Below are 473,569 nucleotides of genomic sequence, written 5' to 3' on the forward strand. Positions count from 1 at the left end.
TCCTTCAAAATTTTTTTTTAAAATTCCTAATAAATAAATAAACAAACAATGCCCTAGAACAGGGTTCTTCAATCCAAGGCCCGAGGGCCAGTGGAGGCTCCTGGAGACTTCTGGGGTGGCCTCTATTGTCTTTCTGTGTTTTTTTTCTGCTATGCTGCCTCTCTACCTAGGCTCAGGACTAACCTCACCTACTTTTCAGGTAGGTGTTGTTAAGCACCGCTAGGCACCATGCGGTATTCCAAGCAAAACTTTAATTGCCTAATTTTTTTTTTAATTGATTTTAATGGTGTGGTCAATTACCAAGTCAATTAAACCACATTAAAAAAAAATAACTTTTGCACAGAATTCAGTTAGGCATTGCTAGGCATCCCCAATTAGGGCAATTAGCAGTGCCTAATGTAGGCACTGTTTATGGAATTTCCCCCTAAAAGCCCACTGGAATAAAATGGGCTTAGAATTTAGCTCACAGGATGCTCTGGATCAGGCAATGGAAGACTTCCCTTTAAGGGGCAGTTATTGTTTGTTAAGGGCCTGGATGACCTCATGAATTCTGTGGTGGACCATTGCCCTAAGACCCTGCCTGACAGCAGACCCAGGACCTCTAGAGGTTCTGGTCACTCTAATTTTTGTGATTCCCGGTAATCCCGACCATATGCGAGTGCCATGTCACAGAGATTTTCCCAGGTATGCTGGCTACAGGCATTCCCAGCCGTCCCCCTCCCATCCTGCACCCTCTGACAAAAAGGCACAATAACACCAGGCCAAGGGATGCCCCTCTTCAGATAGGGGGCAGGCTTTCAGCGTTCCTGTCTGCCTGGGTTTGCAATTCCTCCGACCAGTGGGTCTTGGTCATTATTCAGTCGAGCTACCAACTGGAATTTGCCCATCCTCTGATGGACTGGTTTGTGGACTCTCTTGTGAGTCAGTCGTACAAGGCGGTATAAGTTCAAGCCATTGTTCAATGCTTGCTGGATATTCAGGCTATAGAGTTGGTGCTGCCCAAACTCTCCGGTTCATGCAGATACTCTATATACTTTATCATGCCAAAGAAGGGCTCCAAAGACTGGAGGCCTATTTTGGATCTTCAGCACATGAATGTGGCTTTCAAAGTTCTATGTTTTTATATGGAAACAGTGTGATCGGTCATTGCAGTGGTGGCCCCGGCCCCCAGGAGAGTTATTTGCTTTGCTGGATCTCACAGAAGCCTACTTTCACATTCTAACCAACCACAAATTCTTGCAGTTTCTTGTCCTGGAACAGCATTACCAGTTCTTGGCTCTGCCTTTTCGGCTGGTAACGGGTCCTCGTACTTTCATCAAGGTGATGGTGGTCATAGCAGCTTACCTGTGAACTTGGACGACTGGATGATCAGGGCTCCCTTGTTGGCCGAGGGTCGGTGCACAGTAGATCAGGTAATCCAGTTGCTAGAGGACCTGGGTTGGATCGTGAACTACAGAAAAAACATGCTGATGCCCACACAATCGCTGGAATATCTGCAAGTTCTCTTTGACACAGCTGCAAGCTGTAACTATCTTCCAGAGGCACACAGAATGAAACTGTGTGCTCAGATTTATTCTTTTCTGGAGCTGCCGGCTTCTTCATGGGACTAACTTCAGGTCTTGGGGTCCATGATGGCCACAATAAATTTAGTGCCATGAGCGAGGAAGCACATGAGTCCTCGCCAGCATGCCTTACTCGCTCGTTGGACTTTACAGACCTGTCTTCCCTGGGCTCTGGAGGCTTGGGCCAGCATGAATTGGTGGCTTCTCCTGCAGTCGCTCTGCAGGGGTATTCCGTTGCAATCGTTGTCCCATACTTGAGAGTTGGACATCCTCTCAAAGGAAAAGGTCAATTAACCGGTTGGAACTAAGAGCCATTTGGCTGGCTCTGATGCAATTGCAGAAGACTCTGGAGGGCCAAGTAGTCAGGGTCTTCTCTGACAATGTGATGGCAGTAGCCTATGTCAATCACCAGGGAGGGATCAAGAGCATCCCTCTGGCTCAGGAAGCCTGCCATCTGTTTCTTTGGGTAAAGCATTACCTCCAGGTGCTATCAGCAGCAAATGTGGCGGGAATCGACAATGTTCAAGTTGACTTCCTCAGCAGACTCTGGATCTGGGTGAGTGGGCCCTGTCTGCAGTGGCGTTCTGAGTGGGGAAGGGTGGGAAAGTCGGGGCAGGCAGGGTGTTCGGGTTTGGGGCAGGCAGGCAGCGTGTTTGGGGAAGGCAGGCTGCGGGCTGACAGGGCAGAGAGCAGGGCGGCAGAAGGCAGGGCAACCGGAAAGAGCTTTAGCGACTGATCCTCAGCAGCCACATTTTTTTTTTTGATCGGCCAGCCCAGTCGGTGTTGCGGGGTTTTCTTTAGTGAATCACATCCCTGCCTATTTTGCATACCGTTGCCCTCATTTGCATGCAAGTATTGTAGGATGGTCGGAAGACAGGTAAGTGAATCGGGCCAGGGTCGCTAAGGGGTCGCAAACCGATCGGTACACCATCTGTTTGCTTATTGAATTTGGGCAAATGTTAGGAAATGTAGATATCTGGAATGCCCTCTCGAGGGAGGTGACGGAATTCAAAAAAGTGTGGTATGAACACAGAGGATCTCTAGTTAGAAAACGAATGGAATAAAACAAACTAAAGCCGGTACTGGGCAATCCTGCATGTTGTCTGTGTCCCATATATGGTGATTTGGTATAGGATGAGCTGGGGAGAGCATTAATAGAAGCTTCAGTGACAGGATGGTTAGGATAGGCTGGAGTGGGCTTCAATGGCAACTCCAGAAGTGGGAACCTAAAGACAGTACCGGGTGGACTTCTATGGTCTATTGCCCAGAAATATTAAAGAAAAGACAATGTAATCATGAATAAACTGTATGAGTGTGACTACTGGGCAGACTGCATGAACTGTTCATGTCCTTATCTGCTGTCATATACTATGTTACATGTGCAAAGACCATTATTTTGTTAGTCCAATAAAAAAGGTATTACCTTATTTCCTTTGTTTCTGTTTTATTTCTAAATATTATATAATCTAAGGAAGAAAATCTGATAGAGGGTGACATCTGCAGGGAAAACAGTTAAAACTTCATATTAGAAAACTCTTAGTAGCTGTCAGCTGTATGGGAAGCCAGAGTTGTGTGCTTCCTCTGTCACAATGTTGCAATATTCAAAATGCGCAATGTATGTAACCACCACTTTGCCCTTAAAGTGAGCCCATAGCAAGAAACCCCTGTCAGCCCTAGCATTGCTAGCAATCAGCAGTTTTGGTTGCCATAACCAATGTCAGCAAAGGCCTATGGGAAATTATATCAATCTGACTCTGGAATGTTGATGCAGAATTCTGTGCTCCTGCACAGAATTCACATACATTAAGCATCCAGCCAGACTGGATTGTTTATCAAGAAGATAGGCTGCTTGAATGGGACAAAGAAGCCAGAGACTAATCCCATCTACCATGCCTGCAAGTATCACACCTTCCTTATCAATTAAACTAACCATTGTTTCAAACAGTTTACAAATTATAATCAGAAAGATACTGGGAAATACAATAGTTTCTATATTCAGAATAAGATTCCAAGCTATAAAAGCCTCCTCTCTGCAACACACATGAATCTATCTCTTTATCTATCTCTCTATCCCTTCTCTCTATCTCGGGAACCCGAAGCTTAGATCATCACCCCCATCCCCCTTTTCTCTCTCTCTCTGCCTCTCCCTGGAACTTCACGCTTCCTTCTGGACTCTGTAAGGCAGGGAAACTGCTTTGCTCTCTCATTAATTGTAATGCTTAATTGTAATGCTTATGAATATTGCTTTTCTGTAAGCCTATCTAATATAATAAAACAGTAAGCCGCGCATGCGCACTTCCTATGCGTGCGTCCATTTTCCATGAGCTGTAGCTAGGAAGTGCGCATGCGCGGCTACGAGGCGAAAGGCGGTGCAAAGGCAGTGTGGAGCGGCAGCTGCTGGGAGGAGCTTGAGGTGGCGGCTTGAGGTGAAAGTTTTATGTTTACCGCTGGCGGCCGGCAAAACCCTAATGCTGCCTAAAGGAACAAACGCAAACCGACGCTGGCTCTCCCGTACGGAGCCTTCTCTTCCCCCCCACTCTGCCCTTATGACTTCCGCGTTCCCCGTTGCACCCCCCACAAGGAGGACCGAGCCCGGGTGTGGCGGGTGGGGAGCGGTACCACCGGCATCCGAGCAGGATATTTCAGAGAAGTACCAAAGTGACGACTGTGGGCTAGGGAGAGGAAGAAGGAGGTAGAGAGAGATCTGCAAGGTAGAAGGAAGGGAATAGGTGAAGGGAACAAAATAGAGAGACTAGACTGGACAGACAGGGGAGGGCTGCAGGGAATGAGATTTCAAGTTTCAAGTATTTACATAAAGATGTACCATTCAGTGTCCCAGTGCTCCAGAGCAGGGGGGAAAAGGAAGGGAGGCCTATTGCAGGACAGGGTAGGTAAAAGGAAGGGAGAATGGACAGGGGGAGCAGGCAAGGGGTGGTGGTGGACAGCCAAGGAAAAAGAAAGACAGAAAGCGCAAAGGAGAGACAGAGAGACAGAAAGAATTAAAGACAGACACACACACATATATTCTAGCACCCGTTAATGTAACGGGCTATAAGACTAGTTTCTATAATATATTCTTTATGCCATCATCTCTGGCTGTGCTTCTTATTTGAGTCTACTTCCTGGTGAATCTTCTGTGACGGTATTGAACTCGAGACCTGGTGTTTTGTAAGGGCGTCTAACATAACCCCTACATTCCTACAACCTAACATTGTGGGGGCCACTACAATCCTTAAAACCCCCTCTCAATTTTTTTGTAATTATTAATAGGCATTGTTTCTCTGGAGATAGGAGAGAAAGATTGGTGGATAAAAATAAATATTTATAAAATATAAACAAAAGAAAACTAAATGAAATGCTAATCTGATTTCATATATAAATAATCATTTTAAATTGTGGGGATTGCCTTAGGCCCCTTAGCCAATCAGAGCCTTAAGATCCCTCCCTAGTGCATCCCAGGATGCACCAGGAAGAGGAAGGTCCGCCATTTTGAAGAGGTGGGCCTGCTAGATGGAAGGAGTAGGCATCCCTCCCTTCATCTTAAAGGTACAGTGGGGAGGGGGGGCCTGGGACTCTAGCAGTGGGAGGAAGTGGGCATCCCTCCTGCTGTCCTTCAATTTAAAGGTGCGGGGGGGGGGGTTATTGGGGATGTCGGGGGTTGCCTGAGCCAATAAGCCCTCAGGCACTGACCAGAAAGTAACGCTATGACAGCATAGACCCTGACAGAAACTTTTGCCCACAAATGTGGCACCCTGACTATTGCTGGGTAAATTAGCCTCAGTTATTCAATGTTGGGCTGTTCCAACCCTCACCCCAACTCTTTCTGTCACATAGCTCCCCTGCAAGGCCTACCTCAGAGCCCTGGAGGTCCAGTGGGGGTAATGGGAACAGGAGCAAATCCCACTCACTCCTGTCTCTAGTGATTGCATCATGAAAATGTCACGGGTTGAGGCAGAGAGTAATTGAAAAGAGAAGGGCTGTTTCAGGGGGAAGGAAGGGGATTGGAGGGGCTAAGCACTTTATTTAAGATTATGCAGGTGCTGGCCAATATGCAGTGCTGACACCCACATAGCTAACCGGCTGAATTTATGTGGGGGCTGGTACTGAATATTGCTGCAGCCACATAAGTGCCAGCTTTTCCTATGAGCAGCAAAAGAAAGTATTTGTTTCCACACCACCTTAGCTACCTTTCAAATAATTGTTGCAAGCAGTAAGGTTACACAGCTTTTGTGAAACCTAACCTGCTTATTTTTACAGGTGGCCTTGGTCACTTCTAGGTTAATCACAATTAAGTATCCATCCAAGCCCTGACCCATTCTCCACAAGCCATGTCCTCTCCAGCCAAGCCCCTCCCCCCGGCTCCTGACCTGCCCCACCCTTTTTATGTCCTCACTGGAAATGACTCAAAATAACTTGTGAAAACTATCAAAAATCCAAATTAAAAAGGTAAATCTATAGTGGAAATGATACTATCTGTTCTGAATTGCTTCTGATATTTATTCTGCATCATAGTTAAACCAGGAAAAGATCTCAAACGCCCAACCAAGTGTTTGAAACGCTCACTGCTAAAACCACTTTAAAGGGGTTTAAATATCATCACTGGTCAAAAACCTGGAAATCTTATTTTCTTTTTTTAGAGGAATTTAACAGTTGAAGTTGAATAGTGAAATAACACAAGTATCTACAAAACAACTTTTAAAAAACAACATATTTTTACAAACTGACTAAGTATAAGGCACTGCACCAGAATTCTAAATGATGAAACATCGAAATATGCCCTAATAGATCGAAGCTTCCAGAGAATAAAAAAACCTTTTATAACCAGAGTCCACCTGGTTCTTCATAGTCAAACCCTTATCTGGTATTATACCCAAAATCTTAATGGTAGGTTGGACAGGATAACTGAATTTATTTATGATTAAAGATATCTTAGTATCGTATGGGCATGGAGAAGCTACAAAAAACTTTGTTTTTCCTGAGTTAAGCTTTAATTTAAATTCAGTCATCCATTGTTCCATTAGACCTAATACTTCTGTTGCCATAGGGATGACTTCTGAAAGAGAGTTAGCAAATGGAATGATGATCATAAAATACTTAAACAGTTTTATCCCCAATTAAGATAGTTGCGCACCCAGTGATGACATATAAACATTAAAAAGCAGTGGGGACAATGGCGAACCCTGTGGAACACCAGATGAATTATTCCAAATGCCTGAGAGATCACCTGCCATGCACACACCCCCTTCCCCTTCCCCCATACCTCTAGTTGAAGTTGTTGCTTGCGGCGGTCAACAAAATGCTCCTTGTGACTCCCTTCGGCTCTCACTCCAATGTCACTGCCTATGTGTGGCACGCATAAGTGACATCAGCAGGAGAGCCGACGGGATCGCGAAGAGCACGTTGTTGAACGCCGCAAACACCAACTTCAACTAGAGGTATGGAGGAAGGGAAGGGGGTGCACGCCTGGAGGGGGAGGAATGTGAAGAGGTGGGGGGGACGGAGAGGAAGAGGGGTGCCGCCGCCCCCACAAACATGGCGCCCGGGGTGGACTGCCCCCTCCCCCTCCCCCCTTACTACGTCACTTGGTGGGAATCCCCAAGCCCTGCCAGCAGAAGATCTCCCCAAAGGCACCCCAAAACGCCTGTGCACAGCTCAGTAGCTGGCAGCAGTTTTCTAAGCCATGACTGCTGGCACTCTGCACATGCATGAAAACTGAGCCTTCGCAGATTATCGAAGTTGCCAACCTGCATGCAGGAGTTTCTGGGCACCATCAGAGAGATCTTCAGCTGGTGGGACTCAAGAATCCCCACCAGTTATTGCAGCAGTATAGCAGGTGAGGATCCCCGAACTCAAAGTGGGTGGACTTGAGCCCACTTAGGTTCATCCATGGCTATACCCCTGGCCCTAATTTGGGTGCCATTTTCTGAATTTAGTCCTATTCAAGTAGTGTTGGGGCAGAGTATAGGGAACATAAGAATGGCCATACTGGGTCAGACCAATGGTACATCTAGGCCGGTATCCTGTTTCCACAGTGGCCAATCCAGATCACAAGTACCTTGCAAAACCCGAATTATGAGGGCTCTTCAAAAAGTTTTTTAAACACTTTTTATTAAATATCTCAAAAGCAAATTACATCACTTTTCCACATAATCACTCTGTTTTGCGATACATTTCCCAGCATCCTACTAACTAACACCCTCTTTCAACTTTTCTCACCCCAACCATTTCCCGCGAAAATATGAAAGTGCGGAAACTTTTTGAAGGACCCTCATAGTAGCAACATTCCATACTACTGATCCCAGAACAAGCAGTGGCTTCCCCTGTGTCTGTCTCAATAACAGACCATGGACTTTTCCTCCAAACCTTTTTTAAACTAGCTAACTGCTGTTACCACATCCTCTGGCAATGCGTTCCAGAGCTTAACTTATCTCTGAGTGAAAAAATACTTCCCTAGTCTTTGTAATTTTTGATGAAGTAACAAAAAAATAAAATAATAATAATCAATGGAGCAAGGGTAGTTCTGAACTTTATCCAGATAATGACAATATTCAGATAATAAGCTGTCCTGAGTTATCTAGATAGTGAGGTGAATATTGCCACTATCCAGATAAGCTCCAGTTTTGTCCATCTTTGGAGGATACTTATCAATGTTTGCCTTTTTTGCAAAGCATATGACAAACCGTAAACTTAGGTCTAAAGGAGACTTTGGCTTCATTCAATTGAAATCTATGCCAGATCCTTCCCATATGGCAAGTTTTGTTAGTTCTGCAATAACCCAGGCTGCCTGCATATAGGCTTTGTGTTTCCTGGTCTTTGGCTCTCAAGCCATATGCTGTGGAATCTGAATCAGTATGAAGGATGTTATTGCTAGGGCCAGCTTCCATACTTGTTGGGCCAAATGATCAGGGCAGGATTAACCAATAGGCCAAGTAGGCACGTGCCTAGGGCCCGAAATGGTCAGGAAGGCCTGATGAAGGAGTGCATCAACATTATTTTTTCCAAACGGCGATGGGCCCCTCCAGCATCGATCGGCAATGCGGGCCTCCCCTCCGATTGGCAACACAGGCCCCACCCCGATCAGCAAACCCCCCCCCCCATCGATGGAAAGTATGACAAGCAAGCAAGGCAAAGGCAATGGGAACTGTAATTGTGCAAGCGGTGCTACTTGCCCAAAGCTTCCCTCTGACGCAGCTTACTGTTGCCACCTGGGTGCATGGTGGGGTGGGGCGGGGCAGGGGACCCAGTGTACTTGTGTGCCTAGGGGCCCTCGATGAATTAATCCTGCTCTGCAAATGATATATGAGTACATAAACTAAAGGAAAACAAGGTAGGATGCAATCAAAGGGCAACATCCAATACAGGAATTTCTTATAAAAACAACAGACTTAGGGGTCCTTTTATCAAGTCGCGCTAGCGGGGTTAGCGCGTTGGACATTTCATCACGCGCTAACCCCCTCAGCCGGCTAAAAAACTAACGCCTGCTCAATGCAGGCGTTAGCGGCTAGCACAGCAGGCGGTTTAACACGCGTTAAACCCCTACCGCAGCTTGATAAAAGGACCCCTTAGAATATTTAGGAAGAAACAACTAGTGTAACCCATGTCCTGTCTCACGAGTAGGAGTAAAAATATGCTGACCCAAACCAAATGGTGGGTTGGTTTTTTTTAAAAAAAATTAAAAAAAGCCTAAGACATAAACTAAGGTTTCTTTTGGAGTGTGTCAAAGCATTGGAGATTTTGTTTAGTTGTTCTCTCTGAGATCAGTGGGAGTCTTTTGCTTACAGTTCTGCCCATGAGGAGGTGATGTTTCACTATCACCTTTTCAATAATGAAGGACAGGCAAGATCTGAAGGACTCCAGGAAACCAGCCTGTTCCTGGTGATTGAAAATGCAGTATTGAAGTACCACCCCTCCACGGTAGCAATGCAGTTGGAGGATACAGTGCTTGGGGCATTCTGCCCCTTCTGTCTACCAGAACCTATTAAATTGTGTTTCACCTATCTTTTTGTTTTTGAGTTCATCCACTTGGGCAAACCTCACCCTACCAAGAGATGGGCTATAATTAATATTCCAAATGAGGCATGCATTGCATGGAACACAAGACTGCACACAAAAAGACTAGAAAGATGTGCTTCATGCTTTGAAAATGTGGATGCAAATCACAACATTCCTTTGGTGGCAAAGGCCATATACATCTCGCTAGTAAATAGATTAAAAAGATATTTCAACATTACCTACTCAAAAAATAATAGGCTATGAGCTGAAGTGCTCAGACGCCACACCTAACACAGAGACATGCTCACTGTTTTACCAACCTATCTTTATCTTGTTTCTTTCTAGCTTCCCCCCCTTTTACATCTGTACCTTGAGTTACAATGGGCTTGTGGAGATGAAGAATTCAGGTCTACAGGAAAGCTTTAAAACCCTTGGCCATATCATACTCTCCTATTACCACCTAATGGCAAGCCACACCCAGAACCATATGACTGATGACTGATGACTGATGACCAGATGACTGATCACTGAAGATGGTGGTGTGCTGTGTCACTAGCTCTCCATGCTATGACTATAGTGGTACTAAACTAAACTAAACCTTAAGTTTGTATACTGCATCATCTCCACAGTAGTAGAGCTTGACACGGTTTACAGGAATAGATATAGAAGGAACTCCAATGAAAGAGAAGTACATAGTAAAGAGAAAGTTAAGAGGGACATAGTATATTGAATAGGGAGAGGACAATTATATTTTAGAGTGGTAGGAATTTTCCAGAACTTATCTGTTTCTAGCTTGTCATTGGAAGGGGTCCACAAGCTGGCCGCATTTTCCTCCAAAAGGTAAGTCTTACCTTTTCTGGGGTACCAGTAAGTCTGGTTACAGGCCTGCCCAAACCATGCCAATCACAGAATCTATAAAGTCTGCCAGTAATCAAAATTGTGAAATGTGTAGTCCAGCATGGTAGAATACCAAAGCCACAAGGTGAGTCGCCTATAAGAGATAGGTTTAGTGCTTTTTTAAGGGCTGGAGGACCTTCAGGGGATGGATGATATCCTGTATGTCAGATACATCAACATATAGAAGGATTAATTAAAAAGATCTGTGAAGGAGTTGAGAAAGTAAGACACTATTGCTTAGAACTAAGGTATTAGTCTACCTCTAGATTGGGCCTAGCCCAGTCACGTTTAGTGTATGGGCTTAGCTCACTTAGGCATTACAGGATAATGGATACACCTGTATACCTCCATATCAGAGTGTGTGTCTAAGTGGTAAGCAGGAATTAAAAGCAGCCTCAAAAATGTGGGCTTTTAGCTTGGATTTGAATACTGCTAGAGATGGAGTTTGGCATATTGACTCAGGCAGCCTGTTCCAGTCAGATGGTACAGCAAGATAGAAGGGATGGAGTCTGGAGTTGGCAGTAGAGGAGAAGGGTATGGATAAGAGGGACTTACCCGATGAATGGAATTCACAGTGGGGGAGCATATTGGGAGATAAGTGAGAAGAGATATTGAGGAGCTGCAGAGTATTTGGAAATGGATGGGCAGCCAATGAAGTGACTTGAGGAGAGGGATAATGAGAGTATGGTAACTCTAGCAGAATATAAGTCGTGCAACAAAATTTTGAATGAATTGAAGGGGAGGGTTGAGTGGAAGGCTTGAGAGAAACAAGTTGCAGTAGTCTAAGCGAGAGGTGATGAGAGTGTGGATAAGGGTTTTGGTAGTGTGCTTGGAAAGGAGAGGTTAGATTTTAGTAATATTGTATAGGAAGAAGCGAAAGAATTTAGCTGTTTGTTGGAACAGAGCAGAGAAGGAGAGGAGTCAAAGATGACCCCGAGGTCATGTCAGGAAAAACACACTGACACAGCTTTTCAGTAACTCAGAATCACATGGCTTCTAAGCAACTTTAGCGTTTTTCCACCTCACTCCCTGAAGAAAGCAGTTGAAACGTAACACACGTTGGAAGAGGTACAGCTGTAAAGCTAAGTAGCCACAAGCGTTTAAGCTATACTTATTGCATAAAAAGAAATATATATAAAAACATGTTTGCATAAAAAGAAATATAAAGAAAATAAGTGGAATCGATGAAGATTGCCCCAGCTAAGGTTATTCTACTTGGCTGGTATTTTGAGGATTCCTGAAGACTAATTTATTTGTCTATCAGTTTGAGCTGTGTTATAATCTATTCTACTTTCACATCAGTGGCAGAGCCACATAAATTGGGGCTTCTGGGGACTGGGCCCCTTCGAAACTGTGGTGTGCCTGCGAGTGTCGCGTCAACAGCTGAAGCAGGTTGCCGATTTCTTCACTGCTCAGGCAGCAGAGGAAGAGGCTTGGGCAGAGAATTACTTTGGCTGGCGGGACTTGAGCATCTCCACCAGCAAAGATAAGATTTAAGGCTGTCAGGGGTTAGAGAGAGAAGACATGAGAGAAAATGCATCCTCAAAAATGGACTTCTGCCTACGCCCCTTTTTCACATGTAGCATATGTTAGTTATTCTATATGGCTGCGCATGAGTGCAGCCATATATATTTGCAAGGAAGGTGTACATGTGGGGGGAGCATTGGAGGAGTCTGAGTGGGACAACCCAGTTGCATGTATAACCTAAGGATACTATAAGTTACATATGTCCTTGCCACATTGAGATGCCCACAGTTACCCCAGCTCTGTGGCTGATATAAGTTTGGGCACCTTAATGTAAGACAAGTCAATACCAAGATACATTGGTATTCTATAAAGCAGTGGCTCTCAAACCTGTCCTGGGGGAACCCAACCAGTTGAATTTTCAAGATATCCCTAATGAATATGCATGAGGCAGATATGCATAAAATAGAGATGACAGGCATGCAAATCTGCCTCATGCATATTCATTAGGAATATCTTGAAAACCTGACTGGCTGAGGGTTCCCCAGGACAGATTTAAGAACCACTGCAAAAGAAATCTGGTTGCCCAGAAGCCGATATAGAATAGGCACTCCCTGCATGGCATTAGGGCATCCAATAGGAAGTGCCGGCCAGTGGCATACCTAGGGGGGGGACAGGGGGGACAGTCTGCCCCGGGTGCACGCCCCAAGGGGGTGCACAAGAGAGAGCTGAACGGGGCCGATGGGGGACCCACGGGGTTAAATACAACTCGAGCTGCAAGGCTCGTCTTCTGTTCCTACCTGCCCTGCCGCGCACACATAGCCGACTGGAAGTCTTCCCCGATGTCAGCACTGACGTTGGAGGGAGGGCTTAAGCAAAGCCTGCCCTCCAACATCAGTGCTGATATCGGGGAAGGCTTCCGGTCGGCTATGTGTGCGCGGCAGGGCAGGTAGGAACAGAACACGAGCCTCGCGGCTCGAGTTGTATTTGGCTGAGAAAGTTGCTAAGATGAGGGACACAGAAGGCATGGACTTGGGAGAGAGGAAGGGAGGGAAAGAGATGGTTGTGTACACGGGGAATGGAAGAAAGGAGAATTTTTGGTCATAGGGAGGGAGTGAGGTACAGACAGTGGCATACCAAGGTGGGTGGGGTGGGGGGGACGGTCCGCCCCGGGTTTACGCCCCAAGGGGGTGCACAGCTGGCCACCCTCCAGTGTTCTCCCTAGGCTGGCAAACTGCGGCTCTTTAGCCGCTTGAGTGCCACCACCGCCATCGGGAACAGGCCGGCGCCGAGTTCTCCCTGTGGGGCCGACCAACTCTCGCTGCCCGCATCAATTCTGATGTCGGAGAGGACATTCTGGGCCAGCCAATCGCTGCCTGGCTGGCCCAGAATGTCATCTCCGACGTTAGAATTGACATCAGGTGGCGAGAGTTGGTCGGCCCCGCGGGGAAGAGAAGCAGGGCGAACCCGGCGCCGGCCTGTTCCCGATGGCAGCAGTGGCAGCCTATTCCCCAGTGGCAGTGGCAGCATTTTCCCAATGGTGGTGGCATGGTGGAGGGGAGAGCAGGGAGAAAGAAGAAAGGTGGGGATAGGAAGCCAGAAAGAAAGAAAGGGGGCAGGGTGAAACAAAGAAAAATGGGGCAAGAAGAGAGAGAGAGATAAAGACAGATATACAGAACGAAAGAGGGCATGGAGAGAGAAAGAAAGAAGGGGGCAGGGTGAAACAAAGAAAGTAATGGTGCACGGAGAGAGAGAAAGACAGACATACAGAAAGAAAGGGGGTATGGAGAGAGAGAAAAAGAAAGAAGGAGGCAAGGTGAAACAAAGAAAAAGTTTGGGGAGGGAATGAGGTCTGGAGGAGAGGAAGCATACAGGAGGCTGAAAGAAGGGAAGAAATATTGGATGCACAGTCAGAAGAATAAAGTGCAACCAGAGACTGATGAAATTACCAAAGGTAGAAAAAATGATTTTATTTTCAATTTAGTGATTAAAATGTGTCCGTTTTGAGAATTTATATATGCTGTCTATATTTTGCGCTATGGCCCCCTTTTACTAAACCGCAATAGCGGTTTTTAGCGCAGGGAGCCTATGAGCGTCAAGAGCAGTGTGGGGCATTCAGCACAGCTCCCTGCGCTAAAAACCACTATCGCGGTTTAGTAAAAAGGGAGGGGGTATATTTGTCTATTTTTGTATAGTTGTTACTGAGGTGACATTGCATAGTCATCTGCCTTGACCTCTTTGAAAACCCACGGAATATAAATGATAATTAACATTTTCTCTGCATACAGTGTGCTTTGTGTTTTTAAAATTTTATTGTTGGTAGATCATTTTGACTTGGCCACGAAGGTAACAGGGAGGGAGGGGAGCTGCTGAAAGACATCTAGTAATCCTTGCAGGCTTGACTGAAGGGAATTATTTTTGTAAAATCATGTTTTGTTATGTGACTGGCATTATTTAGACTTTAATTTCTATGAATGAATAGAATGAAAATGATATAAAATTACTTGCTTGTTTTTATGTGCGTGCGCTGAAGGAAAGTGGAGAGAGAGTGGGCTGAAGACGCTGAAAGGAAATGGGGAAGAGAGAGTGGGGAGAAGACGCTGATTTATAAATTGACAATTGTACAGAATATTGTTTCTTTTTATACTTTAATATAATAAGTTCAATATAAAACAATTCAAGGCTTGTGTGGATGGAATCAGGTGGTTTGCGCGGATGCGGACCAAGCTTACGGGGATTAGTCCAATAAATTGGTATTTTTTTATTTCTCATTATTTGTTTTATTTTTATTTGTTAATTTGTAAAGTGGTGATTGTTATGTATCAGTTTTTTCAAAATTTACATCTACTGTCTTTATATTTTGCACTGTATTAGAGGACATGTGTTACTGTTTTTGTGGTGTTGCATTGTTTTCAGGGTCTGGTTTCTTGGCGGTTCAGTTTAACTTTAGTCTACATATTTCTATTTTTAGTTTGTGATTATTCCATATTGGGCGAGGGTGTATCTCTCTTCTTTGTGTATGAAAAGAACATAGTTTTCAGTTGCCATTGACAGCAGGATCAATTGACTGTGGCGGGATCTGGCTTGTTTAGTTTTGCAATTTATGTGCTGGTGTTCTATTGCTCACAGCAGTGTTTAAGATGCTGCCTTTTCCTAGGTACACTCTTGTTGTGCGATACGTGGATTGTTACTAAAAATCATATTTTTCATATAGATGGGGGGGGGTTCATAGTCAAAAGCGCGCACCGACAAAGGCGCACCGACAACCCAGCGCAGACAACTGAGCGCAAGGCAGAAGCGCGCCGAAGAAAAACAGTATTTTAAGGTGCTCCGATGGGGGGTGTTGGTGGGGAACCCCCCCACTTTACTTAATAGAGATCGCGCCGGCGTTGTGGGGAGTTTGGGGGGTTGTAACCCCCCTCATTTACTGGAAACTTAACTTTTCCCCTCTTTTTTAGGGAAAAAATGAAGTTTTCAGAATAATGTGGTGGGTTACAACCACCCAAACCCCTCACAATGCCGGCGCGATCTCTGTTAAGTAAAGTGAGGGGTTCCCCCCCACACCCCCCGTCGGAGCCCTTTAAAATACTGTTTTTCTTCGGCGTGCTTCCGCCTTGCGTTCAGTTGTCTGCGCTGGGTTGTCATCGCGCGCTTTTGACCTGTCACCGGGGGTGTGTGTGTGTCAAAAAATGATGGGCCCCAGGTGTCACATATGCTAGGTACGCCACTGGTGCCGGCTTACAGAATTGCTCCCTTAGTGACTTATAAAAGTAAGTGTGTGTGTGGGGGGGGGGGGGTTTATATCATATTTTTGAGGCAACTGCCCAAAATTTTAAAAAACAGGCAAGCCACACTTATGTGGTTAGCACTGCCATCGACCAGATTACTATATCTGTACTATTACAGTTAAGGTTGCCAATAAAGTTCAGAATGAGATAAATAAGAAAAAAGGAGAAATTCATAAAACAGGCTGTGCCTGCTTAAGCATTAGAAAAATGTGTTTGTTGCCTAAGCAGCACCCACCTTTTGAGATGGCAAAGAACAGCAGCAGTGACAACAAAACAATAGACCCTGACAGCTACTCATATTCAAAGGGCCATTACTCACTCTGCCTCCATATCTTTTTGGTACACAAATAAAGAGCCACACCTAATATTTCTTTTCACCAGGGTTTTGTATATTGCTTTTAAAGTTTGACTCACATTGTCTACACAACCTGACATTTCAAATTTTTGGCTTTGTTTCCAGGATTTGGCTTGTGGTATAAGGGAGGGGGTAAGGCTGGAACACAGAAGAAAAGCCTATTCCTTTTGTTCTTTAATGCAATCTCTTTCCTTCTGTTTCCAGAGAACAGGAGGTAAGACCTTGTGAACAGAGAGGTACAAGGCAGAGCAACCCTATCTCCCCCATCAGACACCGCACATAACTATTCTAGGAGTCTCTAAACAAAACTGTCTTGAGAAACATTAACACCATCCCCAGAGATTTATTTCCCTTCAGAGTGGTGAAGATCCTGACAGGGCCAGCATTAGGGGGGAGCAAACAGGGTAGCTGCCCTGGGCCCCAAGGCTCTGGGGGGCCCCCTTGGGCCAGCATGTTTCCCCCTTCTCCCGCAGTGGTCCGATGTCGCCCTTGTGTTCTGTCTCACTGAAAAATCCACTGGCCTCAGCAGTGATTCAGAAACATTACCCATGGCTCCCCTTCTTTCTTTCTTTCAATCTGACGCAGTCCACCTGGGCAGAAACAGGAAGTTGCATCATTGGGGAACAGACTGCGGTAGACGGAAAGCAGGGAGGAGAGTCGCGGACAATTTTTCTGAATTGCTGCCAAGGCCAGCAGATTTTTCAGAAAGACAGAAAGTGAGGGCAACATTAGACCACCACGGAGAGAAGAGGGAGAACATGCTAGGCTGAAAAAAACCCCTGGACTAACTTTTTTTTTTTTTTTTTAAATACAGAGGGGGAGAGTATTAATAGAAGTGCCAGACTGGGCATGGGGGGAGAGCTTATGGGGCTGGAAACAGATGAGAGAGAGAGATGGTGGGCAATGGTCTGAAGGGAGAGAAGTTGGACCTGGGGAAAGAGATACTTGAAGGTAGGACTGTTGGGAAGAGAAAGGGAGAAATGGTGGACTTGGGGAGGGAGGCAGGCAGGGGAAGATATGGGATGGGGAGCAGTTGGGAAGAGAAAGGAAGAAAAGTTGGATCTGGGAATGGAAGGGAGGGAAAAATGTTAGGCCTGGAAGTGGAAGGGAGAGAGAGATGCAGCATCTCTTTTTTCCCCTCCATCTCACTGTTCAGCATCAAGGGGGAAGGGAAGAAGAACAGAAAACAGGGAACAAATTGTTGGACCAAGGGGGAGAGAGGAGGAGAGATGGACCCATGGGAGGGCAGGAGGGAAGAGAGCTGGGATAAGAAGATGCTAGGGGATGGAGAGGGAGGAATATTCTGAAAGTGGTGAGCCATTTGGATGAGGTCAAAAGGGAGATGACAAGATGAGTGAGAGAACAGTGAGTACAGTGGTTGAAATGTGGTAATAGGGAGAATATAGAAGGAAATAGGAGGCTGGGAAAGGAATGAGATGGAAAATGGGAAATGGGAGAGCTAGGGACCAAGAGCAGATGGAGAATTTAGAAGTTGTTCAAAATTTTAAAAGAAGGGTGAGAAAGAGGGTAAGGTATGTACTTTTGTATTCTGATATTTGTGGGTGTGAGGGGTCCACGAGCACTGGGAGAGTGTGGGGGTGTCTTACTTTGATACATGCAGTGATCATCTTGTCAGTTTGGGCACCTTTGTGGCACTTAGACACTTCTAAAACAGGTCTAGTTCCAAATGTATAAGTTCCATCCAGGTTGTCTTGCAAAATGTTTGATTATCGCTGCAAGACGTCCATGTGTAACCTGCCCTTGAGATTGCCCAAAGCCCGCCCATAACATGCCTCCACTACACCTATCTCATGCTCTGAACATCTAGAGCTAGAGCACCTTGCTAGACATACAGAAAGACTGTTTTGATTATCAGCACTTGGATGTCCTGGCGATTAGGATGTCCAAGTGCCGATTTAGGATGTTTTTTGGACTCCTGGATGTTTTGATTATGCCCCTCATAATGTATTTTTTTGTATTCTGAAGTCCCTCCCCCCATATAAATTCCCTCCCCACAAACTCAAACCACTAACTTGAGAACCAGAAAATGTAGAAGCATATAAAGGTAAAAGGACATTCAGAATGTTTTTAAAATCTAATAATATTTTATAGGTTCCCGTAGACTTCATTAATTCAGTTAACAGTGATTAAAAAGAAAAAATGGCCTCGGGGAATCAATGGGAGCATAAATGTATGCAACTGCGAGGGTCATTCTGTTAAGGGTTCCCTCAACAATTCCTTTTGTTAAGGGTCCCCATTCCTATTGTACTCTCCCTTCCTTTTATTTTCCCTGTTGTTTTATTTTCAATCTCGATGTATTTATTCACCTTTCCCACCCCTCCTTCCCTATGTTCCAGTATGTCCTTTTGTTATGTATCCCTCTTTATAAATTTTATTTATCAAACCATTATTTGGTGCGTTTTATTTCTTTTAATTTATCTCTTCATTGTAAACCGTTTAGGTAATATTTGATAAACGGTATATCAAATGACGAATAAACTTGGAAACTTGGAACAATTACATAATGAGTCTCCGTATCTTTGATTACACTTGTCAACAAGCATTTTGCTACTGGAGTTCTGTCACCTGTACTTTACTAAGGGCCAGTTTTTGTCTATCACATCCTGTTTTTAAGGTATGCATCAGTTTGTGTTTATATCATTTGGTTAATAATGCTACCATGAAGCATCGGTATTTTACTGTTTCTGTATCACAATATTGCATTTTAGGACAGCTCATCGATCACATATACCAGTAATTTGAAAGTTTATACTAAAAAGTGATTGTGCTGCTTTTTCTACCTGTAAATTTTTATATTTTGTTTGTTTTTGACTAAGATATTATAATTATTATGAACAGACGATGCTGTGTTAACCATCCTGATAATTTCTGTTATGTCTGCGGACAATTTATTGTACAAGATCAGTGAAAGAATCTATCCAGCAAACTTCAAAGTGCATAGAAGCATTATTTTGGCAGATACAATGTGAAGCACCTGCCGTTAGTACATTGTGAGAAAATCTATCTTCCAGCACTTCACATAAAACTGGGTCTGCTAAAAAATTTTGTCAAGGTGATGGACAGAAATGGTGATGCGTTTCAGCACCTAAGAAGTACGTTTGGTTTTGAGAAAAGTGAAGCCAAAATCAAAAAAAGTATTTTTGTTGGACCTGAAATCCGTAAACTGATCATTGATAATGCATTCAAACAGAAGCTGAACCTAGCTGAATCAGCAGCATGGGAAGCATTCATGCTGGTTGTTCAGAATTTTCTTGGTAATCACAGATCAGAGAATTATGCTGAGCTTGTGGAGAACATGCTGACAGCATATCAGCTAATGGGTGCCAGAATGTCACTTAAAATTCACTTCTTACATTCTCACCCCCAGGTCGCAATGAACGCAGATAGGTTGGGGGGGGGGGGGGAAAGCAAAACCACAGCTGGCACTGTGAGCACTCTGAAAAATACAATTGATGCCTTAAAGCCTGCACTCAAGCTCCTGACCAAGTCAAGGAAGCGAGCAAATGCTGAGGGCCTGAAACCCATGAGTTCCACAATTCTTCAGCAGGCTGGTTGCATAGGTCTCTGAAGGATTCACCTGCCAGCTACAGACTAAAGTCTGCTCCTCTCCAAACAGTCACAGCAATTGCTTGCAGGGCAGGATTAACCAATAGGCCAAGTAGGCACGTGCCTAGGGCCCGAAATGGTCAGGGGGGGCCCGATGAAGGAGGGCAGCAACATTGTTTTTCCAAACAGCGATGAGCCCCTCCAGCATCGATTGGCAATGCGGGCCCCACCCCGATCAGCAATGCGGCCTCCCCCATCGACGGAAAGTAAGACAAGCAAGCAACGTGGGTAAGAAAGGCAACAGGAACTGTAATTGTGCAAGCGGTGCTGCTTGCCCAAAGCTTCCCTCTGACGCAGCTTCCTGTTTCCGCCTGGGCACATGGTGAGGTGGGGTGGGGCAGGGGGGCCCAGTGTACTTGTGTGCCTAGGGGCCCTCAACAAATTAATCCTGCCCTGGTTGCTTGAGTCACATAAAATACTGAAAATGACAGAAACCTCTCCCCCCCAAAAAAAAACAACAAAAACAACCCACAGATAAATAATAAAGAAATAAAGGGAGCAGATTAGCACTACACCTTCATGCTCGCCTGCAGAAGGAAGAACTGGAGGGGGCAGTAGAGACTGGGGAGAAGGAGGAGGAGCTGAAAACCTGTGATTGACATGTTCTGCAGAATGGGGGGGATGATGTGCCATAATATGGGAATGAAATGGGAATAAGAGCGTTTCTGGGCTGTTTCAGATGTGAGTGAGCGTCCGGGTGGGATGCTTAGCTGTTTTTCTGCTTGGGATCTCAGTGATCAGTTGGGGACATAAATTTGTAGTTTTGATGCTATGTAGCTTGCTGTCATCTTGTGGAATGTCTTGAAAGCTAGAACCAGGGCTTTAAAGGCGCATCGTTTTCGGATAGGCAGCCAGTGCATGGATCTTAGTGCTGGGTTGATGTGGTCGTGGAAGCCCAGGTTTTTCAGAAGTTGGATCGTAGCGTTTTGCACGCCTTGGATACGGGAGATGGTTTTTGCGGGTAAGCCTACTAGTAGCGTGTTGCAATAGTCTAAGCAGAATAACACAAACGCATATAGTAGCTAGGCAAAATCATTCCCTGAAAAGTAAGCGCGGATGCACTTTAGCTGGCGTAGGTAATAGAAACATGAAGACACTAATTTTGATACATGATCTGAAAGCGACAGGTTTAAGTCGAGAATCACTCCCAGGCTGCGGACGTTGTCTTTGGATGTAAGGGTGTCATTTCCCCAGGAGAGGGATGGGCGGGGGTATGTGCAGGAATCCTTGTGTATCCAGAGAAGTTTGGTTTTTGAAGCATTGAGCTGTAGTTTGTTTGCAGTCATCCAGTTCTTTATTTCAGTTAGGCAGCAATGAAGTTTCTTTATTTGTGCATCTCAATGTTGACCTAGGGGGAGGTAGAGCTGTATGTCGTCTGCTTAAGAGTGGATCTTGATTTGATATTTTTCTGCGATGTCAAGTACTGGTTTGGTGAGGAGTGGGGATAGCAATGCACCCTGGGGTACTGAGTAGCAGAGAGGTTTTGGTTCTGATAAGGAGGATCCTAGAAGTACTTTCTGAAATCTTTCTTTTAAGGAGGAGAACTATGCCAGTGCAACATCACGGATTCCGATGGAGTATAGTCTGGATAGGAGAAGTGAGTGATCAACAGTATCTAAGGCAGCACTCAGGTCTAGTAGTACCAGCAATACGTCTTTTCCCTCATCTGTCCAGCATCCCACCCCAAATCTTATGATCCACCAGGTCAAATGTACTTGATATGGTAAATCAAACTGGAGGATCACTGCATTTTTACCCTCATTAAATAGAGTAGATAACCCATAACTGTCTCGGTACTAAACAGAGAATGAAAACCCAATCGAGATTGATGCAACACACTAAACCTGTCTAAAATTTCCACTAACAATGGGACGGATGCAATTGGTCTGTAATTCGATAACATTGTAATTTACTATATTTTTACTATAGGTGGATATTTTTACTATAGGTCTAATAATTTTCCCCCTCTTTTACTAAGACATGGTAAAGGTTTCTACCATGGCCTTGAGCAGTAAATGCTCCAACACTGCTCTGATGCTCATAGGAATCCTGTGAGCATCGGAGCATTTAGTGCTTCGGGCTGCAGTAGAAACCTCTAACTTGGCTTAATTAAAAGGGGGGGGGGATATATGTCTCAATTCAACCAGGAAACTTCCTCCTTTAAATATATCACATAGCCATTTATACAGACATATCTTAAAAGTAGTAGGTGCAACATGCATACCTGCAGGTGGACATGTACGAGGGGCCACTCAAAAGTTCTCAGCCCAACCAACAAAGTTGGGCAGTCTCCATCAAGGACTATACACTTAATCCAGTGATTTTCCACTTTTTTTGTTCTGTAGTTTTCTGTTGGAATGAAAAAAAGTGGGAAAAATCAGTGGACTAAGGGAAGATTCTCAAATGTTCACGGTAAAATCCAAAAGGCAGCTGTTGTGGAAGCTACTGTAACAATTTCAAAAAGGCGAGTCACTCTTAAAAAACCACACATGCAAATGAGGTTCGTGGAAAGTCATGAAGGGTCACTAAATTTGCATGTACCAATTGCTGGTGATAGCGATCGGCACATGTGCAGAATGAACCTGGAAAAAAAAAAAAGACCCTAAATCAAAGATCGTCAGAAGGGATCCATGCCCACTCCCTCCCGCTGCCAACATTAAGCAACACCCCCCTGGCAGTGGGAGAGATGCCTACTCCCTCCTGCCCCCGATAACCCCCTGTGCCTCCGACGCCCCAATCCCTCTTAACTTGTTTACAAAGTCCGGCAGGAGGGATGCATACCTCTTCCTGCCCGCAGGCCTGCCTCTTCAAAATGGTGGGCCTTCGACTTGATAATCTGCTGCTAAAATATATGAACACTAAATCGACTGAAATCGGTTTAGCGACCACATTAAAGCTTTGAAAATCTTCCCCTAAGTGTATATACCTTGATGAAGATTGCCTCAACTTTGTTGGTTGGGCTGAGATAGGGTTGCCAGATTTCTTCTTTATGAAAAAAAAAAAAAGACGACGACACCTGGCCCCTCCCTGTTCCATCCTTAGCCCCCAGTCCACCTCCAGCTCTGCCCCATTCTGTCCCCAGTCCTGTCCCTACACAAACCTCTCTGATCTTGGGGTCACATCTGGAGGACCTCTGCGCATGCATGGATGTTGACAAGATGACATCACGTACATGCACAAGACATCATTACATCATTATTCATGCATGCAGAAAGACCCTCCAGATGTGGCCCTGAGCTCGGGGGTCTTCCAAAACCCGGACATACTGATGGGTTTTGGAAATCCTTCCAGGCACCTGGACAGTCTTCTAAAGAGAGGACTTGTCCAGGTTTTCCTGGACGTCTGGTCCGTTGTATCATTAAAACAATATGATTTAGCATACTTTTTATAAAATAGCAAATTTTGACCAGCCAGGCATTCATTTCTACCCCATGAAATCACTCATACCCCTAAACGGATTAATGCCAGAAGGAGGGTCTGTTTAGAGCACTATCAAAGAGAGAGGGAGTGAGATAATCAACAACACTCTGGCACAGAGTTTAGGTTCATTTCTGTTGTGGTATGCACAGACTAATCCATTAACTGTAGAGACCAGTGCTCTCTAATCCTGATAAGCTCTGGGCAACTGCACGAGCAGGCGCCCAGCATTTTTCACTTTTCAAAACAAAGGCATGGAGAGAAATATGCAGGGGTGGGACAGAGGCTTACCCTCTTCAGAAGTTGTAAGACTGCTTTTCTAAGTAGCTCTGTGGTTAGTCTGATTCTGACTACAGTACTTCTTTGGCAACGCGTTCGCCCCGCTGTTTAAAAGCCACAGATCAACTGAGAGAGGTGGCCTCTCGGCCCTTCGGTACTTTATTTGCGTCTGGCTCTGCCACACCAGAAAGCCCTTCCTTAACTCTCCATACTTGGGGGAACTGGTGTAGGCAATGGCTGCTACCGGTAGGAAGATAAGCTGGGAGGTGGATGGTAACGGGAGAAAGCTGAGCTCAGGCAGGGACGAGATCTTCGAAGAGGAGCCCAAAGCCAGGGATTTCCGGCAGCTAAGCATCGTCTCCATCTCCCTGCCCGAGCTGACCAGCTTGACCACCTGCAACTGCGAGCTGGCCTTGCTGCCCCTGGAGCTCCTCCTCCAGTTGCAGCCCGTCTACTTCCAGCTGCAGCAGCCCCGGGACAGCAGGGAGGGCAGCGTTACCGTGCTGAACAGCGCTGGTGGCTACAATGCTTTCTGCAATGGTTTGGTCAAGCTGGGGGACCACCAGTACCACATCGTCAACTACATTAGCAGGTGAGCCAGCTGGCAAAAAGTCAGGATGAAGCAAGACCAAAGGGGAGGGGGGGGAGGTTTCCAGCAAAGAACTTTTGTTTGAAAGATGCTCTCTGCAATTTGTGTATGTCAGGGTGGGGGTAAGGGCATGTTTAAGGCAACAATGGGTTATTAATGCATGCATTTTTTTGTTCTATTAAATATTTTCTTAAAGTCATATTTGTGGGTTGTTCTATACCAACATAGTTCATTATATTAGGCTTTCAGGTTTTGGAATTAAAACTAGGTACCTTTTATTATAGATATTCATTTTTTTTTTTTTAGCACATGTTGTTAGACGCAAACATGCTGTTATTTTCCTGAATTGCTGTGACATGTAACATTAGAGGAAGGAAATGCTGGAAAACAGACCATACCCACTAGTTTCTCAACAGAAGCTATATCAGGGGTCTAGTACAGACATGGGCAACTCCGGTGCTCGAGGGCCAGAATCCAATCGGGTTTTCAGGATTTCCTCAATAAATCTGCATTGAAAGTAGTGCATGCAAATAGATCTCATGCATATTCATTGCGGAAATCTTGAAAACCCGACTGAATTGCGGCCCTCAAGGAGGGACTTTGAGGCCCCTGCTAATGTAAGCATGACACTTGAACATGGGGGGAAGGGGTTGTTTGGGTAGTGGAAAGGTCAGGGCATATGAGAAAACATAAGGGTGGGGACTGCAAGGGTGTTTGGGAGCGGAGGGGCACTAATCTAACCAGCACTCTGTAGCTAGAGTTGAATGGGCCCCGTGCAGAAAACATGATACCTATGATACCAAGGGTCAGACTCCGATGCTCAAAAGCTTGCTGGCTAAGGACAGTGAAGAGAGATTCTCCTTACAATTTTTTTCTATTTTGTAAAATGAAATATGGGAATTAAATCTTTCAGATTATTGTAAGCACTGGTCACTGATATGTTTTGATTTCTTGATTTTTTTGTATTATCTGTGAAGTTGTCTTAATTATGTATGTAACATTTGGATCCCGCTTTATATAAGGCAGGATACAAGTCAATAAACCATAAATCATATTGACCACCAACTCCTCCTAACCAGACTGGCCAATTTAGGAGTCACGGATACTGCAATGGTTCTCCTCCTGCCTTTACCAGAGAATGCAAACCGCACTGATTGGAACTGACGAGTCACAACCAAAGCCCATCAAATAAGTGGTTCTCCGAGATGCCTTATTTTCCCCTCTCCTTTTCAACCTATACATCAAGCCAGTTATTGCCATTACCCATAAATACAAACTCAAAACTCGCTCATATGCAGATGACATCCAGCTGCTTCTCCTGCTGGGCAGGGACCAAGCCTGCCAACTCTCCAACCTACAGACATGAAAAATTGGATGACTAACAACAAACTCCAACTCAATGCGTCAAAAACAGAGCTCTTTTGGATCAGAAAAGACAACTCAAGCTATACCGGCCCATCACTCTCCTGTGAATTGACTATACTAAAAGGATAAGGTCTGTAGCCTTAGTTTAATACTAGATGGCTAACTATCTCTCTCCTGCCACAAATCTCAGGTTGTCTCCACCTCATTTTATTATCTATGCCAGCTACGGAAGATCTGACCTTATCTCCCTGAACTGGACTTCACACAGCTCCTCTACACCTTTGTACTCTCCCATATGGATTACCGTACTGCAACTCACTGTTCAACAGTCTCACAGCAAAAAACCTAGATCATTTACAATGAGTGCAAAACACAGCAATCTGCCTCTTAAAGAAGCACAGTATCTATGACCCCCATCTCTCCTGCATTATTCTCAGCCCACTGGCTGCCCATCAGCAAGGCTGTGCCTTCAAGGGACTTGTACTGGCTTATAAAAACTACCAGCACAAAGTACCAAGCCACAAGTGTACTTCCTTGAATCTAATGGGTTACAGGATCCGAGGTAACATGGCTTTACAAAAGGTAAATCGTGCCAAACGAACCTGATTGAATTTTTTGATTGGGTGACCAGAGAGCTGGATCGAGGACATATGCTAGATGTAATTTACTTGGATTTCAGCAAAGCCTTTGATACAGTTCCTCATAGGAGGCTGTTGAACAAACTTGAAGGGCTGAAGTTAGGACCCAAAGTGGTGAACTGGGTCAGAAACTGGCTGTCGGACAGACGCCAGAGGGTGGTGGTTAATGGAAGTCGCTTGAAGGAAGGAAAGGTGAGTAGTGGAGTCCCTCAGGGTTCGGTGCTGGGGTCAATCCTGTTCAATATGTTTGTGAGTGACATTGCTGAAGGGTTAGAAGGAAAAGTGTGCCTTTTTGCAGATGATACCAAGATTTGTAACAGAGTAGACACCGAAGAGGGAGTGGAGAATATGAAAAAGGATCTGCAAAAGTTAGAGGAATGGTCTAATGCCTGACAACTAAAATTCAATGCAAAGAAATGCAGAGTAATGCATTTGGGGATTAATAATCAGAAGGAATCATATATGCTGGGAGGAGAGAAGCTAATATGCACGGACGGGGAGAGGGACCTTGGGGTAATAGTGTCCGAAGATCTAAAGGCGAAAAAACAGTGTGACAAGGCAGTGGCTGCTTCCAGAAGGATGCTGGGCTGTATAAAGAGAGGCGTAGCCAGTACAAGGAAGAAGGTGTTGATGCCCCTTTACAGGTCATTGGTAAGGCCCCACTTGGAGTATTGTGTTCAGTTTTGGAGATCGTATCTGGCGAAGGACGTAAGAAGACTTGAAGCGGTCCAGAGGAGGGCGACGAAAATGATAGGAGGCTTGCGCCAGAAGACGTATGAAGAGAGACTGGAAGCCCTGAATATGTATACCCTAGAGGAAAGGAGAGACAGGGGAGATATGATTCAGACGTTCAAATACTTGAAGGGTATTAACATAGAACAAAATCTTTTCCAGAGAAAGGAAAATGGTAAAACCAGAGGACATAATTTGAGGTTGAGGGGTGGTAGATTCAAAGGCAATGTTAGGAAATTCTACATTACGGAGAGGGTGGTGGATGTCTGGAATGCGCTCCTGAGAGAGGTAGTGGAGAGTAAAACTGTGACTGAGTTCAAAGAAGCGTGGGATGAACACAGAGGATCTAGAATCAGAAAATAATATTAAAAATTGAACTAAAGCCAGTACTGGGCAGACTTGCACGGTCTGTGTCTGTATATGGTCGTTTGGTGGAGGATGGGCTGGGGAGGGCTTCAATGGCTGGGAGGGTGTAGATGGGCTGAGTAGGTTTTAACAGAGATTTCGACAGTAGGAACCCAAGCACAGTACAGGGTAGAGCTTTGGATTCTTGCCCAGAAATAGCTATGAAGAAAAAATGTTAAAATTTTAAATTGAATCAGGTTGGGCAGACTGGATGGACCATTTGGGTCTTTATCTGCTGTCATATCTGCCAAACTGCCAAACTGTACTCTTACAAGCCATCTGTTCTCTTCACTAAAAAAAAAAAAAAAGAGAAACGGTTCAGCATACCCCCTGGAAGATCCCTCCTACTGGAAACAACTTGCAAGTGCTCCTATAGCCACTTTCTCCCCAAACTATGGAACCAGTTGTCCACGCAGATCAGGTCTCAGGTTTCTGGATTCCCTGACAGACTTCAGGAAAGTAGTGAAAACCTTCCTCTTCTGATGACCCCATTCCAGACTTGATACGCTATATGTTGACTAAAGACCTATATGTGAACTGACTGATCTTACCTGTGCATTAGCTATGTCCCTCCTGTGTATTGAAGATAGGTTTTCCCACCATTTGTTTGAAATTATGTATGTTCTCCTGTAACCCAACTTGAACTTTCTGGGAGGACAGGATATAAATCAAAATAAATAAATAAGCTGCAAAGAAGGCTGGACCAGTGACTTTGGAGACACTATTAGCTAGACATTCATAAGAACAATAGTCTTACTGGATCAGACCAAAGGTCCATCAAGCCCAGTAGCCTGCTCTCACAGTGGCCAGTCCAGATCACTAGTACCTGGCCAAAACCCAAAGAGTAGCAACATTCCATGCTATTGATCCAGGGCAAGCAGTGGCTTGCCCCATGTCTCTCTCAATAACAGATTGTAGACTTTTCCTCCAGGAAATTGACCAAACCACTATTAAAACCATCTATGCTATACGCTCTTACCACAACCTCTGGCCAGCCAATTGGCTGTAGGGGGAAAACAGGACAAAAGCATACCGTCTCCTAAGCTATTGGTCCTGCCTCCTCTGCAGCTTATTGGCTGGCTGAGGAATATCTGAACAATAGGCTAATAGCAGGAAAGTTGCAGCATAGATCAGAGAGCCTTCCTACTGTTTACCATAGATATAGAGTTGCCAAATTTCCTCTTTTAAAAAGAAAGGACATCTGGCACCATCCCGTTCCACCCCAAGTTGAACCTCCTGTCTCCTTCCTTGAGATCTTTAGGCTCTTTGCATATGCACAGAAGTTGATGCAATGAGGAAGAAAAGAGTTTATTGACTGAGAGCAGGAAGAGATGGGGTGTTGTGAGGGGAAGTGAAACTGAGGGAAGAGATATGGAATATGAAAAGGGAGAACAGAGCTGAAATGAATGCAAGTCGGGGAGGCAATGGCCTGAAGAAAGAAACAGGGAGAGGAACTGTGTGGGATTCAAAGAAGAGGTGGCCGACAGGAAACAGAACCCTTTTTTTCAGCCTGAGAAGAGAGGACAGGTTGTAGGGAAGAAGCACTAAGGAATGAAGAGAAAGATGGAAATGGCAGATTAGAAAGAGAAAATATAAATTTTCAGATTTTTGTGTGCATGGCTTGAATCTGTCAGCTGCTCCTCACAACTGAACGAGCACAGGAATCATGGAGAGGAAATGATAATAACTCCAGTTATCCGGCACCCATGGGGATTGATAGATGCCAGATAACAGTAGTTTCTGGTTGCTTCAGAGTTACTCTAAAAATAGTTTTGTCTCCCTTCCCACCTCACTCTCTTCTTCTCCCCACCCCCACTTGTAGGTCCGCCATCTTTTACTCCTTTCTTTCTGGTCACTTTCTCCCCCCCCCACCCCAATGGATCCAGCATCCATCCATCTCCCCTCCCTGTCCTTCACCCTGCTGGACCTGCTGGATCCTACACACACACACACACACACTTCTGGTCGACCTCCCCCCCCTCCCCCCACACGGGATCTGCCCTCACTCTGTATGGGTCTGGCCTCCTGGACCCCTCTCACCCAAAGCAGCAGCGTTCCTGACCCACCAATCCCCCTCCCTCCATCCCTAAAGTGGCAAAGGTCCTGACCTGCCAACCCCTCCCTACCCTCCAGCCCCAAAATGGCAGCAGTCTTGACTCACCAACCCCCTCCCTCACTTACCTGAAGCAGCAATGGCAGCTAGTGAGCAGAGGAAGTGCCAGCTCCGACAGGGCCTTTTCCTGATGCATCACTTCTGAAGATTTCATGGGGACTTGGTGCGCTGCCTGCTCCAATGACGTCAGTGTACCTGCATCCAGGCCCAGTTTGTTATGCCTCAAATCTTCAAAAGGCCGTGAGCAGCAGTTCCTACATGTTGCCTGCAGCTGACCTGGAAGTTTTTCCTCTGACGCTGGAATTTTGCATCAGAGGGAAGGCTTTTGGGTCAGGTTCTGGCAGCGTGTATGAATTGCTGACCCCGGCCTTTTGAAGACTGAGTTTGGCTGCACTGAATAATTCTATTCTGTTCAAGTATTTTATATACCGCCCTATACACAAAGTTTAAGAGTGCTTTACAATCAATGATTTACATAAGAAGGAAGGAGGAAATGCTACTTGGACATCTGGAGCTGGGCTCAGAGGTACACTCTCGCGGGAGGGGAGACATGGGAGGGTGAGTGGGCAGGGCCATAGAGAGGTGGGGCCAGGGGACCCAGTGTACTTGGGTGCCTAGGTCCCACCTAAGAATTAATCCTGCCCTACCCATCACTCCCTTTCGGCCCTTCCTATCAGGTTCCCTTGTCCTTCTGCCTCCACCCCCACTCACCAACAGCTTCCACTTTTTTGGCTTTCCCTAAATCATCCACACACTGATACTCTCTATCTCCAGTCTCTAACCATTTCCTTTCACATTTGCTCCCTTCTGATCGCTTCCATTACCTCTAGTTGAATCCTGTTATGGTCCCATCACAATTTCTTTTCTTTTCCCTCCTTGCTGTCTTTCAGATTATTGTGTTTTCTTGCTTCTTAGACTCAACCCTGAGGTTATTGGCTATGGGTTAGAGTATATGTAAACTGCTTTGACTTTACCCACTGGAAGACGGTATATCAAATCCCCAACCCTTTCCTCTTTGGATTTAGAGACAAAAGGCCTGGATTCTAGAAAAGATGCTGTAAATTCGGCAGTGGTAGGCACCCTACCACTGCTTAACTTAATTGCTTTAACTGGCTTTAAAAACCAATTAAAACCTATGAAGGTAGATGCCATAATTGCATCTAAACATGGAGCCTAATTGAGCCTAAGGTCAAAGTAGGTGTGGTTAGGAGCGGAGATGACCTTAGGTGCTATTAATTGCAATTCTCCATCAAACGTAGACATCGGTGATATAGGCCTTCAAAACCCTGGCCTACATTACCAATGCCTAAGTTTTTCTGTAGCTGTGATTCTGTTAACGGTGTCTACGTATGATTGATATGTGAATGGCACTGTTTTTGTAGCCCCGCCTGATATAGGTGCCATTTACAGAATCTGGCCCAAATTGTTTTGGTTTAGAAAACATATCAATGCTTGATTCTTTGTGTGGGTTTTTGGTGAGGATATGAAAAGATTCTCTGGGTCTGTCGGTTAATGCATTTTAATTCCATAGTGTAAATTTTGTATGTTTGGGTGTTTTAGAAACATAGAAACATAATAAATGCCAAATGGCCCATCCAGTCTGCCCATCTGCAGTAACCATTATCTCCTCCTCTCTCTAAGAGATCCCACATGCCTATCCCAGGCTTTCTTGAAATCAAACACGGTCTGTCTCCACCACCAAGAGACTGTTCCACGCATCTACCACCCTTTCTGTAAAAAAGAATTTCCTTAGATTACTTCGGGGCCTATCACCTCTTAAGTTTATTCTATATCCTCTCAATCCAGAGCTTTCTTTCAAATGAAAGACTTCACTCATGCGCATTTACGCCATGTAGGTATTTAAATGTCTATCATATCTCCCCTATCCCGCCTTTCGTCCAAAGAATACAGATTGAGACCTGCAAGATGAAGACCACACACCATTTTAGTAGCCTTCCTCTGGACTGACACCATCCTTTTTATATCTTTTTGAAGGTGCAGCCTCCAGAATTGTATACAATATTCTAAATGAGGTCTCACCAGAGTCTTATACAGGAGCATCAATACCTCTTTTCCTACTGGCCATACCTCTCCCTATGCACCCTAGAATCATTCTAGCTTTCACCGTCACCTTTTCAATCTGTTTGGCCACCTTAAGATCATCACATACAATCGCACCGAAGTCCCGCTCTTCTGTCGTGTACAAAACGTTCTTCACCCCCCTAAACTGTACCAATACCTTGGGTTTTTGCAGTCCAAATGCATGACCTTGCATTTCTTAGCATTAAATTTTAGCTGCCAAATTTCAGACCATTCTTCAGGCTTTGCCCAGTTTTATTGCCTCTTGTTTGCTCTTTCTTTTATTATTTGATTACGCTGCTTTTAATTGTGAGGTGTACATGGGGAATTGATGAGAGTCAGAAGGGCAGTGACTCATTCTGGTGGGAGTAGCAAAATGAAATATGAAGTAGATAGGTAAAGAGGAATGTTGATGATTTTGTTAAATACCTGTCAACTAGTGAGACAAGGCATAAAGCACATTCTCCACATTGTTGGAGAAGACAGAAGGAAAGGAGAGGCTGATGCTCTGGTTCACCAGGGGGACAAGTGACCTAGCTAGAAGCATTCAGTTCAGTACATTACAAGGGGCCGCTGAAAAGTTCTCAGTCCAACAAAGAGAATAGGAAGTAACTTCATGACAGCTCGGAGTTTCATACTTGAAAATTCTATCTATTTTTCGTTCATGGGTTCATTCAGTGTCATGAAGTTCCTACTCTCTTCTTCGTTTGGCCGAGAACTTTTCAGCGGCCCCTTGTCGTATGCATTCAAAATTTTTAAGGGATGTTTCTGGGCAACTGCCAGAGTTGGAGATATTTTCTGAGAGAAGATAAAGATGTTGTAGCAGGAACCAAAGGAGATTTGGCTAATTTCTGCATTCATAGGGAGGAGGAAGTTAGTGCACATCACATTCCTTAATGTAATTTATGTTAAATCCATATTAATAATGTGTTCCTTAACATGAATTTGCATGCTTCACAGCTTATTAATGTTTTTAACACTTAACTTTGTACCAACTTTAATGCAGACTACTGGACTGTGGTATTCAAAGAGGTGAAAGGCGAGAGAGGCTGAAGAAAGAGTTCTGAGAAGAGAGGCCAGGTTAGAGGGAAGAAGCACTAAGGAATGACGAGAAAGATGGAAGTGATAGGAGAGATGAGATTAGGAAGATAAAAATCAAGAACAAGCAAAGAAAATATAACAGCACAAGGTTTTTTGTGCCAGCACAAGGTTTTTTGTGCCAGCCGGTGATCTGAATGCTCTGCGCAACTCCGATGGACATAGTGTTGCTATGAGTGTCGGAGCAGTACAGAGCATTCAGCGTGCCAGCCGGCACTAAAAACCTCTTGCGCAGTTGTGTAAAAAAAAAGGGGGGGTGTGATCTTGCAGCGCTGTAGTTTGTTGGCCCTTTTATTTAGCAAAATGGGGGTATGGAAGTATTTTAAGTACTATGAAAATGAAACATTTACAACTGGCCATATATAACTGCTTAGTGGGAAAGGGGCTGGGACTTTTAGACCGCCTTTTTTTGTAGTTGTGCAACCACACTCAAAGCAGTTTACATACAGGTACTTCAAGCATTTTCCCTATCTGTCCCAGGTAGTGGAGGATTACCGTATTTTCACGCATATAACGCGCGCGTTATACGTGTTTTTACAAACCGTGCATAACCTTGCGCGGTATACGCATGAGCGTGGTATATAAATTTTTTTTTACATAGTTCCCACCTCGCCCGACGCCCGATTCATCATCCGGAAGGACCGCTCGCACCCCCACCGCTCGCACTCCCACCCCGATGGACCGCTCCCACTCCCACCCGAAGAACCGCTCGCACCCCCACAGTCTCCCCCCCTCCCCCATGGAGAAGCTGTCTACCTTGTTTCCGGATGCCAGTGAGCCCAGCTGTTTCCTCTGCCGGCGGTCCTGCCCCTTCTCTGAGCCCTGCTGCGCTGCTTCCTCTTCCGGCGGTCCCGCCCTTTCTCTGACGTCAGAGAAAGGGCGGGACCGCCGGAAGAGGAAGCAGCGTAGCGCAGGGCTCAGAGAAGGGGCAGGACCGCCGGCAGAGGAAACAGCTGGGCTCACTGGCATCCGGAAACAAGGTAGAAAGCTTCTCCATGGGGGAGGGGGGGAGGCTGTGGGGGTGCGAGCGGTCCATCGGGGTGGGAGTGCGAGCGGTGGGGGTGCGAGCGGTCCTTCCGGATGATGAATCGGGCGTCGGGGGGGGGGCATCAGGCTTTCAGGATGGGGACAGGACTTCAAGGGGGGACAGGCAGGCCTTCAAGGGGGGACAGGACTTCAAGGGGGGACAGGCAGACATTCAAGGGGGAACAGGACTTCAAGCGGGGACAGGACATCAAGGGGGGACAGGACTTCAAGGGGGGACAGGCAGGACTTCAAGGGGGGACAGGACTTCAAGGGGGGACAGGCAGGACTTCAAGGGGGGACAGGCAGACCGAAGGGAGTGAAAAAGCTATAAAATAAACCCACCAGCGTGTCAATGTGTTGAGAGGAAGAGATGTTCTGGGAAATTCTGCTGAGAAAAGTCCGGGTCCATTTCCACCCCCCAGTTACCGTAGTCCACTCCACTGAACTGGTTCACACACTGAGTGGTGTTGTGCCTGCGTAGTTGTTTTGGGATCTCTTCTAGTGGTTTGTCAGTATCTCCTTGTGGTCCAAGGAAGGAAACTTTGTTAACCTTAGCATTGACCTTCAGAATATATTTGTGTGGCATTAGGCTATGTAGTGATCGAAAGAAAAAAACAGACCTTTGCACATTTTTGCACTATATGGTGGGTGTATGAGGAGATTCACATTTCCTGCACAGCTAAGTCCTTGTGAAGTTATTTGTTCTTTCTGTATTTGACATCTAGCAAGGTCTCTGTTTGGAAGGAAAGATTTAAGTTATGGTAAAAGCAGATAGCGTTGCTGGTTTTAAAAAGGTTTGGACAAATTCCTGGAGGAAAAGTCCATAGTCTGTTATTAAGACATGGGGGAAGCGTCTGCTTGCCCTGGATCCGTAGCATGGAATGTTTGCTATTCTTTGGGTTTTGACCAGGTATTAGTGACCTGGATTGGCTACCATGAGAATGGGCTACTGGGCATGATGGACCATTGGACTGACCCAGTTAGGCTATTCTTATGTTATGTTCTCATCTGTAGGGGCCTTTGTTTTCACTTCTTATTTTAATGTATTTTTTTCTGGAAACTTATCAGTGTTTTTTATAATGGGAACAAAAATGGAAGAGAATTACCGTAATGTGTGTGGAACGGGGGGGGGGGGGGGGGGGGGGGTGTTTAACTACCATAATTTCTTCAGCTAAATACCGGTAATTCAATCCACCTCAACCAGACATAGGAGAACTCACGCACCATTCACACACCCTCCAACCAAACACGTGAAAAGAAAAAAACTGTTCATTCTTATAAACAACTGTATAACTTTTAATCTAGAGTTAGTGAGTATGAATTCAGCAACAAGAACAGAAATTACATGTTCATTCTTATAAACTATAACATTAACCGGTAGATCAAACGAAGTATCGAGGACAAAATAATCTAAATACAGTTACCGTAATTACGGTAAAGTTGTAAATAAACAAAGTTTACAGGTTTATTCAGTCATCATCATCACAGTCATCTGAATCCTTGAATCCATCAAAATCCGAATTGTCATCATCGTCATTAAATAAAGTGAGCACGGCCTGCAGACGATCCTTGTTTATTTCCGAAGTAATATCGTCATCATCGTCATCATCATCGCTGATATCCATGTTGTTGCCTCCTTCCGCTGCACTGGTAGTACCCGTAGTGTCATTGGTTTCATAAACAATGCCCGCTTTTCTAAATCCGTTTCGAGTGGTATCTGGTGTTATTTTGTCCCATGCTGAAGCCACCCACTTGCAGACTTCTGTGAAAGTTGCCCGCTTCAGCCGCCCCGCGGGTGTGTACTCGTGCATGCCGCTCTGCATCCACTTCTCCCACTCCTTTCTAATAAAAGTCTTGAATGGATGATTCACTGCGATGTCAAGTGGTTGCAGCTTATATGTCAGGCCTCCAGGTATCACAGCGATGTGGGCACGAGTAGAATTAATGTAGGCCTGAACATTTTTTTCTTTGTGGGCAGCCATGGCATCAAAAATTAACAAGGATTTTTTTGCAAAGAATCCACCCTGTCTTGCCCTAAAGCATTTATCTACCCACAATCTCATTACGTCGCAGTCCATCCATCCCTTCTTGTTGCAGTGCACAACCACACTGGTGGGCAGCTTTTCATGGGGCATAGTGACCCTTTTGAAAATGAGCATGGGCTTTAACTTAACCCCGCTAGCTGAGCAACCAAGAACGACTGTAAAACATGTTCTTTCATGCCCAGTTGTGGTGATGGCAACAGATTTAGTACCTGTGGGGGCTATGGTTCTTGTCGCTGGAATGTCGAATGCCATTGGAATTTCATCCATGTTGATGACGTCCTTTGCAGTGATGCCAAGTTCAGATATTTCTTTGGCGACAAAGTCACGGAAATCAATCAATTTTTGCTGCCAGTCATCTGGAAGTCGCTGGCCAACAGTTGTTCTCATTCTAAATGATAGTCCGTTCCTTTTCATAAATTTTGAGATCCATGTGAAGCCAGCTTTGAAGTCGGGTATTCCTCTTCCATTGGCAAGTAGTTTTGCCTTCATCTGAATTGCAACAGTAGAGACTGATTGATTTTGCTCCCTTCTCGCCAGAATCCACTGCTTCAAGTCATCCTCCAGCTGAGGCCATTTTGGTTTGGCCCCACCATGTGCCCGTTTTCGCGGATTGCATTTCTCCAGTTCCTTCTTATCTTTTCTCAATTCACGCACCGATGTTTCTCCAACATCGAACTCTCTCGCTGTGGCCCGGTTGCCTATTTCCTCAGCTTTCGCAACGACTTGAAGCTTAAAGTCCGCTGTATATGACTTTCGTCTCATTCCTGCCATTATGGCGGTAAATTTAAATTTAATTGATAAATTCTACTACCGGGTAGATATATGCAGAATACCAATCTGAAGAGATCAAATTAAAATGTGGGCTCTACATGCAGCATTAATCTTTTATAGGCTTACCCAAAGGCTGAGATGCTGTTGTATAGTCAAAATAGTATTCACTGGGCAAATTACAAGGCCAGATAGAGGGGGGCCACAGCCACGTGGTGAAAAGCACACCGCCAGAAAAACCGCCTTGGTGACAGGTCAAAAACGCGCCCCCACAACCCGGCGCAGAAAACTAAGCGGCAAGCATGCTCAGACCATTGCGCATGCTTACAGAGCTGGGAGCAGGGCAGGGCGGGCGAAAGGAGAGTCGGGGCAGCGCACGGAGAGTAGGGGCAGCGAACGGAAAGTCGGGGCAGTCAGAGGAGAGTCGGAGCAGCCAGAGGAGAGTCGGGGCAGTGAACGGAAAGTCAGGGCGGGTGAACGGAGAGTCGGGGCAACCAGAGGAGAGTAGGGGGCAGCGAACGGAGAGTCGGGGCAACGAACGGAGAGTCGGGGCAGCGAACGGAAAGTCAGGGCAGCCAGAGGAGAGTCGGGGCAGTGAACGGAAAGTCGGGGCGGGTGAACGGAGAGTCGGGGCAACCAGAGGAGAGTCAGGGCAGCGAATGGAAAAGTCAGGGCAGCCAGAGGAGAGTCGGGGCAGCGAACGGAAAGTCAGGGCAGCCAGAGGAGAGTCGGGGCAGTGAACGGAAAGTTGGGGCAGGTGAACGGAGAGTCAGGGCAGCCAGAGGAGAGTCGGGGCAGCGAACGGAGAGTCGGGGCAGCCAGAGGAGAGTCGGGGCAGCCAGAAGAGAGTCGGGGCAGCGAACGGAGAGTCGGGGCAGCGAACGGAAAGTCAGGGCAGCCAGAGGAGAGTCGGGGCAGCCAGAGGAGAGTCGGGGCAGCGAACGGAAAGTCGGGGCAGGTGAACGGAGAGTCGGGGCAGCCAGAGGAGAGTCGGGGCAGCGAACGGAAAGTCAGGGCAGCCAGAGGAGAGTCAGGGCAGCCAGAGGAGAGTCGGGGCGGCATGCGCGGTATACCCGTGAGCGCGGTATATAAAAATTTCTTTACATAAATTTGTGTTTTCCGCGCGCTATACCCGTGTGCGCGTTTTACAAGGGTGCGCGTTATCTACGTGAAAATACGGAGTGACTTGCCCAGGGTCAAAGGAAGCAGCATGGGTTTGAACCCACAACCTCAGGGTGCTGAGGCTGTAGCTCTAACCACTACGTCACACTTATCTTAGATATAAGCTTAGTGCTTATATCTGTGTGTACACCCATGCTCTTTTTCTCTCTCAAAAATATGCTTGATCAACTCAGGAAACTGGGAATGTTTACCCTTGAGAAGAGAAGACTGCGAGGGGATTTGATCGAGACTTTCAAAATATTAAAAGGATTTGACAAAATAGACCAGGAAGCAGCACTACTGACATTTTCACATGTAACACAGACAAGAGGTCATAGACTGAAACTGAGTGGCGGCAGCTTCAGGACAAATATCAGGAAATTTTTTTTCACACAGCGCGTGGTGGATGCTTGGAATGCACTCCCGGAGGAGGTTGTAGAGGAGACTACTGTACTGGGATTCAAGCGCAAGTTAGATGCATATCTTCTTGCATATCATATTGAGGGATACGGTAAATCCGGGTCTCCATAAAGGAGTACCTAAATGGGCCGCCGCGTGTGCGGATCGCCGGACTAGATGGACCTCGGTCTGATCTGGTGAAGGCGTTTCTTATGTTCTTATGTTCCTTATAATAATCATAGAAACATAGAAACATAGAAAGATGACGGCAGATAAGGGCTACAGCCCATCAAGTCTGCCCACACTATTGACCCACCCTTTTAAGTCTACTGACTCTCTTAAGTATAATTGTAATTATACTGCCACTTTACTGACCCTCTCTTTCAAGTCTATACCCTAGTGACCCTATCCCTTGGCATGACCCTTGTAGGGATCCCACATAGGTATTCCATTTGTTCTTGAAGTCTGGGATGCTGCGTGCCTCGATCACCTGCACTGGAAGCTTGTTCCAATGCTCAATCACTCTCTCCGTGAAGAAGTACTTCCTGGCGTCTCCACGAAACTTCCCTCCCCTGAGTTTGAGCGGATGTCCTCTTGTGGTCGAGGGTCCCCTGAGAAGAAAGATATCATCTTCCACCTCGACCCGTCCCGTGATGTACTTAAATGTCTCAATCATGTCTCCCCTCTCCCTACGCTCCTCGAGAGTGTAGAGCTGCAGTTTGCTCAGTCTTACCTGAGTATGAAATTTTGTGAAGGAAAATATGAAATCTTTTGCTTTGTTTTTCTGTAATTTTATAATACATTATTTGACCAATAATGGACTGATCTGCTTTGGTGCGCTCAACTTTAGGTGTGACTATTTATGCCAGGCCAATGGCTGTCATAATTTGAAGTGCCTAAGCTCACTGATATTCTATAAGTTGTGTGTGTTGCTTGATGACACACTCATGGCTTGCCAGTGCTCTGCAAACATGTACGCCCTTTGCTGTTATGTTTTGGGTTCATTGGGCAGTCAGTCAGTTAGCTCAGAAGAGCTACAACAACTGATGGGGAGGGCTTCAATGGCTGGGAGGGTGTAGATGGGCTGGAGTAAGTCTTAAAAGAGTTTTCGGCAGTTGGAACCCAAGCACAGGACCGGGTAAAGCTTTGGATTCTTGTCCAGAAATAGCTAAGAAGAAAAAAAAAATTTAAATTGAATCAGGTTGGGCAGACTGGATGGACCATTCGGGTCTTTATCTGCCGTCATCTACTATGTTACTAAGTTACTATGATGAGGTTGCTGAGAACTGATATACCCCACAAAAGTCATCCCTACATCATTCCTGTCACACGAGCAGTCTTGCTACGGTTCGTAAGCAGGGTCTGGTCAGTGCCTTGCAGTATTTCAACTTATCCCATAGCATGGCAGGAATAGCTGTGCCCACCATTCAGAAATGGCCCGGCTCAGCATTTACCTTCTGTACTTGGCTCTGCCTGGATCAGGACCAATTCATACTCTCTGTCTCCAGTATGGGAGAAAAAAAGAAAACAACTATACAGCTTTTTTACAGGGAGTGGAACAGGGTTTGAAGCATTCATCACATCATCGGGTATGCTAGTGGTGGCAGTGTGCACAAAGAAAGAAAGAATATGCATTAAAGCACATATTGCATATGCCAATGACACAGGGACAAATTTGTCCCCGTCGCTGCGGTATCTTAATATCCCGTCCTGTCCCGCGAGCTCTGTCCCTGCCCCATTTCTGCAAGCTCTGTCCTCATCTGCACAAGCCTCGAACACTTTAAAATCATACGTATTGGAGGCTTATGTGGTTAAGGCAGAGCTTGCAGGAATGGGACAGGGAGAAAATTCACAGGGTCAGGATGGGGAGAATGAGATCCCGCGGGGACAGGAACAAATTTGTCCCCATGCCATTCTCTAGTGTGCATAAGTGCCATTTGTGCAAGGTATATATAACTACTGTATATTAACCCAAGTTTGTAAAACATATACATGCTTTGTGTGAATGTTTAATCCAGATTCCTGAGTATGCCTAAATATGAACGGCTTCAATCTAGCCATAACTTCTGCAATTTTGGACCTAGGATTTAATGAAGATATATAAGACTTAGTTCTTTAAATGGCACCCAGATTTGGAAGCCAATAAAAGTTAGCACTAAGCACTATTCTATGAATGGCGCTCAGAGTTGGGCGCTATTTATAGAACAGCATTTGGTGCTGGGATCCATGCCTAATTTTGACCATGAGGATTTACACCAAGTAAGACCTGGTGTAATTCTTGTGTCTAAATTAGCTGCAGATCTCTGTTATTCTGTAAAACTGCCCGTAAATTCCAGGAACGCCCCTGATCAATTCATGCCCCTCCAATGGCTATACCCCCCTTTTCAGATTACATGCGGATCTAAGTGTCTATAGATGTGTACAAATTTTAATTCCAGTTAGTACTGATTATTGATCGATTGGGATGTATAAACCGCTGTTAAAAAGAGACTCACCCAAGGCAGTGTACAGCAAGTACAGTCTACACATAAAACTTACAATTTGTCAACAACAGCAATAGCAAAATGGGCAAATATAAATACAATGAATGAGGTAAACTCAAAATTAGCAAATTGAAACTTAATAATAGGACAAACATGAAACAGTTTCAAAAATGTACTTATACCACTACTGAAATTCAAATAGCAGAGATGTAATACGATGCCAGCATAACACTTATGAAACACTTAATTTGCACACAGAACATTCAAATGACAAACACGACACTAATGCTTGTCTGCATTATAGCTTATCATATAGTCAAGGGGCCAAGTGCAGATTTTAGATGGGGGCAAGACGGGTGGTACAGAGTGCGTAGGGATAAACAGATAGGAGGCGAAACTCAAGTTAAGTTAAAGAAGATATAAGAAACTGATTTAGTGTCTGTGTAGCAAGGTGCAGAATGAATGTGTAGTCAAGTCACCCTATACAGTATATTAAAGGTTTGCAAGAAGAGCCAGGCTTTCACCTGCTTCCTGAAGTAGAGGTATTCTTGAGTTAGACATAGCCTTTTTGGGATAAATTGATTATTAGTGCCCAATTATCTGTGCTAATTAGCCAATTAAATTGCACATACAAATTAGGTATGTGCTCATATATGCACATGCAGTTTTGAGCGCCATAGATAGACTAAGCCAATATTGGCTTTCACACTTGGGCAACCTATTATTGATCTACCCTCCTGGGGGGGGGTAATTTTATAAACGTTTCCATGTATAAAAGTACACCTGGTGATAAAACAGTGTTTACATTTACATTACATGCGTGTAGGCAGATTCTAGGGTGGAGTATGGGCACAACATAAGTGGAGTTGGAAAGAACACACATTCTTTATAAAATTTCAGCATAAGGGGGGAGAGAAACAAGATGGCGACGAGAGCGGACACCTGAGTAGGAGGCTCCCTCTCTTGCAGTCGGCCAGCGTTTGCTGTGTGACCTAGCAACCCTCTTACCTCAATATGGGAAAGAGGAAAGGAGCTCTTCGCAGCAATCCTCCGGCAGCGATAGCGGCACCGCGTCTGGTGCAGACTACAATTCAGGGAGCGTTGGCCCGCTCGAGCGAATCTTTGGGGGCTACTTCAGGGGCAAGCCCGAATATGTCGGGCGAACTTAGCCAGCAGATTCGGGCGTTGTTGAGCCCGGAGCAGAGGCAGCCACCACCACAACCCGGAAGCAGTGCAGAGTCGGGAGTTCCTGAGGTAACGATGACCCAGGAAGGTACATTGATCCTCAGAGAAGGAGGACAGCCAGCTCCAATTCTATCGGGAGCTGAAGAAGCCAGAGAACAACGGCAGTTTTCCCACACTGCAGAGGAGGTGAGAGGAGCTTCAGGAGGAAGTAACATTAACTTTGGGGTGCTGGAGAAGCCTAAGAAAATAGATATGGAGGCTTTATGGCAGGCCATATCAGTTATGGACGCTAACCTCAAATTGTCTTTTTCCACTTTAAAAATTGATTATGGGACTATTCACTCTAAAGTGGAGCAACAGGGTTTGGTCCTTAAAGATTTAAGTGAGAAATTAGAAAAACAGGAGTCAAGAATATCCGAAATGAAAACTTTGGACTTGGAATTGGTAAAAGACAGATCATTTACTGCCAGGAAAATGGAAAGTTTTGAGAACCAATTAAGGAAAAATAATTTGAGACTCCTAAATTTTCCTAAATGTCCCTTAATTTCACCAATGGAGATGGCAAGAAAGTATTTTAAGGAAATTTTGCTAATTCCTACAGAAAGTATGCCACCAATTGTTAGAGCTAATTATCTTCAAGTAAAGAAACCTGTGGAAGTTTCCACTCCTAATGAGATTCAAGGGACAAATAATGAAAACATGAACTTAACAACGTTTCTGGAGAACTCTTTAGAGGTTTTAATGGAAAGGAAAACCCTGTTAATAACTCGTGCTTTAGAAAGTGATAGAGAATATATACTACGCTTGTTTTTTCGTCATATTAATGATCAATTTTTAGGTTCTAATGTTCGAATATTTCCTGATATGTCATTGAGATCTCAGAGGCGTAGGAAGGAATTCTTGGCATTATGGCCAAGAGTCCTAGTCTTGGGAGCAAATTTTATGTTGAAATTTCCTGTAAAATGTTTTGTTTCACATCAGAATAAGAATTACTTATTTTTTGAGCCTAAACAATTGATAGGATTTATAGAATATAAAGAGCAAGTAGTGCCTGTAGCTGAAAATGAGTAACCTGCCATGAATGGATGTAGCACCGCAGAAAAGTGCCGCTTTCTAAGTTGGATAAGATTTGTCTTATTTCTTATTTTTTCTTAAGTCTCTCTCAAATAGTTGTGGACTAAATAATTTGAATTATAATTGAGTAACCAAAACACTGTATCAAGTGGATTTGGGGTTATACATTTTCCTTTTAATACTTTTTGTAATCTGTGTACAAGTATGTTTATTGCTTGTTTGTATTAAATAAATTGAATAAATAAATAATTTAAAAAAAAAAAAAATTTCAACATAAGGCAGACTTTATACCAGTGATTCCCAAACCTGATCCTGGAGACACCCCAGCCAGTCATATTTTCAGAATATCCATTACATTACATTACTGACTTCTATTCCGCCTGTACCTTGCAGTTCAAGGCAAATTACATCAAAAGATGACTGGACATTTCCAGGAAAAATTACAATTTAAGGAGCTGGTTACATAATAGAGTCGTGAGGGGGGATTAAAAGATAAGTAGAAGAATAAGGATTACGTTTCAGAGAGGTTACGTAGTGGATGCTGGAAGCTTTGATGAGTTATAGGGGAATATTACGGGAAGAGAGGAGAGGTTGAGGGGAGAGATATCGGGGGGGGGGGGCGGGGGGAAGGAAGAAGGAGTTAAGATATCTGGATAAATTTTTTGAATAACAGGGTTTTGATTTCATTTTGGAAAGATTTAAAGTCACTTGTTGTTGTCAGCAGGTTGGAGATTAGGGGGTCCAGTTTTGCTGCTTGAGTTGTTAGTAGGTAGTCAAACATCCTTTTGCATTGAGTTCCTTTGAAAGGGGGGTAGGAAAATGGGGACTGGGTTCTCTTTTGTCTGGATGAGAGGTTCCGATTTAGGCAGTTGGTTAGATGGGTGGGTGCAGTTCCGTTTAATGCTTTGAATAATATCCACGACGAATAAGGGATGGTTAACAAAACTAAGAATGTTATAATGCTCCTGTATCGCTCCATGGTGCGACCTCATATGGAATATTGCGTTCATTTCTGGTCTCCTTATCTCAAGAAAGATATGGTGGTGCTAGAAAGGGTTCAAAGAAGAGCGACCAAGATGGTAAAGGGGACGGAACTCCTCTCGTATGAAGAAAGACTAAAAAGGTTAGAGCTCTTCAGCTTGGAAAAGAGATAGCTGAGGGGAGATATGATTTAAATCTACAAAATCTTGAGTGGATTAACCAAGTGGATCGATTTTTCACTCTGTCAAAAATTACAGACTAGGGGACACTCGAAGTTACAGGGAAATACTTTTAAAACCATGAGAATGGACCACTGGTCTGACCCAGTAAGGCTATTTTTATATTCTTATGTTCTTAATATTCAAGAAAGAGATTAGCATGCATTGCCTTCATTGCATGCAAATCTCCAAGACCAGGTTTGAGAACCACTGCTTTATGCACTAACAATTTGCTTCTTCTCAAGCAGGTACAAGTGTAACTGAATTCTGCTGTTTGCCCCTAGTATTTTATAGATTAGTCTAAAATTTGGTGCTTTTTCAACCTCTGATCCTAAGTGACCTAAGGAGGTTGGCTCTTATTGGTGGAATGTGGCATTATGACCTCACAATCCCAGCTCTGCTTCCCAAAGCCTGAAACTCTTCACACCACTACTACGAATTATTTCTAGAGCGCTACCAGGCGTACGGAGCTTACAATCTAGACAAACAGGGTGTCATGGATTTTGCTGCTGAACAGCCAAGACAACCAGCAGGTTAGGGATGGGGAGAGGCAGACACAGGGTGAAATATGGACCTAGCCAGTTAGTGGAAACAGCTATAAAAGCAGTTAGCTAGGTAAGCACAGAAAATTAAGACAGAAAAAAAAACCCAGCCCTAACTTTATGTACCAAGTTTAACCAGGCACCTGTCTGATTGGTGAGCGCCTGGTTAAACTCACCTAGGGTCTGGCAGACCCCCCCCCCACCATTTGAAATTCACCCTCCCACTCCCTGAAAGAAATAAAAGGCTCTCCCAGTCCCCCCTGACCTACCAAAAGCTTCCCTGTAATCTTCTGGAAATGACCAGAATGTCTTCCTTTTGTAATCTACCTAGAACTGCAAGGTATTGGCAGAATAAAAGAAACTCATGTAATAATATAATAATATAATTACCCTTCATGAGTCCAGTGGGCGGCTGCTGCTTAAAGTAAACCTGGGCTGAACAGATTGTGAAACCTGAGTACTTTTTGGCACTGGCGAGTTTGAAAATAGGTGGTTTAGCTCCATTTTTAGTTCCAACGTGTTAGATCTAGAAAGCACAGGAGCAGAACGAACTTCTCCACAAAAGTGCATCAAAGTGTCTACCCACCTTCAGGAAGGATGACTAGATCAGCTTAAATTTCAATTTCATCTGTGCTGAGATTCAAGGAAACGAGGAACTGATTAATATCTGTTATGATGTTTGATTCACAATATCTGATTTTTCCAATCTTTTGAAATCCTAGTTTATAAAAGATGCAGCATGAATTGAAAACAGGTAATTGTGGTTTTGGTTTTCTAACAGGAACGTGGATCTTAAAACCCATCTGGATTACAAGGACTACAGAGAAACTATACTTAGCAGACCAATGCTATTCTTCGTTAATGCCACACGCAATAAACAAGGCGTATCCAAGGGTATGATATACAACATTTTCTATTTGTTATGAATCCATGTTCTTTGTTATATTTGCTCGATGAATTATTAATATGACAACTGATTTGGTATAAACATGTGCATTTTAGTAAGATGATAACCATGCCAATATTAATAACTCTAACAGCACCACAGAGCTCTGTGTATTTCAGTATAGAGCCCATGCATTGTAACATCTCACAACTCCTTATGGTAACATCTCTTTAGAAGCTAATGTATCATAACACCTTTACAGAAGCTCATGTAGTGTAGCACTTTTGCAGAGGCTCATGTAGACTGCTCTGAATTGACTCCCCAGTCATTAGTAGCGGTATAGAAGCTCTCAATAATCATAATTAGCTGTGTTGTTCCACATATGAAAGAAAGTATATCAAATAAATGAATAAGTATGAATACCAACATTGTAAACTGCCTTCCATAGATGTAGTCTAACATAAGGCATTTACAAAACATAAGAGTATTACAAAGTAAGGTATTAGGGACATAATCAAACAACTACAACATCTGCAAAACCACCTAAATCAGCTCTTGGACGTCCTAATCGATGAGATGTCCAAGTGCCAATAATTGAAACTGTTTTCCTGGATGTCTAGCGGGACGTTTCATCTGCTGTGTATCAAGAGGGGGCATGTTGAGGTGTGTTTTGGGCATGCTAGACTTGGACGCCTTGTGAGAATAATCAAATCTTTTGTAAAACTTACTGGACAGAACTTGGACTTCGGAACTAAACCTGTTTTAGAAGCATCTAAGTGCTATAGAGGTACCAAAACTATCAGAAGACCACTGGAGACAAGAAGGTATGACACCTCCCCCCACACTCCCCCAATGCTCACTGACCTCCTCCCACCCCTAAAAATCTGAATGAAAGAGTACGTGCCTGTCTCTAGAACAGTAGCACTTGGTATGGGAAAGATTAGTAGAGCATCAAACAAATATCAAACAAAAGGAAAGTAGACATGGAGAGATGGTTCCATCGGGGTCTTTTATTAATATTCCAGCAAAGTACAACTGACTCAACACAGCCAGTACTTCGGCACCTATATGGTGTCTTCTTTAAGGGTCTAAATTTAAATATTTGAGTATTGGTGGAGTGTTCCAGAATAACCAAAGATCGTGGAAGATCAACCAGATACCATAAACATAAATCTTGGTGAAGTTTTTTTTCCTTCTTAGTGTCAAAACATGCAAACCTCTCGATCAACAGAGAAAGGCGAACAGTCTCTCCTCTACTACAGACACCTTCCAGTATGGGCTAGTGAATCACAGAGAGGAGGACCCAGGCCCATAAGCCGCTCTAACCACTACATTTTTTGGTGTTAATTATGAGCCCACCAAAACCCTACTATACTGCCATATAGGTGCCACCTGCAGCCATAAGAACTATTGGGGCAGTAGACAGGTGGATATAGTAGGTTTTGGGGGAGTTTTGGAGGGCTCAACATAAATTATAAGGGGTATATGCTGAGATGTACATCTGGCACTCTTTATGTGAAGTTCACAGTAGTGCGCTCTAAGGTGCCCCACTGCTCTGTTGGCATGTCTATGTGGCCTGTTCATTAGAATGGTAACCCCCTCCAACATCTAAATGGTGCTGATTTGGACTTTTCTAACTTGGACATTTTTGTGGCCAAAAATGACGAATAAAGTTAGACGTCAAGCACAGTCTAGATGTTTTGGCAGCCAAGATGTCCAAGTAAGTGATTTTCCCCCCCCAAAATATTTGGATGCCCTGGTTTGAAAATGGATATTTCTATGCTTCTGACTTTGGATGTTTAGCGGGAAATGTCCAAATTGATCGTAGAGGACAATTCATACTCTACTGTTCTGTTCTTTTCCAATAAAGGATTAGGTGTGGTGCAAGGATACTAAGCACCCTAGGTCAGGTGTAGGCAATTCCGGTCCTTGAGAGCTAGAGCCAGGTCAGGTTTTCAGGATATCCACAATGAATATGCACAAGATGGATTTGCATGCACTGCCTCCTTGAGATGCAAATCCATCTCATACATATTCATTGTGGATATCCTGAAAAACTGCTCTGGCTCTTGAGGACTGGAATTGCCTACCCCTGCCCTAGGTGAACCCTCAGTTTTGCACATCTCCTCCCCCCCCCCAATTAACTGTCAAGCCTCTAGGCTTCCTCTCAAGATTTAAACTCAATATTCATTACCGTAACCAGTGCTGTGGAGTTGGAAGCAGATTTGGGTGGCATCTGAGCTGGTAAAATGTACCATCTCCAACTCCAGCTTCAAAATAAAAACTTACATTATAATATTGTGACCGGGCGTGGCCAAGCTGGGCTCAGCAAGTGACCTTACCCAGTGCACATAAACCTCAGCTGAGCGGTTAAGCGAGGTTCTAATGATAGCTTAGTAGTGGAATAAAGGAAAAGCAACCAATTAAAAGTCAGAGGTGCAATTTCTCAAGAATACTTTATTGAACAAAAAAATCAAAACAAAACTTTCAATAGGCTTCTTCAGGTTTGTATCACCTGGTATCCTGGCAGCATTTAGAATACAAATAATAGTCAGTTCCCAGCTTACTGTCTCCAAAAGAGAAAAACTGGTTCTTAATGTAAAGCTTTCTTCAAACACAAAAACTTTCCAGCCTTGTCTTAAGGTAGTACACATTCCACATTTTCTCCCAGCTGCCATAACAGGAAAAGATCAGCTTGTTTCCATACTTTCAATAATGGGCTGCTCTGTTCCCTCTATCTCCATATCATGTGCAAAGTCTTCATCAGCTAACTCAATGTCCTGCCCAAACACAGTTTCACTTCTGCCTGGTCTGGTAGCCAGGAGGTAGACTGCGGCTTCTTAATTCCTTGGGCTGGCAATCTGTAACTTGCAACTGTCTCTGGGTTGGGAGCCGGTATATACTCTGAGGCTGGTGCTTCCCCTGCTTCTGGAGCTGGCTCCCCTGCTTTGAGAAAGTTACTCCCTTTTCTCTTACTGCAGGAAGCTGATTAATCCTTCCTGCAGGTGTGTTGGTGTAGCCTGCCCTCACAGAGCTCCTCACCTGGCCTAAACCAATTTGGGACTGATTGGAAGTGGCTTGTATTCCAGCCCTGCTCTTTCCTGCCCCTGGCTCTAGGCCTGCTGGGAAATGTAGTCTTTCCACTTGTTTCTTTATACCTGGTTTAGGTAAAGCTAAACCGGATCTGTCTGCTTTAGGCAGGGCTTTAGGAGGTTTCAGTGTTGGAAGGCTTGGCTTATAAGTGTTCCTAGGGGCTGCCGGTTTAGGAATACTTGCAAGGGTTTTAACCCTATTTCCCTTCTCTGGCAAGGCTTCCTCACTAGGAACAGGGGTGATCCTGTGACAATATATAGTACATTTTATCATTTTATACTTAGATATATTTACTAGTACTTAGATTCAGACCAAAAGTTTAAAGTCTAATATCTGTAAGAGTTGCACCAGTCTTGCAAAAAAGAGCTGTGAGACTGGTTCCGCGGCAGCAAGAAATGACGTTTTATTAAGGTGCCTCCTGCTGCTGCTGCCAGAAGAGGAGGCAACTGCTGATGCCTCAGGCTGCAACAGGCTGTGCCAGGTGATGAGCTGGGAAGGGGCTAAATGGATTTGGGATTGGACTGGGTAGGGCTCGGTAGATAGGGTGATGCTGGAGGGCATGCCCTAAATCTCCCTCTGACAAAATCTCCCTCCCTTGGCAGCTCTGCATTATGTGCAAATTTTAAAGAAGTGTTCTGCAAGAGACCTTGATCTTGTGATTGCAAAATATTGATAGGCTGTCAGGGCTGACCTGTCCACAAGTTGGGGGGGGGGGGGGGGTCAGAACAGTATTAATGGAACAATCATGTTACCTATAGAAGTTTAGAGGGAGTGAAGTGAGATCTACAGGCCTTGAACATGCATGAGTGCTCAAGGCCTTGCACTGACCATAATGAATCTTGTATAGACATATTGACTGTTGCATTGGGGCCAGTGCCACCCCAGAGGTAGCAGGGAAAGGAGTGAAAATGCTGAACATCTTTTTGGCAATGGTTATTACATCATCATCTCTGCAGTGTGGTTTAGGTGGAAGGACAGTCACCCTCTCATAATGGTCTGAAACTCAGCCAAAAAGGCCAGGAACGGACTCATAGCTCAGACCCTGCAGTTTGATCCTAGCTAAAAAGAGGCTGAGAATATATGAAGTAGGACTGTCCTATCTAAGTTTATGGCGTTCTATTTCCCTTTTTATTATTTTATCATATACTAGCTTTATAGCCCGTTACATTAACGGGTGCTAGAATATGTGTGTGTATGTCTGTCTTTATTTCTTTCTCTCTCTCTCTCTCTCTCTCCTTAGCCGCTTTCTTTTTCCTTGGCTGTCCACAACCACCCCTTGCGTGCTCCCCCTGTCCATTCTTCCTTCCTTTTACCTCCCCTGTGTCCACCACCACCCCTTCACTGCTCCCCTTATCCAGCAGCAGCCCTTCTCCCTTTGTTTTACCTTCCCCCCTGTGCATCAGCACCTCTTCCTGCTCCCCCTGTCCAGCAGTAGGCCTCCCTTCCTTCCACCCCCCCTGTCCATCAGCACCTCTTCCTGCTTCCCCTGTCCAGCAGTAGGGAGGTACTTCAAAGTGTTGTTATTTAATAACTGCCTTTAATTTTGAAGCTAACTGCAATTGTCTACTCCTTTATGCCTTCTCTTTTTCTCAGTCTCTGTTCTTGTCTGCTCATCTTTTCATATCACTAATCCTATTGAATGTTGTGCTGCTCAGCCCGTTTTGTATGGAACCTTGGGAGGAAGGCCGCCGCAGCTTCGCGCGACTGGTCCAGTGGGAGTTTGGTCGGTGTCGAGCGTGGTACTCGGTTTCCCACACAGTGCCGCGCTGTGCTTGGAGCGTCTTTGGCGGAGAGGGGAGAGGCCTGGCGGGAGGAAAAGCCCCGGAGCCGCCGCCATTCAGCGCCTGTACACTACGCACCTCAGCATGAGCGGCAGTAGCCGTCAAAGGAGCAGCTCGTTCGCCCACTTGGGCTCGGGGCCTTCCGGTGTTGGAGGAGCGGAGCGGACTTCTGGAGGCGATCGGGTGTGAGGCTCAACGGGGTTTGGGGGGGAGGGGCGAAGACGATGACGAAGAAAGAACCGTAGGCACGCATGCACACTCCTGCAATGCCACGGACCTACATCTCACAGATCAGGGATTACAGATCACGCAGGTCTTAGTGCGCATGCGCGTCTAGCATTTTATTATATAGGATTAATACAAACTGCCTAAATCTGGTGGTATATCAGGTTTTAATAAACTGTAAACAGGGTTTACCTTTTATATTTTGAAGACCATGTGCAGCAGAAGCAACAGTGAGGTGGGTCCAGTGCCCCTCCTTGAATCCACCCATCAGTGTTCTCAAAAGAAGTGGATTCATACCAACTATATTAAAATCAGAATGTTTTCTCAAGGAGATTTCTTTAATCGACTAGATCAGTGGTGGGCAACTCCGGTCCTCGAGGGCCGGAATCCAGTCGGGTTTTCAGGATTTCCCCAATGAATATTCTTTGAAAGCAGTGCATGCAAATAGATCTCATGCATATTCATTGGGGGGAATCCTGAAAACCCGACTGGAGTTGCCCACCCCTGGACTAGATTTTAGGTTGCCATCTTAGTGCTATGTGGATGACAGCTCAGCCTTTGACTTATAGTATATTGTGATTTCAGAAAAGACATTTGCTTTCATCGTGAATACGCGGCATCCGAAGATAAAAGGACAGATAGAACAAGGCATGAACAATATCATCTCTTCTGTGCTGGGAGAAAGCTACAAACTGCAGGTGAGCTTGAATTGTGTTAACAAAAGAAATGAATACTGAACATTTACAGTATGATTACAATAGATTAGTCAAATATTTGCCAAACAAGTATGTTTTCAGAAATTTAATGAAGGCCAGATATGAAGTGGAAATAGATAAACAGTTACTAAGTTGTTTCGTTGTTAAAAGAGTGCATGCCCTTTCAGAAAGAGCATGCAGCCTTTGAAAACATCAACATTGCTCCCATGATAATATAATGGAAAGAAACCTGAAGAAAACAAACATTCCTGGAAACATAAGAACATAAGAAGTTGCCTCCGCTGAGTCAGACCAGAGGTCCATCTTGCTCAGCGGTCCGCTCCCGTGGCGGCCCATCAGGCCTAGTGCCTGAACAGTGGTTCCTGATTAATTTTGTAACTTACCTCTAATCCCATCCCTATAATCTACCTCTACTCTTATCTGTACCCCTCAATCCCTTTGTCTTCCAAGTACCTATCCAAAGCTTCTTTGAACCCCATAAGAACATATGGATTCTGGAAACAACATGATATGAAGATTTTGGGGCTGCACGCCTCTAGCTTCCAGTTACGTAGGGGTTAAAGGTTTTGATTTTAGGTTTTAAAACAATGTGCAGAGGCCAACACATTTTTAACTGCCTGATTTCACAATCAACACTGTAAGCATTGCACTCTCTGAATGATCATCTCCTATTTATTCCCCCTTCAATGATTCACCTTGAAATGACTCATTCATCTGCATTCTATATATTGGCCCCTTTGTTAATGAATTCTCAGATTTAAATCAGGCCTCAAAACATTCTATTTTTCAGCTGCTTTTGGTGACTTATGTTGAGTAGTCAATTTTGTGTTGGGCATTGACCTGTACTGGGGAAACTTATTTATCTCCTTCCTTGTGTTCTGTCCACTTTTTTCTCTTGCCTTCATTGCTCTTTAGTTGTTCATAAGAACATAAGAATTGCCATACTAGGATAGACTGAAGGTCCTTCAAGCCCTCCCAGTAGCATAGTAAGTGGTGGGGGGCCGTCCGCCCCGGGCGCCATCTTGGTGGGGGCACCAACACCCGTCCTCCTCTCTACTCCCACTGCCCCGTGCGTGCGCCCCTTCCCTTCCCCCGCACCTCTTTAATTTTCCTGGCATGAGCAGCATCACAAACTCGCTGCCCACGTTGGTGTCGGCTCTCTCTCTGACACCATTTCCAGGTCCCACGACTAGGAAGTGACATCAGAGAGCACGCCTATGCCAGCATGGGCAGCAAGTTGGACGTGCTGCTCGCACTGGGGAAGCTAAAGAGGGACGAGGGAAGAGGGATGCATGCAGCAGGAATGGGGGTGGGGAAAGAGTGCCTCCCACCCTCACCACACCACTGGCGTTAAGTGCTTGCACAGTAATTTGTTTAAATAGCCACAGGCTAATGCTAATATTAGCATATGCCAATCAACATCTTTTGACAGTCCCTTCTTTAAAAATTATAAATACACGGTGAAATTCAATCTTTTCCGTCACAGCACCTCAAACCTGGAATTTACTTCCAATCAATATTCGTGATGAATTAGATTTGGTTAGATTTAAAAGTAAGCTCAAATGTTTTCTTTTTAAAGATGCATTTGACAGCTGAGATAACCAGTACGTACGACCCGACCAAAGTTTTTTTATAGATCTCATATGTACTACTTTGGCCTCCCTTTGTTCTTCCTTTCCTAATGTTGTTTACCATAAATGTTTTCTTTAGCCTTCTCAAAATTGTATTTCTTTCCCTTCTCCTTCCCCTTTGTATCCCATGTTTGTCTTAAGTGTTTTGTTTTCGGTTTTTTTTACATGAAATTGTCAGTCTCCCTCTATTAACTTATGTTATTATTATACTATGTACATCGCTTAGAATGTTGAATAAGCGATTAATCAAATATTGAATAAACTTGGAAACTTACTAACAGCACTTTAATTTTTTGATAAGTGATTTATGAGGAATGTTTATATCATCTCCTATTAAGAATGTAGTACTTCATAAACATTCCTTATGATCCTCACAACAGATCCTCAGAGGTACCACCTAGGGCTCAAATACTTTCACTGTCCAAGGATTTAATAATAATAATAACAGTTTATATACCGCAGGACCGTGAAGTTCTATGTGGTTTACAATGGTTAAAAGATGTTATGAATTAATTAGAATTAACAAGGTTAGAAGCTAGTTATTAACAGCGCTAGAGAACAGTTATTGTGGAGTAGGATTATACAGGTTAGTTGCCTAAATACTTCAGGAACAGGTATGTTTTTAGGTGTTTCCTAAATTCCCCATAAGTAGTAGGTGTGAGCAATTGTTCCAGATCTTTGCCCCATAATGCTGCTTGATGTGAGTGTACTATATATTAAAAGTACTTAGCTGTGTGATCTAAGCCAACATGTTTCACCTGTTGGTTTTCTCAGGGCTAATCATCCCTATACGATGCGTATCGCCACTTTAACAGACCACTAAGTCTATCAAAAGATCTATCTATCTGTTTTCTATCTATATTTTGATAGACTTACTCCCTCTTCTACGAAACTGCAATAGCAGTTTTTAGGGCGGTGAGCCGCACTGAATGGCCTGCACTGCTCCCGACGCTCATAGAGTTCCTGTGAGCATCGGGAGCAGTGCGGGCCATTCAGCACGGCTCTCTGCGCTAGAAAGTGCTATTGTAGTTTCGTAAAAGGAGGCCTTAGTGGTCTGTTAAAGTGGCGAAAAGCATCGTATAGGGATGATTAGCCTTGAGAAAACCAATGGGTGAAACATGTTGGCTTTACTATCCCTGAAAAAAAACCACACAGCTAAGTATTTTTAATATATAGTACACTAAGTTATGTCTAAATGTTTATTAAAATTAAAAAATTAAGATCCAGTGAGGAGGTGGTACTTAAATCCTTGGACAGTGAAAATATTTGAGCCCTAGGTGGTACCTCTGAGGATCAGGGAGCTTCATATCTGTTGTGAGGATCATAAGGAATGTATATGACGTACTACATTCTTAATAGGAGAGAATATTAGCATATAGCCAAAAATGTAATTCATGGAAAATAAGGGGCTTTTAAGGCCACAATAAAAGTGGCTTTAGGGCACAGGATAGACTCACATAAGGGCATGCTAAGGCTACTTCTTACCACACTTTAGTAAAAGGGCCCTCTTAGTCACAATTTATAATACTAATTAAATAAACATGGCTCTAAAATATTGGTCACATGGGGGTTTTTTTTCTTTATTTTCAGTTCAGTTTCCACAAAGTTGTTGAGGAATTTCTCTCTAAAGAAAACTACAAAATTGATGGAGACACTTTGAGCTTCTCCTATCAGTTCGTGGGTGATGCCCTGATTGATGTCTTCCATTTGCTTGGCCTGAGCAAAAACAAAGTTGAATGCCTTGGGAAAGTCATGAATTTGTCTTGTAGCAATCCAGAAAAAAAGGCTATAGTAAATAAATTTCTGACAAAAATGAGCACTCCGTTAATTAGAATGTTAAGCACATCAGAGAGAAGATTCGGCCGTATTTCAGGAAGTAAGTGGATTTTTGAAATGTCTCTTCTGTCTCATTTATTTGAATATGGTGGCTTGTAAACACAGTATATGGATGCAAATGATAGTGTAAAATGCATATAGTAAAAAAAACCAGATAGGCAGGCGGTCAACAAGATACAGTCTGGCAGAGATACAGAGCAGACCACACAATAGTCATAAACCAAGGAGACCGAGGTCTAAGGGCCAGATCCTCACAATTCACTATGCATTTAACGACGGGCCCTAACCAGTCCTAGCTGATTTAGTGTCCAAGTATTTTACCGGCCGATTCACAGAACGGCTCATCATGCTCTTTTCTGTACTTCCTAGCAGCCTCTGATTGTACTATGCAAATGTAGTACAACGAGGTCATTAATATTAAAATGATAATACAATGAGATCATTAATATTAAAATATGCACTCCAGGCGATTCTCTATCCTCGATTTACTACATTTGTGGGCATAAATTTTCCAGCAGGGTCTAAGTTGTCTTAGCCTTACTTTCCGGTCAGGCACTGACCGGAAAGTAAGACTTGACATCTCAGGCCCCACCACAAAAATCCCTAATTAAAAATAAAAATAAAAAGACCATCAAATCCTCTCTCTCTCCCACCAATCCCCCCCGGTCAGGGCTGTTCAATGTACCCCCCCCCCCTCCCAAGGGCTGGCAGACACTTGTTCACTGTTGTACTAGGACTGGCCATAATATCTGCAGCTGTCATAGAAAGAGGTAGGCACTGTTTTGTTTACATATTTGGGGGATGGGAAGGGGTCATTGACCACTGGGAGAATGTGGGAAGACCAGGCCTTTCTGCCTCCAGTGGTTATCTGGTCAGCTTGAGCACCTTTTTGGCACTTATTTGTTTTTAAAACAGGTCTAGCCCAAAACGTCTAAATCGTGCCCTGGACCTTGTGTAAAATGTTTATCACTGCAAAACATCCAAGTTCTAAGCCCATCCTTAGCCTGCCAAAAACACGCCCCCCATGAAATGTAGATGCACTGCTGAGAAACAGCATAGAAAACCATCTAGAGAATGTAGGTTTTGAAAGTGGCAATTTGAATGTTCTGGCAATCCAAATGTCCTAGTATCACTTTATGACGTCTTTTGGAAGTTTTTCTTTTTTTGAAAATGAGTACCGTAATATCTTAAGAGTCCCCGAAAGAATATTGCATCGGAACTATTAGAAACTGAAAGGGAGCCATAGCAGCTGACCCGTACAATCCTCAATAACTGATCTCTTGAGCTGTTATTCACTAGCTTCCACCCTGTTAAGTTCAATTTATTTGTACCTTATTTTAATCTTTGTAAACCGCATAGAACTTCACGGTCCTGCGGTATATAAACCGTTGTTATTATTATAGCAGATAAAAATATAAAGTCCTGGATTCTCTCAATGGCATCAGTTTTTTAGGCGCTGGTAGGTGGCCAAGCTCAGTGAAAACATCATTTAAATCAGGGGGTCTCAAAGTCCCTCCTTGAGGGCCGCAATTCAGTCGGGTTTTTCAGGATTTCCCCAATGAATATGCATGGAAAGCAGTGCATGCACATAGATCTCATGCATATTCATTGGGGGAAATCCTGAAAACCCGACTGGATTGCGGCCCTCAAGGAGGGACTTTGAAGACCCCTGATTTAAATGATGTTTTCACTGATTTTCAAGGCGCCTATCGGTGCCTAGAAATCAGCACAGGAATCATGCCTCCAAAGGCTTTTTATGGCGCCTAATGCCACTGTAGGTGTGGCTAATAGCAGAAGTGGAATTAGGCACTGTATAACACCTACGGAGGTGGGATTCACATCAAAGGTAGGCCTGGAAAACCCTGGCCAGAGGTGCGTTTCTCTAACCAGCACCATTGTATGAAAGAGAGATTGTTCACCCTCTCCGAGGTGAAGATAACCAGGGGCCACTCACTAAAGTTAAAAGGGAATAGATTCCGTACAAACTTAAAGAAGTTCTTCTTCACCCAGAGAGTGGTAGAAATCTGGAACGCTTTTCCAGAGGCTGTTATAGGGGAAAGCACCCTTCAGGGATTCAAGACAAGGTTGGATAAGTTCCTGCTGGAACAGAACATACGCAGATAAGGCTAGACCCAAATAAGGCACTGGTCTTTGACCTAAGGGCCGCCATGTGAGCGGACTGCTGGGCGCGATGGACCACTGGTCTGACCCAGCGGCAGCAAATCTTATGTTCTTATGATTGCAAAATGCCTATGCAGTTAGAAGCAGACTTAAAAAGATATCCAAGTAAACATTACATAACAGCATGCATTTACCAAAATGTGGGTCAACTGTTTCTTGCCCAGTATTCGATGTGTGGATTTCCCCCTCCACATGCCTCAGAAAATTAAGATCTGGGGATAAAATAGCCTCTGGGTCAATATTCAAAGTGATCGAACTAGTGAGGAATGGCTTCTGGCAGGTTAAATTGCTTCTTTGGAGCTAGCCAGTCATATTCAGTGGCACTTAACCAGATTATACCATCAAAAATTTTTGGTTAGTGTTTAACGTGAATCTGGCTATTTTGGGGTTGTTCCGGGGGCAGAGTCCGTACTTGGCCAATTAGTTGCTGATATTCAGTACTTAACTGGGCAAGACAACTGCATAAATAGGACTGCATAAAATATCAAACTCCCTGAAAACCTACTTAAGAACATAAGAATTGCCGCTGCGGGTCAGACCAGTGGTCCATCGTGCCCAGCATTCCACTCCCGCGACGGCCCTTAGGTCAAAGACCAGTGCCCTAACTGAGTCTAGCCTTACCTGCTTATATTCTGGTTCAGCAGGAACTTTGCATAACTTCGTCTTGAATCCCTGGAGGGTGTTTCCACCTATAACAGCCTCCGGAAGAGCGTTCCAGTTTTCCACCACTCTCTGGGCAAAGAAGAACTTCCTTATGTTTGTACGGAATCTATCCCCTTTTAACTTTAGAGAGTGCCCTCTCGTTCTCCCTACCTTGGAGAGGGTGAATAACCTGAATTTATCTTACCACCTCAATAGCCCTTATGGCTGCAAGTGTCATCTATATGCCAATACAGTAGATTTTGCGTGGGTTTTGGTGGGCTCACATTTTACAGCATAAATGTAGTGGGTAGCGTGGGATATGGGCATGGTTCACTACCCTGCCCCCCAGGCTACTCCAGATACCTGCTTGCTGCTCTATTAGGATGTCCCATAATATCTGCAGCTGTCATACAGGCTGGTATGTACTGTTTCTTTCATAGCTTGGGGGGGGGGGAGAGGGGGTCTTTGGGGAAAATGGGGGGTATGCTTTTATCCCTCCAGTGGTCATCTGGTCAGTTTGGGTACTTTTCTAGCACTTAGACACTTTGAAAACAGGTTTAACTGAATGTCCAAAGGATGCCCTGAACATCTTGAAAAAAGTTTGATTGTTCCTGCAAGATGTCCAAGTGCTAAGCCCGCCCCAAAACACGCATCTTACACGTCCCCTTAACATTTTGACTTCCTGCAAGACTTCTAAACTTAGTTTGAAAAATCGGCACTTGACCATTTTGGCAATTAAAACGTCCAAGTGCTGGCTTATGCCATTTTTTTGGAAGTTTGCATTTAAAAAAAACAAAAGATCCCCCAGATGTCAAAAGATGGATGACATGTGGAAAACATGGTATCATGGCATGCTGATAAAAGAGCAGAAGTAGCATAGAACCACAGTAAAATTCCCTCTCAGCCCAATGATAAGGGTTTAAGTGGGCAGGAGCTGTGTCTGCCTGCTTAAACCCCTTTGAATATCTATCCTTTTGTTTTTTCAAGATTGATTAAAAGCTATATCCTGTATTCCCTCTTTCTCTGATATTTCATTCTCTCAATATAACATACAATTTGTCATGGCAGTGGGCTTTTCTTCCAGGACGACTTAACACTTGTCTTCCTGTAACTAAAACTCATCCTGCTTATATGATAATAGTATACTTTACCAGGTCAAAAGAGTCAGGATGAAGAAATGTTTCCACCTGAACGCAGAACTGGACTCTACACAGCCAGTGATTCGGCACCTAAGTGCCTTCCTCAGTAGTCTACAATTTGACAAATAAATTATAATTAATCTCTTCAAACTTAACCCCCCCCCTTTTTTTTTTTACTAAGCCACACTAGAGGTTTCTACTTTGGCCTGGAGCAGTAAAAGCTCCAACGCTCATAGGAATTCTATGAGTGTCAAGGCATTTGGCACTATGGGCCATGGTAGAAACATCTACTGCGCCTTAGTACAAAGAAAAGGGGAGGGGGTTAAAATAATGAATATATAATTAGTAAAAGAACACATCATACATAAGATTAATAATCAAGTTTCAAGTTTATTTAAAATTTCTTATACCATTCAATCAAACTTTTGAGCGGTGTACAATAAAAATATAGCCTTCAACAGATAAAAACAAGATTATGGTTTGGCAATTAAAAACGACATGAAAATTTAGAAGGACAAGACAAAACTCAGATTAAGACAAACGGGAACAGATGGAGAGAGGGGAAAAACTACAATATTTTGAGTAAAGAAAACAAATACGGGATGAACGACAGGGAGGGAAAGGTGTTGCCCGCAACAGCAGTCAGCAAGTGTTTGGCCCTTACAAGGGCAATTAGGTTTCGAAAGCATCTTGGAACAAGAATGTTTTCAGCTTTTTAAAAAAAAAATAAAAAATGAAGCAAAGATGATTCTTCACGGAGGTAATTGGGAGTAGAGTTCCAAAGAGATGGTGCGATCACTACAAAGTTGTTTGATCTTATTGTGTTAATATGCTTTAGAGATGGGACAGCAAAAAGGTTTTGTGTCATAGAGCGGAGTGATTTAAATGGACAGTAGGGGATTAGTAAGCTATTGATAAATTCAGGTTGGTTGCTTTGGCATGTCTTTAATGTAAGTAATAAAATTTTACAACTAATTCAACAGGTAGCCAATGTGCTTTGCATAAAAGGGGGGTGACATGATCGTATTTCTTGGCATTAAATATAATTTTTATTGCAGTGTTTTGCATGATTTGTAGGCGTCTTAAGTCTTTTTTTGTTATGCCTTTATAAAGTACATTGCAATAGTCAATACCATTAAACAAAGGATATATAATAACATGCAAAAGACAATTGGATAAAAATATTGGAACATTCTGGGAACATTTTTTCATTCTGACTCTTTTTGATCTGGTAACTGTTTCATTTTGTAAATCTTTATTGACATTTCAAACTTTATAATGTATACAATTGAAGAATCAGAAAAAACTATATGAAAATACACATTATTACATTGAACAATTTTTTTATCCCCTTCTTATCTTAATTAGAAACAATAATATTATATATTATACTATCAATATAAAAAAAAAATCAATTTTACTCTTCCAAATAAATATTCTACCCTCCCTGGATGTGTAAAGGAATCTAACGAGGAAACAAAATCATAATACTAATTTTGGTGGGCAACTGTGGGTACAACATATAAATATAACATAAATAAATATTAAACATTAATATTAAATATAAATATGAAAAGATAATGGCAGAACATTTAGGTACGAGCAAGTCCTTTAATGAGGTATGGGGTCCATTGACTAACTTTATTACGTTATAATTGACCTGGTAACTGTTATCGTCATGGATATACCTTTCCGGTTTTTCTTTTCAGTAGTATACTTTAGTCAAACAATATTTTAAAACTGTGTTGGCTAGTGCAAAGTCCAGTGTTATTTTAAACCATTGATTTTTCAAAAGGAAAACACTTATGTACTTGAAAATGGCCCAGGTGAAAAAAAAAAAGTACCTGTGGAGATTTGCACCTGCTTTTTTTCAACAGATACTTACTTGTGTGAAAATTATGTGAGTGGTTTAAAAAAAGTAAAATTAGTTGCTATTCTTCCCCTCCTGCTCTAACCTGCCTTCTTTTTATCAGGAGCAATGTCTCCCAATGATTCAGTTCTGCACATACCATGACAGTAATGAACCTCACTCCTAAGCTAGCATAGGTGGAATATAATTCCCATGGGTAAAATTACATTGCCAGCTATTCTTGCACATAGTTTTTTTCTATACCCAAGCTGGACAATTTTGACAGCTTATTTCAGTTTCATCTATAAACACTGCTAACCGTACCTCTTTTGATCTTTTTTTCAGGTTCAATAGATGAAGAGTAGAGTGACTTGGACCATGTTGTGCATATTTCACTGAAATATGAACTCTTCTCACTGTCATCAAATACACAACTCCCAACATTAAACAAAATCTAGCTGTATTATTAAAAAAAAACAACAACACCTTTTTATCTCTTGTAGTGAGAAGAGACTTATTTCTTCATATGGGATACATAAGAATCAAGCAACATTGATACAAACTGTTCTGGCTAAAGAAATAGTATCGGTTCACTGTCTATACTACAATAACTTTTGAAAAAGTGAATAACATTTTGTGGAAACAGTTTATGTTTTAAATTCAACTGCTCTACACTAATGTAAAAATATATATATATATATATATCTGTGTTACCATTTGAATGCACCTGATCTATGATTCTCAGTTCCACTGCCCTGTTTGGTCAGGGCTAAAAGGCTGAGAAAGACATGTTCACAGCCCCCAGAGACAGGGAGTTGCTCATCATGCAGTAGTGACACCTAGTGGCCAAGTATAGGGGCCCATGATTGCAGGGTTCCAGAAGGAGCTCTGATGCATGATCCTTGACTGTCAGTGCAAGGACTGCACTAGAATAAGTTAGAATGGAATATAAAGTAGGGAGGAAAGGTCCCCAGGTAGTTTAAATGAAGGCTCTTGATGCCAAATCTCAGACCTGGATCTGACTGAGTTGAAGGCCAAAGGATCAAGAGAAAAATGCCTGTCAGAAATATAAATGAATCTGTTATTGCTACTAATTAAGCTACATGAGAAATGTAAACAAAGATTCAAGTAAAATTTAAGTTTCAAATAATAATGGCTTAAGCTTTATAGAAAATAAGACAGAATAATCTTTGCAAATCAAATAATATAATGCTCAAGTTTTTGGATGATAAAGTTCCCAATAAAGGCGAACTGAAGACCCAGCTATAAATAAAACACATTTGACACCTTTGATTTACAATCTTACCTCAGAGATCTAACTAACCAATGCTCATAGAATTCCTTTGAGCATCGGAGCATTTAGCGCCCCAGGTTGTGGTAGAAACCTCTACCACAGCTTAGTAAAAAAAAAAAAAAAAAGGGGGGGGAGGGTTGTTAGCCCGTAACACAGTAAACATTAGATAATACTGGGCTCTTTGTACAGAGAAGTTGAATTGATCTTTTGTTAGGCTCTCCAATGAAGAACACAGCAGAGGTAAGTGAGGGTAAGAGGCACCTGGGGTGGTGGCACCCCTCGTGCCCTCCTCTCCGCCTTCCTGCTCCTTCCACGCCCCCCTGGTTTTTCTCCGTTCCTCACACCATGCTCATGCCCTCTCCCCATACCTTTTTAAGCTTCTTCGGCCTTCTGCTCACACTGGCGTTGGCTTTCCCTCTGATGTCACTTCCTGGCCCCGCAACCAGGAAGTGATTTCAGAAGGGAACCAGGCCAGCAGCAGGCCGGAGAAGTTGCTTGCGCTGTTGAAGATTTAAAGAGGTACGGAGGGAAGGGAAGGCGTTAGTGTGGTGTGTGTGGGGGGGGCGGGGGGCGGATGGTGCCTGGGGCAATCCACCCCCCCTTACTATGCTACTAGAACACAGCATACCTAAGCACTTCAGCTGCTTTCTATATGAACTGCTGATACTTTATACCTCATAATGCTGGAAACGTATTCAGAGATGCCAAGCCTTGCTTATTAAGGGTGTGTCACACTCATGTGAGAGGACTCTCACTCTCAGACTTTGAGCCCCTCCTCTCACTCATTAGAGCTTCAGTGCCAGTGCATCGATCCTGATTATAAGAGACAAGCTTAAGAGAAGAGAAGCCAAGTGGAATAACCAAAAGGAAGGAATGGAATTCCTGCCCCATTCCTTTTTCCTGTGTCTACAAGTATATGTGCTCTGAAACCTATGCACTGATTGAAGACACTTTTAGCCTAGAAAATGTACGCAGGTAGCTGCTTAGTTATCTGGACAAATGCCCTTGAAACTTGTCTCACCTAGCATTTGCTTCCTCTCTGTTTCTATCTTTTCGTGGGCAACAAAGGAAAGCAAATATCAACGTATGCTGCTTTTTCATTTGCAAAGCAATATCACCCTTATGTCATTCTAGATTTATTACCCTGGATGCATTTTCTGAAAGGGGGTAGGGGAGAGATTGCTGAATCTCACTCTTTGGCTTAGCTCTCCCTTGGTATTTCTGTGCATTTTGCTTGCTGCAGCAACTCGTCATTCTTTACTTATTACTTCACTTATCTCCTGAAAGTCACTTTTTTGGTTTTTTTTTAAAAATTGACTGCTTCAAGACCTAGAACTATCTTCCAATAATCTTTATTCCAGTCTTGGGTATCCTCTTTAGAATTCCAAGCTCAGCTGCTTTCCTTTTGCAAGACCACTCCTGTAACAGGGTCAGCTTGAGACTCTGCGTTCATTCTGTACTTTAGAAAGCTGAAGGCTCATTTCCTCTAGGGTTTCTGCACTGCCTCCTGCTGGCAGAACCTAGTCAGTATAAACCAAACAACACAATGGTCTCCACTTCTGGTCTTGGGGAATTATGTTACCTTTGTTAACCACACAGCAATAGGGTCTTACAAAAGAATCGAAGCAAATATCCTCTATACATAGTGCAAAATTCAAATGTGCATGGAGTTCACTGTTTAAGGGAAAGTACTGTCAAAATATATATACTGGGGGGGGGTGGGGAGGGGAGAGGGAGAGAGTTTAAGTAGCCGGTTAGAAATATTTGTATTTTTAACTTGCTAATAAATGGCCAGTCAATTTGTTTTCCAATTCATTTCCAAATTGTTCTTGTGAACTCTATCTTAATTCTTTTGTGCATTCTTATTTCAAGGGTGGATGAATAAAAGTGATGTCATAGTAATTCATGTATATTCTTATGATTATGATGATGAGTTACATAATGCAGCCAGAAGCTTTACAGAGATACTTAGCCAGTTTTATAACTGTAGGCTTGCACACTTCATAATGAAAGTATGAAGTGGCTTTTTAAAATAATTCCTATTATTGTAAACCGACCAGATACCTGTGATGGCAGGTATATCAAGCTATGAATAAATCTGAAACTTACATTTCACCCAAGCAACCCCCACTGTACTGGGATCCCAGTCAAGAAGGGGGCCCAGCAACCCTAAACTGCAACGGCAGAGGTAGAATGTGACAAATATGACTTTTTAATAAGTTGTCAAAAGAACATAAGCATCACCATACTGGCACAGACTGAAAGTCCCTGAAGTCCAGTATCCTATTTTCAGCACTGGTCAATCCAGGTCACAAGTGCGTGGCAAGATCCCAGAAGATTAAAACAGATTTTATGGTGTGTATCTCAGGAATAAGCAGTGGATTTTTCCAAGTCTGGCTTAATGATTTATGGACTTTTCTATTAGGAACTTGTCCAAACCTTTTTTTTAACCCTGCTAAGCCAACTGCTTTTACCACTTAATCTGGGAACAAATTCCAGAGTTTAATTACACATTGAAGAAATATTTTCTCTGATTTGTTTTAATTTTGCTATTTTGCAGCTTCATTTTGTGCCCCCTAGTCCTTGCATTTTGGGAAAGAATAAACAAGTGATTCATATCTACCTATTCCACTCCACTCAGCTGAGGAAAAGTTCATGGTCTGCTATTGAGACAGATATGGGGGAAGACACCACTTGCCCTGGATCGGTAGCATGATATGTTGTACTTGCTACTATTTGGGTTTCTACTGGGTACTGTGACCTGGATTGATCACTGTTGGAGGGAGGAAACTGGGCTAGATGGAACATTGGTCTGACCCAGTTTGGCTGTTAATTTGTATTTTATAGACCTCTGTCATATCTTCTCTCAGCTGTTCTCCAGTTTTCTCTAATAAAAGTATTTCTCGTTCTGCCTGCTGGCAGCTGGAAAAGTGCCAGGTCAAGTCTTGAAATAACAGCTGTGACGCAGGAGATGCTATACAAGGTCTATTCAAAAAGTTCCATGACTGATTTTAAAAAAATTTATTAAACAATCTTACAACTTATTCCATTGGGTCCCCTTCAAAGTATTCCCCTTCCCTATGTATACACTTTTCTCAACATCGTTTCCACTTCTGGAAACAGTCCTTAAATGCATCTTCAGGAATCGCCAAAAGTTGCTGCGACGAATTTTGCTTTATGTCTTCAATGGTGTCGAATCACTTTCCTTTCAGCGTGGATTTAAGTTTAGGAAACAAGAAGTCAACAGGGGCAAAATCAGGAGAGTAAAGTGGCTGGGGATGAATTGTCATAACATTTTTGTGCAAAATTCACAAATTTTGACACATTCAAAGCACCTTCCACGACTCATGACATGTTCTCCATAAACCACATTTCATAAGTTTCTGTAGTGGTTTTATCCAATTTAAAACAGAACTTCACGCTGTAGTGCTGCTCATTGAATTTCGCACATGATGAAAAATAGCCGATCATGAAAGCCACTTTCACAAAAACTCCTGTAGCTCAGAGATTAAAATAGATAGATATCAACAAACAGAAAAAAGGAGGTTTCTCATGAGGTTTCAAACTACTTGATGCTGCCTGGCATGCAACTCAAACTGTCCTGGAACTTTTTGAACAGACTTTGTACTTATGCGCTTCTCTAGTTGCTGGAAGGCAAGACAAGAATACTTTTTTTGGGAGAAACCTGGAGAGAGGCAGCACTCCAACTTTTAAATAAATCACGTTTGCCCATTCTGCCTCCTTGAAGTTTTGGGGGCAATGGAGATGGGAATGTCTCTTCCCATTGCTGTCGTAGCCATCATAGGGGACCCCTTGGCAAAACTGCTTAAATTTAGGCCATTGAAAATATGTTCAAATTTTTGTTTCAAAAAATACTGCTTATGCTAGCATTTGCTCTTGGTGGTGTACAATTTCTCAGCTTAAATTGAAGTGCTCTTGAGCTCATTTCCCCAAAATATGTGTAGCCTTCCTCTTGATCAGGGTGCAAAGGTGGCCACAGAGGTGCCACACATATGAAGAGGAAAAGCAGTGGGACTTAGAGAAAATGGGGAAAACTCTGCCACAATGCAGAAAAAGTTAAGGGCCAGGTGGGATGGGAGAGGCTAAAACGTCAAGGCTTTTGCTGGAGTGAGATATGCAAATAAAATCACCACTCAAAACCCAGTTTAAAGACAAGATATCTTTTAAGTAAAATCCCCCAGTCATGTAAGTATGCAAAACATAAAAGCAGAGCAAAACAAGGAAAATCAAATAACTTAAGTGAATCACAGTTCAACAGAAGGACAATTGAATAAAGGGTGCCTGTGTGAAAGTGCATGTTGATATCTCAGAGATTTTGCAATAATCGGGCAAGGTCAGGATGAGCCTTGAATGATGTGAGATGGCATAAGGTATCAAATCCAAATCTTCAAAAATAGAGATGAGATCCGAGCCTTCACAATATTCAGGTAATCCCAGAAGTTTAAAGTTATTTCTCCTAGAACTGTTGTTTAAATCATCATTGAAGAACTTGTATTTTCTGTGATAATTTAGGCAGGGATTTTAGCTGTGCGTCATGTGCAGTGAGGTCTGCTTCAGTCTGATCCAAGCGAGAGGCATGTGAAATTTATTGTTTGATCAAAAGAATTTCTTGCTTTAATTCTCCCAGTGAGTCTTTATTATCTTTAATCAAATCTTTTACCTAGAGAAGTTCCGTGAGAAGAGTAAACATTGTTATTTCTTCCTGTAATTCAGGCTGTTTTGCATGGTGATGGAGGCTCTTGCATCACTCATTTCAGTCCTTGTTGAGGAGAATGTGAGTCATATTTATCTATGTCTGGAGGTAGCCATGATAACGATGAATGTTCGTAGGAGTCCAAAAAGTTGGAAATATCAAGTTTATCTGCTTATAATGTAATAAAGAAGAGGGAGACAGAGCATGCAATCTTCTGGTCTTAGGCTCACCAGTGCCCCACCCCTCTAGAACTCCTTAGCTAGATAAGGTTCATTGCTCTGCTTAATAACAAAACACTATCCTGAGTTTAAACATTTTAATATATTTGATTTGTTGTAATAAGTCCCAGTCAGTTGGGGTTTTCAGGATATCTCCAATGCATTCAAGTGAGGATATCCTGAAAACCCCAGTTGGCTCGATGTGCCCCAAAGACTGGGTTTAAAACCTCTGAGTGGGTATAGGATAGTTGGCTTAAAGCATTGTCCTCCCAGGACAAGGGTAGGCAATTCCAGTTCTTGAGAGCCACAGGCAGGTCAAGTTTTCAGGATATCCCCAATAAATATGCATGAGATAGATTTGCATCTCAAGAAGGCCTTGTATGCAGATCCATCTCATACATATTCATTGTGGATATCCTGAAAATCTGACCTGCCTGTGGCTCTCGAGGACCGGAATTGTCTACCACAGTCCTAGGACAATGGAAGGCATTTATTACTAATGAATTATTTGTATATCTTCTCACAGTAATTGTAACTCAATAGATCCTATCCCCACACCCATCAGAGCAGAAATAACTACAAATTCTACATCAAATTCCTAGTAGAAAAATTTGTTTCCTGCACTTACTAGCTAGTGCTGATGTGTTGTCCCTTTAAGGGGACTGGAACTTTGCTGCAAATTCAGGCACAGAAGAAAGGAGACGTGCAGGAACAAAAACAGAGCATAAGACTCACCCTGGGCTGCTAAGCACAGAACAGAGCAGGAAAAAGCAGCTTAGGAGTGACAGGTGATCAGCAGGTGAAGGCCGAGCAGGCAGCAGAGAGGCGGTGCTGGGGTGAGTTAACGTGAGGCATACCAAGATAGGAGATAGGTTAGGAGAAGCTCTGGTGTGGAGAAAATGTTGTTAGCATTTGGGACAGGAGCAGAAGTATGACTGAAAGGCTATCACTTTTATACATATGAGAGATTTAAAGAGCATGGGCCAGTGAGGGGTGTTCTAGGAGTGGGAAACTTGAGTGTCAGCACACACATTACTTTCAGTTAAACTCTGTCAGAAACAGAACGATAAATGCAGCTAGGCAGCAGGGACATGCAAACAATATCTTGTATTCTTTAATATATTTCAGTTTATTTATTATTAGGATTTCTGTGAAGGGTAGTGTGTAAATCAGAATAGTTAAACTCCATATAAAAAGGGCAGTCAGAAGAATTTCATGCACCAGATAATAATAATAATAATTTATTTTTATGCTGCCATACCGGGGAGGTTCTAAGCGGTTCACAGCATGAGAAAAAACAATACATACATACATTTTCATTAAAAAAAACCAATAAAATTCATGGAGTTATATAAGTTTTATATCTGCTCTGCAGAGAATTTAAACTATCTACATTAGTCCTCTGGAGGGGTTATACCTGCATTACTGTGGATGAATACAGAAGCAGAGCACATTATCCATTGAACTGAGAGCATGGACTGCGGGACACGCGAGCTCACCATCTTGTGCTCTACTAAAGACATAATTATGATCTCACAAACGTTCATTTGCAGGATAGTTTTATAAGCCATTTTGTGTGTAAATAATGGGTTGTTATGAAATTAGATGACACCATTGGAGCCAACTTTACAAAATGATTTGGGGTGTTGAACTTGATACAAATGAATGGCCCCTGGTCACAGTAAAGGAGTTTGCTCAAATATTGGGGGTGCTTAAGTAACCACAGCATCCCCAGAATTGGCACTTATGGATGACTCCTAAAAGGATGCAAGGTACAAACCAGCAAATACGTATACTGCTCAGGGGTAGATTTTGAGTGTTTAGCAGGGTGAAGTCACGGATTACATGTCTACTACATAAAATATACGAGAGGGTGCTGAAAAGTTCTAAGACCAGCCAACCAACTTCCTAAATTCTGAGTGTTATTTTGTCACTGTAGCTGAAAAGAGTGTTATTTCATTAAGTGCCAATTTGCAGAAACAAAATCTCTGTGCTGACGTAGTTTCAGATCATTGATTGAACCATATTCACGGCATGATAGAGACCTACAAGATCATGAAGGGCATAGATTCTTCAAACTTTCAAAACATAAAAGAACAAGAGGGCATTCGGAAAAGTTGGAAGGAGACAGATTCAGAACGAATGCTAGGAAGTTTTTCTTTACCCAGCGTGTGGTGGACACCTGGAATGCGCTTCCAGAAGACGTAATAGGACAGAGTACGGTACTGGAGTTCAAGAAAGGATTGGACAATTTCCTGCTGGAAAAAGGGATAGAGGGGTATAGATAGAGGGCTACTGCACAGGTCCTGGACCTGTTGGGCCGCCACGTGAGCGGACTGCTGGGCACGATGGACCTCGGGTCTGACCCAGTGGAGGCATTGGTTATGTTCTTATTCTCTTCTTGGTTGAGCTGAGAACTTTTCAGCACCCCTTCAAACGTGATTGTGCTAATTTTACACATCTGAATTTATACCTGCTCTCAAAAAGGTTGAACGTCCATACCTTCAACATAGGTATGATTTCGGCAGGATTTGTGCTCACTTTAAAAGCAGATGGATGTCGGAAAATGTTTGATAGACGAGGCCCTTAGTGCAGTGAGTTTCCAGTTTTATTGTAAACTATTTTTCCTACGATATGCAAAAACTGCAAACTGGCTGGACTAATCCCCCTCTTTTACTAATGCATAGCGTGGGTTTTAGCACCGGCAGCGGCGGTAACTGCTCCGATGCTCCTACAATTCTTATAAACGTTGGAGCAGTTACCGCCGCTGCCGGCGCTAAAACCCACGCTATGCGTTAATAAAAGAGGGGATACGTGTATAGCCCTCGATGGAGACTACGGGATCCTTTTACTAAGCTGTGCTAGCGGTTTTAGTGCGCGTGCTAGACGCTAATGCCACCATTGAGCTGACGTTAGTTTTTGGCACGTAGCGTGAGGTTAGCGCACGCGGCAATATAGCGCGCGCTAAAAACGCTAGTGTACCTTAGTAAAAGGAGCCCTAAATTGTTTAACTTGCTTTTTTACCAAACTTTTCAAACCGTCCTTGTATATTATTTGTATGTTTTGTTTTATATTGTTTGTTTGAAGTTTCAGTTAGGTACATTGAGTTTGTGAACTGCCTAGTCCTTTGTGATTGTGTGGGATTTATGTTTTTGAATGAATGAATGAACTGATAAATGCAAAATAAGCTGTGATTTTGGAACGGCAGAATTTAGACGTCCTACAATGTAGTGCATCCAAGTATCAAAAGGGAGCCTATTATGGACATCTTTTGGATAGGACTAGCAAGGATCCAAAGTTAGGATGTCCAGCAGCAATAATCAAAGTCTAAAGAGAAGGATGGTTTTATTTAGACTGTTTCAATCACATCCAGGGTGCAAAAAGGTGCTCTGACTGAGCAGCTGGCCACTGGAGCGATTAAGGCATGACCTCTCATGAATCCCCGAGCGGTTATTGTCTCCCTCCATCACCCCTGAAAATGACACTGGAAAAGGAAGCTAAGTTCCCTAATAACATCAGGTATTATGGGCATTCTGAACACAGCAGCAAGCAGGTCTAAAGGGTAACCTAGTGACTAGTGAAGCACTGTAAGCTGAGGGACTCGGGTTCAATTATCTTTGTTTCTTTAAATTGTGAGCCTTAAAGATGCCTGTAAGCCTGAGGGATATTGAGGTGGTGTACAGTAGGTATTTCCCTGGATCTGTAGGGCTCACCATTTACAGGAGTTGCAATAAAATATGAATCTAGGTGCCCTGAATTAAAGCCCAATGCACTGACCACTAGACTGCTCTGCAGTGACATCCTTGTGACCATTTTTGTAGAAATGCTGCCAGGCAGATGTCCTTGCCCGGAGGGGGAGGGCAGTTATAATTTGTACGTTTTATTTGGGAAAATGGTTGTTCATTTTGGACCTTCTTACATATTTGTTATACAGGAAATCCCAGGGTTAGTTCTGTTCGAAAATGACTATGAGATGGACATTTTTTGTGGATGTTTTGTGTTGGATACTTTTGTTTTTTGTTCTTAGACATCATTTTGAAAATGCCCTTCCACATATCTTTATACTTTATAAAATAGGCTAAAATAGGGGGTCTTTCTGCCATTTTAACCCAGGTGCCCTATTATAAAATTACCCCTATACTTCCAGATTCTATAAATGATGCTCAAATTGGACGCAAGTCCAAGATGTACGCCCAACTATATCAGCTAACAAGCTAATTAGTACAAATAATTGGGTGCTAATTGGGATTAATTGGTACCAATTTGAATTTGCATGAACATCTTACTATAACAATGTGCACTGAAATCCCACACACGCAACCCAAAAGGAGGTGTGGTCATAAGAGATGCATGGGCAGGTCAAAGGCATGCCTAATATTTGCACGCAGTGCTACAGAATACCAAAGATGTGTGACTAAATTGGATGCTGGGAATTACACCTACCCCCTCTTTTATGAAACTGCGATAGCAGTTTCTAGCGCGGGGAGCTACGCTCAATGGCCCACACTGCTCCCAACGCTCATAGGAACTCAATGAGCATCGGGAGCAGCGCAGAGCCATTCAGCGCGGCTCCCTGCGCTAGAAACTGATATCACAGTTTCGTAAAAGGAGGCCCTAGTTTCAGCAGGTGTTAAGTCCTGGTATCCAGTTAGGGAGGGAATGTGCCAGAATAGGCACTCAATGCTATTTAGTGGCGTGCGGTGAGGGCTTTCAGGGGATTCACTGAATCCCCAGCTCTATAGACCTTCTTTTTTATTTTTTTGTTTCCTTTTTGCTTGATGCAGTTTGATTTGTTGAGTAGGCAGCCTGATCAACCTGTCAAACTGCATCAAACAAAAAGGAAACAAACAACAACAACAAAAAAGCAGGGCTCTTGGGCTGGGAATTCTCAGAACCTCCTGAAGGCCCTAACAGTACTGATCTGAATTTGATTGGCTGAGCAGCTCCCAGGGGAGCAAAAATTGTTTACATTAATTTATTCAGGTATTCAAGCATTTTTCCCTGTCTGTGTGGGCTTACAAGCTACCTAATGTGCCTGGGATAATGGGGGCATTAAGTGACTTGCCCAGGGTCACAAGGAGCAGTGTGGGTTTGAACCCATGATCTCAGGATACTGAGGCTGTAACTGTTGAAAACTAATTTATAATACAGAATGAATTAACCCTCTTCCTGCCAGCCAGAGAAATTAACAGCTCTGCATAGAAAGTAGAAATGTTAATGTATTAATTTCAAAGAAAGACTTTTCTTGATTAAATTTTAACTTCATAGAACAAAACCAACTTAGATGAATTTGAATAGAAATCTCACATTCTCAGACCTTCCTCCCTATCTCCAGGACAACCACGAGCCATTTGGATGCTGGACCCCTCCTTCTGAACAAAAGGAAAAACTGCTGAGATGATGTACAAGATGCAAAGTCTTTACTCAACAAGTATTGCAAAAACATAAACAGTTTGTATCCAGATATGGTCCAAAGGAGTGATGAACCGGGACCTGACATGGTCCGTGTTTGGAAAAAAACTCCTTCCTCGGGGGTCCTAAAGGTATATAAACCTCATTCTGGGATACCATACGGATTACAACTGGATAGAAGGGTGATATTGTCGACTGGTGAAAGGGTCAAATGGCTCCTCCGCTGTGCAATACTTGTTGAATAAAGACTTGGCATCTTGTACATCATTTCTGCAGTTTTCCTTTTGTTTATTGTATGACACAATACTGCAGTTATGTTGGATTTTTTGCTTGTGTTTGCCTCTCCTTCTGAGAACAGGTCAGGAAAGTGAGATTCTGGGGGATAGGTAGGACTCCTTCTTCATGGAAACTTCCTTTGCAAAGTAAAGGTTAAAAGTTTTAACAGTATAGTCTAAGAAACCTCAAAGCATCACAAAGGGGTAATCTTTGACCTCTCTCTGAGGATAATATAGATTTGATTCGATAGTCTATGAGAACAAAGCAGAATTCTCCCAGCCAATCAAACAGCTCCATTTCTCCAACTCTGCTCAGGACTGTTCCAGGGTTGCCTAGCAACCTCAGCATGTCACAAACACCCCATCCAGGCAGCCAGCTCACCAGCCCATCTCTTGCCCTGCCAACTCGTCCTCTTCATCCCAAACTGAGTCAATAAACCACCAGAGCTGATGAGTGTGATGTGAAGCTGTGAGTGAGAGCATTTGTGAAAGCAGGCTCTTACCAGCATACCCTGCTCAGTCACCATGATTGTCACTCAGGTGAGAGAGTTTGTGTGTTGTGTTGCGCTGTGTTGGTGGGTGGAGATGAGATGCTTATCTTATGGAAGAAATATACTTGCATGTGAGCTAAAGATAGAGATGCCAAGTTACCCAGTTCCAGGCTGGAGACTTTTTGGCCAGTCCTGTTTTTGAACTTTCATCCCAAAGCAGTGTGGAGTTTGTACTACAAACTCCACACTGTTTTAGGATGTAAATTCAAAAACTTTGTAGTGCCTGATCCTGCCAACTAGAATTGGTGCTACAAGTTCCATAATACTAGGGTTACAGTTATCCAGGAAAACCCAGCCATGTCCTCTTTTTAGAGGACTATCTGGGTGCCTGGATGAACTTTCCAAAACCCAGCAATTTGTCTGAGTTTTGGAAACCTCTGGCCGCATCTGGAGGGCCTCTGAGCATGTGCAGATGATGTCACACGTGTCCACGCATGCTCGGAGGCTCTTGGACGCAGCCCGGAGGTCAGGAATGAAAAGATGAAGCTTTCTGGGACTGGGACTGGGGGTGGAATGGGGCGGGGCTAGAGGCAGAATGGGGCATGGTTGGATGCAGAATGGGGTGGGGCTGGAGCAGAACAAGGCGGTGCTATGGGCAGAATGGGACGTGGCCATGCATCCGGGAATTTTCCATTCATAAAATGGTAACCCTACATAATATACCAGGATAGAACTTTCAGAAACCTAGGACTGGAGGCTTTTTGACAACCTGAAACAGTATAACTTGGCATCTCTGCCTTGATAGGTTTTATAAAGTCTGCCACTAGGCCAGAATCACAACCTGACCAGTGGCAAGCACCACACCAGACCCTTGGAATTGTTCTTATTTTTTTTTTCTTTCTGTGACCTACAATTTTGTAGCAATTATCATTATTGTGTATTTTCAGTTCTCTTTTTTAACCATATTGAGGGCTATTTTTTATTTTCCAACTGACTAAATTGCTACGAGTTCTTTTTATCCATGATCTACACCAGTTTTCAAAGTGTAATTGCACATTGAAAATTGTTGAAAAAGATACATCTGCAGATATTTGCACTGTGGGCACTTTTTTTCAACTAAAACAATATTCATAGTTTTGAAACTATTATATGGGGATATTTTCTTCCCCATTCTGACCCCACTCTTAGAATGCCTTCACTGTGCTGGGGATAAAAAGTAGGTGCATTGTGGAATTATATTCATATTTTTGTCCACTTCCGGGATGAACAATTTTCAGACAATAGATTTACTTGGGTACAAAATTTTTTACCCACTGAAATTTCTATCAAAATTGTCCTCTCCATGTATTACTGTGGCAACATATGTAAAAATTGTCATGCCAAAAAAAAGGTTGTTGGTTTTTTACTAAGCTACGTCAGGTACTAATGCTTGCCTAATGAGTTATGCATTCATTTTGAGATGTGTGCACACTAACCACACACTCGTGGGGTTTTTTTTTTTTTTAGGTGATAAGTTAGGTGCAGAGAGTGGCTATTCATGTGCTAACCAGTTAGGGGAGCTATGTTACTGTGGACTAACTGGTTAGTGCATGGATAATGGTAATTTTTTAAAATGGCCAAGCGCTAATTGCATTTTGTGTAAACCATATGATTATTGCTTGATTGTAGACTCCCAATGAAGGTACCTTTTAGGCACCGAAACACTGGCCATATCTAGTCAGTATAATCCATTTAAGCATAATAAACGTCCCAGTGGATACATATCTTGACCCCTACTTTTCATTGATTTACATTAACACATGGCCATTAATGAAATTAATTTAAAAAATTGAGGTTTTAGTGGCTGAAGGAAAAATGGCATTATTGTTTTGGAATGCTCCAATAAAGCTAAGGTTGTAATTTATGATTTATCATTTGGATGTCTTATTGCACTCCGCATAGAATTGCAGGAATATAAATTTGTAAAATAAATAAATAAGGGCATATTACCCCCCACCACTTTTATTATGAAGGATTACTGTATTTCTTGTAATTTTTTTTATTTATTAAATTTTGCAATATATGACAAGCAATTGAACACTTGTTTAAGCAAAGCAAAAAGGGAAAAAAAAAATTTCAAATATAAATTTATAATACGGCAACAATTTAAATTTCTTCTTAGACCCCAAATAATTAACGGGGGGTTGTCCTAGGAAAACAAGGGACTTAAATTAACACAACCAAGGAAATTAAATTCAATCTCATGGCATTAATGGTAATAGCTACTCTCTATATATCTACCAACTATCTTAACTCTTAGAGATATTTTTTAAGTCCAAAAAAGTCCTTAAATGGTCTGGAACGAAAAAAGTATATTTCAATCATGCGTACTTAATTATACCTTTACATGGGTATGCCAATTGAAAATTGACCCCCAAATCTTTTGTTTCCTGCCTCATTGCAAGAAAAAGCTTCCTCCTTGCTTGGGTTTCCTTGTTGACGTCAAGATATATCCAAACGCGTTGTCCCAAGAAGGGAGTTTGTGCATTTCTAAAATACATTCTCATCATGGCATTGAGGTCTTGTGTAAAGACTAATGAGATAAGTAAAGTGGCCCTCTCATCAACTGTTGATAACGTTGTCTCCAAAATCTGAATCTTGTAATTTTATTATGTAAAACCCAGGTATTGCGGCCTCCTAGTATGTAATCCAGTTTGAACTGTGAAGGTATTAGCAGAATATAAATTTCAACGTTATGGTACATTATATAAAAGGGAGTGGGTTAGTCAGAGATACATAACTTTGGGTTCCTTTTACTAAGAGGCCTATGAGTTCCTATGAGCGTTGGGAGCAGCGTGGGCCATTCAGTGCGGCTCTCTGCGCTAGAAACCGCTAGCGCAGTTTCATAGAAGAGGGGGTAAGGCTATTTGCTACTGCCTCTTAGTAAAAGGAACCCAAAGTTATGTATCTCTGACTAACCCACTCCCTTCTACATAATGTACCATAACGTTGAAATTTATATTCTGCTAATACCTTCACAGTTCAAACTGGATTACAGACTAGGAGGCCACAATACCTGGGTTTTACATAATAAAATTACAAGAAATACAGTAATCCTCCATAATAAAAGTATAAAAATTACATCATAATGCTATTTGTATCTTGCTGTTTTAGAAGTCTCTGATTTAATCTTACATTTTATGTATATTTTTATGTCGTGATAATGTTGCCCATAAACCGCCTAGAACTCCATCTTGCGAGGATTTGGCGGGATACAAGATTGCTGTTGTTGTTGTTAGGTGCCATCAACTTGTGCTCAAGTCCTAGTGACTTGATGAATTTCGGATCTAAAACGAAATCGGTTTTGTGCTAGTCTGGAAAGGTCCTTCAGCATCATCCACATGGTTGTTTTCATAACATAAAAGATACTAGGAACACTATTCTTTGTTTAACACATGTCTGTGAATAAGAAGAATAGTTTTAAACCTTCTCCTAAAATCTAAATTAACTATAGGAAATCCATAAAACTGTGTATATGTCTTTTCCCAGTCTAGCAGCTTAAAAGGGAAATAGAATTTCAGAAACTTTCATTCTGTTTTCTAGTTTGATGAAGATGTCCTGAGGCCGGAGTTTTTAGAACAGCTGAAGTATGTGAAAGAAGCAAGTGTCTCCCCATCTAAGAAAGAGACATGCGATCGATTAATGGCCTCCCTCCTGCTCACTGGCCCGGTGAGTGGAAGAAAGGATTGGTGCCACAGACCTCAGACCGCCATGGCTGCACTTGGTGAGCCAAAAAAAAACAAAACCTCTTTCAATCTTCACTCCAATGGTAGTTTTATGCCAAGTCGTTGGAGGCTGACCACTTAGGACCTTGTGTCAGTGACCCAGAGCCTTGAAATTGCCCCATGTCCCCATCACAACTGAACTGGAAAGGGGACTTGCTAACCTGATAATTTTATTGTTAGTAATTACTAGTGCTCCCTTCTTATTAGATGAAAGACAGAGGAACAGACAAGGGTAGGAAACAAAACATAAGAATAGACATACTGGGGCAGCCTGATGGTCCATCTAGCCCAGTACCCTGCTTCCAGCAGTGGCCAATCCAAGTCACAAATACCTGGAAGAATCCTGAAACACTTGTAGTAGCAAGATTTCATGCTACCGATCCCAGGGCACGTAGTGGCTTCTCCTATGTTTATGTCAATAGAAGATAAGGACTTTTCCTCCGGGAACTTGTGCAAAATTAAAAAAACCCCAAATATGTTGATTGCTACAACCGCATCCTCCAACAATGAGGGAGGAGAAGTTGCTATGGGTTGCATGCAAGCCTCATCTAACATTTTAAAAACTCATTATTACCGGTATATAGAAAAATAAACCTCACCATTTCTTTTTATTTGCCTATCTTGTCTGTCCAGCTTGGCTAGATTTTAAGCACCTGACAGCGGAGATTATTTTATGTTGGAACTATACCAAGTAGCTCAGTGAGTAACAAAAATAACTTGATATGTTTATCTGATTAACTTTAGTCAGATGTTCTTTGGCACTTAAGTAAAGATAAACCACATAAAGAGACCCCATTTAACTTTAGGTCAGCTATTAAGCTCAACCATGTACAATTTATTAAGGGCTCCTTTTACTAAGGTGCGCTAGTGTTTTTAGTGCGTGTTGCGGATTAGCGTGCGCTGACCCCTGCGCTATGCGCCAAGAACTAATGCCAGCTCAATGGTGGCATTGGCGTCTAGCGTGTGCTAAAACTGCTAGCACAGCTTAGTAAAAGAAGCCCTAAGTCTTGATATACCGCCAAATCTGTAAAGGTCAAGACAAGTACAATAAAATTCAACACAGGTGGAAATATGTGCAGTACCTTCCTTATTTTATTTCTAATTTTTAATGTTTTATAAATTTTTAATACTGTAAACCGGCCAGATACCTATGATGGTCAGTATATCAAATTATAAATAAACTTGAAACTTGATCTGTGCAGTAGAGAATGACACGGTGACAAAATTCATCACCGTTCCCGTCCCTGCGGATAACCGCGGGAAACCATCTTCATGTCATTCTTTAAGGAGAGAGGGAAGAATCAGAGTATGAATGGCCACAACCACTGACCCGCAAGCTTTGCTTTGAAGAATGATGGTGTAGAAGGACCGAGTTCGAAATAGACACTAGAAAATGACATGAGATTATTTCCCGCAGTTATCCGCGGGGACGGGAACGGTGATGAATTTTGTCACCGTGTCATTCTCTACTGTGCAGTGACCTTTAGCTAAACAGCACTGAATATCTGTCCTGTCCGGCTAAAGTCAAACTATACACACAGAATGCCTTCTGATTTTGGCAGAACATTATTTACTACTGATACAATCCACTGTGTTGGCCCAGTTGGACTACTGTAATTCTATTTATTTGGGTATTAAACAGGGCAGTTTAGATCGTCTCCAGTTAATACAGAATACAGCGGCCAAACTTATTTTTGGAAAGAGAAAGTACGACCATGTTTCCCCATTGCTGAGAAAACTCCATTGGCTTCCGGTCCATCATAGGATACAGTTCAAGTGTGCATGTGTGGTTTTCAAACTCCTTTATGGAATATTTGACTCTTTGATTCCCCTTAGTGGGAATTCCTTTAGATCCTGCTATTCAAGAATTACAACAATTCACAAATTAGCATTTCCTTCTCTGAAAGGTATTAAATGCACTGGGAAGTTTAGTAAATCTTTTACTTTTAAATTGGTGAGGATTTGGAATGGACTTCCAGATTCTCTAAGACTGGTAGATCAATTATTTCAGTTTTGAAAAAGTTTAAAAACCTGGTTGTTTTCACAATAGTTAATTTGATTTTAGCTGTCATATAGTAATTTAAAGCAATTCAACATACTTTCTTCTAACTTTTTCCATCCATCTAATCTAACCAATCTCTGTTTTTATCCCACAGTTTTTACTTGTTATGTTTTATTTTTTAACGAACTATAAACCAAGTTGAGCTCCTTAGGGAGTAGATTCGGTATATAAAATGAAGATTAGATTAAATCCTGTGGGATTAGGAGCTAAAGAAGGGAATTTTAAAAGCCACAGACATATACAGATAACTCAAAAAGTTTGAATACTGATTCTCTTGTGTCCGTATAAAGTGTTGCTATGCATGATAGCATTATACAAATCACACTAACTATAATCATTTACACCAGGGAAAGATTTAGAGGCCCTTTTCATAAAGTTTAGTGCACACTAAGGGCTCCTTTTATCAAGCCGCGCCAGCGGTTTAATGCGCGTAATACCATGCGCTAAACCGCCGGCCGCGCTAGCCTCTAACACCTCCCTTGAGCAGGCGGTAGTTTTTAAGCCAGCGCGGGGGTTAACGCGTGATGAAACGTCACGCGCGTTAACCCTGCTAGCGCAGCTTGATAAAAGGAGCCCTAAATGCTGCATGTATTTTATATCTATAGGCCATGTAACACTTAGGACTCCTTTTACTAAGATGCGCTAGCATTTTTAGCGTGCGCTATGCGCCAAAAACTAACACCAGCTCAATGCTGGCGTTAGCGTCTAGCGCGCGTGCTAAAACCGCTAGCGCAGCTTAGTAAAAGGAGCCCTTAGGCTCATATTCTATAAATGGTACCTTAAGATAGGCGCTGGTAGGTGCTGCACCTCTTAAGTGGAAAAAGCCATTTAAATGCGATGTAAAATCGTTTGTTTTTTTTAATGTAGGTGCCTAGAAAACCAGCACCTTCATTGCAGAAATGGAGACGCTTTACAATGCCTAATGCCACTGTTGGCGTGGCAAATGCTGGACGTGGCGTTAGGCACTGTTAAACGCCTCTGTAGGTGCTAGAAATGTAGGCCTTTAAAACGCCTATCTCTCAAGAAGCTGCAATTCTATAAACGGCGCTGTTGTGTGATTGACAAGCAATTGGCGGCTGTTTATTTAGGCAGATGACGACGGCGCTGTTTATAGAATCTGACCCTCAGAGCATACTAATATCCATTAGCGGGTGCTATGCTTTAGTAAACGGGACCCTTAGACAGTGTAACCTAGTGTGTGTCAAGTTAGAATAATAACTTGTATTGCAAAACTTGCACTGTAAAGATAACTATCAACCAGGGGTGTCAAAGTCCCTCCTCGAGGGCCGCAATCCAGCCAGGTTTTCAGGATTTCCCTAATGAATATGCATGAAATCTATTAGCATACCATGAAAGCAGTGCATGCAAATAGATCTCGTGCACATTCATTGGGGAAATCCTGAAAACCCGACTGGATTGCGGCCCTCGAGGAGGGACTTTGACACCCCTGCTATAAACAGTATATTAAGTATATTGGTATTAGACCCCTAGTATATAACAAGTTAGGATAAAAATCTTGTATCATAAAGTATACTGTAATTATAGCAAATCATAATCTGTTAACTGTCTTTTATGCATGTTCAACCTGTAACCCGTTCTGAGCTCTTTGGGGGCAATGGGATAGAAAACAAATTAAATAAATAAATGTAATTTTGTACATACAATTTGGAAATTTAAAGGCAGAGATTAAGATGTTGCTTCAGAATCACAAATGTGGTTTTTTTTAGAGAATATACAGGGGGACAAATTTTTACCCATCCCCACAGGAACTCATTTTCCTATCCTTGCCCTGTTCCTGCAAGCTCTGTCCTCACCTGCACAAGCCTCAAACACTTTAAAATCATAAGTAGCAACATTCTAGAGCTCAGACTGTGATGTCATAATGCCTCATTCCACCAATGCCTAAGCTCTGTCTTCATCTGCACAAGCCTCAAACACTTTAAAATCATAAGTAGCAACATTCTAGAGCTCAGACTGTGATGTCATAATGCCTCATTCCACCAGTGCCTAAGTTCTGTCCTCATCTGCACAAGCCTCAAACACTTTAAAATCATAAATAGCAACATTCTAGAGCTCGGATTGTGATGTCATAATGCCTCATTCCACCAATGCCTAAGTTCTGTCCTCATCTGCACAAGCCTCAAACACTTTAAAATCATAAGTAGCAACATTCTAGAGCTCGGATTGTGATGTCATAATGCCTCATTCCACCAGTGCCTAAGTTCTGTCCTCATCTGCACAAGCCTCAAACACTTTAAAATCATAAGTAGCAACATTCTAGAGCTCGGATTGTGATGTCATAATGCCTCATTCCACCAATGCCTAAGTTCTGTCCTCATCTGCACAAGCCTCAAACTGTTTAAAATCATAAGTAGCAACATTCTAGAGCTCAGATTGTGATGTCATAATGCCTCAATCCACCAATGCCTAAGCTCCGTCTTCATCAGCACAAGCCTCAAACACTTTAAAATCATATGTGTTCGAGGCTTGTGCAGTTAAGGCAGAGCTTACAGGAATGGGGCAGGGACAGCGACAAAACTCGCGGGGACCGGATGGGGAAATTGAGTTCCTGCAAGGACGGGGACAAATTTGTCCCCGTGTTATTTTCTCGTATTTTTGCAGTGCTATTTCCATTCTGCATACTTTTCAGTAAAAAAAAAAATTAAAATCAAACATGAAATAAATTGCAACGTAAGGGCCCCCTTTACAAAGCTGCAGTAATGATTCCATTGCAGTAAATGCACCAAAGCCCATTCAATTCCTATGAGCTTCGGTGCATGTGCAGTGGCTTTGTAATAGGTACCATAAGTGTAGGAATGTGCCATATTGAGTGGTAATGTGCACTATTCACATTCATGTACATTTTATTTGATATGCTGCCTTTACAGAAAGTGGTTTGCAATTTAAAAATATATATATTTTGGGAGAGAAGGGGAATCATACTGTTAAATCAATTAACATAAAGATACAACTAAAAGCATGAGAGTATCAACAGGAGGGAAACGTTATACAGGGAAAAGTTTAAATCGCAAGATGTGGGAAGAAGGGGAGTGAAAGAAGAAAAGGAAGGGGATACAAGTTAAAAGCCCCTTTACAAAGGGAGGAATATTTATTTCAAATATTTATTACCCGCCTAATAACTAGGCGGTTCATAATAAAATAATTCACAATCACATTAAAAAAATAATACAAATACAATCTTCAACAGACTACATAATTCAATGAAAGCAACCGATAACTCTTCCCCAGTATGTTAAAAACTTTGTCTAGAGCAGTGGTTCCCAACCCTGTCCTGGAGGACCACCAGGCCAATTGGGTTTTCAGGCCAGCCCTAATGAATATGCATGAGAGAGATTTGCATATAATGGAAGTGACAGGCATGCAAATCCGCTCCATGCATATTCATTAGAGCTATCCTGAAAACCTGATTGGCCTAGTGGTCCTCCAGGACAAGGTTGGGAACCACTGGTCTAGAGCACAGTTTAATCCCTTTAGCAGAATGCTTACACAATAAATAGGTTTTAACAATTTCTTAAATATCATGACAATACTACATACTTGCATACTGGTATAGAATATTAACGAACTGTGTAACAGGCTGGCCCGTCGGACATAGGGAGTGGGGCTAGAGCGGCAGATATGTTCTGCCGTTTAACACCAAGTTAAAGCCAAAAGGTAAGTGCTTTTTCTGTCTACAACTATCAATGTTGGTTGTGACTTTAAAAAATATAGACTGTTTTATTTTTGCACACATTGAGGAATGTTTGGAAATGCTAGCCGCTAATACCGGCGCATGACCATAGAGTTTGGTATTGAAAGAAAAAAAGAAAAAAAAGTTGAAATAATAAAAAAAAATATACTAGTAACTCATGATAAAGTCTGAGTAGTAAGTGATAATTTGAGAAAATTGACGAATTAAGTCATTTTTTGTATATGAAGGTTTTGGATCAATGAAAAACACCCACTCCATAAATCCTTATATGGATAATATTATTATGATTCATGGAGTGGCAACTCTGAGATTCTTTCCTTCATTTAATTGACTTAATCTCCATACAGATTACCGTAACCTTGTGTGGATCTAATTAGTTTTGGTTAATCTATTTTCATCTTTTGACTCCTTTTTCTGGAGCTCTGCTGTGGGTGAATGTATAGGCATAACAGGATTATGGCCTTAAATTTATTCACAGATAGGATGGACAGTTTTCAAAGACCCCATTTCTGTACTTAAAACACAGTTTTATATACAATAATCTTTGAAAATTGCCCTTTACAAGGTGTCTAAAAATACTTGCAGTTAACAGCTGAATCATATGTTTACTTTTTAGATAAAGACCTGGAACTAAACTATTCTATTATACAGAAAGGGTAGTGGGTACGTGATGACCTCTTAGTGAAGAAAGTGAAAGCAAAAACAGTTACACAATTGAAGGCGGCATAACAGCAAGCTGAAAGCCAGAAATGAACTGAGTTTTCTATGACATTGCACCAGGAATGAGACTGGAAGAGTAGATGGGCCTTATGGTTCTTGTATGCCATTATATTCTCAGTTTCTATAATTCTTGGTTGTATTTTAGGTGTAAAAGGTAACTGGAATCTTTATGAAACTACAATGAAACGTGCTTACTCAGAAAAATCAAGTTCAACTTCAGCAGTGCGGTAAGATTATATCATAGAACAATGGAAGTTAAAATATTTTGGGTAGCAGAAACATTATATTAACATCTTCATGACCACACGGAAGTAGATAATCCTCAGACCAGGGGAATAGCTCTTTTCATACACAGATTATGTCTTTCTACAAATCCCTGCAAGTTTGAACCAAGCAAGCATGTCTACCATAATTGTCAAAAATGATAACTAAAGTGCAAGATTGGGCAGGGAGATTTCATATCAAACTAAACATTGAAAAAAATAAACATTCTTGTACAAACCCACTTTATTCTGGTACTAGTGGGTTAATTCTGTGTATCTGCCAGGACTTTGTAAGAAGCTTCAAATTCCAAAGACTTATGCTCCACCCCCCTCTCACCTCAGCACTGGCCCCCTCAGGAATCAGTTTTCCTTCCTTCAAGCCAGGCTGCAGGAGATTGTCTTTTCTACTCGTGTTTAATTTCGTGTAATTTTAGTCTTTTCATTACATTTTTTGCCCTCGGGGTGCGGAGGTTCCCTGTGGGAACAGCTCTGACTGCAGGAGATCGCAGACCTATGGACAAGTCTACTTCCAGGGGGTTCACTGCCTGTCAGTATACCCTCTGAACAGCCTGCACTTCAGATCGAGGCTCAGGGACTGTTCCCTTGGGAGCTTGCTCACCCCAGGCTTATCCGCTAGTAGGTCGAGCGCAGGCTGTGTGGCTCCGTGGATTAGGGTCAGACTGTTACCCAGCCATGGATGTCCAGCTGAAGGGACATTCTGAAGATTGGAAGTCCAGCTTTCCTACTTCCTAAGATAGAGAATCTCCCTATATGCATTTTCAGCTTTCTCTGCAGTGTTTTTCCAATCAGCACATGTCAAAGTGAGTACAGGCTGACAGCCTGAATTAGCAATTTGGGGAGGGGGGAGTCTTTCTGATGTTTCCTTGTATGCTCTACCCCTCCCCCACCCCTAAAATCTCATTTTTAAGGACTCCCTGTGTTTTTCCCGGCCTATTTTTGTGTAAAATTAGCACATGTGGCAGCCATCTTGGATTTTCCCTATTTTGTTTTAAAGTTATTATTAGCACTTGCAAGCTTCGTTTTTGCATGAAAACCACTTAGATGGACTCCCCAGGGCAGGATTTGATGGATTCATGCTTTATTTGTGGTGGATGGTTGTCAGATGCGCAGCCGTGTTCCACATGTGCTGCGGCCTGTGAGGGGGATGAGACTTGCCCGAACTCTATGCCTTCGACCTCTGAAAGGAGTCGTCCCACTATTTATGCCCTAGTACCCAAGAAAATGGCATTGGGGGAGTGTGCAGGTGATGCTACGGCAAAACGCAAGTGTGTTTCAGAGGACAAATTTCACAAATCTTTCAAACATTCAAAGAAAGGTCCACAGGAGTCGGCTCCCACCACGGACGATGGGTTTTCCCCCCCAATTTTATTAATATGATTTATCAGGCTTATTTGGCTAAGAAGTCTCTGCCTGTCACCCTACCATAGGCATCCTTGCCGGTCATTGGGACTTCTCCTCCTCTGTTCTAGGGTCTCTTGCCTCCCTTCTGGGATTCCGGTTGGTAAACCAGTACTGCCCGCGGTTGCTCCCTATACCCTTACAATGCCTCTGCTTATTCAGGAGGGCACCAGTGCTGCTGCAGATGTAGCAAACCTGGCGGATCTCCAGGATCCGGATCTCAGTGGGGGAGGATCCTATTGTGCACAGATTTTTCAAGTCTGCTCATCTGGTAGATTTGATTTCTGAATCTCTCCAAGAATTGAAGCTACAGTCTGTCACTGCGGAATGTTCCCTCCTAAGTGGCCAGAGACTGCAATTCGCCTCTTTTCCTGATCATCCTGACATAGTTTGGATTCTTACAGATGTTTGGGAGGCACCTGAGGGTCCCTTGAAATGTGCCCACACCATGTCTCAGCTTTATCCCATGGTGGACGCTTTTAACAAGCGTTTTGCTTCCCCAAAGGTGAATTCATCAGTGGTGCAGGTCACCAAATACACTTCTCCCCCCAGTTTGTGCAATTGCTGTAGCACCTAGGCTGGGTGATCAATTTCAGGAAGAGCCACCTCAAGCCGACACAGGATTTGGAATACCTGGGAATTTGCCTGGTCCCAAGTATTTCAGATAAAGGATCTTATACCTGTATTGTGAACTGCTCTGGGTGAATCTCTTCAATAAAAAAATGGTTAATAAATCCCAATAAATAAATTCCACAGGTTCAATTAGATTTTCTCCCATTGATGTGTGTATTGGAAATTCCTAATATTTCATGGCACTTGGGCATGTCCCATCAGATCTCTTTTAAACTTATACTTGCAAGTTTAACTTCTCCTTAGCCATGTATTAACAGCAGCAGCAACACAAAGCTTGAAGGTAATTTCTGTTTATTCTTACCTGCTACGTAATTCCCTGTCCACCCTCCCCCCCTCCACCCCCATGTATACCTAGACATCCAGATTTCCAAGGACGACTTTTCACTTTGGGTTTTGAAAAGCTTCTGGCAATGAGCAACATTGGGACGGCATTCACACATGCACGAATGTAACACGGTGACGTCACGTGCATAATGCCATCTGGCATCGCTCGTTGCTCGTGCAGATCAAGGGGGCGGGCCTGGGGGCTGGATCGGGGCATGGCTGGCTGGAATGGAGCAAGCCTGGGGACGGGGCCATTGGTCCAGATTTTTCATTTGGAAAATCTGGTAACCCTTTGTATACCCCACCTCCCCAACCCAATCCAGTCATTTAATCACACATTCTCTGGTGTTTATTAAACTGCCCCAGCTGAGTTTAGGTTTCAGAATGGTGAATCTGACCCCTAGTGATCAGGAAGAGAAGAATAGAGGGTCATCAGCTATTGAAAACTTGTGTAATGTCAGCTCAAAACTCAACAATAGGTCACAGGCCATGAACCTGTCCTGAAAATTGTTTGCTGCTCTGAGAATTTCATAGTCAACTAACCTAGATTAATTTATCCTATAAACTGTTGTGTGCATTAGAACTGCACAAGTTTGTTTCTTTTCTAGAGAACCTGAAATTCTTTACAACTATTTAGGAGATGATTTGCATATTTAAAAGGATTTATGAAAATTTAAGCACATTAGTTAGGACTCAAGACTGAACTTTGGAAACATTATTGTGTTGAGAATAACATCTCTGTCTAGTATTTCAGGAAACTATTATGTTGTCAGTGGTTTAAACAGACTTCAGTATAGTGTTTTCCAGTGAGGTAAACTGATAGGTTTGGCAGTTTCTTATTGCAAAGGTATACACAGCTGTACTTTGCTCACATTACATATCTTTTTCCAGTTCTTCTGGGAACTGAAACAAACTGATAAGGTTTTAAACCAGTGTAAGTGAAAACCCTGCTAAACTGGTTGATGAAATGTTTGGCATTTAAGTATTTAATACCCTGTAGTTCAAAATAGAATGATGCTTTCCCTCCATCTTGCTATTTTGATATGTGACTTTGATGCATTGCAGCAGGGGGGTCTCCAAAGTTCCTCCGCGAGGGCCGAATCCAGTCAGGTTTTCGGGATTTCCCCAATGAATATGCATTGAAAGCAGTACATGCACATAGATCTCATGCATATTCATTGGGGAAATCCCGAAAACCTGACTGAATTCGGCCCTCGAGGAGGGACTTTGGAGACCCCTGCTTTGCAGTATGATCTGTTGCTATTGCAACACCCTAATATCCTCAGCCCTAGAGCATGGGTAGGTAATTCCGGCAGTGCATGCAAATCCATCTCATACATATTCATTGTGGATATCCTGAAAACCTGACCTGGCTATGGCTCTCGAGGACCGGAATTGTCTATCCCTGCCCTAGAGCAAAAGCTGGACACTACAGAAACAAGACAGAAAAAAGATTGACTCACTTGAGCTTTGGTGCTGGAGAAGGTTGGTATGCGTGCCATGGACTGCCAGAAGAACTAATAAATCAGTTCTGGAAGAGATCAAACCAGCTATGTCACTCGAAGCCCAAATGATGAAGTAACGGTTGTCTTATTTTGGCCACACCGTCAGAAGAGAAAGATCATTGGAGAAAGACATTACATTTGGGAAGTTCGAAGGAATCTAGCAAAGAGGGCAACCTGCAATCAAATGGCTGAGAAGTGGCTGAGAAAATAAAGGCGAAAGAGTTGGCGTTCATGAAATATAAAAAAACCCAAGAAGAGGAGAGCAGAAAGGACTACAGGGTGAAACTGAAAGAAGCCAAGAGAGAGATACGTTTGGCGAAGGCACAGGCGGAAGAACAAATGGCTAAAAATGTAAAAAAGGGAGATAAAAATTTTTTCAGATATATTAGTGAAAGGAGGAAGATTAAAAATGGAATTGCTAGGCTAAAAGATGCTGGGAACAAATATGTGGAGAGTGATGAGGAGAAAGCAAATGTGCTAAACAAATACTTCTGTTCTGTGTTCACAGAAGAAAATCCTGGAGAAGGACCGAGATTGTCTGGCAAAGTTACACGAGAAAATGGAGTAGATTCTGCGCCGTTCACGGAGGAGGGTGTTTATGAGCAACTTGAAAAACTGAAGGTGAACAAAGCGATGGGACCAGATGGGATCCATCCCAGGATACTAAGGGAGCTCAGAGAGGTTCTGGCGAGTCCTATTAAAGACTTGTTCAACAAATCTCTGGAGACGGGAGTGATTCCTGGGGATTGGAGGAGAGCGGATGTGGTACCTATTCATAAAAGTGGTCACAGGGATGAAGCAGGAAACTACAGGCCGGTGAGCCTCACTTCAGTTGTTGGAAAAATAATGGAAGTGTTGCTGAAAGAAAGGATAGTGTATTTCCTTGAATCTAATGGGTTACAGGATCCGAGGCAACATGGCTTTACAAAAGGTAAATCGTGCCAAACGAACCTGATTGAATTTTTTGATTGGGTGACCAGAGAGCTGAATCGAGGACATATGCTAGATGTAATTTACTTGGATTTCAGCAAAGCCTTTGATACAGTTCCTCATAGGAGGCTGTTGAACAAACTTGAAGGGCTGAAGTTAGGACCCAAAGTGGTGAACTGGGTCAGAAACTGGCTGTCGGACAGACGCCAGAGGGTGGTGGTTAATGGAAGTCGCTCGAAGGAAGGAAAGGTGAGTAGTGGAGTCCCTCAGGGTTCGGTGCTGGGGCCAATCCTGTTCAATATGTATGTAAGTGACATTGCTGAAGGGTTAGAAGGAAAAGTGTGCCTTTTTGCAGATGATACCAAGATTTGTAACAGAGTAGACACCGAAGAGGGAGTGGAAAATATGAAAAAGGATCTGCAAAAGTTAGAGGAATGGTCTAATGCCTGGCAACTAAAATTCAATGCAAAGAAATGCAGAATAATGCATTTGGGGATTAATAATAGGAAGGAACCGTATATGCTGGGAGGAGAGAAGCTGATATGCACGGACGGGGAGAGGGACCTTGGGGTGATAGTGTCCGAAGATCTAAAGATGAAAAAACAGTGTGACAAGGCAGTGGCTGCTGCCAGAAGGATTCTGGGCTGTATAAAGAGAGGCATAGTCAGTAGAAGGAAGAAGGTGTTGATGCCCCTGTACAGGTCATTAGTGAGGCCCCACTTGGAGTATTGTGTTCAGTTTTGGAGACCGTATCTGGCGAAAGACGTAAGAAGACTTGAGGCAGTCCAGAGGAGGGCGACGAAAATGATAGGAGGCTTGCGCCAGAAGACTTATGAGGAGAGACTGGAAGCCCTGAATATGTATACCCTAGAGGAAAGGAGAGACAGGGGAGATATGATTCAGACGTTCAAATACTTAAAGGGTATTAACGTAGAACAAAATCTTTTCCAGAGAAAGGAAAATGGTAAAACCAGAGGACATAATTTGAGGTTGAGGGGTGGTAGATTCAGGGGCAATGTTAGGAAATTCTACTTTACGGAGAGGGTGGTGGATGCCTGGAATGCGCTCCCGAGAGAGGTGGTGGAGAGTAAAACTGTGACTGAGTTCAAAGAAGCGTGGGATGAACACAGAAGATTTAGAATCAGAAAATAATATTAAAGATTGAACTAGGCCAATTACTGGGCAGACTTGTACGGTCTGTGTCTGTGCATGGCCGTTTGGAGGAGGATGGGCAGGGGAGGGCTTCAATGGCTGGGAGGGTGTAGATGGGCTGGAGTAAGTCTTAACAGAGATTTCGGCAGTTGGAACCCAAGCACAGTACCGGGTAAAGCTTTGGATTCTCGCCCAGAAATAGCTAAGAAGAAAAAAAATAAAAAAATTTAAATTGAATCAGGTTGGGCAGACTGGATGGACCATTCGGGTCTTTATCTGCCGTCATCTACTATGTTACTATGTTACTATGTAAATGGCTGGATGTGTTGATAACAACCATGGGGATGACCCTGAAGGACCTTACCAGACTAGCACAAAACCAATCTCTTTTTAGATCTGTAATTTATCAAGTCGCTAGGACTCGAACACGAGTCGATGGCATGTAACTAAGTAATTCTGCTGTCTACCACGTGTAAAATGAAGAAAAGGATTTACAAGAACAATTTCCACCTAATAATGGGCACCTTTACCATGCCAAAGAAATAGAATACTAGCACTCACACAGGTAATTGGCACCAAAAAAATGCAAATTACCTATGTAAGTGCTATGTGCTACAAACCTCACACATACAACTGGGAAGGGGCGTACAGTATTTACAAGTGGAACATAGACTGCCCACGAATTTAGTACCAAATTACCCATGTAGCATACTATACGTTTTGTGGCTTTCATGGCTCACTTACACCTGCCATTGACAAGGCATAAGTGGTCACACCTATACTTTGGCATATGAAAGCCGCTGGATGCTAGTTTTCTATTATGGCTTAGGCATGCTAGAAAGCTGTTATAGAATTCATGCCAAACATGGCTTTCTGTGGCACCTAACTTATGGTGCTAGTTTATCGACCTGCCACCGTGAGAAGCCCCAGAAAGTTATCCGACAATCTGAAGACAATCTGCTGCTACTACTACTACTAATAATTATTTCTACAGCATTACCAGACACACACAGTGCTGCACAGTGTCACAGAAGAAACAGTCCCTGCTGGAAAGAGCTTACAATCTAAACAGCCAAGACAGACAAACAGGATATCATGGATACAGTTAAGGGGAACGGTTAATCAACTGGCTGGGTTGGAGGGCAGAAGAGTAGGGTTAAGGATTGAAGGCTATATCCAAAAGGTGGGTTTTCAGTCTGCTTTTAAACAAGGGAAGGGGTCTTGATGGACAAACTCGGGGTATTTTATTCCAGTCATAGGGGGCATCTAGATGAAAGGAACGAAGTCCGAAATTGGCAGTCGAGGAGAAGGGGTAAAGCTAAGAGCGACTTAGCTGAGGAACGGAGCTCCCTGGGAGGTGTATAAGGAGAAGTGAAGAGAGATATTGAGGGGGCAGCAGAATGAACACATTTGTAAGTCAGCAATAAGATTTTGAACTGTGTGCGATAGCAGATAGGAAGCCAGTGAAGTGACTTAAGGAGAGGAGTGACATGAGCGATGCAAGGTTGGTAGAAGATGAGTCGTGCAGCAGAGTTTTTCACAGATTGCAAGGGGGAGAGGCGACACTGTGGGAGGCCAGTTACAAGTAGATTGCAGTAATCTGGATTTTATAATGTAAACCCAATATTTATACTGCAGCAGGAATCCTATACTCCTCCCACGTCCTGCAGTTTGTTTTTTTTATTTAGTTGGTCTTACATAGGAATCATCTCATACCCCTCCTTTTACAAAACCGCGCTAGCATATTTAGCTACGGCCATGGAGGTAACAGCTCCAACACTTTAAGAATTCCTATGAGTGTCGGACCTGTTGCCGCCGCGACCAGCACTAAAAACACTAGCATGGTTTTGTACAAGGGGTTTTTAATGTTTTAAACTATGGCTCTCTGAAGTTTATGTTAAGATTGCCTGTTATCCACATGTCTGAATGCATTTTGTAATGTTGTCCCTCATAGACCAAAAACATTCAGAGGATTCGTAAACCCATATGAAATTAGTGGTCCCATTGGTCACACTACCTACGATGATGAATTCTGTTGGAAACCGTACTCCAAAGCACAACCCATAAGGAGCGGGTCTTCATCAGGAACAAGAAGACACAATCCACATCCAAATAACGTAAGGAATTACAGTGTTTAGAGATATGTTAGCTTGGGGTAAAGAAAGGATGTATCAGGACATCTTTTGTGGAGATGACTGAGTAATTGCTCTTATCAGTAAGCTTATACAAACTGCAGCCTAAATGGTTGGTGCAATTTTCTGAGAAACTGGGTTCAATTCACTCTGCAGGTTGTGACTCTGGCAAGTCGATTAATGCTTCATTGCCCCAGGTAGAAAACTTAGATTGTGAGCCCACTAGGGAAAGAGAAAGTACTTATAATATACTAGCTGATGCCCCGGCATTGCACGGGTATTTAATTATAGCAATAACACTGTAAATGGATTCAAATAAAGATACTTTATAGTGGTGAATGAAATTATTTTTTTACAGCTTTATAAAAAGTACAATATTCAAATTATAATGTGAAATATTTGACAAAATGAATACAATACAACTAACACAAAACTTGATTATAAACAACATTTTTAGTTTCACCTCCAGGAGCAAGAACATATAAATTCTTGGGTGAAGAGACCCCCAGAACATATCACCCCAGTTAGTGAGGGATCTGCATACCAAGTTTCGTTCAAATCGGTCAAGCTGTTTTAGATTTACTGTGAGAATGGCAGCTGTTTACATTTTTTCCATTGGCATGAATGGGTGAAATCTGATGTTTTGTTTGTAGCTCCGCCCATGTGTGCAGGTGGGCCGTGAGACCCCCAGGACATATCACCCCAGGTAGTTGGAATTACTGTGAGAATGGCAGCTTTTTACATTTTTTCCATTGACATGAATGGGTGAAATCTGATGTTTTGTTTGTAGCTCCGCCCATGTGTGCAGGTGGGCCGTGAGACCCCCAGGACATATCACCCCAGGTAGTTGGAATTACTGTGAGAATGGCAGCTGTTTACATTTTTTCCATTGGCATGAATGGGTGAAATCTGATGTTTTGTTTGTAGCTCCGCCCATGTGTGCAGGTGGGCCGTGAGACCCCCAGGACATATCACCCCAGGTAGTTGGAATTACTGTGAGAATGGCAGCTTTTTACATTTTTTCCATTGACATGAATGGGTGAAATCTGATGTTTTGTTTGTAACTCCGCCAACGTGTGCAGGTGGGCCGAGAGACCCCCAGAACATATCACCCCAGGTAGTGAGGGATCTGCATACCAAGTTTCGTTCAAATAGGTCAAGCCGTTTGTGAATTACTGTGAGAAAGGCAGCTTTTTACATTTTTCCATTGACATGAATGGGTGAAATCTGATTTTCTGTTTGTAGCTCCGCCCACGTGTGCAGGTGGGCCGCGAGACCCCCAGAACATATCATCCCAGGTAGTGAGGGATCTGCATACCAAGTTTCGTTCAAATCGGTCAAGCCGTTTTTGCGTGATCGCGGCACATACACACACACACACACATACATACACACATACATACCTCCGATTTTATATATATAGATGTAAACTGCTATGGTTGTACCACAGAAAGGCAGTATATCAAATCCATGACCTTCACTCTTTACAAATTGACTTAAATTGCCCCAATATTGAGCCTGTGATGGTCATCAGATTTAAAGATTCTTGACTGCAGCAGGCTAAATCTTACTCGAAAATTGAGTGCAAAGTCTAATCGAAGCACAGACAATGAATATCCGGGCCATAGGGGGCTGCTGGAATTTATCCAAATCTCAGCTAATATTTAGACTAGAGCCTGGATAAAAGGCTGGATAAAGTTATGATAGCCTTTATGCATATTTCTCCCCCACCTGATCCCCCTGTTAGTTCCTCTACACCTCCCCCCCTGACAATGTCTGATCCCAACCCCATTCCCCAGACACATTTCCATGAACCTGCCACGCCTCTTGACATAATCCAATGAAATTCCCACTCTCCCCATCATCCTCTCAATAACCCAGCCCCCTTGATTCACCTACTTTCCCCACCATGAAAACCACACCCTTCTTTCTGTCAAACCCTATCTTCCAAGGCCTAACCTCCTCCTAACCCTGATTTCTCCTGGAACTCAACCAGGGACCAGCAGTGTTAATTAGTGGTCCCAAGCAGCAGCGATCCTCCTCCACTGCCACTTGGGTTGACACCCAACTCCAAAAAGGTGCCGATGATCCCCAGCAGTAATCCTGTGGTACTTTACTGACCCCAAGTGTAGGGTTGCCATATTTCGAATGGTAAAACCCCAGACACCTGGCCCCGCTCTGTTCTGCCTTTGGTCCTGCCTCATTCCACCCAGCCCCACCTCTGGCTCCATCCATTCTGCCCCTGCCCCACCCCCACAAAGCCGCCTCTTGTCTTCCACGATGAGCTCTAGCCGCGTCTGGAGGGCCTGGAGCATGCTCACATGTGTGACATCATCCTTCCCACTCCTCTCCCTGCCATGCGCATGCCCCTTCCCTTCCCCCGTACCTTTTTAACTTTGGTGCGAGCAGCCACCGACTTGCGGCCCACGTCGGCTTCGGCGCTCTCTCTGACATCACTTCCGGGATCCGGAAGAAAGAGTGCTGAAGCTGATGTGGGTAGTAAGTTGATGGCTGCTTGTGCCAAAGTTAAAAAGGTACGGAGAAGGGGCAAGCGCAGCAGGGTAGAGGGTGGGGGAGGGGCACTACCGCCCCGGGCACCACTCACCTTTACTATGCCACTCTCTGTTCCTATCATGGACTTCATCTCTTCTCTGGGTATCCTTTTTAATGTCTCACTTTCTTTTGCTCCTCGTATGTCTAGATGTCCTTCTGTTCCCTTCACAAAATTAGGTCATTACAATGATATTTAAATCCTTCAGCACCCTGTTACTTGCTTTAGTTATAAATCACCTTGACTATCTATGCCCTCTTTCAAGGGAATAGCTCAAAATGAAATCAAGCGTCTACAAATTATTCAGAATGCTTCTATCAAGCTCATATTCAAAGCCAAGAAGTTTTATCACGTAACACCCCCTTCTCAATAAAGCGCACTGGCTTCCAGTTGCTCACCGGATAACATATAAACTATGTTTGCTCACATTCAAATCCCTTCTTTACAAAACTCCAGCTTTCATTTATAAGTTATTAATTCCATATACTTCCAATAGAACGTTAAGATCTACTGAACAGCACTTGCTGACGATTCCCTCTCTTAGAATTATTAATACTAGATGGCAATTGATTTTTTTCTGTTACAGCCCCCCAAACTTGGAACTCACTTCCTATTCACTTGAGGGAAGAACACAACTTAGAAAAATTCAAAAGTAAACTAAAGAGCTTTCTTTTTAAAGACGCCTTTGAAAATTAGCCATTTTAGTCTTCCAACCAATTTTACCTTTTCTCTCTAATTTTATTGAAGTAATTTTTAACTTCCCTTTCCTTCAGTATCTCCCTTATATGTCTCTTTAACTTTTAAATAATTTGTAGTTCTTATCCCTCTCTTCCCTTATGTTCTTAGTTTTGTTACGTTTGTCAATAGTCCTGTCAGACCTGATTTTTGTTATTTATTGTATTGTTCCCCACATTTTGTAATTTTATTATTATGTACATCGCTTAGAATTATGATTAAGCGATTAATCAAATCTCCATTAAACTTGAAACTTGAAACATCCTCAATAGTGCCTCATCCCAATGTGAATGAAAAGTTATGGCATCTGGTAACAGTGTGGAATTATTATAGACCAACTTGTACAGTATATACTTAGAGGCTCTTTGTCTAAAATGTAAAGGTTTGTATTTATCGCATGCCTGGCTCAGAATGTTAACAAGTAATTTAATTGCTATTCAACTCTTTGCTTAGTTTAAAAAAAAATGGCTAACTGGCTTACTAAACAGCCAAAAGCTCAGTACTGCATCTATGTGGATAAAATGCAGCTGTGTGTAATGCTTAACTAACCTCTCTATAACATATCTTGTGTTTTAACAAAGGGAGGTCTTATCTTAAAAATAAAAAGTGATGCATTGTCCACACTTGTCAGTCTTACTTTTTATCAGCTGCTTCTAACCAACCAATATCCAGCTCAATGAGGCCATTTTCAACTGTTTAACACAGAAGAGTATCAATCTTTTTATAATAACTTGCCCAAGTCTGTAGAATACTCATTTGCAAGCACGTGCACACTTTTACACATGATGTGATACCCGCCAGCGAGCCTTTTCCAGATTAGCCCCCATACTCTGGAATGCACTCCCTGAAAGGCTTCGCTTAACACAAGACTATCTCTACGTCAGGAAGAAAACTTGGCTCTTCAACCAGGCCTTTAATGGGAAAAGTAACTGCTAGACACACTAACACACATGAATGACACCAGCTGCACATACTATAGCAGGACACAGTGGCGTAGTGAGGGTAGTAGGTGCCCGTGGCAGTGGCACCTCCTCGCGCCCTCCTTTCCAGCCCATCGCTCCTTCCCCACCTCCCATGCCACACTCGCATCTTCCTTTCCCCCCCCCCCCCATACCTCTTTAAATCTTCATCAGTGTGAGCTACTTCTCCAGCCTGCTGCTCGCGCCAGCGTTTGCTTTCCCTCTAATGTCACTTCCTGGCCCCATGACCAGGAAGCGATTTCAGAGGGGAGCCAGGCCGGCAAGGTTGCTCACACTGGTGAAGATTTAAAGAGGTATGGGAGAGGGAGGGTACGAATGTGGTGGGGGGGCAGAGAGGTACCAGCGCCCCCACCAAGACGGCACCCAGAGTGGTCTGCCCCCCTCCCACCTTCCACCCCTTGTGTGTCGCTGGCAGGGCATGTTTGTCCATTCCTACCCTAGCGGAGAATTTGCAAGCACCATTCTAACTTCATTTGCAACTTCTTTAAATTAGTCCCTTATTTTCTTACTCCTTCTACTCTCTTATTTACATACTCCATCTCTGCTTACACTCTATGCTGTCTATTAAAATATTTTACCATGTCTTGTGTTGACATTGTAATGTAGCATACTATGCAATGCTTTTATTGTGATTTGAATATTTTTACTGCTGTAATTGTCTTTTGCTTAAGTTTGGTCTCTTCATGTTATACGCCTCCTTGAGTGAATTCCTTCATAAAAGGCGGTAAATAAATCCTAATTCATGGATAAATAAATATGATGATTGGCAGTTATCTATTTTATTTTAAGATTGTATTATTTCTGACTAATTCATGTCTGATTTGATGTGGTTATTTATGTTCGGCGCCTAGAATTGTATATGGGTGGGATAAAAGTGCTGCTCTTGTATATACTAATTATATCTGCCACAAATCTATCTACAAAACAGATAAGTTATGTAATTCCAGGAATGAGAGATTCTAGGTCAGCCTGGACTTCTGTCAGCTATCATGATCATCATGGGGCCTGACACACTGATTTCAATGAGAATCAGGAACTACCACACTGCTTTGGATTATAAATTCAAAACCAGGACCGGTCAAAAAGTCTCTCTTCTGGAACTGGATAAGTTGACAGATCTGTAGAGTGCAGCATTTTGTAATACAGAATTTCTTTTTGTGGTTCCAGTTTTTCAAAACATGGAAAATGCCTCGCATTGACAAAAAGGAAGATTTCATTTTACCCTGGAGAAAGACAATTTCAATAGAAGATGCCCGAAAAGCTATCAGAGCACAGTTCTGCTCTATTTACCAGTCAGATTATCTAGGACTACCCCAAGGTAAGGTTTGTTTATTTATTTTGCGATAGATATTCAAAGCTATTTAAGCAGCAAGAGGCGGCTCGTGACTGTTTAAATCCCTTGTTAGGGCTAACTGGGACGGAGTATCCCCTCTAACCTCCAGTGCCAAAACCGGCTAGTTTGTGGTCGGTCCAGGGTTGAAGTTAGGGTGATGCAAAAATCTTGCTGGCTACCAGAGATTTTCAGTCTGTTCAACAGCTGAGCAATAAAGTTAGGTCAGAAAAAAGGGCTGTCCTATCATTATGCAACAAAATCAACCAGGCACCAGTCTGAATATCAGTCCATGCCCAGTTAACTTTTGCCATCCCCCTCCCTTCCTCACAGCTCCCCCCCTCCCCCCCCCTTGAACATCCAGAGCCATCCACTCCGATACACAGGGGAAGAAATTCTTGCAGATGAACAGGGAGGCATTTAGGCCCTGATTCTATAAAAGACGCCTACAGTTAATTCAGCTCACCTAGCTGATCTAGGCCTAACTTAATTTTTTGTAATTAACTTAATTGGTGCTAATAATTGAAAGCTCCATCAAACAATTTAAAAAAATGAATTAGCTGGTAGGTGTATAACTCGGTAGGCACCTACCACTTCAACGTAGGCATCTACACCGAGGCATTATTAGGGGCAAATTTGGGGCGGAGTTTGGGAGTGGATTGACTTAGGTGCTAGTTTTTAGGCCAAGAAAACCCTGGCTTAATATACTAGCGCCCAAGATTTTGACGCCTACTGACGCCTAAGTTGTTTCTGTGGTCCATCAGACTATTTACCATCAAACACCATGGTATTTTTGACAAGCTGTGGCACTTTATAAGCCTAATAGATCTTTATGATCTGAGAATCAAAAGCTATTAATTCCACTAGCGCAGAGAAATTATGCAGAAACTAGAGCGATGACTTTCTGCATTGCTGGTGTCAAAATGTGGAATGCCTTGGTGAGGCAAATGTGACTGTGTGTAAACCGGTTTCAATTTAAGAAGCATTTGAAAACTCAGCTGTTTGTTTCTGCATTTTGGTGATTTATTAGTCAGCTTAAGAAGAAAAGAATCTGTTTGACTATGTTTACTATTGCACTCTTGTGATTTATTAGTTGACAATTGAAGAGAAGAAATTGTTTTACTATGTAGATTTTATGATTAGGTTGGTTTTTATCTTATGTATGTTTTAATCGATGTATACCGTTTAGGTTTTTTTGTAAACAGTATAAAAAAGTTTTAAATAAGTAATTCTACAGATGGTGCCTAACTTTGATTGACATGCGGAAGGTGATGCTTTTCTAGGCGCCTACCGAGTTAGGTGACATTAATAGAATTTGGCCCTTAGTGCACTATTAATTTGTTAAAATTGTAACTGCAGTTACAATTTTTAAACTCTGACCAAAATTTTCAACTTCCCTCTGCTCTCCAGCATTGTTTTCTCTCCTTTGCCTATCCCACGGTCCGGCATCTGTTCTCCCACCTCTCTGTGTTTACCTTAACGGGCCTGGCTCTGCATAAGGTCGCTGGCAGAGGCAGCAATTCCCACATGCTGTCTGCAGTGACTCGGAAGCCTTTCCCATGTCGTTTTCCCCCCACGAAACAACTTTCTGTTTTGCCTATGCTTGCTGTGATTTCTCACAATTGTGCAATTTAAATTTTTAATTATTGCCCACCCCTAATATATGGCCATTTTTCTCATTGGAGAAGGGTGAATAGCAGAGTGCCACAGGGATCTGTACTGGAACCGGTGCTATTTAACATAAGAGCATAAGAATAGCCTTACTGGGTCAGACTAATGGTCCATCAAGCCCAGTAGCCTGTTCTCACGGTGGCCAATCCAGGTCACTAATTCCTGGCCAAAACCCAACGAGTAGCAACATTCCATGCTACCGATCCAGGGCAAGCAGTGGCTTCCCCCATGTCTTTCTCAATAAAAGACTATGAAATTTTCCTCCAGGAAATTGTCCAAACCTGTCTTAAAACCATCTATACTTTCCGCTCTTACTACAACCTCTGGCAATGCGTTCCAGAGCTTAACTATTCTCTGAGTGAAAAAATATTTCCTCCTATTGGTTTTAAAAGTATTTCCCTGTAACTTCATCGAGTGTCCTCTAGTCTTTGTAATTTTTGATGGAGTGAAAAAGCGATCCACTTGTAACCCTTTCTACGCCACTCAGGATTTTGTAGACTTCAATCATATCTCCCCTCAGCCCTCTCTTTTCCAAGCTAAAGAGCCCTAACCTTTTTAGTCTTTCCTCATACGAGAGGAGTTCCATCCCCTTTATCATCTTGGTCGCTCTTCTTTGAACCTTTTCTAGTGCAGCTATATCTTACTTGATATAGGATAGGAGACTTGATAGGAGACCAGAACTGAATGCGATCCTCCAGGTGAGGGTGCACGATCTGGAAATTGGAACAACGAATGAGGTGATTGAATTTGCAGATCATACTAAACTGATCAAAGTTATTAAAATGCATGCAGACTGTGAAAATTTGCAGACAGGAAATTGGAAGACTGGGCATCCAAATGGCAGATGAAATGTAATGTTGACAAATGCAAAGTGATGTACATTGGAAAGAATAATCCAAATCATAGTTACCAGATGATAGGGTCCACCTTAGGGGTCAACGCCCAAGAAAAAGATCTAGGTGACATCGAAGACAATACGCTGAAACCTTCCACCCAATGTGTAGCAGTAGCCAGGAAAGCAAACAAGATGCCAGGAATAATTTTAAAAGGAATGGTAAATAAGACTAAGAATGTTATAACGCCTCTGTACCGCTCCATGGTGCAACCTCACCTTGTGCATTGCGTTCAATTCTGGTCGCTGTATCTCAAAAAAGATATAGCGGAATTAGAAAAGGTTCAAAGAAGAGTGACTAAGGGCTCCTTTTATCAAGACGCGCTACGGGGGTTAGCGCGTCGGACATTTCATCACGCTTTACCCCCGCGGCAGCCTGAAATCCTAATGCCTCGTCAATGGAGGCGTTAGGTACTAGCGCGGCAGGCGGTTTAACGGGCGGTATTCCGCGTGTTAAACTGCTACCGCGCCTTTGTCAAAGGACCCCTAAGATGATAGAGGGGATAGAACTCCTCTCATGTGTTGAAAGGCCTTTATCTGCTGTCACATTTCTGACAGGAGGAATGGGAAGGAATGAGCTGTGTTAGCGATTGCTCTTCTGAGCATGTGCCAGGCACAGTTCCTCCCCCTTTTACCAGGGGCTGCTCCACACAAATAATGTGCACGCTGTTATGTTGAACACCACCCAGTAAAAACAAAATCGCTCCCACCACGGTATTTTTTACCGTGGTGTTGGAGCATTTGTGCATCGAGGCCATAGAGACTAATCAACATAAGTTAGATCAGTCTTTTAAAACTATTCATTTCACTACTGAATGTCATCTAATATTAAACACCAAATGTTAGGATTCATTTACAACTTGAATCTCTTGATAATTCCCTCAAGATGAGAAATTTGCATTTTCTTTATTTTCCTCAGACTACCTCTCTCCCCTTTGGAAATATTAAAAATGTACCTTAGAGAATATTTTAAAATATGCTGGGGTGGATGATTTTTATCTTATAATATATATTATCTCCCAAGATGAATTAAAGAGGTAGTCGAGGAGGGTATTCTAGACCAGTGGTTCCCAACCCTGTCCTGGAGGAACACCAGGCCAATCGGGTTTTCAGGCTAGCCCTAATGAATATGCATGGAGCGGATTTGCATGCCTATCACTTCCATCATATGCAAATCTCTCTCATGCATATTCATTAGGGCTAGCCTGAAAACCCGATTGGCCTGGTGTTCCTCCAGGACAGGGTTGGGAATCACTGCTCTAGACCAATTTGCTCCACCCGATAGTTTGGAATTTCAGTTCTTGGAGATCTCAAAAGAAAGTATAACTAAATGGGCCTCGTTATGAGTTACTTTTTAGACAGAAGTGAAGAAGAGAGCAATTATAAAACATTATTTTGCTAATCATTTTTATTTATTTGGTGGGCAATGAGTAACTGTGTTCCCTGATGCAACTTAGTAAATGAGAGCAGATTAAAGACCTGAACGGTCCATCCAATCTGGCCTATAATTATATGTTGTACAATTCATGATTACATTAAAATGTCTTTTTTTTTTTCTTTGTTATTTCTGGGCCTTAGATCTTAGAAGTCCATTCTTAGGTTCCAGCTATTGGAGTTGCCACTGAAACTCATTCCAGCCTATCCTATTTGTGGGATTCAAATCGTGAAAGTCTGCCCATTCATATTCGAATTAGAAGTTCTCTATGTTCACCCCAAACTTTTATGAATTCCGTCACCATTTTCCTCTCCACCACCTCCCTCGGGAGGGCATTCCACCCTCTATGTGAAAAAGAATTTCCTAACATTTCTCCCATGTCTACCACCCCACAGCCTCAATTCATACCCTCTAGTTTTACCAATTTCCCTTCTCTGGAAAAGATTTGGTTCTATATTATACCTTTCAAATATTTAAATGTCTGTATCATGTCATCCCTGTTCCTCCTCTCCTCCAGAGTAAACAAGTTCAGGTCTTCTAGTCTCTTCTCAGGGCGGTGAGTCGGGGCGGCAGGAGAGATTCTGGGCGAGAGCACGAGATCAGGGCAGGCAGGAGATCGGGGCCGAGACAGAGCTGGAGATCGGAGCAGGCAGGAGATCGGGGCAGAGAGCAGATCAGGGCAGCGAAGCAGGGCGGCAGAAGGCAGGGCAGTCGAAAAGGACCTCAGCGACTGGTCCTCAGCAGTCACTTATTTTGGATCGGCCTGTCCAGTCGATGTTGCTTTTTTATTTTAGTGAATCGTTTCCTGCCTATATTTGAATGCCATTCCCTCCTCATTTGCATGCGCAGCTCAGAGGATGATCGGGACAGAGGTTAGTGAATCGGGTTGGAGGGAAAATGGGTCTCAAAGGGCTCGCAAACCGATCGGTACCCGATTTAGCCCTTTGAGTTGCATGCGCAAATTTGTGTGCATGCCCATTTGCATGTGAAGTTAATTGAATTATGAGCCAATTAGTGCTAATAATTGGCTTATTGACAAGCAATTATCAACATTAATTGGATTTAATTTAAATTTATATGCAGCTTCAAAAAAATGGGCATAGAAATGGGAAGGCTATGTGTGGATCAGGGGTGTTCCTCACATTTATGTGCTCAATTATAGAATAAGGGGTATTTGCACCTAACTGTAGGCATGAGGATTTGCACCACATTTCCATCAGTGCAAATGGCCATACCTAAAATTAGGTGCAGCTACTGGGCATAAGTGCAATTCTATAATCCACGTCTCACTTTAGGCCTCATTTAATAGAATATTGCTTAGGCGGGGTACTTTAGGTGCTGATATTTTAGGCACAATATAAAGTTCAATTGCTAAATTCTTATATCCCAAATCATTGAATATACTAATTCATTCGCTGGTGATCTCATAACTGGATTATTGCAATGCATTGTTCAAAGGAATTACCTTAAAAGAAATCCGCTGCCTGCAGATTGTTCAAAACGCCTCAATTAAACTTATAAGGAATGCTAAAAAATTTGATCATGTGACTCCTTTACTTAAGGAAGCGCATTGGCTTCCGGTTGCTCACCGTATAACTTACAAACTATGTCTACTGACTTTCAAATCCCTTCTTTATAAAGCACCTGCTTTTATTCATAGATTATTGATTCCCTACTCTTCCATTAGATCTCTTAGATCCACTCCTGATACCATCATCTCCTGACTGTTCCCTCCCTAAAAACTATTAATACACGGCGACAAACTATTTTTTCCGTTACTGCCCCCCAAATATGGAATCTACTCCCAATTCACTTGCAAGAAGAACTGAATTTGGATAGATTTAAGAGCAATCTAAAATGCTTTCTTTTTAAAGATGCATTTGACAACTAATAAAACTATATTTGGTTCACTAACCAGACATTAGGTTTATATCAGGTGCTTTGATTGAGCCCTGGTGTCTAAATTCTCTGATGCTTATTGCTCTTCCCTTCCCTAACGTTTTTTCCCTTATATGTCTTCTTTACTATTTTTTTAAATTGTATTTCTGCACCTACCCCTTCCTTCTGTATCAATTAATTTTGTCTTGTCAGTCATATTTATGTACAGTAAAACTTTGGATTGCAAGTAACTTGGTTTGCAAGTGTTTTGCAAGACAAGCAAAACATTTTATTAAATTTTAAATAGATATACAAGCAATGTCTTGCAATACAAGTACATATGGTATACACACATCACAACTGAGTCGATGGTTCTTCCTTCTCTGACACTGCAAGAATGTAGTGTCTGTTCTAAACGAGCAAATATAGTATACACGCAATACGAGTACATACAGTATACGCGTGTGACTGTTCTAAATGAGTGAGGTCTTGCAATACAAGTATGTATAGTATTTTGTATTAAAGTTTTTGGGTTGTGGAACAAATCGTCTGAGTTTCCATTATTTCCTATGGGGAAATTCGCTTTGATATACGAGTGCTTTGGATTACACGCATGCTACTGGAACGAATTATGCTCTCAAACCAAGGTTTTACTGTAATTTGTTTCCCTTTGATTATTGTAACCCAATATTTTAATCTGTTGTACATCGCTTAGTAGTCGATATAAGCGATTAATCAAATACATAATAAACTTGGAAACTTAGGATATAGTCCAAATTGCTTATAAAATTACCTTCAAATGTTTAGTTAGCATGTATACTATTAAATGGACTTCACTTTGAAATATTGACTATGCCTTTAATGAAAAGAGTTTGGTCACTTGTGCTCACTGCCTTAATTATTTTATCGCAGAAAAATAAAGTTCTACTTTTAACATAGCTTTCAATTCTACAGGCATCCAAATTAAACATGCCTTTTCCGTTCCTCCTGACTGGAAAACAGAAGTCCCTCATAATATGGAAACTGAGTTTAGGACTAATTACCAGATTAAACCACAGATCCCTGTGCTAAAGTCTACTAGGAAGTATGGATATACTCCTATAGAAGGATGTGGTAAGACAAAGTATTAGTTGAATAAAATATTTCTTGTATATAGCCATGACGTTTTGTATAGTTTCACTGGATTCCTTTTCTGTTATGTTCAGATTAAAGAATGACATGGTGACAGAATTTGTCATGGTCCCTGTCCCCGCAGATAACCGTAGGAAACCATCCCCTGTCATTCTTTAGAGTCTATCTCAACCTCAGTCTTTCTATGCCAGCATTCTTCAATGCAAGGTTTGAGGGTCAGTGGCTGAACCCATTCATTCTCTGATTCTTATGTGAGCCAAGTATAAGATAATGAAGCCATTCTGACATCACTGATAAGCTTGGCTCTTGTTGCTGGAATGAGACATTATGACATCACAATATCTGCTCTGGATATCAGAGACTCATTCTCTAGTGTCTATTTCAACCTCAGTCCTTCTACATCAACATTCTTCAATGCAAGGCTTGAGGGTCAGTGGTTGTACCCATTCATACTTTGATTCTTCCCTCTCTTCTTAAAGAATGACATGGAGATGGTTTCCTGTGATTATCCTCGAGGACGGTGACAAATTCTGTCACCGAACCTGTTCCTTTATTGATTATGATGAAAGCATTAACCAATCAGCCATCTTTGTCAATGATCAAGAAATTCTTTTGTTCATGGAAAGGTCCTTGTGGACAAGAACTTTGGATTGTGCTGGTAAAAAATGAATCATTTCACTTAACTTATCTAGTGTTTTACCAGGTCCCAGCATAAAAACACTCACAAAACCAATACATCAAATACAGACAGACATAGCAGCATCTGTAATCACACAGCTTAAAAGAAAACAATGAGAGATATGCAACCCATATCAACTCTTATTCTAGCTGAGACCATTTTCATGCAGCCTTATTTTTGAACTCCTCTTATTCTGTCTTATCTGTGTTATTCTGTGTTATGATGTTTTAATGTGTATTCTATTGGTGTAGGCAGCATTGTCATAATGTGTACTGTTGTTTAGATATTTTTACTAATGTAATTGTCTGTTGCATATGACAGGCTTATTCTTGCTATACAAGATCTTATATGAATTTTTTCAAAAAGACAATAAATAAATCCTAATATATAAGGGATCGATAATATTCAATGTGGTTTAAGCAGGCAGAAGAGGCTCCTGTCACTTAAGCCACCTTAAGCTGGCCAGCCACTGATATTCAGCAACACTTAACAGAACAGCATCATTGAATATTGACTTCAACTGCCCCGGCACAATCCAGGCACTGCTGGGATAGTCCAGGAGCAAAGTTGGTCAGACTTAGAAGTTATGTGGGCACCAGAAATATTCAGTGCTGGTGCCGCATACTTAACAGGGCATGGCAGGACTGCATAAAAAATAGTCCTTTCTTTGTCCAGTTAGGTATGGCTCTGTATATGGACTGACACCCATATAATTTCTGGATTTGCTGAAGACCCAGATACTCAATACCAGTGCCTCTGTATGACCTGGCACTTGAATATCTAATTTAGCTGGTAGTACTGGTTATTATTCACCACTGTCTAAATCAGGGGTAGGGAACTCCGGTCCTCGAGAGCCGTATTCCAGTCGGGTTTTCAGGATTTTCCCAATGAATATGAATGAGATCTATTTGCATGCACTGCTTTCAATGCATATTCATTGGGGAAATCCTGAAAACCCGACTGGAATACGGCTCTCGAGGACCGGAGTTCCCTACCCCTGGTCTAAATAATGACCAGTAAATAAGATAAACAAGTAATCAGCAAAAAAATTATTCTCATTTTTTGTATGGGTTTGGATTTGGATTTTAGATCTTTTACTCAGCTTTTCCAAATCATAACTTAAGGTGAGTTACATTCAGGTTCACAATCTAGGCTGTACTTGAAACTGGTTTCTATTAGGGCTGAACATTTAACGTGTTTTAATGCGATTAACATGTTAAAATTATAGCTTGTGTTAATAATTTTCTCCTTCTCCCTCCCCCTGGTGGCCTTCTGAACTTGCTTTTGTAGATGGCAACGCTAAATACATGCTGCTTCTCTGTCATTGGAGCCCTCCCTCTTTAGCATCCCTGCCTCCTCCGATGGAATTTCCTGTTTCCTGTGGACAGGATGCTAGAGAGGGAGGGTTCCAGAGACAAACAGCATGTACTTAGCATTGCTGTCTGTACAGGCAAGTTCAGAGGGCCACCGGCAGGAGGGGGACTGAGATATCAGATAATGTAGGGGTACCAGGAGACAAGAAATTACAGGGATGGGGCCGGGAGAGAAAATAATACCATAGCGTCAGGAAGGGGGGATACACAGATGCTTTGAAAAGAGAGATGGTTCTATAAAGGGGAGGAAATAGGAGGAGAAGACAAGAGTAGAGTGAAGGGATGAAAGATGAAGGAGATAGTGCCCATGGAGAGGAGGCAAAGATGAGATAGGAGGAGATGGTGCCCATGGAGAAGAGAAAAGAACAGAAGAGAAGCAGAGGGAGCAAAGAAGAGATGGGAGGAGATGTTGCACATGGAGAGGAAGGGAAGGGGGGAGATGAGGGACAGGAGGAGATGGTGCATGGAAGGGGAGAGAAAAGGAACAAGAAGGGAGGACATGGTGCCCATGAATGGATGGAAAAGAGATAGAAGCTAGATACATTTTAGAAGGAAGGCGAAAATAAGAAGAAAGTTAAATGTTTGGCAACAAGTGAAGTAGGAGAAAAAAAAAAAAAAGAAATAGTGAATAGACAGGAGGCCCTGGAAATGGAGCATAGGGACACAGCCAAGAGACAGGGAAGGAGATCATTAGAAAGACAAAATCACAGAGAACAAAGGTAAGATAAATTATTTTATTTTTAGTTTAATAATTGATATATATCAGATTTGAAAATTTATATCTGCTGTCTATATTTTTGCAGTGTACAGGAGAAAATGTGGTTTATTGTTGTTTAATAATATTTGATGTGTATTCACAGTTCCTACCGTGATACCAGCTCATGTCAAGAATCAGGAGAGCAGGATACAACTGACAACTTACCAAAAGCATTACGGGAGTGATTATGTTGACCTGTCAATGCTCTTATATTGCCTGAAACAAAAAGAAGTTCATAATTACCTGATGACAGCTCCAGAGGAAGGTACTGTGCTAACATGTTAAACTGTAACTATGTATAAACAGTTTTGCAGTTACTTAATTGGAGATGAACATAATCATTTCAATCAACAATCATTAAAATAATAAAATATGCACCTAATGCAAGTATTCTTCAGCTGTGGAGGGCATACTCATGGCCACATGGCCAAGCCCAGTGCAGCCTGAGAACAACGCAAAGCAAGGGCAGAGTTTGGGGGCTGACTTATCAAGGGTAATAGCAGCATGAGGCAGAGAGATAAAACCAAATTGCCAGCTGCTCTCTCTGTCTTTATTCAGCAAGGCAAGCATTTCCTTTCAGCATCCCTTGTGTAGCCAGTGGCACAACCTGAAGTAGACAAACAGAAAACAAAAGCTTGAGTGGCCTTCGTAATTTGACTTGCCTGAAACAAGGTTATGACATCAAGCCAGCTCCTTATTACACTTTTACACACAGCTCATTGCTATTTTTCTCTCAGTTCAGGATGTGCCCTTACTGTAGCTTCTTACTGAAGGAACATTTTTGCTAATGTACCATGCTTCTCACCAAGGAAATAAGGGTAGATCTAGAGCAGTGGTCTCAAACTCGCGGCCCGCCAGATACTATTTTGGTATGTTTATCATAATCACAAAAGTAAAATAAAACAGTTTCTTGATCATATTTCTCTTTAGCTATAAATTACAATATTATTATTAAGACTCAGCTAAAAGGAAAGATTTACAAATTATAAAGAGTTTTACCTCATGCAAAATTGTAATTTCTTTAATAAGACATTAACTATTTTTTTCTGAGGCATTCCAAGTACCTACAAATCCAAAATGTGGCTCTGCAAAGGGTTTGAGTTTGAGACCACTGATCTAGAAGGACTACATAAAAGAAAGAAAGGTCCTGGAAAATGGGGACCATGCGATGAAAATGCTATAGTAAAAGTTCACGCGTCCAGTTAGCACAGGCAGAGACAAACACCTCAAGGTCTAAGTTGAAGTAGCAAGACAGAAAATGCATTCAAACCTGCAAAAATAATATTCCATATAGCTGTGGTATTCTTAAGTAAAACACCTTTATTGGTGCGTCTCCCAAAATAAGTATGTTTGGGATGAGATCTGAGGAAAATAGCAAGGTAAAACTCAATCAAAATCCAGAAAGTCTTTGCTTTAACCAGCTTGGCTAGGGCTACCAGACGTCCAAATTTACCCAGGTATGTCCTTTTTAGAGAACTGTCTGGGCGTCCAGACAGATTTTTTTAAAAGCAGCAGTTTGTCCAGGTTTTCAAGTTCGGGACTGTGTCTGAAGGGCCTCCGAGCATGTGCAGGTATGACACAATGACATCATGTGCATGTGTGTGACATCATTGTATCACTTCTGCACATGCTTGGAGGCCCTTGAGACAAGGCTCTTAGCTTGAGGAGAGAGGAGAAGAGGTTAGGGGGGGAGGAGCAGGGCTGGGGCAGAACAGCGCGTGACTTGGGCAGAAAAGGGCAGGGCTGGGGTGGAATGGTGTGGGGCAGCGTGTCCAGGTTTTAGTTTAACAAAATCTGGTAACCCTACCCTTGGCAAACTTTTATAGATGCCCCCCTCAACTCCAGTGCCATCGGCACATCTTCTTTAGTCCCCCCTGCCAGCCAAACTGCTTCTCACTGAAATAACTGCAGCATAATGGCATGGAACCGCTGTCTAGGTTACGCTGCTGATAACAGAGGAAGTTTATATCAGAAGAGGAAGGACCTGCAGAGCCATCAGCTGTTCAGCCTTGACAGCAACTCCACATCAATACTGCTTTTTAATTTTTTTTCTTTACTTTTCCACTGGAAGTAGTGGGCTGGCCGGTGGCGTAGCAAGGATGAGAGATGCCTGGTACGATGGTGCCCCTCCCCCCTCATTTACACCCCCCACTCCTTCCCTGATCCTGCCTGCCGTGCGTGCCCCCTTCCCTTCCCCCGTGTCTCTAGTTGAAGCTGTTGCTCACGGCGGACAACAACGTGCTCCTCTCAATCCTGTCGACTCTCCCTCTGACATCACTTCCTATGCGTGGCACCCAGAAGTGAGCCAATGGGGTCGCAAAGAGAGCCAATGGGGGTCGCAAAGAGCACGTTGTTGACTGCTGAAACTTCGATGAGAGGTAGGGGGGAAGGGAAGGGGTCCATGCGTGGAAGGGAAGAATGGGAAGAGGTGGGGGGGGCCAAGAGGAGCAGGTCTGCCCCTACCAACATGGTGCCCAGGTTGGACCGCCCCCACCTCTTACTAAGCCACTGGGGCTGGCTGGGGGAGGGGAAGGAGGAGGAGGAAGGAAGCTGTTGGCGCAAGAGAAGGGAGGGGAAGAAAGACGCTGGACCACAATACAGAGAGTGGTCTATCCCAAAGAATAAAAATGAAGGCCAGTGAGTGAGATTCTCCTCTTTGGGGCATAAATTTGACACAGAGGTGAAGGGACTTAAACCTGAGGAAGGGCTGCTGACTACAAGTAATGCTTCTCATGACCCTAAAAATGGATATCTATACCTTGGAATGTTTCATAGCTTTAAACAATTATTTTAAGTACTTAACTAATACTAAACCACATACACATCTATGGATACAATTCCATGGTATTTAAAAACCTCTCAAGAAGCAGTGTCTTATAATTTAAATCTAATCAGACAAAAGTCTATAAGGCAACCACCTCAACATACATGAGATCCTGCAATGTGTTCTGAAACCTGTCTGATATTATAACAAGTTAAAATTATATTAATATTTTGATGTAATCTCAGTAAGGCCAACACACAATCCCTCCGTTGCAAAACACTATGCATAAATGTGTGCAAAAGCACACTCAGGTGTCATAACAGTACTAACTCCCAGGACTCGAAGAGGAACAAACCTCTCCATGAAAAGGCAGCACTGTAAATATCACATCAGGCCCTAGAATTCCAATAAAATAAAAAGAATAGGATTGCTACAGATCTCTACACAGAAACTACATGCAAGCAGAATACAGTACCTTGTTCACAAGCACAAAATACAGACGGACCCTCAACAAATATGAAACAAGGGACCACACATCAGTAACAGAGATTTGAAGGTTAAAAAGACCTAAATTGGAACTTCAAGAGATCAGACTCCGCATATACAGCAAACAAGTGTAGAAACTGAGTTCCAAGCAGTGGTGCAGCTAGGGATGGGGCTGGGTAGGCACAGGTAGGGTTACCAGATGTCCGGGGGTCTGGACAGCTTTTCAACTTTTCTCCCCATTTCTTTCTCTCCACCATTCCAGTGTCTTTCTTCATTCTCCATATCCCCATCCACCCATACCACACATGTCCTGCATCTCTTTCTCTCCTTTCCACTCACTCATTCCCATCCCCTGGGTCCTCCATCGTATTTATCTGGCACTGGCAATAAAAACAGTCAGCTTTCTGCTGACATCAGAGTCTCGCCTCAGGCACAACCCGCCTATGTGGAAAACAGGAAGTTACATCAGAGTAGGCAGGATGCTCCTAAAGAGAGACCCCAATGTCGGCAGAAGGTCGACTCTCTTTATTACCAGAGCTGGAGAAGTACTACAGAGGGCCCTGGGGATGGGAGAGAATGGGCAGAAAGGAGAGGGAGAGATGCAGAACTTGTGTAGCAGGAGGGAGGTGGAGAAGGGAGAGAGGTCCTGGACTTAAGGATGAACTTAACTGGGTAACTGGGTAACTGGGTAACTGGGTAACTGGGCCCCCTATATGCAGGGAGCCAGGGCAGATGCCCCCTTGCTCATTGTTAAAAGCAGCCCTGCTCCAACCACAGTAAACATCAGGGATCTATAGTAAGCACAGAGAATGGGACCTAGGGTGGAGAGTGGGGAGGGGCTGCTGGGGGCTCCCTTTAAATAAGTTGTGCCTTGGGGGGGATTTGAGCCTGGGAAATGGCTGATACATGCTGAGCTGTTGCTTACACATAGGGGATTTAATCATAAAGGGGGCTCAAACAGGGAGGAAGGAAATGTGATGAAAGCAGTTAGCTTAGCAGGGTTTAAAAAAGGTTTGGATAACTTTCTAAGAGTTGTGTGGAAGATGTGGGGAAATCCACTGTTTATTCCTAGGATAAGGAGCATAAAATATGTTTTACTCTTTGGGATTTTTCCAGGTCCATTTGACCCTGGGTTGGCCACTGTTGGAAACAGGATACTGGGTTTGATAGACCTGTGGTCTGTCCCAGTATAATAACTCTTATGTTCTTATCCTGGGAGCTCTGGATCAAAGAGGTCTCGATTATTTGTGTTTGTGGGTCTATACCAGTGTTTTGCAAACTGTGAGATTCCGGGTATGCCATGAGATGCTGGCAAGGAGGAGAGGTACCAGCTGACTGTCTACAACAGGGGTTTCCAAAGTCCCTCCTTGAGGGCCGAATCCAGTCGGGTTTTCAGGATTTCCCAATGAATATGCATTGAAAGCAGTGCATGCACATAGATCTCATGCATATTCATTGGGGAAATCCTGAAAACACAACTGGATTCGGCCCTCAAGGAGGGACTTTGGAGACCCCTGGTCTACAACATGTGCCTCTCGAGGTGAGAGGCATGTCCTGTAGGCAGCTGGCAGCTGTGCTTTCCTGCTCCAGCGCCCCACATTGGAGGCTCAGGGCCCTGTCTGGAGTACTTTCATGCATGCGCAGACATCAACATCCATGCATTTCCGGGTGCCCTCCAACTGTGGCCCGGAGTTTACTGTGCCACCAAGTAAAAATGTTTGGGGGGACACTAGTCTATACCAGAGGGGGGGAGATTGATCATGGGCATGCCACCAGAGGGGGACTTGATTGGGGCAGGGGCTCATTTAGGGAGGGAAAGCTGGCATGGGGGGAACAGTGAAGAGATTGGAGCCCTTTATAGTGGGTGCAGTAATTTTGGAAAACTGCCCACATCTGAGGAGGGGGGTATGTTGCCTCTCCCCATGTGAAGCTTTCAAGATTCACTCCTCCCTATGTATGTGGAGGGCGTTTGAAGTGTAATTCAGCATCTATTTTATAAGAGGTTCTACATTTGGCAGTACCTCTTGCAAAATAATATTGGAATCCCTTACTTCCTGACTTGGATGTGTGAAATCTTTTCTCAGTGTTCTATCTAAAATCTGCCTGCACATGGTTTGAAATTAAAATCTTTTTTTTTATTACAATCACAGAAAGAAAGGCTGCTGAACATTTACTTAAAATTCTTCACAACTTCAAGGCTAAATCTTAATAATGTAAAAGAAGCCGTCTTTCTCAAAACATCATGTCCAAAACGCAGCTAATTTTCATCAAACCACAGGAATTCCTTATGCCCTTTCTGCTGACCAAACCTACAGACTGGAATGGCTTAAAATGAAGTGGACTTAAAATTAACTGTGTATTTCAGGTGTATTGTGAAAATATTCTGGAATTAAAGTCTTAATTGTAACTGTTTACTTGAAAATGAAATGATTCTACTGACTGATCTGCTACTTTCTTTAACAATAGAGCAGTTGGATTTATGCACGCATGAGATCTATATTTCCCTCAATATTACATTAAAACTACACATTGTTAAAAAAAATGTTACATTTATCACTGAGCAGTACAGCTGGTTTCAGATATGAATCTCCTGCATAAAAGATTTATAAATAGATTCCAGCAAATCCTTTTTGAGATTATTTCAATATCAAATGTTTACATGGTCCAGTGTTTAAAAAATATTAAGTCAGAATTTCACTGGTTCAACAATTTCAAGGAGCTGCTTCCTCTGACCTCTTTAACCCTCCTATACTCCTGGTCCTAAACTTATAGTCAAACATTTATAATAATAGGTACAATTATACACAATTACAATACAGGCAGTCCCTGAGTTACAAATGCCCGACTTAAGAACACGGTTGTGGCTTCATTTGATTTCACTGAGCAGTATTTCCAGTGGCATAGACTTCTACACTTCTGTAGCCAATTCAGGAACGATGCATGGCCACATTAAGAACAGTGTGTGATTGTGCATTGTTGTACCATAGAGGGAACACTGGTAGGGACAGTTGGCCCTTTTGTCAGCTGGGAGCAGAGTTAAGCATAATGAATGCATAAAGCATAATGAATGCATAATGCATAATGCTTAATGAATGCGTAATGCGTAATGCATAATGAATATGCATTGAAAGCAGTGCATGCAAATAGATCACATGCATATTCATTGGGGGAAATCCTGAAAACCCGACTGGAATATGGCTCTCGAGGACCGGAGTTCCCTACCCCTGTGATAAAGGGACAAAGTTAATCCTCAAGCACACATGGATAAGGCTTTCAAACATGGTCATTGTGATAACAAGGGTCTACTAGTGAACAGAAATAAAACTATCATCCACTATTGCCCCAATTCTAGAAAGTTGCTTGCCCAAATTTCCAACTAGTGCACAATTTATAGATGAGGTCAGTTGTGCATGAAATTAATTAGCTGCTAATTGGCCTTAGCAACCACTTATTAGCTATAATTTATGTTAATTGGCGCTAATTGGCAATATGCACATATGTCCTTAGTATTCTAAAAGTTGCATGTTTAAATTCCTGGGTGCACAGTTCCAAGGAGGGGGCATGGGCAGACAGTTCTATATGCAGGCTATAGAATACCCAACGAATATGGTTCTTAACAGAGAGAATTATCAAAAACATTACAACTTGTGCTCTCTGGATTTAATATCTCAGATAAGTGATTTTTTTCCCGCTACTATGCGTCTTATGGATTAAGCACTTTGTTGCTATCTTATCATTCCTGAGCACATTTTCATATAGACAGCAAAGCCTTGATTCTATAAAGTCCACCTAAATATCGATACCGATTCTGTAAAAGTTAGACGCCCATTATAGAATCACACTTAGTGTCGTCTAAGCATGCTCAGCATCCTAACATTTAAGTGTCCCCAATTTAGGCCAGGGTTTTGTCACTTAAAAGTTAAGCGACAATGTCGGAGCCTAAAGGCACCCAATTCACAAAGAAAACATGCCCATGATCTGCTCCTTTCAGTATAGGCGTCTACTTTTTATGGAATCGCGTTTCTTGAGTTAGGCAGCTAACTTTCAGTTAAGTCCAATTAAAGCCAATTGAGTACCAGTATTAGCACCAATTCAGATCACTGAAGTTCAAATTTTAGAAATTGTTTCATGCTGATTTTGAGTATACCTCATTCATGTACACGTATTTATGTTTATACTGTATGTGGCCTTTTTACTACAGTTATGCTGCTAACAAAATTGTTAGCTTTATTTTGAATTGTAAGTTGCTGTACACGCCTTGGGTGAATCTCCTGTAAATGCTATGAACATCTCTCTGCATCCTGTCATGTCCTACGCTACCATAGCTGTCCTATGTAATGTACCATGAATGTCTAATATAACTGACTGTATGTGTCTATTGTAATCTACTGTGAATGTGTATTTTGTATCCTGTTCTGAGCTCACGGAAGGATGGGATATAAATCTAAAGAAATAAAGAAAATCCCAATAAATAAATAAGAAAGACCTGGTTGAAGTCCAAACCGTTGCAATTTCATTTTGTCAGCCCTTACAATCATACCAGCCCACAACTTCCTACACACAGTTCTCCCTGCACACATGCCACAAACGTTCATGAACTTTGCATATGCTTACATCCTCCTAAACTCCATATACACCCCCCATTCTGCCATCGCACACTTTATTTATTCCATTTTCTATACCATTCTCCCAGAGGAGCTCAGAACAGGTCACATGAATTTATTCAGGTACTCAAGTATTTTTCCCTTTCTGTCCCAGTGGGCTCACAATCGATCTAAAGTACCTGGGGCAATGGGGAGGGGGGGGGCGGGGAAATTGACTTGTCCAGGGTCACAAGGAGCAACGTGGGTTTGAACCCACAACCTCAGGGTACTGATAGCTCAAGCCATCTTAATAACTCTCCTACGTACTTCTAACCACTTTGCCCGGTGACGGGATAATTGCGCGCCAGACACCAGTGTGCCGACAATCCAGCGCCGACAATTTGGCGCAAGACAGAAGCGCAGGGGGGAAAAAATAATTTTTAAACAGCACCGACTGGGGGTTTGGGGTGGCAACCCCCCACATTATAGAGAAAATGGAACTTTTCCAGAAAAAAATCAGAAAAAGTTCCGTTTTCGCTATAATGGAGGTTTCCAACCCCCCGAGCCCCCCTTCAACAGCAGCGTGAACACTAACCAATAAAGTGTGTGTGTGGGGGGGTTGCCACCCCAAACCCCCCGTCGGAGCTCTTTAAAAATTACTTTTCTCCCCGCGCGCTTCTGTCTTGCGCCGAATTGTCGGCGCTGGATTGTCAGCGCACTGGCATCTTGCGCGCCACTGACTATGAACCCTTTGCCCACTACCTTATAATGTGTTCACCACAACTCCATCCCCTCACATGCATCTAATTTACAATCCCCACAATTACACAATTTACACTCCCCCTTTCTCCTCCCCCAAGACACCTCCACCTTTCTGTGGCCCAGATATGTGAGCTCAAGGCTGTTTACAAATTAACACTCTCATCCTCCCTGTCTTGTCAGCTTGCAACCTTGGGGGGTCATCTTTGACTCGTCTCTATCCTTCTCTGCATGTATCCAACAAACTGCCAAAACTTGTCGTTTCTTTCTATGCAACCTCGCTAAAATCTGGAGTTTCCTTTCTTAGCACGCTGCCAAGACCATTATCCATGCCCACATCACCTCATGCCTGGACTACTTCAACATGCTTCTCGTAGGTCTCCTGCTATCCACACAGGTCTCGCATGCTGCTCGCAGGTCTCATCGCTATCCCCTTCAATCTGTTCAGAATTCTGCTGCGTGCCTTGTATTCTGCTAGGGTCATTACACTCATGTTACCCCTCAAAGAAGGCGAACAGAATGTTGGGCATTATCAAAAAAGGTATCACTACCAGAACGAAGGAAGTTATCCTGCCACTGTATCGAGCAATGGTGCGCCCACATCTGGAATACTGCGTCCAATACTGGTCGCCATACCTCAAGAAGGATATGGCAATACTCGAGAGGGTCCAGAGGAGAGCAATGAGGATGATAAAAGGCATGGAGAATCTTTCATATGCTGAACGGTTGGACAAGCTGGGGCTCTTTACCCTGGAAAAGCGGAGACTGAGAGGGGACATGATAGAGACTTATAAAATCATGAAAGGCATAGAGAAGGTGGAGAGGGACAGATTCTTTAGACTAGCGGGGACAACAAAAACAAGAGGTCATTCAGAAAAACTGAGAGGAGACAGATTCATAACGAATGCAAGGAAGTTCTTCTTCACTCAATGGGTAGTAGACACCTGGAACGCACTTCCCGAAGAGGTGATAAGACAGAGTACAATTCTGGGGTTCAAAAAGGGACTGGATGACTTCCTGGAAGCGAAGGGGATAACAGGGTACAGATAGAGGTTTACCTTACAGGACATTAAGCGAACAGGGTATGGACATTTAGGTTAGGTAGGGAACACTTACAGGTCATAGACCTGGGGGGGCCGCCACGGGAGCGGACTGCCGGGCACGATGGACCCCTGGTCTGACCCGGCAGAGGCAATTCTTATGTTCTTATGTTCTCTCCTCAAGTCACTTCATTGGCTCCCTCTCTGCTTCTGCATACAGTTCAAACTCCTCTTACCGACCTACGAGTGCACTCACTCTGCAGCTCCTTAATATCTCGCCTCTCTAATCTCTCCCTGCACCCTGTCCCGGGAACTCCATTCTTCGGGTAAGTCTCTACTGCCAACTCCCAACTCCGCCCCTTCTGCATTGCTGCACCATATGCCTGGGACAACCTGCCTGAATCAGTATGCTAGGCTCCATCCCTGGTGGTATTCAAATCCAGGCTCATAGCCCACTTTTTCTAAGCTGTGTTTAAGTCCTAAGGCTTCCAACTAATGCTTCATTCCCTCTGTAGCCCCTACCTCTTCATCCCCTGTTTGCCACTTCATGAGCACCATATATTGGCCTACTCTGCATCTTGTGTGTCTGTCATAACTTATATTGTAAGCTCTTTCAAGCAGGGATCGTCTCGTGTGTTTAATGTACAGTACTGTGTGCATCTCGTAGCACTATAGAAATAATAAATAGAAGATACAGTGTGTATTTTCCTGTCCTATAGATTTTATACCTGAAGGTCAGAAGGAGCATCACTGGGCAGCACAGGATTTAAACCTTGGCTTCTTCTGATTACTAGGCTAATTCCACTCCTTCTACATTTCCACGTTAGGACGCATTCCACAAGCCATGACTCTACATCAGGGGTGTCAAACTCAGGCCTGTGGGCCAAATATGGCCTGCGAGTACCGTAATTTTTTGCTCCATAAGACACACTTTTTTTCCCCAAAAAGTGGGTGGAAATGTCTGTGCATCTTATAGAGTTAATATAACACTTTTTAACCCCCCCCCCAGTACCTTTTTTAATTCTGGTGGTCCAATGGTGGATCAGCAGGAGCGAGTTTTCTACGGGACTCATGAGAACTGATAGCAGCCATTCAGGGAGCAGCACTGGGCCAGGCTGGAGCGCAAAAAAGCTCACTCCTGCCTTGTGTGCCGCTGCTGCAAGATATGAAACAGCCGTCCAGCGAGGGAAGGGCAGGAGCACGGAAAGCTTGCTCCTGCTGATACACCGGTGGACCAAGTTTCAAGTTTAATAAAATTTTGATTAATCGCTTAATCTTGATTCTAAGCAATGTACATAATAAAAATACAGTGTTGGGGAAACAAAACCACCAGAATTTAAAAAGGTACTGGGAGGGGGCGGGTGTAAAAAAATTGTTAGTTGGCTGGGACAGATCCCTCCTGTCCCGGCCTACCATTAGACCAACAAAGGGGGGACAGGTTACAGAGCCTGGCAAGAAGAGGGGCTGGCTGCATAGCCTGGTAGGGCAGTGAGGAAAGGGGGCTGGGTGCAGAGCTTGGTAGCGCAGGAAGGGAAGGGAGCTGGCTGAAGAGCTTGGCAGGGCTGGGGGCTGGGTGCAGAGCCTGGCATGGAGGGGGGACAGTGCAGAGCCTGGCAAGGAGTGTGGAGAGAGGTTGTAACCCTATACTTCTACTAAGACTAAGGGGTCCTTTTATTAAGGTGCGCATTTAGCGTGTGCTAAGCTTTAGCGTGCGCTAAATCGGTTAGTGTACCTTAATAAAAGTATCTTAATAAAAAATTTGGCCTTTGACTTAGGGCTCCTTTTACGAAGGTGCGCTTAGGGCCTTAACGTGCGCAACAGCGCGTGTTAAATTCCCAAGCGCGCTAGCCGCCACCGCCTCCTTTTCAGCAGGCGGTAGATTTTTGGCTACCGCACGCTATAGCGCGTGGTAATTTTGTGTGTGCGCTAAAATCCCTAACGCACCTTCGTAAAAGGAGCCCTTAGTCTATGTTATAGATTTTGACCTCTTATGTGATTGAGATTGACACCCCTGCTCTGCACACTTTCTCAATGAGAAAAAACTGTGGAAAACACAATGTTCTTGACTTTCCTTTTATTTCTTCCCAGAAAAATCCGCTGTTCGATTTTCCTTAGATTTCTTTCCAGAAAAATCTTCAAACAGAATAAAATATTTGTTTACATGGATCATACAAAAGAACAACTGATTTTTCTGGAAAGAAATCAAAAGAAAGTCAAGAACACTGTGTTTTCCACATTTTTTTCTCATTTGGATTTCTCCTTCTTATGTGGACTTTTGGGTCTTCTTTTTTGTGTGCTTTGTACTGTTCTACATGCTTTCTCTATTTCTCCATACGACATGTGGGTTCTCTTAGATCAGTGGTCTCAAACTCAAGGCCCGCCAGGTACTATTTTGAGGCCCTCAGTATGTTTATCAGAATCACAAAAGTAAAATAAAACAGTTTCTTGATCAAATGTGGGAAGGGGTAAAACGCGGACCTCACGGATCTAAACCTGTACGGCCTTAAAACTCTGAGGTCCGTGTAGTTTCTGTCACTGACAGACCTTGATGAGATTTTTGCACTGACGGGTCCGTCTCAGCATAGGGAGGGAAAAGTGTTAGGATCCGTCAGCACTAAAAATCTCTTCGAGGTCTGTCAGAGCCAGAGACTAGTGCTGGAGCGGCAGAGCAGAAGACAAGAGAGCGGGGACATAGGTTTTGGACGTGCGTTATGGAAAAGAAGTCTCCAAAGTCCAGCACTAGTCTCTGGCTCTGACAGACCTCAAAGAGATTTTTAGCGCTGACGGATCCTAACACTTTTCCCTCCCTATGCTGAGACGGATCCGTCAGCGCTCAAATCTCATCAAGGTCTGTCAGCGACAGAAACTACAAGCGGCAGGGACACGGACCGACACGGACCTCAGATTTTTAATGCCGTACGGGTTTAGATCCGCGAGGTCCGTGTTTTACCCCTTCCCATCAAATGTCTCTTTAGCTATAAATGACAATATTATTATTAAGACTTAGCCAAAAGGAAAAATGTATAAACTATAAAGAGTTTTATCTCATGCAAAATTGTCATTTCTTTAATAACACATTAACTATTTTTTCTGAGGCCCTCCAAGTACCTATAAATCCAAAATGCGGCCCTGCAAGAAGGGTTTGAGTTTGAGACCACTGCCTTAGATAGTGGCTAATATGGATGGACAGGCAATAGGACATATGTTTTTTATCTACTGTACTGCCATTTTCTCTGTTTCTGTGTAGAGCGGGATAAGAAAACATGTGAAGTTTCCTCCTCTCTTCTGCACTTCCGTAGAACTGGGAATCCCGGATGCTGCATTAACACATGTAAAGAAAAAATAAAAAATAAACAGCTGAGTGGAGGAGAGCACCGGGCTGACAATCAGGGAGCTCCGTTTAAATGCCAGTGGACCTATACAGGACTGTATTTTACTTTGAGCTATTACTGAGAAAAGTGAGAGCTATATTTTAAATACAAATTAAGCCAGAGTGAGGCAGCATTGATGCAGCTGTGTGTATCTGCAAGGTGCTGCTGAGTTAGTGGATGTAATTTGAGCTGCACAGCAGGAGGGAGGGAAGACAAAGGCAAGGAGGAGGGAACGAGGGGGGGAAGAAGCCGAGCGGCCTCGGTAGAGCAGAAGCAACATCAACGCATTTTATAGTTTCAGTCAGCATCATGCCTGTCTTCAGGAAAGTGAGAGCAAATTCTGCCACGGGCAAGTTAGAGACTTTCCACATCGTCAGGTAAGGCGGGATCCCCCACAAAGGGCAGAACCAAAGCGCTGCCTCGGGGCTGAAGGGAAGCTGCTGTTTACTGTAGTCAGGGGTTCCGGTAACCGGAGCTGCCTCCCCTCTGTTTCAGGCTCCAGCTGACAAGTCATTCATTCCACTCCTCTCACTTGTTACTGCAGTGTTGTTTGCAGTGTAGGGCAAAATTATTCATCTAATTTCTGTCTTCTGTTGAGAGCTGTGCATTTTCTGGTTGTTATTTTGGCAGCCTGCAAAACTTCTTCATTATCAAATGTTCCCTTGATAGGTGGCTGCAGTGGGAAAAGGTTTCTTTGCTGGGTTTCAAAGTTAGGGAGCTGTGCGCACACACACGAAACAGCTATTGCTAGGAGTGTGTGGTGTTAATGGTTAGAGCTACAGCCTCAGCCCCCTGAGGTTGTGGGTTCAAATCCCAAGCTGCTCCTTGTGACCCTGGGTAAGTCACTTAATCCCCCATTGCCCCAGGTACATTAGATAGAGTGTGACTGTGAACCCACCAGGACAGATAGGGAAAAATGCTTGAGTACCTGAATGTAATGAAAAACTGTGGATACAGATGTTCTGGAGATAAGTTATTATACACTGACATATAGAAACATGAAAATTCAATTAAAAAAGCACAATGATAAAAAAAATACAGTGATAAAAATCCAACCGGACCCTACATGGTCCGTGTTTCGGCGAACACGTCTTCCTCAGGGGTCGAAACTCACATATAAAGAATTGGACTGAAAACAGTCTATTGTCTTTAAACATGGGAGCAAAGAGTACTGCTGACAAGCTGAAGTAGCAAAAAAAAATGCTTATCTGTGCTGTTCTTTGCTCACATGTTTAAAGACAATAGACTGTTTTCAGTCCAATTCTTTATATGTGAGGTTGCAAACCATTGGACCCCCTGAGGAAGACGTGTTCGCTGAAACATGGACCGTGTAGGGTTCGGTTGGATTTTTATCACTGTATTGTTTTTATCATTGTACTTTTTTAAATTGAATTTTCATGTTTTTATATGTCAGCGTTTAATAAATTATCTCCAGAACATCTGTATCCACAGTTTTTTTGTTTTCATCGGTGGATTGTTTTCACTGTGGATTATTGGGTCTCCCCATTTTTCTTTGTTGTACCTGAATGTAAACTACTTAGGCTACAAGTGGTATATAAATACTTAAATAATAATATGTGCTTTCAAAGACATACACCCCCTCTTTTATGAGCGCATAGTGCGGGTTTTAGCACCGGCAGCAGCAGTAACTGCTCCAAAGCTCATAGGAATTCTATGAGTGTCGGAGAGTTGCCCTAAAACCCACGCTATGCATTCGTAAATGAGGGGGACAGTTAGGAATGAAAATTAAAATAGCACACACTATGCTAGTGTTCATTCATTGGATAAATGGAGGGTAAGGAGAGGGAGAAATTTTTAATTTACTAAAAATAGGTGCTATGAAATGAGGAAAAATGAATGCCCCACTCTAATTCGTTAACAAATCTGATGTGAAGATGTGCAAGCAATTTTCCTCTTTTTATTACTAAACTGACATTTTAGATCCATTTTCAACTTGCTTTTGATAAGGTTTAGCTGATCTCACTGATGGCAGATTTAGGGGCTTTTGTACTAAGCCATGGCAAAATCTTTGACTCGGCATGTGATAAGGCAGGACTTTCCCATGTGCTAAGCCCCAGATAGTATACTAGCGGATTGCCCAGCATTGCCCGGATAATTATTATATCCCAGGTATGTATTTATCCCAGTTATTTATCCCAGTCTCTGAAGCTCTAGACCAGGACTGTCCAAGTCCGGTCCTCGAGATCTACTGGCAGGCTAGGTTTTCAGGATATCCACAATGAATATGCATGAGCCCTGCTCTAGACGTAGCAGTTCTCTCGTGCAGCGTCGCAAGTCTTTATCCCAATCTTCTATTAGACAAGGAAAGGAATCGTGGACATCTTCGTTTTTAGCAGCACAAACGGCCCTCTCAGGAGCGTCAGTATTCATCTCAGTGAGTGTCTGAAGCTCTAGATGTAGCAGCTCTCTCACTCAGCAAGAATAGCCCTTTCTAAGGGGAGGACCTTGGACTTAAATGGCATCAGAAATGTCAGTATTCATCTCGGCGAGTCCGAAAACTATGGATTAGACAATAACCTTCATATCCTCACGCTGCTGAACTGTTTCTGAAGCTCTGGATGTAGCAGCTCTCTCTTTCATATCCTGTAGTCGGGCCTTACACTGCTGGACTGTCTCTGAAGCTCTAGATGTAGCAGTTCTCTAACAGCATCACAAGTCTTGTATTCCTGTCCTCGGTAGTTTCTTGTCTACGCTGTTTCATTTTTTTTGCTTTAAATTTTTGTGGAGACATTGTTACAGCAATATCTGTCATTTTGGAGGCATTGTTATATGTCACCCCCTTCCCACCTCCCCACCCCCCCCACAGTATTTCCCCCCGGATTGTAAGTGATATGTATACCAAGTTTGGTTGAAATCTCCATACATTTCAGAGTTATGCTGCAACATACATACACAGATACATCCTATTTTATATATATAGATTAAGGATGTTTCCAATTTGTTAGTGCCCCGGGCCGCGGTAGAAACCTGCACTGTGATTTAGTAAAAGGAGGCCTTTAATAGACTGCAGAGGGTGTAAGCAAAGATGGAGCATATAGATAAGATAGAGTAGCAGGAGTAAGAAAATAAGGGACTCATTTAAAGAAGTTGCATATGAGGTCAGAATGGTGCTTGAGAATTTTCAGCTAGGGTAGGAATGGACAAACATTCAAGTCGGATGCAAAAGTAGCAGAAGCGGCTTTATATGGATACCTTATCTATATAAGATAAATGCAGAATTGCCCTTTGAGTGCTCAATTCTGTCACTTGTGTATACAAAATGTACAGAATACCAGCACCTTACACATTTCAATGGCATCACAAACATCTAAGCGCTATTCTGTAAGGGCAAACTTGTCTCTTATCCCTGGATTTTATATATGGTGTGTAAATTTTCGCACACTGTTGAGGTCCGCATGCTGTGACTTAATTGGCTAATGTGCTGGGCTGTTAACCATCAATAATAGGATGCCAACAACCAATTATTGATGTTAGTTGGCACCATCTGGCTGCACGCTATTCTATCATGCTGGGCACCTAAATTCCATAGCATGCAACCCATAAGGGGGTGTGGTCATGGGAGGGGCCAAGGTGGGTCATGGATGTTCCAAAAGGTTGCAGGCATTGTTGTAGAATAATGGGTTTATGTACCCAGCTTGGGCGCCAAGATTTACATCAGGCATAAATCTGGCACCCAGAGCTGGATATGGAAGCGAGTGCTAAGCACTGTTCTCAGCAAAAAGCTATCACTGAGGATGCTCCCATGTTGGCCCTTTAACTGTGTATATACATAGGATGATTCTATAAAGCTGTAGATACATTTATTTATTTAATTCGTTTTCTAGTCCGTTGTCCCCAAAGAGCTCAGAACTAGTTAGATTTAACATATATAATTTCTGTACAAGTTTACGATACAAGTTTTTATCCTAATTTGATACATGCTAGGGGCTAATAATATACAGTTTACTGTTTTCAATTTGTTATGGTTGTCCTTTCGATGCAAGGTTTCCTGTACAAGTTATATCTAATTTGACATACAGAAAGTTACAGTGTAAGATAGTGGTTCCCAACCCTGTCCTGGAGGACCACCAGGTCAGTCGGGTTTTTGGGATAGCCCTGATGAATGTGCATGAGAGAGATTTGCATATAAAGGAGGTGACAGGCATGCAAATCTGCTCCATGCATATTCATTAGAGCTATCCCAAAAACTCGACTGGCCTAGTGGTCCTCCAGGATAGGGTTGGGAACCACTGGTGTAAGATACAAGTTATCCTTATGTGACACATCCTGGTTCTGGTACCAATATACATCTCTTTGTAGTCTATCGGTCAAGGGCAGGGGTTTGGGTGAAGAGGTATGTTTTCATTGCTTTTCTAAATCTGAGGAGTCCTTCAAAGGATCTGATCTGCAGGGGGCAGTTGATTCCAGTGGCTCGATATGAAGTGGGAGTAGGACTGTTAGTTTGCGGTTGAAGGGCACAACCAGGGGGCATTTTGAGGCATATTTCATCCTGTGAGCGCGGAGGGACCAGTTCGGCATGTACAGCGGAAGCATAGTTGTCAATTAAGCCGGCGCCATGTCATGCAAGGATTTGAACGCTAGCATCAGGCCCTTGAAGACATAACGTTTGGCTACAGGCAGCCACTGGCTAGAGTTTGGGAGACAGGGTTGCGGCCACGGAGGTTTTTCAGAAGCCTAATCACCACATTTTGAAGATAAGCCAAGTGTAGTTATAGGGTAACTTTAGTATTCCCTAGTGTATATATAGGATGAAGATGGTGTGTAAATATTGTTTACTTGGCCAAATAAGTAGCATATGAAACTGTATGGAAAACCATCACAGAAACAAGCTAACTCTGACCTGTTACACCATTACAGAAGCATTCCTATTGTAACGCCATCGCAGAAGCTCATGTAACCACTCTGAATTGCTCCTCAGTCATTAGTAGCAGTATAGAAGCTTTCAGTAAACAATAAACTGACATTTTAACCCTCTATATTGTACAGGTTCTCAATTTGCCACCCAACCTGCGGGGAGTATCATTATGTTACTACCTTTACCAAGGCAGGATTAAATCTTTTGATAAAATCAAAAGAAAACTGGAAACACCCACTGTTAATAAGCAAGCCCATATGTGCACAAAGTGTGATAATATAACACAAGCAGAACCGAGAGTACAATACTGCTGCATTAGTCGTCAAGTAGTTTCTGTAGTTGCCATCCAAACAAAAGTGTAGACATACAAGACTAGCTCTGAAACCAGTCAGACTGTTCAATTCATCAACCGTGCAGACAGCTACACAAAGACATTTCCAGGCATCCTTGATACTTGTTAGATTTATGTCAAGGTTAAGTTGGCCGTGAACGAGAACGGAAACAAAAGGCCTGGCCATTAAAAAAAAAAATTCTTCTGTGTACTTAAAATGCTATTGAAACAAACCAAGGTACAGTGAGTAACTCAGATGGATGCCTTTTCTCATTAAAAGAGAGTGTAGAAGCACAGCATTCACATTATGCATTGAGAGGAGGATCCCTAGGGCTCTGCAGACTCTCAGCTACTTTATATGGCTGATCCTGCAGGGGATTATTATACTGTATGCTTCTTCTCATAAAAGATAAACTAATTCTTTGGAGGTTTTGCATCATCCTGATTCAACAATGAATTGTACAACTTTTATACAGAATACTTACAGAATTTTATTAATGCAAATAAATGTAACTTATAAGAGAGGCATGGCCTAGTAGTTAGAGCAGCTGTCTCAGTACCCTGAGATTTTGAGTTTGAGTCCCACTGTAGCTCTGTGTGACTCTGGGCCAGTCACTTAACACTCTATGTCTAAAATATGTCTAAAATATATAAACCACTTTGATTGTAACCAGATAGAAAAAAGGCAGTATTTCAAATCCCACCCCTTTACCTAATATCCTTTAGTTGAAGGCCAATCCAAAGATTAATAAAAAAATGCGGAAGAAACATGTCTTCTGTGTAGCATCACAGAACTCCTGCCAAATGCCTAGCACAAATGGTCCTATATTGTGTCACACCGTGAACTTGCTCAGTAGTTAAAAGTTAAACTGCTATTCATCTTTCAGATACATCTACCCCCTAATTCAAGAGGTCATGGCAGCCATTTTGGAAAGGCAGCCACTAGAAAGTGGGCTTCTATTCTGCTCCCACCACTTCTTCTGGACCACCAGCAGCTAGGCTATGGGGGGGCATGTTGGCAGGGTAGGAAGGGAGTAGGGGGTGTGTGGTCAGCGGCTAGGGGAGAGAACTTGGAGAGGGAGGCGATGGGGATCAGGATCAGAGGGCCTCTGCATATTTTTTCTGTGTACCATAGGTAATGCTGAATTACATTGGATGTTGTTTTTGGATATAGAGTATTTGGACATCCTTTCTTGTTGGTGAATATTTTTTATGTTATACAGGTATTTACCAATATTCAGCTGGCACCCACATAGCTAAGCAGATAAATTTAGGACTGCTCATTTACCATTCTTACCCCCAGGCTGCTGCTATTAATGAGGCCTTGACCTTTATGCCAAGGGTGAACAAGGGAGAGAAACAATGAGATGCAAAATGGAAGGGGGAGATCGCACAGTGGGAGGGTGCACACTTTCAATTAAAAATCATGTATGCAGTACTATTTTATGGAAACCAATTTTTAACATGAGTACTTCTTTACAAAGTAGAAAAGTATACACAAAAGTAATTAAATACAAAAAGGGTCTCCTTTTGTAATTCATTGCAAGCAAAAGAACTCAAAAATACTGTATAATGAAGTAATGTAACAAAGTATTTTTACTTCATTACAACCCAGTCACGCATCTGGCTGATCTTAGTACTGCTTTGGCCCTGTCCTCATGCCTTTGAGGGTCTTCTTTTACTCTTTCTGCTAATTTGTTCCTCTCATAGTAGATTGGAGTTTTTATGCCACTCTCAGTGCCCTTTCCCTCTCTTTTGATTTTGTGGGGTCTTCATGCTACTCTTGATATCTCAGAATGATACTGCCTCTGTGGCAGACACCTGTCTGTGGAAACAGAAAGTTGAATCAGAGGGGGTAGGATGTGGCAGAAGGAAGGCTCTGGAGCTATCCTGGGGCAACATATATTAATAGTTTATGCAGCCCATAAAGGCAAATTTGAAGAACCAGGAAGGAAAGAAGAAGGAGAGTTGCTGGGACCCATGTGAGGCTTGAGAAGAGAGAGGGGGAGGGATAGATGATAGACAATGGGTGGGGTTAGAAGAGAAAAGAGACAGATGCTGGAATGCAGAGGATGGAAGGAAGAAAAGGGGAGAAATACCGGACCCACGGAGGGATGGAGAAAACAGGAGGAAGGAAATAAAGTGAGAAATTATGGCCCTGAGGGGATTGTGGGGGAAAGAAAGAGGGAGAGAGAGAGAAGGATACTGGACCACTTGGGAGGTAGGGGAAATAGGAATGATGTTGAACCACATGGGAGCTAGGTAGGATGAAAGAGGGGATAAGCTGGAAATAAAGAAGGATAGGGAACAGAGGGCAGATGCTGGGTTTGGGGGAGCATAGAGGAAGCATAGGGGCTGGGACACAAAGAGGGAGTGATACTGGACAGAGAGAGGATAAGGACACAAAGGAGAAAGGCTGGACATGAGGAAGCATATGGACACAGAGGGTCAATGCTGGATATAGGTGGGATATGGATACAGAGTAACATTGCTGGATATAGGAGGATATACTATAAAATAAACAAAAAAATATATAATAAAATTTTAAAAATATATATAAATGATAATATAGTGCTCAGTAAGAGATCAATGCCACCAAGTTTCAAGTTTATTGATTTTTAATATACCGACCATCAACAAGTATCTTGACTGGAAACGGCTTGATCTTAAAACATCATAGCACCACCTATCTCTCTCCTATTACCATCTATTAAACACTCGAAAAAGATGATATAAAAATGTAACTTATCTTATAAAAGACTGTTTATCATCAGGAGATGTGTAGTTCACCAATTGCAGTAGGCAGGAGGAAATTATAGTTCACCTTGAATAGCCATTACCAGTCTGTATAAATCCCCAAACGTGAAAAATATTGAAAAAAATGAGAAATAAAGTAATGTTACTCTACACACACAAATTTTTTTTCATAATCCACGACAGTAGAGTTCAAATCATGCAGTCTATATCACATCAACTTGCCATCTTCCTCAACACGAAATCGTGTTTCACCAATTGCTTCATCAGGAGGAAGAATCAAATTCATAAGAACATAAGATTAGCCTTACTGGGTCATACTAATGGTCCATCTAGCCCAGTAGCCTGTCCTCACGGTGGTCAATCCACGTCACCAGTACCTGGTAAAAACCCAAAGAGTAGCAACATTCCATGCTACCAATTCAGGGCAAGCAGTGGCTTCCCTCATGTCTGTCACAAACAGTTCACTGTAACACAAAGCTAACATGAGAAATAATAAGGACACTGAGGATAGGGGGATAGAGACAATGGGACACAGGGGTAGGGGATAGATACATAGAGGGGTGATGCTGAACATAGAGGGAAATAAGGATACAGTTGGGTGATGCAGGACAGGGGGTGGATTGAGACATGGGGGACATGGGGGAAGGATAGAGACATAGAAGGGTGAGGCTGTACACAAGGGGAAGGATATCTACACAGCAGAATCATGCTGGACACAGAGAGATATGATGGGAGAAAATGGGGACACAAAGGGCAAAGGCTGAACAGGGAAAGATAGTCAAAGAGAGATGCTGAACATGGGGGAAGAATAGAGACAGGGACAGGAGATGCTTGATACAGGATAGGGATTCAGAGGGAAAATATTTGGTGGGCTTGGAGAAAGAAGAAATGTTAAATGGACAGGAGGTCCCTGGCAAGAAAATTAGGACAGACGAAAGCAAAAACCAGTGTCTGGGACCAACACAATTAGAAAAATAAAAGGGTCAGATAATAATAGTAGAAAAAAGAATTATATTTTCTATTTAGAGATTAGACTATGTCAGTTTTTGGAATGTACATCTGCCAGAGCTGATACTAGACGTGACTGAGGCCCAGGGTGGAAATTTATGAAGGGATGCCAAAATCCAGCTTGTACCTTCTTCAGCTTCAGGCAGGCTTAAGGCCCTCTCTAGCCAGGAGACAAAAAGCGGTTGCCCTGGTTGTACAACCCTAAACCATCCTTGATATCTACTATCTTTATATTTTGCACAGAACAGTTTGAATTGCATATCTGGATTCTTGGGATTTCAGATTAATTACTGTCTACTGTATATACGATATTTCTATTTCCAGTTTATGACCACTTATCCTGAATCTGTAATAATTTGGCTTGTTCCATTTTCCCATTAGATGTACTGATGTTCTAGAGCTCACTAAAATATTTGCAGCAGAGCACGGCCTTTTCATAGATAAGGTCTTTATTTTGGAAATTAGTGATGGCATGGTAGATTTTCTCTTTGCCATGGGTGACTTTTTGTACGATTTTGTATTACACAATATATAGAATTTTGTATTACTTCACAATATATGTTTATTCAAGTCTAATGCTGAGAGGGTTTATGTTGCTGTTACTGAGATTACTTACACTGTTAAATGTAACCAGGTTTTAATATTTTCTTTCTAAACAGCCTTCTGAGTGAAAAAAGACGGCCCACAACCAGAGCACAAGCATCTATTCGGCGGGCTCAGACCACTCTAGGAGGTCGCCGGCTCCCAACTGCTTCTACGTTTTGCTCTGTAGAAGAAGTAGAAGAGGATTCTGCACCACCAGAATGGCTGGAGAGGGAATTAATGAGAAGACAAAGGAGACATTCCATAGGGCTTATGAACAATGTAGATCAGAATGCAATTATCCAGAACCAGGCAGATCCTGCTAGAAGCCTCAGCAAAGAAAAGGTAATATTTAAAGGCCTTCATGAGATTCACTTTTTATTGTTCTTTGTGGAAAGACAAGTAGTTCAAATCATGATGTGCAAATAATACAAGCTGAATATTTTACAGTTGCTTGGAATGTCATTTGGTCACAGTTTTACTAAGATTAGCGATGTGCATAAATTAAACCCAATTTCCTACTTTAATCATGAAAAACAAGACTGGTAATAAAACCTAAATAGATAAAATAATGTGTAAGGGTAAAAGTGGTGCAAAGAGGGTAGTGCTTCAGGAGGGAAAGACTGGTATAGCACATCCTGGAAGCTAAATGGAAACTGGGCTGGTGGGGGGTGGGGATTCTTTAAGGAGTTGCGAGTTATGTGTTCCCAGACTTGTGATTGGGTGTGTTGGGAAAGTTGGGGGTGGGGTGGGGTGGGGGAGGAATTGGCATATGTTTGCATATACCTCCAGGCTTGTGGTTTCTTGTGATGTTGCTGTATTTGGGATCTGTGGGCTGGGGAGGGGAGGGGGGACTGTCACTCTTTGGTTTTTGCCCCCCCCCTTTTTTTTGTATACTTTGTACTGTTCATGGTTTTCTTATTGGCTAATAAGAGATGACTCACTTTTCCAGACATTGGAAAATGAGAGGGGGATGGGGGATGGGGGAGTGGGGAGTGCTTTCTGATGGGGGGCCTGGTGGATTGTGTTGGGGCCTTGGAGGATATCAGAGTACAGTCGTCTATGGTAGGTAGATTTGATTTGTAAATTACTTACTTGTCGCATTGTCCGTGTTTTGTGGTTCTTTCTTGTTAATAAAAAAGATTTTCACTAAGGAGTTGCGAGTTAATGGTGGTATTCTAGTCTTTTAAGTACACACATAGATGAAAACATCTGCACATAAATAAGTAGTTTATGGCTGTGCATTATTCAGTACAAACCAATGTTCAATGTAGCATACTTAGTTGGTGAGTATTCACTTGAGTGCAGCTTGAGTGGAATGTAGGCAGGGTGGAAGGAAGGCTAAATGGAAGCCAACATGGTTTACAAGTGAGGTGAAGGAGGCTATTTGAGCTAAAAGAACAGTGGCATGGTAGGGGAGGTCGGGGGTGGCGGATCACCCCAGGCACCGTCAGTGCAGGTGCCGCCACCTCTACCCCCCACACCATGCTCGCGCCTTCCCTTCCCCTACTTCCATACCTCTTTAAATCTTTGTCTGTGTGAGCAGCCTCTCTGGCCTGTTGTTCGCACCAGCCTGGCTTCCTTCTGAAACACTTCCTGTCGCAGGACCAGGATGTGATGTCAGAGGGAAAGCCAATGCTGGCACGAGCAGCAGGCTGGAGAAGCTGCTTATGCTTGTTAAGATTTAAAATATGGGGGGGAAGGGAAGGTGTGAGTGTGGCATGGGGGTGTGGAGTGAGTGGAGGGTGTGGTAGGAGTTGGGGGGCAGAGAGGGCTTGGTTATGAGCAGAGAATAGGCATCGTTGAGTTAGGTGAATGAAAAGCTGACCTAATGGAGCGGCGCTTATGTCTAGGATGCTTAGCGATGCCTATGTTTGCTTAGGCAACGCTAGGTGTGATTCTATAAATGGCGCCTAGTGGTTGATTGACAACTGCGCCAAACAGCACCTAAAATGTAGGCACCACTAGGTGCCATTTATAGAATCCGGCCCTCAATGCCTATTGGCGTCTAAAAGCACTTAGGCAACAATGGGTGCGATTCCATAAATGGCGCCTAGCGGATGACTGAAGGCACCAACGAATTAGGCTTGTAGCTGCTTAAACCATACTGAGCCGGCTATCTGCCTATATTCAATGCCACTAAACTAGGTAGTGCCAACAAATATAAGCTCTGACCGCTCAGGCACAATCTGGGCAGTGTAGTGACCGTCCAGGAGCATAGTCAGGGCAGATCCAGAAGATATGCAGGCACCAATGATATTTGTGCTCGTGGCTGCATATCTAATTGGCAAATAGAACAGCTTTTTATGTGACCTTATCTTTGCCTGGTTCCACCAACAGCTAAATATTGACTAAACATTCTGAATATGAGAAAATATCCTCATAACTGAGTCTTGATGAAACTCAGATACGAATGAAATTGCTGTGCAGGGGTGGCCCGTAGAAGATACAGAGGGTTTGTGGGTCCAAGTACAGAAATTCATTCTAGGGCCTCATTTGTATAGGTCAATTAGATTGTAAGCTCTTTTGAGCAGGGACTCTCTCTTCCATGTTAATGTACAGCGCTGCATGTGTCTGGTAGTGCTATAGAAATAAGTACCGTAATAGTAATTGCAATCAGTAGGGGCAGAAAAGCAGGGCTGGGTGTTAAAAATATATTGCCCAGTACATTGAAGTTCAGCTATGCTCTCCATTTTCAGCTGCTTAATATTACTTCTGACATAAGGTTTATTTTGAAGGGATGGGAGTTGGAAGAGACGCGGGATGAATCGGGGAAGTGGGAGGGGGGAATCATTTAGTGTTGATATTCAGTAGTACGTAACCGGGCAGTGCATGTGAATGTTGGCTCTGACCAGCCATGTCTAAAGTGGGCCGGTTAGGGTGATACAGGGGCACAGCTGAGGAGGAACCGGCAGTATTCAGAGCCCTTAAAACGAGCTGTCATTCAGCCAGTTGGCTATGTGGATGCTAACACTGAATATTGGCTGGTACTTGCATGACCCTCACTCCTTCACCAGTGGCTGCATCATCAAAACAGCTGTTGTGACCTCGTGCAGCAGCCTCGTTGTACTACCAGTAGTCACATAGATTAATTTTTAAAACCTATACAGCAAACATTTGCACAAGTTCTATGGCTAGTGTAAGCAATTGCAGCTATAAAGAAAAGTAGGTGCCTACTTTTCTTTAGGGTCCAAATAGGCACATTCTTGGTGTTTAAAAAATAGATCCCCCTTTATAGATTTAACCTCCACATCTGTAAAATTGAAAGTATGATGTGAAAGTAGCATGGTACCTTTCTTTTTCAAAATGCTAATAACAAAATTCTAATTGTTCTTTTACTTTTGTTTGGAGGAAGATTGAAGAGCAAATGACCCTTGAACAACTTCAGAAGCTTAAGGCAGCTTTTCAGGTAATAATACACTGTGTGATTTTGTCAGTTGCAGAATAAACGTAAAAAAAAATATGATGGAATAACTAAAAAACAGAAAGCAACATTCTGCATATGGTCTAAATCAGGAGTAGGCAATTCCGGTCCTCGAGAGCTGGAGCCAGGTCAGGTTTTCAGGATATCCACAATGAATATGAATGAGATGGATCTGCATTCACTACCTCTTTCAGATGCAAATCTATCTCATGCATATTTATTGTGGATATCCTGAAAACCTGACCTGGCTCCTGCTCTCGAGGACTGGAATTGCCTACCCCTGGTCTAAGTGACTGAAAGGGTCCATATTCCACAAGAATATTCATTAAGTATCTGGGCGCATTTCATTCAGCACCTTGTAGATCAGTATGACAGATTTAAAATTACATGTACTTCTCCAACCAGTTGGCAGTTGTGAGACCATAAAGATGGGGCAATGTTATTACACCTCTATGAGACTGCTTTCAACTCCTAAGTCCTCTCACCTTGGTTTCTGCATCCTTAACCCTATATGTCATGTCTGTCTGTTCAAGTTAGATTGTAAGCTCTTCTGAGCAGAGACTGTCTATTAAATGTCAAATTGTACAGCAATGCATACGCCTTTTAACACTATATTACATTACAGATTTCTATTCCGCTTATGCCTTGCGGTTCTAAGCGGATTACAAATTAGGAGACTGTATAATTTCAGGAATATTACAGTACATAGAATCAGGAATGTATCAAGTTACAATTGATTAGTCTGGAAGTTTCCAGGAGAAATTTAGAGCACATAGTAGATAAATAGTAGGTTGTTGAAGTGAGTTGTACAATGTTTAGGTATAGTTATGGTGGTGGTGTTCGTGTGTGTATTTTCTAGTGCTATGTTGAGGTTAAGATGATGGAAAGTATTTTTTGAAGAGATGAGTTTTGATTTCTTTTCGGAATTCTTTTATGTCTATTGAATTGATCAGTAGATTGGAAATGGTAGTGTCAATTTTTGCTGCCTGTGTAGCTAAAAGGCTGTCGTATAGTTTCTTGCGTCGTATACCTTTGAGAGGAGGGTAAGCGAATAGTTTTTGAGTTCTCCTTAATCTGTGTGAGAGTTTACGGTGTAGTCTTTTGTTTAGGTAGCTGGGTGCTGTTCCGTGTGTTACTTTGTATAGTAGACAGTAGAATTTGAACTGGGATCTTGCTTTTATTGGTAGCCAGTGTGATTCAAGGTAAGCGTTGGTGATAAATAGTAGTAGAAGAAATTACAACCCATGATCATGAAGAAGTGAATTTGGGAACCCTTGATTGACAGAATTACAGTAGTCTATCCATGAAAGCACAGGTGGCTGTGCAACAGATCGTAGATCACCAGATTTAATTATATGTTGTTAATAAAAAAAAATAAATAATGATGCAATACTATACACTGAGACCCCAAATTTTAACCCAAATGGTTCAGTATTTCCAGCTAGGTTAACTGAATTATTTGCAATTATAAACAATCTACTAGAAAAAAGAGGATGAGTTAGGGCTTAAAGTATCAAAGGTGAGTACATAAAACCCATCTAGCACGACCAGTCCCTACCCAATCCCCTCCAACCCTCTCTATACCCTTAATACGCTCTAATGTGCTTCTAACTACCCAACAAAGTCTAAAATGCTTCTAATTTACCCAACACTTATCACCTTAAGATCTCGACTTCTCTTTGGTACTTCTTAAGTAAATATTATGACATCGCTTATGTTATTCCTGTTTGGTACTTCTTAAGTAAATATTATGACATTGCTTATGCTGTTCCTGCAAACTTTTAATGTAATTCTTGATAACTTTGATGTAATCCGCCTTGAACCGCAAGGCATTGGCGGAATAGAAATCACAAATGTAATGTAATGTGAGTTAATAAGTGAGGTTTAATTACAAACAGGGTATCTTTAATGTGGCAAAACTGCAAGAATTTTTGAAGTTTTGGGCCACAGAACAGTCTATAGAAGAGTACTATACCAGCTTTTGCATTAGACACGTTGAAGAGCTTCTGGGAGTCAGAATTAAATGAGAGCGTCCACTCTCAGAGCTGAGAAAGAATCTGTAACAGTATTAGGCTGAATATTACACATGCAAAATTGAAACTGATGTAATTTACAATCCTTACTAGGTGATGTCAGATGCCAGCTAAAATAGAGAAAGCAGGTTTAGATGATAAATGGTACATAGTGGAGATACCTTAGCAGACTAGAATTGGAATATGGTTATGACAGGCTCATATGAAAAATTGATATGTACGAGGGAGTGCTGAAAAGTTCGCCCAACCAACCAGCTTCTTAAATTCTGAGCATTATGTTATGTTAATCAAGTTTTCTATTTTGCCTTTACCTATTTATTCACTGCAAGGTTGGATTACATTACAAGAGGTGGGGGCAATTACCCAGGAAGTTACAATGGATAGTTTGAACTGGAGAGATTGAGATGGGGTCAACTGAGATTTTGGAAAGTTGATTTTGAACCCCAGACTTTGGAGGAACATAATAGTCTGTTGGGTTGTTGCAATAACCCCTTGAGGAGAGGGGGCTTTGATAAGCTATTCAAAAAACATATCCAGCCTTCTCAATCCTCCCTCTCTTCTCCCCCTTCCTTGCAATTCTCCCGTCGATCTCCTCCCCTCTTGTAACTCCCCTTCAATAACTCCAACCTGTAACCTTCCCCCTCAACCGCAATTTCCCTAAAGGTATTCCTCAAATTTCTACCTATCCTCTTTCATTCTAAAGCCTCTCCTATGTACCCAATCGCTAATTTGTAACTTCCTGGTAATGTCCAGCTATCTTCAAATGTAATCCGCCTAGAACTGCAAGGTACAGGCGAAATAGAAGTCACTAATGTAATGTAATGTAATATTCAATAGAGTTGTTAGTACAGGTAGATCAGTACAGCTATTAATACAGTTGGGTCATAGTTACAAATACATAGTTACAAGTTCAAGTAGATCATCATTGGCTCATCGTTATGTCCCAGGAATTACATTAGACAATTTAGAAATGGGCTTTCACAATAATCATTTCAGTTATTTTGCTACTGTAGCTGAAAAAAGTGTTATCTTATTTCATTAAGTGCAAATTTGCAAAAACAAAATTCTGTGTTTTTGACATTGTTTTAGATCACTGATTGAACCATATCCACATCATTCTCTTCTTGGTTAGGCTGAGAACTTTTCAGCATCCCCTCATATACATCATATAATCACGTTACACCTCTCCGTAAAGTAGAACATTGGCTCCCAGTCTCACATAGAATTACTTTCAAAATATTCTCATTTGGGCACAAAACATATCAGATATTTCTCGCCATTTGATTCCGTATACACCACTGAGAACCTTACGATTTCACAATCCAATCAATTCTATATTCCATCCCTTTGTCAGATCTGCTGTGGCTCAACTCGTTCAAGTGTATTTAGGATTGTAGGACCTACATTATGGAACTCACTAGCTCTTTATATCAGATCAACACCATCTTATCTGGAATTTCTTGCAGCTTTGAAAACCTCCTTAATTAAAGATGCATTCAGTAGTTAACTTCATTTTTACTTTTTTATGGAATGTGGCCTATTCTCGGCCTAGGAATCCTGTGGACCAGCATACTTTCACTAGCAAGTATTTTTTGCTTCTTTCCTCTTCCACCCATATAGAATAATGGATTTCTTCCTTTTAATAATTCTTTTACTTATTAATTTTAACTTGTTTTGATTATATATGTAACTGCTTAGTTGGCCTTGGCCCTGGAGTGGGTCTAGGGGTCCGGATTTTACAAATGTAAAATCTGGCAACCTTATGCAGGAAGTACCAGCATTTTTAATGGACTGGCCATACAGACACGCCAGCTAGAGAATGACACGGTGATAAAATTCATCACCGTCCCCGTCCCCGCGGATAACCGTGGGAAATAATCCCATGTCATTTTCTAGTGTCTATTTCAACCTCGGTCCTTCTACACCAGCATTCTTCAAAGCAAAGCTTGCGGGTCAATGGTTGTGCCCAATTATACTCTGATTCTTCCCTCTCTCCTTAAAGAATGACATGAAGATAGTTTCCTGCGGTTATCCGCGGGGACGGGGACGGTGATGAATTTTGTCACTGTGTCATTCTTTAATGCCAGCAGAGCAGTGGGACACCCTAGGGGGGCACTACTCTGAATTTCGCATTAAGGATGTCGGGTACACATCTCACTATAACCCCCATACATTATATGGTGAGCCTTCCAAAAAAAACCCAAACCTACTATACACACCTGTCTACCATTCCAATAGCCCTTATGACTGCAGGTGTCTCCTACAGTATATGGCAGTACAGTGGGTTTTGGTGGGCTCTCGCCTTCCACCACCAGTGGACTAATTAGGGTGGCTTATAGGGCCTGGGTCCCCTTCTCTGCAGTCCACTGCATTGCCCAACAAGCTACTCCAGAGACCTGCTTGCTGGCCATCATATCTGCAGCTGTCATAGAGACATATGTACTATTTCATGCAGATATTTGGGAGATGGGAGGGGGTCCGTTTGGGTACCTTTATGGCCCTTATTCATTTTAAAAACAGGTCTAGCCCAAAACATCCAAGCTGTGCCCTGGATGTTTTCTAAAATGTTTGATTATCGCTATAAAACATCCAAGTGCTAAGTCTGCCTTAATCCTGCCCCAAAACATGCCTCTAACACACCCCCTTAAGATTTAGACGCACTGGAGACAAAACGACAAGAAAGACGTCTACTTAAACAGTCAGTTTTGAAAATGCCCACTTGGATGTTTTGACTAGTAAGACATCCAAGTGCCGGTTTATGCCATCTTTTGAATGTCTATCTTTTTTTTTTGTTTTTGTTTTTTTAATGAGCCACTTAACTTCTAACCAAGTTCTAAAATAAACAAATTAGGTCTGCAGGCATGAAATTATAAAAATTAATTGGAACGGTACCTTTCTCAATGACAGATAAATAATGGCTTCTTTTCAAACTCGTTCTCATTCTTTCTAGGAATTTGAAAAAGATGGAGACAAGTTAATTGACATGGAGAAATTCAAGTGGATAGTCAAGAAATGTGCACGGCTCCGAGGCACCGTAAGTGTGACAGTATAAAACAATTCACTCAGAACTTGGGAAACCAGATCTCTAGACTAAACTACCTATAAGACTATTTATATCTGACCTTTGTATAGTTAACGCCAGTGGTTTTCAACCCAGTCCTCAGGGACCATCTGACCAGTCGGGTTTTCAAGATAACCACATTGAATATGCATGAGATGTTATTAGCATACACTTTCTCCATTGCATGCAAATATCTTTCATATATATTCATTGTAGGTATCCTGAAAACCCGACTGACCAGGTGGTCCCCTGAGGATTGGGTTGAAAACCACTTTTAGCCTGTCATTTGTTAGAAAAGAATATGACCATTCCACAGTTCCTTATGGCCTCATTTCTTGAATTTGAGCAGAATGGTCTCATTTAAGACTGTACCCAATATTTCCCACTAATAACCAACTATGAATAAGGTAGTATCTATCATAATCTAAGAGAGTTAGCCTCAGTAATGGAGCCTACGCGTAGCCATTCAATGACTGGGGAATTCAGCGTAGCTATACTTGCTCCTTTAATCTCCAATCATTGGCCTCACTCTCATTTTCATTTATTCAATACTTCTAAAATTTGAATCCTTATTAATCTTTATTCTTTTTTTGTTTTTTTAATATAAATCCTTAAAATATCTGTCTACATACACTTCCTATCATTTTAAATAGTCATACATTTCCTATCATTCTTCCTTATTCACATGTTTGAGACTACACTATTTTTCCATTATATTTATCACTATCTTAACTTCAGCGTTGTGTAATTTCTCAGTATTATGAGCACATCTTGTTTCCTAAATAACTTGGCCCTGATGCAGTGAGCTTGAATTTTCGCCCACGAAACGCTGGCCACGTTGGCTATATTTGTGAAATACAAGTGCTGACTTAAGATGAGTGCTGTCGTAAAGATAAGCCTTAAAGATAAGTAGGCTTGTATAAGCTAATATTCGTTAAGAACTGGCTCTAGTTATGAAATATAAGTGCTGATTTACTGATAAGTAGGCTTGTATAAGCCACTATTTATAGAATAATAATATTTCTGAGAAATTACACAACGCTGAAGTTAAGATAGTGATAAATATAATGGAAAAATAGTGTAGTCTCAAACATGTGAATAAGGAAGAATGATAGGAAATGTATGACTATTTAAAATGATAGGAAGTGTATGTAGACAGATATTTTAAGGATTTATATTAAAAAAACAAAAAAAGAATAAAGATTAATAAGGATTCAAATTTTAGAAGTATTGAATAAATGAAAATGAGAGTGAGGCCAATGATTGGAGATTAAAGGAGCAAGTATAGCTACGCTGAATTCCCCAGTCATTGAATGGCTACGCGTAGGCTCCATTACTGAGGCTAACTCTCTTAGATTATGATAGATACTACCTTATTCATAGTTGGTTATTAGTGGGAAATATTGGGTACAGAATACGATTTATATGTTTTCCCATTGGGGATCTCTATCTAGTGAGTCTCATTTAAGACTGGCCATCGCTTTTATACAAAGCATCTTTGGAAAAATGAAATGGAATGCCCATACATTTAGGGTTGCCAGCTGGCACCACTTTTCCAGGACAGGTTGATCCAAGACTGGTTTTACTCCATTGCATGTAAGAACTTGTAATTCTACTCTCTCTCTGTTGCATTTCCTAAGAAAGAAAGACATAGGAGGAAATTCATCAAAGGGCCCTATGGTCTGGATTCAGCAACCGGTGCTGGTATCGGCCAACGCCTCCATAATCGGTGTGGGTCGCATGTCAATCATGTACCGGCACTGGTTGCAGAATAGCGGCCACGTGTAAAGTAGGCCTACGTTTCCGGCACCTACTTTACACGAGAATCACGTCCACAGGGACTCCTACCGGTGCCTACAGTCGCTTCCAGCACGAGCCATGCCCACTTTGACCGTAGGCACCTCTGAGGACAGGATATCGTCGGCCTGTTCTGTACTTTTTTAAAAAAAAAATTAGTTTTTAATTGGTTTTATAAAAAAAAGTTTTAAATAAATATAGTGTCAATTGTGATGCAATATGGCACTGATAGGTGCATCAACTTATGCCAGCCGTAAGTGGGTGTGCCTAACTATGGCATGCTGACGCTAGTATTTTATAATGGCTTAGACTCACTGAAGCTAAGAGCGCCCCAATGAAACACCTAAATTGAGGTGTCAAGTTATAGAATTACCTCATTGCCACATAGCAAAAGTAAGTGCACTGGCATATAATTCTGTGCAGGGGAAATTCTACCAGCGACTAAGTTAATTTAAGAATGTCGTTTGAAAAAGCAAAAAAAATGGCAAGGTTGAAGCGCCTGCTAGTGCCTATATAAAAGGTTTTAGGCCACCAAATGCCAAAGTAGGCATGGCCAACGCTGGAAGTGGCATTAGGCAGCCTAAAGTAAATGCAATTCACACAAAGATAGGCACCGGAAATGTAGGCCCGGAAAGCCCTGGCATACATTTCCAGTGCCTGCCTTTCCCTTAGGCACGATTCTGAAACTGGTGCCAATTAGAGAGTTGCGCGGGGACAGAAATCCCACCCGTCCCCGCCAAAATCCCACCCTTCCCCACCCGTCCCCGTGAGGAATCCTCCGTCCCCACCCATCCCTGTGAGGAATCCCTCCGTCTCCACCCGTCCCCGCGAGGAATCCCCTCCATCCCCACCCGTCCCCGCGAGGAATACCCTCCGTCCCCACCCGTCCCCGCGAGGAATACCCTCCGTCACCATCCTTCCCTATAAACTTCAGAAATAGTTATTTTATTTAATTATGCTACTGAATTAAAGGCTCTGGTAGAGACCCATTTATAAATAAGCAAAGAGACTTTATTAATTTGGAAATATTAATTGGGAAGAATACGTACTTTGTAAATGGGTTTCTACCAGAACCTCTAATGTAAATATAAAATATAAATACTCAGCTGATGAGAACCCACAAACTGTCAGCTGAGGACTTCCTTTGCAGTTGGCCGGGGGTCCCTTTTGCCAAGCTTGGCAGGCAGCAGTAGCGTCCCTGAGTCACAGATGCTGGCACCTCAGTGGCTCATGGATGCTGCCAGCGACTGCTGCGCTTGGTGGAGGGGAGTTCTGGCCATCTCTAGAGGAGGTCCTTTGCTGGCAGTGCTTGGGGATCCCCACCAGTCACAGCAAGGGTCAACAAGTACTTCAACATTCAACACTGTAGAAATAAAACCAGAAATGCATTTCCTTTTCTTTTGAACACAAACCAAAGACATCTGCCATATACATTTCCCAAAGCTAGGATATTTTAGTCAATAAATTTAGTTTTTTACCTTTGTTGTCTGGAGACTTATTTTTACATAAAGTTGGCCCCAGTTTCTTTTTTCCGCTTTCCCATCTTCTGTAAATTCTTCTGTTGCTGTCCATTGGTTCCCCCTACCATGGTCCAGCATTTATCTCTTTCTCATCTTTCGTGCCTGCCCACCAGCCCCATGCCCAACGTTTCTCCTTCTATCACCCCTCTCCAACACTATGCCACATCTCTCCCTCCATTCCCTTCACCACTGTCCAATATTCCTCCCTCTTGCATCCCTTTCAATCTGTCCCATTGTTCCCTTGCCACATTTCTCACTCTCATTTTTTTCTTCCCTATCACATTCTGTACCTTCCTCCCTACGACCAAAAATTCTCCTCTTTCTTCCATTTGCCATGTGTACACAACCATCTCTCTTTCCCGCTCATTGACACACCCACACCCAATTCTCTCTTTCTATTCCCTCCCCCATCTCAGCATCTCTTTCCCTCCCTCCCTCTCTCCCCAGTTCATGACTTCTGTGTCCAAAAATGCACTCCCTTCCACCACTTCATTCGAGTCCAGATAACAGCAGGGGTTGGAGGCAGCCTGAAGCAAGCCATATGTAGCCGACCCAGAAGTCTTCCCCCGAAGTCAGAGCTGACATCGGAGGGAAGGCTTTGCATCAGTCTGGTGGTGGCTGAGGTGTCAGGTGGGAGGGGGTAGATACTGGATGTAGGAGGTGAGAGGAGACAGACTGTAGATAGAAATGGGGAGGGATCAGACACACTGGATGAAAGGGGAAAGATAAGACAAGCTGGAATGCCTGGGGAGAGAGAAAAAGACAGATGATGGATGTAAAGAAAAGGAGAGGGGAGGAAGACATTGAATGGAAAGGAGGAGAAGGGGAGGATACGGATGGAAGGGAGGAAAGAGAAAATGGAGCAGACACTGAATAGAAGGGGGAGAAAGAGAAATGAAGCAGATGCTGGGCTGAAAGGGGGGGAGATGGGCAGATGCTGGATGGAAGGGGGAGAAAGAAGGGTGGATGATGGATGGGATGACAGAGGGGGCAGAAAGGAGGAAGAGAGGAGACAGATCAGATGCTGGGCAGAAGCAGCAGACAGAGGGGCAGATGCTGGATGGAAAGAGGAGGGACAGATGCTGGATGGAAAGGGACCTCAGATCAGCATCTGAATGGCCGTGCAAGTCTACATGGGTCCAAATGGTGCCACACACTGCTAGACCCCCCCCCCCCCAGTCCATTGTGCTTTCTAGAAGCCAGTATTGTGGTGCAGCCTGGTCCCTGCTAGGTTTTCTTCCCCTAGATTGGGACAGACTGTGCTTTTGCCAGCAGAGGCAGAGTGGTGAGCCTGCACGATGGCGCAAACTAGCCCCCCTCCCCACCCCACCCCACAAGTGTCCTCCATCCAGAACAGGACCGAATCTGGGTTCCCAGTGGCTGAGCAGTGAGCCTACCAAGGCATCCCCTACCGAGAATGGAACCAACTCTGCATTCCCGGCCTTTGTATGAGGGAGGTCTGGTGCCCCAGAGTAAGAAGACTTAGAGCAGGGGTGCCCAAACTTTATGGGCTTGCGAGCTACTTTTATAATGACTAAGTCAAAATGATCTACCAACAATAAAATTTTAAAAAAACACAAAGCACAATGAAAGGCAGAGAAAATGTTAATTATTCATATTCCGGGTTTTTTCAAAGAGGTCATGGCAGATGACTCTATGCAATGTCACCTCGGTAACAAAATACAAAAATAGACAAATACACCCCCTCCCTTTTTACTAACCCACAATAGTAGGTTTTAGCACAGGGAGTTACGCTGAATGCCTCGCGCTGCTCTCAATGCTCATAGGCTCCCTGCGCTAAAAAACGATATTGCGGTTTAGTAAAAGGGAGCCATAGTGCAAAATATAGACAGCAGATATAAATTCTCAAAACAGACACATTTTGATCACTAAATTGAAAATAAAATCATTTTTCCTACCTTTGCTGTTTGGTGATTTCATGAGTCTCTGGTTGCACTTTCTTCTTCTGACTGTGCATCCAATCTTTCTTCCTTTCTTTCAGCCTCCTATATGTTTCCTCTCCTCCAGACCTCATTCTCTCCCCCAACTTTTTCTTTCTGTCTCCCTGTTCCCCCTTCTTTCTGTCTCCCTGCTGCCCCCTTTCTTTCTTTCTCCGTGCCCTCCCCCAAGCCACTCGGTTTGCTGCCACCGCCATCAGGGAATAGCCCCCAAGCCACCGCTGTCCCAAGCTTTCCCTGCAGAAGCGTTGCGCTGACCAGCATTCCGCTCCCTGACGTCAATTCTGACGTAGGAGAGGAAGTTCCGGGCCAACAAGGCATTTCTCCTCATTCCATCCAGGCTGAGCCCCATCTCTCCTTGATCCAGCATTTCCCTTCTATGTTTGTCAGAATTACCATTCCACCTATTTTCCAGCATCACCCTTCTTTGTGTCCATCTCACCTATATCCCTATCTCACCACTTTTTCAGAATCTTCATTTGTCTCTGTCCTTGTCTTTACCCCATGTTCACCATTTGCCCTTTCAATGTCTTTATCTACACCCCCACTTTTTCAGCATTACTTCTATGTCTCTATTTCTCCTCCTCTTCATGTCCCCTCTGTATCTCTATCCTTATTCATTAGGTCCTGCTTACCCTTTCTCTTCTTTGTGTCACTATCTCCATTTTCAGCTTTCCCCCCTTTTCCTTTGTTACTGCACCTGGTAGCCAGAATCTTTCCATCCTCCCTCCACTCCGGCCCAGCCCAGTATGAAATATTTCCTTTTGTTTCCCTCCCCTCTCTCTTTCTCTCTCTCTTCTCCTCCCTCACCCACGAGTCCTGCATCTGGCCCTCTCCCTTCTACCTGCACCCGGCAACACCCCCTGCTCCGCGGCTCTCTTCAGCAACTTGTCAGCAGCGGTGATCAAGACAAGCAGCCGACATCGAGGCCTTCCCTCTACGAGTCCCGCCTTTGTGGAAAAAGGAAGTTGAAACAAGCGGGACTCGCAGAGGGTAGGCCCCGACGTCAGAAGCTTGTGTCGATCGCTGCTGCTAAGTTGCCGAAGAGAGCCGCGGAGCAGGGGGTGTGGCCGGAAGCAGGTAGAAGGGAGAGAGAGATAGGAAGGCTGTAGAAGCTCCGGAGCATGACACCGACCCCGGCCAGGATGATTTATTTTTCAGGCTGCTGCTGCCACTGCCACCCCCCACCCGAAATGACAAAAACAGCCTAATGCCCGCGTCGGCGTCTTTGACGTCGGGGAGAGGAAGGCTGATAGGCCCGGTAGATCGGGACGGCAACACGAGTCTATCACGGAGCCCGGGATGGGCTCTGCGATCAACTCATGTTGCCTTCCTGAACTACCGGTTGATCGCGATCGACGTGTTGGGCACCCCTGACTTAGAGCCATAGCGCACGAGAGAGACTCCCACGTGGATGAAAACAGCCTACCTAAATTCTGGCGATGCAGGCATGCAGCTTACAAATCGGCGTCGTGGCGGGAAATAGCCATGCTGAGCAGTGAGCTGAGCACGTACACAGATGAAAGCCTTGCTTGCTGATTGGTCCGGCGGCGGGGCAGGGCCGCCGGACCAATCAGCAAGCAAGGCTTTCATCTGTGTACGTGCTGAGCTCACTGCTCAGCATGGCTATTTCCCGCCGCGACGCCAGACTTGTAAGCTGCATGCCTGCATCGCCAGAATTTAGGTAGGCTGTTTTCATCCCCGTGGGAGTCCCGTGGGCCAGGGGGCGTCCCCGTGGGAGTCCCGTGTGTCAGGGGGGCATCCCCGTGGGAGTTCCGTGGGCCAGGGGGCATCCCCGTGGGGGTCCCGTGGGCCAGGGGGGGAACCCGCGGGATCCCCGCGGGACCTGCGGGATCCCCGTTCCCGTGCAGACCTCTAGTGCCAATGCGTGACTCACACGCAATTGGCAGCCTCTTTTAAGGTGGCTGCCAATATTGTCACCGGTTACAGAATCCGGCCCTATGTGCATCCATCCTACTTGCCAATATATTTAGCCTGGTCCAGTGCTGTTAATAATAATAATAATAAAATCCCCCTCACCAAGCATCATCCTTCCCAGTCCCTATATAACATTAAGGCATCCCACTACCCCCATCCCTTGATCACCCCACCACCACCACCTCCACCAGCACTTAGTAGGAATTCCATTGGTGGGTTAGTAATAGATGCTTCGGCTTTGTTGCTCAACTAGATTCAAAATGGCGGATTTGATCCCTAGTAGTGTTATTGCTGTACTACTACTAGGCCAAATAAGGGTAAACGGTGACAGTTAAAGCACATCAATGTACAATGCACCATGTATCCTCTACCACCTATCCAATTTATTTTTCATTGCCCTTCCCTTCATGTTTTCCCTCTACGAATGCAAACCCAAGGTTTGTTGAGACTGGCAAAATGACTTTCTACTGTGCAGGAGTTAAAAAATGGAACTCCCTTGTGGGCCAAATATGAAACTGCCGTGAAAAGGGTATGTTTAGGAAATTACTCAAGACACAGCTGTTTGTAGATGCTTTCTTCTAGTTAATAATTGCCTTTTTTGGCAAAGCTGATGAACTGTTCACGATCACTTTTATCATGGTTTTCGTTTGTAATAATTTTTTAAAAATGATTTCTTAGGATTATTTGTATGTCATGATGATTCTGTTTTTCAATTATATATGTAGCCCTGTGAACCATTTAGTTATAAATGGTATAGAAATTTTTAAAATAAATATAAATAATAAATATTGCATTTCTTCCCCCTCCCCCATCCCTTTTGTATCTTGTTCTTTGATTTGTAGGTTTTCCTTTAATATCTTTTTAGTTTTACTTTTTTTCTCTTTTTTTTTTTAACATAATTTTATTGTAAACCGCTCAGACTGCTGATGGGTATTATATCAAAATTTAAATAAACTTGAAACTTGAAAATTCTAAGCATATGCAAACATAAGAGTATTAAATACATACTATTATGTCTGCATAGCCCTCCTCACATAAACAAAATAATAAAACTGATAAAAATCTATGCTTACTTATACTTTTGTTTTCCAAGTATCTTTTCTGGTGGTGATGGGGGAGGGGTGATAAGGAGATGGAATCCATAAAGTATTGGGGTTATCTATTTTATTTTATAAGATGTAATCTAAACTTTTTGTCAAATAACACTGTTTGTTTTGTTTTTTTTAATTTCAGCATGATGACCAATTAGAAAAGCTTTTCATGAAGATAGATTATGCTGCAAATGGTACGATTCGGTGGGTAAGTAGCTTCATACCGTAAAATTCGTTCCAGCCACTTGTCTAACTCATAAGCTGAACTTGGTGGTTGCTCGGGGCTTGGGGAAAACAGCCCACCATCTCACAGGATCCCCAGAGCCTCCAGGGCATGACATTTGTGAGTTCATCTTCCAGTCAGTAAGATTAATATGTGTAAGTAATGGTACAGTATTCAATTTAACATTATGATGGCAATTTTACGTATACCGGTAACCATTTTTGTGCCTAAAATGCTGTTGTAGACACATAAATGGGCTTTTATAAAATTAGATCACACCCAAGCCAGTGTATAGGAGTGGAGCTTGGATACAGAATTAGAGGAGTCATAATATACATGAATAAATTATGTCTAACATGTACACATGCTCTTGAGCAAGCGCAGTGCCCATTGAATGTAGATGTTATTGCTGTTGGATTTGGGCTGCTATTATATAAAATCACATAGGCACCTAGGTGTAGGGTTACCATATTTTTCTCTGGGAAATCCCAAACACATGACCCCACCCCGTTTTGCCTCCAGCCCCACCCTATTCTGCCCACAAAGTCTCCTCTCTTCATTCAGATAAGCTCCAGCTGCGTCTGAAGGGCCTAGAGCAGACACGGGAAACTCCGGGTCCTCGAGGGCCGGAATCCAATTGGGTTTTCAGGATTGCTCCAATGAATATGCATGAGATCTATTTGCATGCTCTGCTTTCAGTGCATATTCACTGGGGAAATCCCGAAAACCCGATTGGATTCCGGCCCTCAAGAACCGGAGTTGCCCATGTCTGGCCTAGAGCATACACGGATGTGTGTGATGTCATCCGTCATCCGTGCATGCTCAAAGGCCCTCCAGATGCGGCCAGAACCTGTCAGGGCTTTCCAAAACCCGGACAAATGCCGGGTTTTGGAAAGTCCATCCGGGAGCCCAGTTAGTCCTCTAAAAAGAGGATATATCCTAGTTTTCCCGGATGTTTGGTAACCCTACCTAGGTGTCTTTATAAAATAGAACCAAAATAGGCATCTTTGAACCTGATTCTGTAAATGTGGCCACTCTGTATGGTTGTCAATCAACTGCTAGACATCCTTTATTAAATCACACCTAGCGGTGCCTAGGCGTTCTTAAGCATTACTAGGCCTCCTTGTGGTAGGTGCCAGTATATTCATATTAGGCCAAGGTTTTCCTGGCCTAATTTATCGACACCGCCTAGCAACACCTAATTTATCAACAATCTCTAGCAACGCCTAAGTCAACCATGTTTATTCTCCACCCCTAACTATGCCTACTTTCAGGTAGGCATCGTTAGGTGTTAGAAGGCGCTTTGCCTTAGGCATCACCAGGCATTGCGCTGATATCCACATGCAACCTAAATTGGCCATTAAAATAATGGGTCTTTTAAATCAGTTTCTACTATTACTAAGCCATTTAAACCAATTAAGAACAATTAAGTTGTGCGCAGAACTAAATTAGACATCGCTAGGTGTCCATGATTAGGACGCCTAGTAGCGCCTAACCTGGGCGCTATTTATAGAATCAGGCTCCTTCCTGCTCAATTAACCTGGGTGCCCTGTGATCAATTTTACCTCATAATGTCTTGGATTCACTGTATTTGTGTGCAGTCTTAACAATATTTTAACCAGATTTCTTCTCCCCTAGGATGAGTTCTGCACATACATGCAGCTGGAGTATGCCGAACTGGAGGAGTTTTCGGCACGATTAAAAGAAATCACCTTTGCTTTGCCTGCTATCATACGGGAAATTTCTCATGGTGACCCTTTCTTGCGTGTTCTGTCCACTCCTGATAATACACTGGTACTCATTAGAGAAGACGGTACCATCTACCTCTGGTCTGCAGAGCTGAAGCTCAAACGAAGCAAGATGGTCTTTGTAGGTGAACTTTAGTACATATTTTGCTCTGCCAGTACAGTTTGATTTACAGTATGCAGTGCATTCTGGGATAATCACTAATATTTATGCTCTGATTTATGCAAATGTTAGAGTGCTGGCATATATGTGCATACATGTGCACACACATGTAAATGTCAAATATGCACCTACATGCTATTCTGCAACTGTGCAAATATCTTCAATAGCATGTAGTCTGCAAGTATTCAAAGTTTGGGCAGGGTCTGGGTAGGGTGCGAGAGGGACGTAAAGTTTTGCACTTACCGTATTTTTCGCTCCATAAGAGGGGATGGAAATAAGGGTGCGTCTTAAGGAGCAAATATTTTTTTAAAAAACCAAAAACCCTTACCTTTTTTTCCCATCCCAGCTCCCAGCATGCTTTCCGTGCTCCTGCCTCAATTCCCCTGCTCTTTTCCGGAAGCGGCAGAGCAGTGCACGAGGCAGCCACGTGTTTTTTGCGTGCCTGTTTTGGTTTTGCGCTGCACTCCAAATGGGTGCCATCAGTTCTCGTGAATTGTGCAAGCCAGTGAAGTGCCTCCATTCTCGGGAGTGCCCAGCCACTTATGTCCAGCGTTTTGTTTTTTCATCGGCAGAGTTGCGGCAGCAATCCAGATCAGTAAGTACAGAAAAGAGTGGGGGCCAGGAGGGAGGATGAGTTAGACATAAGCCTGCAGCTCTGGAAATGGGGTTAGGCTGAAGCTGCTGCATATGAGGCCACCATGTGGCAGCAGCCTTTCCTTATTTCGTGGTGACTGGGTAGATGGAAAGCTGGCTTGGGGCTGGCTGGCTTGGGGCTGGCTGGCTGGTTTGGGGTTGGCTGGCTGCCTTGGGGCTGGGGGCTGGCTGGCTTGGGGTTGACTGGCTGGCTGCCACTAGACGTGCCCTGTACCCTGTCCCGGCCTACCACTAGACCACCAGAGGGGGGACAGGGTACAGGGCACACCATTTGGTTCAGATTTTTTTTTCTTGGTTTTTTTCTCCTCTACAGGTGGGTGCGTCTTATGGTCAGGTGTGTCTTATACAGCGAAAAATACGGTAACCCCCAATTCTGTATTTAACCCCTCCCCCCCTTTTACTAAACCACGATAGTGGCTATTACTGAATGCTCCGCGCTGCTCCCAACGCTTATAATTTGTTTTTGTTGTATTTTAAATTTTTTATTGTAAACCGCTTAATTTGCCTTCTGGTGTTATATTTGTGGTATAGTAACATAGTAACATAGTAGATGACGGCAGATAAAGACCCGAATGGTCCATCCAGTCTGCCCAATCTGATTCAATTTAAATTATTATTATTTTTTTATTTTCTTCTTAGCTATTTCTGGGCGAGAATCCAAAGCTTTACCCGGTACTGTGCTTGGGTTCCAACTGCCGAAATCTCTGTTAAGACTTACTCCAGCCCATCTACACCCTCCCAGCCATTGAAGCCCTCCCCTGCCCATCCTCCTCCAAACGGCCATGCACAGACACAGACCGTACAAGTCTGCCCAGTAACTGGCCTAGTTCAATCTTTAATATTATTTTCTGATTCTAAATCTTCTGTGATCATCCCACGCTTCTTTGAACTCAGTCACAGTTTTACTCTCCACCACCTCTCTCGGGAGCGCATTCCAGGCATCCACCACCCTCTCCGTAAAGTAGAATTTCCTAACATTGCCCCTGAATCTACCACCCCTCAACCTCAAATTATGTCCTCTGGTTTTACCATTTTCCTTTCTCTGGAAAAGATTTTGTTCTACGTTAATACCCTTCAAGTATTTGAACGTCTGAATCATATCTCCCCTGTCTCTCCTTTCCTCTAGGGTATACATATTCAGGGCTTCCAGTCTCTCCTCATACGTCTTCTGGCGCAAGCCTCCTATCATTTTCGTCGCCCTCCTCTGGACCGCCTCAAGTCTTCTTACGTCTTTCGCCAGATACGGTCTCCAAAACTGAACACAATACTCCAAGTGGGGCCTCACCAATGACCTGTACAGGGGCATCAACACCTTCTTCCTTCTACTGACTACGCCTCTCTTTATACAGCCCAGAATCCTTCTGGCAGCAGCCACTGCCTTGTCACACTGTTTTTTCGCCTTTAGATCTTCGGACACTATCACCCCAAGGTCCCTCTCCCCGTCCGTGCATATCAGCTTCTCTCCTCCCAGCATATACGGTTCCTTCCTATTATTAATCCCCAAATGCATTACTCTGCATTTCTTTGCATTGAATTTTAGTTGCCAGGCATTAGACCATTCCTCTAACTTTTGCAGATCCTTTTTCATATTTTCCACTCCCTCTTCGGTGTCTACTCTGTTACAAATCTTGGTATCATCTGCAAAAAGGCACACTTTTCCTTCTAACCCTTCAGCAATGTCACTTACATACATATTGAACAGGATTGGCCCCAGCACCGAACCCTGAGGGACTCCACTAGTCACCTTTCCTTCCTTCGAGCGACTTCCATTAACCACCACCCTCTGGCGTCTGTCCGACATATATTAAATAAACTGAACTTGAAACTTAAGCACGCGTGATAACAATTTACAGTGTATTATGATTTTATATATCGCCTTTCCTTCTGAATAGGGCCTAGGGTAGATCTTAACTAGGGCTTATTTTGGGGGTAGGGCTTATATTAGGAGCATCTTTAAAAATCATGCTAGGGCTTATTTTCAGGGAAACAGGGTAGGTGCACACAGTTATACCAGCTCTATGTCTGGTGTAAGTGTCCATGCCTTAGCACATTTGTTTATATATATTCATTTATGCTAATATTCTATAATGGAATGTACATGCCTACCTTCTTTTATAGAATAAACCCCTACAAGGCCCTTTCTGGTGCAAAGTTATAGAATTAGGTGTTTGATTGGAAATATAGGTGTTTGGAAATCTTTAATAGCACAGTTGGGCTGCATTCTCTAACGTCTGTTATTTGCCACTATCAGGTAGTGCTCCCTTTAAAGAGGGGGTTGCCAGCTGGTTCTATTTTGTAGGGATATGCATTTATTAACATGTATCTGGTTCATATGGGCTCCTTAAAAATTTTGCTGTGAGCAGAATCGATTGTATGCATGTTAATATAGGAACTGATATGTGTACAGACATTTTGCATGTGTAATGCACATTTAAAAAGAAACCAACTTTATTAAAACAAATATGTGACACAAATGAAATAAAACACATGAAAAGCTAAACAAGCTGAAAATGAACCGAAAATATTTAGCCCATGCATATTCCTAGCAGGTTGTTTTCAGGAGTTGCAGTCCTGTTTTACTTAGGTCAGGACGTGTTCTCAGCCCAGTCCTTGAGAACACTCAGTCAGGTTTTAAGGATAACCATAATAAATATACCTGAGATAAATGTATGCAAATCTATCTCATGCATATTCATTGTGGGTATACAATATCTTATATACCACAATTCTCCACAAGCAATCTATGTGGTTTCAATAAGAACTGAATCAAGTTCTTGATGTTACATTTTTAAGCCTGATCTTGTGGTTCTTAAACCTGAATTGATTACAAAGTTGCCACAACTGTACAAAATTATAGTTTTTATTTTCTTGAAGGAAAAATCTAACAGAGAATCTAAATGGGTGACAGACTTCACTATCATGACAGAATACAACAAGTTAGTCCTGGGAACTGGGTAAAGTATTTAATATATTTTTACTTTTAAACAAACTGATTTAGAAAAAGGGTTGTTAAGAGAGAAGTCAATGGCCAGTAAAGCAAACAGTGTTTAGAATTATTTCATTGAAAAGGAATAAACTTACCCCACCCCTTTTACAAAACCATAGTGCAGTTTTAACGCCAGCCGTAACGGTAACACCTCCGACACTCATAGGAATTCTATGAGCGTCTGAGTTGTTACTACTACAGCCGGAGCTAAAAACCACACTATGGTTTTGTAAAAAAAGAGGGATGGGGGTTAGATTACTAACATTCCTATTTATTGATTCACTAGTATTTTAGCCCGTTACATTAACGGGTGCTAGAATATATGTCTGTGTGTCTTTATTTCTGTCTCTCTCTCCCTCCCACTGTCTGTCTCTCTCCCTGGCCTCCTTTGTCTGTCTGTCTTTCTGTGTCTCTCCCTGCCCCTGTGTCTTTCTTCTTTTCTTTCTATCTATCTGTCTCTCTCCCTGCCTTCTATGCAGCAGCATTTCTCTCCCACCACTTCCCTGTGCAGCAACCACAGCAGCATTCCCTCCCCCTCCATTTCCCTCCCCCCACACCACTTCCCTGTGCAGCAGCAGCATTTCCCCTACCCCACCTTTCCCTTCCCGCGGTCTGGCTGGCTCCCTTAGTCCCTTTCCCTCCCCCTTCCCTTCCCGCAGTCCCGACAAATCTTCCAATTCCAGCAGTGTCTGCAGCACTCTACATACGCTGCTTCGGGGCCTTCTACTTCCCAGCAAATCAGGGCAGTAGAAGGCCCCGAAGCAGCGTGTGTAGAGTGCTGCAGACGCTGCTTGAATCGGAAGGTTTTCAGGACCCGCAGCCCTTGCCAGACCCGAAGGAAGCTCTGGGGTTTTTTGGGTTTTTATCCTTCAGACGGTAAGAGCCGCCGCGGCCAACAGGCTCCGCACTGCCGCGCACATGCGCACTCCTACCTGCGGGTCCCTACAGCGCACGGAAAATGGGAGCATGCAAGTGGGAGTGCGCATGCGCGCTTAGGGCTTTATTATATTAGATACAGCAACTCTACCTTGAGTACTCAGCAATTTTCTGATTGGCCATACTGGTAGAGTTTGTAGGGGGGTGGTCTTTCTGTTAGCAGTTGATGTTTTAGTGTTGCCATTTCAACACCACAAAAATAGCACAGAACTTAAGGCTGCAAGAATTTTGGGCAGCCGGAATTTTGGGCACAGCACAAGCAAAAGTCCTCTACTCCTCCTCCCTCTTCTCCCAGCACTGACCTCTAATATTAGTCAGGAGCAGAGTTGTGTTTGTTTGCTGCAGCTGGGGGGTCCATGGGCAGAAGGGAGATGTGGGCTGCCCCCAAGTTATGCCTGTGAGGAAGGACTGAACCGGTTTCCTGAAGAACTATCCTTGCTATATTTTTCAAGATCAGAATGTAAACATTTACAAGCATGTAAAGACTTTTAAATGTACTGAACGAGCCAAAACAGAAACTTTGTTCAGCAGATGCTTGCTTTTCCTAACAGGAAGCACCTCCCCGCCTGTAAAAATGGGCTTGAAGGTCCACAAACGCTATGGCCAGTCTAAAAACTCAAGGCAAGATTGCCATATAAATCCATACAAGTGTCCAGGTTCTGTAATAGAATATTAGTCAGTAACAGTTGGCCTAACATCTAGGAGCCCACTGGTACACTAGCTGTAGAGCAAGTACAGTATTTAGATGTAGCAGGAACAGTGGCATAGTGAGGATAGGAGACACCTGGGCGGTGGCACCCCTCTGCGCCCTCCTCTCTGCCCTCCTGCTCCTTCCACACTCCCCCCACCCCCACCACACTCACGCCCTCCCTTCCCCCCTGTACCTCTTTAAATCTTCACCAGAGTGAACAGCTTCTCCGGATTGCTGTGCACACTGGCATTAACTTTTCTTCTGACATCACTTCCTGGCCCTGTGACCCGGAAGTGATTTCAGAGGGAGCCAGGCTGGTGCGAGCAGCAGGCCAGAGTAGTTGTTTACGCTGGCAACGATTTAAAGAGTTACAGGAGGACAGGGAAGGGAGGGTGCGAACATGGTGGGGAGATGGAGAGGTGCCAGTGCCCCCACTAAGATGGCACCTGGGGCGATCTCCCCACCCCCTCCTCCCTCTTCCTACAGCACTGAGCAGGAATGCATTGTAGCTTACAGTATTCTCTAAGTCAATGTTTCTCAACCCAATCTTTGAGGCACACCTAGTCCCATCAGATTTTCAGCATCCAACTTTAGACACAAGGACTTACTATGTCTGCTGAAACCTATGCCCAACTGATGACAGCTGAGGTGCAAATGATCCTATTCTAGAACACTGCCATTTTGGAATGCCCCTGACCTACCTATGCCATGCCTTTTCAGTTGCATACAAGACAATTTTAGGTGTACTATGTTACAGAATAGCACAAAGGTAGAATGCACACATGCAAAAATTATTGTGGTACACCTGAATGCACCCCATGGTAAACCTTTTTATGCTTCAGTAAGCACGCATTAGTGCTTACTGCAACTTAGTAAAAGATCCCCATAATCTGCTCAATTGAAAAGGTGGCTTAGATATGTAAGAATAGAACAAAATGGAATGAAAGGTTGTCATTATCGACCCTGGCAACGCACTTGCAAAAACCCATTTGCTACATCTGTTCTGTTGGTCTAGTATGAAGTGTTGAAATCTATAAAGATTCCAAAGTTTTAACAGTTATTTTCCTCAAAAGAAGTAGTAGTGAGTGAAAGGGTTAATGAATGCTCAGGGGGAGAGGGGGAGGCTGGAGATCACTCATTTAAGCCTGTTGTTTTCTCTGATAGGGATCGTGAAATCCAGCTATACGAGCTGTCCAACTTTGAGCCATACTGCCAGATAAGCGGTTTGGAAAGAATGCTTCTGAAAATAGATTACTGGTAAGATTTGATATCTGTGACAGTCAAAATGATGTACATGCCTTTGTAATCTGCTTTGTTTTTTCTACCCAAAAGTAAGGAGAACCTTAAGAAAGGGATAGTTAAGACCTAAAAGAAATTACGGGCCTTTTTTTTTTTACTAAGCGACGCTAGCAATAGGGCTTAACACATCCTAACGCAGGTCTTTCCCATTCACTAAGCCCATTTCTGGTGTGGCCATAAATTCTGTTTTTTTCAACTGTTCCATTTTCTGGCCTATGCTCATGTTAGCATTATGCGCAGCCACTGAAAAAAATTACCGGTAATGCTGGAGCCCTTATGGAGGTGATAAGGGCTCCTGCATTAACTCAGCATTATTAAGTTTCAAGTTTCAAGTTTATTGTATTTTGATTAAACGCTTAATCCAAATTCTAAGTGATTTACAAATTACTAAAATTACAAATTTGAGGGAAAAATATATTAAAAGACAGACAATACATTAAAAAACAAGATACGTGAGGAAAAATATGGGGAAGAGTTACAATATGTTTAAAGAGTAAGGAACAAATAAGGGAAGCACAAAAGGGAAAAGGGAAAGAATTAAAGCTTCAATGAAGCTTATGAGTAAATAATATACTGTGATAAAAAATTAGATGGTTAATTAGCAAAAACATCGTTAAAGAGAAAACTCTTCAGTTTACCTTTGAATTTTTCTATATTGGATTCTTCCCTTAAATAGATAGGGAGAGAATTCCAAAGTTGGGGAGCTGATACAGAGAAAATTACCTGCCGACGGGTGCTTATGATTTTTAGAGATGGGATTGATAATAAATGTTGTTCTGTGGATCTTAATGTTCGGTTGGTGGAGTATGGAATCAAATATTTATAGATAAATGCAGGAGTTTTGAAGAAAAGAGTCTTAAATGTAAGCAAACAAATTTTATAAATTACCCAATGTGTAACTGGAAGCCAATGAGCATCCCTAAGTAGTGGTGTAACATGGTCGAACTTCTTTGCTTTAGTAATTAATTTAATAGATGTGTTCTGTATAATCTGAAGTCGTTTGATTTCTTTTTGAGCAATACCATTATACAGAGCGTTACAATAGTCTATCTTAGATATAACAAGAGAGTGAATGAGGATTTTAAGAGACTTAGCGCAGAGAAATTGGGAAATAGAACGAATTAAGTTAGCGCACATCTATTCTCCGCCCCTGACATACCTGTTGCGAAAATTAAAAAAAATAAAATTATATATATACAAGATTACCATGCATAAAAGGCAAAACTAACACAAAACACTTTACCGTAACCGGCATTAGGCCATTTTTTTTCCATCTTTACACATTGTTAAAACCCCACTTCTCTGTTCAGGCATTTATTTGAAAATCAGTACTCTTTGTACTTGGATTCTTTTATTTGGTTTATTTTATGAATGTTTTTTATTTTTATTGTTTTTGTGCGTTTTAATGATTTGGGATATTTTATTGTATGCCGCCTAGGTTATAGGCAATTAATAAATATTTTAATTAAATAAAATAAAATTGGCGCTTAATGCAGTTTCGTAAAAGAGCCCCCGCTTGTCCACTTGCAGCATACATATATTTAGGTGTGGCTTAATTTAAAAGAGGCCTTTAATGTGAGTAGATCAACATTTGGGCTAGATGCAGTATGCGGCACTATCGGTGCCAAAAAGAAAATCAATGCTCAGTGTTATTCTTATATTGGGCACCTAAAGAGTCAGCACTGAGTGCTGATTTTGACACCCCAATATTTGGGTTGAAACCAGGTGTAATTCCCAGCATCCAATGTGGGTGCACATTCCCAGTATTCTATAACACTGTGTGCAAATTGTAGGGACACCCCTAACCCACCCATGCCTCCACCCCCCTCCTGGGTTGTAAGCTATAAGATTTGGGTGCAAATTGTTATAGAAAATCACTTAGCAAGCTATGTGCACAAATTCATATTGGCGCCAATTAACACCCAATTAATGGTCTCCATACCTAAAGAAGGATATCAAACTGCTAGAGAGGGTGCAGAGACGAGCAACAAAGCTGGTGAAATTATGGAGAACCTGGATTACGAGGAAAGACTTAAGAGACTGGGGTTGTTCTCCCTTGAGAAAAGGAGACTACGAGGGGATATGATCGAGACATTCAAAATACTGAAAGGAATCGACAAAATAGAGCAGGAAAAAACGTTATTTACAATGTCCAATGTGGCACGGACAAGAGGCTGAAGCTAAGGGGGGACAAGTTCAAGACAAATATCAGGAAGTTCTGCTTCACGCAATGAGTGGTGGACACCTGGAATGCTCTCCCAGAGGAGGTAATTGCGGAATCCACCATTCTAGGATTTAAGGGTAAGTTAGATGTACATCTCCTTATGAGTGGCATGAAGTGACATGGGTAAGGGTAAGCTCGTTACAAAAAGCTTAGAGCGATATGGGGACCAAAACTATGCCAGGATACATCTGGCGGGGCCTCCGCGTGCGCGGATCGCCGGACTTGATGGACCTAGGGTCTGTTCCAGGGATGGCGCTTCTTATGTTCTTAGATGGACACACATCTTGAATTGGCACCCAAATTTGGGAGGCTTATATAGAATCTGAGGTTTTATGTGCAAGGGGAAAAAAAAAAGGTTTATGAAATTACCCTGTGAAGGTCCTGGGTTTGAATAGGGTCATTCATGAATTTTTCAGGTTTAATTATGAAAATGTCTTATGATGAAAAGGGTTTCCTCTAGGGACAAAAATATCACCTGATTGGCGGTTTTCAAAAACCGGTTGCTGTCTCATTTAGGAGACCAAATTTCTACCATGAGTTGCACTGGCTCCCTGTGGAAGCTCGTGTAATCTTTGGAGTTGGATTGTTTGTGCTATAAGATCGCTTTTGGTCTGGCCCCACTTTACTTAGGGCTCCTTTTACTAAGCCGCGTTAGCATTTTTAGCGCACGCAGCGTTTTAGAGCGCACTAAACCCGCGCTACACGGCTAGAACTAACGCCAGCTCAAGGCTGGTGTTAAGGTCTAGCGCGAACAGCAATTTAGTGCGCACTATTCCGCGCATTAAAGCCCTCACGCGGCTTAGTAAAAGGAGCCCTTAGTTGACAGATTTTTTTGTAGCGTCTCAAAGGGACAGTAGAAGATCTCATGCCCTTTTCGTATTTCCCTCCGTTAAGGGTTGTAAAAGCAAGAAATATCATGATCATACTCTTTCATTCCAGGCAGCTCTCTATGATAAGGATTTCCGACAGCTGATATTTAGATCGTACTCCTAAGTACATTTTAGAAAACAATTGAAGACCCATCTTTTTTCCAAAGTATTTGGTTGATTAGATCTTCATTGTTTTCTTCCTTTGTTATTATTTAACTTTGTAAATCGCATTGAACTTTAAAGTTATGTGGTCTAGAAATCTGATGTTATGTTATGATGTTATGCTAAGTTAATATTTAGTGATGGTTTCCAGTACACATAACCTACACTAAATATCTGGAGCCAGTGCAGCTGGTGAACGTCAGCATTTAAAATATAACACTGACCGCCATCAGCATATATATCAGCCAATTTGTATTTAATCATGCTTGTTGAAGTAGAGGTTTTCCTCCAAACAGAAAGATGAAGGGAATTCCATGTCAAAAGACACAGAAAGAGCCTCCAAAGATTGATCTACTGTACCTCCCGGAACAGACTTCAGAGCTCAGGCACCCACGTTTAACAGTAGGGAATATTCCCTGCCCCCTTTTTCTGATTGCGTCACTGTAGCATCAACATTTGAATGCCTTTAAGTAATCAATGTCCTCAGTATGAAATATTTACACAATTCCCTGCTTTCCTGTTGTTTTTAGTTCGACTGCACCTGATGAATGCTTAATTCTGTATGGTGATGACCAGGTAAATAGCTTCCAAATGGTGTATGTATTACTCCTGGACGAATTCCTCAGAAAATATCTGAAAATTCTGCACGCAATATTTTAAAATTCTGCATAGTTTTATTTGTAGCATTTGGCGCAGAATCCCTCCCCCATCATAAGTCCTGAAATTCCCTTCCTGCCTTTTCCTTTCTCAGTGTCTGGCCTCCCCAGTTCCCTCTCTCACTTCAACTGCAGTTTTCTCTCCCTCTAATGCTGATCAAGACCCCTAATTCTGTTTGACCCCCCCCAAGCCATCTCCCACATGCTATGCCTCCACCTCTCATTCTTCCCCCACCCAGGCACACTCCTATCTCTCATTCTTTCTCCTCTCCTCCCCAGATAAAGTTGCATCTCTTTTCCCATCTTTTCTCATGGTATACCCTCGGGCTTGATCCTGCACCTCAGTGGTACACTCTCAGCTTTCTTTGCCCCTCCCCATCACCAAGGCGCACTCTGGCCTTGCTCTAACCCCCCAATCTATATGACATAGTCTTACTTTGCACTGCTCTCCCAACCTCCATGGATCTCTCACCTTACTCTATCTCCCCCAGTCCCCTTTGCATACTCAATTTAGTCTGCCCCCAGTCCCCAATTGCCCACTCACCTTTACCTTGCCCCCAATCCCCATTGCCCGTTCACCTTTACTTTGGCTCCTTTTCATTCTCAGCTACTGGCAGCAGCAGTTGGTCTGCTCTGCTGACTCTCCCTCTCCCTCCTCCACTGAGCTCGTTCATCAAGAAGAGGAAGAAGTGAACTGCTGCACATGGGTCACTTCCTCCTCCTGTGCAGGCTTAGATCCTATTGTTTATGTGAACTGTATTTGTGTGTATGTGTATATATACATATATAAATGGCAATAATTAGGGCCTGCCAGAGTTCCACTTTGAAAAAAAGAGGATGCCTGGCCCTGCCCCATTCCGCCCTCATTCCCACCCCATTCTGGCTCCGGCTCCACCCCTTTCTACCTACAGCCCTACCTTCACACGAACCTCCCCGAACTCGGAGGCCACATTTGGAAGCCTTCATGCATATGCGGGTGTGACGCAATGACATCACACGCATGCGCCCAAACAGGAGATGTCGTCACAGTGACGGTCACACATACACAAAGGCTTCCGGATGCAGTCTCCGAGATCAGGACTTCTAAAACCCAGACAAACTGCTGGGTTTTGGGAAACCCCTCCAGATGCCCGGACAGTCCTCTAAAAAGAGGACATGTCCAGGTTTACCCAGACATCTGGAAACCCTAGCAATAATCCGACTGTGTGCTCTTCTGCGAGCACATGCATATCTTTGAGAGCACCTACATTGCAGTTGGGTGTTCACATGGACAGATTCTGTCTAAGTGCTATCTAAGTGCTTGTGCTTTTGCTTAAGTGTAATACCACAACTATATCTCTCAATGCCGCTCTCTCTTCTTAATAGATTGCTTTAGTCAAACTATCAGGGCTTCAGACATGCCATTTGGTCACCACACAATTTTTTGTGTTTGCTTGGTTGCCAAAATTCTTCTCACTGGCTATGGCTTCTTCACTAGCCCCTACTCAATATGTTTCACAATTTTTTGGCTTTTTTTAAGTGCTTCATTATATCTCAAACTTATTAAAGTGCTTAATGTCAATAACTTAACCGTTATAAAAACTGGCTAAAACTTATCTTATTATATTCTTTTTCTTGAAAATAAATTCTTCTCACTGGCTATGCTTCAAGAAAAGGTCCCCCCTTCACAACTTATTCTGCACCATCCCAATCCACATAGAAATTTCTATGTGGATTGGGATGGTGCAGAATAAGTTGTGAAGGGGGGACCTTTTCTTGAAGCAGCCTGTCGGCGAAACATGTCGGATATGACAGGTCCCTTTCCCGATGAGATAAGATCATCAAGAAAAAGAATATAATAAGATAAGTTTTAACCAGCGTGCGCTAAATCAGCAACCGCACCTTAGTAAGTGATTTCCTTGTCAATGTTTGGTTAATTTTGAGTCTACAAATTATCCTCTTTTTTTTTTTTTTGAGCCAAAATAGCTCTTGGATTTTGTTTCATCCAAGGAGGAATTAAGGGTTACTGTATAATGACGCTGGCCTTTGGAGTAGGTGGGATAATGTGATTTCCTCCTATTATTATATTTCCTAAATTTAATTTACTTATCTTGGCTTTGCGTCCTGAGAATCTGAGGAACTGGGTTCGGTTCCCACTGCAGCTCCTTGTGACTCTGGTGTCACTTACCCCTCCATTGTCCCAGGTACAAAACAAGTACCTGTATATAGTACCTGTGTGCGGCACTCGGAAGTGATGTCGGCGGGAGAGCTGATGCGGTCATGAGGAACACATTGAAGTGCTGTTCACGGTGGTGAACAACTAGATGTACGAGGAAGGGAAGGGGGCATACATGGCGAGGGGAGGAGGGGGAAGATGCAACATGGCACCCAGGGTGGACCGCCTCCTGGCCCCCCCCCTTTACTATGCCACAGCATTGTAGGCTTAAGCGCTTCCATCTAGGTTGATTTTTGCCTTTACGCACAGGTGATATGTTATAAAATTACCCTCCATATGAACTATATTTTATTTTTTAAAATTTTTAATTATTATTTATTTATTTTTCTACAAATAAAATTATTGAACAACATAAGAGCCTTATCATTTTACAAATCAGGAAAATTATAAACTATTGCAAGCATTACATCTGTTTTAAAAATAACATTTTTTTTAAGGCTCTCTAACAGTCCTCAATCGGAGAGACAATTTCACATATCAGAGGGAATGATATTTTAAACAAACATAAAAAAAAAAAAAAGTAGTGGGTCATCCTCAATTATAATTGGACCAGATCAATAGGATCACCCGATACCCTGCATTACCAGCCCCTTTCCTTCTAAAAAAAATTGTAATTGAGAGGGTTCATAAAACACCTAGGAATTTTGATCTAAATAAATCAAACATTTACAGGGATACCGGCAATTGGAATTTTGCCTCCAGTGATTTCACATCTTCTTTCATTTCCAGGAACCTTTTTCTTCTTGTTTGCGTAGTTCTTGAAACATCTGGAAACATTGAAATTCTTTAGCACTCTCCAAGACCAGTAGAGGTTAACTTTACGATTGGGTATATATCTAATCATGACCAGCAGGTGGAGACTGAAAACAAAACTTTGGGACAGTATATCTAGCCCCTCCTCTCTATTTCCCTCAGTCTTCTTTCAGTCATCCAGCAGGTGTTGAGTGATCTGTACCCATCTCCCTTGGTAGGGCTGTTGGAATTTGTTTAGGGGTTTATTGTCCCTGTTTTTAGCCGACGGAGCTTGGACGGACTCTGTTTGGGGGTTCGTCCGACCTCGGGGGTGTCAAACCCGGCGGGTCACGAGCGGGGTCCCTCCCCCCACTTCCTCCACCTCCCCATATTTTTTTAGAGGAGCCTCAGCAGTAAGCCTTGCCCCCCTAAATCAAGCAAGGCATATTGCTTCGAGAGCCTGTGGAGTCTGTTCTGTAAAAAAAAAAAAAAAAAAAAATCCTGAGGTAGTGCTGGTCTGAAGGGTTGTTTCCCTTTAAGAAAACTGTATTTTACTGTATTTTTTCATGTAACCAGCACTTTTTTATAGCTAGGTCGCGTATGGAGCAATTGTGCCCTTCTCCGGGGGAGTAGGCCACAATTTTAGTCCAGCCGCGAGGCACTCGCGGCCGGCCTGAACTCGGCGGTTTGGGGTCGGTGAGGTGGTGGAGCTCCGTCGGCAGCGGCTGCAGGCGCCCAGAGCTCCCCGCCGATGGTGCCGTCGCGAGTCGGCTTGGAGCAGTGGGGAAGCCCGGTCTTCCACAACCGCCCACGGAGGGATTCCCCGAAGGATTCCCTCTCAGCTGATTTTTTGACAGCTGATGCCGGCTTGCCTGCTTTAGCGGCTGAGACTATTCAGGTTTTCTCAGCCGCTTCAGGCTATGGAGGGAGCTTTTTTGGCGGGAAAACCGCCATCTTCTCTGTCTGGCCCCTCCATTTTGTCTTCCACCTCAGGTGACCTTCCCCCTGTTTTGACTATGCAGGGGCAGGTTTCTGCTGGGTCCCCTGCTGTGGCAGGGAGTCCCTTGGGACCCTCGGGGGTTTTTCCCCTGATTTTTTCTTTTCATTATGCAAAGCCTATTTTCAGGCGGCTGGGGGTCTCCGGTTGCGCCCAGGGGGTCTCGGGGGGGTGGGTTTCCTCCGCGCTCCCTGCGGCTTTGCCTCTCTCGTCTGACGTGACGTCCCCTCCGCCGCCTCTCTTGTCCAAGCGTCCGCGGGTGTCGTGGGGACGAGGATTTGTGGTCGGAGGGAACGTGTCGGTCTGGAGGAGGACCTGGACCCTTCTGAGGATTTCCAGGACCCTCTGGAGGGGACGGAAGCTGGCGGCGGGTTGTCGGGTTTCCCGTTCTCCAGTGACGAGGCGTCCGTGGTGCGCCTTTTTCAGGAGATGAGCTGCCTGACCTTATTCAACAGGTTTTCTTTCGGCTTTGCGTTTTGAGGACGCGCCGCCGGAGACTCCGCGTGTGGGGGACCCTCTGTTACGAGGGATCCGGTCCGTTTCCCGCTCTTTTCCTATGCATCAGGATATTCGGGATATTATTCTTGAGCAGTGGAAAACGCCGGAGACGCCGTTTCGGCTGGCGCGCAGCATGGCTCGCCTGTATCCCATTCCTGAAGGGGATCGGGCTACGTTAGCTTCGCCAGTCGTGGATGCGGTGGTCTCGGCTATTTCCAAGCGGCATACCGTGCCTGTTGAGGGCGGTTCTGCCTTGCGGGACTCTGAGGAGCGCAAATTGGAGACCATCCTTAAGCAAATTTTCAAGTCTCTGCCTTTGGGGTCCAGGCGGCGGCTATTTGTGGGGGGACTGGTCGCTCGCGCCGGTTTCGGTAGGGCGGAGCGGGTTCCTTGGATCGATGAGTCTGACGACTGGTTTCTGGTGGATCAGGAGGTAGCGAAGATTGAGATGGCTGCCTCATTCCTCTCGGAATGCTCTGTATGACTTGGTGCGGATCTCGGCTAAGTCCATGGCTTTTGGCGTGGCCGCAATGGCGTGTGTTTGTGGCTGCGCGCTTGGGCGGCGGATGCTGCGTCCAAAGCTAAGCTTACTAAAATTTCCCTTTCGGGGGTCGTTTTTATTTGGAGAGGACTTGGATAAGTTGATTTCAGACTCTGTCGGACTCGAAAGTTCCCCGTTTGCCGGAGGACCGTGCCCGCCCGGCGTCTCGGGGTGGTGCGGCCCGGGGCGTTTGCGGGAATTTCGCAAGTATCGCCCTGGGCGTGGGGCTGCTTCTTTCCAGTCTCCGGGGGTTTTCCCGGGGTCGGTTCTTCCAGCGCATGCAGCCCTTTCGGGGGGCCCGTCGGGGGGCAGGGAATCCCTCCGCCGGTTCCCCCGCTTCCCCGTCCTGCACAATGACGCCTTGCCGGCGCCCCCCTTGGGTTCCGGTGGGGGCCGCCGGCTGCGCGACTTTTTTCCCAAATGGGCCGAGATCTACGTCCGATCAGTGGTCCTGGAGGTGGTGCGGGACGGTTATTGCCCTGGAGTTCCGCTCCGCTCTCTGCCGGATTTTTTCCTCGCTTCTCCATGTCAGACTCCTGGGAAGACGCTGGCGTTTCGCCAGACTCTTCAGCGCTTGCTAGATCTCAGGGGCAGTAGTTCCGGTGCCCCCCCCGGAGTGGGGCACGGGCAGGTACCCCCATTTACTTTGTGGTGCCCAAGAAGGAGGGGACTTTTCGGCCCATCCTCGATTTGAAAGGGTCAACAGGGGCTCTCAAGGTTCCCTCTTTCCGTATGGAAACGCTGCGGTCGGTCATTCTGGCGGTTCAGCCGGGGGAGTTTCTCACTTCTCTCGATCTGACGGAGGCCTACTTGCATGTTCCTATTCGGGCCTCTCATCAGCGTTTCCTGCGCTTTGCGATCTTGGGTCGGCACTATCAGTTCTGTGCGCTTCCCTTTGGGCTGGCCACGGCTCCCCGGACGTTCACCAAGGTGATGGTGGTCGTCGCGGCAGCCTTGCGGTCGGAGGGCATCCTGGTACACCCCTACCTGGACGACTGGTTAATTCGGGCCAAGTCGTTGCAGAAAGCTCCCGGGTTACGGCTCGGGTGTGGAGTTTCTCCGGTCGCTGGGCTGGGTGGTCAACCTTTCCAAGAGTCGGTTGGTTCCGGCTCAGCGTCTGGAGTACCTCGGGGTGCTGTTTCGACACTCCTTGGGGAAGGTCTTCCTCCCAGAGGCCCGGTTGAGCAAATTGGCAGTCTCAGATTCGCCTGCTTTTGGCTTCCCGGTGTCCTCGGGCGCGAGATTTCCTCCAGGTCCAGGGGTCGATGGCGGCGTCCCTGACAGTGGTGAGGTGGGCGCGGGGCCCACATGCGTCCTCTCCATGTATGCTCATGCTCCGGAGGTGGTCTCCCCAGAGGCACGGGATGGATGTTCCGGTTCCCCTGCGAGGCTTGCGCGCTGCAGTCTTGCGTTGGTGGCTCCGGACCCCTCACTAGATACAGGGGGGTGGGTCTGGATCTTCCGCAGTGGACGGTGCTCCTTACGGATGCGAGTCTCCTGGTTGGGGGGCCCAGTGCCTGGGTCACTCAGCTCAGGAACCTGGTGCCACGGGAGGAGGCCTCCTGGTCGATCAACGTGTTGGAGACCAGGGCGGTCCCGGCTGGCGCTGTTGGCTTTCCCACTCCCTTTTGTTGGGCAAGTCGGTCAGAGTCCTGTCGGACAATGCCACGGCGGTGGCTTATGTCAATCGTCAGGGGGGGCACCAAGAGCACTCTGGTGGCGCAGGAGGCGGCTCGGCTCATGGTTTGGGCGGAAGTCGCATCTTCTGACCTCTCGGCACTCTCACATTGCCGGGGGTAGATCCGGGAGAGTGGTGTCTCGCGCCGAGGCGTTTCAGTTGCTAGTGCGTGCTTGGGGGCAGCCCCTGATGGATCTGTTGGCTACAAGTGGGCAACGCCAAAGTACCCCGCTTCTTCAGTCGTCGCAGGGACGTCTGGCCGAGGGTCCTGGATGCTCTGGTCCAACCGTGGCCAACGAGGGGGCTGTTGTATGTGTTCCCTCCTTGGCATTAGTGGGGCAGAGTACTGCTTCGCGTTGTTCGCCATCCGGGGCTGGTGGTTTTGGGTGGCTCCGGATTGTGCCTCGTCGTCCGTGGTATGCGGATCTGTGAGGCATCTGGTGGCGGATCCTCTTCCTCTGCCTCTCTGGGTGCAATCTTCTGACGACAGGGTCCCATTCCCATGGTCGACCCCGTCTCCCTTTTGTCTATACGGCTTGGCTCTTGAAAGGGGCCGCCTGAGTAAGAAGGGATATTCCGACAAGGTGATCTCTACACTTTTGGGGTTCCCGGAGGCTTTCTAACCTCTCGGGCCTTATGTACGGGTTTTGGCGTCTTTTTGAGGAATGGTGCCGAGCGCGGGGAGTGGTCTCCTTTCGCGCTTCTCTACCTAACCTTCTAGAGTTTTTGCAGGATGGCCTGGATAGGGGCCTGGCCTGGTCTTCCTCTTCGGGTTCATCTGGCGGCCCTGTCGGCTTTTCGGGGGCTGGTGACAGGTCAGCGTTTGTCAGCCATTCCTGATGTGATTCGCTTTCTTAGGGCGGCCAAGTTGCTCAGGCCTCCATAAGGCCCTCGGTTCCCTCTTGGGATCTCAAATCTGGTTCTCTCTGTTCTAGGTGCGCCCTCCTTTCGAGCCGTTGGATGGCTGTTCGTTGAAGGACCTTACGGCTGAAGTCGTTCCTTTTTGGTGGCCATTACTTCCGCTAGACGGGTGCGGAGCTACAGGCTTTTTCTTGTAGGGCTCCCTCCTGGAGTTTTCGAAGGAGCGGGTTGTTTTGCGGCCTGTTCCTTCCTTTCTGCCGAAGGTAGTTTCTCCTTTTCATGTCAATCAATCGGTGGTCCTCCCGGTCTTGGTAGTCGGGAGGGGTTCTTCTGAGCAACGACAGTGCGCAAGTTGGATGTCGGTTCGGGGTCCTCCATGCTTATGTGCAGCGGACCCGGGATAGTTTCGGAGCTCCGATCATCTCTTTGTGCTTCTGGCGGGTCCTCGGCGGGGGCTGGCGCTTCTAAGGCTACTATTGCGCGCTGGATCAAGGAGATGATTGCTTCCGCTTATCTTCTGAGTCAGAGAGCCGGTTCCGGAGTTTCTCAAGGCTCATTCCACAGGGGTCAGGCGGCTTCTTGGGCTGTCGTCGTCGCTTGTGCCTCCGTGTGGATATTTGTAAGGCTGCGGTTTGGGTCCTCTTGCATTCTTTTGTTCGGCATTATCGGTAGATGTTCAGGCGCGTCGGGACGCGGTGTTCGGTGAATCGTGTACTGGATATCGGCCCTTCGGGGTCCCGCCCGTGAGGGGACTGCTTTGGTACGTCCCAATCGTAAAGTTAACCTCTACTGGTCTGGAGAGTGCATAAAGAAGGAGAAATTAGGAGGTTCTTACCTGCTAATTTACTTTCTTTTAGCTTCTCCAGACCAGTAGAGGTCCCCACCCTGTCTGGTTGTTGTTGTGTTGGGGCTGTTGCGCGGGCAGTTTTTGGTTTTTGCTGCGGGTTCTAGTAATTTTTCTAGGGCCGGGGAGTATTGAAGAACAGCGGCTGTGGCTCGGCTGGCTTAGCTGGCGAGCTGTGGGGACCTTCTTCCTTCGGGAATTTCTCCTCTGCATTTTCCAACAGCATTTTTGGGTATGTTATTTGTTACTCCTTTCGGAGTATTGTTTTTTCTCTCTGTTGTTTTCCAGTTCTTGGTTCTGCTTGGCTATTCGGCAGACTGAGGGAAAATAGAGAGGAGGGGCTAGGATATATCTGTCCCAAAGTTTTGTTTCAGTCTCCACCTGCTGGTCATGATTAGATATATACCCAATCGTAAAGTTAACCTCTACTGGTCTGGAGAAGCTAAAAGAAAGTAAATTAGCAGGTATAGAAACCTAATTTCTCCTTTTTCTTTCCAAAAAGGAAAGTTCTCCATTCCTAAAAAAAAAGGCGAATGGAGTGCTTCCTTATCCTGCTGAAATACAAATGTTACAAGAAGCATAGCACACATTATTACTTCATTCTTGAGAATTTTTCTAATAGTATATGAACTGTATTTTAATATTGCTTACAAATTTGTTTTGGGTGTTTGACAGGGTTTGTGTCAGCATTTTGATTCTGGCTTCTGTAGGTGATACATTAAGGTATAACTATTTATGGTTTACAGTATTAGGGGCATTTTCAAAGACTAAGACGTCCCAATGAAATGGCATAAATTGGTACTTGGATGTTTTTCTCACCCAAAACATCCAAGTTCCGATTTTCAAAGCCAACATTCTGGATGTCTTGCTAGGCTTCTTAGCCAGTATGTGTCCAAAGTTCAGGGAGGGGGGGGAGGTGGAGGCGTGTTATGGGCAGACTTTGGCTTATGCTTACCACATTGACATCTTGCAGCGATAATCGAACCTTTCCCAAAATGTCTAGGATGGAACAGGCATCCAAAGCTAGACCCTGTTTTAAAAAGCGTCAAAGTGCCAAAAAATGTACCCAACCTGCCGATAACTACTGGAGGGGGGATATTTAATGACTCCCCCAGTGCTTATTAACCCCCTTCCCACCCCACAAAGATCTGATGAAAGTACATACCTGTTTTCTAGGACAGCAGTACCTGGTATGGGAAAGAATTTTGGAGCTGAACACAGGTGTCTTAAAATAGCCTGGAGGTGGGCTCATGAGCACACAGAGAGAGGAGGTTCCAGGCCCATAAGCCACTCTAACCACTACATTTTATGGTGGAAAGTGTGAGCCCACCAAAACCCTACTAAACTGCCATATAGGTGCCACCTGCAGCCATAAGGGTTATTGGGGTGGTAGGCAGGTGGATATAGTAGGTTTTGGGGGAGCTTTGGAGGACTCAGCATAAATTATAAGGGGGTTCTGGAATCCTTTATGTGAAGTTCACAGCAGTGCCCTCTAAGGTGCCCCACTGCTCTGTTGGCATGTCTGTGTGGCCAGTCCATTATAATGCTGGCCCCTCCCATGTCTAAATGGTCTGGATTTGGATGTTTTTGTGGTCAAAAATGCCCCAAAATGTTAAATGTCCTAAGGTTGGAAAAAAAAAAAAGATGTCTAGTGTTTTTGTCGGTTTCAAAAATGGCTGTTTCTCCACTCCCCGACTTTGGACATCTTGCAGAAGATGTCCAAAGTCAGACTTAGACTAAACTAAACTAAACTAAACTAATCCTTAAGTTTATATACCGCATCATCTCCACAGAAGTGGAGCTCGACACGGTTTACAGGAATTAAAAAAGAAAGGAACTCCAATGGAAAGAAGAAGGGCTTGGTAAACATACCATCAAAAATGCTCCTCTATGTATGTCTTTGCAAAATTTAAATCTGTGATATCGATTTTTTAATATATGAGGGCCAGATTTAAGCATTTTGATGAAACTAGGCCAAAAGAGTGCTATATATTGAAAAAAATATATATAAATTCTTGACACTAATAAGTGTATTATTTTAATTGCAAAATAAAGAGTGCTTACAAGTCATTGGCATAGCTCATCTGTTATGTAAAGCTTTAACTTTCCAAGTTTCCAGATTATTAGAGCTTGATATACCACATTGTGTGGTTTTCAGAGCATACTAATAAATACAATAATATTCAAATAGAAAGGAATACTATACTTATGATAGGACAGAATGGAAAAGATAAGCTTTAGATTGTAGTCTCAGATATTCCAGGTCAGGTGGTGCTACAAGCCCGTGTTTAGCTGAAATTAAATTCTAAAACCCTTCCGAAAAAAGCATGTTTTGAGGCTTATTTCAAAATGTTGATATGAAGATATAATATATTGTGGGAAGTGTTGGTCCAAAGTGTTGGTCTAAGAATCTTAAATAGGGAAGAACAGACATAGGTAAGCCTAGTAGCATGAAAAGAAGGAACTGTCATGTGATTCTGTTGTCTGGAGTGTAAAACATAGCCTGGTACATATCATATGAACACTTGGGAAAGAAACCATGGGAACCCAGGGTTATGATCTTGTATGGGATTCTGGTTGTTATGGGAACCCAGTAGTCCATTTTGAGTAGTGGCATGATATGATCCCTACATGTGGTACCTGTAATTAGCTTAAGCACCATATTCTAAATGAGTTGGAGTTTTCTAAAATCAGCTTGACGAACACTTTGAAAGAGGACATTACAATAGTCTAATTGTCCAAGACAAATGAGTGAAGAAGTATGCAATGTGCATTTGTGCAAAAACAGAGCTGTATTAAACGAACTTTAAATAATCTGAAGCAGTTCTTTTTAACCAGTGAGGTATGCGGTTAAAGTAGACATCATCAAAAATAACTCTAAACGAGTTAAGAAGAATATACAACTTGTATGCTAGTGTCAGCAACAATAAATATTGCTAGCAGTTTCACATCAGCATTTCAAGAAAGGATTAATGCTTTAATTATTTCCTAGATTCAATTTCAATTTATGGGTATATAACCAATTTGTAATGGTGTCTAACCTTTTTCTTTAAAATGTTAACTCATTGAAGCAGAGGTTATTTCAAAACATATAACAGCTGGGCATCATGGGGCTCATTTTAAAAAAAAGACAGACGTCCAAAAGCTGGCATAAACTGGCACTTGGATGTCTTACTAGTCAAAATGTCCAAGTGGACATTTTGAAACTGACTTTTTAGGCATCTTTCTGGTTGTTTAGTTTCCAGTGCATCTAAATCTTAAGGGGGCGTGTTTAAGGTATGTTTTGGGTGGGATTAGGGCAGGCATGGCACTTGGACATTTTACAACAATAATCAAACATTTTACAAAATTTCCAGAGCGCAATTTAAACATTTTGGGCTAGACCTGTTTTTAAAATGAATAAGGGCCAAAAAGATACCTAAGCTGACCAGATGACAACTGAAGGAATGAAAATATGACCCCTACACACTCCCCCATGTCACTGAACCCCCTCCCGTCCCCCAAATATCTGCAAGATATAGTATGTGTCTGTCTCTATGATAGCTGCAGATACCATGACCAGTCCTAGTAAAGCTGCAAACAGGTCTCTGGAGTAGCCTGGTGAGCTGTGCAGTGGACTGCAGAGAAGGGGATCCAGGCCCTTGTGCCATCCTAATTAGTACACTTCTATTAGAAAGTATGAGGCCACCAAAAATCCACTGTGCTGCCATATAGGTGACACCAGCAGGCATAAGGGCTATTGGGTTGGTAGACAGATGGGTACAGCAGATTTTGGGGGAGTTTTGGAATGCTCACCACATAATGTACAGGTGTTATAGTTATGATGAGATGTGTACCTGGCATCCTTAATGTGAAGTTCACAGCAGTGCTCCCTAGGGTACCCCCTGCTCTGTTGGCATGTCAGTGTGGCCAGTCCATTAAAAATGCTGGCCCCCCTCCTCTATGCAAATGGCTTGTTTTGGACATTTTTAATTTGGACCTTTTTTCGATAATGGCAAAACAAATTAGATGTTGAGCTGGACCATATTTGTAAAAAAAAAAAAAAAAAAGATAGACGTCTTGTGGGTTAAAAAATTGACATTTTTCTCAAAACATCCAGTCAGACTTAGACATCCAATCGAAAAAGCCCCTCTGCCTGCATAGATGAACGATGTAAATCATTGCAATTGATCAATACTGTCCAAGATGTTGAATAAAGTTGGCAAATCGACTTAAATAGAAGAAAACAGCAATTCGTTCAAACAAATAATAATTGCGTGAACCAGAGAACAAATTGATATCAAGTCAAATTGATTAACCAGACCTCAAATACCCAAGGCACTTCTTGGTAATTTTCGTGCCCTTGCTGGGGTGGTAATTCATCATTAGTGCTTAAGGTGCTAAAGAAAGGAAGGCACAAAAGATAAGTGCCTTCCTTTCTTTAGCACCTTAAGCACTAAATGCACTTTATATTTATTAAATGTTATCAAATTAAAAAGATTTGACTACATGTCACTTTACCAAGACCAATGATGAATTACCACCCCAGCAAGGGCATGAAAATTACCAAGTAGTGCCTTGGGTATTTGAGGTCTGGTTAATCAATTTGACTTGATATCAATTTGTTTTCTGGTACACGGAATAAAGTTGGCACCAATATAGAACCCTGTGGTACGCCACAGGAATAGGCATATGAATCAGATAGCATATTATTCCAGAGTACTTTATAGAGCCTTGTAGATAAGAGCCATATCTAGAAACAATCTAGAAACAATCTAGTGCCATACCTGAAATGCCAATGTTATGTAATCTATCAAGTAAGAGAGAGTGGTCTATGAAACTGAAGGCAGAGGATAGGCCTAATGATATGAGGATCATTACCCCATATTGCTCAAGAATTGTGTGTAAATTAACCTAAAAAAGTTTCTGTAGCGTGGTGCCTACAAAATCCTGTCTGATATAGATGTAGTCAAAAGAAAAATGCACAGTGGTTCCACAGTGAAACAAATGGGAGTCCAAAACAAGAAAAGACATTGTTCTTGGTCAGATGATTTATTAGAAATATAATCCACCATTGATAACACTTTATTCCATACAAGCAGGTGCAATATGGACCCCGAAACGGTCCATGTTTTGGCATAAAAGCCTTCCTCAAGGGTCCATATGAAAGCACCGATGATAAAAGTAAGTATTGGATAAATGTACAACCTGCATTCAGTGTCAAATATTTTGCCGTTTGCAATTTGTTTTTTTTAATTTATCCAATACTTGCTTTTATCATTGGTGCTTTCATATGGACCCTTGAGGAAAGCTTTTTATGCCGATACACGGACCATCCATCTTGTCATACTGGAAGAAATCAACAAAAACACATTGACATATTCATTTTTATACAGCTGCATTTAACTTGGAACTTTTACCCAGGGAGAGCCGATGTTGAGGCTGCAGTGGTAGTTCAGTAAACGGCTTGTAATCTGTACACAGCCGGGGGAGGGGGGGCTAAACTAATCCCAAATATTCAATGCTGGGGCATGTGCAGTTCCTGGCATTGAATATCCGGGTATGTGCGCTGACCCAATATTCAGACCAGTGCCTAGTTATGCACTAACTTAGCCAGTTAATGGACCGCTAACCAGCTAAATTGTGGTTTGCCCAAACCCGCCCCTGGACCATGCCTAACCAAGTTGGTTAGGAAATGGCTCGTTAGCAGAGATATTTGATGCACTGTTCCTTCTAAGCTGAGCAGAAGACCTCCAACTGCTTTACTGCCAGTAAGGGGTAGTGCTTTATTATTGTTTCCACTCACTAGAGGCAAATAGGGTCTCAGGAGTCCTACAGAGCTTGAAAATGGGATATTGAAACAGCACCACCCATTGGCAGAACTGTAGGTGGCAGACCACTGCTTAGCTTTAGAACAGTATCTCTCAACCGTTTTTTTTAGCTCTGGCACACTAAACAGAGCAAATGTTTTTTTGCAGCACATTATAATTGAAATCATAAAATTGCAAAACCAACAAAAAATTACCCCCCCCCCCCCCCAATTTTTTTACAAAACTATGCAAGAAGTTTTTAGTGCTGGCCGGTGCTCTCAATGTTCTGTGCTGCTCTGACAGTCATAGAGTTCCTATGAGCATAGGAGTAGCACAGAGCATTAAGTGCACCAGCTGGTCCTAAAAACCTCTTACGCGGTTTTGTAAAAGGGGGGAGGGGTTGATTTGAGTGTTATTTATTTAAAGTTCTTTAAGCTATGTACGAGTAATTGTAACAAAGGTGAAACTAAAATAGATAGAATTGCTAATCAATCCAAGGGATGTGCTTGTTTTTGAGTGCAAATTAACTCAAAACGCGGCTTGATAGTCAACAAGCAAACACACATTTTCATCATCTACCCTCTGCAGTCGTTTTCTTTTTTTCAATGTAATTTCTGTCAGAGCTGAAAACCCAGGTTCTCAAAGATAAGAAGAACTAAATGGTAACAAAACTTTGACTGCTTTGTTGCTCAAGTTAGGATAACTACTGCATTAAAAAAAAAAAAAAAAAAAAAGGCTTGCCATTAGTTTTCAAGGACCAACCACGTCGTGGAATGATGCTTGCCTTATGCACGCAGACGCTCATAACATTGGCAGACTCTTACGTACATGACGTACATGTCATCTACTCTAGTGTATGAAGGGAATTAAAAAAAATAAATTCTGGAATCTCTTGAGGCACACCCGGAATTTCTTTGGGGCACAACTTTGTGCCGGGGCACACAGTTTGAGAGACAGTGGCTTAGACGGAACAGTGATTTGGCTATTTTACCCAGTTAAGTGCTCCTAAAGAGTAGCAGCTGACTAGCTCTGCAGGGTTTAACCAGACAAGAGCCATTCCTGCTCAATTAAACTCCTTCAAATATCAAGCCAAGGATTTTTTTAAAATATTCTCGTTCATTCTTCTTTTTTTAATTTTTTTTAGTGGAAACAATTTCTAGCAATACTTGCACTATTTTCTCTGTAATTGTCATTTTTAAGTGCTCTACCACACAAATCTTTTTGTTTAGAAGCCTTGAAAAGACATTTTTAGCTTTGCTGCTTCCCGATCAAAGCATTTTTCACAGTTTTAGAAATGATCTCTTTGAAGGTGTTGCATAGGGAAAGGTTTGTGAAAACAAATACACTTCCCCCTCCCCATTTGCGGTTTCAGTAATCGCGATTTCACATATTCGTGATTTTTTGGGGAGGGGAAAAAAAAGGAAAAAAAACCCATCCTTAAGTCTTCCCCCAGCATCCCGGTCTTACCTGGTAGTCTAGCGGGCTTTCGGGGCAGGAGCGATCTTCCTACGCTCCTGCCCCGTGCAGATCGCCATTAGGAAATAGCTGTAGGGAGTTCCCGTTGTAGTCTCGAGAGACTATGGGAACTCACAGCAGCCATTTCCTAATGGCGATCTGCATGGGGCAGGAGCGTAGGAAGATCGCTCCTGCCCCGAAAACCCGCTAGACCACCAGGTAAGGCTGGGAAGGCGGGAGGGAGGCAGGGGTGGGTCAGAACCGGATATTTGCGGTTTTTCGCCATTCGCGGTCCGGCTCTGCCCCTATCCCCTTGAATCCGGAGGGAGAAGTGTAAGAGATTTTGAAAAATGTCACTATGCCTGTACGCAACCTATGACATCAAAATGGAATCATTTCCGTTTGTTTCTTCCTTATTTGATCTTTTAACCTTCATTTTCAGAACATGGAAGAAATTGCCAAAACATGGAAACATGCCTAATATTAGTATCGATAATGCTGCTATTTATCCAAATGTAACTTATGCTCGCTGGAAAGTTCATGGAGATTGGGTTGTACAGGTAAGGAAACTATGGGATGGATATTGAAAAGTGCTTATCCATATAGTGACAGCTGTTCTGCAGATAAGTGCCCTATTGATCAATATTCGGTGATACTATTGGTCTCTTTTACAAAGCCGCACTAGCGGCTGTGCTGTGCTAACAGCCACGAAGCCCATAGAGATTTAAAGGGCTTCGGGGCTGTTGCCGTGCGGCAGCCACTAACACGGCTTTGTAAAAGAGGCCGTATGCTTTCTATTTATTATTTATTTATTTAAACATTTACTGTATAAACCGCATATTGATTACGCAGTTTACAAATTACATACAAATCATCTTAAACTCCATTTACAAACAATTGAAACAGATAACAACAATTGTAACACAGGAAGGCAGAAATAGACAGACGTATTTTTAACATGTTCTTGGACTTCATCCTCCCCACACTGTATCACATAAGAACATAAGAAAAGCCCTCACCGGATCAGACCGAGGTCCATCTAGTCCGGTGATCCGCACACGCGGCAGCCCATTTAGGTACTCCTGATTGGAGACCCAGATATACCATAGCCCTCAATACGATTTGCAAGAAGGTGTGCATCCAACTTGCGTTTGAGTCCCAGAACAGTAATCTCTGTCACAACATCCTCCGGGAGAGCATTCCAAATTCCCAGCACGCGCTGTGTAAAAATGAACTTCCTAACATTCGTCCTGAACCTGCTGCCACTCAGTTTCAGTCTGTGACCTCTTGTCCGTGTCACATCCGAAAAAGTTAGCAATGCTTCTTCTTGGTCGATTTTATCAAATCCCTTTATTATTTTAAAAGTCTCTATTAAATCCCCTCTCAGTCTTCTCTGCTCGAGGGTAAACAATCCCAATTTCCTAAGGCGCTCTTTGTAACTCAAATTCTCCAATCCCTTGACAAGTTTCGTGGCTCTCCTCTGTACTCTTTCCAGTAGAATTATATCTTTCTTGAGGTATGGAGACCAGTGTTGGACACAGTATTCCAATTGCGGTCTGACCATTGCTCTATAAAGTGGCATTATTACATCTTCCGATCTACTCGTGATCCCCTTCTTAATCATGCCCAACATCCTGTTTGCTTTCTTCGTCGCCGCTGTGCATTGTGCTGAAGTCTTTAGGGTTCTGTCAATCAGTACCCCCAAATCCCTTTCCTGTTCGCATTTTGCTAATGTCACCCCCAACATCTTATACTCGTGTTCTTTGGTTTTTTTTCCTAGATGCATCACCTTGCATTTGTTTATGTTATGCACTATAAACTTGCTAGTGTCTTTTCAAATTATTTCCTTCATTTAAAGCATTTCCTTCATTTTTTATGTCTAAAATGTGTTGCCGAATTAGTGCGAGCTATATTTCCCACGCCTGCAGGAAGCGGCTGCCCAAAGTTTAGGCTTCAGTGGGGGTGTTTGCACGCAGAGGTGAAAGGGCTATAGACTGCTTTTTACTTTTTGCGAGCCCGTGGTTTTAACCTGCGGGTTTAAAGCGTGTGTAAACAACGGGATCACACTGCAGGGAAGGGCGGAGAATTGGGGCAGAGCAGAGAGTCGGGGCAGGAGAGAGAATTGGGGCAGCCAGCAAGAGTCGGGGCAGAGAGCGTGGGGCAGCAAGCAGGAGAATTGCAGCAGAGAGCAGGGAGCAGAGAGCTTTTTTTTGTCAGCAGAACAGGAGAATCATGGTAGAGAGAAGGGAGCTGAGAGCATTTTTTGTTGGCAGAGAGCAGGAGATGCTTTACTCAGGGCAGATGAGTGGTGTTGGGTCTGCACCACAATTCATTGACATGTGCTGTATGGATTGCTATTACTTGCACCATTTGGAGCATTTGCAAAGAATTATTACAATGATCTTTAACATCAAGTGCCTCATATCCACAGTACTGCTTTTTTTCCCCTTTGTTTCCTGTGGATTTTGTTGGTGTTCCTTTTGGTTGAGATACCATATGGCACCAGAAAAGGAAGACAGATTGAGATATCCATGTTTTACTTCCATCAAAAGCAAAACCCAGATGTCTCTATATGTCTTCCTTACTTCCGTTGCTTTCAGTGGAAGTAAAACCCAGATATCTCAATCCGTCCTCCTTTTTATGGAGCCATATGGTAACCCTACCTAGACCTCAATTCCTCTTGCTAAAACTGAGCCTTGCAGATAACAATATCTAACTGCAAATCGCTCAAAGATTTCAGCTGTAATCTGCAGCTTGCCTATGGTCTCACCAGTATACTGTAGATTACCTCAGCATTCTGCAGGTTTAGAAGAAACGGCCTACACAATATGGGGCTCATTTTATGGGGTGGGTTCTGGGCGTCTTGCAGTGATAAACATTTCCCAAGACGTACAGGATGGAACTTAGATGTCTGAAGCTAAACCTATTTTAAAAGCATCTAAGTGCCAAAAGGTACCCAAACTGACCAGATGACTACTGGAGGGATTAAGTAATGATCCCACCACATTTCCTCAGTATATACCTATGGCTAGAACAGCAGTATCTGGTATGGAAAAACCTAGTAGAGCAGTCCTAGTAAGTAGTCTGTTGGGTGGGCTAGGGAACCATAGAGAGGAGGACCCAGGCCCATAAGCCACTCTAACCACTACATTTATGGTGATACGTGTGAACCCACCAAAACCTTACTATACTGCCATATAGGTGTCACCTGCAGCCAAAAACTTTTAACTGCTGTGTCCAGGAACTGGCTCCACCTGGTGTTCTTTGTGGACGTGTCTTGTTTCTTTGGGGAAGCCTGGTCTATTGCCTCTGTTTTTCAGGTCTGAAGATGTCACAGCAGGCCCATCCAGTGGCTTTGTGTGTTCTACCTATTGGGATGGTAGACAGGTGGATATAGTAGGTTTTGGGGGAATTTTGGAGGGCTCGCCATAAATTATAAGGGGTTATGGTGAGATGCACATCTAGCACTCTTTATGTGACGTTCACAGCAATGCCCTCTAAGGTGCCCCACTACTCTGTTGGCATGTCTGTGTGGCCAATCCATTACAATGCTGGTCCATTTCCAAATGGTCTGGATCTGGACATTTTGAATGTTTTTGTGGTCGAAAATGGTGAACAAAGTTTCCTAATGTACATCCTGACAGCTAAGATGTCCAAATAGGTCACTTAAAAAACATTTTTAAAAAAATTGGACGTCTAGTGGTTTCAAAAATGGATGTTTTGTCTTGCAGGAAACGTCCAAGGTCAGACTTAGACATCCTATCAAAAATGCCCATCTGTCTTCCTATTATTATATCATTGTCCTGTTTCCTAAAGATTTGTGCACGGGATCAGAATGAAGGCTAGAGAGATGTTATATTTATTTTTTAATGAAAATGATCCTCTAATTTATTCCTGTTATCATTCATCATTATCTCTGTGATTGTTTTCTTTCCTAGCTGAAGTACTACAGTTCCATTAGAGCCATCATCTCTGCTTCAAACCATGAGCCTACAGCCTTGGTGATAGGTAACAATTTTACATAGTCTCAGTGATTGCCTAGTCTGACTGCAAAGGTTAAACACACACCGGCCGATATTTAAAGCAAGTTAACCAGCCAGGAATGGCCGCTGATCAGTTTAACTTGCTTATATGTGGCTGTCAGGTCATTTTCAGTTGCATTTACCTGGAAGTGGAAGCCGGTTACTTTGTGTACATTTTGAGTCAGAGTCCAGCTAGCTCCTAGTATTCAGAGCTAACCGGCCATGTTTAGCACATAAACAGGACTGCATAAATAGCTGATAGAGCTTTTTACTGCAGGCCGGCAAGGTAAATGCTCTGATGGTTGTAGGAATTGAATGAGCATCAGAGCATTGACCTTGCCAGCCCACGGTAAAAAGCTCTACCACAGTTTAGTAAAAGGAGCCCTTAGTCGGGGCTAACCACTAATTTTTTATCAGCAATTAACAGCTGCTGAAGTTCGCAATTAGACCTAAACTCAAAGCTGGCTATGTTGAGGGCATTCTGGGGGTGGAGTCAGCACTTAAGTGACCAGGTTTGGTGCATAAAAGGGACTGCATAAAAGTCTGCCCTATTGTAGTGCGCTAATCCAAGGCCGCTTAATTCCTGGCTCAAAAAAACCTGGATATTCAAAACCAAAGCCAGGACAGGGTTCGGCTTTGAGTTTCTGGGAATAACTTCATCGGCAGTAAGCAAAACACTCACTACTGCCTGTTGAATATCAGACCGGAGCCAAAATTGGCAACTACAATTGCCTGAATTTTGTCCATTTTTTAATATGAAGTTCCTTCTATTAGTAATATTCTGAAAAAATATCTTGAAAATTACTTTGTTTGTTCCATAATGATTATTGGCTTTTAATGATAGTGCTATAAATCAGCATCATCAAACTGAGCACGTTCTATGCCCTTCTGTCTTAAAGGAAAACTCACTACAGCAATGTTACAAAAAGCACAAGCATTTTCAGAGGGTTATAGTTGGACAGCCGTATTAAATGCAGTGTGTTCATTTATCAGGGTGTACTATTGGGACCACCGATGTGGAACAGCAGATGAGAGACATAAAGGACTACAGGAAAGAATCAAAGGCAAGAAGAGGGCAGACACTCGGAGCTCCGCAGAGGAGACCAGAGGGAAATCAGACCGTGTTTCAAGTCTTCAAAGGCGTGAAAACATTTGCATTCTGTAAGAAGAACAGTCTCATTGTGACTGGTGGAGTGGACAGAATAGTTCGAATGTGGAACCTTTATGTCCCAGGGTAATTAATTCCAGTGAACTAGAGATTGCTATTTGGATATAGTAAGAACATAAGAATAGCCTTACTGGGTCAGACCAATAGTCCATCAGGCCCAGTAGCTCGTTCTCATGGTGGCCAATCCAGGTCACTAGTACCTGGCCAAAACCCAAAGAGTAGCAATATTCCATGCTACTGATACAGGGAAAGCAGTGGCTTCCCCCATGTCTTTCTCAATAACAAACTATGGACTTTTCCTCCAGGAACTTGTCCAAACCTTAGAAATCATTAAGGATGTTCATTCTTTTGAAACAACATGGGGATGTTTCAATGGCATTTTCCATATCACTTTAGGTGCACCTCTCCCGCCCCCTTGCCATGCACACCTGCCCCTTCCCCGTACCTTTTTATCTTCGACACTGAGCGAGGAAAACTACATAAAAGAAGTCACCAACACTCATAAGACGAAGGCTTTGTAGACCAAAGTAGTTATTGCTCATTGCTCAGTGTGTATGTGACCTCTGAAGCATGCATATTGTACGCCGAAACACAGTACTGTGTTGGGTTTTATACCTTTGTGGACAGACTGAATAAACTTAATCTTTGCACGATTATATTGATCGTCTCCTTTCTTTTGGAAATCTATTGACCCATCCCACTTTATCTTGGCTCAGTTTTAAAATTGTCCCTTAGATAAGAGGCAAGAGCAGAACCTCAGCTCTTGGTTTCCCTGTTCCTCAGGGTGATTCAGTGTTTTTCTGCATCAGTTGTAAAGCAGAGTCCCCTCTGTCTCACTCCACAGATCGCTGCTCATTACAGAAGAGTTGATATTGTACTGGACAAAGTTTAGGGATGGTAGATTCTTTTGAGTCTGATCAATTAATACTTACAGTGTTCTTTTCTGGCTAACCTTTTCAGAAGACCTACGGGGGTGCTGAGAGGTCATACTGCTCCATTGTTTTATGTGGAAATATCTGCTGAGGATCAGAAAATATTTTCAGTGTCTACAGACAACACAGTTAAGGTCAGTTTATACTTCCTTGTAGCAGATGTACATTAAGGGTAGTATGTCCAGTAATCATGCTATTTTCCTTTGATCTGATTTTACAGATATCTCATATATGTTTTATTATGTATTTGCCAAAACATAAAGAGAAATTCTAAAACCATTTCATAGAAAAATCTAGACTACTGCAATGCGTAATTCTAAGGTGTTCACAGAACTGACCTTAGATGTTTACAGTTGATACAACCACTCAAGCAGGCTATTCAAGAAGCTTAGAAGTAGTATATTAAATCAACACAGTCTCAATTGACATTGAAATGGGAACAAAATATTTTGCAGGCCCTCTTAAAAGCTAAGTATAAATATAATGAAATTGCATCACAAATGGCTAGGAAAGAGTTGTTTTCTCAGCAGGCTTTATATTATGGAAACTCGAATAAAGCGGGAAGATTATTAGCTAATTTTCATAAAGCAAAAAAAAAAAAAAGAAAAGTAAAAATTGTGGCTGTTAAAGATGAGATGGGGGAACCTCATTCTCGAATTGGAAATATCTTAAAACAATTCTTGAAATACTATAAAGCCTTATATTCTTCTGAGCTTTATTCAAATAAAGAACTTGAGGGATTAGAGTTCTTGAAATTAATTAAGGGGCCTAAAATTCACGAGCATATAAAAGGGACTCTAGATGCACCTATATCAATGAAAGAGTTACAAACAGCACTGAAGTCCCTTAGAGTTGGATCCGCTCCAGGTGGTGATGGATTCACTGTAGAGTTTTACAAATCATTTCAAAATTCCCTACTACCTCATCTGTTAAATTTATATCAGGCACAACTAACTAAAGGTTGCATTACAGGTACTATGGCAGAATCTTTAACTATTGTTTTGATGATGTCATCAGTAACGCGATAGAGTGAATTCATAGGCAGACAAGGTCGAAGCAGCATGTTTAGAGTGTTGCCGGCCTGACACTGCTTAGGGAGGTATGTAGGGCTCACTCGCGGTTGGCGGGGTTCGGATGGGAGGGAGGGAAGGATGGGGGTTCAGCTGTATGGCAGGGGCGAATGCTCGGGGGGAGGGGCATTGCTCACGCAAGGGTTCTGCTGCACAAGGGATGGGAGGGAGGGAAGGGAAACTGCTGGCGAATCCTGGAACTAGGGCTTATTTTTGGGGTGGGGCTTATATTAAGACCTGCCCTGAAAATCCTGCTAGGGCTTATTTTTGGGGTAGGTCTTATTTTTAGGGAAACACAGTATTACCAAACCAAGTAATCAAGCATTACACTTGTGCCCAGTAATCAAGCATTACACTTTATTACTAAATAGGCCTCAAAATCCCAAATGAATAGAAACCCCAGGCACAAACAGCCCCTTTAAAGAGTTCTTTTTCCAATTATAGGCCCGCTCCGGAAATGAGCCAGAGAGATAAAAAACCTCCCTACTAATAAGGCAGAAAAAAAATCTCTAGCCAAAAAACTAGGCTAAATTAAACTACTGCAAATAAAGATCACTTGGTACAGTGTCCAAGAATCAAAGGTTATCGCAGCAGAATCACAAGTGCTTATCTCAAGGCAGTCACTTACAAGGTGTGCTACTATTTTCTCACTCCACCGATGATCATCTATCAACATATCTTCTGACCAAACAATGATTATAATCCAAGGCTTGCAACCCACAATGCACATTTATCATCCAAAACCTTTTTCAAAGCTCTCAACAAAAGTCCTTGTAAGACCTTGAGTCGCAGAATGCTGCTTCAGGAGAATAACCTTCTCTCAAAACAGAAACTGCCCATTAGCACATGGCCATTAATACAGAAAATGAAAAATTGTCCATTTTACTACTGCAGTAAAAATAGCCTTAGCATGGGGAAAACCTACATAAGACTTCTCTAAGGCCACTTTATACCACAGCTTGCTAAAAAGGACCCCTAAGGCATTGTTTTGGTGTAAATCAAATATTTTGCAAACTTACTACTATGCATGATAATCCATTTATCTTCACACTCACCTTTCAGTGTGCACTCAATCTGCACCTATATTACATTCCACATTTCATTCTATTACAATTTCTCCTTAGGACCCCTGAGAAAGGAGCGTTTTCTGAAATACGGACCATGTTGGGTCCTGTCTCTTCACATATGAGAACCATTATTTGGATTGCTACATTGTATTTTCTCCAATAAAGATCTTGTGCCTTGTACTTCACATCTGCAGTTTTCTCCCTTGTTTTCGTTGTTTGACCCTTCACTGCAGATTTGTTGGATCGTTCTTTTGTTTTGGCAAAGAAAGAAAATGCATAGAAAGTGTTGAGGGACTTTTAGCTAGTTCCTTAAATCTGGATTTTAGTATTGCAAAAGTGTAGAATACTTTGGTCCTTATTCTAATCTAGAAGCTCTACAATATGTGCTGTATATTGCATAGAAAGCTGGTCATTACACTTGTATTACTGCATTATATGTAGAATGCAAAGAGGTGTGGTTTGAGCAGGGCTTGGGTGGAGCAAAAATCTACATGTGTATTCCCCATTTCAGAAAAGGAATGCATCTGTATGTTTCAGGATATCAGCCATGGGAATTTAAACTGAAACCTTTCATATGTAGGTTTGTAAAAGGTTCTTATTTGAGGCAGCCCTTTACAGAATGGATCAAGGGAATTCACCCCCTGATCCTCACTGATTATTTCTTGCAACTAAACGAACATAAATAATGATTTTAATCTCTATTGTTAATTAGCAAATGTGTAGATTTTCAGAATGGTAAGCATGCATGTATAATTTACACTTGTAAGTTAAAAGTTTAATTTTGCCACAATTAGACTAATATAATTCAGATGGTTCAGTTACACTAACCAGGCAAGATGCATTTAAGCTCAGTGGAGCTTCTGTTTCACTACAGGCTTTGTTGAGCTTAAATATATTTTGCGTAGAAGTTATTTACATTCGATATGTGGATTTTCAACCATTGGAATGCTTCACTGCTAAGCTAAGTGCTATTATTTTTTTTTGTTAATATTTGAATATTTGATTTTGGCTTGGCAACTGTAGCTATAATGGGAGGTTTTTCCTGATTTCTGATGGGGGTGCTTTATATACCTATGGTGAGTTGAAGTATAACAACCCATATTGGTGCCCCCGCTGAGATCTTTTCCTCCCATTCATTATATTTTGATGTAACCTGGATGAAATCTGAATGGTTTAATTGTATGTTGACAACAATATTTGGGTGTGCTTTTGCCCTGAAGTTATTTGCTATGTTTGATTTAGAGACATGTTTTGATCATCATTTCATGATACATAGGCTCATTAGATTAGTTTTCCTGCTTTTAATTACATATGTTTAAGAAAATTCTAGAGGTTCCGTCTTTTTTCAAGCTGTTTTGGTATGGAGTAATCTTCCATTGTCCTATAAAGCAGAAGCCATCTTATTTGCTGTTTAGAAACCTTTAAAAACTAATTTGTTTCAGAGATGTCTGATGTACATCTGAATTTTATTTAAATTGACACTTGTGTACTAATTGTGTTATTTATCTTATACTGTATTTGTACACCACTTTGGACCTACTTAGGGATTTAGCAGTTTATAAATGCCCAAGAAAAGAATAGTAAGCTGTCGAACTTCTCTGTCAGTTTTTCAATATGTATCTTTGTAAAATTGCAACTCCCACTGCTTATGCCAGCAAATACACATGCCTGCCTGCCTGTATTAGTGAACAGGCTCTAGATCCGTTTTCTAAATCCGTTTTCGTACTACTGGAATTTTGCACATGCTGAGTTGGACGTATCTGTTCTATATCTCACATATCATTTCCCCTGTTTTCTGAAGTAGGTTTGGGATCTTCAAGACCACAGTTGCTTGCTTACCATCTGTCCAAAATTAAGCGGAATCAGGGGGGAGCTTACTGCCTGCCATTTTGTGCCTGGCCTCCGAGCATTGTGTGTTACCACTGATTCAATTGCTCTCCTTCAGCTCAGGCTGAGGTAAGGACATGACTGCGGCAGAATCCTGTTTCACTGAATTGGTAATACGCCTTTTGAGAGGAAAATCCACTTGCTAGAATGAAAAAGCACTGCCACAAATCACCTGTATTAATCATAATACAGACACTAAGCACGGAATTGAAATAGGAGTACACTTCTCCCTCCGTATTCACTGTGATAGGGGTTTAACAGAACTGCAAATACTGAAAAACCGCAAATAGCTTTTTTTTATATGTTATTTGCTGTTTTCTATTAAAAACCATCGTGAATATGGTGAAACCGCGAATAACATGGTGGGAGACCTGGCCTGTTTCTGAAGGAGAGGCAAAACACGGTGAACAAAGTGCTGGGAATCAGCGATTTTCTCTGTAAACGCTTGGAATCAGCGATTTCTCTATGCAAACTGATGTAATTTGGGGGGAGGAGCCAGCAAGCTAAAAACCGTGAATAATCGAAACCGCAAATGCTGAAACCGTGAATACGGAGGGAGAAGTGTAATATGAACACAGTACACGATACTAAATATGAATATATTTATATGTGTGTAAGAAGGTATATATATATATGATATATTTTATATAGGTTTGTACAAGTGGTTTGGTTGCATTTGCTTTAATGTGTTAGCAGGCCTCACACCCAACTATTTCCTGGATTCATTCACATTTGCTAGGTCAACGTGCTAGATTTTAAGAAAAAATGGGATAAGCATGTGGGTTCACTTTGTGGAAGTGCTTAGGGGGGAGCGTCCTTAGAGTGGGCAGACTTGTTGGGCCAGTGGCCCTTTTCTACCGTCATATTCTATTCTATGTTTCTAAAACATTTCAGACATTCACAAGTTCTATTCACTTTTCCATCTGTTAAAGGTTGTAAATTTAAAAGATATCATCACGCCTTCTGTCTTATCAAGTGCCATTTTGGGGCAAGGATTTGAATTGTCTATGTCTTCCAACACATCGACAATTCAAGCGACTTTTAGAAACGTATCTGTATACTAGATCTTTTGGGTAATTGAAGTATTCCATTTACTGTACTCACTTTTTTCTTTTGTAAACTGCATGGAACTTAACGGTATTGCGGTATAGAAGTGAGTTTTCATGTTACGTTATTTATCCTAATAAAGGAGCTATTTGAAAACTACTCATCATCCTTATGAGTAAAGGCACATGCTGGAAGGAATTTTCTTCTTTGAGTGCACTCTAAGCAGCTACCTAAATTGTCTAATGATTAAGCTGGTCCTAATTAGGAATATCCAAATTAGGGATATTCACAACTGATAGTGTATTTTATAAAAGGCTCACTGAATGTGGAGCTTTTTGATAAATATGTATAGACCATGAGAAAATGTGTATTTTGTGGCACATACGAAAGAGACAGTAATCTTACAAAATGCACATTAAAAAAAATAGTGACATTACTCAGAGTTGGGGGCAGTCTATTGAGCCAAAAGTTTCCTCTGCTACTATAGACCTGTTCTGAAGCTTGGAGATCAAATATGGGCCCTCAGATCTCAACAAACTTAAAGCTGGAGCCTTTTAAATCGTAATTGCCTGGGTCCAGCACCCCCTTCCCACCTCCATGAGTCCACACTAACCCAAAAAGTTGGCTTTCATTAAGAGGCAGGAATAGTCCTCATTTGTTCCTGCTCTGGTGCTGCCGTCTTCCTAAACGGCAAGGCCTGACCTCCGCAGCATGTTGGAACATACCACAAGGTCGGTTTTCTGAACTGATTTGTGTCATTTTATTTCTGTACTCAATCAGGATTCCCCCTCTCCCCTATCTGGAGATATCTCACAAGGAGCCAGTTCTGTGCTGCAAGTACAACAAAGTGTTCAGACAGGTGGTGAGCTGCTCTGAAGGCTCTGTAAGTATAATTGAAACACATCTATTTATTTATTTTATTCATTCATTTAGTTTTCTATACTGTTCTCCCAAGTGAGCTCAGAACGGTTTACATGAATTTATTCAGGTACTTAAGCATTTTGCATAGCTGGGAGAAAAATGAATAATGTGGCAGTGTAGCATGAATATACATATGCCAGTCACCTGAAGAGAGCTGTGACTAATTCAAGCCTGATCCGAGGTCAATGCCATTTTGAAGCTTCCACCCCCCCCCCCCCCAGATCTGCAATGAAAATTTGTGGGATTTCTTTCCAGGTGATTTAAGGAAAATCCTACACATGCAGCAAAATCAAGGCAGAAGTTCAGCTTAAGTATTCTGTAAGAAAAAATGTTGGCAAACTAATTCAACCAGCTTACAAGATCCTTAGCAGGTTCATGGATTAATTTGTACACTTTTTTTTTTTTTTCAAAGTTTGCAAATCTTGTCATGAAGCTATATGGAAGGTTGCTTTTAGATTCTCTTTCTAGCTTCTTCTGATATTCCTGTAAAACTGATTCTTTTCACTTTTTTTTTTTAATTGAAAGGTAGTTAAAGTGTGGGACTTTGAAACAGGGAAGCAGGTGTCTGAATTCAGTGGCGCTCATGAAGATACTGGCATAACTTGTCTCACCTTTGATCTCAGTGGGAGAAGGTATAAGCATGTTCCTGCATTGGTGCAAGCTTAAAATAAACTTTCTGGGGACTGTGACAGTGCTGTGCAGAAGATACTGGTTTGACCCTAAGTTAGGTCTCTCACATCCCAGGTCTTCTGGGATTTGATATGCTGGTAATGCAGCAGTCTATGTCCAGTGAGTGACACCTAGTGGCTGGATTTAAAACCCATGATCACAGTGTTCTGGAAGGAGCCCTGATACATGGCTTTCGACCAAGGACTACTATTACAAGGACTGGCCTAGGTCTGCTCATGGTGTAAGATCCCAGTCCTGTTTCAGTTTGAGCTGGAACCTGAAGTACAAAGGAGTGGAACATTTGATATTTGCATTCATTTAACATATATCTAATTTCAACCATACCTTAGGCTGGTCAGTGGAGGAAGAGACGGCTGTTTGAAAATATGGAATTATAACAACGGGCATTGTTTGCGCACTTTGAGACGAGGTGAATAACTGAATATTTGCCAGTAAGTTAATATTTTTAAATAAAATAATGAAACAGCAAATATAACTTAGACTAATTAACATAAATCTTTACTCTTATTTTTCCCCTCAAGAAAATAATCGCAGTGAAATATGTGATTGTACCTATGCAGAAGTGAACAAAAACAGGTAAGACATTTTTTTGTTATTTGGAAACAATTTAGTGCTGGGCAACTATAAAACTTTGTGGTGCTTTTGCTCTGGATTTCTTTTTTATGTTAAATTTTATTTTTTTGCAGTAATCTCACTTACAATTTCTCCCCTAAGCAAGGTGCTGCAGATGGTACAAAGACCTAAAACAACCCTCAGAGCCTTACTACTTATCATTTCTATAGCTCTGCTAGACATACACAGCGCTGTACATTAAAAACATTCAAGAGACAGTCCCTGCTCAATAGAGCTTACAATCTAATTAAACAGACAAACAGAATCTAGATCTAGCCCCTTCTATCAGACAGGAGAGCTGAAACTGGTTTTCCTGTGACACAAGCACTGCTTTTATTTATTTTCATTTCTTATAGACCACCTCCTGTCCCTGGAGGGCTCAGTCTGAATTTGCTATCTTAGCAAGAAGGCTACTAAAACAGTGGTTCCTGCTCTTATTTTGCAGTGGGTTAAAGGTTCCTATTTGTACGGAAAGCACAGCCGTGCATCTTGCTCATGAGAGTCTTTCATAAGAAAGTGTCATTCAGTATTCTCTTTGTGCCAGATTCTATAAATGATGCCTAAGCACACCTACACTGTAGGCCAGGGGTAGGGAACTCCGGTCCTCGAGAGCCGTATTCCAGTCAGGTTTTCAGGATTTCCCCAATGAATGTGCATGAGATCTATTTGCATGCACTGCTTTCAATGCATATTCATTGGGGAAATCCTGAAAACCCGACTGGAATACAGCTCTCGAGGACCGGAGTTCCCTACCCCTGCTGTAGGTGCTGCTCAGCACGGTTGTCAGTCAACCTCTAGGCACCTAGTTCTGCTTAGGTGTCCCTAGTCATCCTAGAAGTAGGCACTTATATATTGCCCAGGTTATACCAGGCTGAGGTTACCAGATTTTCCAAAAGGAAAATCCGGATCCATGGCCACGCCCCCAGGCTCACCCTGTTCCACCACCAGCCCCGCCCCCTTGACCTGCATGAGCAACGAGCGACGTTGGCCGGCATTCGCGCATGCGCTGGTGTGACATCACCGCATTGCATCCACGCAAGCAAGAATGCCGCGCCGATGTTGCTCGTCGCCAGAAGCTTTTCAAAAACCTGGACAAAGTGCCGGGTTTTGAAAAGCCATCCTCAAAAGGAAGACGTGGCCGGGGAAATCCAGACGTCTGGTAACCCTATACCGGGCCTAATGTACTGGTGCCTAAAATCAGATGCCTATTCTCTGCTCCTAACCATGCTTACTTTTCAGATAGGCATTGTTAGGCGTTGGAGGGCACCTCTGTTTCTGTGGCCCGAGAGTTCAGTGCTGAACTCTTAAGTGGTAATTTAAATTTTGTTTTGATTGGCTGAAAACCAGCACAATCAAGTTCCATAAGAACATAAGAAGTGCCATCGCCGGAACAGACCCTAGGTCCATCAAGTCTGATGATCCGCACACACGGAGGCCCTGCCAGGTGTACCCTGGCATAGTATTAGTCCCCATATCACTCCAAGCTTCTCATAAGAGATGCACATCTAGCTTACCCTTACCTGTGTCACCTTAAGCCCCTCATAAGGAGGTGTACATCTAACTTACCCTTAAACCCTAGAACGGTGGATTCCGCATTGGACATGGTGATGGGAGAGGAGTGAGGTAGAGATGCATGGGGAAGAGAGAGAGATGAGAGAGTAATGTTGGAATTGGTGGTGGAGAGGGAACAGTGGGATGGTTGGAAAGCGATGCACGAGGGGCCTCAAGGAGGTGGGAAGAATACAAGGATCTGAGTTACATACAAACTCAACTTAAGAATGAGTCAAAAAAACAGAACCTGTTCTTAACCCAGGGACTGCCTGTACTTGACACTAGTTTAAAAATTAAACCAGCAGAAATAAGCATAAAGTTGATTAAGCCAATTAAAAAAAAAAATTGCATGCAGATCCCAAAGTTAGGTATCGCTAGATGGTCACGATTAGGGTGCCTTGCAGTGCCTAACATAGGCATCCTTTATAGAATCTGGCTTTTCCCGCCTGCCCCTCACTCTGGGCCTGATTCTATAACAGGATGTCTGCTTATCTTTATAAAATAGGCACCTAGATGCAGACCCAATGGCGCTTAAATGCCAAGTTTCAAGTTTATTTAAAATTTGATAAAAATTGCTTTTTCAGAAATGACAAATGACTCCCCCTAAAATCTTTTCAGGCTCTCTAACAAAACGAATGTACAATAGTGAATGCATATATCTGATCCCCAGCCCCAGGAGCTGGTGGAGTCTGAGATTGAACCTAGGTCTAGCCATACACTGGCTGCGAAGCCACCAAGTCATTCCACCTTATAATAGTTTTGAAAAGACCAGTGAAATTAAAGACCAGTAGTATTTTCTTTAAAATGGGAGATTAAATAGGTCCTTGGTAAATAAATCATCTAATATTATTTTAGGTATATCATAGCTGTTGGATGGGACAGACGAATAAACATTTATTTTGTGAGTACATACAAAATTTATTTATAATGATGATGAAAGGTTATTTTAATGTATTTTTAATGTGTATAAATCTTAGCTCTATTAGAGATGAGGGGTTTACATGGGCAGTGGTTTTGGGAGGTAATTATATATAGGAGGCAACATGACTTAGGCATCAGGAACATGCACAAATACTAGCATATATGCGCAAAATAGAAAATAAAGTACTTCTGTGTACAAAGAAGAATGAACCTTGGGGGTGATTATATCTGATGATGTTAAGGTTGCCAAACAGACAGAAAAGGTGATAATAAAAGCTAGGATGCTTGGTTGCTTAGGGAAAAAGGAGGTGATAGTGTCTCCAAATAAGTCTCTGGTGAGACCCCCATGTACAGTTCTGTAGACTGCACCTTCAAAAAGATATAAACAGGATGGAGTCAATCCAAGGTAGCTAGTAAAATGGTCAGCTGTCTTTGTCCTAAAGGATGTGGGGATAGACATATAAACTCCAAGCTATATTCACCCGAAGTGGTTCAAAACACAATATACAAAAATGACACCAAATACCACTTCCAGAGAGTATGTATTCAAAATCTATTCTGCAGTAGTTATAGCTACTCAGGAAAAGGCCTCAGAATAGGAGCCTACGCACAGTCCTATCACAGACTGAAACTTCAGCATAGCTGCTCCTTGCTCCAATCACTGGCCAAAAAACCTGAGAGTTTATTTAGTACAGTTTAATTAATTTTTGAATAAATATAATTTTTTAATCTTTTTTTAAACTATAGGTACATCTCTCTATTAGTTTGAGAAAGAATTTGACAACTGGATACTTATCTCAACGTTGTCATAGTTAATTCATGTATTGCCTGTAAGTTGCCAAGAAGTTGCCAGTTGCCAAGAAGTTGCTATTAATACAAGGATTAATAGCATTGCTGGTGCCATATTTCCCCTGTTTGCGAGCTTTTGGCAGCTTTCAATGGAACAATGCCTGCATGTTTCTGCCTCTGGCCCTGAAGCAGTGGACCGAGTGTTATGTCCACGAAACGCTGGCCACGTCGGCAACTTCTTGGCAACTGGCAACTTCTTGGCAACTTACAGGCAATACATGAATTAACTATGACAACGTTGAGATAAGTATCCAGTTGTCAAATTCTTTCTCAAACTAATAGAGAGATGTACCTATAGTTTAAAAAAAGATTAAAAAATTATATTTATTCAAAAATTAATTAAACTGTACTGAATAAACTCTCAGGTTTTTTGGCCAGTGATTGGAGCAAGGAGCAGCTACGCTGAAGTTTCAGTCTGTGATAGGACTGTGCGTAGGCTCCTATTCTGAGGCCTTTTCCTGAGTAGCTATAACTACTGCAGAATAGATTTTGGATACATACTCTCTGGAAGTGGTATTTGGTATCATTTTTGGGATAGACATATACTCATAAGTCATGGCAACCATTTTTTTCTTTCAAAAATGCACCAACACTGGAAATCTAATATACACTATACATTTGAAAGTGTGTGACATGAACTTCTCAATGTTGCCACCACATAAGAGATGAGTGCAGCAGTCTCCGGAAGGAGAGAAGCAAAAAAACATGATATTTTGAAATCATTGTTTTATTATGACATAGAACATGAACAACAAAGTACAAATACAAACTACCGTTTAACTGTTAACATCCTTCAGAGTTGTCTCCCAGGTTGTCCAGTAAGAAACAAATGATAGACCAAGCCACAGAAGTTGATACAACACTTTTAATAAACAACAGTTGCAGGAGGGATAAAAAAAACCCACAAAGCCTGACTTAGCTAAGTTTCACCTTGATGGGCTATAAAACTTTTCTCTCCCTCACAGTATACACTGTTGTTATTGATTATGCATATAACCACATAATCTGATTGTGGTAAACTATTTTGTAAATGTTGATTTTTTTTTTATTTTCTATGGTTCTTTTCGCACAGGATTCCGAAGAAGATTTTCACCACTTTCAAAAACCTCAACCCCATTGGCCAGATGATCTAGTAAGAACCCCCTACTTGCTGTTTTTCTTTCTACTCAAGAAAGAAGAGATATTTATATTATTTTGATTTAAAAAATTCACATAGGAACATAACTGAGTTGCTACACCAAAAGACAACATCTTACTAGTCAAAAAGTCCAAATGGGCATTTTCGAAACTGTCATGCTAGATGTATTTCTGTTCATTTTGGGTCAGATTCTGTATAGGATGCCCGGTCTCGGAAGCCCCATAAGCGGCTTTTGAGAATCGCACACAGGCGTCCAATATAGAATCGGGTCTATCCTCACGGACAGACTCCTAAGCCTGCCTAACACCACGATTCTCTAAGCGGCGTCCAGGCACTGGTTAGAGAATCAGGTTGCCAATGAGCTGATCGCAGCAATGAATCTCCCTGCCGCAATCAGTTTTGCGGCATGAAACCTGTCCCCTCCCATGAAGAAGACCAGCAGGAGGGATGCCCACTCTCTCGTGCTGGAACCCCTGAAACCCCCCCCCCCCCCCCGAATTGTCTGTGAAAGGAGAGATGCCACTCCCTGGGCCAACCCAGAATCTTAGGCCTGTCTCCAGTGCATTCTGGGATGCACTAGGGAGTGGCCTAGGACTCCAATTGGCCAGATCCCTTAGGCTACTCCCATGGGGGGCGATGGAATCAGTTTTCATCTGTAACATCTTAGCTGGATCATTTTGTAAAAATTCATAAAATCTTTGTCTTGGATGGGTCTGTTAATTTCATTAATATAGTCAGGCCTGTTCAATTCAATCACTGCACCACTTTGTCAGGCTGTTTAATAAGACTAGAAGGGTTGCTTTTTAATGAACTAATAGTTTCTTTCTCTTGTGTAGCAAGATTAAAGAAAGAATTTTTGACTTCTTCAAATCTCAATGTCTTTAAGAACAAGTTTCTCATATATTTGTATAAATGGATTAATAGTACCCTATTAAATATTGGCAAAGATGCAGGTTATTTAATGGACAAAGCGTATGATCTCCTCAATGTTTCCTTTCCCAGAGCTCCTATCATATATATCTTACCTATATTTATTATTTTCTATGTTGCTATTTATTGATTTGTTTCTTATAATAAGTTTTTGTTTACATGTTTTTAGATCTCTGATGCAGGCTATAAGCTGAAACTTGGCCAAGTCAGGTTTTTCTTAGTAAATTTGTTTGGTGACTACTTTGCATCTCCTCCTTCGTTAGACCACCTTCTTTGGTGTTGGTTGTTTAACATGCTGTGGAGATTCTTTTCCTTCTCTTTGTTACCAATTAACCAATCATTTACTTTTTTTCAGGCCCGAGGTCATAAGGAGGACATTCTGTGTGTTGCCCAGTGTCCACCTTCTTTCCTCGCCACCTCCAGTTATGATGGTGAGATAATTGTTTGGAACATGGTATCAGGTCACTTATACTGCCGATTCAACACTCCAAACTGGGCAGATGAAAAATGTAAGCATATAACAATTGTAGTATTTCGATTAGGGCAAGCTGCAGACTGTAAGCTAGTGTTCGTGATCACAGCTTCTGTGAAGGAATGTACGCACATACATTCCTTAATAGAATAAGCTCCTATCAGGCACCCTTTGGACACCAAATTTCAGGCCCACAGTTATAGAATTACCTTCAATGAGTTAATTTTATGTTCAGATTCTTATTAAACTATTGAAGCTCACAGTGTAGTACACGTGCATTTCTTAAATGAGCGGTCTCAAAGTACAGAGAGATAATTATAGAGCATCTATAAAAATGCAACAATGCAGACTAAGAGCTAAACTAAACTAAACCTTAGGTTTGTATACCGCATCTTCTCCACGATCGTAGAGCTCGGCACGGTTTACAGGACTAAGATAGAATGGAACTCCAAAGGGGTGGTTGTGGATTAAGAGTAAAGGAGGAATAGAGGGTTTTAGGGTACCAGAGATGGGGGAGATGATATATTTTTGAGAAAAGCCAAGTTTTCAGATGTTTTCGGAAGAGTTGAAGGGAGCTCCTTTTACAAAGCCGCAGTAATCACTCTGATGCCCATAGGGATTTAATGGGCATTGGAGCATTTGATGCTAGTGCTGCCTGATTTTTGATTTGAATCAGGTGAATCAATTTGAATTGATTCAGTTTTTTTTTTTGTTTTTTTAAATCGGCCTCTCACTTCAGTGACTGATCCTCCTTCCTGTGTCTTCCTAAAGCAGGAGCTGTAGCACTGCCTCTTGCTGGCCTCCACGGTCACTCCTGTTTTAGAAGGCGAGGGGGGAGGATCAGTTGGCAAGGCCTGCCCCCCCCCTCCACAAAGGCCTGCATGTTTCCCCAGCTTCCCTGCTCTTACCTTAACACAATACGGCAGCCTGCAGGATCGCCAGTGCTTTAGCGATCCTTGTAGCTGCCATCGTCCTCAGCAGCACATTCTCTCTGCACTGGTCCCCAGCTTCGGGGGAAGTAGGGGGAACATGCAGGCCTTCGGGGGGGGGCAGGCCATCAGGGGAAGCTGGGGGGAACATGCAGGCCTTCAGGGGAAGCTGGGGGAGTATGCAGGCCTTCGGGGGGGGGGGGGCAAGCCTTTGGGGGAAGCTGGGGGAACATGCAGGCCTTTGGGGGGCAGACCTTCAGGGAAACGGGGGAAATATGCAGGCCTTCTGGGGGGGGCAGGCCTTCAGGGGAGTGGGGAACTGGTGTAGAAGAACACGGAGGGAGGGGAGTTCAAACAGATGTGCATATACTGGACTGGATATGCTTAGAATGTAATAATTTTAATTAAAAAAGATATTTCTTGACACAGGAGATGAAAGAGAAAATTTGTGGTTAGAATAAAATTTTAGTTCCTTCCTTATAATCTTAATATTTGAAAGTTCTTCTCTATATCTAAAATGTTGATTTAACATCAAACAAGAAAACTCTTGATTTTTCTCTTCACAGTTGCCGACAATAGCATTAGTAAGGTTTCATTCCTTAAAAGCCGAGCTTTGAAATTTGAGTTGGCAGCTTCTCTTGTGTCCAATGGACCTAAAGGTAGGAACCTGAGTTCTCTACTGACATTAAAATGCAGTTCAGCAAGTTAAAGTTCACCTTGCTTTGAATTTCTTTTTTTTTTATTTATTATAATTTTGAATACTTACAATATCCAATAATTCAAAAGGTAAAAAGGAAATCTCTCAAACAATACATAATCATTCATACCTATATAATTCCTTTTCAAGCCCACATTATGGGGAAACTTGTTACAATTTCTAAACAAACAAATTTTCAAGAAAAGATAAAGGACAATAATTCTCAGTTCATCCCAACGAACCTTGAATCATTCCTTACTTAATTGGGATATTAATTTTCTCCTCTTTTTTTCTCAAGTAATGAAACAAATCATTTTTGTTCTCTCATAACTAAAAATTATTGTAATTGAATGGGGTCCCAAAAAACATACTCAATATCCTGCAACTTTACCAAACATTTACAAGGAAATTTCAGGTACAAAGATGCCTCTAGAGCCAAAACTCTAACCTTTAACTTCAGAAACTCTTTCCTTCTTAATTGAGTGGCTCTAGAGACATCTGGAAAAATCCTAACCAGATCTCCACAAAATTTCATTAACCTGTTTTTAAAATAAAGTTTCATTATTAATTTGTAAACTGGCTAGATACTTGTTGATGGTCGGTATATTAAAATTTAATAAAACTTAAAACTTGATTAACATATTATCTATCTCACTCATGCATGTTATCACCATGGTGGACCGACTCTGGATCACATCCTGAGTATCTTCCAAGCTTTGAATTTCTACATTTTGCAATGATTTACTATCTTAAGTTTCGATTGGGATATTTCGTTGTCTACTGAAAAGACTTTTTAGAGAGTTTATTAGTGATCAGGATAATCTATAATAATTTTGTTAATGGTATCTTCCTTTGCTGTTTGGCCACAGGGTATATTCATTTTTGGAGATTATTTAATGGAGGACAATTACATGCAACTTTTAGACCAGTAAGTTTGTGGCATATTTCAACTGACTTTCCTGCCTCCTTATGTAAGTCCTTTATATCGCAAAGCAAGCAGTGTCTCACTTCTGGTTCACCACACAATTGTTTCCCCCGTATTCACCTTTATAGGACCCCCCCAGGGATCCCTGAAGAAGACTTTTTGTCGAAACACGGACCGTGTTGGGTCCTGTATCCCTAGCGGAGTAGGTCCTTTAAGGCTTTTATGTAGATAACCTATATTTATGTGGATGAATTTATTTTTATGTGGATGATTTCAGTGTACCTTTGGAACTTTGACACTTTCAAATAAAGTCCATTTTGGAACATCGTCACTCCACAGAGCTTTTTTGGTTTTCTCTGGATTTTCTTCTCTGTGGATATTTCGGGGTTAATTCCTTTTGTTTATAGGTTATAACTAGGACCAGACATTGATCGAAGAGTGATGGAGAGTATAAATCCAAAGTTGCTGTATGTGCTAGAAAGTGAGAGGCTGAAATGCAAAGACCAAGAACAGGACTTTGGGGTGATAGTGTCTGAGAATTGCAAGGCAGTGAAATAATGTGACAAGGTGGTGGCAATAGCCAGAAGGATATTAGGCTCCAAAGAGAGAGAGGCATAATCAGCAGAAGAAAATAGATCTTAGTGCCTCTGTACTTTGGGTTATCAAATGTCCGGGTTTACCTGGACATGTCCAGGCATCCGGACATTTCAAAACCCAGCATTTTGAGACGTCATCCCATTGCATCCGTGTATGAGCAGATGCCCTCCAGATGCGGCCCTGAAGAGACGGGGTATGTGTGGGGCTGGAGTTGGGGGGTGGAACAGGGCAGGACTATGGGCAGAAAGGGGTGGGGCGGGGTCACATGTCATCTTTTTTCAGGACAAAATCTGGTAACCATACCTCTGCAAGTCATTAGTGAGGCCTCAGAGTATTGTGTGCAGTTTTGGATCTTGTATCTTGCTAAGAACATAAAAAGTCTTGAAATGGTTCAGAGGAAGGCAGCAAAAATAATATGGGGTTTGCACCAAAAAGATGTATGAGACTGGAAGACTTGAATATGTAAACTCTAGAGAAGGAGTTCTCAACCCAGTCCTTGGAAACACCCAGCCAATCAGGTTTTCAGGATATCCACAATGAACATCTGGACCCAGCTGCCAACAGCACTTTAAAAAAATGTTGACTGCCACGGGCTGAATATTGTCCAGATGGTGTAGTTATGGAGGAAAAAACTATGATCCTGGGAACACTTATTTTTTGACTGCCTACATATAACTCTGTTGAGAAATTTATCCACTTCCTGGCCCCTCTGTTTTAACTCAAATCTTTCTTTTTATCTGTATATCTTGTCCATCTATCTTTATTAGATTATAAGCTCCAAGGAGCAGAGACTCTCTCCTTCATGTCTTTCTAAAATTTATTTAGTCATTTATTTAGTCCGTTCTCCCAAAGGAGCCCAGAACGGGTTACAGGAGTACATTTATATTAAGGGTAGGACAAATTTTAGTGTGACATAGACTTTACAGCATGGACAAGGGTTTAGATTACAGCAATTACAGTATAGATATAACATTTAGACTTACAAATACAGACTTAGTGGACATAGGGTGGTTTAAATTGCAGCATTTTCAGTGTAGATATACTAGGAAGTGAAATAGCTTTTCTTTGCAGGTGGGTGCATCTTTCTTGCCAGAGAATGTGGTAGTAATTCAGGTTGTATTTGTGGTGGCATGTGAATTTTTGCGAGATTCCATTTGGTATATTAAATGGTGTCTTTGGGTTTCCATCCGTCCGGGGTGTAGACGTGGGTCTTCAAGGAGCTGGGTTTGTAAAGAGGAAGGTTTTCACAGCTTTTCTGAAGTTCCAAAGACTGTCTAGTGATCCTATGGATGCTGTGTGCCTCTGCTATCTTCTACATGCTATTACTTTGAGAAGCTGATAGATTTGGTTATTGGTGTAGATTATCCAAAACTTCTATTTAGTAGAATTGGATTACTACATATATTTTGACTCCTGAAGCAGGTGGGCTTCCGCCGAAACACGGCTCCATGTCGAGTCAGAGTTTGAATAAAAATTTATTGGTTGGAAAAGCTATCCGTCTGACCCCTACTTCTTTTTAATTTAGTCCAGTCCCTGGGGGGGGGGGGGGGGAAGAGGGTAGGGTTAGAGTTAGTGGGGGATTCCCTTTGTCTTTCTTTACCCTATTCTGTTTTCTGACATCTGAATTTGTCTATATTATTCCAGTCTCGAATGGGATCCCAGATTGGTAGCATTGTTGTCACTGCAGATGACACATTACTATATGTAGCAGACCATGCTGGTTACATTTATATCTACGATGTCCATGATTATGCCTTTCTGGGACCAGAACAAGGACCGCCAAAAAGTATGTTTTTCATAAAAGTTGTGGTGTTTTACGATGTCTGTGGATTTTGAATTTGTGTGCATCCTCACCAGTATTTGTGTAACCTTGCTTAAGAGTGTCAGTACTACAAGAAAGGTTGCAACATCCACAGTGCACAATATGTCATACAGTACTGATCCACATTTCTCCCAAATGTACTAAAATAGGAGATATATTAGAGAGCTGTTTTCAAATAGGACATTTATTGCAAAGTTTACCTGTGGATTCTGCATCAAAATCTCAGGTGCTCATTCCGAATGTTGCCACCAGGTAGAATTTCCCTTATTTAATGTTGAGGTTTAGTAGAATAACAAGTACCGGTCCTTCAAATGCCATTGGATACCAGGATTGGTATTTAAAGCCCCAGAGAACACCAGGATTGGACAAATATGATTCAGGTCATAGAAATCTTAAAACCCTTCAAGGATCCCATAGTATACCTAAGTTCTAGAAAGGTCTCCCTCAGCAATTTGAATACTATGGTTTCAAGGAGGGGAGGAGTCCTAAGGGTTCCCCATGAGCCCTATATGGTTTAATATCTATTTATATCCATTGGATGAAATAAGTAGGTCTTTTAACTTTTTGGTATGCATATACAGTATATAATAATCCAAGAAAAGGGACTGAGTCTTAGAAATTGAGTTATTCAGCTGGCTTAAGTAATGAAGAAGATGCTGATTCAAATGCAGCAAACCACATCTTTCTATCATTTAATTTGCCAAAGATTTATTTATTTGGATTTATATCCCGTCCTCCCAGAAGAGCTAACGGGTTACAAGTTTACAAAGACATAACAAGAATATACCATTTCAATTAATAATATAATTCCACAAATAAATAGAACCCAACTGACATTGTTTCCTCGTTTCTCAAGTAAGCGTGCATTAAAACTTAGTACCTTTTCTTAGACTGCAACACATATATTCAGACAATATCCAAATGACCTGTCCTTTAGAAGGAGAATTAAAAGAAGTAAAGTCTAGATTACAGTCTGCTGCTTGAGGGTGAAGAGATGGTTAGAGGATAGTAAATTAATGTTGATTGTTTCAAAGACTATGTATCCAGAATTGGGTAACTTTTCCATTGAACAATTTGGGGAAAGAGTGAGAATTGGGACAGAGATTGTTCCTTAGGTAGATTAAACTGTTGGAAGAGGTCATCACTAAATATGAAGGAATAGGACAAAGGCAGTCCATCGAGGGCTATATGCTTAATCCAGTGATTTTCCACTTTTTTTCATTCCATTGGAAAAATACGGAATGAAAAAAGTGGAAAAGCACTGGACTAAGTGTATAGCCCTCAATGGAGACTGCCCCAAGATTGTTGGTTGGGTTGAGACCTTTTCAGCAGCCCCTCATAAAGCTTTTAGGACTAAATTCTATTGGTGCCAAAAGAGTGCTATAAGCCGCATTTAAAAGTTAAACACAGTTGATAGAAAAGCTCTTATGCCTGGAAACTGCAACTAAGACATGGTGCAAATGCCTGTACCTTAATTTACAAAATATTGAAGTAATATAATCCTTGATGATCCTCTGCTTACTTATTGAATATAAACATTCATCACAATCACTCTTCATAGTATCATTTGCAGCATTTCAAGATGTCAACGTCATCTGACATCACCATTTAACAGGTCCAAAACAGCCAATCACAAAGCATTAAACCAAAGACATCCAATCCAGTTCCCCATTAAGTCCCCGCGGGCCTTAATGCTGCAAACGATGCAATGAAAAGTGATTGTGATGAATGTGTATATTCAGTAAGTAAGCAGAGGATCATCAAGGATTATATTATTTCAATATTTTACAACTATTTACTTGATATTTTTCATTGCAGAATGTGCCTAAATTTAGGCCCAGATGTCCTTTTTCTATAATTATGCAAGTAGCTTAACGTAATGTCCCTGATCTGTCCGTGACCCACCCATTTCTATGCCCCTTTTATGATTCGCACCTAAATTTATGTAGGCAACTTGTAACTGGTTTCAATTAGCACAAATAATTGCTTGTTAAAATGCCAATTATCAGCGCTAATTAGCTTGTTATTCAATTAATTGCACTGCTAGGTGTGATTCTATAAAAGGACACTTAGCGGTTGATTGACAGCTGTGCAGACTGGCACCTACAAGTTAGGCACCATTTATAGAATCAAGCCCAGAATGGTTCTCCTTTTCCAATCCTATGTTTACTGCAGCCTAGTTCTGGGCTCCTTCTGGAGCCCAAATGTTGAGCCCTGAATCCAGCCAGCAGTTACTAAGACCCCTCCCTCCCAGGGGTTGGGAGTAGAGAATAACACGGGGACAAATTTTTCCCCGTCCCTGCAGGAATTCAATTTCCCTGTCCCCGCAAGTTTTGTTGCTGCCCCTGTAAGTTCAGCCTTAACTGCACAAGCCGCAAACGGGTAGAGTAGATCGTGTACAAGTTGATCGATTTTTCACGCCGTCAAAAATTACAAAGACTAGGGGACACTCGAAACTGCATGGAAATACTTTTAAAACTAATAAGAGGAAATATTTTTTCACTCAGAGAATAGTTAAGATCTGTAACGCATTGTCAGAGGTTATAGTAAAAGCGGATAGCGTAACTGGTTTGGACAAATTCTGGAGGAAAAGTCCATAGTCTGTTAAGATATGGGGGAAACCTCTGCTTGCCCTGGATTGGTAGTATGGAATTATACTGCTCTTTGGGTTTGGGCCAGGTACTAATGACCTGGATTGGCCGTGAGAACAGGCTACTGAGTTTGATGGACCATTGGTCTGACCCAGTAACACTATTCTTATGTTCTTATTTTAAAGAGTTTTAGGCTTGTGCAGATGAAGTTGGAGCTTGCAGGAATGGGGCAGGGACAAGAAAAGAACTTGCCAGGTCAGGAACATGAGTTCCCTTGTGGACGGGGACAAATTTGTCCCCATGTCATTCTCGAGTTGTGAGCTGAGCATTGAAGACCTGACAGGAACTGAACTGAGAACTTTCCACCTCACAGTGCACAAAACATACCACTCGAGTCACCCTTGAATGTATTTTTTATTTTTTTTTGTTTCGTTTTTTATATCACTGCAGCTATGAATTATTGGAGAGCCCATATTAACATCATAACATCGTGAGTACTGTCTTATTTATATAATGTCTTTTAATAGATTCATTTCACTTTGATCTTACTTTATCAACTGGGCCCATTTTTAAATTTAGGGATAAAGCACAGCATAGCCATAACAGGTGGTCAGTAACTGGATAAATAAGATGCACATGAAGGTTATGCATACACTTCCTGGCCCATGTGCATACATACTGTGCAACATGTCTACCTGTGGGGTGTTTGCAATAAATTACTGCTTATGCTATACCAATTGTCAACAAATTGTTCGTCTTGGTGCATCATATTCATTGCATGGGCATTTTACGAGATCAATCATAAGCCTATTTGTGAACCAAGTTTTATTAGTTTACAAGAGTCCCTTTTTTTTTCTTTTTAAACATGGCGATGTAGACTGAGACAAAGCTACATGAAGGAAGAAAAAGACAATGACTACTGATGAGGGAATATAGATAAGGAAGATAAAATTAATGTGAGTGTAATAGATAGGAAATCTGGGAACTCTCTTGGTTTGATGTAGAGCTCCTACTTCAGGTCACCAGAATTCTCTGCTTTCTGAGCAGTGCCAAAGTTTTGATCTTGATAGAATATTATTTGACTTTACATATCTTCATGAGGTCTTTTACAAAGACACCAAAACATACTGAATCAATATTTCCTATTTTCTTAGACTAGAGCTGGTAGAAGAAAATAATGTCTTATTATCCTCATCCATCGATTGCACGGTTCGTCTGTGGAGTATGAATGGAGAGTTCATAGGTAATTTTCAAAAGTAAAGAATAAGTTATAAGATATGCGATACACACTATTGTACCATTTCTATTAAAATGCAGTGTTTTATCATGCCATGATTATCTAGAGCAGTGGTTCTTAAACCTGTCCTGGGAAACCCCCAGCCAACTGAGTTTTCAAGATATCCCTAGTGAATTTGCATTTGCATGAGCAAGATTTGCCTATAACATAGGTAGTAGGCATGCAAATTTCTCTCATGCATATTCATTAGGGATATCTTGAAAACCCAACTGGCTGGGGGTCCTCCAGGACAGGCTTAAGAACTACTGCTCTAAAGCGCCAATACTTAGGGGTCCTTTTACTAAGGCATTCTAGCCATTTTAGCGTGCGCTAAAACGGCTAGTGCGCCTTAATAAAAGGACCCCTTAGTAGAGCATTTGAGCGCTACAGAAAATTGCTAATAGAAGTACTTACTCTTCACTGGACCAACCAAAAACTTGGAAATCATATTGGTGGCACCAGCTCAGTTGACTTTATGTTACATATGACTTGCAGTTTTATACCTTTAGACAAAAGATGTTGGTCTAATGATTTACAGTATATTGGACTCCACCGCTAAAAATATGTAGTTATTGCATTTCTAATTTATTTCAGTTAACATTATTTAAATTAAAAAAAAGCAGCTCCACCTGAAATGACATTTAGGGACATTTTCAAAAAACTATAGCATCCAGAAAAACAGCATAAATCAGCACTTGATGCCCTAATTGCCAGGATGTCCAAGTGCCAATTTTCAAAACTATCTTTGTGGATGTCTTGCCAGTCATTTTTCCCTCTTTTTCATCCAGAAGTAAAGGAGGGGCATGTTGTGGGCAGGCTTATACTTGGACATCTTGCAGCGATAATCAAGCATTTCCCAAGATATCCTGGATGGAACTTAAACTTTAGGAGGCAGATCTGTTGTAAACGCCTCTAAGAATCAAAAGGTTACCCAAACTGACCAGATGACCACTGGAGGAATACAGTAATGACCCCCCCCTCCACACACACACTCCCCCAGTGGTCACTGACTCCCTCCCACCCCAAAATTGAAATGAAACAGTACATGCCTGTCTCTAGAAAAGCAGCATCTAGTATGGGAAAGCCTAGCAGAGTATCATAAAGGTGTCGTAAATAAACTGGTGGAGGGCTAGTGAACCGTAGAGAAGACCCAGGCACAAACCCCTACATTTATGGTAGAAAGTGTGAGCCCACCAAAACTACTAAACTGCCATATAGGTGCCACCTGCAGCCATAAGGGTTATTGGGGTGGTAGGCAGGTGGGTATAGTAGGTTTAGGGGGAGCTTTGGAGGGCTCAGCATAAATTATAGGGGGGTTCAGGTGCGATGTATACCCTGCACCCTTTATGTGAAGTTCACAGCAATGCCCTCTAATGTGGCCCACTGCGCTGTTGGAAAGTCTGTGCGGCCAGTCCATTACAATGCTGGCCTTCCCACATCCAAATGGTCTGGATGTGGACGTTATGCACTTGGATGTTTCTCTGGTTGAAAATGGCAAATAAAGTTGGATATCCTATGTAAGGCTAGACATCCTGGCGGCCAAAGGTGTCTTAAGTAGACGATTTTCAAAAAACAATTGGTGGTTTTGCCGATTTCAGAAATGGCCACTTGCAGGAAACATCCAAAGGTAGACTTGTTAGCTCTCCTATTGAAAATGCCTCTCTCTGTTTCTGCCAGCAGTTTATATTTGACTATTGATAGGCTGTTAATGACAACCTTCTTGTATTGATGTTGGCGTTTTGCTATTTCAAGGGACATTTGGCCAGAGAGAACCCTGGGAAATTTTTACCCCTGCCTCCTGGAAGCACCCCATGGTTCCCTTTGAAATTCTGATTGACCCAGAAAGCATGCCTGTCCACCCAGTGCTGCAGAGCGATTCTTCGATTTTGCAGATCATCAACTCAGATCAAAAGGACACTTCAAAGGAAAAATCCAGTACAATGGTTTGTATACTGCTTACAACAGTGGCTTTCAAACCTTATTTCTCAGCATCCAGTGGAAGACTATATTATTGCTGTGGTCTGGAAAAATTCAAATTTAGGTTTTCATAAAGTGATGCTGTTTATAACCATTTCTCAGTGAGGGATAGCTGAATTAAACATTGATGTGAATTGTAAATTATATTACGTGTTAGAATAGATAATCAAACTGCAAGGATTTGCGCAGGTCCCTACCACTGCTTTCTTTGTGGATGAGATTGTGTACAAAGCAGGCGAGTGTGAGATTCTTGTTCATGCAGCAAAATAGTATTGCATAGTTACACATTTTGTTCATTATAATCAGCATTTATGTCTCACTTACCATTGCACAAAGAGGCAAGTTACAATAAAATTATTAGTAAAATTAATAAACAATACCGCACATAAACCACCTAATTCAGGCATATAAACAGGGAGGTCAAAGGAATGGACTAAAATCTCAAAGTGGCATGGGGGTCCTTTTACAAAGGTTAGGGTAGCCAGATTTTACTTACATAAAATCCGGACCCCCTAGACCTGCTCCCAGGCCCACCAGTTCTACCCATCCCTGCCCTGTTACGCTCCCAATCCCACCCTCGCCCTCCTTTTATTGGGCAGGAGGAAATCTGCACGTGCACAGATGCCATGCGATGAGATGTCACAGGCACATGCACGTGATGTCATTGCGAGGCAGCTATGCAATTGCAGATTTCCTCCTGCCCGATGCGGTTTAGAGGAGACTTTTCAAAACCTGGACAAAGTGCCGGAATTTGAAAAGCTGTCCGGATCCCCGGACATGTCCGAGGAAATCCAGATGTCTGGTAACCCTAATAAAGGTGCACTGCCAAGCAGTGCACGATAAATGCTGAGCCACCCATTCTATTCCTTTGAGCAGCTCAGTATTTAGCATGTACTGCTTGGCAGCACACCTTTGTAAAAGTTTCCAATAGACCAAGCTCTCTGCACTGTACACTCTTCAAGATATTCAGTTTTCAATCTAATGAAGGTATTCCTCTGAATACAAATTATATTAAAGTTAGGGGCATCTATGCTAGGGGCATGCATAGATGAGAGAAATATAAGGTATTACAAAGTTATAAAACACCAAAAAGCATAGCAAGCACCTCTGCCTTCATTATTGCATTTAAAACGTGATACTTTCTCACATCCAGATTTGCTTTCAGGTGGAAATGAACTATAGTCCAAGACTGCCTGAAATTATAATCACAGATGATGATATCAAGAAAGAACTTAGCAAGCGGTTTTACTCCCATGCTTTAGGCAGAAGGTAAGCCTGATGAAGGGCAGGTTTTGTGAAAAAGATATACCTCCTAATTTTAATAATGTTTTCTCATGTGACATGGAAGTGCTTTAAAGTGACACAAGTGAACCAGTCTACTAGCAAAGGGGCACTGCTATGTATTGCAATAAAGTGCAACAGGGTCCGATTCCCAGGTCAAGTTTCTCAAATCAGCCAGCACTGGCAATGGTGCAGAGGCTGTAAGTACAAAAATACTCCTTTCCCCCAGGGAAGCCCTCTTGGTGATTTGAAGTATGCAGTGCCTGAGAAGTTTGGAACCCTCTGCTCTGTTTTCTCCTTCTTTCTTAATTGTACCCACATGTACAACTTCTACAGTTCATCCTATCTAGGAAATTACATTTACGAGTTAATTTCTGAAATTATACTAACTAACTTATGTTAATGTTTTCTTTACGCAGGTTGCAACATGAAAGATACACACATTTAAACAAACCACCTAATCATGGAGGTCCAAGCACCTTTCATAAACTCCAGTATTTTGACATTTTCAATGGTCGAATCACCTGTGAAAAACCAAATGTGTCTGCTGTTGTTACAGACCCTTTTTTTTTGGAAAACTATTATAAGAACAAAAATGCAGCAAAAGTTAAGGAAAAATGAAGCCTTCAAATTCTGGTTACTTTTTACAACGTTCTAAATCAAGAAGGTAAACATTCTGATCAAATCATGCAGCAAAACACCACAAATATAGCAAAATAGATGACAGCAGATAAAGACTAATCAGCTTACTTGTCTTTCTGCTAATTGATGGGCACAAAATTCCACAAACCAACCCTAACTCCTCCACCATCCCTTTTGCCCAAGCTCTCAACCGTCTTCCAACTGCTGTCCTTTATATCTCTCACAGACATACCCAAACTGCCACAGTACACCTCTGCTTGTAGGTTCTTACAAACAAGAAGGACCTGCTGCAATTAAAATAAAGAATATTTTGCTGCAGTATTACAAAACCTTTTCTTGAAAGTCCAGCCAAAAGACAATATGCAATTTTTACAGCAATGACCATCGATTCAAGCACAATTCTAGCCACATGGGGGGAGGGAGGGGGGAATGCATCCTCCATAGTGAAAGCATGTAATTACGCCCAAAGGGTGGACCTATACCATTGCAGATGATCGATATGAATAATTTGGCAGACTGAATAAGCTAATCTTACTCTGCAAGGGATATATCCCAGACATTAGCCAGAGCAAACTTAACCTCTACAAAATATTGCTTCTTATCAATTTTTGCCATCTTCCTCTTTGGCTTTTACTAGTCATCTACTTAAATTAATATACAAGGCTTTCTCACACTTCTTACCACCACTAGGTGATTTCAGACAGCAACTAAAACTGAGGGAACCACTGGTTTATCTTGTATACTATAAGGAATCAAAATTAACCAGCTCCAGCTTTCTAATTAGAAATTTTATTTTCCTCTTGCATAAAATATATAAATCATACAGGAATATGCAGATATGCTAAATAATGTTCAAACTATTTAGCATTTCAAAGGAAACATAGAAATAGACGGCAGATAAGGGCCATGGCCCATCTAGTCTGCCCACCCTAATGTCCCTCCCCTACCTTTGCCCTGTGAATAGATCCCATGTGCTGATCCCATTTGGCCTTAAAATCAGGCACGCTGCTGGCCTCAATCACCTGTAGTGGAAGACTATTCCAGCAATCAACCACTCTTTCAGTGAAAAAGAATTTCCTGGAAGAACACAAGATGATCTGATGAAAGTTAAAGATTTCTAAATCACAAATATTAAGGATTATTTTAGAGCCACAGAAAAGGAGGATCTATAGCTGGTTCAATCACAATCTCCATTAAGTATTTTGTTGGATGATTTGGACTCAGATCTTCTGGAGGACAACACAGAAAAAGTAGCAAGTTCTGAATAATAACATGGACTTAGAGGAATTGATGGTGGGAATTAAACTGAGATAACAGCAACTAGAAGTGGTCTAATTTCTGATCTTAAATTTAATCCAGAAGATAACAGGGAACCAGTGATAATGAAGAAAGAAAGGTATAAGGCAATCAAAGTGCCCAGCAGATGATAGGAGACAAATGGAAGTACTGTATATAAACTGGGAATATAAACTGGGATTTTTGGGCCAAAAAATGGGAGTCCTGGTTTATATTCGGGCTAGCGCCCTCTCCCAGAATTATTGTAGGCCGCCGCCAGGCTCTGCACCGTGTCCCCCCTCCCTGCCCTTGTACTTCCTCTGCAGATCCCTGGTGGTCCAGAGGTGCAACGGGCAGGAGCGAGCTTTCTGCACTCCTACCCCGCTGCTAACCCGGTGGTGGCTGCCGTGAGATCAGGTTTCTTCAGCTGCTGAGCAGCACCGAGCAGGAGCGCACTTTGGCGCTCCTGCTCAACTCCCGTGAATTCTCCTACAAGCCCATGACCCAGTCTCTCTAGCACTATCAGCCCACTGGCTGCCCATAACTAAATGCTGCATTTTCAAAGGCCTAATGTTGGCATATAAATCTCTCTACAACATGATACCCAAATACTTCTCAGAGAAACTTCCTCTCTACACCCCAAAGAGAACATTATGCTCCCAAGCAGTGGCGTACCTAGGGTATGTGGCACCCGGGGCCCATCATTTTTTGACCCCCCCCCCATGGAAAAAAATATTTTTTGTAATGACCATGAAACGTAATAAATGGTCAGAATAGAACAGACAGTGAAAATTTTCTTATATTCCAAACATAACATAACATAAATTATGTCTGAATTGTCATGACATCAGAAGTACATATGGAGTAGTTGCAGGTGATGTTTGGGACAGTTCTGATTGTGTTAGTTCGGTTTTATGTGTTTTTTGAATAGAAAGGTTTTTATTTTTTTTTTAAGGTTTTGCAGTCTATGGTCGATGTCAATGGGTTGTAGAGTTGGGGGTCGAGTGTTGCAGCTCGAATGGCTAGGAGGTTGTCGAACAGTTTTTTTCTTTCGACGTTTTTGGTTGGAGGGTGTGTGAATGGTGCGTGAGTTCTTCTATGTCTGTTTGAGGTGGATTGAATTATTTAGCTGAAGAAATTAGTTACCCCCTCATCCCACACATATTAATTCTCTTCCATTATAAAAAAAACATTGATAAGTTCCCAGAAAAAAAATACATTAAAATAAAAAGTGAAAACAAAGGCCCCTACAGATGAGAATATAACATAAGAATAGCCTAACTGGGTCAGACCAATGGTCCATCATGCCCAGTAGCCCTTTCTCATGGTAGCCAATCCAGGACACTAATACCTGGTCAAACCCCAAAGAGTAGCAACATTCCATGCTACCGATCCAGGGCAAGCAGACACTTCCCCCATGTCTTAATAACAGATTATGGACTTTTCCTCCAGAAATTTGTCCAAATCTTTCTTAAAACCAGCTACACTATCTGCTTTTACCATAACTTCTGGCCACTTCATTTTTAAGTTTAGATCTTTCCTTTCAAACAGAGACCTTGCTAGATGTCAAATACAGCACAAGGTAACTTCACATGGACTTAGCTGTGCAGGAAATGTGAATCTCCTCATACATCCACCATATAGTGCAAAAATGTGCAAAGGTCTGTTTATTTCTTTCGATCACTACATAGCCTAATGCCACACAAGCAGTGCTGTACAAACATATTCTGTAGGTCAATGCTAAGGATAACAAAGTTTCCTTCCTTGGACCAGAAGGAGATACTGATAAACCACTGGAAGATATTCCAAAACAACACCCAAAGACCCACTCAGTGTGTGAACCAGTTGAGTGGAGTGGACTAACTGTGGGGTGGAAATGGGCCCGGAGTTTGCTCAGCAGAATTTCCCAGACCACCTCTTCCTCTCAACACATTGACACGCTGCCACCACCACCACTAGGAACACCTCACTGGGTAGGCCAGCTATGCTATAAACTTTATAAAACACATTATTATATTTTCTTATAAAGCACATATTTTAACTGAACTCTCTGACATCCTCAGCCTTTCCATTCACAAAAATAGAAGGAAGAAAAGTTCCCATTTCCTGCTGTCTCATGTCCCCGGCCTATACAATATTTTTTTTCTGCAGACCCTTCAAAAGTCTGACCAAATCCTCGTTTCACTTGCATTATAAAGTACTGAGGATGCCATCCCCAATCCCAGGTCCTAAAGTCTAAGACAGTAGCGCAAACTAATGCTGCCAGATTCAGGAAAAAAAAATTTCGATTCGATTCAGCCTATTGAATTGGTTTTTCAATTCGATTTTCCTGCCCAGTTGGGTGATTTTTTTCAAAACTCCTGGTGGGTTTTATAGCTTTTTCACCCCCTTTGGCTTCTCCTAACCACACTGGCGCTATGGTGTAAATAAAATAAAGAAACAAAAAGGACTTTTCCTCTCTCTGTTAAATCCTAGCTCACGTTTGCAGTCCAACACCAGCTCTGGCAGGATACACATTTCAAATCTGACATATTATAATCACAAAACAGAAAATAAAATTAATTTTTCTACCTTTTGTTGTCTGGTTATATTTCAAATCTTGTTGGTCCAAGGCTCTGGTTTTCTTCTGATAACTTGCTTGCCAGGGTCTCCTTCTTTCTTCTTTCTGCATGCTAACCATCCATCTGCCAACTCTGTCCTCCCTTTCCATTTCCCTTCCCTCCCCAGGAAGTCTGGTATCTTTCCTTTTTTTCATCTCCCTCCACAGATCCACCTTTTCTTAACTACCCTTTCATCCGGCATCTCTCCCTCTTTCCCCACCACCCCAGAGTCCACCATCTCTCCCTTTCTTTTCCCAATTACCCTTCTATCCAGTATCTCTATCCCTCCTCCACACCATCCCTTGTGTCCAATTTCTCTCCCTTTCTGTTCCTTCCCTCCCTAAATCCCATGGTCCATCATCTCTCTCCCTCTCCTCTATTTTCAGACCCATATTTCTTTCCCCCCCCCCCAAAGTTTGGCATATGCACGTCTCTTTGAACACCCCCTTCCCTCTGTGTACTTCTAAATAAGGGTCCCCCCCAAAGGCCTGTCCCCCCTTAAAGGTCTGCCTGTCCCCCCTTGAAGGCCTGCACCCCCCTTGAAGGCCTGTCCCCCCCCCTTGAAGGTCTGCACCCCCCGAAGGCCTGTCTCCCCCCCTTGAAGGCCTGCCTGCTTGTCCCCCCTTGAAGGCCTGCACCCTCTTGAAGGTTAGCACCCCCCCAAAGGCCTGACCCCCCTTGAAGGCCTGCCTGCCTGTCCCCCCTTAAAGGTCTGCCTGTCCCCCCTTGAAGGCCTGTCCCACCCCCTTGAAGGTCTGCACCCTCCTGAAGGCCTGCACCCCCCCGAAGGCCTGACCCCCCCTTGAAGGCCTGTCCCCTCCCTTGAAGGCCTGCACCCCCTCGAAGGCCTGTCCCCCCCCACTTGAAGGCCTGCCTGCCTGTCCCCTTGAAGGCCTGCACCCCCCTGAAGGCCTGTCCCCCCCCTTGAAGGCCTGTTCCCCCCCCTTGTAGGCCTGCCTGCCTGTCATCCCCTTGAAGGCCTGTCCCCCCCTTGAAGCCCTGCACCCCCCCGAAGGCCTGCACCCCCCCTTGAAGGCCTGCCTGCCTGTCACCCCCCTCCCCCTTGAAAGCCTGCCTGCCTGCCCGCCCGCCCCACCCCGAAGGACCGTTCGCCCCCCTGGCCTCCCCGCACTACCTATGAAGCAGCCGCAGCAGGATCGCGACGTCAGCTATCCCTGCGCTGCTTAGGAGCTGCTTCTTGCGACATCAGAGGAGGGACGGGACCGCGGCGCAGGAAGCAGCGCCCAAGCAGCTCAGGGATTGCTGACGTCGCGATCCTGCTGCGGGCTGCTTCATAGGTGTGCTGGAAGGTCAGTGGGGCGAGCGGTCCTTCGGGCGTCGGGGGGGACTGAGCGGCAAGGTCGGGAACACCCCCTCAGGGCTGGCACCCGGGGCGGACCGCCCCCCCCGCTCCCCCCCTTGGTACGCCACTGCTCCCAAGATGAAATATGCCTACATATACCAGACAGCCTGGAAATGATCCTATTCCTATTTCTCACCAAACCTCTGGAACAGCCTATTTCTTCATATCAGAACCCTTAAAGGACTTCTTAATTTTAGAAAAGCGTAAAAACCTACCTTTTTGCCTAGTCACTTCCTCAATCCTTCACCAGCATCAGTAAGTAATCCTATATGAAGATATACATTAGAGAATGACACGGTGGCGGTTTACCCGCGGCCACCGCATTTTAGCCGCGGGTCACCCGCCGAAAACGGGGAAGAAAACTAGCAGTCGCTGCGGCGACGGGGACAAGGCCATTCACCGGCCGCAGGGCGGTGAATGGTCTCGTCTCCACAGTGAGGTATCAAGGATCGCGCGGTCCCCGCAGCCACCGCCCGCCCGCCCGTAGCATTTAGCCAGCTCCCTCCCTCCACCTCACCTTAAATTTCAAGTTTTCCGGCTTCCTTTTTTCCAAGCCGCACGTGTTCAAAAATCCGTGCACGCGCGGCTGCGCGAGTCAATCAATCTTCTCCTCTGACGCAACCGGAAACAGGAAGTTGCAGGAGAGGAGAAGTTTGATTGACTCGCGCAGCCGCGCGTGCACGGATTTTTGAACACGTGCGGCTCGGAAAAAAGGAAGCCGGAAAACTCGAAATTTAAGGTGAGGTGGAGGAGGGAGCTGGCTAAATGCACGGCTTTTTGAACGCGTGCGGCTAGGGAAAAAGAAAGCCGGCAAACTCGGAACGAATATAAGGTGAGGTGGAGGGAGGGTGGGGGCTGCTGGACCATTCTTCATTACTTTGCCATACTAATTCCATTCTATGTTAGGTGCCACGGACTCAGATTCGAGTCCTAGCGATGATGAGTTAAAGATCCCAAAAGAAGCCAACTTCTAAATCCAGTGGTTAGAGCTACACTACACTCCTTGTGACCCTGGGCAAGTCACTTAATCCCTATTGCTTCTGACACAATGGGCAGTTCCAAAGACCAAGACTGGCCAGTGTCAAAGACAGGATGCTGAGCTTGATAGACCCTTAGTCACTGTTTTTAGTGATCAACAAAGTTCTATGTTTCTATAATCACCCTAATTCTGTTATCATTGGACTAGATATTCAAAATGATTTAAATGGCCAGGACAGGCTCCTGGCTGTTCAAATCATCTGTCCAGGGCTAACCAGGCATTTTCAATCTTCATGTTCAGCCCAAATGGTGTCACACAATTCAGCAAAAATACCCAATGTTGTTCCTCATAATTTAAATATTGCTCATAGAAGGAACAACATTGGGTATTTTTGCAAATGGAAGTTGGAGGGTTAATTCCCTTGAAACAGCCAATTGAGTGAAACATGAATTCATGCTGGGACACAAGATAGGTTGAATTTGTTTTGAATTTAAAAAGAAAAATGATCAATGAAGAATACTATAATGGCAAGAAAATATAATGATAAAACAGCAACTAATTTGCCTATTTTTATATATTAAAAAAGTACTACATAAGGTGAATGTCCATATTGCTGTCTGTTGTTCTGCTGAGCACTGGCATTGAAACAGCAAAATGCATTTATTGCATACTTGTCCTCTGTCGGAAACATTATGGTGGTATATTAGTTGTGTTAATAAAAATTTATAAACAAAGCCCTGCCAGCTGAACATCTCTTTCTCTAGTTCAGCAGCAGGAACTTTGATTTATAAGAATGGAATACGCTAAATATTAGAGTACTAAGGCTTATATGGATGCTGCGGGGACGGTGACGGGGCGGTGAATGGGATGGCAGTGGCGGTGACGGGGCGGTGAAAGGGATGGCAGTGACGGTGACGGGGCGGTGAATGGAATGGCGGTGATGGGGCGGTGCAGAGGATGGTGGGACGGGGACAGATTTTTTCCCCGTGTCATTCTCTAATATACATGTACTGCAACACATTGTACATAAACCCTATATTGTAACATTGTGAATGTAAACTGTAACCCATTCTGAGTTCTTTGGGGAAGACAGGATATCTCTCTAAATAAATATGCTACACCAGTTTTTAGAAGCCATACTTTTTTTTAAAGAACTTTATTAGCCGATGTTTGATCAAGGTTCTACAAAGACAGTCAACAGTTTTAGCATGCCTTCTCCCCTCTGGTCTTCTCCTTAGGATAATTTTACAAAAACAGTACTGTTTGCTTGCCATTTACTTCATTTAAAATAAAAAATGTGACGAGGATAAAGTGAACTTTGAGAAATGAATTGTGGTCATCATGGGAAGCCCTTACACAGACACTGCAATTACTGACCTAATATTTAACTGATTGGGCTGCATAAGTGAAAACTGCCTTGGCATGCAAAACTGCTTACCAGGGCCCCACTCTAACCTTATAAAGCAGCAATGAGGCTGCCTTAATATCCTCAGTGCTGTCAACGATCAAATACTGCACAGAAGCCCAATATGAATTCATAATTCCACAGGAATTTGACTAGTTACCAAGGCAATTTTCCTTTTAGGATTATCAGTAAACTGCAGCTTAGTCACATTCTATTAATGCAATAACAAAGGGTTTCAAACACAAAGTTACAACCCTTCCATCCCAAAGAGAACAGAAAAAAAAAGCTAAAACAAAAATAAATATTCCTACAAAATTGCACCTGCCTTTGTTTGGACACATACTACACAGCAATACAAGATTTTCCTTGTAAACAAACAAAAAAAAGTTATCCTGATGTAATGAGGTTAGTCCAAGTCCATATCAAATCTAATGAGGTTAGTTCAAGTCCATATCAAAGGTGGTGTTTTCATTGGGACAGCAATCCCCATTTTCCTGAGGGATTTCAGCATTATGTAGGTTCTTATCTTTCATGTCTTCATCTTTATGAATACCCTTGCCATTTAGAGTCTTTTCATCTTTGGGGGATTCTACTTTAGGTTTCGGCTGTGTCACAATGTAGGAACAGTTATTGTCCAACTCCTGGATGAAAATAAGGACAGCAAGTCAGTTTTGCATAATTCCGCCTCCTGCACAGAAAGTGGAGGCTATACTAGGCATACACCACACATACCACTAAGGGACCCTTTTACTGATAAAGGCAATGGTTGATACTGAAGGCACCCGAGGTCAAAATGTGTTTAAAGCGCTTAAGTCAGTAGTGATCAATGCAAGGCCAGGAAGCCAATGGCACCCTGCAGTGACCTTCTGGGTGGCCCACACACCTATCCAGAATCCCCCACCCTCACCCAAGCAAGATTTGGTTCTTGCTCACTGTTCTCATTCCCAGCAGTGCTGCTCTTACTCTTTGGGTCATTAGCAGCATAAGTGAAGTAAACATGTTGCCTTTGGCATACTAAAAGTGCTCTCTCTCCTACTGCTTCCTATCCCCACATAGGTTGGAAGCAGTAGCAGAGAGAAAGCTTCCGGGCCACCGAAGGCAGCGTGATTACTTCACTCACACTGCCAGTGGTATCAAGCATCAGATTCCATTGGGTGGGTGGGAGGGAGAATCATATGTGGAGGATAATAGAGAGATGCTGGATAGAAGAGATGGGGAAGAAAGGGACAGAAAGATGTCAGACCTCCAGGGAAAAAAAGGGAAGGGGAAGATAAAATGCTAGACCATAGGAGGGGGGGGGAGGGGAGGAAATACCAGACAAGGGGATGAAAGGGAAGGCGGAAAGAGATACTAGACAACAAAGGGGAAGGGAGGGAAGGAGAGAGAGATGCCAGACCAGGGAAGGAAAGGAGAGATTCCAGACTAAGGTAGGGAAACAGATGCCAAACCACAAAGGGGAGGGGGGGGGGAAGGAGGGAAATAAAGAAGGGGAGAGAGGTGCCAGACTGGGGGGAAGGAGAATGGCACATATGGATGGAGGGGAAGGGCAGAGAGAGGGAAGAGACTGCACATGGATAGATAGGAAGACATGGAAAATTAGATAGATTTGAGAAGGAAGCAGAAAAATGCTGAATGTTAAAAGATAATGCCAAAGACGTACTGTGACTCAGAAGTGGGAGATCAGTAAAGTGTACTCAATATACACTTCCCCCTCCGAATCCGCGGTTATTCGCGATTTTAAAATAAAACACACACATTTTAATTTTGTGGGCTATTTTAAGCCCTGTAAAACCCCCCCTTAAGCCTTACCTGGTGGTCTAGCAGGTTTTTGGGGCAGGAGCGATCTTCCCAAGCTCCTGCCCTGTGCAGATCGCTCATAGGAAATGGCTGCCTTGAGCTCCCGTCATAATCTTGAGAGACTATGGGAGCACAAGGCAGCCATTTCCTGTGACCAATCTGCACGAGGCAGGAATGTGGGAAGATCGCTCCTGCCCAAAAAACCTGCTAGACCACCAGGTAAGGCTTAAGGGGAGGCTTACAGGGCTTAAAATAGCTGGGGCAAAGCGGGGGTTAGGGGAAGAACCGGCCCAAATATTATTCGTGGGTTTTTTAATATTCACGGGCCGGTTCTGCCCTAACCTCTGTGGATACGGAGGGAGAAGCGTATATAGATTTAGACTGACTCCTATACAGTCAAGAGAACTATAGTCTCAGTAGATTGATCAAATACTTTCCTATATGCTCAGAGATATGAAACTCTAATGGGGAGTGATAACACCCCCTCGAAGGAGTTCACCGTCCAGTCATTGCATTAGATCATGTGATCAATCTCTGAGGCTAAATGCTAAGTTATAACAATATCATAATTTTTAAATTTCTTTTTATGTTGTTTCTTCTTATTATATTTTCTAAAAGTGTTCAATAATGGAAATCAGATGGCAAAAAAATCACAAGTTTAGCTTTTAACGTAATCCGGGGATCTCAACATGGCCCCGTTTTGGAATCTGCTTCAGGAGACCCGAATAGAAACTTCCAAATCCTTTAATCTGTGAGAGAGTGTGACACTTTCAGTTGGAAGATTAATTATAAATCTGCGATCGTTTCGTTATTAAGCTGACACAGGCAAATGAGAGCATCTTGACATGGTTGAGGCAGGAATGCTCCAACAAACTGTAGAGTTTGGGAGGGAGGTAACTAGGACTTTGCAAAATTGATTTCGAACCCAAGACTTTGGAGAAATACTATAATCCTATGGGTCGCTACAATAACCCCCTGTTGAAATGAGGCTTTGATGAGCCAGTCGTCCAGATATGGACAGACTTGAAGACCCTGTGTCTGCAGGGCTGCAGCCACCATCACCAGGCATTTTGCGAAGACTCTGGGAGATGAGGCGAGGCCGAAAGGAAGGAGTCAGTACTGAAGATGAAGATTCCCCACCTGAAATCTTAGGAATCTGTGAGAGGCTGGATGAATTGAAATACGAGTATAAGCCTCTTTGAGATCTAGGGAGCATAACCAATCACCTTGATCCATCAGGGGATACAGAGTTGGAAGAAAGAGCATCCGAAACTTCTTTGACAAGAAATTTGTTGAGAGCTCTGAGGTCCAGGATAGGTCGCAAATCCCCCGTCTTCTTTGGGACCAGAAAATAATGGGAATAAAACCCCATGTCCCGTTGGGTCAAGGGAACCTCCTCGACAGCACAGAGCCGAAGAAGAGCCTGAGCCTCCTGAAGAAGGGGAAGTTGCGACATGTTGGAAAAAAACTCTTTTGGAGGGAGATCTGGTGGAATTTGAAGAAATAACCCTTTCTGATGATGGTGAGAACCCAGAGGTCTGATATAATCTGCTCCCACTGTTGGTAAAAGTGATGGAGACTACCTCCTATGGGGAGGAGAGAAGACTGATGGATGAAGATGGACGTTATGCTCAGATTTAGATTGTCAAAAAGACTGTGCAGGCTTAGCTACAGCAGGAGTCTGAGGTTTTTGCTGACTCTACTGCTGTGGTTGTTTCCTAGATAGAGGCCTGGAGAAAACCGGAGTAGATTTCTGTGGATAACGACGTGGAGGTAGCTTATAAGGCTTAGAAGCTGGAGGCTTAGCTTTAGGTCAAATCAAAAAGGCAAAGGACTGTCATACTCTGACAGACGCTTGGTGGCAGCCTCAATGGAGTCGGCAAACAGCTCATTACCTTGGCATGGTATATTGGCTAGACAGTCTTGCAAGTTAGGTTCCATGTCCACAATGCGTAGCCAAGCCAGACATCGCATTGCCACAGAAAAAGCAGTGACACAAAATGACATTTCAAATGCATCATAAGTCATGAAGCATGAAGAGACATATTTGTGATAGAGAATGGTGGAGTTGTTGAAACTCAGGCAACCGGTGCTCAGGTAAATCAGAGAAGTAGGGCATGGTCTTTATGCAGTACTTCAGATAAGATGTGAACATGAAGTTGTAATTCAAAATCCTGTTTGCCATCATGGAATTTTGATACAAGACGGCATCCAAATTTATCCATTGTCCGTCCTTCTCTGCCTGGAGGAACTGCAGCATAAAGCTTGGTGGGATTAGGTTTTTTGAGAGATGATTCTACCACCAAGGATTGGTGAGACAATTGCAGCTTCTCAAACTCTTTACAAGGAACCATACAGTAACGAGATTCCATTTTTGATGGAATAGCCGGAATTGAATAAGGAGTCTCAAGATTTCTCAGAAAAGTTTGCTTCAAAATAGGATTCATGGGAAGTCTCATGGTGTCCTTTGGCGGATGTGGCAATTCCATCTCAGCCAAATATTCAGGAGTATACTTAGACTCAGACTGAAGATCAACTTGAGCCTTACTCATGTCAAAGATGAATCTTGAAAAAGATGTGGATTTTGAAGATGAAGAGCCCTAAGGAGAAGTGGAGTGAGACTGAGGTGTTGCTGAATAAGAAGGAGAAGCCTTCTTGGAGTATTGGGAAGGGACATCTGTATCCAACGTAAGAGTCACAGAAGATGCTCTTCTGTGTGATATAGGCAGAGTCAGAGAGTGCTTACGTTTGAGATGTCTCGATGGAGAGGTCCCAGGAGTATGAGGAACTGAATGTCTTGACTCGTGCCTCGTAGAAACAGGCAAACGAGGATCCCTCGTAGTAGGCCTCGATAGAGGAGTCCGGGACCTGGACGAGCCTCGTGATGGAGAAGTACGAGGCATTGAAAGCTTCAGAGTTTGAGACCTATTCCTGGTTTTTGAAGGGGTCTCGATGGGCCTCAAAGAACGAGGTATAGAAGACTCTTTATCCTTCCTCGATGCCTTCCTCAGTGCCTCAATGATGAAGAATGCTTTGAGTGGGATCTCGATCAAGGCTTGTCCTCCACCTCGAGCAGGTCGAGTAGCTGGAGACCCGGACCTGGAAGGACGAGGTGAGGAGTCACTGGACGACAAAGGTCGAGACCTAACAGGTTTTGCTCGTTGTGCCTCGACAGAATGCTCAGACTGGCTCGCAGAAAGCAGGGTCGAGGCAGGGGCAAGCTTAACGAAAACAGAGGTCTGCCTGGTCAATATGGCTTGCAGCATGTCCTCGAAGACAGGCACCGAGACCAATGACTCTGGTCTAGAAGGTGCAGCAGTGCGCTCCATAGAGGGCGACCTCGAGGATTAGTATTCCCTATTTTTTGGAGGCACGCTTCGGAGGTCTCGTAGATGCTGGCACGACTGCACTTGTTGCATGGACTGCCCGAGACTCAGCTGGAGGCTTCTTAGCTAACGTACCTGCGGAGGGAAGAGCAGACTTGCCTAAGGATGAGACCTTATGAGGCACAGCAGATGAGGCCTTCACAGACGAGGCGACTTGCTCGAGGTCGAGGACTTGGCCAACAAGGCCACAATGGAGGTCAAGGCTCCATGGAACCAAAGAGCTGCTGGATTTGGACACGATGTCTCCGGAGAGCTCTTTTTTGAAGGGTAGCACAGCACGGGCAGGACTCAGGACAATGTTTGGGTCCCAAGCACTTAATACACCAACGGTGTAGGTCAGTGAGAGAAATCGCCTGGTTACACTGGCTATACCTTTTGAAACCCGTAAGAGGCTTGGACATAGAAAAAAATACGGCCACTGCCAAACGAGGGTCGGCGGCAGGGCCTGAGTCCAAGCCCCACCAAATGATAACCGACCAAAAAAAGAAAACTTAAAAAAAAAAAAAAAAAAAAAATGTGCCGCACAGCGACTACTAAAAATAAACAATTAAAGGAAAAAGAAAGCCGCGGTGCGAGAAGGCAGAACTCAAAGACGGCAGAGCTGAGAAACAGGTGCTTCTTGGCTCCGCAGAAAAACGAGAACTGAGGTACCTCACAGGACATGCACGACCTACGTTCGGTGGAAGGCACTCACGCATGCAGCACTCGCAAACTCTTTGAAAGTTCTTCAAGCAAGTCTGCTTGCGAGGCTGTCCGCTACGGGGCTCCGTGGATGACATCACCCACATGTTGAGAATATGCTGCCTGCTTGTCCTGGGATAAAAAAACATTACTGATTAGATTTGTAAGGAAGCATACTATTGGGGGTGGGGGAAAGTGAGAGAGAGCATGGGAAAGTCTCATTTGGAAATCTCAATTTTCTCATGTTTGAACTAGTCTACAAGTTCTGACAATTAAGTTCATAAACTCATCTTAGCAAAAGTGTTACATAGCTCATTGCTGAATATCACTATGGTCATTTTTGAAGTACTCCCCTTGAGAAGCTATGCACCAACACCAGCACCTAGTCCACCCTTCAAAGCAATTTTGGAACTCTTTTTCTGGAATGGCCTTTAGAGCTATTGTATTACCCTTGATGTCCTGAATGCCATCAAAATGTTTTCCTTTCAATATTTCCTTTATCTTCGGGGTAAAGAAAAATTCATTGGGGACCAGATCAGGTGAGTAGGGACGGTGTTCCAATACAGTTGACTCCCTCACAGACAGTGCCATGTGAGCTGGTGCATTGTCGTGATGCAAGAGCCATGAGGGACCATTTTTACACACACATTTCTCATGTCAAGATTTTCCTGCTTCTCTATCATGTTTACTTGGTCTGCTATGCTTCTCACAGTCAGCTGACAGTTTTGATGCACAATTCAACAAATTTTTGCAATGTTTTCGTCAGTTCTGCTCATTACTGGCCACCCTGACCTCTCTTCATTGGTGACGTTTTTTCTCCCCTCAGAAAAATGTTTAATCCATTTGCACACTGCCGTTTTCTTCATGGCATTATCCCCATAATCTCAGGCTAACATGTCCCTGATTTCACTTCCACTCTTGCCAAGTTTAATGAGAAATTTAATGTTTGTTCATTGCTCCAACATTCTCGCAACAGCACAAAAAAAACAAGCAACAATAAAGACACCGCCACATGTCGACACAACTGATATACCAAGCTTATGAAACCTTACTGAGCTATTTGTTCAGTGCTGCAAACGTAAGCATATAGTGACAAGTTCATGAACTTAATTGTCAGACCTCGTATGCATCCTTATAGCTATGCCCCATTTTTAACAGTTCATAAGACTAGCTTTGCCTGCTTATGGTGTATTCAGCAGTACTGAAGTAATGTTATAGAGAATGAAGACATGATATATATGCAGTTCCTAGACCACAGCAAGTTGATTAGGTAATCTTTCCAAAAAAATCCAAAAAAAATTAAAATTTTGCTTCAGGAAGCTAATACCCAAAATGATTTGATTGAAGAAATCATTTTTCAAGACTGACCCATATTAGATATTCTAGCAAATTAAACTAAGATAGAAATGCTTTTAGTCATGCAAACCAAATAAAACAAAGTTCAGCTATAACAGATCATTTTAGACTAAAAATACTCCTAAAAATTCTGCACTTACAATTTGTTTGGTTTTGATTTCGCTTGCTCGTACAACTGGATCTTGATAAGGACACAGCTTAGCCTGAGCATTCATAGCATTATTCATCCATTCCATCGTTTCACTGATATATTTCTCCACCTTCTCCATTTCAACTGCATCTATATGGTTATATTTCTCATCCTGCAGGGAAATAGCCAATATCTGAAGCAGCAACTTGTTAAAAAAAAAAACAACACAAAAACACCCACAACTAATCTACCCCTTCAACACAAAAATTCAGGACTAATCGATTTGGGATTCTGCTTGTTTGCTAATTATCTCCCTAAATTCAGACATCGTTCTGGTTACAACTCTCGGGCATCACAGCATTTAGATCAATCAACTTTATAAAATTTTAGAATTAAAAGTGAATTAAATGCAAAAGCTTTAGGTTTCCCAGACGTCCGATAGGAGCCCAAATCTCTTAAAGGTATAACTCATGCACCATTCAGCTCAAGTTCCAAAAATATTTAACTGTACTAAATCTAGACATCACATAAAAGGAACTAGGCACATCACTTAACTTACTAGATTTAAGCATCTAAATTTCCCCATGCTAATATTAAGAGGCGGATTTTTGACCAAAGTCCCTATTTATCAACCTATGCTAACGATCTGCATCAACACTGGTTAAAATACATTAGGTGCAAAACCTCTGTAGGATGAGTTTTTAGCACTTCTGGGATTATTGCCCTGCAATTATTGAGCAAAGTTTGTTACTATGCATTATCTACATGGAACACAGTCAGATATACTTCTTCAAGTGTAGTCACTATATCACATTAGTACTTCAATATGAGGTAAAGGCCCCTGCATTAACTGCAAAAGGCTAAACACCATATCTTAAAATTTTATAAGCTGTTTCCACCAAAAAATTAGTCTTAAACAAATTAACTTCAAACAACCCACCTTGTTTCTATAGTCTCCAAGTATTTTTGCATATTGTTGCAGTCTGTGTCCTAGTTGGTCAAACATTCTAGGTCGTTCCTCTGCCTCTTGATACCTCACCTGAATCGGATGACCTTGTTTCTACAGTTAAAGATCAAATAAAAACAATGTTGCTGTAACAAAGATACTCATGGCCTGTTGTATAATGAATTTCAAGTAAGGTACACCTTATGACCATGACTAGATTAAACAGGTTTTTTAAAAAATCTATTTGGCCATGTGGTCTTTATCTGCCTTTAAGTTTCTCTGACTGATCTGGCAGTATATCATGGCCTGCCTAAGTATGCGTTACATGCTTTACAGCTTGCACAAAATGCTGCAGTATGAATTATATTTCAAGCGCCCACATATGAGCACATAACACCAATTTTATACAGCTTACACTGGCTTCCTGTTCTGCGTATTGAATTCAAAACTTTGTGCTTGATTTTCAAAGTACTGAATGATAAAGGTCCTGTCTTGAATTCGGTGTTTCATTTTTATCAGCCAGAGAGAACTTTGAGCTCTGAGAACCAGATGAAACTTGAAATTCTGTCATTGACTGTGTTAATATTAACAAGAATTCATCAAGCTACGCTGTCAATAAAAGGAGCAGTACTGTGGAATTTGCTACCAAGTGAAATTAAGCAGTCTTCAGATGTGATGCAATTTAGAAAACGCATAAAAAACTATCCCCCTCCTTTATTAACGCATAGTGCGTGTTTTAGCGCCCAGTAACTGCTCCGTCGCTCATAGAAATTCTATAAGCATCAGAGCAGTTACCGCTGCTGCTGGCACTAAAACCCGCGCTACGCGTTAGTAAAGGAGGGGGTATGTTATTTGAGAGGGAATATAAATGAATTGATTTTTTCTTGAATTTTTGGCAGGCAGGTCTTTTTTTCTTTTTTAATAAGTTTCTGTATATACTGTATAGTAAAGACAAGAAAAAGTGTACATTTTAGTATGTTTTAATTGTATGTTGATTATTTATTTATTTTTTTTACATTAGTTATTATGAATGTTATGATGTAACCCGCTCAGAACTGTGGATATAGTGGGCTATAATTTTTAAATAAATAAATGCAGTTGATGACTGATGTCTTCCAGATGGCTTGTGTGTGTGGTACTAACCTCTAGCTCATTACCTTTTGTGTAAAAAGTGCCCAAGTAGGTCTGATTAGAAGTGATTTTTCTAAGAAATGTTTTGAAGTTACTGAAAAATGTGAACTACAGACAGAAATATGAATAGAGGGACTTACCTTTAATTCATCCAATTTCTCTGCATACACCTGTTTAGACTGGTCTTCCCCTTCTTCATATAACCAATCCTCTGTCATTGTTAGAAGACTTGAAAATTTATCAAGATCCTACGGAAAGAAAAATGCTTCATTTGCAAGACTAGATTCACTCAAATTCATATTGGGTTTCAGCTACAAACAATCTCAAAAGATGAAATACTTTCAAATTATATATTTCTAAACATAAGCAATTATTAAAAACTAGAATCTCTTAAGTGTGTGAAGCCTCTAAAACCTATGCACTCATAAAATACATTAAGAAAAATAGGTCTTAACTTATCCCCTCCACCAGACCAGTCAACACATATAGGCTTTCCTTGGTTATATAAGCAAAAAAAAAAAAAAAAATTAAACTTAGCAATCCTACACATCTTTTTATGATCTACTAGATGATGCCCCGGCGTTGCATGGGTATTTAATTATAGCAATAACACAGTAAATGGATTGAAATAAAGATACTTTATAGTGGTGAATGAAATTATTTTTTTACAGCTTTATAAAAAAGTACAATATTCAAATTATAATGTGAAATATTTGACAAAATGAATACAATACAACTAACACAAAACTTGATTATAAACAACATTTTTAGTTTCACCTCCAGGAGCAAGAACATATAAATTCTTGGGTGAACCCACCCTTGATCAAGCAACATAGAGTTGTCCATGGGAAAAACAGGGGGATCTTAAATCCACTCCACAGTATGTAATAGTCTATCCCTGTGATTTGTTGATTGTGATAGAGAATGCAAGTCTCACTGGAATTTGCAATCTCTTAAACTGAAAAGGAAGATCTGTTGGAATAAGTGGCATCCAAAAGTTTCAGTATTGATTTAAACAACTTAATATGTGGAAACTCAGGTTGAAAAGAAACTCCATGCAGTTTTTTCCCGGTTCAGAATGGAACCTGTGTTCCTAGTTCAGCATATGTGAGTACTCATGTAATGTAATAACATTATGAACTGGGGTGCATGAAGGAAACAGTTACAAACACAGTTAGAACATACAAACTCTATATGTATGGTGTCTGTGGTAGAATAGAAACGATGTCCCTAGTGGTTATAGTGTCATAGAAAGTGTTTTATAGTTGGAATTACTGTGAGAATGGCAGCTTTTTACATTTTTTTCCATTGACATGAATGGGTGAAATCAGATTTTCTGTTTGTAGCTCCGCCCACGTGTGCAGGTGGGCCGCGAGACCCCCAGAACATATCACCCCAGGTAGTGAGGGATCTGCATACCAAGTTTCGTTCAAATCGGTCAAGCCGTTTTTGAATTACTGTGAGAATGGCAGGTTTTTACATTTTTTCCATTGACATGAATGGGTGAAATCTGATTTTCTGTTTGTAGCTCCGCCCACGTGTGCAGGTGGGCCGCGAGACCCCCAGAACATATCACCCCAGGTAGTGATGGATCTGCATCACAGAAAGGGTGGTGGATCACTGGAACAAACTTCCGGTGCAGGTGATCAGGGCCACCAGCGTGATCGACTTTAAAAATAAATGGGACATCCACGTGGGATCCCTATGAGGGTCGAGTTAAGGAGCTGGGTCATTAGCACTCAGACTTAATGGGGTGGGTCAGTAGAGTGGGCAGACTTGGTGGGCTGTAGCCCTTTTCTGCCGTCATCTTTCTATGTTTCTATGTTCCGTTCAAATCGGTCAAGTCGTTTTTGAATTACTGTGAGAATGGCAGCTTTTTACATTTTTTCCATTGACATGAATGGGTGAAATCCGATTTTCAGTTTGTAGCGCCGCCCACGTGTGCAGGTGGGCCGCGAGACCCCCAGAACATATCACCCCAGGTAGTGAGGGATCTGCATACCAAGTTTCGTTCAAATCGGTCAAGCCGTTTTTGAATTACTGTGAGAATGGCAGGTTTTTACATTTTTTCCATTGACATGAATGGGTGAAATCTGATTTTCTGTTTGTAGCTCCGCCCACGTGTGCAGGTGGGCCGCGAGACCCCCAGAACATATCACCCCAGGTAGTGAGGGATCTGCATACCAAGTTTCGTTCAAATCGGTCAAGCCTTTTTTGCGTGATCGCGGCACATACACACATATATACCTCCGATTTTATATATATAGATTCAACAGAACTAATGCGGATTTTCGGTTTTTTTGAAACTAGTGTACGTAAAAAGCCTCAAAAGTGGGCTGAAAAATGTCATGCTACAAAATGTCAAAGTTTAGCCTTCAGTGACTCCTGTAATAAAGCACAGTTACTTACCGTAACAGGTGTTATCCAGGGACAGCAGGCAGATATTCTTAACGTATGGGTGACGTCACCGACGGAGCCCCGGTACGGACACTTTTAACTAGAAAGTTCTAGTTGGCCGCACCGCGCATGCGCGGGTGCCTTCCCGCTCGACGGAGGAGAGCGAGGTCCCCAGTTAAGATAAGCCAGCTAAGAAGCCAACCGGGGGAGGTGGGTGGGTCGTAAGAATATCTGCCTGCTGTCCCTGGATAACATCTGTTACGGTAAGTAACTGTGCTTTATCCCAGGACAAGCAGGCAGCATATTCTTAACGTATGGGTGACCTCCAAGCTAACAGAGAGGGAGGAGGGATGGTTGGCCATTAGGAAAATAAATTTTGTAACACAGATTGGCCGAAGTGCCCATCCCGTCTGGAGAAGGCATCCAGACAGTAGTGAGTAGTGAATGTGTGAACTGAGGACCAAGTGGCAGCTTTGCAGATCTCCTAGATGGGCGTGGAGCGGAGGAAAGCCACAGAAGCAGCCATAGCTCTGACCCTGTGGGCCGTGACAGCACCTTCCAGTGAGAGACCGGCCCGAGCATAACAGAACGCAATGCAGGCAGCAAGCCAGTTGGAAAGCGTTCGTTTAGAGACAGGACGACCTAAACGGTTAGGGTCGAAGGACAGAAAGAGCTGAGGTGACGTGCGGTGAGCTCTGGTACGGTCAAGGTAGTATGCCAGGGCACGCTTACAGTCCAGCGTGTGTAACGCCTGTTCCCCAGGATGAGAGTGGGGTTTAGGGAAAAAGACAGGCAAGACAATGGACTGGTTGAGGTGGAAGTCCGAGACCACCTTGGGAAGAAATTTAGGATGGGTACGCAGAACCACCTTGTCATGGTGAAAAACCGTGAAAGGTGGGTCAGCAACCAGTGCATGCAGCTCACTAACCCTCCTGGCAGAGGTGATGGCAATGAGAAAAAGCACCTTCCATGTCAGAAATTTGAGTGAAGTTGTGGCAAGAGGCTCAAATGGAGGTTTCATGAGGGCTGAGAGAACCACATTCAGGTCCCAGACGACTGGAGGAGGCTTCAGCGGTGGTTTGACATTGAAGAGGCCTCTCATGAACCGGGAAACCAGGGGATGAGCCGTGAGAGGTTTTCCGAGGACAGGCTCATGAAACGCAGTGATGGCACTGAGGTGGACTCTGATTGAGGTAGACTTAAGGCCAGCGTCGGAGAGAGAAAGCAAATAGTCCAGTACAGTTTCCACCGCCAATGAGGTGGGATCGTGATGATGAAGTAGACACCAAGAGGAGAACCGGGCCCACTTCTGATGGTAACATTGGAGGGTGGCTGGTTTCCTGGAGGCATCCAAAATACGATGGACAGGCTGAGACAGATTCTCTGGAGAGGTCAGTCCGAGAGAAACCAAGCTGTCAGGTGGAGCGAGGACAGATTGGGATGTAGTAGAGACTGATGCTGCTGTGTAAGTAGAGTGGGAAATACAGGAAGAGGAATGGGCTCCCTGGAGCTGAGCTGGAGCAGGAGGGAGAGCCAGTGTTGCCGAGGCCACCGAGGAGCGATGAGAATCATGGTGGCTCTGTCCCTGCGGAGTTTGGATAATGTCCCCAACATCAGAGGTAGTGGAGGAAAGGCATAGAGGAACCGATCCGTCCAGTCGAGCAGGAATGCATCCGGGGCCAGATGGTGAGGAGAGAAGAGTCTGGAACAGAACTGGGGCAGCTGATGGTTGTGAGGAGCTGCAAAGAGGTCCACCTGCGGAGTGCCCCAGCGCGCAAAGATGGAGCGGAGCGTGGGAGGATCCAGAGTCCACTCGTGAGGTTGAAGGATGCGGCTGAGATTGTCGGCCAGGGAGTTCTGTTTGCCCTGGATATAGACAGCCTTGAGGAAGAGACTGCGGGCCGTGGCCCATGTCCAGATGCAGATAGCCTCCTGACAGAGGAGGGGAGATCCGGTGCCGCCTTGCTTGTTTATGTAGTACATGGCGACCTGGTTGTCTGTGCACAGGAGAAGGACCTGAGGGTAGAGAAGGTGCTGGAAGGCTTTGAGAGCATAGAACATGGCTCTGAGTTCCAGGAAATTGATGTGATGTTGACGCTCCCGAGGGGTCCAGAGTCCCTGGGTGCGAAGATCTCCTAGGTGAGCTCCCCACACATAAGGGGAGGCATCTGTGGTTATGATCATGGAGTGAGGGAGCAGATGAAAGAGTAGACCCCTGGAAAGATTGGAGGAGTTCAACCACCAGTGAAGAGATTGCTGAAGAGACGATGTCACAGAGATGGGATGAGAAAGAGGATCCGTGGTCTGTGACCATTGGTTGGCCAGCGTCCATTGAGGTGTCCTGAGGTGGAGTCGCGTCAGGGGAAGCACATGGACCGTCGAGGCCATGTGGCCCAGGAGGACCATCATTTGCCGAGCTGGAATGGAGCGATGAAGGAGCACCTGGTGGCAGAGGTGGAGCAGGGTCCGTTGGCGGTCTGAGGAGAGAAACGCCCTCATCAGAGTGGTGTCGAGGACGGCTCCAATAAACTGAAGTCGCTGTGTGGGAAGCAGATGCGACTTGGGGTAGTTGATCTCAAACCCCAGAAGGTGGAGGAAGGAGATGGTGTGCTGAGTGGCTTGTAGCACAAGAGGAGACGTAGGTGCTTTCACTAACCAATCGTCCAAGTAGGGGAACACCTGAAGGTCGTGAGACCTGAGGAAGGCCGCCACCACAATAAGGCATTTGGTGAACACTCTGGGTGATGAGGCGAGGCCAAAGGGTAGCACTTTGTACTGATAGTGTTGGTGCTGTATCTGAAACCGTAGATAGCGACGTGAAGTCGGATGGATTGGGATGTGAGTGTAGGCCTCCTTGAGGTCTAGGGAGCATAGCCAGTCGTGGTGAGAGAGAAGAGGGTAAAGCGTGGCCAGGGAGAGCTATCCGAACTTCTCTTTGACCAGACACTTGTTGAGGTCCCTGAGATCGAGGATGGGACGAAGGTCTCCTGTTTTTTTGGGAACCAGGAAGTAGCGGGAGTAGAATCCCTGACCCCTTTGGTCCGAAGGTACCTCTTCGATGGCATTGAGGAGAAGGAGGGATTGGACCTCCCTCAGGAGGAGGGGGGTTTGGGAGGAGTGAGAAGCAGACTCTACGGGAGGATGGTCTGGTGGAAGAGTCTGGAAGTTGAGAGAGTAGCCGTGGCGAATGATGTTGAGGACCCATTGGTCTGATGTGATGACCTCCCAACGGCTGAGGAAGAGTTGAAGGCGTCCTCCGATCGGCTGAGGAAGAGGCGATGAAGGTGGGAGACTGGCTATGCTCTGGAGAAAAGAGTCAAAAGGGTTGAGACGGTTTTGATGAAGGAAGAGGCTTGGCAGGTTGAGTCTGTGGGCGAGCCTGGGGCTGATGCTGGTGGCGAGGACGGCGAGACTGTTGTGGAAGCGGGTTGAGAGGTCTGGCTGAGAACCTGCGTTGGTAAGAAGACTGTTGCCTGTAGAGGCGAGCAGGTGGAGTCTTCTTTTTAGGTTTGATCAGAGTGTCCCACCTGGTCTCGTGTGCTGAGAGCTTCTGGGTGGTCGAGTCCAGGGATTCTCCGAAGAGTTCATCACCCAGACAAGGTGCGTTAGCCAGGCGGTCCTGGTGGTTAATGTCTAGGTCAGAGACTCTCAGCCATGCCCAACGGCGCATAGCCACCGCCATGGCAGATGCGCGGGAGGTCAGCTCAAACGAGTCGTAGATGGAGCGAACCATGAATTTCCTGAGTTGTAGGAGGCTGGAAATTTGTTGCTGGAAGAGAGGGACCTTACGTTCAGGAAGATACTTCTGTAAGGAGGAGAGCTGTTGCACCAGATGCTTCATATAGAAGGAGAAGTGGAAGGTGTAGTTGTTGGCTCTATTGGCTAGCATGGCATTTTGGAAAAGGCGCTTACCAAATTTATCCATAGTTTTTCCCTCTCTGCCAGGAGGGGTGGAGGCATATACACTGGAACCCTGAGATTTTTTCAAAGTAGATTACACCAGGAGGGATTCGTGGGGCAATTGAGGTTTGTCAAACCCTGGGATTGGAATAACCCGGTATAAGCTATCCAATTTGCGAGGGGCCCCGGGAACAGTGAGGGGAGTCTCCCAGTTTTTATAGAAAGTTTCCCGTAAGATGTCATGGTCGGGCAACTTTAGAAATTCCTTGGGAGGTTGCTCAAAGTCTAGGGCATCGAGGAAAGCCTGAGACTTTTTAGAGTCGGACTCTAAGGGGATGGAAAGAGCTGCTGCCATCTCCCTAAGGAATTTAGAAAAAAAGGATTGTTCTGGTTTGAGGCGGTATCGGTCATGGAGGGTTCTTCGTCAGTTGACGAAGCGTCCTCTTCGGTACCGTGCGGGGAGTCTTCCCACAAGTCTGGGTCTCTAACGTCAGGGTGTGCACGTTTGGACATCGGTGTGGAAGGCTCAGCATGGTGGGTCTTTGAGAGAGATTTGCCTGAGCGCACCGAAGCGGTACCGGGAGAGGAAGACCGATGTCATTCCTGGGACCGGGAAGGGTCGGCAGCAGTACAGGTATGCACTGTAGGTGTTTCAGCCAAGAGCACCGGCATGGACTTTGAGGGGGTCGACACCGATGGTACAGTGCGAGGCTCGGACCGGTCCCATACCGGAAGGTGCGATGCCAGCAATGCCGGCAACAGTTGTTGGAGTTGTTGCTGGAGCTGCTCCTGTAACTGGTTTTGGAGTATGGCCGCAATGCGGTCATCCAGGGGGGGGGGGGGCACCGGTACCGCTTTTTTCTTCTTCGGTACCATAGGTGCCGCTCTACGCTCCGGCGATGAGGAGGCCGATGAAGAGGCACTCACCGATATCGGAGCGGAGCGTTTGCAGGGTTGGTGCGGTGCCGGGAGGGCCGGTGTCGCAACCGTGGCAGGAGGGCGCTCAAGGGAAGTGGAAGGCTTCTTAGCCGGCTTATCTGGGCCCAACGACCCCGAAGAAGGGTCTGATGGTGTCGACGTCTTGGGTGCCGATTTTTGTGGTGCCGTTGACATCGCAGCAGGTTCCATGGCAGATCCGGTACCGAATAAAAGATTTTGCTGGATCTTCCTGTTTTTTAATGTGCGCTTTTTAAGCGTAGCACAGCGGGTGCAAGTGTCAGCCCGATGCTCTGGACCCAGGCACTGCAGGCACCAATTGTGCGGGTCGGTGAGAGAGATCGGGCGTGCACACCGCTGGCACTTCTTAAAGCCCGGTTGAGGGGGCATGAAGGGAAACACGGCCTACACAAAATCGAATCCGGAGGCCTGTATGGTGGCAACAGGCCCCGCTGGGGCCAGCCTGAAAAAATAAAGAAAACTGGATGAGTTTTTTTTTGTTTTTTTTTTTGTAAGTCAAAAAAAGGGAATCTGAAAGGAAAAATTAGAAGAAAAACGAAAAATTACGCGAGCGGGAAGGCAGAAACTAGCTTTTCAACGGCCGTTGAAAGCACATGCGTCTTCTTCGCTCCGCGGAAACGAAGAAACTGGGGACCACGCTCTCCTCCGTCGAGCGGGAAGGCACCCGCGCATGCGCGGTGCGGCCAACTAGAACTTTCTAGTTAAAAGTGTCCGTACCGGGGCTCCGTCGGTGACGTCACTCATACGTTAAGAATATGCTGCCTGCTTGTCCTGGGATAATGAATCTATCCTCATAAAAATTTGTCTATTATTTTGTGACATGACTTTGTTCTCAACTATACGATTTCAACTCTTATAAGCTAATCTCGTTACTTTACAATTTCACTTTAAATTTTGTGATTTAAAAAAAAAAAAAAAGCCTTCTAAAACCATTTTTGAACCCACTCTATTAGAAATAACGTTTCAAACCCCCTGATAAAGTTGATTTGGTTTTCCAATGCCAAGTAAATACTGCCTGACAATAAGGGTCAACGGTCATAGAAGTTTCTGTGGTAATGGCATACATTAACATCCAAATATAGTTGCTCCAAGCTAAACTTGTTATAGGACTGTTATTTTGCATTTTTATAAGGAAAATATTTGATTGTATTGGTTCATGGTGGCATTATCACTACCAGTTCAAAAATCTTGAACCAGCAACATCACCATAGAGGTCGTGCATAGCAGCCGTGCAATACCAGCCAAGGGTGGGTCTTTGTTTCTTTATTGAGGTTCCAAAGCCTTCGGCGGGGTATCTATTTAGTTCCCAAGCTAATGATTGGGCAGCTTAACCTAGGTTTCCAAGCCTAATGAGGGATGGCTTCCAAGACAAAATTCTGACTGCCTTTATTCCTTCATTGCATTTTATTGAATTTACGAGCCACATTTGCCAAAATAGTTTCTAAAAACCGATAAGTCGTCCAGATGATTTAACTGATGGAGCAGAGAGCAAAGAAATTAGATTTATTCTGGCACACAACAAATGTCTTATCTTTCAGGCCAAAAAAAAGTAAACCTCCCAGACCCCAAGAACTGGAACCAGATAGGGGGGAGAGACTAGAGCGGACCTGGTGGAGTAGCGAATATATAACTACCTCTAATGAGAGAGCGATAAACACAGGAAAGCCCTCAGTCACACAGCCACCCGCTGGGATATCCAGCGGTACAGGCTGTCACTTGGCTTACACCCAACAGGGTGTTAACTGTGAAACATCCCCGGGCTGTGGCTCTATGTATAATTTATAATAAAGTGCACCCAACAGTGCTCGGTGTGAAAAAAGATAATAAATTTTAAAAAAACACACATACTCCACCATAAACAGCAATAGTCTCTGCCCCTTATCAGGGGGGTCAAATACAAACGTCCAAAACCAGCAGAGTGAAAAAGCCAACAGGAAGTACTTAGCTTCTCAGTGGAAACGAACAGCCAGCAAGATCTTAATTTGTCCAACGGGACTCCGTTTCGGAGGTGCACACCCCCTTCTTCAAGAACAGCTGGACTGCGCTGTGACCCTCCAAATGATCCGGCACAGCTTGGATTGACAGAGCTGGAAATGGCGCTGAACAGAACGCCTCAAATTTAAACTGCAGATACTAAGATGTGATTGGATGGATAAGTCACATGGCTCTCCCCCCTATCTGGTTCCAGTTCTTGGGGTCTGGGAGGTTTACTTTTTTTGATATTAATTTTCTAGCCTCCTTAGTTTTTTCAGGTTCTTGTGATTATCTTTCAGGCCAGCATAATAAATTAGCAGGGCTACGTGGGTGTATAAACCTTTATCAAGGCTCATTTTTTCTATCGATACTTCAACAATGTTGCCAATCCACCATTTGTTATCATAAATGCAAACATAATAACCAGGGAGCAGCTGTGATAGTCTCAACAGTGGCACTGTGGTGTCCTTATTAGTATCATTTGACACTTTGCTCATACAGTGTGAGTGGTACAAATTGAAGATGATCCTTCCAGCTAATGTGTTGCTTTCTTGCCAATTTTCTTGAAATTTATTTTTATGTATTTCTTCTTTACGAACAAATATGTATTTAATTTCATGTATATTCTTGTCACAGAAATTGAATAGGTTTTTTGGTGTCAATATATTTGGTAATTCGATGGTCGTTGAAGGCTAGTTCTAGCTGCTAATTTTTGTTGTTCCACCAATTCAGTCACAAGATAATTTTCCATGGCTTGTACCAAACTATTCCATTGTGCTTCAATATTGAATTTATGATTGCACAGGTTGACAAAATAAATAAATGAATGGATACTGAGTCATTCTGCATGTCATCTGTGATGACGCAAACATTTTATGACTTGTATGGTATGAGCTTCATCGATGTAGTAAGCAACAAAAGAGATGAATATAGCTTGTGATTTTCCCAATGAAAGCCTTGTGCCATATCTTGTACAACAAAAAGTAAATTTTCATCAAAATCCATCAGAATGATCAATTCACTTTCTTCTAAATTGGCTCTCAAGGATTTCAATTATTCACTTTGATGCTTTGAAATGAAGTAGTGACTTCTCAGCTTCAAAATTTTGCAGATAAAATCATCCAGCGTTAGTTTGCTTGTTTCCACTGATTCACGATAAGTACGGACCCACTGCTTGAATTTGATTTAATTCATCCTGATCTTTGAATATTTTCTTCCAAATAAACTGTCAGTGCTTCCTCACAGGGGCAGTTTTGGCATTATTGTAGCATGCAACCTTTGGAGTTCAAATTGAAAACAAGTTTTTTTTCCATAAGCACTTTGTAGTTGTCTGATATTTGCACCTTGCAACATGAACTTGATGTTCTGATGTATAGTGCAAACGCAGATAGAATGAGTGCCTAAAGCACCAACAGTTATAGACCACTTTGGTCTAAGCTCACAAAATTTTGAGAATCAGATTTCAGCTGCATATTTGTCATGATATGCCACATATATCTCTTTCATATTGTTCAACAGTAACTGCTTGGGTTTTTGCATCTTGACTCCATCAAATCAAACAGAAATAGCACTATTACTTACCTTAACAGGTATTATCCAAGGACAGCAGGCAGATATTCTCACTTATGGGCGATGTCATCCACGGAACTTGGTACAGACAGTGCAAAAATGTACTGTCACTTAAAAATTTTTGAAAGTCTCAAGAGTGCCCATACCACACATGCGCTGGTTACTTCCCGCCCATTAGCTTGCCAGACCGTCAATTAAATATAAAAAGCTAAGAAGCCAACTAGGGGAAGAGGGAAGGTTGTGAGAATATCTGCCTGCTGTCCCTAGATAACATCTGTTACAAGTAACTTATGCTTTATCCCAGGAAAAGCAGGCAGTATATTCTCAAATATGGGACTCCCTAGCTGTAATTTCAAGGACAGGAGGGAAATTAGCTATTAAACAGAGAATACATTTTGTAAAACTGCCTGCACAAACTGACTATCTTGTCTGGAATGATGCTCTAGATCAGTGGTTCCCAACCCTGTCCTGGAGGACCACCAGGCCTGTCGGGTTTTCAGCATAGCCCTAATGAATATGCATGAGAGAGATCTGCATATAATGGAGGTGTCAGGCATGCAAATCTGCTCCATGCATATTCATTAGGGCTATCCTGAAAACCTGACTGGCCTGGTGGTCCTCCAGATCAGGATTGGAACCACTGCTCTAGATAGTAGTGGGAAGTGAATGTATGAACTGAGGTCCAGGTGGCTGCTTTACAGATATCCTCAACAGGAGTGATACGAAGGCAAGCTACAGATGTGTCCGCTGTTCTAACCTTGTGTTCTGTGACACAACCTTCCGGCTGTAGCTTAGCCCGAGCATAGCAAAAAGCAATAGTCTTCCAGCCATGTAGAAATGGTTCTCTTGGTGAAAGGAGCTCAGTCTATTAGGATCAAATGACAGAAACAGCTCAGTAAAGTTATGTGAGGTGCAAGGTGATTCAGGTAGTAAATCAGTGCACATTTGCAATCCAACATGTGGTGCAGTCTCACCTGGGTGAGATGCGGACTTGGAAAAAAAATATAGGGAGTACTATAGACTGGTTGAGGTGAAATTCTGAGACTACCTTTGGGAGGAACTTGGGGTGCGTCCAGGAACCACCCTGTCATGGTAGAAGGTTGTATAAGGTGGGTCAGATATGAGTACTTGAAGGTCACTGACCCGGTGTGTGCAGATTAAGAAGACTACCTTCCAAGTGAGAGATACTCGAGGGAGAAAAATACAAGTGGTTCAAAAGGTGGCTTCATCAGCTGCTGCTACTACTAATCACTTCTATAGCACTGGTGTTTGCAGCACTGTACACTGACATTTAATAGACAGTCCCTGCCCAGAAGAGTTTACAGTCTAACTTGGACAGAATTAGAGACTGAAATAAGGAATGCTGACCTAGACGTGGCAGCGATATCTGAAATTTGGCTAACGGACTCTCATGGGTGGGATATGGCTATACCAGGTTACAACTTACTTCGTCGGGACAGAGAGAGCAGGTTAGGTGGTGGGGTAGCACTATACATTAAAGAGGACATTAAAACTACCAGGATTACAGATGTCAAATACACAGGGGAATCCCTCTGGGTAAACCTGGCAAGAGGCAGAGAAAAGTGCCTGTATCTTGGTGTGGTATACAGACCCCCTAGACAACTGGATGACATGGACACAGACTTAATTGAAGACATTGAGAATATCACTCAAGGGGAGACACTGTACTACTTGGGGACTGATGCCTGATGCAGACTGGAACACACTTTCAGCACTAGCAGGAGGCTACTAAACTCCATAAAGGGAGCCCGTCTCAAACAAATGGTAATGGAGCCCACTAGGGCCCAGGCAATCCTCGACCTGGTACTCACCAACGGAGAAAGCGTCTCAAAGATCTCGGTAGGTGATACGCTAGAATCCAGCGACCACAACATGGTATGGTTCAGCTTTAGGAAAGGCTTCCCCAGGTCATGTACAAAAACAAAGATACTAAATTTCTGGGGCACTGACTTCACACGCATGGGTGATTTCGTCCATCAGACGCTGCAGGACCAAGCTGAGACAGGTAATGTGGAAACTATGTGGTCAACCCTGAAATCAGCCATACACGAAGCAACTGACCAATACGTAAAAGCGGTACATAAATGACTAAGAAACAATAAACCCCAATGGCTCACCGCAGAGATCTCGCACCTTGTTAAGGAGAAGAAAAAAGCATTTCTTTCCTACAAGCGTACGGAAACAAGAGAAGCTATCATAGAATATAGGACCAGATCTACAGCGGTCAAAACAGCAATTAGGGAGGCCAAACTTCGTGTGGAAGAAACTCTAGCAAAGAACATTAAGAAGGGGGACAAATCCTTCTTCAGGTATATTAGTGATAGGAAAAAGAACACAGACGGGATAGTACGCCTTAGCAAACCAGATGGGAATTACGTGGAAGCAGATTCAGATAAAGCTGAACTACTGAACGAATACTTCTGCTTGGTCTTCACTTGCAAGGCACCAGGACACGGTCCTCAGTTAGAGGCTAAGTCAAGCGCGGATGACCCGTTTCAGAATTTTGAGTTCACACCAGGTGAAGTTTACAGCGAACTGTCAAGACTAAAGGTAAATAAAACCATGGGACCAGACAATCTGCACCCAAGAGTGCTCAAAGAGTTGTGCGATGTCCTGGCAAAACCGCTAGCCGCACTCTTCAATCTCTCTCTAAGCACGGGGAGAGTACCCTTGGACTGGAAAACAGCCAACGTCATTCCTCTGCACAAAAAGGGTTGCAGGGCTGAGGCTTCGAATTACAGAGCGGTGAGTCTCACATCAATAGTGTGTAAACTCATGGAAACTTTAATTAAACGCAAATTAGACATGATCCTGTATGAGGGGAATCTACGGGATCCCAATCAACATGGATTCACCAAGGGTAGGTCCTGCCAATCCAATCTCATCAGCTTCTTTGACTGGGTGACAAGGAAGCTAGACTTGGGAGAGTCTATGGACATCGTGTACCTGGATTTCAGTAAAGCATTTGATAGCGTCCCACACCGCAGGCTGTTGAGCAAAATGAAATCGATGGGGTTAGGAGAGACACTAACTACTTGGGTCAATGATTGGCTAAGTAGAAGACTTCAAAGGGTAGTGGTTAACGGTACCCTTTCTAAAACATCAGAAGTGACCAGCGGAGTACCGCAGGGTTCAGTCCTGGGCCCACTCCTTTTCAACATATTCATAGGGGATCTGACTCAGGGGCTTCAGGGTAAAATAACATTATTCGCCGACGACGTTAAACTATGCAATATAGTAAGTGAATGTAATTTACAGGATAGTATGGCACAGGACCTGCTAACATTGGAAAGATGGTCCTCAATCTGGCAGCTGGGCTTCAACGCTAGGAAATGTAAGGTTACGCACCTCGGTAGCGGTAATCCATGCAGAAATTACACCTTGAATGGAGAAACTTTAACTAGTACTTCGGCAGAACGAGATCTAGGAGTAATCATCAGTGCAGACATGAAAACTGCCAATCAAGTGGAGAAGGCTTCATCTAAAGCAGGGGTGTCCAATGTCGGTCCTCGAGGGCCGCAATCCAGTCGGGTTTTCAGGATTTCCCCAATGAATATGCATGAGATCTATTAGCATACAATGAAAGCAGTGCATGCAAATAGACCTCATGTATATTCATTGGGGAAATCCTGAAAATCCGACTGGACTGCGGCCCTCGAGGACCGACATTGGACACCCCTGATCTAAAGCAAGGCAGATGATGGGATGTATCAATAGAAGCTTTGTCAGCAGGAAGCTTGAAGTCATAATGCCATTGTACAGAACCATGGTGAGACCTCATCTGGAATACTGTGTACAATTCTGGAGGCTACATTACCGTAAAGATGTGCTCAGAATCGAGTCGGTTCAACGGATGGCCACCAGGAGGATCTCGGGGCTCAATGGTCTCTCGTACGAGGAGAGACTAAACAAACTACAGCTCTACACTCTAGAAGAATGTAGGGAGAGGGGAGACATGATTGAGACATTTAAATACATCACAGGACGTATCGAGGTGGAAGATGATATCTTCTTTCTCAGGGGACCCTCTGCCACTAGAGGGCATCCGTTCAAACTCAGGGGTGGGAAATTTCATGGCGACATCAGGAAGTATTACTTCACAGAAAGAGTGGTTGACCATTGGAATGAGCTTCCAGCGCAGGTGATCGAGGCGAGCAGTGTGCTGGACTTTAAGAATAAATGGGATACCTATGTGGAATCCCTACGAGGGTCGAACTGAAACATCGGTCACTAGGTATAGACTTAAGAGGATGGGTCAGCAGACTTAATGGGCTGATCAAGACCTGCATTGTGTTGGACTTTAAGAATAAATGGGATGCCTATAGGGGATCCCTAAGAGGGTCAATCTGAAGAAATAGTCACTAGGTATAGACTTAAGAGGAAGGGTCAGTAGGGTGGGCAGATTTGATGGGCTATAGCCCTTTTCTGCCGTCATCTTCTATGTTTCTATGACAAACATGACATACAGGGTCAGGGATGCAGAATGCAAGGTGAAAGGAATTAGGAGTTGAAAGCAGTCTCATAGATACTTCAAGATCTGCTTCGGCTCTAGGTGACTTTTCTGAAAGTCAACTACCCAGCCCAGGGCTGATAAATGGCTACTTCAGATCAATCCCTCATTGACACAGCTAGACAACACCTCAGCACAGGAAAAAAAATGCTTCTCATACAACTAGACCTTACCGCAGCATTTGACCTGGTAGACCATAACATCCTACTGCAAATTTTGGATGCAATAGGCATCTCAGATAAAGTATACTCTTGGTTTGAAGGCTTCCTAAAATCCAGATAAAGAAAAATCTGAACCTTGGTCCAACCCTTGCCGCGTACCACAAGGATCCCTACCATCCCCTATTCTCTTCAACCTATATACTGCATCTCTCAGAACATACCTGGATAATCTAGGCATCACCACCTACAGTTATGCAGATGATATTACTATTCTCATACCTTTTGATCAACCAAAGACCGCCATGACAAACACACTACACCGAACATTAGAAACAGTAGCAACCTGGATGAAAGATCACAAACTGAAACTCAACACAGACAAAACTACATTCATCCTCCTCGAAAATGACAAAGTCCCAACCATAACCAATATATAAATTAACACAATCAACTATCCCTTTCAAACTACCATAAAACTACTAGGAATGACTATAGACCAATGCTGCACCATGCAACCGCAAATAAACAAAACAATACAGAAATCCTTCGCAATTATGAGAAACTTAAGACAAGTCAAGAAATTCTTTGAAAAAACACAATTCCAGTTTATAGTACAATCCCTAATCCTAAATCTATTAGATTACTGCAACATCCTCTACCTCCCCTGCCCTGCTACAATGACTAAACAACTACAAATAATCCAAAATACAGCTCCGAGGCTCATCTATTCATTGAGAAAACATGACCATATTACAGAAGCATACATCAACTCACATTGGCTACCAATCCAAGAAAGAATACTATTTAAATTCTTCTGTATGTTATTTAAAACTTTAAATGGAGACAGCCCAACCTACCTGAACAACCGCCTCATCCAAACCACCTCAATCAGACAAAAAAAACACACACCCCATTCACACACCCCTCGATCAAAGAAGTAAAACGGAAAAAACTATACGATGGCCTCCTGGCCACTCAAGCAGCTAAACTAGATAACCAAATCTCCCATCTACTGATAACGACACCAGACTACAAAACGTTCAGAAAAAAAATAAACTATACTCTTCAAGAAATTCCTGAAACAGCCCTAACTTCAAACTTACCATCCTTCCTCCCCCTTCTTCCCGCCACACAGAACCTACTCTTTACCTCTCTAGAAAGGACAAATGTTTTTCCATTGTAACCCAATGTTTTTCATCTCTTTTGTAATCTGCCTTGAACCGCAAGGTAATGGCGGAATAGAAATCTCTAATGTAATGTAATGTAATTCCAATTATTGCCTTGTGTGGAAATTCTCATATTGCTGTTAGTAATGTGTTTTAATTATGTATGTGGATTTTGTGATCCACCAAGGCAGCAGGATTGTGCAGAATAAAAATCTGGATTAAAAAAATACTAATCACTGCACAACCACTAGTTGGCCAGTGTTTTATCATCAAATGTTTCCTGAACAACATAACTTACCTTTTCGCAAACAAATTTCCCATATGGTCCTGACAGCTTGTCTCTAAATTCATATACATATTCCTCAACAGCATTCTTGGCATCGTTTCTTTCTTTTTCCAGTTTGTCCTGTATGATCATCTTGCCCTACAAAATAATGAGATGTTCAGGTAGCTGCTTACAATGGAGCAAATCCATGCTGCACCTAAAAAAACATCCCAGAGACCCATTTGCAACTTAAATGACCCAGGGACAAATTTGTCCCTGGTCCCACGGGATCGATCTCCATTCCTGTTCTGTTCCTGTCCCATCCTTGCAAGCTCTATCCTCATCTGTTCGAAGTTTGTGCAAATGTGGACAGAGCTTGCAGGGATGGGGCAGGGACAGGGATAGAACTGATGGGGAAAGGACAGGGATGGAGATAAATCCCCATGTCATTCTTTACATGTGAACGAGAATAGTAAGGCATGATACACCAAGCTAATCCTAAATATACTAAGCTGGAGCATAAGTGAATAGAGTGGTATATATCCCCCAAAAGGAGAACATGCCTTTCTTCAAATGTTTTCATAGAGAAGCTGCACTAACAATAGCACCTTAGTTTCAGTGGATTACTGGGACTCCTTGGCACAATCCACACCCCAATGAATTTATAGATGTGTTTCTTTTAGAAGTCAACTGAGGCTTCATTAGTTATTCCATTTTGGCCAGGCCAGTAAGGAAAGTCAAGTACTTCAAAAATAACTATTTACTGCTATCAAACACTAGAAGATCAGAATTTTAAATGGGATAGGGAAAAACAAAGTTAGCATCTATCTTGGAATCTAAAACTTGATTGTCTCCCAACACAGGGGAAGTGACCCAATAGAAAAACCCTTACCCTTGTACAAACATCTATTTATATGAGCATACCTCATTTTCAATATACATGTTGAGAAGGTCCTTCCCCAACTGCCAGACTAGGTTTGCTTCCACAGGAAGTTCAATATTTTTCACTTTCATCTTAGTTTTTTTTGCCTCCGGTGGTTGATCACCTTTCTTTTCATTTATCTGAGGAAGGAAGACATTTAAATAAAATAGATTAAATTGTGCATTTGTAGCCTTTCTTCTCGATCTCCCTTTAATGAGACATAAGGAGTGCAATAAGAAGTTACTTTACGGTGCCACAATCAGTGGCATATGCAGTGTATTTCACCCAGGGCCAATCATTTTTTTTAAACAACCCCTCTATATGAAAACATTTTTAGTAATAATCCACAAGTCACTCAAGGATATATCTAGGAAAAGGCAGCATCTTAAACACTGCAGCGAGCAATTGCAAAATTAGAGGCCAAATTAGTACAGATCAATCCTACAAGTCATTGCTAACAGAATGACACTTCCATAAACTATCTGCCCTCTTCGTCCTCCATCCAGCCTGTGCCCCCTTCTCTCTTTTATACATATCTCAGCTTCACCCCTCTCTTCATTTTTGTCTCCACTTCATGCTCTGGGGATTAACCAGCAAAATTGCTGATGACACAAAACTGTTAAATTCCAAGAGGACTGTGAAAAACTCCAAGACAATCTTGCAAGGCTGGGCCATGACATTTAAATGTGAGCAAGTGCAAACTGATGCATGTGGAAAGAGGAATCCGAACTACAGCTATATAATGCAGGGTTCTACACATTAGGAGTTCCTGCCCACGAAAAGCATCTAAGCGTTATCTTTGAGGATACGAGGAAACCCTCTGCTCAGTGTGTGACAGTAGTGGCTAGGGAAGCAAATAGAATGTTAGAAATAATCAGGAAAGGAATGGAAAACAAATATGAAAATGTTATAATGCCTTTGTATTGCTCCTTGGTGTGGCTGCACTTTGAATCTGTGTGCAATTCCGATCACTGCATCTCAAAAGATATAGTGGAATTAAAAGTGGTACAGAGAAGGGCGATGAAAATGATAAAAGGGTGGGATGACGGAATCAAGATGGCGCCAGAGTGAGTCACGCTTTTAAGTGGCTCCTACTCTTGTCGACAACTTTTACATTTTTCCACAGAGAATTTACCTTTTTGCCATGCCTAAGTGCAGGGGTAAGCAGAGGAGTGTGCTTCCTGCCTCCTCTTCCACTTCACTGACGCGACAAGCGGCAACAACAGCTTATGCTGTTCCAGGTGGAGCGGGCGTTTCTGCTGACCGAGGAGGGCAGACCTCAGTTTTTCATTCTCCTTCACTGTGTCTTCAATTGTGTTTTTAATAATAATACCTAAGTATTTTAGTCCATCTTCTTTCCATATAAACGAGAATGAATCAAATAATCCTTTGGTACAATGAACATTAAGTGGGAGAACTTCAGACTTACTCCAATTGATCTTATATCCAGAGAATTTTCCAAACTTCTCTATTAATTCAAGTAAACATGGAATGGTAATTTCTGGTTCTCTCAAATAAAGCAGAATATCATCCGCATAAGCAGAGAGTTTAAATTCCCAATTTGAATAAGGAATGCCTCGTATCCCCTTTGCCTGATTGATGGCTATTAACAAGGATTCAAGAACAACATCAAAGAGCAAAGGAGATAAAGGACAACCTTGTCTAAACCCCTTAGCAAGTTAAATCTGACATAGTATTATCTTAAATAATAAAATGCTAGCCGCGCAAGCGCACTTGCCTCGCGTGTTCCCTGATCCCTTTTCTGTCAGGATGTGACAAGACAAGTGCGCATGTGCGCCCTTCCCTGCTCTCCACATCACAATACGGCCCTACCGGAACATGGCGAAAGAGACAGCCGGGACCGAAGGAGCCAACGGCAGAAATCTCAGGTCGGGGAGCCGCAGCTCAGCCTCTTCAGACCCCGCCGCTCCTCCTCTTCGAGCAGCAGGCTTCTCTCACGCAACCATCGCCGCCGCTCTGTTGGGAATTGCTGGCGTGAGTGCGCATGCGTACGTCACCACAGGCGCAGCGAAACTGGAGCAGACTTCCCCCCTCCCCTCAGAGCAGACCGCACCACGCCGCCCCTTCACAACGAGGAGAGGGATCGTGGCCGCTCAGCGCCCCCACCGAGGAGCCCAGCAACTTTCCGCTGCCCGGGACCCGAGTCATTTGCCGCCCCCCCCTCTTCCCTTACCGCGGGCCCGACTGCCGATTTAAGCAGCGTGTACAGCAGTCTTCACACGCTGCTTCGGGCCCTTCTACTGCCCTGATTTGCTCCGGACGTGCCAGAGTAAATCAGGGCAGTAGAAGGACCCGAAGCAGCGTGTGAACACTGCTGCACACGCTGCTTAAATCGCCATGTGTAGTCGGGCCCGCGGGAAGGGAAGGGGGGGGGTGGCAAAGGACTCGGGACTGCGTTTGTAGTCGCGACTGTGGGAAGGGAAAGGGGGTAGAGGAAACGCTAATGCTACTGCACAGGGAACTGGTGTGGGGGGAGGGAAATGGAAGGGGCAGGGAATGCTGCTTTGGACAGACAGACAGAGGGAGGAAGGGAGACAGAAAGAGAAGAAGAAAGACACAGGGGCAGGTGCACAGGGAACTGGTGTGGGGGGAGGGAGATGGAGGGGGAGGGAATGCTGCTTTGGACAGACAGACAGAGGGAGGAAGGGAGACAGAAAGACAAGAAGAAAGACGCAGGTGCACAGGGAACTGGTGTGGGGGGAGGGAAATGGAGGAGGAGGGGATGCTGCTTCGGCCAGACAGACAGAGGGAGGAAGGGAGACAGAAAGAAAAGAAGAAAGACACCAAGAAAGACACAGGGGCAGGGAGATACACAGAAAGACAAACAGACAAAGAGGGACAGAGACAGACAGAAAGAAAGAAAGCGGCTAAGCAGAGAGAAAGAGAAATAAATAAAGACAGACACACACACATATATTCTAGCACCTGGACAGCCGAGGAAAAATAAAGAAAGAAAGACAGAAATACAGAAACAGGCTAAGAGGAGAGAGAGAGAGAAAGAAAGAAAGACAGACACATACATCTATTCTAGCACCCGTTAATGTAACGGGCTGAAAAACTAGTTAATATATAATCTTGCACCAGGAGAGCTATACAACGTCTGAATCATTTGAATAATATCAATAATAAAAGGAAAAGCTTTAGCCAAACGTAAAGCCAATATTTTAGCAATAAGTTTTCCATCTACATTTATTAACGAGATAGGCCTGTAGTTTGAAACCAAAGTAGAATCTTTGGCAAAACAATAATTAAAGAATTAGCCATAGTACCTTTAATACAACCATTATTCAGTTGAATTTGATATAAATTTAACACATATGGCAAAAGAGTACTTTGAAATGTTTTATAAAACTCAACAGTATATCCATCACCACCTGGAGCGGATCCAACTCTAAGAGACCTCAATGCTATTTCTAATTCTTTTAAAGATATAGGATCTTCTAAACTCCTTTTTATATGATCAGGAACTTTCGGCCCAACAAGTAAATTTAAAAATTCTAATCCATCTTGTTCTTTATTTTCATAAGATTCGGAAGAATACAAATCCTTATAAAAAGTAAGAAATTGCTTCAAGATATGTTCAATTGTGGTGTGTGTATCTCCTTGTATATCTTTAATTGTAATAATTTTAGTTTTCCTCTTTTTTGCTTTAAGAAAATTTGCTAATAATCTTCCTGCCTTATTTGAATTACCATAATACTGAGCTTGCTGAGAAAACAAATCTTTCCTTACAAATTGAGAAGATCTCATTATATTTGGTTTTTGCTTTTAATAATTTTTGTAAAGTATTCCAAGTTTATTATATAGTTTGATTAATCGCCTAATCTACATTTTAGGCGATATACAAAATATTTACAAATATCTAAAAACATAGGTAAATTATTACATAGACATACAGTGTTTCAAAAACAAAAAAATAAAAATAAAAAAATTCATAAATACAATATAGAAACAACAGGAAGATTATTTAAAGGTTACAATCTGTATTAAATTTAATATATAAAGGTAAAAACATTGGGAGGGAAGACAAACATGAAAAAAAAGAAATATAAGATAAAGATGGATTGAAGGATTCACTAAAAGCATCATTAAAAAGGAAACTTTTAAGCTTAGTCTTAAATTTGTCTAAATTCTTTTCTTCTCTTTATATAGAGTGGGAGATCATTCCAAGACTGAGGAGTAGTCACTGAAAAAATAGTATGACACCTCGTATTAATGACTCTCAGTGAGGGAATGGCCAATAAATGTTGATCCTGAGATCTCAGTGTTCTGGAAGTAGTATAAGGAATTAAAACTCTAAAAATAAAGGCGGGGGTATGAAATATTAATGATTTAAAAGTGAGTAAACATATTTTTAAAAAAATGCGATGTGCAACGGGTAACCAGTGTGCCTCCTTGAGTAAGGGTGAAACATGGTCGAATTTTTTAGCTTTGTGAATTATTTTGATAGAGGCATTCTGAATAATTTGAAGACGTCCGATTTCTTTTTGCGGCAAGTCTTTAAATAAGGCATTACAATAATCAATTTTGGAGAGAATGTATTAGAATATTCAGGGATTTTGCACATAAAAATTTGGCGACGGAACGAATTTGGCGCAGTCTGAAAAAAGTAGATTTAACCACTTGGCTTATATGATCGTATATTGTTCCCATCTATTAATTAATTTATTTTCCAACATTTTAATTTCTTTTTCTAAATCTAAGAATTGTTTTTTAATATGTGCCGAATAAGAAATAATATTTCCTCTCATAGTTACTTTAAACGCATCCCATAATGTTTTAATACTTATATCTTCAGAAATATTAATCTGGAAAAATTCCCTCATTTTCAACTTAAAATCCTCAAGAAAGTTTAAATCAGCAAGCAAAGCATTATCAAATCTCCACACTGGTTTAGGACTAACTTGTTCATCAGTTTGCATCTCAATCCACACACCACCATGATCAGATAAAACTATAGAATCTATAATTGCTTTTTTCACACGCTGAACTATGCTATTAGAAACAAAAATATAATCAATTCTTGAAAAAGACTTATGGACCTGTGAACAAAATGAAAATTCCCGATCATTAAAATGAAGAATACGCCATATATCAACTAAATCACAAGATTGTACTAAGTTATCTAGTCCTAATGATTTTATAATTTTACTTGGTCTTTTATCAATAATTGGATCCATTACAGCATTGAAATCTCCAGGCCACTACTAAATTAGAAGCAGCCAGTGGTAGTAACAACTGCTGAATATTTTTTAAAAACTCCATTTGATTCGAATTCGGAGCATATACATTGAATAAGTCCAGGGTAGTATTTCCCTTAACCATTTTAGCATGTACCCACCTTCCTAAAGGATCCAAAGCAACTAATTGAAAATCAGCTGAACATTTCCTACTTACTAGAATAGCAACCCCAACCAGTCAAGTGTACTGTCAATTTAAACTTGAGGCAGTGCCCCCATCACATGCATGCAGGTGCCTACTTCGACACACAGGACTGTCAATACAGTTTTTTAAAAAAGCCAACAGGGGAGGTGGGTGGGTTGTAAGAATGTATCTGCTGTCCTCCGAGAACACCTGCTACAATTAAATATCTGTTTTCTCCAAGGACAAGCATGTATTCTTGCATGTGAGACTCCTAGCTGTCAGGATCATGATTCTAGGAAAGCTTAAATGTTAAACATACATGAGCCTGGCAAAACCCAAAACAGAGGGAAAACTGGTTCTCAGAAGTGAAGAGATTTTACAGAACTGCTTGTTCAGTCTCTCTTTTGAAATTTTGTTCCAAACTGTAATGAGAGGTAAGTATATGCATTAAGGAACATGTGGCCACTTTGCAAGTTTCTTCAAAAGAAGCAGACTGGAAGTGAGCTACTGAGGCAGCCATAGCCTACAAACTGTGGGCTGTCACATGGCCTTGAAGCATATCAACTCAGCCTTGAAGTATATCAACTCAGCCTGAGCATACATGAAGGAAATACAGTCTGCCAACCAAGTTGAAATGATTTGCTTTGTAACAGCAACTCCTCCAAGTCTGTTAGAATTGAAAGCCACAAATACAATAAATACATAGTAAATGATGGCAGAAAAAAAACCCCTCATGGTCCATCCAGTCTGCCTATCAAAGCAACCAGAACCTTGCCCACAACTCCATGTAGGCTCAGGTTACCCTTGTTCAAATGCTGGTTGTGAAGCCGCCACCATGCCAAACATGAGGAGGATGATGTGACATACTGCTGACAGTATTCAACTTAACCAGTCAAGATGCTTTCCCCTCCCATACGAAGCTGCACAGTTCCCCCACTTGCAGAATGCGACATTAAAATTAAATCAACAAATGAATTGTCAAACTTTCACCTCTTACCACATGCGGGACACAGATCGTACAAGTTTGTCTGGCATTGGGCTCTGCTCCCCCACGCTAGATTTGGCCACTCTTGGTCTCACCACATGCGGGACACAGACCATACAAGTCTGTCTGCATCAGGCTCTGCTCCCCATGCTGGATTTTCTTTTTCTCTTGCCACTTGTGGAACAGACCATACAAGTCTGTCCAGCATCGGGCTCCCATTTTCTCTCTCTCATCAAATATCTGAGATATTTCCTATAAAGTATTGTATGGTCCGGGTAGTACGCCAAAACATGCTCCAAGGTAAGGAGTGTTGCTTCTCCAGAATATGTTTTGGAAAGAAAACTTGTAGGGCTATGGATTTAGGTGGAATTCCAAGAAAACATTAAGAAGGAATTTCGGATGTGTCCTAAGGACTGCTCTGTCATGGTAGAATCTTGTGTAAGATAGACCAGAAACAAAGGCTTGAAACAACTCACTGAGCAGATGTGACAGCCATCAGGAAAGTGACATTCTAAGAAAGAAGTTTTGAGGAGCAAGACTGAAGTGGTACGAAAGGAGTCTTTATGAGAACAAAAACAACTATATTTGAATCCCAAACAACTGGAGGTGGCTCGATAGGATGTGTCATATGAAATGAGTCTTTTCATGAAACATACCATTAAGGGATAAACAGATAAAGGTTTTCTATCTAACTGCACATGGAAAGTACCAATAGCACTTAAATGATTTGACTATTTGTTTTCAAACCAGAGCTGGAAAGATGCAGCAGGTAGTCCAAAATGGATAGACGTGAACAAGTAATACACTCCAGAGAACAAAATGTACACCAGGTAGAGATGTGTGTCCACTTAAAGCATTAACACTTGAGTGGATAGATTCCAAAAAGCTTGGATAATTTGATACTACAAATGAAAGCTGAAAGCCTACATTGTCAAGGAGAGAAACCATACTGTTAAGAGCTAGAGAGTGGGATTTCAGATGAAGAGACCTTTCGTTCTGTGTTAAAAGGGTTGCAAAGGGATACGATTCCAACGGTTTCTTAGATAGTTCTACTGGTATCAGAAACAAAACTTGGTGGGGCCAAAATGGTGCTATGAGGATCAAGGTGCCTACATTTTGGCAAAGTTTGATTAGAGTCATGGATGAGAGGAATGGAAGGAAATGGAATAAAGAGGAAATGGAGAGGAATGGAAGGAAATGAATAAAGGTAATTGTTCCCCCAGTGAAGCAGGAAGACATCTAAAGCCATGTGGTTGGGGGTAGAGTCGAACAAAACTGCAGAAGCTTGTTGTCCAGGGGAGAAGCGAACAGATCTATTTCTAGTGGTCCCCACCAAAAGAAGATTAGGTGCAAGCCAGACTTGCTGAGTGTCCACATGTGAGGCTGAAGTCTGCTCAATTTGTCTACAAGAACATTTTTAATTTTGCCTGTTAGATAAAACTGCTTGAAGAAATATTCCCTGAGCTTTTGCCAGAGACCAAATCCAAATTGTTTCTTTGCAAAGAGAAGAAGCTGTTCCACTTGCTTGTTTAGATAATACATGGTGACTTGATTGTCCATATGTACAAGTAGTATCTGATGAAAAAGATAGTCTTGAGGCCATTCCTTATGGCACACAACTCGAGGAGATTGATAAGGAAATAAATCTTTGTAGACTCCACAGAGGCATCTGTGGTTAGAAGTTTCTGGTGCTGATGGACTGAAATGGAAGACCTTGAGTGAGATTGATTGAAACCATCCACCACTGAGAAAGAGCAGATAAGGGTCCCTGTCAGGATAGAGTCTACTGAGAAATTCTGAAGTTGAATAAGGCTAAGCATACAATCAAATGAGTTAAAAGAAGGTCACTCACTTTCTCAGGGTCTGTCATTTTGTTTCCCTCCCTGGTGGGTTCAAGTGATGGAGTATCTTGACCATCACTTTCTACCTGGGACTGTGCTCCAGCATCAGTGATGTCTTGCTGAATATTTTTCTGAAATAAAAACCCAGTCAAACATGTATTTAAGCAGTACAATTTTTTAAAAAAATATTTATATACCACTTATAGCTGCCCTAAGTGGTTTATATTCATGTACTCAAGCATTTTTCCCTATCTGTCCTGGCAGGCTCACACTACTTAATGTACCTGGGGCAATGGGGGGATTAAGTGACTTGCCCAGGGTCACTATGAAATTACATTGTGTTAAGATCTTCAACATCCTCATAAAGTGTTCTACATAATATTTTCACTATAGATTAGGCTCATACTGGTGAATTTTCCAAGCTCCAGATTGTAGAATTGTGCTTGTAGTTTATGCAAATAGAAAATACAAATTGCTAATGGGTACAGAAATTGGTATGTCTACAGTAAATAGTGCACATATGCTTTTTAAACTACCTCTGGTATAATTGTACACATTATTTGCTCCTCACTAATTTCTTGAGAAGCTATAGAAATTTGAAAATACCATCTATGCTTAACTTCTCCTTAATAAATACATGACCTTATACCACCATCTACTAAAATCGATGTTTTTAGCTGCACTGAGGGTGGCAAAGCCCTTTACCTGCAGAAAAATCTTTGATAACCAACTAATTTATCACCTGAAAGCACAAGACCCTCCAGTGGCATCTTATGGAGAGCCTGCAAATGCAGGTTTCATGGCACTATTTGGAGTCACTACCCAGAGTTTGGAACCCTGCTTACTAATAGAGGATCATAATATTCACAACTAAAGATGCTAAACACTGATTGCCTTGACAAGTTACTCAAATTTTACTAGATAACCATGATAGGGGCACGTACATCACGTTCTGTATGTTCAGGTGAAAGCTGAGCCTGGGCATCTGCTTCGATCTCCATCAAATTATCATTCTCTTCCACTTGCACTCTCTCTATCATCGATGCTGTAGATACACTAAAAATGCCATGTGTGTTGACGCGGACTTTCACCTTCACTTTGGACATGTCTCCATCTTTCGGCGCTGCAACATTCTGGACAATAAATTGGCCTACAAAATTTTTGTAAAAATCATACTGAGTTCCATTGATTTATCATTAACAGTTATTCTACCTTAGTTGTGAAAATATGTTGTAACAACCCAATGCATTAGGAAAGCTTGGTAATCAGATCTCTAAAATGAAAATACTCCAAGTAACATACAGTGGCATATTAGAGCCAGGATTCAGTGTTCCACAGCGGGCTCTACTATCGCCCCTATTATTCAATCTCTACATTAGACCTGCCCTAGACATAGCCCACAAATACCAAATACAGATTCAGTGGCGTAGTAAAGGGGGGGGGGGGGGCGGTAGTCTGCCCTGGGCGCCATGTTGGTGGGTGTGCCAGCAACTCCACTTCTCACCTCTTCTCATTCCTTACCTCCACGCGCACGCCCCCCCCTTTCCTTTCCAAAACCTCTAGTTGAAGTTGTTCACGGCGGTCAAAAATGTACTCTTCACAACCCCATCGGCTCTCCCACTGACATCACTTCCATACATAGGAAGTGACGCAGGGAGAACTGACGGGGTCACGAAGAGCATGTTGTTGACCACCGCAAGCAACAATTTAACTATAAGTACGGGGGAGCACACAGCAGGTGAGATTTGGGAAGGAACGGAGGAGGCGGCAGAGACGAGGACGGAGGAGGGGTACCACCACCCTGGGTGCCTCTGACCCTCACTATGCCACTGTTCAGATTCACTCCCTTGCGTTAAGACATCCAACTATCAGTTGTCTCAAACTCAAACCCTTTGCAGGACCACATTTTGGATTTGTAGGTACTTGGAGGGCCTTAGAAAAAATAGTTAATGTCTTATTAAAAAAATGACAATTTTGCATGCGGTAAAACTCTTTATAGTTTATAAATCTTTCTTTTTGACTAAGTCTTAATAATAATCTTGTAATTTATAGCTAAAGAGACGTATGATCAAGAAGCTGTTTTATTTTACTTTTGTGATTATGATAAACATACCAAGGGCCTCAAAATAGTACCGGGCCGCGAGTTTGAGACCACTGAACTATACCTACCGTTAGGAGAAACCCATGATGCCCAGATCGCGAAACTCCTAATATCCCACACACAGCGCTGCATTGCTGTCATGCATGAACTTCATTTACTACACAGAGGATAGTGCAAAGGTGTTAAATGATAGCAATGTGAAATTGGAAATGACAAACATTTTGCCTGGATTTAAAACACACCAGGCTTTCATGTGAAAGTGGCTAGTCTATTCAAAGATGTTGCAGAATCAAGTATGCTTTCTAAGCCTCATTCTGAGATGTTTTACAAGAATTAACCAAATGGCCTAAACCCAAGATTTACCAAACCTATTTCATAGAATATCTTATTTATTGGTAAATATATGAACTTGTCCTTCGGATACAGATAAGTGAACTTGGACTTTTCTCTCATAGGGCTAAATGACTTGTAAGCAATGAATAAATTCTTTTCAACTAGTATGGAGAGAAAAAAAGAAGGGAGATTTGTGAAAAATTGAAAAAAAATTGAGAAAAAACTGGAAAACCAATTTGAATATTTAGAAGCAATTTGGGTGTGATTTTGTTGTTATTTTCACTTTTATGAGCACTTTTCTCACATTGAGGAGACAGTGATGTATGGGGCAAACTCTATAGAGCACCATTGTTATTAACATGTGAGTTGTAGCCCGCGGGGTTTTTACTGCTCTTATTTATTGAACGCAGTTCCTCAATACTGAGGTCTTCCTCTTCACCTTAAATTTTGGGGTGGCATCAAATTACAATGTTTTACCTTCTCTCCCCTTGTTTTACATCAAATGTTTGAGCTTAGTGGCTTTTTTATTCTCCATTTATGTTCATATATTAACCAATAAATAAGATTTACAAGAATTAAGCCACTTAAACAAGCTAGCCTAAGATCCTGTCTTATCTATTTTTTCGTTGCATCTCAGACCAGTCCCAAACTTGTGTTTTAGTTGACTTGTCAGATTTCGATATGAAAGATTTTACTGAGCAAAGAATCTGCATCAAATTTTGTTTCAAACTTTAAAAAAGCTGCTGCAGAAACCAGTGTTCCCGCTAAGCTGCGCTGGCGTGCGCTGGCGCACAAAATATTAGGTCGCAGCGCACAAGTTTCTCGTCACAGCGCAGGACCGGCAAGATTGACTCATTTGAACTTCTGCAAGATCAGCATCGGAAGCGTGCGCTGGGCCGGAGAGATCTTGGGGAGCCTCCGACAGTGGCTTTCTCCCCTCTCTGCAGCTCTCCTTTACTTCCCAGCGCAGCGATTCACGAAGGCAGCCTCGGGGCTTTTGCTGAGTCGCGGCTGCCTCTGATGATGCAACTTCCTCTTTCCTCAGAGGCGGCGCGACACAACAAAGGACCCGAGGCTGCCTTCGTGAATCGCTGCGCTGGGAAGTAAGAAGAGCTGCTGGGAGGGGAGAAAACCACTATCAGTCTGGGAAGCTGCTGGGCAGGGGAAAAAAGGGACAGCTGCTACTGGAAAGGGAGAAGGAGAGATGCTTCTGGGAGGGGAGGAGGGAAAGGAATCTGGGAAGCTGCTGGGCCAGGAAAAAAAAGGGACAGCTGCTACTGGAGAGGGAGAAGGAGAAGGAGAGATGCATCTGGGAGGGGAGGAGGGAAAGGAATCTGGGAAGCTGCTGGGCCAGGAAAAAAAAGGACAGCTGCTACTGGAGAGGGAGAAGAAGGAGAGATGCTTCTGGGAGGGGAGGAGGGAAAGGAATCTGGGAAGCTGCTGGGCAAGGAAAAAAAGGGACAGCTGCTACTGGATAAGGAGAAGAAGGAGAGATGCTTCTGGGAGGGGAGGAGGGAAAGGAATCTGGGAAGCTGCTGGGCTAGGAAAAAAAGGGACAGCTGCTACTAGAGAGGGAGAAGGAGACGGAGAGATGCTTCTGGGAGGGGAGGAGGGAAAGGAATCTGGGAAGCTGCTGGGCCAGGAAAAAAAAGGACAGCTGCTACTGGAGAGGGAGAAGAAGGAGAGATGCTTCTGGGAGGGGAGGAGGGAAAGGAATCTGGGAAGCTGCTGGGCAAGGAAAAAAAGGGACAGCTGCTACTGGATAAGGAGAAGAAGGAGAGATGCTTCTGGGAGGGGAGGAGGGAAAGGAATCTGGGAAGCTGCTGGGCTAGGAAAAAAAGGGACAGCTGCTACTGGAGAGGGAGACGGAGAGATGCTGCTGGGAGGGGAGGAAGGGAAGAGAGTTACTGCTGGACAGGAGGCTGGGAGAAAGAAAGAAAGGGGGCAGGCAGGGAAACAGAAGGAAAGAAGAGAAACAGAAAAAAAGAAAGAAAGGTCAGGGAGAGAGGAAGAAAAAGTTGGGGGAGGGAATGAGGTGTGGAGGAGAGAAAGCATACAGGCTGATAGAAGGGAAGAAAGATTGGATGCACAGTCAGAAGAAGAAAGTGCAACCAGAAATCACCAGACAAGGTAGGAAAAATGATTTTATTTTAAATTTAGCAAAGTGGAGGCAGTATTACCACAGTTTTCAAAGGAATTTGCCCAAATAACTTAATAGTTAACTGGGTAAATTCCCAGAGATGAAAACTTCCCTTCACTTACTATGCACAGTTCTGAATTTATATCTGCTGTCTATATTTTACAATATGGTCCCCTTTTACTAAACCGCAATAGTGGTTTTTAGCGCAGGGAGCCTATGAGCGTCAAGAGCAGTGCTGGGCATTCAGCGCAACTCCCTGCGCTAAAAACTGCTATTGTGGTTTAATAAAAAGGATGGAGGGTATATTTGTCTATTTTTGTATGCTATAAAAACCAAATACAGAGAGAGACTGAGAGCTGTTGACGAAGAGCTACGTGTGTGTCTTTCTTCCATTCCAGCCAGAATATCAGCTTTGTGTTCAGCCAAACAGGCCCAGGTTTCGCACTGAATAAAGTATTTTATAATTTTTATAATTTTTATTTCATAATAAAGTAATTATAAAATACTTTCTTTGTGTTTATTTGATTCCTATTCAAGAGAATTACTTTATATATAGTCAATATAGGCAGAGAGTTAAATTTTTTAACATTTTCTAATGGTGGTGTGCCTCGTGATTTTTTTCATGAAACAAGTGTGCCTTTGCCCAAAAAAGGTTGAAAAACACTGGTCTAGAAATTGAAAGCATCAAACGTATTGTCTTCTGGACTGTTTTTAATTTACAGTTTACACATATGGATGTAACAGACATAACTACATTTGTTGTAAAACATTTATTAAGATATCATTTCATCCCTACAATTTCTGTGTTCTTAAAAATATTATTTAACGTTATTTAATTTAGCGTGTAGGCCTAAAATTCCTTTGAATACCTCGTCCTCATGTATCAGCAACTTTGACAACATATTTATTTGGCTCATAACTTGCTGGCGCCCGATATTTTTAGCTCACAGTGAAAAAAGTTTGCTCACAACACCCGCCCGCTTAGAGGGAACACTGGCAGAAACCATCATATGCTCCAGGAAGCCTTTGGAGAGAATGCCATGTGCAAAAGCAAAACCTCTCTTTGGTACAAATGCTTCAAGGACGGATGAACAAACGAACGAACATCTGTCCACGACGATGACCGGAAACCATAACAAAAGTTCATGAGACTATCCTTGCAGATCATAGGCAAATTATCCACAATGTTTGTGAAATAATAGGACAAGTCATACGGGACAGTTCAATGAATTTTGTCAGACGAATTGAACATGAGACACATTTCTTCAAATGTGTGCCAAGACTGCTAATCGATGAACAGAAGGCCCATCGCATTTCTGTCTGTTCGGATCTCAAACAATAAGTCAGAGACGACCCAAACTTCATCTCGCATATCATAATTAGTGATGAATCATGGGTTTACGGTTATGATCCAGAGACTAAGCAGCAGTTATCGCAGTGGAAGTCGCCACAATCACTGCGGCCGAAAAAAACATGTCAAGTGCGCAGCCATGTCAAGTCAATGTAGATAGGGGTTTGGTTTTTTTTTTTTACATTCATGGGCTTGTTCACAAGGAATTCTTACCTCCAGGTCAAACCGTTAATGGTCAGTTTTACTGTAAGATTTTGAAGCGGTTGAGCGAGAGCATTTGGCGCAAAAGCCCAGACAACTGGAAAAACAAAAATTGGTTGCTCCAGTATGACAACGCACCTGCTCACACATCACTCGTTGATCGACAATTCCTGACTTCCAGAAACATTACAATGATTATGCGCCCACCCTATTCGCCTGACCTTGCCCCCATGATTTTTTCCTATTCCCCAAAATGAAATTACAACTGAAAGGGCACTGTTTTAACATGATTAAAGAGATCCAGGCAGAATCGCAGGAGGTCCTCAAGGCACTCACCAAAGATGACTTCCATAGATGCATGGACTCATGGGAAAAACGCTGGGATCACTTTAAACTTTACTTAGTCCATACCCTTGGACAGATTTGTTGTTGCACCTTCCTTTTGTATTTTCCCTCTCTCCTCTTTTCTTTAATTATATTGTAGTTCTCCCTACTCTCTCTTGTACCAGTTTATTTATTTTTGTTTCATCTGTCATGTTAGCCTGACTGTTGTTTTGTTAGACTAGCCTCCCCCGAGGGGCGTGGCTTGAGAGTACGCGGGAATGGACGGGTAAGGCAGAGGCTCCGTATTTACAGACATTATTGACATAAAATATGAAAATAAAAATTTCAATTAAAGTATAAAACGAAGAAATTAACAAAGAGATGGTTTCAGGAAAACAGAATAAATCCGATTTGGTGGCTTCAAATACCGGCAGTGTCAAGAGATCTAAGCCGGAACCGGCGACACCATCGAAATGTCCGTTGACAAGGGATAAAAACGACATCGATTTATGGAAAGAACTACAAGAAATAAAAGATATTCTTTTGAAAAACGCTAAAAAAACTGGATGGGATACAGGAGGAAGTAACAACTTTAAATAAAAGAACCGAAGTGCTGGAAATTAAAACAACAAAATTAGAAATGCGAATGGACAGTTTTGAAAATGAAAAAAAGACAATATAAACTGGACAGAGATAAAATCTTTACACTCACCAGGGAGGTGGAGGACTGCCAGAATCGCATGAGGCGGAGTAACCCGAGACTTTTGGGCGTACCGGAAGGGGTGGAGAAAAACAACTCTGTCTCATTTGTTGAAAACTTTTTGATGAAAGTCCTGCCTCTCAAATCTAAATACCCGATAGAAATTGAGCGTGCACATCGCATACCAATGAGAAGACCTGATACTTTAACAGGTCCTCGCCCCATAATATTCAAGTTGCTACGGCACCAACAAGTTTTAGAGGTGTTACGAATGGCTAAAGAGCATGCAAATTTAAAATGTCAGGATGCCAAAGTACACATTGTTCCTGACTTCGCTAAAACAACGGCAGATAAAAGGAAAAAATTTTTGGACAAGAGGCCGAAACTGAGAGACATCGGAGCTAGATTTGGGCTGATATACCCTGTGATTATGAAAATAACTATTGACAATAAAACTATGAGCTTTGATGAGCCTGTGAAGTTGGAAATGTATCTAAATCAAAGGGAACAGCCGATGTCAATTTAATTGAACTGATTCCCTTCATGAAAATGATTCTCTTTCATTGTCTTTGATTTTATTTGTTTATTCATCCTTGATTTAATTGAGAATCTTTTTATTGACAGTTTGACTATGTTTTATTTGAATGTTAATGATAACGGTGCAATGGAACACTGAAGCAGCTGACAGTTTATTTCTCTGAGAGCCTTCAATATCTTGTTCTTAAAAGATGGCTGTTAAGCTAAAATTATTTTCCTATCTTTTATATATTTTATAAAGATATTATTAGAAAACTTTATTTATGAAGATAAGATACTAATGTGAAAGGAAAAAAAAATGAATGAAAATATATTAGTAATATTTAATTTATATTTATGGGTTTAATATAAGTCTAATTCTTTAACAAAATATTTGAGATTGACATCCTCTTTTATTATTATACTGAAAGTGGAAGTCCTCTATTTTGGTTTTTATTTTGATTTCCATATTTAAAGAATTCACATTTACTGTATGTGAACATATATATGATTATTACAGACATTAGTGTTTATAATTGAGGTCTGCATAGAGCTTTATTTGCTTTACTTAGTCTTGTATGTGCAGTTTCAGGTTGTATCAGTCTATATTAAGGGTGGGAGAGGGAGGGATGGGATGGGGTATAAGGGAATATGAGAATTGGGATAAGGATGTTATGGGGTGGGTTACAGATAAAAATGGTGTTTCTTCATTTCAAGTGATCTCAGGCTTTGGTTTAGTTATAATAAATGGAAGAGATTTTGTAAAAATTATTTGGATTGATGGAGATTAAAATCTTATCACTCAATGTTAATGGCCTTAATCACCCAGTAAAGAGGAAAAAAATGTTAGCATTTTTAAAAAGGCAACAAGCTGATGTGTACTATATTCAAGAGACACATTTGTCAGTGGTTGAATCCAGAAAGCTAGAGGATAATTGGGTGAAACACTGTTTTTTCGCTCCTGCAATGGGGAAAAAGGCTGGAGTGGCTATATTAGTGAACAAAAAATGTTTAGCTTCATTTAAAATGATAGATTTTGATCCTTTAGGGAGATGGATACAAGTGGAAATGAGAATGGGAAATAATACTTTGACTTTACTAAATATCTATGCCCCAAATTCGAATCAAAATGATTTTTTTACTAATATACAAAAATTAATACTCCCACTGGCTGCTTCTAATTTAATAGTAACTGGAGATTTTAATGCTGTTATGGATCCTTTTTTGGATAAAAAACCAAGCAAAAATATAAAATCATTAGGGTTAGATAATTTGGTGAATACTTGTAATTTGAAAGATATATGGCATATTCTTCATTTTAATGATCAGGAATTCTCTTTTTGCTCACCAGTTCATAAATCTTTTTCAAGAATTGATTACATATTGGTATCAAATTCCATGATACAACAAGTGACACAAGCCTCCAGAGATCCAATTATTTTATCTGATCATGGAGGGGTGTGGATTACACTTACATTAGATAATAGTGATTATAATAGATCACTATGGAGGTTTGATAATGCATTGGTTTCAGATTCAACTTTTCTTGAAGAAATTAAGTTAAAAATCTTGGAATTTTTCCAAATAAATACTTCAGCAGATATTAATGCGGAAATTTTATGGGATGCATTTAAAGCTACTATAAGAGGTAATATTATTTCTTATTCTGTATATATTAAAAAACAACTCATTAAACAATTTTCAGATTTGGAAAAAGAAATTAAATTGCTGAAGTCCAAATTAATAGATAAATGGAATCACAAAAATTTGCAAGCTTTATTAAAGGCTAAAGGTAAATATAATGAAATTTCTTCAAAAATGGCAAGGAAAGATTTGTTTTCTTCGCAAACCTTGTATTATGGAAAATCTAATAAAGTAGGAAGTTTACTTGCAAATTATCTTAAAGCAAAAAAGAGAAGAATAAAAATAATTGCAATAAAAGATGAGAAAGGAAATATGCATAATCAAACTAGTAATATTTTAAATCAATTTTTGGCTTTTTACAAAGAGTTGTATTCTTCCGAGTCTTCTGTTGATAAAGTTCAAAAAGGTATGGAATTTTTAAATTTTCTTGAGGGTCCAAAACTTCCTGATCATATAAAAAGAAGTTTAGAAGAACCTATATCATTAAAAGAATTAGAAACAGCATTGAAGTCTCTTAGAGTTGGATCCGCTCCAGGTGGGGATGGTTTTACTGTGGAATTCTATAAAACATTTCAAAATTCTTTATTACCCTATTTACTAAATTTATATCAGTTTCAACTTAATAAAGGTTGTATTAAAAGTACTATGGCAGAATCTGTGGTGATTGTTTTGCCAAAGCCAAATAAAGATCCCACTATGGTTTCAAATTACAGGCCAATATCATTAATTAATGTGGATGGAAAATTATTGGCTAAGGCTCTGGCATTAAGATTGGCAAAGGCTCTCCCTTACATAATTGATGTACATCAAACGGGTTTTGTTGCTAACAAACATTCTTCTAACAACACAAGACTGACGTTTCATACTTTAAATTTAACTAAAATGATGAATGAACCAGCTTTTGCTCTTTCATTAGATGCAGAAAAAGCTTTTGATAGGGTAGAATGGTCATTCATGTATCAAGCCTTGGATTGGTTTGGTATAGGTCCTGGTTTTGTTCAAATGATTAAAACTTTGTATAGCTCCCCTATGGCAAGAATATACATTAATAATAATTTATCTGAAAGTTTTAAACTACATAGAGGAGTTAGACAGGGATGTCCATTGTCTCCTTTGTTGTTTGATATTGTTTTAGAACCCCTATTGATAGCTATTAATCAGACAAAGGAGATACAGGGTATTCCCCTGAAAGAATGGGAATACAAATTATCTGCTTATGTGGATGATATTTTATTATATTTGCGCAATCCAGGTTCAACTATACCATGTTTGTTAGAATTGATTGAAAGGTTTGGAATGTTTTCAGGATATAAAATCAATTGGAATAAATCTGAAATTATTTCGCTTAATGTACATTGCATAAAATCTATGTTTGATTCATTTCCTTTTGTTTGGAAAGAGGATGGAATTTGGATTAAAAATTCAATAGAAGATACAGTAAAAGAAAATGAAAAACTTTTATTAAAAAAGGTTTTGGAATTATGTGAACAATGGAATCCGTTACATATATCTTGGTGGGGGAGAGTTCAAACCATAAAAATGATGATATTGCCTGTGGTTTGCTATCAAATGTGTATGATTGCGGTATTTTTTCAAAACTCTTTTTATAAAAAATTGAATTCAACAATTATTAAGTTTGTTTGGCTTGGCAAAACACCTAGAATTGCTTTGGTATCTTTACAGAAATCAATTAAGGAGGGTGGGGTAAATTTCCCAAATTTTTATAGGTATCATCAGGCCTATATTTTACGTCAAGGTATGTATTGGGTCCTCCCAGATCTCATTGAATACACTCCAGATTGGTTATATTTGGAATTGCGACTCATGTCTCCTTTACATCTCTGTCACATTCTCAGTATCAAGATGCCCAGATTATATAAAGAAAATAAACTTTTATTAGATACATGGAAAACTCTGAGGTATGTAAGTAATTTAACTGAAATTCCTATAAATAAATCAACAAATCAATCTATATGGCTAAACTCCAAGATTCAAATTGGCGGATCTAAGATTGTCTGGAAGCATTGGTTAAATGCAGAAATACGAACTTTAAATGATGTTATTTCAAATGGAAATATGCTTGAGTTTACACAATTGCAAAATAAATTTGGACTGAATAAATCACAATTTTATAAATGGTTGCAATTGAAGCAGGCCATTCAGGCAGGGTTCCCTGAATGGAAAAATCTAAATTCTCAATATAGCATGGAATTTTTATGCTTCCAGGCAGATTTTCTGGGTCACCAGGCCGCACAGTGGTACAAAGTTATTAGTGAATTGGTCAATAAAAAACCTAAAATGGTCTTAGGGATATTTGGAGCATTGAGATTAAACATCAAATTTCAGCATCTCAATGGCCACAAATTTGGTCTTGGAGAATAAGATGTACACTGTCAGCATCTATGAGGCAAACTTGGTTTTTTCTTTTACATAGAGCATTTTGGACCCCTGTTAGATTACAAAAGTTAAATAGTTCATTGTCTAATAGATGCTGGCATTGTAAGCTTGATGTAGGGACTTTGGATCATCTTTTATTTTATTGTCCCTATATATTAGCCTTTTGGAATTCGATCTGGGATCAAATAAATTCTTTATTGGAAAATCCTGTAGCATTAACTTATGATACTGTGATATTTGGCATGTCTATAAGAAAAAAAGAGTCAGATATCGGCAAGTAATAACAAACTTTTATTGATTATGACAGGAGTTGCCATGCAACATATTACTACCAATTGGAAAGATCACAGCAGACTTAACTTTAATTTCTGGTGGAATTCACTTTGTCATCTATACAAAATGGAACGTTCAATAGCAATACAAAATGGAAATTATAAAAGGTTTAATAAAATATGGGAGCCATTGACATTGTTTTGTAATGAATAAACACCATTTTCTTAACACTACTTATGAATGGAGGGGAAAAGGGGAGGGATTGTATAAATAAAGGGGAAAAAAAGGTAAAAAGAACTATGAAAAAGATTGATTCAATTAAGAAAATAGTGTGGAAAGGGAGGGGGAGAAGGGTTTAGATACATATACATTTGTTATTATCTTGATAGATTTATCAAGTGTTGTTAGTAAATCTATGTATTACTTATATTGTACACTTGTTGTAAGTTTAAAAATGAATAAAGAATTAAAAAAAAAAAAAAAAAAAGACTAGCCTCCCTCGGCTCATTTTTTATTCTCCATTTGATTCTTACTGTACAACCACCTTGAAATGTATGATAAGGTGGAATACCAAATTCTTAATAAACTTGGAAACTATACAGTCTCAAGGGGACTACTTCGAAGGAGACGGTGGAAACTAGGAGTTTCGGTAAGCAAGGAGAAAATAGGTTCTTATCTGCTCATTTTCTTTCTGTTAGCTTGTAGACTGGTATAATTCCTTACGGTTGGATATTATACCTCACTATTACCAGCAGGTACAGACCGAGATCAAATTTCTATATCAGTACAGCTTCTCCTCTACTATTCCAGTCTGCAGAATAGCCAAGCAGAACCTAGGAAAATTCTTAACTGAAAACAATAAAAGACACTCCAAACAGGAATGCAAAATCAACAAACATCGTTAAACAACTGTTGGAACATGTGTAGAACTGTATCCAGGAAAATAAAACATCCCCACAGCTCACCAGCTAACTCACTGAGCCATCGCTGTTGTTCTTAATTCTCCCCGGCCCTAGAAAAATACTAGAACCCGCAGAAAAATTCAAAATCTGTACGCGAGCAAAAAAACGCAATCACCACACAAAGACAGATAAGGTGGGGAACTATACCGGTATACAAGCTAACAGAAAGAAAATTAGCAGGTAAGAACCTAATTTCTCCTTCTGTATCACTTGATAGATTGGTATAGTTCCTTACGAATGGGACGTACCAAAACAGTACCCATCAAGGGTGGGATCTCCGAAGGGCTGACACTAGAACACGTTCACCAAATACCATTTCCCGACACGTTTGAACATCTACACGGTAGTGTCTGACCAAGGAATGCAGAGAAGACCAGACTGCAGCCTTGCAAATATCCACTGGAGGCACTAGAGAAGATTCAGCCCAAGAAGCTGCCTGACACCTAGTGGAATGAGCCTTGAGAAATTCTGGAACAGGCTTCTTTGGAAGATAAGCATAAGCGATAGTCTCCTTGATTCAGCATGCAATGGTAGCCCTTAAAAGTGCCAATCCCCCTTACGAGTACCTGCTAGAAGGACAAAGATGATCTGATTTCCTGGATCCTCTGCACATAAGAGAGAAGGACCCAACTGACATCCAACTTGCGCAGCTGTCTTTGTTCAGAAGAGCCCTCCCGACTACCCAACACCGGAAGGAGAAACTACTTTTGGCAGAAAAGAACAGGCCTCAAGACAACCTGCTCCCTAGAAAACTCCAAGAAGGGAGCCCTACAAGAGAAAGCCTGCAGCTCAGAAACACATCTAGCTGAAGTAATGGCCACCAAGAAGATTGCCTTAAGAGTAAGGTCCTTCAAAGAGCAGTCACCCAACGATTCAAAAGGGGGATGCACTAGAACTGACAGAACCAGATTGAGATCCCAAGAAGGAACAGAGGGCCACACGAGAGGCCTAAGCAACTGGGCCGCCCACAAGAAGCGAATCACATCAGGAATGGCAGTCAAACGCTGACCTTTCACTAACCCCAAAAAGGCTGACAAGACTGCAAGCTGAACCTGAAGAAAAGACCAAGACAGTCCCCCAATCCAGGCCATCCTGCAAAAACTCTAGAATGCTAGGAAGGGAAGCGGAAAGAGACCACTCCATGCGCATCACACCACTCCTCAAATAGACGCCAAACCCTCACATAAGCTCCAGAAGTAGAAAGCCTCCAGGGACCCCAAGAGAGTTGAGATCACTATCTGAATACCCCTTCTTACCTAGGCAACCCCTTTCAAGAGCCAAGCCGTAAGACAAAAGGGACCTAGATTGAACATTGGAATGGGACCCTGTTAGAATGTCATCCAAGAGAGGCAGAAGAAGAGGATCCACCACCAGATGCTTCAACAGATCCACGTATCATGGTCGTCGAGACCAATCCGGAGCCACCAGAACCACGAGGCCTGGATGGTGAATTATGCAGAGAAGAACTCTGCCCACTAATGGCCACAGAGGGAACACATACAACAGCCCCTCCCGTTGGCCTTGGTTGAACCAGAGCATCCAGGCCCTTGGCCTGACCGTCCCTGCGACGACTGAAGAAGCGGGGTATTTTGGCATTGACACTTGTGGCCATCAGGTCCATGAGGGGCTGACTCCAAGACTGCACTATCAACTCAAGGGCCACCTGGCTTAGACACCACTCTCCAGGATCTAGCACGTGACGACTTAGGAAGTCCACTTGAACATTCTCCACTCCGGCTATGTGGGATGTTGATATTTCTTGAAGATGTGACTCCTGTGCCACCAAAGTGCTCCTGGTGCCACCCTGATGATCGACATAGGCCACCACCGTGGCATTGTCTGACTGAACCCTGATTGACTTGCCCATCAGAAAAGACTGGAAGGCTAGCAACGCCAGATGGATGGCTCTGGTCTCCAAGACATTGATCGACCAAGAAGCCTCCTCCGTGGACCAGGTGCTCTGAGCTGAGTGACCTAGACACTGAGCTCCCCAACTGAGAAGACTGTCATCCGTGAGGAGCACCGTCCACTGTGGCTGGTCCACTCGCCCCTTGTACAAGATGGGGGATCTGGAGCCACCAACGAAGATTGCCCCGAGCTAAACCCGGAAGCAGAACAGGGTGATACAGACTATGCCTCCGAGGTGACCACCTCCGAAGAAGAGCATACTGAAGAGGACGTATGTGGACCCGCGACCACCTCACTACATCGAGGGAGGCCATCATCGACCCCCAAGACTTGGAGGAAATCCTGTGCCCGAGGACACCGGGACACCATAAGCAAGCGAATCTGAGATTGTAATTTGCTTACCCGGGCCTCCGGAGGGAAGACCTTCCCCCTCAAGAAGGTGTCGAACAGGACCCCTAGATATTCCAGGCGCTGAGATGGAGACAACCGGCTCTTGGAAAGGTTGATGACCCATCTCAGCGACTGCAGAAACTCCACCACCTGAGCTGTGACCCGAGTGCTCTCCTGGAACGACTTGGCTCGAATCAACCAGTCGTCCAGGTAGGGATGAACAAGAATGCCCTCTTTGCGCAATGCTGCCGTGACGGACCACCATCACCTTGGTGAACGTCCGCGGAGCAGTGGCTAGACCAAAGGGCAATGCACAAAACTGATAGTGTTGCCCCAAGATCGCAAAGTGCAGGAAGCGATGATGGGAGGCCCGAGTACGAATGTGTAAGGAGGCCTGTCAGATCTACAGAGATCAGAAACTCCCCCGGCTGAACCACCAGAATCACAGACTGTAGAGTTTCCATGCAGAAGGAAGGCACGTGAAGAGCCCTGTTGACCCCCTTCAAATCCAGGTTGGGTCGAAAGGTCCCTTCCTTCTTTGGCACCACAAAGTAAATCGAATATCAATCTGTGCCCCACTCCTGCGGGGGGAACTGGAACCACCGGACGGAGAGCCAACAGTCTTTGAAGGGTCTGATGAAAAGCCTGCTGCTTCCACCCCACCTGCAAGGGAGAAGCGAGAAAATGGTCTGGCAAGGACCAGGCGAACTCCAGAGCACAGTCGTCCCAGATCACTTCCATAACCCACTGATTGGACGTGATGTCTGCCCACTTTGGATAAGTCTCTCAGCCGTGCGCCCACCGGAACCAAGTCAGGCACCAGCAAGGAGTCATTGGGCAGGATGGGCAGCAGGAAACCTGGCAGGGGCGCTACCTGCACCCCGGCGGGCCCCACGAAAGGACTGCATGCTCTGGAAGAATCTGCCTCTAGAGAGCCCAGAAGATGGAAAAGAGGCAGCCCCTCTACCAGAGCGGAAGCGGTGGAAATCACGGCCACACCTTTGAGCAGGACCACATCAAACCAGCAGCCTAGGCCTATCCTCAGGTAAACGAGCCACTTTGGAATCAGTGAGAGTCTGAACCAACCTGTCCAGGTCCTCGCCAAACAAGAAAGATCTTTTAAAAGGGAACTTTGTCAACTTAGCTTTGGATGCCGAATCCGTCGACCAAGCGCAAAACTACAAGGTACGGCTTGCTACCACTCCAAAGGCCAAAGACTTGGCAGAAGCTCGAAAGAGGTCATACATAGCATCCAAGAGATAAGAACTCAATTCAATTTTGGCAACTTCCTGCTTAAGCAAGTTCCAGTTCTCAGATTTACAGTCAAGCACATGCTGGGCCCAACGAAAACACATCAGAGCCACTAGCCTGCTACACATCGCCGCCTGGACCGACAGAGCCGTCACATCAAAACTCTGTTTAAGGAAGGACTCCAACTTACGCTCCTCCAGGTCCTTCAAGGATGCACCACCCGCAACAGGCACGGTATGCCTCTTAGAAATGGCCGAGACCAATGTGTCTACTACGGGTGACTTCAAAGTGTCTCTATCCCCTTCAGGAATGGGATACAGGCAGGCCATAGAGCGTGTAAAACGGAAAAGGGCTTCCAGCACCTGCCACTGTGCGAGCATAATATCCTGAATACTCTGATTTATAGGAAAAGAGCAGGAAGCAGAGCAGATCCCCTTAAGCAAGGGGTCCACCGTATGTGGTGCAAAACCGAAGAGACCTGCAAAATTAACTCATGAAGCTCTTCCCGCTGAAAAATGCGCACCATAGACGCATCTTCGCCAGCTAAAGGGTGCTCGAACCCCTCGTTGGCAGAATCTGGCCCCTCAAGAGGATCCTGGAATTCTTCCTAAGAGTCCAAGTCCTCGTCAATTTCATCTTGCTCCTCTGGGTAAAAATCCTCATCCCAAGAGACCCTCGGGCGTTTGGATGAGAGAGGAGTAATTGGGGGGGGGGGGGGGAAGAGAGAGGGGCTGCGCCAGGAAAGACTGAGGGAAACCTTCCCCCAAGACCCCCAGAGTAGACATGGAACCTCCTGCAGCCAGCACATAAGATTTACAAAGTGCTTTTTTTAGTTCAAAAAATTTTATTGAGTTTGGTATATTAAGTACAATAAATGTTAACAAGGCAAGAAACATGCACGCTGCACCAATGCAATGAGTCACAAGAAATTATCTATATAAAGTGATACAGCAGGCAGGCCCACGCCTATCTAGAAAGAGGGGAGTAGCAGCACAACACGCAGCCAAAAGTACATGTAATATCCAAAACAGACACACCGGAGCCATACAAACATTGGGAATGAGCCATAAGGTAAGATCCAGATTTAAATGATGACAGTCATGTTTCCGCACATGAGCTGAATGTCGTCAGCCTGTGTTGCAATAGGAGTTAAATGGACTCCATATTTTAGTATAGGAGCTCGTGGCCTTGTGTTTTTCTGCTATAACGCTTTCATAGTTTACTGTAAGGCATAGCGTATTCCACCATGTATTGTAGTTCACCTTAGACATGTCTTTCCAGCAATGTAATATATTTTTAAGGGCTAGAAATATCAATATGTTGAGCAGTCTCGCATTGTAATCAGGCAGCAAATGCAGGAGGCCATGATGACCTAGTATAATAATGCATAAACTCAGAGGCTCTGCTATGTTTAGTATTTTAGAAAATGTTTCCCATACTGCATTCCACTAATTCACTAAGTATGCACAATTGTAGATCATATGCGTTAAATTGCCCTCCTGCATGTTACAAGACCAACACATGGGAGAAAGTCCAGTTGAGAGTTTTGCTACCTTAATTGGGGTCCAGTGAGTTCTATGCAACAGAAAGAACATAGATTGAAGAATGCTGGCAGATCGAGAGGATTTAAACAAATTTTTCCAGACTGCCTGCCAAATTTCATCCTCTAAAGCTAGTCCCAAAGCTCCATGCCAAGCATTCATTACCTTCGACAGGGAATAATTCAAAGATTTTCTCAATAGAACATACCATCTTGAGACGACTCCTTTTTTATTTTTATTAATTAACGAAGTTTTTAGAAATCAATGCTGGAGTAATTCCCAATTTCCCCACATCTGGATACAGAGCTTTCAAGCAGTGTCTCAATTGTATACAACGATATTGTTGATGATGAGGCAAATGATAACGAGTGTGAAGATTCTCAAAGGTCATCCATTGGGAGTCCTTTAGTAAATCTTGAAGAGTCCAGATGCCACAATTCTGCCACAACTTCCAATCAAGTGATCTGTATCTTGATATGATCGTTATGCCACAGCAAGATTCAACGAGATTCATGCCATTTAATTTCAAACAAGTTGTCGTAGGCTTTGAGTACTTCGTGAGTGGAATAGAAAATGGGTTGGCATTTATCCATTGCTCGTAAAGATACAGATAAAGTGTAGGCAAGGCGAGTTGAACCATGCAGACTCTTTTCCAGTTTTAACCAGATGGGAGAATTAGGATTGGAATTAGAATCTAACCACATCAAGCCATGGCGCATAATGAAAGCTTGATGGTAGTGCAAAAAAAGTCAGGGAAATTTACTCCCCCCATCTCTTTGGGTTGCTTCAATTTATGTAGCGCAATTCGTGGTTGTTTATTTTGCCATAAAAATCCACTCAAACAGCATTCAATGTCATGTATGTCGTTTGAGCAAAAATGGAACCATGCTCAGGATATAATTTATTTTGGAAAGTAGCATCATTTTAATGGTATCCAGTCGGCCCCACCAGGTCAACTTGAGAGGTGACCATTTCCAAGTGGAATCCTTGATGGTATTTAGAATATAATCTGTGTTGTACTGCTCCATATCCTCCAGAGTGGAGCCCACATAAACACCTAGATATTTAATCTTTGTTGGATTCCAAAGAAAACCATGGGAGTCCATTTCATGTTTGTCTTGAGCACAATTCAGTGGCATAATCTCAGACTTTGATGTGTTCAGTCTATATCCAGAGACCTAGGCATAGCTGTTTATCACGTTGAGAATGGATGGAATTGAATCAGGAGTTACGTAAAGTATTATGTCATCAGCATATGCGGATAACTTAACCTTCATGGTTTCATGGACAAATCCCTTGATGGAGTCATTTGCATGGATACCAGTCAACAATGATTCTAGAGCTAAATTAAATAACAGTTGCGAGAGTAGATATCCATGTCGTGTTCCTCTCGATGATCTAAAAGGTGTCCATTGATGCAAATTTTTGTAGTGGGGGCATAGTATAAAACTTTAATCATTTGAATAAATTGCGTGGGGAAGTCGTATTTAGTAAGGGTGGCGAACAAAAAGGGCCATTCCACTCTGTTGAAAGCCTTTTCAGCATCTAGTGCTAATAGGGCAAGTTTTGGGGACTTAGACTGACATACAGATATAATATTAGACAGGGTGCATGTGTTATTGGAGGAGTGGCAAACATACATAAAACCTATTTGGTCCTCAGTAATCAGCAAGGGTAAAACTTTCTGTAGTCGGGAGGCCAGTAGTTTAGCATAGATTTTAGCGTCAACGTTTATCATCGAGAGTGGTCTATAATTACTAACAAGTTTAGGATCTTTGCCCTGTTTGGGAATCACAATTATAGTCGCTTCGGTAAAAGTCCCATCTGCTTTCCCCTGCAATGCAAGATATTCAAAAAACTGCAGCAAAAGAGGGGCCAATGTCATCTTAAAGGCTTGGTAAAATTCGACAATAATGCCAGATTTACAAAGTGCTAACAAAAAATTCAGGAGAAAAAACCTCCAGCGGCCCAAAGGAACTCTCTGCCCCAGCAGCGGACCCTGCCATACCTTGCCCCTATATTTCCAGAACAGGGAGAAGGTCACCTGAGGTAACTGAAATGAAGGAGGAGGTTCCCGCCAAAATCAGCCCTGAAACCGCCAAAATCGGAGCTCCTGCGGCCTGCTGCATCTGAAAAGTCTGGGACTTTCCTGATGCTGAGACTGAGGAACCGACTGACGCAAAAAGGGAATCCTTAGCTGTTCTGGCAGCAAGGGAATCATTTTCTCCCTGACCGTCGGCGGCTGATGAACCCCCTCCGCGTGGGCGTTGGGGGAAGCCCGGGCTTCCCCGCGATCCAAACCAGACTCAGGAGATACATGCGGCGGGGTGCCCTGGCCGCCAGTATCTGCTGCCAACAAGGCTTTCCCACCGCTCCGGCCTGCACAACGCTTGCACAAGCCTGCTGCGAGTACCTCGCATCTGGAGCACTTTTTCCCTTTAAAAGTGCTCATTGTGCTGAAAACTGCCCTAGCTACAAGAAAAGTGCCAGTTAGTTGAAAAAAAACAGACTAAAAGGAATTTAGTCCTTTAGACTGGCATACCTCAGGATTTGGGTTTTGTTTTTTACAGAACAGACTCCAAGGCTCTCAAAGCTGGAGGGCTGACCAACCAGGGGTGATGAGGCACCTCTACAAAAATATGGGGAGGGACCCAGCACGAGACCCTTCAGGTTTAACACCCCCGAGGTTGAAAGGATCCCCAACATTCAAGCTCTATCCGGCACAAAAGGGGAACCAGGAGTCCAAAAACAAAGTTCCAACAGTGTTAAGAGTGGAGCTGAAATTAGCCTTACCACCTACTACCGGAGACTGAGGGAAGGGAAGCTGTACTGATATACAAATTTGATCTCTGTCTCCACCTGCTGGTAGCAGTGAGGTATAATACCCATTCATAAGAACTATACCGGTCTATCAAGTGATACGGAATTTTTTTTTTACAATTGAATTCCCCAAATTTTTGGGTAGCACCTTGTAAGTGACCCAGGTTTGTCAGAGGCAGGATTGCTGGACTCCATACAACCCTGGCCTGATAGCATGGCATGGGTTCAACAATAAAGGCCTTGAGTCTCCTTTGGTTGAACCAGACAACAAAATGAAAGTAACAAATTACATCGAGTCACTTACCTATCTTGCTTTCAGGGTATGGGATAATGCCAGGATCTGAATAGAAAGCCTCAAGCTGAAAGGAACCTTTCCTATAGAATGTAAGAACTTTAGAGAAAGGAGCTGCATGATTTCTGCTGAATACTTCATGAACCCTGTAATATGAAACACAAAATTTTGCTCATTAGGGAAGATTAGGTACTTACTTTGATAATCTTTCTAGTAAATAGGCACATCACTCCTAAACTCTTGGGTAGTCAATTCCTTCCTGCGAGAATCTGTGTAGAGAGCATCATTAGCATCTTTTTGCTCCACATCCCCTCACTCTGGGCTGTCCTGCAATTCCTCAGTTCATTTACAAGCAGATGGTCAGCCCTAGAGAGGAAACAGAGGAAGAGATACAGGGATACTCCCCATGAAACAAGTCTGTTCTGCACATATCACAAAAAACAACACTTAAACATGAATCATTGAAATATAAGGTGGAACAAACTAGCTACCTACCAGAGTCAACCTGCTCTAACAGGGTTCTGAAGGATACCTCTGGGATACCATGAAATAGCAGTGATGTCCTCTATCCTCGTCCTTACAGGATAAAGGAAAGAAATAAGATAACCAGACTTTCATGCATGTCTGCAGCAGTAAGCAAGCAAATTAAGATTTGACGGGTCGGGCTTCGGTAATGATGTGCCTATTTACTAGAAAGATTATCAAGATAAGTACCTAATATTCCCTTCCCTTGGGATATATCAAAGCAATCCCAGGAATCTAGGGTGGGACAGATAAACCTGCTGCAAGTACAGATGATCCAAATGTGGAGTCCAATTTGGCCGTCACGTCCACCCTGTAAAATTTTGTGAATGTATGGAGGGAGGACTATGTGGCTGCTCTGTAATCTCTTCAGGGGAAGCTGTAGCCTCCACTCAGGAGGATGCTATTCCCCTAGTAGAATTCACCTTTAAGGATACAGGAAGCTGCTTTCTGTGCCCAATATAGGCTGTAGAGATGACCATACAAATCTATCTTGAAATGTTGACTTTAGAAGCTGGTTGACTCTTATGGGCTGCACCAGCCACCATAAAGATGATCAGACAATTAAAACTCAATTTGTCACTTCCAGCTAACAAAGCATTACTCTGCAAATATCAAGCAATTTCAGGACTTTGGTTCCTCTTCTTGGATTCAAGGGTGTGACGACCAGTAGCAATATTCCTGGCTGACGTGAAAACTAGATACTACTTTCAGCAAGAAAGATGGTGCAGTACACAGTATTACTCCAGACTCTGGAATTCAGAAAAAGGGTTCTCTGTATGAGAGTACTTGCAGTCCCAACATTCATTGAGCCGAAGTGATAGCCATTAAAAATGCCACTTTAACCATGAGGTCCAACCATGAGCAGAAGCTCGTATGGAGCTCTAGCGAGTGCCTACAAGACAAGATTAAAACTCCATGATGGAAAAGGATGTCATACAAGAAGATGCAGGCACAAAGCCCTTTAAGAAACTTAGCCACATCTGGGTGTGAGGCCAAAGTCTTCTTGAGCACTTGAATCTGAAACATGAAAGACCCACTATTTGAACTTTGAGGGAGCCAGCCTCCAGGCCTTTTTCAAGCCCCTCCCACATGAATTTGACCAAAGAGATCAGAAACACTTCAAGGCTTTAGCATAGGCAGCCAATGTTGTCTGCTTCTTGGATCATAGGAGGGTGACAATCATCACATCCGAATAGCTTCTGTACACTAAGGCTGTGTGCTTAATTGCCTTGGCGTAAGACCAAAGTGCTCCAAATCCTCCAGAGTGAATGGGCCTTTTGCGAGCAACCCCCGTATAGCATGGTAGTCAGATTCTTGTCCCTCTGTAGACTGACAAGATGCCGCAGCCAGCCTGGTGTGACCAGAACTACCAGTCCTGGGTGCAACATTCTTTGCAGGACTATCATGGGCCATGGAGGGAATACATATAGAAGCCCTGCCTTTTGGCCATTGTTGCACCAGGGCATCCAAGCCGTTGCTTCCTGGCTCATATTTTCAACTGAAGAACTGAGCCGCCTTCCTGTTGGCCGCTGACATCATCAAATCTAATGTCAAACTCCCTTGACTCAAAATGCTGCTGAATACCTTTGGAGATCGCACCCATTCTCTGGGATCTAGGGTTTTTTGGATGAGAAAATCCACTTATACATTGTCCACTCCCGCTACATGTGCTGCCAAGAGGACCATTAAGTGAATCTTTGCCCAACAAAACATTTGAGCTTCCAGGTGTAGTGGTGCACTCTTTGTTCCCCCTGCTGACATAAGCTACTGTAATTGCACTGTCTTTAGAAAACTCTCAGTTTTGTTCTGCCATGTGCTTCTGAATACCTGCAGGAACAGGCATATGGCTCTCAGCTCCAACTGGTTGATTGACCACTTCCTCTGGAAGGGGGACCAGCATTCCTGAACCAGATGCCCTTTGCAATACACTCGCATCTATAGTCATAATCATCCATGAGGAGATACGGAATGAATTCCTCGGGTTAGGGACTGAGGCTCCAGCCACCAGTCAATCAGACATGCTCCCACTGTCCATGGTAAATGCTTCTGCAACACATCCCTTTGCAGGCACCTGCAGGATAGGAGCTCATCCTGGAGAGGGTGTAGGTATGCCCAGGGAACAACATCTATAGTTGTTACCATTGACCCCAGCACCTGCAGGTAATGCCAAGCTGTCTGTCGGCTAGTCTAGAAATTCCCTGATTTGCTCTGCGGGCTTTTGGCAGAAACACTTTGTTTTCCTTTTGTGTTGAACAGAACGTCTAGACCAGGGGTGTCAAAGTCCCTGCTCAAGGCCTGCAATCCAGTTGGGTTTTCAGGATTTCCCCAAAGAATATGCATGAGATCTATTTGCATGTACTGCTTTCATTGCATGGTAATAGATCTCATGCATATTCATTGGGAAAATCCTGAAAACCCAACTGGATTGCAGCCCTTGAGCAGGGACTTTGACATCCTTAGTCTAGACACTGCAGGACCTGTATCAGCTCCAGGTGGCTTTTTTGAAAGTTGACCCCCAGCCCAGGTTCTGCAGAAGCTGAACCACTCACTGCAATGTTGTCCTTCCTTTGGATTTGGATGGGGCTCTTATCAGCCAATCGTCCAGATACGGATGCACCTCTATCCCCACCTTACAAAGGTATGCTGCTGCTGCCACCATCACCTTGGTGAAGGTGCGTGGCATCATAGCCAGTCCAAACTGCAGGGTCCAGAACTGAAGTGCTGCTCTAGAACAAGGAACTTTAAGAACCTCTTGTGCTCTCAAAAAAATGGGAACATGCAGCTAGGCCTTTGTCAAATCCAGAGAGGTGAGAAATTCTCCCATCGCTTCCGAAGCAATGACTGACACACCTTCTCCATATGGAAACAGGGTATCTTGAGGGCCACATTGACTGACCTGAAAACCAGAACCAACTTATCAGCCAATCGTCCAGATACGGATGCACCTCTATCCCCACCTTACAAAGGTATGCTGCTGCTGCCACCATCACCTTGGTGAAGGTGCGTGGCATCATAGCCAGTCCAAACTGCAGGGTCCAGAACTGAAGTGCTGCTCTAGAACAAGGAACTTTAAGAACCTCTTGTGCTCTCAAAAAAATGGGAACATGCAGCTAGGCCTTTGTCAAATCCAGAGAGGTGAGAAATTCTCCCATCGCTTCCGAAGCAATGACTGACACACCTTCTCCATATGGAAACAGGGTATCTTGAGGGCCACATTGACTGACCTGAAAACCAGAACCAAACTACAATCTTCTGAGTCTATTTTGGGCACTATAAAGTATATGGAGTATCTGCCTAAGTCCGATTCTTTGTCTGGTATGGCTTCTATGGTCATTAGATCCAGTAGTCTCTGCACTATCGCTCAAACTGACTGTTTTTTCTGATCTCCTTGCTGGAGATTCCACAAAAAGGTCCAGGAGGGGACAAAAGAACTTGAGTTTATACCCCTCCCGAATAATCTCCAGTACCCATCAGTCTGAAGTAATCCCCACCCATGCTCCCCAATAGGCCATTAACCTCCCATCAATCCTTGAATGTCCGGCTGTTGCCTTGGCATCATTAACTGCTTCTTGGGACAAAAGTAGGGCAGAATCCTGAAAGTTAGGGGGGAGGGCACTTGGTACCCCTAAATCTGTCTCGTGCCTTGAAATTATCTCTGGAACGATGATCCTCCCAAGTACTGGCAAAAACACTTAAGAGTTACAAAAATTACCTCAACCTGACCCCCTAGGGGTTCTCGGTCTGCTGTCTGGTAAAAACTTTGGTTTGTGAACCTGCACACTGCCATGAGGTCATCCAGACTAGAGAATGACATGTGGACAAATTTGTCCCCATTCCTGCAGGATCTCAATTTCTGCATCCCATCCCTGTGAATTTTGTCACTTTCTCTGTCCCCACTCCATTCCTGCATGTTCTGCCTTAATCACATGCTTTGCCAGGGATGCATTTTTGTTCTTTCCTGGCTCTAACCAAGATTTTTGACCTGAACTCAAGCCATCTGTGATCTCACTTCCCCAGGAGAACTAGAGGAAGCTAAGCTCATGGCTCCTGTCTCTCTCCCCCCCCCCCCCAAATGTGCTGCGCAGCACTAGGACATGGACTGTCCTCGTCCTACCATCCAGTGCTAATCTGGCATGAATCCAATGTATCCTGGCCTGAGGAGTCCATCCCACCTGATTTTCTACCAAATTGAGGTGTTTTGAGGCAGATAGAGGCTTTTTAAATCAAATCGGGAAATCCAAGATGGTCACTGTGGCAGCGTTTTAGTGCCAAAAAAATGGCCCAGAGAGCAAATTAAAAGTGCAAAAGAATACATAGAAAAGGAATTTTTGGGTTGTGGGGGACCCAATCCTAGCCCCAGAAACATCCAAAAATGCAATTAGAAGACCCTCCTGAAGTTTCCCATAGACCACAATGGTCTGTACTCCCATTTGTGCCGGTACTATTCCTGCTTCAGCTAAAACAGCAGCTAGGATATGGAGAACACTGCCTCAGAGAAGCAAGCAGACAATCAGACCAATGGTTCGACTAAGAATTACTCCTACTCAAGAGACAATGTAGACGTCTGGAAAGAAAATGGAGAAAAACCAACCAAGATCACACGAAAACCGCCTGGAAAAAAATTAACAAACAATACAAACTTCTATTAAAAGAAAAGAGAAAAAAACATTACACCAACCTAATAGGCACGGAAACCCAAGACACCAAAAAACTATTCCAAATATTAAAAGATCTAAACACCATACCCTATTTGACCACTAACAATAACTCCTCCCCTTCAGCCTCCCTCCTAGCTGAACACGTCAAGAATAAAATTACAAACACCAGAGCTACTCTCATTAGTAACCCAACCCACCTACTCGAAGTCACAATACTCCCCACAGAAAATGAATCTTGTGCTGCAGACAGATCTTGGTCCCAATTCCCTAAGATACATTGGACCGAATTCAACAAACTCTACAATAAGTACAGCCACTCATCATATGAACTCAACCACTGCCCGCCATATCTCCTGTCATCAGCGAGCACTAAGTTCCGTACCTTACTCCTACACTGGATACAAACCATGCTCACAGATGGCATTTTCCCGAATGACCTCAGCGAAATCATCATCACCCCAATTTAAAAGACCCAAAAGGACCAACAGACCTCTCATCCAACTACAGACCAATAGCCTCAATACCTCTATATATCAAACTAACAGAAGGATTAGTAGCCAAATTCCTCACCAACTATCTCGAGGACCATAACTTACTCCATCCCACACAATCCGGCTTCAGAACTAACTTCAGCACAGAGACACTACTAGGCTCCCTTATTGACACAGCAAGACAACACCTCAGCACTGGAAAAAAATTGCTGCTCATACAGTTGGACCTGACAGCGGCATTTGACCTGGTAGACCATAACATCCTACTGCAAATCTTGGACTCAATAGGCATCTCAGATAAAGTATACTCATGGTTTGAAGGTTTCTTAAAATCCAGAACATACAAAGTAAAATCAGACAAAGAAAAATCCAAACCTTGGTCCAACCCCTGCGGGGTTCCACAAGGGTCCCCACTGTCCCCTACTCTCTTCAACCTATATACGGCCTCTCTTGGCGTTTACCTGAACAAACAAGGCCTATCCTCTTATAGCTATGCTGATGACATCACCATCCTCATTCCTTTCGACCAACCAATGCTCTTAATGTCAGACACACTACACAGAACTCTAGCTACAGTTACGACAAACTGAAACTCAACCCAGACAAAACTAAATTCATCCTCCTAGAAAATAACAAAATCCCAACCATAACCAACTTAGAAATCAACTCTATCAACTACCCTTTGCAAACCACCCTAAAACTTCTAGGTATGACTATTGACAGAGGCTGCACCATGCAACCACAAATTAACAAAACAATACAGAAATCTTTCGCAGTTATGAGAAACCTTAGACAAGTCCGAAAATTCTTCGAAAAAACACAATTTCAGCTCCTAGTACAATCTCTAATCCTAAGTATCCTAGACTATTGCAACATCCTCTACCTCCCCTGCTCTGCAATAATGATTAAACAACTACAGACAATTCAGAATACAGCTCTGAGACTCGTCTATTCATTGAAAAAACATTATCACATTACTGAGGCATTAATCAATTCTCATTGGCTTCCAGGAAAGAATACAATCCAGGAAATAATACAATTTAAATTCTACTGTATACTATTTAAAACTATAAATGGAGACAGCCCAACCTACCTAAATGACCGCCTCATCCAAACCACCTCTACCAGGCATAGAAAAACACATACCCCATTACACTTACCCCCCAATCAAAGAAGTAAAACGGAAAAAACTATACAACGGACTACTGGCCACTCAGGCAGCGAAGATAGACAACCAAGTCTCCAACCTATTGACAACAACCCTAGACTACAAGATGTTCAGAAAGGAAATAAAAACTATACTCTTCAAGAAATCCCTTAATAAAGCTTAATACCATGATAAAGCTTAACCCCCCTCTTACCATCCCCTCCCTAACCCCAGATCCTACTTTTCCCTCTCTTGGAAACCTTCTCTGATCTAACTTTGTAACCTTTCTTCCATAACTCTTTTTGTAATCCGCTTTGAACCGAAAGGTAATGGCGGAATAGAAATCTGTAATGTAATTTAAAATAACTCCAAATGCTTGTCTATTCAGGCTGCCAGTCAGACTAAGGTATATACTGACCCCTCAGGCCCCTACAGATCCTCATGCATTGTTGGGGGAGGGGGGAACGCAGCTGGCACCCCATAGGGCCCTAAAGATTGAAGCGGTGCCATTTAGCCTGCACTCAAGCTCTGGTGTTAAACAGGAACGAGCTTTGCTCCCGGGGGAACTATCCCCAAGCCACCAAAAGTCTTAATGCAGGCTGGCTAGGCAGGTGCCCTGTAAAAGGGTTGTTCCCTTTCCCCCCTAGTTACAGACTTCTTACAGGAAAATTTGTAGCTTCTCCCAGGCAGAGCTGCCCCAGTAAAACTGGGAACCTCTGAAGCACCACAAAGCCTCAAAATTCTGGACAGAAGACCCAAAAATTACAAATCAAGATCAGAGCAAATTGACAGACCTCTCGGGTGTAGCAGGTAAAACAGAGGTGCTGCAGCACAGCCCAGTAACATAGCAGATGGAGCAAAAAGAATTTGATTGATGCCTTTTGCACATCTCACAAGTAGGAGGTGAATAACCCACTGTTCAAGACTCGCATGCCTTTTGCACATCTCACAAGTAGGAGGTGAATAACCCACTGTTCAAGACTCGTATGCCTTTTGTACTAAAACTGCTTTTGAGGCTATAACCACTCCTGGTAAACATATTTGCTTTAAAGAAAATTCCATACAATAATGCCGTTTTAGAGATTGAGGGTATTTTTTTTTCCAGAAATGAAAAAGATATAAATGAGAGGAAAGGCAAAACCAAAAAAGCAGCTCTGACTAGTTCAAGAAAATCTCAAGCGACTCCTTGAGTATTCCCTTATGGCTGGATTCTTAACCCTTCCTCTCTGCTGAACTATTCATGAGTTCTTCAATTGTCCCAGAATTAAGCCACATCATTCCAGACCAACAGCATCTGCTGGAGAGACTAATGAGCTTAGACTGCATAGTGCCTTATGTTTCATTGCATGCCCCCTAGTCCTAGTATTTTTGGATAGAGTAAACAAGGGATTCATATCTACTCTTTTCACTCCACTCAGTATATTCATTAGGCTGTATATTCATGCAATATTAACATTTTTTGAAAAATGAATTCCATTAATCCATTCATAATTTCACAACGATTTTTCTATCTAGAAGATATCACAGATTCTTGGTTTTGCATTTCTCAAAACTGAATTTGTGTCTGCAGAGATAACATGCTTCTTCAAAGCAAAAATGTTATAAAACAAACTTGAGAAAAAGACCTTAGTCCAATTGATCCTTAGCAAATCAATGTACACAATAGTGTTGCCCAATTCACCGATTCACTTTGATGAATCGATTCAAATCGATTTGTTTAAAAAAAAAAAAAAAAAAAAGTGCTCGCCAATTCGTTCAGGTCTCCTAAAGCAGGAGCAGCAGCGCTGCCTCTTGCTGGCTGTCCACTGCCGCTGCTGCTCCTGCTTTAGGGGGGTGAGGTCAGTCATGAAGTGCTGCATAGGTGCTTTTTTTAGCGTCCTCCGGCTTCCCCCTGGCCTCCCGGTCTCACCTTCAGATAATTAGGGCAGCCTGCAGAGGATCACCGGTGCTGTAGTGATCCTAGAAGGTTGCCGTCATCCTCCACAGCACGTTCCCTTTGCTGCAATCTTGCTCCTGACGTCAGTGGAGGGGCAGGACCACGATAGAGGGAACATGATGTGGAGGCCAATAGCAGCCTTCTAGGATCACTATAGCACCGGCGATTCACTGCAGGCTGCCCTAATTAGCTGAAGGTGAGACTGAGAGGCAAGGGGAGAAGCTGGAGGACGCTACAAAGAAGCGGGGGGGGGGAGGGGGGAACATGCAGATCTTTGAGAGGGGAGGAGGGGACCCTGGTGTAGCGGGAGGGAAGGGGGTACAAAGACGTGCATATGCCAGAATGGGGGAGGGGTGGGGGAAGAAATAATGGGTCTAAAAACAGAGGATAGGGAGAGAGATGGGGACAATGGGATTTAGGGAGGGAAGGAGCAGACAAGGAGAGAGGTTGGACACAAGGGATGGTTGGGGGGGATAGAGATACTGGATAGGAAGGTAGTTGGGAAGAGAAAGGGAGAACTGGTGGACCCCGGGGTTTTGGGGAAGGAGGGAGAGATGCTGGATGAAAGGGCAGTTGAGAAAAGGAGAGATGGTGGATCTAGGGATGGTGGGGTCCATCCCTGCAGCTGGAGACAAAAAGAAGAAAAGATGCTAGACTTCTGGGGGAGGGAAGGGAAACAGAAGGGGAGGACAGAGATGGAAGATGGATGGTTAGCACAGAGAAAGAAGAAAACAACAAATGGGCCGGACACCCTGGCAAGCGAGTTATCAGAAGACATTTGTCGCAGAGCCTTGGACCAATATGATTTGAATAATGACCAACCAAAGGTAAAAGAGAAAATAAAATTATTTTTTCTGTGATTACAATATGTCAGATTTGAAATGTGTATCTTGTCAAAGCTGGTATTAAATCTTAGCTCACGTTCATGGTCTAACAGAGAGAGGAAAAGTCTTTTTTGTTTATTTTGTTTACATCACAGCGCCAGCATGGGTAGGAGAGAGCAAAGGGGGTGGGGTGGGTGAAGAGGCTATAAAATAAACCCACCAGGATGTTTGAAAAAAACACCCAATTGGGCAAGAAAATCAAATCGAAAAATCAATTCAACAGGCTGACTCGAATCAAAAATTTTTCTTCCTGAATCGGGCAGCACTACTACACAAAAATCAACCCCTTACCTTTTAAGTGCTAAGTTTTTATATCTGCACAAGAAGCTAAGTGTGAGGAGGGAGAGGTAAGCTGTAAAAATGGAAGTGAAATCTTATGAGCAGAATACTCCAGAAGCCTTAAGATTTTTGCATGTATAGCCTGAGGTTTATCATATTATTCTATTCTTGGAGGAGAAAACCTACAATGGCAGAAGGCTGCAAGAGAGATCCAGTATGGGAGTATTTTAATGAAGGTCTGCTATCTATGGGTAAGGCAGGTGTGTGTGCAAAATGCAAACACCAACAAAGAAATGCATATACCCCTGAGGCAGGCCTCATGTGTCGGGTCTTGACTGTGAATAAAGATATTGAGCACCATAGGTCGCCTCTTTTGTTTTCCTTTGGTCCAAATGAAACATCATGAGAAGTGCTTTGATAAAGATGACAAAAAGAACATGTTTGAACAGGCAATATTTTCAGGTTAGTAAATGTTTTGATTGATTGTATTCCTTAAAGATTGCCTTAATGAACTGTCATATCCGAGTAAAATTATATTTACTATTACTGATGTTACCAACATTTTGATACAGTTTTTATGAAGAAATAAAGAGCTGCAACAAGCAAATATTCCTTTTTTGGGCAGTACTGAGTGGCAATGAATACAATGAGTAATATTAAATAAAACCATCATCTGGTTGTACATATTAAGATTATCACCTCTACTATAAACTTTGTGACTTCAATATTTGAGCCGGTGGCTGTTGAGAGGGAGCTAACGTCTCTCTCGAGGAGGTTTACGCCGAAGGAAGTCATGAGAGGCAGTTGGTGCTTTCCTGATGAAGCCCCTCGTTAATATGTGGGTGCGAAACAGAAATCTTCCGTAGAAGAAAACAACAGGATTAACATAAAAAAATAAGTTAAGAGATCCTGAATTATATGGAATGGGAATAGAACAGCACGAGAAAGATATAAAGAAATAAAAGCTAAGTAATCCTGACTTATTTGGAATGGTGAAGCATTATATAATATAGATTTTAGGATTAATTTATAAAGAAAATAGTTCAATAACTAAATAACTTAAATGCACAAATCATAGGCATAGAGATAAGATACGGGATCGATGATAGCTCACGGTATCAGCCAGTGGCTTTGAAAAATAACTCAGGCTTCTGGTGGTGAGCACTTGAGACCCCTGTTAATCTCTAACTAACCTATGTCAGTGCATGAAGATTTGTGCGACAGCGCATTTACGTGAGTGGATAGCATATTAAGATTATGCCAGCAAGAATGAGTCTTTCTGTAGAAAACCATGATTTAAATCAAGTCTTACTAGTGATTTAAATTGATTTAATTTAAGTCAAATCCACCCTAAGCGCAACCAACAACATACCCTTCTGCTTCATCCTGGTCTATGCTCCACTTCAGAGATATGGGGAACGGAACAACATCTGTGACAGAAAACTCTCTCACTTTAAATGCTGGAGAAAGAATTGCACACTGGGGAATAAAAAAGAATAAGCTACTGATATGTTGTGCCATTTCTGTACACTTATAGTACTGAATTTATATATTCTTGGCATGAAAGTAAACATTTATTTCATATGTACTGACATTATAAGCATATCTTATTTAAGTACTCTAAGCTAGAATTGTCCAATGTCTGTCCTTGAGGTCCTGTCAGGTTTTCAGGATATCGCCAATGAATTTGCATGACATCTTTTTGCTTGCACTGCTTCCATGGAATGCAAATAGATCTCATGCATATTCATTTGGGAAATACTGAAAACCTGACCTGGTGAGGGCTGAGGCTCAACACCCTTACTCTAATCTATGCCTATTAAAAGGTTTTATTGTATCGTGCTGACAAAGTATTGTTTAAATTATAGACAGCAAAGAGGAACATTCATAAATCTTTGAACTCTGCTGACATTTATTGTACAGGCAATCCACGTTTTATGAACATCCGATTTACGTCAGACTCGTACTTATGAACAGGGGTCCTTGTTCTATCTTTGGTGTTCCAATGTGCCCCTCTCCCTCCCGAGTTCCAATCTGCTCCCCTCTTCCTCCCTCCCTCCTATGAGTATTTACCTTCTTCTGGTCGGCTCCCTCCTCCTTCCAGCCACAGACATTTCTCTGCACAAAGTTGCGAGAGGTGGCTCCTACCCGCATCCCATAGCCAAGCCTTTTTCCTAAAAGGACCCACGGCAACAAGAGGGCATCCGTTGAAAATCAGGGGTGGGAAATTTCATGGCGACACCAGAAAATATTTCTTCACCGAAAGGGTGGTTGATCGCTGGAATAATCTTTCACAACAGGTAATTGAGGCCAGCAGCGTGCCAGATTTTAAGAAAAGATGGGATTGGCATGTGGGATCTCTTCATGGAGGTAATTAGGGGGTGGGCCATTATTGTGGGCAGACTAGATGGGCCGTGGCCCTTTTCTGCCGTCATGTTCTATATTTCTATGTAAGCCGGAAGCCTTCCCTCTGACATCAGTGTCCGAGGGAAGGTTTCTGGCTCAGCTGCAGGTAGGAGCTACTGCCCGCAGCTTTGTGCAGAGAAACGACTGCGGCTGGAAGGAGGAGGGAGCCGACCAGAAGAAGATAAACACCTGCAGGAGGGAGGCATGTACTTGGGGCACAGAATGGAGGAAAGGAGAGAGGGGTGCGTTAGGACACGGGAAGGAGGGAGCACAAACATCGGACAAAGAATGGAAGAAAGGAGGGAGGGGACATGAACGTGTGACACAGAATGGAGGGAAGGAGGGGAGCATGAGCCATAGGATGGAAGAATGAAGGGATGGAAAGATGCTGAGGTGGGGGAGGGATTAGAAAGGGAGAACTGGGTGCCTGAGTGAGAGGGATAGATGGCACACAAAGGGAGATGAAGAAAGAGGAGAATTGTAGAGCAGAGGGAGAGAGAACTATTGGACATGGTGGTGGGAGAGGAGTGGGGTAGAGATGTATGGGAAAGAGATGAGAGGGAGTAATGTGGGAACAGTGAGATGGATGGAAAGGGATGCAAGAGGGGCCTCAAGGAGGTGGAGACGGTGGGAAGAATACTAGGATCCGAGTTACATACAAATTCAACTTAAGAACAGTTTAAAAAACAGAATCCTTTCTTTTTTTTTTTTTTTTTTTCATATTATTTTTTATTTTCAAATTTTACATGAAGTGTACAAAATATTAAAATACAATTGATAAATACACAATATCACTTTTATATCTAATACATTATATTCTAAATATATTTTATCCCTCTCCCTCCCCCCACCCTTCTATTACTTTTCAATCATACATTATATATTATATATCATATTATAGTTTGTTATGTAAAATTATTTTTACTACCCTCCCTCTATGTGTGTCACAAAGAAGATATTTAAAAGAAGAAAAGAAGAAGAAAAATCTTACTTTTTATTCATTGTAGTATTTTGTCAATGGCCCCCATATTTTTATAAATTTAGTATATGTCCCTCTTTGTATTGCTATTGTTCTTTCCATTTTGAATATATGACATATTGTATTCCACCAAAATGTATAATTTAGGTTATTATAATTCTTCCAATTGTTGGTTATATGCTGAATGGCAACCCCTGTCATAATTAATAAAAGCTTGTTATTTTCTGGTGAAATTTGACTTTTTTTCCTCATCATCATTCCAAATAATACTGTATCATATGATATTGCTATATGATTTTCCATCAATTTATTAATTTGTGGCCAAATTGAATTCCAAAAATTTTTAATGTAGGGACAATGATATAGTAAGTGATCTAATGTCCCTGGTTCCAGATTACAGTGCCAGCATTTATTGGACTTAGAACTGTCTAATTTTTGCAAACGTGTAGGGGTCCAAAAAGCTCTATGTAATAAAAAGAACCAAGTTTGTCTCATAGATGCTGACACTGTACATCTCATTCTCCAAGACCAAATTAGTGGCCATTGAGATGCATTAATTTGATGCTTAATCTCAATGCTCCAAATATCTCTTAGACCATTTTTTGGTTTTTTATTCATATATCCAGATATTAATTTATACCACAATGCGGCTTGATGTCCTAGGAAGTCTGCTTGAAAACATAAGAACTTTAAACTATATTGATTATTCAATGTTTTCCATTCAGGGAACCCAACCTGAATGGCCTGCTTCAATTGCAACCATTTAAAACTTTGTGTTTTACTAAGACCAAATCTATGTTGCAATTGTGAAAAATCCAGCAGTTTACCTTCTGAAATAACGTCATCTAGAGATCTAATGCCTGCAATAATCCAGTTCTTCCAAAGGATTTGAGCTCCGCCAATTTTGATCTTGGAGTTTATCCATAGAGATTGATTAGTTGATTTGTTTATTGGGATAGGTGTTAATTTACTTATAAATCTCAAAGTTTTCCAAGTATCCATTAATATTTTATTTTCTCTGTATCTTCTAGGGATGTTAATACTTGGAAGGTGAACTAAATTTAGGGGAAACATAAGGCGCCATTCCAAATATAACCAATCTGGTGCATTATCTATAAGTTCTGGGAGGATCCAATACATACCCTGACCTAGAATATAGGCTTGATGGTACCTATAAAAATTTGGAAAATTTACCCCTCCCGCCTTAATTGATTTTTGCAAAGTTACTAAAGCTATTCTAGGTGTTCTACCAAGCCAAAGAAATTTCGTTAGAATGCTATTAAGCTTTTTATAAAAGGACCCCTGAAAATAAAGTGGTATCATACTCATTTGGTAGCAAACTACAGGCAAGATCATCATTTTAATAGTTTGAACTCTCCCCCACCAAGAAATATGTAAGGGGTTCCATTGCTCACACAGCTCCGTAACTTTTTTTAATACAAATTTTTCATTTTCTTTTACGGTATCTTCAATTGTATTTTTAACTTGAATGCCAAGATATTTAAATCCTTCTTCTTTCCATATGAACGGAAAATCTTTAAATAATCCTTTTACACAATGAACATTTAAGGGTATAATTTCAGATTTATTCCAATTAATTTTATAACCTGAAAATTTACCAAACTTATCAATTAATTTTAATAAAGAAGATAAGGTAGATTCTGGATTTTTCAAATAAAGCAAAATATCATCAGCATAAGCCGAAATTTTATATTCCATATCTGAATATGGAATACCCTGTATCTCCCCGGTTTGCTGTATTGCTAACAATAAGGGTTCTAATATAACATCAAATAACAAAGGAGATAAAGGACAACCTTGTCTAACTCCCCTCCGCAATTGAAATCCATCAGATATCATATTATTAATATTTAATCTTGCAATCGGGAAGCTATACAAAGTTTTTACCATTTGTATAAATCCAGAACCTATACCAAACCATTCTAAAGCTTGATACATAAAATTCCATTCTACCCTATCAAATGCTTTCTCTGCATCCAAGGAAACTGTAAAAGTTGGTTCATCTATTTTTTTTGATAAATTTAACATATGAAACAATAATCTAGAGTTATTAGAGGAATGTCTTTTAGCAACGAAACCCGTCTGATGCATATCTATAATATGTGGGAGAGCTTTGGCTAATCTTAACGCCAAAATTTTCGCCAAAAGTTTATTATCCACATTTATTAAAGATATAGGCCTGTAGTTCGAAACCAAAGTAGGATCTTTATTTGGCTTAGGTAGAACAATTATTATTGATTCAGCCATAGTACCTTTAATATCACCTTTTATAAGTTGTGTTTGATATAAATTTAGTAAATGTGGGGAAAGAATATTTTGAAATGTTTTATAAAATTCTACTGTATAACTATCACCACCTGGAGCGGATCCAACTCTAAGAGATCTCAATGCTGTTTCTAATTCTTTTAATGATATAGGTTCATCTAAACTCCGTTTTATATGATCAGGAATCTTAGGTCCATTAATAGAATCTAAAAAATTTTTACCATCTTTTTGTCTCTCCAAATAAGGCTCGGAAGAATATAGATCTTTATAAAATTTTAGAAATTGTTTTAAAATTTTATCTGTTTGATTTGTTATTGTACCATTATCATCTTTTATCCCATTAACATTAGTTTTCCTTTTTTTTGCTTTAAGATAATTTGCCAATAATCTCCCCGCCTTATTAGAATTTCCATAATACACTGCTTGTTTGGAAAACAAATCTCTTCTTATCATTTTTGAAGATAATTCATTATATTTACCTTTTGCTTTCAAAAGAGCTTGCAATATCTCATTTTCCCATTTATTTATCAATTTAGCTTCTAATATTTTGATTTCTTTCTCTAACTCTATATATTGAATTTTATTCTGTTTCCTAATAAAAGCAGAATATGATATAATATTACCCCTCATAGTTGCTTTAAATGCATCCCATACATTCTCAATAGATGTATCCTCCACTAAATTCATTTGAAAGAAATCATTAATTTGTGTTTTAAAATTTTCCAAAAATTTATCATCCACAAGCAGTGCATTATCAAATCTCCAAAGAGGTCTACCCTTTTCCAATTTATCCAATTGTAATTCTATCCATATTCCCGCATGATCCGAAATAATAATAGGATCTATGGAAGCTTTAATCACCTGTTGCACTTCATTTGTTGAAACAAAAATGTAATCTATTCTTGAAAATGATTTATGAACCTGTGAGCAAAATGAAAACTCCTGATCATTAAAATGAAGAATACGCCATATATCCTTTAAATCGCATGATTGAGCCAAATTATCTAAACCTAAAGATTTTATACTTTTACTTGGTTTTTTATCCAATAATGGATCTATTACAGCATTAAAATCTCCAGCCACCACTAAATTAGAAGCGGCCAGTGGTAATAACATATTCTGTAATTTTTTAAAAAATTCTGATTGATTCGAATTAGGGGCATATATATTAAACAACGTCAGGGCATTATTTCCCATACCTATATCAACATGTATCCATCTTCCATGTGGGTCTGAATTTATTACCTTAATCTTGGCCATACATTTTTTATTAATAAGAATTGCTACTCCTGCTTTTTTACCCTCTGCTGGAGCAAAAAAACATTCTTTTACCCACCCACCCATTAGTTTCTGTGATTCTTTTGTATTAAGATGGGTCTCCTGCAGACAGTAAATATCCGCATTTTGCTTTTTTAAAAATGCTAATACCTTTTTTCTTTTAATTACATGATTCAGGCCATTGACATTAATAGAATATATCTTAAAAGACATTATATATTTTAAAACTTATCAGTATAATCTTTTTCCCTTCTTCTTTTATATTTAAAATCCAAAAAATATTTTCCATGACACACATATTTACCCTTGAAGTATCCAATCCCTTATTTTCTTTCTCCTTAATCATTCTAGTAAATCTCATCTTTTTCCCTCCCTTTCCCATCCAATTTAATGACTGCTTAAGGACACACATTGGAATAGCAACCCGAACATTCCCCTCTCCTCTAGGCAACCAATATTCAATCAAATATCCCCTTTTAACTATCTATATTAACCTTTAATATCTTTAGTCTTTTTTTTTTTTTCTCCTCCCTTTACTTCTAAACATTTCATTAATGTATCTTTTATCCATTCATCAATTTTTAATTTATATTTCCCTAGTATTATAGTTTACATCATAAAATTTTATCTTAAACATGTATTTAAAATGGTATTATTATTTTTCCTATATCTTATACTTTCTCTCTTTATATTTTTATTGTCTTTTTTTTTTTTTTTTTAGTTCATGTTTTCCTTTCTTCAGTATTTCAATATCTCATTTTTTTTAAAGTTTTTCACAATATCATCAAAACCAATCTTGATATTTTTTATTAAAACGACATAGGTTCTGATTTTGAAAGAAAGGCTTTTAGTTTTTCTGGATCTTCAAAATACAAAGATTTGTCTCCAGATGATACTCTCATTTTTGCCGGATAATATAATCCGTATTTAAAACCTTTTTCTTTTAGTTGAGGTCTCATGTCTAATAGTCTCTTTCTTTTATTTGCTGTGTTTTTAGCAAAGTCCGGCAAAAACCATATTCTAGATCCTTTGTAATTTAGATTTTTGTCTTTCTTGGCAGCGTTTAATATTTCTAATGCTTGTTGGTACCTAAGCATTTTGAATATTATTGGTCTTGGTCTGCCTTGATTTTCTACGTTTTTTGCTGGGATCCTATGAGCCCTTTCTATTTCCAGTGGTTGTTTTAAATCCAGTTGTAATATTTTTGGAATTAAGTTTTCTAGAAAATGTATAGTATTTTTTCCTTCTAAATTTTCTTGTATTCCAAAAAGTTTAATATTTTTCCTTCTTCCTCGATTCTCATAGTCTTCCAGTTGATCTTTCAATTTATTCAATTCCAGACTGTCATTTTTGCATCTGTTTGCTTCACCTTCTATGACCTCCATTTTGGTTTCTAATACAGTTGTTCTTTTATTATTAACTTCCATTTGTCTGTGGATGTTCAGTATCTCTTCCTTCATTTCAGACATATTGGTCACAGTTTCCTTAAGCATTTGCTTAATTTGTCTCAGTTCTTCCATAACTTCTGCTTTACTCAATATGTCAGGTTCTTCAGCAGGAAGTGGGATCTTGCTTGGTGTGATTTGATCCTGCTTTTGTCTTTTTGCTGACATACCAGCCTCATTTTTATTTTGTCTGGTACTTGCCATATTTCTGAACTTATTTCTATATTTTTACAGATTTTACCTTGTCCACAATCTTTATATTCAAAGACTCATCTTCGATGCTATGTTGTTGAGGAAATAGCAAACTCTTTTTTTTTTTTTTGGATCTCTTCCTTCAGGGTTCCTGTCCAGCTCTTTACCCTCTTCAAAAATGGCAGAGGAGGTCTATTTCAAACTGCTTTAATTTCAGACTGACAGGCACTGTCCTCTCACCAAAATTAGTTTAAATTGAGGAAGCTTTTATCTTTTTCCTTTTATCTTCGGCTTGTTCAATGTCAGTTTACCGTGGTTCTCAAGCCTCTTTTTAAATTTTATTGTTCAGCTCATTGGAAATCTCATCCCTCAACACCATGTCACTATCAGCATTTGAGAATAAAGGCACTCTTAATTTTTTTTTTTTTTCCTCTGTTTTGCCAGTGAGGAAATAACAGATTTTCTTTTTGGCCTTTTTTTCCCTCAGAGCTTTATTTTAGTTTTGTCAGGTGTAGGGTAGTATCAGTTGCCACAGTTTTTGCCAATTTTATTTTTCCACAGTTATTTTTGATGTCATTCAGCACAGAAGAAAACAATTGGATTTTATCTTCTCCTCAATCGTTATGTTTGTATTTAATATTGTGCCTTATCAGCTTAAAAAACACAGTGAGGAAATAACAGATCTTTTTTCCTGTCTCCTTTTCCTCAGGGTTTGTTTCAGTTTCAGCAGCACTAGTTTTCTCCTCAGTAAAATAGAGATTTCAGTCAGTCACACTGTCAATAGCTTGCCTAGACAAAAAAAAAATGAAAGAGAAATAGATTTTTCCCCTTCCCTCAGGGCTACTTTAGTTTTGGCGGCATAAGTAAGTAGCTTTTTTTTTTTTTAAACTTTGCCGCGCCTTTCCAGCTCTGAAAAAAAAACCGGCGATCTTACTTCTGGTTCTCTTCCCTCAGGCTTTATTTCATCTCCGGCGGCATAAGTCTTTCTTCAGATTGATATTTAAAATTATGTCTGTCACTCACACCATCAACAACCTTGCTCTCGACGCCAAGCCGTTTCAGCACAGAGACCATCAGCCACACTGTCAGCAACTTACTCGAATAATAAATCGACAGACCTTTTTTTTTTCTTTTTTGCTCTCCTCTTTCAGGGTTCCGTTCCAGGCTCGGAGGCACAAGTCTGCCTTTCACAGTGATCCCCAAACCCGTCAGCCACCTGCCTCCGATATCTTGCCGTTTCAGCTCTCAAAAAAAAAAACCGGCAATTTTTCTCTTTGGCTCCTTTCTCTCATGCCTTATCACAGTTTCGGCGGAGGAGGGCAATATCAATATGTCACAATTTCAACAACAATTTTAATTGTTTTTCTTTGAAATTAACATTAGGGGATAATTTTTTTTTAGTAATCTTTGCCTAGTTGAAGAGGAGCGTCGCGATCACACTTCCATCTTGTGTTCGCGTTAAGCCACGCCCCTTTCTTAATCTTTCTTAAGAATCCTTTCTTAACAGGGACTGTCTGTTTTGTTACCGTATGACTGGTTTATTTCTGACACTGTCATTCTTGTTAGAATTCAATTTGCATATCTCCAAGTTTACCGTAATTATTTATTTATGCTTCTATTGGTTATTTTACTATTGTTATGCCATTAACAAAATTTGTCAACCTAAACTTGCTCTACATTGCCTAGGAAGAATCTCTTCATAAAGGCAGTTAATTTACCATACATCCCATTGCTAATATTATGGTAGTGCAGTTTGGTATATCTAGCCCTAAGGCAGTAATTGAGGCAAAGACTGAAGCAACTTCCCAAGCAGGATTTGAACCCTACATCCCAGGCCCCCCACCCTATACAATCTGATTGTCAACAGAATATAGTTTAAGGGCTCTGTTTAAATCCAGAATCTGAAAAGGCAAACCAAGTTTACAGAAAAAAAAGGAGTTTATTCTTAAGTCCTCAGTAAGCTAAGTTATTCAGCAAAAAAACTCTTTCTTTTTTTTCTTTTTTTTTATAACTTACATCAAGTGTAACAGGAAATAACATTTAAATTGTAAAACATCACTTGATTTGCTATAATACCTGGAAATCATAAAATTTAACCACCCTTTCCATCTCTAATACATCAAAAATATTCATATATTATTTTATACATTCCCATCGCTTCATTTCAATTATCTTATTATGGGAAAATGTTTATTGCTCAAAGTCTGTTAATGGTCCCCAAACCTCCTGAAATTTACCAAAATATCCTCTCTGTATTGCTAATGTTCTTTCAATTTTATATATATGACATACAGAATTCCACCAGAAACTATAATTTAATCTGCTCCAATTGAATTTAATCTGTTGAATGGCAACTCCAGTCAAAATAAATAAAAGCTTGCTGTTTTTTGAAGAAATCTGACTTTTCGCTCTCATTGACATGCCAAATAAAATAGTATCATATGTCAAGGCCACCGGATTTTCTAACATCCTATTTATTTGGGTCCATATTGATTTCCAAAATAACAATATTAATGGACAATAGAATAAAAGATGATCTAATGTCCCAGCCTCAAGATGTCAGTGCCAACATCTATTAGACTTAGAGCTATCTAATTTTTGTAAACGAACAGGGGTCCAGAAAGCTCTATGCAAAAGAAAAAACTAAGTTTGTCTCATAGATGCAGACATTGTACATCTCATCCTACAAGACCAAATTTGTGTCCATTGAGACGCAGTAATTTGATGCTTGATCTCCAACCCAATGGCTAAAAAGATAAGCAAGCAAATATCATACCTGCAGTGCACACCCTCTTGCTACAGCTTCATCTGCATTCAGAGTTGTACTGACATCTTTGCCAAAGAACTTGCTAATCCTCTCCTTCACAGCTGGAATTCGAGTAGCTCCACCAACTATCTCAACTGCACTTATATCCTCCTTTCGCAGCTGAATCTGTTCCATTAAGGAATGCAATGGAGCCTCTATTCGCTGCAGGACGTCTACACACAGTTCTTCAAACTGGGATCTGGAAAATTTATAGCCATTATTAAAAAAGATTATTTAAGCAAATATGTATATACATCATGAAGTGCCACCATATAAAATAAAAAATTAACTCTTGAAAATAAGCTACTTGAGAGGACTAAAATATGTATTTATATTAAGTACAATATGTTACTATATAACTACTAGTGAAATTACAGCCTAAAGCCCAATAGTAACAGTCAGGGCTGTTATTTCTTTCAAAATGTACAACCACACATGCTTTAACTTTGTAAAAAGATTCACCATTTAAACTGGAAAATTGCAAACTTCAAATAGAAGCTTGTTTCAAGACAGGCCTTACTAGAGACAAACAGCACAGTAAGCAAACAGCAATTTTATAACCACCTATATAATTGAAACTACACACAAACTCAATGTTGCGGATATATATATATATATATAATATGTAGCAGGCACAAATGTGTGCAGGTATTGGGATAATTTTCAAAATGAAAGTATATATAAATATAAAACTGCATTGTCAGTTATTGGTTTTATCTGCAGAAATGAGCTCCTGAGATAAGCAGGCAGAGCTATCACTAGCTAGGTATACATGGCCTTAAAGGACTGCTAGCATTAACCAGAACCAATATCTGCTAACATTCTATGAAACAACTTTCAGATTGCTCATGCTAATGCTAAGTCTGTGAGTGAGAGTGTAAAATTTCAAAAGGGAAAGTAAATGGAAAATGTATGCAGGTAAAGCACAATTACATACATGTAACAGGTGTCATTCAGGGACAGCAGGCAGATATTCTCACATCTGGGTGATGTCACCAACGGAGCCCAGAACCGACTAAAGCTGCCCGATTTGATTCACCAATTCACTTCAGGTGAATAGATTCAAATCAATTCATTTTCAGGAAAAACCGAACTCACCGATTCGGGAGCCTCCTCACCACCAATCTATTCTGCGCAGGCCCACTTGGACCTGTCTCTCTACTGGAGCCCTTTCTTCTAGTGCAACTTTAAACTTCCTGTTTTGTGAAGCACAGGGTTGCATTGGAGGGAGGGACTTTGGCAGGGGGGAACGACTGAGTGGGCACAGTATCAGTGTGGGGCACAAAAGTAAAGCTTTCCCTCCCTCCCTCCTATTCCCCTGTGAGGGACCTCCCGATAGGGCCTCCCCCCCAGTGAGATCAGACATAGGCCTCCCAAAGCAGCAGCAGTGGTGGGCGGGAAGAGGCAGCAGCTCAGAACAGGCTACTCCTCACTGGCCACACTAAACATTTTTGTGAATACTCTGGGGGTTGATGCTAGCCCGAACGAAAGCACTTTATATTGGAGGTGGCATGTGCTCACTCAAAAGCAGAGATATTTTCTGTGGGCTGGGAGGATGGAAATGTGTGTAGGATTCTTTGAGATCCAGAGAGCAGAGCCAGTCATTTTTCTCCACAGGATTCCCAGAGAGACTAAGTATAAGTCCAGAATTGGACCTCCAATCTTTTTCAGTATTAGGAAATACTTGGAGTAGAACCCTTGGCCCTTCTCCTTTAAAGGTACTGTTCTCAACAGCATTGGAGTTGGAGAAGTGCTGAGAGCTCTTGGTGAGGAAGAGTGGTCTGATGGAAATTGAAAGGACTTTTGGGTTTGGAGGTGTTTTGTGCAGGTGAAGAGCGTAATCACTATCTGTAGGACCCAGGAGTCTGATGTAGAGTTGTGCGTCGACAGAATCCCACCCGTCCCAGCCAAAATCCCACCCATCCCCCCATAAAAGCTACCTGTCACCATAAAAATTACTTCAGAAAGTTTTGATTTTTTTTTAAGCCTTAGTTTATTTAAACCAACAATAAAATACAATCTTTTTTTTTTTTTTTTTTTTTTTTTTTTTAACACCCCTCTCCTTTTTTTAATACCCCTCCTCTCTATAAAAAAAATATTTTTAGTAATAATCCAAGAGTCACAAAGCAAGGGGTGCACCTAGGAAAAGGGAGCATCATAAACACTGCAGTGAGCAGCAGAACATTAATATACCCATTGTTAAACTGAAGCCAGATTAATACAGATTGATCCTGCAGTCAACGCTAAAAGAAAACAGTCCTTTTCAGATATACAGAACACAACCTCCCTACCCCTCACACTGGCCCACTTGCTTCCTTGTCACCATCACCACACTCTCCCTACCCCTGATCCTGTCACCATCATTTCTGTACCCCCTTATGCCTGTTCCTGTCACCTCTCCCTTCCCCTTCACTCCATCCAGCCTGCCACTTCACTCTCCCTACCTCTCTCTCTGCCCAAGGTGGACGGCTCTCACCTTGGCTGGCCTGTTTGGCACTTTATTCTCTAGCCACCTGACATCCCAAGCTCCATGTCACCATTGCCTCATTCTCCCTACCCTCATGATGGTGATCACCTGTCCCTTTTGCTAGTTCTCATATTACCCATACTGCCTACTTACTTGTCTTTGCTATCTTGTGCCCCCCCCCCCCCTCCCTGTCACCTCACTCTCTCCCTTCATGCTAGCTCTCACTCTTTCTTCTCCTCACCCTGGCCTGCCTGTCACTTCCCTCTCCCTTCCCCCTAGCTATTTCCCACAATCCCAAGCCCACCCCTGCCTAACCTGTAGGCCAAATTGACTCTCTTCTCTTTCCTCCCCCAGCTGTCACATGCATGCCAAGTCTCAGCACCCACCAAGCCTTTCCACCTTCCCCACCCCCACTAACCTGACCTCAGCAGCACCAGCCAGCTCCTGCCAAGTGGTTTGGCAGGGGGAGTAGGCCCTCTTCCCAGTCAGCCACCTCAGTGCCCAGGAGCTGCAGTCACCTTCACCACGGAAGCGGGGAGCCATGGAGGAAGAGGTGCAGGGTTCTGGCCTGGCCCGCCCCCCCCCCCCCCCCCCGAGGCCCTTCCCTTCCCCAGACCCAGTGCCCACACTTACCCCATGCAACTTTGGCCAGCTCAGGTGGGGGCAGGGCAGAAAGCAGCTGGGAGACAGAGAGCCATCCCACTCCTTGCTTGGGTGGCTGCACAAAGGCAACGGAAAGTGAAGCGCCGCAGCTCTCCAAAAGCAGCAACTCAGCCACTAGCTCTCCCTCCTCTGGAGCTCATCACTTAGGCAGTAAGCTCAGCACAGACACACATTGGTTCAGCTGCAGCACAATGGGCCAATCACAAACGACATTAGAACTCTGAGTTTGTTTGTGATTGGCCCGTTGTGCTGCAGCTGAATCAATGTGTGCCTTTGCTGAGCTTACTGCCTACCTGATGAGCTCCATGCCTACGTGACATGCTGCTGATTCATTGGGACTCGTAGCTCAGTGCAGCGCTGGACCGGAAATAAGGTAGGTCTCCAGTCAGGAAGATAGGAACCCCAGCTCCATCCCGTGGGACACCCGTGGGCCTTGAGGGGTCCCCATGGGAGTCCCGTTGATCTAGGGGGGAGATCCCCGTGTGATTCCTATGATCCCCGTTCCCATGTAGACCTCTAGTCTGATGTAATGAAGGTCCATCACCAATGGAAATGAGCGATATGACCTCCAACGGGAAGAATGCAGGACATTGGCTAGGCTCTCAAGTATGAAATCAAAAAGATGGTTGGGATTCTATTGAGGTTAGGATAGGGTCAAATGGCTCTGTAGATTTTTTACATTCATGCTGCATGATATTGAGCTCTAGACTTACAAAAAAAGATCACAACTCACCTATTCATTTTCCCAGACACATCAATATCATTCATGAAGCACTCTATGTTGAGTGGAAGGTCCATACTGTTACTGCTCATCAGTTTTTTTAGTTTTTCACATTCTTGATACAGGCGCAGGACTGCACGGATTTTGGCTTTCACATTCAGTTTGTACTTTGTTTTGAATTCTGCACAGAAATGTTCTACTAGCTTTTCATCAAAGTTTCTTCCTCCTAAGAAAGGATCAAAGGCTGTTCCCAACACCTAGGAAATATTTGATAAAGAACTTTCAACGAGTGGAAAATGTTATCACTTTTTAAATTGTGAAATTCACTCATTATATCATAGTCATATCCTGGGACTTAATTATCTTCTGAAGCACCCATAGAAGACAAATCTTGCTCTACACAGATAGACCCACAGATTACTGGATACTGGTATACCAGCTGAAAGGATATTGCTCGACAGGATTAAAGGAGAAAAAGTGTCTTTTGGGTTTATGTACAATGGAAGATCTAGAGGATTCAGTACGCCAAGTGTTCAATCCATTGCCATGAACTAGGACTTGCAGAAATCCACACATGTTTCTCACCATATTCTCCTCCTACCTCAGAGAGAGAGCCCCCTGCAGTTACATCAAAGAGCCAACCAACCTTACTGGAACAAGGCAATAATAAAACTGGGAGCGTGGGGGAATCTCCCCAGAAACATAAGAAAGGTCTGTACTGTTCTGCTCTGCAAGAAAAAAAGAACACAATTAATAAACAAGCAACACAGGCAAACACTTATGAACAACGCGGAACTAACCTGCTGTGTGGAATGAACACCCACTGGAAATCAGCCTTCAGTAAGATATGCACTCATAAGAAAGATGAATTGTTCCACAAGTCTGTCTGCTAGTTGGAAGATACTTTGGCCAGTAAGGAGAAAGAGAGGCATGCAATTCAGAGAAACTGAGCGTATATAGCGGGTGGGCCGTACTGAATTCTCCAGGGACTAACGGAAAGAAGATTGTTGAAGGTAAGAACCTAATCTTCCATTCTGTTACTTCCTTTCCGTATTTAGTACATAAGGTTACACTACCAAAGCGAAGGAAGCATCTAAGGAGTGAAAGAAGAACCTGCTCTCAAATACTGAGGTCCCAAAGCAGAAGCAGCACAAGCTGCCACATCCACTAGGGAGACTCTAGCAGTATGAAGGGAAGACTAAGTAGTCGTACTGCAAATTTCATCTGGATGAATTACTCAAAATTACGCCCATGACGCAGTGATATCTCTGGTCAAGTGGGCCTTGAGATAAACTAGCGGCTGCTTGCTGTAGGTGATGCAAGACAATGAAAGGCCATGCAAATCCAACAAGTAATAGAAGCCTTGGAAGCTGGCCTACCTCTTCGAGAATAGTAGTCAAGACAAAGGTGATCATAAAGTCTAAATTCATTAGTCTGCTTCAAATAGTGGAGTAAGGCTCTTCACATGCCCAATGTTTGTGTAAGAGCTGATTTTTCTGCACTGACCCTGTGGGGCAAAAAACAACAAGTAAATGAACCTCCTGGTTGACATGGAAAGCCAAAACCACTTTTGGCAGAAAGGAACAGTATGGAGAGAAACGGTTCCATACAAGAGTGAGCCTGGAGTTTCAAAATACACCGTGAAGAGACAATGGCTATGAGAAAGACAGACTTGATCGGCAGATTCAGAAGTGAAGCATCTTAGTGGCTCAAATGGGGCTTCCACGAGACCCCTCAAAACATTAAGATTCCACATAGGAAAAGGCATTCACAGGGGAGGCTGCAAACAAAGCGCCCCTCTGACAAAGACCAGCACCACTGTTGGAAAGACTTCCAGGAGAGTGTTTCTTGGAGAGCATTTCTTGGACTTTAAAGGCAAGAGTATCCCCTCCACGTCAAGGTTCAGCACTCAAAAGGCATACTGTGTTTCTTGGACTTTAAAAGGCAAGAGTATCCTCTCCACATCAAGGTTGAGCACTCAAGAGGCATACCGTAAGACTAAAGCACTATGGGTTCTCCATGGGAACCATGCCCTGACTGAACAGATTGCGATAGAAGGGAATATGAGTTTCTTGTCCCATTGAAAAGGACTTAGAGCTGCCTACCACAGATGAGGCCAGTCCAGAATTACCCAAGATCACCAAGCCCAGAAAAGACGCTATTCGGTGGATGACCCCCCCAACTGGAGGCCACGAAGGGAAGACGTAAAGGAGCTTGTGAGCCGGCCAGGTCTAAACCAATGCATCTAGGCCCAAGCTTCCGGGTTGCAATCTACAGCCGAAGAAGTGCTTGACTTTCGATTCTTGGTTGAAGCCATCAAGTCCATCTGAGGGCTGTCCCAGTGTCGTTCTATAAGTCGGAACACTCCTTAGGGAAGAGAGACCACTCTCCTGGGCCCAGGACTTGGTGACTGAGGAAGTCTGCTTGCACATTGTCTACTCTGGCCACTGTGCCATGGAGAGAGCCTGAAGGTGTGCTTCTGCCCAATGGAACAGCATTTGAGCCTCCTGGCGCCTCTCTGATGATCTACATACGCCATGGCCACTTTACGCCATGATCTACCCTTTACTTCACTAGTAATAACAACAGAGCTTCCATTGTGACCCCCTTCTTAATTCTTTTGCAAACCGCCTTATCCTTAACAACCCGTGAAATGTTTAAAAGATCTACTACTTACCTCTCTAGCTAATCAATAGTTCTCCCATTGTAACACCGTTTTTATTAATCTTTTGTAATCTGCCTTGAACCGCAAGGTAATGGCGGAATAGAAATCCCTAATGTAATGTAATGTAATGTGTTGTCAGATAATACTTGCACCGCTATTCCATCTAGGGTGCTTTGTTGAGGTTCCAAGCAAGACAAATGGCTTGAAGCTCCAAATGATTGATCAACCAACACCTCTGACAAGGAGTCCACTGTCCCTGTAAGGCTGACTTTGGTAATGAGTGATGCACTCCATGATTTGAAGAGGATTGCCCTGCTCAAAAGCCTCCCCCTGAATCCACCAGCACAGACTGCTAAGAGCTGGCACTGACCAGGGGAATGGCATCTAAAGGGGATGACACCGTGGGGGCCACCCATAGAACAAACCTCTGCAGAGTACACACGTGCTCTGGCCCAGGGTATTCCCTCCAGGGAGGCTGCCAGGGACCCCAACACCTGAAAGTAATGCCAGGTCGTGGAACTTGTAGCATAGGAGAGTCATGAAATGCTTCTGGAACTCCTGTTTGCATAGCTCGGGAAGAAATACCTGATCCTGTAGCGTGTCAAATTGAACACTTGGATATCCAAAGTTCTGTGACCATCAGCTGGCTCCTGAAGTCGGCAATCCAGCTCAAGCGCTGTAGCAGAGATATCATCCACTCCTGGGGGATGAACACCAAGCCCAAAAAGGGTGGCACACAACAAGCTTCCCTATAGGTTCACATGAAGCTTTCTTGTGAAACTGCAGTCCAACTCCGCAGAAACTGCTTTTCCTCCGCAAGAGGGTCTTCATGGCATCAAAAAATGAACTTTAATTGAAAAATAAGAAAAAGCAACAGCACAGATCAGAAGACTTCTGCACGTGGTTTGCTTCCAGAAATTGAAACTGTAGGGAGTTCTGTCTCTCAGAGATAAGAGGAGCACATGGAGAGAAAAATGTGTGGATTTCTGCAAGTCCTGGTTTGCAGCAATGGATTGAACACCTTGCATAACAGAATAGGAAGATAGTGCAGAAATAAAAATAAAAAGTTCTCAAACTGGGACAAATTGTTAGACAATAGTATCTTGGGCTAAGGCTCTCTTTATGGGATACAGTATGCTCTCACATGTAGGATTTATTCTGCAGAGCTCATAGATGTTTTGGGGATCTGCTCCAACAACAAAAGAAAATTTATACTTAAAATGGTTTAAAAATAATTTAAGGTTAATATCACTTGACATTGTCTATGTATGCTTTCTAGATCTACAATTTAAAATAGCAGTTACCTAATACTGGACATCTTGGGTTAAGGCACCTGAAGACAAATGCTGTGGTCTTGCACAAATGGTGAAATCTAAGCATGCCTATTAACTTTCTTTCCTTCAGTCTTGCCAAACTAGACTGGCATGAAGGATAAACAGTTTTAGCCAAAAACTCATCTGATGCTGAATACCGTATTTTTTGCTCCATAAGACGCACCTGACCATAAGACACACCCTAGATTTAGAGGAGGAAAACAAGAAAAATAACTTTCTGAACCAAATTCTCCCTGCCAGGCTAAACTAAACTAAACTAAACCTTAGGCTTATATACCACATCTTCTCTGTAACAGTAGGCTCTGCACCCAACCCCCACCCTCCTTGCCAAGCTCTGCACCCTGTCTCCCCTCCCTGCCCTGTCCCCCCTCTGGTGGTCTAGCAGCTGGCACGCAGGTAGGGACAGGACACAGGGCAGGCAGGCCAAGTGGCTGGCAGGCAGGTAGGGATAGGAGAGAAGGCAGGCAGTCCCCCCATGCCTCCCCCCAGGTAGGGACAAGGCAGGCAGCCCCCCAAGCCTCCCTCCAGGTAAGGACAGGGGACAAAGCAGCCTCCCAAGTAAGGACAGTACAGGCGGGCAGCCCCCCCCCCCAGCAGGCAGGCTCTAGCCTCTCCCTCCTCCTCCTCCTTCCCTATTTTTAATTTAGTAGGCCTAGAACCCCTTACCTTATTTTAATTCTGGCGCACTCCCTTACTGGATGTGGTTGCCTCTATTGTGCACCGCTCTGCCCTGGGAAGGGGCAGCGAGTTTCCAGCCATCACTGAACTGCCAGGCAACATTTTATAGTGACACAGAGAGTAAGAGGAATTGTCGGAGCATCTGTCCAGCAACAGTGACACCACATTTGTTCAGTAGGCATCCAAGAAACAGGGAAAGCAAAAAGTCCTCCATTCGTGCTGAATCAAAAAATTCAATATAACTTGTAGCTATGTGGTAGAACAGCATCTGGTGCCTACCAGCCTGATTTACTTCGGCTGAGCACACAGCATGCAATGATAAATGATCCAACGTGCAGGGGCCCTTGGAGAGCGCAGGGCCATGATGGATAGCAGACCTTTGGCATCCCACTGAAAAGATTTTCTAGTAACAGCGGGCTTACAAGGAAGCAGTTCCTTGGAGGGCCTCCCTTTGAGAAGATTACTCTGATTTTTAATGCCTAATTTCAATAACGTGAAAGCCAATGAGAGTGGGTTTGGCTTTTCCCGTGCCGCTTCCCTTTGCCTCCTCTTCTCCAGCAGCAGAGCGGCGCACAAGGCTGCCTGCCTGGTCCCGCGTTGCTTCCCGTGAAATTTCTTGCAGGAATCAGCAAGGGACCAGGCAGATAGCCTTGTGTGCCGCTCTGCCGCTAGAGAGGTAGCAGCGTCCAGTGAGGGAGGGCGCTAGAATTAAAATAAGGTAACCCGGGAGAGAGGGGGTTGGGTATTCGCTCCATAAGACGCACCCTTATTTCCAATCACTTTTGGGGGTGAAAAGTGCATCATATGGAGCGAAAAATACAGTACTTTAAACGCCATATTTAATAGCTTTGAAGGGACTGCCCTTAGAATAGTAGCTAAAAACTGAGTACATGTAAAATAGTGTTATATAGCAATTTTATCAGTTGAGACATGTCATTAGGCCAGCATATGAATGCTTATTGGTGAAAATCTGATTCAAATGAGACATCTGAGCAACTATGAGCAAATTTGTTTAGATCAAGATATAAACAGTTAAAGGAAATTGGTCTTTAGACTAAAAAAAAAAAATCAGTTCATGTTTAGTGATCATAAGACAGGATGAAAGGGCTAGGAGAGCATCCCAATCTATTTCACATTTCCTTTGATTTCATATTTGAAAGAAAGCTTATTTCAATGAGAGTCCTTATAGTAAAATGGCTCTACTCCAGATGTTTTGGTTTTCAAACTTACCCAAGAGAGCCTCTTCTTGAACATTAAAAGTAGAAGGTGGACCAAATTTAAATTCTTTCCTAAACCTTAACAAAAAGATATTAAGGCCTTCCAGTGACATCTTGTCTATGGCAGCAGAGCGGTCGAACTTCTACTCCTTGATGTGATAAAGCTGCAACAATTGCAGCATCACAAGCTAAACTAAGCGCCTCATTTCAATGTTTGTTGCTCAGACCCTTTTTTCATAGAGAGCAACAAAAAAAGATTGGCATTAGGAGAAAGGAGAGATTAGGTTTTTGGAATGGGAAAAAGGAGAAATTAGGTACCTAATAGGAAATTGGAAAAAGGAGAAATGAGGTTTTTATCTGCTAATTTTCTTTCTTTTAGTCCCTCCAGATCGGCGCAGAAACTGATGGATTATAATGCACCTCGACCAACAGGTGGAGACTAAGAAACTTTTGTCTATAGTATGTGGGCAGTGCAGTCCCAAGTACAATCAGTCTGACGAATAGCCAAGCAGAACTAAGAAACTAATAACGGAACTATAAACAGCAACATCACTCCCAGAAGAATAGCAACAGAGAAATACTGTTGGATATTGATTAGAACCAGAACCTTCAAAAACATCCCTATAGCTTGCCAGCTATGTCATGCGAACCAACGCCACTGTTCTTATAATCTCCCCTAACAATCCAGACACAAAGACACTGAAGAAAAAACCATACTCTTTCAGACCGGCACAGAAACTGATGGAATGTACCAAAGCAGTATCCATCATGGGTGGGACTTCCAAAGGGCAGCCACAAGAACACGCTCACTGAACGCACCTAAACATCCACATGGTAGTGGCACACAAAGGAATGGAGCAAAGACCAAACTGCAGCCTTAAAGATATCCACCAGAGGTACAAGAGTAGACTCAGCCCAAGAAACTGCCTGACCTCGAGTGGAATGAGCCTTGAGAAATTCTGGAACAGGCTACTTTTGAAAAAAGTACGCCAAAGCGATAGCCTTCTTGATCCAACACTCAATGGTAGCCTTGGAAGCACCGTCCCCTTTACAAGGACAAAAAGATGATCCAACTTCCGGAATTCCTGGGTCCTCTGTACATATGAGCGAAGGACCCTCTGGACATTCAATTTGCGCAACTGTCTCTATTCCAAAGAGCCCTCCCGACTACCCAAGACTGGGAGGACCACGGACTAGCTGAAAGGGCGAGACCGCCTTTGGTAGAAAGGAGGGAACCAGCCACAACACGACCCACTCCCTAGAGAATTCCAGGAAGTGAGGCTTACATGAAAAGGCCTGCACGCTAATGAGCTGTTTTTTGACTTGTTGCTCTCATTTGGCAGTTGTCGCTTTCTCTCTCAAATTAATTTTAACCCAATGACTATTTACTAATAAGTCTCTGCTCCTGAGGTTTGCAAGGGAAAATGGACGAGCGTGCAAAGTGATTTGTGCGGTTTTAGTAGTCAGTGCAACTTTCAGATAGGTGCTATACTTTGGGAAAATATGCTGCTTCCCTTTCACCATAAGGAGGTAATGTTTCAGAATGGGTGGGTGTACTAAACCCAGCACGTATTACATGCCTTGAACAAATGTTTGGTTGTTTTTTAGTCAATAGCGCATGGTCCGTCAATTAAGATTATTTTTGGACCAATGCAATCTGATCAAGATAGTCCATGATTACAAGAAGACTTGATTATTGTAATTCGCTGTTTCCAGGTATTACTTTAGGCATGAAGGATTGCATTTGGTCCAAAATACAGCCGTCCACATCATCCTTCTTCTCAAGTCATGTCATTGGTTTCCTGTTTCCGCATGTGAGGAAGGGAGGGGGAGAGGGAGAGAGATGGAAAAGAGAACAAATGCTGGACAAGGGGGGGGGAAGAACATGCAGGTCTTCAAAGGGAGTGGGGCCCTGGTGTAGAAGTACACGGAGGGATTCGAAGAGATGTGCTTATACCAGACTGGGGGGGATGGAGGGGGGGGGGAAAGACAATGGGATTTAGGGAGGGAAGGAACAAAAAGGGAGAGAAGTTGGACACAAAGGATGGTTTGGAGGGGAGTGGGGATAGAGATACTGGATAGGAGGGTAGTTGGGAAGAGAAAGGTAGAGCTGGTGGACCCTGGAGTGGTGGGGAAGGAGGGAGAGATGCTGGATGAAAGGGTAGTTGAGAAAAGGAGAGATGGTGGATCTGGGGATGGTGGTGGTCCATCGCTACAGCTGTGGGGATGGAGATGATAAAAATGGAAAGACCTCCAGGGGAGGGAAGGGAAACAGAAGGGGAGGACAGAGATGGAAGATGTATGATTAGCACAAAGAAGAAAGAAGGAGACCCTGGCAAGCGAGTTATCAGAAGACAACTAGAGCTTGGGATCAACATGATTTGAATAATGACCAGACAACTAAAGGTAGAAAAAATAATTTTATTTTCTGATTATAATATGTCAGATTTGAAATGTGTATCCTTCCAGAACTGGTGTTAGACTGCGAATGTGAGCTAGGATTTAACAGAGAGAGGAAAAGTCTTTTTTGTTTGTTTGTTTACACCTCAGCGCCAGTGTGGGAAGGAGAGGGCAAAGGGGGTGAAGAGGCTATAAAAGGGGTGGAAAGACTACAAAATAAACCCACCAGGATGTTTGAAAAACAAACAAACAAACAAACAAGCAACCATCCAATTGGGCAGGAAAATCGAATCGAACTCGAAAAATTGATTCAATAGACTGAATCAAATTCAGGCAGCACTAGTTCAGACACACGTCTCACAAAAGTAATGGCCACCAGGAAGAGGAAGACAGCCTTAAGAGTAAGGTCCTTTAACATGCAGGAACCCAGAGACTCAAAAGGAGGACGCACGAGCACAAAAAGAACCAGATTGAGATCCCAGGCTGGAACTGAAGGCTGCACTGAAAGTTGGAGTAAATTTGCCACTCTCAAAAATCGAACCACATCCAGAGAAGAGGCCAAACGCCAACCATGAAACAGACAAAGCTGCAAGCTGAACCCAGAGGGAGGATCAAGCAAAGCCCCTGAATAGGCCATCCTGCAAAAACTCCAAGATGTGAGGCAATGAAGCTCAAAGGGGAACCGCGCCACTCGCAGAACACCACTCCTCAAGGACATGCCAAATTTGCACATAAGCCCGAAAGGTGGAAAGTCTCTGAGAACCCAAGAGGGTAGAGATCACCTTATCTGAATAACCACTCTATCTAGGTGCTTCTTTTCAAAAGCCAAGTCGTAAAACAAAAGGGTTCTGGATTTAACATTGGAATGGGACCCCCAAGTCAGAAAGTCAGGCGAGAGGGATAGCAGAAGAAGATCTATCACAAGAAGACAAACAAGATCTGCATACCACTGGCGCCTGGGCCAATCCGGAGCCACCAGGATCACACAGCTTGCATGCCGAGCAATGCGAAGAAGGACTCTGCCCACCATTAGCCACTGGGGAAAAACATACAGAAGGCTGTCCTTCAGCCAAGGCTGCACCAGAGCTATCCCCTCCCCGGTGCATCTAAAGCAGTGGTTCCCAACCCTGTCCTGGAGGACCACCAGGCCAATTGGGTTTTCAGGCTAGCCCTAATGAATATGCATGGAGCAGATTTGCATGCCTGTCACTTCCATTATATGTAAATCTCTTTCATGCATATTTATTAGGGCTAGCCTGAAAACCCGATTGGCCTGGTGGTCCTCCAGGACAGGGTTGGGAACCACTGCTTTAGAGTATGTACCTTGAAAATCAATTGAGATGATTTTTGAATTTTCCTAAGTCTTCACTGATGCCCTTACCTCAAATAGATAACCCAGAGGGACGCGTACTTACTCCTCCCGGCTGCCTGTGTTGTCTAAGTTGGGCCATCCCCTCCCCGGTGCATCTTGGGATGCACCAGGGAGGGGCCTGAGGCTCTGATTGGCCCAAGTTGTATAAGGCCCCTCCTATGGATGCCCCATAGAAGGGGGCCTTAGGTGTCCAGGCCAATCAGAGCCAAAGGCCCCTCCTCAGTGCATCCCAAGATGCACCGGGGAGGGGATGGCCCATTTTAAACAACGCAGGCAGCTGGGAGGAGGGAGACCATGTCCCTCTGGGTTATCTATTTGAAGTAAAGGGGAGGGGGCGGCGGAGACAGGGGTCACTGGCCAGCGGGGAAGAGTGTGCATCTCTCCCGCTGCAGTGGGAGGGGGGTCAGGTGACGGCAGGGATTTTAGGGCAGCTGGAGAGTGTGGGCATCTCTCCCGCTGCAGGGGGAGGGGGCAGGGATTTTAAGGCAGCGGGAGAGTGTGGGGTGTTCGCTGCCACTGCTGCAGGGAAGGGGTGTTGTAATGCAGCAGAGAGAATGGGCATCTCTCCCACTGCATCACAACACAGGAGCTTTCTAGCAGTCTCTGACACTGACTGGCACCCCTGGACCAGTTGCTTATTTTTCGCTAAAAGCCGACGCCGTTTTTTGAAAATGGCTCAGCATTTTTTAAGAATCCACCGAAGTGCTCATTTCAATGTTGAAGAGCCCCATTTACATGTCAGTGTCAGAGACTGCTAGAAACCTCGCTAAAGACAGAGAAAATCCCTTTTGATAATCCGCCGCTAAACTACGTTACATGCTAAACTGCCGGAAAACAGTTTAGCGACGACGTTATGAGAATCTGGGCCTTGGTGTCTCCCTACTTGTTGACATATGCCACAGCTTATGGCATTCTTCGAGAAAACTCTGACCACTTTGCCTTCCAGGGTTTTCTCTAATGTTTGTAGTGATAGACGAATGGCTCACAGTTCTAATCTGTTGATGGACTATTTCCTCTGAAAGGACAACCAACATCCCTGTACTGGATGACCTTCACAATGACCCCCCCCCCCCAGCCTTAAAGATTGGCATCTGTCATCAGGATCACCCAAGAGGATATACAGAGAGGCAAGGCACCACCCTCTATAGTTGCTACCATCAACCCCAGCATCTGAAGATAGTGCCAAGCTGTAGGAGCCAATTGAACCAGGATCTCATATCTGGCGTCTTAGCTTCAGCTTGTATGGATCTAACAGAAAAACACAGCCTAACATCATATTGACGTAGATCCCCAAGTATTCTAGGGATTGTGTCTGCTTTATGTTTCTTCTGAAAATTGATGATCCAACCCAGGTCATGAAAACATAGAAATAGACGGCAGATAAGGGCCACGGCCCATCTAGTCTGCCCACCCCAATGACCCTCCCCTACCTGTCACTGTGACTAGATCCCACATGCCTATCCCATTTGGCCTTAAAATCAGGCACGCTGCATTTGTATAATTTTCACCACAGCTTTCTCAATTAGTCTTGGTCAACGCTCTGATTAGCCAATCATCCCAAGTATGGATATACCTGGATCCCTTAAAGGTGTGAGATGCTGTTTCCAGACTGAAAGGAAGCATTGAGCACTGGGAATGTCCCTCCAGCACAGGGAATCTACTACCACTACTTATCACTGAAAGGCGTACACAGGCTGTACATTTTGACATTTAATAGACTGTCCCTGCTCAGAAGAGCTTACAATTTAACTTGGATAGACAGACATGACATAGAGAGTTTGGGATGCAGAACCCAAGATGAGAGAAGTTAGGAGTCAAAAGCATTCTCAAAAACGTGGCCTTTTAACTGGGCCTTGAACACTGCCCGAGACAGAACCCACCGTAGGGATTTGAGCGGCTTATTCCAAACATATGGTGCAGCAAGGCAGAAGGAACGGAGTCTGGATTTGGCACTTGAAGGGAAGGGCAGATAGGAGGGATTTACCAGCTGAACGGAGCTCACCAAGAGGGAGGAGGGGGCAAGGGATCATAGGGGAATATAAGTGAAGAGAGATAGTGAGGGGCAGCAAGAGGAGTTTGAATTGTATTTGGAAATGGATGGGAAGCCAATGAACTAACACGAGAATAGCGGCTCTCTCGGAATATAAGTCGTGCAGCCAAATTCTGGATGGATTGGAGAGGAGCGAGATGGCTAAACGGAAGGCCTGAGAGTAACGAGTTGCAGCAATCTAAGCACAAGGTGATGAGGGCGTGGATAAGTGTTTTGGTAGTGTGCTCAGAGAGGAAGGGTTGGATTTTGGTAATATTATAGAGGAAGAAGTGGCTGGTTTTAGCGATATGTTATATCTGGGAGGAGCTTCCAGTGAGCCAGAAATATGGGAATAGGCAAATAAACTTCTATCAGATTCAGCAAGGCAAGAAATTTCCCCTGAGCCACCAAAACTATGACCAAATGCAGTCGCCATCCAGAATCGGGGCACTTTTAGTGCTGCATTAATAGACTTCAGATCCAGGATTGACAATCCAGTCGTCTGAGTTTTTCTTGGGCACTATAAAATATAGAGTATCTGGTCAAGCCTAATTCCTCGGTTGGTACAGGTTCTATGAAATGAATATCCAAGAGCCGTTTCACCACTGCTTGGACCCAGACCGCTTTCTCTGGCCGTTCCTGCCAAAGTGTACAAAAAAGTCCTTCAGAGGACGAAAGAATTTGAGCTTGAAGTCCTCTCAAATGATGCCCACCATCTAATGGTCTAAGCCAGGGGTAGGCAATTCTGGTACTCGAGAGCCACAGGCAGGTCAGGTTTTCTGGCTATCCACAATAAATATGCACGAGATAGATTTGCATCTAAAAGAGGCAGCGCATGCAAATCTCTCATACATATTCATTGTGGATATCCTGAAAACTTGACCTGTCTGTGGTTCTCGAGGACCGGAAATGCCTATCTCTGGTCTAAGCAAATCCTCACCCAGGCCTCTCAGTTTAAGCCAACATCCTCCCCTCCTATCTTTGGGAGTTTCAGCACCTAGCCTGGCTTCACTGGGACTTCTTAGTGGCTGCTGCAAGATGGGCAAAAAAGTATCATGTGGTCTGCTGTCTAGCAAAGACTTAAAGGCCAAATGGCCAATCTAGTCTGCCCATCTGCAGTAACAATTAGCTCTCTCTCTCCAAGAGATCCCACGTGCCTATCCCAGGTCCTCTTGAATTCACACACAGTCTGTGTCTCCACCACCTCTTTCAGGAGACCATTCCACGCATCTACCACCCTTTCTGTAAAAAAACTATTTCCTTAGATTACTCTGGAGCCCATCATCTCTTAACTTCATCCTATGCCCTCTCATTCCAGAGCTTCCTTTCAAATGAAAGAGACTCAACTCATGTGCATTTACATTATGTAGGTATTTAAATATCTCTATCGTACTGTCACCTTGAGCGATTCACAAATGGAAGATTAGATTAGATATCTCCCCTCTCCTGCCTTTCCTCCAAAGTATACAGATTGGAATCTTTAGTCTGTCCCCATACACCTTAGGAAGAAGATCACGCACCATTTTAGTAGCCTTCCTCTGGACAGACTCCATCCTTTTTATATATTTTTGAAGGTGCAGCCTCCAGAATTGTACACAATATTCTTAATGAGGTCTCAGAGTTTTATATAGGGGCATCAATACCTCCTTTATTCTACTGGCCATACCTCTCCCTATGCAACCTAGCATCCTTCTAGCTTTCACTGTCACCTTTTCAACCTGTTTGGCCATCTTATGATCATCACATACAATCACACCCAAGTCAAGTTTCAAGTTCAAGTTTATTAGGATTTTATATACCGCCTATCAAGGTTATCTAAGCGGTTTTTTACAATCAGGTACTCAAGCATTTTCTCTCTCTGTCCCGGTGGGCTCACAATCTATCTAACGTACCTGTCGAGCAGTGGGCCCTTGCCTGTCTTTGGTCGCCAGGATGGAGTTGTGTCGGCTGCTGTAGATGCAGATGGCTGCCAGGATAAAGTTGTGTTGGCGGTAAAGTGGCAAAGTGCTGTGGAGGGTGATGGTGACAGTCAGCTTGTCGAGAGGATGGCGCATCGGAGTGAGCTCAGAGGCTGCGCTTCGGGAGAGAGGACACCCCTTGAGATTAGCTGACAAAGTTGGTAGGCTCTGCAACAACTGAAGACATCACACAACCAGAGATCCCGAAGAATCAGCCATGCTGGAGGTAGCTGTCCATTGGGCCCTGTGGCATTTGCTTTTCTTCCCATTTCTCTTTTTCTTTTCTTTCATTATGATTTTAACTCTCTGTAGCATGTTATTGATTTTAGCGTGTATATCTCTGTTCCTGAAAACTTTGTGTATGTATCTTTGTAACCCGTTCTGGGCTCCTGGGGAGGACAGGCTATAAAAATGGACAAATAAATAAAATTCTTCACCCCTAAACTGTACAGTTCCCTTGGGGTTTTGCAGCCCAAATGCATGACCTAGCATTAAATTTTAGTTGCCAAATTTTAGACCATTCTTCAAGCTTCGCCAGGTCTTTCTTCATGTTATTCATACCATCCAGAGTGTCTACTCCATTGCAGATTTTGGTATCATCTGCAAAGAGGCAAATCTCACTCGATGGCCCTTCAGCAATATGGTTTATAAAAATGTTAAAAAGAGCAGGCCCAAGAACAGAACCTTGAGGTACACCACTGATAACATTCCTCCCAGCTACAAACTTCTGACAGAAGAGTCTGTGTCTTCTCCCAGGCAGAGATGCCCCAGTAAAACTGGGAACCTCTGAAGCACCAAGAAGCTTCAAATTCAGGATTAAAAAAACTGAAATCAAAGCAGGTAAGACACAAATTCGCATGTAGAAGGTAAAAATTGAGGAGTAATATAGCATAACCCAGTGGATACAAGAAGCGGAGATGAAAATTTATAAAGCACAGTTACTTACCTAACAGGTGTTATCCAGGGACAGCAGGCAGATATTCTTGACTGATGGGTGACGGCACCGACGGAGCCCCGGTACGGACACTTTTAGAGTGATTGCACTCTAAGAACTTGGAAAGTTCTAGAGACCGCACCGCGCATGCGCGAGTGCCTTCCCGCCCGACCCCGACGCGCGGTCCCTCAGTTAAGATAAGCCAGCTAAGAAGCCAACCCGGGGAGGTGGGTGGGACGCAAGAATATCTGCCTGCTGTCCCTGGATAACACCTGTTACGGTAAGTAACTGTGCTTTATCCCAGGACAAGCAGGCAGCATATTCTTGACTGATGGGTGACCTCCAAGCTAACAAAAAGAGGGATGGAGGGAAGGTTGGCCATTAGGAAAACAAATTTTGCAAAACAGATTGGCCGAAATGTCCATCCCGTCTGGAGAAAGCATCCAGACAATAATGAGATGTAAAAGTATGGACTGAGGACCACGTAGCAGCTTTGCAGATTTCCTCAATGGGCGTGGAACGGAGGAAAGCTACAGATGCTGCCATAGCTCTAATTCTATGTGCCGTGACAGAACCTTCCAGTGTCAGTCCGGACTGAGCATAGCAGAATGAAATGCACGCAGCAAGCCAATTAGATAGCGTACGCTTAGAAACAGGACGTCCCAATTTATTCTGATCAAAGGACAAAAAGAGTTGGGGAGATGATCTGTGGGGCTTAGTACGGTCTAAATAGTAAGCTAAAGCCCGCTTACAGTCCAAAGTATGAAGAGCCTGTTCCCCGGAATGGGAGTGAGGTTTAGGGAAAAAAACAGGTAGTACAATAGATTGGTTGAGATGGAACTCAGAAACAACCTTAGGGAGAAACTTTGGATGTGTACGTAGAACCACCTTGTCGTGATGAAAAACAGTGAAAGGTGGATCAGAAACTAGTGCATGGAGCTCACTGACCCTCCTGGCAGAGGTGAGAGCAATAAGAAAAAGTACCTTCCAAGTGAGAAACTTGAAAGAGGTAGTAGCCAAGGGTTCAAATGGAGGCTTCATCAAGGCGGAGAGAACCACGTTCAGATCCCAGATCACCGGAGGTGCTTTGAGAGGTGGTTTCAGATTGAAAAGACCTCGCATGAATCTGGAGACCAGGGGATGAGCTGAAAGGAGTTTCCCCTGGACCGGCTCATGAAAGGCCGTAATGGCACTGAGATGAACTCTGATGGAAGTAGACTTGAGACCAGAAGTAGACAGAGAAAGCAGATAATCCAATAGAGGTTCCACTGCAAGAGACTTGGGGTCATGATGATGTAGGAGACACCAAGAAGAAAACCTCGTCCACTTTTGATGGTAACATTGTAGAGTGGCTGGTTTCCTGGAGGCGTCCAGGATGGAGCGAACAGGTTGAGATAGCAAAAGATCAGTTGAAGTCAGCCCGAGAGATACCAAGCTGTCAGGTATAGAGACTGCAGGTTGGGATGGAGGAGGGTTTCCTGATCCTGTGTAAGCAGAGATGGAAACAGTGGAAGTAGAAATGGATCCCTGGAACTGAGTTGAAGTAGAAGGGAGAACCAATGTTGTCTGGGCCACCGTGGAGCAATCAGGATCATGGTGGCCCGATCCCTCTTTAGTTTGAACAAGGTCCGAAGCATGAGAGGCAGAGGAGGGAAAGCATAAAGGAACAGATTGGACCAATCCAGAAGAAACGCATCCGCTGCCAGACGGTGAGGAGAGTAAAGTCTGGAGCAGAATTGGGGCAACTGATGATTGTGAGGAGCTGCAAAAAGGTCCACCTGAGGAGTGCCCCATTGTGCAAAGATGGACTGTAGAGTCGATGGGTCGAGAGTCCATTCGTGGGGTTGGAGAACTCTGCTGAGCTTGTCCGCTAAGAAGTTCTGTTCTCCCTGAATATAAATCGCTTTCAGGAATAAGCGGCGCGAGGATGCCCAAGACCAGATTCTCTGGGCTTCCTGGCATAAGAGGCGAGAGTACATAAGAGGCGAGAGTATGTAGTACATAGCCACCTGGTTGTCTGTGCAAATTAGAAGGACTTGAGGAAATAGAAGGTGTTGGAAGGCCTTGAGGGCATAGAACATTGCCCTGAGTTCCAGGAAATTGATGTGATGCTTCTTTTCCTGAGGAGTCCAAAGGCCCTGAGTTTGGAACTCGTTCAGATGGGCCCCCCATGCATAAGGGGAGGCGTCGGTGGTGATGACCAGATGATGAGGAGGCAGATGGAACAGAAGGCCCCTGGAGAGATTTGAGGATATCAACCACCATTGCAGAGACTGACGAAGAGACGATGTCACAGATATGTGTCGTGAGGAAGAGTCTGTCGCTTGAGACCACTGGAGAGCTAGGGTCCATTGAGGAGTGCGCAGATGAAGCCGTGCCAGGGGTGTGACATGAACTGTGGAGGCCATGTGACCCAAGAGAATCATCATCTGCTTTGCAGAAATGGAGTGCTGGGACAGCACCTGCTGACAGAGCGATTGGAGGTTGTGAAGACGGTTGTCCGGCAAGAAGGCTCTCATCTGGACCGTGTCCAGTACCGCTCCAATGAATTGAAGTCTCCGCGTAGGAAGAAGGTGAGACTTGGGTATATTGATTTCGAACCCCAGTAGTTGTAGAAAAAAGATGGTCTGGTTGGTGGCCAGAAGAACAGTCTGAGATGAAATGGCCTTGATTAACCAATCGTCCAGGTAGGGAAAAACCTGAAGGTGGTGGGAGCGCAGAAATGCTGCCACCACTACCAGACATTTTGTGAACACTCTTGGAGAGGAGGCAAGACCGAAGGGGAGCACTCTGTATTGGTAATGACAGTGATTGATCATGAAGCGAAGGTACTGTCTGGAGGCCGGATGAATTGGAATGTGAGTGTAGGCCTCTTTGAGATCGAGAGAGCATAGCCAGTCGTTGTGATCGAGGAGAGGATAAAGCGTAGCTAGAGATAGCATCTTGAATTTTTCTTTGACCAAACATTTGTTGAGATCTCGCAGATCTAGAATTGGTCTGAGGTCTCCTGTTTTCTTGGGGACTAGAAAATACCGGGAGTAGAATCCTTGCCCTCTTTGGTCCAGAGGAACTTCCTCTATGGCGTTCAGAAGCAGGAGGGACTGAACCTCCTGACAAAGGAGGGCAGATTGAGGAGTGTGCAAAGCAGACTCTTTTGGTAGACTTTGGCCCGGAAGGGTGTGAAAGTTGAGAGAGTAGCCGTGGCGGATGATGTTGAGGACCCACTGGTCCGAAGTGATAACTTCCCACCGGCTGAGAAAGAAAGACAGTCGTCCTCCTATCGGTTGAGGGAGGAGAGGAGATGGTTGAACGCTGGCTATGCCCTCGAGGATCAAGTCAAAAGGGCTGAGTCGATTTTTGTGGAGGAGGCTGCTTAGCTGGTTGTTGCTGCTGAGGCCTAGGTGTTTGCCGCTGCTGTTGACGCTGCCTCCTAGGTTGCTGAGTGGAAGGCTGCAAGGGGCGAGCCACAAAACGCCGCTGATAGGCCGTTTGCTGTCTGAATGGCCGTGAAGGTGGAGGTTTCTTCTTGGTCTTAAGAAGGGTATCCCAGCGGGTTTCATGAGCCGAGAGCTTCTGGGTCGTTGAGTCCATAGAATCTCCGAACAGCTCATCCCCTAAACATAGGGCATTAGCCAACCGGTCTTGATGATTAACATCAAGCTCAGAGACTCTGAGCCAAGCCAAACGGCGCATGGCTACAGACATGGCTGTTGCTCTAGAGGTAAGCTCAAAAGTGTCATATATAGACCTTACCATGAATTTTCTGAGCTGGAAAAGAGCTGAAGAGCACTGATGAAAAGCCTCACGATTCCCCACAGGAAGGTACTGCTCAAAGGAAGCCATGGTGGTAAGGAGATGCTTTAAATAAAACGAAAAATGAAAAGCATAGTTACCAGAACGATTAGCAAGCATCGCATTCTGGTAAAGTCGCTTACCGAATTTGTCCATGGCTTTACCCTCTCTGCCAGGAGGGACAGAGGCATAGACACTAGCTCCCAAGGACTTCTTGAGGGTGGATTCTACAAGAAGAGACTCATGAGAGAGCTGTGGTTTATCGAAACCAGGAATAGGGATTACTTTATAAAGGGAATCCAATTTGCGAGGAGCTCCCGGGACAGTAAGAGGAGTCTCCAGATTCTTGTAAAAGGTCTCCCTCAGGATGTCATGTAAAGGGAGTTTCAAAAATTCCTTTGGAGGCTGGTCAAAATCAAGAGCGTCCAGAAAAGCTTTGGACTTTTTAGACTCAGCCTCCAAAGGAATGGAAAGAGATTCACACATATCTCTTAAAAAAGAAGAGAAAGAGGTGGAATCAGGCTTGGAGGAAGTGTCCTGAAGTACAGGCTCGTCTTCCTCTGACAAACATTCTCCTTCTGACAGAAAAGGTTCTTCAGAATCGCCCCACAGATCAGGGTCTTGAATATGGGGACCACGGGCCCGAGACTCCGGGGTGGACGGGTCCAGGTGTCGGGACTTGTGTACCGACTTACCCGACCTCATCGACGCGGTACCGGGAGATGTTATCGGTTGCACCGGAGCCGAAGTCTGTACCGATTGGTGAAGAGACTTGGGCTCCGGTGCGAGGACAGGCATCGATACCGATGAGGCCGAGTGTACCGGTACCGAAGGAGTGGATGGGGACAATATAGACTGTTCCACAATCGGTACCGGTTGCCCAGTGAAGACCGGCACCGGAGGGCTCGGTGTCAGGAGAGCTGGAAGGAGTTGTTTAAGCTGGTCCCTCAGCTGCACCTGCAAGATGGCCGCAATGCGATCATCGAGGGAGGGCACCGGTACCGCTTTTTTCTTCTGCGGTACCTGCGGTGCCGCTCTACGCCCCGGAGATGAGGAGCCCGATGTCGAGGGACTCACCTCAATAGGAGCGGAGCGCTTCCGCTGGCGTCTCACGGTCGGCAGGACTGGACTCTCTGCACTGGAGACCGGAGGACGTTCCAGCGGGGAAGGCTTCTTAGCCGGCTTACCTGGATGTTGCGACGCCGACGCGGTATCGCGTGGCGTCGATGAGGTGGGTGCTGACGAAACAGGTACCGAAACCGGTGCCGAAGACACGGGGTCGGACATGTCGGTGCCGAAAAGCAGTCTCTGTTGGATTTCTCGATTTTTGAGAGTCCGCTTTTTCAAAGTGGCACAGCGGGTGCAGGTGGCGGCCTGATGTTCCGGACCCAGACACTGAAGGCACCGGTTGTGTGGGTCTGTAAGTGAAATGGGCCGTGCACACCGCTGGCACTTCTTGAACCCGGGCTGGGGGGGCATGAACGGAAAAACGGCTTCTGCCAAATCGAAGGCCGAGGCCTCGATGATGGCAGTAGGCCCCGCCGGGTCAAATCAAGAAAACTCGACAAAAAAATAAGATTTTTTTTTTTTTTTTTTTTACAAAAGAAAGAAAAAAGTAAGGGCAGAAAAAACCCGAAAAAGTTTACGCGAGCGGGAAGGCGAATGAAAAATACTTTCAACAGCCGTTGAAAATGCGACTTCTTAGCTCCGCGGAAACTAAGAAACTGAGGGACCGCGCGTCGGGGTCGGGCGGGAAGGCACTCGCGCATGCGCGGTGCGGTCTCTAGAACTTTCCAAGTTCTTAGAGTGCAATCACTCTAAAAGTGTCCGTACCGGGGCTCCGTCGGTGCCGTCACCCATCAGTCAAGAATATGCTGCCTGCTTGTCCTGGGATAATTCCTTCAACACAACTAAGAGGTGAATAACCCACTGGTACAAGACTCGTATGCCTTTTGCACTAGAAATTTCCTGCACTGAATTTTCCTCTTGGGGGATTCTTTTCTATCATTGTATTCTCCTGTTTTTATGTATCACCTGCACTGTTTATGTTGAAAAATAAAATAGTTTATAAAAATATTAACATTGAAGACAGCATGGAGATCCTCCAAACTATAAAGGCTACAAATGAAGTTACAGCACAACATAGGAGGTAGAGATGAAAAATGTGCTCAGAACATTTGAAGATTATTTCAATTCCGACACCAAAATAGGTTCCAGAAAGGAACTGGTGTGGCAAGTCACTTGGTAAGGCAAAGGTTTACAAAGCTATCATACTGGTCTAGCACAAACTTCCTCCGTGCAGCACTAGTAACTGCATCTTTATTAGGACTTTGAGCATAACATTTGAAGTGCTCACACTGTTTCAAAATCCACATGTACTTTTAACTCAAGGCCTTTATGTTTCAAGAGAGAAAAATTACACGTATTTAAACTCTGATTTTGCACATGTATCTTGTTACTTCTCAGAGATAAAAAGTGAGCAGACTCCTAAAGAACCTACACACCCATTACCCTGTCTCCCAGGCTCTATCATCAGCCCACTGGCTACCTATAGCCAAACGCTGCATTTTTAAGGACTTTATGTTAGTATAAAAGACCTTTAAAAAACATGGCACCTGGCTACATGTCAACCAAGCTTCTCCACACATACCGAACAGGCCACTCCGCTCCCAGGAGGGAGCACATCTCCAGATACCCCTGGTCATGCCCTCCATCTATATGCTCTCTATCTACAGAACACCAGGCGATGATCCTACTCCCATTTCATATTGGAATCAACTACCCCAACAAATCAGATCCCTTGAAGGGCTCCTGAACTTTAGAAAAGCAATAAAAAAAAAATAATAATAATAATAATAATAATTAAAAAAAAGCTTACCTCGTCACCTAAATCCCCTTGCCTAATGCCATATGGGTAAAAAAAGAAATGTATACGAAATGTATATGGAACTAGACCCTCTGTTTAGGTAAATTTAGGATGAACACAATGTTTGACTGTATATTATGTATGTTAAATTGTAACCCATTCTGAGCTCATTGAGGAGAACGGGATAGAAAACTCACTCACTAAAATAAAATAAAATTCAAGAAAAGATGATTTATATTAGGTAAAATGCTTTGAAAAATGCCCTCTATTATGGTATTACAGCCAAGGAGATTACATATCAATGCCCTGAGGAATGATAAAGCACATTCACACCCACAATACCTATAATGCACACAAACTACCACCATACCTTTAGTTTCGCCTTGTTAAAAGCACAGGCCGACACTTGAAAAGCTGAATGTCCCATATCAACAAAAACCACTATACGTGGCTTCTCTTCAAGTGCTGGAAGGTCTTGTTTATAAATCCCAAAGTTCAAAGCAACTGGAAAAAAAAAGGTATTTGAAAATTAAAGCCATGTGTTCACTAGCCTGGAAGCTGGCTAAGAGTGGCCAACTGAATTCCCCATGATGCTATATTGTCCTCACCACCTTGTCAACTAGACATGACACTTCTGTTGAACAGTACAAATAAGTAATATTTGGTGAAGATGTGAATAGTCATTCAAGGAAATGTAGAATGTCATTTCATTATATTAGCATTTATGGATCACTAATATGCCCTAGGAGTTCAATGCACTTTACAATTTAGAAGGGCCTGGCCATATCCAGGGATTATGTTATTTCATTAGGGTTCATGACAAAACTTGGTTTATGTTCATATAGGTGTATGATTATGGCATATGGTTTGGAAAGAAGATTGGCTATATCTGGTGCTGTAGTCTTGATATTATGGGTTCTGGTATGGGTGTATTTCCTGGTTTGTAGGGAGCTTGGTCATCTATTGAGATAGAAGTGGTTTGTGTCTTGCTTGGTTTCTGATTGTCATAGCTTGTTTGGGCAGGGGTTAAGGTATTTTCCAAATAGATTATCAGGCCTTTGCAAAAGTTTTGGTAGGAGGGGGTGCTCCTTAAATTGTGCTGGCAAAGGATTCTACCATTTTGCTGCGAGCTATGGGAAGGTTGTAGGATGAACAATTTTAAATTTGATTCCTCTAGGATTTGGGAATCATTCTCTTATGGTTGCTGATCAGATTGTATTTGTCTTTGCGTAGTATTAGAGAATGACACGGGGGAAAAAAATTTGTCCCCCCTCCCGTCCCCGCGAGCTCAGTCTCCATCCCAGCAAACCATCTGATCCCATCCGCACAAACCTCAAATAGTTTTATACTGAACTTATTTTATTGAAGTATAAAAAGAAACAATGGGCTAGATTCACTAACCTCACAGATCCGATCTGTTAGAGATTCGATCCATGAGGTTTCCGGCCACCTGATTCACAACATGATCGCATGCAAATGGAGGTGATCATGCCAACCATGCCCCCAACCGACCGTACGGATCGCTGAACAGCAATCCCGACGCATGCGCAGACCATCTTCTTTGTCTGTAGATGGTCTGCGCATGCTTACAGAGTATTTTAATTTAAAAAAACAAACAAACAAACAAACTTTTTTACTTCGAGAGACTGTGGTTTTAATCCGCGGGTTAAAACCACAGGCTCGCACTGCGAAGAAGAGCAGGAGAGTTGGGGCAGACAGCAGGGCAGCAAGTCAGGGCAGAGAGCAGGGTGGCAAGAGGCAAGTTGGGACAGAGAGCAGGGCAGCGAGAGGCGAGTTGTGACAGAGAGCAGGGCAGTCTAAAAGGACCGGAGCGACTGGTCCTCAGCAGTCGCTCATTTTTTGATCGGCTAGCCCAGTCGGTGTCTCTCTTTTTTTTTTTTGTGTGAATCACTGCCTGCCTATATTTGCATGCTGTTCCCCCTCATTTGCATGTGCGGATCGGATGTAAGGTTAGTGAATTGGGTCGGGGTCGCTAAGTGATCGCAAAGTGGTCGGGACACGATTGGTGTTCTTAGTGAATCTAGCCCAATATTCTGTACAATTGCCATTTATAAAATGTTTATCAACCTAAATAATATACTTCTTTATCCTAAAGCATAGAAATAGAAATTTTTTTTCTACCTTTGTCTGGTTTCTACTTTCCTCATCTTCTCGTCATTCTATTCCTTCCATCCATCCACTCTCTGCCTTATCGCTGCCTCTTCCATATGGCATCTGCTCTGTTACTGAGCTTGTTACTGTGCCTCTCCCTTGCATCTCTCCCTCCACCCTCCCCGCCATTGGTCTGGCACCCATCTCCTTCACAGTCTTCTCTCCTCTCTCTGCTGCACGAGGGATGGAGGAAAGGAAGGATAGAAGCTGGGCAAGGGTTCTGCTGCACAAGGGATGGGAGGGAGGGAGGGAAGGATAGAAGTTGGGCAAACTTCTGCTACACAGGGGGATGGGAGGGAGAGAGGGGAGGAAAGACGCTGCACATGTGGTGAAAGGAAAGAGGAAGAATTGGGGTGAAGGAGAGGGAGAGATGATCATGTGCATACCCCAAAAATAAGACCTAGTGCCTTTTTTGGGCCCAAAATTAATATAAGACAGTCTTATTTTCAGGGAAACACGGTATCTGCATAGAGGTAAGTGAGGTCTTTCTTGTCTAAGTGTTGACATCAGTACCTTGAAAAGTATTGGGGAGAATGGTGAGCCTTGGGATATTATGCTTGATGTTGACCATTCTTCCAATGTTTCTCCATTCATTGTTATGCTGTATGTTGTTTGTTAGGAATTCTTCTAGCCAAGTGTGCACTTTATTGCTTATCCCTAGTAAGTTTAGGATCAGTCTACTATATCAAATGCACTAGCCAAGTCAAATTGTAGTGCAAGGACTTGTTGTCCAGTGCTCATGTGTGTTCTAAATCTAGGATGTCAGGGCACTGAGTAATGTCAGTGCTATCGTGTTTTCTGAATCCCCATTGTATGGTGTAATGTAATGTATGGTGTTCCAGGTACTTTGTGATTTGTTACCACACTTTCTAATAGATTGACATAAGTGGGATTAAAGCTACTGGTCTGTAATTCTTGACATCGTTTTTTTCTCCTTTTTGAACTTTTGGGATGGGTGTTAGAATGACTTTTTCTAGGTGTTTGGGGAATATTCTTTTTTCTAGTAAGTTGTTCAGCCAGTCTTATAGATAATTGTAGTATATTTTTGATGGATTTTTTTGCAGGAAAATTGGACATATATCCAAATGAGCATTGATATTTGTGAATTTGGGTAGTAACCTTATTAATTTTGTTTCTGTGATTGGGGAGAATTTGTCCCAGTACCTGTCTGCAAGGCATTTTGTTTGTGGAGAGTCTTCTCTTGATTTTGTGCTGTTTCCTAATACTTCTATGCAGTTTGCTGTGTTCCCTTTGTTAGTGTCAGTTCTGAGGTTGCCAGTTCAGCTGCTGGCTAGAAAGCGTGTTATTTGAATTTTTTTCAAATCTGGGTTTTCCTTTTTCGATCTGTTTGGAATTACATTTAGCTAGTTTTGTAGTGGCTGATCTTTTGTCTTCTTCAGTTTGCTGCTTATTCCATTTCTGTTCTAGGTCCCTGCATTCCTATTTCAGTGATAGTAATTCTTCTGTGAAACAGGAGTTTCTTCTATCTACATTTTTTTCCCCACTCTTTTAGGGTATATTTTGTCCAGCACTTCTTCAGTGTTCTCATTCTATTTGTCGACGGCTAGGGATTTTTCTAGTATGAAGCTTTTTTATTGTAAACTGCTTAATATAAGTGGTATATAAAAATCCCATTCCCTTCAACCAATTTTGACAGAATGATATTGTCTATTTTGACTCATTTCTTTGGTAATTCTATTTTTGTGTTCTTACCAGTAGATGGCGACGTATGCTAGGAAGTAGTTCAATCATATTACAAGCATCCAGTTTTTAAAATATTATCTTTAGGTTGGTTTTCTTTTTTCTATTGCTTATTATAAAGTCTAGCTGTTGACCTTTATTGAGGTTTTTTTTGGAAGGATAGATCTCCAGATATGTCTTCCAGGAAAGAGGCGTCCTTGTCTAAGTGTATGTTCAGGTCTTCTGCAACTAGCGTAGTGTTGTCTTGCAGCATTAGATTGATTAGAAAGGCACTGAAGTGGTCTTTGGTTTCTAGCCATTTCACAAGCAGGCAGTAGCAGATGGCATACATTAGTTTGTCTTTTAGGGAGGGGTCTTATTTCCCATGCTATGATTTTTAGTAATGCTGAGAGGTAATCATTGGTTATAGTGACTTCAAAAGAATTCTTATAGATTGCTAACCCTCCTCTTTTTTTTTTTTTTTTAAATTTCTGCATAGATATAGTATTTTACAATTGGCTAGAAAAAGTCTCTTATTATCCTGTTAAATCGCAAGCAGGTTTCAGTTTCTAGTAATAAACTTGGTTGGACTTGCATTATGTAGTCCTTGATTAGTTCTGCTTTGTTTATCAGAGAAATATATCCCACAACACAGAGGCAACAACCCCATGTGCAAAAATGTAAACCAGAAAAAAGGAGTAGGGAAGGGACACGGTCAACCAACTTCAGGGACAATCAATTTATTAAAAAAATATCCTATATAATAAAAGCCTAAGCACACATGCACACTTAGGATTTCATGTTCCCTGCCGCTGTGGTGTGTGATCCGTGGCCACCAACCCGGCGGCAGGGAACATTCTGGCCACTCCCCTCCTCCCGCCCTCACTCACCAGGGAAGCCAGGCAAGCTCTCTCCCTGCCCGCGTCCCCGGGATCGCGTCAGAGGGAACGTGCTACCGAGTTGGAGAGCAGCCTGCGAGGTTCGCTAAAGCCGGCCACCATCGCAGGCTGCTCTTTAGAGGATCAGCCACCACGATCGCCAAAGAGTAGAGTCCTGCATTTGTGGCAGCAAGGGGACCTGGAGGGGAAGGGAAATACCGCTGCTGCTTCTGCAAAGGAAAGTGGGGGAGGAGGGAGATAAGGGAATGGGGTGGGGGAAATGCTGCTACTACTTCACAGGGATCTGGGGAAGGGAACTATCACTGCTGCTTCTGCAAAGGAAAGTGGGGGGGGGGGGAATGCTGCTACTACTTCACAGGGACCTGGAGGGGAAGGGAAATACCGCTGCTGCTTCTGCAAAGTGTGTGTGGGGGGGGGGGAGACAGAAAAGCACAGTTACTTACCGTAAAAGGTGTTATCCAGGGACAGCAGGCAGATATTCTTAACGCATGGGTGACGTCACCGACGGAGCCCCGGTACGGACCTTTTTAACTAGAAAGTTCTAGTTGGCCGCACCGCGCATGCGCGAGTGCCTTCCCTCCGACGGAGGAGAGCGTGGTCCCCAGTTAAGATAAGCCAGCTAAGAAGCCAACCCGGGGAGGAGGGTGGGACGTAAGAATATCTGCCTGCTGTCCCTGGATAACACCTGTTACGGTAAGTAACTGTGCTTTATCCCAGGACAAGCAGGCAGCATATTCTTAACGCATGGGTGACCTCCAAGCTAACAGAGAGGGAGGAGGGATGGTTGGCCATTAGGAAAATAAATTTTGTAACACAGATTGGCCGAAGTGTCCATCCCGTCTGGAGAAGGCATCCAGACAGTAGTGAGTAGTGAACGTGTGAACTGAGGACCAAGTGGCAGCCTTGCAGATTTCCTCGATGGGCGTGGAACGGAGGAAAGCCACAGAAGCAGCCATAGCTCTGACCATGTGGGCCGTGACAGCACCTTCCAGTGAGAGACCGGCCCGAGCATAACAGAACGCAATACAGGCAGCAAGCCAGTTGGAAAGCGTCCGTTTAGAGACAGGACGACCTAGACGGTTAGGATCGAAGGTCAGAAAGAGCTGAGGGGACGAGCGGTGAGCCCTGGTACGGTCAAGGTAGTATGCAAGGGCACGCTTACAATCCAGCGTGTGCAATGCCTGTTCCCCAGGATGAGAAAGCACAGTTACTTACCGTAACAGGTGTTATCCAGGGACAGCAGGCAGATATTCTTGACTGATGGGTGACGGCACCGACGGAGCCCCGGTACGGACAATTTTAGAGTGATCTCACTCTAAGAACTTTTAGAAAGTTCTAGCTCGGCCGCACCGCGCACGCGCGAGTGCCTTCCCGCCCGACAGAGGCGCGCGGTCCCTCAGTTAGTATAAGCCAGCTAAGAAGCCAACCCGGGGAGGTGGGTGGGACGCAAGAATATCTGCCTGCTGTCCCTGGATAACACCTGTTACGGTAAGTAACTGTGCTTTATCCCAGGACAAGCAGGCAGCTATTCTTGACTGATGGGTGACCTCCAAGCTAACAAAAAGAGGGATGGAGGGAAGGTTGGCCATTAAGAAAACAAATTTTGCAAAACAGATTGGCCGAAGTGACCATCCCTTCTGGAGAATGTATCCAGACAATAATGAGATGTAAAAGTGTGAACTGAGGACCAAGTAGCAGCCTTGCAGATTTCCTCAATAGGAGTGGAACGGAGGAAAGCTACAGATGCTGCCATTGCTCTGACTTTATGGGCTGTGACAGAACCTTCCAGTGTCAGTCCGGTCTGAGCATAACAGAATGAAATGCACGCTGCAAGCCAATTAGACAACGTACGTTTAGAAACAGGACGTCCCAATTTATTCGGATCAAAGGACAGAAAGAGTTGGGGAACTGATCTGTGGGGTTTCGTACGCTCCAGATAGTAAGCAAGAGCCCTTTTACAATCCAAAGTATGCAGAGCTTGTTCCCCAGAATGAGAATGAGGTTTTGGAAAGAAAACAGGTAAAACAATGGATTGGTTGAGATGAAATTCAGAAACAACCTTGGGGAGAAACTTTGGATGTGTACGCAGAACCACCTTGTCACGGTGAAAAACCGTAAAAGGTGGATCTGCAACCAGTGCATGAAGCTCACTGACCCTCCTGGCAGAGGTAATGGCAATAAGAAAAAGTACCTTCCAAGTGAGAAATTTGAAAGGAGAGGTAGCTAAAGGTTCAAATGGAGGTTTCATTAAAGCGGAAAGAACCACATTGAGATCCCAGATAACCGGAGGGGCTTTAAGAGGTGGTTTCACATTGAAAAGCCCACGCATGAACCTGGATACCAGGGGATGAGCTGAAAGAAGTTTTCCATGGACTGGCTCATGAAAAGCTGCAATGGCACTGAGGTGGACCCTGATGGAAGAGGACTTCAGGCCAGAATCAGACAAAGAAAGAAGATAATCCAACAACGTCTCCACCGCTAGGGAAGTGGGATCAAGATGATGAAGAAGACACCAGGAAGAAAACCTCGTCCACTTTTGATGGTAACATTGTAGAGTGGCTGGTTTCCTGGAGGCATCCAGAATGGAACGAACGGGCTGAGACAAAAGAGTATCAGTCGAGTTCAGCCCGAGAGATACCAAGCCATCAGGTGTAGAGACTGGAGGTTGGGATGCAGAAGGGTTCCCTGCTGTTGCGTAAGCAGAGAAGGAAACAGAGGAAGAAGAAAAGGTTCCCTGGAACTGAGTTGAAGTAGAAGGGAGAACCAATGTTGCCTGGGCCACCTCGGAGCAATCAGAATCATGGTGGCTCGTTCCCTCTTGAGCTTGAACAAGGTTCTCAACATGAGAGGTAGAGGAGGGAAGGCGTACAGGAACAGATTCGACCAGTCGAGGAGAAAAGCATCTGCTGTGAGACGGTGTGGAGAGTAAAGTCTTGAGCAGAAACGGGGCAGCTGGTGATTGTGAGGAGCTGCAAAGAGGTCTATCTGAGGAGTGCCCCATTGAGTGAAGATAGACTGTAGAGTTACAGGGTCGAGTGTCCACTCGTGAGGCTGGAGAATTCTGCTGAGTTTGTCCGCTAATGAATTCTGTTTCCCCTGAATGTAAATAGCTTTCAGGAAGAGATGATGATCTATGGCCCAATTCCAGATCTTCTGGGCTTCCTGGCATAACAGGCGAGAGCCTGTCCCACCCTGTTTGTTGATGTAGTACATCGCAACCTGATTGTCTGTGCACAACAGAAGGACCTGAGGAAAGAGAAGGTGTTGAAAGGCCTTGAGGGCGTAAAACATCGCTCTGAGTTCCAGGAAATTGATTTGATGCTTCTTTTCCTGGGCTGACCAAAGACCCTGAGTCTGGAACTCGTTCAAGTGAGCTCCCCATGCGTACAGAGAGGCGTCGGTGGTGATGACTAGTTGATGAGGAGGCTGATGGAACAGAAGACCTCTGGATAGATTTGAGGATACCAACCACCATTGCAGAGACTGACGAAGAGATGATGTCACAGATATGTGTCGTGAGCAAGAGTCCGACGCTTGGGACCACTGGGTCGCAAGGGTCCATTGAGGAGTGCGCAGGTGAAGACGGGCATGAGGTGTGACATGAACTGTGGATGCCATGTGTCCCAAGAGCACCATCATTTGTCTTGCTGAGATGGACGGCAGAGGAAGTACCTGGTGACATAGAGACTGAAGGGTCTGAAGTCGATTGGATGGCAGGAAAGCTCTCATGAGGAGTGTATCTAGGATCGCTCCAATGAATTGAAGTCTCTGAGTGGGAATGATATGAGATTTGGGTAGATTGATCTCGAATCCCAGAAGTTGCAGAAACTGGATGGTTTGGTTGGTGGCCAGAAGGACCGCTTGGGCAGAAGTGTCTTTGATCAACCAATCGTCCAGGTAAGGAAATACCTGCAGGTGGTGAGAGCGCAGAAAAGCCGCCACCACAATGAGACATTTGGTGAATACCCTTGGAGATGAGGCAAGACCGAAGGGCAGCACCTTGTACTGGTAATGACAATGATTGATCATGAATCGGAGATATGGTCTTGAGGTTACATTGATCGGTATGTGAGTGTAAGCCTCTTTGAGATCGAGGGAGCATAGCCAGTCGTTTTGATTTAGAAGGGGATAAAGTATGGCTAAAGAAAGCATCTTGAATTTTTCTTTTACTAGATGAATGTTGAGATCGCGAAGGTCCAGGATGGGTCTGAGATCTCCTGTCTTTTTGGGAACTAGAAAGTAACGGGAGTAGAATCCCTGCCCCTTTTGATCTAGAGGAACTTCCTCTATAGCGTTCAGAAGGAGGAGGGATTGGACCTCCTGAATAAGGAGGGCTGATTGAGGACTGTTCAAAGCAGACTCTTTTGGCAGGCTTTGAGGTGGGAGAGTCTGAAAGTTGAGAGAGTAGCCGTGGCGGATGATGTTGAGGACCCATTGGTCCGAAGTGATTACTTCCCACCGGCTGAAGAACAGAGAAAGTCGACCTCCTATTGGTTGAGGCAGGAGAACAGGAACAGGGATACTGGCTATACTGCGGAGAATGAAGTCAAAAGGGTTGTGACTTCTGCTGAGGAGGTTGTTTCGCAGGTTGCTGCTGTTGCTGCTGTCGGGGAGGCTGACGTTGCTGTTGCCTCTGACGTCGAGGTTGTTGAGCAGTGGTAGGTAATGGACGGGCTGTGAAACGGCGTTGATAAGCCGATTGCTGCCTGTATGGTCTTGTTGGAGGAGGCTTCTTTTTATTCTTGAGCAGGGTATCCCAGCGCGTCTCATGAGCCGAGAGCTTTTGGGTGGTAGAGTCCATGGAATCCCCAAAGAGCTCATCCCCTAGGCATGGGGCGTTGGCTAACCGATCTTGATGGTTAACATCAAGCTCGGATACCCGAAGCCAGGCCAAACGGCGCATAGCCACCGACATAGCTGTCGCTCTGGATGTAAGTTCAAAGGTGTCATATATGGACCTAACCATAAACTTACGAAGTTGGAATAGAGACGACAAGCAGGAGTGAAAAGATGGATGTTTTCTTGAAGGAAGATACTTCTCGAAGGAAGCCATGGTGGTAAGGAGATGCTTTAAATAAAAAGAAAAATGAAAAGCATAATTACTAGCTCTATTTGCTAACATAGCGTTTTGGTAGAGCCTCTTACCGAATTTATCCATGGCCCTTCCTTCTCTGCCAGGAGGGACAGATGCATATACACTGGCTCCTGAAGTCTTTTTAAGGGTGGATTCGACAAATAAGGATTCGTGTGGAAGTTGAGGCTTGTCGAACCCAGGAATGGGAATTACCTTGTATAGAGAATCCAGTTTACGTGGGGCCCCTGGAACAGTTAAAGGAGTCTCTAAATTTTTATAGAAAGTTTCCCTCAAGATGTCATGAAGGGGAAGCTTCAAAAATTCCTTTGGAGGCTGATCAAAATCAAGGGCATCCAAAAAAGCTTTAGACTTTTTGGATTCAGCCTCCAAAGGAATGGACAAAGACTCACACATCTCCTTCAAGAAATTGGAGAAAGAGGAAGTGGTCTGTTTGGAGGATGGGTCAGGGAGAGCCGAATCCTCCTCCTCTGAGGAACATTCTCCTTCAGAAAGAAAGGGTTCCTCTGAGTCCCCCCACAGATCAGGGTCTCTGACATGGGAAGAATGGTCCCGAGACTCAGGTGTCGATGTTTGCATGTGTCGGGTTTTGCGTACCGACTTACCCGACCTCATCGATACCGAGTCAGGCGATGTTATCGGTCGCACCGGTGCCGAAGTCTGTACCGATTGATGGTGAGCTGTCGGCTCCGGTGCAAGGACTGGCATCGATACCGATGAAGTTAGGTGAAGCGGTACCGAGACAGTAGAAGCAGGTAAGACAGGTTCGACAACCGGTACCGACACGGGTTGATGTACAACCGGTACCGATGGCTCGGTGCGGACTGGCACCGGAAGGTTCGGTGTCATTATAGCAGGAAGGAGTCGTTCTAATTGCTCCTTAAGCTGCACATGAAGGATGGCCGTAATGCGGTCATCGAGGGATGGCACCGGTACCGCTTTTTTCTTCTGCGGTACCTGCGGTGCCGCTCTACGCCCCGGAGATGAGGAGCCCGATGTCGAGGGACTCACCTCAATAGGGGCGGAGCGCTTCCGCTGGCGTCTAACCGGCGGCAGGACTGGGCTCACTGCACTCGAGGCCGGAAGACGTTCCAGCGGGGAAGGCTTCTTAGCCGGCTTACCTGACTGTTGGGATGCCGGTGTGGAATCACGCGGCGTCGAAGACGAGGGTGCCGACTGAAGCGGTGCCGAAGCCGGAGTCGAAGGAACGGGGTCGGACATCTCGGCACCGAATAACAAACGCTGTTGAATTAAGCGATTTTTTAAAGTTCTTTTCTTTAAAGTAGCACAGCGGGTGCAAGAAGAGGCCTGATGCTCAGGACCCAAACACTGCAAGCACCAGTTGTGTGGGTCCGTGAGAGATATAGGCCTAGCACACCGCTGGCACTTTTTAAAACCCGGTTGAGGGGGCATGAAAGGGAAAACGGCTTCCGCCAAATCGAAGGCCGAGGCTTCGATGGTGGCAGAAGGCCCCGCCGGGGAAAAACCGAAATTGAAGAAAAAAATATAAGATTGTTTTTTTTTTTTTTTTTTAATCAAAATAAAAGAAAGGTTAAAGAAATCAAACGTTTACGCGAGCGGGAAGGCAAGTTAAGAAAAAATTTCAACAGCCGTTGAAAACGCGTCTTCTTAGCTCCGCGGAAACTAAGAAACTGAGGGACCGCGCGCCTCTGTCGGGCGGGAAGGCACTCGCGCGTGCGCGGTGCGGCCGAGCTAGAACTTTCTAAAAGTTCTTAGAGTGAGATCACTCTAAAATTGTCCGTACCGGGGCTCCGTCGGTGCCGTCACCCATCAGTCAAGAATAGCTGCCTGCTTGTCCTGGGATAATGGGGTTTAGGGAAAAAGACAGGCAACACAATAGACTGGTTGAGGTGAAAAGCCGAGACCACCTTGGGAAGGAATTTATGATGGGTACGCAGAACCACCTTGTCATGGTGAAAAACAGTGAATGGTGGATCGGCGACCAGTGCATGCATCTCACTAACCCTCCTGGCAGAGGTGATGGCAATGAGGAAAAGCACCTTCCATGTGAGAAGTTTGAGCGAAGTTGTGGCAAGAGGTTCAAAAGGGGGTTTCATGAGGGCTGATAAAACCACATTCAGGTCCCAGACGACAGGAGGAGGCTTCAGAGGTGGTTTGACATTGAAGAGGCCTCTCATGAACCGGGAAACCAGTGGATGAGCCGTGAGAGGTTTTCCGAGGATAGGCTCATGAAACGCAGTGATGGCACTGAGGTGGACTCTGATTGAGGTAGACTTGAGGCCAGCGTCGGACAGAGAGAGCAAATAGTCCAGTACAGTTTCCACCGCTAATGAGGTGGGATCGTGATGATGCAGTAGACACCAAGAGGAGAACCTGGTCCACTTCTGATGGTAACATTGGAGGGTGGCCGGTTTCCTGGAGGCATCCAAAATGCGACGGACAGGCTGAGACAGATTCTCTGGAGAGGTCAGCCCGAGAGAAACCAAGCTGTCAGGTGGAGCGAAGACAGATTGGGATGCAGTAGAGACTGATGTTGCTGCGTAAGTAGAGTAGGAAACACAGGAAGAGGAATGGGCTCCCTGGAGCTGAGCTGAAGCAGGAGGGAGAACCAGTGTTGGCGAGGCCACCGAGGAGCGATGAGAATCATGGTGGCCCTGTCCCTGCGGAGTTTGGATAACGTCCGCAACATCAGAGGTAGTGGAGGAAAGGCATAGAGGAACCGATCCGTCCAGTCGAGCAGGAATGCATCTGGGTTCAGACGATGAGGAGAGAAGAGTCTGGAACAGAACTGGGGTAGCTGATGGTTGTGAGGCACTTCAAAGAAGTCCACCTGCGGAGTGCCCCAGCGAGCAAAGATGGAGTGGAGTGTTGAAGGGTCCAGAGTCCACTCATGAGGTTGAAGGATGCGGCTGAGATTGTCGGCCAGGAAGTTCTGTTCGCCCTGGATATAGACAGCCTTGAGGAAGAGATTGTGGGCCGTGGCCCAGGTCCAGATGCTGAGAGCCTCCTGACAAAGGAGGTGAGATCCGGTGCCGCCTTGCTTGTTTATGTAGTACATGGTGACCTGATTGTCTGTGCACAGGAGAAGGACCTGAGGGCAGAGACAGTGCTGGAAGGCCTTGAGAGCATAGAACATGGCTCTGAGTTCCAGGAAATTGATGTGATGTTGACGCTCCTGAGGGGTCCAGAGTCCCTGGGTGCGTAGATCTCCCAGGTGAGCTCCCCACGCATAGGGGGAGGCATCCGTGGTTATGATCATGGAGTGAGGAGGTAGATGAAAGAGTAGACCCCTGGAAAGATTTGAGTAGTTCAACCACCATTGAAGAGATTGCTGAAGAGACGATGTCACAGAGATGGGATGAGAAAAAGATCCGTGGTCTGTGACCATTGGTTGGCAAGAGTCCATTGAGGTGTCCTGAGGTGGAGTCGCGCCAGAGGAAGCACATGGACCGTCGAGGCCATGTGGCCCAGGAGGACCATCATCTGTCGGGCAGGAATGGAGTGATGAAGGAGCACCTGACGACAGAGGTGGAGCAGGGTCCATTGACGGTCGGAGGGGAGAAACGCCCTCATTAGTGTGGTGTCGAGAACTGCTCCAATGAACTGAAGTCGCTGTGTGGGAAGCAGATGCGACTTGGGGTAGTTGATCTCGAACCCCAGGAGATGGAGGAAAGAGATGGTGTGATGAGTGGCTTGCAGCACAAGTGGAAGACGTAGGTGCTTTCACCAACCAATCGTCCAAGTAGGGGAACACCTGGAGGTTGTGAGACCTGAGGAAGGCCGCCACCACAGTAAGGCACTTGGTGAACACCCTGGGCGATGAAGCCAGGCCAAAAGGTAGCACTTTGTACTGATAGTGACGGTGCTGTATCTGAAACCGTAGGTAGCGACGTGAAGTCGGATTGATTGGGATGTGAGTGTAGGCCTCTTTGAGGTCCAGGGAACATAGCCAGTCGTGTTGAGAGAGAAGAGGGTAAAGCGTGGCAAGGGAGAGCATTCTGAACTTCTCCTTGACCAGGCACTTGTTGAGGTCCCTGAAGGAGGGAGTGGACCTCCCTCAGGAGGAGGGGGGTTTGGGAGGAGTGAGAAGCAGACTCTACGGGAGGATGGTCTGGTGGAAGAGTCTGGAAGTTGAGAGAGTAGCCGTGGTGAATGATGTTGAGGACCCATTGGTCTGATGTGATGACCTCCCAACGGCTGAGGAAGATTTGGAGACGACCTCCGATAGGCTGAGGAAGAGGCAATGATGGTGGGAGACTGGCTATGCCCTGGAGGAAAAAGTCAAAAGGGCTGAGACGGTTTTGACGGAGGGAGAGGCTTGGCAGGTTGGTGAGACTGTGAGCGAGCCTGAGATTGATGCTGTTGACGAGGTCGGCGAGGCTGCTGTTGAGGCGGGTTGAGAGGTCTGGCCGAGAACCTGCGCTGGTATGAAGACTGCGCTGGTATGAAGGTGCGAGCAGGTGGAGTCTTCTTTTTAGGTTTAATCAGAGTGTCCCACCTGGTCTCATGTGCTGAGAGTTTCTGGGTTGTTGAGTCCAGGGACTCTCCGAAGAGTTCATCACCCAGACAAGGTGCGTTAGCCAGGCGGTCCTGGTGGTTAATGTCTAGGTCAGAGACTCTCAGCCATGCCAAACGTCGCATGGCCACCGCCATGGCAGATGCGCGAGAGGTCAGCTCAAATGAGTCGTAGATGGAGCGAACCATGAATTTCCTGAGTTGGAGGAGGCTGGAAATATGTTGCTGGAAAAGAGGGACCTTACGTTCAGGAAGGTATTTCTGTAAGGAGGAGAGCTGTTGCACCAGATGCTTCATATAGAAGGAGAAGTGGAAGGTGTAGTTGTTGGCTCTATTGGCTAGCATGGCATTTTGGAAAAGGCGCTTACCAAATTTATCCATGGTTTTTCCCTCTCTGCCAGGAGGGGTGGAGGCATATACACTGGAACCCTGAGACTTTTTCAAAGTAGATTCCACCAGGAGGGATTCGTGGGGCAATTGAGGTTTGTCAAACCCTGGGATTGGAATAACCCGGTACAAGCTATCCAATTTGCGAGGGGCCCCGGGAACAGTGAGGGGAGTCTCCCAGTTTTTATAGAAAGTTTCCCGTAAGATGTCGTGGACGGGCAACTTTAGAAATTCCTTGGGAGGTTGCTCAAAGTCTAGGGCATCGAGGAAAGCCTGAGACTTTTTAGAGTCGGACTCTAAGGGGATGGAAAGAGCTGCTGCCATCTCCCTAAGGAATTTAGAAAAAGAGGATTGTTCTGGTTTTGAGGCGGTATCGGTCATGGAGGGTTCTTCGTCGGTTGACGAAGCGTCCTCTTCGGTACTGTGCGGGGAGTCTTCCCACAAGTCTGGGTCTCTAACGTCAGGGTGTGCACGTTTGGACATCGGTGTGGAAGGCTCGGCATGGCGGGTCTTTGAGAGAGATTTGCCTGAGCGCACCGAGGCGGTACCGGGAGAGGAAGACAGATGTCGTTCCTGGGACCGGGAAGGGTCGGCAGCAGTACGGGTATGCACTGTAGGTGTTTCAGCCAAGAGCACAGGCATGGAGGTATTAATCGGTACCGAGGGGGTTGACACCGATGGGACAGTGCGAGGCTCAGACCGGTCCCGTACCGGAAGGTGCGGTGCCAGCAACGCCAGCAACAGTTGTTGGAGTTGTTGCTGGAGCTGCTCCTGTAATTGGTTTTGGAGTATGGCCGCGATGCAGTCATCCAGGGGGGGGCACCGGTACCGCTTTTTTCTTCTTCGGTACCATAGGTGCCGCTCTACGCTCCGGCGATGAGGAGGCCGATGATGAGGCACTCACCGATATCGGAGCGGAGCGTTTGCGGGGTCGGTGCGGTGCCGGGAGGGCCGGTGTTGCAACCGTGGCAGGAGGGCGCTCAAGGGAAGTGGAAAGCTTCTTAGCCGGCTTACCTGGACCCAACGACCCCGAAGAAGGGTCAGGTGGTGTCGACGTCGTGGGTGCCGACTTTTGTGGTGCCGTCGACATCGCAGCAGGTTCCATGGCAGATCCGGTACCGAATAAAAGATTTTGCTGGATCTTCCTGTTTTTTAATGTGCGCTTTTTAAGCGTAGCACAGCGGGTGCAAGAGTCAGCCCGATGCTCTGGACCCAGGCACTGCAGGCACCAATTATGCGGGTCGGTGAGAGAGATCGGGCGTGCACACCGCTGGCACTTCTTAAAGCCCGGTTGAGGGGGCATGAAGGGAAACACGTCCTCCGCAAAATCGAATCCGGAGGCCTGTATGGTGGCAACAGGCCCCGCCGGGGCCGGCCTGAAAAAATAAAGAAAACTGGACGAGTTTTTTGTTTTGTTTTTTTTGTAAGTAAAAATAGGGAATCCGAAAGGAAAAATTAGAAGAAAAACGAAAAATTACGCGAGAAGGAAGGCAGAAACTAGCTTTTCAACGGCCGTTGAAAGCACATGCGTCTTCTTTGCTCCGCGGAAACGAAGAAACTGGGGACCATGCTCTCCTCCGTCGGGCGGGAAGGCACTCGCGCATGCGCGGTGCGGCCAACTAGAACTTTCTAGTTAAAAAGGTCCGTACCAGGGCTCCGTCGGTGACGTCACCCATGCGTTAAGAATATGCTGCCTGCTTGTCCTGGGATAAGAAATACAGACAGACAAAGGAGGCCAGGGAGAGAGACAGACAGAAAAAGACAGACAGGGGACCAGAGAGACAGACGGAAAGAAAGACAGACAGACAAAGGGTGCCAGGGAGAGAGAAAGAAAAATACCAGGAGGGAGAGAGACAGAAAGAAAGGAAGAAAGAGACAGGAGCAGGGAGAGAGGCATTAATAAAGAAAGACAGACAGACAGTTAATGTAACGGGCTTAAACACTAGTACATATATATATGTATGTGTGTGTGTGTGTATATATATATATACATCTATATCAGGGGTCTCAAAGTCCCTCCTTGAGGGCCGCAATCCAGTCGGGTTTTCAGGATTTCCCCAATGAATATGCATGAGATCTATGTGCATGCACTGCTTTCAATGCATATTCATTGGGGAAATCCTGAAAACCCGACTGGATTGCGGCCCTCAAGGAGGGACTTTGAGATCCCTGATCTAGATCTATATCTATATATATCTATATCTATATATACTATCCCAGGCTCTCTTGAAATCAGACAGTCTCTATCTTTACCACCTCTACCAGGAGACTGTTCCACGCATCTACCACCCTAAAGCTTGGGATAGTCACGTGGGATCTCTAGAGAAAGGAGGAACATAAGAACATAAGAATTGCCGCTGCTGGGTCAGACCAATGGTCCCTCGTGCCCAGCAGTCCGCTCACTCAGTGGCCCCCAGGTCAAAGACCAGTGCTCTAAATGAGTCCAGCCTCACCTGTGTACGTTCCAGCTTAGCAGGATCTTGTCCACTTTGTCTTGAATCCCTGGAGGGTGTTTTCCCCTATAACAGACTCTGGAAGAGTGTTCCAGTTTTCCACCACTCTCAGGGAGAAGAACTTCCTTACGTTTGTACGGAATCTATCCCCTTTCAACTTTAGAGAGTGCCCTCTCATTCTCCCTATCCTGGAGAGGGTGAACAATCTGTCTTTATCTGCTAAGTCTATTCCCTTCAGTATTTTGAATGTTTCAATCATGTCTCCTCTTTTCAAGGGAGAAGAGGCCCAGTTTCTCCAATCTCTCACTGTACGGCAACTCCTCCAGCCCCTTAACCATGGTTACTGCGGATGGGCAGACTAGGCCTTTATCTGCCATCATGTTTCTATGCACACTGAGGACACGTCGTTCTCACAAATTATTTTTATTATTTAGTTACTTTTAGTTTGTGTAGTGTGATCTTGAGTGCACAGTAGTCCCCTTGCAAGAAACTATTGTCTAATTCTGCTTCCATATTGGATCCTTTTAAGTATCGATAGCAGTTTTCTTTGGAGTTCATTTTGAATTTTGTCTATGCAACACAAAGCAGGCTAGCTTATCAGATATACTTGAGGGTTGCCCTGTGAACTGCAGTCTGCGTTCTCTCAAAGGCAGAGTAGCCCCAAATATGGAGTCCTCTGGCACTAAAGCTTTCCGAAAATGGAGTAAAAGACCCCAAAATAATAAAAAACAAAACAGAGCAGATCAGAACACTCCTCTTGGTTTGCTTGCACAATGAAAAACTGGAGGGAACTATACTCCACTAATGAAGGAAGAGGAGCTGAAAGATGTGATTGACACCCTTCTATAAGTAGTTCATGAGCATGGATTGATCACCTAATATACAGCCTCCTGTTGTCTATATAACAGAATGTAGAGGATTCAATCTACACAACTCGTGACTAAAAGAGAATAACCCACTTTTAAAAGACAACCTCTCAAATATTTTATCAATTAAAGTATGGAGAATTTGTGACAAAGGTCATAATTTAGTCCCCTCAAAATCTAAGCATTGTGGCAATCACACCAAATATGTTAAAAAGTGCCCTGCTACCCACAGTTTCTCCAACATAAGGCTGAGCCATTGTCGAACATTTTGTAACCATTCACCATGCTATAAGATACTAAGACTTGTAGCAAAGTCCGAGGGAGATTTTTCCATTGTTTAGGCTCAAACTGTCCACCTAGAATAGTCTCCCATCTTAGTTTATATTTGGTGGGTGCTGGAGCATGCATTGGAAGATTAGGTTTTTACCTTCAATATTTTTCTGTTAGTCCCTGTAAGATTACCTATGCACCCAACCCACAATCTTGGAGTTGCAGAAATCCAACCCCCTTCCAAGCACATGCTCCTCCCCCTTAGACAGAGCTAGAGCCATATCCAGTTGAGTCCCAAAGCCAAGTAATATACCTGAACAAATCTAAGACAAAGTGGGGTTTCGGGGAAGATCCCCAGCAACATAAATGATTCTTGAACCGGTCTGCTCTTCAAAACATGAAGTAATAAACAGGCACAAAGGCAACTCAGAAAAACATTGAGGAACAATGTAGAATGAGCACCCCATGAAAGAGCCTTCAGAAATGCGCATACTCACAGAAAAATCCCCACAGGATCTGGCAACTTGCTGGACCATCTTCAAGCCTGTAAGGAGAATTAGAGAATGACATGGGGACAAATTTTTCCCCATCCCCGTGGGAACTCATTTTTCCATCCTGTACCTGCCCCATTCCTGCAAGCTCCATCCTCACCTGACAAGCCTCAAACACTTTAAAATCATAAGTGATCAAGGCATGTGTGGTTAAGGCAGAGCTTACAGGAATGGGGCAGGGTCGTGACAAAACCCACGGGGACAGGATGGGGAAATAGAGTTCCTGCGGGGACAGGGAAAAATTTGTCCCCATGTCATTTTCTAAGGAGAATAACCAAGGTAGAAAGGATCAGGCTATTCCAAACCACTGCGCCAAAGAGTCCCCAAACTCAGAGCACAGACATTTTGCGCCAGACTCCAGAACCTCTGGGCAAGATTTTTTTCTGAAGTCAAGGACCCAAGCCACCTCCCCAGCCCTAGAGTTCCTGGAGGAGGTGAAGTCTGAAGCTGCCGCCACCTCCCCCACCTGCTACAGCACACAGTTGCTAATCTGGCACAATCATGCACACATTCAACAGATTAGGAGCTGGGAAGTCCATCCCAAATAACTTTGGTGCAAACTGAGGGGTTCTGAGTAGAAATAAAACTTTTGAAAAAAAAAAAAAAAAAAGATAATTTAAAATCCAAGATGGCCACCATTAGCGAATTTGCGCCAAAAATGGCAAAATAAGCAAAATCTGAAACCTACCCTCAGAATCTGTGAAAAAAAATTACTTTTAAAACATTTAACAAGCCTCCCCCGAAGTTCCTATAGGAAATAAGAGGGTTACTCAAGAGTCACTGAAGTGCTTTGCCTGTCAGTCTTTTCATATAGCAGCTGAATGGAGAAAAGGATTTTCTGCTTCAGAATAGCTCCAAATGGACCACACTTGAAGATCGGACACCGACTGTTACCTCCGCCCCCAGGGATTCTCACCACATGATCAGGGGCGGGAAATGAAGCCTGTACCCTGAAACCTGGGGAGTCACTCCAGATGCATACAGCCTGCGCTTAAACCCATGACCAGGTCAGTGGGCAAGCAAACTCCCAGGTGAGTGGACTCCGAGTCCAAGAAAGGTGGCACACAGCTGGCTCCACAGATCCACCAAAGTTTCTTTGTGAAGCAGCAGTCTGGCTCCATGGGACTGTGTCCTTTCTGTCAACAGGGGACCATCAGAAAGGGATCTCAAGTCACTGAAGCCACCGAAAAAATGAACTTTAAACAAAAAAATAAGAAAAGAAAGCAGAGCAATTCAAAAGACTTCTGCATGGATTGCTTGCAGAAACTGAAACTGGATATGGCTGTAGCTCTGAGTCTAAGGGGAAGGAGCATGTGCTCAGAAGGTGTCTGGATTGCGGGTTGGGATTAATCACCTAGCGTATGGAATCCAGAAGGGACATAACAGAACAAAGCTTTATAAAATCTAGCAGTACTCCCCCATCCACCTTCACCCAGTACTGTCCGCTCCAAGAGTGTCACAGTAAGTCTGCCAGAGCACAGCATTTAATGAAGTCTACCACCTGATTAAGTACAATTCTGCTCCCCTTGCCATATTCTTTCAAACCCCAAAAATCTATCTATGCACCATTAGTAAAGAGTTGGCCTAAGGTGCAGAGACCCTTACTAGCGAACAAATCAAAGAATTTATTAAACTTGAAACTTGAAGTTAAAAATCAGATAATGTATGTTAATATCTAACTCACCAACACAAGACAGGCCGAAAATCCCAATCTTGAAATGTTGACAGTTTTTAGAAAATCATAACTCATATCACCCACTCCCTGCCAATGACTGCCCATGACTTAAATGTAAAAATATGCCCGTCAATGAACAGATCCTACAAAAGCCTACGTAGCCCTCAACTTTACTGGTAAGATAATAAATGCAACACTTCATGACATACACACTTAGATCTACAGCAGAACACTTATATATATCAAAATTCTACACCAGAGCTGGGTTTTTTGTGCACAGCCTTCCTTAACTTGACTTTCAAACTAGGTAGTATAGAAAATAAAAAATTAAGCATTTCTCTCATACCTGCAGTCATATCATTCATTAATCTCAAACAGTTCAGGCCAACAATTTGAGCAGCATCCAACACAGACCTCCTTTCTGCATCTGTAAAGAATGAAGGAACCTGAGAAAGAAATATTAAGAATGAAATCACAAGACAATTAGATAAAAAGTCTGTAGCTCAAATGTTTTAGACCCAATGCTATAGTCGGATATTGTTAAATTTAGTCATACCTTTTAAATTTCCTTTAATTTAGGACTGTTGCACCAGCCTGCCAAAGTGAGTTATATTTCCCTCCTGCCAACAGAAAGAGGTAGGAAACAGATTTCCCTCCGTGATCTCACCAGTATATAGGCTAGTGCTCTGTGGAAAACTTTAGTATAGTCAATTCCGTTTAAGTGCAAGCCCTTTGGACCGGTTCACCACATGCGCTGAAACGGAGTGTGCGCTTAATCATAGTACCATGTGAAGAGAGTCGAGCACTGTAATTTTTCTCGCAAGATGAGCAGCTCGGGGGCAGAATTCCGAGTTTGCATTGATCACTGCCACCACATATCTTAGGACGAGTGACCTGTAATGACGTTTGAAGTTTGCAATTATCCCTTGGTTTTTGTTGCTTTCATATTCAACAGGCAGGCATCTTGAAGCCAACAGCTTCGCTACGTTTGAAAGTGGTGTATACGTCTGTTTAATTGGGAGACCATACTGTTGTTCATCTGTGTGAGTAACTGTGGGAGGACCTGGAGTACACCACTCTCAGGGGACAGGCCCTTCCAATTTATGTACAAGTTTACTGTAATAACGCCTAAGCGCCGTCTGACATCAGCATGGTGGTGATTTTTGACCACGCGACGCCACGGTGCAGTTCTGAAAGTTCAAATACATGGCCCAGCCTAGACTGTTGTTCCAAAACACATGGATCATCTGTGATTTTTTTTAACTGGAGTGAACATTACGTGAAAGAATAGAGGTAGGACCTATGATATCAGTGCGCATAAGCAGATTGTGTGCTTATCAGAATTGCAAATATCCAGAGTTTATGTCTAGTGACTTTAATGTATAAAAACAGGACCATGGTGGTCGGGTGCGGATAAACAAAGCATGCACTTAGGTGAAGTCGACTGTATGTCTTTGCTAAAGCAGCAAAAGGGACAATATACAAGGGGAGTTCAATAATTTATCTACCCGAGTATGAACCTAAGTAGCAAACATGTTAAACAACTCTGTGCATGTTGACATGTCTCAAGGTTACTTATACAGTGTTGTGGCTCAGTGCGAGACTGCGAGTCTAACATTTCAAGAAACAGGATGTCAGGAGAGTTCTCGTGTGAATTAAGTTAGAATCTACTAGATCTGGAGCACCATTCAGTGATAAAATTTCTCACAAAAGGGAAAAAGCCAGAGGAGATCCATGAATGCAGTTTAAGGCAAGTCTGCCCCATCATCTTACAAAGTAAAATTTTGGAGCAAGAAGTTTAAGTGTGTAGAGAGTCCACTGAAGATGACCCTCACACTGGGTGGCCTATGGAAGCAATTTCCACAGAAATGTGCAAGAAAGTTGAGGCTTTAATTTTGCCAGACAAATGAATTAAGGTTATCCAAATAGCTGAAAAAATGGGCATCTCGGCAGGTACAGTTTGGAAAATAATTCATAAAAAGTTGGGCATGTCCAGCAAGATGGGTTCCAAGAATGCAGATACCATATCAGAAGGCCATGAGGTTCCAGTGCTGTCAGGAGAACTTGGAGATGCTCCATGAAGACCAAGTAAATTCTTTTTCATCATTTGGTGACTGGAGATGAGACTTAGGTCTATCACAGAGATCCTGAGTCCAAAATGGAGTCAATGCAGTAGAAGCAAAAAAGTTCAAGACAGAAAAATCTGCAGGCAAAGCCATTGCAACTGTCTTCTGGGATGAAGGACTTTTGCTTCTGGAGTACAGTGACGTAGGGAAAAAATTTGTCCCCGTCCCAGCCCTGTCATGCAAAATGTCTTCTCATGTGCACAAAAAGCACAGTTACTTACTAACAGGTGTTATCCAGGGACAGCAGGCAGATATTCTTAACTCATGGGTGACGTCACCGACGGAGGCCCGGTACGGACCTTTTTAACTAGAAAGTTCTAGTTGGCCACACCGCGCATGCGCGGGTGCCTTCCCGCTCGACGGAGGAGTGCATGGTCCCCAGTTAAGATAAGCCAGCTAAGAAGCCAACCCGGGGAGGAGGGTGGGACGTAAAAATATCTGCCTGCTGTCCCTGGATAACACCTGTTACGGTAAGTAACTGTGCTTTATCCCAGGACAAGCAGGCAGCATATTCTTAACTCATGGGTGACCGCCAAGCTAACAGAGAGGGAGGAGGGATGGTTGGCCATTAGGAAAATAAATTTTGTAACACAGATTGGCCGAAGTGTCCATCCCGTCCGGAGAAGGCATCCAGACAGTAGTGAGTAGTGAACGTGTGAACTGAGGACCAAGTGGCAGCTTTGCAGATCTCCTCGATGGGCGTGGAGCGGAGGAAAGCCACAGAAGCCGCCATAGCTCTGACCCTGTGGGTCGTGACAGCACCTTCCAGTGAGAGACCGGCCCGAGCATAACAGAACGCAATGCAGGCAGCAAGCCAGTTGGAAAGCGTCCGTTTAGAGACAGGGCGACCTAGACGGTTAGGGTCGAAGGACAGAAAGAGCCGAGGGGACGAGCGGTGAGCCCTGGTACGGTCAAGGTAGTATGCAATGGCACGCTTACAGTCTAGAGTGTGTAACGCCTATTCCCCAGGATGAGCATGGGGCTTAGGGAAAAAGACAGGCAATACAATGGACTGGTTGAGGTGGAAGTCCGAGACCACCTTGGGAAGAAATCTAGGATGGGTACGCAGAACCACCTTGTCATGGTGAAAAACAGTGAAAAGTGGGTCGGCAACCAGTGCATGCAGCTCACTAACCCTCCTGGCAGAGGTGATGTCAATGAGGAAAAGCACCTTCCAGGTGAGAAATTTGAGTGAATTCGTGGCAAGAGGCTCAAAAGGAGGTTTCATGAGAGCGGATAAAACCACATTCAGGTCCCAGACGACTGGAGGGGGCTTCAGGGGTGGTTTGACATTGAAGAGGCCTCTCATGAACCGGGAAACCAGTGGATGAGCCCTGAGAGGTTTTCTGAGGATAGGCTCATGAAACGCAGTGAGGGCACTGAGGTGGACTCTGATTGAGGTAGACTTGAGGCCAGCGTCGGACAGAAAGAGCAAGTAGTCCAGAACAGTTTCCACCGCCAGTGAGGTGGGATTGTGGTGATGTAGTAGACACCAAGAGGAGAACCGGGTCCATTTTTGATGGTAACACTGAAGGGTAGCCGGTTTCCTGGAGGCATTCAAAACGCGACGAACAGGCTGAGATAGATTGTCTGGAGAGGTCAGCCCGAGAGAAACCAAGCTGTCAGGTGGAGCGAAGACTGATTGGGATGCAGGAGAGACTGATGCTGTTGTGTAAGTAGAGTAGGAAACACAGGAAGAGGAATGGGTTCCCTGGAGCTGAGCTGGAGCAGGAGGGAGAACCAATGTTGGCGAGGCCACCGAGGGGCGATGAGAATCATGGTGGCTCTGTCCCTGCGGAGTTTGAACAACGTCCGTAACATCAGAGGCAGTGGAGGAAAGGCATAGAGGAACCGATCCGTCCAGTCGAGCAGGAATGCATCCAGGGCCAGACGATGAGGAGAGAAGAGTCTGGAGCAGAACTGGGGCAGCTGATGGTTGTGAGGAGCTGCAAAGAGGTCCACCTGAGGAGTGCCCCAGCGAGCAAAAATGGAGTGGAGTGTGGGAGGATCCAGAGTCCACTCGTGATGTCGAAGGATGCGGCTGAGGTTGTCGGCCAGGGAGTTCTGTTCGCCCTGGTTATATACAGCCTTGAGGAAGAGACTGTGGGCCGTGGCCCAGGTCCAGATGCGGATGGCCTCCTGACAGAGGAGGGGAGATCCTGTGCCGCCTTGCTTGTTTATGTAGTACATGGCGACTTGGTTGTCTTTGCACAGGAGGAGAACCTGAGGGTAGAGAAGGTGCTGGAAGGCCTTGAGGGCATAGAACATGGCCCTGAGTTCCAGGAAATTGATGCGATGTTGACGCTCCTGAGGGGTCCAGAGTCCCTGAGTGCGAAGATCTCCCAGGTGAGCTCTCCACGCATAGGGGGAGGCATCTGTGGTCATGATCATGGAGTGAGGGGGTAGATGAAAGAGTAGACCCCTGGAAAGATTGGAGGAGTTCAACCACCATTGAAGAGATTGCTGAAGAGACGATGTCAGAGATGAGATGAGAAAGAGGATCTGCGGTCTGTAACCATTGGTTGGCTAGAGTCCACTGAGGTGTCCTGAGGTGGAGTCGCGCCAGAGGAAGCACATGGACCGTCGAGGCCATATGGCCCAGGAGAACCATCATCTGCCGAGCTGGAATGGAGTGATGAAGGAGCAGCTGACGGCAGAGGTGGAGCAGGGTCTGTTGGCGGTCGGAGGGGAGAAACGCCCTCATCAGAGTGGTGTCGAGAACTGCTCCAATGAACTGGAGTCGCTGTGTGGGGAGCAGATGCGACTTGGGATAGTTGATTTCGAATCCCAGAAGATGGAGGAAAGAGATGGTGTGGTGAGTGGCTTGCAGCACAAGTGGAGACGTAGGTGCTTTCACTAACCAATCGTCCAAGTAGGGGAACACCTGGAGGTTGTGAGACCTGAGAAAGGCCGCCACCACAATAAGGCACTTGGTGAACACCCTGGGCGATGATGCGAGGCCAAAGGGTAGCACTTTGTACTGATAGTGGTGGTGCTGAATCTGAAATCTGAGGTAGCGATGGGAATTCAGATGGATTGGGATGCGAGTGTAGGCCTCTTTGAGGTCTAGGGAGCATAGCCAGTCGTGGTGAGAGAGAAGAGGGTAAAGCGTGGCCAGGGAGAGCATTCTGAACTTCTCTTTGACCAGACACTTGTTGAGGTCCCTGAGATCGAGGATGGGACGAAGGTCTCCTGTTTTCTTGGGAACCAGGAAGTAGCGGGAGTAGAATCCCTGACCCCTTTGGTCCGGGGGCACCTCTTCGATGGCATTGAGAAGAAGGAGGGATTGGACCTCCCTCAGGAGGAGGAGGGTTTGGGAGGAGTGAGAAGCAGACTCTACGGGAGGATTGTCTGGTGGAAGAGTCTGGAAGTTGAGAGAGTAGCCGTGGCGAATGATGTTGAGGACCCACTGGTCCAAAGTGATGACCTCCCAACGTCTGAGGAAAAGTTGAAGACGTCCTCCGATAGGTTGAGGGGGAGATAGTGACGGTGGGAGACTGGCTATGCTCTGGAGAAAGGAGTCAAAAGGGTTGAGATGGTTTTGATGGAGGAAGAGGCTTGGCAGGCTGATGAGACTGCGAGCGAGCCCGAGGTTGATGCTGGTGGCGAGGACGGCGAGACTGTTGTTGAGGCGGGTTGAGAGGTCTGGCCGAGAACCTGCGCTGGTAAGAAGACTGTTGTCTGTAGGGGCGAGCAGGTGGAGTCTTCTTTTTAGGTTTGATCAGAGTGTCCCACCTGGTCTCATGTGCTGAGAGCTTCTGGGTTGTCGAGTCCAGGGACTCTCCGAAGAGTTCATCACCCAGACAAGGTGCGTTAGCCAGGCGGTCCTGGTGGTTAATGTCAAGGTCAGAGACTCTCAGCCATGCCAAACGGCGCATAGCCACCGCCATGGCAGATGCGCGAGAGGTCAGCTCAAACGAGTCGTAAATGGAGCGAACCATGAACTTCCTGAGTTGGAGGAGGCTGGAGATTTGCTGCTGGAAAAGAGGGACCTTACGTTCAGGAAGATATTTCTGTAAGGAGGAGAGTTGTTGCACCAGATGCTTCATGTAGAAGGAGAAGTGGAAGGTGTAGTTGTTTGCTCTATTGGCTAACATTGCATTTTGGAAAAGGCGTTTACAAAATTTATCCATAGTTTTTCCCTCTCGTCGGGCAGGAAGGCACTCGCGCATGCGCAGTGCGGCCAACTAGAACTTTCTAGTTAAAAAGGTCCGTACTGGGGCTCCGTCGGTGACGTCACCCATGAGTTAAGAATATGCTGCCTGCTTGTCCTGGGATAATTGTACTTATTTTATTAAAGTATAAAAAGAAATAATATTCAGTACAATTGTCATTTTGTAAATCACAAATACAGAACAAGGATCAACAAAACCCTAATCTCCCTCTCCTCCCCCGCACAAATATCCCCTCCACTATCGAGAAAACCAAAGTCAAATTACTACAGAATGCTACATAGAAAATCAAGCTATAAGAACACTTCAGTCACACATGGCAGGAACAGTGTTAAGGGAATGCAACTAGGACAACTGCCCCCTGGTCAGAGAGCCCCAAGCCAGCTGGAAGCTAAAGAAGCATGGTCTGGGCTTTACGGTCCCCAGTTATGTCTAACACCAGCTCTAGCAGGATACATATTTCAAATCAGATATATTCTAATCACAAAATAGAAAATAAAATTTTTTTTATATCTTTTGTTTTCTGATCATTTTATTCTTCACATTGTATTTGTCTCAAGCTCTAGTTTCTGTTTCATTCTGTCTACTCTTAACTCACTTGCCAGGGTCTCCTGACCATTTGACGTCTTTATCCATTCATCCATCTCTGTGTATGCTTTTTTCCCTATGTTCAGCATCTCCATTCTGTCTCCTATTCTCCCCTTTCTACTATTTCCCCTGTGCCCATCTCCTTTCCTTAATCAACATTATTCTGTGTCCCTATCCCCTCCATGCCCAGTGTCAATCCTCTGTGGTCCTATGCCTCCCTCCCAAGTCCAACATATCTCTTCTGTGTTCCTCTTCTCCCTCATGTCTAGCCATCTTCTGTGTCCATATACCCTCCTATGTCTGGCATTGCCCCACTGACCTGTGTCCATATACCATTACCATGCAGCATTCCCCTTTGTGTCCCTGTCCCTATGCTCCCACCAATGCCCACCATCTTTCCTCTTTTTACATATCTCCCTGTGTCTAACTTCTCCCCTCTTACTCCCCTTACACCAAAGTGTCTCTCACCCTCTCTTTCCTCCCTCCCTCCATGTTATACATTTCACTTCCTTCATCCCCTTGGGTTTCGCATCTCTTTTCCTTTTTTCTCCTACTCCCTGCAGGTCCAGCACCTCTCTCTCTTCCCTTCACTGCCAGTTGAAACTCTTATGGTTTGTTTCTTAGATCTAAATTAGCTATGAATATTTTGGAATTTTGGGGCGTTAGCTTACATTGCTTTCTGTTGTGTCATGTTTGTTTAATACATTTGTCTATCCTAAGGAACTAAAAGTATTTGCCACAAGGATTGGAGAACAAAGTTACAAAGCTTTCTTCTCACTTTAAACTGAAGTTACTGATCGTTTATTGGAAGTGGTAGTCTATGAACAGGACTTTTTAGATTAGGTTTGTATTTTTTATTTTTTGCAATGCACTTTATTCACTGGTCTCTATTGGGGATAGTAGTCTTGGGGAATATTATGAATTAAATGTTTAAATTACATTTATTCAATGTGTTTGAATACAATTATAATAAATAATTGATAGATTTTGATAAAATGTTGAGAAAATCAGCTTCTTTATTGCGATGTGTTATGTTCGTTCATCATAACATTCATTTAGCTCCGTTTAGATTTGTTTTCTTGCATGTGGTCCTTAAGATTATTCCTTTGCTTTTGTTACTTATATGAAGTCCAACATACGTCGGACTCGTACTTACGTACGGGGTTCCTCATTCTACTTTCAGTGTTCCAACGCACCCCTCTCCCAACATACCCCTCTCCCTCACTTCACTCCATGTCCCAAGTAAGTGCCTTCCTCTCGCGGGTGTTTACCTTCTGGCCAGTTCCCTCCTCCTTACAGCCACAGTCACTTCTCTTCAAAAAGCCACAGGCAGCGGCTCCTATGTGTGTGACCCACGGCTGACATGAAAGCATTCCCTCCGATGTCAGATGGAAGGCTTTCAGCTCAGCTGCGGCTGCACGTAGCAGCCACTTGCTTATGCAAACCAAGGTATTGACCAAGCAAGAGACCTGGCAAAAAGGGATGAACAGTAACCCAAAAAAGTCCAAGTTTCCAAGTTTATTGTAAATTTGATTGAATGCTTATCAAAATACTAAGCATTTTACAACAATAAAATGGGGGCAAGAACAGAATTAAAAACAATAATAAATAGATGAAATTTAGTCAGACAAACAAAGGACAAAGTAAATGTAATAAGAACAAGACGGAAAGGAGGGAGAAATACAATAAATACAGGAAAGAGAACATATATGGGAGAAAACAAAAGGACTAAGGAGATCAATGAGAAAAGAATAGTAGCATGATTAGTCGAAGGTATCAATGAATAGGAAGCTTTTTAAAGCTCCTTTAAATTTGTCTAAATTTTGCTCTGCCCGAAGATAAGTAGGTAATGCGTTCCAGAGTATGGGTGTGGTAACTGAGAATATTGTTGTTCTACGGGCATTTATTATTTTTAAAGAAGGAACCCAAAGTAGATGCTGTCCAGAGGATCTTAAGGATCTATTAGATTCATAAAGTATAAGATTTTTAATTGAGGAAAGCCGGTTCTTTAGTTTTGAGGGTTTTGAATATTAAGAGGGCAATCTTATAGATTATCCTGTATTGGACTGGAAACCAATGGGCTTTTTTTTTTTTTTTTAATTCTTTATTCATTTTTAAGCTTTCATCAAGTGTACAAAATTCATATTAACAATATTAAATAGAACACTTGAACATCTTATCAGTATACTTTATAAACATAAAAGCAACCCTCCCCATTTCTTGCCCTAAGTACTTTTTAAGCAGCTGCTGCTGAATCTCCTGTGGGCTCTGATATATTAAGAATTGGACTGATTCTCACTTTTGGCAAAAAAACAAGTCACTGATAAAACAGGAAACTAACAGAACCACATGCTTTTACTATTTCTGCAGTCTTTCCAGTCAGGTATTTAAGATGTGATGTGTTCTAAAGCAAAAAAAATTTAAAAATCTGATTGAAAGTGATATCTTCAATCTGCCTGAAGACCCTAGGAAGATCACACTTGGAAGGCTACCCAACTTTGATGGGTGTGTTCTCAGTTAACTCAGCAGCTATAACATTTGATTTTCTATTTATATCTAAGAAACAAAAGAATTTTCTTCTTCCAAAATCCATCCACTGAGAAGTATTCAGAACCACTCTTGACCATACCTCCTGCTACGAATTGGTATTTTTAATCATTTTCAGTGGTACAGTTTACCAGATTTTTTCTCTATCTCTCACCAACATTGCTTAGTGAAGGTCTTCGGCTAGTGGTGACAATGTTTTACTAGAACTAGGCCCAGTTCCAACGGACACTTTCTTGAATTTTTTTCTTACTTTGGCTTCCTGCATATCCCAAAACTTTTGCATTTTCAAATTAATGTGCTTGACCTCTCTCAACTGCTTCTGCCATTGGCGCAGTTCTTGAACTTCACTAGAGCAGCACATCCGATAACCTCTCCAGAATGACTGAATAATTAAGGCAGCCTCTTCTTCTGATATCAATAGGGACAGCGGAATTGGAGGTCTAGGATGCTCCTTTAATCTCTGTGCCACAAATGGGATGTTGGGGAAATCTACAAAGGCTTCATCTTTTCTTTTTGGGTTGAAGTTGTATAGCCATTCTGTGAAGAAATCACAGGCAATAAATTTTGTTCTCTTTCGCTCAAAATGCTTTTCCTTTTCTGCCAGAGCTGGCAGAAGAAATGGGAAAATGTAGGTTTCTAAATATTCTCTAGGGTAACATGTATTTGGATCAGGCCGTATGATATATTCAGATGCTGTACCAGAATCAGTGGGCTTTTTTTTTTTTTTTTAATATCTTTATTCATTTTCAAAAAATTACAACAAGTGTACAACAATCATTCAGAAAGACCTTTTTTTTTTTAAAAAGAGGAGTAAAGTGTTCATATTTTCCAGAGTTTGTAATCACTTTGATGGCAGTATTTTGTATCAACTGTAGGCGCCTAATGTCTTTCTGACAGATTCCCTGATATAAGGGGTTACAATAATCTATTTTCGAGATAAATAAATACATTAAAATATTAATTGATGATGGTGCCAGGATTTTTGCCAGAGATCTGATCATTCTAAGTCTGTAAAAGCAGCTTCATACCACAGTACCTATTTGCGAACAAAAGTTGAGTCGGTTGTCTATAATTACACCTAGGATTTTAACCATGTCAACAGATTTGTTTGGAATGTTAATACATATTGGAGATGTAATTTGAATACTATCTTTCCAACAAAAAGTGGAAACAATATAGCATAAGGATGAAATATAAAATATCTTTATTAACAAAAATAAACAGGTCACGATGTACAATAGTGAACAATAGAACCTAACATGGTCTGTGTTTCAGTGAATAAAGCCTTTCTCAGGAATCCATACTTCCACTATGTTGCTCTATATGGTAACTGAGCATATGACGATAGCAGCTTTTTTCAACATGTGCTTCAATTTTTTTTCCCTGTCTCTGAAACTCTAGCTGATATTGCTGATAGATTTTATTTTATATGTATCTTCCTTTAGATCTGATAAGAGAATCCTTGTTTTCAGCAATTTCCTTTACTTGACAAAATTCTTGTTTTATCGTCTTTTTTTGTGATTTACAAGGGGATACCAGATCTGATTTTCTTGTAATGCCTTGATTTGAGTGTTATATGGTATGCTTCAATGTAGCCATTTTAAAAGAATTTAAAGAAATCAAAGAGATACAAATGAAAATTCCAATCTGAAGGATATTGAAAAAATAGATGGGAAGGAGCTGAGCAAAAGCTCTAAACCGCCATCTTTGGTACTGCTCACGAGAGCCCCTGGAAGACACTTTTTAAAGTTCAACTATTAAGATAATATGTAATACTATTACTGGATTGTTGGTTCAACCTTGCCTTGATAATGAATGTGACTGTTGGTTAGACTGAATGGACCTCACAGGTCTTTCTGCCATCATTTACTATGTTAGGATGAGAATACAACTCACCTGTGCAGACTGGTGCAGCTGGACTATAAGAAAAGGGTAAATGAAAGGGTTGTGAATAAAGGCATACCAGTCTGTACTTTAAAAAAAAAAAAAAAAGAACTTTTATTACTGCTTTCAGTCTTCATGCATCGAAAATTGTTTGCTCTACTCATACATCCAGAAACTATAAAGTACTCTTATGATATTATACTCATAGTTCTGATTCAGTGCTCAAGATTTGACACAAGTTTGAGGGCACTTACTGATATGACACAGTCTGTTACTGGCTTCTTCAGGTTGTTCTCTGCAGTCTCCTTTAGTTTAGTTAGGAGCATGGCTGTTATTTGTTCCACACTGAAGGAATGCTCCTCACCCATGTACATCACCTACACAGGAAAAATGGGAAAGCAGAGTTCAGACATGTTTAATCTCTTTATAACAGAACCTCACACTACAGTCTTCATTAACCAAGATTCGCCATGCCCTACCTTTTAGTCAGACTGAATTAGGTATGTCAATTTCAATGGGCATGTTAACACAGCAGTTGGTGGTATCTGTTAGCTAGCTTCCATTACATCTTTGGAGCTTGGGACCATCCTCGCTTTATTCTTACCTACTGTTAGCAGGGGTTTGAGCGCAGACTGTTAGGCATCCTTAGGAGGCTCAGCAGTGTCTCAAAGGGTGCCAACTGTACTTTTCGCTTCCACCCTTCTGTCAGCATGTTCACTTCCACTCTTCTGTTAGCAATGTCATTGGTCCATGGGGATGAAGGTACAGTTAGACACCGTGTCTGACTAGCAGCCCAAAGATTGGAGTTGAAGAGGCATTCCCAGCATGAGACAATGATTCTTCTTGTTCAAGTTACTGTTCAGAGCTGAGGTAGGCTGCAGTACAAGAAATGAGTCATTCTGGTCAAGTGGTTATCTCCCAATGGCTGTGAGCCATCTGCAGAAGGAATCCACTCCAGATGTTTTTCTGCGACTACTTCACAAGGAGAGCTCTACTGCCACCTGTAGTTTTTCTCTTCTGAACATGAGCCTGAAGGAGTGTTTCTTTTCTGCTCTCCCCTTTTTCTTATTTTCTTCAGTTTTTTCATCCCTTTACATGGTTTTTGGTGCTTGGAGTGTTCACTTTCAGCTCTGCCGGCTTAGAGAATAAGCAGACTGGCTGGGGAAAAAAAAGGGTGTGGGCAAGGAAAAGAAAGGACCCTGCTGCACAGGGTCCTTTTACAAAGTGTATTCAAGTGTCACATAGACATGAATGACAGGGTCCTGCAAATCCAATGCAGTTGTCGCCTTAAGAACGTGCAGCTTTCTACAGCTCTCCATTTAGACTCTTGTTGACCAACAGCTACATAGTCTAAAGAATGCTACTTTTCAGGCCCACTGAATTGTTAAGAGATGCACAGAGAAATACAAAAAGTTCCTGAGCCCAGGCTACAAACAATCAACATTATACAATCGGAATAAACTTGACTGGCATGATCAATCTGATGTTCTTACCTTTACACCAACACCTCCATTATTCATCTGAACTAAATCAAAAGTCAGATTTTTTCTCTCCCTCTGGACAACTGGATCTTTAAAGGTCCAGCCATGGAATCTCTTGAAGTTTGATACAGTGTTGTTAGCATGAGTGATTTGCTGCAAAAATGAAAGACATGTTGCTTTTTCCTAGATTTCACAGGTAATTACTACAATTATCTAACCCAACCCACTTGTCATTCTCCCACAGATGGACAAATTTGTGTAACCTTATAAAAAAAAAAAAATAATAAATCTGCATGTTTTGAACTTGGGGAGACCGAAAAAGGAACAAAAATACCCACAAATATAGTTTAAAAAGTTACAAAGGGTGGGTCAGATAAAAAACAAAACAAAACACAGCATCAAGATAAAACAAAAATGTAAGTATAAAGAAAGTTGTTGATAAGTAAGTAATGGTCACCAATTAATTCTCAGTTATGGACAGCTGTGTAAGAGCATTGCTATAGAGCAGGACCAGACATGGTACATGTTTCAGCAATCAATGCCTTCCTCAGGAATCCACAAAATATATAAACAAAATTTATAAATGAAAACATGTGGATGTGGTGTGTAATGGCAAAGAGAAGAGTCAAAAGAAAAGCTTTTTAAGTGAAGGGAAAAAGGAAAGATTAATTAGCTCATTAAATCTTCCTTTTTGTAAATCCACACTATTCCTGAACCTTCAGGCAGTCGAAACCTTCTCGCAAGAACTCTTGTAGGAAGCTTTATTTGCATACTTTTACTCCTCCTCTTACCTCTGAACTGCCCTCTAATTCCTCAGTTTTGTAATACAGCAGAATCATTTCTGTAGAGGACACAGAAAAGGGAGGGGTACAGAGAAACTCCGAGAAACATGGCTAATCTGCTCATATTAATAAACAGCACAACAAATAAACATATGGCAAATATAATTAAACAACTGAAGGAGAACCAGGGCTGTGGAGTCTGAGACAATTTTGGGTAATAGAAACTGAGGAGTCGGAGTCAAAGGCTTTATCTACCGACTCCACAGCCCTGGTGAGAACACAGCCTGCACTAAAGGTGTGAGGCATAGAACCAATAAACCCCCTGGAGTGAAGAATGGGATTGTCTAACCTTAACAAGAATACCATCTGTGACTAAAACAAAAAGTCCAACTTACCAGTACTCACCGAGGCAGACAGCAGGAGAATCGGTATCTCCCAGGGCGAGCTTCAGGAATACAATGCGGGTTTACAAGAAAGAAGATTAACAAAGTAAGAATCTAAATCTTTCCTTCTTATATAGCCCCACTCTATTCCTGAACCTTCGAGACGTAATGAAGCAGTCTCAAAACTTAAGAGTGGAACCAATGAGCTTGCTACCAGAATCGAAGATCCAAATATGGAATCCCCCTTGGCTGCCACATCTATTCTGTAAAACTTAGTGAATATTTCCAGAGAAGACCAAGTGGTGGTTCTGCAAATCTCTTCTGGGAAAACCACTAAAGATTCAGCCCATGAGGAAGCAACACCTTGTGTGGAGTGGGCCTTCACTGATTTATTTATTTCATTTTCTATCCCGGCCTCCCCAAGGAGCTCAAAATGGGTTACAAGATATAGGAGGCCTCTTCCCAGATCTGATATAGGTAGAAAAAATTGCCATCTAATTCCATCTGGAAATTGATACCTTCAATGCCAGCCAACTCTTTCAGGCTGCCACCAAGTCAAACAGATCTGACAAACAAAATTCATTTGCAACTTCCAAATACCTCAACAAAACACTGCACACATCCAGAGATTTTAATATCCTATGTTTTCTCAAACCCAAGGATGCATAGGCTAGCAACACACCTTCTAATTGATATGGAAGCTAGAAACTACTTTCGGTTAAGAGGGTACAGTGCACAGTCATGCTCGAGTCCATAATTTTAAGAAAAGAATCTCTATAGGACAAAGCCTGAAGTTCAGATACTCTCCTAGCAGAGGTAATGGCCACCAAAACAGTCTTGATGGCGAGATCCATTAAAGAAACTTGGTCCAGTGGCTCAAACAGGGGATCTGCAAAAACCTTGAGAATCGGGTTAAGATTCTAAGTCAGAAACGACTGCCGCAGCAGACAGCAAAGCGCTCTTCAAAAATTTAATCACATCTGGATGAGCTGTAAGACAGCCCCCATGAGGTTTGGGACCGAAGCAAGAAAGCCTGGCTATTGAACTCTCAGAGAGCTGATTGCTACACCCTTTTCCAGGCCCTCCTATAGAAAAGTGAGCACCACCGGGATTGATGCAGAGCCCTGTCTTCACTCCTCCGAGCGCACCAGGACTGGAAACATTTCCAGGCCTTTGTGTATGCTGTGATGGTTGATCTCTTTTTACTCTGTAAAATGGTAGCAACTACACCATGCGAGTACCCCCTGCAAACTAGTGCGGCACACTCAAGAGACATGCTATAAGACCAATGCATTCCAGATCCTGCAGGGCCCTGCTGAGAAGACGTGGATAACAGGGAAGCTTAAGACCCTGATCCGGTTGTAGATGTATCAGGTCTGATAACCACAGTCATCTTGGCCAATCTGGTGCCACTAGAATCACCTTTCCCTGGTGCACCATGATTCTATGCAGCAGGCGCCCTATCGTGGGCCACGGAGGGGAGGCCCAGAAGAGACCTACCTTTGGCCACAGTTGGACCATGGCATCCAGATCTTCGCTGCCTGGTTTGTGTCTTCTGCTGAAGAATAGAGCTGCTTTCTTGTTGGCAGCCGACGCCATCAGGTCAAACTTCGGATATCACCATCTTTTCACTATACAAGTGAAGACTTTCTGGGAAAGCAACCATTCCCCAGGATCCAGGGTTTGGCATCTGAATAAATCCACCTGGCTACATGTGCTGCTGAAAATGCAAGATGATGAACTTCTGCCTATCAAAAAAGCATTTGGGCTTCCAAGTGTAGGGGTGCACTCTGTTCCCCTTGGCAATTGGCATAGGCTACTACCTTAGCATTGTCCAAGAAGACTCGACCCGCTTTGCAGTACACACTCAAATTTCAGGAGAGTCAGACAAATCACTCGAAGTTCCAAACAATTGGATGGACCACTTTCTATGGGTAGGGGACCAGCGCCCCTGGACCGGATATTCCTCACAATGCACTCCCCAGTCATAAAAGCTGGCATCTCATCAAGATCAAGGTTTAATCAATAGTGAAGTGCCATATCAAAGGAAAAGGATCTCAGAAATCCACGCCAAATGATCATACATCCTCACATGATGCACCACCCTCAGTCCAGAGTTGTGAATTCTGCCTGCTGTGTCTGATGCAGTTGCTTCCAAAGACGCCTTTGCAAAGTGGAACAGAGTCGACTTTCTCAACTGTTGAAGATTTTTTGCCTTGAAAAAGCTCACTGTTACAGGGCGAAACAAGCACCATCAGCAGCCATAGAGTTGCAACAGTACACAAGACATTAAGTGATCGGCAGGAGGAGTAAAGCAAGAATCTCCCCATGCTGCTGATAAGATAAGTGGCTGTTGAACTTTGAATTTTCAACAGCTTTTACTATACTGTACATTAAAAAAAACATCCATTGTACTCTTATCGATGGGAGGGTATTGTGCATATTCCCTAATGGAACAAATAAAAATATTTATAATTAATTGAAAAATTGAAAAGTAAACATTTAAAAGTAAAAAATGAGTGGATAAATTTTTTAAAAATACCACAAAAGAAAGTTTGATTAAAATAACATTTAATTTAAAAAAAATTTCTGAAGGTTTTTGGATCAATGAATGAAACCCCCATCCACACTTAAGCCTATGTGAGATTGTATGATCTTTTGGTGTGGATTTCTGAAATCCTTTTCCTTCAGTACAGCACTTCACTACTGATAACCTTGTTTTGAGTTATCTAGTAATCAGTGGTTTATTCCATTTTTGCTTTTTGTTTGATTCTTTGTCATCAAGATCACCCATGTTGAGATGGGGAGGGGAACTCCTACTGGAAAGAGGATTCAACCACCAGGCTAGACTGCAATGAGCCTCCGCTGTCAAAAGAAGCCGTTGATGCAGTAGATCCCTCTGTGGACATCAACAGGAAAGGAGCGCCCCCTGGAGTGAACATAAGTAGGTTCTTGCCCAGGGTACATCTATGATCACAACCATTGACCCCAGCACCTGCAAGTACTGCCAGGCTGTCGGAATGGGTGTGTTTTGAAAGGATCAGATCTGTTGGAGAAGCTTTGCATGCCTCCGGAAGAAATACTTTTTTCACTCCCATGGTGAAACGGATTCCTAAATATTCCAACTCTTGCATCGGAATGAGGTGACTTCTGAAAGCTGATCATCCAGCTGAACTTCTGTAACAACTAGACAACTTGGTGAACAGCCTGGCGTCCCTCAGATTTGAACTGGGCTCTGATGAACCAATCATCCAGATACAGATGGACTTCAATGCCGATTCAGCACAGGTGGGCTGCGAATACTACCACCACCTTGAAGGTCAGGGGTGCTGTATCCAGCCCAAAGGACAACGCTGCAAACTGGAAATGCTGTTCCAATATATGGAACCTCAAATATTTCCAGAGAGGCTAGAAATTTCCCCAGACCTCACCATTTCCATCCAGAAACACAGGATTTTGAGGGCTGAATTGAGCGCTTTGAGATCCAGGTTCGATCTCCAATCCTCAGAGCCTTTTTGGCAAGATATGTATTAGCCGGAGCCAGAGTAACTCCAGAACAGACTCTATGGCTTCTATATCTAGCAATCTCTGGACTGTTGCTCTGACATTCGCTGCCTTTTCTGGGTTTCCTGCTGGGGAGTCCAGAAAAAGATCCTGAAGGAGACAATAGAACTTGAGCTTGTACTCCTCATGCAGAATGTCCAGCACCCAGCTATCTGTGATGATCTTTAGACCATTCCTCTAAAATTGCCGAGAGCCTCTCTCCAATGAATGGAAGCTCAGCCGCTGGCCCAGCATCATATTTGCTTCTTTCTGGCAGAGGTATTATTATTATTCTTTATTCTTATATACCGCCATACCCAGAGAGTTCTAGGCGGTTTACATCAATTAGCAAATGATCTGCATTGAATAGCAGGTAGAGCAGGCTCCCAATGATTGGGTCGCCTGGCCCCTCCAAATCTTAGTCTGGTATTATGAAATGGTATCTGGCTTGAGGAACCTTCTAGAATACTGGCAATATCACCTGGAGGCATGAAAATTACTGCGCCCTGTGTCTTTAGTGGACTGAGATCTGCTATCTGGAAAAAATTTCAGTTTATGGTCTTGTATACTGGCCATAAGGTCATCCAGATCTTTACCAAAAAGTAACTGCCCTGTAAAAGGCAACTTACTTAGGGTCACCTTTAAAGAAGAATCACCTGATTATTGTCTTATCCACAGCATTCTGTATGCGTAGATAACAGTAAATTGACAGCTTGCTCACAACCCTGAACAGGTTATATAGGGCATCAGCCACGCAATCCTCTCCAGCAATCAAAAATGGCAGATCATTGGCCACAATAGTGTCTAGATCGTTACACAACTTAGAGTGACAGGCTCTGGAAACAAAAGATGCCACTACAATCGCTCTCAAACCAGAAACCGTGGAGTCGAAAAGCTGTCCTGAGAACAAAATCTATTTTGCGATCTTGGGTGTCCTTCAACACCACACCACCCTCACTGGGTAGAGATGTATGCTTGGTAACCTTAGTCAACACCCACCTTTGGGGGCAACAAAAATTTGTTAAGTGCCATTAGATAGAGCTAGACGTAGCCTTGGCCACCTGCAGGGGCCTTTCCGGCATTCCTAGTATCCATAAGCATCTCTGTGATGTCTGGATGCTCTGGAAAACAGGAAGACTGCAGCTGCAAAGGCTTGAAGAGTGTCTAACTCCTGGAGGGATTCCAAGATCTTCCCTATCAGAGCTGATGGCTTGAACAGTCTGCATACAGTGGGTCCTCCCCAAGATCCGGAGTGTCCCTCAAATCTGGGTCCTGCAGTCCTATGGCTGCATCATCACACACTATAGAAGTGCCTCTCAGGGAAAATAAAGATAGGACCCTTGTTAATCAGATAGGCCTGAATAATTATATTAATAAAATCAAGGGGGAGGGGGGAATCCCTGCTGTCCCGTTTTGAACTTCACCAGAGACACACATGCGCTACCCCCTGGCTCACACTTAGACTTTTTGGACTTTCCTCGGGGTGGGGGAGTCTGGGGCCTAGTCCACCTTAGAAAACAGGGGGGGACTAAAGTAGTGGCTACCAACCCTCCTCACATGCCATGTGGCATACATGCTCAGTGAAGAGAGAACGGATGCTCCTCAGGATTGCCATCTGCCACAAATTAGGCATGAATCTGAAGTATCCTACTCCAAGTCCATCCTACCTGTTTTTGATGGAAAAACAAGGTGTTTTGAGGCAGCTAAAAGCTTTTTATTTCAAATTGGGAAATCCAAGATGGCTGCCCATAGCAGCAATTTTAGTGCCAAAAACAGCCCAGGAAAGCCACACAGTTAAAAATGGGCGATTTTAGGACTTTTGAGGTGGGGGACCTAGTACTAACCTTAAAACTCCCCAAAACATGATTTTGGAGCACCCCCCAAAAAAAACCTGATCTCTCAGGCTGTCAACCTGTTACTCACTGTGCCATGCTGTGTAATGGGAGCTGTAAGATGGTAGCTGAAACAACTTACAGCAAGATCCTCTGCCTCAACAAGCCTGGAAACTGGACTGCCCATTGCTTCTGACTGCCTCTCGACAGAATGTCCCAGCTGGAGATCAACCCCCTCCGGAGCCCACAAGCACAGAGGGAGGTACACAATTGGCCTTGAACCTGGACAAACCACCACGGAGCCACACAGCATGTGCTCAAACCCACTAAAGTACGAACCTGGGGCGAACAATGCTTCCAAGGGAACAATCCCTGAGCTCCCGAACAGTGAATGCAGGATGTCCAAGTGAGTGCCCTGCAAAACAGTCAACCCCTTGAAAGCAGACTCCCACAGTAGGAGTCTGCAGTCTCCCACAGCCAGAGCCATCTCCCAAGGGGATCCTCTGCAGCATGAAAAATAAGCCATGCAAATTAGTGGGGGAAAAAGACTGAATTTAAAGAATTAATAAACACAAGCAGAAAAGCACAGTTACTTACCGTAACAGGTGTTATCCAGGGACAGCAGGCAGATATTCTTAACGTATGGGTGACGTCACCGACGGAGCCCCGGTACGGACACTTTTTACTAGAAAGTTCTAGTTGGCCGCACCGCGCATGCGCGAGTGCCTTCCCGCCCGACGGAGGAATGCGTGGTCCCCAGTTAAGATAAGCCAGCTAAGAAGCCAACCCGGGGAGGTGGGTGGGACGTAAGAATATCTACCTGCTGTCCCTGGATAACACCTGTTACGGTAAGTAACTGTGCTTTATCCCAGGACAAGCAGGCAGCATATTCTTAACGTATGGGTGACCTCCAAGCTAACAGAGGGGGAGGAGGGATGGTTGGCCATTAGGAAAATAAATTGTGTAACACCGATTGGCCGAAGTGCCCATCCCGTCTGGAGAAGGTATCCAGACAGTAGCGAGTAGTGAATGTGTGAACTGAGGACCAAGTGGCAGCCTTGCAGATTTCCTCGATGGGCGTGGAACGGAGGAAAGCCACAGAAGCAGCCATAGCTCTGACCATGTGGGCCGTGACAGCACCTTCCAGTGAGAGACCGGCCCGAGCATAACAGAACGCAATGCAGGCAGCAATCCAGTTGGAAAGCGTCCGTTTGGAGACAGGGCGACCTAGACGGTTAGGGTCGAAGGACAAAAAGAGCTGAGGAGACGAGCGGTGAGCCCTGGTACGGTCAAGGTAGTAAGCAAGGGCACGCTTACAGTCCAGCATGTGCAATGCCTGTTCCCCAGGATGAGAATGGGGTTTAGGGAAAAAGACAGGCAACACAATGGACTGGTTAAGATGAAAATCCGAGACCACCTTGGGAAGGAATTTAGGATAGGTACTCAGAAACACCTTGTCATGGTGAAAAACAGTGAAAGGTGGGTCGGCAACCAGTGCATGCAGCTCACTAACCCTCCTGGCAGAGGTGATGGCTATGAAGAAAAGCACCTTCCACGTCAGAAATTTGAGTGAAGTAGTGGCAAGAGGCTCAAAAGGAGGTTTCATGAGGGCAGATAAAACCACATTCAGGTCCCAGACGACTGGAGGAGGCTTCAGAGGTGGTTTAACATTGAAGAGGCCTCTCATGAACCGGGAAACCAGTGGATGAGCCGTGAGAGGTTTTCAGAGGATAGGCTCATGAAACGCAGTGATGGCACTGAGGTGGACTCTGATTGAGGTAGACTTGAGGCCAGCGTCAAAAAGAGAGAGCAAATAGTCCAGTAGAGTTTCCACCGCCAACGAGGTGGGATCGTGGTGATGTAGGAGACACCAAGAGGAGAACCTGGTCCACTTCTGATGGTAACATTGGAGGGTGGCCGGTTTCCTGGAGGCATCCAAAATGCGACGGACAGGCTGAGACAGATTCTCTGGAGAGGTCAGCCCGAGAGAAACCAAGCTGTCAGGTGGAGTGAGGACAGATTGGGATGTAGTAGAGACTGATGCTGCTGCGTAAGTAGAGTAGGAAACACAGGAAGAGGAATGAGCTCCCTGGAGCTGAGCTGGAGCAGGAGGGAGAACCAGTGTTGGCGAGGCCACCGAGGGGCGATGAGAATCATGGTGGCTCTGTCCCTGCGGAGTTTGAATAGCGTCTGCAACATCAGAGGCAGTGGAGGAAAGGCATAGAGGAACCGATCCGACCAGTCGAGCAGGAATGCATCCGGGGTCAGACGATGAGGAGAGTAGAGTCATAGTAACATAGTAACATAGTAGATGACGGCAGATAAAGACCCGAATGGTCCATCCAGTCTGCCCAACCTGATTCAATTTAAATTTTTTTTTTTTTTCTTCTTAGCTATTTCTGGGCAAGAATCCAAAGCTTTACCCGGTACTATGCTTGGGTTCCAACTGCCGAAATCTCTGTTAAGACTTACTCCAGCCCATCTACACCCTCCCAGCCATTGAAGCCCTCCCCTGCCCATCCTCCACCAAACGGCCATACACAGACACAGACCGTGCAAGTCTGCCCAGTAACTGGCCTTAGTTCAATATTTAATATTATTTTCTGATTCTAAATCTTCTGTGTTCATCCCACGCTTCTTTGAACTCAGTCACAGTTTTACTCTCCACCACCTCTCTCGGGAGCGCATTCCAGGCATCCACCACCCTCTCCGTAAAATAGAATTTCCTAACATTGCCCCTGAATCTACCACCCCTCAACCTCAAATTATGTCCTCTGGTTTTACCATTTTCCTTTCTCTGGAAAAGATTTTGTTCTACGTTAATACCCTTTAAGTATTTGAACGTCTGAATCATATCTCCCCTGTCTCTCCTTTCCTCTAGGGTATACATATTCAGGGCTTCCAGTCTCTCCTCGTACGTCTTCTGGCGCAAGCCTCCTATCATTTTCGTCGCCCTCCTCTGGACCGCCTCAAGTCTTCTTACGTCTTTCGCCAGATACGGTCTCCAAAACTGAACACAATACTCCAAGTGGGGCCTCACCAATGACCTGTACAGGGGCATCAACACCTTCTTCCTTCTACTGACTAAGCCTCTCTTTATACAGCCCAGCATCCTTCTGGCTGCAGCCACTGCCTTGTCACACTGTTTTTTCGCCTTTAGATCTTCGGACACTATAACCCCAAGGTCCCTCTCCTTGTCCGTGCATATCAGCTTCTCTCCTCCCAGCATATACGGTTCCTTTCTATTATTAATCCCCAAATGCATTACTCTGCATTTCTTTGCATTGAATTTTAGTTACCAGGCATTAGACCATTCCTCTAACTTTTGCAGATCCTTTTTCATCTTTTCCACTCCCTCTTCAGTGTCTACTCTGTTACAAATCTTGGTATCATCTGCAAAAAGGCACACTTTTCCTTCTAACCCTTCAGCAATGTCACTTACATACATATTGAACAGGATTGGCCCCAGCACCGAACCCTGAGGGACTCCACTAGTCACCTTTCCTTCCTTCGAGCGACTTCCATTAATCACCACCCTCTGGCGTCTGTCCGACAGCCAGTTTCTGACCCAGTTCACCACTTTGGGTCCTAACTTCAGCCCTTCAAGTTTGTTCAAAAGCCTCCTATGAGGAACTGTATCAAAGGCTTTGCTGAAATCCAAGTAAATTACATCTAGCATATGTCCTCGATCCAGCTCTCTGGTTACCCAATCAAAAAATTCAATCAGGTTCGTTTGGCACGATTTACCTTTTGTAAAGCCATGTTGCCTCAGATCCTGTAACCCATTAGATTCAAGGAAATACACTATCCTTTCTTTCAGCAACACTTCCATTATTTTTCCAACAACTGAAGTGAGGCTCACCGGCCTGTAGTTTCCTGCTTCATCCCTGTGAACACTTTTATGAATAGGGACCACATCCGCTCTCTTCCAATCCCCAGGAATCACTCCCGTCTCCAGAGATTTGTTGAACAAGTCTTTAATAGGACTCGCCAGAACCTCTCTGAGCTCCCTTAGTATCCTGGGATGGATCCCGTCTGGTCCCATCACTTTGTCCACCTTCAGTTTTTCAAGTTGCTCATAAACACCCTCCTCCGTGAACGGCGCAGAATCTACTCCATTTTCTCGTGTAACTTTGCCAGACAATCTCGGTCCTTCTCCAGGATCTTCTTCTGTGAACACAGAACAGAAGTATTTGTTTAGCACATTTGCTTTCTCCTTATCACTCTCCACATATTTGTTCCCAGCATCTTTTAGCCTAGCAATTCCATTTTTTATCTTCCCAGTCTGGAGCAGAACTGGGACAGCTGATGGTTGTGAGGAGCTGCAAAGAGATCCACCTGAGGAGTGCCCCAGAGAGTAAAGATGGAATGGAGTGTGGGAGGATCCAAGGTCCACTCGTGAGGTTGAAGGATGCGGCTGAGATTGTCGGCCAGGGAGTTCTGTTCACCCTGGATATAGACGGCCTTGAGGAAGAGACTGCGGGCCGTGGCCCAGGTCCAGATGCGGATGGCCTCCTGACAAAGGAGGGGAGATCCGGTGCCGCCTTGTTTGTTTATGTAGTACATGGCGACTTGGTTGTCTGTGCACAGGAGAAGAACCTGAGGGTAGAGAAGGTGCTGGAAGGCCTTGAGAGCATAGAACATGACTCTAAGTTCCAGGAAATTGATGTGATGTAGACGCTCCTGAGGGGTCCAGAGACCCTGGGTGCAAAGATCTCCCAGGTGAGCTCCCCACGCATAGGGGGAGGCATCCGTGGTTATGATCATGGAGTGAGGGGGCAGATGAAAGAGTAGACCCCTGGAAAGATTTGAGCAGTTCAACCACCATTGAAGAGATTGCTGAAGAGATGATGTCATAGAGATGGGATGAGAAAGAGGATCTGTGGTCTGTGACCATTGGTTGGCCAGAGTCCATTGAGGTGTCCTGAGGTGGAGGCGTGCCAGAGGAAGCACATGGACCGTCGAGGCCATGTGGTCCAGGAGGATCATCATTTGCCGAGCAGGAACAGAGCGACAAAGGAGCACCTGATGGCAGAGATGGAGCAGGGTCCGTTGGCGGTCTGAGGGGAGAAACGCCCTCATCAGAGTGGTGTCGAGGACGGCTCCAATGAACTGAAGTCGCTGTGTGGGAAGCAGATGCGACTTGGGGTAGTTGATCTCGAACCCCAGGAGATGGAGGAAAGAGATGGTGTGTTGAGTGGCTTGTAGCACAAGCTGAGACATATGAGCTTTCACCAACCAATCGTCCAAGTATGGGAACACCTGGAGGTTGTGAGACCTGAGGAAGGCCGCCACCACAATAAGGCACTTGGTGAACACCCTGGGTGATGATGCGAGGCCAAAGTGTAGCACTTTGTACTGATAGTGGCGGTGCTGTACCTGAAATCGGAGGTAGCGACGTGAAGTCAAATGGATTGGAATGTGAATGTAGGCCTCTTTGAGGTCTAGGGAACATAGCCAGTCGTGATGAGAGAGAAGAGGGTAAAGCGTGGCAAGGGAGAGCATCCTGAACTTTTCCTTGACCAGACACTTGTTGAGGTTCCGGAGATCGAGGATGGGACGGAAGTCTCCTGTCTTCTTGGGAACCAGGAAGTAGCGGGAGTAGAATCCCTGACCCCTTTGGTCTGGGGCACCTCTTCGATGGCATTGAGAAGGAGGGATTGGACCTCCCTCAGGAGGAGGGGGGATTGAGAGGAGTGAGAAACAGACTCTATGGGAGGATTGTCTGGTGGAAGAGTCTGGAAGTTGAGAGAGTAGCCGTGGCGAATGATGTTGAGAACCCACAGGTCTGATGTGATGACCTCCCAACGGTTGAGGAAGAGTTGAAGACGTCCTCCTATCGGCTGAGGCAGAGGCAAGGATGGTGGGAGACTGGCTATGCCCTGGAGAAAAGAGTCAAAAGGGCTGAGACGGTTTTGACTGCGGGAGAGGCTTGGCAGGTTGGCGAGACTGTGAACGTGCCTGAGTGTGGTGCTGCTGACGAGGCCGGCGAGGTTGTTGTTGTTGAGGCGGGTTGAGAGGTCTGGCCGAGAACCTGCGTTGGTAGGAAGACTGCTGTTTGTAGGGACAAGCAGGTGGAGTCTTCTTTTTAGGTTTGATTAGGGTATCCTACCTGGTCTCGTGTGCCGAGAGTTTCTGGGTAGTTGAGTCCAGGGACTCCCCAAAGAGTTCATCACCAAGACAAGGTGCGTTAGCCAGGCGGTCTTGGTGATTAATATCGAGGTCAGAAACTCTCAGCCAGGCCAAGCGCCTCATGGCAACAGCCATGGCAGATGCTCGAGAGGTCAGCTCAAAAGAGTCATAAATGGACCGCACCATAAATTTCCGGAGTTGGAGCAAACTGGAAATTTGTTGTTGAAAAATCGGGACCTTACGCTCAGGGATGTACTTTTGTAAGGAGGAAAGTTGCACCAAATGCTTCATATAAAAGGAGAAGTGGAAGGTGTAATTATTAGCCCTGTTGGCAAGCATGGAATTTTGATAAAGGCGCTTGCCAAATTTATCCATCGTTCTGCCCTCTCTGCCAGGAGGGGTGGAGGCATAAACACTGGAGCCCTGGGTTTTCTTTAAGGTGGACTCCACTAGAAGGGATTCATGGGGTAGTTGAGGTTTGTCGAACCCCGGGATAGGAATGACCCTGTAAAAAATATCCAGTTTTCGAGGGGCACCCGGTACCGCGAGAGGGTTTTCCCAATTTTTGTAAAAAGTTTTCCGTAAGATGTCGTGGACGGGTAACTTTAAAAATTCTTTGGGGGGTTGTTCGAAGTCCAGGGCGTCAAGGAAAGCCTGGGACTTCTTAGAGTCGGACTCCAAAGGGATAGACAGAGCCGCCGAAATTTCACAAATTCACAAATTTCTTTTGTGAATGAGGACTGTTCAGGTTTGGAACTGGTATCGACCATCGAGGGTTCCTCGTCCGTTGATGAAGCCTCATCATCGGTACCGGGTGGGGATTCTTCCCATAAGTCTGGGTCCCTGATATCAGTGTGCGCACGCCGAGATGTCTGGGTGGGAAGTTCAGTGTGGCGGGTCTTAGAAAGAGACTTGCCAGAGCGCATTGAGGCGGTACCAGGAGAGGAAGACCGGTGCTGATCCCGGTCCCGGGAAGAGCGGTGCCGTTCTCGGTCCCGGGAAGAGCGGTGCCCTTCCTGGTCCCGAGGAGGATCGGCCTCAGATCGGGTTGGTACCACAGGATGAGAACGGAGTGGTTCAGCCGAGAGGATTGGCATAGAAGTGTTGAGCGGCACCGAGGGGGTGGACACCGGTGGGATGGTGCGAGGCTCGGGCCGGTCCGGTACCGAAAGAAGTGGTGCCAAGAGAGTCGGTAACAGGTGCTGGAGTTGGTGCTGCAGCTGTTCCTGTAATTTGTCTTGGAGTATGGCCGCGATGCGGTCATCCAGGGGTGGCACCGGTACCGCTTTTTTCTTTTTCGGTTCCATAGGTGCTGCTCCACGCCCCGGCGATGAGGAGGCCGATGACGAGGCACTCACCGAGATCGGGGCGGAGCGTTTGCGGGGTCGGCGTGAGGTTGGGAGGACCGGCGTTGCCACTGTGGCCGGTGGACGCTCAAGGGAGGTGGAAGGCTTCTTAGCCGGCTTACCTGGTGCCAGCGACCCCGAGGAAGGATCGGGCGTCGTCGAAATAGTCTGTGCCACCTTTTGCGGTACCGTCGACGTCGCAGCAGGTTCCATAGCAGATCCGGTACCGAAAAGGATGTTCTGCTGGATCTGCCGATTTTTTAATGTGCGTTTCTTAAGAGTGGCACAGCGGGTGCAGGTGTCAGCCCGATGCTCTGGACCCAAACACTGTAGGCACCAATTGTGTGGGTCAGTGAGAGAGATCGGGCGTGCACACCGCTGGCACTTCTTAAAGCCCGGTTGAGGGGGCATGAAGGGAAACACGGCCTCCGCAAAATCAAAACCGGAGGCCTGTATGGTGACAACACGCCCCGCTTGGGCCGGATTCAAAAAAATAGAGAAATAGAGAGATTTTTTTTTTTTTTTTTAATCGAAGAAAAAAGAGAACCGAAGAGGGAAAAGGAGAAAAAACAAGAAAATAACGCGAGCGGGAAGGCAAAAAGGATGTTTTCAACGGCCGTTGAAACCACATGCGTCTTCTTCGCTCCGCAGAAACGAAGAAACTGGGGACCACGCACTCCTCTGTCAGGCGGGAAGGCACTCGCGCATGCGCGGTGCGGCCAACTAGAACTTTCTAGTAAAAAGTGTCCGTACCGGGGCTCCGTCGGTGAAGTCACCCATACGTTAAGAATATGCTGCCTGCTTGTCCTGGGATAAAGACAAGCTCCTACCGTCTCACTTGTAGGAAGACATCTGAGGTATTGGACAGCAGTTCAGGAGGTAAGAGGAGGAGCAAAAGTATGCAAATGAAACTTCCTACAGGAGGAGTTTTCATGAGAAGGGATTGAATAGAGTTCAGGAATAGAGTGAGGTTGTACAAGAAATAAAATCTAAGTGTTAAATCATCGGGAAAAAAGTGAAAACAGGGGGTGGGTAGTGCATAATCCCATTGTGCATGATGCCTATTTAAATCATGTCATAAGTTATGTGAGAAGCCAAATTTGGCATGGAAAGTGAGCAGACATGCAATGACCCAATACAGTTAGAAAAAGTAGATACTTAAATGTATGCCAATTTGAAAATAGTTTAATCAAACATCTGAGATGAATGTTCTAAAATCAAACAAAACAAAATCAAAACATGAAAATAAATACATAAATAAAACCAAATCAAAACATGAAAATAAATACATAAATAAAACCATCTACAGTAAATGATAGCCAGGTACAATTGCACAAGTCAAAATTATAAAAATATTTTGGTTAGGATAACACTGTAATTTAATTAAATGGGTTGTAATGACAGTAAAGAGGGCAGTGATCTGAAGAAGTTCAAATGTGACTGCTTAATGAATATCCTGTGGAGTATATCATACCATTTTAACTTAGTACACAATGGTAATTATTGTGTTTGAATAATTACCATTGTACAGTTGCAATAACCCTGAATTCTGTAACCTTTTCACATAAAGGATGGGGTTCAGACTGTTCTATTAGAGCAAACAATTTGTAATACAATTCATTAAAGCTATTTTTGTTTCTGGTGACTTGTCATTTTCCCCAGAGACAGTCACAAATTACGCCCACTGCTGCTCAAGCACAAGATAACAAGTCCACTGTTGATATAGTAACATAGTAACATAGTAGATGACGGCAGATAAAGACCCGAATGGTCCATCCAGTCTGCCCAACCTGATTCAATTTAAATTTTTTTTTTTTTTTTAATTTTTCTTCTTAGCTATTTCTGGGCAAGAATCCAAAGCTTTACCCGGTACTGTGCTTGGGTTCCAACTGCCAAAATCTCTGTTAAGACTTACTCCAGCCCATCTACACCCTCCCAGCCATTGAAGCCCTCCCCTGCCCATCCTCCACCAAACGGCCATACACAGACACAGACCGTGCAAGTCTGCCCAGTAACTGGCCTAGTTCAATATTTAATATTATTTTCTGATTCTAAATCTCTGTGTTCATCCCACGCTTCTTTGAACTTAGTCACAGTTTTACTCTCCACCACCTCTCTCGGGAGCGCATTCCAGGCATCCACTACCCTCTCCGTAAAGTAGAATTTCCTAACATTGCCCCTGAATCTACCACCCCTCAACCTCAAATTATGTCCTCTGGTTTTACCTCCTCCCCGAGCAGCGAGAGCGACCGGCGAGGGTAGCCTGCCACTTGGGCCCCATTGTGGTCATAATCTCAATGAATTGAGCCTCCATAATCGACCGCAACGAAGCCGACAAGGAGGGAGCCACACCCGAAGTGGGACCTCCTGAACGGTCTTCGCGGTCCCGAGTGGTCGAGTGCTTTGGCTTAGAAGCTTTCGGCACTTTGATAACCACCGGGGGAATGGTCTGAGGAGGTACCTGATCTGAGGAGACCGAAGAAGGCACCGGAGCAGGAGGCCGGCTTCAGAAGACCCGATGTAGCAGGAGCAGTGGAAGGCTTCGCAGGTGTAGGCGAAGTGCTGGTCGAAGCTGAAGTCGAAGGTTCCTTAGCAGTTTCCATCTTGAACATCGACTCCCACAAAAAACAGCGACGTTTAAAAGCACGTGCTGTGAGAGAGGAACAAGGCCGGCACGATTTCGGAATATGTTCTAGACCAACACACTGCAGGCAGCGTCAATGCGGGTCCGTCAACGAAATCGCGCGCTGGCACTTGCTGCACTTTTTAAAACCGGTAATTGGCCGGGACATAAACCGAAAAAGCTCCGCCGCTAGATCGAAGGAGCGGGGCCTGAGCCACACGGCCGACCCGGTCGAATTTCCGGAAGAAATTTTTTTTTTTTTAAATAAGAAACCGATTGAATAAAACACACGATAAAGAGTAAAATAACCCAAAACTGCGGTGATTAGAAGGCAAGAACACGGGTTCACTTAGCGCAGAATTGAAGCAAAACTTCTCAGCTCCGCGGAAAGAAAAGAACTGAGGAGACACGCCCGGGCCATCGGGCGGGAAGGCACTCGCGCAAGCACGGTGCGGGCATCTCGAAACTTCTGAAGTTTCTTCAAGCAAGTATGCTTGTGAGACATCCGCATTGGGGCTCTGTCGGATGACAACACCCACTAGTGAGAATACCTGCCTGCCTGTCCTGGGATAACGTGCATTAAGTGCACAATAATGTGCACACTAAAATGGCTAAATCCAGTCTAAATGAAACAAGCCCGGTTAGTTTTGAACAATGGGGCCTCAGTGACAAATTAACACACTTAACCTACCTGATTTTTAGCTGCTATTCCAATAGTTCTGTTTTTTGATCCAAATGACACAACAGCTCTAGAAAAACAAAAAAAATCAATTATAGATGCAGATAGAAGTATAGCAAATATCACAAAAAAAAGTTATGTATTCTAGTAAGTTCTTTTCCAGTAGATAGGCGAGACATTCTAGACCACTGTTTCTCAACTCGGTCCTGGAGAACCCCCTTGCCAGTCAGGTTTTCAGGATATCCACAATGAATATGCATAAATTTGATTTGCATACACTGCCTCCATTATATGCAAATTTATTTCATGCATATTCACTGTGGCTATCATGAAAACCTGACTGGCAAGGGGGTACTCCAGGACCAAGTTGAGAAATACTGTTCTAGACAGATGTGTAATATCTCCATAGCCACATGCAGCTGCAGAAGGAATTCACTCCAGATTTTTCTTGTTGCCTCTGCTTTACTTCTCTGGGCTCCTTAGCTCCACCTGCAGTTAGTACCCAAGCACTGAGAGCCACCCAATACACATGAAGTAGAGGCACCTGTAGCAACAGGTTTAGAAACAAACTGTTCTGTGCAAGAGGTAAATCAAACAGTAATGTCAACCGCCAACAAAGGCACTTAGAACTACTCCCATATAAAACAGAAACATATATACAAAATTCTTCCCAGTCCCCAATGTCTAACAGGCATCCAAGAATCAGCTTGGAAAAGAGTGAGCCTTGTCAGTCTGGTAGGGTGGGGGACTCTCTTCAATATAATGTTTTGTAAGTAAGCGTAATTTCCTTCTGATACTGTATGTAACACTTAGGCTCCTTTTACAAAGCCCTGCTAGGGCCTTAACGCGCGGAATACCGTGCGCTAAATTGCCACACTAGCTAGTCGCTACCACCTCCTTTTGAGCAGGCGGTAGACTTCTGGCTAGTGAATGCTATAGCGCGTGCTAATCCGGTGCGTGCAATAAAATCGCTAGTGCGGCTTTGTAAAAGGACCCCTTAATCTTTGTCTATTATGTAAACTTTACATTTTTACTGCTTAGGCACCACTGTTAGCTTTGCCTACCTGCTCTCAACTGCCTCCATCCCTTAATACAACAGGTTATTTAAAAAGAAAGTGCACAATTAAGAATGATGCACGAGCAGAAAAATTATTATACCCCTCTTCTCATACTCACTGCCTCTTTACAACACTAATACTCTACCTTCGTGCGTGTCCTTCTGCTCTCTAGACTAGTCCACAACCAAGCTTCCCCTCCCCCTGTTATTTATTTATTTATTTGGTCATTTATTTAGCCCGTCCTCCCAAAGGAGCCCAGAACTGACTCCCTTACTTCTCTTCCTGCTGATATTAACCATCCCCAATCTTTCCCTTCTTCCTAGGCCACTGAGCACCTTAACTTTTAAACCCACTACCTCTCCTTTCCTCTTATCCTCTACCCTCTTTTCCACTCTAAAGATCCTATACTTTCTCCCTCTCATTCAGTCATCCCCTCTCTCCCTGCGTGCACCTCACCCATGTCGCAGCTGCAGGTGCCCTCTCACCTTCCCTTCCTCCTCCTTCTCTTGCTTTCTGCTGGGGACATCAACCCCCAACCCTGGTCCTTCCAACAAACTCCCACCCTAGTCTTATGGTCCACCTTATTCCTACGAGCCAACCCGTAATAACACCAACCTTATTTCTATTCCTTTCCTCCCCCCTCCTCCCTGCCCTTCTCGTGTGCCTTATGGAATGCCCGCTCCATTCCCAACAAGCTTGCCTACATACATTACCTATTTATCTCTCAATCTCTCCACTCTCGATTTCTCCACTTGCCTGCACTAACAGACCTGGATTTGCCCTGATGACTGTACCTCAGCTGCTGCCCTGTGTCATGGAGGCTACCTTTTCTCCCACATGCCTTGCCTGGTTGGTGAAGGAGGCAACATGGGTATACTACTCTCACCCTCTTGCAGATTTCAACCCCTTTTCCCACCATCTCAATATCTTCCTCCTTTGAAGTCCATTCTATCCGCCTTTTTGCTCAACTACCTCTCCAAGTAGCAGTCATCTACCAACACCCCCCCCACCACACCGATAGTCCCACTCTTCCTTCCTGACTGACTCTGAGCTCTCCTCCTTCCTCAAGCCCTCATCCCCTTCTCTCATCCTCAGTGACATCAATATCCATGTCAATGACCCCTCCAACTCTTTTGCCTCTAAGTTCCTTGCCCTAACCAGAAAGGACACTGCCTAGACCAGGGATCTCAAAGTCCCTCCTTGAGGGCATTCCAGTTGGGTTTTCAGGATTTCCCCAATGAATATGCACTGAAAGCAGTGCATGCACATAGATCTCATGCATATTCATTGGGGAAATCCTGAAAACCTGACTGGATTGCAGCCCTCAAGGAGGGACTTTGAGATCCCTGGCATAGACCTACTAATTCTATCCTCCAACTGTTCAATCACTAAATTCTGCAATACCACCCCTCCCCTCTTTGACCATCACCTGTTAACATTCACTAAGGAGCCCAGTGAAGTATACAGCAGAGGCAAAAGAAAAAATCCAGAGTGCCCGCGGCTATGGGGATATTATTACCCATCTGTCCAGAATGTCTCACCCATTGCACTGGAATACACTTTAGCAATAGCATATCTAAATTTTTTATTAAAATAGTTTTAGCTGTAGTGCTGCACTGCATACACAATACAGTTTTACAGAACAATTGCAAATCACATCTACCACAACTTTGATGTCTATCTACACTCAGCTACACCACGTTTTCATTTTAACATAACACTTCACAACATATTTCAGTCAAATGTTTTAGGTTTTTTTTAATTAATCATTTCATAAACCATTCAAATATATGTTGAATTTTGTAATGGTTCCATTAGCCTTTCCTGCTTAGCAATATCATCATTTACAGGAGGAGCCTTAGGCTCCTCCCTGGTACATCCCAGGATGCACCATGAAGGGGAAGGCCTGCAATTTTGAAGAGGCTGGAGGAAGTAGACATCCTTCCTGCTGGCCTTCATCATAGAGGTAAGGGAGAGAGCAGGGGGTTGTCAAGTGGCTTGGACCCTGGCAGAGGGAGGAAGTATGCATCCCTTCTGCCAGGAGTGTTGGGGGGACTGTTGGGCTGGGGGGAAGTGCTTAGACCCTGTCAGCGGGAGGGAGTGGGCATCCCTCCTGTCGCAATTGTCCAAGGGGCTATCAGGGTGCTGTCGAGGGGGAGGAGGGGGCTTGGACCCTAGCAGCAGGAGGGAGTGGGCATCCCTCCTAAGGTCCTTTGATTCAGGGGACTTTTTATTGGGGGGGGGGTTTGTCAGCTGGCAAGCCTTACTTTCCTGTCAGTGCCTGAGCCAATCAGCACTGACAGGAAAGTAAAGCTACAACAGCTCAGTCCCTGCCAGAAAATTTTGTGCTGAAATACTTTCAGGGATATGAAATTTATAGACTCAAAGCCAGAAAAAGCTATCAATATACACCGGTGTATATAGAAAATTTTGTGCGGCACAACAAGGTTAGGGAATCTCCAAGAGTGCTCCTTTAAATATTAATGACCTCATTGTCCTACATTTACATAGCAAACAGTGTTCCCGCTAAGCTGCGTTGGCCTGCGCTCGCGCACAAAATATTACATCGCAGCGCAAAGTTTCTCTTCACAGCGCACACACGCGTCGGTAAGGTAAGGGGACGCATTGGGGGGATTGCACTTCCCCACAATTGCCATGCTTCGGTTCCTCTTCTTCCTTCCTTCCTCCCCCCCCCCCCCCCGCGGGACCCTGCGGCACCATCAACTCTTACTCCCTCTAATGTCGGCCCTGCAGCTCCAGACTTCCTCGCACCTTCTCCCCTCCCCCTTTGGATCGCTATTATTTTAAATGTTATAGCCGCGGAGCTGTATCCATCAGTGGAGATGTCTAACCTCGGCCTGCCCCGGAACTCTTACTGCAACAGTGACTTCCTGTTCCTGCCTAGACGGGCGGCTGCTGCAGTAAGAGTTCCGGGGCAGGCCGAGGTTAGACATCTCCACTGATGGATACAGCTCCGCGGCTATAACATTTAAAATAATAGCGATCCAAAGGGGGAGGGGAGAAGGTGCGAGGAAGTCTGGAGCTGCAGGGCCGACATTAGAGGGAGTAAGAGTTGATGGTGCCGCAGGGTCCCGCGGGGGGGGGGGAGGAAGGAAGGAAGAAGAGGAACCGAAGCATGGCAATTGTGGGGAAGTGCAGAGCTGCAGGGAAGAGTGTTGCGGTACCCAGCTGGAGGGAGAAGGAAGATGAGGGAGGGAATTAAAGGAGATGCCAGGGCTTGGAGCGTAGGAGGAAGGTATGCCAGTCTAAGGGAAAAGGAAGGGGGAGATGTGAGAGCATGGAGGGGGAGCGAAAGATGGAAGAAAAGGAAAGGAGAGAGATGCCAGAGAATCAGGGAAGGGGAGATACCAGACTATGAGGAGAGGTGTGGGAGAGGGAAGGCGAGGAGAGAGATGCCAGACCAATGGGGTGAAAGGAGAGATGGAAGGGGGAGGCATACAGTTTCTGGAAGGGGCATAGAAGGAGAGAAGATGCCATATAGGGGAAGAGAGACGGCAGACAGTGGATGGAAGGAAGAGAGTTACAAGAAGATGAGGAAAGGAGAAACCACAGAAGACAAAGGTAGAAAAAAATTTCTATTTATTTATTGCTTTAGGAGACATGTGTCACTGTTTCTGTGAAGCATTGTATGCAGAGTCCAGCTTCTTGCTGGTTCAATTTAACCTTTGTCTATGTATTTTTATTTTATCCCCCCTTTTACAAAACTGTGAAGCGTTTTTAGCACCAGCCTTGGTGGTAGCAGCTCTGATGCTCAGAATTTTATGAGCATCAGAGCTGTTACCTCCGTAGCTAAAATCCACACTACAGTTTTGTAAAAGAGGGAGGGGTTAGTTTGTGATTACATATTCCTTACTAGGCGAAGGTGTTTTCTGTGTTCTGTGTGTTCGAAAGACATGGTTTTCTGTTAGGATTGACGGTGTAGGATTGATCTGTGCTGGTCTGGCTTGTTTAGTTTTACAATGGGTGTATTGATGTACTGCTCACTGCAATATGTAAGATGCTGCCTTTTCCTAGGTACTCATGTGTGACGTGTGGTTTGTTACTAAAAATCATGTTTTTCTTACAGATGGGGGGGGGTGCCAAAAAATGATGGGCCCCGGATGTTACATATGCTAGGTACGCCACTGTATGTAAAGATACCAGAAAGCTGGCGTAGCAAAAACTTCTAAGTTTTGAGTATTTAACCCTCCCACAATCTCACGGGCACTCGTTTCAAGTTTATTGAGATTTTGATTTAAACGCAATATCAAATATTTTCAATGCGTATAACAAAAATAAATTTGGGGAAATAAATAAAACCATTTGAACCAGTGTTCCCGCTAAGCTGCGCTGGCGTGCGCTGGCGCACAAAATATTACATCGCAGCGCACACGTTTCTCGTCACAGCGCACGATCGGAAGAGGCGTACGGCAGATGGCAGGGCGGCGAGAGGAGAATCGGGCGAGTTGGCTCATAACTTGCTGGCGCCCGATATTTTTGGCTCACGGTGAAAAAAGTTTGCTCACAACACCCGCCCGCTTAGAGGGAACACTGATAGCAAAGTCAGAGACTTCTAGAAAGCTTGAAAAGGTCATTCTGATAATCAACCAGTAAAATACTGGCACGCTAAACTGGCAACCATCGTTAACAGCATAGAAAGTTTTAAGAATCCTCCTATTAGTGTTTACCTAAAGCGCAAAAAGCCTGACCTCCTGAACTACATTTATTTAGCTTACAACACTTTCTCCAATATTGCCTTCAGGGGGTGTTCAATCTGATACAAGTGCCTGACTCACTCTCCCCTCTCCTACCCATTTTTTTTTTTTTTTTTTTCATTTGGGCAATTAGATGGGATGCCCAGAGAACCAAACTACTATTAATTATTTCTATAGCACTACCAGAGGTATGCAGCGCTGTACAGAGAGTCACAAAGAGGACAGCCCCTGCTTGAAATAGCTTACAATCTAAACAAATAAGACAGACAAACATGATATCATAATAAGAGATATATCTCCATTTTGTTTCCCAAAGAAGCATCCTTTGTATATTTTCCCTTCTTCAATTTCTGATGACATTATTATTTCTCTGTGTTAGCTATTTTAGGTAACCTTTATAATCCATTAATAAGCTATTCCTAAGGGACACAACGGATGAACCGTTTCAGAATTGCCAGATATGGTACCTATAGCATATTTGCTTATGGGGGAATATCTTTTCTTTCTAGCTTGCACACACATTAATAAAAATTGATGCGTCCAAGGAGCCATTTGCCGCTCCTTTGAAAACGGCGTCCAGATCAGCAGCGCTACCTGCTGATAACTAGTGCTACAATCCCTAGGAGGGCGCACTGCAGCCTAGGAGGGCCCCGGAGTGCAGTACTCTTGGAGATTCCAAAGCCTTCCCCATGACATCATCGCGCCAGCAACAAATTCAGTTGACTTGTGACGCCACGACCCTGAATAGCGGGTCTCATCCTTTGAACCTACCAGGTATCAGAAAACTGACAAAATTCGCCAGGCCAACCTATTAACACTACTTCGAATAAAAAAATCACTATGACTATTTTAAGAACAAGTGTACTTAAACTACTTCGAATAAAAAAATCACTATGACTATTTTAAGAACAAGTGTACTTAAGAATCATAGTTTAATAACAAGAAAGCCACAATCATTACTCTGGATAACCATATTACGCTTTTTCAAAGAAAAAAAATCTGTTAGCAACTACTTCCTCCTCCAGTTTAAAAAAAATCGGGGTATTCAGACGAAAGTTCTCTACCTACCAACAACCGTCTTTCCCAGTTTGTGGGCTTAAATTACTTGTTAAAAGTATGCGGATCAGGGATTCTCTTAATGCCGCACCCGTACCTAGATTTCTACATTGTTAATGAATGGGCTGTAGCTCAAATGCCGGCTCTGAATTCGAGCCGCTCATTTTTCAAGAATTTCTGAGGAAAGCTGAGACAATGAGAAGAGCGCCGTCTAATGCCACACAAAACCTTTTTTTTTTTTTTTTTTGCCAGCCATAGAAAGACATACTGCAGGAGTGAGCGAGCCCTCCCCCCATCTCCAGCCGGTATACAGCAGAACAGTCACCCAATCCCGCTACTCACGGTGTACATCGATCGCTGAATTCGTTGGCAATCGTCTCAATACCGCCGGCTCTAGCGATCGCAATGTGGCAATTCTGAAAACCCAGATCAAATCCAACAACTGACATGATGCCAGTTACCAAGTAGATGCAAGGTAGAAATTAAAAAAAAAAAAAAAAGCAAAATCGGATCTTAGCGCAGCTGAATTAACGGCACGATTCTAAGCTACTTTAATTCTATACAGTATGCCTGGTTTCACTTTTTTTTTTCCTAGTAAGCGCAGAGCTCAGCTTTTCCACCCTTTCTCCAAACCGTGTCTGTCATATAAGGAGGCGGGGCCCTGCTCTCCGCTTCATAGATTGCTGGACGAGAATTTTCCAGAAACTACACTTCTCTCAGCGCTTTGCTTTTTGCAGGCTCCACGTGCAGCTTCCGCTTCCGCATTCTCGAGACTTCTCGAAAGATTCCAGCCACTTGCAGCTCGGCTTTTCAACGTGACGCATGCAATTGCCAAGGCTACGGAGACGCCGGTTCTGCGGTAGGCGATAACCACTTGTGTGACGTACTAGGAAGAGTACAGGCAGTCTCCCAGGTTAAGAACGAGTTACGTTTTTAAAAGCTGTTCTTAAGTCGAATTTGTACATAACTCAGACCCTGTAGATTTTAAGATTTTGCTGCTTACCTCTGCTCCCAGCTTACAAAAAGGCCAACTATCCCTATCAGGGTTTCCTCTAAGCTACAGCATACACAGCCACACATTGTTCTTAATGTGGCCATGCATCATTAGTCTATGTGCCACTGGAAATACTGCGTTCTTAAGTATGAGTTGTGTGGGGTGTCTGTAACTCGGGGACTGCCTGTACCAAAAGGTCACTTAGTGAGGCAAAAAGACAGCTTTTTTTAATCTTCAATGTGACAGATTAAGGAAGGATCAACAAGCAATGTGAAAGATGTTATAAAGTAGTGAGAATATTCCAATTATGTTACTCTTTGAATGTAAAGGTTTTTTTTCAAATATTTATTGAAATTTTAAATTGTTACAATACAAAAGATTCATAAACATGAACATAAAAAGAACAAGAAATGTATAAATAAGTATGCATGTAATAAGGCAGTGTTTCTCAACCTTTTCAAGCCAAGTACCCCCTAAGCCAGTCGTCTCAAACTCACGGCCCGCCAGATACTATTTTGAGGCCCTCGGTATGTTTATCATAATCACAAAAGTAAAATTAAACAGTTTCTTGATCATATGTCTCTTTAGCTATAAATTACAATATTATTATTAAGACTTAGCTGAAAGGTTTACCTCATGCAAAATTGTCATTTATATAATAATAAAATGCTAAGCACGCATGCGCACTCTTACCGCGTGTTCTCTGATCTGTAGTTCAGTGGTCGGCAGGAGTGCGCATGCGCGAAACCAGGACTCCTCTTCATGAGCCCCAGACACGCTGACTGCTTTCGGTCCCGCGGGTCTCTCAAGCAGCGGCGGTGGCAGGGATGGCGGAAACATTAAGGCGGCTGTCAGTTTCAGGCGTTTGCGGCGGCTGTCGGCGCCTGCAGGCCACGGTGGCTGTGGCGGAGGACAGATGTGAACGGAAGTAAGGGGTGCTGCTGGACAAGGGAAGAGGTGCTGATGGACGGGGGGGGGAAGAAAAAGGAAGGGAGGCCTACTGCTGGACAGGGGGAGCAGGAAACAGGTGCTGCTGGACAGGGGAAGAGGTGCTGATGGACAAGGGGGAGGTGAAATAAAGGGAAAAGGGCTGCTGCTGGATAAGGGGAGCAGTGAAGGGGTGGTGGTGGACATAGGGGAGATAAAAGAAAGGGAGAATGGACAGGGGGAGCAGGCAAGGGGTGGTGGTGGACAGCCAAGGAAAAAGAAAGACAGAAAGAAAGAAAGACAGAAATACAGAAAGCGGCTAAGGAGAGAGAGAGAAAGAAATAAAGGCAGACACACACACATATATTCTAGCACCCATTAATGTGCTATAAGACTAGGGCTATAAGACTAGTTTCTTTAATAAGACATTAACTATTTTTTCTGAGGCCCTCCAAGTATCTACAAATCCAAAATGTGGCCCTGCAAAGAGTTTGAGTTTGAGACCACTGCCCTAAGCCTAACAAACACAAACCGAGTACCCCTGGCCAAACTTCGCTCCAAACCCACCCAAACTCTACCCCAGACCTGCCCAAACTCCGCCCCTGACTCCACCCCATAATAATACAGTAATTCTAATTGTAATGCAATTTCTTCCATCCATTTTTCATATACACACAATATAATCTTATTAATACATGAGTTACAGGTACAATATATAGGGGATTAAAATAAAAACACCAATAAAAATGCAAGTAATTATAAGTGTTTTAAAACAAATGGCTTAACTAATGTGAGACGGGTCAAACTTAACTGATGTGAAATGAAAGGTAAGTGAGGAAGAAATACAATTGATATAGAAAAAAGTACCAAAAAGAGCGGCAGGCAGCAGAAGCAGCAGCGGGGACTTAAGAGCACAGCTCCGCCCCTCCCCCGATCCAGCAGGGGCTAACGGTTAAGCACAAGGAGATGCTGGGGCCGTACCGAAACCAGCGGCAGACAGCAGAATCAGCAGCAGGGACTTAATGAGCACAGCTCCGCTCCTCCCCCGATCCAGCAGGGGATAACGGTGAGCACAAGGAGACGCCGGAGCCACACCGAAACCAGCGGCAGGCAGCAGAAGCAGTGGCAGAGACTTAAGAGCACAGCTCCACCCCTCCCCCGATCCAGCAGGGTTCTATACCATACTAGATATCGAATCTGAGAATGGTGGCAGTTGACCATTTAATGCAGCTGATGCACTGAGATGATAGTGGCGGTTGTCTGGCTGTTGCAGAGGTCATCTGATCCAAATGACATGCCTGCATTTTAATATTGCATTGACTCTGATCTAAATGACTAGCCTGTATTTTGGCACTCATTATTACTTCCTGGGAAACCTCATGGCTGAAATATTGTGTGTTGGCTTGGCTGCATACGTCAGGGCTTAAGGAGCATACCAGCTTTCTCTCCTTGGCATATCGTCTTTATGAACTTCTAACATCAGATCCTATTGTCTGATTGGAATTTATTTTATTTTATTTTATTTATTTTATTTTTATTTATTGTTTTCTCAGGTACTTTAGCTAGATTGTGAGCCTTCGGGACAGCTAGGGAAATCCAAAGTACCATTTTTATTTATTTTATTTTAATGTATCTTTAATCTATCTTCATTGTAAACCGCTTTGAACCTCAAGGTATAGTGGTATATAAGAAATAAAATAAAAATAAATAACAATTAAGGAAAGTACAAAAGGTACGGGGGTGCTGAAAATTGTTTATTTTGGAAGTTGAAGGATGGAAAAAAGTATTGAATTTAAGTTTTGAATGCGTCTTTAAATAAATGACTCTTGAGAAGGCCTTTAAAGTGATCTAGGTTTTTTTCTTCTCTCATGAAGGTGGGAAGAGAGTTCCAAAGCTGAGGAGCAACTACTGAGAACATGTCTTGGCTTTTGGTACCAATTATTTGCAATGAGGGAATAGTTAGTAATCTGCAGTCTGTAGATCTAAGAATACGGGAAGGCTCGTAAGGAATGAGATATTTTTCGATGAATTGAGAGGTTTTAGTTTGTAGTGTTTTGAATGTTATTAATGAAATTTTGTAAGAAATCCTATGTTTTATTGGCAATCAGTGTAAGAGAGGAATCACTTGATCAAATTTTTTAGATTTCATAATGAGCTAAATGGCAGCGTTTTGAATTATTTGTAGGCATCTGATTCCGGTAAGTAAACTAGTGCAATAGTCTAATTTCGCGATGACTAAAAAGTAGACCAGAATGTTCAAAGACTTGGGCTCTAAAAATTTTGAAATTGAGCAAATCATCCAGAGCTTGAAAAAAACAGGACTTAACCACGTTACCTATTTCTTTATCTGCCATCATCTACTATGTTACTATGTTATCCTTTTTCTGTATTTGTGATTTATAAAATGACAGTTGTACAGAATATTGTTTATTTTTATACTTTAATAAAATTGTTTCAATATAAAATCATAACTCTTCAAGGCTTGTGCGGATGGGATCAGAGTTCGCGGGGGCGGGGACAGAGTTGAGTTCACAGGGATGAGGCTGAGACACATTTTTTCCCCACGTCATTCTCTAGTCTAAGCTTTCATTTGACTAACATACTGCCTCTAGTGGCACTTACCTCTTATCAAAACTTATCTGTGAGAGAATAAAAAATCTAACTGGTAATTTCTGAATTCATGATTTAGTGAAATGTTCTATGCCTTCTAGCTGTCAGATGTTCTATGTAAATTTGATATAATAATAACCATAATAACGGTGACTCTTAGTTACAGAGAACAACAGTACTATAGTACTTGGACACAAAGAGACAAAACATTTGAACATTGTAAAATGTTGCTTAGCAATGACACTTTAATCTAGTGAGGAAGCTGGCTGTGAAAAAAGCCCAGCTGTGAGAGAAGTTTAAACCTTTGGCTGAGGAAACTAAGGGCTCCTTTTTTCAAGCAGCGGTAAAGTGTTTTACCGCAGGCTGGAGAGCTAAATGCTTCGATGCTCATTCAATTCCTATGAGCGTTGGAGCATTTACCTCGCCAGCCCGCAGTAAAATACTCTACTGCTGTTTGATAAAAGGAGCTCTAAGGCAGATGGATTTTAGTAGAAGCTTACTAGATGCAGAAATAATCTTTCTAGCTTCATTCTCCAAATAGTGCAAGATTAATCATTGATTTTAATATTTTATTCCAATTGTGACCTAAGTCTCTTTTTGGGATGTTTCCTGCTTTTCACACCAATTCTTTATCTATCTATCCATCTGTAAATGGCTTACTTAAGGATTTATTTGTGGCCTTTTATGTGTGGCTCCTCTTCTTTGGAATACTTTGCCATTAACATACCGTACAGAACCTTCATGTCCAAAATACAAAATGACACATCTTTTTGATCAGGCTTTTCAATAGTTGTGGATGTCTTAGGGGCCCATAATAAAAAAACATAGGGCTCCTTTTATCAAGCCGCGCTAGCGGGTTTAATGCGCACGACTTTTCATCACGCACTAACCCCCGCGCTGGCCAAAAACTACTGCCTTCTCAAGAGGAGGCAGTAGCGGCTAGCGCGGCCAGCGGTTTAATGTGCGCTATTACACGTGGCTTGATAAAAGGAGCCCATAGACGTCCAAAAAGCATCCTAAATCAGCACTTGGATGTCCTAATCGCTAGGATGTCCAAGCGCTAATAATCAAAACTGTCTTTCTGTATGTCTAGCAAGGTGTTCCAGCCTCTGTACGTTCAGAGCACGAGATGAGCGTGGTGGAGGCGTGTTATGAGCGAGCTTTAGGCAGTCTCAAGGGCGGGTTAGACATGGACATGTTGCAACGATAATCAAACATTTTGCAAGATATCCTGGACAGAACTTATACATTTGGAACTAGACCTGTTTTAGAAGCGTCTAAGTGCCATAAAGGTGCCCAAACTGACCAGATAACCACTGCATGCATCAAGGTAAGACACCCCCACACTCGCCTAGTGCTCACAGACCTCCTCACACCTACAAAGATCAGAATACAAACATATATACCTGTCTCCATAACATCAGCACCTGGTAGTAGAGCTGCACACAGATGTCTTAAGTAGCCTGGTGGGTGGGCTAGTGCAGTTTTTCTCAACACGTGGTATGTGTATCCTTAGGGGTACATGAGCTGTTTATTGGGGGTAGACAGCACTGGCTGCCACTGAGGATATTGCCTGCCCACCCACCCCCCTACACCGAAGCCGCTCCCAGGGATCCATCCTTCCTGCCCACCCCTCTCCACCAAAGCCGACCCAGGCTTCCCTCCAATGTCAAAGCTAATGTCAAAGGAAAGATTTCTGGGTCAGCGTGGGATCCCAGTTACCTCCTTCCTGCCTTCAACAGCACTTGTTGGAAGGATGCGCCAGTAGCTCTTTCACTTTGCATGTAGCTGACCCAGAAACCTTCTCTCCGATGTCAGAGCTGACGTTAGAGGGAAGGCTTGTGGGTTAGCCATATGCAGCATGTGAATCACTGCCCGCGCGTCCCTGCAACAAGTGCCACTAAAGGCAGAAGGAGCAGCCCAGCTGGACGACCCTGAAGGAAGCGAGTGCAGCTTGAGCAAGTAAGGGAGAGAGGGGAGATGATTTGGGGACAAAGGCTGGAAGGTAGGGAGGGGTGCACAAACTTGGGACACAGAAGGAAGAGGGGGGAATGAACATGGGACACCCTCCACCCCCTCCATATACCACCAGCAGGAGGGATGCCCAATCCCTCCTGCTGACACCCCCAACCCCCAAAAGTTCACCCCACCCCCACCAGGTAGGGACAGTTGGCCCTTTTGTCAGCTAAGAGCAGAAATAAGCAATAAGAATCTTAAAATCTAAAAGTTCTGAGTTAAATACAAATCCGACTTAAGAACAGCTTTAAAAACGTAACTTGTTCTTAACCCGGGGTCTGCCTGTATACAAATATGAAAACCCTACCATAAGAGATCTTACTTGCCTGTCCCATGCCTTCTTGAATTCAGACACAATCCTGTCTCCAATCTCACCCCGTTTCCCTCTCCCAGCCTTCTCCAAATATGGGGGAATTGACCACCTCACCTCTTCAAAGCTTGAGTAAAGAGTTGTTTGAAAATAGCACTTTGAATGTTCCTTGCATCTATCCTTCCATGTAAAGATGTTAAGCTCCTTGCATCTATCTGTGTGTCAGCCAAGAGTTCTTTTACCCAAACTGTGGCAGCCATTTTGAAAGCAGAGCCAGAATGGGCAGGAGTAATTGGAGATCACTTCTACAACTACATTTCTAGATCACCAGGAAGGCCTAAGAATGTAAGAAGAGCAACTGCTGTTTGATTGAGGTGGAGGGGTGAGAGAGAGAGAGGGAAGGAAGGAGACAAAGACAAAGCACACATTTTTGACTCCCTCCCAAAAAAACATATGGTCATTTTTAACCATGTTTATTTTTTTTTTGGGGGGGGGGCTCACGATAACCTATAAGGGAGTTCTGGTGAGATGTTTATCTGGCATCCTTTTTATGAAGTTCACAACAGTGCCCTGTAAGGTGAAAATATTGCCAAAACAGGTCAGAAAAAGGATTTTGGGAATTTTGGTCGGTCTCTAATTTAAAAGTGTCATTATTTCTCTTGTCTATGGTATATTCAAGTCTCTTTAAGTCTTCTGGTGTAGAGACTCCACCATTCTATGCTATTATTGTCCTCTTTGGGACACTTGCGTTTTATTGTTATTCATGCTTTCCTGTTTAACTTACTTTTACTATGGTCAGTTAAAAAGCTGAATGCTAGACTGCAAAACACCGCTCAGTGGGATGGCTGCGGGCAGTCCTGAATACAACAGATGCATTTTCTTCTTGGGAAACCTTATGTTTTCACTATTTACATCACTGCATTATGGTAATGCGTGCAGTTGAATAAAAATTCTGCACAACAATGTTCTGCTTTATCCCACCGCCTCCTTTTATTATTTTGCTCCTATTTCATGCAACACAGACGACACACGAACTCGCGCTTCAGCATCCGCTTTTGTAGACAGCCACCACCAGGTCCACCACAGCCAGTGAAAGGAAAGGAAGCGACCCTAGGAAAACCGCCCTGGCCAATCGGAAAGTAGGCTCCAGTAACCAATGAGACTCCAGCTTGTATCGGAAGTTCAGGAAGGGCTGCTAGTTTAGGTGGCGGTGGTAATCGTGGTGTGTATAGACTGTACAGGGTCTTGCCGGTGCTGTTTAGGAGGAGGAGGGGGAGGGGGAGGGGGGGACGGGGACCTTGGGAGGACGTTTGCCTTACTGAAATATCCCCTTCTTCGTGTGTAGACTAGATTGGGATAGCTTTCAACATGGTAAACAAAACACATCTGGTTGCTGCTTTCTGCCTATCTACATATGCATTTTGTAAGTACCGTAGTTGCTGAGGCTTCGCATGCTTTAGGACGCAAGCAGTATGAATCGCTTAGCACTCAGGATAGGCGATTAATCAAATATTTATTGAAACTTGAAAACTTGATGTATAACCGCTCTACGACTGAATTAAATGTTGTGTAACTGTGCCCGCAGAAGTGCAGTTTCTCTTTAGAGAAGGGAGTGGGATGAGGTGAGGAAGCAGAGTGTATGGGTGGTGTTGCTGAAACTCTTCGTTGCTTTCATTAAAGAGCATCGGTTGTTAATTTTGAACCCCTTTGAACCATTCTAGAGTTTGAAATGGTGCCGCAGATTCCATCTGTGGGCAAGTCACTTAACACTTCATTGCCCCAGGTACAAAATAAGTACCCGTCTAAAATATATAAACCGCTTTAATTGTAACCACACATAAAAAGCGGTATATCAAATCCCATCCCTTTTACCCCTAGATGTTATCGCTAATATAATTGGGTTTATAGGGTTATTAGAAAACCCTATGGACAGTAGGACAGCAGAGCTGAAGCATTCAGCTCCAGTTTCAAATGGCAGGGGACCTAAGAGTTGTCAAAGTATTAGAGCTCTCTGGTGTATTTGATCTCCTATTCCCCCTCTCCAGTCAATGCAATTTTAATTTAGGGGGGGGGTATGTTGTTAGCCTGGCTCCATGTTCTTATTCTCAATGTGCTAATTCAGACCCCCATGCATAAAACTCTGACTCTAATTTATTTGTATCATATGTATTGGTTTTAGGGATTTTTCTTCATTGGGTGATGCTCAGCAAAATAGCATGCAAATTATATTCATACTATTTGTGGAACAGCCCTGGTTAAAGGGGAGAAACTGTGCCTGGCGCTCTCCTACCTGCAGCCACCTTTCTCCTTCCTTCTGCCCAGCTGATGGTGGCTCCAGAGCCGGCAGAGGGGAGAGCAGCAGTTGCCAGTTCAGCTGATTCATGGCGTCCCCTGCCAGTTTCGGAGCCAAGATCAGCTTTTTTTTTTAAAGTAAGGACGTAGCTGTCGTGCATGTGTTGTGTGAGCGCACAACAGCTGCGCCCTTCTTTAAAAAAAAAACAAAAAACATTTGCAGCTGAGCCAATAGCACCTGCTCTCCTTGCAAGCCCTATAGAAGATATTTTTTTTAATGGGCGCTGCTGTTGTGCATGTGTTGTGTGTCTCACATAACACGTGCACCATAGCTAAAATCATGAGAGTGTGGTGTAGTGTTGGAATTGCTTCCCTTATAGAAATGTGTTGTCCCTTATACAAATGTTTGAGTTTATATTTTAGGTGACTTAATTTCTCTAACCCTCCCCCACCTTTATGAACAAATGTCATTTGTTTAGCATAGGAACTCCCCCCCTTCCTTCCAGTGCTCTGACTGCAATACCTTGCAGTTGGTAGCTTCTGCTTCTTGTTATACTGGAAGTAGACAACATGGGAGGGGGGAGGTCTGGGGAACTGCAGATAGTGTTTTAAACTCTGAAAAAAGTCCAAACACATTAGCCATCTGTGTAACTACTGGGCATTAATGCAAAAATCTGTTGAAACCTTAAAAGATTATTTGGGTATTATGGGCAAGAATTTGTGTGATACTTCCATTTACGGTACATACCAGCTGTAGTACCCCATAGTAAAATGGAAATCTGAGATAGTGGTAACAAAATTGCCCAAACAAGATGCATACTTGTGTATTTTTATGCTTACTGTAGCTCTCTGGGTGATATTAAATAATTGGCAGGATAATTCAATAATACCCATGAACCATTGGTGGAATCTAATGTGCCTGGATAGGAGGTATGAAGTGGCTGTGGCAGAAAAATGAAATGGTTCAATGACTCATTGTCAAAGACAGAAGTCTCTAGACCAGTACATTGCAATGTTGTAACTATGGCTAATAATAATAAGTAGATGGCTATAGTACTGATTTTTGTTGTGTTTATGAAACTGCAGCAAAGATAAAATCCTGAAGAAAGCTACTAGATAGTGGACCTACCTCGCATTAGGTCCATGTAAACATCTGGATCAAAGGTCTGTGCAAAGCTTGCCAGTTCCTTAATCAGGCCCATGTGGTATGGAAAGGGAGAGACAAAGTCTGCATAGTCAACATTATCCTTCGCCAGGCATTCTCAACCCTGTCTTCAGGACACACCCAGGCAGTCAGGTTTTCTGGATATCTTCAATAAGATAACTGTCTCCATTGTAAGCAACTCTGTCTCAAGCATATTCATTGTAGATATCTTGAAAACTAGATCACTAGGTTGAGAACCCTAGGCCTGAATAGAAACTATAGATTCACAGTGCACTATAGGCCTCAACGGAGTTAACTGCTCTTGAGATCATCCTGTCTTTATTCTCTCTCATCCACCATAGTTGTCAGTTACATTAATTGAACTCCTGCAGCCATTCTCTCTCCCATTCCCTGTCCTGCATTTTCTAATACTTTCTTTGTATTCTCTTCCGTTCTTGTACATCTTTCTTATATATACCCACGTATTTCATGCATCTTGAAAGTTCATTCCTCAAATAAATTGGTTAGTCTAGAAGTAGCCACCTTCTTCTGTCAATAATGTATGTTGCATTTTATAAAATACACAAATACATGCACATATTTACAGCTTTATTGGAGTAGGTGTGAATTTGTATGCTACTGGGTCTGGTTCTGGGTGTCTATTTTATAAATGCGCATAGGCACCTAGGTTACCTTAAAAGATATATAAATAGATACTTTCTTGGATTTTTCAGATAGGCACCCTGTTATAAAATTAACCCCTCACCCCCAGGGTGAATTTCATGACAGCTGGCTTAGATTAAACACTGTGCCAGTATTAAACTTAATCAAGATATTCAGTGTGCTACTCTATGTATAAGCAGCAGTGCTGAATATCCAGCTAGTTCCATCACCGTGCTGACACAATATATTTAACTAATGTACAAGGTGTCTGACATAGTCCGGATAATTTTAAAGCCTGCCTTTGCTCTGCTGCAAACCTGGCCCCATAGAGGGACATTTCTGAATTGGGACTTTGGGGGGATGAAGAGGAGAATTGTCCCCCTTCTGATGCCCATTCCAGCCCAGTCCTCCAGAAGCAGAACAAGACCCCCACCTCCCCCCAGTGGTCATGGGCTTACATGTTCATTTCCTGTGGTCTGGTGAGGAAATAGGCTGGAGTGATGCCAACTAACTCCTGCCTATTGTGGCTGCCTTCCTAAAATGGCTGCCAGAAAACCTAGCACCGACCTGTTGGAAACAGGATGCTAGGTTTGATGGACCTTCGGTCTGTCGCAGTATGGCAATTATTATGTTAACCTTGTATATAATGAATTCTCTACAAATTTTTGAAGGATGATTGACCTCTTTCTACCTTTTTATTAGACAAACAAAAATTGTACTACATGATCTTTTGAGGCTACAGAGATTTTCTTCCAATTCCAGTTTTCTCCAGGACCACTATGACAGCTAGAGCTCTATTAAAAAGTTAAAACATATCTGTTAATCCAAATTTCATACCATGATTAGAATTTATCTCTAATAGCATCTGTTATTTCTATAAATAAAGCATTAATTAGAAAAAGTTAAAATTTGAATATTTTGACCTAATCCAGCATACTTTCTTACGTACAGATATTTAAGTATAGACTGTTCATCTAGCAGCTACATCTCAAACTTCACAATTGGCTTTTGGAAGGAAAATAGTGACCTTACTTAGGGCCCTTTTACAAAGTGCAGTGGTGAGTCCTGGTGTAGCAAATGTGATGCAGCTCATAGGATTTGAATGGGCTATGTTGCATTTGCCACATGGAAATCTGTACCATGGCTTTGTAAAAGGGGCCCTTAGGCTATATGTGGCTAATTTAATATATTTTGGTAAATAACAAACTATTTAGATCTAACTGGTAGATTTTTTTTCTCTGTTTGTTTGGTTTTTTTCAGTTTTTGTAATTGAAGCTGCAGAGGATATAAACGAAGACATCAAGTTATCAGAGGTACTAGTTAATCAAAAAACAAAAGTCAAATTGTGACCTCCTTCCTTCAATATAGGTATTTTAGAAAGGGAGGACCATGTCCAATGCATACAGTGGTATATCTGTGAAAGAGATGTTCTAGAACAGTGTTTTTCAACCTTTTTTGGGCAAAGGCACACTTGTTTCATGAAAAAAATCACGAGGCACACCACCATTAGAAAATGTTAAAAAATTTAACTCTGTGCCTATATTGACTATATATAAAGTAATTCTCTTGAATAGGAATCAAATAAACACAAAGAAAGTATTTTATAATGCTGCCACCGCCAACAACACCGTTGGCGGCGGTGGCACTCAAGTGGCTAAAGAGCCGCAGTTTGCCGGCCTAGGGACAACACTGGAGGGTGGCCAGCTGTGCACCCCCTTGGGACGTAAACCCGGGGTGGGGCAGACTGCCCCCCCCACCCTGGTATGCCACTATCTGTACCTCACTCCCTCCCTATGACCAAAAATTCTCCTTTCTTCTATTCCCCGTGTACACAACCATCTCTTTCCCTCCCTTCCTCTCTCCCAAGTCCATGCCTTCTGTGCCCAAAAACCCATTCCCTCCCCCACCTCAGCATCTCTTTCCCTCCCTTCCTCTCTCCCTCCCTTCCTCTCTCCCAAGTCCATTTCTTCTGTGTCCAAAAACGCATTCCCTCCCCCACCTCAGCATCTCTTTCCCTCCCTTCCTCTCTCCCAAGTCCATGCCTTCTGTGTCCAAAAACCCATTCCCTCCCCCACCTCAGCATCTCTTTCCCTCCCTTCCTCTCTCCCTCCCTTCCTCTCTCCCAAGTCCATTTCTTCTGTGTCCAAAAACGCATTCCCTCCCCCACCTCAGCATCTCTTTCCCTCCCTTCCTCTCTCCCAAGTCCATGCCTTCTGTGTCCAAAAACCCATTCCCTCCCCCACCTCAGCATCTCTTTCCTTCCCTTCCTCTCTCCCAAGTTCATGCCTTGTGTCCAAAACGCACCCCCTCCCCCCTTTTGTGTTCCGTGTTTGCCTACCAGCCCATCTTTGCAACTTTCTCAGCAAAACGAAGCTCAAGCCGCGAGGCTTGTCTTCTGCTTCCTGTCTGCCCTGCCGCACACAAATAGCCGAACGGAAGTATTCTCCGACGTCAGCGCTGACGTCAGAGGGCAGGCTTTGCTTAAGCCCTCCCTCCGACGTCAGCGCTGACATCGGGGAACGCTTGCGATCGGCTATATGTTAGCTGCAGGGCAGGCAGGAACAGAAGACGAGCCTCGCGGCTCGAGTTGTATTGAACTCCGCGGGTCCCCCGTCCAGCTCTCTCCTGTCCACATGGGGCGGACCGCCCCTCTTCCTAGACTGGTGGTACTGCCCTGATGGCGGCCCTGACCGTACGGCACACCAGGCAACATCTCGCGGCACACTAGTGTGCCGCGGAACAGCGGTTGAAAAACACTGTTCTAGAAGACTGAGATGACAATGCATGTATAAAAGAGGGTTGTTTTTTTTTCAGTTTCCTTACTAGAAAGAACAAAGTGATGTGGTATGTGTAGAGATCATTAGTAAGATCTTATGTGTCCAATTTAGGAAGTATCCACACATCTGAATGGCAGCCTTTAAACTAGGGGCTCCTTTTACGAAGGCACATTAGGGCCTTAACGCGCGGAATAGCGCGCGCTAGCCGCTAACGCCTTCTCTTGAGCAGGTGGTAGTTTTTCGGCTAGCGTGCACTAATCCAGTGCATGCACTAAAAACGCTAGCACATCTTCGTAAAAGGAGCCCTAGGTTTACCATATGGCTCCAAGAAAAGGAGTACATTTTAAAACATCCAGGTTTTACGTCCATTGAAAGCAATGGAAATAAGGAGGGCAGGTTGAGACATCTGGGTTTTACTTCCATTGAAAGCAACCCAGATGTCTCAATCTGTCCTCCTTGTTCTGGAGAGACCCAGGCATTTAAATACCAATTTTAAGAAATGTCATTCAGATGGGTAGAAGCTCATTTTGTCTAGATGGCAAGATGGTGTGAGGAGGGAGTGATGTGAGTGAGACCATAGAGATTTGCATTCCCTATTTCACATAGGAAATCCACAGCTACAATGGAAAATCCAGAGTTTGGAATTTTTAACTGTGCCATCTTGCCTCAGGACCTGCAATTCCAGTGCTTCCCTTTTAATGGAACTGATTTTACATACTGCTACTAAATTTGTTGACATGGGAGATTTTAATCGTACAGGTGATCTAGCAGAACAGTTATCAAAACTTATTTCTCGAGACTATGAAAGATTTGGAATTTAATCAGTTGGTTTCAGTCCCCATTCATGTGTTGGGGAAGACCCTTGATTTGGCATTTGTATCAAAATCTTTGTCTCAGTTTTGGAAGGTGAAAGATGTGGTGGTCCCTGTAAGATGGTCTGACCACTATTTTATTCATTGTTTGTCTACTTAAATTAATAAGATAAAGTTTGAGAGTAAGTCAACATCTATTAAACATCTGAGCTGAACTTCACTCTGGTTACATCACTGGAGCATGTGATCACTTTAAATAGTCAGGAGAGACACAGGAGGTGAAATTGGCTGCTCTGCAGTAAGAATCCATTGCTCTGTCTGAGTCTGCCAGTTGATTCGTTGCCATAACTGCCTGCCTCTGCACATAACAGCTTTATTCCTGACTTTCAACTGAGCTGGACCTGCCCCTTCATGATGTCACTGGAGTACACAGTCACTATAATGAGGCGTTAAGTGCGTCAGGTTTGAAGAGGACTATTTTCTCCTTTCATCTCTTCTAACCGCTGCTTTTCCCAGGAATGCCATGCATTAGTCTAACACAGCAGCACAACAGTGAGGAATTAAGCCCCGCCTACAAGGAGTTAAGCGCATCAGGTTCTGAGGTGTGAATTGCCCTTTTGTGGGCACTGAGTGTTATAAATTTTTAATCCTTCTAAGCTGGAAATTCTTTACTATAAGTCCCATGAGTTACCTGTAAGAAATAATGGTGGCACCATGGCTTTATAAAGGGGACTTTAAATTCCTGTAATCCAATATACTATTCCTTAAATTGTTTTGAAATTGATTCCTTTAGGAGTATTGAATGAGATAATTTCCCAAGTCTCTTTAATCATTTAATTCCCACCATATTAGGTAATAGACCTGGGAAACATTGGACTAATTGAAAGCATGCATCATAATTTCCTTAGCAAAGCAGCAGATGAATCCAGAGACAAGTGGGAATAGCTCACATCGACCAGCAGGTGGAGATAGAGAAACTGATTAACAGTTGGCTTTATAGCCTGGTATTCCTCCTGTCCATTCAGTTTGCTCTATCTCCCAGCAGGGGTTGGAGCTATTCCAATAGCTCCTGGATTCTGGCTGTGGCTGGAATTTCGAATTCTCCTGTTGAGGTTTCTCTTCAGTGAACTCACAATTGATTCTATTTCTCCTGTTGAGATTTTTTCTCTTCAGTGAGACAGGGGTGTCCGGCTGTACGGTGCCGGCTTTAGAGGTTACACTTGGGCCCTCCCTTGTCCCTGCCTCACCCTCCCTCCTCTGATAGAGGGTCTATCTGGGTCTCTCGTTTTTTCTTCTTTCCTTAAAAAAAAAAAAAAAAAAAACACAAGAAAAGAGACTGCGGTGGCTTTCCATGCTTCAGTACTCTCAGGGGTGCTCAAGCTGTTCCTGCCGAGGTCTGGCAACCTTGTCTGCTGGGTTGTGAGTATGGCAATGGCAGGGTATAATTTCTGGTTGTTGGTTGTCTCCTTTATTTACAGCCGCTGAGCTTTGGTGAGTGGTTCGTTGGTGCGGCTCATCTCTTGCTTTTTTGCCTGTGTTTGAGTGCACTGAACCCCTGCGTTGGGCTCAGTTGGAGTAGCTGCTGCCTTCCCGCGCACAGGAGACGCATGGTGGTTTCCTGTGTGGGCGGGGGGGGGGGGGGGGAGTGCCCTCGCATATACACCATGGTTTGCTGAGGCTACCCGTCGATCGGCAGGGGCCGCGGCTGTGGTCAGGGTTCTAAAGGGTTGAAAGCCCGGGCCTTTTCCATGGACTGTTAGATCACATGGGTGCTCCGATGCTGGCAGACGCGCTGAGGCGTTCTCGTGGTCTGTTTCGGCGGTTTTTTTTGTGGTTTCTCTCTTCGCCTTCCTTGGCTCTCTGGGTTTCCCTCCCAGTTGCAAGAGGCCGGCAAAACGGGCGAACGTTGTTGTCTGGCCGGTGGAGCAAGTCACATGGTGGCTTCAGTTTTCCGCTTGCCGCGGCGGTGTTTGCTTCTTCGACTGAGAGCCGTGGTCTTTTCTGAGCAATGACTGACGCTCCTGCACTGGGGGGGGAGGGCGCCGCGGCGTTCAGTAGTTCTCTGGGAGCCGGCTGAGTTGGGCTCATCCGTCGCTACGCTGCGGCGGTAGTTGCGGGCGGTTTTACCGGCCTGCATGTTTTGTTTTGTTTTTGGGGGGGCCCAGGGTGGGGGCTCTGATTTGTAGAACAGGCTCATAGCCTAATGGTTAGTACAGCAACCTGAGAGCCATAGGAGCCAAGTTCAATGCTAGCTGCAGCTTCCTTTGACTCTGGGCAAGTCTCCATTGCCCCAGGTACAAAATACATAACTGTATATAATATGTAAACTGCTGTAATTGCAACCACAGAAAGACAACTCTAGCACAGCCATAGTCTGTTCACCACCATATGAGAGCTACTAATACCAAGCGTGCTATGACACTGCTTTAAATCTGAGTTGTGGCTTTTCCGGTTAGAGCAGCTGCCTCGTCTCCCTGAGGGTATGAGTTCAGTTCCCATTGCAGCTTCGGGTGCATCGGGACTTGTTAATTAACCAGAAAAAGCTGTTAAATCCATTTATATGGAATTGGAATATGTTCAACACCTTACGAAGTTTTGCCGCGCTTGCGTTATACCCTAGGGGACTCTCTGCAGCCCCGTTTGCTTGCGGTTTGACTCTATACTTCTCCCGATTTCGGCTGCCCTCCGTACTGAGTTGGATGAAGCCGTGTCACACTGTGTTGGGTTCAGGCGCAGGAGAGTGTCCAGATTTTTCGCTTTGACTATCTCTCGAAGTCTCCCATGGGTGACACTGTGTAATTTGGCAATTTTTTACATTGATACTGCCCTGACTGTGTCTGGGGACGCCATTTCCGATTTCCTTCGAGCATACCTCTCTTTTTCTGTAGAGCGTTCCTAGGACTACGTCCAGGGTGTCCCATCGTTGGCCTTCCCTGGGCCACTTTACACTACACGCCCGCTGGCAGCTCTTTCAGCTGTCTCACGGACAGGATTCGGTCATATGGGCAGGTCACAACGCATTTGTCTAATTCCTGTTAAATTGCTATGGTTGTTCTGAGGGCGGTAGATGCAGCATCTTGATTGCATCTCTGGCGTATTCCCTCTATGGGCATCCGGCTTGTCGCTCCCGTTGCATAGAGTTAATCCTGTTTTCATGGGTTACTTTACGAACCTTGAATATTTTTCTAAGAGAATTTAATTTCTTCTTCCTGTTCCTGCAGTGATCGTACTGCTGTTTACTGGCCTCTTGTGCTTCATTCTGAAGGGGTCTTGACTTCTCCCATGGCCTCATACAGCTTTCACTTGAGGGAGTAGTCACTATGCTATCGGATCAGGGAGAGGTGAGGTTGGTTCCTTTTGCATTCTCCTCAGGTTCCAGTTAATTCTTGGAGTCTCTCTGTTTGCTGTTTTCCTTGCACGGGGTTGTGGTCTTCAGGACGGTGCTTGTAGTTCTTGGGGTACCACTGAATGTATGGGGGGCCAAGACTGGGGCATTGGGCAGGCCCATTCTAACCGATCAAGAGCCTTCTCTGCATCTAAGGACACAGAGAAGGACGGGTCATGTAAGTCCTTTGTTAGATATAACATGTGAAAAGCCTATCTAGTATTATTGGAAGAGTGCCTCTGAGCAACAAAAACCATTTGATGCATACCAATTATATAAAGAAGTGCCTTTGCCACACATAAGGCCATGTGATTAGCAGGCTGCATCCCATTCTGCGGCTTAGTTCTCGGGGTCACACATTTCTGCTCGCATCCTGGAAGAGGATCTTCATAGTCTCGTTGGACTTGGACTCGGCACTAGGTTGGCCTGCCTCCCTTGGAGTGGCGCTTTTGGATTTGGCGCATACCCTGAAATTCACAGGCATTTTAGAATCTGTGAACGTTTGACAATTGTTGCGCTGCCAGGAGATACATCCAGATTACTGACTCACTAGGAGCTTCGGCTCGCTTTCCCTTCGGCTGCTTCAGCTGTCGTTTTAGTGTCAGTGGTTCCCAGTATCTCAGGACTACATTTATTAGTATGATCCTAATGCACCGCTATGAGTGATTTGATGGCTCAGTGTGATTTCTCTTTTCGAGACATGACTCGGTCTTTACTGGACTTGCTCATGTCCACTGACCTTTCTAGGCGGTCGGTTTGGGGGGGGGCTCGCTGGCTTCCTTCCTCAGATCCTGATGTCTGGTCTTCAGGGGCACCTCTGTCCTTGGACATTCTTCTGCTCTTGAGCATGGTCAGGCTGCCTGTCTGGAGCTGCTAATTATTCTTCTGGAATGCCACTGAGGTTCCTTTTGGTCAGTATGAGGATGGGAGTGTTTCTCTACAGCTTGGGCAGTAGGTGTTGTTTTCGGTTGGAAGGTGAAGTTATTCTGCTTCACTGGGTGTACGCTCATCTTCATCTTCTGTTGGTAAATCCTTTTATGGATCAGGATATGAGTTTAGACAGACTTGATCTTCACGGACTCTCAGCATGGCACATTTATCGTCTGTTTCATTTTCTGCAGCCTGGATATTGAGAATTGTGGCTCGGGAGTTCTAACTCTTTTTATAAACATGAGATCTCCTGAGCCTGTCCTCATGGCTCGTCTCTCAATTCTAGACTTCCTAGCTTTCTCAGCGGGCCTAGGAAGTGTGCGTTAGAGGGGGTTGCTGTGTGGAGACTTTTTCGCCTCTGCATTCTCCTTTTCAGTGTTTTCCGCTGGCTGATGTCAGCTTGGTTCTGACATCTCGAGCTCACTTTCCGAGCACTGTATTTGCGGAAGCTCTGGCTTGGCAGCGCCGTCCTTCCTTACGGTATTGATGGGTTTCTCGCCAGCCGGATGACGAAGTTCCTGGTATCTCGGGCTTGGCTCGCCTAGGGTCCGATATCCTGGAATTTTTTATGTACCTCCTTAGTTTTACGACCTTGCTTTTTGGAGAGGTCGTGACTGACGTGTAAAAGTGGTGAAAAGCAGATTTTTTCTTCTTTAGTCCAGGTGTTAAGGAAATCTTCTCCTGTGGCTTCTGCTTCCGTTTGGATGTTTTTCCTTTCTGGGGTACTTCTTAGCGTCTGCACCACGCCAGAATTCCTTTTTGGGCACGAGTGTATGGCCGAGCGCTTAGCGTGTAATTTCCTTTTACTTCTAGGGCCAGGCTTGGCTTGTTACGTAAGCTTGTTACGTGGGCTCGGTATTTTGCTCATCGCGTAATGTCAGCTTCATTTCATCCTGGTCTTTTGGCTCGCCGAGGGGCTGTGCCGTTGCTCATGTTGCTTCTCGTAGCCATGGTTTCAGCTCTGCAGTTTTCTTTTTGGGTGCAGGCTGTTTTCGGCGGGGATTCCTATTTCTGATTTCCGTTATATAGGGTGTCAGTTCGGATGGTACCACTATTCCTTCTGTAGGGGAGTCATCCTTTCTTTCTGTCACACTTAGTTTTCCTTTCCACTTCCTAGGAGGTAACCTGGGGAGCAGTGTTATTCTTCACTGCATTTTTTGATCAGTAAGTAGCTTTCTCCGAGGGCTCGGTTTCTGATAACTTTTAGTTATCTATTTCTCCTTTTTTGTAGTATTCCAGGGACGCCTTCAATGTATGGTGACATCCGCAGCCTCCATCACGTTATGGGTACAGAAGGACATTCTTTATGCCTGCTGGCTGGCAGGGAAGCGGTTGGCGAAAGATCTGCATGTCCATTCCGCTGGAGCAAGGTCTACCTCTTCAGCTCGGCCCGGAGGTTTTTATCTTGGGGGAGATTTGTCTCACGACTATTTGGTCTACCGAACGTGCTTTCTCTACGCATTGCTGCTTGGATGTGGGGGCGCCTGCAATAGTGGCATTTTGGGCTTCGGTTGTTGCGGAGGCGGCGTTTGCTTCCCACCCGGATTAAGGTTTGCTTTGCTACATCCCACTTGTCTCTGGATTCATCTGCTGCTTTGCTAAGGAAGGTAAAATTATGTTCTCACCTGTTAATTTTCTTTCCTTTAGAAGCAGCAGATGAATCCAGAGCCCCACCCCTTCTGTGGCTATCTGTCTGTGTCTTATGTGGCATTTTCAGTTCGGTTCTTGTTGGTTGTTAGATTTGTGAATTTATGGTTTAAGCATTCGCTACTGGAAAGAAGTTTTTTTGATGCTCATTATCCTATCTCGGGATGCTTGGGCAAGGAGCATAACTGAATGGACAGGAGGAATACCAGGCTATAAAGCCAACTGTTAATCAGTTTCTCTATCTCCACCTGCTGGTCGATGTGAGCTATTCCCACTTGTCTCTGGATTCATCTGCTGCTTCTAAAGGAAAGAAAATTAACAGGTGAGAACATAATTTTACCATCTAAAGCACTTACCTCTTTCAACAAGTTGTAATTCAACACTTCAACTTATACCAGTTGCATGTTGCTATTTCAATGCTAGATCTCTGTCTGTAACAAAGCAACTAGCGAAGAACATACGAATTGCCGCTGCTGGGTCAGACCAGTGGTCCACTGTGCCCAGCAGTTCGCTCACATGGCAGCCCTTAGGTCAAAGACCAGTGCCCTAACTGATACTAGCCTTACCTGCGTACGTTCTGGCTCCGCAGGAACTTGTCTAACTTTGTCTTGAATCCCTGGAGGGTGTTTTCCCCTATAACAGCCTCCAGAAGAGCGATCCGGTTTTCTACCACTCTCTGGGTAAAGAAGAATTTCCTTACGTTTGTACGGAATCTATCCCCTTTTAACTCTAGAGAGTGCCCTCTCATTCTCTCTACCTTGGAGAGGGTGAACAACCTTTCATTATCTACTAAGTCTATTCCCTTCATTATCTTGAACGTTTCGATCATGTCCCCTCTGTTTCCTCTTTTCAAGGGAGAAAAGGCCCAGTTTCTCTAATCTCTCACTGAACGGCAAAATGTTGACCTTGCTTTCATAGTTGAAACCTGGATACCAGACTCTAATTCACTTTATATAACTTGTATTTGTCCTCTTGGTTATAAAATACGAGTAATTGACTGCCCCTGCCAATCCGGTAAATGGGGAGGCAAATTGGCCTTAGTTTACAAAGACCTTTTCTCTATCTCAATACCACTCCCCCTTTTACAAAACTGTGGCGTGGTTTTTAGCGCCAGCCACGGCAGTAACTACTCCGCTCATAGAATTCCTATGAGTGTCGGAGCTATTACCGCCGTTTATGGTTTTGTAAAAGGGGGGGGGTTAATACATATTTAATAAATAAGAATGGAACAAATCCAATGCCATATTTGAAAGTCCTGTCTTGTAGTCTGTGAACTAAAAAGAGTACGATCTACTATATCAAATGCCACTAATATCTCTAAAGATAAAAGAGAGACACTGATTTGTCTTGGTTTGGTTTGTTTTATTTTATTTATAACCCGTCTTTCCCAAGGCGGCTCACAATATAAACATAAACAATAAATAATACATAAAATACATATAAAACAAACAAGATAAGCGACCAGCGCTTTCATCAATACAATTTTCTTAATGCCCATATTTCATCTTGCAAAATAAATGCCTCTTCAGTAATTTCTTAAACGCCTCGAGATTGCTTTGCATTCTAATGTGCAAAGGTAGTCAGTTCCATTCCTGATGGCCCCTACAAGAAAATATAGTTGCACGTGAGATATTCAATCTCAATTCCCTTACCGATGGCACAAACAAGTCGCCCTGATATGCCAAGTAAAGAGAAAGTTATGTGACAACCAACCTGTATAGTACAGAGGGATCAAGTTGCTATAGACCTAAAAGCAACCATTTTATTAATTTGAAGAGATCATTTTGGTCAATTTTATATATCTGCTCAATGCATCAGTCAGTAATTTCTTCTAAGAATATGTTTTAAAACTAGTAAAATGGTAAGTGTTGTTTGCCATAAAACATATAGGGACAGAATTAAAGATCTGAATATGCATACAGTACTTTGGAAGAAAGGCGGGAGAAGAGACAGACAGTTAAATAACTGTGGTACAAATATACTAAAATGTTTTAACTGAAAGGAAGCTCTGGAATGAGGAGACATAGAATGAAGGTGAAACAGGATAGTAGTAAACTAAGGAAATATTTATTTATGGAAAGTGTGGTAAATACTTGGAACCACCTCCCAATGGAGGTGATGGAGACTAGGACTGCTTGTTTTCCATCTATTTTTGTCCTTATTGCTTCTTATGGATTTGAGAACTTATGTCATTCACCAAAGTTAGATTTGCCGATGTATATCTTTCACTCCATATATGTGTGTGTTACATGTTTAGTTATAGTTTTAAAGAATCTTGAATCAAATATGCATTTTAGTTTCTGCTGGGGCTAGTAGAGTGAAAATATTTTTTCAGTATGCTGTTTTTCTACTACAGGAGTATAAAAAAAGTAGAAAATCAAGTCAAACCAATTTAGGTAAGTAAATGTATATTTGTGTGAACAAATGGTAGCATTGCTAATAACTTTGTTTTCTTTATAGTGGTTTGTGAACACATGGGGTAATTCTATAAGGAGCTGCCTACATTTATACACAAAAAATGTGCATAAAAGCACTTACCTGTCCAGATACATGCTTAAATGACTATATTCCAGCTACGTGCTATTTTGTAAGTACATGCCAGTCTTTGGTGGCACATTTTTTGCAGGTGATTTAGCGTGTGCTAATGGTTTTTATGTTCTAAAAACAGCCTTTATAGTTAGGGCTACACCGAATATTTGGCTCCCCTGAGGTCCCAAATGCATTATTCATATTCAGATAAATACAAATAACACATTTGGGGCACTAGGGGGCTGAATGTTCGGTACAGCTCTAGTAAAAATATATTAATTACTCAGGGCATGGACTGCCGTTGCAATTAGTGTTTTATTGTGTTCTGTCACTGCTGCAGTTGGTGTGGCTTCATTTAATAGTGTCTGAGCAGGCTATCAGCAGCAGTTAATGTGGCTGATATAGACAAACACAAAACACAACCAAATCTCCCAAGCAGCATCTTGGCCCTTCTTTTCCTTTCACTGGTAATCCCCCCCTCTCAACTATTCTGTCCCAATTCTCAGAATGACCTCCCCTTACCCCCCCCCCCCCACACACACACACACTAAAAAAAGGCAGCCAATCTTATCCTTGACTCCCTCCTGCCTCTCAGAACTGACTTGGGGATTTCCATGGTGATATAGTGGTGTGGAAGGATTAATCATAATGGTGGCTCTGACTCTCTAGGGGTAATCTTACAATACTGCTGCTGGGGATTAAGCTGATAATTAAGGGTAAGCACAACCCCTAGCTGTAGTTTTGCAAGCCACTAAGATTCAGAAGCTCCAGGTTGGCAGTGGGGCAGGAACATTCAGGGATCATATCTGCCTCAGCATTATATCACCATGGAAATCCTTTGTTAGTATCCTGGAGTGGGAAGTAATACTGAGACTTGGAAAGGGGATCAGAGAGTAGAGGGGTCATACCATCAATAGGGAAGGGGGTCTGAGGGTTGAGATGCTGCTAGGGAGGTTTGTGGCAGTTATTGCATTATCTGCCAATGACGTTTACCATGTGATTAGTGCCATATGCGGTAAATGCAGAGATACTCGGTATAGCCTAAGTATTTACTGCATTGGCTTTTCACTTATTGTGGCTTTTATTTCCCACAATGTTTGTATTGGTGTAATTTTTGTATGGCCCTAGTGTGTTGTGCTGGAAGTCAGATTTTTTTTTCTACTAAATGTAAGAGAATTTTCCACTATTATTTTTTTTTTTCTGGAATAGTCCCCCCCCCCCCCCCAGCTACTTAGAACTTCAGTTGCTCTGAAGTGTAGTCTTCTATTCAAGAGGAATCATCATTTTTTCTTTTGAGTAAATGTCTCCCAGGTAGCTCCAGTGAACACTACAGGGTTACAGATGTCTATTTCATATTAATTTATATATACATGAATGCGTTATTCATTGAGTGAAATAACCAGTGTAATTACATTGTTTGTTGCTTGTCTTAAATATTGTGTTGGTGAACAATCTGTTTTTGTTTTCTTAAAATGTGCATTTTGTGTTTTGTTCTGTTTTTAATTTCAGAATTAAAAGATATTGTATTTGTCATCCAAAGTCAGAGTAATTCTTTTCACAAAAAGATAGCAAAAGAAGTGGAACAAAATATTTTGAAACAAGCTTCTGAATTAGGAAAGGTATGTAAAGATATGACATATATCTATCACATATAGAAAATAATCTTACTCAAGAAAAGTTAGTAATGTACCAGTTGTTCTGTAGCAACTACATAAAGTTATTTCCAGTGCAATAGTTGTGTCATTCTAGAGAAATAGGTGTGTCATTCTAGACAAGTGGATTATCTCCCCATGGCTGTGAGCCATATGCAGAAGGAATCTACTCTGGATTTTTTGGTCCTCCAACTTCAGTGGGAGCTCTACTGCCACCTGCAGTTTTTCCCTTCTACACGCAAGCTGGAAGGAGTATTTTAGTTCTGCTCTCCCATTTTCTTATTTTATTCAGTGTTTTTTTTATGTTTTCAGTACTTGGAGCTTTCATCATTGGCATAGCTCTGCCTACATAGAGAAGAAACAAACTTTGGTCTGCAGCTAACAGGCTGGTCCCTGGTGGTACCTGTTAGCCTGCTTTTTAGTGTTTTTGGAGCCTGGGGCTGTACCCACTTACTTTCCTCATCTACTGCTTTGCAAGGGTTTAAGTGCAGGCTGTCGGGAATTCGTAGGAGGCTCGGTGTCTCACAAGGTGCCGGCTGCATTTTTTTGTCCCGCCCCCTCCCCCCCTTCTGGTAGCACATTCATCAGTCCGCAGGGGTGGGAACATAAGAAAATAAGAATAGCCTTACTGGGTCAGACTAATGGTCCATCAAGCCCAGTAGCCCGTTCTCATGGTGGCCTATCTAGGTCACTAGTACCTGGCCAAAACCCAAGGTGTAGCAATATTCCATGCTACCAATACAGGACAAGCAGTGGCTTCCCCCATGTTTTCTCAATAACAGACTATGGACTTTCTCCATTCCAGCTACTTTAAGAGAGCTGAAGCAGGCTACAACACATTGCAACACAGGTCACATTAAGTAAGGCTGTTACAACCTCTGAAGTGAATCAGGGAGTGTATGAAATTCAGGTTTTTTTAAGGGTCCCTGCATGTGCCCCTGTGTTCCTACACCTCAAAAATCCCAAAATTGCCAATTTTTAACTTAGGGAAGTTAGTTTAATTAGCGATTTTAGATGCAAAAATCATGACAGCAGCCATCTTGGATTTTTAGCAATCTTAAAAAAAAAAAAATTCCCTGGACTTTTTGTCTCAAAACTTGTTGGGATGGAGTACTTAGGCACTTCTACCCCAAAATTCATGCCAGGATTGTGCAAAATTTGCACTTCAAGAGTTTCCTTGCACCACGTGCTGTGTGGTGTAGATCAGAAAGGCGGGAACGGAGAGCTTAACCTCTCCTCTGCCTTCTAAGGTGTCAAAAAGAGTAGCCATCTTTATTTTCGTTGCCGGTTCTGTATGTAAGGACGTGGACACCCCACAGCTCAAGAAACACCAAGTAGCGTCATCACAGGGTAACTCAATGCTCCCTAGTCCAGATGCCTCGATTTTCTGAAATTTTTGGTGGAAAGACTTGAACGAGAGCTGTACTTCTCCTGCCTAGTTCTGCTGCACCTTGAACTTGTTTTCTCGCAGCATAGCCTCAAAAGACATGTCTTCACAGTCTGCTGCTGTTCAGGATTTGGGAGACCTTTCTCCATGAGATATGGATGATGATGCTCAGTTTGCTGATGCCTTAATTTGGCATGGGACCCGTGAACATATGCCAGCTGTTTAGATCATTCTTTGTTTAGAACAAGGGAATGATTCCATGGTTCTGCATTTATTTAAGTCTTCTGCTTTGCCAGATCTTATTTCAGAGTCTCTACAGGAGTTGGACTTAGTCACTCAGTAGGCTCTTTATACTTCCTCCAAAAATTTCTTTTATGTAGAGTGAGCGTTTCCTTGGCATCCTGATATTAACATCTTGATTTCAGAGCAATGGGATTCTTCTGAATGATCTTTCAAAGTAACGAAAACCATGTCCCATCTATATCCTATGGCATAGGAGAGTCAGTGGCTTTTTACTCAGCCTAAAGTGGATTACTACTATTACTAGTAATTATTTCTATATCGCTACCAGACCTATGCAGTGCTGTACAAGTCACAAAGACGACAGTCCCTGCTCGAAAGAGCTTACAATCTAAACAGAAAACACAAACAGGATTTCTGTTACATCTCTTCCGGATTCCATACGCTAGATGTTCAATCTTAACCTGCAGTCTGGGTGTTGCAGAAATCCACATCTTTTCTGAACACATGCTCCACCCCCCTAGACTGAGAGTCGGCAAACAACCTTAGTTCTGCAAGCAGTCCGAACAGAAGGCTTTTGCTGTTACTCTGCTTCTGTTTCTTATTTTTTCGCTTAAAGTTTGTTTTTTGGTGGCTTCAGTACCTCGAGACCCCTCCCCAGTGGTCCTCTGTTGGAGAAAAGGATGCAGTCCTGCGGAGTCGGACTTCAGCTTCACAGAGATACTCTGGATCTATGGAGCCAGCCTGTATGCATGCCACCCTCTTCAAATGCCCAGGGTCCTTTCCTATGAATGTTTGCTGGCCGGTGACTATCACAGGTTTCTAGTGCAGGCTGTTTGCATCTGGACAGAAACCTACCCGGGTTCAAAGGCGCAGGTCGCCTTTCTCACCCTGACCGCGTGGCAGAGGATCCATGGGGATGAAGGTTGTAGTCAGTCTCTGGCCGGCTGGCAGTCCAAATATCTTCATTCCTGTGCATTTGGAGCTGTTTCTGAGGCAGAAAGTAATTTTTCTCCATTCAGCTGCTTTAAAAATGCTGACAAGCAAAGGCACTACAGAAACTGTGAGTACCTGCATTATTTCCTATTGGAACTTTGGGGGTGGCTTGTGGATCGATTTAAACTTCATTTTTCACAGTTTCTGTGGGTAGGGTTCAGGTCCTCCACCTTCCCAGACCCCAAATTGCTATTTTTTTTTTTTTTGTTTGTTTTTGGCGCAAATTCATGACGGCAACCATAGGGACTACAAATAAAGAGGACCACATAATTGTAAAATTTGCACAAAAAGAATGCACATAAAACCCACAATTAGCAGCTCTCTGGCATTTAAATTTCCCCAATTATGGAATGAACTTCCCCTATTTTGAGGTATCCCAATTCCTTCCAACTCTTCCGTAAACTTCTAAAAACTTTTTTATTCGCTAAACATTTTGAAAACTAACTCTCTTGTATTTCAGTCGAGCTTCCTTTGCTTGAAGACCCGGTATATAAGGTTAAGTTTTAGTTTAGTTTAAAACATATTCATGAATAGAAGAGCAAACATCTAGTCATACTAAAAGGTTAGCTGTGATTTAAAAAAAAAAAAAAAAAGATTCTTAACCAGGCCAACAGTCTATCAGGGATGAAAAAGTTAAAAAGAGGGTACATACCCAGGTGGTATATAAAAACTGCTTCACCAACCAGGTTAAAAGCTAAAAGAAAATAATTGTATGTTAAAAAGAAAGCTATCATATAAAACAGTATGAATGGAAAATGAATAGAGCAAAAGTCGTCCTTTAGCAGCATAAGATCAAAAGATGGCAGCACTTAACAGTATATCTTTACAGCAACCAGCAGCATAAGTGCTTGACTATAAATGCAGGCTCTTTTGAGATGATTAACCGAGGTCAGAACAGCAAAAACTAAACTAAAACCTATAAAAAACAAAAAAAAAACCAATAAGAACCATGGTTAATGAATAAGATAGACCTTAAAATGCCTTTAAATGTCAAAGGTGCAAAAAAAAGGACTGAAAATATTGTGAAAAATCATGATACAAAAACTGGCTCAAAAACAAATAAAACCATATCTTCTGATAAGAGAATTTTCTGGGGAGTCACAATATCTAATTTTTAGCTCAAAAATGGCTCAGGAACATTGAAAAAAACATGTTTAAATTTGCAATTAAAAACTTGACATCACTTAGTAGTCCTTTTACTAAGGTGCAGTAGCCGATTTAGGGCACGCTAAATGCTAACGCGCGCTAATGCGTTCATAGGATATAATGGATGCGTTCGCACACGTTAGCGTTTAGTGGGCGCTAAAATGGCTAATATGCCTTAGTAAAAGGACCCCTTAATTTGCAATAAGACCTCATCTAATCCACAAGCTCTTTTGAGATGATTAACAGAAGTCAAAGGTCAGAACAGCAAAAACTAAACTAAACTTATTAAAAACTTAGAAAAAAACAATAGGAACCTTGGTTATTAAATAAGATAGACCTTAAAGTGCCTTTAGATGTTAGAGTGCAGAAAAATGACCCATGGGAGCCTGAAAATCTTGCAAAAATAGCAATAAAAAAAACAGGCTCAAAACCATATCTTCTGATAGAGAATGCTCTAGGAAGTCAGAATATCTCATTTGTAGCTCAAAAATGGCCCTGGAACATTGAAAAATTGTTTAAAAATCGTTATTAAAAACATGACATTTTCACCTAATTTGTATATACAGTAGAGTCTCAGTTAACCGGGACTCTCAAACAACCTGCAAAAAAATTGCTGGTGGGGGAAAAAAGTCCCTCAAAGCGGCAGTGGTCCAGAGCCATACCCCCCCCCCCATAGCCCCAATATACTACAAACAGCAGCAGTCCTGAGTGCGTACCCCACCTCCCGACCTTAAGCACCAGCATCCTAAGCCACAAATCCTCCCTCCCTCCCTCCCTCAAGCCCCCCACCCCAAAGCAGCTACGAACCCTCATCACTCCCTCCCCGAAGCACTAGCGCAGCAGCAGTTCTGAGCCGCAAAACCCTCCTCCCTCCTTCCGTCCCTCAAGCCCTAAATCAGCTACAAATCCCCTCCCTCCAGCCCCGAAGCAACAGCATGGCAGCGGTCCTGGCCACAAAGCCCTCCCTTAAGACCCTTAGTGGCAGAAGCAGGCAGCAGTCCTGAGTCATGAACTCCCTCGCTCCCTATCTCTCTTCCTTATCCGAAGTGCAGCAGGAGGCAGCCTCAAAACAGGCTGCTCACGGCCAGCCCCAGCAGAGCCTTTTCTATGACCTGTCACTTCTGATGCATCGGATGAAAGGTCCTGCCAGGGCTGGCCATGAGCAGCCTGTGTTTTGAGACTGCCTCCTGCTGACCACTGCACTTCAGGTAAGGAAGAGAGGGTGTTCGCGGGTCAGGACCGCCTCCTGCTTCTGCCACTTTGGGGCTTTGCGGCTCAAGACTGCTGCTATGCTGGTGCTTCGGGGGTAGGGGGGTGGAATTGAGACTGTGTTAGACAAGGTTTCTAACACACTCTCAATTAACCAGAAAACCAGTTATTGGGTATCCACCAATCCCCTTGGGTGACAGATAGCTGAGATTCTACTGTAATGAGACCTCATACAGTCTCAAAAGCCAAAAAATAAGTTATTAAAAACAATTTGAGTAGAGACAAAAAAAACTAGTGCTGCTTAACAAAACGATAGATAGATAAATATGCATACAAGTGGATCAATAAAAATAAATAAATATAAATGCAAATAAATTCAAATGGCAGGGATAAAGTAAAATACAATTTTAGCATACCCTCATGTTACCTCAATAGTCACATAAACAATCATAAAAAATACTGATAAATCAATCTCATTATTGAGGCCATCTAGAGATAGTGTTCCAAACTGAAAAATAAATCTCTCTTCCATCTTCAAAAGATCATCTATGGAAACACCTCTCCAGGACTTGGCAGTTTTTCTATGCATTTGACGCAGCAAGATAGAAGGGATGAAGTCTGGAGTAGGCAGTGAAGGAGAAGGGTATGAATAGCAAGGACTTGCCCGATGAATAGAGTTCACAGGGGAGCATAGGGGAGAGAAGTGTGGAGAGAGATTGATGGGTGTAGAGCGTGTGCACTTCTAGATTAGTAAGAGGAGTTTGACTGTATTTGGAAATGAATGGTAAGCCAATTAGGTGACTTGAGGAGATGGGTAATGTGAATATGGCAGCTCTGGCAGAATACAAGCTTTGCAGCAGAATTTTGCACAGATTGAAGGGGAAGAGAGATGGTTGAGCGGAAGACCTCAGAGAAGCAAGTTGCAGTAATTTAAGCAAGAGGTAATGAGAATGTGGATAAGGCTTTTGGTAGAGTGCTTGGAAAGGAGAGGTCGGATTTTGGTAATATAGAGGAAGAAGCGACAGGCTTTAGCAGTTTGAAGGAGAGAGAGGAGTTGAAGATGACTCCAAGCTTGTGAACTAATGAGACAGGGAAGAGGAGAGTGTTAACATAAGAAAAGCCTTACTGGGTCAAGCCAATGGTCCATCAAGGCCAGTAGCCCATTCTCACGGTGGCCAATCCAGGTCACTAGTACCTGGCCAAAACCCAAAGAGTAGCAATATTCCATGCTACCAATCCTGGCAAGCAGTGGCTTCCCCCATGTTTTTCTCAATAACAGACTATAGACTTTTGCTCCAGGAAATTGTCCAAACCTTTCTTAAAACCAGCTACGCTATCCGCTCTTACCACAACCTCTGGAAATGTGTTCCAGAGCTTAATTATTCTCTGGGTGAAAAAAAATTTTCTCCTATTGGTTTTAAAATTATTTCCCTGTAATTTAATTGAGTGTCCCCTAGTCTTTGTAATTTATGATGGAGTGAAAAATCAATCCACTTGCACCCATTGTACTCCACTCAGGATTTTGTAGATTTCAATCATATCTCCCCTCAGCCATCTCTTTCCAAGCTGGAGAGCCCTAACCTTTTTAGACTTTCCTCATACAAGAGGAGTTCTATCCCCTTTATCATCTTGGTTACTCTTCTTTGAACCTTGTCAAGTGTCACGATATCTTTCTTGAGATAAGGAAACCAGAATTGAATGCAATACTCCAGATGAGGTTGCACCATGGAGCGATAGAGGGGCATTTTAACATTCTTAGTCTTGTTAACCATCCCTTTTTAAATAATTCCTAGCATCCTGTTTGCTTTTTTGGCCACATTGGGCAGAAAGTTTCATCATATTGTTTATGATGACACCCAGATCCTTTTGGGGGGCGCTAACCCCCAAGGTGGACCCTAACATCCGGTAACTGTGATTCGGGTTATTCTTCCCAATGTGCATCACTTTGCATTTGTCCACATTAAATTTCATCTGCCACTTGGATGCCCAGTCTTCCAATTTCCTAAGGTCAGCCTCCAATTTTTCTTAATCCGCGTGCGTTTTAACAACTTTGAATAGTTTAGTGTCATCTGCAAATTTAAACACCTCGCTCGTCATCCCAATTTCCAGATCATTTATAAATAAGTTAAATAGCACCGGCCCCAGTACAGACCACTGCGGACCTCCACTGTTTACTCTCCTCCATTGAAAAAAATGACCATTTAACCCTACCCTTTTGTTTTCTATCCAATAACTAATTCCTAATCCACAACTGAACTTTTGCCACCTGTCCAATGACTCTTATTTTCTCAGGAGCCTCTCATGATGAATTTCGTCAAAAGCTTTCTGAAAATCTAGATACACTACATCAACTGGCTCACTTTTATCCATATGTTTATTCACACCTTCAAAGAAGTCAAGCAAATTGGTTAGGCAAGATCTCCCTTGGCTGAACCCATGCTGACTTCGTCTCATTAAATCATGTTTGTCTACGTGTTCCATGATTTTATTTTTTATAGAGAATGGAGGGAGGGAGGGAGGAGGTGGATTTAGACAGAAAGATAAAGAGCTTGGTCTTAGCCATTTTCAGTTTTAGATGGCAGTGAGACATCCAGGTGGCAATGTCAGAAAGGCAGACTGAGACTCAGGCCTGGATTCCTTTAGAGATATCTAGTGTGGCGAGGTAGCTTTGGGAGTCATCAGCATAGAGGTAATACTGAAAACTATGGGAAGTGATCAGAGCATCGATGGTATATACGAGATGCTACCCAAATGTTCGGGGAATGTGAACAGCTCGTGCGAACTGGATATAGTATGCCCTTCCGCCATTAGAGGTGTCTAGCAGTATGCTATGTGAATCAGTGTGCCAACGGGCGTGCAGCTGAGTGGTCACGTTGTTTTGTTCTGTGTGATTTTGTAAGGTTGTGTTTTAGTGACTCGGCGGATTTCGATATGATGGATTTTACTGAGCAAAGATTCTGCATCAAATTTTGTTTCAAACTAAAAAAACTTCTGCAGAAACCCATCGTATGCTCCAGGAAGCCTTTGGAGATAATGCCATGTAAAAAGCAAAACCTTTCTTTGGTACAAGCGCTTCAAGGGTGGACGAATATCTGTCCACGGTGATGACTGTTCCGGACGACTGTCAACAAGCACAACACCAGAAACCATGGCAAAAGTTCATGAGACATATCCTTGCAGATCGTAGGCAAACTATCCACGATGTTTGTGAGATAGTAGGACAGTCATACGGGACAGTTCAATGAATTTTGTCGGACGAATTGAACATGAGACGCATTTCTGCAAAATTTGTGCCAAGACTTCTAACTGGTGAACAGAAGGCCCATTGTGTTTGTCTTTTTGGAACTCAAACAACAAGTCAGACGACCCCAACTTCATCTCCCATATCATAACTGGTGATGAATCATGGGTGTATGATCCAGAGATTAAGCAGCAGTCGTCGCAGTGGAAGTCGCCACAATCATCATGGCAGAAAAAAGCACAACGAGTGCATAGTCGTGTCAAGTCGATGTTGATTGGGGTTTGTTTGTTTTTTTACATTCACAGGCTTGTTCACAAGGAATTCTTACCTCCAGGTCCAACCGTCAATTGTCAGTTTTACTGAGGCTTTGAAGCAGTTGAATGAGAGCATTTGACGCAAACGCCCAGACAAGTGAAAAAACAAATATTGGTTGCTCCACCATGACAACGCGCCCACTCACACATCACTTGTTGTTCGACAATTCCTGACTTTAAGAAACATTACAGTGATTACGTACCCTCCCTATTCGCCTGACCTTGTCCCCTGTGATTTTTTTTCCTATTCCACAAAATGAAATTATGACTAAAAGGGTGCCGTTTTAACACAATTGAGGAGATCCAGGCAGAATCGCAGGAGGTCCTCAAGGCACTCACCTACGATGACTTCAAAGATACATGGACTCGTAGGAAAAATGCTGGGATCGCTGAATACATTCTCAAGAGGGGACTACTTCGAAGGAGACAATGGAAACTAGGAGTTTCGGTAAGCAATTTTTTTTTTTTTTTTTACAGTTGAATTCCCTGAACTTTTGGGTAGCACCTCGTATAGAGAAAAGGATAGGTCCCAAGACAGAGCCTTGAGGTGCACTGATCGACAGTGGGATAGCAGTGGAGGATACACCATTGCATACACTGAAAGTGCAATGGGAGATAAATGAAAACCAGGAGAGAACAGAACCTAGAATCCCAGCAAGGAGTAGGTGGTGATGAACAGTATCGAAAGAGCCTCTCCTACCCAGTTAAATCACTAAATTTTGGGTCAAATGTGTATGCGTATTTTCCATTTGTAAGTTTTTATCTGTAGATTTTGTTGGATATTTTATACAGTTAGATTTTCTATAGAAAATTATTTATTTATGTTAAAAATTTCTATTCTGCTTAAAACCTAATTGGATTACAATATTCACATACATAAATCCAGTTTACAAGACATCAACACATCATAAAATTACTAACCTTCTCAAATATTCAACCATAAAGGCACATAATGTACCTAAGTTGTATCCATTTATTGTCTGATCCCACCCAAAACATGACTCTAGGAATAGCTCCCTTAATTTTAGCTCAAGGTATGTGTGTTTTGGAATACTTTAGCTGGGTGAAGGGAAGATAGTTTCCAGACAGCCAATTTACATGTTTCCTTGCTGTTTACCTACATAAATGGCCTTAAAAATTGATCTCATAATGCCAATACTTCAAAATATCTTTAGTATTTTTAAAGGAGAAAAGTGAAATTTCTGTTCATTTGCACTTCAATTTACAAATTAATTAATACTTCACTATCTTCCCCCTTTTATCAAGCTGGCCTGCCATGCAGCATGAGCTAAATGCTGAGCCGCCCATTCTAATCCTATGGGCGGTTTGACATTTAGCTCGTGCTGCTTGGCAGCACAGTTTGATAAAAGGGAGGGTCAGTTTTCATTTATTAAATTTATATCCATCCGTTGCACTACTAGGTGGTTGCAATACAAAAGCTTAACACTTATACATTAATTAAAATTTCTTCATAGTTCATACAATTACATTTTAGAAGCCAATAAAATTAATCATGCTTTCAATTTGTTTAGAAATTAAAAAAAATCAGGCTCAGATTACAGTAAGCACTGTTCAGGTTACTAAAAGTCAGCTTTGCTGAATGTTTTGTCCTTTTCATTTTTTCATTAATTTAGCTGTGAATTGACATAGTGCTTGTTGTTTTTCCTTTAAGAAACACCCTACTGTGCTTTTCATTCATGAGATGGACAAGCATGAAGGAGCATGGACTATCCTTCCACTCATGCAGCAGTAAGTGGGTACATTTGTAAAAATTTCTGACTGGTGGCAATTGGTTTTAATTTACTTGTTTACTCATAGAAAAATTGCACTGTTTGTATTTGCTTGTTGTTATTGCTACATAATAAATTAAGTTTGTGTTCAATGAGACATTTTTTCCCATTAGGCCAATGATTTTCACAATTTTCCAGAGGGGGACCATTTGGCAATAAAAACCTCAGTGTGAGATTCCTAATTGTTATCAGGCAAAGTGAACTTCACACTGGGCATGGAAGATTCCCCCTCTAATGACAGAGTTGGTGTGGTGGATTTCCCCCTCTGTTGATGTGGTCAGCCTGACTCCTCAACATGCATTTAGAGTGAAACAAGGTCTTCTCTTCTTGCACACTTTCTCCTTCCCTGAGGACTGGATGCTGAAAGCTTACCATGCCAGTAAGGTTTGATTTACGAGGGTCATTTCATAAATAATGCACAGGTTAGCAACATTGGGGAGTGAATGATGCAATTGCAGTAAACCTTGTTTCACTTTCACTTCAGTGCTTGAAGCAGCAGGATGTGTGCTTAGGAGCTCTGTAATATACGTAGTGTGGCTGTGACAAGTGTGGGAAATGGAGGCTGCAGGTGTCTCGGGTACTGTGTCTGTTGACAATAAGAGGTTGTACATTAAGAATGAAGCTCTACGTGGCAAAAACCCAACAGAAATCAGCAGTGCGTTACGTGAAGTTTGTGGTGAGTTAACAGAGGACCGTAGTACAGTTTCTCAGTGGGCAACTCATTTTCAGAGTGGTTGTGTAAGCATAGATGATGATGCAAGACAAGGAAGGCCAACATCAACAACCAATGAAGACTGCCAATCAAGTGGAGAAAGCTTCATCCAAGGCTAGACAAATGATGGGTTGCATCCGCAGAAGTTTCGTTAGCCAGAAGCCCGAAGTCATAATACCGTTGTACAGATCCATGGTGAGACCTCATCTGAAATATTGTGTACAATTCTGGAAGCCACACTACCAAAAAGATGTGCTGAGGGTTGAGTCGGTTCAGCAAATGGCCACCAGAATGGTCTCGGGACTCAAGGATCTCCCGTATGAGGAACGGCTGGGAAAGTTGCAGCTATACTCATTCGAGGAGCGCAGAGAGAGGGGGGACATGATTGAGACGTTCAAATATGTCACGGGCCGTAACGAAGTGGAAGAAGATATCTTTTTTCTTAAAGGACCGACGGCAACAAGAGGGCATCAGCTGAAAATCAAGGGTGGGAAACTTCATGGCGACACCAGGAAGTATTTCTTCACCGAAAGGGTGGTTGATCATTGGAATGATCTTCCACTGCAGGTAATCGAGGCGAGCAAGATTTTAAGAAAAAGTGGGATAGACATGTGGGATCTCTTCATGGAGGGAATTAGGGGGGTGGGTCATTAGAGTGGGCAGACTTGATGGGCCGTGGCCCTTTTCTGCCATCATTTTCTATGTTTCTATGATGTGTGAAATTCGTGGCTAATTCTCTTGAACAATATCATTGTGCGACATGTGAGGAACTTTCTGAAACCACAGGGATTCCACTGACATCAGTATATCAAATTCTGACAAATGATTTAAAAAAGAGAAAAATTTCTGCGTGATGATGGGTCCCCCCACTTCTTGACTGCTGAACAGCAGCAGAAACGCCTGGACAATGCAACCGTGCTGAAACAAAGATTCGACGTTGAAGGTCAGGCATTCTTGAATCTCATTGTTGCTATTGATGAAATGTGGGCCAAAGACTTTGAGCCAGAGCTGAAATCACAGTTCAACGAGTGGAGAGCTCCATCTTCCTCACGACCAAAAAAATTTCGATGAGCTCAATCAAAAGTCAAACAAATGATGATTTTTTGCTTATGATCATGAAGGCAACATCATCACAGACAAAGTTCCATGTGGAAGAAGTGTCACAGCAGTGTATTATTGTGATTTTTTTCAAAAAATGCACAAAATCCGACCTCAGTTGCTCTTGACTGGGCCACTCATTCTTCATGACAACGCTCGCCCGTACATAGGGACTATCATCATTGAAAAACTACGCGAATACAGCTGGGAGGTGTTACCTCTTACAACCTCATGCTCCCTACAGTCCAGACATGAGTCCACCAGACTTAGACCTTTTTCCAAAGTTAAAACAACCTATGCGTGGACATTGTTTTACATCTCTGGAAGAACTTTCTTCCACCGTTACCCGAGCCATTCAGCAACTGAACAAAAATGGTGTCTTGGATGGAACAATGAAGCTTCCTGGACGTTGGGACTCGGTCATTGCAAAGCAGGGAGACTATATTAAAGGAGTGTAAAGAAATACTTGAAAAAACAAACAAACATATAAATTAAAAAAAAAAACCAAACAAACTAGTGTGCATTATTTATGAAATGACCCTAGCATGCATGTTATTTAAGCCTCCGATGCACAAAAGGTTTCTGTGTAGCTTTTATCGTTCATGGTAGCTGCCACCAAGAACCCTATGCAAATGCATTATGACAAGCTCATTAGTATTAAAATGAGCACTCTGTGTATTGCACAGAGAGGAATCCCTACTTTTTTAGCTTGCAGAAATTCCCAGCAAATCTGGAACTGTGGTAACATGAAGGTGACTTCTCGGTGGAGAAGTCTGCTAGCATTTTTTAAAGGCCATGTGTGTGTTTTTGTATTCATGTGTGCCCAAACATAACAACTGCGTCCAAAGTCTCTATGGAAACAAAAAACCCCCAAAAAAGTCCAAATTACTTTCATAGCAAGAGACTTGAGCTGCAACTCTAATGGGGCTGTGGGTTTTGCTTTGTTTTGTTTTTTTGCCTTTGCTGCTGCTTCTGCCTTGTTTGGAACCCTTTTCTGCCATCATTTTTCTATGTTTCTATGTTTCTACACTGGTGCCAGGCCCATTCCTCCTCCTTTTACCACTGATACTCAACACTAACAGCATGCATATAATTTGCATACTGTTAATGCTGAGCATCACAAGGTAATTTAGAATCGTTGTAAACCTTGGTGTTCTTCAACAGTGTCAGAATTCTTTGTATCGGGATCCTCTACAAGTTTCCTGATACCCCTCCCACCCTACACACACATGTTTTCCTCAGCTCCTCTCCAATACCCACTCTATCTTATTTCTACCCTCAATCTGGCCTTGTCTCCAGTTTTTTTTTTAATCCCCCCTGTGTTTTCTGCACATGACTCGTCACTGAGTTTGAAGTACATTGTGCCCTGATTCCTTCACTTCTCTTTCAGTGAGAAAAGTGTGGGCATTTGCAAAGTACATAGCTTGGCGCATGTAGAAATCAGAACAACTGTTATAAATGTAGTGCCAGCAGCAAGTCTCAGAAAAACTGGAGAAGACGTCTAGGAAAGAGTCAGGGGGCGGGGACTGGCACTGGCCCTCAGTCCTTGAGATGAAGAACACTACCATAGGGTAATGAGAGGGGATTTTGGATTTAGCAAGGCGAGCTACATTCAGCTTTCATATGTATTTTCCTATCCCAAGAGGCTCAGTCTAAACTGGTACCTGAGACAATGGAGGGCTAAGTGACCTGCCCAGTGGGGATGGGCTGACCCTTTTTTGTTGTTGTTGTTGTTTTGTTTAGAGAGAACTGAATATTTTGGAATGACAATTTAGATGTTTGTAGTCCTGTTTTCTGACAAGTTACCTGGATATCTAGATCACGATACAGAGAGAAAAACTAGCATAAACACTATGGATGTAAATGAAGAGTATTCTTGGCTACTGTCTGTCTGTGTCTGTCTGTCTGTCTTTGGAGGTTTATTTTTTATCTTTAATGTCTTTCAGTATTTTAATCATCTGTCTTCACATTTCTTGCTTCGAATAATATAACAATATATTGCATTTATAGAAGAGCATGGATAGTGCTTTTTTTTAATAATGCCCCCCCCCCCCGGATTGTATATAAATAAATTTTATTTATTCAATTATTTTATCCCGTCCTCCCAAAGGAGCCCAGAACGGGTTACAAATTGAGCTTGGGAACATAAATACACTTCTCCCGCCCGATTTGCAGTTTTAGGACTCTTGACTTCAGTTATTCACGAGATTCTATACCTGGAACCACCCCAACCTCCCTCCTGCCTCCCAGGAGGTGGTCTAGCGGTGAAGTGGGGCAGGAGCGATCATCCTACGCTCCAGCCCCATGCAGAGCTGTCCAAAAAATGACTGCTGTGAGTTCCCGTGGTCTCGCGAGACTACAGCGGGAACTCACGGCAGCCATTTTTGTTGACGGCTCCACACGAGGCAGGAGCGTAGGATGATCATTCCTGCCCCACTTCACCACTAGACCACCAGGTAAGGTGTGGAGAGGTCTGGGAAGCGGGGGTGGGTTAGAGTGTTTTCAATATTCGTGAGCCGGCTCTGCCCCTAACCCCTGCAAATATTGAGGGGGAAGTGTAATATGATGCTAACAACCAGTTATTGATGTTAATTGCCAATCTTAACAATTTGTATGCACATCTTGCTGCATGCTGTCCTATAAAGCACAGTGCTTAACTTCAGTCTCGCATATCTGAAAAGGGCTAGGGCATGTCAAGTTGTGCGCATATTTATAAAACTTGCCTAAACAGTGCCTAAGTTGGGGACAGCATTTACACCTGCTTTTTTAGCAGATGTAAGTATGGCGCCCAAAAGATAGGCATGGAATCTCTTTGAACACTATTCTATATAGGGTGCACTCCCTTTATAGAATAGCGCTTAGAGCCTGATTCTGTTAACAGGGCCTAAATCAGTAGGTGCCTAGGGAAATGGGACTTACCGCATGTCATTGAAAGTTAGGTGCCGTTTATAGAATCACACCTAGTAGTACCTAACTCAAAATTAGGTGCCGGTATATTATGCAAGGGTTTTCTTGGCATAAAATACCAGTGCTTATCTCGATCCATGCTCAAACTCCGTCCCTAACCACACCTAGTTTTCAGGTTGGCTTCGGTGTAGACACCTACATTGCACCTACTGAGTTTAGGTGCCTACCAGCAAATTACTTTTTTTAAAATTTGTTTTTATAATCATTTTTTAATGGTGCTTTCAATTATCAGCACCAATTAATCAATTAAATTTAAGTTAGGTGCCTAACATGGTAGGCACCATTTAAAGAATTAGGGCCAGAGTTTTCAAGTTTTTCAGCACCAAATATTTGGCGCCATTTATTGGATCCCCTCCTAAATATCTTGCCCATGTGAGTAATTGGGATTTGATTAAACGCTGCCAGTCTTGCAGGGTTTAATTTGTTTTGAAACTTGCATCTGAACAGTTTTTTAATCAGTGTAGGTGACTGCCATTAGATCTGCAGAAACTGTGAATATATTTTAAGCAATTTATCCTCCAGTAGGAACAGCATTATTTATTTTTTCATAGCTGTTCTACAGATTATAGGTTACTAAAGAAGTGCATGCCATAAACATCATTCATAGCCTAGTATCTAGTGCTAGATGTGGTATATTTAGATTTTAGCAAATCCTTTGACAGTGTTTCACACAGGCGTCAAATAAACTGAGTGCCCTTGGTATGGGCTCCAAAGTGACAGACTGGGTTAGGAATTGGTTGCGTGGAAGGCGACAGAGGATAGTAGCGGTCAATGGAGATCACTCTGAGGAAAGGGATGTTAATACCAGTGGTGTTCCTCAAGGTTCAGTTCTTGGGCCTGTTCATCTTAACATTTTTGTAAGCAATATTGCTGAAGGGTCATCAGTATGATTTGCCTCTTTGCGGGTGATACCAAAATCTGCAGTAGAGAAGACACCCTTGATGGTCTGAAATTTGGCAGCTAATATTTAATGCTAAGAAATGCAAGGTCATACATTTGAGCTGCAAAAACAGTTTAGTGGATGAAGAACTTTTGTGCAAGAGGAACAGGACTCAGGGGTGATAGTATGTAATGGTCTTAAGATGACCAAACAGGTTGAAAAGGTGATGGCAAAAACTAGGATTCTAGGGTACATAGGGATAGGTATGGCCAGTAGGAAAAAGGAGGCATTGATGCATCAGAGAAAAGACCCTTCTGGGGCTGGCCATGAGCAGCTTGTTATGTGGCTACCTCCTTCTGACCACTTCGTGTAAGGAAGGGAGGGAAGGAAGGAGTGAGGTGGGTTTGTGGCTCAAGACTGCCGCCTGCTTTTATCACTTCAGGGCTTGAGGCTTTGTGGCTCAGGACCACTGCAACACTGGTGCTTCAGGTCAGGAGGGGGAATTGAGACTGTGTTCAACACGGTTTCTAGCACACTCTGAATTAACCAGAAAAACAGTTATTCAGTATCCTCCAATCCCCCTGGGTTCTGGATAGCTGAGATTCTTCGCTACTGTATATACACAACTGGTTAAATGCCACTGGTTTTCATCCCACTCATCATGCTTTAAATGGACAGGAGCCTCTCCTGGCCACTTATAAGACTCCTTCTCCCCAATGCAAGTGTACTGCAGCCCTGCACAACATGCGGCCCAATACGGCTCTCACTGCGGCCCGCGCCAGGGTGCACTTGTACTATCTGCCCACTCACCTCCTTTTACCATCGCGTATGCCAGGACTCCTGCCTTCTGCTGCCGTCGCGTATTCCAGGACTCCTAACTTCCTCATCTTCTCAACCCCACCCCTGGACCAGCAGCTGCAGCTCAGTGTGCTTTTAACTTCACCATACAGCTGCTGTTAGTATTAGTTTAGACGTGGTTCCATCAGGCAGCCTCGGGGCCTTTGCTAGGCTGGCCCACTTCGATGAGGCAAGACAGGCCAGCCTAGTAAAGGCCCCAAGGCTGCCTGATGAAACCGCATCTAAACTAATGCTAGCGGCAGCTGTGTGGCGAAGTGGAGGGGAGGTATTGCTAGACAGAATAGTTAGAAGTATTGCTGGACAGGGGAGGAGGGAAAGGAAGAAGGGGTACTGCTGGACATGGGGGAGGAAAAGGGAAGGGAGAAGAGGTGCTGCTGGCCTGGCAAAAGGAGAGGGAAAGGAATGGTGCTACACACTGGAGGGAAGGGTGAGATGGTGCATGGGGAGAGAGCATGTTGGAAAAAGCAGCCTAGGTCCAGGCAACCCTCCAAAGGTTGCTGGACATTCAGGGATTGAATGGGTACCAGACGCATATTTGGGCTCTGGCAGATATTCCATATACTTAAGTCATGCCCAAGAAAGGCTCGAAGGATTGGAGGCCCATCCTGGATCTCAAGTATGTCAGTGTGGCTCTCAAAGTGCCTCATTTTCGTATGGAGACCCTCAGTTGGTCATTGTCTCAGTGTAGCCTGGGGAGTTTCTTGCGGTGCTGGACTTGCCGGAAGCTTATCCCCACATCCCAATATTTTGGGATCACAGGCTTTTCCATCATTTTCATGTCCTAGAACAGCATTTTCATTTCAAGGCTCTCCTATTCGGTCTGGCTACAGCCCCCCGGACTTTCACCAAGGTGATGATTGTAATGGCAGCCCTCTTCCGCAAACTGAGTTTGCTTGTCCACTCTTACTTGGAGTTTGCTTGTCCACTCTTACTCTTATTTACTTGGCTCATCAGAGCACCCACACGGAGAGACCGGTTCAGACCATCTTGACGACCCTTCAAAGTATGGGATGAATTGTCAACTTGAAGAAGAGCCAGCTGCAGCCTGTTAAGTCCCTGGAGTATCTGGGTGTCCAATTTGACACAGAGAAAGGCCGGGTTTTTGTTCCAGAGGCATGCAGGCTGGTGCATGCCTCCATAGTGCATTTGTGAGCTATGTGTTTCTATCGATGAGCAGCTCAAAGTCTTGTTGGGGTGGGGTTTCCCTGTTCTCCTTTCTCCTTCTTCTCCTATTCTCTTCTGTAGGGCTGTCACCGACTTTGAAACCAACTGACTCAGGGCAGCAGAGAGCAGGGAGAAGAAGGAGGAGGAGGAGGAGGTACTGAAAACAGAAATCCTTATTTCCTTCAACAGACTTGTAGGAGCGGATGCAAGATCTTTGGTTCATCATACCATCCCTATCTAATGGAAAAGATATTATCAAGGTAAGAACCTAATCTCTCTTTTTTTTTTTTTTTTTGGGGGGGGGGGGAAAGTGAGATCTTTTTTTTTTTAATATTTATTTATTGAAATTTTTAATATATTACAAGAAACTAACATTCTTGCTAAGGAAATACAGCAGGAATAAATGTTAAAACATCACATTTTATAAACAGATATGAAAATAAAATTCTCGCTTCCTTAAGACTACAAGAAATGAAGGGGAGTAACGGCAGTTATTATTAAGAAGTTAAACACAAAGGAAAAAGAACTAGCCAATAAAAGGCTATAACATACTCTGCATTTATATTAAATTTCCACTAAACAACAACAATTTTCTTTAGCTCCAGAAATTATCTTAGCTGCTCCGGCTGAAAAAAAAATATTTAACCTGAGCAAATTTTACTACGCATTTACAAGGGTGCGCCAGTAAAAAGGACGCCCCCAAGTGCCTTGGTCTCCTGTCTGAAGGACAAAAATTGTTTCCTTTTTTCCTGGATAGCCTTAGTTACATCCAGGAATACCCATATCTTTTTACCATAAAACAGTTCTTTTGATAAGCGGAAATAGAGTTTCATAAAGGAATCCAAGTCCTGTTGGAAAATAAATGAAATCAGAAGTGTCACTCTCAATGAAGATTCAGAAATAGATTCTTCCAAAATAGCTGATATGTTGTTAACATCCAATTGCAGTGTATCTGGATTAATTCCCTCCAATGTTTCCCGAGCTCTAGTGGTTTGTGGAAGATAATATATTTTATTTAATGGAGGAATATGGTCTGATGAATATTTTAACAATTCCACCAAAGATCTCTTAAACATCTCATATGCTGAAATCCCGGGTACTTTGGGGAAATCCAAAATTCTGGCATATGATATTGTACATACAACTATAATTATTATAAACTAAATATTATTTATTGTAAGAATGAAAATTTTATAAATAAAAATTTAAAAAAACCCAAAATTCTGGCATTGAGTCTGCGGTTAAAATTCTCAATGTTTTCTATTTTTCTCTGAAGCATAGCATTATCTTTAATCGCAGCTACTTTAAAGGCTTGTAAGGCTTGAACTTCTGATTGCACATTTGCTATAGAGTTTTTCATTTCTGCGTTAGAATGTTCCAAGGCTCTTGAAATATCATCGATTTTACCAGCCAAAGTTTTTACCTCCTCTGATGTCTTCAAAGCAGCCTCTGTTGTTTAACTGCAGCTTTATCCAATTTCTGGAGCATTTGCAAAATTGATGCTAAAGTCACCTCGTTGGAGGGGTTTCTCTCCCCAATGTTAGTTCCCATCAGCAGAAGCTCATCTGCCCCGGCTGCTTCCTCTACCGGAACTCCAGGTGCATCCTCAGCAACACTGATAGTTCCTACCTTCAGGGCGTTTGAATCCGTCAGACAAGGAGGTGGTTCCATTTGTGGTGGCGAAAGATAGATTTCATGCCCCTGTGAGGTAAGGCCTTCTTTACCTTTCCCCAACGCGGGGCTAGTTCCGCCAGTCCCATTACAGATACCGGGCAGTAATTGCTCAATCGTCTGCTGTCTAATAGGTGGTATCGGCGTCGAGAAATAAGGCACCTTAACCAATCCTTTCCTTTTGTGCTACGAGCCACGAGAGCTCGATCTCAATGCTTGGTCAATGCCGCCATCTTGGTCACTTCCCTCTTCCCAAAGACTAGGAGAGTGAGATCTTTAGGGTTTGTTCTAATAGCTTATTCTCTGATTGTAATATAGCTCCTGATAGTGAATAGAGTCTCCCTTTTTTTTTCTTCTTGGGAGATGGGATTTTCAACAGTCAAAATTTGAAAAAATTGGTGCCTAAAGTTTTCTGGACTATACCTGTATTTGCTTGATGTTAATTGTAAAGTGTAAGTTGTCCTTTTTTGATTGAATCAATAGCAACTCCTTGAAAAAAAAAATTAAAATAATTATCACCTGTCACTCATTTTACTTTCGGTTCTATCATTTAATCCTAATTGGATTAGCATATTATTTCTTTAATAATGTGGAAATTCATAAAACATTTGTCAAATTTTAAACCTTTAAAATGTCTACTAATTTGCATTTTAATTTTTGAAGTGTAATTCCCATTTTGTACACCACTATCAGGCATGTACTAACATTTTACAGATACATAAGAGATGGTCCCTGTTCCTTGGACCAAATAAACTATAGTCAAGAATAAAGAGGTATGTTCAATTATTCTTAAAGCATCATATGAGATTATACTATAGAATTAATATGTTGAAAAAATTCTTCAACTTGGTTAATGTTTTTTTTAGGTATTTTAAGGTTCAAAATGTATGGTATTAGCTAATCAAACTTTATTTTCCTTTCAGCTTCTCAGCTACTTATGGGAGAAACTCCTCCTGGATTTTTTTCTGTGAAGAAGAGACAAATATCAGAATTCTAAAGTTACTAGAAACACTTAAGAGATTTGATAAATCTAAGGTAAATAAAACATATAACATTATAAATTGTAGGCTTTTGAATATGAAATGCAAGAATATGATATTTACATGTACTGCAAGGTGTGGCAAGCTAATTTCTTTTAGATTTTCTGACTAAAAATTTAGACCTGGATTCTATAAAAGATATCTAAAGTTAGGCACCTAGATTGGTGTGCCTATCCGATCTTGGTGTCAAATTTAATTAATAAAAAAAGCTTAATTGGCACTGATAATTGGCAGTTAGCACTTTATAATTAACTTAAATTAAAAATTAATTGTGTAGTTTGTGCATACCGCTTTTGGGTACACGCGTAGCCCAAGGCACCTACCAGAAAAAAGGTAGATCTTGGGTGTTTTTTTGCATATAGGCACCTAAAATGGATGTAGGCACTGGTATTTAAGACAAGTAAACCCTGGCATAAATAAGGGGGGTACTGAGATTTCAATACTTTGCACATTCAACAGCTGGTACAAAAAACAGTGCTCAGAGATTCGATTAGATTTGTCAGACCAAACGCTGGAAAACCAGATGTTTAAATAAGCTGAAAGTTCTTTCTCTAATCATTGCACATGTTTTTTGATATTTTTATAAATTTATATTGCAAATACAAATTATCAAAACACCACTTATCTGAAGTATATGCACAGATGTCACATCGCTTAGAAATGCTTTAAGAGGGACTAGATAAATTCCTGAAAGATAAGGGGATTGAGGGCTACAGATAAAGGAGTACACAGGAGCAAAAAGGGCAAAGATAAGAGGGAAGAAGAGGGTTTTCAGGATATAAGGAAGTAGGAATCCAAGGGTTAGACAAAAGATCACTTACAGGTCATGGACCTGATGGGCCGCCGCAGGAGCAGACCGCTGGGCTTGATGGACCCTTGGTCTGACCCAGCGGAGGCAAATTCTTATGTTCTTAAAGCTCTGGGCTTGACACGTTTCACCGAAGCCTGTAGTGCAAGCTGCCCAAAAGGTTCAAAAAGAAAGTGGTCTGTCTCGCCCCAACCAAACTTCCAGTCCATGCTCCATTCTACACTTGAACTGAACATGGGCAGAATGGATTATGTATGCAGTGCTAGTGTCAGCAGCTGCATTGTGAGCTGCTATCAAACAGCACTTTAAGGGATATGATTGACTCCAGATTTCTGTAGCTGGTGGGGCTAACTGCCTTTGGCTGCTTGGTGGGACTGAGGCAAAAGTGAATGGGCATAGGCCAGCCCAGGTCTACCTATGGCTATGGCTATGCCTCTGATATGATTGCTTTCCATTTATATATGCATTGAAACAGTTTGGATATTAATGGTTACATAAGGTGGTTCTTTTCCAACACTGAATAAAAATTACTGTATTTTTACCAAAAATAGGAAAGAAGCTTTTTGTGCAGTTGAGCAAGGTGAACACTGGAAGTATTGTAAACTCTACACATAGTTTCTTTCAAGTAGATTTTATTTGTTTCAGTTTCTGTGTGTTTTCTTTTTTTTTACTGGATGTACTTACAGATATGCTTTATTTACAGGAATGGTTTTTAGGGAAAGCACTGTATGACGAAGAGTCTACAATAATTCATCATTATGCCTTTGCAGAGAATCCTAAAATCTTTAAATATCCCGATCTGACTGCTGGATGGGCACTTAGCATTCCACTTGTGAACAAGTAAGATTTTTTTAGACCTTTTTTTTCCTCCTTGGTTATTGTTCATAAATTTTTTTTTAAAATTCTTTCCAACCCAAAGGATGTTAGCAAAAACTTCAATATAAGGGATTGAGAATGTATGTCTGCCTGGGGCAAACTGATTTTCCAAAAATCAAATGGAATGGGACTAAATTTAGCTCCAGTGTAAACAGTTCCAAGACTGCATGAGTGATTTACCTTGGAAAACACAAGCTGTGTTGAAAAATCCCAATTTCATTTCCTGCCACTGCACCTGCTGTTCCAATACTGGATATAGGAGTCCACACATTTTTCATAACTTGCAGTACCTGATTAAAATGTCTGGAAAAGGATGATGACTGTTAGAGTTGCCTGTGGAATGGATTATTCTGGAACAATCTATTATCCAAGAAAGTAATATGCTGAACTACTTCATCAACACAGTCACTGATAGTATCACCTCCAAGTTGTGATTTGGATCTATAGTGCTCCTAATTTCTTCATACAAGGACAAAATTGTCTTTGTGCACAAATGATAAATAATGCAACACATATTTCTTTGGTAGCCCCCAAAGCAAGCAACACAAACAGCAGAAATGATCAAAATAATTAAGCAATGGTAAATAACCACAGCTGTTTACCACTGCTTGTTGTTAGCATGATTGTCTTTTTGTAAGTTGTTTTTGACAGAGTTTATCAGAGCTAGTTGGATTATCTCCATTATAGGTTCACAGCTCAATATTGTAATCTAAGATGTTAATCAATTCTCCATGGTTATTACATTTGTATCAGATTGAGCTGGTCGAGCTGCCCAAATCCCTATGGCGGGCTCAGTCTGTGGCAGTGTTCAAGGCCCAGTTAAAAGCCCATCTCTTCGAGAGTGCTGTCAACTCCTAACTCCTCTCACCTTGGGTTCTGCATCCCCAACCCTGTATGTCATGTCTGTCCAAGTTAGATTGTAAGCTCTTCCAAGCAGGGGCAGTCTATTAAATGTCAAAATGTACAGCCTGCATATGCCTTTCATCGCTATATACGAATGATAAGTAGTAATAGTAGTACCATCGCAATAAACCCAACATTATTATTTTGATTATTTCCGCTGTTTATGTTGCTCACTTTGTGGCATGGGGATTTTCTTTCATAAGAACATAAAAATAGCCTTACTGGGTCTGACCAATGGTCCATCAAGCCCAGTAGCCTGTTCTCACAGTGGCAATCCAGGTCACTAATACCTATTGGTTACTATCCTATTGGAGATTTATGAATGGAATCTGTGACAAGGAGAGTCCTGTCATGCCGGAAGAAACCCTGCAGTGCTCTAAAAATATCCCTAAACCTGCTCCTAGAAGCAGGCAGGTTAGGGAAATTGCCCTGCAGAATTTATCCCCAGTGAAAGGCAGCCCCAAAGTGACCCAATTATACTTGCCTAGTTCTAGTGTAGGAAATGCTAAAGGCAAAGAACTACAAGTACCAGCAGGCACCAGGCCAGTGATAGCAAAACCCACAAAGGGAATAGCTCCTGCAATCAGCTCTGCTGGAGGCAGGACTAATCAGCAGGTAAGCTATCCAGGCTCATTAGCAAAGCACCAGAGAGCCACAGGTGTTCCTAGAGACAGTCGGCACAGGGCTAGAGAAAAGGGTGTGGTCTCTAGGCCAGAGAGGCAATGGAAGCAACCACCAACCTTCAGCCTGCCTGAACCCATGGAAAGAGGCAGACCAGTGCAATACAGGGGACAGAATCCAGCATTTCCCACAGGCAACAGGGAGAAACTCTCAGGACTGAAGAGCTTGTAAGCACTCTTCTGAAGGTAACCATACTTTTGATATTGAAATGCCAGAAGAAATGTGCACACTTTATTATGAAATGGAACCTGATAGCTCCTGTTTACCTGAAGACATGCTTATTGAGTAAAACCTTGGGGAAACTATATGCTGTGCTAATAAGGTGGAACTGCCTCACAAACCCTGAGGATAGAGAAGTGAAGAATCACTGCTTCTAATTAAATTAGGGGAACAGAAGAGTGGGAAGCACTGTCTCTGACATTGTATAAAGCACAAGAATACTATGAGGGAATCGGGCAGAGCAGTTCCAGCTGGTTCCAGGACTGTGAAACAGAAAGTTTGATTTTTCTTTGTTTGAAATACAGACTGGCAGAGCATAGTTTGTATAGTCTGATTGTGGAACTGTACAATTGTTGAAACCTGGCTGGGCTAACAGGCTGTTTAGCTACCAGGGCAAGTTTTGTGTTTTTGTTTCACCAAAGTATAAGCCATAAAATAAATAATAATTCACACTGCACACCTTTGCTGGACATTCCCTATTTGATGCAGACACCTCTCTACCCTCCATGCTTTGCTCAACCACTCGGCCAATGCTTGGATGACCCAGGGCAGGACTCTGGCTGATCCAGTCCAGAATTTACCCAGTCACAAACCACAGTTTGGAAACCATTGTCCTATAGAAAAAAGAAAAAAAAGGGATTCTAAGTATTAGTCAGTATAAACTGGGATCATTAGATGCTGTACTGTTTGTGCCAGAAATCTGAATAATATAATTCAAAGATAGATATACAGATATAGTGGTCTTTTCAGGCCAGTTTCCCTACAAAGAAAGTGCCCTTAAAATGCTGCTTGTGTAGATTCATAATATAATTGCTGGTATGTGGAGTATACCTTTCAGGATTAATAATAGTAATTTTAAATATTTTCTGCTCAGACAGACAGCTAATAGTCTTAAAATGTTGCTCCATTTTTTACTACGTTACCTCAGCAGGTGATCTACAGTAAGTGCAGACTCAGTCCTTAGCTTAAGAATATGAAGGAATTAATTTTTTAACTGAATTGCATTTAACTTTGAAGCCTGCATAAATTAATACCCAGCATAAATTAATACCCATAATATTAATAATAATAATTGTGCCATTTTCCCACAATATGCACTGCGGCATAAGAACCCTCTCTTTTTGTTTCCTTATCACAAGTCTAGGATGTGCAAGTAGAAACCCGTGAATATGAGAGGAGCTCAAATATCAACACTTCTCTATGGTCCTATTGCTTCATTTCACAGAACTGGGATTTCATCTAGTGGTTCTGTAAGGTTTTAAATATGGTAACCATTCAATCCCCATAAATGCTGAAAAGATGCTTGATATTTCAGCAAGACAACAATCTGAAACCTACTTCTAAATCAACCATGGAATAAGTACAAGAAAGAAGGATGAAAATTCTGGAATTTTCTCTCAGTACCCAGACTTCAATATTATTGACAATCCGTGTTAGAATCTCATTTCAGTTAATGGAAGGAGATCCAGGAATATAGTATTTAAGCCAGAAGAGTCCTGCAAAATGTGGGGAAAAATTCCAAAAGCAAGAATAAAAAGATTCTTAATTGGGTTCAGCAAATGTTGTAGAAGCTTTTATTTCTGTTGATTTCCTCCCCCCTTCCCACTCCAATTTGATATCTCTCTTCTATCCTCCCCCTCCAAGCATCTTCCTTTCCTTCTCTCTCTCCCTTCCTTCCCTCCTCAATCTGATATCTCTCTTCTCTCCTTCCCTTCCCCATGGTCTGCCATCTCTCTTTCTCCTCTAACTTTCCTTCCCTGGTCTGACATTTGTTTCCTTCCTTCCTCCTCCCTCCCATTTGTGTACAACATATCTCTCTTCCACCCCACCCCACCCCCAGGATTTGGTACCTCTCTCTTTTTCTCGTTCTCTCTCTTCCCTATGCTGCAACTTGCCATCTTCAGACCACCAGCAGATTAAACATGCTGCTTTTGGTGGCCCCTGAAGCTTTCCCTCTGCTGCAGCTTCCTGAAGATTGTAAGCTGTAGGGGAGAGAGGTTTCCTGCTGGTGGAAGGGAGGTAGTGTACCAAACTGGCAGCAAGTTTGTGTCTTCCTCCAGTGCATCGCAGTGAGTTTGCTATAGTGCCCTAGGGTGCCGCACTACACAGTTTTGGAAACATTGGACTATGACATTCTGAGCTTTCGCATTTCACTAATTTTGAATATTGTCACATATACAAATTATGAAGGATGAAGGATTATAAGTCTTGCTAAGTGGTAAATCTAGTTGCTTCATCATTTTGCTTAGTGTGGCACTTTTTGTAAGCTACAGCAGCTCTTTATATGACACCTTTTATATTTTTAACAGTACTTTTATTTAAGCTCTCCTTCCTCAGATGCTCATATAGTTTGTTCCCTTTTTTGATTTTGAACTTCCTGCTGTTGGGGTCCTAATTGCATTTACCATTTATTAGTTTTCTTTATTTGTAACAGTATATTAATGCACATTTGATATTTACATAACTAAATTATGACATTCTTGTTTTATAGGCTTGCAAGCAAACTGAAAAATGAACCTCTTAAATCAGACTTTACAATTGACCTAAAGCATGAGGTAAGAACCATTTTTTTTATTTGGGGGGGGGGTTTGTTTGTTTTTTGCTAATGAGGCTTATAAAACTTTTGAACATTGTCCCAATACTTCATATGTGACTCCTACAATATGAGATAACAAATCCACATGCATATCTAACAAAACATCAAAAAAAATTACAAAAGCCTAATAAATTAAAAATAAAATAACTTTTTTTCAAGTAGGCGTTCTTATTTTTTTTCTGTGACTTAATCCTTGAAAATAGGCAGCCCAGCATTCAAAAGTACGTTTTTTTGGGTAGCTCAATATTTAAAAGTACTTTTTTGGGTACAGGACATGCAACTCAGATCAGTGCTGCTGAGGCCGATCAGATCTTTACAGACCAATTCTGACCTCTGATCGCCAAGCTATGATTTAAACCAATCCAAATCAGTTACTGTTGGGATGAAGTTCAAGGGTGAAGGGGAGGAATATGTAGAAGCTGTTGATAATAAAGAAGAATTGCTTAAAAATATTTCTGTTTTGTGTGTTCATAGATTAAGGTTCCGAAGTAGTACTCCATAAAAACAACACACATATAAGTGGAAGTGAGGCAGACCATGAGTACCGTAAATGGTTATCTGTTAACCAGATAACTTCCAGCTTCTCCTGTCTTCCATGTTGGTATTATCCAAGTAGTGCTGAGGTGGTCTGCAATGATGTTCAGCAGCACTGTCTGGATATTGGCAGATAAATCCAACAAAGCCATTGATCCAGATAATGGCAGCTATTATCTAGATAAATGGCTTTGAATATGGGGTCCTAGTTTAAAACAGGGTGCCTATATGAAATATCCCAAAAAGCATCTATCTCGTGTCTTAATAAAGCTTCAAGAGACAAATTCTATACCAAAAGTTATATGAATTTCTTAGAAAACTTAATAGGCCACCATTAATTTTAAAAAAAACCATCCCAAAAACCCAGCAAAAATTAATTTATACTAGGAGATTTTTTTCTTTCAATATTTGTTCAGCATTATTCTTTTGAGCTAATGCTCTGTTTCAGGGAAAACCTCACATGATGTCTTCAGCAGAGCTTCAAAAATCATCTTTCTGGTCCATTGTTGTTGTTGGTTGCTCAGTAAGAAAAGTAAAGAAAACAAAGCATGATGTGAATACTTCTAAATAGAGAGCTCCAATTAACAACAGCTAATTAAAACATATCTTCAAAATAGAGTAATTATATCATTCTCAACCTTGGTCTTTTGTGACACTTTTTGTAATATGTTTATTTTAAACACTGTAGTTAAGTATATAGTTTCTACTTTTATTATCATTATGTTTTGCACTTATAACCCACAGGATACAGGTTTCTTAGGTCACCATGACATAAATGTATTTAACTAAATATGTTTAAATACTCTAAGACAAAACTACCAAAATGTTTAAGTCAAATAGCTGCATGTTAGCTAGTCTGAGAAGCTCTACATTCTGAGAAACTCTGAGCCCCATGGAAAAATAACTATATGAGTAGGCCTTTGATTCTTGCTATATTCAGTTGGCTTAAAAGAGTCTTTCATTGTTCATACCTTCTTGTGGTAGATTGCACTTCATATATGGGAGAAAGGTAATGGACATCAGCTTACTGCAGTACCAGAATTTTGCACAGATGATGCAACTTCAGTTAAAGCAGCACATTGTGCTACAACTTTCAATACTTTCCTACCACTTTGTGTAAGTACCATTTTTTTCATGTTTCAGCTAAACCATGTTTTCACATACTAGAAATAATGTGTAAAAATAAACACATATTGGGGAGTAATATACACTCCTCCCTCTTTATTCACGGTTTCGGCACCCGCGGTTTCAACTATTCATGGATTTTGGTGCCGGGACCCCCCCCCTAGTGAATTGACCTTACCTGGTGGTCTAATCCCCCCATTGCCCCAGGTACATTAGATAGATTGTGAGCCTGCCGGGACAGACAGGGAAAAATGCTTGAGTACCTGAATAAATTCATGTAAACCATTCTGAGCTATCTCCTGGGAAAACAGTATATAAAATTGAATGAATAAATAAATAAAATAAGATACCTTTCTCTTCTGTTGGGGAAGGGGTCTTTTCTACTTATGTCTTCCACCGTCATTCATAGTGAAAAGTCTCCTGAAACTCATGCAGGACCAGGGTGCCATGATACTCATTTCATCATACTGGTTGCGGCAGATAGGGCTCCCTCTACTTCTGAGCTAGCCCCGAAGCTCCACGGAGATTGGAGTGCTTTCTGATCTTCGAGGGGTCCCTTTTATGTCCCAATTTTCAGTTCCTGGCCCTCACGACTTGAATGTTGAGAGATTAGACGTTTACTTCTTGGATCTACTAGAAAGTGTTTCATGAGTTTGCATGCTTCTAGGAGGATTTCCACTAGAATGTCATACAGTTTCAAGTAGAAGAGATTTGTTTTCTAGAGTGAAGGCAAGGCCCTAGATCCTTTGTCCTGTCCTAGACAAAAACTACTTGAATACCTTTTATACCTGTTGGTTTGGGCTCAAGACCAACTCTATAAGGATTCACCTCGGTGCAATTGGAGCTTATCATTGTGTAGAGGATAAGCCTATCTCTGTTCAGCCTTTATTTTGATTCATAAGGAGCTTCATTTTGCTGAAACCTTCCATCAACTTACTACAGTATCAGGGGATCTCAGTGTTGTCCTTATCCAGCTGAGGAAAGCTTTTTAAGTACCTGATCTGGAAGGCCTTGTTTTTAGTCGTAGTCAAATCAGCAGGGTCATTCAGCTGATCTACCTTATTCAAAATTTTACAACAGAGTGGTTTTGTACATGATTCTTAAGTTCTTTTCTAAGGTAAAGTTGTAATTTGAGCATGGACCATGAGACACCAGCGTACTCATAAAGCCGCAGCTGCCAATTAAGCTGCTAGCTTTCACTCAAGGTGTGAAAAATAACAAAAAACATGGAAAATGACGCATAACACAAGGTTCACCAAAATATAATTTTATTTATTGTTTTTATTTTTCCATCATGGAACTCAAAAGACTAGTTGCATTAGCGGGAGGTCGTTATAGTTGCCAAAATGCTGGCCTTCTGATAACGAACTCCACCCGACACTTCGAAGCTCCCCAATATATACATTCAGTCCAGTGTGACATCACTGGCCGTAGGCCAATCAAACTAACAGAGGTGGTGCAAAGAAAATTCCTTTACATGTTTAAAAGTTTCAGAAATCATATTTGTTTGTTTACATTCATTTTGAATATACATTAACATTTTATAACATATCCAATATTCTTTTTGTCCTTCTCAAAACTTATTTCAGACAGTTTTTCTATGTATCAAGTAAGCTACTGAAATGTTCTCAGCCCTATCCTGGAGGAGGGGTGCTCCCTCCTCCTGCTTTGAACAATTAACAGTTTCATGTTACACCTAAAAAAAGTGCTGAAAACTGGTCAGCCTTAGAGGAAAATGAGGGGCTGTTTCCCCCTCTCCCTGAGCTGACAGCTTCATGTTACATCTACACAGTCCTAAGCGTGGGCTCCCAATGCCCCCCTTCCTATGCTTGATACTGCTACAGTTTCTGACTCTATTTCCAGATGTTGTGCTCAGGATTTTTCCTTAGTGTTCTTTTTATAAACCATTTCATTTTAAGTACCCCTTCTTTGACAAATCATTCATATCACCACATATCACATTCAGGGGCCCCAAACATTCATAATTTCATTCATACTATGTATTTCATTCATGTTATATCTCAGTTTGGAATATGAAATCTAATATACTTTTCCTAACCAGCCTAAGGCACATCTGGTATCAATTAGAACCACGAGGCTAAAAGCAGGAAACTAAACAAAAGGGACACAGGCTAAGCACAAAATGGAATAAAATTAAACAGAAGGCACAGAAAGACAGAGAACCCAAAATGGAGTCACTACCTCAAGATAGAGATCAGGTATATCCTGATTTCCCTTATGATCTAGCCTAATAGCAAAGTACATAAAAAGAATATTATTATGCTTTCCCTTAATATTAATGGAGCCAATTAAGTAACTTGAAGAGAGGGGTAATGTGGGCATAGAGACGTTGGCGGAATATGAGGCATGCAGCAGAGTTTGAACAGATTGAAGGGGAGAGAAATGGTTTAGCGAAAGGCCAGTGAAAAGCAGGTTGCAGTAGTCTAGGTGAGAGGTGATTAGGGTCCTGGCAGTGCCTCAGAGAGGAAGGGTCTGATTTTAACGATATTGTAGAGAAAGAAACAACAGGTTTTGGCAGTCTGTTGGATATATTAAGAGAAGGAAAGAGATGAGTCAAAGATTAACCCAAGGTTGTGAGCCAACAAGACAGGGAGGATGAGGGTGATGCTCAAAGAAATAGAGGACAGGGGAAGAGGAGAGATGGATTTAGGTGGGAAAATAAGGAGCTCAGTCTTGGCCATGTTTAATTTTAGATGGCAGCGAGACATCTAGGTAACGATGTCGGACAAGCAGGTTGATCACCACTGTAACATCAGAAACACTTTCCCAGAACTAAATATAGTATAACCTCATCCTGAGTGGGTTCCATTATCAACTATTGGAACAGTTATCCTTGTAGAAAATCCAGGATCACCCTACTTCTAGGAGACCTCGCAAGAGGGATACCCCAATCAGCATCTGGCATGTTATAATCACCTATTAGTAGTACTTCCCCTTTTACAGCTGTGTTCTGAGTGTCTACTATTAAATCTCTGTCCACTTCTTCTGTCTGTGAAGGAGGTCTATATATTACACCAATGTAAATACATTTTCTATCCCCTCTTTTCAGATTGACCCACATTGCCTCTTCCTTACCCTGCAGATCCTACAATTGTGTTGCTTTAATATGATCTTTAATATATAACACCACTCCCCTCCTTTTCTTCCTACCCTGTCTTTCCTGAAGAGATTATAACCCAGATTGAGATATCGTTCTTTGTCTTGCCAAACTTGACGTTGAAAACTCGGTTCATTTGTGATACTTTTTCTTTTCAGTAGAAAATTTTGCTTGTCTTGTTTGTTCTACTACTTTTCTGGTTTCTTCTGAGATACAAGGTGATTTCTTGGCTTTCTTTCTCTTCTGGAGTGTTTTAGCTTCATCACTAATTACAGTTTTGATGTCATTCCATAACTCTATGAGCTCTTTATCTCCTGTATCAAGAAAGGCAAATCTACCTAAATGTGTCTGATTCATAGACTTGATTATGTCCAAAAGATGTGTGAATTAATTGCTAATAGGAGGCAGGCAATGCTCCCATTATCATATAGTTTGGAAGGTATATGAGACATGGAGATCTAGCTATAAAGATCCATAATTCTCCCTATGCTCTTGTTGCTGGCTGCATTAAGTAATGAGTGGTTTTGATTGGGATAGGTAGGGAGAGATGGGATGGGGGGATCTGGATTGTAACAATGTGATATTATATGCTGTAGTTTGTACATTGGCTATTGATTGATTGGAGATTTTTGTTCCTGTATTTTTCTATTTTCATTAAAGTCTTTAAAATGAAAAAAAAAACAAGGCAAATCTGTTGTCTAGTTTCATTAGAGACCTCCCAATATATGACTTTGAAAATATTCCATCAGACTATTGAATAAAACTAGACAACAGATTTGCCTTTCTTATGGATGTGAAAACTGAACACTACGGAAACAAGACAGAAAGAAGATTGACTCATTTGAGCTTTGGTGCTAGAGAAGGATTCTGGAAGAGATCAAACAGGCTATGTCACTCAAAGCCCAAATGATGAAGCCCAGAAGCAAATGCAAAGACTACAAATGATACAAAATGCAGCAGTCAGGATGATTTTCGGGCTGAAGAAGTCCGATCACATAACCCCTTCCTACCGACTCCTACACTGGCTGCCGATGGAGGCGCGCACGAAGTTCAAGCTAGGATGTCTCTGCTTCAAAGTATTAAATGGTCTAGCCCCAAAATACACTACAGACCTCTTCTCATTCCCAACCAACAGACATGAAAGAAAAACACACCTGAAATTTGTCTCCCCACCAGCTAGAGGGTGCAAATATAAGAGACACCATCAACAATTGCTATCATATCAAGCAGCCATATGGGGTAAAGACCTAGAAAAATTAATTATGCACACAAACAACTATGAAGAATTCAGGAAACACCTAAAAACTTACCTATTCTTGAAATACCTAGGTAACGAACCGGAACATCAACCCCCCTCATAACATCACCACATACCTGAACGTGCAAACTGCTAACCCCAACCCCCAATCGCTAAATATGATCACTCTATGAACTTACGGAATATTCTACTTCTGTGTAAACAACTTGGCACTTCCTGGCCTTGCACCACACAAACTGACGTTAACATTATTAAAGTTATCAGATATACACTGCTATATTCTCTAATTCGTTGTACGAAATATACACTGCTATACTCTTTAATTAGCTGTTCGTAAAGTTTCACTTGATTGTATTTACAATTTCTTTTATTGTAAACCGCCTAGAAGTCGCAAGATTGTTGGCGGTATATAAGAATAAAGTTATTATTATTATTATTATTATTTTGGTCATACTGCCAGAAGAAAAAGATCATTGGAGAGGGACATCATGCTTGAGAAGCTTGAAGGAACCAGGCGTAAAGGGCGACCTGCAATCAGAATTCTGGACATGTTGAAAACAACCATGGGGATGACGCTAGAGGATTTTACTGGACTAGCATGAAACCGATTTCTTTTTAGATCTGTAATTCAAGTCGCTAAGACTTGAACATGAGTCAGTTGCACCTAACATAACTATATCCCAGTCATAGTTCTTTGTGAACCACATTTCTGTGATCGCTACTAAACCCAACTCGGCCTCTTCTATTACTGCCTCTAGATCCAGAACCTTGTTGTCCATACTTCAAGCATTAGTATATAATTTCCAGCCATTGTCCCCTTTTCCCATTTGTATAAAGGTATTTAGTGATTCATTTATCTGAGGGCTTATACTCACCTGGTGGCTTTGATCACCTTACCCCAACAATTCTAGTTTAAAGCCTTCTTCAGTAGGTTAGCCATTCTGCTTCTGAAGACACTTATTCTTTGATAGATGTACACTATCCCTGCTCATCAGCCCTTGGAAAATCATCCCGTGGTCCAGGATTGAGCTGTACCTTACATAAAACTTGATTTTCTCTTATTTTTAACTTTTACCTTTTAGGGAAGTCCAGTGAAGAAGGAAAATATATTTGTTGCTGTAAAAACATGCAAAAGGTTTCACAAAGAGAGAGGTATGTTATGAATTGAAATAAATACAAAATTTGAGGGACATTATCCAAGAAAAAGAGATTACAGTGGAACCTTGGTTTTCGAGCATAATTCGTTCCAGAAGCATGCTCATAAACCAAAATACTCGTATATCAAAGCGAGTTCCCCATAGAAAATAATGGAAACTCGCTTTGATATGTTCCCACCCACCCCGCGAGGCCAACGGCGCTGCCACCCCCCCCCCCCCGGCACGAACCGGCACCCCCCGCCCGAACATCTTGAACTTACCCACCCTCCCCCGTCTGGCACCGGCACACAGCCCACAGGATGTGTCGGTGCCGCTTGAAGATCTTCCTGCCTCTGCCGGGCCTTAAGCATGCATCTGCGCATGCTCAAGGCCTTCTAATTCTCCCTCTCGCCGAGTTGTTCGGATGGGGGGTGCCGGTTCGCGCCGGGGGGAGCGATGACGGTTCTCGGGGGGGGGGGGTGCTCGCAAATTGAGTCAACACTCGGTTTGCGAGAATGTTTTGCTCATATTGCAAAACATTCGCAAACCGGGTTACTCGTAAACCGAGGTTTGACTGTATATACTTACCCTGGTAAACTCTTTTCCAGTAGATAGATGAGACATTCTAGACAGATGGGTAATATCTCCATAGCAGCGTGCATCTGCAGAAGGAATCCATTCTGGATTTTTCTTTTTACCTCTGCTCCTTAGCTCCACCTAAAGTTAGTACCTAAGCACCAAGAACCACCCAATACACGCAGGGCAGAATTAATGGGTAGGCCTAGTATGCATGGACCTAGGGCCCGAAATGGCCAGGGGGACCTGCCACTGGAACCACCCTCCTTATTCTGCCGCTGCTGCTTTTCTTAACCAGCAGCAGCGGCAGTAACCTTTTAAATCAGAGGTGTCCAACCCACAACCCAGCTTGTGCTCCCTCTTGAGTCCCAACACTACCTTCCTCTGGCAGGTGTTTTGCTTCTGGCCGGCTCCCTTGCTGCCTGCAGTCGCTTTTCTGTTCAAATCCGCAGGTGTCGGCTCCTCACACGATCTGCAGCTGCATCGGAAACCTTCTCTCTACACAGGGAAGGGAGAAATGCTGCTATTGCACAGGGAAGGGGAGGGAGAAATGCTGATGATGCAAAGGAAATGGGGGGGAAGAGAAATGCTGCTGCTGCTGCTGCACCCAATTGGGGAGAGAGAGGGAAGGAGGGAGAAGGAAAAGGAAGAGAAACAAGAGATGCCAAGTCCGTGGGAGGGAGGGAAAGGAAAGAAGGAAAGGAGATACCAGACCATGGAAGGGGAGGGAGAGATGCCAAGGCATGGGGGAGGGAAGGGAAGGAGATAGAGATGCCAGATCATGGGGTGGAGTGGGAAGGAAGGAAGGAAAGGAGAAGAGAGATATGCCAGAGCATAGGGGAGGGGGTGGAGACAGAAAAATGGAACATAATAATTGCCGCTGCTGGGTCAGACCAGTGGTCCATCGTGCCCAGCAGTCCGCTCCCGTGCCAGCTCTTAGGTTAAAGAGCAGTGCCCTAACTGAGACTAGCCTTAGCTGCGTGACGCTGAAATGAATCATGTACAAAGGAGAGAAGGGGCACAGGATAGACAGTTTATGGAAGGAGCATAGAAAGAGGGAAGATACCATATGGAACGGAGAGAGGGCGGACAGTGGATGGAAGGGGCAGAGAGAGAGGGCAGACAGTGGATGCTGCATGGAAGACAGAGAAAGGACAGATGCTGGCTAGAAAGAAGAGAGTGAAGACAAGATGATTAAAGCAGAAATGACAAAAGGTAGAAAAAATATTTTTTTGTTGCTTTAGAATAAAGTAGTATTGTAGTTGTATTGATAAAACTTTTATAAACAGAAAATAAGGTAATCTTTTTATTGGACTAATTTTATTACTTTTTTTGACTAACTTAGAGACCAAAACCCCCTTTCTCAGGTCAGAACAGTATAATGTAACAGCAGTATACTATATTGGCCTGAAGAAGGAGGCTTTGGCCTCTGAAAGTTAATTGAAAAATGTATTAGTCCAATAAAATGATATATTCTTATTTTCAATTTTTGTTTTATTTCTATTTGTTAATTTGTAAAGTGGTGATTGTCAGTTTCTTCAAATTTACATATGCTATATTTATATTTTGCAGAGTATTAAAGGGCTATGTATCATTGTTTCTGTGGTGTTTCACTGTATGCTGTTTGGTTTCTTGGCGGTTAAGTTTAACCTTTATCTACATATTTCTATTTTTAGTTTGTGATTACTTATTCCATACTGGGTGAGGGTGTATCTGTGTTCTGTGTGTATAAAAGACATGGTTTTCTGTTAGCATTGACTAGCCTTGTTTGGCGAAATGCATCAGGCTTGGTTCTTGGGAGCACCTTGAATAAACCTGATTTGAATCTCCTTATTTTCTGCCGATCTTCTTTTGTTTCATGTTGATTTCTTTGGTGGACTGCTTGCCTTGTTGTTTCGTTACAAGTTAACATACATGGAGTGGAACATACTAGAGGAGTTACTGTTGGTTGTTTATCCATACATATGGGTTACAGTTGGTTGACAGATTGAGGCAGTTGAGAGGTGTTGTAAACTTGGTTATTAATATAGACTTATACAGTATTTTGGATAATATTACTGCTTTACAATATATTTGAACACTTTTATATATGTATGGAAAGGGTTCAGAGTTAAAGTCATGGGTAAGTAGGTGGGAAGGGAAGGAAGGGGGATTTGTTCAGAGATGTTTGGGGGTTGCATAGAAGAAAAACTGTGCACTGGTATGCTAATCTTTGTTTGTTTTGAATTTTAAAAAAAGAAAGAAATACAAGTAGAAATAAAGAAGTAAATAAGAAACCAGATAAATGGGGCGTGGGTTGGAGCAGGGCCAGAGCCCAGTGTACTTCTGTGCCTAGGGGCCCTTGAAGAATTAATCCTGCCCTGGATACATGTGAAGTAGAGGCATCTGTAGGAAGAGGCTTAAAAACAAACTGTTCTGCTCAAGAAGTAAAATCAAACAGTAATGTAAACTACTCCCATAGAAAACAGAAGCATATATACAATATTCTTCACAGCCCCCAAAGGCTGACAGGCATCCAAGGATCAGCTTGGAGAAGCATAAACACACTGAAACAGTAGACGGGTGTAGGAAGGACTGGGCGGGAGTCTAGAATGTCTAGGGTAAGTACATAATCTCTTTTTCCAGTGCAATAGGTGAGACATTCTAGGCAGACGGAACATACAAAAGCAGGCCCCAAAAAGATAGGGCGGGCTTGCTGCTCCGACCCTTAAGACCGAGGACAAAAAGGCAGAGTCCTGCCTTGCTACCACATCCACTGTTTAAAACTTGGCAAATGTGTGAAGAGAAGACCAAGTTGCCACCCTGCAAATCTCCTCAGAGGAGACAACTTGAATTTCAGCCCATGAAAAAGCCACTCTCCTGGTAGAATGTGCCTTGATGGAAACAGGGAAATGTTTCCCAGAAAGAATGTAGGCTGGCAAAATGGCCCTATGGGTCCATCTGGAAATCATGGCATTGGAAGCAGGAATACCCCACTTAATTGAATGTGTCAGTACAAACAGATGGTCAGAGAGGTGAAATTCGTTAATGACCTCCAGATAATGCAGAAGCATTCTGCGCACATCCAGTTTCTTCAACAAGTGATCTTGTATCCTGGACCCAGTAGGCTGAAAGGCAGACAAATGCACTTCCTAATTAACATTGAAAGCCGAAACCATCTTCAGCAAGAAAGAGGGAACCATACGCAGGGAAATCTAAGTTTCTGAGATACGGAGGAACGGTTCTCTGCATGAAAGAGCTTGGAGTTCAAACACACATCGTGTCGAAGTAAGGGCAACCAGAAAAAAATGATCTTGAGCGTCAAGTCCAAGAGGGAAGCCTCGAACAGGCTCAACACCATGTTAATGTCCCAGGAAGGGAACAGTTGCTCAACTGGCAGTCTGGCATGAAGAGCCCCCTTCAGAAATCTAGCAACATCAGGATGAGATGCCAACAAGGACTGACGATTCCGAGATTTTAAATAAGAAACTCTGGCCACCTTAACCCTAAGAGACGCCACAGTGAGGCCTTTATTCAGGCCTGCCTAAAGAAAGGCAAGAATCGGCGAGATCGGAGCTGAATAAGGGTCTACCTAAACCTGGGCACACCAATTTTGGAAGACCTTCCATGCCTTAACGTAAGCAGAAACTGTGGACAACTTCTTAGACTTGAAAAGAATGACAATAACCGCGTCAGAATAACCTTTTAAGTTTTAAGGCCATGCACTCAAGAGGCATGCCTTAAGAGCAAAGTGACCCGGATCCTCCATGGAGACCGAACCCTGCGTGAGTAGGTGCGGATGGATGCTTAGCCAAAGGCTGCGATCCCTGTGCAGACGCATCTGATCTGCGTACCACGGACTGCAAGGCCAATCTGAAGCCACCAGAATGCTGCAGCCCGGATAGACCATGATCCGCCAAATGACCCAGCCTATCATTGGCCAAGGGGGAAAGACATACAGGAGAATCTCCTGAGGCCACAGCTGCACCAGAGCATTTAGCCCCTCACTTCTGTGCTCGGAGCTTCGACTGAAGAAACATGGCCATGTGGTCGAAGTGCTGCTGATCCCAGCGCCGCACTATAGCTCGGAACGCCACTGCAGACAGAGTCCAATTTCCTGGATGCAGATTGTCTGCTGAGGAATTCTGCCTGAACATTGTTGACTCCCACTACATGTGCTGCCGTCAGCGCATGCAGGTGACTTCTGCCCAAAGAAAAAAGGCGGGCTTCCTGAGCCAGAGCTTATGGTCCCTCCCTGGTTATTGACATAGGCTACTGCCATCGAATTGTTGGAGAAGACCCTCACCACTTGGCCCTCCAGTCTTCTGCAATTGCATCAGAGCTAGCCAAATAGCTCTGAGCTCCAACCGGTTGATTGACCATTTTTTCTGAAAGGGCGTCCAACACCCCTGAACAGGACAGCGATTGCAGTGGGCTCCCCAGCACCCAAGGTTGGCATCTGTCATCATCATGATCCAGGAGGCAATTTGTAGCAGTACACCCCTGCAAGAGCGATTGTGGGAGAAGCCACCTTTCCATGCTTGCTCGAGCTTCCAGAGTCCAAGGAAGACAGGCCTGTAAGGCATCTCTGTGCAGAGCCCAGCAAGAGAGCAAAGCATTCTGCAACAGAGAGTCGAGCGCCTAGAAGCATGACTAACCCCATTGCCACACTATGGTTTAGAACACCACTGTGGACAGAGTCCACTCGCCTGGATCCAGAGTCTTGTCTGCTGAGGAAATCTACCTGATCATGGTCGACTCCTTCTACCTACCCTGCCGTCAGCACTAGGAGGTGACGTTCCACCCAAAGAAAAAGAAGGTGAGCTTCCTGAGCCAGAGGAATTCTTTTAGTCCCTCCCTGGTGATTGACGTAGACCATGACCGCTTGGCCCTCCAGAGTATTCTGCAATCGCATCAGAACCTTGTCTGCTGAGAGGGCTTCCTTCCCTGGTGATTGACGTAGGCTATTGCCGTCACATTATCGGAGAAGACCCTGACCGCTTGACCCTCCAGTCTTCTGCAATTGCATCAGAGCCTTGTCCGCTGAGGGGGTGTCCAACACCCTAGAACAGGACAACGATTGCAGTGGACTCCCCAGCCCCAATGGCTGGCATCAGTCATCACCACAATCCAAGAGGAAATTTGTAGCGGTACATCCCTGCAGAGAAATTGTGGGAGAAGCCACCTTTCCATGCTTGCTTGAGCTTCCAGAGTCCAAGGAAGACAGGTCTGTAAGGCATCTCTGTGCAGAGCCCAGCGAGAGAGCAAAGCATGCTGAAGAGGAAGTATATGCGCCCTCACCTAAGGAACCACATCCAATGTGGCAACCATGGATCCCAGAACTTGAAGATGGTCCCATGCTGAAGGAGCAGGCTGCTCTAGAATGGAAGAAATCTGGGCATACAGCCGTGTCGAAAAGGACTCCTAGATATTCCAGTGACTGCATGGGTGTCAGATTGCTATTTCTGAAGTTGACAATCCATCCCAGGGTCTCCAGCACCTGGAGCACTCACTCCACTGTGCACCGTCCCTCAAACAACGAGGGAGCTCTGATCAACCAGTCATCTAAGTATGGGTGAACCTCGAGACCCATTTTCCGCAGGTAAGCTGCCATGACCATCATCACCTTGGTGAAGTTCCGGGGCACTGTTGCCAGCCCAGAAGGCAGAGCTGAGAATTGGTAATGCTGTTCCAGAACGTGCAACTGCAAAAATTTGTGGTAGGCCAGAAAAATAAGAATATGCAAGTATGTCTCCGTGAGATCCAGAGAGGCAAGAAACTCTCCTGGGCCATTGCTGCAATGACTGAACACACGGTCTCCATGAGAAAACATGGAACCTTGAGAGCTTCATTCACTTGCTGAAGTCTAGAATAGGTCTTCAATCTTCGGAACCTTTCTTTGGCACGATAAAGTATATAGAGTATCTGCCTGAGCCCGAGTAGTCGGGCGACACCGGCTCTATAGCTTGATTATCCAGCAAGCACCGAGTGCTTTGTCTGGGTAATGTGTAGGAGAGTCTACAAAACCAATCAGTCAGAGGCTGGGCAAATTCCAGTTTGTAGCCCGACTGAATAATGTCCAAGACCCACTGGTCGGATGTAATATGAATCCAGGCGGGAAGAAAAGCTGAGAGCTGATCCCCTATCTGTAGAGGGACATCCCTCAGCCTGGCATCATTGTACCTTTTTGACAGAGGGTGCAGAATGGGAGGTGGAAGGCTAGGAACGCCTGTAGCCAGCATACCATTGTTGGGAGCCCTGTGAAAATCTCTGCAACGTAGCATTTGCATATGGTCAGGATCGCCGTGAGCCATGAAAATTAGAGCAACCAGAACCTCTAGAGTTCCTGGGTCTGCAATCAGGTAAAGTCTTAGGGCAATGTTCCATCACAGAATCCATGAGATTGTCCAGATCTTTGCCAAACAATAACTGCTCGAAGGATGCTCTGGATCAGACAATGGGCTGGTGATTCCACTTTCAAAGCTACTTTGGTTAGAGGGCAGAGATAGAGTATGCAGACACCCTTGCCAACTCTTATAATGTCATACAATACGTCAGCAATATAATCCGTCCCAGCCAAAAGAAGTTGAGAAGGAGGATCAACTGCCTCACTCTTCAGTGTGCGCAGTCAAGAGAGAAAGGTGCATGCAACAGAGGACGTCACCGAAGCGCCTTTGATGCCTAAAGAAGCTGCATCAGAGTTTCTGGGGGACCACATCCACATGGCAGTCCTGCATATCCTTCAGTACCACACCACCTTCACCAGGTAAAGAGGTGCACTTAGTCACCTTCACAACCAAAGAATCTAACCTGGGCTGACCCAAAAGCTGCCGACACTTCTGTGCCAAAGGATACAAGCGTGACATGGCTCTAGCCATTTTAAGAGCACCCTCCAGAACGCTCATATCAGGGTGCCAGGGAAAGGTAGCAGACTGTGAGTGCATACCACAAAGTCAGGAAGAAGAAGTAGACGGAGCCAGCTAAGTGACCAAATTCAACTCCTACAATGATTCAGAAATAAGATCCAGCAAAGCCACAGACTTAAATAAACGCAGGACCGTGGGATCATCCCCAGGATCCAAAACTCCAGAAGGATCCACAGATCCAGCACACAGTCCTTGATCTCCCTTCCTGGGAAGCGCTGCACCAGCGAATAAGGGGTCAGAAAGTGAGACATTCGCATCGGGGTCCCCCCATATCAGGGTCAAACAGCACCAAAGAAGTGGCAGGCTGAGGCGAGGATGTGTCCAAAGGAGCAATGCCACTAAGACGCAGCAAAAGCGGATTGGGACTGCACAGGGTGAGAACGCCTGCTCTGAAACTCAGTCTGAAAAAGCGTCCTGCTCCTGGGGCATAGAGCCACCTTTAGATGATTTAAATTTGTATTTCTTAGGCTGCGGAGGGTCCGCAGCCAGGTAGATGGAACTAACAGCCGTGCTGAGCCCTGAAATAAGGCTGCCCGCCAGGATAGCTGAACATGTAGTCACCGGCTTTAGCAGGGGAAAGGCTAAGCTCAATGCCCCGGCTGCGCCATGTGGCACAAGGATGCTCTAAAAGTGTTACATTTGTGCAATACAGACAAGAATCCACATGAGGAGAGCACAAGGACTCCATCCCAACAAAATGCCAGGCAAAATGTGCAGTTTTGGAGAAGCAGGGAGTTTTAGAATAAAAAGATTGCAAAACTTAAAGATGGCCACTATCAAGAAATTCATGCCAAAATCACAATATTTTTTACACTTCCCAAACTCAGAAAATGGCGATTTTTAGGATTTTTCAAGAGGGGGAACACAGAGGAATATGCAAGAACTCTTAAAACCCCACTTTTCCAACCTCCCCCAAGTCACCTGTGACACACTGAACTCACTGTGATCTGTCTGAATATCTGTGCTGCAGTGTGCCTCAGCTTTCTAACACTAACTGGATGACAGAATCACTGCTTTCAATGCTGGGAATGCCTCTGGAAACTGATCTTTGGGATGCCAGCCAGACCCAAAGTCTAACTGCATCTCCACTCCTGCAGACCGACGGATATGCACCGTGATGGGTGGTGGTGAGAAGATGCAGCAAGCACCCAGCAAGACACTGCAGAGTCTCCTAAGGGAACCCAACAGTCTGCGTTTGACCCCGCTTAACAGTAAGTGAGACTACTTCAGGGACAGCCCTGAGCTCCAAAGAAAACTATGCAGGCTGGCTAACAGGTACCCAGTGGGATCGGCCTGTCAGCTACAGACAGAAGTCTATGTGTTCTCAAAGCAGGCAGAGCTGAAAAAAGCTCCGAGTACCAGAAATCCCCAAAAAGGGATGAAAAATACACTGAATAAAATGGGGAGAGCAGAACAAACACTCCTGCAGGCACGCGTGCAGAAGGAAAGAACTGTAGGTAGAGCTAAGGAGCCCAGTGAAGTACAGCAGAGACAAAAGGAAAAATCCAGAGTGGATTCATTCTACAGATTCACGTGGCTATGGGGATATTACCCATCTGTCTAGATCAGGAGTGCCCAATAGGTCGATCGCGATCGACCGGTAGCTCGCCAAAGCAAAGTGAGTTGATCACCCAGGACTCACTTTGCCTTGGCGATCTATCGGGCCGATCAGTCTTCCTCTCCCCGAAGTCAATTTTGCCGTCGGAGAGGAAGTTCAGGCCAGCCAATCGCTGCCTGGCTGGGCGGAACTTCCGCTCCGACGGCAGAATTGACGTCGGGGAGAGGAATGCTGGTCGGCCCGAAGCAGGAAGAGCATGGGGCAGCGGTGGCGGCTTTGGGGCCTGTTATCCATTGGTGGTGTTTTGACTCCTGTTTTCCGATGGCAGTGGCAGTGGCTTGGGGAAGGGCAGGGAGAAAGAAAAAAGGGGGCAGTCAGGGAGACAAAAGGAAAGAAGAGAAACAGAAAAAAAGAAAGGAGGCATGAAGAGAGAAAGAAAGAAAGGTCAGGGAGAGAGGAAGAAAAAGTTGGGGGAGGGAATGAGGCTGAAAGAAAGATTGGATGCACAGTCAGAAGAAGAAAGTGCAACCAGAAACTCATGAAATCACCAGACAAGGAAGGAAAAATGATTTTATTTTAAATTTAGTGATCAAAATGTGTCTGAATTTATATCTGCTGTCTATATTTTACAATATGGTCCCCTTTTACTAAACCGCAATAGTGGTTTTTAGCGCAGTTCTCTGCGCTAAAAACTGCTATTGTGGTTTAGTAAAAAGTTGAGGGGGGTGGGTATTTGTCTATTTTTGTATGGTTGTTACTGAGGTGACAGTGCATAGAGTCATCTGCTTTGACCTCTTTGAAAAAACCCCGGAATAGGAATGATAATTAACAATTCTATGCATACAGTGTGAGTTGTGTTTTTTTTAAATTTTATTGTTGGTAGATCATTTTGACTTGGTCATTTTAAAAGTAGCTCGCGAGTCAAAAAAGTGTGGGCACCCCTGGTCTAGAATGTCTCACCTATTGCACTGGAAATCATTTTTTGTTCTAGGATAGATTTCTTTACTGCAAGGCCCGGGGTCCAGTGGTGGCTCTCTAATCCTTCTCTCAATTGTGCATACTCCCACCACCTTGTCCAGAGACTTCCTGCTGTTGGGAATTGAGACGGATTGGGGTAGAATATATTTTGGAAGAAGAGAGTGTTGGGGAAAATCTGGATTAAGGGAATGAGGAAGAGAGTCTGAAGAATTAAACTTCCTTTTATTTAGACATTTTGCTCTGTGTGTGTCTGAACATCTAGACTGGCTACATCATTGGAGGGACGGTTCCCCACCCCTCCCCCAATCACCCAGGCCTCTAGACACCATCTACTTTATCCAGCATTGGTCTTGGCTCTCATGTTAAAAATCTTTTGTCAACTTGGCCCCTGCTTCAAACTGATCACTGTTCTCAGAGAAACTAGATAATTGTGCACTTTATTAATTGACTAGTGTTTAAGCCCGTTACATTAACAGGTGCTAGAGTAGATATCTGTCTGTCTATCTGTTTGTTTGTTTTTCTTTGTCTCTTTCTCCTTGGATGCTGTCTGTCTGTCATTCTTTCTGTCTCTCCCTGACCCCCTGTCTGTCTGCCTCCCTGGCCCCCTGCCTGCCTGTATTTCTCTGTTGCGCCATGCCTGCCTGTCTCTCCATGGCCCCCTTCTGTTCTCCCCCCCAAAGCAAAGCATGATTGCTGTCTACCCCAGCACACCCCTCCCCCCAAAGCAGTCTCCTCTCCCCCTCCCCCCTGTTGTGCCATGCCTGCCGGCTCCATGGCCCCCTTCTGTTCCCTCCCTCCCAGAGCAAAGCATGATTGCCCCCAGCACGCCCCCCCCCCAAAGCAGCCCCCTCCCCCTGGTCCCCTGTTGTGCCATGCCTGCCTGCTTCGTGGCCCCCTTCTGTTCCCCCCTCTCCCGTTCTTACCCTCCCTCCATCCATTGTTCCTGGTGTCTTTGGCCCACCGGCACCCACCGCTGTCGCCACTGCTGCTCCTCTCCAACAAAGCAGCCTGCTGAGGTTCGCCGGCCGGCTGTAGCAAACCTCGCAGGCCACTCTTCACATCAGTAGCACGTTCCCTCTGATGCGGTCGCGAACCTCAACAGGCTGCTTTGAAGAGGAGCAGCAGGACGGCAGCGGTAGGTGAGTGAAGGCGGGAGGGGGGAGTCGCCGGCATGTTCCCTGCCTCCGTGTTCCAAAATGGAATAAGGCCAGGGAAGGACACAGCACGCCGCAGGAATCACAAAACCCTAAGTGCGCATGCGTGCTTAGGGTTTTATTATAGTGGATATGACCTGGAAGCACTGAAAAAGTTGTTGCAAATGTTTATTAAAGTACGAGACAATTACATGTAAAGAGTTCCTTTTACCAAGCTGCATTAAGCAGTGAGCATGGGTTTTATTGAGTGGTAGATGTTAACATGGAACCAGGTTAACGGCTACCATGCATTAAATACAAAGAAGAACAGATCTCAAATATATGTTTAGATAAAACACTTTATTTAAACCTCCAAACAATTTAATCTTTAGCTACACATCTGTTTTGGATCTGCTCTTTTATGTCTCTGCTGTTGTGGATCTGAGAGTCCTCTGTTTGGACTACTACCATGCATTAAAAACAGCCAGTGCAGTAAAAATCTTGTGCTCCAACACAGATAGGGGTTATTTGTGGGCATGAAAAGGACAGTCCAAAAATAGGAGTCATGAGGAAAAGATGTTGAACACACAACTGGGAATGATCCAAAAAAAAAGATGGACTTGTGAATACACTAGGGGCTCCTTTTACAAAGGTGCACTAAGGCCTTAACGCGCGGAATAGTGTACGCTAAATTGCCGTGCGCACTAGCCGCTACCGCCTCCTTTTAAGCAGGCGGTAGTTTTTCGGCTAGCGCACTAAACTGCTAGCACATCTTAGTAAAAGGAGCCCTAGATGTTGACATATTATTGGCCAAAAGTGGGCAGGTGTCACTAAATGCAAATATAATTGGCATGTGAATATGGAGGCAAGCTTATGTCATAAAAGCATAAAATAAATGAAATCCACAGAAAACGTTTTTTAAAAACCAGAAGCAAAACAAATCAATGAAAACCATAGCATGTTTGAAAACCAGAGGCTAAACAAATCAATAAGAACCATAAAATGCTCTTTAGAATGATAGAAATATATAGAAATGTGTAAAAATATATAAATATTTAGCGAAGTATATAACAAGAACATCTTAATAAGTACATCATAAAGATCTTAGAAAGCAACAACAGCATGTAAAATGACAACGGAGACATAAATATCTGAACATTCTTAATCCAATAAGTTATTAGAGTATGGGCTAAAACAAAACTATAAACAGCTGAATAGAAAATTGGTACAGGAAACATAAATGTTGAGGCAAAAATGTAGATAAGTAATCGCTAGGTACAACTCCTCCCTCCTGTCAAGGCTGTTGTTCTCCTTTCACCAATCAACTGAGCCGCAGGTCTCCTTGAGTCCTGCTGGCTCAGCTGATTGACCAGCAGGGAGAGCAACAGAAGAAAAAGTCCCGTCAACAACCCTACTACTACTATTAATTATTTCTATAGCACTACCAGACATTTGCAGTGCACTACTCACAAAGAAGACAGTTCTTGCTCAAAAGAGCTTACAATCTAAACAGAGAAATTCCCCTTGCCTGCTGTTGCACCCCCCCCCCCACCACCAAACATACCCTGTACAAGATCGGCAAGAGGAATGCCTTCGCCCTCCTGCCTCGGTCAACTCTGCCTGGACACCCCCTCCCCCCCCTCACACACACACACGTGCCTTGGCAAGAGGGATGCCCACTCTTTTCTTCCGCTTGGTTGCTTGACAACCCCCTTGAACCTTTTAAGTTGAAGGACTACAGGAGGGATAGCTACTCCCTCCTGTTGGCAGGCTGCCGGGATCCCACAACAACTTTCCACCCTCCACACCTTTAAGTTGGACGGCAGGAGGGATGCCCAGTCCCAGCCAGCAGATCCACCTCTTCAAAATGGCAGGTTTTCCCCTTCCCGGTGCATCTTAGGATGTACTAGGAGGGGCCTAAGGCCCTGATTGGCTTAGGTGCTTAATGCCCCTTCATATCCCAGGATGCGCCAGGCAGGGGACTAAGGCTCTGAAAGGCATCAGGACCTTTTCATTTTCCTTTTTTTTATTTTTTTAGAAACACTTGAACAAATTTGTTATGGCTAGAAAGTATCTTAAATGTTGAGAAAATAGTATTAATCTTAACATCAGTAATTTAAAAATTGTGATCTCAATATTTACTAAATTTCTAATTATTTTACAGTACCAATTGTAAAGCTGACTTGGGAGAAGCAAGCTGCTTTGCTTGAATATTATAGTGATTATACAGACAGTACTATTCCTACAGTAGATTTAGGAATACCGAATGTGAAGAGAGGTAAGTCTTCAATAGCTAGTGTTATCTTTGAATAGTTTATGCTCATAGTACTACTTTGTTGTAAAGGTATAGTTTTCTGCATCTGAAAGTAATATAGGTGTCTTGCTTTGGTTTTTTACAATTGGTCATAACAAATCTGAACAAACTGTAATAAACTGAATAATCTTAACTATGAGGGTGAATCAGAATTTAAAGGCAATAAATTATGCAATAACTAGAACAAAGCTAGCAAAATGCAACATATGTACTCATACATTACCTGTTGGATAGTTCGTTCATGCACACTTCAGCGCTCGGCCTTTAGTCATGTGGTAGCCACAAGGTCAGAAACATGGATGCTCCATTGCAAGATTACACCATTGAAGAACAACATGCATTTTTTGGACAGAGTGTGAAACCTGTGGAAATTCACCGACTGATATTGACTCAGTATAGACATAGCCTCATGAATCAACAAAAGGTTTGAGTGGGTAAAAAGGTTTAAAGTGTGAAGAACAGGTGTGACCAACGAAGGTCATTCTGGTCATCCATCAATATCATGCATACAAGAACACAATGACAGGGCAGATGCCTTTATTGGAGAAGACCAATGGATAATGGTGTCTCCAAATGGTTGCACATTTGGATATCAGATATGGATCTGCATTTGCCATAATGAAGATGACTTGGGATGCAGGAAAGTCTGCGCAAGATGGATTCACAAACAGCTTACTGATCTGCACAAGCAACAGCATGTGCAGGTTGCAACCTGGTTCCTGAGATGGTATGAAGAAGATCAAGTTTTTTGGAGAGAATTGTCACTGGTGATAAGACATGGGTGCATCGCTGTGACCCAAAGAGCAAAAGACAAAGCATGATGAAGTAAAGGAAGGTTATCATGCCGCTGTACCGAGCCATGGTGCGCCCTCAGCTGGAGTACTACGTCCAGCACTGGTTACCATACTTGAAGAAGGACACGGTATTACTCGAATAGGTGCAGAGAAGAGTGACTAAAATAGTTAAGGGACTGGAGGAGTTGCTGTACAGTGAGAGATTGGAGAAACTGGGCCTTTTCTCCCTTGAAAAGAGGAGACTGAGAGGGGGACATGATCGAAATGTTCAGGATACTGAAGGTAATAGACAGTAGATAAAGACAGATTGTTCACCCTCTCCAAGGTAGGGAGAACGAGAGGGCACTCTCTAAAGCTGAAAGGGGATAGGTTCAGTACAAATGTGAAGAAGTTCTTCACCCAGAGAGTGGTAGACAACTGCAACGCTCTTCCGGAGTCTGTTAAGGAGAAAACACCCTCCAGGGATTCAAGACAAAGTTGGATAAGTTCCTGCTAAACTGGAACGTACACAGGTAAGGCTGGACTCATTTAGAGCACTGGTCTTTGACCTGAGGGCCACCACGTGAGCAGACTGCTGGGCAGGATGGACCACTGGTCTGACCCAGCAGCGGCAATTCTTATGTTCTTATGGTGCTAATCTGGCTTCAGGAGCAGCTGAAAAACTTCTTTGCAGGAATGCAGAAACTAGTAGAACGATACAACAAATGCGTTGTCTTGCATGGGGACTATGTGGAAAAGCGATATGTTCAGTTGCTCACAGTTACTTCTATTAAAGCCGTTAAATGTATTTTGCCTTTACTTTTGGATTTACCCTCATATATAGTAAAAGCAAATGTTGATTTGTATGTTATGGTTTATGGTCTACTGAGACTTAATATACTGCTTTTCTTACAGAGCAAAGCAAAGTGGTTTACAAACATTTTTTTTTTTTTAAATTTGAAAAGAGAAAAAGAATTTCACTGATTGACAGGACAAGAAAGCCTCTAAAATGGAAGATTAGAATAATATAGGAAATCATTTTTCAAAGTTATTGGCCCATCATTATGGAATACTTTTTCAATGAATATGAAAGAAGTACAAACTTTGGAAACATTTTACAGAGATCTTAAAACCACTGCTCCCTCTAAGCTGCGTGGAAGTCCTCCAATTGCACTGCTGTCATTGGGGAGTGATTCTTCAATATCCTATCTTCAGTCACTAGGAACAGGCAAGTTCCCTGGAGTCCTGCAGAGCTTATCTGTTCCTCATTATTGAAAATGTGACAGTGAAATAGCACCCCCCACTGGCAGGACTATAGGTGGAGGACTCCCACTCTGAAGGAACAGTCTTCGTTTGGACTGGAGAGAAAGAACACACTGTAGAGCCTTTAAGCAGAACTTTCATACTTGAAGAGGCAATAGGATGGCTGAATGATAGAAAATATTTTTGATATGAGTTTTTTTTAAAACATTGTGTAATGATATGTTATAACTTCTGTTATGAATGTTTTGTTGTAAGCCACCAGAGTCTTATACAGGGGTATCAGTACCTCCTTTTTCCTACTGGCCATACTTCTCCCTGTGCACCTTAGCATCCTTTTAGCTTTCACCATCGCCTTTCAACCTGTTTGATTACCTTTAGATCATCACATACTATCATACCCAAATCTGCTCCTCTTTTGTGCACAAATGTTCTTCTACCCCCTAAGCTGTGCTGTTCCCTCAGGTTTTTCAACCCAAATGCATGACCTTTGCTTCCTAACACAGGTCAACTTTTTTTTTTTTTTTTTTAGCACTGCTGTCTCAGAGCTGCTCAGAATACTACCATGTCCCAGATGACATCACTTCCTCCTGCCAAGCCCTAGCTTTTAATTCAAGATAACAAATCATAATCATTGTATCTAAGGCATTTAAATTCAAGCAAGATAACTCAATTTTCCCTTTAACATTAGTTTTTAAATTTAATATTAGGAAACCCAAAACTTGCCTCTTATCCTTAATCCTTAAAATCAATCTAGTGAACAATACATTTTCCACACTTAGCTTTCAACTACAGCTAGTGACATATAAATGTCATTTTAATACTAGCATTAGATTTAACATTTAGGAAAATGTTGCTAAAGTTCAGCTTAAGCTTTTACTTCCAGTTATGAACACTGATAACACTAGAAATTATTCTGTAGAATGATAATATACAGAAAAAGGGAAGAATTAGGTAAGTTAAGCTGACCTCATTGTGGCCCAGCTCATAGCTTTTTTTGTTAACTTAGGGGGACGGGATGTGATTCTGCTATTCAAATGTGTTCCTTTCACCTGTAAAAAGCAGTGTTATTCATGAAGGTTAAATTTAAAAATAAAAGGCATTCAGAAACTATAGGATTGGAGAAATAAGAAATTAACAAAGAATTATGCTCCTGGGACCAGAATAGCAATTGAAACTTTCTCCTCCTTCAGGTCTCACAGGTAGACCTTATTACTGGGGAGCATATTCTCTTCTCAGCCTTTGTAATATGGCATACATATTTTACCACATTCATATTGAATGCTATGAGTACAGGTGCTGTACATCTGAGTGGGGGAGGGAGGAAGATATCTTGAAGTAGAACTTAGCAAGTAAAATGTTGTTAGTAATTCTCTTGGATTGTTAATTCTATCATAAATTAATAACAAGTATGACTCTTGGGTAGACTGGATGGACAATTCAGGTGGTTTTTATCTGCCATCATTTACTGTGTAGTACCTGCTCTAACTTGAACCAATGAAAGCACTTGTACAATTGAGTCTACCACAAACTTAGTAGTGATATTGCTCTGTCGATTAATCTTGTATGTCTTTGTTCTCCAATGTCTTCCTTGAAGGAGTCACTATTTAAATTTCTGTTGTGATAATGGAGTGGTTGAAAAAAAATCTATGGTGACTGCTGATTCCCCCTTCAGATATCTATCTTTGTCTATTATGAAAATGTATAGTTGTAAAGCATTGTTCTATTTATCTTTTTAGGACATTGCGGGAAGACGTTTGCTATACTTGAAAGATTTTTAAATGTTTCCAAGACATCTTGGCTGGTTATTGTTGATGATGATACCTTAATAAGGTATGTATTTAGTTAACAATTCTCAAGGCATTAAGCTAGAACTTTCTGGGATCCGTTTTCAAAGGTGTTAGATGTCTACTTTAGTAGTTACACATTTAAATCTCAACTTTTGAAAACCGTAGAATTGAATGCCTAGCTGAAAACTGTTTTCACTGGGCACCTAAATTCAGGTACATTGGAAGAAAGGACAGACTTACTGTAGAAAATGTCTAGGTGTTTAGCATGAATTTACAGCTCTAGGGATCTATCAGCAACCTAAGGAATTAGCTTTAGAACCAATTACACAACTGGATTCAGCCTGTACAATTTCCTTTCTAAAATAGCTGCATATAATGCAACCAGCAGTCATGGGCATCTATCTATCTGTTTCAAATGCTGACTGCTGTAGGCAGAAATTAGCCCTCAGTATTCAGTGCTGGGCTATGCCTGCGCACTGGTACTGAATATCTGGGGCCAATTCCTGCAATGGAAGCTACTGGAGCTTATGTAGGTCCCAGCCTGAATATCATGGTTGAATGATCAGTCAGTACTTGCATAAGGGTTTCTGATCAGGTTCTGAACCACCCCTGGGAACTGCATAAATGAACCCCCTCATCCCAATCTGCCCTCCCACCCCATGGAATTACACAAACTGCCTTCCAGTCTTTCCTCCCACCTACTCCCAGAACTGCAAAAAGCCCTCTGTCCTGTTTCCCCCTCCCACCCCATTAAGAAAAATAGAGGCAACCTCAAGCACCCCCTGTTTGACCTACAGAGGTGGGGGGAGGATTTAGACCTACCTTGATTTTTCTTTGGGAGGGGGGATAAGGACATTGGGCCTGTGCAGTTCCAGGAGGTGGGAGAGAGTATTTGGACAGGGGGGGTTGGTTTATGCAGTTCTGGGGTATGGGAGGGAGGATCAGAAGAGTGTGTGGCAGCCAAGACTCTAGTGTTGCCAGAAAGCTAACTTGGCACCAATCAATATTCAAACGTGCCTGGTTAACTTTGCAGCCTGTTTTGCTGTCCTAACTTGCTTATGTAACCAATTAGCAGTCTGAATATGGTCACTAACTACTGAAATCACGGTTTCTCCCAGGCTCTACCAGAGCTCCACCTATGGATCACCCTGGAACTAACCAGAGAGTACAGGAGCAGTTTGTGGTGATATTCATAAAAACATAAGAATAGCCATACTGGGTCAGACCAATGGTCCATCTAGCCCAGTATCTTGTTTCCACAGTAGTCAATCCTGTCAGAAACCCAAATAGTAGCAACATTTCATGTTACCGATCCCAAGGCAAGCAGTGGCTTCTCGCATATCTATCTCAATAGCGGACTATAGATTTTTTCTTCAGGAACTTGTCCAAAGCTTTTTAAAAACCCAGGTACACTAACGATTTAGGTTATGTCTAACTCTTTCCAATGGCAGACATTTTTAATTCAGCTTTTTGTTTCTCCAAATGTGGATTCCCTGGTGGCGCAGATTTCTAAGTGCACTTCTCTTCCCATATGGGTCATACTCAACCTGTTAAATTTGCATGCAATGTAGGGTAAATGCAGTTATCTCACACATATTCATTGCAGATATCTTGAAAACCAACTAGGTTTGTCCTAAAAACTGGGATGAGAACCACTGCTCTACATGGAAAGGTCTTGTATAATCCTTCTAACTGGCCAATCTAACTACAGTAGTCAAGTTGGATTTTTCTAATCTAAAAATATCATTCATGCGAGGGATATATACACCACCACCAAGTTTGAAATGAGGTTCTAAGACTTGTCTAATTTCAGTCCTCGAGGGCTGCAATTAATGGCAAGTTTTAATTGGCTATTAATGGCATCATAATTGGCTGCCAAAAAGACTCAGATATTGTGAAAACCAACAGTACTAATAAAACACTTTCACAAAAGAAAGATGTACTATGACAAATGGTATATTAATAACACAGTACAGGCTGAATGACCATTTTCAAATGGAGGAAAAAGCCTCAGACAAGGGCCCTCCCACCTCCACAATGGTGGAATAGCGGTGGTTAAGCGTTCACCTCACTGGCTGCACCATTAAAAAAACAATTAAAAGAATAGAAAAGTAGGTGTCGAATGTCAAGAGGTGTGGTTATGGGTGGGGTTGATGAACGACAACGCCAAGCATGATTTTACGTTGAAGGTAAGGGCCAGAAATGTAGGCCTTTAAAACCCTGGCTTACATTTCTGGTGCCTACCTTCAACACAGGCCGCAATTCTTTAAATGACACCATAATCTGAGTGACACGTATCCAGCACTGTTTTTTTCAGACACCTGCCGATTACGGTGCCACTTTTAGAATCCAGGCCTTTATCTTCAACTTTTTTACTTACTAAGTTGCTATTACTTTGCTATTACATGCTTTACTTATGAATAAAAATTGAAGAACTTGATCAATTGTGCACAGATACATGAATATTGAGAATAAATTAATATATTTAACTGGCTTCTGAAGAAAGATTAATTTTTTAGTCCATTTACCGAAATGTATTTTTTTTTTTCAGGCTAGTTCTGGTTTAAATGTTTGCACATTAGTACAAAATAAATCATCTCATAGTTATATTCTTCATGATGTAGCATTTCTAGGCTCCAAAATCTACTCGGCTGTTATGCCTCTGAGGAACCAGTCTTTTTGGGAGAGCGCTATGGATATGGTTTGGGAACAGGTGGATACAGTTATATCACTGGTGGAGGAGGGTAAGCTTGCTTAAATTTAGATTGCTTTTGTGAGCCAGGGGAAATGCATTTATATGAATGTGTTATAGTATTAAGATTTTGGTGCTGTCTTGATAAATCTTCATTTAAATCATATAAGCATGTAAAGTAGATACTTGCTTTATGATTCAAAACCACATTCATACATTGGTTATTCTCTTTTAGGTGGGATGAAGTAGATTTCAGTCCCAGGTCAGATGAAAATGATCCAGTTGCAGACTCAATTTTATATACATTACACCAGGCAGTATCTGTCCTGTCTTACATCACAAATCCACTTATTCCTGCCAACTAGATATATCCAAATTACAGGTGCTATGTGAAAAATCCCAAGTAGTTGCCTATTTTATAAAGGCAATATAGGCTGCTCTGTGTCTTTACAAAATGGACACTAAGGCTAGGACACCCGGTCTCAGAAGCCGCCTAAGCAGCTTTTCAGAATCGCATACCGGCGTCCTATACAGAATCGTGCTTAAGCCCGCCTAACCCGATTTTCTAACTGACGTCCATGTCATAGGCGCTGGTTAGAGAATTGGGTTGCCGCCATGATAAGTTTAGCAGTAACCCGTCCCTACCCCCCCCTGCATAGACTACCGACAGGAGGAATGCCCAATCCCTCCTGGCGGAACCCCCCACCCCCATCCTGTACATTGCCGACAGGAGGGATGCTCAATTCCTCCCTCCTGAACAATCATGGCAGGAGGGATGCCCAATCCCTCCTTCCTCCACCCCGCAATCCCCCGCCAATGTTCCCCGGCAGTTGGGATGCCCTATGATATGGTTCTTGGAATGTGTTTCAGTGGTCTAGGTGTTTCGGTGACCCACAGTCCACTTTTCCATCAGGTAAGTTTTAGTTCCGTGCCACAACATGTATAATTATGAGTGTTACTATAAAGGAAAAAGTAGAAGATAAAAATTGGGCATGGGAGGACCATGGGGAGGGGCCTAGGGGATCTGGCCAATCAGAATCTTAGGCCACTCCTAGTGAATCCCAGAATGCACTGGGAGATGGGCCTTACATTCTGGTTGGCCAGGTAACTAAGGCCCCTCCTACAGGAGGGGCCTTAAGCGCATGAGACAATCAGGATTAGGAGGCATGCGATGAAACTGCTAAGTAGCAGATTTGAAACAAACTGGAGAAAATATTTCTTTACACAACATGTAATTAAATTCTGGAATTTGTTGCCAGAGAATATGGTGAAATTAGTTAGCAGGGTTTAAAAAAGGTTTGGATAATTTCCTAAAAGAGAAGTCCATAGGCCATTATTGAGATGGCTTGGGGAAATCCATAGTTTATTCCTAGGATAAGCAGCATAAAATCTGTTTTACTACTTGGGATTTTGCTAGGTACATGGGGCCTGTGTTGGCCACTGTTGGAAACAGGATACTGGGCTTGATGGATCTTTGGTATGTCCCAGTATGGCAATTCTTATGTTAATGCAGTTTGGCTCATTGGTCCCATGGTCTGGGAGATGCAAGAAATTTACACAAATACATTTGTTAATTAAAAAAACAAACAAACCCTGCTTTAAATAAGTTATATACTAAAGGCTTTACTCTTTGTAGTAAACTGTTCATTTAAATTAAGGCCTCCTTTTATCAAGCCACGGTATTGTTGCTGTTGTGGGAAATGCTCTATTACTCCTCCTATGAGCGTTGGAGCATTCACCGTGCTGGCCCATGCTAAAACATTTGATAAAAGGGGGGCCTAAGTTATAACTTGGGACATGCATTGGTATATTTATATTTGTGTTTATTTAAAATTTGATAAATCACCCTTCTATTCTTCAACCAAATCTCAGCAATTCACAAAAATGGTAAATGCATAACTCGCTTTATCAGACCCAACTATCCTTTTTCAGTGGTTCTAAAAATTTTTCTTGCTTTCCTTTGCGCAGAATGGTATTCAGCAGAGAAGCAGTTCAAAAGCTGCTTCATAGCAAGTGTCGATGTTACAGGAATGATGCACCAGATGATATGGTTCTTGGAATGTGTTTTAGTGGTCTAGGTGTTTCGGTGACCCACAGTCCACTTTTCCATCAGGTAAGATTTTAATTCCGTGCCATAACATGTATAATTGAGTGTTACTATAAAGGAGAAAGTAAAAGATAAAAAGTTTAAAAATTTTCAGCAGTTAATAACTGATTTTTTTTTTCTAATGGCTCTTAGATCTTTTGCATCAAATATATTTTTAATGCTTTTTTTGTTTCCCCTCAATGAAAGCTATGCAGTGGGTTTTGTCTTTAGATATTTATAAATGATAAATGTAGATGCTTATTATGAGTTTTTATAGAATATAAAACAGGAATCCCCAAACGTTAATCCGAAATATGTAGAGACTGGTGCAAGGACCTTTGGTTGTGCTGGGGTAAAATTCTCAAAACACAATTAAGAACATAAGAACATAAGCAGTGCCTCTGCCGGTCAGACCATAGGTCCATCCTGCCCAGCAGTCCGCTCCCGCGGCGGCCCAAACAGGTCACGACCTGTCTGAATCACTAGAAGGGGCTCCCTTGCCACCTTGGTATCTCGTTTAAGTCCTGCCTTCCTATCGAAGTCCTAGCCCTCCAGTCTTGCACATGCACGACCTGGTTGGTTTATACTCATTACCTGGTTAACATTCTATACTTGTGTTACATCCCAGCTCCTCCCTCAGTATCCCACGATCCCTTTATCCGTCAGGAATCTGTCCAATCCCTGTTTGAATCCTTGGACCGTACTCTGCTTGATCACTTCCTCCGGTAGTGCATTCCAAGTGTCCACGACCCTCTGGGTGAAAAAAAACTTCCTTGCATTTGTTTTGAACCTATCTCCCTTCAGTTTCTCAGAATGCCCCCTTGTATTTGCTGTCCCCTTTAGTCTGTCAATGCTTTTTTATAGGGTCTGACTTGTCTTGATCGAAGATTAACTGTGAATTTATATTCTTATGTTTTGTCCTTCTTTCAAATTGTTTTTAAGTATTATGTATGTGAATATATTGTATACCACCCAGGATTTAGACGGTATCGAAATTTTAAAAATAAACAAATAAATATAAATACAAGCCTCCTAGGCTTCATCTGGTTTATGTTGTCAGCTGTAGGAAGAGTGACAGCTTAGCCATGATAGTGACAGAATAAATGACAGGAGCATGTTTTTGCCACCATTGCCTACTCTAATGCTTTTTAATAGCCCTCTGCGATCATGACCATGTTCAAAACTTGTGGCTGATACTTTCTTGCATTTGCTGATGGTGAGGTGAGAAAGTGCTACCCACAAGTTTTGAACAGTGTGTCTTTTCCCTCATCAAGGATTTTCCAGCAGTCATCTACGATGTCTAGAAGCCCTGTTTCTGTGCTGTGGTGCTTCCTGAATCCTGATTAGAAGTTGGAAAGGGTGGTGTTTGTTTCCATGAAGTCTCATAGTTTGTGAACACTATCTTTTCTAGTGTTTTTGAAACAAATGGGAGATTTGAGACTGGTCTATAGCTGCTTGGATTGTCTGGGTCCATGGTGTTTTTTTTTAGGAATGGTCTTACTACAGCGGATTTCCAGCTTCGTGGTATTATGCCTGATTGTAGGGACTCATTAATTAGGGGTAAAATGGAGTTCAGGAAGTATTTGTTGGTAGCTAGAAGTGTATTGGATGGGCATGGGTCCAGGATTGAGGTTGTGGGGTGCAATGAGACTATTGTACTTTTTTAGGTCATCAATGGAAACTGGTTTGAAGCTATTGAGAGTTTCTATCTATATAGGAGTGTGTGGTGCAGTGTTGAAGCTACAGCCTCAGCACCCTGGGGTTGTGGGATCAAACACCGCGCTGCTCCTTGTGACCCTGGGCAAGTCACTTAATCCTCCATAGCCCCAGGTATGTTAGATAGATTGTGAGCCCACCGGGACAGATAGGGAAAATACTTGAGTACATGATTGTAAAACCGCTTAGATAACCTTGATAGGCGGTATATAAAATCCTAATAAAACTTGAAACTTGTTTTGTGTAGTTTTTGGGATGCTTGGCAGAGCTTTGGCTTCTAAGTCTAAGGATTCTCGTATCTTTGATATCTTGTCGTGGAAGAAATTTGAGAGGGATTCACTAAATGTGATTTTTGGATTTGGTGTGATCCTTTAACCACTGTTGATAAATTTGAGACGGGTAATGGGATTTGATGTTTTGCCTTTCTGTTTTACAATCAAAGTAATTTGCTTTTTTATTATTATTATTATATTCAGATGCTTTCTTAGAGGGCTCACAATCAATTTTTTTTTTGTACCTGGGTTAATGGAAGGTTAAGGATTTTGCCCAGGAGCTGTAGTGGTTCATCCTACTATAGCCATTAGGCTACTTCTCCACTGGGTTTTTCAACTGAGAGTCATCACTGCCCATTTTAATGGACTGGTTACTAACCCAGTACTCAAAGATGAATTCACATTTCTTGTTAATGAAAGGACAAATGGTGAAGCTAGTTGGCTAGTTTGAGAGATCAAACTACCCAAGATGAGTAATATTCTAAATCACAGACGCCATATTTCAGATGTTTCACACATGAAATACTGTATATCTGTTGACATTACAGAATGAAAGACACCCTACTGCACTAGTGGAATCTCTGGAGATAGAAAAGTTAAGAACTGTTAGGAGGCCCCTTACAGAAATTGATTATTTTTGCAAATTTTTTTTTTTTAAAGCTGGTTAACAGGACACTCCATTAAGGGCTCCTTTTACAAAGGCGCGCTAGCGGTTTAACGTGCGTAATAGCGCACACTAAACCGCCGGCCGCGCTAGCCGCTACCGCCTCCTCTTGAGCAGGCGGTAGTTTTTGGCCAGCGCGGGGGTTAGCGCGTGATGAAAAGTCGCGCATGTTAACCCCGCTAGCGCAGCTTTGTAAAAGGAGCCCTAATTGTTTCATTGCCTATCTGCTAATCCCCTCAACTACAAAATTGCTCTTTGAGGCAACTGAGGACCTCCTTAATTTTAGAAAATATGGAATATCTCTTAGTTTAAATTAAGCTGTGATAGGTATTGACTACCATATGTTAAGCCACCTCTTGCTCTGGCATATTTTCTCTCTCCTTGCTTCACAAGCCTTTTCATTTGGGCTAACGCCACAGAATACTAAGGATGTTTGAACTTGCCTTTTATTGCTTTTCTAATAATCTTTACAAGAACACAATTATCACATATTAGTCATAGAGGAATTCCAGTGCTCAACCAGTAATTAAAAAATAAAAGGGGAGAAACCCATCTGGCGTTCCACAGGGGTCTCCACTATCCCCACTACTCTTCAATGTCTACATGTCATCACTATACGTGCTGCTGGCCCAGCGGGGCATAAAATTATTCAGTTACACAGATGACTTTACAATCATTATCCCGTTCGCTACTTCTCCCTCTGAAACTACCCCCAAGGCAACAGAAGCACTAAACCTGATGGAACAGTGGACCGCAGAATTCAGACTGAAGCTCAATTCAGAAAAAACTAAATTCTTCATAGCCTCGCTACACCAACCTGTCAATACAACTCCACTATGCATCAACAATCTCAGCTACCCTATTCAATCTACAATGAAGGTTCTGGGGGTAATACTGGACCAAGGCCTAACCATGAAAGACCAAGTGGACTCCCTAGTCAGAAAGGGTTTTTTTACTCTCTGGAAACTTAGGTCCATTAGAGCATACTTCGATGCTACATCATTTAGAATTCTTGTACAATCCCTAATACTAAGCCATCTCGATTATTGTAACATTACTCATATGGCAATCTCCCAGAAGAACACGCAGAGACTACAGCTGGTACAAAATGTGGCAGCCAGGCTGATCTTTGGGTTGAAGAAGTCCGATCACATAACCCCTTCCTACCAACTCCTGCACTGGCTGCCAATGGAGGCACGTGCGAAGTTCAAGCTGGGATGTTTCTGCTTCAAGGTACTATCCGGTCTAGCCCCTAAATATAAAACTGACCTCTTCTCCTTCTCAACCAACAGACATAAGAGGAGTACACACCTGAAGTTCATCTCCCCATCAGCTAGAGGATGTAAATTTAAGAGACATCATCAACAACTTCTATCGTATCAAGCAGCCTTATGGGGCAAAGACCTGGAAAAACTAATTATACATGCAAATAACTATGGTGAATTTAGGAAACACCTAAAAACATACCTGTTCTTGAAGTACCTAGGTAACGAATCTGGAGAATCGCTCCCATCACAGTCTCTCCCATAAATCTGATCCCTTAATCTGTTAGCCACTAGTCTCTAACTATATTTGTTCCACTCAATTTGTAGCATCTTTCTAACCATTCTAAACCACATAGAACTTCACGGTCCTGCGGTATATAAACTATTGTTATTATTATTATTATTATTACATTATTGGAAAAATTATAAGCAGAAGCAAAGCTCTGCAAAAAATATAGCAACTATGGACACCCTAGTATTTTACTAACTGACACCCCCCCCCCCCTTTTTACAAAACTGTTGCATGATTTTTAGCACCAGCCGTGGTAGTAACAGCTCCAATGTTCATAGAATTCCTGGGGCCTCCGCATGTGTGGATCACCGGACTTGATGGACCCAGGGTCTGATCCGGAGATGGCAATTCTTATGAGTGTCGGCGCTGTTAACCGCCACAGCCGGTGCTAAAAAACCATGCTACAGTTTTGTAAAAGAGGGGGTGAATGTTGCAAAGAATAACCAGCATCAAGCCCTACGGAGTTTTACTTTGTTCCCTTGCATTCTCTGCTTACATTCATTCAGAGACAATATGGTCTAATTGTAAGGTACTTTGTTGACTCCTGATGCAGACTGTTCTGCCAAAACACTTTTTTTGTTGTTGCTATATTGTAATATAATTTTTAATCTGTATTTTTGAATGTGTGATTAGGTTTTTCCTATGACTTAGGGTGTTCTTTTCTGATGTGGTTTGTTTTAATTATTTGTAAGCCACATTGACCTTTTTGTAAATTGTGGGATATCAAGTTTTAAATAAACATTTAAATAAGCATTCCTACATTTTATGTCAGACTGGTTCCTCATATTGAATAAACAATAGATGCTGATTGGAAAGTTTCTGACTCTTTTCCTCACTTCTTTGACTTTTGTATTTACCCTAAGATTTTGCCAGAGGTAAACAGGCTGCCAAAATAGATAGCATGGAACAAGGGCTTCACCTCAAAGGAATTATGTACAATTTACAACAGATTTTATATGATATTAATCAGGGGAAGGAGATACCATAGATATGAATAATTCCTCTTTCATCTCGCCTTCAAATTCAACACAAGGCTAGATGCTGTTTTATGGATCACTATAACAAATGAAAACAAAACCCAGAGTTTTCAATTAAGCTAAATTAAATTGAAACCAATAAAAAAAACACTTACCTCGTGAAGGATGAACAAACTCGGCACAGTACTAGAACATTCATACTGTATAGGCTAGTTCTTATTGTGCCACTTAAAATATGTCTAACTTTAGGAGTAATAATGACGGTAGATGTTATAGAAACTCCAGAAATAAAGATAGAAAGTGCAGAAAATAGCTGAACAATGTCATGTTTCCTAAGGTCAGAGAAAATGATGTTGAAAATAAAATAGAACTTAAAAGCTACATGTCAGGAGAACTGAAAGATAAGCTTAAAAAAGAGATGTTGATAAATTAGAATGTAATTTAGAAGGTTACGGTGCACTTTAATCAGATTTGAAAAATGTGATTACTTATTTATCTTCTCCTGTATGGGTTTCACACTCATGAGATTCATGGTCCTAGTCGCCCTCCATTATTCTGCCCAGTCAAGATTGGCTGTTTTGCTTGAACTGTAAGGCCAAAGTAATCTATTAAATGCTATTGATCTGGGCAACTATTTAAACAGTTAAAAAAAAACTTATATATGAAATTATAACATAACATCAAAGAACAAGCAAAATATCAAATACCATTCTCCCCATTTATCTTTGGGCAGCTCATTCCGCATAGTGAATCTGCACAAGAAAAGGAACACTTTCTCATTGTGGCTGATCCAATGGAATCCAAAGCAGAACCCTCTTACAGGAGGGCAGTACTAGCTGAACAACTTGTTAAATATCCAGGTTCCAAACCAAACTATACCTTGAATGTTATACAGAATACCTTTAAATGGCATTCAGTAGGGTGGTGGACACCTGGAATGCGCTTCCGGAGGATGTGATAGGGCAGAGTACATTACGGTGTTTCAAAGAGGGATTGGATAAATTCCTGAAGGACTCGGGGATTGAGGGATACAGATAGGGGTAGAGATAGGACTATGAAGGTTAATAGATAGAAGGGAAAAGGGGAATGAAGGGTTTCAGACAAAGAATCACTTTACAGGTCATGGGCCTGATGGGCCGCCGCGGGAGCGGGCTGCTGGGCGCGATGGACCTCTGGTCTGACCCAGCGGAAGCAACTTCTTATGTTCTTATGTTCTTTTCTGTAAATATATGCATATCTGACATAGCGTGTATAGGTATACACATAAGCAGTATGGCTGGACTATGAGCAGGAATTACGTTCACACGTAACTCATAGAATAATATAGGTTATACATGCATCACCAGCATTTAGGCATGCTCAACTCTATGGCTGGCGTAACTGCTTATGCCTAAACTATAGGTACATATTTCTGCTGTTAGGTTAGTATTCTATAAAGGAAAGTAGATTCATGTGTAAACCACAGAAAGGCAGTATATGAAATCCATGACCCCTTTACCTATTTATAGAATAAGCTCTTACCAGTGCCCTTTGGGCACCTGTTTAGAGGCACTCAGTTATAGAATTACCTTCAATATTCCAGAGGAAGCACATGCTGATTACAAAGAATAGAAGTGGCTGTAGCCCTCTAGTTTTCTTCAGAGATTAACCAGGCTGCATTCTTTTAACAAAACCTATAAACCGGTATTTTTTTCTTTTTTTTTACTGTGATTGGTTGAGAGACTGTAATATAGTGAGTAACTATTCATGTCTAATGTAACCAAGCATAATTGTTATAGTTTTTAAATCCAGAGTGGACATACATGAAAGCAGTTAATACATGATTCTGAGTTAAAAATAACCACACCTAACTACAGCATCAGTTTGCATTGTCATTCCTGATTCAAAGTCCAGTAAAAACCCTAACTTTTGATCTGTTTCTTCAAGGATGATTACTTCATCAACAAGTCTGAGCTCTATGTAACTCTGCAGGTGATCTGCTCAGCTATGAGACTTTAATCTTTGATGCATTTAGATATAGCCTTTTCCATCTGCTTGGATATAGACTGAAAGTAGTGTTTCCAGCCTAGGGGGCAGTATAGCTGGATGTCATTGGCATAAGAATGGAATTAAATTCTGAAAGATCTGTCCCCCACCCTGTTTAATGTCTACCTCGTCTCCCTGGGAAACCTGCAAAGCCTCAAGCTCAAATTTTTCATCTATGCTGATGACATTACAATAGTCATCCCGCTAATCAGTTTCACACCAGAACTACTCACCTCTATTACAAGCATTCTCAATCAGATAGAACTCTGGATGCTATCCTACAGACTAAAACTAAACCCTGACAAAACAAAATTCTTCCTGGCCACCCCCAAAGACAAAATCAAAGACACCACAATTCAAATGAAAGGAACGGTTTTCCCCTCGAACAAACCTTAAAAATACTGGGAGTCACGCTGGACAAACATCTATCCCTAGAGAAACACACTGATCTCATAGTCAGGAAAAGCATCTCGGTGCTCTGGAAACTTCGCACCATAAAAAAATACTTTGACGACACCTCATTCCGCCTACTAGTACTCCATTCTCCATTCTCAGCATACTGGATTACTGCAATATCATTTACTTGAGCTTCACAAAGAAAACCATCAGGAGACTAAAAATGATCCAGAACACCACCGTCCACCTCATATTCGGCCTGAACAAATGGCAACACATCACCTCTTTTTACCACAAACTTCACTGGCTGCCATTCGAATCCAGAGTCCTATTCAAGTTTGCCTGCTTCTGCTACAAAACAGTATTTGATTTATCGCCAAGATACATCAATCCATACTTCATTCTGAATTGCACCAATAAGAAATCCCGCAGAATTCAGCTGTTCGCCTTCCCCTCTCTAAAACTATGTCATCTCAAAAGATTCCTAGACAAAACCTTCACCTTCCAGGCGGCTAAGCTTAACCCATGGCTAGCCCAAATTTTGCTTGAAGCCCCTACCTACCTCGGCTTCAGAAAATTACTCAAAACTCACCTATTCCGCGAACAGGACCCTTAATCCTCCCCGTCCTGCAATGAACCGAAACCACCTCCTCCCCCTCTTACTGCTCTTCCCCCTCCTCCCCTCCCCTTTGACTCTCTCTTCTCCCATTCCTTCTAACCTCAACTACATCGTTGCTTGTAACTCTGATAAAATGCTGTGAATTTGCTTGTAATCTCTGATCTTAATTAATTGATGTGAACCGCCTAGAACTCCCTGGGTATGGCAGTATACAAGAATAAAATTATTATTATTATTATAGTAAGTGCACATAAGCATTAAAAAGAGTTAGCGATAGAACACTGCACCTCAGTGGTCTGAGGCTAGAGCAGTACTCCCAGGATCCCCCCAAAATTGGAACTAGTTAAAACTGTTCTTGCAATCCCAATCTTAAAACAGTGAGATCTCAAAAACAACAATATGAATAAATATGGAAAAGTCTACTTATTCATTGATCTCAACATGTGAGTAAAAATGTAAAGGCCCACAAAATCAAGTGGGAAGTACAAGATGTCGGAGCAGGGACACAATTCTATAATTGACAACTCAACACTACACCAGTGCACGTAACATCTCATAAAAACTATACTTTTCAAAAAAATACATAAAACCAATATAACTCAACAAAACATGCTCCAATCTCCTTCTACAATACCAACTACCCATCAGCAAACCAATCAATTTCTTATATCTTAATTTCTTAACAATATATACTTCATAATATCTTAATCAATTCTTATGTAATCTGCCTTGAACCGCAAGGTAAAAGCAGAATAAAAATCACTAATGTAACGTAATATAATAATTGCCTATAATTGGACATAATTGACACCTAACTCGAAAAACAGGATTCTATTAAAAAGTATGCACCTAGTCCAAAGTGCCTGCCTAAAAGTGGGCCTGGTTAGGGCAGATCATGGGCAGGTTTTCGAGTTAGGTACTTCTCTGTGAATTGGGCACAGGTATTTAGGCAAAGAAAACCCTGGCATAAATTGGGTATGCCTAAAATTAGGACACCTAATGATGCCTAAGCTCGCTTAAGTGGTACTAATTGTGATTCTATAGAGTGCATCTAACTTTTATAGAATCACGCTTAGTGCTGTACTAGTTGGTGCTGAATTTTTAGGCAGTCTATATAAAATTGTGCCCACAGGGGTGTCCAAACTGTGGCCCGAGGGCCGCATGCGGCCCCGTGAAGTATTTTGTGTGGCCCCTATTGAGGGCGATGCAGTGTTTTCCTCTGCTGCCCACGGGTGTTTACCATCTTGCCGGCTTCCTTCTCTGTCTTGCTGCAGCGTTTGTGCGGCCCCAGAAACATTTTTTTCAGCCAATGCGGCCCAGGGAAGCCAAAAGATTGGACACCCCTGGTCTACAGATATGCTTAAAGGTTAAACAAATTACTGTTTAGTCCATTGCATTATAGAGTCTGGTAAATTACTGCTGAATATGTCGCAATATTTAAAGGTATTGTCTCAATAGCAAATGCATTCAGAAGATATGCAAAAATCTGCAGTTCATTCTACTACTACTACTATTTCTATAGCACTACCAGACGCACCCAGCGCTGTACAGAGTCACAAAGAGTAAGAAACAGTCCCTTTATTCCCTCTACACCACTGCACTTGTCATGATATACCTTACTTCCTGCAAATGGATTTTAAAAAAAGATTGGAACACAATCAACCTGACTCACTGGGAGGGGGGTATAGTTATTAATCTGTGTTAAGGGAATAACGGGAAATTATTGAATCTCAACACATTAAATGGCAAAATTGTGCAAATTAGTTTACGATACTATGGGCTACAAAATGATGAGATGCAAAGCTTGCAGATGGTTATTTAAAAAAAATATATATATAGTAATTTTTATTGTGGCACTCTGCCAGAACAGCAATTAAATAAGAACATAGGAAAAGCATAAAAAAATAGCTTATTAAATCCATACAGAACACGCAAGCAGCATATAAACCAGTTGCTATAAAAATAAGTGTGGGATACCTTTTGGATGACCCAGGGGCCACAAGAGTATGGGCCTTTGGCCTTTCTGACACCTACGGTTAGCCACCATTATTGCTCTCATTGGGGGGGAGGGGGGGTTGCTTTGTTTTGATCGGGTGGTTTTTGGGGGGTAGGGAAGGGTTGCATTCTACTAGACCTGTTATGCCTTGACTGTTTCTTGATTAATCTCGACTCTGTTGTTTGTATTATCTATTTTGTTTATAATAAAAAAGATATTTTGTGTATAATAAAAAAGATTTGAACATAAAAAATAAGTGTGGGATAAAAGAAAAGAAAAGGGCTTTTGTTGAAAAACTTACAACATTAGTAACAAATCACGCCACCAGCTATATGCAATTAATTTACATGTATATATAATGCAAACAAATGAGAAACCAATTAGAAATGTGATCATCCTACCCACTACCCCCCAAACCCCTCTGTTCCTGACTCCTTGGCTCACTCCTGATTTATCAAGTTCTAAAAGGCATTTCTATATGTCCCAGTATTGGACTTTCTTATGATTCTTATCTTTACTTTCCATCTAGATGTTGATACTACTACAGCACAAAACGTTGTTATGATTAGCCAACTTCATCATCCTCTAGGTCTGCTGGTCAGTGTTCCTGTGCAAAACAAAAAAAGATACAAAAGTCTCACTCTCAACCTCCATTCTCAGTCCAAATAGCAGTTATTATTTTGACTTTTTTTTATGGAGAGCGTTGCCAGTGTTCCCCTCATTGTACCTCCCACTCTCCCAATTGGAGGCAGATTGCTCTATTTTCACCAGCATTGGATTCTTATCACAAGAGATCAATGGGTGCTTCGAGTTGTTACTCAGGACTATGCTATACATCTACTCAAAAAAAACCTCCAAACCGCTCACCAAAAGAGTCTCTTTTCAACTCCCTTTAGAAGACCGTCCTTCACCAAGAACTCTCAACCCTTCTCCAACTAAATGCAATAGAATCTGTTCCACTGCAGGAGAGGGGTCAGGGGTTCTGCTTCAAGTATTTCCTGATACCAAAAAGGACTGAAGGCCTTCAATCCATTCTAGACCTCTGAGGCCTAAACAGCTAAATGTTTTCTGCCTCTCGATATCTGCTATCATTGAAAAGTCTAGGAAACCTTCCACTAAGCACCGTTATCACTTCAAGTGGACAAGCTTTACTTCCTGGTGTGCATTACGTTCTATGGAGTCCGTCTCTTGTCTTCTTCCATCCATCTTCGACTACCTTCTCTAGTTCTGGTCTAAAAAACAATTCAATTACAGTTCTTCTCAGGGCTATTGCATTTCATTCCCACCTGGCTCACGTCTGCATGTTGGATGAGTGAACTCCAAACCCTTATATCAGATCCTCCCTTCACAAGGTTCTATTACAACAGGATAGTTTTTCGTACACTCCAAAATTCCTCCCTAAAGTAGTCTCAAAATTTCACCTCATCCAATCCACTGTTTTCTTTTCAAAGCCGCCACCTCATCCTGGAGAAGCCCTTCACACTTTTGACTGCAAATGATCTCTGGCATATTACCTGGACCGCACTAAGTGCCATAGAGGATCCTCCCAGCCCTTTGTTGCCTTTGACCCTAATAGACTAGGACAGGGGTAGGCAATTCCGGGCCTCGAGAGCTGGAGCCAGGTCAGGTTTTCAGGATATCCTCAATAAATATGCATGAGATAGATTTGCATCTCACGGAGGCAGTGTATGCAAATCCATCTCATACATATTCATGGTGGAGATCCTGAAAACTTGACCTGGCTCCGGCTCTCGAGGACCGGAATTGCCTACCCTTGGACTAGGAGTTGCTGTATTCAAAAGAACAAGCTCCACGTGGCTAGCAGACTGTACATCCTTTGCACATACTCGGGCTGGATTGACACTACAAGGCCATATGACAGACCACAATGTATGGGCTATGGCTGTCTCAGTGTCTCATTTTCACTCTGAAACTATTGAAAAAAATCTGAAAAGTGGCTACTTGGTCCTCAGTCCATACATTTATTTCTCACTACTCTTTAGAACATAACTCCAGAAGAGCAGTTGGTTTGGGCAAGCAGTTCTGCAAAATGTGAGTATTCCGTACTTAAAACCAACTTTCTTGCCAACTCTATATGGTTTTGCCAGGCTCCTGTATATTCAATGTTTAACCTATTCCAAAGAAATCAGAAAAACCCGAAAAAATTGGAAGGTGAATAGACAAATCCAACAACAAAAAACCTCCCAAACCCCAAGACCTATTCCAAAGACATGATCCTGACAGCTTAGGAGTTCCACATGTGAGAATATTAAGCCTGCTTGTCCTTGGAGAAAGCAAAATACTTACCTATAGCTGGTGTTCTCCAAGGACAGCAGGCATATATTCTTACAACCCACCCACCTTCCCTAGTTGGCTTTATAACTTTGTTAGTAAAATGTTGGTCCCGCGAGTTGACCAGGCATGTGCTCAGTATGGGCACTGCCTAAAGTGACAGTGCACTTGACAGTGTCCGTACTAGGTTTCGTAGATGACGTCGCCCACATGAGAATATGTGCCTGCTCTCTTCGGCGAACACCTGCTTTAGGTAAATATCTTTGCTGTTGTCTTATTTTGCTTTCTATAGTTGACCATGATTTTCTCGCATTAGCACTTTTTGGTGATGACTTTGAATGAATCATGGGGCTTTCAAACTCACGGATATGTTGTGCCAGTAGGATTGCAAGCACATTCTCAAAGGAAAACTCCATGCAGAATGTTCCTCTTTTAAAATTTGGCTGGCACTGAAGACAGCAGGTACTTATGTGTCTCTAAAGCAGATGCAGATTTAGCCACAGGGCTTCTAAAATGAAAGCTCTACTAATACATTTCCTCCCATGACTTGATCCTGCTCCATCCTAGAAAATTTTTGGATGTAGGAAAAGTATTTGCTCTGCTCACAATTGGTGTTCTTATGTGTAATTGGAATGAGATAGACAGTCTCCAGCAGAGCTTTTTATGTGCATCTGTGTTTTATAAAATACTAACACTAATCCTGCATAAATTGTGCCTAGACTGACAACACAGACATTACTTCTGAGCTGGTTGATGTAGTGTATCTAGATTTTCAGAAAGCTTGTCATAAAGTTCCTCAAGAAAGGCTCCTGAGAAAATTAGTCATAGGATAGGTTGCAAAGTTCAGTTGTGGATTAGGAATTGATTATTGGATAGAAAACATAAGAGTTAAATTGTTATTTTTCTCAATGGAGGAGAGTTAAACAGTGGAGTGCCACAGGGATCTGTACTGGGACCGGTGCTATTTAACTTATTTATAAATGATCTGGAAATTGGAACGACGAGTGAGATGATTAAATTTGCAGATGATATTAAACTGTTCAAAGTTGTTAAAATGCATGCGGATTGTGAAAAATTGCAGGCAGACCTTAGGAAATTGGAAGACTGGGTATCCAAGTGTCAGATGAAATTTTTTAAAAAAAATATTTTTATTAATTTAAAGCCAAAAATAAGTGCAACATAATAAACAGACATTTTATACTTTAACCTCACTTAAATTCTATCAAATTATATTTTATGACAAATACATATATTATCCCACCCTTTCTACATATCCAACAATTGCACTCAAATTAAAAGTATCTGCCCACCCACCCTAGACATGTATGATGAAAGGGCAAAATCAACAACTACTCTTTACAGAATTTTGTCAATGGCTCTCAAATATCCATAAATTTCCTATAATGTCCCTGTTGTGGCCATAATACGTTCCATTTTAAAAGTATGACATAGAGATTCCCACCAAAAAGTATAATTTAACCGATCACCTTGGGGGTTAGCGCCCCCCAAAAGGATCTGGGTGTCATTGTAAACAATACGATGAAACCTGCCCAATGTGCAGCGGCAACCAAAAAACAGGATGGTAGGAATTATTTTAAAAGGGATGGTTAACAAGACTAAGAATGTTATAATGCCCCTGTATCGCTCCATGCTGCAACCTCATCTGGAGTATTGCATTCAATTCTGATCTCCTTATCTCAAGAAAGGTACAGCGGCACTAGAAAAGTTTCAAAGAAGAGCAGCCAAGATGATAAAGAGGATGGAACTCCTCTTGAATAAGGAAAGATTAAAAAGGATCAGGCTCTCAAAATTTACAGACTAGGGGACACTCAATGAAGTTACAGGGAAATACTTTAAAAACCAACGGGAAGAAATATTTTTTCACTCAGAGAATAGTTAAGCTCTGGAATGCTTTGCCAGAGGTTGTTTATTTTTTAGAAGCTGTGATGGAAGAAGATGAATTGGATATAGTGGTGATCACAGAGACGTGGTTCACGGAGAACCATGACTGGGATGTAGTTATACTGGGCTATAATCTGTTCAGGAAATACGGGGTAGGAAGAAGAGGAGGGGGAGTAGCTTTTTATGTTAAAGATCATATTAAAGCCACACAATTGCAGGATCTTTCTCCAAAGTAGCTCACATATTTTAACATACATAATCTTAGGCACATACATTTTAAAAGAACCACATGCAAGCAGGTGAAAATTAGGGATCAGAATTACTAATAATACTGTCTTAAAGAGGTAAACATCATTTCCAGAGAGGCATCACTTTCAGAGAGGCAAAGTGCTAACCATGGAAGGCCTGAACAAAAAACCTCAAGGTGGTAAGAGCAGATAGTGTAGCAGGTTTTAAGAAAGGTTCGGACAATTTACTGAAGGAAAAGTCATTAGTCTGTTATTGAGAAAGATATGGGGGAAGCCACTGCTTGCCCTGGATCGGTAGCATGGAATGTTGCTACTCTTTGGGTTTTAGCCAGGTACTAGGGACCTGGATTGGCCACTGTGAGAATGGGCTACTGGGCTTGATGGACCATTGGTCTGACTCGGTAAGGCTATTCTTATGTTCTTATAAGTAAGTGTAAATGTACAGTACGTGTGTTCAGTATGCATTGTCACACACATTTTTTTTTTTTAAATACATGTGTAAATCATGCCTCCACCCCTGAGCACATCTACTGTACAAGTATGTACTGGTTTGCCCACCATAATTTAGACAAGCTCTAATTTTATAATAGCCTATTGACACACAAATCAGCATTTTATGTATGAGAATGGGTTTATAGAATTACCCTCAAAAGATGGATATGGCCATTTATATGGAGGCAAGGCCACCAAGGAGAGCCATGGCTGGAGGATGCACTTGGAGGCAAAGAATATGAGACATAGTGAATGGCATAGAGGCAGGTTTGCAACAAAAAAGGAGTCGGGAAGGGACAAGATCAACCAAACTCAGGAACAACTAATTTATTGAAATTACATGAATAAAATTAAGCATCTACATAAAGGTATGCATGTCTGACATAAGAGTCTTTCAATCCTTATGGTAATGTTGATTTATAAAGTTATACACTATGGACCCCTTGACTTAAAAAAGAGGTAAAGGGGTGGCTTTGGGATCACCAGCCACCATTAAGAACATAAGAATAGGTGAAGAGAACGAGAGGGCACTCGCTAAAGTTAGAAGGGAAAAGATTACGTACAAATGTAAGGAAGTTCTTCTTCACTCAGAGAGTGGTAGAAATCTGGAACGCTCTTCCGGAAGCTGTTATAGGGGAAAGCACCCTGCAGGGATTCAAGACAAGGTTGGATAAGTTCATACTGGAACAGAACATATGCAAGTAAGGCTAAACTCAAATAGGGCACTGGTCTTTGACCTAAGAGCCGCTGCATGAGCGGACTGCTGGGCACCGGTCATAAATCTTATGATCTTACTGGGTCAGCTTAATGGTCCATCAAGCCCAGTAGCTCGTTCTCATGGTGGTCAATCCAGGTCACTAGTACCTGGCCAAAACCCAAGGAGTAACAATTTTCCATGCTACCGATACAGGGCAAACAGTGGCTTCCCCCATTAAAGAGACCCCATGAAGCAGGGAATCTGCAAGCCTCTGTTGGCCTTTATCCTACCACATGATAGCTATTTCTCATATGTTGCTACAGCAACATGCAAGACATTGCACACTAAATTTAGCTAAGGGGATGTAAATGAGCCAAGAGCTCGTTTGCATCTCATAGCTGAATTTCACTTGAGGCCCATAATGAAGCTAATTTTATAATCCTTGCCATAGAATCTACCCCTGATATTTCATTGGGAAATTGAAAATTAAGATATTTTGTAAAATTACCAAAGTATACTATGAAATCACTTTTTAACCAGTTTTTTTTTTCCTTTGTTCACATTCAAGGCACGGCCTATGGACTATCCAAAAGACTATCTTGCTCATCAGGTTCCAATATCATTTCACAAGCATTGGAATTTGGATCCAGTCAAAGTATATTTCACATGGCTGGCACCGGGAGAGGATTCTCAGAAGGGAGAACTGCATCAACATATTAAGGAAGATTTATGAATTATAAGAAACCTTCACCAGTTGTGATGTACTTTCAGAGGCAAGGAGGAAAAAGACTAATGTAATCCTTGAATATTATATTTCAAGGGTGCAATATCCTTGCAGGTCCTGCACATTTTCACCCACAGTATACCAGTGTCCTGCTAAAGAAGGAGTTAGTTCAGCATTAAAGCAGTGGTCTTTTGGCTGTTGTCTGGCAACTACTGTATGTTACATTTTATTTGCTTTGGGTTTAGATGTTTGCAGCCTGATGTATGTGAAGATACAGTTTGGAAAATGGTATTATCCCAGAACAAGCAGGCAGGTATTCTCACAAGTGGGTGACGTGATCCAACGGAGCCCCGATGCGGATGCCTCACAAGCAGTCTTGCTTGAAGAAACTCGAAGTTTCGAGTCGCCCGCACCGCACATGCGCGAGTGCCTTCCCGCCCAGCGCATGGTGCGTCTCCTCAGTTCTTACTTTTCCGCGGAGCCGAGAAGTCCGTCTTCGACTCTCTGCGTGAAGTATTTTCACTTGCGCCTTCTTAAGTCCGCGGTTTTGGGTGTTTTTTCTCAGAATCGCTGATTTTCGTTGTGCTTTCTTGTTTTTTCAAAAAAAATAAAAAATTTATTCTCCTAAGTTGCCAACTCTCCCACCATCCCACTTTGGTTAGCTTGGAGGTCATCCACTTGTGAGAATACCTGTCTGCTTGTCCTGGGATAAAGCACAGTTACTTACCGTAACAGTTGTTATCAGTAACAGTTGTTATCCAGGCAGCTATTCTCACATCCCACCCCCTGGGTTGGCTTCTCTGCTAGCTATCTGAACTGAGGAGGCGCGCCCTGCGCTGGGCGGGAAGGTACTCACGCATAACTTCGAGTTTCTTCAAGCAAGACTGCTTGTGAGGCGTCCGCATTGGGGCTCCATTGGATCACGTCACCCACTTGTGAGAATAGCTGCCTGCTGTTCCTGGATAACAACTGCTACGGTAAGTAACTGTGCTTTCTCTGGCAGACTGACCTACTTTCAGCTGACAAAATGTTTTTGAGGTTTCAGAAAAGCCAGCAAAGTATGTATACTGTGTATATAAATTCAACCAGCAAATCCAAAAATGCAACCAAATATTGGGCCTATGTACTAAGTGTTCTTCCCATAGTTGTAAAATGGGAAAAATACTTCAGCTCATCAGGCCCTTGATTTTTTTACTGTATCTAATACTCGGTAACAGGTGCATTAAATGAACACTTTTTATGAAACATTTTACAATAGCTTGACTCTTGAGGGCATTGTTTCCATGTGTGCTCTTCCTGATTTTCTCTGTATTACAGTATATGTCAGCAGTGTTGTTCATCACTCTCCATAAGGATTTGTCTTGGAATTGTTTTGAAACTGGTTTCAAATGCACCATAGAACACATTCAAGTGCTGATGTGTAGCACACCATTACCGGCCATGTCTATTCTAATTTTCCTTTAAATGGCTTCTGTTCTGCATTAGTTTAAAAGAAAGCACCATCTACTTTCCAAAAATGCAGTTTTTATTTTTTCATTCGTAGGTACAATATGAGCGCAAAAAGTAAAAAAGAGAGGTACTCTTGCCAATTAAATTAAAAATTCTCTCATTCTTCTGGATTTAGTTAGTGAACTTCAGTGCAGCCCATTATAGTCCTACGGGCAGCATGACATTTAGTATGTGCTAAATACATTAGCATATCTTCATAAAAGGACACCAAAGGGTGGCTATACTGGAGGCCATTTCTGCCTTTCTGTGGAGGCCATTGCTACCTTCCACCCAATGTGCAGCGGCGGTCAAAAAAGCAAACAGGATACTAGGAATT

At 43.1% G+C, this 473,569-nt stretch overlaps 5 protein-coding genes across 16 annotated transcripts; 4 read left to right on the top strand and 1 right to left on the bottom strand.

Moving 5' to 3' along the window:
* The first annotated feature begins 23,301 nt into the window (after positions 1 to 23,301).
* Positions 23,302 to 61,426, top strand: MEDAG (mesenteric estrogen dependent adipogenesis). 2 transcript variants are annotated; one of them, XM_033949270.1, is made up of 5 exons: positions 23,310 to 23,973; positions 45,064 to 45,176; positions 50,853 to 50,965; positions 54,205 to 54,490; positions 60,607 to 60,947. In XM_033949270.1, exons 1-5 carry the CDS (start codon positions 23,615 to 23,617, stop codon positions 60,624 to 60,626), a joined length of 891 nt encoding a protein of 296 aa, XP_033805161.1. In that variant the 5' UTR covers positions 23,310 to 23,614; the 3' UTR covers positions 60,627 to 60,947. The 2 variants fall into 2 exon arrangements, with proteins under 2 accessions (XP_033805162.1, XP_033805161.1); XM_033949271.1 differs by lacking the exon at positions 54,205 to 54,490 and having other exon boundaries at positions 23,302 to 23,973; positions 60,607 to 61,426.
* A 4,491-nt stretch (positions 61,427 to 65,917) lies between these two features.
* Positions 65,918 to 112,355, top strand: TEX26 (testis expressed 26). Of its 5 annotated transcripts, none has more exons than XM_033947632.1 (9): positions 67,277 to 67,323; positions 72,491 to 72,714; positions 76,248 to 76,428; positions 83,069 to 83,150; positions 91,104 to 91,266; positions 96,715 to 96,865; positions 103,708 to 103,866; positions 106,797 to 106,958; positions 112,094 to 112,355. In XM_033947632.1, exons 2-9 carry the CDS (start codon positions 72,700 to 72,702, stop codon positions 112,150 to 112,152), a joined length of 972 nt encoding a protein of 323 aa, XP_033803523.1. In that variant the 5' UTR covers positions 67,277 to 67,323; positions 72,491 to 72,699; the 3' UTR covers positions 112,153 to 112,355. The 5 variants fall into 5 exon arrangements, with proteins under 5 accessions (XP_033803526.1, XP_033803524.1, XP_033803528.1 ...); XM_033947636.1 differs by having other exon boundaries at positions 67,280 to 67,323; positions 76,248 to 76,373; XM_033947635.1 differs by lacking the exons at positions 67,277 to 67,323; positions 72,491 to 72,714 and adding an exon at positions 65,918 to 66,003.
* Positions 112,356 to 119,946: 7,591 nt separating this feature from the next.
* Positions 119,947 to 208,361, top strand: LOC117362997 (WD repeat-containing protein on Y chromosome-like). Its single transcript, XM_033950115.1, has 30 exons — positions 119,947 to 120,073; positions 129,328 to 129,595; positions 132,606 to 132,659; positions 137,658 to 137,741; positions 146,215 to 146,280; positions 147,934 to 148,164; positions 151,732 to 151,811; positions 154,635 to 154,727; positions 158,555 to 158,620; positions 167,722 to 167,769; positions 174,733 to 174,850; positions 178,229 to 178,298; positions 179,306 to 179,546; positions 180,441 to 180,546; positions 184,354 to 184,505; positions 186,264 to 186,366; positions 186,930 to 187,036; positions 187,424 to 187,503; positions 187,616 to 187,670; positions 190,113 to 190,158; positions 192,100 to 192,159; positions 193,451 to 193,604; positions 195,063 to 195,155; positions 196,063 to 196,121; positions 198,360 to 198,501; positions 201,579 to 201,618; positions 202,283 to 202,371; positions 204,157 to 204,347; positions 205,547 to 205,650; positions 206,082 to 208,361. The coding sequence occupies exons 1-30, from the start codon at positions 120,006 to 120,008 to the stop codon at positions 206,281 to 206,283; spliced, it is 3,270 nt and encodes a 1,089-aa protein (XP_033806006.1). The 5' UTR covers positions 119,947 to 120,005; the 3' UTR covers positions 206,284 to 208,361.
* Positions 208,362 to 213,507: 5,146 nt separating this feature from the next.
* HSPH1 (heat shock protein family H (Hsp110) member 1) lies at positions 213,508 to 375,221 on the bottom strand. The gene is made up of 18 exons (XM_033950106.1): positions 374,790 to 375,221; positions 367,631 to 367,688; positions 350,311 to 350,451; positions 349,072 to 349,194; positions 337,847 to 337,946; positions 317,329 to 317,462; positions 295,726 to 295,970; positions 291,833 to 292,061; positions 281,843 to 281,949; positions 270,563 to 270,696; positions 250,351 to 250,556; positions 249,418 to 249,537; positions 241,198 to 241,335; positions 240,307 to 240,432; positions 223,494 to 223,601; positions 222,217 to 222,336; positions 221,287 to 221,448; positions 213,508 to 214,567 (listed from the first exon to the last, which is right to left on the bottom strand). Exons 1-18 carry the CDS (start codon positions 374,894 to 374,896, stop codon positions 214,364 to 214,366), a joined length of 2,562 nt encoding a protein of 853 aa, XP_033805997.1. The 5' UTR covers positions 374,897 to 375,221; the 3' UTR covers positions 213,508 to 214,363.
* B3GLCT (beta 3-glucosyltransferase) lies at positions 375,221 to 472,131 on the top strand. Of its 7 annotated transcripts, none has more exons than XM_033950113.1 (16): positions 375,248 to 375,306; positions 386,664 to 386,716; positions 397,415 to 397,541; positions 398,993 to 399,102; positions 409,341 to 409,417; positions 417,327 to 417,397; positions 419,732 to 419,843; positions 421,360 to 421,496; positions 425,827 to 425,890; positions 427,450 to 427,581; positions 433,049 to 433,118; positions 446,417 to 446,530; positions 450,339 to 450,432; positions 453,014 to 453,133; positions 455,050 to 455,194; positions 471,589 to 472,129. In XM_033950113.1, exons 5-16 carry the CDS (start codon positions 409,391 to 409,393, stop codon positions 471,751 to 471,753), a joined length of 1,251 nt encoding a protein of 416 aa, XP_033806004.1. In that variant the 5' UTR covers positions 375,248 to 375,306; positions 386,664 to 386,716; positions 397,415 to 397,541; positions 398,993 to 399,102; positions 409,341 to 409,390; the 3' UTR covers positions 471,754 to 472,129. The 7 variants fall into 7 exon arrangements, with proteins under 7 accessions (XP_033805999.1, XP_033806004.1, XP_033806005.1 ...); XM_033950114.1 differs by lacking the exon at positions 375,248 to 375,306 and adding an exon at positions 381,884 to 381,902; XM_033950112.1 differs by lacking the exon at positions 375,248 to 375,306 and adding an exon at positions 382,424 to 382,526.
* The last annotated feature ends 1,438 nt before the right edge of the window (positions 472,132 to 473,569 follow it).

The sequence above is a fragment of the Geotrypetes seraphini genome, chromosome 6 (assembly GCF_902459505.1).
Source record: "Geotrypetes seraphini chromosome 6, aGeoSer1.1, whole genome shotgun sequence".
Taxonomy (NCBI): Eukaryota; Metazoa; Chordata; class Amphibia; order Gymnophiona; family Dermophiidae; genus Geotrypetes; species Geotrypetes seraphini.

Coding starts and splice junctions, on each gene's coding strand:
- LOC117362997 (XM_033950115.1), top strand. CDS start 120,006: ATGCCTGTCTTCAGGAAAGTGAGAGCAAATTCTGCCACGGGCAAGTTA. Junction 151,812..154,634: donor AAGTTAGTCCTGGGAACTGG/GTAAAGTATTTA, acceptor TTTCTCTGATAG/GGATCGTGAAATCCAGCTAT. Junction 195,156..196,062: donor TGTGTCCAATGGACCTAAAG/GTAGGAACCTGA, acceptor GTTTGGCCACAG/GGTATATTCATTTTTGGAGA.
- B3GLCT (XM_033950107.1), top strand. CDS start 382,673: ATGGTAAACAAAACACATCTGGTTGCTGCTTTCTGCCTATCTACATAT. Junction 419,844..421,359: donor AGAGATTTGATAAATCTAAG/GTAAATAAAACA, acceptor CTTTATTTACAG/GAATGGTTTTTAGGGAAAGC. Junction 450,433..453,013: donor GATGATGATACCTTAATAAG/GTATGTATTTAG, acceptor TTCATGATGTAG/CATTTCTAGGCTCCAAAATC.
- HSPH1 (XM_033950106.1), bottom strand. CDS start 374,896: ATGTCAGTTGTTGGATTTGATCTGGGTTTTCAGAATTGCCACATTGCG. Junction 367,689..374,789: donor TTCAGCGATCGATGTACACC/GTGAGTAGCGGG, acceptor TTGTTTTTCTAG/AGCTGTTGTGTCATTTGGAT. Junction 292,062..295,725: donor GTGTCTGGGAAAATGAATAG/GTGAGTTGTGAT, acceptor TAAATTTTCCAG/ATCCCAGTTTGAAGAACTGT.
- TEX26 (XM_033947632.1), top strand. Junction 96,866..103,707: donor TTATCTAGGACTACCCCAAG/GTAAGGTTTGTT, acceptor TCAATTCTACAG/GCATCCAAATTAAACATGCC. Junction 106,959..112,093: donor GATGACAGCTCCAGAGGAAG/GTACTGTGCTAA, acceptor TTACAATCACAG/AAAGAAAGGCTGCTGAACAT.
- MEDAG (XM_033949270.1), top strand. CDS start 23,615: ATGGCTGCTACCGGTAGGAAGATAAGCTGGGAGGTGGATGGTAACGGG. Junction 23,974..45,063: donor ATCGTCAACTACATTAGCAG/GTGAGCCAGCTG, acceptor GTTTTCTAACAG/GAACGTGGATCTTAAAACCC. Junction 54,491..60,606: donor ATTCGGCCGTATTTCAGGAA/GTAAGTGGATTT, acceptor TCTTTTTTTCAG/GTTCAATAGATGAAGAGTAG.